The sequence below is a fragment of the Strix uralensis genome, chromosome 4 (genome assembly GCF_047716275.1).
Source record: "Strix uralensis isolate ZFMK-TIS-50842 chromosome 4, bStrUra1, whole genome shotgun sequence".
Taxonomy (NCBI): domain Eukaryota; kingdom Metazoa; phylum Chordata; class Aves; order Strigiformes; family Strigidae; genus Strix; species Strix uralensis.
This window is the reverse complement of record NC_133975.1, coordinates 16,949,481-17,480,139: the sequence shown is the minus strand read 5'-3', so window position 1 is coordinate 17,480,139 and position 530,659 is coordinate 16,949,481. Positions and strand designations below refer to the sequence as shown.

Here is a 530,659-nt window from a genome sequence, read left to right as displayed (position 1 = left end):
CTCATCATTGCTACTTCCCTCATCTCCATGTCCCAGGCTGCTGCACAGGCTTTTCTTACTGTGTTTCAAATGATGTGGTAAACTTGTCAAGACAGAACCTGTGATGCTGTGTCTTCCCATATGCTTGTGCCCTGCCCTTGGGAACACTCCCTACAGGTAGAGAACTAAGGGACGGCAATGACATTAACTACTGGATTTTATACCTTTCAGTTGTGGGTTGCAGTTAAATGACACTGCAGCTTTTGTGTGCTCTGTGACTGCCTGATGCAGAGATGTGGGAAAGGTGAGTAAAGATCACAGGTGAGCTGAAGTAACACGTTCATGAAAGCTGAGGTTGTTGCCTGAAGAATGAAAGCTTGAAACCAACAGTTCATTTTACTGTAATCTAATCTCACCACCTACAAGAACATTGTATCTCTCTTAGAATTTGGAAGGAAATAATGTTGTTGACACTTTCCTCTGGGGAGCCCTGCAATTATTTAAAGGAGGAAGGAAACTTATCTCATGATGCTGAAATACTTTCAAAGAGAAAGCTCTTGTTTGTTTTAGCTAAATGGAGGGAAATACTGGCCCTGAGAAGTGCCCTCACAAATCAGAGGGAGGAAATTCCATGAGTTTACTTGGAAAAGCAAAATCATATAATTAGTAAAGTGACTGAATAAGAACACTGATAACTAAGTTGGTTGCTCTTACAAAGGACTTGGAACATGCAAGAACCATAAGCACTAGTGGGTTTTGGTTGTTATTTGAATTGCTTTGGGGATTTCATTTTTTTTGGTCTTGGGTCAGCAAAGTCCACTTCTCAGAGAGCTTCCAACTCACATGAGTCACCAGCTGGTCTCACCAGGTGCCCCTCATGAGAACATTTCAGTTCTCAAAGCTCCTTCTTTCTCCCCTTTTGCAACAAGCAAAAATAAGCAATATTTGCAGCTTTGTAGCCTTTTCAGAAAGAAGGTGTCCTCAGGTTTCATCATCTATGCATTGGTGTGTATGAATGTAATAACACTGCAGGCTAATTCAATTTGAAAGGGACCTTGGGAGGTACAGCTAGTATTTGTATGCTTGCAGCATCACAGGGCTCTGTGAAAGTCATAAGCAACTAATTTTTAACCTTGGTCCTTGAGTAGGTACTACTCTCACACATTTGGGAAGTGTAACCAACTTGTGTCCTTGGGGAACAGAGCAAAAGTACTCATTACCAGAGAGCTGCCAAGAGAATCAGTCCTGAAGTGTGCAGAAAGAGATGGGGGTAGAGAGGAAAGAGCTACTGAATGGAAAGGCAAAATACTGAGCATTACTGTGTGTTCTCTAACACCGCGATGGAGAGATGTTCCTTACCCAGCCTTTGCGGTGAAACACCATTAAAAGAGCCTAAATGATAGAACAGCCATAAGAACAGACTAAATTTTGCAATTTCATGGCCTCCATGAAAATCCTATTTTAGCAAAGACAGGATGAAAGAGAAAACATGAATGATTGATATTGAAGGAAACCCAGTTTGTGCCTAATATATCCTGGAGAAACTGCTAATGGAAATTGAATAGTCCTGAAAATATTTCCTGAGACTGCAACTCTGATCAAGTAGCCCTATGGTGATATATTGCACGTCCAAATTAAAGCTGCCCTGGGGCACAAGTAACCCCAGCAGCTGGTTTTACTGTGTAGGACTGGATGATTTGTATGTTTTTTCTATCTTTGTGACAGCATATTTTTATACAAGGCTGAGGCCTGAATCTTCTACTATGTAAGAGAAGCTACTGAATATTTAACATCCCATAGAACTGATGTTACTCTAGCATATCATTATGCTTCTATTAGGAAGTCTAGTGGTACCACAGCATTGCAGAATGGCAGATGGTACCTTTAGATAAAGAGTCACTTATGGAAGTCTCTAAATTTATAGACCATGCTGCTGTGTTTCATGAGAAAATATGAATTTCCACTGAATGTTCACAGTATTAAAATCTGTTCTAATTTAGCATGTTAATTTGACAGCAACTAGTACCAGTTCTTTCAAAGGGAGAGGCTTTATTAGGAACAGTGATGGAACAATCTAACTGTAGGAGCATTTCTTCCATGACCCTATGAGTCACTTCTGAAATAAAAGAACTATATCCCTTATATCAAGAAATAATGTTAATGGTTCTATGGGCAGTCTTAATCCAGAAGCACATTTTAAAACACCATAATGCACTAAAGATGACATCAGAGAATAATACATTTGTGCATACAGAATCAAAAACTTTATAAAAAGCATCCAGCCACAACAGAGCACAAACACTCCAATTTCGCAAGAAACTCCTGGTTGTGCTTCCATCTATTTCACAGGGAGCAGGATGAGATTGATAGGCTTCGGTTTGGATAAGTTACTAAATGCATCCCTGATAGTACAGGTGCTGAATGCCATTACTGCACATTAGCAGAGGAACGTGCTTCAGCCCAACCCAGGTAAATGCCCACCCAGCGTGCCTCCGTTCATGTTGGACACCCAAATTTAGGATCCTGTAGGTCTGAGCTCATAGCTTCAGTCCAGAATTCTTCAGGTTGTTTTTCTCTTCTTTCTATGTGTGGTTGTGGGATTTCATCAGGGTATTTTTGTTGTTGTTGTTTGGGTTTTGTTGGTTTTTTAAAAAATGTATACAGTGCTCTATGACATAAATACTTCTTGGGTGTCCAGGATCTTGCCAGTTGGAAGGTGGCATGCAGAACAGTCATTAGAGAGTGTGTGTGTGAGCTGTATTTTATATTATGTTAAAAGGAATTCTGCCTGATCTCTGGAGATCCTCAAGTTGTGTATCGCCGCGGTTTAATTAATAGCTCTGTCTCAACAACTCTGAATTCATCTGAGATAGTATGTACAATTTTGTACTGAACAGCTATAATGCATAAGGCTAGCATCTCCTTTCTAAGTGCATTAGGAGATGTTTTAGCAAATGCTTGATATGAAGCAGGCATTTAACACTCCTTATCACATTCGACTGCAACTCTCATTTCAACACATAAAGTTTCATCCTCCCTGAGTGATCTCTTGGGGGGTCTGAGTACTGGAAAAGCTTTTAAGAATTGTGTTTGGTGCTTTCAGATGCTGGGTTGAGGGGTTTTTTTCCATTCAATTTTCTTTCATCTCTCTTTGATAGCTTATGAAAATTTCTTTGCCATTTTGCCCAAAGTTTTTAACTTTCCATCTTCTTCTGGCTATGTGTAAAACAAAACGCAGGACTCACTTGTACTCCACACAGACAAACGCATCAAAGCCAAGGTGGGTTGCTCCTGGGTTGCCAAGAGAGATCAAATTCAGCAGACAGAAGGTGTGAAATTTAGGAACTGTGATGGATACTGGGGCTTGTGTCTGTCTTTGACTGCAAACTCCATTTTGAAAGGGAATTTTCAGCTGTTTTCTTTGAAATCTCCCCTCCAAGTTAAACTCACATTCCAAAGGGCAACTGAGACAGGTATCTTTTCATACAGGTTTTTTAGCAGCTCTATGACTGTCTCTGTGCTTAAATTGCCAGCTCCTCTGATGTGAATCAGGTGTGAAGTGCTACAGAAGCTCAATTTATAGGAGCTGGGCTCAGAGCTAAGGTGTCCCTGGACAGTGATCAAGAACTTTTATTGTGGTTCCTGAGCTTTCTGGGGGCAATGCAATTTCATTTTTGCATATCGCAGCTATCTCCTCTGCTTGCTATTGTGTCAACAGGGATGGGGAGTTTCAAGTTGCCTTTGTTTAGCAAACTTCCAAGTTTTTCTGTTGTTTCAGCCTAAGGGCTCAGAAATATATAACTTAAATGAGCCTTCTTTCTCCCAGAAAATATAATATTTTTAAATATCCCCCACTTTTTTTTTTTTTTTTTAAGTCAGAACTCCCTTGAGAAGGGTCTAACAAATTTCACACAGTAGGATTTGGCTTTACTGTAGATGCCAGCTGCATTCCTGTGAGGGAGGAAAAAAATAATACTAATGGCCAGTTTATAATGAGTGACTGAACAGTGGCACTCCACAGGGAGGCAACATTTTTAAGCTCAAGACCATGTAATAGTGGGATGTGGGCTTTTAAAATGGAAACAGAGTTGTCAAGTCCTATGATTTTATTGCAAGACCTGCGGCATAACCAGTTCTCAAGTAGGGAGGGGAACTGTTGGGGAAGGAAGGAGTGGTCTGTATAGTAATTGCCTTCTAACAGTCTGACACTTCAGAAAGTGGCAATCTACAAGACAGGAGTTTCCAAGAAAAGCCCATGTACCGGGGAAGAAAATTGCAATCAGTAATGAAGGAAACCTTCCAGAGATGGGCCTCATGCAGGTACTGCCAGGTACCAGGGTGGGCACGTAGCTGCAAGGTCAAGACTCAAAAGAGAACTGGAAAAATGATTTTATTTTATTTTTTATTCATTTCATTAATTTATCTTATTTTTTAAATCATCTAGGATAGCACAGGTCAGTGTCAAAACTGTTCTGTTTTCTTAACTGCAACAATCTCCTTTAACTGATTAACAGATGGATTAATTTGAAATAACATTTGAGGTAAAATAAACAAAACACATGGACAGTCCTACCTTGAAACCAGTAGTCATTTTGTCCCATTAAAGGTCTGGCTGCAGTCACAGCTTTTCCAGGACTGTTATACCTGTCCACCTACACCTCACCCTGCACCTGAGTACATTGCAATCTCCTCCACGCCAGTGCCTCCCTGGTGGGAAGGTTTGTGGCCGTTTGACCTTCACTGCCAAACGCCTGGCTACATGACTGCAGACTACTGTAAAACATCTAGAATAGATGTACAGAAATATTGACCCTCAAAATCATGATTTTAAAAATTTTATTTTATTTTATTAAACCAGAACCTTTTTGTTTGGTTTGAATGCACTTTTTCTTTCGATTCCTTCCAGGTATTCAAATTTTAACTTCTACTTTGATACTTTGATCATTTTTCTTTCCAGATCTGATTTTCATGAAGCTACAAGCACTACAAATTTGGTTTTGATTTAAAACAAACAATTAAAAAATGCTGGAGTTAAAAGTCAAATATCAAATACAAGCACCTCTGATCTAGCCAGGGTGGGCTGATGAGGTTCCCTTCTCAAGGCTCCTGACTAAGCTACGACACTGCAGAGTGAATTACACAGATCACGTCCTGCCCAGCACTATACAGAAATATGCTTGTAAACGTTGCAGAGAGGTAGCTTGAAGGATGTACAAATTATATAGATCACCCAAAGCACCAGTTATTCCATCTTTCTCCTCTCCTCCCTTCCCCAATTCCCTTCAATATTTGAAAATTGACTAATCCAAGAGAGTTGCGATAAAAATTAAAAAAAAAAATCATAAAGAGTTGTCAACTCTGTCTTTCCAGCTACAACTGCACATCTCAGGATGCTTCTCTGGCAGCTGGTGCTTTAAATGTGACCAGAAGTGAACAAACCTGGCTGTAATGAGGCCGCCGTGTACCCAGGTGGCTTTATTGCCTTTTCTCAGTGTGCAGCGCGGCAAGCAGGACTGAGTTGTTCATCCTTTTTGTTGTTCCTAAAAAAACACCGTTTCCTAAAATTCCCACAAAAGGACTATGTGGAAGACCCCACTTCCCATACAAAGATAAAAGGCTTCAGAGCTCAGCTGGCCCTGTGGCTCGTCCGTGGAACCTCATGGGGAGCCCGCAGTCCCTGGTGTGGAGCCTGGTGTGCACAGCTCCTGCAGCATGGGGCTGCCCATCCCATTAGCTGCCCCTGTCCCATCCTTCTTCAGCTGCTGCCACCCCTCCGCCAGAGCATCCACAGTTCTGTGCTGAAGCCACTCAGCCTTTTACACGACCCAAGACACTTGTATGTCTTAACATCAGTGAGTCTTGAGTGGAGCTGTGCCAATTTGGATCCCTTTATTAGCAGTATTAAATTCCATTGTGCAGGTATTTCCACAGCTGTGAGTTATTCAACATAAACTCCTACTGAAGTAGAGAATAGGCTGCAAATAACCCACCAGGGAACAATTTCTTAAGTGCTAGTCATCCAGCAAATTCCTTTATTCTCAGTTTTTATAGCAGGATTATTCGATGTAGAGGATATGTCCAGGTTATAATGTATTTGATTATTTATAGCAGATATCTTGTGGCGTGAGCTCCATTTTAAAATGGACAATGATTATTGGAACTAGACAGATGTGATGTTAATTTCCAAAACTAACCTCATTTTCAGTGGAGCCTGTGCTGTTGCTTGCACTCTTGAGAATATCACTTTTCTGGTAATTTTTCAAACCCCCAGTTGTTTTCCTACTAAGCCTACTTCAGCCTGTGATTTCTGTTTCCCATATCTTTCCTTGATTATTCCTATTTCCTAGTGAAACATTTCCCTCCCTGTACCACCAAATGGATCCTCCTGTACAAAAAAAAAAAAAAAAAAAACCACCTCTTTTTCTGTTCCACTCTTCATCATCCCTTGAGATATGTTTTCACTTCCAGAGAAGCCCCAAGATCAGGTGTCAACTGATTTAAACCCCTCATAAAAACACCTCGTACCTCACTGAACGGAAACTCCCTCTTCTGCCCTGCCACCTACCTGCCTGAGCCACCAGCCTGACCTTTGCACTGGGAAAGGTATTTAGAGGAAATACACCCTTCTTCTGATGCTACTGCATTAGCCTACGGACAGGTAGACCCTTATACAATTCTTCTTGTTGCTGCCTCCAAATCAGGCTGTTAGCACAGCATAGTTCAGTCCCTTTTTGAAGCCATTGTTACTTTCTGCCTCCTCACCCCCTATTTGCTATTTTAAATACTTTGAGCCAACCCAGTAGCTTCGTCAAGGGCGCCTATGTCTTGTACCGAGCGGGTTGTTGAACAGCAGTTCCACATTCAGCTACTCTGCCACCTTCTTTCATAGAAGTGATCCCATTACCCGGCCTTTCTGCCTGCAGATTTCAGAGAAGCACGGCAGCACAAGGCTGGCTTCAGTCCCACCATGTAACAGGCTCAGCATGGACGGCAGGTGTGCTAGAGCAGTAGCCAGGCAGTGAAGTCTTAGCAGATGCTGTGCTTCTGTATCTGCAGCTCTGTCTGACCCTTTCCTCCATGTGATGGAGAGACCAGTTCTGGAATGTATATTCATGAGGTTATCCCACGCTGAGCTGAGCCATTAAAGTGCATTGCCTACAACTAAGGTCCTTTTTTATATTTTTTTTTTTTTTTTAAATTTCATGCATTCATGGAAGCACACTGGTGTGGTTTCAAAGTGCTGTGCATGGTTTTTATTTGTGTGACTTCCATTGATTTTTTATTCTTTTTTAATAGAAACTTTGTAGCAAAATCTTCCAAGTGCCGCCTAACAGTGCTAGAATTTCATTCCTATCATCCCTATCCTTTTTTTGCAGACTAGTCAGCCAGCAATATTCAAGGCTTTTCTTAATGCCTTCCATCTCCTCTGCACTGCTGGGAAGGGGCCAGCCATCAGCCAAACAGCAAGTAAATAGACTGTGCGTATTTAGTGTAGTGACGGGCACATATGTTTTTAGTGAAGAGTTTATTTGCCAGAAGAAAAGTAATTTGAGAATTCAGGTCAACTTTTGGTGAATCACTTTGAACTAATAAATATAAGAGGTGAGGACAGAAACATTTCAGAAGTGCAGAAAAAGTTCATATCAATTTTTCTGAAACAAATCAGCCGTTTAGTTGGGTTAGGCTACTCTTGTTGCCAAAAGTCAAAAAAAAAAAAAAAAAGAAAGGTAGGGAATAGGAAAAGGGGCAGGAGATTCTCTTGCCCCAAACCGAACATCTAAGCAGAGGCATTTAATAAATCCATTTCCTTTGTTGCCCATCACTCTTCCACCCCAGCCCTTGCCCCAGCTCTCTCACTCTCCTGTGCCAAAGCTCCTATTTCCAAACCCATCCATTACAATCTCCCACATCCCTTGGTCATTCTCATGAACATGCCCAGGTCCCAGCTAGAGTACCCCCAACCTCTACCATCCCACACCTCTTTCTAAAGCTCTGCATGAAACTCTCCTTGTCCAAACCCACCCAGAGCTCCTCAACTTCAACCACCTCTACAAAACCTCCCCAAACCCCCTTCTTGCTTCAGACATCCATGTCAGAACAGGTACTTGGCTCTTCCCTGTTGGCTGCTGCAGCTCACTATGCCCATCTTTACTTCCTGAAAGAGTTTCTTATTGCTCCGGCAGCGAGCGAAAGATCCCAGAGGGATGCTGCATTTAGCAATAGTACAGAATCCTGTCCTAACAGGACTCCAAGGGCAGGAATGGAGAATTATGATGGGGGAAAATCTGATGTACAGAACGTCTTTTTTCAGGCTGCATTCACAAGAGACTGAAATGTCATTTATATCTTGGCAAAAATGTTGCCCTTACTCACTTAAGATGTAAAAGAGCTGGATTCAGTCCTCAGCTTCCCATGTTACATGAGGGTTAACTGGAGGGAGGGTGATCTCATCTTCTGTTGAAGAGCAAAGACTATCTCAGTAGTACCTGGGCCAGAGGACAGGGAGTGGCTCCAGAGGATACTGTCACTCTCTCCAGAAACTTAGTCCGTGTCTTTCCTCCAAACCAGTCACAGGAATTTGAGCTTGTTTTTTTTACTGCACAGAAAATACTATCCTGTTGGCTATTCAAGTGCCACTGGGATCACACTTCCTTCCATCTACTTTCCCCTGTCAATCTCAAATTTGGTTTTTGTTAGAGTGAATAAAGAAGCAAGTCCCAGTGAACTGAGTGAGCATGATTCCTTCAAGCACACTAAGAACTTTGGGTTGAACAACTTTGGGTTAAAAGCCAACTCAAACACATATCGCTTAATTTAACTCCTTTTTCATTTAGTAAATTAGGGAGCACCACTACTGAGAGAGCTCCAACCATGTGTCCCTGCCATGGAAGGTCATTTTGGTGCCAGGGGGGCTGTCCTGGCCATGCAGAGAGGAGAGAGCCCAAGTTACCCTGTAATGAGGTGGCAGTTTCCCACTGAGGTAGGTATTTCTGCTGATTTTGGTGAAATGAAAATCTGTGAGGCTCAAAGATCCTAGTGTTAACCTGCTACCACCACACTAAACCCTTGTTCTGGTCCTTTCAAGTTCAGTGAGTTCAGCCCCTGGCAGCAACCACCAGTGCAGATATTTCAGCATAATGGTCCTTCTTCACAGGCACAGCAAATGGAGCTCTGAAGAGGTTTATAGATGAATGTATTGAATATCATTGCATACTTGAAGCTGATAGAGACAAATATTGGTGCAATGGGCCACAGCCTGACTTTACAGCATCAGTCAGAACACCTCTTCCCACAGGGGCATGGTCTATGTCTGCCCTGCCTCCCACCCAACTTTGTGCTTTCCAGGACAGCTACAAAGCTCCAGTCTTTGCCCATGCTGCCACGGGTACCCAACTTGAGCATACCCCGTTGTTCAAATCTCATCTCCAAGTCACAAAATGAACACACCTGTAGTCTAACTGCCGGTCATTTAGCAAACGACCTCATTTAGAAACTAACCCCCTCAGTCCAATTATCCCTCTTCTTCAGCCTCATGTCCTTATGTAGCAGCATTGCTCATTTATATGCTAATTTTACTAAGTCTACTTCAAAGGAGAGAATTGTTTGTTAAAAATCTTACACTCCAGCTTCAGTTCAGACCATCTCATTATTTACCTGCAAATTTAGGGAGATATGGGTAAAAGCTCTGTTCTTTTATGATCTATTGTCTAGGTGATCAAAGGAAACCATTCAATATGAAGATCAAAAAGAGTCTGGCTCCCAGCAGCCCAGCAGCTGGCTCTGCCAACTCCCAAAGTCCGCATCTGTGTTATAAGTAAAGACTGATTTTACTATTAAATAAATTTTGATTACAAATTGGAGGGAAAAAATACTTTTCATATCATAGTCCCTTTACTAAGGTGTTAATGAAACTAGGCTTCATATCGATATTATCTCAATTATTAGTCAAGGAACAATCACTATGTATATAATGTCTCTATTAATAATCCTCAGATAATGAAAAATATCCCACAGATATAACTAATACTGCTTGATAAATTGCTGGTGGCCCACAGCTAACCCAGATTTTCTTTTTTATATAGATATACTGCTCAAAGGATTTTTTAAAACAGGAACTCAGACACAGAAGTGTTTACTATTTAGAGAAGGCAAAAGCAGTGACTGTAGGTTGAAGTATCAAACTGGGACACCTCATGTCCCAGCCTGTTAGGGAATTATGTCAACAGAGTAACGCGATGTGAATAATGAACCCATGCTTTTCAGGGCTGACAATTCCTCAGCCTAAGGAATTTCAAGAACTGTGATTTGTAGAAATCCTACTCTTCTAGAAAAGATAACCCACAGAATTTTTCATCTTCACCACAAATAAATGTTAAATACTATACAGCTTTCTTCAGAAAAATAATGTGAGAAGTGAAAAAGTATAGACTTTCAGGCTTTAATCTTCCCTTTAAAGTCAACACACTGTTATCCACTATAGTGTGTCTCTTTTCCACACTACAAATGGCAATAAACGAGGCTGAGCACTGAAGTGTATTTGGGGGCTCTGCAAGGGGAGAAGAACAAGGATAGTTTGACTTCCAAGATAATGAAATGTGTTGGGGTTTTTTCCAAGTCACTTGATGCATTTCTGAAAATACACCAAATTCTCCTAAAAATATTAAGCTTCGTCTAAAGAAGAAAAGCCTCTGGTGCTGCTAGGAAAGGTATTTTTCTTGTTGTGCTATAGCTGATTTGTGTGATTCAGTATGTTGTACCCTTTCCTGTCAGCCAGTAGTAAATGAATACCTCAGCAGGCTTTAGCTGACTTTTAGTGCTGTTCTCGTTCTGAGCAGATCTGAAACTGATGTTTTGACCAGTTGTTAGCATTAAAGGTCCGATGACACTTTACAAGAGGGTTGGGGTGTAAGTTTTGGTGTCCTGGCCAAATTCCAACATGGGTAATTAAATTCTGTCCATCTGAACTTCCCCCTGTGGCTTTAGTTGGCTCAGGTATTCTTAATTTCCTGTCTTAAAATGTTCCATGGTGTTGCAGCGGTGCTGTTAAATAGTTGCCAGGTTTCACCCCGGCAATGTGTGAGATGATTCATACCTTACAGATTTGCAGAGAGCTGGATGTCAGTACGGCCTATGAGAGCTGGAGGAAAGGCAGAGTAGAAATGACAAGATGTCATAATGATTGTTTCCTCCATTCATTTTCTAATTTTGTGACACTTCAGGAAAAAAAATTAAAATCTTTCCATTTGTTAATGAAATAAATTCCTCTTCCCCTCAACCCCTCCATTTCTTGCATGTCCAGCAGAGAAAAGAGCAGCTGAACAGATGTGTGTGGGTCTAAATGAAAACCCAGCTCCCTGACTATGCCAGGACATGAAGAAAATTGAGGTCTACCTTTGAATCGCTATCCTTCCTCACCTCCACAACAGGGAGAAGCATTTTCACTTCACATACTCTGAAGCTCTGAGAAATTTCACTTCCATATCTAAGCTTTATGCTCTGAAATCATTCTTATGGTAGTTTTTCTTAAAATGTAGCAACAAAACACCAGAACAGTTCTGATGGTGAGATGAGCCCAAGTAAATGTGTACTTCAAGTTGCTCCCTGTTTTGTCCTTTCACTGGCAATTCAAAATCTAAACGAAGTCTAAATTACACACACCCCCCCATAAAAATAAAATAGTCCTTGTTCAGTATGGTGTATGCAAGCCTGTTATCTGACACTCCATCGTTATCTGCCCCATTTCCTCCCTTAGTTTGCTTCAGCATTGCACAACTTCTGAACCCACTCTGGATGTGGGGGAAGAGCTTAAAGTATTCAGTCTCTCAGCAAAAGTAAGTTACAAGGCAAAGCTTTCTTCGTTAGGGAAGAGAAAGAACCTTTTCTATTAGCTTATCCACCTCACCCAAAAATCCAGGGACCCCCCCAGATGTCTATCTGAATCCATTGCTCAAGTAAGAAGAAGGAGAAAATGAAGCTTTTAACTTAAGCATCTCAGTTTGTTGCCTAAGGTGGGAGGAGTATCCCTGCCATTTTAACACAAACAACATGTAATGTGTCTGCCTTGTGGTATGGCTCATGCATTTATCATGATGTAGCAAAACTAGAATAGTAATAAACTGGTGAGATTTCATTCTCATACAAATTTCTGAAAATTCTCAATAGCTATAAAAGTCACTAGGGGCCCAGCAAAGACCCACTACTGTCTTCTGCAGTGTCCAGTATAAGAACAATCTCTTCTGCAAGAGTAGGAGAAGAAGCTGAAATGTGTAACAGTTTGATATTCCTGTTTTTATGCCTTTCTCCTGCAAGCCTTGCTTCAGAAATAGATACCAGTGTAGCTTGCCGTGAGAGCTTTGTCTGACTTGTCTGCTCAGGAACTCGGTGAGTTACTGGCCAGATTACAATTGCTTGGCTGTCTGAGCTGCAATTCTGCGTTAGTGAGATGTAATGGACAGACTTAAAGTTTTTTAAATAAGGAAACAAGCTCTTTCAGAAAGAGAAAGCAAATATATGCCAGATTTTGTTAAGGATAAATGCAGAGCTGTAAAAAGGGGGGAAACATTAATGCTGGTTTGGGATAAAAGTGTCTTGAAGAGGCACATCTTTAACTGATCAGAAAGCTCTGGAGGGTGGGCCTAATCTTTTTGGTCTAAGCAACAAAATCTATGCGTCTCATTTTCTGGAAGAATGACAGTTTTTCTAGTCTCAAGATTTTCTGAAATAAGATCAATTAGGGCCTGATCCTGGAAACCTGGAAGGGGTTGAGTTCCCAGAAACCACTGTATAGTATGCTGAAAAAAAAAATTTCTCTGCCACCCTGAATGAAAACAAAGTCAAGCACTTTCTTAATTAGGATAATCATTGGCTATATAAAGCCAAAAAGTAATGAAAAATGTAGTGTAGGAAGTCCCAGTAAGTGAAACTGTTTGAAAGTCAAGAGTTTTCACTTTGTCCTTCGTGAATGCAGGCAGGGATCATTTTCTTGAACTGCTCTGATCCTGCTGCCCTTAAACATACAAAAATCCCACTTCAATCAATGGGAGCTGTGCATACTTAAGAGCTACTGGGTCGGGCTCATAAATGTCTGTCACTGATTGTACAACACATTGGCACTCTTATGGCTGATTAAAGGAACAGACGTGTCAACAGCAGATGAGACCTTTGCACAAATAGGATAACAACACCATGTCAATATTTTCCTCATATGTGAATAAGTGCTGTGAGGGACAGGGAACACAATATTCAAGAAGCTGAAGTGTGGGAGATGATTGAGAAAGCTTGCTGAATTCTTATCTAAGCACAAAAAGGAAATATTAAATATTAAATCAAATTATTTGTATTAAAATATAATATGTTAACATGACACTTCACCTTCTCTAAAGCAGCCTGTTACCACTTGCCCTTGATATATAATCATGCACTAAACAAATTATTTTCTGTTACCACTTTCCAGTATGGAATGAACGGGGTGGAAAAGCTTTCTTTTTGTCAGAGATGGAGAAGTTTGCAGATGAGATTGCATAATGGGGTTACTGGAGGTAGCAGTATCAGGGGTACGAATGGGGGGTTTGGCGTCTGCAGCGTGTGGGGATAGAGGTATGAAATGGTGTTAAGCCACCCTGAAGCCCTCCAGTCCTTGGGCTTTCCAACTGCAGGACAAGTGCTGTGCAAGAAGCAAAGCAGTGCTATTTTCTTTCTGTCTTATGCCTTATTAAATATGGCTCAGAAACAGCTAATAGTGTAAGCATAATTCTGCATTTTTAAGATTACAAATTGATCTAAGTCTAATAGATTTAGTATATTTATTTACCTACTTCAAGCTTAAACAGAAATGTCATCACTTAGGTGCATGAATGCTTCTGAAGAGGCTTAGCTGGTGTCTGGGAACACCTGGGGATCCTACAAACATTTTATCCTTGCCTTCCAGTACCAAAGTCAATGTTAGAGTTTATAGGAGCAATTCAGAAGAGACAGAAGAAGGGAGATGGTGGTCAGCCATGTACACAGACAAGGGCTTCCCTTCTCAAGAAAAGCTTCTTCTTGACAGTTGTCTTGGTTTATGGTGCTTTGTAGCACCTCAAAGGGCAGGAGATCTTGTCTGCTTTCTCAGTAACAAAAACGTTACATGTTTACTAACTTTTTCCAGTATTGCCATTTTATTGAGGGGTAAGTTTCCATTTTTCTCCTGGCCAACACAGTGAGAGTGGCCCTTGCTTACCTCATTCTTCCCCTTTCCTTGAGGTAGATACACGATATAGGAATATGAATCCATCACCAACTCAGTGTTGCCATTTGTCTTTTCTCCTCACCACACCTGAGTCCTCGCAGTGTTTTTTCTGACGCTTCTTGCGTAAGCCATTCTCAGAGTACATAGGCTCTGTAAAGACCTAAGTGGATAGCAGTGCCAGTTACCTGAGTTACCTGATCTCTTGGTTATGACTGTGGGAGACACTAGTCCATTTCTGTCCACAAGAAGTCTTTAAGAAGTCTTTTCTTAAACAATGTATTAGCAACCAAAAAATGAAAGTAGACAAAGTGAACAAAGCTAGTATTTAAGCCAGACTCATAGGAAAAAATGGAAGGGCAGACTTATGGTTGGACCCACTCTGAGCAGGGCCTGGACCAGAGGACCTTCAGAAGTCCTGTCCAACCTGCTGGAGTCTGAGTGTAGAAGGAGGGATGGAGTGAAAATGAATCAACATGCTTTTACAATGGACAGGCCCAGCTCAGATCTTGTCTAGTCATAAGGAAAAGGAATGAGAGGCTTCATGATTCAGAAAAGGTCTCTAGAGCTCCCAGAAGACCAGGTACTTCTTGGCAGGCTTGGATGAGCTGCATTAGTTTCAGGACATAAGCATATAGGATCACTCAATAAGTGAAAATGCAGGAGGCCTTCAAAGTGCTTGAAGTGAGCGAGCACCTGAAATCTTAAACTCAAGGCCAAGAAGCTCTGGGGAATTTGGAAGTCCCCAACAATCATGGAGAGGGAGGTCAGTCATCCCCATGTCAAATTAGTGCTGATTTCTGATGATTTCTGGGTTCTACAAGAAAAACTGGTCATGTGTCAGCAGTGTCTATAACAATGGGACTTTCACATCTGTGTTTTTATGGTAGAATGTGTAATTCTGTAAAGTACTTCAGCGCTTGTGAAACCCATTGCATGAATTAATAAATAATAATAGCTTGGAAACTGCAAGACATTCTGCTTCAAATCTAAGAGGACTCTAATCCTTTCATGCTATAAGGACATCTTTTCTATATTCCCTTTCTCAGGATGTCAAAGATCTATTTTTCCAAAGCATTTGAACAATTTGACTGGGACCCAAGGGGAAATTCTGGATGCTTTGTGGTGGAGTAATGAGTCAGAAAGTTTTCTTGCCAGGGATTGAGAAATGCCTGACCTCATTTCTGAGAACACTGCATGCAAGGGAAAGATTTTGCCCTTAGTGGAATTCTAAACGTTTGCTGTAGACCTCTGAGCATAAAGCAATGGCATCCATGTTCAAAAACATAAAGAATTTGTGATTATCTTTGTATTTACTTATAGGGAAGTACATGCTTTAGGTCAAATTTAAAACCTGAACAGTGCAATTAAAATCTTTGTTTGGGACTAATTTAAGGTGTTAAAAGAATATAATAGTGAAGAGTTTCTGATTACTGTTTATTGAATATGTAGCTTTGACCTAAGCTGTGACTTTGTATACATAGCTTTGTCTTTTAAATCATAAATCTGGGAAAGCTGCTGGAGGTCCACCCATTTGCACCAAGGCAGGATTAGCCACATCTATTGCATTTCTGACAGATATTTATCTAATTCCTTCTTACAGACCTTCAGCATTGAAGATGCCCCAGGCAATCTATTCTCCATGTCTAATCTGAGTCGTCCTTGTTCCAAATGTGAACCCAGTGTCTCTCAACTGCTGTGCTATAGTTGTAGAGAACAACAGGCACATATTAGCCCTGTGGCTATATGGAACAAGTTTTACTGAACTGCTGGCAATTAAAATTTGGGGCATTTTTTGGTTTTTTTTTATAGTCCCTGGGTCTGTAATCAAAATACATGTTCCATAAGAAGAATTACTAACGGACCTAAGTGAAATTATATATACAATTGCCAATTTTGTATAATTTTCCTCTGCAAATGATGCCTAATTCTTTAGGTGCGCAGCAAAGCCCCTGTGGCTGGCAGCTATTCTTTGGGTGGCAGGCTGGATGAAATCCCCAGTGGATGCATGCAGCTGTCTGCTTTGCTTTTTTGTTTTGTTTTGCTTTTTTGCTTTGCTTTAAGGTTTACCTCAGTAAGTCCATAAACAATATTATTCACTGAATTCCTTTTATTTGCCACAAAACTGTTTGAATTGATTACATCAGGGTTTGACTGTCACCTTATCTTGGTATGTGATCATTAGACAAACACACACAAGTGTGTATAAAACTCTATGAAAAAGTTACCAAAGCTGATAGCTTACAAAAGTTTTTTTTACCGTAATTGTTCCAACCCACGCTATTCTACAAAGGAAGATCCTAAATCCACAAAAAATATATTTTTTTTTTTTTTAGGCAGTTGGTACCACCGTTTTTAATGAAAATCAGTCTTTTTATCCTGGAGACTAATATAACTCCTGGCTCTGGAGTCTGAACCCTATCTCTCTAGACTGCCAGAGCATTCTCATTTTTCATCCCCACTGAGAACACAGCTACAGCACATTTCCTAATTTCTATCATATGTTAGTGTGTTTTGTAAAATGCAATTCCCTTTTTTTTAAATAAAAATAATCAAATAAGCCACATGGCAATGAATAGATGCTTTCCACTTTTTCACCTTACTTGATCAACTCGTTTGAGAAGCCAGTAGTTATTTGCACTAGAGCTAGAATTTGTAAGACTTCAGTCAAAAATGTGACTTTTTTATATCTTATTAAATTTCATGTGGGTTATGCAGAAAATAAATTACATGTAACTGTACTACATAAGTACCATTGCTGTATTTTTTTTTTCACTGAGCAATTTCTGAAAGCAGTATAAATCATAGGCTAAATTCTGCTACCCTTCCTCCAACCTCACTGAGCCAAAATCCCATTAAAGTTAACTTTGAGATTTGGCCCCATGACTGGATGAGTATGGGAAAGCCTGTAATTTATAAGGCCATATCCAGTCTATTATACTTCTGGAAAATGTGCAGAAATATATTTTTAAGTGACTTTTCTCTCCAAGTTCCTAAAAAAAGCCTGAGTAATTTCAAGGAGGCAATCTGATAGACAGATTTGTATGAATATTTATATAACTAATAACAGAGCCAATACTTCTAAATATTTTCTAAGAATATTCAGTCAAGTAAAACAGTGAATGCATCTTGGCTGTTTGTCTTCTTTCTATTTACTTTCTTTGAATATTCCTGCAGATGAGTTCACAGGCAGGAGTGTTAAAGAATAATGACACTATTCACAAAGTGGATTTAAACTTGTAGCTCGAAGCAGTTTCATCAGAAATCTCTCCTAATTTGTGAAGAGGAATAATGATACATGGTAAGTGATGTTCAGAAAGATCTTACATTTTAAATTTTGAATAGTAAGTCTTTCAAACGTAAACAATCTACAGGTGATCTTCAGAGAACATATTGAAAGAGTCATTTCAACTAATCCAAGAAAATGAAGTATCTTCAGAAAATATGCAAACAGAGAAAGGTTAAATCAATTAAGTAGGTTATTTACTACAAAATACTCTTTCAGCCATGGAAACTAACCCCGAACAGATGTACACTGCTCTGATGTACACTTGTGGTCTATTTGAAGATAAATTAAAATGCTTCTCTTAATATCAAATAAATACTCTTCAGAATACTTCTTCAGATCTTCAGTCATTACCATGAACATGTGCAATGCAGAATTAAACACTGCAAATATATGCATCTTAAAGGTCAGGACCTGAATAGAGAAGTCTGTATTTCCACCATAGGAATTAATAAATTCCCACATATCCTATACAACTGAGCTCAAGTTCTTCATTAAATAGCTTGAATTTTGATGACTGGGGTGAAAACAGCCTACTACAAATTTGAGAACTGCCCTGGAACCTATTTCTATTGTAACCAGGATCCTTGTTCTGAAGTCCTGCCAGGCTCTGCTCCAGAAGGACATCTTACATCTGTTTGAGTCCCCACTGCTGGGCAGACTCTAAACAGGTGAAGGTCCCCAGTTTACCTCCTCCTTACAGTTTTGAGTAAGTAAAGAAAGAAAATCTGGGAAATGTATTAGGTCTATTTTTCTCTCACTGCCCACCAGCAAGGGGGAAGAGACTAAAGCTTTTCTCTCTGAACACGCAGTGCGGACACATTTATAGGACATGCAGAAAAGCTGGTATTGATTATAAGAGTCTCTTGGATCCATTAACAATAAAGCATTGTACAGATCTTAGAAACCATAGGCTGTTCAAGCAACGAACATTTACTACAAGGCTAACTACTTTATTAATGGAAGTTTTACATTCTTATGAGTTTAAACTGCTTGCATGTGTATGTGTGAACCATATATTTAAGCATGCACATGGTCTACAATTGTTTCAATACCCATAAATTGTCAGATGTAGATGGTTATTATAGTTTGCAAGCACTAATATGTTTGATTGATGTTGATATGTTCTGATTAAATTTACTGCTGATTAGTTGATCATCACTTTGAACAACAAGAAATTATATTTCACTGGTTTTATTACACTGATTGGCATTCAGTTTATCAACCATGCCACCAATGGGAATTATCAGAGCTAACTGATTTCTAATGAGGATATATTAATTACATAGATGTAAGGAAATTCAACCAATTTTAGTCTGTTTTATTTTAAGACAAGCAAACATGAAATTATGAAAAGGAAACATCCAGATCCTACAGTAATCCTTAAATTCTACACAAGTGCATTGACCTTATACTTTAGACTGATCTGCCTGTATAATGGATCTTTACTTCTGTAGGCTTTTCCTCTGATTCTCACTGAAGAATTGAAGAACTGTATCTTTTTTCTTTTAAGTTTAACATACTGCTTTTTTCATGAAAAAAATAATTCCTAATGGGAGAAATAATTGTTTTGGGTTTATGTTGTAGAGTTTAATATCTTCTGGTGTAAGAAAAAATGATTTTAAGTAACACTGTCATTAGTTTTAAATACATGAGTAAAAAGAATCAAGGATATAAAATATAAAAGTAAAAAAAAAAAAAAAGGCAATTAAAAACCTCTTCAGAGTCCTTACTTAAAATCTCGTATATCTGCCCTGCCTGTTGGTGCCAAGATGAAACATTCAACTAATTTTGCAGTTTAGTTCATGAGTTTATGACACCTCTACTACCTGCTTCTCACATACTGATATCATCAGTGCCATTGGCCCTAATTCAACAAAGCACTTATGTATGTGTGTAAATCCCATTGACATCCATAAAGGGTTGCACTTTGTTGAATTGGGGGCTGCTGCCATCACAAAATTAAACCGGGGAAAAGACCTATAGTGAAGACTTTCATATATAACCTGAAAAATAGCAGTTGTACATGCAGACTTCTGTTTGCATTTTCCACAACACTCTCCCAGCTAGCCTGCAGGTCTCTGCCACACGATGAAGCTGATCTGAAGATGCAGCATCCTCACACCAATGAACTTCCCTGCCTTTGTTTCACATGTTCATTCTCCCTCTCTTTCTTTGTCACATGAATTTGGTGTTTTGCAACCCACAGTCTCAATCCTGCTTTAATGCTTTCTGAAAGCTGCTTGTTGCAGGCTCAGGATCATATCTAACTTGTATGCCAATATGTTCTTTAATGCTCTTGCTCACTTTTAGGCCCACTAATGAAGGCTGAAGTGTTTCTACTTAATATACTCAGAAGGATCTTTTTGAAGGCACTCTAGTTGGAGAATAAGTTGAGGGTGTCTTATGAGCACATACTCCAAGAAGAAAGCACATACACTCCATCTTTAGGGAATTGCTGGCTGTCTTAACACCTCTCCAACATGATTCATGCTAAAGCACATAGGAGTATGTCTGTCTGTGTGGTGTTCACCAACTTCCCCAGCCTGCGTAGGAGCATCAGGAGTGGCCTATTGGTATGAATAATTTATGGCTGGGGGTAAAGCATTTTTACATCTTCATATGTTCACCCATTAAGTGCAATTCGAAACCCACAGGAATGCACAGAATGTGAGGACTTCACTGGGCTCCAAGAGCCTTAAAGGAAAAGACACTTATCCTTATGTGCCAACACTGCAAGTAAAAATAACTTAGGAAAACTGTTTCTAATGCAGCATTTCAAATGGAGGATCTTAAGACACTTAATATTTCTTAATTATTTTAGTGCCATAGTGCTGACCATAAGATAGATGCCAAACTGACAGCACAGTTATTACCTGAATGCTAAAGTTCAGCTTTACAGATGGATGTGCTTGCAGCATGCACTTATTAAAGCATACATTTCCAAACATATTTTATTTCAGATTCTCCTCTTTATAAGATTACAAGACTCATTATGAATAAAATTAGTTTATTATACATCGATAAGATGCTTATAAAGCACATGGTAATGTATATTTTTATGAATCTTAACATCAACTCATAAAGGTTTGTTTATCTTTACAGTGAAATAGGAATCTGACTGTCCTATTTTCAAATGTGTGCAGTTTATTAAAACACTCAAATTCCGTATTTAAATATGCTCCCACTTTTTTATGGTTGAAATTCAATAGTATTTAGCTACCAGTAAATACCACATAAGTGATGAGAAAAGGTAAAAATAATCTCCCAACATGCTGATGTGTTGTTCCATGGTATGGGGAAGGGTAGGTACTTCGGATGACACCAAGCTGGGTGGGAGTGTTGATCTGCTTGAGGGTAGGGAGGCTCTGCAGAGAGACCTGGACAGGCTGGAGCGATGGGCTAAGGCCAACTGTGGGAGTTTCAATAAGGCCAAATGCTGGGTGCTGCACTTGGGCCACAACAACCCCCAGCAGCGCTACAGGCTTGGGGAGGAGTGGCTGGAGAGCTGCCAGTCAGAGAGGGACCTGGGGGTGTTGATTGACAGCCGGCTGAACATGAGCCAGCAGTGTGCCCAGGTGGCCAAGAAGGCCAATGGCATCCTGGCTTGTATCAGAAATAGCGTGGCCAGCAGGGACAGGGAAGGGATCTTACCCCTGTACTCGGCACTGGTGAGGCCGCACCTCGATTACTGTGTTCAGTTTTGGGCCCCTCACTACAAAAAGGACGTTGAATTACTCGAGCGTGTCCAGAGAAGGGCAACGAAGCTGGTGAAGGGTCTGGAGCACATGTTGTATGAGGAGCGGCTGAGGGAACTGGGGTTGTTTAGTCTGGAGAAGAGGAGGCTGAGGGGAGACCTCATCACCCTCTACAGCTGTCTGAAAGGAGGTTGCAGAGAGCTGGGGATGACCCTCTTTAACCAAGTAACAAGCGATAGGACAAGAGGGAATGGCCTCAAGTTGCACCAGGGAAGGTTTAGACTAGATGTCAGGAAGTATTTCTTTACAGAACGGGTTATTAGGCAGTGGAATGGATTGCCCAGGGAGGTGGTAGAGTCCCCATCCCTGGAGGTGTTTAAGAGTAGGGTCGACATAGCGCTGAGAGATATGGTGTAGATGGGAACTGGCAGTGTTAGGTTAATGGTTGGACTAGATGATCTTCAAGGTCCTTTCCAACCTAGTTGATTCTGTGATTCTGTGATTCTGTGATTCTGTGATATGCATAGCTTGGATATTTTAAAAGTGACTGGCTAGAGCTTAAGTATCAGGTAAACAAACCCCAAACTAACCATAAATTCAAGAGGAAGGTTCAGAGTTGACAGTCCTCATCAGACTACTGGAAGATGTACAATTGCTATAGACCAAGAAGTCTTCCAGAAGTGGCATGTTGCTGGTATCAAAAGTGCTGGGCAAACGATTTCAACAGAGCTGCAACGTTGCTGGAAAGTCTGAGCAGCCCATAGCTAATATATTTTGGTTATGCTAGGGGATGTCTCAGGCACAGAAAGGTCTAACTGGCAAAGAGGAGCTGTAAGAAGATGGAGCCTGCTCAATTTAGATGAAATCTTCTGACAATTAGCCACAAAACTCTGCTGTGCCTCAACAGGGCGAGAAGAAAACACAGATGAATTTTCATGAGCTTGAAAAAAAGGAATGTCATTAACACCAAACCAACCCCCTGGCCAGATTTCAAATTCTGCTATGAGCATGACAGAGACTTTTTTAAAAAGTAGTGTTTTAACTCTAGGAAAAAAAATTATTTCTGAGTCTTAATTCTGGAAAAGCCAGAAATCCATATTAACTCTGGAAAAGCCATCTAAAATACTGATTCCAAAGCTGTCCAAAAAGTATCACCCTGAGGCAGAAACAAAATACAGAAAACCTCAGCCTTGCTGCTTTATCTTTAGCAAAGTCATAAGATCTTGTAACAGGAGTGGCCAAACAAATCACTAAAGACGATGGAGACAGGCCTGAAGAACTCATGGCTGCAAAGCCAAGCACTGAGCAGTCATAAAACTCTGGAATTAATGTTAGATGATGTACTACAATTTGCCGTATGTAGTCTTCAAACACATGATGACATATTTCTCATATTCACTCCCATCGAACTACCATCCCATCCAGTGCCTAGAAAGAACAGGGTTTAGTTGATGAGCAGATCTTTTCAGGGAAAATGTGATGGGAGTCCAATGTGAGAAAGACAAGTTTTCCCCTTGCCTTGTCCTTTGAAATGGCTTACTTGTGTTCACTGGCATAAAAAGAAGTTTCTAAAACATTCTCCTGAGCCAGACATCAATGACATCAAACTGGTAATGTACTGCAATCTTAAAGGCATCATGAAGCAGGTATTAAAATACAAAAGTCTGTTGAAGTGAAGTTAGTATTAAAAAAGAAAAAGCTTTTAAAAATAATCTGAAAAACAAGTCTACTTCTTAAGAAGTACACGTGAACTTTCTGACTTGCAGATTTGTTGGTAAAATTTTTCTTACTGTTTTAATAGTCACACGAAGCTAAAAATAACATTTTGTGAACACTTTCTATTTTAAAAAGTGAAAAAAACATAAAACATAACATGTTTGACAATGCCAGCAATTTTTCAAACAATATTTTGGTTTTAAAAAGAAAGAAAATTGATCGAGAATTTTTCAACAGCTTCTTCAAACCCATTGGCCTTGGCTGCCATTCTTAAAGCAAATGTACAAAAAAATTCATGTATTTAAAGAGGTGTAGATAAATCTGGTACTTTGCTGAGCTAATGACCAGGCACAGAATGTCAATAGAAAGGATGTTACCATGTTACTTTCTGACTTTATTGAAAGAAATACACTGGAGAATGCTTTTGAAGGTAGGCAGCCCTTATTACTGGAAGGGGAATACACGTCGTGGAAGATACACTTTGCATCAAAACAGCTTTATGACAAAAGCTGTTTCCCTGCAGAGGTATTTCTGATTCCGGACCCTTTGCTGTGAAGGTCTTTGTTCCTCTATCATGACACTGAAATGGTTAACAGAAAACTTTTGAAACCAGATTTGAAAAGCTTGATGAAAGAGCCTGATGTTTTGCCTGATTTTTCTTTTCTTTTCCTCTGTGGACAAAGGCCTTGAATGCTGAAGGCTGAAAAGCCTATTATCACCAGAAAGAAATGTAAGTAAACAAGGCATTACAATAATGAATTCTACAGTACATGACACGAAGGCAAGAACCAGCTCTGTGCAGCAAGCAGGGAAAGATTTGGCTGTGTCTTGGAAATTTTTCAAAAATGATAACAATAAGAGGTTTTGTCGCTTCAGACATGTAAATCAAAAGGATATTTCAGCACTAAAAATGATAGTGAGAGTTTCTAACCATTGACCCCAAACCAGCATTCAAAAATAGACATTAAAACTAAGAAGCTATAATCCTACAAGCCATGCACAATCAAACCTGAAGAGCTAAAAAGATTGAATTTTTAAAGTCCATTTGAAATTAGGTTGGCAATAACTGCCCTTATCCACAGGAGAAGGATTTCTGATATTCAAAGTTAAGATGTGATAAAAAGGAATAATCCAAAAATTATACCAAGAATATATTTCAAAACCAGCATTTGAAATGGTCTGAAATTCCCTAATCTTGTTCCTAAATAAACAGCAAATACAGAGGCCACACACACATGTAGTTTGGACTATAAGGACACTGAGAATTTTATTTGTAGGAAGTGAAAGTGTGCATAAGTGAAACATGAAGATGGTGAAATTTGATATTTAGGCTTTTTATAGTGCATTAACAAACTGTGCAAATGTGCCTAAAAACAAATAAAATGAACAGCTTTGCTAACTGGTGCAGTAGAGATTTAGCAGAGCAGAAAGGATCTATTCAAAACTTCATCTACTGATAGAACTTAAAGCTGCTTAAAACTCCCAGAGCAGGAGAGAGTGTGTGTATATATGAGCAATTCCTTACAAATTCTAAGTGAACATAGAAATGAAGGCATAGAAAGTATAGTAACCTGTTAATGGTGAATTGAGTCTTTTGCATTGTCCACCTCATCTGTGAGGGAGGACAAGAGCCCTTGCTGCGTTGGCAAGGTGTAGCTCTTAATGCCACTGACAGCAGAGTATTGCTGACTTATCTGGGGCATCCTATGGGAATAAGCAGTGTCGCTTCAAGAGACATGTCCAAATAGCAGGCAGGATTGGACTAGTCACTTGTTTCTTTCCTTACCTAAGCCCTAACTACACACTCATACTAAAAAAAAAAAAAAAAAAAGAGCAAAGAAGGGAGCAGAAGAGGGCTTTAAACAGAACACATACTCAGGTGAAGCGAAATTCCACTGCAGATGAGGTGCAGGTTGAATTCCCATATTGTCATCAACCTAACTGAGGTCAGCACTGTGCCTGGCAATCTCCAGTGCTGCAACTCTATGGCCCCTTTTCTCTCACATTAAACTGAACAAGTGTGATAGATTCTCAGCCACTGAACAACCTTCCCTTTGGGATTTTCCCCTTGAGAAGTTTGTCAGAGCTGGGCTTGCAGATCGGGAACACAGGAAGTTCAGGCAGCAAAACCACCACAAATCTCAGTTTCTGACTTTGTGTTCTTCTGCATCAAACTTCCCGACAAGGACAGGCCCAAAAAGCTCCTCTTGACAAGCCTGATGCCTGAAAGGGCAGTACAGAAAAGATAGAACTGCCTCTGAGATGGTTTTAGGATATGATCTAGACTGGGAAGAGTAGCTGAGATGATTTGACTTGGATGAAGATGACCTTTCAGGTAGAGTGCAATACAGGGTGTGATGGGGGTCAGTAACAGTCTTCTAATGAGGAGTAAAAAGCAGTACCACTCCATGCAGAGGCAAGAAAAACATCTTTCTTTTACAGATTGTCACCAAACGGTCAGCACCCAGGCTGAGACATGAGGTAGGCAATGTTGAACAAAGGATTTAGGGCGTGGGAAAAGCTTTCCCTCGCAGCAGGATCAAATCAGGCTTTGGCCCAGGCTTGGATCGATCCCAGGCTACGAGCACTTCTATGCAGCTCAGCCGAGTCCAGTGCAAATAACCCCTAAAGTACTGACAGTCCAAGCCTGCTCCAGGACCAGAAGTGGTAGTAACACGTCACAAACACAGTAATAAGTCCCACCACAACTTCAGAAATTTCTGTATGATGTTGCATGACATAACATGTCATGGTCTTCTACAGCTACGGGTAGTTTTGGGTAGAGCAGAAGAGTCTGAACATGTTCTAAATTAGTGCTTACTGTTATTCCCTAAAGAGACAAGACCTTTCAGTAACAGGAGCACCTATAGAGCAAAAAAAAAAGAAAAACCCCAAACCTCTTTTAGATCTACAATAATCACGTAAATTTATAGGAATTGTGATGTTAGTAAACTGTGAGACCTTTGTTAAGGCTTCTACAAATGGGCCAGAGTGGAGCTGAAACCTGGACTCTCCAGGGAAATTTTCACTTTCCTAAAGGTCTGCCCTGGCTTCAACGTGTGGAGCTGAACAACTGAAAAAGCAGGTCTCAGTTTCAGCTAGCACCAAAATTGGAATCAAGATCAAAGATTTGGTTCATGATCTGTCCCTGCTAGCCTAGCCCAGCTCCACTGAAGGCAAGAAAAGTTAGTTTCAGTTAAAGCTCTGGCTCAGTTTATATAAATGAACTAAATAAAATGTCCCAAACCATGATCTTTTTCAGTGATAAATAGTTCACTTTGGGTTTTTTTTTTTTACTGATTCCATTTTATAAATCATTTTAATGTGCATGTGAGGCAATATTTTCATGCCAATTTGAGTTGCTTGGTGCTGACTACTCTAATGTATATATACAGGAATGAGGAAGAACTATGAAGACAAATCAAATGGTATAAACGTTTGCACTGTGAAACAAAACTTGATTATTTGCTGAAACATTAGGTATTAATACTTCATAATATGTAAACATTTATCTGAAAATCAGCAAATAATAGTTCTTCTATTATTATAGAGACTTAACCATATACCCCTTTCACAGGCAAAAATTACTGCCATGAATGTGAATATTCTTGTTTAAATAATGTGCAAGGGAAAAACCCCATAATTTTCCACAAGGACATGTTTATTCAGAAGTATTCAGCACCCAGTACACTTACTGGAAGCAGTGGGGTTACAGATGATCATGCAACTTTCAGCAGTATAAGTTACTAAACTTTCTGTTTTATCATCATATCTGATGCATGCAGAAAATTTATTGCTGTTATATTACAAAAGTTGTTGTATTAGCCATTGGGCTGGTACATTTTTTCTCGACATTAAATAGCTACTCTAGAACTTGCTACTTTCCACATACATAATTAATTCCCAATGGATTTAAGTGATTTTAGTAATACATTGACAACATCAAAATACTTTATGTATCTAGGAGTTGAACCCAATATTTTTATTAAATTACTGCATTTGGATTAAAATATAGGTAGTGAACTACACCTCCCAGACACATTCCACAGTGTTCATGCTTAGTAGGTCATGAAACCATTAAAGTGTTATTGTAAAACTCAGGAAGACTACAGGGTGGGGAGAGTGGTGGGGAACGGGACAAACCAGAGTGAGAACAACCAGACCAACCTAGGCAAATTGCACTAAACTCCATAAGCCATACGGACTTACTACATGTTATTTTTCCAGAGAAGACAACATTATGCAAGAAAGAGGAATAACACAGTATGATATGAAGAGGAATTGCATGGCAAAATAATTATTTTTTTGTGAAAGGGAAGAAAGCTGTAAAAAGTTGTCATCAGACAATTTAGTCCTAATTGGAGAGTGTAGGTTTTAGGCTCAGTATTACATGTGCCAGGTTGTTTACCTGTAGAAGCTATTGAGGCGATTGCAGAGAGGAAAGCATGAAATATCTGTAACTTTTGTGTTTTGCTGGCTATAACTGTACCTTTTAATTTCCAGCCTGGCAACAGACACATAAAACATGGGACCTTTGCTGAGCATTATGCTCACATTAACAAATTATAATGATTTTTTTTTCACTATAAACCTGTTCCTAGAAATATTTTCCCATTGTGGGGAGTCCATTTGGCTCACAGTGAACACTCCCTCTCTGACAGAAGCTTCATCTGGTGCCTGTTTAGGTACCACCCAGAGCTCTAAGCTTCCTGGCACTGTCAGGATACATTTCATGCCTAATATGAACACATCTGATGGGTACACTCCCTGTTGACCATGTGTCCAGTGCCTGGTCTACTAGTTAATTCTGACTACCTCAGATGGTAGCGGTGTTTTTTCTACTTTTGCTCAGCTTCCCTTTTCATTTCTCATTGGCCAGGGCCTTAAATCACACCTGTCTACTTCATATATCCTACTGGGTTACTGCTCCATGCAGCTGTACCTGAGAGACCAAAACCCTATTAGACTAGATGCTGTACAAACATCAGTTTAAAAAAAAAGAAAGATTGATCCTGACATAAAGAATAAGGCAGCAATGGAGAAAGGGTATGCCTGAGGAGATGTAGTAATGCTTAATAGGTGTTTGTACGTTTTACAAGACTTCATCATAGAGTGTTTTAGAAAATAAGTCTGTTTGCCAAAGTTAGGTCAGATGAGATGAAAAGAAAAGAAAAATCAAGATGAAAAAAAGGAATGAACTGGTGCAGATAGGACTGTCCACAGCATGAGATCAGGTTGGTTTAGCTGATCCCAAAACATACACTAGTGCACTTAGATCTAGCCTGCCTGGGAATACATCCACTTGTCTTATTTGTAACAATGCAGCCTGTATTAATGTTTGGATAATTATGTAATAATGTTTGGATAAATATTAATATTGGCCTGTAATAATGTTTGGGTAAATATTAATGATTGGATAATAAAGATCTACATGCCCTACAGCAGCAGTCCTCTGCAGCTGAACATATGTGATTGTCGAGGTCCTCACCTGCAGAGCAGAAAGGTCCTCACTTTCTTATACCTTAACAGCAGAAGCTTGGACAAGATTTCGTGCCAATTGACTAGCCATCTATTAATGGTTTTTACATCCTTTAAGAAGAATTTTGGTGTTAGGCTTCTTTCTGTTACATTTATAAAACTATGCTGCTCTTTTCTCTCTTTTATTCAGTATTTTTGTTACACAAATTGATTTACAGCAGCCCATTATTAATATTTTCAGCTAACTTCTTCTAAAATCAGTGCTTTGCAATGCTTCATTTTTTCAGGCACTGGTTCCTGGAAAGCTACCTGTGATTCCCAGCTCAGGTCTGGAAGTCTTCTATTCCTTCTAGGGACGAAGTTTAGGGTCTAACTCTTCCTGTTCATAATCTTGTACCTCGGGTCTCTGAGACAGCAGGGTGGCAAAGTTAGGTGCTGCAACCTTCAGCACTACAGTATTGAATGACTCGACATGTAAACACTGACTAACCACAGCAAAGGTCCTTGAACAAACCCTACTACCCAGGCAAGCTGGGATAGCTGCTGCAGGCTTTCTGGATGTCAGATAACTCAAACATCAGGGGACCTCTTGTTCTATGTTCCAAGAGTGTAACAAATACTGCTTTTCTTCCCTCCTATTCCTTAGGCTTACCCCAAAATTCTCTGCAGACATTTTTATTTATATAATCTATTTATGGGTTAAACTCATCAAAGGAAGAAAGAATAGGTATTGTATTAACAATTCACTACTGCAGTAAATTACATTTGTTAAAATTAGTAACTTGTTGAATAAGGCCTCGATGATAATTGCTAAAGTTGAGTATTTATGGAAAAGTGACACAGACTTAGTCATTAGAAAAGCAAAACTCAGCATTTTCAAAGTGTTGGTGTTCACTGACTATTGAAATTCAATATGCTATCACTGGAATTATTTATTGATCTATTTAACAGTTTTACAGACCATTGCCATACACTTGGTAACATTTGAAAAGCAAAACCAAAACAGCTATCTTTTATGTTCAGTCCATCTTGTACTATGACACATTTCCTGGATGAACTATGAGCAATAAATTCCATGTTTGCTACATGTTTTTGCAAAAATATAAAATCTACAGAGGCATCAAAAATAAAATTTAATAACACAGATGATGCCCAGACATTCCCTTCCCATTGAAACTCCTAAGGGCTGACTTGCAGAGGAATCTAGATGTGCATTTCCCACTGATTTCAGTAAAAGCTATGAATAAATCCTCAAAGTAACTTAGTCACTGATATATCTTACTCATAGATGATTGCCATCTAATACCATCTCCAGTCCTGATTTAGGAGACTGTGGGAGCAGAGAGCACTTTTGGAAGAAGAGCTGCCTTGCCTGTATCTGGTAAAGAAATTGCAGTTCAGAGTAGAGAACAAGCCCCAGGAGCCAAAGCAGCGGACCTGCCTGGGTTTGGGCACCTAACTGATCAGGTATGCTCCTCCAGCAGGATCCTGAGGAGTGAGACACATCCTGCAACCATGCTCTGCTCTCATCCATAGCAAGAACTTTAACCAACATTTTCCATCCAGTTTAGGACGAAACTTTCCATTTGTCCCACTGGTGCTGTTCTACTTCATATAGTTACCACAGGAACAAAAAAGAGACAGAACATGCAGAATACTGGTGAATTAACACGAACAGAACATCCCTGCTCCAAGGGATATCTTATTTATTCATAATGGAATATCTCTAAGAAAAGACATTTGGAAAGGACAAAGTAACTTGGCCATTGGGGATCTGGTAGGGCCAAGTTTAAGCAAATTTCTCGAATCATATAGAAGAATATGAGTCTTGGTCCTTCATCTCCCTAACGGATGATCTTAACTCCTTAACTACTTAACTCCTCTGGACATATGCACACAGTCTCTCCCCAGCTCACTCCCCCTCCCTCCTGTTTCATGCTTCGAGCCCACCCACTGGCTGTCCTCCTGTTTCTTTGCACAGATTGAGAAGTTGGCTTTGGCACTGGGCAGCAGTAATAGCAAATCATATGCAAGTTTCTATACGCTAAATAATGGAAACATTTTCTTCTTAATGCACCTGGTTCAAGAAGGAATGAAACCAGAATGCATTGAATATAGCCTACAATACAATTTGCACCCTAAAACTACTAATAGTTGAGTCTTGTCCTAAAAACTGTAGCAATTCCATCAAAAACAATTCTGTTATTTCTAAAAGAATTGCTAGAGCCTGACAAAATTTTTTGTAAAATAAGTTGAAAGATGTAGATGCAACTGAAAATGTTTAGAGAAGGAAAATTAAGTTTTACAGTCCAGTATCTAAATTCATCTAAGACATTTAATTGCTTACACTTTGACTTCAAAAAATTGTTCTTTAGGACAAAAGCTAGGATAAATGGAAAAGGAAAGCTTTGTATTTAGAACTATAAATTTTGGAACAAAAGAACACAGTTTCATTTGCTTAGTTTTTCATACTTACTCAACCAGATATTTTATCAAAGGTGTGATACCACATAAAAATAACTGTTTACGTACAGTATCTACATATGTATCTCCATTGTAATATTAAATGACCAAATTAGGAAAAAAAAAAAAAGAGTTTGTATGTAAAAAATGTCCTTTTATCCACATTGTCTAGTGATGTATAAAACACCACCAGTATTAGACATGCTTGGAATTGAAGATCTTTGGACTGTGTAAAAGAGAGGTTAAGTATTTCACCCTTAAATTTGGTACTAAAAGCTAAAAAGAAAATCTTGCAGAAGAAAATAAGAGAAGAGTCATTGTTATCCACGTGAGTAGGTCTTCACCATCATCTACTTTCCCTCAGACCTGGTGCTCAGTGAGGACCAAGAAAGCAGGACACCAGTGGCACTTACATTCACTCATGGGGCTTTATGTTGGAACTGTGCTTAGCAGCTAGGGTGGGCAAAACAGTCAGCTAGGATACAGACAAAGTAGCTTCCCCTGAAATCCAAAGCAGGAACAGCCAAGTACACACCAAGCTGTCCTCTAAACCTGGAAACATGTGACCATTTGTCACAGCCTCCAGGGAAGTATGTGTAAGGGCAGCAATATGATCTTTTACTTGCAACACTGGACAATGTTTTGGTAATCTTGTTAAGTGAGCTGACACCTCGCTGTTTTTCTGTCAGTACACCTAGCTACAAACTGACCAGAATTTAGTTCCCAGTATTTTAAGGTATCACAGTTAACGACAAATATTTTCCAATAACAAGAAAAAACATTTTCACCCTTCCGTCAATAAACATTTTCAAGCACTGCAAAAGCTAAACAAGAGAGCTCTAAAGGTTTAGGAATACTAAGCCCTGACTGATTAGAATTAATAATTTATAATGAAGGAAGCAATTGCTTCATTCATGCCTCAGAGTCTTGCAGGATTTCATGAGGTATTTGAGGTTTTAAACAAAAATATGACATTTTAAAATGTAAAACTTAACATAGTACTTGCAGCTAAGAAGTCTGAATTAGCCATGTAGGCATTCTCCCTATCTGTCATTTTATTCGTAAAGCTATATTCCCTTTGGTGGGTCAGGTTTTGTGTTAATGCATTTGAATATTGTGGCACATCACAAATACTGTAAGACTGGGCTTAACTGCTAGAATGGAAGTGTTGATTTTATGCCATGCCTTGCGATAGATGTGCCTTTGTGCAAAGCAGTAAAAATTGGTAGAGATGGGATACAAGTAGCAGTAAAAAGAAAAATGTTGAGACTCTTTCTTTTAAAATACATCCTGCAGTTTAGCTATAAAGCTCTTTATTTTTAGAAAACCAGTAGAATTGTTCAGGCTCTGCCCCTGCAGTTTCAATAGCAGTCTAGTGCTTTAAAACCCTGACCTTGAAAAGAAAGCGTTTACATTGTAAATGTACTGGCAGTATGTAGACTATTCTATGACTGAGTATCCAACTGCGGCAAAAAGTTCAGAAGCACGTTTTCTTTATTCTGAAAGGCCTAATCCATGGGGCTTTTTTAGTGGTAAAAGCACTTGGCACTAATTGTGACTTAGTTCTAGCAGTGAACCTGTATAATTCGCAAATTTCACACAGCCAATTAATTCCCATGAATACCAGGAATCATGGACTCTGATAGGTGTTGATATGCAGCATTTTTTGATGCTCAGATTTTCTGCAGACGTAGGGGACCTCTCAAAGCTGGTTCTTGTGCCCAAAATGCAGTATGGTTTCATAGCTTGGGATCATACATGAGTTTATGATGACCAGAGTACTTAAAAGATAAGCAGAAAACAATCAGTGGAGGTGACATAGGGATGAAGTGTGGCACTAGAGGGATGTGCAGCCCCTCCTGCTTTTGGGGCTGCCTGTCGGAGGAAGTATGATGGAGAAGAGGCAAAACACAACTGCAGGGACACCCTGCATTGGGTCCAATTCACAGCAAATCTTTTGTAAAATGTCTTACCTTCAAGAGTCCCTTTGAAAAAGGCTCACCTCCCCCACCTCACCACAAAGTTATCGGGTTCTCCATTCTGGTATAGAGGCCCCAGTCACAACCCTACAATTTACGGAGACTTTTTTCTTGCTTCTAAAGCAGAGATTCACCATTTTTATCATGTACGAAAAGTGAGCACACCTTCCCCAAACTTACAGTTCTCATCCTTTAAGAACAGGGTGACCGTTCTGAGCATTAATAAACAAATCTGTTAATCTGTGCTAAAATTAAACTGGTCATTTGAAGACATTTAGCATCTGTTCTTTGTCCTGAAAATTCTTAAAACAACAGACTCTCAACTCTGCACACAGTTAAATTCATTGAAAACTTGTGCACAAGCTATACTTTATAAAAATAGGTTGTAATTAAGATAAGTTACTAATTATTGTTTTATCTAATTGTTGTAATTATATAAGATCTAAAGCGGGTTGGGTCAATAGTTCAGTTAACTCTGAAGTGGAGCTACATCAGAGATGTAGCCAGCCATCATCCTCCTCTACAGCTGGTCTTCACCGAACAAGCCTGCTAGATAGGACAGTGATTCAGTGGTAGGAGGTAGAATGGGCATGTCAAGAGTCCTCAGTATCAGTATACCTTTTTGGCACAATATCACTGGCTGAAGCTGGCATAAACGTCTGAAAGGTCTCCTCATATCATTATTGCCTCAACAGCATATTGAAAAAGCCCTATCAGGGAAACCAAGGCACCAGTAGAAGGAGAATCCTCCAGCTGCAGTGGTACCATGACTGTGCTAATGAAGCCCGTTGGTGGGCAAGATCTAGAAATTTCATTAGCTGATCATACTCTGCTATGTTGAATGAAGTAGCTGATTAAAATATTAAGAATAAAACCCCTCCGATCGTGGGCATGTTCCATTAATTTGCACTAAAGTTGATATAAACATGATCTTTTAGAGCAGTCTTGTGAAAATTTGAGATTGAGACACCTTCAGAAAGGCTACTGAGGCTACTGCTATATGGGTTCTCACATCTTTCAAACATCCTCAGCACTGTGTGTTATGCTCCTTAAGTGAGTAATTGCTGCAGTCTCCACATCACAGCTGGACAGTTTAATACAGAGCTTGTTATACTCCGGTGTCAATGGCAGCTTGATAGTTATGTCGAGGGACTCCATTTGACAAGATAAACAATCAGGTCACTGTACACTGCTTGTTAGACATTCGATTGAATCCCACCTGCAAGAATTCATCAAATGGAGACAACAAGACAATGTCTTTCTAGCATTTGATATCCTGAGGTAAAACAGCGTCAACTCAAAGGTCCTGGTTCTTCTTCAGCATATCCATCAAACAGTAAATGAAGACCTCAAACAAATGATCACAGAAGTTCACGGCCTTGCCAAATATAACCACCTTGTTAAAAGGGAAAGAACAAAATAACTACATGTTTTTAGGGTTTTACAAACAAACCAGGGTAGTCAGTTTGGGGGTTAATTTTAATTTAAACGGGTGTCTTGAATAAAAGTAGTACTCTGTTCCTCTGATTGTGTGATCTTAGTAAAATAGATGACTCTTTACACTCTTAAAGTAGATAAAACTATGGAAGTCTGTGCCCTACACTTCAAGGCAGTGTTGTAGGATTAACAACCATTTCTCCCCTTAATAGTGTTATTTTCAGCAGCTCTTCTGCAGAAAATCTCATGGAGGGTGTGGGAAGCTTGTCTTTCAAAATGGTTGCTTTCTCATATGTGGAAGTGGAGTCCCAATATGATGCTGCATCTATAGTCTGCTTGACTATATGAACAGAATGTAGCCCACCATAGTCCTGGACCTAGCTCTCTGAGGGCATATTTATAGAGACAGGATGATTACAGATGACATCCCAGTGTCCACGGTACGCAAAACTCAGGAAGTCCATCAGTCACAGCTACCTTTCTAGCATATGGCATGAGATATGGGATGAGTGCCCTTCTAGAAATGATGCCAAGAAGTCTGGTCTACAGGCTGTTGGCCGGATCATGGCACCAGCATGGCAAAAGAAACGCAGAACAGCAGCCTAGTCATCCTGCAGCTCAACCTGTGGACATCGCCAGTGCATACCCAGCCACCGCCAAGTGATGGAGGTATCCAGAAATCTAGTCTGACCCTGCTCTTCCCTGTCTGCTTTGAGGCTTGTGGCGCTGGTGTGAAGAGAGTTTATGATGAAAAAGCAGAGCAGAAGAAGCCTATATCCGCAGGGGCATTTTGAGAAGAACAGCATGTTTCCATTGTTCTTCCTGCAGCTGAGATCACAGTCTTCTCTTAACGAAAGTAGCTGCTGGCTATATTCTTAATGGGAACACTATGATGACACAAAGAGAAAAAAAAAAAAAAAAGACCATTTCTATTTTTAGGCAAACATTCGAATCTGGAACTAGAAACACAAAAATGCCCCTCACTGGAATAATTTTATTTGGTAATGTTGCTATACAACAGAGCTGAAGTTCCTTGGATGCCATTTCTGAGCATTTCTCATGCTATCTTCTATGTATTTTCTTAAAATTTTACCTTCCTTTGGAATTTTAGATATTATTTATGTTTTATTTTGAATAATTGCATGTTTCATACAAATTTATTGCTTGGTTCCAGATTAGGTTGAAATTATTTCAATGCAGCTGATATTTTTCTTTATTTTGACACGGAATATTTTCCATATTTAAGTATCTACAGCTAGTCTCTCACAAGTCCTAGAAAACAGAGTAAATAGGTCATCTGTTCTATTCCTCTGCCTTAAGGGAGAATCAACTATACCTATGTCATCCCTGACAGATATTTGTCCAACTTGTTCTAATCAGCTCTAATGATTGAATTTCCATGATCTCTTTATCTATTCCAATGTTTAAATATCTTCTCAAAATTTAAACCGTTATGAGATTATTGAGAATGAAACTATTCCACCACATTTTGCAGTGGAGTCCTTTAAATTAATGTGAAATGACATCTTAATGTAAAAATGAACAACTGTGTCTAGTGGTTTGTTCAAGATGTGTGCCCTCCCACTCACACAATAAGAGATAAAGAATGAGCACTAACCTTCCAGCTCTACAAGCAATTGCAAATCCCTTCTCTTTATTTCAGTTTTTCCTAATTCTAGGAGCAGACATTGCATATCTGAACTACCCGCACGTCTTTTGTGGTGCTTCAGAAGGTCTTTACTGGAGATATGTTAGGTGTTTATGCAGGAGACAATCTGGTGCTATGATTATAATTATACTGTAAGCATCTAGATAGTGTATCATGAACACAGATCTTCCAATTTTATGTACTTGCTGTTTCAATCATGTTCTCTAACTGAGCTATATTTGAGATTTGAGACCTTAGCAATAATCTTTTGTATCTGGGACTCACTCCGCTATTGCATGCAGTATATAGCCTATAAGAGAGGGACAGCTTTCCATAGACTGACTTTGTCTGCTTTTGCCATCTCCCAGTTGCTCACCCCATCCTGCTTTTTTGTATAGCCATACTCTGGCTGTGAGCTCCTACAGAAAAACTGTCCTCTTGCCACGCATTGGTACACCTTGTTGAGCAACGCCTTGATCCTTTCACACTGCTGGTAATAAACACTAACAAAGCATAACTAAATTCAAAATAATGACAGTATATCATCAAAAGCTGTTTCAGTAATAATAGTAACAAACAGTTGTGGGTATTTCACATAAATAGGCAATCTTTTAAATTAAACTGCTCTTCAGAAAACATATTGCATTTCTTTAGAGATTCACGAAACAGAGTTTCCATTTAAGAAATCTCTGGTCCATAATATACAGGTTTCTGAGGAAATTTCAATGTAGACATATCAAAGTTTCGTTGTTGGTGTTTTTTTCCATAACAGGCGCAATAGCTGGCATGGTCCCTTCATTCATCCTCCTGCCAGCTGTTTTATTAGCCATTTTAACTGTCGCAGCACAGGACTAACAAGCCACCGGAGAGACTGGTTGAAAGGTAGGTTAAGCAGCTGAATGAAAGGGGGCTGGAGGAACAGGGGAGCATAAGGCAAATACCTAAAAATATTATTTTAAACATTTTGCACTGTTTTTCTTTAAAGTAAAAAACACTGCGGGAATTACCAGGGCACTTGTTCTTTTTTCTGAAGTGCAGAACTAAGATTTTCTGAAAGGCTGGAGACTGATGAAATCACCTGCACTTGTAGCCTGAGCAAAGACTGCCCCTGTCCTAGGGATATTTTTCTCTACAAGTTTTAACAACCAAAACTTGTATAGTTCAACAAGGAAGTTCAACAAGGACAAGTGTAAAATCTTGCACCTGGGAAAACATAATCCAGGAGTGCAGCACAGACTGGGATCTACCTGGCTGGGGAGCAGCTCTGTGGAAAGGGACCTGGGAGTCCTGGTGGACAACAAGCTCAATAGGAGTGACCAGTGCTGCTGCAGCAACAAAAGCCAACAGGATACTGGGTTGCATCAACAAGGGCATCACCATCAGAGATAAAGAAGTCATTATCTCACTCTACTCAGCACTTGTCAGGCCACAGCTGGAATACTGTGTTCAGTTTTGGTCCCTGCTACACAGAAAAGATGTGGACAGGCTTGAGAGGGTCCAGAAAAGGGCCACAAAAGTGATCAAGGGCCTGGGAAGCCTGCCATATGAGGAAAGGCTGAGAGAACAGGCTTTGTCCTGCCTTGAGAAAAGAAGGCTTAGGGGAGATCTTATCACCATGTTCCAGGACTTAAAGGGTGGCTACAAAGAAGATGGAGACTCCCTTTTTACAAGGAGTCACATGGAAAAGATGAGGTGTAATGGGTACAAGTTACTCCTGGGGACATTCCGATTGGACACAAGAGGAAAATTTTTCACAATGAGAACAATCAGCCATTGGAATAATCTCCCCAGGGAAGTGGTGAATTCCCCAACATTGGACACTTCTAAGACTCAGCTGGACAGGGTGCTGGGCCATCTTGTCTAGACTGTGCTTTCGCCAAGAAAGGTTGGACCAGATGATCCTTCAGGTCCCTTCTAACCTGGTATTCTGTGATTCTATGATTCATAGACTTATTATTATTGTGCACGAAGAAACTGAAAGGAGGAGGAAAAAGAAGAGATCTTTTCCTGCTTCCATTACTGCTGGCTGCTGGGTCACCTTCTCCAGCCCCCTGCAACACAGTGGTAGGTCTGCAGCACTCCCTTTGCTCCAGCCAGGGCTGCCTGGAGTCCTGCATCAGGTTTCCCTTGGGCAGCCCTGGAACCGCTGCAACTCCACACAGCTAAAATCCCTATGGTCTTTACCTGTAGAGCACAGTGGGCAGTCCAAAGGGACTTCTGCTGCAGCAGAAAAAGGGCCCAATCCTTTATGGGGTACATCAAGCCAAGTGTCTTAACTACTCATGAAACCCACTTTGTAAAGAAAGGCTTTAGAAAAGCAGACTCAGCTCTCCAAAGAATGAGTTCTGTCAGAGTTCTGAGTCTCCGAGGCAGTAAGGCACCTCCTCGTCCCGGCAGAGCGGCTCAGAGGCAGATTACCCCACTGCCGCACTCGCACAGCCGAGCATGACTCCAACATATGTTCTTTGCTTTTTTGGCTGAAGTTAACGGTTGTCTTTCCTTTCCTCTCTTTCTCTTCCCTCCTCCCCGCCCCCCTCCCCTGACTCTCACAGGAGCAATAAATGCCAGCAGTAAATATTCTCAGCCTTACAAGGATTTCAGTAAATTAAGGTTCACATCCAAGCTTTGGGCAACTTCCTGTATTCTAAATGGGATCCAAATGAAGGTTTTCCAAAGTCTATACAGTACAATAATAATAAAAAACATATCTAAATCATTAAAATGAGTGACAGCATTCCCTATACCAGTTCTGGGCTCCATAAATAATGTATAAAACCAATCTGCATTATATTAGCAAAAGATAAAAATTAGAAAAGGGTGAGTGTAAAAACGTTTCATTTTTCGGTAACACAAAGAAAATCCTCCCCGCTCCTGAGCTGAGAGCTCCATCTTGTGGGTGGCGGTGGATGCGGAGCCGTTTTCTGCTTGTCTCAACATTACTGTTCTTTAAATTTTCACTCATTTAAAAAAACATTATAAGAATACAAGCTCTTTTTTTTTTTTTTTTTGAAAAATAACAGCAAATCAAAATGGTAAAGCAATCCAGCACCACCATCCTCTGCAGCCCCACCACCTGACTTTGCTCTGTTTCATCTCATGTTTTCTCCCAAACTATCTCATTAGAAATGGGCCAGTAATTTGTTCTCATCACTTACAGTGGTTATAGCCTAAATAATTAATGTACACTGGCATCCGCAATCTGCTTTGCGTCTCCACTCAGAAGCCAAGCATTGCCCACCGTGCATGCCAGGGTCAGTGCATGGTGCCCCCCCTGCCCTCCCTGCCGCTGGCGTGATGCCCATGGAAGCAGTGGCAGGCTCCCATGGAGCCACCTGGGCTCTGGGCCAAGTGTTTCATGGAGACATCTGAGCCAAGCCCTGTTCCTGCTCCTACCCTATGGTTTTTTTCACCCGTGTGAGGTGGAGCCTCACAATAGCTCTTTGGTTCAGCTCAGCTTTACCCGGGTCAGGGCTTCCAGCAGGTTCCTCGGGGAGTGACCCCCCATGGCACACAGCCTGACCCACTCCGGGGGGTGCAGAGGGCTGTGCTGCCCAGGGGAAGCATGCTGCTCAGCCTCCCCTTCCTCCTTACATCCCTGCCTAGCCAACCCATACCTGGCAGATCTTGCTGGTAGGAATCCTCCCCCAAAAATGTTTGCAATTGCTATTGCATTTATGAACATTTGGAACATACATCCAGGATGAAAGACTACTTACCTGGTTAGCATTTTTGCCTAATTTCATCCCATTATGCCTTTTTATACACCCTTTGATGCCAGGAGTTCCTCTAGGGCAGAAATATCTCTATAAGCCACCCTTCAAATATTTGTGAATACATCTCTCGTTCTCTTACCAAGAGAGGTGAGATAAAGGATTAAAAATCCTACCTTTTCTAGTGGTTTGTTTCTAGTGGTATTTTTTTCTTAACACACCCTTCAGAATTTGAGATACTTTAAATTTAACCATTGTTTTCTAGACTTCATTAACCAACAAAGAGTGCTTTGTTACAGGCAATGGTGAATAGCATGGTACAGTTTACAAAGCTGCTAAATGCTCCTAAATGCTACAGAATGCAGCAATCTGCTGCATTGTCATAGACTTGTGATTAATAGAAATTTGGGTATAGCCTTGGCTTTTAAAAGTTGCAGACCGGAGCACAGAGGGGGCTTAAGGAGTGACACAACATCGAGAAAGGGAGGACACGGATGTTTCATCAAAAATGGGCAGAATTCCCCTGAAGAGCCGAAACAACAGAAAACCCACACAGGATGACTGAGTTCATGGAGTGTGCGAGTTTCCATAACTGCCATGTCACCACAGGTACGTACCAGCAGGGAGCCACTTCCCTCCACACACTGGTGAGACAAGTCTGATGCTTTTGAACTCAAGACTCATGCCTTGTTTGTAAGGGGGGAGCTGAGGAGAGACATCTGTTTGACCCCCCTGGGTGTTTCTAAATGCTAGCTCAAGCCAAGTATCCCACCTCTTAGGCATCTGCAAAAGAACAAAATGCAAATCTAGTCCCCTTCCTTTTCCTTCCAAAGCAACTATGTGAAGTAGTCTGGCCATACTGGGGACTCATGCCCAAAAGGATCTGCATCAGATCTTGAAATTCCAAATTTCACATGAAACTCATGGGACAAGAGGAAATTACTGAGAGGTGAAGGAAATAGGCTGGAGGACCATGTCATTTCTTGCTAACCTTGATAGTGCTGGAACATAGAAGTGTGCTGATCCTGCTCTTGAGCACAGCAAAGCCCAGACTTCTAAGCAAGGTGGTGAGCTGGGGGTCTGAGACCAACAATGCATTTTCTGATGGAGGAGGAAAGAGCTAGACATGAAAACCAGACCAGAGGCAAAAATGAAAGAGCTTACAAAATTAACCTTGCATATATTAGATGGAATATAATGTTGGTGTTCTGTAACATTTATACTCAAAGCAGAAGGAAGTACAAAATACTGTTTGGTGGATTGCTGCAGTTCAATGCCCATCAGCTGTTCATAAATCAAGTACACAGACAGACTGCAAACTGCCTTGCTGCCATGACAAAGACACAGTGATTAATGCTTCTGTTACGGATTAGGGAGGCACTGAGGTAATATTATATGTAACTCTAAGATGATACCTTTTTTTTACTTTTCAGCTGAAGGCCAAGCAAAGTTTAGTCAATATTACTCAGAATTAAACTGCTAAGAGAGTGCCTTATGTTTTATTTTATAATATACGCATGTGTGTCCTTGCAAGTGGCTTTTTTGTAAATTCAATAACTGTTATGCAGTAACTTTGTCGGTATTTTCTTATACTTATTTCCCTATTTTGTGCTATGTAAGTTTCTGTACAGGCTGTATTTTCGCATATATGTATATGTAATTCTCTTTCCTTTCCTGAGGCAGTTTTTCAGTCTCTGCAGTGTGGCATCAATCCAGTATCTACAAATCATCTGGTCTCCTCAGCCTAGAGAAGAAAGAAATCGCTAGAAATCCCCCAAATTCCTCAGGGAGAACAAGAAGAAAAGAGCCCAAAGACTCTCAGCAGGAAGAACTGTGGTGCTCCAGTCTGCACAGAGCCAGATCTTCCACTGACAGGAGGATCAAGAGGGCTCTGGGACATGGCAGGTATTGCACACATCGCTGTCCTGCATTGTCTGTTCCCTCCGGGTCGTAAATCTATCTCCTCTCATATTCCTCTCATATACAGAATCCTGCTAGTAAACTCAGATTAGCTGAGCTCTTGGACAGGGAATACATGAGTATAGCTGGACTGTTTTCCCACAATAGATACGTTCAGAAAAAGTTCAAGGAACTGTAGGTCTGTAAGAACCCTTCCTCTCCAAGGCCCTTATATGCTCTCTGCTATTTTCTCTATGTGCAAAGACTCGAAGGATTCATTAATGGGATTTCCTAATCTCATTGATTGACCAAGTTGGGGGAAAAAAAGTCACAGACACTGATAAAGCCAATATGTGACTTTGGATTTCCACATTTGAAATCACACCTATGTTTTTGCTTTTCTTATACAGCTGATCTGCAGCACTGGCTATTCTGTTCCTCCCCACAGCATCTGTGTGTGGTTCCAGTGTTTTTAGCTGATTGCACTGTCTGATGGATGGCAGTATTCTGAGCAAAACTGTAATATATTTGTTGGAATCACTGTTAGGAAGAAAAATCTAACTCTAAATTAAAAAATATACTCCTCTGTGATTTAATTTGCTGATGAAAGAAATAAGTGAAATTAAACGAGCCAAAATGCAAAACACATCCCTACATTCATAGAAAACGTAATTTGCTGCTATTCTAGCAAAATGCTTACAGAACTCATACAACACATTTACTCAGCTTCTTGTTATGATATGGCAATTGTTCCATGTTTATTTAAAAGACTTAGAGAAACATAATGTTCTTGTCTCAGAAAAGCATAATGTTAGTGGACAAACTGTTCACTTGATTTTAGTTGGCTTCACAAAAAGGGTAGCTGTTATATTTTGAATAGCCAAAGATACCCACCATGTTTCAAATATATTCCTGTATGCACATCTCACTATTTGCCTGCTTAATTCTGTCAGTAGATATCTCATGAAGGGTCCAGACTGATGCAAAGGACACATTATCAAATACTTTGAAATTTATTCACCCCTTTCTTTTCGTCATTATTCATTAAGAATGCACGGACACTCGTCTTTCAAATCTTTTATCAGACTTTCATAGTTCAGATTTTATGAAGCACACAGGTTCCATGAGAAAGGCTCATCAAAGTCATTCATATTCTATATTTATTTGCATTGATCAATCATCAATTAGCATTTAAATGTATGAAATTCTTCTTCATGAAACTCTATTATCCCTTTCTCCCTTATACAACTGACTAGTCTTTTTGTTTAACCTTCCAAGCCAAAACCAAGACTGTTCATAATTTTACAGAGGCTCAAAATTAAAAATAACATTAATGATTCTGGGTTTTTCCCCAGTAAAATATTAAAAGAGATATTTTATTCACATTGATCTTCCTTTGCATACATTTTCTGGTTCAGTAGGTTTCAGCTATTTTCCTTTTCATTCGAAATAAAGCTTTTCAGTACAAATATTTCTTTCAGACTATTCAAATCTTTTAGCATGATAAACAGGCATTGCAATTTGACTGAATCGCTACATAGGTAAACAGTTCTTTATTCCACAAAAATTACAGAAAGTGTTGTGACAAGGATTTTCATCCTTCATACACAGTTCTAGCTCTTTCAGACACTCAGAAAAAGTATATACATTAAACTCCTTGCAGTTAAGTCATAGTAAAGGCTCTTTACTAGGCATGAGTCTCATTTCAGAATGTCTCTCATTTGAGAATAACTCTATCATCTTACATTAGTTAATCAGATAGGTGTGACTTTAAGTAACGTCAGATCCCTGAGAAGACAAAACATTGAGATTTTACACTGACTGTGGCTATGTGAAAATCTGCCTCAGACCTCTCATATGACCTTGAAATACCTGTTCATGACCTGCAGGGGTGCATGGAGGTGAAGGGTTCAGGACCCTGCCTTAAATTCTGCTTTTCTGTGTCTTGGCATTGCGCTTGGGATCCTTAAGCTCTAATTCTTACCTTGGAAATCCCGGTAATTAATGGTTCTGTCCTGGTTTTGATACACAGAAAGTGTCAGTATACATTTGCAGTGTGGATATGGCCCACTGTCACACGCTGGCTCATCGCTGCAGAGCTCAGAGGTCTGGCTTTGTGGCACTCGGATTTAAATGGGCACTCAGCCTTCCAAGGGTATGGGATTCTCTGCTTACATGGTAACAGTCACTCAGTTCATCAAACTAGGCATAGCAAACACTAAATAGGGGTGGAAAGGATGCTGAATGTATTTTTGTTGTTCTTCTCACCAACTGTTTACTAGTGGTTTATTGCAAGGAGTATATATATTGAATAAAAGTGGTTCCTAAAAAAGTGATGGATATGAAGTACAGTGTGCAATAAAATGAACAATAACATTTCTCAGTTGGCTTTTTGCAGGGGAAGAGGAGCTTCCCCTTGCAAGTTTCTTTTCCTGAATTAAAGATGGTGCTCTGCTGGCTGGGGTCTCATTGGCCTTTGTCTTTTCTAATTTTCCTTTGGCAAAGATGTGCCCTTGTCTCTGTGGGTACCAATGTGAGAGGTTTGGACTATGGATCTTCTTCCTTCTGCAAGAGGAGAAACTTCTGATGTGGTTTAAAACTGCAAGTATAAAAATCTGATGAGCTAATTTTAGCAGCTACGTGTTTTGATTGTTGTGACTCTAAGTCTGATGATATCTTACATCGAAGAATAAAGACATTTACGAGCCCCAGGTCTTTATGGTAATGATCAGTGAATGATCAATAAATACAGAAAACAGTTCCCCACGATGTAAAACAATGGCCCAGAGGAGACCGATAGTTTAGTGACATTAAACTGCAGCTTTCCTCATTAGAGCCCTTGGTAAGGTGTGCCCTGTGATTAATGACAAATCATTTATAGAGCATTACCAGCAGGCAAATAATTCTAATTACCAATAACATTAAATCATAATCACTATGCAAATAATTTACATAACATAATGGAATATCTGGTCATTACAGGGCAAACAATTCACAATGTTAACTGAGGTTAGTCAGTTATTGCAGAGTAAATAACATTAGAAATTAAACAAAGCCAAGTTAATATCAGGTTTTATCCAGTTAATAACCAGTGAGTGTACCCCTAGCAAAACACATCAGACCATGTAAAGATGTCAAGTACTAACTTTGGTGTCTGATACAATACAAATCGAAGATAACATGTAAAAACATCCTATCAGGCAGGAAGTTACTGGCTATCTGGAGGTGTGTCAATGAGCGGTTGGGGGGGATTCACAGTGAAGCTTACTGATTTTTATTGCTTCATAAATTATATTTTCCTGTCTTTGAAGGGTTAAGTCTTCAGATGCTGGCCACAGGATCCTGCTTACAGTGTGGAGGATAAAGCACTGTGACAGTCAAAACCAGCCCAGGTGAGGCCAGTCTGTGTTCACACACTTGAAAGATAGCTTTCAAGAAGTAGCATTATACTAAATCTGGCATTAATCTAAATCTATTAACAGTTATTTACAACCATGGAATCAGATAATGTTCTCATCCAGCATATGGGGCATGCAATGTGCCAGAAATATGGTGGGAAGGAAGAAAGCATAATATACAGGACATAATAATATATCTTGGAAAAAAGCAAAAGGCAGCCCAGAGAATGCTGGATTACCACAACTGTGAAAATATGGATGTGAGGACTGAGTTATATACTTGACTAAGGAGGTAAAAATATTAGATGTTGGGGAGAGGTAAAAGGAACAGTTGTTTTTCAGCTTTTCATTTTCCAGCTGAGAGAAAAGCATAAGAGGCAGACATTGTTGCTGCGAATAATGCCTGAAAGCTAACAGATGTATTTGTGAGCTTTAATACTGACAATTTTTTACTGAAGAGAGATTACATTTTATTTGCTTGTTCTTATTTTCTTTTGTCTTCTGAAATCATAAAGCAGAAGAGTGTACTTGGGTTACAAAGCTGGACACTCAGGCACCGTCGATAATCTTAGGGGCATTAAAGACTTTTTCATGAGGGACTAGTCTCGTTGTGATGTTGAAGGACATTTGGATATCAGCAGTGAATTCTAGTTGAAATCTCCATCCATGGTAAACAAATCAGAGACAAACCCTTGATTTGGACTCTATCCTTATTTGGTGTTGCTCTTGTGACTCATTTTTGTTTTCCCAGTGTCTCAGATAACTCCATGTTAGGCCATGGACAGACATCCTCCTCAAGATCCCAGTGCCTCTTCAACCATTCTACCCACAGCTGTCTGCACAGCCAGCAGCTGGAACCTGTCCCCACGGTTCTGTTCCTGGAAGAGATCTTGGGTGGCTCTGCTAAAACACTTCAGGCAAACTTAGCCTGGCCTGTGCAAACCACTTTCGTCAGCTGTTTAAATTGTGGTTGTCTGAAGCAGATTAGCAAATGCTGACAAGATTTCTCCTGAGGACAGTAATCTCTAGCATAAGCAAGTAGCATACAGCTGGGGGAGAGTATTTCCAATGGGCATAGCTGTGTGAATGTCCAGTCTTGATCTTAGGTGGCTGTGATGAACAGCTGTACAGTAACTGAGCGTATTTAAAGCAGGTTAGAGAAACTGAGGTCAATCAAAGGGATGGAGAGTGTGGGGCACAGTCTTGGGTTTTGGCATGTTCGAGTGCCTATAAAAAGAGCTTAGTTTTCATACATGCTGCCTGGTTTCTACTCTTATGGAAGTTTATGTTAGTGGCAGATCGTCAGCACCTGTGGGCCACCAATTTATTCAGGCATCTCACTCTTTATTAAAGTGCCAACTTTAATCTTAGCTTTGGAAGATTTTCTCCTGTACAGAGAACTTCTGAGGTTTTAATAAATTCTGTTTAAAGGAATCCTAATCTCAGTTTCTTCAGTTCTTCTATTACCAGGAACAATATTTAGAGTATGAAGGAGGTTGGGAGAGAGATTGGCCAGTCCTGTAGCAGGTAACCAAAGAATTTTGCTGTAGTTCCCTGGTAAAGCATCAAAATCTCATCACACGTTATGAGTATGCAGTACAGATGTGTGTTTGTCAGTCAAATGTTTTATCTGAAAAAGAAATTCTTTAAGTGACACAAGGAATTGCTCAAGCCTTTGTAAATCCAGATGTAATACGAAAAATGAATAAGGTGGTACTGAATGAACTATTTTGATATCAAGACTGTAGAACATTACAGTGTGATAGGGCTTGAATTGGGAGAAGGGCAATAAATTAGTCTTATCCTATTTGAAATGCTTAAATTAGATACAATAGTAGATAATACACAGGTTTAAAATGTAGTTGTGCGGCGATGAATTCTGCCCATGTTTAGTATATTGGGAGCTAGATATGATGTATTGCTGGAGAGTGGGTTGTGAGAGTCACCTTTACCTTATTAGCACTAATCAGGAATGCAGATGTGACCCTTTCAGCTTAGAAAGATGAGGAACAGCCTTCTGTAAAGACAGAGGCATGAGAACCAGGCAAGCAATGCTGTAATTATCCCCCAAATTACTCTGTGAACCAGCAATCCTGTGGATCGGGAGCTTGGCCCATCCTTGCCTGCCAGGGGACTACAGGTTCCTGCAGGATGCTGTTTCCTGATGCAGTTCTGGTGAATTCAAAGTCCTTAGCTTGCGCTTTTTTACTTCTAATGCTTACTTCTGCCCGGCTCTTCACCACGTGGCTTGCTCTTTTCTAACTGTGTACCTGCATCAGTTTCTACCTCTGCAGTGAGTTACTTCAGTGTAACAATTGGGGCACCAGTAGGCAGTCCTTGTCACCATGGTTATTAAAACAAACTCATTTATTCATCAAGAACAATGAATCAATGTTATTCAAGGCTCCCAAACTACTTTCCCCTGGTAGTGACATATCTCTTGACCAAACTGATTTAACCTCTATTATGCCTAGCATCAGAGCCTGTGAGCACCAGCAGTTCATGCAAGGGTTCAGATCCCGTGGCCCAGGTCAGCCTGGATGGGGCACAGCTGTGTGCCCCAGCTCAGGCTGCTGTGCAAACAGCTGCCGGTGAGAAAGAGCTGGAAAAAACCTTGCCTGGGATATCCCCTATGTACCCTCTGCCCATGGTCTGTCACCTGCATTTAAGCTCTGGGGTGGCAGGACTGAGCCCATGCTGCCCTGCAACCCTGGTTGGTACCCGCAGCTCTGGAACTCAAAGGCTTGCTGCTCCCTGGTGCTTAACGTAGCAGAGTATCTGACAGTAACCTACTACCTGCTCCAGGGCCAGATCAAGCAACTGGTACTCAATGTATTTTCAGCTTAGATATAACTTAGGTTATATCTGATTTTATTTGAAAGAATCTCTTCCTATTTCACTTGAAAGGGATTTTTAAGCTCTCATGCAGATTTATGTCCCTTCAGAGGAATACAACAGGAGAGATGAGATCTTTGTGTGTCAACTACATGAGAAAACGAGAGTAAATCCTCCTTCTCTACCTAAGGAGAAGTAATGAAACAAGGCTACTCAAGTCTGATACTCATGCTTGGCCACACTGTTACATTAGGATTCATTATTTTTGATCACTGGGCATAGCGAAACCCTGTTCTGAGGCTAGATGGTCCTTCCTTAATTTGGGTTGTTAATAAAGCTAGAGGCATGGCAATTCTGCATTTACCTGAATTTACTGAATATTCTGTTAAGTACACTAGCTAACTGTATTTAATCTCATCACCCTTTATTAGTGCAGGCTATAACAGTGATAGACACAATTCATACCTATTCCCAGGATGTAACATGCTGTTGTATGCAACCATGTATTTCTCCATCTTTAGCCCAGGTTCCAACATCATCTAAAATGACAACATATGTACAGTCCTTGGAGGTCTAGAGAATTTACCAAGCAGTTGACTGGTCCAAAACCCTCCTGGTAACTTTCCCTCCTCTCTGAGTACAGTAGGTACCTTGGTATAGTGATGAATTAGCCTCACTGTTCCTTACTTTGACAAGATATATTTCCCTTTAAACTTGTGCATAGTGCTTGATTCTCCACCTACCTGTATCTTTGATACAGAATAGGTTCATTCCCATCATCCTCTTGTCTCTAACTGAAAAATTAGGTTTTCCATAAATTGCATTTCAGACACTTAGTCAACAGTGATGAATGGCTCACCTTTTCCACCTTCTCAGAGAAGACATGCTCAGGCTCTCCTCCCCACCTGTCACTGCAGCACTGCCACTCCAACTAGACCTTTACTTCTGTTTAGATAGACTTGCCAATAGGTTCCATGCTGGGAACCCACTGGCATTTTCCTTCATTTCCACTTTTTTATCCTGGAAAGTTGCTCTCCTCCTGGGTATTGTGGGTTGAACTCAAAACCTCCCATTGTCTGCTCTGGTTTCTTCATATAATTCCTACTGGCAAAAGAAAGTCTCTCTCACTAGTGGCCCCAAGGAAAGATTACTTACAGTGGGTGATGCAAAACTTCATAACATGCTTGTCTTTTTTCTTACACACATTGCAGGATAGCTAACACTTCTTGGAAATGATTTATGGAAACATTGCTGCATTACATATGATCTACTCATGCTGTTATTAGGCAACATAATCTAAACCAGGGAAGAACACTCTAATTCCGGGTGGATGAAAATATGTTCGTATAATATTACATGCTTACTATATCAGCATACTTAGTTGGTCATTTTCTCATCAGAGAAAAGTCCTTGGATTTCATTCATATTCACATATTCTTTTTCTTAACCCTAATGTTGAGGACATTACCTCTTTTGTTTTAATGAAACTTGAGGAGAAGATGGAATTCTCACAAAAAGTATTTATTTGCTGACCTCCCTGAGTCTGGGCAGAGGGGACAGTGTGTGATGGACTGCATGGAGTAGAAAAAAATAACATTATTTGCTTCTTGTAAACTGATACGGCAAATAGAACATAAATGAAGCACCATTAAGGCAGCAAAGGAGAAAGGAAAGTGATAACTGACTTTAAAAGATGACTTTAGAAAGGGGAAGAAATATATAGACTGGCTGTATTTATAAAAAGTCGATGAAAACTATGAACTATGGAGGAGGGAGTTGGAGTAAGCAGTAACAGAAAACTTTAGAAAACTTCAGGTTATGGAAGTAAGCTTTATGGAAAGGCAAACACAAGCAGAAATGGAAGCTCTTGCCAAGTTTTTAACTTGAGAGAGGTATAAAAAGCAGAGCAATCTCCTCTGTTAAATGAGCCACCGGTCAGTATTGCAAGCATTGCAAACTTTCAGAAAACATGAGAAAAAAAGATAATTTTAACAAATGACATTTATTTTACAAAGTCAAGAGAATGGCAACAGTGAGACAGAGAGGACTGTATGACCCAAACAAATCAGGTCTTTTACCAGAATGTTGTCAACCTTAACTATGAGTATTTAACCAGCTGTTAAGCAATATTATGAATGTCTGTGGGCTTTAAAAACTGTAATAATCTTAACCACTCCATGCTAAACAATAGATTGTAATACATTAGAAAACACTCAATTTATTTGCAACCTCATGGCTAATAAAAGGTATATTACTTTGTCAAGGCTGCCCTGTTTTGGTAAGGGAATTAGTCACAAAGTCTGACGGTCAAAAATCAGCCCTACATGATTTGATTTATTTTTCTAAAGTGAGCAGTTTCACTGAGTAAGTCAAACACAGGCCAGGTTTTCTACTGCAAATTCAAGCTGTTATGGAAGCAGCAGAGGTAGAAGCTTCCCAGTTCTTCCAAGGTGTAGCACATCCAGCAACAGTACAGCCTTGTTTAGCCAAGGGCAGATGTAGAGAAGTTGGAATTCTGGAGACGGCTGCAACTTGCATGTCACCTTTCAGCACGACTGGACTCTTGAGGTATCTATAAGGTGCAGAATGAAGGAGGCGTGCAAAGCTCCCTGGGGAACAGTACAGGGTGAAGGAAAGGGTTTAGGGCCATGAGTCCTTATTAAATGGCACCCAACCCAGTTTTCTTACCACATGGTTTTGTCTTCTAACCACAAAGTAGGTTTAGAAAAAGATGTAGATGTAGATGGTATATGGACCATGTATTTCACCACTAGCTCGCTGCTGTTCAGGGAAAGCACGTTATGCTGGCAGCATTTGTCAAAGCAAACCTTGAGAAAGCAGGAACATCGTGGCACATACAGGTTCAAGAAATTAATTTCCTGTCTCTGACACCCCTCTTCAATCTCCACCCTGCTGTTTTCTTTCTGAGCACCTGTAAATGGCAGTGTATTTGTTTTTACTTTGCTACATCCAGTGGAATATTCAAAAGATCTACTAAATGCCACACCTCTCCTACACTAATCTTATATATTCCTGTGCTACAACTCAATAATCTCAAAATATCTGTTATTGCAACATCTGGCTCCTTTTAAGACTTTCCTCACCAGTCAATCTCCAATGCAATCTCCATCTCTGCCACTCACTTAACTAGTTGCCATTGCCTTCTTCAAGCTGTCTGAAAATGCTTTCTAACATAAAAAGAACTGCTACTCTGCAAATGTACTATGTGCACAGTACACCAGTTCTCAGATCCATTACAAAATGTATCAGTGCATTCACTGAAGTTTAGCAAATGTATGCATCATGAAATACAGGTGACACATTCATCATCTGTGTACATAAACCATGCATTTTATTCGACACACAGAGTGCAACATATCAGACCCACTGCATGTGCTAAACAAATAGCTCCACCTAGTTTCTAAATAATGTTATTTCTTAATTCACAGTGATCATGTACTGTTTGAACAAAACTGAATGTGAACAACAAATTAAAGTAGAAAACACCTAAAGAAATTCAATAATGTGGGGTTTTCTCAAGTGGACTTCTCACCCTTCCCCATGCAAACTTCCAAACTAGGCTACACACCACAAATTCTTTTGACCAGCAGTTCCTCCTCCTCACTACAGGTACACTTCCCTGGGAAAGAGTGAATCTGCCAGGCTTCATCAGTGTTAGAGATAAATTTAGGCACACTTAGGTCCAATGGTCTTGAACTAACCTTTGAATCTGCCAGTTTCAACTCAGTGTGTGTAAAACACAGGTCTCTGATTTCTATTTAGGTCTTCCACTTCTCTTTTGGATTCCTCTCTATGCATGTAGCTCTGTGTCCTTCAAACTCTCCCCTTTTCTAATTCAAGCTACACCTAAATCTCTCGAGTTGTTGGGGTCTTTTTTTACATTATTTTGTTAAGATACAGCATTTTTTATTTGTTCATGTAACTATAATTCTTACCTGAGCTTTCAAAAGTTGGTGTCTCATTATCTGCAGCAACACCGGACTGGACTACAGGCATTCTCCTGAATTCTGGCCAGCAAGTTTTCAACAACTTTAACACGATTCATCCTATCACTAGCCAGGTTTCCTTTGCTCTCCTAGATGGCCATTTCAGAACCTCACTTATTGAATGGTTAGAAACTTTTCTCTAAATTCTAGGCTAAATTCGTTATTGGACAATTTATGCCCTGTAATCTGTTGGATGATATTTGCATAACAAATTAGTTCTTCCACCCTCAGATCATTTTGAGTTATTGTCATTCAATATGTCCTCCAGCTTTGAAAGTTTGTTTTTATGGTATGGTGCCTGGGAAGTGTTAGATGTAACCTACTATACCATCTATCCATTACTGTAAAGCTGGTGTGCCTTCATGTGCAAAACTTCATCCTGAGTAGCATCACCAAAATCAGAGGCTTTCCAGGCTGTCTTTGCTTTGTGCTAGTGATACAGCGCCTATCTTACTGCATGCTTAGCAGCTAAGAGCCACCTTCTTTACTGGCTCTCATTCACTCGTCTTCAATAGGCTGAGCTGCAGAAACTAATAATCTTCTTATTCAACCTTGAATGTCATCCCAAGCTAAATGTCTGTTCCTTTATGTTACTGAGAGAAGAGTGAACTCACAGGCCAGCTGTTATTTCATGCTGCTTTCCCATAGTGACAGAAAAGCTAACTTGGTATTTTCTCCAGGGAGTTTTGAAGAAGGGCTGTCTGATGGATCTGTTTACCCAGATTCCCAGGCAGGAATTGATTTAATGGATGCATACAGAAGTTTCCTTCTCAGAAATGTTCATGGGCAATGACTTCACTGTGTAACCATCCTATCCACGACTGCCAAGCTTGGGACTCCTCACTGATGACTGCATTAGCAGAAATATTGCCCAAGTATTTTCTCTGTTCTTTCCCTCCTATTGATTCAGTATGGACTATGTAAGAACAGAAAGAGTATTTCAATAAAACGTCCTCATATTTAAAGGGCTTGGTTTTCTAGCTATTATATACCAGCAGGTCACATTTACAGTCACAAGATGGCAGCACAGAATAAAAGATTACTGATACATTCTATCTGTCGCTAATGCTGAATTTCGGTTTGATTCTATACTATAAATGTTGAGTTTAGCAGTGCCAAAAACATCTTACCTCTGGTGCTAAATTATTAAATTTTTCACAGAAGCATAATCACCTTTTTATTTTATATTTTCCTACAGAATTCCAAGCCTTTCTTTAAAAATCTGCTTACCTTTGGATTTTCTTCATAGTGAGTATTCCGAAGAAAAACTGTGGTTATAAGCAGATAAGTGCAAACAATTTATATCCACGTCAGAATTATAGCACAGAGTGTGACAATTCAACTGCTGGCAAGAACTCTTCACTGGCAAATATATATATCTGATGGAAGTCCACATTAAAAACAAAAATTACAGTGAAGTGAAAGATGCATTTTTAAAAATCAAAGGATTACTCAGAAATACAAGCCTAGACGCATCAGTAAGACAGAATAGTGAACAGAGTTCTGATCTGAAGGTCCCTGAGGTCAACAGAGAGCTAAGAAATGCAGTAATTAAATAGGATATATGCTACCACAAGTGTGTGCAGCCCCTGCAGCATGTTGGCCTAGTCTAGATGTCTCACATAACTTGTCCTGTCTGCTCACTGTCCCCCCAGAACTTGCAGGTCCCAAGCCATAGGTTGGATGATAGACTACCCAGAGCATGTATTTCTCTTACTCCAAACATGCACCCAAGAATGCTTTGACACATCTCACAGTCACCTCTGCAAGCGGTGGGCAGACTCAGTCTGTCAACATGACTAGCTGCACCCAGGTATTTTGGGGAGCCTTTTGGTTTTGCCTTGTAGTCGTTCTTTGTTAACCTCGCTGGGGTAAGTCTCTAGAATACAAGATATATTTAACTGCTGATTGTTTCCACAGTTCACAATGCTTTCTATTATTATTAAAGGTGTTAATCACTCAATGTCAACATATATTGCTGGCTTGTTATCATTATTACAGGTAGGCAGATTCAATAGGCTACATCACTAATGTTTCCGAAATACCCATATAAAGAACATATACTCAGACTTAATAGAATTTCTTCATCACAGAAGTGATCAGTCTCAGCACTTTTTTCTCTTTCAAAACCGCATCGATTCAGCACTTGCACATTAGGAACAGATCAGAGACCCAGAAGCAATTGTCCCTTTCTGACTGCTGATGCAAAGAAAGCCACGGAGACCACGTGGAAGCAGAAGCCCAGGTGAAGTCAAATACCCTGGCACTGCCTCCAGTTTGGTCTGGGTTACACTGGCAGCGTGAGGTAGAGACAGGTGTCTGCCGATGGGTGAGGCATGAATGATCTCTGTCAGCTTGAAATCCTTTTGTGCCAATTTTGTCAAAGCTGCAAAAGGGGGTGAAAGCAGAACATAGCAGAGGGACAAGGTGTGTCAGAGTTAGCCCTCGATCTAGCTCATTCACAGCAGTGCAAACATGGAAAGGCAGCACACAGCAACTTTGGGGCCCCTTTTGTATTTAAGTGGAGAATTCTTCTCAATTACTGATATTTGCTCATTATGTGGTCCTTATAAAACCTATCATACTGGAATTCATAAAATCTATGCATGTTTTGGATAAACAGATAAGCATGGCCACAGCTGATGAGACCTCCACTTATTATGAGGCAATATCCTGTCTCCAGCATCCTATCTTCAACCCCAATTGATTTCTTAGGAGGAAAGAGCAAGAAATCCTGAAGCATACCAGGCTGGAATAAAAAGCGTTCCTATAGGCAGATTTTTCTCACTGTCATCAGTTAAAATTTGGTTCATGTCCAGAAGAATGAAGATTAATCCTTACCACAGAACAGAATCTTTACCAATACAGTTCAGAAAATTGTATCTTCATTTTCTACTTGAAGCTGTTCCTTAGCATAGCTATATGCTGTTAAAAGAGCTTTTCTTTATCCCTATTTTGACTCAATTTCAGTTCTGGAGACAGTCCCTATGCTTTCCAGCAGATTTTTTTTATATATAGTTATTTCTGGCAGGCATGATTACACAATCTCTAGGGGACAAAGTGAACCCTTACTAGCTTCTTTCTGAGTGTTTATCCAACACTGATATGAATGATCTTTGATATCATAATTCTCTTTAATTAGAATAGGAATTAATGGTTCTTGTCAATTTATTGTAGCTATTTATATGATACTAGGAAAATAACAAAACTAGAATTTTCATGTGGGGCCTATATATTTTAAATCCAAGCTTGTGTTGATAAAAAGATTTAAAACTGCTATACCTTTCAAGAATAACTGAAGGTCATTGTGCTTTGGACAGTTTAAATAATCCTACATTTACCAGTTACATCAGCAACCTTCACATCCATCTTGTATGAGAAAGAAAACCTCCTTGCTTGTAAAAAGCATCTTGTCCTTCCCCTTTGTTGCTTGGATGAACTAACAAAAAATATGTATAATAACTTTTGTTACCTCTCAAAACTATGTTCTTCATTCCCTTGTAGCTCATTAATTTTTCATTGTTATTACTTCATTTGTTAGTATTATAACATCCAGTTTAGACAGGAAAATTCTTGGAACAAACTCTTGTGCTTTATTTGTAGGGGAGATACTATGAATTTATATGACAGTACATAAACAACTGCAACAGTCAAGCAAAGGAAATCCAGATGTAAATCAGTTATGGTATTTCCCTTCCTGTTGTATTTCCTGTTTGAGAATTTCAGAGATATTAACAGATGTTGCTGAATCAAACATCACACTTCTGTGAAAAGGTGGCATATGTAACAGTATCCTCATTTTATATATAGGAAAAAAGTGCTATAGAAATAATGATTCTACTTCTGGAACAACAAAAGAAACATGCTCATTCCCCATGCTTTAATCATAAACTGTTCTATGCTCCTCATGTTTTAAATGGTGATTTGTAAGTCTTCTACTGCAGAGAAATCCCTTACTTAGCCCCTCTGGCTGAAAAGCAGGCATGCTTTTTATTTGTTCCAAATTGATGAGATAGCTTTTTACTGAAATAGTCTACTTTTTGTTCTGTGCATTTCATTTCGAGTTGGATTTAAATGTCAACAAATTGATCCTTGGCAAACCAAGCTTTCCACTATGTAATATAATTCCTTCATTGAACTAATTACTTCACTATATCAGTTGAAATATTGCTTTTAAAGTAATTGGGGACTTACATATCCATATTCTTTATGCAAATTAAAAGGAATAGCTATACTTAGTAAATGGGAAAATTGCCTAAGTGTTAGAGATGTTCCCAACCGGGAAATCCATTTCCCACAAGAGAAATTCAGCTGTTAACCCACTCCTGAATTTAAGTTACAATTTTTAAGCCTGTGTGTCTAAAATGACACTCCTCAACCCAGATCTAAAATTCAAAATACAAGTGGCTCCCTTGCAAAACTGCTTGTCACCTCCAACTGCCTCTCACCTAGTAAGACGCAGTGCTCTCACTTTCTCAGTGCTGAATTACCTGCTCAACTATTTCCTTGAAAGCCCACACAAATCAGGCTTTGTTGCACAGAAAGAGCTGGCTCAGGATCAGTCTATTCCTTAACTTCCTAAAACAGGCAGCTTCTAGCACCACAGCGTTTGAGCAGTCAAGCGGTCACTGCAAGCAAATGGGAGGGTGCTCCTCTCTCCCAGGACACCAGGTATTTTCCAGAGTGAAACACTCAACTCCTGACTGTGCCTTCAGGACACTATGATGCTGATCATGCGGCTGATTCAGCCAGGCATTACACCTGCTCGCTCAAGGTGGGCTGTAGGTCTAAAAGGTAAACAATAATGTTCAGACAGAGTTTTTAAAATCTGGCTACTGAGACATGAGCCAAACACGGCTAAGGAGGCGAGAACAAGATCTGCCATGAAGACACACTGTAGAAAAAAAGGGTGAATTGGCACCATGAGCAATCTTAACTCACAGCCAGGAACATGCTGTGAGTAGGAAAGAGTAAATCAGAAGACAGAGTAGTTCTGTGAATGTTGTTATCGTTTTTCTGTTAATTCTCAGGTATTGCTTTATTAGTCTTCCTTGTCTATGTCATAGACTCCAATTTAAATATATGCTTGTGCTCTGCAGACACATCAGGACATATAATTTAACCATCTTACTGGAAGTGTGAAATATTTCTATTAAACAAGGTGTGCTTTGTATATTATCATAAAGTATGCTATTTGCAGTTAAGATGATAGTTCTGCATTCATCCAAGGGGCAACACTCAGACATCCAACTGTTCTTATTTTAATTGATAATTCTCCTGATTTAATTTCAAACCACCTCACTTAAGGAAAGGGGAGAATGATTGTTATGGATTGTGAAATATAGGAGTACTGGGAGGGAATCGAATGTGCCAGCTGGAAATATACAAAGGAGGGAATGAGTCATGTAACTTCCAGTCATTCGGAAAGGGGTCGTCCTGCCTGGGCAGGGCTGAAATTATTAAAATTTATGTATCAAGCATTTATTCCTGTGTTGAATGAATAAATGATCTGCTAGCAGATCATAATGATCATAAATGATCTGCCAGCAATGCTGTGATAAAGGTTCTGTCAGCAATTATATTACAGGGATTTATAAAGCGGAACTAAAATAGTGCATCCTGGTCACTAAAATAACTCCAGAGTCAGACTTTGGATCAAGTTATCATAACCAAGCAGCTGACTAATGCCCACAAAAATATCCGTATGCATGGGAGTCATCTTTGTGCAAGCTGGCTGGGAACTGCTTGTCTAGGGTTCTTTTTACTTATAAACATCTCCATAGAATAGATGTTTATAGATAGGTACTTGGTTATGTGAACACACATTTCTATGCGCAGGTGCTCTAAACAAACACATAAACATCAATGCATACCTGTGCAAGTTTTTTAGGCCAAAACAAGCCATTAGATTGTAAAGAAGCATATATTCTTAAAGTTGAGTTAGAAGTTAATCTAGTACTCCACAGTAAACCCCAGTAACAGAAATGCTGACAGTACTTTAAACGTAATAGTGTTAAGAGACATCATTTACAGGACTTTTTCTTAGTCAGCTGCCTGTGTTTGAAAATGTGTTTTCATACGATTTTCCAAAAAGAAATATATTTCATATTGCTTCAGTTAAATCGCCAGATTCTTTAACCGGTTGATGGTTTGTTTAGTACCTATGTTCTGATATTCCAAAGATGAACTCAGTGGCTGACAGATGGAATCTCAGCTTTTACTCCTGATGTCCCTCCGTGAATTCTGTCAACTCTTAATGTGGCTTTGGTGCATGTAACTTGTAAATTACAGGATCTCACAACAATAATAATTTGAAAATGGAAAGAAAAAACATGTTTAGCTAACGCTCTGCTAGCTGATGCAAATGTAGGGCAGGTAGGGTTACTTTGCAGGAATATCAAGAATTTTCTGTGTAAGTGCCTTTCTTTATGATCTGGCAGGGCTGAAAGAGCAATCCCAAACACATTCCAGTGCATCTTGTTACTCATCAAGGTAAAGCAATCCTCCCGGTGTTCCAAATGGTAATTGGATTTGTACAGAGCCTGCCAAATTAAAATTGCCTGCTTCAAATATAAACTTGAGCAAAAAAAGGATGGGAAATTTTGAGTTCCAGTTGACAATGTATTCTTATCTCATCATGCTACTATAGAGGGTTTTTGATGTGTGACATAAGAAATCACTCCCTGTAACTATGCTATCGATAGACACAATTTGATATATTGATAGACACAGTTTGTGAATACATCAAAAATCTACGTCTGCACACTAACATATAAAAGATCATGCAGACTATGCTGGCTTTACTGGAATTAAATCAGAGTTGAATTTGATCCAAATGCTGTTGTCACATTTCACAAATGGATTATAAGAGTTAATAACAAAAGCAATAACTAAAGCAAAAATTAATCTCAAGGGATGGCAATTATTAGAAAATGTAGCACTGAACCCTTGCCTGAAAGAGACTGGCTGATTTTAGAACATTTCTAATGTTAAAACAATACTTAGCTCCTGAAGTTGATCTTGATTTCAGTATTCTGTTGTCATGTATATGTAAATAAACATTTGTGTGTGTTTATATATATATAACCAACATCTGCGTTCATGAAGAGCAGTTCTGCATAAGGTTTTTCACTTTCATTACATTGTGCACAGCAGATTAGATGATCTGTATCTATTATAGCACCATTTAAATAGCAAATAACGATTAAACAACAAAACATTTCTTCTTTCAAACTTCAAATAATTCACAATCATGAAATCAAATTCACCTCATGAAAACTGTATGAGTCCACTGAAGGTCATGACTCTATTTTGGCTTAGAATGACTGAAGGTTTGTTCTCAGAGTCATTAGTTATAATTTATAAGGAATACATTTCCTTTTCTGTGTATGCTATGGTTCATGTTTTTCATGTGCAACTATAATTACAAAATGAGCCATGATTTTCAGAAACAGGAATCTAAACTAGCAGTCCCAGAACCTCCTAACTGATTCCTTTGGTCCTACAGGAAGCTCAACATCTTTGAAGAACACATTTTCACTGCCTAAAATCAGGAAAACACTTACCCTTATGTTTAAATCTAACACATTTGAATTCTCTTCTGAGTAGAGATGCTTTCCAGAAGTGAGAGACTTAAGATCCTATCTAGAGATCTCACAATCTAATTTTAGGCACAAAGCTTGTATGTATGTATATATTTGCATACTTTATCATAATAGAAATGCTCTTGCTGAGCTGAGATTTTCAACTTATTAAAATCAATAGGACTGTTTACAGCAACTTGGATTGCTAATGATTCTTGTAACAGAGATTTCCATCTCTACTTGGGTTTGGCACAACCAAAAACACATATTGCAAATTGAGGCACAAAACCCAGGCCACTCTAAGTTTGGGATTTCACCTCTGCTCCCTGGGGTCTGAAAAATACAAAGAAATGGTAGACTGAAATTTATACATTAGGAAACCAATTTTTAGAGGTAATTTACTTTCTGACACCTAAACAAAACACCAACCACTTTCTGTTTGACACTGGGAATTTAATTCTTAGATATGGGAAGCTCATGTTTAGGTGCTGAGACCTCTTCCCCAGGTGCTCATCTTCCCAGTTCATGACTTTTGTAGCCCTCATAACCGTTGTTCCATCTGCATTTTCTCCACTGATTTCCGCCCACCTATTCCCCTCACACCTCGTGTCTGGCTTAGCTCTGATGAGGATGTAGTCAAAGGCAGCTGCACTCTTATTTTATAATGCTTAGAACCATCTTGTCGTGTATAGAGCCATCTTTAAGTGTTATGTAGTACAGCTACAGATATGTAACAAGAAAAAAAGAGGAAAGAAGAGATTACAAGGCCTTTTTTCCAGCACTTCAGGATGAAGACTGTGATAACGTAACTTGGAATCTAAGAGGTTTAGGAATCTCCCTGCTACTTTACTTCCAAATGTGTGAATCTTGGGAGGAAATGACCCATGTATCACTGAGTTCAGTTATGTTGATGTTGAAAAGACCATTTGCTGCTTTTCTTATATAATATATGTCAGAGGTTCAGCTATCTGCACTCCAATAGAGGCAGCAGTTTAAGTATTATTTGTGGCATTTTGCTCAAGACATAAATCCTGAAGAAATCTTGACACAGAAATGGAGATCAGACCCTGGGCAGGAAAAGACTGTCACTGATGGTCACAGAAAAAGTATTGCCTTGATAAAAACATTCAAGATATCTGACAGTGAAAGAGATATAAAAATATTACACTAGGGAACTCCTAGAAGTTTTAACAAAAATCAAAGAATATTATGAAATTTATTTTTAAGATAATGTGAGCTGTAATATTGAACTAACTTTCCGTATCTCTACCCTTCAGTCCTCCTCAAACTATGGTCCCAGGATAAGATGCCACATAAAAGTATGTGAAAAGAATTATTTCTTCCAAAAATTTCAAAGATGGCAGGTATGGAAAATCACGGTCACTGGAAAGTACTGTTGATTTTAACTGTGTAGCAGCTCTTGTGCTATATAATACAGTATCCAAAGCAAACAAATAATGGAAATGTACCAGTGAGAAGTCAAACCCGACTTTCAGGTACTGTAGTATTGCATAACATGATTTGTACTCACATTATTCAAGGGCATGCTGATGTTGAGCAATGCCCTTAGCTTACCTAAGAGACATCCTAATCTTTAGTGAGACTACAACTCGGGGTAAAATATGGTAAATTCTAGCATTGTAAATTTTATATTGAGAGAAAAAAAAAAAGTGAAACACGTAGGGTGCTAGTGTTTATACAGCAATTTCTTATACTGATTATTTTCCATATGTGAAGATTATCCCATGCAAAAATTCATGTGCTGCTTAGATGTTGAACATAAAATGGAGGAAAGAATCTTTACATGATTTTTCTCCTGTGGGCGTAAACAGATATTTTTAACTTCAGCTACCAAACAGAACTGCCTGAGACAGAATTAGATTATACTTCCAACCAATACTTTTGTACCTTGCAAATATATGACAGCTGTGATTCTGAAAGATTTAGAACTAAGTTTGTTAATATCAGTTGTTGCTAAGAGATGCATTGCCTTTAGTAGAAGAATGAGTATGCACCCACATGCTAAGTGGATCGATGAACTAAAAGTCACAAACCCAATACAAAATAACTTGTTTATATTACAAAGGGCCTGAAAATATTTTATTGGGTAAAAAAACCCCAGCATTATTGCACTTTGAGTTCAACATGAGTTTTGTTGATTTGCCTCCTCACGGAAGGTGCACTTAGTGATGACGTTTTCTAAAATGAAGAATGATTGAAAATCACATTGAAGACAACATAATTCTTGCAGGAGACTCAAGAAATTAGACCATTAAACCATATATCTTTAGTATCTAGTCTTTTTTGAATGATATTGCAAAGTCTAAAAGAGTTTGAGCCTGACAAAAAGCTTACAACGGAAGACAGATACCAGATGTTTTCATATAGTTATGAGTATTGCAGTTACTCATAACTGTTTCATACAGCTATGAGCATGGCATTGTTGTTATCATCATTTTAACACCTGCCTCTTCTTTATTGCTAGTTAATATATTCTCCAGTTTCACTTACCTCCGCTTGGTACAGTACACTGAGTTTCATACTTCTCTCGAGACTTCATGTTTCCTAACCTGTGTTCATAATTTACTTCTCATATGAGATATCGTTTTGTTGACACATTTTTTTTCCATGTTTGTATTGCTCTCTAAAAGGAAGATCTTTGACCTCTTTTTAGCACACTTCACTGATAGACCATCTATGTTAAGAGGGGATATCTGAGTTGGTGGGAGTAAATGACATAGATGGCAAGGTCTGAAAAGACAACAAAGTTCTGCTAGCAAAAAGCACTACAAAAAACGATTATCCATTTTCTGAGTCTTCTTCTTAATAACCTTTTGTTGGGTCTTGTGGGGGGAAAAAATGCATTACAAAAAAAGGAGGAGTTTTAGACCATGTAAAAATATTCTTTAAAAAAAGACCATCCTCACTAGGAGACAGAGTAGTTGCAGGAATGAGTGACTCAGGGACTAAAGCACAACTGACCTGGACACACTATAAAGGTTTTAATACTTGACAGTTCCAGAAGAAACTTTCCTGACATCAAATTAGCAAAAATCCCTCTGTGATGATTATGTGTAAGACACATTATTATCTATAGGTAGATAATCATTACTATAGTATACTTATGGAAAATTTAAGGCAAAAAATGAATTAGCTTGTGCAAAGCCCCAAAGATCAACAGTGCTGACATTTCTAATAAAATTCAAGTAACTCTTAATTCCCGGTGTGTATTCACTCCACAGCTATCCTAACGGTTTTTGCTGTTGTATGAATGAAACTGCTTTTTCTCCTTGGAGACAGTCATTATTTTGAAACAATCCTCCTCCCTTTCCCCCTCACCTGCTAATTATCTCTTAGGGAAAAAAGTGAAACTCCAGCTGTGGCAACATAGACAGGGCTGGGTCTTGTTCTAAGAAAATCGCTTCAGGAAAAAGATCGGTGAATGGTTATGAAACTGCAAAGTGGATTCTGACCCGCTGCAGAGTCACTCCGTAGCATGTCTCACAGCAGATAAGCGATGGAAAGCAACAAAATACAGCTTCTCGTGCCCAAACAGCAGATGGTCCCAGATAACTCCCAACAGCAGATATCATAATGAAACACTACTTCCTATATCAACACTGCTAATATTTTTCACTAAATAACTTCTCTCCTCTGACTTGGCTAGTTCAGTGACTCAAATATCTAAAGACTGGATTTTGCTGCCGTCAGGTTGACGTTCTGAAAGTGTCCACCATGTCAAAATAGCACATGTAATAGTTGAAATACACACATCTTTGCATGTGGAAAAGAACACATTAAAATTCTGGCCAATGATGGGTAACAAACTGGATGTAAAGTACAGAAAAAACATAAAGACTCTGTGGGTAGAAACTTAAGGGTAGCTGCTCAATGTGCTTTTGAAGCATCAAAAATATGAGCAAATTCTTAGCTGAACCGTATTGCAGTAATACTATTATTGTGCCTTCAGCTGAACTACTTCAAGTGGAAAACTGGAAGTTCTTCTAAACTAAGCAAGGTTATCTTGGGTCAACCCCTGAATAGAAAATGTATGTGCTGTCACAACTGGTGCTGGGAATTCATTAGATAGCTTCTCAGCGGACCTGAAGGAAGAAGAACATAGCTGGTTCTTAGATGATGCTTGACGCTGCAATAACTTTCTTTTGGGTAAGACTTATAACAAGTTTGTGACAATTTGTTGTCCTTAAATATTGTGCAATGCATCTTATGAATGGATATAGCTTTTATACACTGTTGGAAGCAGAGTATCTCTCAGGGTGTCACATAATTTTGCATGCACTGCAACAGCACTCCAGCTGAGGGAATTTTTCAGCTCTTTTTGGAGCTCTTTGCTCTGCATTCTATTTTTCCAACTGCTTTTTACATCCACAAAGGAAACATGGGAGAAGAAAGCCCAAACTGGTAACGTATAGTAGCTATCACTATTAGCTCCCTATATGATACTCTTATTGCACTATGAGTGCCTGCAAGAAGTGCTCCACTGCCTGAAAATGTCAAGACTTGAATTAATCCTACCAGATTTCAGGCATTTGGAACCACTAATGGCAATGGAGTTTGGCACCTCTAGTCTATTCAAAGCCTGAAATGCTCTTTGAGACAACTGTACAACTAACTTAAGAGTTATAGAGGAAGACTACTACGGCCTTCCAAAGAAAGAATAAAGCATTCTTTGTTTTCCCTGGATGAGTGGCTAAATATTAAACTGGCTGAATCTGGCCTCTGAATGCATGATAAGGACATGAGAACTGAATGTGAAAGAGACCTTGTACTTGAAATTCAGGCCAGGTATTTTGTCCTCGTGCCCATGTGAATTCCCCTGCAAACAAGTGCTTCGCTGTTACCTTGAGCTCCCTGTTTCTTATGTTCATGTTTACTCTTGTATAAATTATAAGCACTTTGTGACAGGAACAATTATTTTTCATTAGTATGGCCTCTGACAAGCCTTATCATCACCGCTATCATGTTGCCAGTAACTAACCGCCTGTCCAGCCTCGGCACTTCATGAACCACAAGATTTCAGACCCTGGTTCTTGGGCTGGTAGGCCTTGTGGACCTTTACAGGCCCCTCAAGCACCAACATGTGCCCCCCTGTGTCCAGAGCAGCATTGAGAGCTCTGTGCTAGCTGGGAAGTTACAACAGCAGCCGTCCTTTGCAGATGGGCTTGGCAGCAATGACTCCTTCCAGAAGCCTCTTGTGGGAAGAGATACACAAACCCTGGGAGCGCGAGTCTGTGACCTCAAGTGCCCGGTCTGGTCCAACACATGCAGTTTGTTGAAATCCTGTTGGCTTTAGAGTTAATAATTCACCTTTTGCTTTCCATTTCCAAACACGGTCTTTATTTGCATGGCACAGTGTAGATTAATCACGTTATTTGCAACTGTTTTGAACTACTGTCACCCAGCCCATGTGGGGGTGAAACCGTGGCCATTACACACATTTCTTACGACAACGGCAGAGGGCCCGCTAAATCTCTCCCCTAACACAAATGTCTTTCTTGTGCCCAGCAGTACCTACAAAACCACAGGAAGCTCGGAGGCCGGGCAGAGGAAGACGCTGGAAGGAGACGAGGCCGGGGCGCGGGGCTCCCGGCACCTCGGCGGTTAACGGCAAGATGGCGCCGCGCCCGCCTCGCCCCCGCCCCCTGCGCCGGGCCCTCTCGCGGCGGCCGGGCCGCGCCGCTGTCGCGCGGTGATGAGTCACCGGCTGGGGCGCGGCGCGGCGCGCGGCTCGGGGGCGGCGGGCGCGGAGCGGGCGGCGCTGAACATGGCCGGCGTTGCCGACGCCGCTGCTTCCGCCGCCGCGCCGGGCAGCGGCGAGGACGGACGGCGCGGTGGCGCCCCGGAGCAGCAGGAGAGCGGCCGGGGGGAGCCCAAAACTCTCTGGGGGAGCCGCGAGCCGCGGCCGCCTGCCGCCGGCCCGGGGCAGCCGTCTCCGCAGCAGCGAACGGAGACGCTGGGCTTCTACGAGAGCGACCGGGGCAGGAAGAAGAAGCGGAGCCTCTCGGGTGAGGGTCGGCAGCGGGGCGGGAGGCCACCTCTCGGCAGGCCGGGGCGGGTGGAGGGCAGCGAGGGTCCCCGGGCTGGGTTGCCCCCCACGGGAGATCGGGGTGGCCGTGGCGGCGTTGCCCGGGGCGGGCGGCGCCTCCGGGGCGCGCCGCCAGCGCTGGCTCCTCATAGCGCCGGCCGGGTCGGCCCGCCTGAGGGGCTGGGGCCGGGGTGGGTGCCTGAGGCGGGGCTGAGGGCGCCGCGGCCGCCCGCCGGTGCAAACTTCAGTGAGCGACTTCAAAAAGTGCGCCGGGACCTCGCGGGCCTGGAGAGCGGCGTCGTGCCGGGCGGGCGGGCGGGCGGGGGGGGAGCTTCCCCGGCGGCTCCGCTGCCTCTTCTCTCCCTGCCCTTAAGTTTAGTCAGCGAACGCGCCCGTGTCAGTGAAATAGAGCCCTCGGCGTGACTGCGTGGGCCCCTACTTTCCACGGGAGCGTGTTGAGGAAGGGGAACGGGGGCAGTGAAGTCCATGTGCCCTGTCACGCAACATGTTCGGTGGTGATAGTCAGGGGGTTTTAAACAACACGGGCATCATCCATCGAAGTGTTACACACTGACGTTGAAACTCAGGTTGTTAGGATACCTGCCAAGGAGTGACTGCAGCGAGTGCCTCGAACGGCGGCTTCTGACAGGAGCAGAGCGGTTCAGACCTGGGCCCTGTGGTTCCTGAGCCCCGCGGGCCGGGAGGGCTGCCCGGCTTGCTTCACTTGCCTGCTGAAGTACGAGAAATGCTTCTCTGCCTTAACCGTTCTTATTATATACACATAGTGTCTTTGCCTATGCTACTGAAAGTATCAGTGCTGTCAGAGCCTTGAAGTTGTATGCAGATTATTAGAAGTCTTTGGAACTAAGTGTAGTTTACTGAGGCTTTTATAGGGAGAAATAAGGAAGAATGTCATGGCCTTTGCGATCAATCTACAGCTATATTTACATTTACACTTGAACTGGTTATTTCAGGTATCTGCAGAGTAATTTTTGAAAATAGCCATGCCTTTTTTGTAAAAATTGTCACTCAGTGTGGCAAAGCCTGATTTAGTGTTGGTAAGGTTATAAATAACTTTATTAGTACCATACTCCTGAGTGGCTTGCTGAAAATCTGGAAAGTGCTCAAAGTGGTGTTCAAATATCCAGGCTTTCTGCCTCAGTGTTGGCTTGAATGTGATACTGCAGGTCTTATCAAATACGAAAAACAAAAAATACGAAGTAGAGTTTAACTTAAATCATGTGCCAACAATTGAATGCTTTCCTTCTAAGTTTGACAGGTACTGTGTCCGTTTCTGACGTGGGTTATGTCATAGGACGTGCAGCATCATTGACTGCAGTTCTGTGGTGTTGATGAGACTGATGTAATTTCCATAGTTATAAGAAATTGGCTTGATTGTAGTATTACGAATTGCTTTGTGGTGAAAAAAAGAATGGTCAAGATACATACTGATATACCTGAAAGACAGCTGAACAAATAACTTATAAAATAAGGAAATTGTTATTGGTGTGTGTGTGTGGAGTTCCTAACTATGTTCCAGCAATTGATTTAAAATTAAAAATTAATTAAAAATCATTGGCGCACTCTGACTCTTCAGGACAAGAAAACAATAGAACAGGCTTCTTGATAGAGCAACTGAAAATTATAACTCATCTAATGGTAGCAATATGTTAAATAGTAGATAGAAGTAGGGTTTTTTCACGATGGTAAAGCAGGACCAGTACTGTACACAGAAATTGTTTAGAGGAGAAGGAAATACTTTTTTTTTTTTTTAAGTGTGCTGGTTTAGTCTTAATTGATTTGAGTGTTTATGGAAGAAGTGTGTATTTAGGATTGAGGGGAGTGGAGTGAGTGCCTGGAATTGTTGCATTTAGGATTAAAGTTATGTTTACATAACAACAGAAACTTGCTGAGGTGCACTGCATTTTGCATTTGCACAGATTTTCCTCTCCATTTCTGGTTAATGGTTATCCTTTGTGCAGCTATGCATTGAAGTATAACTTAGGTAAATCATTATCTTTTTACCTTGAAGGAGTTAGTGGCCTTTTATGCTTTGAAGATGCTTGTGCTTTTCTGTCCTGAGGTGGGGAGATAAATGAGGATACTTTAAGCTTTAAGAGTATGCTATCTGAACAGTTTAAACATAGTCCACAGTCTAAAACTTTCTGACTGCAGAGGAGGGAAATTTGAAGTAGGGAAAGGCATTTGAAGTAGGGATTAGTGTCTACTTAGTTTTGAAATGAAATGATGCTTTGATAGCAGAATTTTTCAAATTATTAATTTTTTTATTAGAATTAATTATTAATTATTTGTTACTCTGTCCTGCCTTGGTGTCTCATCCTGTTCTTTTGCTTACTATGATTTTCCTACAGGGTCAGCCACTGATCTGTTTCACAGCTGGCACAGAACTAGGGCTGATGCTGGGTGGCAGTAAGTGCTCAGAAAGGAGGTGTCTGAGTGACTGTGCTTCAGTGCATCCCCTGTCACTGGAGAGACTGTTTTGCAGTCACAATCTGGAGCTTGTGTATTGATCAACCTCAGTCATGAGGAGTGATTATCTCGTAATATCTAGGCCATGAAAGTCTAGCCAGGTGGAGGAAACTTAAAATCAATCGTTTTCAACAACAGTCCCGTGAACCAGTCTGTGTGAGGTAAGGACAAGTGGGAGCAAATAGCTCATTAGTTAGAATCATAGAATATCTCAAGTTGGAAGGGACCTGTAAATTACTCCTTGGTGGTTACCCGTATGCATATATTTACTTTGCAGGAAACTTCAGTTGTTTGAGATGTATTATCTTTAAGTTAGAAAAGGTTGGTTATCTGAGGTGGAAGAAAATACACCTGGGCAGTTAACAGAGTAGTTAATTTGTGTGTTTATGCCTAAGGTTATCTCTTTTTACTTTTAACTTTTCAAACAAGAAAGAATTAGGAAAAACAAAAAAATTACAAGTGATAGTGTTACAAAGGAAGACTTCAGAAAACAAGTTTTCAAGAGATCTGAAAAATGATTTAGTGGTATGAACTTCTGCGTTATTTCACTGGAATGAACTTTGATTGAAACTTTACATGTAAATATTGGTTTTTTACTACTCATTAAACTACATGTTGGTTTTGTTTGTTTTAAAAATAAATACCTTTAAGGCCTACAGTGGCTTTGGCCTACTTACTAGAAGTGGATCAGTAATATATAAATCATCAAAATAACTATCTAAACAAACTTATACAGGGAAAAACTGTACTGATCATGTAGTTTAAAGCAAGTAATTATTTAAATAATTTATTAACAATACATAATTAACCAGCAGTCAGTGAATTACATAGCTGTGGTCAGTATCAGCAGCGTGATAAATCACAATACTAGACGTACACAGAATGTTAATACACCACCACAAACTTCAGAATGCCTGTTTGTAATCCCCGCAAGTTCTAATCACATTCAATACACGTGCCCCCACGCAAAGCAGTGTAGGTTATAGGCACACCCTGCCTCTTCTGCTTCTTTTATACTTCTGTTTGAGCTGATTCCTTCTTTGCTTTAAAGTCTGTAATTTTCTCTGCTCTTCCAGCTAATGGCCTTATTCATCTTCAGTGTGATGAATATTGAGAAGCCTCTATCTCAGACAAGTTTTGGGTGAACTCTTCACGTGTAGCATCTATACTTGCATTACTCTCTTAACAGCTGTTACCTAGGCTGTTTTACTAAGTGTTATGCAGCCTCTTCCTCCCCCCAAAAATGTGGAGCATTGTACCATGCAAGGTCTACCCCCTGCCCCCCAGTAGTCACTAAGAATTTGTCTAAAATCTGAATTTACTATTTGTGAGCATGATCTTGTGTCATGATAAATGCTCTGTAGCTTTTCACCTGTCTAGATACATGATTTCTATCCATATTCAAGCGTGAACACTGAGAGTTTCTATTTTTAAATGCCAATAATAACCAGAAATGTTGAACTTTATTGTAGTGTTCTGTCACTTCTGAAGTGTTACAGGGAGGTGGTAATGTCAGTGAGTGTGGAAGCTTAAGCTCAACCTCCTTGTGCTGACAGCCTGAATTTTCATAATTATAATTTCATATTTTATTTCCATTTGCAAGACTACTCTGCCCAAAGTCTTTTTTAGAAGCCATATGAGTTGACTAAACATAGGTCAGTCAGCTTTCGGCTTATTTACAGCCATTAAAATGCAGAAGACCTGTACATACTTGATGGCTTTTTGGTCTTGAAAGACTTCTGTCTGATCATCAAATGATCTGCATGCTTATACTGTTAGTGCACTGAATCACTTGGGATCGCATATCCATGAACGTTTTGATCTTACAGAAAGTTGTTCTTAAAAAACAAGTTGCTACTGTTGCTGAGGGAGAAAATAGCTTTTAAGAAGTCTAAAATAGAACTTTGTAAATTTAGGAGGACTGTCAGTACATTAAGGACTAGATCCACTCAGCCTATTGCATTCGGTGTAGCTGCTTTGAGTAGTGTTTTGGAGAAGTGGGATGTCTGATGAAAATGGTTGGCTGGGCAAAGTAGCTTCTTTTGTTTGTTGGGAGGCAACAGGGGAATGGGAGAGCACAGGTCTTGCTTCTTATATAGCTCCTTTCATACCAAGTTATTTGACATTCTGGTTATGATCAGGAGAAACCTTCTGGGTTAGATGTGATGTAAATGAAACATGTAGCAAGTAACAAAAGCATAGCAGTCTTCTCACCCTTTGGAGGTCGTGCCTGAAGTGTCTTCTGCTTATGTGTGTTCCTGAATGTAGATCTTTCATTGCTGAGATTCATCAGTGCTGAGCTAACAAGAGGTTACTTCCTCGAACACAATGAAGCAAAATACACAGAGCGGAGAGAGAGAGTATACACATGCATGCGGATACCAAAAGAACTGGAAAAGGTGAAGTATACTTTAAGATTTGTTTTAATTTAGAAATGCAACAGATTTCATCAAATTATTTCAAGAAATATTTATTTTTCAAAAGTTTTGCTACTAAAAAAGATTTAAACATCTATAATGATTAATTTTCAGTGTTAGTAACTTAAACATTTATGTTTTGGGGGTTTTTTGCCTATTTTTGCTTGTTGCTGCTGGCAACTCATTAGCAGAGACGGACATGACTAACTTTCAAGCCCAGATGATGAAAAATTAATTCCAATATAAGGATGTCACTGATCCTTAAAGGAATAGTGAAGCAAAAGAAAACTTTTTACAGCAAAATGTCATTTTACATTTAAAAAAAAAAAAAATTGTTTTAAAGATTTTTTCCAGTCTGAAATGTTTTGAGGGTGGGAAGATTTCAGTCCTGTAAAAATATGGTGGTGGATGACTTTCTGTCTAAGGTTTTTGACTTAATTTTCACAGCCTTCTATTTTGCTTCTTGCCACTGTTTACCACATCTTCCCTCTCTATCCCAGTCCTATGGCCCTTCCTGAGGCATTCCTGCCACCTCCTTTATGTCAGTTTAGGTATAATTCTGGCACTGCAGTGAGTCAATTCCGGTGCTGTAATGTAGAAGAGTTTCATTCTGGCTTAACCATTTTGATTTGGGAGGCAGCAGGAATATGATCAAGGATGATGAGTAAGGAAACGTTGGTAATAAGGTTTGGCTAGGCTGCAGTATAAGGATAACATTAAAAGTATGCTGCTAAAATTCTCAAAATCTCTAAGGATGAAGTTACATCGTAGGGCTAAATCAATTTAACTCAAACTTTTATTGAAGGAAAAGCCTTGTTTCACTGTTCCTCCGACTTCAGTCTCCTGTCTTACGCATTTTGCCTGTCTTGCATGAGCTGTGGTGCTTGTTGAACCATTCTAAGCATTAAATCAGCTATAATTTGGCAGTGAATGTTTTGCTTTTCTTGCTCTGTTTGTTCTTTGCTAGGATAGTGAGCTGAATTGCTTAACCAGTATTCTTCAGAATCCAGAGCCTACACAAGGGTGGAAGGGGAGCTGTATAGCTTGCAGTAAGGGTAGAAAGATGAAAGAGCAGCGGAGGAGGGAAGGAGGGAGAGTAGGTTTCCCTTTGTCAGCAGCACTCAGGTTCCCCCTTCACTATCATTAAATTCATCCTTGGACCATGATGAGACCTGGTTTTACAAAACTAAATTCCCAGTCAGTTACTGCAGAAAATCACTGAATAAATGAGATTGGGATGGACCTCTGGAGATGATGTAGTCCAAGCCCTTGCTTAAAGCTGTGTCACTTACAACAGGTTGCTCAGGACCAGATCCATTTGGGCTTTGAACATCTCCAGGGATGGCGTCTTCACATACTCACTGTTTACTCATTCAATTTATGGTAGAGTATTCCAGTTATTGTAGAGTCTCAGTTGAACAATGTAGCAGTTCTACATCATCTCCATTGTAATTACATAGAATATTATGTGCTGTTTCCAAGCTACAGAAATTATTCTGAAAGATCATCACTGTAGATTTGCAATAAAACTTTCAGTGTGTAAGAACAAGTGAGGGCCAACAGTTTTTTATGAATAAAATTGATGCTGTAAATGGTGAAATTGGTGGGGTTTGCGTGGTAAATCAAACTTCAGTCTGTACTTTGAATATGAAAGAATGAAACTGAGTAAAAAGAAGGTAGGTTTAAAAAGTGGTAGTTATCTTTTTACAGAGAGATTATGAAATAACTTTGTTGGTTCTTTGCTTGGCCTTAGTCCAAGTTAGTGTCAATATCAAATTAAATCGTTGAAAAAGTATGATGATGAGCACCTAGAAAGCAAACCAAATAGCGTACAAATCATCACCTATTGCAGGAATCACTTGACTGATTCAAAAATCTGCTTAATTGAAATAAAGCATGTGAGACACTGGGAAAGGAAGAGAAGAATTTTCTTAATGGCTTGTATTGTTTACTACCTAATAGTATAATTACAGACTAGGATTGAAAATCATAATCGGGCAGAGTGAGAATAAAATGAAGTAAATTTATCAAACCTAATATTAGGAAATGGTCTTTAACATGCACTTATTACATGTACATAATTTTGGAGTGTGGTGTGATGTTAAAATGGTAGTATTTTTGCTGTTGGTGTTCTGAATACCCCGTTTTTATTTAGAGGTGCTAGACAATTTGTAATATAAATGCTATTTCCACTCAAGCTTTTTGTGCAGTTTCAATGGGGGCTCTCCATTGTAATGGGTTATTTATACTAAATGAAAGGGTGGTCCCTATTCCTGCTGTCTTAAGGGAACACTTGTTACTTGATCTCAAAATTAAACTTTGGGCTTTTTTGCTGAAGTATAGTTATGATGATGGAAAAGCTCTGTGAGCTTTTCTGTTAACTCCTCAGTATCAGGAATGTAGCAGCAAAAATAACGTTTATGGAAATGAATGAAAGGTTCAGTGCTGATTATATTTCAACAGGTCCATGTAAGTGTGCAAATGCAATGTAGTAAAAAATTAGGAAAATGAGGATGTTAAACAATAATTGCAAATATTAACGTAAGCTTATAGAATGTGAAGAACTGTGATTACACTGAGGCAGAGAAAAAGTCTGTCTCATTCAAAAAGAAAATGCAGACTTGTTTTCTAGATTATAAAGATGCCCTCAAAGAGTACAGGGGCAAAATGACAGGCTATCTTTCTATTTTGCTTGGGTTAAGGAGTTGGGTTTCTTTGTTGTTTTTTTTTTAAAAAAAGGAAGATATATGTTCAGATCCATTCATCCTCAGTGCTTGGGTATTCAGCACCTGGTTTAAAAGTTAGCAAAGAAGTAGATAACTTACTGTCATATTAAAATGCAATGCATAAATTCATCCATTATTTGTAACCACTGCTCCTCATAATTTTGAATGACAACTCTGAAATTTTAGAAATTGGTACTAGAGGTGAGTGAGGTGAATCGAGGAAGAGACCTTAATGTTGTGATGGTATTGAAGTACAGACTGCAGAATTGGCAGAAACAGGATTATAAGAAAAAGCAACAGCTCAGAGATGATAGCAGTACTCATATGCCTGAGTCAGTCATCTTATGTGGCTTGCACAGATCTACTGGAGTGTACTCTGTAGGAGTGCTTTCAAAGTTACAGGGATACATAGGAGTGAGAGAAAGGTATCTATAGGTGATATTAGCTCATTGGACAATGAACTGACAGTTGTGCAAGCTGACAAAGTATTTTGAAAGGCAAAGAGATAGTGGGAGATTAAAGTAATTTACTTGTGCTTTGGTTTACTTTTCCCTCCCCCAAACCAGTGTCTTCCTTTCCCATCAGCAGTACATACAACTTTCACATACAAATCTGTCATGGATATCTAGGCCTGCTTAGATGTTGCTAGTCTTAACTGTGTAGCCAGTTAAGCTTGTCTTTTTAAGTGATTTTCCTTGCAGGAAAAAACACTAGCTTCTGGTCTGACAGAAGCATAAAAGCGTAAGGGGAGAGTCCCATTCAAGTAAATCTTAGATACAGTCAAAGAGCAGATGAAGAAGGAATGTCATATGGGGAGAGTCTGGTATATAAAAGCTTTCTAATTGCAGAGTTTAGGTGTCTCTTAGTTATTACAGAGTTGCTTGGCTTGTGGCTGTAATGAAACGCCTTTAACTGTTTCTATAAATTAAGGAAAAAGCATTCAAACTGAAGGCAACTGCAAGTTTACCTCTTCATATTTTATATTCTTTGTATGAAAAAGGTGGATATTCTCTGAAGCAGAACTACCACAGCTGTAATTAGCTGTGCAATAGAAAATAAGGTAAAGAATTTGGGAGGGGAATAAAGGCATATTAAAAAGGAGGTAGGCAGAAAGTATCTGTGTGCATGTGTACACAGCTCTACATTTTTTTTCTAAGGTTAAAAACATTAACTTTTGTAATCTTAGAGGAAAGTCACCACTGGAAAATGACCTACAGTTATATCCAAGTGTAATTCATCTATTCAATAAAGACTGAGTTCGGTGAGCCGTGGAAGTCTGCAAAAGCCTTTGCTGCTTGGAGCTCATGGTGCAGAATTTTTGCTGAATAGTCTTCCAAGTACATACTATGTTATTTTTCTTACAGTTCAGCTGATTGAACAAGAATATTGTGCTTATTTGGTTAATTAGTCTTACGTAAATGTATTTTTCATAAAATAATTATTTATAAACTTTTTGTAACCCTTTATAAACTACTAACATACCTCTGTTTTATTTTTGTAATTTAGTTGATGTTTTTTGGAATCTTTTTGTGCCTGGATGCTTTTCTGTATGTATTCACCCTGCTTCCTTTGAGAGTTTTTCTGGCATTGTTCCGGTTCATCACTTTGCCTTGCTATGGCTTACGGTAAGTTGATTGAAAAGAAAGGTGTTGATACGCTTAAGTAATGTTTCTTTATTTATGTGTGTGTGTAATTTTATGGCCTCTCAGTGCCATTTGAACTACTAATGACTTCTTTCACTGTAAAATAGAAGTTTTGGTCTAAACTAGCCAAAGCAAAGGTGTGCATGGGACTTTAAGCTTTGCCACCAGTCTCTAACTGTCATCATTGTTTCCTTCAGACACAACAGTTTGATAACAGCACCACTTAGGCATATTCAGGTTAGTAAAGGACAGAGATGTGACCTTACCCTATAGTTTTGTTCTTTTAAGTAATGTCTATTTGAACGGTGTTTTAAGATTTTAGACTTGAGTTAATGACTTGCCTCATGTCTTTCGATAGACTCTTTGATACAGAAACAAAAGTTTGATTTTTTTTTTAACAACAACAGTTTTCCTTATTTCCGTGGTAAACTTTGCCCAAAGGATCCCTGTATAAAATGTGTTATTTTCTTCCCTTCAAAGAATCTTAGAGAGTTATTGAATGGTACTAACTAATCAGAATAATATTAAGACATTTTAGCTCTTAACCCCTTGCTTTTATATTCAGATCAATACTAAGAAGAAGTTGCTAATACATAGGAGTTTTGGTTTGCCTTTCTGGTGTAGACATCAAAAACTGGATAGAATTAATTTCCTTCATAAAAGTTGATGCTTCACAGTAAAGCTGATTGTGTAAGCCTTAACTGTAGCCTAAAAGAAAAGGAGTATTTGTATTGATGTTGTAATATTTCATTGAATAAATCTTCAGGGTTTTCATTCTGGATTTCCCCAAACTTGAAGTTGATTTATGGTAGCTGACTTCTTTTGAGTTGCTTGCATTTGCATTATTCATAACCTTTATATGTGAAGTGTTTTTAGATGCATAGTTTGGAATGTATGGTCTGATTAGAGCAAATGCTAGTCTAGTTGCACAAGAAATAATATTTTAAAGTATAGTCTTAAGTTGAAATGTTTGTACTTTGATGCTTAACATAGGCACTAGGTGGCAGTCTTTAATATTTTATTGTGCTATTAATTTTGAGCTGAATCTCAGACTTTCATTATGTTAAGATAATTTTCCTAGCTGTGTAAAAGCTATGACATCTATTTAGTTTTAGCCTGAGGACAAGTCAAATTATGTGCCTATTTGTAAATACCTGTACAGAAGCTGTTGCTAAAATATTAAAATTCAGGTAAATGTAATGGCTTTTAGCCTATCATTTGGATCTTACTACTTTTTTCTGTTTAAAAGTGTTCTTCCTTGTTTATAAACTCAGCTTTGCTTTTGACAAACAAGTCTTCTGCTCTTCTGAAATTACAATGAAAAATTTGAAAGACCAGTTTCTGGTTTTGGGTATTGTTCAATATACTGAGGAAAGTGACATTGTACCATATGCACTCACGTGTGTGTGTGTGTGTGTGTGTATATATATATATATGTACACACACCTGCAATGTTAAAACTTAGTCTGCTTGCTTGACAGTATTTTTAGTGTGTGAGGCAGGGCAGGAATCCAGTATTCAACTTGGCCATGTTAACTTTAAAGTGTTATCAGGTAAGATGCAGTGAAACTGAGATTATCTTGATTGAAGAAAGGCTTTGTTTTTGTAACAACTCCTGAAGCAATTTCTTTTGTCACAGTTTCCTCAAATGTTTATGGAATTTATTTCCCTAGAATCTCTTTATTTGTTCACTACTTGAGGCTTTGTCTAATTCATTAATGGTTTAAAGTCGGTGGCTTTTTACAGAAAGGTTCACAATTTATAGTATGTAATGGAACTTCTTCAGATGTAATGATTCTTATTTCCAAATATTCAGAGCCTGTGCTTTGATTTTTGTTTTTTTGTTGTTGTTTTTCTAGTTACACTGATTTGATTTGTTATGGCAAAAAAGATACGCGATTTTCTTCTAGCTCAGGAAGTATTTTTTATGTATTTGTAACAAAATACAGTTCAATAGGTAAAACACATCTGTAATTACAAAAGGTACTTACAAAGCAGGTGGCTATTTATCTTTGAGCTTGATCTTCCTCACAAATGTCAAGTAAGCGTTGAGAGACATGACTAGTTGTTATTTGAACCTGCCACATCATATTCCATTCTGTGTAGTAAATAAAAGTGCTCCTCCCTTCATCTTTTTTCTCAACATCTCAGTGAAGTGATTGAACAGTGAGTGTTCCCGTCTCCCTTGCAGTTTACTTTTCATTTATTTTCTCATAACTTTCTGCTCTTTTCAGTATAGAAAAAGATTATATTTACCCATTAGTACTTTAAAACAATAAACCCACATTCTATGTAGGATGAGCTAATTCCTGTCTGTGGTATTCTGTGCAGTGCTTAAATGTAGAGGGAGTGCTTTATAGCCTCTTTCACATGTTTTAATATTCTGTTTTACAGAGCTCTGAGAGGGAACAGAGAGTAATGTATCTTAAAGAAATTTGTTTTTTCTGCCTAGACAGTGTAAGTGCTTCAGTTTGACTGCTAAGTCTTCACTCTTCATCAAATGATCTTTCCTTTTGAGTAAATTAAATTCTGTGTATTTGTCAGAGCTATATTGGTGTTAACATAGCTATTTTAGAGAGAGACTCTTAAAACTTCAGAAACTCCAGTCAGAAGAATCCAAGATTCTGACATTAAGTAAACTAAGCTGCTGGTTAAATTGCTGTGGTCAAACTGGCAGAGGCTGAATCATCAGATTGTAGTAGTTTGGGCAGGTGCCACTTCATTACTGCTATGGTCTGTAAATAGCAGGGTGCTCTTAAAAAAATTAAGAAACACTTCACAAAATTAAATTACATCTTGTGAAATTACAAAAAAATCAGCTCTGCTGTATTTTTTTCCAAGTCATGGAAAGAAGTTTCCTAAATGACTCTTGTAAACTACTCTCATTTTATTAAAATAAAAGCACATACTTTGCTGGAACAACAAATCTAAGGTAGAGAGAGAAGTGGACCTGGTGGAGTTGTCTTCAGAATTACAGTCCTTGATGATAGGTTCCTAAAACTAACTACCTGTGGCTGAAAGGGTACGGATTCCTTTTACAGTTCAGACACTTTTTTTTTTATTAATACCTCAGACCCAGGGATTCTGGGCAGATTAATATCTCTGCTTGTTTTGAAACACTTTTATAGAGCTAACTTTGTTTTTCTTGAAAATATGTTGCACACCAATAAAAGCTCTTGTGGGAATGTGGAAAAGCTCTTCTGTATTATTTGAAAAAATCATGATACGAAAGCTAAAATGGTATGTTAGTGAAACTCTGATGGGACTCCCAATTTAATTACATTTAAAGGCATTTTATATCTTGTCCACAGAGCAAGTAAGGACTTGTTATGAAAAATGAGACTTTTTTTTTTCTCCAAATTCTAGTTTTCTCAAGAAAATACAGAAGTAGATGATGAGTTTTCTTACATGTGAAGATAGAGTGACAAGATCTTTACATTTCTTCCGTGTGGAAATAGATACAGATTGTAAATATGTTCTGTGTTTTTCTTTTACTCTGTTCTTTTCTCCCTGAAATAAGTGAATTTAGGTCCTGTCAGCAATAACATCATTAACTTCAGCTGTATTGTATGTACCTCTTAAAATTCGCATTGCCCTTCTGTGAAATCATAGATTCATGCTTTTCAGTAGAAAATAAATAGAACAGCATTACTTCAAGAAAGAAACTGTAGAAAGAAAGCATCTCAGGAAAGAAAACCCAAACAAACCAAACAAATATGCTGGCATTCTTATTATGGACATTATGTTCGTATTATCAGGTTATTAAATAAATTTGAACCTCTGTTGCACACTTATTCCCAAACGTAATTTTTTTTTTTTGCTAAGGGCTGTAGCTGTTAAATACATAAACTTCCTATTGTCTGGTTAAGTTCATTGAGAAAGTAGTGCACCTATCCACCAAAATGTGTGGCTTTCTACCAACCAAAAAAAGGCAGGTGCACTCAGTATTTTCTGGAGTAAGCTTTCAGATCAAGTACTCCTTTCTCCTTTCCATAACAGTGCATAGTGTAGCAACATTACAACCTTCTCTTTCTTTCTTTCTTGTAAATCAGACCGAAGGGAAGAGCACTTTCACTTCCTTTATAGGATGGAATGTGGTGTCACAGGGATTCCTCCTTGGTGAGTAAATCCTGATTTTCTTTTTTTCCTTCTATGCTGTCAGCCAAATTCACACATCTACATGTAATCAGTAAAAAGACTGATTACAAATGAATAGTATAGCTAGATTAGTTAACATACTTCAAAGGAAGTACCAACAGCTTCAATAACCAACACATGAAATTGATTCAGTGCTCTTTATGGTAGGTATATTTTCATATGTAACTTTACATCACTATGGAAATAGGTTGTGATCTTAATAGATTTAAAACATTTTTTGTGTGGAGTGCCTGTACACCAGTTCGGCCCAATTTAAAATAGGATATCTTGGAAAAACTATAGCCCCTGCTGTACTTAGTTTATAGTGCCTTAAGCTTTTTTCATTTATTCTAAGTAATGCTTCAGTCAGGTTCGTAGCTATATTTTTGTGTGTACTTCAAGAAGGATTTTTGTAATGCTTAACATAAATTTTGGGGAGTTCTGAAGGTTCATTGCCTGGTATCTTAGTATTAGACTTGAAGTTGATTCTCTGCATAATGCACTTCAGCATATGTTCATTTACTGACATCAGTTATAGTGGATTCTGTTATTAAAAAAAATAAAAGCTTAATGAAAGCTCATTCTAGTTTGCACTTATTTGAAACCTCATTTTTTTTATTTATTTTGAGACAGCTGTCATCGGGGCCTAACAGCAAGGTTGGTTTCATTTCATTCTTAGCATGGTCTCGTGCTGTGTTGTGTGCATGTAGAGGCTTTTTATTGTTTGAGAAATAAAATGCCATCTAATATTGGCCAACTCAACTCTCTGTCAGAAGTCTCCTTTTGGGACATATTTTTATCAGCACTAAGTGAATATATCTCACAATTTTACAACAGTGAAGTCCTGCATACTGTGAACTATCCCTTTAAAAATTTAGAGTTTCAAACTGGATATTAGATTTGATCAAAATAGCTTTTCTTCCTGAAGCCAAACTTAATTCCAAACTTGAGCATAACTGTAGGAAAATACTTTCTATAGATCACTTTGCGCATTTTGAAAATTCTTAGTGTGTAGCTATATGGGCAGGTATGCTCTTCAGACAAAATTGGTTGGTTTTTGTTTTCCCTGACATCTTTCTTTACTTAGTATGCTAATAGGAAAATATCCCCTTATGTGTTAATCTGATCATTCTTGTTAATGCTTTGTATAAGATTAGAAATTTATGCTACCACAGTTCATTTACGAAGGATACATTGAAGGATTAAGGCTTTCTTTGATCAAGACTAAGTATCTGCATGTAAAACAAAACCCCACAGTTCTGTTTCCATACAAGTATCTGTGATGTAAAAGTGGAGAAAGAAAAGATACATCTAAACAAAACTTTAACTATGCCACCATTTCAATAACTGAAATATATTATTAATTAATATAAACCTCAGTGGTTGTCTAACTATTTCAAAGTGTTAATAATACTGAATAAATAATACAGTTGGAAAAGATTCACTGCAAAATACTTGCTCAAACTTGTAACCTCAGTGCTAAAACACTTCTCCAGTGCATTATTAGCCAAACAATAAAGCTATGTAGATGAAAAGGTTTTTTAATACTGTGAAGTACAGTAACGTTTATAGAAATAATACTGTTATCTTAAGGGTTTATAAAAATAATACTGTTATCTTAAGGGTTTATAAATGTATATGTATGCAGGTGGTTAAGTTCATTATTAAGATTAAAATACTTGTCTAAAGCATTATTGCAATGACAGTGTATTCATATATTTAAATTATTGTATGACATCAGTATTGGAAATTTTGTCTGTGCTTACTATGAAGGAGTAATTGTATAGAGTAATTGAATTACTTGAGTAAGACTATACTAAAGGAACCAACAAAAAATGCAATAAACTGAAATTAAACAGGAAAAATGTATTGAATTACTGTTGATTAAAAAAAAAAAAACCACAACAAAAACAAACAAAAAACCAACAACCAAAAACCCAAATACAAAAAAAAACCAACAATCAAAACCCAAACAATTGTACAAGGTGACTGGAAAACCATATGTAATCAGACTAATGAAGAATTAAGGAGCATGAGAAAACCCAAAAGACAGAAGAAGCTGTATGATAGCATATGGCAGTCAGTGCAGAGTTAAGTTTAAAATAATGTATGCAGAGTGCTTATGCATTAGATGCTAAAGTAATTAAGTACTCAGACAAGTATACTTGACTACAGGTTACTTTGTATATAATATAGTGAAAATGTTCATTTTTCAGTGACAGTTGCTAAAGAGTGTACCATAGACAACTATAGTGAGATTTTTAGACTTCTTTTATAGTAAGAACAAAGTCCTGTTTGTCCTGGAGTGCATTTTATGTTCCAAATGGTTTAACCACTTTAGATTCAATAAGCAAGGCTTATTAAAACACTTAACACCATATGTTGTTTTTTTTGTCAGTCACTTAAGCAAACATGCATTAGCTACTTGTGATTTGTAACATATTAAAGCCAAATATCAGTAAACTGTGATTTATTTTTAATAATACTCTACTTACTGCTAAGTAACTTTAATTGTACGGCTGTTGAAACAAAAAGAGGATTGGTGGGGTAGATGCCAGTACACTTAAAGCCTTGAGCTGTTCTGCTTCTTTAATAACTTAAAGGAAAAATACTGTGAAATCCAACATGATGTTCAGTTGAAACAGTCCCAAACTTCATGTATCAGTAGCATGACCATTTGTATGGTCATAGCCCTTACGAATGATTGAACCTAATGTTTTTCAACCAGTAGATGGAGACAGAACTCTTATTACTACATGAAATGTGGCTCATGACCTTTCAAGTATGGTCTCAGATAGACATACCCTGAAAATGACACTCAGGTAACTAGTTCCTTAAGGTTTCACTTGTCTGAGGAGATTGCTTATGATGAACACTGTTTTTCACAGCAAATTGTTTTTCACTGGGTAGCTGTTTTATGTATATCTTGAAGTAAGTTTGACTCTTAATTTTGTAACACTTAGAGTGGATCTTCTTACAAATGCCACAAGTAATCATGGAAAAAAAAAATATTTTTGTTGCCGTTGTTCCTAAAATGTATAGAACAAATTTGTGTGTAGCCAGAGTATTTGGTAGTATTCTAATTTGATAGTATTTTAATTTAATTTTATAGAATAGCAAAGTAATTCTTCCTAACTCTTTATAATGGAACTTGCGTGGATTTAGCTTTCTAAGGGGGGAGGACATAAACAGATCCAATTGTTTTCTAAACAGAGGAAAGACTTGGATGTACACTTCCGAAATGCATCTCAAGGTAGATAAACAATAAACTAGAAAGCCTGAAGCATGTAAACCTTGAGCTTATGTGTTGTGTTGAGAAAAGTAATTTTTTTCTGTAACAGACTGGTTTTCTCAGTTCCTAGTTCTTGGTTGATGTCAGTCAGTGCACTGTATAAATTTTACCACAGTTTCACTTTCAACTGCCTCAGACACTGTGTGATAAGCATTGAGCTTGGCATGCTGCTTCTTTTGTTAATTGACTGGGCTGAAACAGAAGCATGCTGTGGCGGAGTAGGGAGGTATAGTATTAAGGCTCGCACATCAGTTTCTTATATTAAAATGAATAATAAGCTTGTATATCCCCTTAAGCATGCATTTGTATAATTATATTATTTGGAGGCATAAGGGGTTCTTTCAGTGGAGATTTTCTGTCAGTTAGTAGATGTAATGGTAAGTGTACCCAAAGGCTGAGGAGTTTGAACATCTTAAGTACATGCTGTACAATATTGAAGTCCCCATGTGTGTTTTTTCTGTGTTGTCTTAATTTGCTAGTTAGTGTTACAGTGTGAGAGAGTTGTGAGAGCATTTATCTGTAGAGGAATGCTTGGATTTTTTGCTCTTCAATCATGCAGGTTGAAGGATCATGTCATGTTTAATCTGCTCAGTGTATTTAGTGCTACTAATAGTAAAGCAGTACAAGATTTTATGTAGTGGATAACAGAAAGAATGGATAAGCCTTACTCTTTACTATTAAGGTACTTTGAAGAAGTTTAATTTAAAAATTTGATTCCTTGGTAGTCTAGTCTTTACAGCTAAATGTGGGAACTTGAGGCTTAGCATAATGAAACCACTTGTAAAATTCTGTAAAGAGCATCTTGGAGACCATAACCTCTAGCAAAAATGTTAGAAGTAATAATGGAATAATGGCAGAAAATAATTAGATGAAAAGATAGAAATTGTGTATCTTAAGGTGCATTTCAAGGACAGTCCAAATGCCCTGAATCCACATATTTACTGGTTTATGAGATGTGAAAGTTGTAATTTAAATTATATTCAGCTGTGTAATCAGCCAAATTGTGAAATAATTCATATAACATTATTTCTAGAATCCAGTAGGATATTAGAGGAACTGCATCTTGGACAAAGGCTCTTTTAAGAGCAGAGTTCACTAAGGCTGGGAGAATGTTAATATTTAATTCACTTCTGCATCATCACTGTATGTGTGGGATAGCTTTGAAGGAAAAGACCAACTGATTTCTATAGAAAAATTCTACATTTTGCTGTTTTATAACTGGAATTATTAAATATAAAGTAAGATAGTTATGCTCTTTATTTATTGTTCTCCTTTTCTCACGCATGAAAACACCCGTAACATTTTCATGTGAAATCTTTCCTTCGTATTGTCACACTTCATGCACGACTGTAAAAAATACAATGTCTTTTGAAACGAGCTAAGCTGTTTCAACTTCTCAAATATCTGTTAAAATGGTTTCTAGAATTGTACAGTAGCTCAGTATTGTGTAGTTCTTACTTCTTGACTCCCTACTTTCAAATGAGATATTGAAAGTATTATCAGCACTATGCTATGTATTTCTTGTTTGTTTCTTGACCCTCTGTGTAGTTGTCATATCTTGGCTGATACCAGCTTTTTTCTTTGGGTTTTTTTTTTTTGAGATTCTGTAGTACTCGTGGTGTGGATGAATACATCATTATGAATTTGTATATGATATAAATCACAAGGTCTCATTACTTCGTGCTCAAGATTGTTCTGAAAGTACTTTCCAGTGTTGGCAATGAGTAGTTACTGGAGACAATAACTAGAAACATATATTGAGAAAAATGAATGCAGAAAATGTAATTTGTGTAGTGGGTAGGCTAAGACTTTTTATGACAGGCATAAAATTCCATCAGCCTATGTGTGTTTATATGTATTAAACAGTTTAATGCGAAGGATAGGAATGATTTGTGACAAATACAGATTGAACCAATGTGAGCCTGATCATATACTAAAACTGCATAATTTCATAACTGCAGGCTTTGCAGTTAGTTCTGTGTATTTGCCAAAAGGTGTCAAATCATTAGACTTAATCCATTTCCTTGTCTTTGTGGGAAATAATTATCCCTTATATTATATTCAGAACCACACCTCAAAATCCTTTTGTAAATATTATTAGCCAGAGTGGAAAAGGATTCTGCTGCAATAGAAGTGCTTTTGTGGATTTATGCAGTAGTCATGGTTAATATGTCTCAATTGGAAACATGTTAATTGTAGACCGTAGATTACTTGCCTAGTCAGTGTGAAGGGACAGTCTTAGTGTACAATGAAAGAACACGGGAATGTATTTTAAATGCCGGGATCTTCTTACTCTTTTTGCATTCTAGAAAGCAGTTTTCTGTACTCAACCTTTGCAGTAATCCTTTGTACTGACGAGGGTTTAGAGATGCTAACAGCTCTTCTGTCATCAAACTGAGTAAATTGAAATGGTAACGATATTTTTGCAACTCCTTTTAAAGATGTGTTTAGAAGAAGTTGTCACAGCATTACTGTTGGTTCTGCTTCTCATGTGGATGAGAAGCACAAGAAGTTATTGCACAGCTTTGAATAAAACATTAATAGAGTGTAATTTTAGTTAAAACATCAGGGGAAAAAACGGAGTATTTGCTGCAGTTTTTTCTAGATCTCTATACTACTGAGAAACTAAATCCAAGTCACTTCGAGAGGTAAAATTGTCTAAAAACACTGTTTGAATGTACTCTGTTCTACAAAAACTTAATTCCTGCAAGACATGGCAGTCAAGTATAGTTGATTTGACCCTTTTGGGCAGCATTTGAATTGAACCCTAGTGATGCTCAGTTTGTTCTGTACGCATCACATTCTCAAAATATCTTTGTCTTTCCGGTGTATAGGATGCTGTGTGAAAGTTTGGATGCACCTTCATATGGCATTGTTCTCCTGAGTTAGTTTTCAGAGTTGAGGGCACTTTTAGAAGAGCAGTTTTACTCTTGTTTGTGTGTAGTTTGTTCTTAGAGTTTGTATTTCCCTGTGGTGGTTGCAATCCACTTTTACATCAGCTTCTCCTGAGTTGGTTTTACTCAGTTGAGTATAGTCATATTGATGAAAATCAACATAAGCAGAAGACTGATAGGGTTAACAGTACAGAATAACTGCGACTTGTGACTGTACTGGTGGTTGAGCATCTTTGATGTTATTTGTAAGCTAGAAAATATTTAACATGATAATTTGCAGTGTGTATTGATTTGTGGATATCAGAGCATTTTCCTGTGAGAATCTTTCTGGACTGTTTCAGAAACTTCATAAACGGGTTTTGCTTACTAGTGTGTTTCAACAAGAGATCATCCCAAACTTAAAACATAGTGGGTGACTTTTGCTAGTCAGGTTTTCTCTACCAGGTACTCACTACTTCTCTAGTGATAAGGTAGGTATTGGCTGGAATAATGAAGATGCTAATATTCTGAGCAACAAATTCTGATTCTCTCTTTCAAATGCTAAGACCTGGCATTACTGCTGTGGAGTAATAATACCTTTACTACTTTATCCCAATCTGTATTGCCAAGTATGAGTGTTGGCCTGGGGTGTCATACTGAAATGTTGTGAGTATGCTTCCAAAATTGAAGTAGGTTGGAGAAAAGGGAACATGCTGTGTTACTCAGTGTATGAATGGTAATCATAATCATAAACATGCTTCAATATATGCTAATATATTTAAATAAGTATAATAATTTAAGTCAGATGTAGTTAAATAGGGCAATAAACTTTCAAATTGTGATTTTTCAGGCTGGAGAGAGTGCATTTTTTGTGTGTCATGCAAGAGCATAGTCATAGGTTCTTTAAGCAGCAGGCAAATACTGGATGTGCTGAAAAATGGACATTTTCAGTTTTCTTCAAGTTTTAAATTGGTGTTTTCAGTTAAAACCCAATGGGGGGGGGAGAACGAAGAAAATTCACCAAGGCTTTTGTCAAGGACTTGGTCTTAAATAAAATGCGGTGTGCTTACTGTTACTGGATGACTTCTGAGAGCAAGAAAATGTCTCTTAGGGTGAGAAAGCCACTCTAAGCAATTCTGGTGTGCTGGACCGGGTTGAATTCTATTATTCAGAATACAGATTATGCAGTAAAAAGTATATAACAAAAGGAGCAGTTGCTCTGTGTTCAAGGTGTAATACTGTAAATGTGAGAGTTCTGGAAACTTCCGTGCTATACGCCCAGAATGAGCATGATATATTTGCCCATTGTAGAATGACACTGTGTGGTTCCATGAGTGTTATAATGCATGAATGCTGTCTTCAGGGCTTTTTTCTTTTGAATGGAAGACAACAAAGAAACCTGAAGTATAACACTCTAGCTCTGATGTATTTAAATAGAATGAGTCAGGTGGCTGGGATTTCTGACTTGTCTGCAGGGTCTGTAGAATGTCTTGACTCCTAGAGGTCATAAGTAATTGTTCAGATGTTTTTTTAAAAATAGCATGAATTTTTTACCAACTTAAACTGATAACCTGTTTAGAAAAAAATTAATGGGACTATTGTCTAATCTCTGGATAACTTACTGATTTTAAGAATACAGAAAATGAAAATTCATAACTTGCATTCTGCTAATTGATTCTGACTTCTGTGAAACATTAACTTCTGCACAAGCCTTTCAGTGTATATTAAAAAGAAATACCTGTAATAGAAATTGTTTCCCTATTTTTTTGTATTTAATTCTCAGATAACCTTTTGATTTACTTTGAAGACTTTTAAAATGCTTTCCATCCCATTAACACTAAACTAAGTAAATAGACAAGTAAATACTGCCTTGCCAATTCGTTATGCTTAAGGCTGCTATTGTGGCAATTGAGACAAAGCTACTTTCTTCCTGTAGTTTTAGTTTATAGGATGAAATTGTGTAATGATTCATTTAGTCTTCTGGATTAGTTATGGGACTGTAGGTAGAAAGCTTCTGCATTGGTTCAAGATCAACCTCAGACTCTGATGTCAAATTGTTTGCACTTATTGCTGCAGAGCTTAGAGCTAAAAGAAGATACGGAATTGCATTTAGTACCTATTCCTTAGCATCTGGTTCATTATACTGAAACTGGAGATGAATACTTAATTTCCTTTTCTTTTGGTTATAGCAAATACAATTTCTGTAACTGAGGAAGTCAAAATGATATGTAGAATTGGCTGGAAGAGGGAAGGTAAATTAAAAGCCAAAGGACGTGCATGCAAAAGGTTCTTAACCAGTGGGAGCTCTTACCCAAGAAATACAGTATTTTAACTTAAATGGATGTGGCAGATAAGAGAATGTGGTCCTGTTCAGGAGCGTGATCTGTTAATGTGTATTACTGTCGTGGTGTTTCTTGTGTGTTGGACTGAGGGGCAGGGGAAGGGGCAGTAATAAACTACATCAAATTACATCTTTGATTAACAGCTTCTATAAATTCCTATTGACTTGGTAACATTGGTATTTTGTGGATATATGACACTTAGTGGAACTTTTTGGCCTTTGTATTTCAGTGATAGACGTTTGCTACAACCTGCTCAGGTATGTGACATTCTCAAAGGAGTTATATTGGTCATCTGCTACTTCATGATGCACTATGTTGACTACTCTATGATGTATCATCTGATAAGGGGACAGTCTGTCATAAAGCTCTACATCATCTATAACATGCTTGAGGTAAGAATGTTGGCATCAGAATATCGAGCATGCTTTTTTCAGACTGTCTAAAATATTGTATTACAGTATTTGTACTTAGAATATCTCGTGTTCTCATAAATGTGCACACACCCGTATTAATAAACCTAGATGCAGTGAAACAGACAGGTTTGTGAAAAATAAGTTTTGTAGATACTGTTTCATATTGCCTAATTCCTGGAGCTTATTAATTTAGTTGAATGAAAATTGAGAACTGGAAATGGAAGAAGACATATCTTAAACTGAAATGCAAGAAGTGAAATGAATGAGGTTTTGACCTTACTGACAAAAGTAGATACTATTGATTGGAAGTAGTGGTAAGATCCTGAGAGAGAGCAGAGAATGAAGGTGGTAGAAGACATGGAATTTGTTTTTTAATTCTTCGTTATGGAAGTAGAGCTTTCGTTGTAAGCTAGGACACGTTACTGCTTAACCTGTCTCAGTCCTGGCTAGCATAAAAAAGTCTGAGTACATAAACAGTAAGTTGAATGAATACAGTGAAACAAGAAAAGGAAATTGTGGTTTGGTAGGTAAGATAAAAGAGAAATTCTGGGGAAAAAAAATTGTTTCTGTAGGAGACTTTTAATTGCAATTCTGTGATTGATGATTCACAAAGTAAATGTTTTAATAGATACAGTCTTATCTCCATCCTGCAAATATAGGACATAGTAGGAATACAATCTCTTAGAAGGACTCAGAGCTTTGTACACAAAAGTTACTCTACTAGGATTCTGTGATCTCTGAATAACATGTTAATCCTTGTTTGAACGTCTGTTATACCTTTGAAGACTGCTAAAATGGGGCTACACTTTGTGCAAAATCTGAATATTTTGTCTAAAGACATTTGCTCTTTCCTCATAAAATATGAAAATATTGCATAAGGAACACACTTCATTATCCTAAATGAAATAAATATCAGACAGACCACCTCAGTTGTTTATGCACAGGGTTTTGTTTCCTTCTATTTTAGAGTTGCTGAAAAACATGTAGAAATATTAAATTGGCACTGAGTTACTATGTGGATTTTAGTTGTGTTGGGAAGTATTCATCCATATATAGTTCCATAATCTGTGAGAAATTATCACTTACTAAATAAATCCATGTGCTCAAAATAGTCATTTCTCTTTATTTCAAGACCACTTCAAGTCACTTCTCTTAAAGCTGAGAAAGTACAGCACTATGTGCTTACCACGTAATCTGAAAAGAGGCTGCAGTCTTTGCTGTGAATTGGAAGCCATGTGTCATTCCATTTTGAATGAAGAGTTGAATTTCTTTGCTACATTTGGCAGAACCAAAAGTGTGTGTCTCAACTAAGAAGTGCTGCCCGAGTTCCTTTTCTTTAGGAAAGGGGGAAGTCTGCTACCACTCATAGTTATTCAAAAAAATGCATTAGACTTTGAAGTTGGAAACAGTATTTAATTTCCATGGTGTCTTGTGAAACCCCACATGCCAAGCAGAGGGTGTATTTTTTAAGGGGCTTTTTTACTGTGGTAGGTTGCAGCCACAGTATTGGCAGAAAATGTCCTGGGATCCCACTGAAGGACTTGGTTGATAGGCAGCTTTCAACAGTTTGAATATTGGCTTGCTTAAACTACTTCAGTGAATTTTGTTATAAGTCTTTGCTACTAATGCAAGCAAAGTGTTCTAAGGAACTGTTAAGTACACTTTTTTTTAAAGTAGTAAACTTTACATTTTCACAAGTTTTCGAAATAGGAAGATCTTTTTAATTTGGTTAAATTACCGAACAACAGAGATGTTTACAATGTCCTAATGTTTTCGGCTGTTGGCAAGTCCAGGGAATATTGTCCTGGACAGATATGAGGAATGCAAAATCTTCCAATTATGTGCTGAATGCTCCATATAGATAGCCTAAGGGGAGCATTCAGCACATGTGGCTTAAATGACACTTTTCTTTTTTTAGATTCAGACCCACCGGCTCCTGCTCCTTGTGAAGCCCCAGTGTGCGTTATGCTGGTGACAGCACTCACCACGGAATTCTGCTGGAGCCTGGAGCCGGCATGTAGGGTTTAGGTAAGTCATATTTGGAAAAGCAAGCAACAATATTGTGTGGTGGGTTTTAATGTTTTCTGTCCTGTCAGCTAAGAAACAAGGACTGCTTAAATAAAAAGGAAGGTAAAACCACCATTTTATCTATTAAAACCCTCACAATATTGTGAACAAAAACTTACCAAACTCCGAGCATTCTGTAGTTGGTGTTACTGCACCAGGTGTAATTCTTCAATGGGTCATCACAATGAGCAGGAACCAAGTAATGCAGACCACCTTAATTTATAAAATTTAAAAGCCGAAAACAATACCACTGTAAATATCTCTCAAACTGATGGGTGTTTGAACTTCAGATTTATAATAAATTGTCAGCTCATGTTTTTGTTAATTTTATTTCATAGGTGATGCTTAGAGTAGCATGTAGTACAGTTTACTTGAGGCATCCAGTAAAAAATTATTTTAATTCAGCCTTCATATTTTAGGAAACTTCAATAAATGTTGGCTTGAATAAGTTAAAGGACTTCTCTCTCTTCAATATCTTTACCTTCAGAACTCTTAATTAACAAAGCTGAGAAATGACACCAAGTCTAGGTTTACTTATGTCATCCCAAGAACTTATTTTCTAGTTAATAGGTATGGTTCAATATTTGCAGGTACATCATGCGCTTAGTTCTATATTGCCTCCTGTTGTTTTAACACGTTCAAAATTGCAGTAAGAGGAAATATCAGTGGTCTTTATTAAGTAGAGATAATTTTTCATATTTAACTATTTCCATCTGATTGAGTTAGTAAGCAATGAAAGATACCTCTTTTTTTCAGCCTGACACGTGCCTTGTGATACCAAATTTAATTTTTGAAGTGCTATTTTTGATGTCCTATGCAGCTTAGTTCTAAAATTACTGAACTGCAGTGTATAAGCAGGAAGAAGTCTTTCCTTGTAATGCTCTTCAGTTTTACATGCTTGCTGATGAAGGGTTGAGAACTGGTGGAACGCCATGTCACCTTTCTTGCTGTGGTATTGAATTACAAGCTCAGACTGCTGTTGATGTTCCTCCTCTTTTTAGAATTACTGCTAGGTTTTTTTCTTACTTGTGCATATGTTCTTTGGGTTACACTTCAGATGTTTGTAGGTTTTTCAAACTAATTTTCCCTAATTAATTTCCATACTAATTATCAAAGGCTGAAGTTTGAACTGTGCTTGGATGTCTTTCAAGGAAGCATCTAAGATAACACTACATGTTTATATATTGTAAATACTGGTGAAAAGGGGATGGTAACTTTGAGGGGGAAAGTAACTGCTGAGTATACAAAAGGAACAATATCACTGTGAAATCCAGAGGGAAATGGAATGAGCAAGAGACGGAGAGTGATAAATATGTGAAACATTTTTAGGTTGAGCTGTACTTACGGTGTCATATTCAAGTGTTGGAGAGAAAAACATTGCTTTTAAGGCAGTAAAAAGTTCTTCCTGTTTAGGTGGCTGATCGTCTGTTTTCTTCATTTGGACAAGATATTTTGGATGCTCTTTATTGGACAGCTACAGAACCTAAGGAAAGAAAAAGAGCTCACATAGGTGTGATTCCTCACTTCTTCATGGCAGTGCTCTATGTCTGTATCCTTTTTCTTCAATAAATTGCCAAATTTTCTAAATTAAATTACAGAGTAATTGCTCTGCATTAATTTATTTTAATATATTTGAAAAATTCATAGTATTCCTAAATCAGTGTTCCTTTCAGGTAAGCAGTACTGCAGGTTTTTTAAATGAATGAAAAAGCCTTTTAACCTGTTTAAAAAAAACCAAAAACCTTCATAATGGTATACCACTGCAGTAGTAGACAGATTTTTTTAAAACCTAATGTGTAGTAAAATGAAAAACAGTAATTGGATAGTTCATGGAACCTTTGATTTCAGATTTGTATTTGAGTATTTTGGGTCATAGGGTCTTGGAGACAGTGGGGTTTTGTTATTTAGTGGAATGCTGCAAACATCTAGCTTGAGAACATTTTATTCAAATGAAGGGATAAACTAATGAATATTCAGGATGCAGATGAGTTCAGTGTGAAGTAACCTTACTGTGAACTGATGAAAATTATATGTAAAGAGACAGATGTTGTGATGAATTTAGAATTCTTGTACTTACCCCTGTTTTCTCTGAAATCTTTAGTCTAATTCTGAATCTTTCTTTGTCTCAGATTTTTTTCCTTCAGGTTGTATTGCTCTTTCTCATGACTAATGTCATTGGGCTCTTTTAAAACAAGAAAAAATTAACACGTTACAAAGCACTGTGGGTACATTGCATAGGTAAAGTACTGTCTTGCTGTAAATCCAGTTAACAGGGAGATAGAAACTTTTTTGCTAAACTTGGAAACAAAATAGGAAGTTACAGTTTTGGTGCTGTTCAATACTGTTGTGCGGGGAAATTATTTCCAAATATGCTTCCTTAACCCTGCTATCTAGTCCTGCATGCTATTCTTATAATGGTTCAAGCAACAACCCTTAATGTGGCCTTCAACTCCCACAATAAATCACTGCTTACCATCATGATGTCCAATAACGTAAGTATGTAGCTTTGTTATATAGCTACCCTAATTTTTTTAACATATTTCATCTTTGTGAATCATATGTCTATTTGTATATTATTTGGTTGTCCGATTTGTTTATATCAGGTTTTTTATCAATAAAAAACTAACTAACTGTTTTTAAAAATTGCAGTTTGTTGAAATAAAAGGAAGTGTTTTCAAGAAGTTTGAGAAGAACAATCTTTTTCAAATGTCAAATAGCGGTATGTATAGCTGTGCTAATCAGGTGAAAATGTGAATTGAGAGGCTGATTTTTTTTTTTTAATTTATTCATTTATTTAATATTGTTGTTAAAACAGCTTTACCTTGGTGAATTTGAGCATTCTGACTTGAATTCCTCATCTCCTCTATTACTGTTTGGTTCAGTAGGACAAAACTGGAATTCCACTTCTAGGAATACTGTTTTTGCTTAAATGGCTGGTTTTCATTTGAGGTGCTAAAACAACCTATTGGCTGTGTGCTAAAGTTGTTATTAAATACAAATTTAAGCTTTAAGATATGGTATTCAACATACCCATGCTTCAAAGTGTCTGAAGTGTTCTGATTCCAAAAAGTTGACTTTGTAGTGTGCTATGTTGACATTGATCTTGGAATGCATGTTGTTTGGCAGTTGGGAGAATGGATCTTGAAATACTTTCCCCCTTGCCAAAAAGAATGTAAAGATGAAGTAGCTGGCTTATGAAGGAAATACCAGAGATTACTAACTTTTGACATGCGATCAAGATAGTAGTAGAGGGTACTTAGGAAACGTGTTATGCCTCTGGCACTTCTTAACTGTGTTGCTGCTTAGTATGAAATTTGGGAACTCTTACTCAGTATGTCTACTGAGGAAAAGCTGTTACAGGTGTGCTTTGATGGAGGTTCTTTCTAATACTGGTATCAGCCATCTGAAATATTTGTTGAATTCTTGGTTTCAAAACTAATAGGAAAGATTACACTTTAAGGTTGTACTAGAGCTTCTTTGCTTGTAATATCTTCTGATCTTAGAGCATATTTCTGGTTTTTGTGCATATGACTTTTTTGGTCAAAGCTATTTATATGGGTAAGCAAACAAAATAGAATATATTTTTTCATTCCAACTCCTAGTTTTTTAAATCGGAAAACTCAAATGTTCAATAGGTTAATATAATGTAGCTGCTTATTTAAAAATAATTATTTGGATTTTTTTATCAAGAGTTAAACTTTCAGCAGGCTTGCTTCAGGTTTTGAATTCTGGCTATTGATGTGATTGGTTTTAGTTTTTTTTCAAATTCATCTGCAAACTTCAATGATATTACATGCAAATGTTAAATGGCAATTATTTTGTGATGCTTTGAATGAAAGACTATTTACATAAAATCTTAAAATATATCACATAACAGAAAAATTAGCACTAAATTTTAATCTACCTCATAGAAGTTCTTAAAAACCAAAAAAACTGATCTTCCCAGCTGGGTTGATGTTTATTCTGTGTTAATAGTAAGTATTTTTGTTTCCAAGATTTAAATACTTATATTTTAAAAATTAAATTTATTTAAATTTACAGTGAGAACATCTAAAAGTGATGTTTACTAAAATATTGATGGAAAACATAGATGAGTTTTCTTAAATTTTCTTTCATAAATCACAATACTCCCAGAAAATAGTTGTAAGTATATACCTAACTTTCCTACTTCAGGATGAGGCCTCTTTCTTGATTTTAAGTCTTGAAATAAATGAGGGACTGCTCTTAGAAATGGCTAGTAATTTTCTCCATAAAAAGCACCTGCAATAGTATGGTAGAAGAAATGTATATCAATATTTTATTGCTAGACATTATTATTGAAGACCCGTAATAGCAATATCAGGTCTCTCTTTATCACTTGTTGGAAAAAGTGATGCCATTCATTATACCAGCATTCGTTATACCAGGATGGAAGCAGGTGAGTACACACATAGAAGAGTGCACAAAACAAACTCATTTATTCCCTTCAAACAGATAACTTTTGCTGGAACACTTCTTAGTATGGTTATAAATAGCAGTGTTTTTCTTCTCATAGATAAATAATGTAAACAGGTTTTTAGGAGAGATTTTCACCTCTTTTGAACTTGAACAGATTTACTGCATCACAGCTTCAGTAAGGATGGATCAGTGCTTCAGTTCATGTATTCTGATAACTTTGTTATCCTTTAAATGTTTTATTTCCTGCAGCTGAAATGGCAGTGCATCTTGCATAGGCATGCTGTGCCAACGCTATATCCTACCCCTAGAACTAAGGCTAGTCTGGTACTGTGGACTGAGCTTCCAGTTAGCCTTTGGAGTGCCTTGTTGTTGTGACCACATTGGAGAGCCCAGAGAGTTGTAAAGGTTCTGTGATCCCCTCAGGTTAAATTAAGGTGAAATGAACCAAGCGACCAATTAAAATGTTTTACTTGTGGTAGGAAACAATTTAAACTTGGAAAAGGATAATAAGTAATGTGGTCTCTTATAAATCTGTAAGGAAAGAAAAGGAAGAGAGAGAAAGAGAGTCAAAGAAATCTGGATGACCACCCCAGATTCCAGTTTGTCTCAGGTCCAGTGATCTTGGGTGGTGGGTGCACACACAGCAAAGTGTTCTGTCACCTTTTTAAGTTCATCTTATCGGTTGATTAGCATACTAGACAGAGGCAGGTATTTCATGAAGTCATTTCCATGAGAGAGTGGGGGGAAGGTGGAGCATGGGTTCTGAGCATGCGTCGAGGGAGAATGGAGTGCACCAACCTACTTGTCCAGTTGAGTCTGTGGTCGTGCTCGCCTCTTACCCGTTTAGCAAGGTCTGCATGGTATTAGGCTTACACAATAGAGCCACAAAGTATTGGGCTTACGCAATAGAGCCAGTGATCAGTGGTCCTTGTGCTTGATGAGAAACATTTGTGCGGGCTACAAGGCTACAGTTCCCCCCTTTGAGACTTATCCAAGGAATCTGACAACGCAGCCTCAAGGGAGTGGGGGACGTGAATCCTTTGATACACTCCGCACTTCCTTGGGCAGCATTCCTTACACTAATCACAAAGGTCACAGCTTGTCATTGAGGTTTTCTGCATCAATGAATGTTTGAGGCATTAATTCTTTCAGTTCCTTACACTTGTGCATCCTGGAGCACAATATGCTTAAACTTCATACCTGGAGTGAACTAAATTGCTAAAATAAAGCACTAAATATAGGTTCCTCCATATATTTCCCACCTTTCTCTTGGTTTGTTCCAGCTTTTTCTCAGGTCTGCAGTATCTGCTGTAAGGTAACATGGCAACAGTAGCTGATTAAGCTTAGACAGACTGAATGGATGCTCCCTTGCCCCACCTTTTCTGGGGCTCTGCTCAAAATATTACTGTTGTCTCAAACATGTGGTTTGAATTCTGTCAAAAGGTACTTATTAGTACACAGAAGTTAAATATACTAATTCTTAGGGGGAAGAAAATAAGGTCAATCTCATAGAGGCATCTGAGGAACTTGTCATGAATAGGTAAAACTTCCTTATCTAACATGTTAATCAAAAGAAAAATATGAACTAGGAGAAAAAGAAGATATCAGTGACCTCAAGACTAGACATTGTGTTCCAGAGAGGTTGCTACAAATAGAATTCAAAAGCAAGTAATCTTGTGAATAGAAGTGTGAAAATAGAAATGAACTGTTCCAGTTGTACTTTCTAAGACATGTCTGATACCGTGTATTGAAATACCTTGCAGAACTCTGCATGGTATTGAAGATGCTGCATAGCAAGACACCAGGATATGAAGTGCCACTAAGCTACCAGTTTAGATCTGGAAATCGTGAAATCCTTTTCACGTGGCACTGTGCTCAGCACTGGCTTGTGGATAGCAAACTGATGTGTGGCTGTACTATTTTTCCCAATATTTCTGGTTCTGGACTTGGGGTCAGTGGAGTCAGCGATCCTTCTCACCATTGTATAGCCATTTAAAATTCTGCTGTAACAGTTAATTCATTAAAATGTCAGGTCTAAAAGAACTGTGAATCATCTACATAATAACTAATTGAACAGACCATGAGTTATACACTGATTACACGGTTACCTAATAAAACCAAACCTATTATCTTTTAGGTGCAGGAGGTCAACAGAGATCTTGGGGTTTGTATAACTGCTTGAGACTGTAGCTACAGAATCTGTGATTTCATCCATACAGGCTCCTGCAGCTTTGGTTTGTCAGCTGCAGCAAAACTACTTTTGCATTGTCACCCTGGCTTTTACTGAGAAACTTATGTACACCCAGGCAATCTAAACACTGTGGCCGTTGGAAAAGACTTCTATACAGGAGACATAAAACTTCGTTGAAGCAGGAAGAAATACTTCCCTGAATTTAAATAGTATATTCTCTTTTTTGAATAGATATCTGTAAGCTAATTTTGTAGGAGACCAAAATTGTAAAGAGAAGCTCTTTCGTCATTGTTGAAAGCCCAGCATGCTGCCTTCCTTTATACTTTTAAAGGTCTTATTTTAATTTCAAGCTGTGCTCTAAACTAAATTTTTCACAAAACACAGTTGTACCTCATACGTACATTAGGTGCAGTGCATTATGTTATTTGCTGTTGGCTGTTTGGCCAGATTATTCCTTGATTTTTAAATATCTCATCTCAAAATTTTAACATTTCTTCTGAAGCTCTAGGAATTTCAGGTTTTTGCTTTATAATTTCTTTTTTCCTTAATTCTGTTCTTTCTGCTTTGTTCCTGACTTATTGAACAGCCTTTATTTTTACCTTTGGTATCTGGAATTCAGACTGCTTTCTAAATGTGGCTTTAGGCTTCTTAATACCATAATTCTAATCCAGTTGTTGAATTTAAGGATCAGGGATTTGGGGGCAAGAGTACATTTAAGATTGGTGCCTCCTTGATGATTCCTTGTTCAGTCTTTGATCCTTTCTTGTGCTTTGGTCACTTATTAAGAGGTAGTTGTCACTAGAGTTACTTAGAATCTGCTGAGATGTAAACCAAAAAATGTTGTTCCACTTCTTACACACTATGGTTTATAACCAGCTTTTGATCTAAACATATAAACAGTACCATTAACATGGTCAAAATTATTTTTTACTTCCTGATTAAGGATGCCTGCATGATGTGTCAAGGAATCTGGAAGGAAATAACTAGGTGTTCTAAAGACTATTTTCTTCCCATGAGAGTAGAAGTGCCACTTCTGTTCCTGGGATCTCACTGCCCTTCTTGTTAGTTACCACTGCAAAGTACCCAAGTTCTTCAGAGTTCAGGTCCTTCCTGAAGGAGTTCAGTAATCAATTGTTTGGGATATTGGCTAATTAATTACACTAGTCCATACTAGATGCAGTGTTGTCCTAAGAACATCCTTTATTTCCAATCATATGCATTTCTGTAGTATTTACATGCTTTTTAAAAGTGATGATACCTTCTGACACATTAGCAATTAAACTTCAGATCTCTCTTACTATCGGTCCTTTAAACTGAATGACTCCATTTTCCAGAAGGATTTATAGAAGTTCAGAATGTGTCATTAATGTGGGTATAGAATTCCACTCAAAATGGAATGGCAGGGTTGATGTAAGTGGGGTGAAAGTATTTAAAATCTGATTTGGCTATGTGCAATCCTTTTTTGGGCTTTACTTCAGAGAACCTACAGAGAAAAGTACATCTTGCTTTTTTCCCCTATTGCATTTATGGCAATATGCATATTACTGGCTTTGAAATAAACATTTGCCACCTCTATTCGTATGACAACCCTAATAGGCACACATGACTTACCTTCATGGAAGAAGGTATATTGTGGTTAGATTTTGACACATGACCACCAAATTCTGATGTACTAAGTCCTGGAATGTCCAATTCTTCCTTTCCCTTTCCAATATACTGAAATAAATATTTTAAAGCAAACTGGAAAAACTTAATCATATAGTCTAAATAGTGTATATGTGGGGAGTATATAGTATGATGTGCAGCTAGGCTTCAGGGCCAGCCCTATTAAGAGTAGAGATTAAACATGGTATTAGCATGCAGTCTGTGCATGGTATGTGCTGACAAGAGACCAGTCGGCGTGATAAGTATATTTGAATTAGTGGTAGATGTCAGTTCTTTAACATTTAGGAGCGTAAACAGTGAGAAAGTAAACTTCTTAATCATGTGCTTCTGGAGGTAGCTGAAGACCATTTAAAATGGCCTCAGCCTGTTGTTTTGGCTGTCATTTAACCCTGTCTTAAAATGGAAAGGGTTATTAAAGCTGTACTGTATTCTAACTGAAAAATAGTTTGTGATATGTTTGTCACCAACATTTTGTGGGATATGTTCGAATGGCTTATATCAGTGTTACTAAGGGTTGTCATGATGGAGAATGAAGAACAGAGATCCCTTTTTCTTCCCACTTTACTCTTTGTCATGCTAAAGCAGAATAGAGACACTTCCTTTTGCCAGTACCCGCACTCTCTATAACTGATCACTAACCCTGGTGGCTTGTCACTTCCCCCAGATTCACGAATACAGTAATTCACTTTCCCTTTGTTCTTCAAGAGCATGATGTCTGTATGTGTGAATTTAGGGATGTAGCCTCACTTGTTCTATAGTTCACCACATCATCTGAGAACTGGCAGTACATGGTACAGGAAATTCTCCTCACCTGTTTAAAAAAAGTACACATACAACATCAAATAAATTCATAATAAATGATGAAATATTATTGGTGCATATTTTGTATTCTGAAATTTTAATTGGGATTTAAGACTGATTACCACTGGTTGGTTTGGATTTCTGAAGCTTGTCCTTGCGGGTGGGAAATGAAATTAGTTTCTGAATCATTTGGGTTTGCTGTTGAAGCTGCTGTAAAATGCCCTTTCTCCCTTGCTTGTGCCTCTGACAATCAGTTGATGAGAGGGACGAGGATGAAGCAGAGCAGCTTCACTCATTCCTCTTACTCCAAGCAGCCTTGAACAGCTGTGGCAGCAGAGATAACAGATTAGAAGGGAGGCCAGTGAGAACAGGAAAAATAAGCAGGGGGGAAAAATAGGTGTCAGCCTGTCATCCAGTCTCAGAAATGAGTGGGGGGAAAAATGTTTATTATTACAACATAAGAGGAAATTTAAGCCAAAGATGTCCCTTCTCAATTTAATCTTGTTGACTGGTGAGCTAATATATACTGAGTAAGTAATAAATGTCTGAAGGATTGGCTCGGGACATGCTTTAATCTTTAAGCCTGAATTAAGGTCCTTCCCACTTGAGAATTTCTATCTGTACAGACCTTCCTGGGATCTGTGTGTTGTCTTACACGTTGCTGATCAGTGATGTGTTGTGGCAGTGTGGAAGTATGCAACATGGGAAATAGAAGATGAAATCTCTTTGAGATTTTGGGCAAAAGTCTGAAAACTCAGTGATTATTTTCCAGTCACTAATGGGTGTGGTAGAGAATATAGATCAAGGAATGCTAGACTGCACGTTAATCCACTGGTGGCAGTGCCAAGTGATATCTCATAACTAGATTTATCAGAAAATACTGTATTCTGGTAATTTGGGCAGTATTTGGTGAATTCAGAAGCATAGAAGAACCTACTTGACTTGTTGAAGTGTTACTGGCAGGAAACCAAAAAATTAGGGTTAGAACTTCACCTATGTCCTGTTTTTTCTGGTATTTAAACTTATTTTACTGAAGGATTTGTTTGTTTCTTCCCCCATACATATGCCATTGTTCTGGTTTGGAAACTTGTGCTTCCTCTGACCCTTCCCCAGACCATACTGAGAGATGAGTTTATGTATCCCAAAATGTGCCTTTTTACATGTGTGCATGCAGTCTCATTCTTCTTGAATTTTGTGTGCTTTTCATTCCCCTCTCCTGGAGGAGTTGTTCTTTTCTTTTAGCTCCCTTCCTTCAGGCTTGCCGATATTTTGAAACTTCTTTTTTTAAATGAGGGATATAGAATGATATAATATAGAATAATACTAGAATATAGTAACTGCAGCCATGAACATTGTCGTTGGTCTGTAGTCAGTTAAGATGATGGAAGCTGCTGAGACAAGTCAAAGCCAAATTTTTTTGGCCAGCTTAATCCTTGCGTGTTCATCTGAACATTTCTATCTCTTGTGTCCTAAAACCAGTAGGTAGAATCCCACCGAATATTTGAGGTGCTTCAGGAAATTAATATTTTGGATTTGGAGATTACTTGCCCACAAAGAAATTGGTCATGGTTATTAACAGGTGTCACAGGCAATAACAGTATCTTCACAGATTTTCCTAATAGTTATGTCTTCTAAAAAGACTTCTTCAGGCTTGCTAATCTGTGGTGACATTACATTTTAGGTTTTACTGCACTTCTCAATAATACAATTTCAGGGAGGTTTTTTAATATGTTAAAAACTGTGATGCTTCCTGAAGCAAGCTGTACGGGTCATTTCTGGAGATAGGGCATCAAACTAGGAAATTAGGCTCTGCCTAGTCTGGGAGGACAAGTCATAGGACTCCGTCTCAAGTTGGACTGCTTTTGTGTTACAGTTCTTACAGTTTTGATAACAGAGCTGATGTATCCTGCTGTTTGCTTTTAAGGTGGCAATGTGAAAGACTAGTAGGAACCTTCTAAATAAGGTGTAATAGTTGTCTTGAAACACTTTTATTTTTTTCCCCTACTATTGGACCCAGTATATCTTGGGTATCTGTGATCTGTAGAAAATAAAATTTGCCTTGCTAATAACTTGAAATGACAAACAGGTGTATTGTCTTCATTTTTGCACCAGGAGGTGGTGATTCTTTTTGAATCCCACAAGAAATGCACAAACTTTATCAAGAAAGATGACTTTTATTAACATATTAGAAAAGGTGACAGCAAGTCATAACTTAAGTCTGTTCTGATGCTGGGAACCCCAGGTTGATGTAGCATTGGATGGACCTGCAGTTACGCCACAGTACAGTGCAGAGATCCTGTCCATAGTGAGATACCTAGCATCTCTTCCCCTAAAATCTGTCAAATAATTTGTGGAAAAGATTGTCTAATCCAAGACTTAATAAATCATAGAACCTCAGAATGAGTAGATAACATTTATTTGCATACATAGGTTCTTTGGAGTTGATGGCTTTTTTTTTTAACTAGATATAAAGGAGAGGTTCACCAATTACGTGCTGCTACTAATTGTATGTCTAAGAAATATGGAACAGTTCTCATGGAATCCAGGTGAGTAAACTAGTAAAAAATTAAATACAAAATGACATTCCTGTGCTGACAACTGTATCTCTTGCTTCTTTCTTCGATCTGAAAGATAAGGGTAACCAGGACATTTAATTGAGGAATCTTCATTTGTCACATACCTGAGATTCTTGTTTTTCGATTTCTGGCTTTTTTGTAAGAGTGACTCTATATCCTTTCTGCTAAAAGTGTATGCTGTAATGCTACTAACATGCATTTATGTTTCAAGTAGTGTCTTCTCAGCCCTTTTCTTTCCTTGGAGTACATTGAGGATGAAGGATCCCCTAGAGAATTTTATTTTGTGAGGCTAGTGAGATTGAAGTTTGATAGAAGATTATGTGAAAATTTCCATTCATATTTTAATATTGATTATGCTTAGAATTTTAATACCATATTGAATAAATATTGAGCAAAATTTGGATTTTACTTTATCAAAACTTTGTTTTAATAATTTTGAGCCCTGAGCTGTGTGGTATATTTTGCTTGAATGTTACCAGTCCACCTGAATTTTACCTTAAGCATCTAAAACTGCAGGAGCTCTGTCTATTCCTCGTACACACTGAACACCTATATAATATGTGCAAAGATTGTCTTCCTTGTAGAGATAAAGCTTTACGAAGTAAAGGCTTTGGAACCTGATCCTGTGGCGTGATTGTATAGTATAGCAATGGACTAAGCAAGGACTTGCACAATACATGCTGAGTGGTGATGCAGAGTTACACACTCTTCAGGCTCTTGAAGATTTTTCACTGTTGAGCAAAAGTGTTGTAATTTTTGGTTTGTATACTGGCATCAAATTAATCAGCCTAACTTGTTTCTTCCCAACCTTCAGATCATCTTTGGGTGTTATTCCCAGATGTTTGCATGGTGGTTGCTTCAGAAATTGCGGTGGATATTGTGAAACATGCCTTTATAACAAAATTCAATGACATCACAGCAGATGTAGGTATCCTGTTTGAAATGCTGAGTGCTATTTTAAGTTGTTTATTTTGTTCATATTTTTTAAAATATTAAAATTGATTCCAGTGCAGAAAATCTGAAAATTGTTGTTTTCATACATAGGATATCATTTGGGAAAGCTTGGTAATTTCCTGATACAGTATGCTTCTGAGGGTCTTTATAATGTGGAACAAACACCTCTGCCTCTAAATAGGTAGTTCCAGATCCATAAATTATTGAAAGTGTTGTGTAACAGTTCATGTAATAACTGCAGTTTGCATAACTGGCAGATCATTTTGTGAGGTGACCACTGGTTAAATTGACAGAAGGTTACTTGTTCTACAGTCTAGACAGAGCTTGTACTTTTTCCTAACAGAATGGATTGTAGGTTAAAATTCAGACTTTAGGAAAAATAGATGGAATCTGAAATCAGAGATAGATTTTTCCACTGTCCCTGGAGCAGTAATTTGAAGTAGTTTCCCACTCCTGAAATTTCTTAGGCTGTATATATTATGCAGTCCTTCTTTTAAAGTAGTAGATGAGATTACTTTTTGTATGTCGTGCATGATACGTTGGCCATTTGTCTTGCATGTTGTGTGAATTCAAATACACTTGATATATTTGTGAGAGATGAATTAGCGGTTTTTGCACTATTAAAACCACTTTTCAGGAAACAAGATCAGAACTTGGAAGTGCTATCTTTTTCTGAAGTACCTACGTTTTACGATATAGAAACAAGTCTAATAGGTGTACTTAATAAGCTCCCTCATGCTGGAGGCATTTATGTATGCCCTACTTTCATATAGAGAGTGTGGAAAAGAGCAATAATGAAGTCATGCTAGCCAAAGCTGTAGCATGCTTCAGTGTGCTGAAACAGCTGGAGGATAGGGGTAGTGAGTGACAATTTTGCAAGGTTCATTTAACAAACTTTGTATTTTTTGTATGAAGTTCTGAAGATTTATTGTTGCTAGGTCATACTTTTTTCAGAAGTTTTGAACACCTGCAGTGCAAGTTGCCCTGCCACTTTTCCTTAAAATAGATGCTTTTCTGTCTTAATATGCAGAACTGTTTTAAAGAGGAAGAAAAGCTTCATTCATCTTCTGATACAATTTGCTTTTTTCATGAGATCACTTGCTTGGTATAAAAATAAGCTCTCTCATTTGTTTAATTTGATCCCAGTGCTACCTTTCATGTAGCTTAATGCAAATTATGAACTGTAGGAACAAAGTAAACATGATTTCTTTTACTTCGTGTTTCTGATGATCCTCAAATTCAGTAAATGCTTTATAAAGTCTCATTCAATTCCTAAAACATAGCATAGTCTTGTTTGTTTTATATATATATATATGCAAGTTACTCTATAGAGGCTCATCTGTTGAAGGGTGCAATTAGACCTCAGAAAAACTGGCTTTGACTACATCAGTTTGTGCATAAGTGTGTATAATATTTATACAGAAATATTTTATTAATATCTCTGCTTCTGTAAAATGTGATAACAAATTAATCACACATCTGATGTGCTGGATTTTTTCCAGGTCTACAGTGAATACAGAGCCAGTCTTGCATTTGACCTTGTTAGCAGTCGACAGAAAAATGTAAGCCTGAAAATGAAGGTGTTTTCTTGTATTAACTAGCATAATTGTTACTGGGGGGGGATATTGAAACAAATAGTTAAAGAAATACATACAGAACTGTTACAGTCCTACAGCACTGAAAATCTCTGCTTTTTTAATGAGAGATAACAGGAATGTTTCCTTGTGATTTATATTCCTGTTTTTATCCAGTTGTTCAGGTCAGTTTGGGCTTTATTTAATACATTGTTGAGAAGTCTCTTCCAAAGACACTTATAGTCAGGGGACAGTTGTAACGATTTTGACATTTTTGAGATATCTGGGAAGTAAGCTTAGCAAGATGTTCTTGAGATAATTTATAACTACTGTTCTTTTCGGTTTGTTTTAACTGTGTTGGATCAAAAGTATTCATTAAGAATTTATATTAATTTCTTCACAGCATGTACAGATGTATAGGGATGTTTGTGTCATGCATGTTACTGTTGTGGCATGGGTATTTACAGAACGCACAGACTGTTTGTGTTTTTTCATTAGTACTGTTTTTGGAAGACAATTTACAGCACATCTTTCCTGCATGAGTCTCTTCAGTATTACTGAGTGCTCCGGATGAGTGCTCTAACTATTAAATGAAATTTATAATAATAATTTATGTAGTTTTCTTGGGCATGTTTAACAGCTATTGCTAGGAATGCAGTAGTTATACCTCGTAAAGAAGTTAAGACATCTTCAATTACAAATAATTGTTAATAATTTGTTAATCAAAAAAACATTAGTTTGAAAAATCCATTACTTTTCCTAAGGATCTTTTGTGGAAAATGAGATAGCATCATATAGGTACTAACTTTGGCATGACATTCCATACTGCATGAAAGCTGTCATGCAAAGTAGTTGTGTTTTGAGAGTTCAAATGTAAACATATTTTCAAAATTACTTTAACACCTTGAGGCTAATTATAGATGCTTGTAGAATGATTTAAAATTGCTAGTGTGATGGATAATTGTTCTTTTATCCCTGTTATAGGTTTTTCTGTACAGTATTTGAGGATCAAAGTTAAATTAATACAAAAAGATCTCTAAGCTGGTAACAACGTACAGATGAAATATCATAGCGTGTTTGGATTCAGTGTCCTAATTGCTCTCGATTTAGATATTTGTATTATACTCCAGTTTCTCTTGATTTAGAGCACTGAAGCTAATCTTACTGGTCATGGTAGTATTACATTTTTGTCTGAGAGTACAGCTATCTGCATTTGAATTTCAGAATGTGAATAGGTCAATTATACCAGCATAGTGTTTGTTAGCAGAGATTGATTCTTATCTAGAGAGTGTGCCAAGCTAAAATAAGCTCATTCCTTTGCATAAATAGTTCATTATTCTTCCTCTTTTTTTTTCCTAGGCATATACAGATTATAGCGATTCAGTTTCCAGAAGAATGGGTTTCATTCCTCTTCCACTGGCTGTTTTAGTAAGTTGGATCTTTCCTATCAGTTTTCTATCAATAAGATCTCACTTTGAGAATATATGCCTGTGACATAGGTGGCTCATTTTGATGTTTTGAGGATGAAATGATCACCTAAAGTAACTAAAATGATGCTGCAAGGTTAAGTTAGCATTCAGTATAACCGATATCACATACTAATTATGACTTCGAATGTGTTAGTGTTTATCAGCCTTTCCTAGAAAATTGAATATATATATTATAGATTTTATAAGCACTTGAATTGTAGCAGTGGAATTAAACTACATCTGTGCTTATTAAACATTTATTCCTTTTAGCAATTATCCATTCATTCATTCGGAATAGTCAAAGCAGCTGGTTGCCAGAAGGTTAGCAGTAGTGTACTATTTTTCGGGGGAGTTTTCATAGGAGTCCTTGTGGTTGTCCCTGTAATGGTATATGTTTTATGACTAAGTTTTCTTTTCTATGCAGCACTGAGCTTCTGAGCTGTTGTAGAATACATGATTCTGAAATAGTTGACCCTGTTACATGGATGTGCTGCTATAAAATGAATCACTTCATTATTGGAATTGTGTCCACATGCTGTCTGTTTTGAATTAACTATTGCAGAATGTTTTCTGTAAATAGGTTCTCTGACTTTCCCCATACACACATGTAGACAAGCAGCAGTTATCATCATAGTGGGAATGTGGCCTTGCTTTGCCAGCAAAGATGCTAAGTCGTAATTTTCCTGGAAGAATTTCAATATGAATTAACTTTCAAATATAACATTCTCCCATGAAGATGGGGAAAAATACTATGGACAGACTTTGCCTAGTGTTTATCCAGGATTTAAAAAAAACAACCAAACAAATCCCCAACAAAAAACCAAAACAACTATGATCATAGTCATGATTTCTTTTATAAGTAGGTAAAGTACATCCAATCAGAATTTGATTGAAATGCTTTTTTTTCAAGTTATGATATCCCAGATATTAATAGGTTTAAACCAAACTGAAGTGCTTTGCTAACTTGGAACCCTAACTGTGAAATACTGAAGTAAAACTGAGATTTCAGGATTATTTGTACTGAAACTTGTGATTCACATGCCTAGTCCACAAAGCAATTTTGTATTCAAAATGTTAGCATAGTACAAAACACTGATTCTGTTTTACTGCGTCACCATCTCTTGACATTTTCTTCAAAAAATAACTCAGCTTCCAGCCCTTGACTTCTGGGGAGATTTTTTTCACTTGTTTCCTTCGCCACTGACTTCCAAGTAAAATAACATTATCAGACTGTAGTTTTGGCAAAGTTGCAACTAGGTGCTAGTATAATACTTATTCAAGCCAAAATCTCAAATAGCTAGCGCTGCCAAGGGGAACATTAGAATAAATTTCTATTAATGTAAATGTTTCTACTTTTGTCTTGAATTTATCAAATAAGAAATGTCTGTCAATAATAGTATGCTATATGTTTTAACTGTTTAACTTTTTTCCTTAAAACAGCTTATCAGAGTTGTAACGAGCTCAATAAAAGTACAAGGAGTCTTAGCTTATGTTTGTGTTGTGCTGTTTTACTGTGGGTAAGTAAATGCATGCAACTGAAAAGTATTTACCATTATTTGATCAGATATGTGAAAAAAGCTTCTGTTGTGTAAACACACAGTTTATATTCAGTAGAACATAAATGTAGATCACTTAATGCTCATAAACTGAGAGTGCAGATTGGTCCCTAAGTACTGTAACTGCATTGGGTGATTATAGCCCTTGATAAGTAACTTCGGTAATGAAAATAACTAGTGGAAAAATGAGTGAAAGAATTTGACAGACAAGCACCATACCACTGCATAAAAGGGGAAATTGAATTCGAAGGAATGAAACTTTCTGTGAAAAGAGTGAAAGATTCACCATGCCAACAAAAGTAAGCAGTTTAAGTGCTCTGAGCAGATCATGAATTCTTCTCTCTGGCAGTTAAATGCAAGGTTTCTTCCTGTTAGGAAACTGCTATATAAAAATTAGTAAATGCATGGCTTGCCTTTCTGGGAAGGCTGGGGTCAGTAAGTAATCTTAGTTAAGGAATATAATGTCCTATGGCAATTTGTTTTCCAAAACCAATGATTTGCAAATATACCTTCACTGCTAAGTCAGTTTATACTTGTGTTATCCTTAACTTCTCACCAGTTGATACGTACTTCTGACATGCGTTTAGTTGCACTTTAAATCCTATCTAGTTTGCCTGTCTTGAGACACTTGCTGTAGACTATATGGAGATGACCAGTTTCTAGGAAAGGTGCGTACTGAACTCTGTCATCATTTGTTGTCTCTCAGTACTGATTCATATTGGAGTCCTCCTAAAATTGATCATAAAGAATTAAGTGATTCACATTACTGTAGGCAGGTTCTCTGTGCTGCAACATAGTGGGAATATTTCTTCCAGTGCCCTACCAAGTTATATTTATAACTGAAGGCAGCAAGACTTGGGAAGTAAAAGACTTCTAGGTCTGGGGCAGTGGTTCAGCAGGCACACTGGAAGAGAGGAGGCTGCTGTTTTACAATACCTTATGAAAGAATGGGTTTACTACACATTTTTTTGTGAATAGTTAGACTTTTATCCCTAATCTGACCATGATCTGCGAAAAAAAAGTAGAACTTGTGTCTAGTCCACATGAGTGTAGAGATACATTTCTAGTGTCAGATAACTAGGACTTTAAGATATTGCATATAGGCCAAATATTAAAATATTAGCCATATTCCTCTGCACCAATACTTGGATTTCTTCCCCAGTGTATGACATGCTGTGCCCATGTTCTCCCTGAAGCCAGCTCTATATAATGGAAAGACCTAGCCCCTGATCATCACATTCAAGCTGTGGTATACCAAGCTCAGCACCTTCACTCTGCTCAGTGGTTCTTTTTTTTTCCTTTTTCCCAATATATGTAATATTTCCCTACACCTGCCATTTCACTACTGCAGCCCACTCCTGGATTTTTCCCTGTGTCTGTGGCTTGGAGGATGGAGGGAAGGAAGAAGTAATGCGATTAACATGAAGGTTTAAGTGCTGCTCTTTGAAGGCATAGGTCACAATAGTAAATACGTTTTGGTTTATTTTGTCCTGATTGAAAAGTGGGAACAAATTTTTACTTCTGCCATGATCTCAGATTTGGAGCTAACTCACCTCTTGTATCTTTCAAGTAATTTGTGTTCTGAACATAAATTTCAGCTTTTAATCAGATTAGTGTAGCACAGAAATGTGAGAAACAATGTGATAAAATCTGAAGCAGTTAACTGGGCAAAGGATTGAGACTGTAATGTGGAGGATACTGTTTTGTATTTGATATTTAACAACTGTAATACTGTAAGTTATACTATAAAAGAGTCTTGTCCAGCATATGAAACCTCAGTTTTCTTTTTCTAGGATTTTGAACAACTGCAAACTTACATTGTTAGAAATTTGAGCCTGGGGTGGACTGGCAGAAAAGAATAAAGGAGAATCACTAGAAACTCTTGCATAATTTTCCATGAGAAGCTGGAACTGAAAGTGTTGATTTATGGCCTTTTCAACTTCTGATCTCATTAAATCAGAGTCGAATCATGCTGGAAATGCTCTCTCACAACAAAAGCATGTTACATAAAAAGCAACTCTCAAACAAAATTTGTCCCGATAACCTAATAAAATTGTAGAGAATCATGGCTTTCAACTTGTATAAAATGATAACTTTTGTTGTGGCTTGGATACCAAAATGTCAATTTTTTCTGAGTACTGAAAGTGGTCTGGTCTGCTCATTCTTCCATTTCTCTAAATTTCTTCTACAAGTAAATGTATAGTATAAAATTCCCTTAAAAGTGCAGTGTACTTTGTTTTTCTGTTTGGCAAGTTCTGATTACATTAATGCAAGTGAGAGATAGCAAAGCTGCTGCTGCGGTTGCTTTGGTCACTTTATGATTAAGCAGTTAGACCCACTCCATGGATCTGTGAATGTTCACTTCAACTCTTCTTTTTAGTCTGTTACTGATGTACATAATAAACAGATTTTCAGAGAGTGGAGAATGAATTCAGAGTCTGCATTTGGTTCGCTTTACTTACATAGATTGATTTGTGTAGAGCATATTTATATCCTTCCTGTTCTTCAAATGAGAAGACAGATATTAAAGGGATATAAAGATTTGCTGAAGTTTGTGCTGCAAATTAGAGATAATTGAAAAAGAATCTATGATGGTAATGCAGTGCTGCCTCTTTGGTTTTGTTGAGGGGCTGTGTTTTGCGATGTGAAAAAAGACTTTTTATGATTAGCCTGTAATTTGTGAAAGCCAGATGTTTGCTTTCTTGTGGTTCCAAGTTCACCAGGGATCCTTGGCGGGACACACTTAGGGCTACAGTTTAACAGTAGTGCATTTAATTTCGACTTGCACTGTTGAGGGCCCTTTTTAGGCCCGTGTTTAAATATTGATGTATTAAATGGCTGCTTAACTGTCCTTGTAGTCCTTTCATTAAGCTATGGTAAAATTTGATGGTTTTCTCTAGATGCCTTCTGGGGAAAAAAAAAAAAAAAAAAGAAAATAAGAAATTTAAGGATTGAATCTGAAACAAATCGTTAGGAAAAGGAAATTACCTTTCGATCTGGCTATTGAAGAGATTTCATTTGTTAGCTAATCCTTCCAAGACAGCAATATGCAATTACTTTAATATGAATAATAGGCAATTATTTTAATATGCTAATACAAATATGTAAACAGATCCTTTTATTTTTTCAGGTTAATATCTCTAAAAGTCCTTAACAGTATTGTGTTGCTGGGGAAATCGTGTCAATATGTAAAGGAGGCAAAAATGGAGGAGAAATTATTCAATCCTGTCCTGACTGCCACCCCAGGGAAGCCAGCTGGCAAACAGCAAAGCATGTTTAAATCTACCCAAGGTAAGGTTAACTGCCTTGTTTTGTTTTCGACTGTAATGAAAATTGCTTTTAGACTAAATTTAATATTGTTATTATTCAAATTAATATTGATTTAATAACAGTCACCCTGTTGCTGGACCTTAATTGTACCGTAGTATCACATCTGTGAACATGAAACAAAGAAATTGACTCAACAGTAAAGTTTTTTACTGTTAAGCAGGTATTCTTTATTAGCAGCACTGGGGTCGCCCTGGGGTTTCTCCACCATGAGGGCTCCCAAGAATTAGCAAGGGATATCAGTTTACATACACACAAATTATACATATTCATTAGATTTCCTGGAAAGGGATGTCTTATGATAATGAATTCCCAGAATTAATTTACATAGTCCGAGCTTGCGTAGTAAAAATATTGAGTGTCTTCAGTGGTCAAGGGAAGAAGTAAGTAGTCTTCTTCATGGTGTTTGCTAATTGACCTTCTTTCCAGAGCATGCGCTGTGATGTAAAGTCCAGGTGCCTTCTTCCTAAATCAGCAAAATCATCCTCCCTATAATAGGATCTCTGTGTCCTTTTGTTCAAGTCCCCCTTATCTTAGTTTGCCCATTCTAGGAGTTGCCTAAGTGTCCACTGAAGGCCTTGAGCCTCTGCTATCAGTGATTTATGTAGGGAGGGTTTTAATCTTGTCTAAACAGACAGAGAGACCTAGGGAAGCAGTTAAGGAGTCAGGAGTCCTTTGGAAACAAACAAACCAAAACGCAAGTAAAGCTTTCATGCATCGCAGTTTAGTCTTAATAATTGTCAGAAATTCATTTGTTTGAGCCCTCTCAAGCACAAGTTTGTAAACGGAATAGAATGTATTGCTTTTAGTTCATGTGTCTTCTTTTGGTTATAAATAATCATCTCTCTGATAAGATCCCACCCTGATATGTGAAGGTGATAGAAACATCAGAACAGTAGCATGCTTTTGTTTGAAAATCGTAACCACAGAATGAGTGGTTTGGGTTGGAAGGGACCTTTAAAGACCATCTAGTCCAACCCCATCTGCCGTGTCACTACACAAATAAATATTTACACATCATCTCTGGCAGTGCTGAAGTTTAATGAGGAAGCAATCTATGCATTTCATATGGAAATTAATGTAAAACATGGCACACAATAGGTATAATTACTTGTAGTTGTCATTTATGAACACATAAATGAAAAGCTTTGTGAAATCCAAACAGGAATTTCAGCTGGTCTCTACTCGCTTCATTTCAAGTCTGTGCAGCATGGTTTTCTCGTACAGGTCCTCAGCATTAGCGGCTAATATATAATTAGAATGGGGCATTATTGTATTCCTGTGACACGTTATAGAAGGAAACAGAAACCTTCGTTGTTCCAGTCAACTGAATTGGATTGTATATCTTCCCCTGTGAAGAACTCAATGAGAGCCCTAGAGAACTTAACAGTGAGGCTTTTATTGTGTTCACTGTATTGCTTGCCAAAGACTTGAACAGCTTGAAATGTAAGGTGCTCATTAGCCGTCATAGTGTCTCGCCAGCAATAGTAGACTTAAGAATCTGTCAGTGTTTCGGTCACAACTCTGTATCTCACCTGTGGCAAATCACATCAGGCAGAAACTTGGTGTAGATTGTTATTTTTAAATAGCTTAAATTCACAGAGTTGCTTTAGTTTCATGATGAAAGAATGTAATATGAATTGGTCTGAATGTCTTTTTCATTTCATTAGACAACTGTCCTAATGGTACTGTTTTAATTAAACATTCTAGTACTACACTTGGATATAAGATTTAATAAGTCATACTTACTTAGACTGACCCTTAAACTTACAGTAAATAAGTCCTGAAGACTGTTTTTAACTGAAACAGCAGCAATTTTACCAGGACAGTCAGCAGAGATGCTTATTTCCTCAAATGGAAAGATTTTGACTGAAAAGTAGCAATCAAAAAGCTTTGGCTGATTTTATTTAGAATAGTCTTAACTTCCATCAGTGATGAAAAAGCTTAATTTTTAACAGTTTTTCAGGATTTTTTTTTATACCTTTATAGCTCTTTATCTACTAGAAACCTCAATTATGGGAAAGAATGATTTTACCTTCCCCAGCTTCTGTGTGTTTGCATTATTCTGCTGAGCTCTGCAATATTGGTTAATCCCTGTGCCCCACTTACCAGGTTTTTTTCAATACAGTCTCTCAACCCATCTCTTAACTAGAATGAGGGCGAGGGAGTTAATCTGGTCTGCTTTCTATCAGTTTATAAGTTAAATTTTCCTAAGAGTTTCCACCTCGTCACAGAAACAGTTTAAACAAACAGCTTAAAATTTTGAAGAATAAAATTGTACACTTGGTCTTGAAGGATAGAAGTTCTAATTACTGGTAATCATTCATAGACTGACCAGCTTTCTATGGAAGCTGCTGGGTTAGAAAATACCTTTGTAACAAAGTTCTACAATTAACATTACTTGTCTCCTTTCTTGATGCAAGTTTAGTACTTTTGACTTGCATAGGACTGTGGAGAGTAATCCATGTACCTTCAAGTAGTAGATGGTATACTGTGAAGAGATACTATACAGAAAGTTTTTGTAGTAATTTGGATAGTGCTGCCATTCTGACAAATAATGTTCACTTGGGCTGGTCTGGAGTACTCTCCACATTAGACTTTTTCAGATTCCTTTAGAAACAATAACTCAGCCTTTACAAGGAGATAGTAATAAGAAAAAATTATTTCCCTGTCATTTACTAGTGCATTTTAATTTTTTTAATGTTTTAACAAAATGTGGAAAGGATACATGGATATTATCTGCAGATATCTTGGGTTAACGGAGCCAGTGTTCAATTCCACCGAAGTAAGAGGAAGGAATAAAAATAGACATCTTTAATAAAACTGCTTTAGGAGCCAGTGCTATTAAAGTGTGTAGCAGTGCATGAGTCATTAGCTGTCCCTAGAGAAGCAAGGTTTATTGTACTTATGTAGAGGATTAGGCACATCTAGTTCCCGCTACAGAGATTCCTTTTCTTCATTTCAGTAGAAAATATTTGTGTGATTCACACAATGACTATCAGAAACCTTTTTGCCTAAGCCAACAAAAATGAGTATGTAAACCAGAAGAATGCAGTATATGTCCTAACCTCTGCGGCTTATGCTCTTGCTTGTTATCTGAACTTCTGTAGAATTCGTTTTCTATCCTTCTACCAAATTAGAAAAGGAGATCTCTTGTGGTAAAGCTGAGACAATATAGTGGCTTTTTCAGGATGGCTTTGGATGAATCTTGATGTTATAGATGCATCAGTATTTCTGTGTTAAAATCATTATTATCTTTGTAATTGTCTTCTGTTCCAACAGGAATTTCCACAGATGAAAATGGATCTACATCAGTTACCAATCAACCTGTGCATCAGAAGGAGAATACACCATCTTTACTTGTAACAAGCAATTCTGATCAATTTCTGACAACTCCTGATGGAGAAGAAAAAGATATAAGCCAAGACAGTTCAGAATTAAAACACAGGTCTTCAAAGAAAGACTTGTTGGAGATAGACAGGTTTACTATTTGTGGAAACAGAATTGACTAAGATTTTTTTTTTTTTTTTTTTAATCAATGTGCTAAGGATACTGAGCTGTTGGGACAGCAGATGCTACCAGAATGGACAGTTGCCAAAAAAGGCACATAAATATTTATTTAAAAACTTAAATTATTAATGGCAAAAAATATTAATTTCTTTCTACAAGTAACTTGGCTTGGTATCTGGTCAGGTCAAGTGAGAGATCTTTAACTTGCCTCTTGGAAAATGTGGTGGATCATGAGTCTCTAGCCTGGTGGCAGAGCTGCAATATCACTTTTCTGGAAAATAGACTGGAAAAAAGCGTAATCCTGTTCTGCGTTATGAAATCGTGCTTCCAGAACATACTACTTTTCATGAAGGTTCCTCCAGTATAAGGATATTCCTGGAAATGTATGACAACTTGACCGGAAGCTTGCCTTTCCAGTTACCTTGTTTTAATAAACATCTACAGCAGAATTCAAAACTTGTGCTTATATCAACAAACGCATAAAGCATTGGTACATAAAACAGTAAGTCAAGATAGTTACTCTTGTCAACAAAAATATTTTCAAGATGTATCTTGAAAATCTTGTAATCAGAATAAAATTTTGCCTTTAAATGAAAGATTTACTGCATACTATTTTATCTAAATACTAAACACCAAGGAGAGATCACAATAATGCAGATTCTGCTTAACTGGGCAAATATGAAGCATATTCATTTCTTGTGTTGTGTGTCCTGCAAGGCAAATTATTTTTAAAAGCTGAGGATTTTTTGTTGCTGTAGGGAAAAATAATAAAGGGGCACTTCTATATGTTGAGGAAAGGCAGTGTTCATTGCAGCAAGGAAGTGTTGTGTTGGAACTGTATGTATAGCATTAATGCAGCAGAAAAGAATATTACACTGCATTTTGAGTTTAACTCTGATAAGAATGACATCTGTTAACTTGCCTGAGAACACGTCTGTAAAAGCTCATACTCATGATCAAACCAGAATTGTCCACTTTAGTTGATTGATTTTAGCCAAACTTAAGTAGACGGACTAGGTCTATAAAGAGCACTTAAGCATTACAATGCATCTTAATTTCTGGTGTGAGATACAGTTGTGGGAGAACTGATGAAAGATGGTTTGGAATCCTCAGACCAAGAATGGAATAAATTTGAGCTCAAGACTTAGGCTGGAGACTTGTATCAGAAGAGACCCTTCAGTTAATGATAAATTCTTCATATATTGTTGTTGAAACACAGCATTAACTTCAAATGCCTTTCAGATATTTAAGTAAGCACCAGTTTCACTTTCCAAGGGAAGGTATCCTAAAACTACTTCAGTGCTAAAAAAAGGAAGACAAAATTTGTTTTTTGCTGATTTCATAATTTGTCACAGTGTGAGCCAAAGGTTACTTGCTTTATGAACATGTGAAAGTTCAATGTGTGTGCTAATCCCTGAAACTTGGAGGACTACAGTAATATAGCAGATGGAGACAGTTGGACAGAGTTACGTGTCTGAGCAGACTTGGTAATGAGCTAGCTTTGCTGTACAGGTTAGCGTGGTCTGCTCTGGTGGGAACTTACTGCTGCCTTTCCTCTCCCATCAAGAGTAGCTGGAGTAACAGCCAAAATCTGTGGTTACTGTTGTTCAGGGATGAGAGTAAAAAAAAGAGGACTTGTGCTGGGAAAAAATCTGAAATTCTTTAATATTTAATGTATTTTATATTAATTGGAGATGTTCACACATTGAAATTCAGATTATCTGTCAATTTGGTGTATCTTATTTTTGAATTATTTAGCAGTTGCTAAAGAAGGCTTGGAATTGCTTTCAGTTTTTTTTCTGTTGAATGACATTCTGTATCAATTTTATAAGTGCATCTTGTGTGAAAATAAAATTCAATTTTGTAATATTTGTTTAAAAAAGGAAAAGTACAGCGTCGACATTTCTTTCTTAGTATTCAGAGTTGGTGAACTTGCAGGTATTTACTGTATTAAATTCCAATTTCCATAAAAATTCTTGCAAATGTGGGACATGAATGTGCATAAGAACTGGGTTATCAGTGGCTTTACTTCCGGTTTATTTCTGTACCAGTTGGTTATTGCCACTTGTAGGAAGAAGGTATCGATGCCAACGTACTATTAACTTATTTTTTAAAGACAAAACCCATGTAAATGAAAAAATATTATGTTGTAAGGGAGTTGTAATTTATGTAGTCAGTTACTACAGTTGGACTAGTTGCACCTACACAGCAAAGCCAAATGCAATTGCAGTATAAGCTTAGGCAAGTCCTTTCCTGAGCACATGACAGTGAAAAGGTAATGGCTAATTGCACTTAAGTCCAAGTCCTCGCCCAGACCCTCATTTGAGGCTGTGAGCCTTTGTTGCTTAGTTTTTACATTTGAATTGTAGTAACTAGATGTAAAGCAGTATAGGTGGGCTTTGGGATACAGCTGTTACATCTCTGTTGTGTAGGCATAACTTTGTTAAGTTAAGGTTCACCGTAATTCAAAGGTATACTTGAGGCACTGGTTATAGAGGGCATTGCAAATGCAACACTTCCCCTTAAATTCTCTGAGAGTCTGGTAGGGGCCCAACTGGGTGTGAAATTTCATTGTTTTCTCTTGCTCCAAGCTCCCTAATTGTTCTCATGGTTTTGTTCATGATTATTAGGGATTCATTGAATATCTAGCAGTGCATCTTTAATGAAAGGTCATAGCTTCTCTGACCCTGGGTGGTCCTCTCAGAACTCTAGAGGGAGAACAAACCACAAAACAACAACAACAAAAAAGAAAAACAGCAACCCCAAATTTCTTGTCTATAGATACAGTTCTTTATTTCTTTAGGTTTTCATGAAGAGCTCCTGTCTCAACAGTGAAATAAGAGCATCAGAGGTTAAGCAGTGAATAAATTGAGTTACTCAGTTCATAAATCCATAAATTCAAAGCAGTGATATTTCAACTAAAGTCACAGTTGCCAAATTAATTCCAAAAGCACACACTGAGTACAGTGTACATTCATAGTATGTATGGGAGCATTAAGGAACAACTGTGTTTTCCATAGGATTATTTAATTAATCTTTTGAAGCCTTTCAGATGTTCATCAGCTGAGCAGAATTTCCCCTCAGGCAGAGTAGTTTTACAATCACAAGTGTGCTGTTAATTTACTTGCCTCTTAATTTAGAGTGAATTTGTTAAAACTTTTCAACTTGGTCTTGTTTTTCTGTCGTGCAAAATTGTGTGTGTTCTAAATATTAATTCCAGAAATCTGATTTTGTAAGTCAGCATAGTTGTTGAGATCACTGCTGTTAAAGCTGGTATTTGCCCAGTTGTGGCTGCTATGCCAGCTCAGCTGTTGGGCTACAATTCTGAATCACTTTGGTAGTGGTAAGCAAGGATGAATGCAACTTAATTATAGCACAAATGCAATCAGTCTGTGAAACTTCTGAAACATTGCAACGTATTTTCTTAGAAACTGGGTTATTCCATTGTGCGTAAGCTAGGAGTTGTACCAGCTGTGTCAGTCTTGGGTAATTGTGGTTTCAGAAATGCTCTTCACAATTACTAAACAAAGTTTGCTCTTAAACTTCAAAGTAATTGCTTTTTCTTAGAAATTTGGACTATGTTAATTTTGCTGATTCCAAGGAAGCAAATAGTTTTGTGTAAGCACGAAGCAGCTAGCAAAGGGGGCTCTAACACTGTGAAAGTGGTGCAACAGGACCATCTTCATCTCAGGGAAGTTTTTCTGTATGCAGTGATATGAAATGCTTAGACTATGAAGGCTATCAAAAACACCTAGCGTATCATTTCTGTATGTCTTTAGCAGAGTAGTATCTTCCATCGGCCATGCCAACTAAGCCTGGACCTAGCTACACTTTTTTTAGGACCTCAGTATCTGTTATACTCCGATTTAGAAAAAATGCTGCCAACGGAAGAGTTGTAAAGAGGGATCATGAATATGTAACACCAAAGAACACTCTTTAGTAAGCTCACAGCTCTAATAAGAGAAAAATCAAAAAATATAGTAAGTTTTTAGAATATTTCCTGGTTTTGACCACAACACTATTATCATGTTTGCAATGAAATAAACTCAGATTTTAAAATGTGCCCTCTTGTAAATATGCTGCCCACCTCTACCTCACAGCTACTGTTTCAGGCTGTGAAGACTGTCATTTCTTCCATTCATTACTACTTTGTAGGAGAGTAATGCTGTCAAGCAGAGCCAAGGTTTCATTTGTAATTGGAGGCAGTTTTGTCTTACAGCTAAACTGCAGAAAATGTTGAGAGAGAGGAGTCAGTTCTTTGTGAGTACAAAGGTGTGGGTTGCAGCAGCACTACCTTGGCTTCTAATTTTTTTAGGGTGAGTGGTGCAGTTCTATTGTAAACTTTGTTAAATAAATCCTGTATTGAATAGGCAAACATTGCATGGATTATACATTATATTACATTTACTATATTAACATATTTTTATCACAAATTACTTGTTAATCTGAGATTGGTGGTATAAGAGCAATGTTGCAAGGTAAGAGCAAATTTTGGTGTTCAGGGAAGGTTCAGGTTTTATATCGGTGTTGCTTCTTCCCATCCATGCTCAGTTTGTTGGACCAAAGCAGTAATAAGTTTCTGTCTATGTTGACTGCTCTGAGTATCGGAAAGAGTATGTTCCTGTGGTGCCCTGTCCTCACAGATGCTAATATCTGCTGTTCCTGCTGAAAATAAATTAAGTATCAAGGTAGCTCAGGAATCACTTGTTTTATGCTGACAGTTTAAAACAGGTAATTCAGTGAAGTGGAATTTTGGAATCGTGGGAAGTGATGCCTCTAATTTACTGAGAAGTCTGGCAACGAAACTTAAAATCCAGCACTGGACAGCACGTTCTTAGGCTCGGTACACCAAAACAGGAATGTGTTTGAGTTGATGCTAGCAATTACAATCCTGGTGACAGGACTGTCAGTCCAAAATTTTCCTGCAGATTTGATTTGAACTTGACATTCTTGTTGAAGGCACCAATATAGCCATCAGCCAGCTTCTTTCTATAGCTAAGGCAGCAGGAGCTGTGCTAAACTAGTCTCTTCTGGAAACAATTCTTGAAGTGTCATGTATATATGTATCTAACTCAAAGCTGTGGGATCTTGTTTTCAGGTCAGTTAACACTTTGTGCCCTTTGGACTCCTGCAAGGTGTAGCTGGAGTGAAAATGAATCTTGCATTGAGGCTTGGCACCAGCTACTGGTTTGAGACAATGTCCTTAATACAGTAGCAGAGAACCCACCTATTGGGCTGATGTAAAAATTTGAGTTGTCTTTAGTCACTTAAAATTTCCTTGACAACTGAAGGAGAGCAAATTCTGCTCCATCTGAGGTAATGGTTTATGGTACTTGTTTGGTCATTTAGTGACTACATGCTGTTCTGCCTCCATGTAGGCAGGAGTAAATTCTCTAGCTTTTTGTGGTAGACACTCATTTCTTGAAAAGCAAAGACCAAAGCCCCAGTGTGTATTTAACAAGTGATTCTTTACAGCAGATGTTCTGCTAATGGCATCAGAGTAATTTTGTGGAATTGATTTACCTGCTTTGTACGTCTTATGTTCAAAATGGCAAGTTGCGTGAGTTAAGTTTCAGCTTTTGATCTGAATACACATGTCACTTACTGCTGTTTAATTGATTTGACAAGTTTAGTTTCTAAAACATTAACATTCCAGTAGTCCCAATTTTCTATAATGTAGATTTTTCTCCCAAGGGGCCTGTGGGCAGTAGGTGTGCTAAGCTCTTGATATGCTAACCAAACTGCAAACCCTAAGAAAGAAAAATACAAGCTCCATAGTTTCACATAACCAATGTGAGGAGGAAGATAATCTCTGGTGTGAGCAGTCCATGAGAGCAGCAAGAGAACAATTCACAGTATACTCAGTTTGCAGGTCTTACAGTTTACTTGTAAATTCTCCTTACAGTTTAAACACCAAGGAAATGAGCTAGATCTTAAATCTGTTTTCCTTGCTGTCATTTCGGATATGTCAAATTTTCATTGGTTATTCTAGTGTTCATCCAGGCCATAATCTGCAGGGGGTTTCTTTTAAGACAAAAGACTGAATAAATCTTGTCTGTAGAAGAAAATACTCTCACTGGAATTTAACTTGGGAAGGGGTCTTGGACTATTAAAAAGTGTTGGTGGTCTTATTTTTATAGTGATTACCTTTTCTTCCTCTGAAGACAACTGCTGGCTTTCAGTTTGCTATAATATTCCAAGTAGCTGTCAGCAGCCTGTTGTGAATAGTGAGATGGGGATCAAATTGTCAGTGTTATGATTTCACTACTGGATAATACGAGTACGAGGACATCTGGTAGCCTTCAAACACAATCCTGCAATGGCTATAAACTAGAGCTCCCTAATTATTGAGAAGCTGTGGCCTAAAAGCAACATGAAACCTGTTAATTCTGTTTAGCATCTTGTGAAGCATTTGGAAGTCTTTCCTAGTGTCTTGACGAGGAATTGTTCAGGATAATATTTTCCACAGAAGAAATAATCAGTGACTTTTCTCCTTCTGCCCACTGTGGGGTAATGCTTATCAGACTGGGGCTTTGAAAGCCTGTGTCATTTATATGGTTGCTAATGATTTACAACGAATATATATGTGATTTCATTTATTTAAAAACAGGGAGGGGGGGGCTGATAAATAACTTCAACCCGTGGAAAAAAAAAAAAAAGAAATGTTTGAAAATAGCCTCTGCAAATGAAGAACTTCATACATGAAGTGTAACAGGAGGAATGACTTGCATTTGGGTGCATGTTTCCAGAGATGCATTTGTATATATTCACAGGGTAGGGACAAAGTGTAGTGTAAAGTCTTCTTTCATTGTCATTCCACACTCCAAAGCTGTGCCATTTTGTCACTTCAACTGTCAGCCTAGCCTCTTCAAATCAACCAAATGGTCCCTAAATGAAATTTGGCTGTAACACTAGTTACTGGGTCTTTTTGTTCCCCCAGTTGGACACCTGGTCTTCGAAGCGTGTAGTTGCCCCTGCAAAGGTACATCTCAGGGCTTGGGGAAGGTCTCCCTTTGAACAGCATTTTCTCTGATACCAGACAAGAAGCCCTTGTAGAGCAAGATCTGGTTATGTAAATGAGAACAAGCCCCCTTGTTCACGGATAGGTGTAATCCTTGACTGACTGAGCTGGAGGATAGAGGGGGGGCTGGCTTTGTGCACTTGATAAGAGCAGGTATTTCCTCTCCTTTTTTACATTGCTCAGGAATTTAGCCAGGTATGGTTTCCCTCTGCTGATGGGTGCCAAGGTGAGGCTATGGCCTGATGTGAACTCTGACAGGCTCTCCTGGATGTAGATTGCATGTAGAGAAGAGAGCAGAAAATGGAGGCCTTTGTTAAAACCCCCTTTGTAACCATAAATAATGAACCTTTGTATCGCAGTACAGAAGTTTCCTACTTGACCTGATGTTGTAGTAAATGGTACACTTACATCCAGAGGGAATCATTTAGAAAGACTTCTCTTGCATTTCAAAGCCAACAGCTAAGTGCCCAGGGGAGGGGTGAGGGATGGTGCTGTGGTGATGGTGATGATGATGGTGTGATTTGACTGGCACAGGAAAAAGGCAGACGGGCTTTGTTCCATGTAAAATGGGGTGGGGTTGTGTGTGGGCATGTAGCAGCCTGGCACATACACTATGGGAGATGGGGGTAAGAACATCTGAGCTACAGCCAGTGCCTTGTAGAAGGCAAAGGAGGCATTTCTAAGAGTTGTCCTACAAGTACAGCAGCTCCAGCCCTTCCATTACTGGACATTTTTAAGCTACTTGCCTTATTAGGCCATACATACACACAACAGTCACAGTTTCTAAAGAATCGGGGAAGACAGTCCAGTACACTAGGCTGGAGCAGCCAGAGTATTTTGGGAGGCCAGTGTCATAATTTAGGTCTTTCAGTTTTATTCTGCTGTCTTTTCCTCCTTGTTCCTCTGTGTTGGCGCTCATCACATAGTCCAGCACGGGTGGCTGGGTTCCCTGCCACAAGAGCAGTGGAGAGCAGCTTGATGTCAGGGCTGAGGTTTGTCCTCTGAGATGTTCAGCTGGTTTCTGCCTGTTTTGTTTCAGTACTCACCACTGAACTTGCTTGTTTTACTTGTCTACTTTTTTTAACCATGTTACTAAAGCCTGTTTTGTGGTACCAGAAGCTGGATAGAGCTACTTACTCTAGTTCAGGTCCTGTTCAATTCATGTACTTCCTGATATTCACTTAATATCTTCCTCAGTCTTAAATGCCAGAGATTCCACAACCTTCTGAAACAGTAAATAAGTACACTGCAAATGCTGTTACTACCTGTAGCAAACTTCCTACTGTCTGATTTAAATCTTACTGAAATTTACCCCCCCCCTACTTTTTGTCCATCCTGGGCATGGAGAATAAATTTAACCTCTCCTCCTCTCTCTCTCTCTCTTTTTCTCTTGGATCCTTGGCAGCTGACACTGCTTCATGTTTCCCTTCAGGCTCCTTTGCTAAACAACCCCAATGAGTTCAGCTTCTCTTTGTGCAGGCAGCTTGTCTCAGGCTTGTCCTGGGCACAGAACTCCTGCTGATGCCTTCCAACCCAGCTGAGCTGAGCCTGAGGATTACATCAGATGGCTTTTACTGCCATATCCTGGTATGGGATTTACTACTTTAAAACAGGATGCCACTTTGACCCGGGAGAGTTTGAATGCACTGTGAAATCTGTATGCTTTCTATGGAACTGCCTAACTGTTCCCAAGCCTGCATTTGTGCTGTAGTGTAGTGCTGCCAAAATGTAAAATCCTGTATTAGAGTGGCTTAGGTTTAATTTTTTTACCATCTGTTTCTGCGGTTAGTCAAGTTTGTTTTGAACTCCTGTTCTGTAGTGTATCCACAGCCCTTCCTTTACCTTTCTCTGGCACCAGCACAATACTACTGATTAAAAACACTGAATGGCAATGGAGCATGAAAAAACCTCTGCAGAATCTTACTCCTGTGTGATGATGAACTAGTGAGAAATACTCCTCAAGCAGGATTTCCCAATAAGCTTTGTCAACTGCTCCAAGCAATTTTAATCTGTACTATGTTTTCTTAGTTTGAAAATATCATGTGGAAGAGTATTAAAGGCCTCATGAAAATCAACATATGTGATTATCTGCTGCTTCTCACCTTATGGTGTATTACGCTGTTGAAGGGAAATGCACTGGTTTTAAATTTATGCTGGCTTTCATTCATCATCATGTTACTCTTCAAGCACTAAAAAAGAACAAAACCCAAATCTGATTACTTGCCCAGAAAAATTTTGGAAGACTGCAGTTGGTTTGATCTATCATTTCCTTTTTCCCTGCTCTAAAGATTGATTGCTCTTTTAAATCACAAGAAAACTGCTAATGACTCTGTTAGCTACTTTTTCGTGTTTTTTGTTTTGGTGCCTGGGATAAGACCTAAGCTGAGTGAAAAATCTCACATACCTCAGTACTGATGTGGGAGGATCCGTATGAGTCCCTGTGAAACTGCTGGTGGTATATTTGGTAGGGAGAATGGTGGGTTTGAACTGCTGTGTTTTGTCTTTGTATGATGTTCCCAGAAAGAAGGTCTATATGAATGGAGTAAGAAGCTCTCATGTTGTGCAAAGCCTTACTAATGTGTCCTCAAGTACCTGTAGGGACAAAAGGAGGAAAGTGCTAACCTATCACCAGAATTGATGTTTATTGAAGGACTTTAAGGAGAAATAGGGAAGAAATGAGATAAACCTCTGAAGTGTCTTGTGATGTCCTAATGTCCAGTGATGAGAAACAAGAAAGCAAAGTTCTGTCAAAGTGAGCCAGGCAAAGCAATGTCCCACCATGACCCTCAAAAGTGAGGGCTGTGGCTCTGCCCCTGTCCCTGTCCTTTGCTGGCTCAGGGAGAAGGAGCAATATGCAGCTCAGGCAGTATTCAGGCATCTAAAATGTTCACTGGAGGGATTCCCCCATATTCCTTCCTGTCCTTCCCTTGGATTTACAATAATGACCTAATTTCTTCTGGTCCTTAGACTTTAGTCCAGATCAAGCTGTTATTTCTTACCAACGGGCTCCTGTTACTGTTTTCCTCCCAAATCTTACTTAAAGCCTCCCCATCCTGGAAAGTTGGCAGGCAAAGAGGCTTTCTTTGTCAAGAGGATTCCCATCTTCCTCAACAGCTCATGCAGTCATCCCATGGCTGTGGGTGACAAAGCCATCTTAAAAACATCATCTTTGTACTTGTCTCCAGGAGGTATTTGGTTCCACCTGATCCTTGATCAGAAGGATTGGGATTCACAAGTCCAGAGCAGCATCACCACTACTTTCTCTCCTGTTCAAGCCTTCCTTGCAAATATCTTAATTGAGCAGCCAGGATCACTCAGTGCATGACTCTCAGCTGTCTTCATGCCTCTCCAGTGCCTTTGGGGATTGAGTGCTGACAGAGACCCCATCTCCTGGGCAGAAGCCCTTCTATCATGTCCATCTGAAACTGCACCAGTCCCTGCTGCTTTTTCCTTGCAGTGATGGCTGTGAAATGTTTTTTTGGCATGGCATTTATTTTCCCCAACAAGGAGTGCATCCTTACTTGCTGGCAGAATATTGGAGCAGCAATTTAAACCATCTTTAATCTGGTGACTACCTGTTAAGAGCAGAAGCAGAGGAAGCCTGCGATATGTTCATTTCCTTTCTCTTTACCCTAGCAGATAGAGTGAGCAATGAATCACTTTCTTCATAACAATATTTTTAGTGGAAGACTGTTATCATACCTCTTACTGATCATCTTTTTTTCTAGACTAAAGTAGCTTAAAGGTCTTTCCTCTAGACTCTCCATAATTTGCCTGCATCTTTGAAGTGTTGTCACCAAAAGTGGAGGCAGTTCTCCTGTCAAGGCTTCTTTGGGAACAAAACCAACAGACTAATTATTTCCTTTCTGTTTTATGCTCCTATTAATGTATCTTATAGTTGATAAAGCAAATCTTTAAGTTGTCTCTGTCAGCATAAACTTCGGACATTTTCCACATAGGAGCATGGCCAACTGCACCAAGTCTGGGCTAGCCTTTAAAAGGATTTAGATACTAATTAATATTGATAATTAGTTAATAATAATTAATATAAAAATAATGCTGAATACTTTTAGAAAACTAATCTCTTGCATATTTTGTTGATATTGTCCCTTGTCTTATTAAAGTATGATAGCCACAAATATGGATTAATGGTTTTCTTTGGGACCCCCATGCCTTGATTACAGATAATCACAAGTTACTTTATTTCAAGATTTAAAGCAGGCAATTAAGATGCAATATTGGCTCCACTTACAATGTCACTATCTTGGCATGAAATCCTAGATATAGCACTGTGAAGGAGAGATGAAAGGTGCAAGCTTTGCCTGATATCCTTTGCAGTTCAATAATCTACATTTACACTTCCAGTGAAGTGTCAAAGATTTGGATGTTATATTTTTGGATGAGAATTGAAATAAAGTACTTCAGGCAAGAAGTCAAGTCCCTGAGCCTGTACTCTCAGTGGAATACCAGCAGACCACAAAGAATCACAGAGACATACTTCTCCCTGACAGGTTTGCTGTGCGATGAATGTGTGTTACACGGTGCTAATTTAGTGTAAAGACCCCACTCTCGTCTATAATATCTAATAAAAAAAAAAAAAAAACCAACCCACAAAAAAAAACCCAAACCAAAAAAACCCCACAAAACAAACCCAAAACCTCACAAAACCCACTCCACACTGTATTTTTAAGGCAGATGATAACGATTCCCAGGACATTGCAACTTACAAAAATCTTCAAAATGATGTGGGGCAGCTCGTCAGATCTAGCTGACTTTTCCTAATTAAAACAAGTTCAATTAGTAATTCCTAGATTGTAAATTGAAAGCAACAATATAGCTTGCCCTTCAATGCAGTAACATTTAAAGATACCTTTAATCTGAAGTAATTAATTAGGAAATACACTATAGTTTCCCCTAGGCAACTCCCCTGGCAAACAGCTGGCACTACTTAAAAGCTTGTGCCTCCTTGAAAGTGATATACATATTAAAACATATACCCCAAATTCTATAATAGCTTTCATTTAAGCCACAATCCTTTCTGCTTTTTGAAATGTGCAATAAATCCCCGTGCAAATATAATATCATGCTTTCACATTTCAGCCAACAATCTCAAAAACAATAAATCTCAATTAAGCTTCACAGCAGCACATTCTCCCACAGTGGGACATAAAAGACTATTTCTGCTTAAGAAATTAATTAAATGAAGAACAAGGAATCTATTTCGCTGACCTAAAATCTGTCTCGTAGTAAGGAACAAGGCCAGAAGGACCTATAGTGTTGGTCAGTCCTACAGAACTGTACTTTCCTGAAACAAAGGAAACTATTTCTTTTACTGACATTGTGTTGGGCTTCGTCAAGGGAATGTGCAAGGGCATTTCAGGCCTAAGCTTCAGGATTATCCATTCTCCATGGATAAAATTCTGAGCAGGTTCATGCCTCTCTTTAGCACTGTGATTGATACACACCATGATATTTGAAAAACAAAAAGGTTTGGATACCACTTTCTTTTCTTGGACCTCCAGGACATCTTTTTTATTATTATGCTTTTTTTTTGGAAGTTTTTGTCTGTAACATTAAGAGCTGGAGGCTTTTTCTCTAAAACAAATACGTAAAATGCAGATTGTCATACAATCAGAAGACTGCAGGCGTTACAGCCTTAGGAAATACAGCAAGTGCACGTGTTGTGAGACTGGCAGGACTGCAGTGCAAAAATGAGGCTTACCACCTTAACTAAACATTTTCTCCCAGGGTGAAATACTCCTCTACTGCAGAGAACCCACAGAAGTACTTTTGCATCATATTACTATATAATTGTACAGGCTTATTAAGAGCAATCATAGTAAGAACTGCACAACTCCTAATTCCCGTCTCTGTCATAGGCACACTAGTGAGTGTTGCCTTGGCTTCATTCAAGACAGCAACTAGAGCAGACGCTTTTATAAACAGGGTTAGCTGATATTTGTCTTCCAGAACAATTTACTTTGAAAAGTTGTCACAAGTGTTGAGTTTACAGTCACATATAGCTCTCTAGAGCTAATAATATGATAATGCAGTGAACACTTTTTCTCTTTCCTTCTTTAATGTATATCTGAGAATTCTTAAATCTAAGTCTTTCTCATTAAAGAATGTGTCTTCCTCTTTCCTGACCTCATGATTTCTCAGCATCTTTGAAAGGCACAATTAGAGATGAGAAGGCATGTCTGCTCCAGATCTAATGTACCATTGGTCCAAATTTAGTATGGCAGTCTAAAAATGATAGTACACCTTTGGTGAGGAAAAGTATACAGTAATTATATCTACCAGGTAAGTTATGACTGTGACAGCAGTACTCTACTGGAGCTTCTCAGTTCATCTGTCAGAAGTGTCGTTGGCTGTAGTAGAAAGCTAACAGTAGAATTCGGATCGGGTAAGTACTGAAAAAGTATCTTTTCTCTATTTTCATTCCATTCGAGCCACATCCTCCAAAACACATCAGTCTGTATGTCTGTTTCCCAGTCCTGGCCTAGAAATTGTTCTTAAATATGTAATGAAATTCAGCACTGGTCACATGCATGGAGGATGTGCTCTGAATGTATTTCCCTCACTAGCAGGAGTATTTGTTATTTGATAACTATAACTGTACTGAGTCAAGGCCAACCACTGTGCTACAGTTCAGGTTTACATTGTGTTAAGGGAGCTATAAACATGTGTTGGGAATGACCATCACTGTGTAGACAGTTGGGGATAGTAACTGATGATCTGGAAACTTGACTTGAGTGAGTACCATTTGCTTCTAGCTGTATTCACCTGCAGAAGTTTAACGGGAGCATGAAAATAAAACAAAACAGCAATGTCTATTGTGCTAAACCAGGCAGTTTCATCTGTTCATTACTCTACTGAAAAATAAGTTGAAACTATCTAACTCAGCTTTAGGCTGGAGTTTTGATAGGTCAATTCTCTTCAACAAACTCTTTGAGTAGTTCAAATTTATTTGTTTTCAAGAAAAATCACAAAATGTAAATCAATCACTGCTGTTTCAAAATCCAAACGCCTGTATGGTTGTAGCATATAGAACTGATCAAGGATTTAGTAACTGTTTGAAACAAGTTTGAATTAGACTGCCAAGGCTTGCTGTGGGGCTTCCCACACACTTTCCTTCCTAAACTGTGACCAGTTTTCAACATCCAGCCCCTCATCTCAGTATGTTTGTTTCATGTTACAAGGCCCTTCTAACACCTGAATAAGCTCCTTTAACCTAACAGTGTTTTATTTAACCCAGTGGTTCCCACTGTAGGTTTACAGGAGAACCAACCATGGCAGAGTGCAATAACCATCAGAGAAAAGGACAGTGCACGAGCATACCAAACAGCAGCTGCCTTTCCAAAGAAGACCCTGTTTCACGGGCTATAATGAAGCGATGGAAATAAGTGCAACTGTGTATTAGTGCCCAAACGGGGTTGTCAAGAATTTCTCATTTCCAGTCACTTAGGATCACTTTTTCCAGAACATCTGGTATTGATATTAATAATCTCTCCCTCTTTGATCTTCCCATTTTTTTACTGCTTATTGCTCTCTCACACAATTAGTGCACATTGTTTGTGCCCTTTTATGGCCACCATATGTTGGAAACCTGAACTCTGCAGGGATACTCAGCGCTGCACAAGCTGTTGCAGTGTTTGAACAGACCTGCTGGAGTTCTGCCAGGGAAGGTTGCTCTGGACCCATCCTGCTGGATTTGTCTCTGTCTGTTTCCCAGACCCTCTAATATTCCTGATAGCTCTAATGATCAGGGAAGACACTTGCACACACACAAGCAAGAGGTAGTTCATCTAATCCCCACAGATTTTCAACAGTTGAGAGACTGAGCTGGAATCTGATATCTGTAAAGGACTACAGGGAGAAATTTTCCAGGTTTATGTGCTGCTCTGTCCAGTTGTTGTTTGATGTTCAACTCAGAAATATAAAACACTATTGTCACCAGAAATTCTTTTGATGAATTGCTGAGAGTTATTTCTAGTAGAATAATTATTTCCTCTGAGGTTTCTATTACACACCAAAAAAAATGCAAGTTACTCAGAAAACAAAGTAAACCTCTTGCATGTTATTTTGACATGAGAGTCTTGGATTCCTTCAAGTAACAGTGATTGCAGCCCTGCACAAGCAAAGGCTGCATAAGCTCTGGCTGTCTCTTAGATGCTTGACAAAGGGTCAGATGGGGCACTGGGCTTACAATTTTTGGATGTCAGACATCCCTTCATGTGGATCTTCTTTACGACGAGTGCTAGTGAACAAAGGGTAGCCCAATGTGACAGACTAACAGTGGTGTTGACACTGCTTCATTCGGTGATCTTGCTTAGAGGTGTCCTTACTTCTGCTTTGGCTATTAGCATGAATAGACTTAGAGAGTCTGGTCCCATTGTATGAAAAAATGTTGCGTAGAACACAACTGTGTAAAAAGAAAGGGTTCCATTGATTTTGAGAGCATGAAGGAGCTCTCCCTGACCAACGAATGCCATAAGGAAGGCAATATTCACCCTCTATGGGTAATAGAGGGATGTTGAGTGATGATGGCATGGTATGATATAGACTATCACATTGAGTGTAAGTATCACATGAGTGCAAATAAAACTCAAATTTCTCCAATGAACCGAATTGCAGGTAGAGAGAAAGAAATGGCCATAGAGGATGAGATGACAAATAGTTTAAATCTTCCCTTTTTTTTTTTTTTTCCTCATGGCATAAGCATAACTGGGTGCACTTAGAAAATACTGAGAGAATGCTCCAGATTGAACAAAAATATCTCTATTTCTCTGCAACTGGAATTTAAAAGAACTGATTTTTTTTTTGTATGCCTTCAGGGTGCATGGTGCTCCAAACCACAGTGGGGAGAATGCCATCTTCCCCCTTTAAGCTGGCTACAGACTGGACTGTGAATATTGAAAACAAGACTCTATTGCAGCATGATCCAGCTGCCAGCTTGAGGACGGACATTTTCTTTTTTCATGTTCTTCCAAACAGGTAACGGGAAAGGCTTCAGTGTTGTCATTTTCTTGGGGAAGAAGTTTTTCCAGCTCAAAAATAATTCTTGGGGAATTGCATGAGTGACACTTATTCCTTTTTTTTTTTTTCCCTTTTAAACATTGTTATTTCCGTGCCTTTAAGCAGCTTTGCACTGTGAGTTGCATCTATTTTGAAACCTAGAGACTAAGTTTTGTATGAATACCAGTTATGGAACCTGAATCCTTATCAGCAAGAGTCAAATCCCACTAGTATTGCATTTTGCATAAAATATTCAAAATGAATTATATGTATTTGTAGTGCAAAGGAGGAGTAAATTAGTAAATAGGGGAAAAAAAGAATTTATGTAGGAAAGCATGGCCTGAAGTGTGTATCTGAGACTTGGGAAGTTACGCATAATGAATAGGTAAGTGTGCTGTTGAATTTGGATATTTTCTGTAGGTGGATGATGGAAATTGCATAGCACTGATGTGTAAATAATGCACATACACTTAGTAACTCTGACCCGTTGTTTCTGAAACAGAGGAGAATGTACCAGGAAAAGCCTGACAATAATGCTCAAAATAAGTCTCTAAGCCACATGACCATATACAGCTCCCAGCAGTCATTACAGAGGCAGACTGACAATCTGGGAATTGTATTTTCATGATTCCTTCTCCCCTCCTGCCCTCACTCATCACATGGGGTTTTTTGAGACTATATGGATGGGGGTTTCCAATGCATGACTTGTTCAAGTAGCGAACTTTTCAGTTGCCAGAGGGTAAATTCACATAAAATGTCTGTTCTCTTTGTGTGCAACTGAAAATGAGTATATACACAATCTAACTTGTTTATAAAACCTCAGAGATGAACATGTACTGCTGTAGATGAACCTAAAAGAACAGCTGGCTCAAGCTAGATGCTGTGGATTGGAAATACTAATTAATGTTTTTCTAAAGGCTGTATCTCATACTGCAATTCACCCCAGAACTAGGGAAAAAAGATATTCACAGCAAGACACAAAGCACTGCAAGTGTTTGTATGCTACTGAAACCTTCACTCAAAAGCAGTACAATTTTACCCTGAGCTCTTCCACTGCTTCCACATCCCTAAATGGCTCTTTGCAATAGATCACAGTGTTTGTCTTTGGGGAAAACTATAGTAAACACAGAAGGCAGGAGGGAACTAGTTTTTCTATATTCTGATATCTTATCTACTGCCTTTTTGCTCTGGTAATTGCAGTGGTCTTGGCAGTGGCGTAAGCCCCAGGTAACCCTGCCTGATGGGAGCATGAAGAACTGTGGCTTCTCAAAGCGGAGCCACACGCTGGGGAGTCTTTTTTCAGAACCTCCTTTAATGTTTTGATAAGTAAAAGTAACCAAGTCTTGTGAAATCCTGAGCCAATAACTCCTCTACATATTTTTCCCATTAAAGAGGACAAGAAAACCCCATTTGCCTTGTCTTTGATCTCTACAGATTAACTGGGGGAACTTAGTCGAAGATTTGGGTCTTCCTCCAGTTGACAGCAGTGTTCTGGTCTTTATTTCAGTCTGTAGCCTCTGAGGCACCAGGATTCCTGCTGTCCTAGCAGACCTCTCACAAATAAAATAATGCTGTGGCTTTGGTAGCCTCCCATTACACTTTTTATTGCCTCCCTGACAAAATGTCCCTTCCTTGCTGTTTGTTGAGAGAGCTTCAACAGCCTTTCCCTTACTGTATGTTAATAAGACTGATGGAAGATCTTTCCACAGTACAGAACCCTGAGCTTTGTCCCTGTCTGAAATGCCGTCTAACAAAAATGATAAAGGAATTAAATCTTCCAGCAAGCATCTCAAATAGATGTGATATTCATGTTTGGAGGTGATGTATATTTTGCTCTGAATATGGAAAACTAGCTCCTGTCCAGTGCATTCAGAATGGATAAACAAGTCATGCATAATTTTAATGGTGAAAATAACTTTGTATGGGTGACAGAATGAGGATAAATGCATTTAATATGAAATCCTGTTTTATATATGGACGCATAGGCTGTATTTCTCATACATGATAGCATAATTTCTAAAGCATTTTTAAGGTTTTTATAGCACCAGTTCTACTTAAAAGAGAATTCACCAGACGGTGTGGAAACTGTCCCCCTCCTTTAAGGGCTTAATACATGGGCAAAACAGACTATTGCTGAAGACAGAAGCCTGATAGGGATGGCAAAAACCCTACAACAGGCAGCCACTGCCTCCTTTGCTTACAAGAAGGGGAATTGCTGCTGGTGATGAGGGTTTCGGCTTTGTGGGGCAGGGCTGCTCTGGTGGCAGGGCAGAGGCAGATCTGCCTCCATTTTTCAGTGGGAGCTGTATCGGGGAGATGTTCACAGGTAAGAAGCAGAAGTTCAGCTTTGTCTACTCCGTTAAGACCTGCATTGGCCTTGTCCCATTCTGACCTGTGTGAAGTTGAACCTCTGTGCAGGATGTGAGCACTCTGATCTCAGCTGAGCTTCTATAGTGTTGTGGGGGTAGCAAATAAAAGCATGAAATGGTGGCTAATATATATTTGGAGTCTTCTGCCCTGGTCAACGGCCATGATAGCTGCACAGTGTCATGCTGAAGGCAGGTTTTCTCTCAATCAAAATACGACAAAAGGAAAAAGCTCTCAATGATGCCTATGCTGTAATTTCATTTCTAATGGGTATTCTACTATCTGAAACAAAAGCTCAGTGCTGCCAGGGGGTTCTTGCATGGATATGACTAATATAAACAAGTATTCAAAAGTGATTCTTCCTTTGCAAGCTGATCCCATGGTGTATTTACCTAAGCCGTTCTCTTCTGGGGGTAGCTTGGTGACACTCTTCAAGCATAAGAATCACTAAACTAGATTTAGTCATGCATACTTGAGTCACAGCCTGGTGTTACTTAATTTAGTACAGGCCATTAAATATTTTTACCTCTGTATTAGGGTCAGGACAGGAGAACTAATCAAGCGAGATTCACTGAGGCTTTGTATGTCACACAAAGTACTCAAGCTAATCTTCCACACTCAAACTTACTCCCCACCACATGTGACTGAGACAGAAATACGCAGGGGTCACGTATTTCATGTATACACACATACGTTTACTCATGAGTTTGATGAGACTAGTGTGCATGTGTGCAAGGGCAACATTAAACATTAAAACCATCTTCATGCAAAAGCAAAGCCTTTCAAGGTGGAGATAAAGATGTTCAAGGTGACAGCCAGAGCAGAGATGCAGGATCGCCAGCCTGGTCTGACCTGAAGATATTTTATTGGTACAGATACACCATGGATGCATTGCAGTGGCACAAAATACTGCTTACTTCAGCATGGCTACCCCTGGTGCAGGATATGTTCTCTGGGGTTTCAAAGCATGAGATTCATTAATATATTAAGAGATAGTTACACTGGTAGAAACATCCTTGCTACACAGAGGCCTGAAGTAAAAAGATACATTTGGCACAATCATTTTAGAAATCTTAATCTATTTAGCCTCTTTAGTATTCATCTTGTTAAACATGTACAGCACTAAATAAATTGGTGCTACTTAAATATTTATCAGATGTCTCCCTGCATGTTTAAATAGCAAGTAGGCAGCTAGTCATAAACATCAACTTTTTTTTTTACCATCCCTCCAGGATCATCTACATTTCTTCTTTTCCCCTCAAAGGCTCGGCATCACGGACACCCCGGTGCCACCAAGTGGGGAGAAGTCGGGCAGGGTCCGGCAGGCTGTGTGGGAGCACTCCAGGAGGCTGGGATGGAGCCTGGGACCCCCCTCAGGGCTGAAACCCAAGTCCCTGGCACAGCAGCGGGTCCCCTTTCCCCAGGCTGCAGGCTCGGCTGTCTCAATCGGTTATCCAGTGCTGCTCGGGGCACTGAGCAGCCATTCCGGCGCATTTTTATTTGAAACAAGTTTTGTTTACCCCCACGATTACAAATGTCACTGCGGCTTCAAGCTGTTATATTATTATAACCTTTTCCTGCAAATAAGCTTTAAAAAAACTGGTTTGCATCATTGCCAGGAAGCTAAAAAGCAGAAAGGAGTCAACTATTTTAATATGAATTACAAACCCATAGCAACAACCATTAACACGGACTTGTCCCACACCCCATTTTCACTGGTGACTGGTATATTTTAATGGTGTGAAAGTTTGTGTCAGGTGCACACAGGGAATTGTAACTAGAATTTGTTTCCAGCCATGTTTCACAGAGCGCTGGTGCCAGTCAACCTCAAACACAGGTCCTGACAAGATCACACTATGGTACAGACCTGGGTTCTGATACCAAGAGTTTAAGCCCTACAGAGTCAATGGGTTCAGCAACATGAGTTTCAACTAGCGTGAGTGATGATGGGGCCAGATACACAACCATTTATATTCTGCACTTCAGTAGCATCTTCCCCCTGAGGAGCCATGCACTTCACAAGCATTTTCATTTCCCTTTTATGACAAGGAAATCAATGAAAAGACAGGTTATAATAGCTTTCTATCATATGTATAAAAAGTTGGGGACAAAATGAACAAAAACCACCAGAACTCTCTGACTCCTAGTTTTATGCTACTACCACAAAATCATGCTTAACCCTGCTCCATGTGCACCCAAGAAAACTGGCATGTCAAACTTTTCATTGTACACAACAGGGTGGTTACATATTAATGGTTCAGTAGCAGCCTCTGAAGGCATTTCAGCTGGGGTCTTTTGGGACCCATTTCAGTGTCTGCCAATACTTTCCTCATGATACAGATAAGGTAGTAGAGGCTGTCCTTATAAAATAAAAAACTGATGCCAATTTGAGAGACACAGCAAGCATTTTGGAGACAGGATTATTCAAAATAATCTTTATAAACTGGGCAAGTCCTAAATCAAAAACATGAAATTAAAGAAAGCAAAGTGAAAAGGAGAAAAAAAAAATAAAACACACAAAGAACCCCCAGGAAATACTTGCCTGGGTGGCAGTACTGCATAAGAGATTCTGGATATTGCAAGGACAACACACACTGAGTATGCACCAAGGATGGGAGGCTCTTACCAAGAAGGGAGATTCAGCAGTGCATGAAGGAGAGGCTAAGTATGGTTTGGGACATCAAGTTGCTTTCCTCAGGAAGAGAACCCTCAGCTGGAGTCGCATGTTTACACAGGGGAACTGTATGTTTTAAAGGACATATGCAAATTGGAGAGAGGTCACAAGACAGAAATGAAAACATGACTCTTAGGATAGCTTTGAAGGACTGGGTTTTGATCCAGAAAACAGAAGGCCAGGGGAAGGACATGGTAACATGTTCCAGTGCATGTTCCAGTATTTCAAATACTGTTACAAAAACGATGACAATCAATTACTCTCCATGTCCACTGAGGGAAGGATGAGCAGAAACAAACCTAATTTGTGGCAAAGAATATTTAGGTTAGATATTAGGAAAACTTTCTAATTATGAGCATAATTAAGCATTGGACCAGACTGCCTGAGGGACACAGTGAACTTGCCTTCACAGGAGGTGCAGGTTGGCAAGTGCCTCAGGATTCTCTGGGCAGACTTTGCAGATGGGAGAGGGAACTGGGGACCCTTCCTACTCTGTTTCTATGCCTACATGGTATTTCTGAAGTTCCAAGATCCAGCGACCAAATGAAATGTAATATTCCTGACACTACCATTTGTCTTAATATTCATCTGGTCTTTGTAGCAGCTTCTGGAGAAAAAGAGAGAGACTAAAATTTGCTCCAACTGATTAAGCAACTCAGTTGATAAGACTGAATAAATGTGCTCCAGAGAAATTTTCTTGGTCACAAATAAGTTCAAAATTACTTCATACTATGATCAAAGCACTGCTAAATCTGTGCTAAACCTCTTCCTGCCCACCAAGAAGAACTGACATTCTGCAGATTTGAAATACAGCAACTGAGGCATCCTGGATACAAAGGTTAACCTAGACAGATTAATATGAGCTTGTATAAAGCTCTTAATGCTATTCCAAATGCTAATAGTGACTGACATTATAGGGTTTCCTGGAACTGATTTAGAAAGACGAGAACTGTTTGCAATAAAAAGTCTGTTTATCTAATAAGAAGAGCAAAAATTCCTTAATTACCCAGCAATTTAACCAATTATGATCTCATTTAACAGACAAATCATTTCTAAACATGGCATACATCTGCCTGATTTTCCCAAGACACTGTACTGTACCATACAGGGTTCTTCAAACAGGGATCCAGAGGCACTTCCAAAATATATGCTGACAGAAAGCTGTGAAAAAAGGCAAGTTTTATTATAACCATTTTGCCAACCGGGAAAGCAAACTGCAGCAAGTACAGTGTATTTCTCAAGGTGAGAGAGAGGGGGACAGACAGATTTATAGAGTTTTAGCTTCACAATGTCTGACCCCTAGTTGTTTGTTCCAAACCTTGGGATACACAGCTCCTGGTTAAGCAGTAAATGATCCTCAACACTCTTCAGAACATAGGTGCTCTACAGAGACGTTTTTGAAGCTTTACAGCCATGCACATGCGTTTCCTTTTTATTTCAGCCATGCACATGCTTTTCCTTTTTTTTTTTTCGTTTTAGTGAAATAACAAATACGAGACTATTGTGAATCTGGCAAAGGCATAACGGGAATTTTGAGAACGTCAGGGAGCTGAGCCATTTCACTGAGAGTAATCTTAGCTCACAAATAGAACAGCAGTCCCTGGTAGTATTGCAAATCCTGCTTCAGCAGCAAAAATGTCTTCGAAGATTTTTTTTCCCTTCTTTAAAGTCAGTGAGAAAACATATACTTAAAATCTTTAAGTGCTTTTGCCAAGAAAGGCTGGACCATGAGATCCTTGAGGTCCTGTCCAACCTGGTATTCGATGATTTTACAATTCTATGATTTAAGCATCCAATTATAAAAATACTATCCCCCCGCCTCCATCACAGAAGAACTTCAATATTAAAAAAGAAATTGGGCTTCTCAGTCAAAATCAAAAGACAAGATATTTAATTTACTGTCTTTCAGATGTTGCAAAGTGACTGCAGAAATAAATAATGGTTATAATATACACAAACTTAGGCTGGAAATTCAACTGGAAGGATTTTTCAAGTATATGTGGTATGCTGTGTCACTAAGTACAAACTAATAACATTTGATGTATACCAGAATTCAGATTTGGCTGACAGCTACACACACAAATTTCTCCTCTTGTTGGGCTCGATGTAAACTGTATTCCCATCCCAGGGTAGACATTGTTTCCTAGTCTTTCTGGGAATTTTCACAGATTTCACATAGGCAGGAAATATTTTTCATGTGATCTCTCTGCTCTTGCTTTGGCAACTCCTGGGAGGAATTACTATGCACACTTTTTTATAATGTTTTGCTGGGTTTTGCTCTATCTATTGAGATATTCTGCAAGCTGCTTAAATCCAATTAAAAAACCACTGCAATGTGCATGTTTGGTAATATGAAACAGCTGCTAAAGAAAGCTCAAAATACATCTGATGTGCATTTTTTAATTGCATGTCTTTACTGTACCAACTCTCACATAGCTCATACAGAATATATAAACTAATATGTTTTACTGCAGTGAATTGTGGATTACTTTTTATAGGATGATTGCTTCTACAACTACAGCATGATTTGGGAATTTATTTATTTTCCTTACTACAAATAGCAGAGGGTAAAAACTACAAATCTGCAAAAGCAAATATTCAAGCCTGCACAGAGGCAAATGCTAGGATGAGCAAGGTACAACAGAAACTGAGAACTGGTAGCCTTGAGAAACCTTTACCAAAATATGGTGAAAATTACTATCGTTTGTACTTGTAAAGTTAAATACAACAAAACAACACAAAGTTCCTATGTTTGTGGGAATAACCTGCCTGTCAGGTAGCTGCTCTTGATTGTCCTGTAAGGCCATTCTGTGACTGCCTCTTCAGATAGGCAGGATGAAATGCAGAGGAGTTAAATGAAGTGTCCAATTAGCGAGCGGAGTGAGAACAGGAGTTTGTAATCTAAGCTCAGACTATTAGACCTCCAGCTCTTCAAATGTCTGTAATACAATGTTCAGGGAAATAAAGAGCAGAAAGACTGCCACAATATGAGTCAGGCTCAGATCTATAGATAAAGCATTAGAGTAATAAACAATGGCTTCCAGATTTGTCAAAAGACCTTTTCTACCTTAGCAGCTGTGCAGGATTTGCAGGCTTTATACACTGAAGAAAATATTGCAGATTTCTAGTTGGAATTGGTGCCAAAATCCCAATCTTCTATCTGTCATGTCCACTTCGGACCACTGCCTCTTCCAAGCACAGACCCTCTTTTTCTACACTTATATAGCTTGTACCATACTTGCTGGCAGGGAAAGCCAACAACTTTCAATCACAGGCACTATTTTAATCAAGTGACCAGGCAATACCGGTGCTGATGGGTGTTAAAACATATTATTTAACATGTTTTTTTCTAATATTTAGTTCAGAAAAGGAGAGAAAAGTATCAAAGCTCTGCTTAGCAAGATTCTCTTCAAGAATGGTGCTCCACTGTCGTAATAGCTTTAGTTTGTCAAAGGAAAAGACTAAAAGAATCTCATAAAGGTCAAATGGCACCAAACAGTGTTGAGCCAAGATGTAGAGGTTAGACTTGAAGACTAGTATCACCACTGAGTGGTACCACACCTAATCCTTTGGTATTGCTTGGTACTGTGAAGCCACTGCATTGGGCATCACTGTTATGAGGCTGTTCAAAAGAGTAGAAAACAAATCGGAAACTGAAACTAGACAATTCAGGTGAAGGCTAAAATTTTAATCTTTAATAATGAGAGAAGATGGGCATTCAGACAGTTCACAATGCAACCAAGTTCTACTGTCATCTGAAATCTAGGTACATCTCTCCAGAAGTCTGCCATACCTGATGAGCTTGATGTTGAAACTAGTATGTGAGTCGTTATGGCTTCATGTATGTTGTGCATGTGAATCACATGCAAGGTAATCAGAACAGTCCTCTCTGACTTAAAAGGAAAACCCCATAAATCAAGAGGCTTATGAAACAATACTCGATCATTCATTTCTTCTCCAGATGCAGTGCAGACCAAAGAGTTCATGACTTGCTGCAATCCCTTTTATGAAAGCAAGTAATGAGAAAGTACGATAATGAAATTTAATCTTTGTTTTGCCCAGATTATGTGTGCAATGTCTTTGTTTTCTGTGCCTGTGTGGGCCTCCATTCCCAGGTCAAAGTGTGCAGACTGTGGGATGTGCTCAAGTGAATGACCTGCACCCCAGACTTCACTATTCCTTGAACCGTGCCAGTCTGGAGACTACACGTGAACTAATATGCAGCCAGACACTGGAAATCTGAGCAAAGACCAAACCAGCATGACAACATGGATGCGTCCCTGCTGTACTGATCAGCTCAACTGTGAACTCAAGCACAGAGAGAGGGAAGCTGTAGCCTGCAGCAGGGCAGAACTGAGAGGTACACTGTCGCTCTTGGAGCACGAGGCTGGTTCTTGCTCTGCTGCCTGCACAAATATAGCTATGTGCTACCTCTTACTCAGGCTAGATTTTAAGACTGCAGATTAACTTTAAAGCAACAAACCTCAGGTATCCTCCAACAGTATATGTGTTCCCTGTTCTCAGATGCTTAGTGTTGCCATCAAATACTTATAATATGGAAAATCACTTGACATTCTGACATGCAAAAAGGCAAAGGAGCAGAGTTAAAGGTCAGCTTCTCTTTTTTACATCTTGTGTGCTTCAACAGTCGGAAGACTTTTCCCTTTCTTGTTCTCTCATAGTTTAATCAGCAGGGAGGTAGAATACAGGAAATAATAAATTAATGAGAACATTAGGGAAAGAAAAAGCCAATCTCTTCCGTAAAATTCTGAAAACACCTTGCTTGACCAAAAAAAAAAAAAAATCCTTCTATTATAGAGGAGAAAATGGCATTTTGCTTGGAGCATGTTATCATCAGGGCAATCTTTTCCTCAGCTGTAATGAACATTTGAGTAGACCAAACTTGAGAAGACCAAGGAGGGAGCTGGAGCTGTGAGGTGGCAAAGGGAGAAGCTGCACTTCTGTTTTGCATGATAATGGCTTGCGGATAGTAGATGCTGTCCCAGTCATTCAGTGGAAAATGTGGGCTTGGGATGGGGAGGCACACAAATGGTATTTTTTTTACGTGTGCAGTTTAACATGAGGAGAGGGAGGGAAAAGTTCACCACCTAGACCAGAAGCCTGGACAAGGTAACAATAAAAATTGTTCTCTATCCATGCAATAAGAAATTTAGGGATCAGATACTCAGCATGCCTCTGCAAAGGGCTTATAAAACCCAGGCATCTTACTGTCCTGGTAATAAATTTTCAGCTGAGGTACAATAAGATAAATCGTTATACCTCATAAAGTTCATTTGAGGAGACTTGCAGTAGGTGTGAAGTTAATAATAGAAACTAGAGCGAAGGGGTCCTGTCAGGTTAATCCTGCGATGTGTGTCGTTTATGTGCTTCCTGCAAGATGTTGTAGGTGGTGGTGTCACTCTCCCTGAAAACATAATGAACGGATGCCTTCCTTTCTTGTATTTTGTTGTGCTACAGATTAGTTTATACTGGTATTAAAAATAACCTTCTTCCAATCTTCTTTACTCACGTCAGACAGAATTTACTCCAGAGCAAGCAGACAAAAGAAGGTCACTGCAGCAGCTAAGCTCCTAAGGTAGGATTACATTTTGTGGGAAGCATGGGATAGTTACTTTGCACTGAGGGGACTTCTGCTTATCATAGGGTCACAAACAGAGCTGAAAACTGATCTTTTTTTTTTCCTGACAACTGACTATCAAGATCGATGACTTTGCTTCTGTGCTAGCTTTCATAAGTGTACTTGGTTTGGCTGGTTAGTTATTTCCGTAGTGTTTTGTTCTTACTGACATACAGGTACTCTTATTAGATGCATAGCTTGTTTAAACTGTATAGTACAGCCTCTCCGGCCTCTGTCCAAGCAATCCAGCTCAGATCCTAGCTTTCAGAAGAGATTAATAAATTAATTGTTTAAAACAAAACCAAAACAAATACATAAGCCACAAGAGAGAACAAAGAATCTTATCAGTCCTAATGTCCAGGTGTCCATGACTGTAGCCCGAGGTGAGGCAGCAGGCATTCCTGACATAGTAATTAATCAGGATGTAAAACATCAAAGCTTGTGAGCAGAAATAAAACACAGAGATGATGGAAAAGCAGACTGGGGGGGAGATCATAAAAGAAGCTCCAAGCTCCAAGTACATGCATCATGTAATCCCTGTCACTTTGTATCTTTGTTTAGCTGTGAAATCTGTTATAGCAACTACTAGTGGTTTCCTCAGATGAAAAGCGATGAATATAATTTTTAAGTTCCTTGACAAGTTGTCATGCAGATCTATCACAGTCGCGAGAAGGGGGCACAGCAGTGTATAATGGCAAGACATGTGTAGCTGACAAAACATCAACTCTCTGAAGGCATCCTAAAGTGATATACAGCAGGATAAATCTTCCGTTCAAATGAAGGCAATCCTCACTGAAATCATATCCTAAACTGGCATGAATCAAAGGTCTACAATGAAATGTCATATTGTTTTCTAAGTTTGAGAATGAATGTGAGTAAGATTGTCCATTTCTTTTTTTTATTTTCCCTCAGGAGTAAGAAATTAAGCAAATACACGGCAGGCTATAGCACACAGCAATTGTGCTGTTTCCCACCATTTTTGTGGATCCTAATAACTCTTTCAAATTTTATGTGTTTTGCATCTAATACAGCAACACATTCCTCCTGCCTGCTATAACCCCCATTCACTGCTCTCCCAGAGCCTGCAGAGCCTGGGCTAGCCTGGCTCTGGCCTGGTATAGTTCACAGCTCGGAGTTTGGGCCGTGAACTCATACAGCCCATAATCCTTGCATCCCACAGGAGAATTAAGGATGAGGAGGGATGCAGGTGTGTGTGTCAGAGAGGGGAGGAACAGTGCCAATGGGGAGCTGAGCAGAAGGAGGGCATGGGGTACGTGGGTAGCTGGTGGGTGCTGCTGGGCAGCATTAGCTAATTGGGAAGGCTGGCAGAATCCAAAGGGCTAAGTCAGACCTGAAGGGAAGGGTGGCATCAGGCAGCAGGAGGGAGGGCAGAGCTATGCAGAGTGCACAGTGATAGTAGGCAGCAAAGGACTTGGAGGGTATAATCCATGGAAAGCTGGGCAAAGTGGGCATGCATTGGGCTAAAGGGTAGAGCTGACAAGAGGGATAGGTAGACTGATTGGATTTTGGGGTGTTGTCAGAATTCACTCTTCAGCGTGTTCTTGGCAAAGGGTGTAAACCACTTTTCTCCATCGCCCTGGTGCAGGGAAGGCATGCTCTCCCTTACCTCCATACACCCTTCTCTCCCTGAACACACACTCAGGGAACAGACAGGAGAAGACTAAATGCAATACAAGTGGTTTTCTACCTCGATGTTTTTCTTTTTGGGAGGTTGAAAGGTTGGAGTTATGATTTTAGATCTCTTCAGGCAATGCTATGCCTAGCTTAACTTCAACTAATGAAAAAGGCTATTTATCTAATAGACCTTTAATCATGAGCTCTACTTAAAAATCAATTACATGATACAACCATTATAGTTAAGCTCTAAATCTCATGTGCCTTCCTGTTATCGGAGGATTTTCCTCTGAGATAACAGAGATGATTGATACGCAGCCAGATTTTCAAATGCTCACCACAGAGTACAGGCCAGGTTTTTTCGTCCAGCTGTTCCTGTTTTGGATGCTTACAAAGCAGGTTTTCAAAGGCCTTAGCACCTACTGCGCTGTGGTTTGAAAGACTGCTTCCTCATTTGTGTGAGCAATTAGGGGTCTAGCTGTCTCGGGAACCTGACCACAGCTCTGAGTGCTGAGATCATTTAAAAGTTTTGGCCACAGAGAATAAAGCTAGAAGGCATCTTGATTAATTTTAGCCCAATCGCCCTAAGGCACAAAGCACCACAGATAAAAGACAGTTCAGTCCCTGGAGCACAAGTTTTCCTGATCCCTTCTAAGCCTGATAAGACTCCACACCGTTTTTACACGTTCTGCTTCTCTAATGTGACTGTGTTACACTGTGCATGCAAACCACATACCAGCACATCGTTTGCAGTGCCCACAGCCAAACATCAAGCAAGTAAGCGTGCAGCTAAGCAAGCCCCGACACAGCTGTGATTTGGATGGCAGGGAGACGGAGAGCGAAGGAAAAGGCTGCAAACTGGTGCAGTATTTCCCACTCTACAGCTGTCTGCCTCTACCTGACACGCAGTTAGCGGAGAAGAAACATCAAGGAAAGGTCAACAGCTGCTCAGAGCGCTTTCAGGTCAGACATATACTCGGGGTTGCCAGCAATGTAATAGGAGGCAGCTGAAGAGGTCATGCTTCCATTTACCATCTCACACCGACAAGCTCTGACATTTTGACTAGGTGCTACTCAGAGAACCCATTTTCAGCACCTAATATGGTATAAATTATCTTAAATCAGTCACTTCCAGAGACCTTAGGCAAACTCCTTGTATCAGGCTAGATACCAATAGTACAATGAAACTCAGATGTGACTGGAAAGCTTTCTTATATTGATGGCATCATCCATAAAAAAAGCAGGAAAGCTGTTAGACATGGATCATACAAATCAGTGCTGGCTTAGTCTGCTGAAGAAATGTCTCCATTCATAGTGCTGGTCTCGATTTAGTTTCAATTTTTCTCCAAAAGCTAATATCTTTTCCTGTAACTCTAGTTGCATGTCCTTGTTTATGCACACTACAGACATTTCTCACCTAGAAGCCCTGTGGTAGCCTACCATAAATGGTAGTAAACCTATAACTTGTATAAATTAGTAATCCAAAAGAAAATCTTAGTGTCTTTGGCTCCAGCAATGCAAGATTTCCTGAAACTTCATTCCATGCTGTTCTCTTCCACATTTCCACATTCTCTTCAAGTTCCTACAGAATATTCCACCCTTGCAGTTATTTATCACATAGCCATATGCCTTCACTCTGCGGTTTAAAATCAGTCAATGAGGCCAAGATGTTCTGTGTTTTCCCCAAGACTTCAGCACTGACCCTCTTTGACACACGGCTTAAGGTGCATATGAGAACTCTAATTAGGTCAAGAGCCTTTCTTTGAGCTCTGTGCCACTCCATTTTGGGTTGTACCATTATATATCTTCCTGCTGAATAAGTCCAGGATTAGCTGTGGTCAGAATAATTGTTCTACGTGCAGACAATGTGGCAGCTTGTTCTTCGATGTGCGTTGCTGGCAAATGCCCTGAGCTGAAATACAGGTAGAGTTCAGCAACACCAAGTACCATTTGTGGCAAAGCTGTTCGATGTTTGGCCAAACTTGCATCAGCAATGCAGACTGCTGCTGTAGCCGTAGCCTTGATTTCTTTCTGCCTGACAAAAGGGAGACTAACTGCCTTCTCCATCAGTGTTTTAAGGATTTCCAAGGAACCAGCATGACCTTGGATCTCCAGCACAAATTCTTGCTTTGCCTCAATCTGTGTTGTTGAATGACAGAGGGTCTAGTAAGAGAGGTAAGAATGATGTTTATGTTTTAATATTGCAATGGGAGAACCATATTAAAATACCAGAGCTGCAATTAAGAATCACAAAGGACAGAAGGAGGAAAGTGCAGGAGACTTTTAAAGTGTGTATTACTGTATTGCAACCTGTAGGAAAAGTGCTTCTCATTTTACCAGTAAATCACTGGCCATCAGAAACAAGAACCACTTCGGAACACAGATACCGGCCCTAAAAGAAATGCTAACCCCATCAGGAAATAAGGACACCCCTCGGGAAGGGTAAATCAAGATGTTTTCCCAAAAGCTGATGGGGTAAGTCACCTTGATGGGAAAAGCAAACCCGCCTGAACTCAAACCGAGCCCCAGGAGAACTCGCCGAAGAGGGATGGCACGGCCACACTCGGGGGCGCAAAGGAAGGCCGTGCCTCGGCGGAGGCCGCGCCTCGGCGGAGGCCGCTCGGTGTCGGGGCGCCCTCCCGGCCGGGAGCAGGGCAGGGGCCGGTCCCGCCTCGCAGCCGGTCCGGCGAGCAACAGGTCACCGATCGCTGTGTGCTCCCGCCCGGTGCGGGTTCGGTCTGACCCGCTCGGCCGCCTTTAAATAGCCGCGGCCCGAAGCCTCCGACCCCCTCCCCAGCTCCCGTTCACCCGGCGGGTCCCTCCGGGGTTAAACCCCTCACGCTCCTCCCTCTTCCTCCCCAGCCTGTCGGGGTGGTCCCGCCGCCCGGGCCGGGGGCAGAGCCCGCCCTCCATAATCCATGCGCGGGCGGCACCGCCACCGCCGCGGCGCTCTGAGGCGGCAGCCGGAGCGGAGCGGGCCGGACCGTGCCCCGCCGCCTCCGTCTCGCTTTCCCCGCTTGGCCGGTGAGTGCTGCTGGGCGGCGGGTAGGTGAGGAGGGGTCCGCGCTGCCCGCGGCGGGGCCGGGAAGGCAGCAGCTGGGGGTGGGGCTCCGCCGCCTTCCCCGGCTGCTCCCGCCGCGGGCGGCAGCGAGGTCCTGGCCGGGAGAACGCGGCCGCGGGGCAGGAGGGGGGCCCTTCCCCCGCGGGAGGAGAGGTGTCGGCGGGCGGGTGAGGGGAAGCCGGGTGAGGGGGGGGCGGGTGGCCGTCGAGGGAGGCGGGCGCCCGAGGGAGCGGGGCTGCCTGTGGGGAGGGGGTCGGTGGCGATTCCGGGGGGGTGCGGGGGGCTTCGCCGAGGCTGGGAGAGCGACCTGTGGGAGCGGGGAGCGGTGGGATGGAGGCTCTGGGGCGGGAGCTCCGGCCCTGAGAGCATGGGGTGAGGCGGGGACAGAGGGGCCGGTCTGTGCTAAGGGAGCCGGGGAAGCGGGCTGGCGGGCAGGGGCTCTGCGGGAGGGACGGGTTTGGCCCGGGGAAGGGGCTGCGGCACGGCGGGGCGGCGTGTGCCGGTCCGCGGGGAGCGAGGGCGGCCCCGCCCGCGGAGGAGAGCGGGGCGGCGGGCGCGGCCGCTGCGAGCGAAGCGGGTTCCCTCCCCGGAGGGCCGCGTGTGGCGGGGCGCGCTAAGGAGGGGTCGGGGGCCGGCTGGGAGTCTCTGCCCGCTGGAAAGAGAGGAGTGGCGGGAGCGGGGCGGGGAGAGCCCCGAAACCTCCGGGGAGAGGGAGTCGCTCCGCGGGGAGGAGGGCGCTCGCTGAGGGCACCTGCCCGGGGCGAGGCGGGGGGAAGCGGGCGGTGGGGCCTGAGCGGCGCCGCGGAGGCGGAGGGGGCCACCGTGCTGGCCTGGACACGGGCTCGGCGGCGGCGGGGAAGGCAAAACCGTGCCTTGGCTCTGCGGCGAGACTGTGGATGTGAGCGGGGAGAGGGGCCCGTCCGCTCCCACCCGGGGCCCCTCTCGGCACGGCGGCGCGCTGCGGCCAGTGCCGCCTCGGAGGAGTTAAGGGAGGCGGCGGTGCTGTTGGCTTCCTGCTCAGTCTGCACCTGGGCAGATCGCGGCAGCCCAGCCCGGCTGGTCAAACCTTTTTCTCGTTAGGGGTGAGCGCTGCTGCGAGCCGGGGAGCTCATCCGAGAGCCGGCGGGAGGGGGCAGCTGGGGGTAGCAAACGCGCGCTGTGTCTTCCTCTGCACACGCGTGCAGGGGAGCTGCTGGAGGAACTACCGAATCGGTCGGTATTCCAGCAGAGGCAGAGCTGCGGTACCCGGGCCACTATGCAGTCTGCAGATCAAGTACTTAGCAGCGTGGTAGAGGAGGAGGTCTCTGCAGGTTTAGCAATGGGAAAGACGACGACGACGGAAAGACCTGGTCTGCCCGTGGAAGTACGGGGGGTCGATTGTCGCAGCACCCTGGTATTGGGACATGTACTCAGCCCTCGTCAGTTCACATCTGCCAAAAAACTGCCTGCTCATGCGCTGGCTTTACTGTGTGTTAAAATCTTCTGTGTGATGCTGAAAAGTGCTCTCACAAGGAATGCTCTGTGAATACTAGGGTAAATGCACCACTTAATTTTTTTTTTTTTTTTGTTCAATTACTCAAAATGTACTTTAAACATTTGGGCAGTCAGCTAAAAATCAGACCTGCTGATGCTCTGGGTACGATACCTCACTTGGAATTTTTACAGGTCTGTTTCTGTTGTTTGCAAATGGATGTGACTTGTAAAACAGCACGATTTTTTGGTGTTGATTTATTTATTTTCAAGTTAAGTACCTGTTCAAAGTGAACTGGGTTCCGAATATCCAGTTTTTCCTGACTTGAGCAGTTGCTCATTTTGAGCATATAGCAAGCATGTCAGGTGCATACTGAGGCTACCTTATGTGGAAGATTCTATTTGGTCTTTGTCAGTGCTTCCAGACTCTGTTCTGCACTCCCTAGTGCTTATTAAGTTTATTTGGTTCTTACTCCTCCTATAGCAACAGGTTGTAATTGTTGGTAGGCTTAGGACAGATCTTGTAACAGAAAACTGTACCTTTTTAACTTGCCAGCATCTAACTTGTCTCTTGAATGGGAAGGCGGTGGTGTGGGGTTTTTTTAACGCATACTCAGGAGCCTTAGTCTACCTGTGGCTATCGGGTTTGTGGCTGTTTTAATTGATTTCGCTCTTCTGGTGGTTGCTCTCACTTGAGCAACCTCACTCAAGGGGATTGTGGACTTAGATTTTCAAATGACTCATTAAAAAGTGTAACAAACATAGCCGGATCCCTTGTGTGGGCTTCCTATGGACAACTACATCTTCCACCATCTCATCCCATCCTGGTTTACTGCTAGCAGGCTCCCACATGGAGCTTTAGCAGTCTAGCCTCTGGCTTGATTGAGTTTCAGTTCACAGGGTTAATCATCATTGCATCACTGCACTGCAGTGTTGTATTTGCATGGATTGCGGTGTTAAACACAAGGAGGCCAGTCCTGTTGAAACAAAGAGCTGGACACCATGCTGTTTCTGAACTCTGTTATTTAGAATTAATATATCATGGAAGCAGTTGCTGAACTCTTCTGCATCTCTTGCTCAGTTTACCCTTCCCCCTCTTAAACTTACAGTGGAGTTGCTGAAGCTTTGTTGGTTTTGGAAAATACCACAATGTTTTTAATAACAGGTAGGATATATCAGAGATATGATAATACTGTATCATACTTGGTAGAAGGATGATGATGTTCTGCAGAGGTAGTGTTTAAAACCCCAGGAATTATGTTTAGTGGCTTGTACATGTAGAATGTTAGTGACAACCACAGAATAAAAAGCCAAAGCTGTAGTCTTTTAAAGATGGACACTTGCAAACCACACAGAAATTATTATACACTTACATTATTATATATCTCATTAAGTACTTAACAGGGGTTGTGGGGTTTTTTAATTAAAATGTAGTAATGAAATGGATATCTTTGATAATTAATGTAAGCACTTCAGAGGTTCACACAGCTTCTTTTCATTCACTATTTACTTGAACTTGGGGAGAGTTGTACTGGCAGTTACTGTAGCTCACTGACTGTAGTGATGCCACGCTGTTTCTGAGGAAATGAGATGGCCACATGCTGCAATGAAACACTGCTATGTAATTCTCTTTATATGTGTCACTCGTGTGTGTGTCATTCTTGCAGTTCTCACAGTAACAAATTTCACGGATAGATTTTTCCTCTTTAATGCTCTTTGTCTAGCATATTTGACTACTGATATGCTCCCAGCTAAGTTTCTTTTGGATACCAAGATAACTGCTGGGAGCTTTTTACATCGGAGTTATTTTTAGGTAGGTTGAGTACATGCTGAATGCTCAGAGGTGTCCTGAGTTACAGGCTTCATAGTGTTTCTGCAAGTTCCTGGTCATTATTAACGTAACCTTGAAAATATATGAAGTGTTTTATGTAGTGTGGAGAAGATCTGGTGTCAGCCTGGAGGAATTGCCCAGTAAGGTTATATATACCATGTTTGTCATGATATATTTCCCCACAGAGGGAGAGAAAGACAGTATGGTCAGAATTCTGCAGATTCTTTGATTTGCAAGAAACCCACCTGCTTTGCTGAAAAATTCTGAACTTTATAAAAGCTTAACTGGAAATTAGGAAGAGTTGGAGACTTCAGTAGTCTTTGTAATTGAAAGCCGATAATGAGTCACCACTTAGCAGGATATTGTTTGTACCTGCAGTACAGGTAGTGTCCTTAGCAATTTCATTAGTGTCTTTGTCTTAAAACCAGTATTATGTCTTGTATGCCAGCTTTATGTCTTGATTAATACATGACTTCACATTTGTAGCAGGCGTAGTGTTTATTTCTCTATATTGGGAGGACAGTGTTTTGTTTGCCTATTTGAACAGTTAGATACACTTTAAATTGTCCTTAACATAAAGTCTAATAACAACAACAAAAGTTGTATGTACTTTCTCTTCTTCTGCTAACAGCATGCACTACAGAGAACATATGCCCTGTCTTCTAGCTTTGATTTAAGACACCAGTTAGGGAGGCCATCTTCCCCTGAGTTTCATCTTTCACAAACACATCTAACATTTCCCTGTATTGCATGCATTTATATCTGTTTTCTTAACTTTTGGAATCAAGGCTCAGTCACCATAGGTGAGCTTTTTCTCCCGACTCATTGAAGTATTGCAACTGTACTTGAGAAATCTCCGGAAAACTAAACTTTACTTGAAAAAAGTTTGAACAGTTTTTCTAAGAAAACTAAGTTGAACTGTACTCTATCAAACTTGCACAATCTTCACTGTTCTGTTATTAAAGCAAAATATTTTTTTTTCACTTAGTTCTGGTCTTGTGACATTTTGTCCCATAGAGTTTCTGTAGATTTGAGAATAAACTGCAGCCTAAGCAGTTTTCAGTTTCTGACCATTTCTACGTTCAGCCCTAGTGTGTAATAGGTGCATGAAAGAAAATTCCACTGAAAAATACCTTTTAGGCTGAAGAAAAGTAATCTCAAGAAAAAATTGAAGGAAGAAAAATATTTTTGGGCTGGACTTTTTTTCTTTCATTATTCTTTAACAAAGCATTCTTTTCCAGATAGGAAAATACTCATGGTTTGATGTGTTCTAAGTTCTTGTGCTCCTGTGTTGAGCATCATATTTCAAAGTGGTTGCTAACATTGTCTTTTTGAATAAGCCTTGGATAATTCTGCTATTCATAGCATTATTACTGTTCATTCTTGGTTTTCACAAGCCATGAGGGGGAAGTATAGATTTGAGTTTTTCTTCTTCACTTGATTGGACTTCAGAGAAACAAAACTGTCTCTAGTTCTTTGATTGGGTCTTGTACTCCTCTGTTCCATATTTTTCTTGATCTATCCTTTGATTGCAGTGTGGACTACTAAACAAACATGCAACACGGTTTCTTGCAAGTCAATACTGGTTTTCAGACAGGTAGGCTGTGTTTTACCAGACCATAAAGCATGGGAGAGACCTAAGTTTCACCTTACTACTGGTTTTTAAGTCTTTTGTCTTCAGCATCCCTTTGACCTGGAAGCACCTTGGAAGTCAAGGTATTGGTGTAGGATTGGGCTGGCCGAGGCTGTGAGGTGTTTGTGTTATTTTTGGGCTGGCTGAGGGTGTGAGGTGTTTTCTGTCATTCTTGCAAGTGAATGGTCTGAACACCAAGGTGGAGATTAAAATGTTCCTGTTGGGTTGTGCTGCTGAAAAAAGCAACGGAGACACAACTATGCTAAGCAAAGGCAGTTTGTGTGCTGAGTGCTCCCCAGTTTGAAGTGGGAGGCTTGTCAGGAGCAGTGTGTTCCCAGCTGTCCCCACCAGTGGCACTCTGGTAGATCACCAAAGACATTTCAAAGATAAGCCAGTCTGCGTGAGAAGGTCAGTGTGGTGATCCCTGGCACACTCAAGTATGTGCGGCTTCCAGTCAGAAAGAAGCAGAAGTTTTCTGTTGCCTTTTGTTTGGCCTTTTTTTTTTTCTGTCTGTTTCCTTGAAGGCCCCCATGGCCCACACTGAAGTGAAGGAGTCTTGCCTAGCCACAGATAGATGACAGTGTGGTCATTTGTTTTGTTGGAAACCCAAAGGGGTTTCTGTTTACATTTCTTAAGTGGTGGTTGATTAAACTGCTGTGACTTCATAGATTCAGAACATTCTTAAACAGGTATAAGCATCCAGAGTCATCTTAATGATACTCAGCTTTAGCAAGCTATGAATAAAAAGAGTTGACTTCTTCAGTTCCTAAGGAGAGCCTTGAGACAGTCTGAGTTAATAGAAGGTAATTACTGACACCCATTGTTACCTGTCAGGAGGGTGAAATTCTGTTGGTCTTTTGTTTTTGCTAACTTTTCAGTGATGATTTAGAGTAGCTGACATCCAGAAGGTTTTACTGAAAGGCTGAGATTAAAGAAGCTACAGGATGATATGACTTGTAGTAACTGCTATCAACTACGGTAACATCAGGTGATTGATTAAATGCATTGTTTAACTGTTGTGGCATGACATATTGTGCTTAGAAGTGTAATTCATACATTGTCCCTTTAGTTTTGTTTCCCTTGGAGCTGTCCCAATGCTCAGCTTTGTTTGGTTTTGAAAACTCACTGACCTGGAACTATGCATAATTGTTTTTTCCCCTCTTTCAAGTACACTGTATGTAGTTGACCATATTATTCACAAACCTCAATCCTTTTTTTCTTTTCTTTTCTATCCTATCTGGCTTGCTTTTACAACTATTGATATGTTCAATTTCCAAAGAAGATTGCAGCTTATCTTGCACTTTTCTGTTTTCTTGCACACACTTTAATGAGCTCTTTCTTGTTTTTGCCAGAGATGGTGCGCTGAGTCATTTCCACAAGAGGCTTCTGTACCACTTCGAAGCAAGAATACATTAAAGGTGTGAGGGCACACCAGCCTTTTCCTGGCTAGAAGGCAAACCCTCAAGTGAATGTATTGAAGATTTCTAGACTTGGTGGAACAAATATCTCTACCTCCAGTTTTATGAATACTGCTAGCAATGGCTGTGGAACTCTGTTTGCTGCTGCTGCTGCTTTGTGGAAGTACAATTTCAGAGGTACAGCCTATATACAAGCCACCTCCTGGGACTTTGGATTTTGGATTTGTACCAGCCAAGACGTATGATACAGGTGCATACCATGAACCTGGGCCAATAGGAATTTTGTTTAAAATAGTACATTCATTCCTGTACTTAGTGCAGCCAAATTCTTTTCCTCAAGGTAAGCAGATAAACTACTTCTTTTTAATAAAGCTTTGTTATTGACATGTTTGTCCTATTGTAGATGCCAAGACCATAATCTGGAAGTAAATGATATGAAGGGCTTGGTTAGTACCACATGTTATGAGTCATCCCTTCTTCTAAAGGAAAATTTAGGATGTCGGAGAAGTGTGTGCTTATTGAGGTTGCATTGATTAAAGGTGGTTTTTGGGAACTCTGTGTGTTTGTGGCTGTGGTAGTTGTATTTTCCAAATTTTCCTAATTTTCCAAAATGCTTCTTGCTTCATTTAGCTCTTAAAAGAAAATGCTAATGTGTTTGTATAATACTGACACTTAAAATTATATGGAGGTGAATCTTTAATAGAATCTAAGGTTGCCTTTGGTTTGTAACTGATACCTTTTGGTGGTTTAGCTGTAACTGTGTATGAAAGGCGTTTATATTATTTTATAGTACATCTTTAAATTTACATATTAAAACCTTCAGTAATTTAGTCTTAAATAAATTCTTTGGTCACATCCCGATGTGATACCTGTGAACTATTATTTGCTTGTACTTTTGACATTTCTTGAATAGCTGTAGAAGATTGAGCTCAAATGAACTTGAATGAATGAATTCTATTTAGACAAGTGCCTGGAGTCCCAGGTGTTAACCAGGAGAGCAGAATCCTGGCCTGTTCCCTGCAGGATCTGCCTTCTGAGCAGGTCTTACACAAGGTGTAATGAGGGCAGTTGCATGAAGCTGACAGTAATGTCACCTTTTCGAGGCACTGTTTCCAGATACCTCTGCTTTTGTGGCCTCTTCCTGCCATTAAATACGCAGATGAACTATTTGCCTCTCGGAGATCTGATATGTTAGCATTGTTATCTGCATTCAGCTCTTAGAAACAGGCCTTTGTTCTGCCGAAGACATGCTTGAATGTTCTCTTATGATTGTGGAAACTTGATTTCAGTGAGATGTTTACTATGTCTTTATATTAACAGGAATTTGCTCTGTAACCTTTTAAGTCAAATTTAATATTATGGATCCTAAGCATGTAAATAATTATTGAGTATAGAATTTGTGATCAAGATTATAGTCTTGTGGGACTGCTTGTGACAAGTTCTGCATCGAGTAGGTGTTGTGAAATCCAGCATTAAGGAGAAAAAAGTCATCCAGAAGTAAATCATTTGTTCTTGGCGTGTAAGTTTTGAACATCTCATACCTCTCCTTCCTTCCTTGCAGATACTTTTTTGCCAAATCAGCTATTTTTATAAGTTTGGCTTTCATTATTTGCATCAGGTGAGGTCTTTTTCCCATGCCCCTGTATACCTCACTGCAAAATACAGATTTGACGGATCATGTTGGTTTGAGTCATACCATTTAATTGGTTAATCCCCATAATCTCTTTTGCCATATGCTGTTCTATTTTCATATTCAGTGTATTAATGGTGTGGTTACATATTTGAAATGTGGTGTTTTGTTTTTTTTTTTAAACTGCCAATTTGAAATACAGTTAATTCTGATTCAGGGATGAAAATAAACATAATAGCAAATGGGCACAAAAAGCAAGCCTTCTGATGTTTCAAACTCAGAACTTTGTCATTCCGATTGGGCTGGTGCTTCAGAAGAGTTAGCTCCAGGTTGATGTCCCGGTGTATTGCATAGAACCATAACATAGAGGAGAAGCGTGATTCGTGTGCAGGACTTGGTATCAATCGCTTAGACCTTTGATCTTAGTAGTCTTATACTTTTTCCTAATACTTGGAAATATTTGATGTTTGGTTTTTCAATCTACTGTTAGTACTCATAGCTGTGAGGAAAAAAAAAAGTGACAGGATTGTCTAATTGCATGTAGATATTCCTGCCTTCACAAGTCATCTTTGTGCTTGCAGTAGAGCTCTGATGGAGCTGAACATGTTACAGTGTAACTAACATTCATACTCCTTCAGTCCCAGATACGCCTTTTATGAAGAAAGCTAGTATGAGCTTTATGCTGTTATGGTAAAGCAAAATATGAAGTACATCACGAGTCTTTGGGAAACATTCTTAAAGTATTTGCATGCTTACTAAGCCTTTATTTAAATGTTCTTGTATGTTACTTAAAAGTTGAAAGGGATCGCTTAATTTAAAGGAAAAAAAATCAGTCAAGAAATATTTGTAAGATTTTTTTTTTTTGGTTAAATCTAAGTAATTACTTCTAAATTTGTTCCTGCCATCTAGTTTGTGGACATAAAACTTAGTCTAGATTTAATAGGTAAATTATTAATGGGATTAAATATAGTGCTTGATTAAAGCACAGTAACAGAACCAGGGCAAGGAACTGTAACTCCTTAAGACTTTTTTCAATTGCTGAATCTTTAAGGCAAGCACTGTGCTCTTTGGATATGGCAAGAAACTAGTTTTTAAAAATTGAACTAAGATACCTAATTGTAATGCTTCAGTGAGTGTAAACAGATTCTGCTTTCAACTCCACCAGTCAAATACTTTGGTCCTCGCTAGATGATGTACTGGTGTAAATGGGAGTGAAGTTACCCCTAAGTGGAAACTGTTAGGCAGGGAAGCAGCCTCTTCTTTGAGTTAATGATACACTGGCATGGAAAAGACTGTGTTTAGTCACTGATTAGCTACCTGAGATTTACTAGGTCACTTTAATCTTGCTGTGCCTTGGTTTCTCCATTTGTAAAATGGAGCTGAAGGTGCTACTACTCCTTTTGTTGAGAACTGTGTAGGATAGAGCATCAGTATTTCTTCCTGTTAATAGCACCACTGACAATAAATTGATGATAACAGGAAAAGTACAAGTTGTTTCTATCACTCAGCTAAGAGGACATCTAATGAAACAAATTGTCGGTTTTTCTCTTAGAATTTGTCATAAACTGAAGCATTAATTTATTAAGTCAGTTCATGGTTGTGACATGGTGCATGTCACCTGTTGTGTTGGAGACCTTCAGATGTGGACTTGGTGTAGACAGAGTATGGTCACTATGATCCTGTGGCTGTTACAAATATTTTATGGTTTTGTTTTTGTTCCCATGGAAACCAGTTGTTAGTTGCAGTAAGATGATGTTAATCTGAGATTCCACTTGCTTGCAGGATGTGCACAACAAGTCTTCGGCTTCACAGCTTGTAACAAAATGTGAAGAGTTCACAAAGAAAACAAGCTGGGAATAAAGCTCTCACTCCTCCTATTTTTAGGTGAAATAAGACAAAAAACTTACAGGCCTGTTTACTGTACTCTGTTGTACCTGAATGTATTGCAGTACAACTGTGCCGCTTATGTTAAGTTACAGCTACTTTGTTCCAGCTTCTGCTTTTTATTCTGGATAACCCTGTTTCCGCTGTAAGTGTGAATAAAACTTTAACATAAAAATCAACTGTTTAATGCAGATACTTCCTGGGCAAAACATAGTGTGAAAAGTTAAATGTACTATTTGTCTGTGGGGAACAAGAACAAGCCTGGACTGCACCTCTCAATTATGTTTGTGGAGTCTTCACTTGTTGAACAGTTTGAGCATAAGACTGGGGATCAGAACTTGACTATTTTAATGCAAAGTCCTGTCTCTGATCCCTTTTGGTCTTCCTTTCTCCTCACCTGGTCAGCCTTTAAAGCAGCTGCTAAGTGGGGAGTTCAGCAAGTTAGTCTTGTGTCCCCTGTCTCTGCAATTAATATCTCACACGAGTGTATTCAGCAATTAAAACACTTTAACATTTTTTTAAATAAAATCACATAACTTGATGTGAAAATAAACAGTGTATTGATAGCTAGTATAGCTGTAATAGAAAATGCATATGCAAAACTGTTGTTGTAGGTAGGTTTGAGCTTCTAGGATATTGGGGTTTTTTTGGTACATTAGCTGTGTTGGATGTGAGATTCTAAAGCGAATAAAAGACTTTATCACCGCCTCAGCTAAATACTCTGATATTTAGTCAGATTTTTTTTTTGTATGTGTAAAACTAACTTCTTTGCCTTTTGTAACTATTTAGTTCTTGGTTGCCTGTTTCTACTTTAGTTTTGCTTCCTGTTAGTAATCTTCCACAGCTCTCCTACAGAAAAAAATTGCACGTGTCTGGATGTTGCAGCACTGGAACTAAACTCAGCTACATGTATTTGGTAATCCCCTTTTGTTTTTAAACTTGAGACTTTCCAAGGAACTTGGACATGTCCACACCAGCATGTGGTGAAAGGCCTGTGCTCTGGCTCTGACTTGAGCTCTGACTTATGTGCAGGTGCTGCAGTCTAGCAACATAAGATACTGCTCAGGTACCCAAAGTTATTATGACCTTTTATAAAAACTTAAATTAATATCCTTTTTCCAATTGTGTGAAGTCTCAGAATTAGTTTGGGTGTGAAACTGCACTGGTGTGAAACTTCTTTTTTTTTAAGCTGGTGTTTGACAGCTACCCCCCCCGTGATTGTGGGCTGGTTTTCTTAAAGCTTACATCTGGGAGTTGGATTAGGAGCACAGATGCAATTGCTGGCACAGGAACTGAGAAGAAGGGAAGAAGTTCAAGACCTGCCCTTTAGTTAGCTGTTAGATTGGCTAAACCGTATGGTGAAATGACAATTTCAGTAAGCTGTAGAGTCAGTGCCTCCCACATCCCTGTAACTTTTTTCCAGCACTGTGGCTAGGGCTGTGATGTGAATTTACAGTAGTAGCTGAAGTGTGTGTATCAAAAAAGCAGGTTTTGGTGACAGAAGTTATATATAGCAAGTAGTGGTGGTGTCATTTGGGTAGAACTGGAATAAGAAGGCGGACTCATAGTGCTCCTTTTTTTGCTTATATGTTCTATACATTTAAAGAAGTGTCTTGTGTCTAACATTGGAAATACTGAAATACTGGGGAAGATGGAGCAGCAGGAAGATACAAAATAAATTAGCCTCTTCTTTTCTCTGCCCACTTGTATACATTTAAGGAAATAGTGTTTAAAAAAGCATTGCTCACTTCATTGCTCACTTCATGCTGGGAACTTAAGAGATGCTCTGCTTGATGACATACCCATGTAAACAAAAAACACTCTGAGAATGTTTCTGAAGCAGATTTAAGGCCTGCTTTTTTATTTTCTTAGTCGTCAAAAACGTAATTCCTTTTTCACTGAACTATTCTGCAGACTGATAGATTGCTTGTCAAAAGGATTTTTTTTGTGAACAGGGAGGGAGACAGGTTTTAGGGAGGGGAGGCTTATACAGATTATCTACTAGAGGCTGCTGTAGAAAACTACAGTTGCAGACATTAACACTTCTCTGTCTTCTTGCCCACTTCTTTTGGATTACGTAAACAAGGAATTTCTTGCAGACAGGTGTTATGTGGAAAATACGCAAGTCATTTTTTAATCGGTGTAGCATAGCTAATCATCTGAAAATCTTGCACTATAAACATATCTGGAATCCTTTCTCTACAGTATCCTCAATGCTTGCCCTGATCTGGTTTGGTACAGCCTGCCAGCTGTGCCTAGGAGAAAAAACATGCCTTGACAGCAATTGGAAAATGACAATTCAGCTTCACAATTTCAACAGTATTGGGACAGAAGGGAGAAACTACTGAAAATGAGCCTCAAGAAAAGTTTGAGGCAGTTGGGTTACTTTCTGTGAGGAGAGTGTTCAGAAGTGGCATTACCACAGATGACTGTGGTAATAGGCTGGAGGGCACCTCAAGCAGTACTGTGCCTTTTGGAGACTAGATTATAATAATAAATAAAATGGGCCTACAGTTGTGTGATATTAAGACTCAGCTCTTATTTCCCAAACACAAACTGCCTTCCACCCCTTCCAAATTAGGCAACTATGTCCTTTCTGTCTGTTGGGAATGTTTCCTGGGAAGTGGGTTGGACATTTTCTGGGTGAGGTGCTGACTTGACCCTGCTGATAGTTACAGCATGGGAAGTGCCAGACCAGTGCTTGAAACTATCCTGATCCTGTTCTGTTTGTCTATAGACATTAATGGGAGACAGAAGGTAAAACCAAACAGCTGATCAGCAGTGTTCCCTGCCTCAGTGTGCGGGGGATAAGCTGGGTGCAGCTAAATTCGGGGATGCTGACTACAAATAAGGGAAGGGTGGGAGATACAGGATGGTATTGTGACAGAAGGTGACCTTGTTGTTTGTTCATCATTCTAGGTAAAGAAGCCTTGTTGATAGAGTTTATGTATTTTTAAAGAAAAAAGCAAAGGTACCATGTCCTAAAAATGCATGTATCTAGATAATTAGTACTACTGTGTGGTGTGTGTAGTGGGGGTGGTAACATTAGATATGCTGAATGTAGCGTGATGTGTGTCTACTAGCAATTACAGTAAAACACTGAATTAAGCTTTGCGTGCATTCATCTTTCTTAACTTATCTGAAAGATTGCCCACCCCATTTATTATCTCATAACAAAGAGATAAGCACGTTGGGCATCAACTTGGTCAAAGCCTAAGTTTTGCCTTTCAGATGCCAGTGCACAATCACAGTCAGAGTACCCGATGTGAAGAAGGCCCTCCCTCTGTTAACAGGAAATGTAAACCACTAAAAGCATGAAAGCTTGTTTGAGACTTCCAGAGCATATGTACAGCATCTTGTATGGTGAGAAGGGATGGAAGAGGTTTAGAGTCGGCCACATCCTCTAGTAATATGTATTGTGTGTGAGCTTCTTTGAAAATTATCTGTGATTGCAGATATCTTAGAGGTTTTCATGCTACTCTTCTGGGGCTCCGTGATTTTCCTGGTTTAACAATGGCAACTACAGTGCTGTCCATCCTCCCCCTCTATTTAATTTTTACAAGCTTATCTATCTACATAGTGTTGAACCTCATTCTCTTTTCTAACTTGTAGTTATGGCACTGATGGGAGGAGAGAGAGGGGATATCACTGAATTTACTAGAATAATGTTTTCACAAGCCTCTAAGGGACCTCTCAGTTCCCTCATCTTGGCTGTTATGAAGCGTTTTGAGTTAATCACATGAGATACTGTATGGATGCTGCCTGTTATTGGCAAAACAATCATTTGACTTTTTCTCTTCTTTGTTATAGACCATCATAGTTAGATGACATTAGCCTAGCCCTCTCATTTTTTGTCTGACAGCTTGCTTAGGTGGTTGTTTACAGAGCAACAAAATCTAAGTCTTGTTCAGCGATGGCTTTTACTTGAATGATGTCAGCCAAAGTAATAAGAATTTGATAGATCTTTGCAACAAATCCTTATATTCAATGTTTAATTACATTAAAAACTATGAGAATTAGATTTTTTCCTCTCCCTTTTTCTCACTGTGTTTTTTTGCTTCTCAAGATGTTTTGTGTAACTTCTAGATCTTAACAAAAGTGATTCTTTTTTCTAAGTGAATATGCACTATTCAAAAGTTCCTGGAGCAAAATAAATGTGTAAGTATTAATTTTAGTGGGTTTTGTCATCCTTTTAACAGTATTAAATCTTTCCATATTGGTATTAAAGCTTTTGAGTATAATTCTACCATTTCCAAAAGCAAGTTATCTTCTTGTGAGAAGGGGAACCAGCTGCCACAAATGTCAACTATTGTAGTTTAAACTAACTAATCTATCAGTATATACATCTTAATGTAAGCCTACCAGTTACAAAAAACCCCCACAAACCTGCTTTGATGCTTTTTTACAATACAGTTATATTTCTTTTCATCTAAAACCAGTTCTGTGATTAAATTATGACCTGTATTGCCATAATATAGTCAAGATCTTTCTTTTATTTGAAAGTATACCAAATGATTTTATTTTTGTGAACCTTTAACCATGATTACAGTGGGGAATGAATATTCTTATGACTACTGAGTATTGCTTTAGCTGTTTAACTCAGCTGAAAGATGCCTGGGTGTACCTGTACAGAACAAATACAAACTTGAGGCCTAATTTTCTTCAGAGTAGCAACTTTTACTTTGATTTTTAAGTGAAGTAGTGTGATCTCTGTAGTAGTTTGAACCAATATGTGCACCACAGTTATTGAACATATGTGGAAAATTGTGGGCCTTGCAGAAATGGATAAACAGAGGGAATCCTGAGGAATCTCAGTGAAGCTGCCAGAACGCCAGTCACTGAAGTAATTAAAAGCTGGTACCAAAGGGATTCCAGCATGTTATTCCCAATTATCTTGTACCTAAAGGGGACCTACAAGAAAGCCAGAGAGGGACTTTTTACAAGGGCATGTAGTGATACGACAAGGGGTAAGGGTTTTAAACTGAAGAGGGTAGATTTAGATTAGATATAACAAAGAATTTCTTCACTGTGAGGGTGGTGAGATACTGGAACAGGTTGCCCAGAGAGGTTGTGGCTGCCCCCACCCTGAAAGCATTCGAGGCCATGTTGGACGGGGCTTTGAGCAACCTGGTCTAGTGGGAGGTGTCCCTGCCCATGGCGGGGGGTTGGAACTAGATGGTCTTTAAGGTCCCTTCCAACCCAAACCATTCTATGATTGTGTGATGTGTTCATATTCCCAATAATTCAATATGAGAGGATTTTTTGTGCTTTCCTCAGTTTACAGTAACTTCTGTGGAAAGAAAGGAGTAGGAAAAATGCTGCTGTTCATCCAGTCTAAATATTTACTACTTTGATCAAAGTTACAAGTCCAATATGTCTACACAACCCACACTATCAAGAAGTTGCTCAGTCTCTGAAGTGTGCTAAAACAGGCAAGCATATACAGTGCACCAAGCAAAATCTTTATCCGTAATCTGTCGTAAATCCTTACCAGATGGTGGCCTAGAGAGAACTTTAGGTAGGTACTCCAAACAAAGTAAGTGGCAAAAAATAGCTGCTGTGGCATAAACAATGTGCTACAGAAGTTTTGCTGTCTTCAGAAAATGAGAAAATGCAGTTTCTGTGTGGAATATTTCTTCAAAGCTTTCTACTTGACTTTGTCTATGTGATACATGCAAATTTATTGCAGCCTTCCCAAGCAAAGATTTTTCTAAAGATTTGTCCCTTTTTGTTCTTTTTCCAAAATTTCAGAAGGAACAGAACTAGGTTTGTAGCAAAAAACAACTAGAAAGTCCCTACAAAGGTTATTTTCAAAGGCGAAATCTTTCACTCTAGGTGTCCTGTAACAGTCAATGTTGTGGCAATTTCTTTTTTTCTTTAAACCTTTTCCCGACCAGGTTTTTTAACATTGTCTGTGCGTGTTGATGGAAAGCAGAATGTGCCTGAACAGAAAATGTGACTGCACTAAAGGAGTAAACTCAAGTTTGGGGCAGCTGTAAGGTGTGAGGATTTTCTGTGGAAGACTTAAATTACCTGTTTGGACTTCCTGACTAATAATAACCTTGAGGAAGCTAAATCTGTAAGACTTCCCTTCTTTAATCCACGTTTTTGGGAAATTGGGGAACTTTTTGTGTGCACAAATGAAGTTAGTTAACTATTACTGTTATCTAATCCACTGCTGTGTAATATCTTCAGTGGATCAATGGTATTTTCTGCCAGGAGGGATGCAAAGGGGATCTCCTCTTAATTTCATGTTCTGGTTAATGCAGCCTCCTCTGGTTAAAGCTCGCCCTGTTTAGACCACTTCTACAGTTTCAGTCTGGCTCATAGCTGTTCATTTCTTCATTGCCTACTTCATATTGCAGCTCTACGCCTCTCACATTGCCCCTCACTGCATCCAGTATAAGCCAAGACTCAATTCTAGGTGGTCTAGTAGCTTGTCCTTTCAACTATGAATAAAGCAGTATGTGCTTTACAAGTCTGCCAAGACCTTAAAATGCATTTACTATGTTTTTGCTTGTGTCATGTTGTGTGTTGTTGGATTTTGAGACTGAGCCAGAGTACTGTAGGATCAGCATGTAATTAACAAATGCGGAGTCAGGGAATGGAAATGGATGATGGTCGTGTTGATAAGAGGAAACAGCATACTGAAGGCAGAAGCAGGTGAAAAGACAGGTTGCTGTAGCAGATGAGACGAGAAGTAAAAATACTGAGGCAGTTTAGTATGTATTTGTTGGTTTTTACCTCCATTCAAACACATTCTTCCAGCCATTGTAGAAAAACAGGTTCTAGGGCTTCATTTTGCACGTCAGTGGTAAGGTGCAGCAACAAGGTTCCTCTCTTACTTGCCTCTTTTTCTTGTCCAAAGACATGGCCGATGGTTTAAGATTATAGTTTTTGCACATTATTTCTTTAATGCAGGTGAATAAACAGGTGATTGAACAGAAAATTTCCTTTCACCATCTCTGTAGTGTAAGTAGGTGGTCTTGATTGTGGGCTTCAGAAGCGAGGGAAGATAGGTGTCACTTGGGAGTTCTGCTCAAGGGGAAGAAGGCCAGAGTGGCCTCTTGTGAGGAGCAGGAGAGTGGAAGCTGAACCAGCCTGATGTTTCCAGTAGCTCAAGGAAGAAACCTGTGAATTGTATAAAGAGGTAGCTTGCCTAAAATTTGTGGGGAGAATTTATCTGAGAAGGCTGGGTTTTTTGCTTCGTTTGGGGCCAAGGGTTATGGCCCAAGTCTGTCTGAGGGAGATGTGAAGAGGGGAGTGACCCTTTTTTTTGAATCTGGAGTTGGAAAGGAACGGTCTAGACTGTATGAATGAATGCATGGATTAGACTCCTCATCTGTGGACTAAAGTGGTCTCTTACTGTGTGGGAAATGAGAAGATCTCTTCGCCTCTGAGACTTCCCACTTGGCCTACAGAGTGAGTTTTCTTATTGCTCTGCAGAAAGAGGACAGGCAGCATGGGGTGAGCAATGCAGCAGGACTTTCTCTGCAGTCTCAGCACCGTGTATGGTGGATTCTTTGGCCATCAACATTCCTGAGCTCCCACCTTGCTCTGCAGTGGAACCAGAGCCAAGTGTTGGCTGTGTGATTACAGTAAGAGTGAGCAGAGGTGTTATGTGGCAGTAAAGGGGAGGACCATGGGTTACCTGCTGAAGGAGACCTCTTCAATGGGAGCTAAGTCTGACCATAGTAAAGGCTAATGGCTAGAGGCTTTCTAACTTTGGGGAAGCAACCAAAGGCCCACTCAAGCCAAAGCAAGTATTTAAAATGTCAGTAAAGTGAACTTGCCATAAAACTTGCTATAAGATACCTGAAAGGTTTTTATCTCTGATGGGAAGTCTGAAAGGCTAATATAGCTTTCCTGGTTTTCCTGTACTTGGAAGAATTATTTGTTAGTCTGAGTCATAATTAGAGAGGAAAAAATCCAAGCTTGAAGTCATTTTAATTAACTAATTTCAGGCTAATTATTGCTACTTACTTATGACACTAAATGTGGTCAAACTGACCCATATTCAGAGAGATGCTGAACTGTTCAGTGTGTGTGTGTAGTCCATTGACTCTGTTATAGATGAAGGGGAATGAGAAGAAATGCTATGATATGCATTAGAATGAGATAGCAGTAAAGCAGTTATTAATTTATCATGTATATTATCTATGTAATTCCCCCCTGTTCTGAAAAATCTCTATTAAGTGTGACATGAATGTTTCAGTCACGGTTCTTACTGGTTTGCTTCAAGTCCTTTTCAGAATAGAAGCCTAATATGTTATATTATGCATGAGAAATAAACTAATTTCTGGCATAATTTGATTAATGCTGGAGTTGCACTGTAACTGAATGGACTCAGTGGAATTGTTTGAGTGAAGAGGAAGCATAGCATTCCCAAAGGTTTTACTCCAACTGTTTTCCTGTCACCTAGATTTGAAAAGCTTTCTTGGCAGAAGAATTTGTAATTAATTTGTGTTGGTACTTAATATCCAGACAGCTTATTTTTAAATCTCTATTATTTTTGCTATCCCTTTCTGTAGAGCAGTTCTAAGAAGCAAGCCTAGTGCTAACCTCATTTTCTTGTATGGGTAATGAGATACCATGTGTATGTACACAATATGTGTGCAATGCAGGAGTTGGTGATTGTGTTTTGTTAACCGGGGCTCCTCAGAGGTGCTTAATATTTCATCACAAATTGCATTGGTAAATTAACAGTTCATCTGGCTAGTTAGATTTACTAGGGCAGATGGCATTTCGCATGTGTGATGAGAGCAGGAAGGAGACAGCAAAGCAGTAATGTAATTAGCTGTGTAAATGAGCCTCACAAGGTAAATCTCTTTAACCCCAGTGATAAAATGTGTTCTCTGCTAAAGCCTTGGATTACTGGTCCTGTGAAACAATGTGTGCAGCTGGTCAAGCCGAGATTTCAGAAGTAATCCCGTTAATTTGAAAATAGAGGACATGGCTGCTTTATCACACCTTCCTAGCACTTTTATATTTGAAACAGAAATCAGCCTCAAGGTGGTACTGTACCAATAATGCAGATGAGAGTTGTGTGGAGTTACCTTAGTTCAATTTTAAATAAAAACTTATTTGAATGCTAGAGATGAGATGTTCTAGCTAGGGAGGAAAGGTGTTTCATAAAAGCAAACTAAAATCACAGGCTGAATTAAATGTGAGCTGAGGTGTCTCTTCACTGTGATACAGTGAGCAGCGTGGCCATAACTGAAAACATGATGCTTGTGTTTACACAGTACCTGGCACAGGATGTTCCCCCGCTTAACCCTTAACTGCTGCACTAGTAACTAGTATCAATGTGCATAAAACCAAATAGAATCAGAATAGTTTGGGTTGAAAGGGACCTTTAAAGATCACCTAGTCCACCCCCCCCTTGCAGTGAGCAGGGAGATTCTTGATACTGCAAAACCACTAAGGCATGTTTGTGCTTACAGATGTGTGGGTGAGTAACTGCAGGTAATCTCACGTGCAGTTATAGCCGAAATTATTTTTTTATGGGAAATATATATGACTTCCACATTTAATTTGAAACTAATTAGCTGAGAACATGTCTATAATCTAGTTGATACTGAAACCTATTGAAATAGTAAATTCACAGTAAAGACTGGTCAATCACTGTGTGCTGCCTGGTGAGAAAAACACCCTGAAGCGTCATGTTACTTCTGAAAAACCATTACAAAGCAAGTAGTAAATCTTTATTCAGCAGAGAAATCTCACATTCTGGAAAATTAAGAGGAAAACATGGGCTGTGTAATAGGGACCATTGCGCTATATATAAAACCTGTATTGTTCTCACTAAGTTATCCATGTGGGAACTTTTTCTACCTATTTTCAGTCTTTCTTGTTTATTATAAACCTGAAGCTGTTTTAGTTTATGATGAACAGACTTTAGAGCCTCTAAATTTCAAAAACACATTGAAAATGCTGTTTTCTGCATCAGTTTGTCATAATGTATTCAGGTTGATTTCTGTCTTTTTTTTTACTGACAGGCTATAAATTATGGAAACAGTATAAATAAAAACTGTGAATCAGGAACATTCTGAGCAATTTAAGCATATCACAAGTAATCAGAGCAGTTTTGGGTGGGTTTTGTTTTGTTTTTTTAAGTATTGGATGTTCTCCTTGGAGATGCTGAAAACCTGACTGGGCACGGCTCTGGGTAACCTGCAGTGGGTGACTGCACTGAGCTCTTGGACTGCACTGGAAGATCTCAGGGGGGGTCACTTCCAGCCTCAAATATTTTCTGTTTCTCTTGAGTAGTTTTACATATACATACAGATGTCCATAAATATATATGTGTGTATAGATGTATGTAAAACTTGATGTAAAATGTTTGGGGTTTTTTTAATTTTAATTTTAATTGATGATGGGGACACACACTCAACTAAAGAATGGGTAAAATTTTTCTACTTTCATTTAACAGGAAAGGCTAATGCTTTTAAAATTTTATCTTGTGCTGATTCCCAACAGCAGGAAATGTATTAAAGGAAGCTTTTGTCAGTAATAAGATTTAGCTTTGTTACATGCTTCCTGGCAGTGCTTTCACTCCTCCATTAAATAATTTATAATAAGAAGTCAGCATGATTGTACGATAACTTTGAAATAATTTAGATCAGAAGCGACCTCCGGAGGTCGTTGGGTCCAACCCTTTTCCAAAGCAAGATGAACCTCTGAGTTTGGAGCAGCCTGGAAGTGAGGGCAGGATGCTGGAGGCTCTCCTGCTCGGTTTCAGAGTAGCATCAAGGAGGGTGATGCCACAGGGTCCCGGGCAGTCAGCTCCTGTGTTTGGCCGCCCACATGCAGACGGTCTGTACTGCTCCATGCCACCAAGGATCACAGAAGCTATTCCTTTTTTCTTCCTTCCCATTGCATTCGATAAAAGTTGGTAGAAATTTCTCTTTAGGAGCTGTTCTGTGGTGTGTTGTCACACAATGCTAAGTAGTTGAATAAATATGTAAACAAGGGTTATTTTAGCCCTTCTCTTCTCCTGCTTGCTAAAAGGCATTTAGCTGTAGAGAAAATTCCTTGCATTATGTATTTTATGCACCAATGCTTCTTAAATTTACTTATTTGATAGGTATATAGATATAAACAAGAAGAAAGAAATGTTGCCTCTGCTGAAGAAAAAAATTGTCTAACAGCCAGTGTGAATTAAATTTTTGGGGTTTGCATAGTTCTGCCTCATTTGGCTGTACACTTTCTTGACACTGAAACTCCCAGAGAAACATGGATGGTGCCTGGGATGGTTTTGATACAGGGAGGGGGCTCTGCTGGTCCCAGTGTGCGAGAGGTCTCAGAGCTGCAGCGGTGGATCAGTTGCTTGTGCAGTGGTGTGTGCCCTTTCCTTCAGCAGACTCCTGACTTTCAAGGTGCAGAGCTTGAGAGGATTGGCAGGAATGTAACTGTTGTTCTTCCCAGGTGCTTATTACATATGTTTTGGGTTTACTTCTGTTACTATGGGATTCAGCCTTATCTTCTAGCATATGTATGGTCTTTCCAAAATTAGGTTGCCTCACCTTAGAGAGTCCTTGACCATCTGCTGCTAGCACTTTTTCTGTATTTTAGAATATACTTCTTGTCTGTGGATAATTTGAAGCTTGAGACTCCAGTGATATGTTGACAGATTTTACTTTTTGGTCAGTCTTGCTGGCTGCATCTTCCTTGCAGAGAGTACCTTCCTTGAAACAGCTGTTGTTACCTCGCTGTTGTGTGCTTTCCTTCCTTGAGCATACTTTTCTACAAGGAATTCTTCAGGATCTCTTCAACTTGCAGATCAGTTGAGTCCATGTTCCCCCTGTAGGATGTTGGGGAGGGAGGACTATGGATGCAGCTTGCTTAGGGGTTTCTTTTCCTGAGCCATATACAGGCTTAGAGAGATGTGAGATCACACCCCCTGTGAACTCACTGAAGATATTTCGTCAGTGCTACAATAAATTCTGAGAGGGCTTGGATTTTTTGGGAGGAGAACAGTCAGTTTTGAACCTACAGGCCCTTTATTGATCCCCAGGATAGGTAACTTACAGGAGTTTTTTCTGAAGTACGTTGAGTTGCGTATGGGGAGACTAACAGTGGGGCAATAGTACCATTGGGGCAATAGTCCAGCTCTGTATGAACATGATGGACAGAGTGCTTCTCCTTGAGGTGTAGTGTGCTCCTTCATAATGTGTTTCCTCTTGGCCAGAGGAGACTAGAAGTTCAGACAGTCCTGCCTCCCAAATGTCCAAACACTGCTGCTTGTAGATAACCTAGCATGGAGCACACCCAGAGCCACTGATGCCCCTCTGAGTCAGAGGGTCTGCAGAGCTGGGGGTTCCTCTCTTCAAGTACAGGGTGTCACAGAAATGATCAGGAGCCACAGTTTGCAGCATAGTTCCCGTAGGATTGGCAAAACCTTGGTGGGGGTAGGCTGGTGATCCATTTGTTGCGGTGGCTGGGGTATACTGAAAGAAGCTGGTGTGGTGAAATCGTATCTGTAATGTTAAGTAGCACTATTTGTGTTAACTTTCTACTTCCTTTTTTTTTGATGGTTGTATTTTGTCTATATTGTGAATAAGTTAGGAGTGAGTGTGTTAGATGGAGCTGTATGCACCGTAAATTGCCACGTGTTAGGCTTTCTGATTTATTTTGGCAGTGTTGCATACTCTAATGCAAAGGTGGTTGGTCCAGAGACACAAAAAAAAAAGGAAAGAAAAAAAAATTAAAATTGGGATAATGTTGGCAAGATAAGGGCCTTCTTCCTTGTACTATTCGATCAAGAAGTTATCATTAACATGCTTGTTTTTCATGTTGTATATCTAATTCTCTGTGTGTATATATGTATGTATGCATGTATGTACTTGTCGTAAACATGAAGCAAAACTGATACTCAGAACTTTGTCCAAGTAATTGATAAATTTGTGACTAACTTTTAGTCATGATTCTATAGTACAGAGGATGACCTCAGAAAACCTTCACTGTATTTCAGTGACTTCATAAAATATACGGTGGATTAAACATGTTGTTACTGGACAGGTTTATGGAAAGACTTATGTGCTTCCCAATTCCGTTGATGTCTGTTCTTAATTTCATCTTGCCTACCTAACAGTAGAATTCATACCATCCTCTTTCCCCTGTTTTTATTATTTATGTTGTTTAAAACTCTGGAATATTCTTGCTTATTTTCAGATCTCATCAGAAAACTAGCACAGCAGAAGTTTGGAAATACACAGGGCGATTATCAAAAGGTAAATTGTCTATGTGTATCTGCATAAAATAATGAAAACAATGATTTTGAAATTCAGTTTTGTTTCTAAAACAGGAAATAGTATTTTAAGGCTATAACAACAGGATACAAGAATGACATTTGTGAATGATGTGTGTGATGGTTTCATACAGAATTTGGGACCAGAACCTTTCAAAAGATACTAAGCCACTGTAAAGAAGCTACGCATAGTTAAGGCTCACTTATAAATTCCAGCTGTAATATGGTTGTGGTGTCTGTTGCACAAAGACTGAAGGCTCTTTGTATTGAAAATTACTGCTTTTATTTAAAAACATTTGGAGAGAACCATTAGTGCTCAGCTCTCATGTTAGTGTCAGCTATTGTTCTCAGAAAGCTGAATTTATATGCTGGTTCTGCTGCCTTTGTAAAACAAAATTTCCATAGCCTACTTATAAAGTGTATTTTAGTTTACATAGTGTGCTAATCACACCAAGGATATTTTCCATTCTCTCTTTAGGTTTGTGATTATCCTGTAACAGTGGAAATTCATAGGGTACTTGGTAGCAAGAGAAGATAAAACATAATGTGGATCTGACTTTAGGCTGTTCTCAAGGACAGTACCCCATCTTTGAAGCAATGTCACTGTTTGAGTTCCTGCAGTAGGAACCTTAACCAGGACCATGCAATGGACATGTTACTTCGTACGAGCTACTTCCTTACAGTCCCTGCAGTATGGTGTACCAGTCAGGAAGATGAGTATGGAACTTGGCATACAGGCATTGTGCTATTGCCTTGAATCAGGATGACCTGAATGATCTTGAGATTTGACGGGGGGAAAGCCTTGTGCTTCCATGCCTTCCTGACCATGAGCCTATCACTCCAGTAGCTTGATAACCTCTGAATGACATCCGAGCATGTGGATGCTGTTATGCTGCATCAAGTGACTTGTCAATCCTGTATGCTTGTTTGGTGGGGCTTTGAGAGCAGTGCATCACAGATTGTGCCTGTACACCCAGTGAAGAATGTGGGGTGGACCTGGTTGGCAGAGTCTTTGGACAAAACCAGTAGACCATAGGTGGTATATATGAGTGTGAGTATAGGATTTAGTAACTACTATGAAAATCACGAGAAATTTGAGACTAATGACAGCTGTAATCCAGCGTAGTGGAGACACTTGCTAAAATACTGTGTGGTTATAGAGTGGCAAATACAGTATTAGGTGTGCTTAGGAAGTACAACAGATATAGGCCATTTACAGGTCCTAAATTTGACCTGAATACAATGCAAAAGTTTAAAACAAATTTGGAAGAGGAAAATCTGAGGGACTTTTTACTTGTCTTGATAGAAGACAGAAGCATCAATGAGAGGTAGCTGTGAAGAGGCCAGTATGGCTGTGGGTGTGCCCCTGGACGAATTTCCAGTGGGGATAGGGAAGTGTGAATGTCAGTGAAGGGTGTGGGTAAGTAGTTAGAAATGTTGCCTGTAGTTTTGATCACTCAAATTCAGGGAGAATGAACTTGGAGTAGGATGGGTTCAGAAAATGTGTATTAGGATGATCTCAGAAACACACAGGTCTTCAGAGGAGACTGGAAGAGTTTGCTTAGCTTAGCAAAATAACTGATAAGGGGGGTGGTTACTCTTTATAAATAAATATATAAATAAATATACTCTATATAAATAAATATGAAGAAGAAACACCAGGAAGAAAAAACTGCTATTTGGGCAAAAGATGGTGCTATCACAGAAGCAAAGGGGCAGAAATGGGCTATCCATGTAAGAAGACTTGCTAGTTCACCAAGCATTGGGAACAGCCCTTCAGTAGCAAGAATGGGAAATCTGCTTCTGATATTTATCCTGTTAAATTTCTACTGTTGTTCCTCGGTATCCTTTTTTTTTTTTTTTAAACCTATTTGTAGAACGTGTTAGTGACCCAGGAGGCCCTTCCCACTTCTGTGCTGTATGTCCCTGTGTTCCCAGTTGGACTCCTACCATTAATGTTTCCCCGTCCCCTGTCAGGAAGAACAATCTGCCAGGACAGCCTAGCAGCTGAGCGCAGCTGCTGTGCTGGCCCAGAGGGGGGCCAGCTTGCTGCTGCTGCCGCCATTGCTTTACTTCTGTTGGAAGATGTGCTTACTTAAAACCTTCAAAATCCTACTTAGTACCAGATTTCTAAAGGAGGATAAGCATTTGTTTTCCTCCTGTTTAAAGTATAGCTCCGAGTATGAGTTGGAACACTTTAAGCATATTGTCCAGTAGAAGCTTCATAAAGATGTGTGTGGTGCTGAAAAAACTTTCCTAAGATTTAAGAACATTTTCTGATTCTCATGCATCAGGCTTTGGGTTGAGGGGTCTTGCTGTCTTTAGCTCATCCACTTCCCTTTTCTGCTTATGAGAAAGGGTAAAGCGTTATAGCTGTGAACTTGTTATACAAAGATGAAGGGGAAAAATACAGGAAACTTTATTTCCATTCTGGAAACAAAAGAGACATTGGGTTCTTCTGAAATTCCTGTCATTGAATATTTAGTTTTTGGTGTTTTTCTGAAATTACACCTAAGAAATCAGTTAAGAACCTGATAAATAGACTTCCTCAGTCTTTCTTGAATGCCTTTTCTTTTTTACTTTTGAATAATTTAAAATAAACCTCCGCCCAATTACTTAAAAGTGAGGGTGAATTTTGTGTGTAATGTGATATGGTCTCAAACTGCTACTAAAACTGCTGCTTTTATGCCCCAATAAAATAAGTGTTGAAGAAGTTAAGAATATCATAGGTCAGTTCTGACAGGTGGAATTCATGAAGAAATCACTAAACCACGTAGTAATGCAATCTCTGTCCTTCTGTAGGATGTGTTGGGAATTACATGAAACACGCTCAGCGCAGAAATAACTCATCTGTTGTTGTTTTAAGTTGGAAATATTTGTTGGACAACTAGATTCCTTTCACTTACCAAGGAGGCCAGAAATTACCTGCTATGTATTTTATTGTAAATAATTTTCTGTAATTATTTAATGGTGCTTCTATGCATTATTTTACTTCAGTGGCTTTTTGTTATTGTTTCTGTGTTGTTAATTGTTTTAGTCATGGTTAATTATTCATTATTCACATGATATTTTTTTTTGTGCATGCTGCCTGTGTATTACACACATTCTCCATTTGTTTTGACTTCCACAGCCAGAAAATGTTGTCCTGACTCTTCAGGTAATGTCTTATGGTAGATGTACAGCTCTGAAAAAAAACTAACCATGTCTGTAAGCACTACTTCTATCAAAACATCCATAACTATTTTTAATGTTACTTAAAATGTGTTCTTCTATCTAACCTATTTTAAAATTTATGTTGTCAAATAATTCTTAGAGTGTTCAGCTAACCGGAGAACGGTAATTCTTTTGCAAAATCTGGCCAAGTTCTTCCTAGCATCTAGTTTGTATTTTTCAGAAGGGATTAACAGCTTTTAACCAGCAGTTGTTAATAATAATAATACAAAAAAATGTATTTCATCCTAGAATTGGTAATTAGGTCAGAAATTTGCAACTCTGCTAATGGTGGTGGTTGCTGTATTTGGATCAGTTGGTAATTAGGGATTGTGAGGGAGGGCATCAGCAAAGCTGGAACTGGAGCATGATTGATAGCTTGTGAGAAATTGTAACTAACTTTGCAGGACAATACACAACCTCAGTTTCATCCTTTTACTGCCAAGTTGCCCTTGTGCTGGCAGATTAGTAAAACAGAAGAGGACTGAAAGTACTAGTGTGAAATTCATTCTAAAATTGGGAAAGGAAAGGAGAAAAGAGATTTATCAGGGAAGAAAGACCACTGGGACATGCCCACACTGTGCTGTTTAGCTCTGTGCACAGACACCTGCCCAATCTGGTTCTGGATGTGTTGGCTTGTGTTCGCAGCAGAGGGAAACAGCATGGCCAGCTCACAGCTTGTCCCATGGAAGCCACGTTGCCTTGCAAGGGGGCTGTGCCAGGGCTGCCTGGCTTCTTGGTCCTGGGGCACTTGCACTGCTTCCAGCGTAAAAGCTAGTTAGGATACGTTGTACTGCATTGTTCCCTTTCACTCCTTCCAGCTTTTGAAAGCATCCTTTCAGTTGCTGCTGCTTTGCTGTTTGGCAGCAGAATAAATATCTTTACCTGAGAGAGCTTAAAATCCACTCCTTCATGTTTTCCAGTCCCTAAGCAGTTTTAACTTCAGCAGTTTGGAGAAACTTTGCCGTTGCAATCCATCATGCAGTGAAGTACTTCCCTTGGTAGTTCATATGAGCCTTTCTACTCATAACTGATTAAAAAGGAGAACAAGCTAAGCCTTCTTCCCTCCTCCCAGATGAAGTGTTGATCTAGTCAGCCTTGCTGACATTTGTGGAGCCTTTTTGGAAACAGATGTGAGAAACAATAAATTTGGGGTCCAGGAAATCAAATGTCTTAATTTTTAGCCTGTTTCAATTGCATTGATTCACATTTGTTTCTTATGAGCATATTTCTCTCTTAGCACTCACTCCTGTAGTTTACCTAGCTAATATTCTAGCTAAATAATTATTAACTATCAGTATCTACAATGTTATGTATCTTTTTGTAGAAAAGTTGTCAATTACTGACACAATACACCAAGTCCATAACCTTGGTAACTTAGTAGATGGTTTAGTCTGTAGTTTGATTTTTAATTATTTGCTCTATATTGATTGCAGTTACTGTGTGATATCTGCTATTACCACTATTTTTGTCTGAATTACAGGCCATCTACTATGAAATCGGTTTTATAGTCACCGCAGCCTTGGGATTGCTATTTATTTTGTTACTGCCTCTTGTGGGACTTTGCTTCTGTATGTGTCGTTGCTGTGACAACTGTGGTGGGGAAATGCATCAAAGACAGAAGAAAAATGCTGACTGTCAGAGGAGCTGTTTTGCAACATTTCTTTTTGTTGCTTCTTTAATAATAAGGCAAGTGTAACAAAGACAACGTATGAAGCTTGGTATAGCACTAATTTTGCAGTGTCATATGACGAATAATGTTACTGTATTGGCCTACAGGTACAGAAATTATTTTATTAGTCTAAGTAATATTATTGCTTATTAAAGAAAATGTGACTGCATTAGAAAAATGCTACTACCATTGCTATCCCTAGGTCATTATGTACTCACTTCAGAGGAATGTAGGTGTGAAACAAAAAAAATTAGGCTTGAGTTTGGCAAATGAAGTTTTTGCCAGTCTCAAAATGGCAATTGCAGAATGTTGCGTTAAACTTATGAACATAAGATACTGTGTCCTATGTTCAATTACCATCCCATAGAGAACTTGAGGTACAACATACTGCTTTGTTCTCGATAGTGTAGTAGTGGTGAGAAAAGCAATTGTGTGGCCTCCTTCAGCACATGCTGTCCTCCAGATTTTCTTATTAGTTCAAAATAATGGGTTTTCTTTTGGGCACCGAGTTGTTTAAACCATGCATGCACTCACTGTAAAATCCTGGTGTTTGGAGACATTTTTGCACTATTGGTGTTAGGAGCATACTCCTGTTCTGTGCTGGGTGTGGAAAGGGTGATGAAGGATTACAATCAAGACTTTTCTTTTCCCTGTAGGTGCTTTCAAAATACATTGTTTGCTTTTAGGCTTTTTATTTTCCTTCAACTTCTTAAGATTTTCACCTGCCTACTATCCTTATTTTGTGATTATATTTTTTTTTTAAAAAAATCAAGTCTCTTGATCTGTACTGTGTGAGTGTTCAGTCAGGTGGGACTTACTTTGTCACTTCACTGTAATCTAGAAAATTTTTTTATTTTTACTACTGTTTGTCATGACAAATTGAGACCTTGCCTGTGCTCAAATGTAGGCCACACTGATATTGGATATGGGAACATGCTCTTTGCTCCCTGGCATCACTAACAAACATGACACTTAAGTTGAAGACTGGAATGCTGAATGGTATTGTAGGTGATAGGTGCATCCCTGCCATAATGACAAAACAGAAATTCTTCATAGTACAATGGTGCCTCAAAGAAAGTAAGTTATTAAATTACCTCTCAGCATGCCAAAACTGAAGGCAGCCTACAGAGCTTGCCAGCTATCTTTACACTGTGTTGCAGGATGCTCTTTTGCAAGATGTTATGCTCTGGTTATAATGGCTGAGGAATGTTGCCTGTCAGCAGAGGAATCAAGAGGTTGTCCCCCTTGTTGGTCTCTTTAACTTGCGCATTTGCTGCCAGCTATTTTTGTAGTATGAAGCATACCCGGCATTGATAAGTGCTTCTTCCCAGGTCATGACTGGCAGATCCCTAGTAACATGCTTTCCAGGACTAGGGAAACTGCCTCTCTAACTCATCTTTTTATATTTCCTTTTGTACAAGACATCAGGAGTATCAGATGCTTACCCTAAGGGAGGGGTTGGTCTGAGCTGTCTGCAGGTTTCCACAGGTGGAGATAATCTCATATGACTCCCTGTCTAAATCTCTAATGCTGTGAGTGCTGTGCAAGGCAAGATAGGACTTTAAAGGGCTAATATTACTGACCACTCAGGTCTCCAGTACGCCTCCATACAAAGCAGGATTCTGCTGCCCTTCCTGGATCTTCTTTCACAAGGGAAGAGAAGATGCTGTGCCTGGATCTATTTAAGCCCATGTCAGCTTGCTTACTGCTGTGCTGAAACACAAAAGGACAGTCTTGTTGGTAGCCATTGCCCCAACAAAAAAAAAAATGGAGAAAGCCTGAGATTTACTTAAACTGTTTCTTCATTTCTTATACTCTACTCAGACTAAGTCTCCTTGTGGATTTATTCTCTACTTTTCCCCCAAGTTAACATACAATTTCAGCTTAGGTGGAAGATTCACCTGTAGTTGCTCTTCGCAAAATCACAGTTCTCAAGGACTGTGCCACAGCTGAATACATAAGCTATGACAATCATCGAAAGAGTTTAGTCCTGTGCAAGTTAAATGCTTATGGCTACTCACAGACAGAGCCAAAAGAACAAAAACTTAAATGATCCCCGTTACATCAGAATGTGCCGTGAAATCACTAAAGCGGGTCCTCTCATTGTTAGGGTATAGTTTAAAGTTCATGCAGTATTGAGGACCTCCTTTGGGAGTATGTCTCCCAAACCCCTGACTGGAAAAGTGACTGAATGCCGTAGGCTCCTTCACCAGCTGCTGTCCTGCTTCAGAATCACAGAATCATTCAGGTTGGAAAAGACCCTTGGGATCATCGAGTCCAACCATCAGCCCTACTCTACAAAATTCTCCCCTACACCATATCCCCCAACATCTCATCTAAATGACCCTTAAACACATCCAGGGATGGTGACTCCACCACCTCCCTGGGCAGCCTATTCCACTCTCTGACCACTCTTTCTGTGAAAATTTTTTACCTAATGTCCAGTCTAAACCTCCCCTGTTGCAGTTTAAAGCTGTTTCCTCTTGTTCTGTCACTAATCACCTGTGAGAAGAGACCAGCACCAACCTCTCTACAATGTCCTTTCAGGTAGGTGTAAGGAGTGATGAGGTCTCCCCTCAGCCTTCTCTTCCTCAAACTGAACAGTCCCAGCTCCTTCAGTCGCTCCTCGTAAGATTTATTCTCCAGGCCCTTCACCAGCTTCGTTGCCCTCCTCTGCACTCGCTCCAGCACCTCGATATCTCTCTTGTATTGAGGTGCCCAAAACGGGACACAATACTCCAGGTGTGGCCTCACCAGTGCAGAGTACAGGGGGACTATCATCTCCCTACTTCTGCTGGTCACACTATTTCTAATAAGAGCCAGAACGCTGTTGGCTTTCTTAGCCACCCAGGCACACTGCTGGCTCATGTTCAGCTGCTTATCAGTTAGAGCCCCCAGATCCTTTTCTTCCAGACAGCTCTCCAGCCACACCTCCCCAAGCTTGTAACAATGCATGGGGTTGTTGTGGCCCAAGTGCAGGACCTGTCACTTGGCCTTGTTGAAGCTGATCCCGTTAACGTTGGCCCACCAATCCAGTCTATCCAAGTTTCTCTGTAGAAGGTGCACTTAGCAAGGTAGGCATCCATCAGAGTACCCTGAACCCACACCTCTGCCAGTGGAGCTTTGCTTTAAAGACCTTCCAGTGGAACATACATATAGACAGCTGCTGAAGGGAACGGCAAGGATTTCCAGGGAATGGACTTCTTCAGGATTACTATCTTAAGTGTATGTTCTGCATCTTCCTCTCCCTCTTCTTGCAGTGCCAGCCATTCTGGGGTTTTCTCAGTCAAAGAATCAGAACTTTGAAGAACAGGAAGCATAAGCCTTTTTTTTTTTTTATATTAAACTTTTTATTTTTTCAGTCCTTGGTATGGAAAGGCAGGTCCAAACTGTCTTTCCTTCACTGGGAAGTACAGGTCAAATGCATAGTAGAGAGTATTAGCAGGGGAAAGACTCTGAATGCAGAGCTTGCAATAGGTTGTGTATATAGACAACAACTGTTGAAAACTAGTAACATGGGGATGGCTTTTTTATGTGACAGCGTGCAAGTTCACACTGACATATATATTCTGCTAATGTAGATTTTAGATGATTTCAGCTAGCAGATTTTAGTCATGAGGAACATGATTTCTTCTCACTTTTCCACTGACATAGAGCTTTGCTAATTAGGATGAGGTTTTAATACTAAGTTTACTGGAATGATGTGTAAGGGAAATACAAAGATGACAGATTTTTTTTTTTATTTAAAGAAAAAGATATTCTACTTAAATCTGCCCTCTGAAGGTGGGGCATATGTGGGAAGTATACTTTCCTCAAGGAGAGGTATAAGAAACAAGACAGAAGACTTGTGATTACATACACAGTTGTTTATCTTAAAGTAAATAGGCCTTCAGTGTATTACTTTCCAGTATATGCGCTTTGTGTTTGAAATACTTCTTTTGGTAGATTGAGTCAAAAATACATGCAGTGGTTTTGGTAACTCACAGTTTTTATACATGAGTGTTGTCCTACAAAGTAGGATTCTATTGCTGAAGAGCACAGAATGTAGAAATAATCTGTCACATAGATAGATGAGTAGGTTTGATATTCCACATTTATCATTAAAACAATTATGTGCTTTTCTTCAGAGGTTAACTGAGAGTTTAGGGACAGAGACCTGCTATTACATCTTATTTCCTAGTCGTCTGCAAGCTTAGGCAAACACATGGTTTCTCAGGGAAAGAAATGTATTTTCATTAATTCCTCTACATTGTAAAAGCAAGGAAGGGACATTTGATATAAGTTCTTTCTTGAAGCTGTGGCTATTACTATGTATGAAGCTAGGGAAAGCCAAGTCTGAAGAAAGGGAATGATCCTTGGTATCTTGGCAAGTACCTCATGCAGGCTTCATAGCAGTCCTCTTGGCTTTGTAAGATTGGTAATGTATGTTGTTCAGGACCTTGGAATCGACACACTGTCAGAAAGAACTGGTGAAAGAGTTGGTACAGAAATCTCTAGCCCATTATTTTTTAAATTCATTAGTAGTGAGGAAGGTGACATTCTTCCAATATGTAAATTGGTTCAGGATTTCCATTCTGTGACTTGAAATTTTTTGCAAGCACAGCTAAAGGAAAAGCTTGAGTCACCCCCTGCAACTGGATTGGTAACATCTATATTGGTCTGTGAAACCTGACAAGAAATTAAGTGTGGAATATCTGACTCCTAAAGAGACTGTTTAAACAGTTCTCTAATCTGTTACAGAAAAGGCATGTCCTGCTTTATAACTTTCTTCTCATAGTTGCTTATTGAATGTTGCCTCAAGGCTCAGTTACATAATAAATAGATTTTTCCTCTCTCCTGTTGTGTGTTTGTTTAGTTACATTTAGAATGTAGCTGCAGTTGTTCTGAGTGCCTTGTCTGCTTAAACCATCCCTGCTATCTTGTTTCCTCCTGCTCCTTCCATTTAGGAGACTGAAGAAAAATGATCGTGGTCAGGTCTTACAAAGTACTGCTTTGTTAGCTTCCAACTGACCTTTCTGTTCTGTGAGCCTAACATTGAAAGGACATAAAAACGCTGGCTGTCCAAAGAACAAGGATGTTGTTATAAACTCCGAACCTCAGAGTGACATACAAATGTTTACTTTTCCTGATAGCTTGAGATAGTTTGTCTTCTGATTTAAAAAAGAAAGTTTTAAAAACAATTGCCATCACTATAAAGTGAAAAGAAATAATACATTGCATGTGTTCAAAATGAAACCACTTACTTCTGCTTATGTTGAAAGTTACTCAGTTTCTTGGCATTTTATGCGTTCTGAATTCTCATGCCATGGGTGGTAGCTGATGATAATGGCTGCTCCGAGTGTTGGTCATAGTGGAAATCAAACTATGCCATTTGCTGTTAGTTAAATAAGTAGAAACATAAATGTTGGTGTCCCTTTGTTAGTTAGTGACTTCTGGGAAGGTAGTTAATAGTCAGTTTCAGAGACATAGCTGTGAAATTTCGGGTAGAGAAGCAACTTCTTTATGTTGAACTCTGTCATCCTGTTCTGAGTATTTTTGGATATTTAGAAAAATATTAGTGAAGTGATCCTAATAGACCAGCACCTGTAGCATATAGTCTTGCAATCTCTCCCTGTATCATGCTCCGAAATCAGAATTTTCCTACTGAGAGTACTTGTCAGAGCAGTAAAAATTCTTGTAATTGAGACCAGTGTTACTGGAGGAACAAGCCTTTACACTGTGTAGAAAAGCAAAATAAAGATGAAGATTTGGTTTTGGATTGCTGATAAGAGGAGACAAGCGTCATCAGGGTGTTTGCTCCTGTCTTGCCTGGATATACAAATCATGTTATTTTAGGTATCCATTTGCTCTCCACCATCTCATTTCTCATTTATGTGGCTGTATTATGGCTTCCTTTGAGCACACATTATTTGGAGCAAGAATTATACTTACCATATACATTTTGCCCCATAGGGACCCTGGTATGGGTTTTCTCTAAATCTTATTTGAAAATATTAGTATTTAGGTCTTCTTGACACCCCAGCTCAGGAGGTTTGACAGTCTGGGAGGAGTACAATACCATTGGTGTTAGTGACTCCCTTCTCCTGTCCATCAGGCCTTTCAGGGTACTGCCTCTAGTACTGAGCTGTTGTACTGCAATGCAAAGTAAGAGACTTGAGCAAGTGTGCCATGCAGGAATTGCCTGTAATGCACCTGTCTGCATCCTGTAGACAATCTTTTGTCCTTTGGAGAGGTGTTGTGCATGTGTTGAGAGGATCTGTGCTGTCTACCAGTTAAATCTATGGAAAGTTAGTGCTCAATCCATCAAGTGGGTTTGTAGTCAGCCTGCTTTTGAGGCTATTACTTCTCTGGTGGCTACTCTTGATTATTCTGGTGCTTGTCTGAAAGGTTAGCTGTTGTGAATGTGAGATGTTTAAAAACAAAAAGTCATCCTTCTGTTTAAGTCTGGTTTACACCTAAAGTAAACAAAAAAACTAAGGATCATGTATGCTAAGAGAGCTTTTGAAGCCTCTCATGGGACTTTTAATTGCCTTTTTACTTACTGTTTGTGCAGATCTGCCATGCTGTAATTAGAATTTTACAGTGGGGAATGATCAGATGGAAAATAATCAGCAGCAGTGCTGACTGGAAGTCTAGCTCACTTGCCACCTTTTGTTTTAGTATCAGGAAGTACATATATATTAGTGTTAAGAGGGACTACTTGTATGCTTTTAAAATATCTATGCAGTTATGTAAGTAAATTGGGCCATATGAGTAAATGTTGAAGTTTTCAAATGTAAAACATTATTTTTCACAGCTAATTTATGAGCATTTACTTGTAGCTGTGTCAACATTAATAATACTTGTAAAAGAGCCTAAAATTTCTAAGTCTCTGTACAGTTTACCTAGGGTTACCTGTTACGCATTTTCTGACAGTATCAATGCAAATGGATAAGTAGCTGTACGTTAATAACTTCTGAAGACTTTGGGTTAACATTGCTTTTTCCTTTCTTCTTTTGAATTAGCAGTACAATATCGGTCCTTATGGCTAACTCCTGTACTCTGCCTCATGGTGCATGTGAGAACTTGTAGTAAGAAAAAGAGAATGTAAATTTATGAAGACCTTTATTTTGATAATGTAAACTTTTTTTTTCCCTGTAACTTTTTGGTTCTGTTTTATGTCAAAATGGGCATTTACAGTAATAAATAAATATCTATTATCTGTATTTTTTGTAGTGTTGGAGTGCTCTGTGCATATGCTGCCAACCAGCATTTAACTAACCAAGTCCGAGGAGCAAAGAAACTGGTTAACAGTAATTTTAAAGATCTGAAAATTTTCCTTAACGACACACCAGCGGTAAAGAATTTTTTCTTTATGGGGAATGGGGGTGGGAGGGAAGAGGTGTAAGAAGTATTGCAGAAAATAATTGTTTCTATTTTGTATAAATCACACCTGCAATATTTTTGTTTCTACTTTGTGAGACTGACACACAAAGAATAACTAATGATACAAGGTAAGACATTTTCACACAGCAGTAAATGTTTGGGAGTTATCCTGATGGATCAGCATTCTTTCAGCAACTTTTGAGTTGTGCTCCTGGAGTATGCTGTGATGATTCTTATAGGTCCTTTTTCCTCCTACTGAACTCGTGTAGATCGCTAGCAGAAGGTGAATCATTTGGAAAAATATATTTTTGAAAGGAATACATACAAAAAAAAAATACACGAAAACTTGGATTCCTTGTTGCTCTCTTCTGTTTCCTTGTATTTTGGACTTACTTGTATGTGCTCTGGGACTGAGCTACAATAACTTCTTTTCAAGAAGTATTTTTGACTGTTTTTTCTTAAAACCAGTGTAATACTGTGCCGTACTGAACAGGAAAGATTCTCTCCTTTCTACTTTCAAACTTTCCTTAGAGTCCCAAAAGCAGTCCTCTGCATATTTTTTTTGCATTGAAAGAAAAAAAAAATGCTAGTAAGGAAGACTTGTGAACTTTCCCATGGACAAATTTCAGTTCTTCTCATGGATTAGAGGAAGAAAGTCCAGTAGTCCTATGACCTTGGCTTTCATTAATTTTAATTAAATTAATCTGTTTTACTTCCATGTAACTGATAAATTAGATATAGGTGGAATTCACACAACTATGTGGGATCCACAAGTGTGGTAGCATCCCAGTCGCAGTAACTCTGGGCTGTTTTTCTGCTGACAGGACTGTATGAGAACAGGAGACATCTGGGGATGCCATTAAATGTTTGCATATCTGGAGTTGTTCTGTATACAATTATTAATTTGCTCATAGTGTTGTGACAGTCTAGTGATGGAGGTATATGGCAGGAAGTGGAGGTCATGCCAACAAACCTCTCTCTTGAAACAGAGTGCCTTTCATCAAGTCTGGAGCTGACTCAAGGCACAGAAAGATGTAATGAAACCACTAGACTCCACAGCACGCTGAATGCCAGCAATAGGAAATGTTGGAGTAGAAAATCTGTTACATAAAAGTAACTATCTTAACAGAGAAAAAAAAAATAGACACTGCTAAAAAGTTAATAAAAACACCTGAATTATTGAATTTAAAAGTGTCAGGACTCGAACACTTGTGCCAGGGATTCCTCAAAATCTCACTTAGGTAGTAGGTTTTTAGTTTCTATGCAGGATTATTAATTTTTCTTTTTTAGACGTGATGACAGTGATGCAGTCACAGGTATATCTTCTAAGTCACTTTGTCAGACAAGATACAGGAGTAACATGTATACACACATTTGTAGGAATTTATTGAGGATAGACTTCAGCTTCTTGAAAAAGTTGCAGAATCCAACTAATTGGCTATAAAGCTTTGAAATCCTAACTGATGTCCTTGACTTACCAGGATGAGGTGTACAGCATATAAGAGGATTTGTAAAAAGAAGTCACATGTTAAGAGTTCATGTCATAGAAGATTTGCGGACTATGAGTATAGAGTGATAACACTATTAGTTATACAGAATCGCCTTTTGTCTGTGACATTGCTGGAGACAGTGCAAAACCTGCAGCCCTGCAAAATTTTAGTCCTTAGGTTAGCCTGGGAAGACAAAGCAAACAAATAAACAAAAATATACCTACAGCCTTCTTAGTAAGAAATTATCTTTTTTTTTCTCCTTCTTTAGAAACAGGAGGTCTGTATCATACTTTGCCATTTAATTACATCCACTACTGTGTGATCAATAGGTTGGTTTGAGTGTGGCTTTTTGTCTTTTTTTTTCCTTCACTCCACAAAAAGTTTGAGATTGCAGGCCAGATAAACTTTGGTACACATTTGAGTCACCCATTGAAACCCGTTTGTCAAGTGTGTTAACTTTTACATTAACTCAATTGTGGTAGAATTTGTAATGCATTATTTTAAACATGCAGAAATCGATGAAGGTTATTTAATGTCTTTTCAAAATTAGTACAGTAAGATTTCCACTTGGGATGGTTCTTTGTTAGCGTTTTGTCCAAACCCATAATCTGGTGATAACTAAGTTGCTGTTTTATATTGTTATGGTTTCTTGGTAGAGCTCTGGGCCAAATCCAGCTGTGGGTAAGGAAAACCATTTGCATTAAGACAGAGAAGCCAGCTCCTTTCCGCAAGAGAAGCTCTGAGAGGCTCCCCAGATACAAGCCAGGCTGGTCGGTGATTGCTTCAAAATTACCACCCCATCAACTTGCCACATGCCTCTCTCTGTGAAGTAGGAATTAATGCTGCTAGAAAATCAAATAACAGAGATGAAGACATGCAAAACCTTATTGACCTGACTCACTTGAAGCCTTCATAAGGCCACAGTTCCTGCTACTTAACACTTTTTAGCTGAATCGTTTACCTCAGAGATGTTCCAATTAAGTAGATTTGCCAGTTAAACACATCTTTTGCTATGTGTAGTTCTGCCAAGCAAGGTTTTAAAATACTTAGTTAACTGAAAGCAGTAGAGAGCCAGGATTTTGGGGGTTTGCACATATTTTGATTGTTTCAAAGTGGCAGTTTGACTCATTATTTGAAAACATTACTTTTTTCCAATTATTTTAATAGGTTTTTTTACCATCTTCTTTTCAGCAAATTGACTACTTGGTGAGCCAGTACAACACAACTAAGGATAAAGCACTCTCTGAACTAAATAGTAAGTACTTTGATTTAAGGGGGGGGGCGTGGGAGGGGTAGCAATGTGTATTTAAAGACTTCAATGACATGATGTAAATAGCTCATAATGCAAAGTGAAATTTTATTTATGAGAATGTGGTTTTCAAGCAGAAGTGCTGTTCTCAGTGGTAAATGAGACTAAAACCCAAAATTCATTTCACGTAAAATGTGTTAGAGATGGTATTATGCATATTGTTTCCTGAAAGAAGTCTTTTATTAAATTGCTTATACAATAAGTCAGGCTAATATTTTATTTTCTTTTTTATACTTCAGTAACTAGTAGTACGTAATGATCTCTTTAGAATATTGTTCCTCAGTTTTTACCTATGGAGCCAGATGTCAAGGAACAGAGCTACTAGCTGTTTTGATGGTTCCAACGAGTGAGAGATCTCTGTATTTGTTTATTTTTGTTGTTATACCTTTGTCTTCTACTCATCTAGAGTTGAGGTATAAGCTTATCTTCTTTATAAAGCTGCTTAACCTATTTGCCATTTCAGAATGAGCAGTTGAAGAGCAGGAGATAAAACTTGAAATACAACTGCTGTGCTTTCCCCTTCAGCACAGTTACAATGAGGCATCACCTTTTCAAGCTCTCTAAACAGAAACAACCAAACCACTGATTTTTTTTTTTGTAATTTAAGCATCAGTTTCCAAAACTGATAATAGAAAGGGCCAGCCATATTCAGTGCAGATTAGAATTCAAGATGTGTTGTTAGCAGGTGTTAATAAATGTGTACAGGTCTGCATTTCAGACTGAAGTGAAATACAGAAATACCAAAACTGATTTTAAACAGGATTGTTGCTGAGATCAAACTATGCAGCGTGCCACTTATTATAAATTGACTTACCATGCTCAGAATCTATGCTTCTGTCTAGGTTTAAAACATATTTTAAAGGTAGTTTTCAAGGCAGCCAGCTGGGCATACCCTGAGGTCAATGTGTCTTGTCTATATGAGGCTACTAACACACGTTGAATGTGATTGCAAAAGTAGCAGTAGTAGTTAAGTAGTCTTCTTACTTAATTCTAGGCAGGAACATTCTGGTCTAAAAAAAGTGTGTCATCTTTAAGTCTATAATAATAATAATAAATTTACATCTACATTTCAAGTACTACCTTGTAGCTTCCTAGGCACTCCAACCCAAAATTTCAAATTAAATATTTATTTGTTCTCAATGCCAATTTAATACGTTAGTTAACAGGAACCTAGCTGGATCTGTGATGAGAGTGCTCATTAATAAATAATGATAGCTTTTATTTTTCTTCAAGTACCAGAGTTAAATGTGTGACACCTGGGAACAAAAGGATTTCATTCTAAGGGAATCATCAGTATCATAAACCTCAAGAGAAGTGTAGTTGAGTTCAGTGTGCCCACCCTAAGGAAATGCTGAAAAGTGTTTTCTGCTTGATAAAAATTCTTATCTCAAGCCAGACATGACAGTGCTGACAGTAATGGATGCTTCTGTACCATGCAGCATTCCCATCTCATTAGGAGCAAAGCTGTTTACCATGATCTGAAAATGGAGGGGACCCAGCGACTACCTAAAGGATATGTTACATTAAGATGTTTCACCAAACTCTGCTTGGTGTTTGTCTTCTTGCTGAACTAAGTGTCATTTCTGTTTGTGGGCAGTGAGATGGGAGGGTTTGGAGGTGAGGATAGCTATGGGTAAGCATGAAGCCAGAGCTGTGAGTATCAGTGCTGAATGCACTGTGTGAGTGGGCAGGGACTGGAGACACGTGCTTAACACGCTTAAGGGATTTCAGCGAGATGGCTGGCAGGTCTGGGTTGTGGGTGACCTTGACATTCCTGGATACATGAGGAACAGGAGAAGGGAAAAGAATCCCTTTTCTAGTTTCTCTTGCACTACGAAAACAGTGTGTGTAGTGAAAGAGTATGCCACAAAATTCGTGTCCAGATGTTGGACCTCTTAAGATTGATTGTGGAAAAAAACCCATTTCCAAAAATGGTAGATGCAATGAAATGCATATTTTGGAGTTTGTTGAAATGTTAACCTATATGGTCAAGTGCTAGTGAATATTCTCTGCTGTATTTTGATTTACTGCTTTCACTTATAGGCTTGTAGGAGAACTATGTTCCTGCATTATCTTCTGTCACTAAGTTCTGACTGTCAGACCTTTGAGAAGTTTTAATAATATGTATACTTTGTTAAGTAAAAGTCTGACAGCATCTATGCTAAGAGGTAGATTAAATTGAACTAGTGTGTAATGGCTTTTTTTATCGCTCCATAATACAGATGTTGGACCTTTGCTTGGAAGTAGAGTTCAAGAACAGTTGGGAAAAGAAGTACATCCGGCACTTGATGCAGCTCTGACAATGGCAGGAGGTAAAGATGTACACATTGTTGTGTTAATGTTCTGTTACCATGGTAAGACAGGTATCATCTTTGTAGTGCACAGTATGGGATGGTTTTATGCAGTACCATGATTCAACTTACCATTTTTCTACAGGCCTTGATGTTTCTTTTAAACTGAGGATTTTGTATATTTTAAGGCTTATAAATGTATTTAAAAACTGAATCAAGATTTATGTGCTGTTGATACCTAGTTTCAGCAGTCATTGAAGAGAGATGAAATCTGAATTCCGTGCTCCAGGTTGTTGTCCCTTTTCACTGAATATAAGGGAGACTAGGAAAATTGCGCTTTAAAAGCTGTCCATAGGTCTTTACAGGTTAGTCTTTGACAGGTCAAGGAATGAACATACATTGGCCTCATTCCTGTACACTGCCGAGCTTCTTATCAGAATGCTAGCCATCATTTCTTCATGGTGTCTTTGAGTTTAGCATTGCTTATGCTTAGTTGTCTCCCTTTAAAGAAAATACTCCTTTATTATTTTTTCTATTTAAGGCTTTTTTTCCAGAATCAAGTACAGCTTATAGAGCAAAGGGAAAAGCATCTGTGAACTTGAGTCACTTTGCTTTTTTTTACCCCTGAATTCTTTCTCATTCACTCGTCATTCTCCTTTTTTGCTTTATTTCTCTTATTTGTCTTGAAGTCAAAGTGGAAAGGGCTATCAAAGGTAAAATCATGATAGAGCCTCGTGTTGTGTGAAGTGCACTTTATTTTTGTAACTTGTGTATCTTTAGTTGTATCCGTGTGGTTTTTTTGTCTTACTAAACACCTGTTCAGTGGTTGGGTTTTGTTTGTTTGGTGTGATTGGGATGAAACTGAAAGCCAGATAGTGTTGAACACTCATTAATGCTTGGCTGATACAAGGTGATCTCTTTCCCTTTCATCTTGTAGCTACATAATTTGTGAGTTGGATTATAAACAAAATACTGAAAATACTATTTTGTGGATACGGCCTTCCTTTTAATTTCTAATGACCAAGTGTTAAAGTTCTTTACTGAAACCACTGAATAAGAAGAGGTAGGGAAAGGGTAGAAAAGAGTTTTCTGGGAAGTGGATAGAATCTCAATAAAAGTATCCTGACTACATTTGTTTGTAGGAAAACATAAGTGATGTATTTTTATGCACAATAAATATGTATTCTGTGCTAGAGGTTTTTTCCTGGGAGGGAGGCAGGGTTATTTAAATCAGTATTGTTAGAAATATCATAGCATTTACACAGGTGCACTTTCTCTTCATATCTGTATCTATAGACTGGTTTCTAACTAGTTTGGTTTTTTTTTTTAAAACTTCACATCCTTGCAGCCATCAGAGAAACAAAGGAAGCACTGGAAAATGTGAGTGTCTCTGTAGAGGTTTTGCAGGAGGGAACAGAGAGGCTTCATGCAAACTTGACAGATGTTAAAATGCATCTAAACAACACCCTCGGTGATTCTGCATGCTCTGCAGCTCAGGCTGCTTCAACTTGCAATATCATCAGGAATTCATTAAATCAGCTGAACATCAATGCCAATTTTAGTGGGGTAAGAGAATATTTTTCAGATTCTTACAGTGTGATTGCCTTGAATGAGCCCAGTGGTATCTCTGCAACTTAATGGCTTGGTGTGTGCTGTGACTTGTGAGATAAGGGACCTTCCCTTATTCTGTGTTTCTGGGTAATTCCAGTCACTGTTTTCATCTTCTGTGTGAAAGAGGATAAAATGTGTGTCAAGCAGCTATGTTAAAGTGCTGCTCTGGGCAGTGAAATAATCTGCCCTCCCAAAAATGCTGAGGCTAAGCTTTGGTTTTGTACAGCAAAGGTTTCAGGAGTGTGCTAGAAAGATTCTACTACAAATTGTCTTTCTAGTTTCTTTACCTTTTAAATATTTAGTAAATTAGCAAGACTGTTACTTTGATGTGACTAAAGAATGCTTTTTGCTTCCTAGTTGCCAGGAGTGAGCGCACAGCTTGCGAAGGTCAATGACGTCCTTAAAATAGACCTTTCTAGTCTGGTTCAAAAGGTATGTTTCTTGACAGACTTGTAAACTGTTAATCAATAAACTGGAATACTTGCAGATCCCTTGTTTTCCCTTGGCTTTCTCAAACAGAATTCTCTTGTCCCCACCCCATCCTGCCTCATGGTGGATATCTCTCTATTATTATCCCATTGTTTGGCCAAGATTTAATATTTGATAGTGTGAATATAGTGCTTTATATCCCCAGGGTACTACAGATCAAAAATGTATTGCTAATTGTCTGCTTGAAAGAACAGTCCTTAAAAAACAAAGGTAGAAACATGGATATGCCAGCACGCTCTGTATTTTTTGGTCAAACTAAAGAAACAAAAATCCACACTCTCCTAATTAGTTGTATTGTCTTCCAGCTTTTTTGAAATATGTCTTTCAAAATCTGTATGTGCGTATTTGATATTAAATCTGGTGCAGTGGACCTAATGTCATTACTATTAGTATTTCTGCAAGACTATCTACAAAACACAGTGATTTTCACCTAGGAAAAAAAAGGCTTAGTTTGAGTAGTTTGAAAATCTAGCAGTCTGAAAATGTTTGCTAGGAATAGAAGGCACTTTCTGAAACCAAAGGCTGTGTGTTAGGGGGCTTAGGCCCCTGCCTGCTTCTAAAATGATCAGGCCTGCAGGGAGTAAGACTTCAAGCATCCACTGCAGTGGCTTCTCCTTTCTGTCCAGATGAGCTACTGAGCTTGGTCCCTGTGGTTTAGACCCGTTCTTTCCCTTTCTCACTGAAGAAAGCATTGCAGTGTCTTTAGAGGCAGTTGGATTTCATTGTGTAACATGCATTTCACGTTAAGAAGGCATAGACTTGCAAAGAGGAGGTGTTTGACTGGTACACAGGAACTCCTTTCACTTCGTGAGGCTTCATATGTGCACTCTCAGTTTTATATGAGGTACATCTGACAGGCAACAGTACTATAAAGTTTCTGATGTCTGTGACCGATACATGTAAATTTAAATTCAAATGTTTTTTTTCAAAGAATATCCTGGAGAGCAAACTGAATCTGAGATATACTTGAGTTCCTATTTTGCTTGGACATTTTCTAACATACAGTGATAAAAACATATTTTTCATAGTATGTACATTTTAGCATGTGTATGCCTTTACTACCTGTGTAAAAGAAAGAAAATTGCAAGTAATTTGGCAATGAGAAACTCATAAATTTTCCAACTTTTATTCTTAGGGTTATGCAGCATTTAATGATACTCCAGACTTAGTGGTGAATCAAACCAGGAACATTTTATCAGGTGGGGACAAACTATCTCTTCACTTTGATTGTTTAATGCTGATGTTTTTACATCACTTACTGATTTTTTTTGTTTGTTTTCTTTTATTGATAATGTATTTCCTGGGCTAAAGATCATTAAAAATGGAAATACAAATAATATTTTTTTTTTTAATTTGGTGCCACCAAAAAAACCTAGAAAGTAACTGCGTCTTAATGAGAACCCCAAATTCAATCTAAGAGTAGACCATATGGTATTTTATGAAGTTTTATACTGCTCAAATAATGAGAAATCTTGGGATCCCAACTGCACACTGAAGCTTTATCTTTATTTGGTTGAAAAGCTAATTTTCCTTGACCGATGTGTCTATGATGTATTTAGGAGTTTGTTAAAAAACCCGAACCTGCCTGCTGCTGTATTAAAGTGTAGTGGATGGCGAAGGGGAGGTAAAATATGCCTTAAGGATAATTTAAATGTCTGTCTTAATTGTTTTGTTACTTGGACTTTACACTGTTACTCTTTGGCAGTACCTGGACACTTGACATTTGAATAAAATGTAGTATAGTGTATGTATACTAATCTGTTTTAATTTTTGTTCTTGCATTATGGACCTGTTCTGCATATATAAACAGCTGTTCCTTGTAAGTTTTTCTTCTTTTTTTTTTGTCCTCCTGGGCAAAATGAAACACAGTGTTTATACAAGCGTAGCATACTGTGTGAACTTGCCTAAAATGAGCCAGTTTTCCAAAACTGATGTTACACTTTTCAGTAGGAAGTCTAGTGCAGATTTACTCACTTTCTGTATCTGCTGATACACCTAAACACAGACAAGTCATCTTAATTTATCTATTTATAAGTTGTTGGGGTTTTGTCTTTATAAAAACTGAGTTTGAGTTACAAAGCAAATAAAAAAAAATACCTTTACTAGAAAAAAATTGCATTTATTTGTAAACTTCTTTTAAAAGAAGAGTGTTTTGCTACCTGATTGAATTTAGAAGAGTAAACATCAAAACAAACAGCCAAAAACTGGTTGTTTGAGAAAGAGGAAGGTGTTGCCTACTACCAAACAGCAACCTATAGTTATGCATCCTGCTGTTTCAAGTATGTTCCAAGTTGAAAGAAGGGAAAGAGTAAACAGAAACTGCATTTTAGAAATAGACAATATGTGTAATAAGAGAATGAATCATGTCTTTGTGTACCTAAATAGTGTGTATCTAAACTGTAAGTATAGGGTAGCATGTTCATTCATAATTTGAGGAAATGGCTTAATTGATCATTATCTCAAGAATGTTGCTAACTAATTGGAATGAATTGATTTAAGTAATCTTTTTAAAGAGGGTTTAAAATAACTAGTATAGATCCTGAATATAGGCTCCTTCACAGTGTTGTATTCCCAAGGGATGAAGTTTAAATAGATTTTTGATCTCCTCTTTCGTAAACTTAGTGGCTAATTGTTTTGCTCAGTGTTACCATTTGCAATATTGCATGAAAAGCAAGATTTAAGCTGGCTAGATAAGAAGTGACATAGTCATTATGACGACAGGAAAGAGAACTCTGGCTCGACATCTACATCTTTCATCATTAAACTGAATGCTAAAAATAAAGAGTGTGTTTTAAAATGCCATTGTGTTACTTTGAAGCTAAATGTTTGTGTTGCCTGCTTGTCTCTTCCTCACACTTGTCTTCATGGCTTGCTTGTTACATGTGGCAAATGGCTTAATAGCGTTTTATAATGCATACATGGAACCTAAATTTCTTCTATGAATCTGTAATGGTGCAGTATGTTTATTCTTCTAGATATCAAAAGCGTGCTGGAATCCATTGGTTCAAATATCACTACCTTCACAAAAACACTGCCTGTCCAGAAGATTTTAGCAGATTTGATGGTATCTCTTACACAGAGTGAAGCATATGTTCAAGATTATTTTCCAGTAGTGGAGCAGTATGATTTCTACAGGTATGTACAGGAAATAAGGCAGGAGTCAATTGCTACCTGTGGTTAATACTTTGTAATATTTTAATGTTCTGTAAAGGCGATTAAACTATTAATGATGAACACAGTGAAACAAAGATGCTATAAGGCAATTGTTTGTTACTGGCATTTTGGTAAAAGCCAAAACTGCAGTTAATCAACAATTGGATGCTGTTCCACTACAGAGCAAGAGGTAGTTTCTAATCTGTAGATCTTCAGGTCTTTTTCAGGAAGAATAGGTGTGGGTAGATATCAAAGATGTAATGCATAAAGGAATGGATTGTTTCACAGTACCAGGGTGACTTCTTATTGAGGGCTTGTTTTTGTTGAGTTGCAGGTAAGTTGCGAAAGCATAGGACCAGAGAGGCCTTGAAGCCAGTCCCTCTTTATTGCACCCTTTCTACCACAGAGGAGGAGTATCAGGGATTCTGCTTCACACCTTGTATATCTTTAGGCACCCATGCTATTGGTGTAGTACTTGTCCTTGTGAGTGCATGGGTTGATTGTACGGTGAGAAAAAGATATTCTTCCTATCTGAGACTTGTGTGACTCCTGTAATTGAGTAATAATCTCATATTTTGAAGCATAAAGCTTTTCATTTCATACCATTTAACTTTATCCAGATTTAGTCATTTCAGTCCTCAAGCTCATCAAGTTCTCCCTACATTTTGACACTTCAGTTGATCCTGTAGTTGATAATTCCTTCTATCTTTGTGTCATAATCAGTTTCACTGCTACAGAATAAGTGTGCTAATGGCTTTAATGCAATGTTAAATAAAAGTGAGCAAAAGACTGAACTTGGAAGAACCTTACATAACCTTACCTTTAGCCCATTCCTTATATGTCAGTTTTTGAGGTGAGCCTTAATATGACAAATTATCAATATTTTCTTTGAAGCTCAGATTGCATTTAACCAAATAAATGTATTGCTTCATTCTGCTACAGTATGCCTCTGTTAATCTTGCATTTAAATTCAAAAAAGTGGAGAAATAGATCTCTTCTACATGGCACTTAAATACCCGTTCTTGTCAAACCTAACCTAGTCGTACCTCAAGTACAAATGAAACCAACAAACCTGTAGTTGTCCAAATTATTTTCTATCCATCCCTTTCTTAATTACAGGTGCATTATTTGTAGTTTTTAATAAGTATTCTTTTACAAATGTGCCTGTCAACATTAATGTTTTTCTTTACTGGCTGTGCATATTCATTACGATACTCCTTTTTCTGATTTTTTCGGGTTCCTGTTTTCTCTCTACAAAGGTACAGGGAGGAGAAAGGGAAACATAAGAAATATAAGCTGAGAGAAGTGATGACGAAAGAGTAAAGAAAGGGCAGGGGAAATTGGGAGTGGGTGAAAGGCTAGAATGAGAGATAAAATGTGTGAATAAATGGATGTGCTCCAAATAGTTGGGCCGATAGAACTGTTATGTGATTTAATTAATAAAAATGAAAGTTCAGTTCCTATCCAAGATCTTTGTCCTGATCAAGTTCTATTAACAGCTCCATACATTGAAAGCATTCCATCACAGATACAGAAAGCCTAGGTTTTAATAGCCTTAAATACAGTTATGTACAATTACAAGCATAACGCACTGTGTGAAAAAAGTAGTAAGCCTTACAGTAAGAGCAATTATGTACTTCGTGACCAATGGCCACATTCATAAATTTCTCCATTGCTTCTTGTATAAATTACTGTTCGAGCATCTGCCTCCTCTGAGTCATTGTTTGCTCCACTTGGTGCACTTTGATGCTTCAGAACAGTCCACCTGCAGTAACTGGGGTTGGGAATACTTTGCTCCTGTGGTGTTTGTTCCCCAGGCCTTCAACAGCAGCTGTCTGTAATCCAACAGTGATTATGTTCTGGCCCAAAATACATGCTAGTGTAGGAGAACCATTTTTTCATTCCTAACATTTGTTGCTCAAACAGAACTGCGAGTGGGCCAGTTGGGAATATAGTATTGCATTACGTATTCTGCAGGTCTCCAGTGTGTTCTTTGCATGCTAATAACCAAGCACTTTGGCTTTTATTCCTTAGGTGGCTGGGTTGTCTTATTCTGTGCTGCATGGTGGTCCTGATTCTGGTCTTTTACTGTCTTGGATTGCTATGTGGCACCTGTGGTTATGATAAACATGCTTCTCCAACAACCAGAGGCTGCATCTCCAACACTGGAGGAAACTTTCTTATGGCGTAAGTTTCACTTATTGGTGAAATAAAATAAAGGTACCTGTAGAAGGCTGTTTTTATTGATTTTGAAAAGAATTTTTGTTTATTGATGTATATGTGCTGAAAAAAAATAGAACAAAAATAAATACTGATCTCGCATACTTCCACTGAGGGACTTGGGGATTTTGGGTTGCTCTCTCATTGAGGATCGTAGCTGAAGAATTAAATCTCTGAATCTACTGTTGTAGGTGAGTGCTGTAGCTAATGAAATTCTTTGTAAGTCCATTTGGAAATTGCAAAAACTGGGAGCAGATAATTGAAAATATAAAGGGAATTCATAGCTTTTTAGTATGATTGAGCATTTGCTTGAAAGAAAAAACCAAAACATGCGAGTTGACAAGAAACACTTGACTTTCTCAGAGCACTTTAGGAGGTTTGAGGTTGCTCTTGGAAGTTCTCAGTAGTGGTTTAATGTCATTTTTACCAGGCACAAGAGAAGATTGCATCTGAAATTTGTCTAAAACTCTTTTGAGAGCACAAGGCTAGAGAGTTGAATTTAAAAAAGAAAATTACATGCTTTTGTGGCTCTTAAACTTAACTCTTAAAAGAGTTTGCATACCCGATGCAAATATGAGCATTTTAGATGCGCTTTAGCTGAAGACTTTACAGGGCTGAAACATATAAGATGTTTCAGAGGACAAGAACATATTTGGCAAAGAGAAGTATTTCAACCATCTGCCAGTTTTCATATCTCTATTATAGCTGCTAACTGTTGGCTTTGCTGTTGCCCCAAGTATATATACTTTGTTCTTAAAAAGCAAAAACTTACTCAACTTATTTCTTTTTCAGTGGTGTTGGATTCAGTTTTCTTTTCTCCTGGGTGCTGATGATTGTAGTGGTGCTCACTTTTGTCGCAGGTGGAAATGTAGAAAAACTGGTCTGTGAGCCCTTTGAAGATAAAACTTTATTCAAGGTGAAGTTATTCAAGTTATTAAACAATGAATAAAATCCCCATGAGTCCCAATGGTCTTGTCCTTTATGTATTGCATTATTTTTTATGGAACACTTCAAGTGAGTTTGGATCTGGTTTTACTTTCCCCTTGCACACCAGAGACATTGATCCTTTCTTAGTTTCATTTGCTTTGCAGTGTAAATACTGCATGCCTATCTTCCTTTGGAAATAAATTTTTCTGTGATTCTGCATTTCATGGTGACATGGAGCTTTAATATTCACTTTCTTCACCAGAGAGGTTGAATTCACTGTTTTGCTTATATTTCCATTAGTGGGTGGTAAGCTTAGGTGCCGGTATGTGTCAAAAGATCATGAATTGAAAACTCAGAACTATAGTAACATTACTGAATTTTGTCTTCTAGGTTTTGGATACTCCCTACTTACTAAACCAACACTGGAAAAACTACCTTCCTGGCATCCTGTTTAAAAATCCAGATATTAACTTGACTTTTGAAAAAGTGTACAGGTATTAAAGTTACAGTTAAGATTTAATTCTATTTATATGTACCGGTTTTGTGGTATGCTTCATATTTCCAGCACATGTAAAAATCACACATATTCCAGAAGACATTCTGATTTTCTAGTGAATCACTAGCAAAAGCAATTTTCTCCTATATATGAGTTATTAGAGGTAGTCTTAGCATAATATTGTATAACGATACCAGTTGAGCTCTTTGATAAAATATTTTGCATCTTTGAGACCTGCAGAAATTAATTACTTGCTTTATTATAGACTCAGCTTCAGAAAATATAGCCAGAATTTTTTTAAAGGGCTGATTTTCTTAGAATATGAAAACGTTGTTAATCATTCTCTTAACACTTGTTCCTCAAGGTGGTTTTTAGGTTGATGTATGTATGTTTATTTTATAGTGATTGCAAGGAAAACAAAGGAATTTATACTTCCCTTCACCTAGAACACATGTTCAATATTGATGAATTTCTAAATATTAGTATGGTAAGTAAAGAAAGCATGAGTGAGTGCATCATTATTAATGAAGACTGGAGAGGTATTTGCTCTTAAACACAGTGTAGCATGTCTGGGTTTTATGGGATTTTGTTTTTTATATACAATACATCCCGCAAGGAGGCAAGAACTGTCCAAGCTAATTTGAAAGAAAGAAATCTATTTACAAATAAGATATTCTTTACCAGTCTTAGTGGACCATGGAAGTTTTTCTGATGTGCTCATGGGTGGTGATAATAATGTTGGTTTTAATTTTGAAACTTGCATAGAAGGTTCAAATTTAGCATCTTGCACAGGCTGCTTACTGTGTTTAATGGGTCTTGCTCTTTATATAAATGTCTTCCTTGGTGTGTTCTCTTCTGTTTCCAGTCAGATTTATGTTGATCGAGGACATGATATTCTGTGCTCGTAAGAATACTTCTGATTTTGGTGGGAATGGGTAGGGATAAAACAAAATCTTTTCAGTTAAGCTGTAATAATACATGACTGCACTGTCATTACATGACTTTGCTAATTTTGGGGTTGCCTAGAATATTCATTAGAGCAACCCCTAGGGGATCTATGTTCCATTCTGCCAGGCACTGTACCCACACTTCATATATACAGTCCCTGCCCCAAATAATATACAGTTAAAATGAACAGGGAACATTCACTAAGAGAGAAAATTTATTTTGAGTTTCCGCAGCAGGCTGGGAAGGAAGTCAGGTTTCCCAATTCCTCATCTATTTTTCTGTGCCCTGTGCAGGACAGGTAACATTTTAGGTTTGGGTGCAGTGCAGGAAGACTTCAGGTAACAATAAGCAAGTCATCTTTAGTCACCACTAAACATATTTAGAGGAGGCACATTCAGTCCTGTGGCCAATACAGCAAACAGCGTCTGTCCTGGCCACAGCTGAGATACTGATTATCTAGGTTTCCTTGATTAGGGCCAGGGGTAGAACCTAAAATTTTTAAGGATAACATTTCCTGGAGGGGAAAGAGAATTCTGTTTTATCTCAGTCTCCTCTTAGGAGGGACCAACTATTCAGAGAAGCCTGCTTAAAACTTTATGGAAGGCAAGTAATTCATTGGTATAAAAGATGCATAGGTAGGTTAGCACATGGCATGGCTAGACTGTGGATACTGCAGGGAAGGGAAGAACATTATGTGGTGGATTCTATCAAAGTTAATTAAACTGATGCAAGCGAAAATCAATGTGTGCTGCTTCGTGAAAGTGATGAGTCAGCAAAAGCAAGATGCTTGAGGGGGGTACTACAGAGAAATATGCACTGGGTGCAAACTACTTCTGTGCTGTATTTTGTTTCCCTCTCAGTATACAGAAGATGTAGCACTTAAAATTGAACATATTCAGATAAACCTCAGCAAAATCATTCTCCTGGATGAAATTGGGAAGGAGAATCTTCTGGATTTCAGCTCTTCAGGAATAGAAGGGATAAACTTTGCAGCATATTTGACAGAGGTGAGACTGTAGTAAACTAAAGACATGAGTGGGACACTGCATAAAATGAAATATTTAACGATGGGCAGACCAGAAGAATCTGCTTTTGTGTGAAAGGGTGTGTTTTGAAGAATAACAAAACTTGGAGCAAAAGCACTTCAGAAGTTAAGGTCAATAAACATTAAGAAATAAAGGGTAGACAAAGTAGGTGGTGTGGTTGAGTGCAAGCAGTCTGTATATGCAAGAACAAGATACTCTTTTTCTTTCCCTACTGTTCACATCTTGTTTCAGATCAATAAAAGTGTTACCAAGGTTGATCTTCTGTCATTTGCTAATGACTTAGAAGCAAGAGCAGACCAGCTGGTAAGTTTAATTCTCTAATACAATAATACATAAAATGTATTGTTTATATGGTATGTAAGTATAAATACATAGCCAAGTATTTAGACTTCCTGTGGGAAAATTCTTGTACTTCAGACATTTGTATACATGATGCATTGTCATGTAAGGAAAAACTTTCAAAAACTATATTGCGCATGAGCTGTATTTAAATACTGCTAATTATTGATTTTTGTATTCTAAGTGTTGTACACTTTCTGCTTTGGAAGTATAATTTCTCAAATTCCACTGTTTGCTTAAGAAACGAGGGGAATATTCCGTTTGAGTATTTCCTGTTATGCTGTCTGCATTTTAGGGTCCCAGTTGGAAGAAAAATTTAGATCATGATGGAAAAGATGATTTGAATTAATTTTTCAGTTAGTGAGGAGAAGATTTTGCAATCAGCAATAAAATTAATGCTGTGGCAGCTCATAAGGGTTCTAATGAGAACTAGAGCTCCATTATGGAGGGAGAATGCACAAAAGAGATCATGTCTGCTCTGAAAAGCTTTTTGAATGCAGACACATGGACAATGGTTAGAGGGTATAGCTACAATGTTGCCCACAAATGAATCTGTAGAATGACACAGCTGTGTTAACAGATAGTGAATATTCAGTTGGTATGTTTGTATGCGTGTCAAGGTCACTTTATTTTTTGAAATGAAAGCCATAGTTTGGATGCTAGATTGGACACTGGCACAAGACAGATTCCTCCCTTGCCATATAGAAGAGAGAATTATGCTGCACATGTACTAAAATTGCTTGAATCACTAAGGGAAACAGACAGCAGAGTGAGACCGTGATGTTTGGAATTTATCAGATACCCATCCCTCCTCCAGGGAGAGGAGGGCACCAGTAGAGGGTCCTGGTGTGTTTGTTCCAGGTTTTTGCATAATTTGATCACACCTGTTGCATTTTTTTTCTTTCTGCCACACGTACACTCATGTCAAGGTTAGGCTGCATGATTGTTTTGTGTTGTAGTTAGCATCCTCTCCAAGCACCATGGGTGAGCCACACGTTTCATCATGTAGGTTGTCTACTAACTTGGACAGATAGCAGTAGCTTTGGCCACGCTTCATTTCCATTTTTACTTGTTACTGTGCCATATTGAAGGTTATACAGGTGGGGAGTTTTCGCTGTTGTTTAGGGGCTGTTTTCTAAAAGAAAGCTGAGGTTCTTCAAACATGTTACGTCTTACATAAAATTACCTCGGAGATGTCTCTTTAAAGGTATATTCTACATAGTTCTGTAAAGAAAAATATATTGTGCTCATAGGTTGGTTTTTCATTAGTTTTTGTAACAGAATTTAAAAGAAGCATTGGAATCGAGAATAGATCAGGCAGAGTAATTTCTTCATATAAATGACAAAGAAAAATACAATATGAAATGTGTTCACTGTCCCAATGTACATTTTTATTTCTTCCCTGTGATGCTCTTAGGTGTAATCTATGAAATGTAAAAAAAAAAAAAAAAAAGGCAAAAACCAAACACAAAATAATCCCACAACAATATGATGTATTACAAAAGTTAAGTTGTTTCAAAACTGATACTGGTTTCCAAGGATATTTTAAAATCCCACTTTGTTATTAGTGATAGCTGTTAAATTTTACAAGAAAAATCAATTAAAAGATAAAGTAAAAGCTTTTGGAATTAATTAACTTTAGTCGTATAGTTTGCATTTTCTGGCACAAAATCTTACACAAAATCGAACATATGATTGTACACTGGAGTGAGCAAATGGAAGAAAACTTGCATCAAACCAAGGGGTCAGGTTGTGGAGTAGGGAGCAATACCACCCACAGGTGTTGTTAGGGAAGTGAATTCAGCTTGTCAGTACAGGAGATGAAGCATCCTGAAGCTGCTCAGTGTCTACAGCTGACTGCTTACATGAACACTTCACAGGAAGCAAACACATCTCTGAGCATTGAGGTCTACCATTATTACACTTCCAAAATGGAGTTAGCAGTGTGTATGCAGGAAGCCAAGTGATCTTCCACCAAAAGAAAATGGAAAAGAAATGCATTTCTGAGAGGAAGAACAAATTTTACAGTATTTTGTAAGAAGTGTGAGCTTCAGACAGGCATTTGGAATCAGAGCATAAACTTGTATCTCCTAACTGAAAGGTGGGAGATGCAGAAATGAAAAATACCCTTCACAGATGCATTTTCAAGTCACTGACTGAAAATATTTAAACTTCTGTGCCCTTCAAAGTAGAGAGTGCCTCGGGGTGATGTCCACAGTGCCCAAAACAAAATCAAGTACCTGTGACTGGGAGATGCTTGTCCCAGCTGGGGTGCTGTGCTGCAGGGTTCTTGCAGTGAAGTCTGGCTTGTGGCGAGTGAGAGGGGCATGTGCTTGCTCTTCTGTATTTAAAATGACTTAGTGCACCATGTGAAAATTATCATCAGTTAAATCTGTGTTGATAATGTTATAGCCAGGAAAGCAGTATAATATATCTGTTTTGGTTGCTGAGGTTTGAATTATTAACACAGTGATTTTTTTCCCCTCCTTGTGTTGAGGAATTCAATTTGCCATATCCCGTTGTTAGCATCAGCTGTTCTGCAGCGGATGAGTATAATGTGCAACTTTCATTGTTTTTTGCTTAGTTGGAAAGCTTTGAGACTACTGAACAATACTGCATAATTGAATTTTTTGCAGCCAAAAGGAGCACTGGAAAATGCCTTAAAAGGACACGCAAACAGCATTCGAATGATTCATAACCAGCAAGTCGTTCCGCTAGAGCAAGCTATGGTAAAATATTAAAGCAATATTAAAACACATTTATAGACAATATGAATCACTAAATCTATTAAATACAGTTTAGAAAGCTGGACTTCGGCTATTATATAAGCATGGATTGCATTTGCATTGTGTCACTGAAGAGTAATCTGGTTAAAGTATGTGTTTAATAGTTTTCCTACTTATAATACTACTACTTTATAATACTGTCTAAAATCATGACCTTGTTCTTCCCCATTTCTTTGTATCTATTTGTGATTATATATGAATAAAAGAGGAAGCAGGAGAGAACTTTATAAAATTCTAACACTAGATCACTCTTTTTTTTTTTTCTTACCATTTGTCTTCAGTAATAAAAGTAGTTACCACTCTTACAGTTTATTTCTTGGAGTTAGCAGTCACCTAACAGTATTGAAATTGGAAACTTCAAACAGCAGTATTTAGAGCAAAAGAAAAATCTCTTTCATTGATGCTGTAAAAGATGTGAAAGGGCTTCTGACTGATTTTTCTGGGCACTGATTTGTATAGTATCAAGCTGTGAATCTCATATGCTGTGTATTGTTATTTCCTCTACATAACATGAAGACTTTTAGTTTATCCTAGCATCTGATACAGTATTTCTGCCCCTATCAAAGCCCTCTTGTAAAAAAGCATTAGGTCTTTTGTTCCACTCTGATTCTGTGCTGTTCTTTCCTAATTAACTCCTAATTATTCTCATCTCTTTTTCCTTTTACAAAACTGACTGTCAAGAAATATATTAAAGCTAGGGTAAGTGCTTTTTCCCTTCTGAAATTGCACAATATAGAATTCTCTGAACACTTGGTTCTGATTTAACTGTTCTCTTTCATCCAAATAAATCTCACTCAGTTTATTGGTACTAACTTTAGTTAAATCTGAAGTCTTCCAGTACACGATTCATAACTATGTAGTGCTGTTGGTCAAATACTGATTCAGTGATTAAAACCACAATATATGAGTTTTAATACAACTGTTGTTACTATATATAATGTGATATGCTGTGTTAGAAACAATCTATAGAAGATCAAAGCATGCTTATAATGTTAAAACAGTTGGGCTCTTACCTGTAGTAATGACTTCAGTCTTCTTCTTTTCCCCCCCTCCTCCTTTCTAATAGAGCACTTTAAATCAGAGCATTAGGTTGCTGAAGAGGACATCATCTGAACTTATGGTAGGCTTTTCTTTCTGGCAACAGGACCATCTTTGTGTGTTTTAAATATTATCTGCTGCATATGCAGGGCATATATTTTCAGTACAGCTTTTTTTATTTGTAGCTGTTCTGTTATTGGAAGAGATTGTAATGCATTGAGGTAGTAACAGGGATTTAGATATCTATCCTGCATAGCTTTTTCTACCCTGTCTTTCCCTTCCTTATAGAGGAGGGGCGGGGGGGGAAATGGAATTTTTGGGATATTTTTTGAAGTATGAATTGTAAACTTAATTGTCACGTGATAATGCAGTACATGGAACTGTACTGAATCTGTGTTATTCATGTTCCTAAAAATGTAGTTGTGTTTTCTAGAATCCTTGAATACAAAACTTGGGGGGGGGACAACCAAGAAACAAAACACACATATACAACTGAGAAAAGAGAGCTTTGCGATTCACATCCTTAACCACCTCTTGTCCAATGTCCAGCTCCCACTGGGGCCTGTTTCTTTAGCATTGTACTGTTACCTTCCTGTTCCTGCTTCTGCAGCATCAGCCTTGCTGTGGGAACCTGGATCTGTATAGAGGCTTCCCCAGGGCAGCCCATGTTTCCTCTCTACGCAGCAGTTAGTGCCTGCACCCCCAGTGAGACCAGCTGCTCTGCCAAACTCAGGAGAATAAGCAACAGGATGGTCACTTTTCTGGCAGCAAAGCATTCTATCGCCACGGGCCTGCCTTGGCTCTGGTAGCAAGAATCCAGCCACACTAGCTAGCACTTAAAGAGTCTGTTGTGTTTTAACCCCAGCTGGCAATTAAGCACCACATAGCCACTTGCTCACTCCCCTGCCCTGTAGTGGGATGGGGGAGGAATTGGAAAAAAAAGTAAAACTTGTTGGTTGAGATAAAGACAGTTTAATAGGACAGAAGAAGAAGGGAAAATAATAACAGTAGTAATAATGGTAATATTAGAATATGCAAAACAAGTGATACACAGAACAATACACCTGCTGACTGATGCCCAGCCAATCCCCAAGCTGTGGTGTCCCCTGGCCAACTCCCCCCAGTTTATATACTGGGAATGACATCATATGGTGTGGGATATCCCTCTGGCTCATTTGGGTCAGCTGTCCTTGCTGTGTCCCCTTCCAGCCTCTGATGGCAGGGCAGCATGAGAAGCTGAAAAGTCTTTGACTTAGGATAAATACTGTTTAAACACAACTAAAACGTCAGTGTGTTATCAACATTATTCTCATCCTAAGTCCAAAACAGCACTATACCAGCTGCTAGGAAGAAAATTAACTTTATTCCAACCAAAACCAGGACAGAGTCATAGTCAGAACAGCTTGTTCCCATTGAGGTTGTCACCCATCCACAGCAGCAGACCAGCTAGATTTCTTTTAGAATCTGTGATTTGAACCAGTATGGGGAGGTAAGAACCCATGAAAGAAGGTGTTGATAAGAAAAAGGATGATGTTTGACCCTTAAGTATATTTAAGAAACATCTCTACAGTTTCAGGCTGCATGTACATTATCCTTTGTGTGTGTTCTTTGAGAGACTTTTATGGGGTTGTACATATATTGAAGGAGTGTCTCAATCCTTTTGAATATTGATTCCAGCATATTCTAGCTGTATAGACTAATACTCTACTAATCATGAGTTGTAATAGCACATGTTTTCCTACTGTTTTGCCATGCACTCTGTGTGTCTGTAGTGTATATACATACATTGATGAAAGTATTTCTACACTTAATGAAAGGAAAGAGAATGGAAAACTGATCTAGTATATAAATTAGTTACAGGAAAAGATACTGTTTGTAACCACAGATACATTCCTTTTTTAGTAGTGAGAGAGTTTTGTCAGATGATCAAGAATCCTTAGGCAGGCTCATGTTCTGTGTGGAACTGCACGTTTTGTCAGGTTTTGACAGGACAGTGATGCTTTTTTATCAAGAGAATAGGTTCCCGACAATGGCTGCAGAGCCACTGTAACATCCTGAAAGGGATTTATTTATATTAAACACCATCTCTTCCTTTCTAGGTTAAGGTGAAAAATGTCATTAGTGCTGTTAATGCTGCCCAGCTTCTCATAAATAACAATGCTTCTCTAGTTATTGTCCAGGTAAGCTTTATTTGATGAAAGTACATTAATCTATGATGTCATGGAGATAGACATTCACTTACTTCTGTCTGTTCCTAGGAGACAAAAAAGTACATGGATACCATAGTTGGCTACTTTGAGCAATACGTCGAGTGGGTCAAGGAGTCGGTAAGGTGCATTTGCTTCATTGAGAGAAGCTGTGTTTAAAAAAAACCTAAAAAGCTAAATAATAATAATAGAAATGTTACTTTGGTAGCATATTTTATAGTTTCAGTTTGTAAGATAGTTGTACTTATTATGAAGGGGAAGACTTTTCTTCTATAAATAGTTTTGTTGTTTGAAGTAGAATAGAAATTATGAGTTCTGTTGATTGGAATAAAGTGCAAATTTAACATAGTATCATTTCTCCAGGGCTAGCCTGAAGTCTAACATTTGTGCTAATATTGCACTGAGCCTGATCCTGCTTAGTTCAAATTGATGTCATTAGCATCTTGTTTTATTTTTCTTTCTTTAGCTGCAACCTTTGAGAAAGTAAGCTGATGTTTTAAAAGATGTTTGGTTGATAGCATATCCCACTGGAATTTATTTTGAATTTGGATAGGGTGAGAGATAACAATTTAGTAAACAGTATCTGTAACTGCAAGCAAGTTATGAGATTCTTATTTTATTCTGTTAGATGCTTCAAACTGTTTTTTTAAAACTGTCTTTCAGATTGCCATGGAGGTAGCAGCATGCAAGCCTATTGCCAATGTGATAGATACAGCAGTAGATATTTTTTTATGCAGCTATATAACTGATTCTGTGGTAAGAACTATTTTCTGTTACTCAAAATTGGGGCATCAAGTGGGAAATTCTTTGAACATAAATCTGCATTTAATTATTCTGCCTAGACTATTCTGAAGTATGATAATAAAGTATCACATTCAAAGTTATGCAAGGAAAAAAATGTTCTGATCTGAATCAAGTCCAAAGGCAAGCCAGTGCTGGACTTGTTTTAGGTTCCCATTAAACTTAGGCAAGCTTATAAATTGCTATAAATTAGCAAGAATTCTGTGAAATTAACTGTTCTTACTAAATTTCTTCCAACTTGAATTGCAAAGTAAATACAGTACTATTGGTTTGGAATAAAAATTCTGGAAAGGGTGGGTTTCAGTTTGATTGCTTGATTCTGAACCACCTTGAAAAGCATAAAGATCTTGAAATGTTTACAGCTGAAACATCTACTTAAGGGGATGGGGTGGGGGCAAGAAGTGAGTGAGAAATACCAAGGAAAAACTTTCTCAGGTATCTTTCCTGGTATCTAGAAAACCTGAATGAGGTTTTATCACTTGACTTAGAGCAGACAGATATTGATTCATACTGGTGCAGTGGACCCTTTGAGCATAACTGATAGCAGTATATAAGGGCAATATTGGCTTTTTCATCTTGCCAAAAGAGCTCGGAAAGAGGACAGCATGTATTAGAAATAGAAGAAGAAACCACATGCCTGGAAACCACCTAAAACATTTCCTAGCTGTTATTTAGCTTTATGACACTTTTAGCCAGGTCTTAATCATATGAACAGTAAATGCATGTCATCAGTCAAAGCCAAAGCACTCTAAGCTTGATAATGTTTAGCCATGAAGTGCTTAACCTTGAAAATGCTTAACCATAAAAACCTCCTAACCTGCCAGAATCATAGTGTATTCATTGATTATCTCTTGTGTTACAGAGTTTCTGTTCTCCTTTGTGTAGCCACTAACTGGTGGGAGATGGACCATGATTGGTTCTATCCTGATGATAGAACTTAACTGAGTCACTTATAAGTCAAAGTGCCTCCAGCCAACACAAATCAAATTTGAAAAATCATCATTTTAACATCTGGTGATAACTCAGTTCAACTGTATGTTAATGAAATTAGTTACACAAACAGACTGCAGTTAGCAAGTTAAAAAATACCTTGAGAAAGTGCTGGAAACTCAGATTTTGACAAGAACCGCAAGAAAGACAAATACTTTAAAATATCAGGAAAGGAAAAAGAAGTAATGTGGCTAGTAAATTAATGCTGAGACACAAAATTACTTTCTAGCCTGAGGCTATGTTGAAATAACTTCTTAGGGCACTCTGGCTGTATAGCTTTGAGCAACTTCGGACATAATCCTGTTTGGTTACATTGGTGGTGTTTTTACTTTAGTTCACAGTGACAGTGAAAAATGCCCAACATGCCCTGTTCCACACTAGTATAAGGACCCTCAGGTAGTCCACAAGATCAGTGCAACTAATTTCTACTGTGTTCTTCTAGTAACAATGCTTAGAATATCCAGCAAAGATTTAGTACTTTTCTGACAGATTTCCTCTGTGATCTTTTTTTCCTGGATTTTGCTTTGTTTCAGAATACCTTCTGGTTTGGTTTGGGAAGTTCTTCAATATTCTTAATTCCTGCCATAATTTTTGCTGTGAAACTCTCCAAATACTATCGTAGAATGGATACAGAGGATGTATATGATGAGTAAGTATATACTCTTAAGTAAGCTAAATGGCAAATGGATTGAAATGTTTTTCCTAGTGTCTCACATGAAGGCGCTATAATCCTTAAACAGTCTGTGCTGTCACATTAGAATTGCATGTTCTTGTGAAATACTGCGGGTTTGGGTTGGTGCCTGCAAAGTGCTTCATGCAGGTGGGCTTTGGTTGCCTTGACTTGCCGTGATTCTGTGCAGATATTGCCAGCTCTGACTTTGAGAAACTTGTTTCAGAATGAAGTCTTCAGAGCTTTGTGTGCAGTGTTTACATAAATATTTTCCAAATGTGCAAGTGATTAGCTTTGCTAAGTAACCTGTTAAGGTGAACTATGCCTGCTTTGTAGTCTCTTTGAATGAATTATTTGCTTTCTTACTGTCTTAGTTATTCCTAACCAGTCTTTCCTTTTTCAATTGCAGTTCCTCTGTCTCAGGGACTTGGCATTTTACTTTATGATAACTGTTCTTACATATTTTCACATCAGTTTTGTTTTTACTGTGTTTTTTTCCCCTACTCTTTGTTTTGCTCATTGTTCAGTTCACCTGTACACTGCATTTCTCAAATTTCACACTGGTCATTTTTCATTACACATTCACAAGTCAGTAGAGCAGAAACAGGCATGTACAGCTAAAATTACTCACTACTTAGTGTCTTGTTAATTACTCCTCCTTTTTTGTGTTTTCTAGTGTCGAAACTATACCCATGCAAATGTACGACATTTCTGCTGGTATTTGTTAAAATTATTTTACTTAGGTGGGAGAGTGTATATTTTTAATGTAACTTGTTACTTCAAAAGAGGTAACATGTTCTGTTTCACCAGACTTTATATTAGAGTATCCAACTCCACAAGTATAGCAAAATAATTAAATACTTTTTGGAGACTATAAAAATATTAACAAATGTAAAATATAATTATGCCATAACTCCTGAATGTTACAAACAAAGTTATATTCTATTGTACAGACACAGTTTATCTTTGCATATAATACCATCATCCACGTACATGTCTTAGAAGCCATACTGTACATAGTGCATCTTATAGTTAACATGGTCTTTCTTGGTGTATTTATTTTATTACAGTACGGAAAATGGTAATAATGGTTATCATAAAGAGCATTTATATGGTATACACAATCCTGTTTTTACAAGGTAAACCAAGTCTGAAACTGCATGCCTTCATGTGTCCTTACTTAATCTACTACTGTATTAATTACCTATCAATTTTCTTCACATTTTAAAGTGAATCACTTAATTCTCTAATTTTTTTGCATGATTACTCACTATAGAAAATGCTGTATGATTTATATTTCTCAAATTTTCTTTACATAACAGCAGATGTTGTAGTAGTTTCCAACAATTTAACAAAGCAATTGTCTAAATTTGATCTTAAAATCCAGGTAGTTAGGTATTTCTCTAGCACAGGGGGTGGTCCTAAATTGATACACGTATTAAAATAGTCTGATAGCAGTTGAAAGTGATAGAATGGGGTGCATTGTTACTCCTGAGTTGTTCTAGTTTTCAGATGGTGAGGAGAAGAGCTTTTCCTGTGCAAAAGGCTGGTGAGCCACAGTATGCAGAAAACATGAACAGAGAAAATGGGTGTTTCTGCATGGGTAGAACTAGTGTGTGTAACATCACAAAACAAGACATTCAAGTTATGTTTAAAAGGAGGAGATTTGGGTTCTTTTCTGTCTCTACAACTTCTGTGCTGTAAAAACTTAGCTAGCTGTGAGACACTTAGTTTCCATAGGGGTAACATAGGATGTCCCACAACTTCGGTATTTGGGTTTGCAAAATACCTGAGTTGCTTAAGGAAGGATCTGATTTCTGATTGAAATCTGTAGCTCACTGTGCCTTAACTTGCAACTTCATGACTGAAAGTATAGGTTGAGTATTGGCAGAGAAGTAAGATACCACCATTCTTTCAGTAAAGGGTAAATTCCAAGAGAGCTCAAAGTTTGGAAGTCTTGCCAGATTTTATGGCTGCATCAGTTGTATATTATTATTTATTAGAAGTGTATTTTACAATAATTATTTACTGACTAAATCTTGATTTCACATTCCTTCTGAAGGAAGGAATATAACAATGTTTTTAGTGGTATTTATGATTACAATTGTCATGGTCTGTTCTGCAACTTAAGGGTACTCCCTAAATTAATATACAAGGTGTTTAATTCAAAAGTACTCTCCACTGACATATCTAAGGACTCTCAGTTTTAAGGAGTTTAGATATTTTACATGAGAGGGAAATAATAATTGCTCAGCCTTAGAAGTCCCTTTCAGATCTTTGAATCTTTAATACAAATGTAAATACTCTTGAGGTTCATAGCATGTTTTCTGTGATATTTCAGTGATTGATGAATAGTTTAATACAGTGTTCCTGAATAAGCTAAAAATTACTAACATAAAATAATTTTTTAAACAAAGACCCACTAGTTCAGTCCTGACTTCCTTTTCCTAAATTTTAAATTACTCAAAATGGGCTTCCATAATACAATGTAAGGATTCAGTCTGAAGCAATGTGATGTTGCTTCAGTCTGAAGCAATTCCGATGTGCTGAGATTATTTGAAAAACTGCTAATTATGAGATACACGCTTTGAATTTCTCAGTTTGGGATTCCCATAGCAATAGAGTCTTGTTTTTAACTTTCAGTTCAGCAAACTCTTTGTTTGTATGCTATCCTCTCTTCTTCTCATTTCCTACGAATTATTTTGGGAGATACATTGAGAGCTATGACTTTGAACAGTTCTCTGTACACCTGTACTTTTGCAGGTGTAAAGAATCCCATAGAGTTTTTTGGCCTTTGAATCAGCTGTATGATTTTGCTGGAAAGAGATGCAAATATCTTTCTTTATAAATAGAAGATGTAGGTACAAGTATGACATCTGTAAGAAGTATAGTTATATTTGTATAGTTATCTCACGTAAGTGTTTTTATGTACATGTTGAAGATACAAAAGACCTCAAATGCAGTCACCATTTTTGTGAGAGCAAAATTGAAAGCTGGATTAAATTCTCGAAGGAGTGATATTGAATAGGTAATTCAAGCATTTCTTTCTATCATGAAGCAAAGATAACCGTAAGGGTTGGTGAAGAAAACCACAAATCTCTATTTCCTCTTGTTTGAAAAAATCTTGATTAAATGGGTAAAAGTCTGAGAACAGTTTGTGCCAGCTCAGCTTGTCTCACCTTAGTTAGACACAGTATTTCTGTTCCATTTGTGGGCAAAAGAAAATGATTGTTTTGGTTTGTGTTTTTTTTCTTGTCTAGCTCTGTGGAACAGTGGTAACACATACTGGAAACATTAATGGGTAAGCAATAAGCTTTTTAAGTCAGTTCAAGTCTTACTACTTTATTAATTTTAAGAAGGCTGCTTTGCTTTCTGTAACATGAGTGCTGCAAGGTTTAAAAATAAAAAATAACAAAAATTATTGAACCATATTAATGTTCATATGAAAATCTGTGCCTTCATTGTGCTTAAATTACATTATAATTCTGTCTTCATCAAATTTTCCTGAATTGTTTTTGTGATTATTTCCAGGCTGTATAAATGAGGCTCAAGATTCTTCTGCAGGAATATATCATTATTCTTCCAAGTGTATTGGCATTTGCATTCATCTTCCAAATCCTGAGCCACTTGTTTTATGTCACCCGTACTGTAAATCCCAAATGTACTATTGAATGTTATGCCATAAACTACTGTACAGAATATTTTGCGATCAGGGCACTGCCTCTCAAATACCACTGTTCAAGGCTTGAATTAAAACGTTTTCTGTTTTTTACTTTTTTACACTGGGCTTTCTTACATCACAGTATAAAAATTAATTAAATTAACAGCCTTTGCCTAGCAATCCTCTGACAGTTGGTCAAGTTCTTATCTTAAACTGTTGTTTTGTGTTAAATACAGTACATACACGTTTACATAAAAATACATTTTGTATACAGAGACTTTTGTATATACATTTTTCTTAAAACTTATAAGTGTTTAGTTAAGATTTTAAATTGTATAATAGTCTTCACCAATGAATTTACCAGCATGATCAGTGTTGCTATTTGGTGCTCTTGAATGACCACTTTGGACTAAATTTGAAGTGTAATGGGATCCATGGTGTCTCTGTGTGTGTCTGAAAAGTTCAGTTGCAGTTTTGTTTTCTCCCTCTTTTTTTAATTATTTAATATTTAGTGGTTTTTGAAGTATAGACCTAAAAGGGACTTTGGAGAAGTTTATTTTGAAACTCTTTGGGTGGGAGGGTTGGGAGTTGCGTGATGCGTAATATAGTGAAAAGGCTAAGCTTTCTAGAGTTCAGTAGTACTCAAAAAGAGCATGAGACATGTCATATATTGGTGATTTTTAGAATGTTTTACATTTTCTGTCTCCCTTTTCCTCATTCACACTCATTTTTATAATGTCCTTAATAGTATCACTGTTAAGCTGTGGCTCTTTCAGGGGGCAGTGATACTATTTTTGCTGAATAATTTCAAAATATGATTTCCAATATTGAAATTCAGATGTGTTCAGCAATTAGAGTTAACATTTGTACTGGTAGAGTAATTGCCTTGAATTTAGGCATACAGTTGCATTGCTGAATTAGCTAACAGCAGAATTCATCAACAAGGCCAAAAGTATCTATGTTACTAGTGTAAAAAATTTCAGCGGGTGAAGTAATTGGGTATATTGATCTAAAATAGTGTCTCTTTATTTATCAGTATTGTTAACTTTGTTTCCAACAAGGTTCATTGGCTTGAAGTAGGGATAATCCTGTAAATCATTCATATAATTTAAAAAAAATGCTGAAAAGTGATACCAGTTTTTAATCTGGAATAACCTTAATTTTTTCATTTTTAGGTCATAAATGGAAACATTTCTAATTGACAGTATGTAGCATATGTGTATATGTAATGTTCAGAACTGCAGATTTTTAAAAGTTTCTATTTTTAATTTGAGAAAATGTTCCCAGTTCATTTAAATAAAAAAGAACTTGCTTAACTACCTGATGTTTGATTCTCAATCATTTTGTTGTATAGACCTGTCTCAGAAGAGTTGCACTGAGTTAAGATCTTATGAAAATGAATTTTTTTTACCCTGATTAAAAATTTCTGCTATATTTGACTTATTGATGACTTTAAGCAAGATAAGAGACCAAGAACTGGAGCAGAAAGGACTGAAAGAACATCGACTCTGGGTGAGGGAGCTTTCAACTTCCACAAAGGATATGATTTATGCAGAGATGGTAGGATTTGAGCTAATGAGTTGTGGAGGATATCTACATACCCTGCAACTGCTCAAGGTGTTATCACTGACTTCTATTGTTATTTCTGTAGCACTGACAGCAGAATTAAATGTTTGCCGGTTCTTCAGCTCCCATAGTTCACTGCTGGCATCCTAGCTTAACTTGTAAAAGGACAATTGTTTTCCACTGATATAACAGACTGTGAACTGTTTCATTTGAAGCACAGACAGACAGGGGACACAAATGTCAGATGGGAGTGAGACAAACAGTTGGCAGTAACATATTAACTGTAATACATAAGTACACCAGAGCTCTTGAGTCCAAGCTTTGGTACTTGTCCTTATCCTTGTAGTCTGATATGTTTTCATGATTACACTTTTAAAACTCTGAGAACAAGAGATCTGAAACTGGTATAAAGTAACTTTTAAGTAGTTTTGAATTCTTTAACAATTATTAGAACAAGAGAGATGAATGCCTTTAGCTTCTGATCTAGGAACTGTCAGTGCTGTTGTGCATAACCAAGTGTAAATAATACATTTGTTTGTCAAATATTAGGAGTCTTTGAGTGCTTGCAGTAGGGATTTTAAATCCTTGAAATAGAGTGTGAAGTAGGCAGTAAGATTCTTCTGTCTGGATGATGGGTGATAAGGCTCCCCAAAAAGCAACAGAAGAGTGAATTGTAAATCTTGAGTAGACTTGTACCATTGCTGTTTCTCTTAAGACTTGACTGGAGAGCCACACCACTGTGCTTTGAAAGAGACAGTCGGGCAAGAAGCTAGAAATGAGCCTGAAAATGTTATTGAAATAGCCTTAGAGAGGGGATCAAAAGAAAACAATGTTGTTCTCTCTATCAAATGGTATTTAGTCATGGGGAAATTCATGACATGTTCACTGAAAGAACAAGGTTCAGGCTACCCAGACCAGCTGTTCTAGGTGGCTCCATCTTCAAGCAGGCAGCTCTCAGGCTAGCTGGGGTGTCACAGCAGCTAGGGACTCTATTGTCGAGTATTAGAGGAGCATTTGTCAAGTATTAACGAAGCTGGTGAAGAGCCTGGAGAACAGATCCTGTGAGGAGCTATTGAAGGAGCTGGGACTGTTCAGTTTGAGGAAGAGAAGGCTGAGGGGAGACCTCATCACTCTCTACAGCTACCTGAAAGGACATTGTAGAGATGCTGGTACTGGTCTCTTCTCACAGGTAATTAGCGATAGAACAAGAGGGAATGTCTTTAAACTCCAACAGGGGAGGTTCAGACTGGACATTACGAAAAAATTTTTCACAGAAAGAGTGGTCAGACAGTGGAATAGGCTGCCCAGGGAGGTGGTGGAGCCACCATCCCTGGATGTGTTTAATGGTCGTTTAGGTGAGATGTTGGGGGATGTGGTGTAGGGGAGAACTTTGTAGAGTAGGGCTGATGGTTGGACTCTGATTCCAAGGGTCTTTTCCAACCTGAATGATTCTGTGATTTTTTGCAATTTTCTGCTTCACTGTCTGTGTTAAATGAAGGTTTTTGCCTTGGTATTTTTTTAGCAATACATATTGAGTGGCTAGATACATAAAATAGTATTCTATTCCATTATGCATGGCCACTCTTAAACCCAGCATTTCTAGCACCCCACAGTTATTCAAGCATACCTAAATAATGTGATACCCCTTCCAGAAGCTGTTCAGGTCAGGCTGGATGTAGGATACATGTCTTTGAAAGAAGTGCCTAGTGGGGTCTTATTAGCCAGAAAAGTACTCTGGCTTGCAACAGCATGGGAAGGATTTTTCCTCATGACCTCCTGAATCCCAAGGGAGTTACCATGATTTTCTTTAGCTCTGCTTTTAGTTACTGCAGCAGAAACTGCTAGTACAAGATTGTGCATTAAAATACTTCTGTTCTCTTGCCTTTGTTTTATGGTGTTTTTATAGATCATTTATTATGAAGAGGAAAGTATTTTTTTAAAAAAAGTGAAAGGTGATAAAGCATGTGCTGACATGCTCTGGGGTCTATTCCTTGCTGCTGAGACCCATGATAAGCTATTTCTGCTATCTTGTTCTGACTGATAATAACCCATGGTGTGACAATTATGGTAAAACTTCCAAATGTTTCATTTATATTTAGACCTGTAGTACCTTATTTTGCTAGAGCTTTATTCCTTATCTTGGTTATATATTGCAAGTCTAAAAATCTTTCACGCCTCAAAGAACATGCAGTTGATTCTTCCATGTGTCCCCACTGCATGTCATGTGCTGACAAAATGAAGTACTAAAGTTGCATCCTTACTGTGCAAATCCACAGAAAACCCGTTCCACAAATCAGCCTTTATTAGTGGGACACATTTATAATCATCCAGAGGTAGCTGCATAGATTGCTTTGGCACTTTTATCTTTTTTTACTTCAGTATAGTCTTATAAGCTCTGACATGAAGATAGCTATAAAGCAGCTGGAGAATGGAAAATATCTGTTAAAAATCAAATATGACATGTTCATCCTGGATAGGAATGTGCTTCTCAGTTACACAACTATCGTTCTGTATTTAACTGCATTTACAAGATTTGTCTTGTTACCTTCTTGGGAGTTCACAGGTTATCCGTCACTCCCTCAGGCTATAAATTATGGGCACATGCCTGCTGAAGTGTGATTTATTATTTTTATAAAAAACCCCCTTACATCCCCCATTTCACTGGGAAGAGGCTTCTTTGTGCACCAAGCCTTTAAATTGTGAGCAGCCTGTTACTTACTGGTTTCACTTTTTTGGATCGTGTTGCTCAAGGATCTCAGTCAACTCCTCTCACCATGAAGAGTGTTGCTCTTCTTTTCCTAGTAGTGATCTGTGGAATGGGAGGACTGGGACAGAAGCTGAAGCCAAAAAAAAGAAGCAGTGGAGAAGAAATCAACTTTCGGACTAAAACCAAAGATATTTGCACAATGAGAATGAGTGGGGATGAGGAGAGGAAACTTAGAATTGAATGCAAAAGCCAAGGCATGTCCTACTGGTGTGAGTTCACTGGCAAGCCATCGATCTGTCGTGCTTTCAGAAACAATCCAAAGATTTACTGGAATCAGATTGCCATGGAACTCAGAAAGCTCCCGCATGCTTGCGAATCCACACAAGTGTTGAAGACTACCATGTGCCAAAAGGCTCCCACAGAGGCTCTCATGAAGCAAATAGATGCTGGTATGGAGCCAGAAGATCTAGCAAACCAGGACAAATCAGTCCAGAAAACTTCCACTTCTATGAGGGGAGAAGGGAAAAGCTCTGTTAAGAAAATAGACAAGCCCCCAATACTGCCTCTTATAAAACCAACCCAAGATGGTCAAGGATCTGAAAATGAAACAGAAGCAATGAAACTGGCACGGGAACACTGCTGGGAATCCCTGCATGGCGTCTGCTCCTACATTATTGGTATCTTTAGAGGTTAAGGATTTGCTTCAGGTAAAACTCCCATCTTGAAGCACAGTGGGATATACCTAAGAGTAATCCTGTTGTCGTTTTGTTTTATTTTGATCTTGGGGGTCTCTCAAGGGTGTGGACAGGGAGGTTCTAGTCTTGCTCACTAAAATCTAATGTGGTAAAGCCTCTACTGTGGCTTCTGAGGGGCCGGACGGTCTAAACTTGCAGTGATAGCTCCTGACATCCTTCTGTGAGGTCTTTGTCATATCTGTTATTAATCTTATGATATTTCACTTCTGTTTGAATTGGGCTTATTTTATGCCTTCTGTCATTCCTTCCCTCTTGTGCTGACTTTTGGATTTAAGCCAGTGAGGTGGGATAAATAACAAATGCATCAACTAGAACAATTTAGAACTAAATTCAGAAATTGGAAGGATAAAGCTTGTTCATCAAAACTGCTAGTTAATAACCAACCGTTTTAATTTTTAAAATTAGTTCGTAAACAACTTGCAGAAATGATTAAAACAAAACGGACCGTCTTGGTTTGTGGGTCTGTTTCTGTAGAGGCGATAGGGGATCTTGTCTAGTAAGTCTTGGGTTTTCAGTCAAGATTTAAAAAGGCAAAGCCCTTGCAGAAATGATTGGTCCTATACCCACTTCCATTTCTGCTCAAAGAGGGAAGACCGGGAACTGATGTCTAAACCTGGCAAACTTGACAGAAATGGGAATATATGCAGCATGAACCAGCAAGTTGGTTAAAGTGTTTAGGCTGCTAATGATCTTACTTGTGCCTTAATACAGCGAAGTGACTAATTTTTTTTTTCTTTCTTGTTTTGCAGAGCAAAATTTTTACAGCTGAAGAAGGGTCCTTGCTGTAGTTTAATAGACGTGAAAATTTTGGTTTCAAAATGAGTCATCTCTATAAGTCTTGTAGCTCTTTCCTCTTTGCACCCTTAAAATGAAACTTTTCAACAGCCCTGAAAAATGCATGAAACTGGAAACTGGAGTGACTGTACTTAAAGTGTTAGGATAAACTAACTGTTCCTAGGTCTGTTACACACCGGGGTGTACCACATTTCTGTAACCAGGGTTCCACTTTAAGAGTGCTGACCTTGAATAGGTTTTTCTGTGTGCTGATTCACTTCAGTTTGTTAGAGATGAAAGCTGTAAATGATGCTACAGTTAGTGCAAATAATAAAAATAAGATCTTTGAAAACCTACTCAGTGTGCTTTCTTTAAATGGTGCTAGTTGTATGAAGTCATGGTATTTGATACTTCTTTCTTAAGAGATTGTTGGTAGAACATGTAAGAGAAGTTACAGATCTGAGTCCCTACTTTCCCACTGAACATGTTTTCATTAATAGTAATATTTTAATGTTATTGCATTTATATTACAATTATAAGTTTCAGCCAGCAGGGAAAAAAAGGTTGGAGAAATGAAAGAGTAATCTAAGAATACATTTCTAAACATAGCAGTTTAGAGTTGTTCATCTGTGATGCATCTGCAGAGTTCAGTATTATTAGGATCTGCTAGTGGTAATATTAATGCTTGAGTTCAGTAAACAATCTGAGAGGTAACTCTCATCTGCACTTGGGCACTTGCATAAATCTCATCAAAATACAAAGCACAACCTAACAGCCTGTTGTCAGATTTATATTCAGATTGTCATTTATATTCAGATTATTTTTTAACAATGATCCTTTTTGTTCCCAAGTGAGCTTTGCAGCAGGGATATAACTGGAAAAGCTTTGTGCCACAGAAATTAGTAGTGCTCTATATTTGCCAATTAAACAGTTTCTGCAAGGCATTGTTACACTTAACTACTTCTCCAGCTTTACTCACAGATTTTTAATTCTCGCTTCACCATTCCAGATCGTGACTGTCCAATCACTAAACTCTGTGCCTTGTACCAAAAAAACCTGAAATAATTTTCAATATTTGGATATTGATCAATATTGAATATTGAAAATATCAATATTGAAATATATGGAAAGGAACAGCAAGTCATGAACATGGGATCAGTGCAGAAGGTTGTATGTATAAGGCAGAAATACAGCTTGAACACTGATAAAATGCAAGCACAAGCAAATCTGTATTTTTTCAGCCATAAATCTAGTGTGGTTAATCTTAATTTGAAGCTTCAGTTACCCTTGTGAGACTTTTGTGCTGTGACTAAAAAATGTAGTAGTACATGTATTCCCTCATTTCTGTCATAAAAATGAATATAATTGTTTGATTTGCAAACATGCAAGATGCATTAAAGTGATATTTGGAAACTATTTGGAAATGTTAAGGTCAGGTTGAGGGTTTTCTTGAGGTGTATCCTTTAAATATTTTAAAACTCCTCTTGTATGATGCGAAATCCACACTGCAGAGTGAATGTTTTGCAGAAGTATCCACTACAACAGTAATGACCTCAAAAATGAGAGTGTCTTGCATTGAGAGAAGTCTGGGAGAATCAGTCACCCACCATACTGCTAGCAAGAGAAAAGAGGTTTCATCAGTTCACCAGAAGAAAATTTTCCCCTTTGTGCCCTCTTCTATGTATATGCACTGAGCACAGAAGGCAGCAAAGTTATCTGACACTTTGTAGAACTCTTAATACAATCTAAAATATGTGGCCACCGTTGATTCTGCTTAGCAGAGAACAAATGTCACATACACTTGCTAGTGCACTACTTCCTAGGGAACTCTTATCTTGTTTCAGTAGAGCAGAGCTCTGCTGCACAGGGCTCCACGCTTGGCACTGTGCTGACTGGAATGACTGTCTGAAGCTTCGCTGTTGAAGTGGAAACTAGAAATCAACTAGTCTTGCACCAAAGGACCCTCTTTCATGAAATGCTTTTTGTAAAATATCCAGGATCAAAAATACATAGTTAAGCACTAGATCTTAAAAAAAGGTGAGGATTTTGGTACCAAGGTGATGCATGGCTTGGATTACAACCTCAGCAAGTCAGTTAACTAAATGATCTTACTTTCAAAATGTTTAAAAATTATATGTTAACTGAAATACCCCACCTTAGTGTAACAGTGCTGTGATTGTATCAACTACGTTACCATTTAATTGTGTTTAGCAGTGGAAATGTATAGTCATGACATTTCAGTTACCTTCTTGGCATGAAAGTGCTATTAATTAATGAAAGGATGAATTGAAAAGTGTTTGTGGTGAGTTTAAAGCAATCTTCGAGTACCTTGTGAATGAATGAAACCTGCTGTTTCATTCATTTCAGGTTAACCTGTTAGTCTGCATATACCTAAGTATCTCAGGAAATCTGCTCAAGTGGAGATGGAATTTGTTTTTATTTTCCTGACAGGGGAACGGCAGGCAAAAATGTTTGTCTGGATTCCTGCAACCAGGGAGACCCCTGATATCCAGGCCTGCTGCTGCTAATTCAGTGCAATGTGAGGTGGTCCACCTGCCTCAAGATCCTCACATTTAGGTTCCCACAGAAGCATCATGAGTATTTGCTACTTTTACAGGGTAAGCCTCCAAGAAATGCAAAATGATGTGTTTGGAGTACCTGTGTATAAAAGGGTGTGTACTTAACACACACAGTTAAGATCCAAGAAAGACTGGAGCAAGACCAATGGAGAGCCACCGAAATGGTTGGGACTGGAGCACACTCCTGTGAGGAAGGGCCAAGGGAGCAGGTCTTGTTCAGCCTGGAGGAGGCTTTAGGAGGGACCTAATAGCGGCCCCCCCAGATAGGCATGAGGAGGCTATAGAGAATATGGAGCTAGGCTCTTCACTGACTTGTATGAGAGGAGAAAGAGAGATCATGGTCACAAATTGATACAAGTGAGGTTCTGACTTGGTGTAAGGAAAAACATTCACTGTAAGGAGCATAAACACAGGAGCAGGTTCCCCAAAGCAGCTCTGGAATCTCCATCTCTGGAGCTTTTCAAGACCAACTGGGCAAAGTTTAAGCAACATAGTCTGAATTCAGTGTCACCCTGCTCTGAGTACGAGGTTGGACTACAAACCTCCCAGGATGCCTTCTGGCCTGATGAATGATTCTATGATTTACAATGGAAATGCAGAAGAAAGCTTACAAGTTCTGGTTATTTAATACTGAGCACCTCTGTTAACATTCGTGTCTCCTTTAAAGTGCAAAAAATGCTCTTGAAGCAGTCATTCTAACTATATCAAATCAAAGGAGAGAAATTATTTTCTTAAGTATGTTCTGACGGTAGATCCCATCATTAAGTCGAATGCATCGTCTTGGATAACGTCATGTTCAGTGCCTCTGTCTGTTGGTACATATTTTTGTTTAGCCTGATTTTCACAGCATAGAAAATCAACAAGAAATTCAGGTGTTAAGGAACACCAAATATCAGGTCTGTTTTCCTTAAAATCAAGTATCCAAAAATAAGAAAATTACCATTTGCAGTGTGCAGGTTATTTGTGTTAGACCAAACATGCCTCAATAATAATGTTGCTTAGTGTGCCTGTAAATCATGTCAACTATGCAGGAGTGCTCTCTGCTGTTTTCTGAGAGAATTGTTTAGGTATGTTGTATGGTCATTCTTGCAAGGTTTGCAGTCTTACATTTTGCATTCTTGATTTTTCAATAGGTGTGGTAGTTGCTATGACATGGTTTTTAGGGACAGAGATCTTCCACAAAAATAAGATGAAAAAGGAAAAACTAAAATTTCCCAAAGTTGCCCATTGCCATTCCTGCTTCTTTAGGAGCTTTGTGGTTGTCTGTTTCTTTTTTCTGTTTCTCTTGCTGTTGCTTTTCCCAATCTGCTTCTCTGAAGAGGAGTCAGATGCAGCAGGAGATTGCTTTTGGTTCTTTCTGCTTTTCCGCTTAGAAACAAGAGAATTGCTCTCATCAGACTTCACAGATCATTTTACAATGACAAAAGGTATGTGATATATATACAAAAACAGGAGTAAGAAAAAAAAGTGGAAGAGATGCAGCCAGTATGATAACAAGACATTGGTGTTATCTCATGGACGTGTCATATCAGACATCCTGAGAATCTGTTTATTTCACTTTCATGTCATGTATACAAAGTTAACTGCATAATCATTAGGCAGGAGGCCAGGTGCTGAATTTCCAGAGTAGCTATATTACAGTATGTACAGAGCAAGAAAAACATGAAGCCGAGGTCTGATGTGGAGCGGGAGTTCATGTTCCCCTCCCCGCCTCCCACTCCTCAGCAGGTTATAAAACTGTTTGCATAACCAGCTGCTTGCCATAGGCATCCGTCCTGTGGTATGCTCCTGCTGCCTCCAGGCTTACAATGATTGTAGTCAGGCGGGGAAACAGAAGTGTCCTTCTAGGTCTGCTGGCTGCAGATATAAAAACTGCTGTACCTCTGTTGCTACCACTGCCACCCATAAAAATTAATATGCAAATAGTGAAATTGCTTGCCCCTTTATTTGTTTTACCAGCATAACATGGTGTGTGAGGAGGCCCTCCCCACAAACGCAGCTGTAATAAAATTAAGACTTTGCCTAGAAACTAAAGAGGGCTAGAAAATTCCTGCTGAAGGAAACGGTGAGCAAAATTCAGGCTCTGAACTCTGACAGAGGGGCCTTGCCATTTCCTCTGCCAAAATGGCCTGGCAGGCAGGCAGGAGTGCTGCCCACTGTCCTGTCCTCCCCTCTTGCCCCCCCTTCAAGGCAGGCACAGGCCACATGGGTGGGTTCAGCAAGGTAATGAGGTGATCCCCCATCTTCTACACTCCAGAACTTTAACGTGGGAATCCACACATTTGTGTTTGTAACTGGGAAAGATTACTTGATGCCTTCGCAATAATGTGGGAGACCTGGTCAGTGTGGGAAGGTGACAGGAGGGAAGCGTGGAATAGGGTTTCCACATCTGTATGCACAACACATTACCTGCGACCATCATGGCTCTTTGGTGCAATGAAGCTGAAGCCCAAGTGTTTGAGCAGCACCTGGTTTTGCATGGGGAAAAAGTCGCATGGCCTCCATGAGGGTTGTCATCCGAGTGAGCTGCCTGTGGCCCAGGTGTGAGCAGGCTGTGCAGGCCCTGGGGGACTGCATGCTGTTGTGTTGTGGGGCCATGTTGCAGTGTTGGGGTTGGGTTATGGTTCTGGGGCCCTGAGCAGTGCTGAGGAAGGTGATTTGCTGGCAGATGTAGGCATTTTGGCTGTTCTGCAGGGTCTGGCTGGGAGCAGCAGTGCTCAGGGGAAGTGTGACTGGCAGGACCCTGCTGCAGGTCAGAGGCCAGAGCAGCAGAGACTCCAATGCCTTTGAAGTCATGTTGGTGAAGATGTTCCAAGACCTGTCATTAAAACCTGTCCATAGAAATCCACATTGCGTCTGCCATAAAGGCAGGCTACACCAGGATGACAGGAGATATTTTTCACAATATGCCAGAGAAGAAGAGGCAAGAGCCATTGAGTAGCACCAACAAGAAACACCATCTGTATCCATCAGCTTCCCCTCCCTTCTTGGGTCTGTAATCTTTTACATAGTTGGAATCAATTCAATAGCCTTTGGTTTTGCTTCATACTGATCGCATGGCATCTGGACATCTTGGCTCAGGGTGAGTCAACAACTGAAAGAAATCAGAAACACTGTTTTCCTTCAGCTTAGGGAACTATAAAACTTTTTATAGAACACTACATATTTCACCTCAGCAGCAGCAGTGTCCTTTGGCAGGAACATACTTCATTTGAAGTACAGTAGATGAACCACAGTGATATGATGGAACTTTTTTTTTTCTTCCTCACTATTAATCATTTTTTTTTGTGGAGGACTGCGTCATAAGTGTTTCTGACTTGGAAAGAACCCAGGATCCAAAATTAAATATTACTTTAAATTCTTACCACCAGACAAATTATTCTTCTGCGTATATCATGGTCCTTTTTAAACATCTACATATTAGTTGAACTCAAATAGCAAAGAGCAGTATATGACTACTTTTCAGCTCCAGCATAATTTACATGAGCAAAGAAAATATAGTGTCAAGGACTAGAAAGTAGTGTAGAAAACTGACTGCCTTCAGCATCTGTGAGAAGACAGGCATGTTGTAAATATCTGAGAAAAAGGAAGAAATCCATCTGAAAAGGAAATCCTCAGGTAATTAATTTTCTGTGTCTTCATCATGTCTGTTTTCTCCTGCCTTATCTAAAAGTATTCAAAACAAAAATAATTGTTGCTATTTAAAGAGACATATAACAACGTAAGTGCTAGTGTGCTTTCTACAGTAGCTTTAAGTGCATCACTTGTCTGCCCGTAGACCTGGAAAGGAAAACTGAATACAACAGAATGCTGAACTCAGCTAGAAGTTACTCAGTTGTAGAAATTGTTTAAAGTTGTAATACACTTTATTTCCACATTGCCTTCTATTTGTACGTTTCAGGATGTTTACAAAAAAAGAAATATAAAGGTAACTTTCTTGCATTTCTGACACAGACAAGTATCAGCCACTTTTAAAAGGTTAGGAAACAGAGACATGTAGGGGAGCCTCTGACATCAAATGTTTCAACAGAAGCTAGTATGTATTTAGATACAGAAGCTAGGCATGTATTTAAGCAGAAACAAAAATTTAACACGTTTATAATTCTACTGGATGAGCACACACATGGGAATGAAGTCTATCCCTCACATGGCCCAGCTTTGGACCTTGAACACGCAGTGAGTGCTCTCACACAGAGCCAGCCTGGTACACAGTTTTACTGTGGCTGTAATCAGGTTGTGTGTATAGATACAATAATGAAATTCTACACTGTAAACTCCATCTCTTTCTCAGGTCTTGCTGCTTACAATTTTATCTGCAGGCATATCTGTTTGTCCACATCTCATCAGTTCTTGCAACCATAAATCTGCCATGCTGCAAAGTGCAGATTAAATATATAGTGTCCCCAGTGAATAGAGACCTGCCTATGTGTGCCAGTAGGTAGTCAAATATAAATCTCCCATCTGAATGCAACAGTGTTTCTCTGGTCTAGTCTGGTCTGGTCTACTCTTTGGCTCTTTCTGTTCTTTACCTCAAATACAATGAATCAGAGAAGGGAGAAAGAGCTGATAAGGAGAGGAACAAAAATAGTGTTTAAAACCTAGCCTGTGTTTTTATATTAAAAAAAGCTCCGTTCAGATAGTAAGCAACTGGTGTGGGGTAGCTGCAGTAAGAGAGTACATACTGATGTGTTAATGGGAAAGGGCCCTTGAGGATGCCAAGATTTCACTGATTATTGCAAAACTACAAGGTGAGAAGACAGCAATGAAAAACGTTGCTTTTGCCCTTTGTAGTCATTCTATTTTATGCCATCCTTAAAATAAATTATAGTTTTGAAATTATTTTGTGAGATCATTTCATAAATTTTGCTCATTTTGCAAAATCTCTGTTCTTTCAGAGCAGAAGCTGTCCAAATGTTATTATTTTTCTTCTTGATTTCAGCCTAATGCTGAAGTGAAAGAAGTCTGTCTGGTATGCCCCATCTCACTCCCTACCATAGTGGTGGGGCAGCTGTGGAGTCCTTTTGTGCTGTAGACAACACTTCAGTCAGCAGCTTATCCTAGTTCAGAGCAGCTTTGGGCTTTTAGTGGTGTTGAAACGAGGAAGGACTAAGGTTTATTTGCTGAGCTCAACTATACTTCAAAAAGCTATAAAATGCTGTTCTCAGAAGGAATTGGCTAGCTCCATTTATTTTAAGATCTGAGGTCAAAACCTGACCAAAGCTAACAGAAAGAATCCCACAACTGTCCCTACCTATTCTGAGGCCTGGCTTAAGGAAACACTTTACAAAAGCATCAGGACAGAATGCTTTACCATGTGTGAGATGTACTCTTGTGCTAATCAATACTGGGTGTGAGTTCAGACGATTGGACATTTATTAAAAGGATGGTTTGCACACCAAATCTAGCAGCACCTAAGTCTCTTCTTTCCGTATTTTCTTCCATTTCTTATTCAACCTCAAACCTTCAATCAAAACTGTTAAAATAAATTTTTTTGGAAGTTACAGGCATACATCAGGTATCTTTGTGATGACTGAAAGCTATCTGAACAACCTTTGAGAACATGGGCCATTTCCAGTTCAGCTGTGAGAACAGGCAGGGGAGACACTGTCTCTCTTCATACCACCTTTGTTCCTCCTGGAGGGGTGCAAGGGGATGGTGAGTGCCACCACCTACTCTCCAAAATTCCTGCAGAGTATAAGGTGGTTCTCTTTTCTTATCTTTTCCATTTTCCCCAAGCCTAATGCTTATTAGTGTTTAATGAAGCAATTTGCACAGTGTCATTGTCAACACACAGGTAATATATATGAAAGAATTGTTTTAAATATTGCATTAAATAATCTAGGATTCCATTCCTGAAGGCTGTGGACAGGAGGTGTGGGAAGTGGTTATGGGAAGGCTGTTCTTTGCTAAATACAGCCTTCAGCCCTGTTCCCAACCAGCAGGTTAGTTAGCCAGGATTTAGGTCCTCTTTACCAACATAAAGGAGAAAATCCCCAAATTCTCTGATAGCATGAAGTAGGACATAGATCTGAGATTCCTATACAGGTACACAGGGACAAGTAGAATTAAACATGAGTAAAAAGTTAGTTTGTGTAATTCATGTGATAACAGAGGAAAAAGGGTAATTTAGACTAGAATTGGAATTGTAAGGCTGCAGCATTAGCAGTGGCATTCTGATGTATGGAATTACTGCACTGCTTTTCAACTGTTTTCAGAAAATGTGTTTCTGTCTGGGCTGAATAATTCTTAAAAATGTCCTGAATATTTAGAATACTGCTAGTCCTCTGCAAACCCATTAAACAAAGGTATTAGTACCTAGTGTTTAGGATTATAAATTTGTGTGTTAATGATCTCCACATGGAGGAGCTGTAGAGTTAGAAATGATCCAAGAAAAAACACCAAGTTTTGAAAGAATATAGTCAGAGACATCATATCTTCTCTAGGTTAACTGAGCAAAACCCAAATCTATCATAAATGCTGAGGGATGCATGTCCTTTCAGCTTTTGCTAACCAAGTTGCACTAGAACTTGGAAAGATGGGTCAAGAAACCTTTTTCTTTGTTAATGGCTTCTATTCACTATATACCCAAATATGCTGATCTCAGTAAAATGAAAATGGCAGATAAGATTTGTTCATTCCCTTTGTCCTTTCTCTGTGCCTTCAGAGACTTATGCCAGATGAAAATGCTGAGAGCTACCAGCTCACATAGTAGGTGTGAAACACAGACCTTTATAGTCATTCTTCTGACTTGCTGAGCTTTCAGCAGGACTTCAAAGAGGCCCTTTGGATGTGAGCTCTTGAGCCTTACAGCCCAAGTGCATTTAAAGGATGCTTATACTATGTTTCAAGGATAACCCAAAGATTATGGAGGATAAACGTTATGGCTAATCCTGTCAGTGCATAGGTCAGGCTATGGTGGCTGACCTGGCTTGTGGAGGCATAGCTTGTGAGATCACGTTTTCCATGTAGCTGAAATAGTTTCTTCAAATGTAGTAATCTAAATCAGCAAAGGAGTTGTCACAACTGTGAGTGTACCTTGTTGTGTTTGCTGTGATAACTGTTGTGGTTTAGAGGCATGGAGCTGAGGTGGTATCAGTATAGCTTTAGCCATCAGTATTTTTAGCAAAGGGGAAGTTGTGCACATGGACTGAACTCTCTGTTGGTTTCTTTCCAACTGGAATCTGCTGAAATAAAAATTTCTGTTAGCTATTTGTAGAATTGAAGTCTCTGTGGTGGGTTGACCCCAGACAGCAATGCAGTACCCACCAGACACTCGATCCCACTCCCCAGTGGGATGGAGGAGAGAATCAGAAGAGCAAAAGAGAAAAAAATGTGGGTTGAGATAAAGACAGCTTAATAAGTGAAGGGAAGAGGGAAAAAAAAAATACCAAGTGATGCAAAGACATTCACTCTACACCTCTCACAAGCAGGCTGATGCCCAGCCAGTCTCCAAGCAACAGCTACTCCAGAAAGACTATCCCCAGTTTTATTGCTGCGTGCAATGTCATATGGTGTGGAATATCCCTTAGGTCCCTCTGGTCAGCTGGGGTCAGCTGTCCTGGCTGCGTCCCTTCCCAGTCTCTTGCCCAGCCCCAGCCTACTTGCTGGAGAGGGAGCAGAGTGAGAAACAGAGAAGGCCTTGATGCTGTTTAGCAATAGCTAAAACATCGGTGTGTTATTACCACTGTTCTAGTCACAAATTTAAAACACAGCACCATATGGGCTGCTATAAAAAAATTAATTCCATCCCAGCCAGACTCAGCACAGTCTCCTACGCCATAAAGTCCCTGGTTTTCCATTCCTGGTTTCCTTTTTCTGGAACGATATCTTGGTTCCTGTTTCAATTTTCCTGCTATATTTAAAAAGTGTACTTGAAATGAATTTTTATTCCATAGCAAGTGCTAGAAACATCTTACTGCGCTTGGAACCAGTGCTAAAAACCACAAAATTACCAGGTACTGATAAACTCTTAAGAGGTTACGCAATATACTTTCTTAGTCAAGGTAGATCCATCTATTCTCTCTCCACACACATATATGCACCCCATATTTCAACAAATATACAAATAAACCCGCTAATATTAATGAACTATAATGGGAGAAAAACTTTCAATGCTTATTATATTATATATACATTTGTGTATATGTACACATCTATACTTTGTTGGTACAGCTTCATCTATTTACAGAACAGCTTTAAGCTTTATGGAAACGATCCTGAGAACGGACAAAGACCAGAATTATCACTGATATCAAAAATGGACTTTTGAAAGTTCGTCTATTCTTACCAGGATTGCATTAGAGAAAAACGAGAAAGGAAATCTAAGTTGCTTTGATTGCTTAAAGTAAAAAGTAGAAAAGATAATTGCTGCATCTTCCTTGAAAAAAAATACTGTTGATTATATCAGTTCAGATCAGATGTGGTTTACAGAAGCCTCAAAAATGTGGTCAGCAGCTAGGAAAGAATGTCTTTCTAATATACCACTTCCTGGACCATACACACTCTGTCTTCAACTCCATTCATGTTCATCCTGTATCACTCTGCAACCACAACAAGGTGTGGAAGAATTTCACCACTGATCTAGTCAGTATTTGAAATGTTCATAACCCTCAGCTGATCTTGGCTCCCTTCACCTATGTAGGATCAATTAAAATTTTTGCTACCTGTAAAGGAAGTAATTAAATGGAGACCACTGTGTATACCTCAGAAAAAAAACTAGAACAAATGCCGAAGTCATTTAAAATTCCCACTAAGAAAAAAATCTTACCTTTATGAAAAGGTGGATTACACCTAGAAGAGGGCTGAATCTCATCTTACTCTTGTCTGCCTGTAGTAACTCTACCAGTATTGCCTTAATGCAAAGAATTTTCAGCTATTCATCTGAACAAGCATATGGGGAATATTTTACTGCAATGCTTTAATGAGAGATCAGGCATTCATGACAGCTGAATGAATTTTTTGGTTGAAGCTTTAGGCTCAGTGCTTATGGTAAACAGCACTACCCATAAGACAGTCCCTTGTGTTCTAGTGATACGTGTCTGATGATTTCATGTAATGTGTCAAATTCTTCCTTCTCACAGATATGCATGACTTGCCATTACCCTGGGTAGACTCCAGTCTAATGGCAGGCAGTAATTTACAATGGCACCTTTTTATTATTTTACTCATATTATTCTTCTGTAAGAGAGCAATCCTTTGTCTGATTGTATTTCTGAAGCTTTTCTGGTCAGACAGACAGGCTCTTGCATTGCTCTAAGCTATGAAAGTCTTAGCAGACTAAGATGGCAATTAGTCAATAGTTGTTTCCCCTGACTGCCAAAAGAACTTGAGCATACCCTGAATATAGTGAATCTATGTTAATAAATCAAGCAGCCAGCCTGCTCAAATAAAACCACAGGACAATGAAATGATTGTGCTTGGAGAATCTTTAGCTGTGATTGAGATAGAGAAGTGATAACTTCCATTAGAGCCAAAATTAAATGATAATATGTAAAATTCAGATTTTGAGGTTAATTTCTTCCTGATATAGGAAAAATCAGTATGAAATACACATTACAGTATGGTATTCTTCTATTTTACCTGATTTTTCTTCCAAGATTGTGTTGGGTTTTTTTAATAAAATATAGCCTTTGTATTCTGTGGAAGCTAAATCCTAAAGAAGAAAAAAAACCCGACTTTTTTATATCTATCAAATCCCATCTCTTCTTTGGTGACCCTGTAGCATTATCAGATGCAAACATGCAGGGACCAAAATCTTAGGATCTGCTTAGACTGGGATATGTTTTCCACCAACTGTTGTATAGTAACAATCATCTTTATTATGGTATCAGCATTTAACATCCTGTATAGAAGAGGATAATCATGTTTAGTTAGCAATGGCAATTATTTATACTTGTCTTTGAATTGTTTCAAAATCAAGGCAAACTTTCTTTAAGGTTGGTTCAACATACTTTCACAATAAAATTAAGGGAGAGGAGGCATCTCAAATTTTCCTATCCTCATTTGAATTCAGACGGTCTCCTCTTGCCAAGGCAAAACACTCTGTAAACTCCATTTGGCACGGAAGTTTTCTGTCTGCTGTTATACATGTGGTCCACAGTATTATCTAATGAAAGAAGAGGGATTTCCTCGTCATTTCAGAAACATTCCTAATGGTCATGCTCCATCACTGGCTTGGATCTCCTTGGGTTAATTAAAACCACTTATATTTTTCCGAAAACACTGCTGTCCTTGCCTGCCAAGATAAAGCACTGCTCTGCAGGTCTGAAAACACATCCTCCTTTTCTGACTGCATGTGAGAGTGTGTTCAATAAGCAGCTAGCTAATAGGTGAACATCTGCTGACTGCCAGGTATGAGCTGGGAGCCAACAGGGTTAGACCTCTGCTAAAGAGAAACTACACCTTGGCAGTAATGAATTTCAGGATATTTTAACCAAAATATTGCCAACATAATGAAACAAGTAAATGAAGAATAACACTGCAAGTAAAAACTATGGAATTCATAGATGAGGAAGGTAATCAGTAGTATTAGGGCTATAAATGATGGATAAAATGAAGCTGTTAGATTCACTCATAGATAACCACTGTATGAAGGAGAAATGTTCACTTAATTTACTAGTGTTTTAGGAATTTAGTTCTTAAAGGAAATGTCTGAGCATCTGCAAATGGGAACCTCAGCATGAACTGAAGTTTGCTATAAAACAACCTTACCGTTTAGTCTTGTAAGGTGCTCTTCTTTTTTTAGCTTATTACAGTAGTCGTACAGTTTCTGTTATTCTGTGATTAACTTAAAGTTATCACTTGTTCGTTTCTTGCTTATTTGGGTTTCATGATACCGATTTTCACTTGGGTACTGTTCTGCCAAATCCAGTTGTCAGTTTTGGCCAGTTTGTGAAACAACTGAACACTGGTAAAGACTCAATGAAGAGATAATCTGGTGCCTTTTATTCATATTTATTTAACTAACATCAATTTAACTCCAGGTCAGAAATAACTGAAAATTTTTGTTAACTGATGACTTTTCTTCAACCTCCTTTCAAATAATTATGCCTCCACCTCTCGGTGCACCAAAACCATCACCACATTTTAAATTAAGTAGCCTCTTCCAGAGAAATTCCAGAAGGCTATGGAATATTCTTCTGAAGTGTTGGGCACGGGCAGAGATACAGAAAAGCTGGTATTGGTGCCACTGCCCATGTGACAACTTTTTTGTTGCTATGTAAAAGGGCTTCAGCATTAGGGCTGTTGGCTTACTGTCTTTTGTAAATACTAGATTCACAGAATTAAAAAGGAAATAAAGTTACGAGTTACTTGCCTGAAGCTTATTTATCCAGGGGTGGAAGTGAGGTGCCAGAGAACAACCCACTGGCACAGTAAAAATGGTATTGCACTTGGAGGTAGGGGTATGACTGCCATATTTGTTAATGCACTTAGTCTTTTTTTAATGCACTTAGTCTTTCAGCAGGTATTTTCAGCAACATGGTGTACATCTACAGCCTGTACATGATTATATTTCATTAGAAAACAGTACATGAGCAGGCTAGTCTGTTTTAATTATAGTAAGAATTGCATATAAATAATGTGTGTACCTATACACTGAAAATGTCTGATTTACATACATTCATGGTATTTATTTACTTGTAGGGAACACCTGGAATGCTAGTCACATTAAAAACAAACAAAAGAAACTCCACAACCTCCTGCCTCTGAAAGTAAATGCATCTTAACATCATCCATTTATTTGGGCTGGTAATTTTTAAAGGAACTCTAGATGTAGAGTGCTTAATGTCATTCTTTCTTCAGGTCTTGCAGAAATATATATTCACCTCTCATATATATGTAAAAGTAAAAAGTGACTTTATAATACACATGCCTGATCCTGTTCTTTTAACAAAGTGCAAGCTCACTCTAGAGAGCTGCTGTGAGGTACAGTGTGCCAGTGACACAGTTTCCAAGGAAGCCTGTGTACAGACTGTTTAAGCTAAAAGGAGTATTGTGACAGAAGGATTGATTCTACACATGTCCCTAGAGTTCTGTTAAAATCAAGTCCACCTTTTATATCTTTGGAATCTTACCTGATGCAGTGAGTCACTCTTCATCGGCAGGCTTGCTTGACTGCTGCAGACCAGTACTCACAGACATTAATTTGAAATGTAAGCAGCTGTTCACTGCTGCAGGATCTGTTTCAATTCACTCTGCCTAAGCATTTGCACGGAGAACAACATCCTGATGTCTACACGTATGACTGACAGATGGCTGGTATTCTTATATGGAGCCATACTTGTAGGTGGTCAAGGGAATTCATTGATCATTTACTATTTGAAATTTAAATTAACTTTTCACTGTTTATATATAAAATTAACTTCTTATTCTGTGGGGAAAAAAACTATAAATGAAAGGGAGCCTCACAATGTCACATAGATGACACCACAAGCAAACTCCAGTTTGCAAATAATGCACCAATGCAACTAATAGCTCAATTGATAATAATTTCCTATATAAATATATATATATTTGAGGATAATGTATAAGCAGCAATAAGGACTAACTTAGAAAATACTTCACTTCTTCCACATCAATGAATCATAGTTAGGAATAGGGATGAAACCTCTTCCTCTCTTTGCTTGAACAGCAGAAAGACACCAGCTAGATTTAATTATAACTAATGAAAATTTTAAATGCTGATTAACTGTCTCAAGTTTCAGTCAAAAGGCACCAGGAATATGTCTGTATTAAGACTTTCAATACAAAACTCACATTGGGATTTGGGCATCCATGTTTGTAATTCTCAGTGATTGCTTTTATTTGCTAGTGTTGCCAATGTTTTCTGTGCCTTTCTATTTTAATAACTAAACAGCTCCCCACAAACTTGGGTCTTGCCATAGGTTGCATGGATTGAATTGTATTTCAATTACTAGTCTGCATTTTTTGCTCTGCAGCAAAATGGTCTGCAGTTTACAAGCAAACAGAGTTTAAGCTCAGCAGAGGGCAAGACCAAGGTCTATTTTCAAATGTACGTGACAGAAAAAAAATCCAACTTTCTTCAAAATCATATTACAAACAAGTTTTTGCAGCAATTTTTTGTTGGCAATGAAGTGCTAATCAAGCACTTAAGAAATGAAGGTTCTACTTTAATTTTGTGTACTTTCTTTTCAAGATGAAAGTTGAAGAAAACAAATGTTCTGATCATCTGATAAAGCAGCTCCCAGCAGGATTATTGGGGTACAGTATGAATATGCACTATATGCCCCGGTAGGTAAAAGGCATCCATAAAACATCAGTTCATGTCTAATTAAAACAAACCAAAAATATATTCTGGGGGCATATCAATAAAACTGCAAGGTATTCAGGCCAGCCTCCATAGACTAAGGATATATTTTATGCACCTAAGTAGGTAAATCTTGGTTTACTGGAATTTTGAAATCATCTAAGCAGGTTAGGCAAGAGGTTCAGCTGAGTCAAGACAGATCATCTCAAAGATGTAATTGCCTGTATCAGCAAGCACTCAACTGCAGAATTCTCTACAGAAGTTTCTGCATACTAAAGATGGGAAGAGCTAATATGTGTCCAGTCTGCCACGACCTCAGGGAGGGAATATTGAAGCAGCAGAAGGGCAAATCTTCCCTTGTGCAGCCTTTTCTCTCCCTGTCTCCCCTGTTTTTATGAAGCAGGAAGACTACACTGAAATGGTCCATCGACAATGGGACAGCTGAACCGAGACTGATATTGAAACCTATTTTGCAAAGCAAAGCTGTCAAAATAGGCAATTTTGGAAGTGATGAATGGCTGAGGGCTTAATTATTTTCAATCCGTTGTGATTAGTTTCACCAGTAAATGGTATCTTTTAGACACCAACAAGAAAATCATTGCAACATCATTACAAGAATAGTCCCTTTCCAGGTGAAGAACATCTGGCATCTCCTAGTGAATATCTCTGCAAAAGTCTGTGGGACAGGAACATGTAGTTCCTTACTGCAAACCTTGTTCTTGGTGCTGTTACCTGTGGTTCCTTACATATTTTGTAACCTTCCTCTCTTCCCTATTTGTCGACTTTTGTCAGCCACAGTAGGGATGTGTGTGTTAGTGGCTTGGTGGGGGGGGGGTTTGGTGATATGCCTGAACCAACCCCCTGATCTGTCACAAAAAAAATCCATCTATATGGAATCATAGAATCACTGAATGATTTGAGTTGGAAGAGACCTTAAATATCATCTAGTTCCAACCCCCTGCCATGGGCAGGGACACCTTCCACTAGACCAGGTTGCTCAAAGCCCCATCCAGCCTGGCCTTGAACACTGCCAGGGAGGGGGCAGACACAGCTTCTCTGGGCAACCTGTTCCAGTGCCTCACCACCCTCACAGTGAAGAATTTCTTCCTTATATCTAAATCTACCCTCTTTCAGTTTAAAACCATTACCCCTCATCCTATCCCTACACTCCCTGATCAAGAGTCCCTCCCCATCTTTCCTGTAGCCCCCTTTAAGTACTGGAAGGCTGCTATAAGGTCTCCCCAGAGCCTTCTCTTCTCCAGGCTGAACAACCCCAACTGTCTCAGACTGTCCTCGTAAGGGAGGTGCTTCAGCCCCATGATCATCTTCATGGCCCTCCTCTGGACTCACTTGAGCAGGTCCATGTTCTTCTTATGTTGGGGGCCCCCAGAGGTGAACACAGCACTCCAGGTGGGGTCTCATGAGAACAGAGTAGAGGGGAGAATCACCTCCCTCGACCTGCTGGCCACATTATAGTATGCTTACACAATGTAATGGGGCATGATAAAAACCATATCTGAATTCATGCCAGAACCTGAGGTAATATAGCCACTTTGGCTCGAAGCTGTCCTCAAAGTAATTAGCCCTGATGAGAGGCTCATTAGCTAGGGCACATAGCCACACGAATGCAGCTGCACAGTTTTGAGGATCCCTGCTACATAGTAATACTCCAGATGATACTGTGCCTGCTATGTGGTGTTAGTTTAGGATTCCTGAGCAAGAGAGTCCCTTCCTTACTTAACTCTTACATTATCCTTGTCCTATGATTCCCATACACCCTGACACACTGTTAAACATTTTCTGATCCCTGAGCCAGTGCTAACCACAAATCTTTCACACTTAGTGGACTGTTGCAAATGGTTTCATACTAATTCATGCCAATCAAAGGCGCACAAGGCAGATCTAATGGCTCAACTTGATCAGAAAGCATTAAAGGTAGCTGGAACATACATAGATAGATTAGGAGACAGTCCTGACACGCAGATCAGACCCTTAGTATTTCAAGTAAATGAATCCCATTCCCTGCATGTCTGTCATGTACTCATTGCAGAATTACAGTTTTTCTTCCTTTTTTGGCTTCTGATTTTACAGAAAGTTAACAGTCTCCTCATTGGCAAACCAGTTCAGACAATGCCTTGCCAATAGCTTTGTCCCTTTGTCTCATTCCATTTATATCTGATGGGAAAGAGACAAAGAGGAAGACCTGCCTATATCTTACACCAGTTTTTACTTTCATCTCTTCTTGCATCCCACCTTTTATTCTTGTATTTCCCAAGCATATAACAAATGTCCCACTTATATTTCTCCAGTAAAAACACCTGAAGCAACTGAGCTACAAAGGTACTAACTGCTCTATCCATTCTTTAAGGGGTACCTATTCCCAGCTCTGAATGCATTTTTATATGTCTAATGCTTGTTCTTTCACTGTCATTATCTTTTTCAGGTTAATATGCATTAGACATGGTCCCATAATGAAAACTCATGATGTAACCCACTTCTTTACGTACACAGAAGCTGGCAGAGAGGGTGGAGCATAGATCAGTGCTGTGCAATTGATCTCAGCTCTTACAGAGTCCATAGAGTCACTAATTCTGAGGGTGTTTGAATTTGTTTCTGAACTTTGTGCTTATGACCATCTCACCATAATGAACACTGTCCTTAATGCAGAATAATGATTTATTTTGATTTTCAAATGTTCTCCAATACATTTTTGTGACAGGAGGTAACGAAATGCTCAAAAGGTAACTTTGAAATGCTTTGTGGAATGCTTTTCATTTCACAAGGAATCACTGAACACTACTACCCAAATTCTGCTGAACACAATGGTAGTGCAACTTGTTGAGGGTATTTCAGGATACATCCCTCAATGGATGGGAAAAGCTCTTTTAGAGAAGCTCATGATCTAATCAAGTTCTTATCGTTGTTCGTGAAGAGGGAAGGACTTGGCTAAAGTAACATCTAATTTACACAAACACACCTTGTCACCCCACCATAGCTGTGGGGTTTTTTGTGCCAAGAATGAGAACTGGCACTTTTCCAAGGAGGTGTGTCAGAGGTAAACGAACAGGGCACTGAAGTATCCTATTGTCTTTTAAGTCTTGCTGGAGACCTGAAGGTGTGTCTCTGCCTTTATAAATACCACGCTGCTTTTACAACTAGCTCTAATTCTTTTGAAAGAGAGGAGTTGCATCAGGTGGTGCCTTTGGATATCTCCAAGCCCTGTGCAAGGTATGTCTTTTAGTTGTCTTACTTTTGCACTGTTACATTTGCAACAGGTTACTGTCACACCATTATTCATTCTAATGTTATTAGTTGATGTATTTGCAACAGAACTGTAAATACTATATGATGTTCTGTAAAGAGGGTTTTATGGAATGAAAATCTCTGTGTATAGTATAAGGCATGAAGCAAGTCAAGTAAGAACTATGTAGAAGTAGGACCTGCTCACATCTGCTGCTACCTATGTATTCTAGATTCTAAATTTAGGTAACTAGAGATATTTGCAGATAGTTGAGTGTTGAAATAGGTTCCTTATTAACGTGCCTACACATGAATTTCTGCTTTCTAACACAGAAATTTGGCTACAGAAATGGCTATAATGGAAACATCGGAAAAATACATTTAAGGATTTAACCAATTAAATGGCAGATTTAAACCCTCTACTATTACAGTATGCTCTGATCCTGAAGGTTACTTCATAAAGAGAAGCTCTGTGCTGATGCAGGGATAAGCTTAATAATTTGTCCCTTGAATTTGGCAGCTTTAGACACAGCCCAGTACACTGCAGGTGTCTTCAAAAGCAAAAAGATAGTTCTGTTTGTTTAGCAGTCAAGGCAGCAAAGAATGCATCAATAGTTACTTTTTGGTATCTGGAAAGACTATTATCATTATTTTTTTCAATAGAAAACTGAAATACTGGCATAACCAGTGAATTAAGACAATTTCAGGACGCCTAAGAAATAATTTTGCTCAGCTTGAACCAAATGGTTTCCTTTCTGTCTGGCATATTTTTGAAGAATAGCCAGAGGTTGGAGTCAAAATCACTTATGTGCCATTTACAAAATGGGAGATCGTGGGAGCAACAGCTGCTTTATATATTATAACTTAAGATATCCAGCTGAGATTGATAAATCCCAGGTTCAAATTCCTTCTCTGACTGCAGAAGAGATTTTTAATTAAAGTAACTCACTCACTGGGCAGCACCACGACTTGGGAGTGACTCTTGTGTTCCACATTGCATAGATAATTAAGTCATTGGATCAGAAGGACTTACTCCATAGCCATCTACAGTTCTCAAGGATAATACATAATGGTTCTAGATTAGTAGATTCTATTATTCACACAAAGGACAGAAGATTTTGCTGTTAACATCATTTTAATAGGTACCAAAGAGCAGTGCAATACCATGTCTAAAATACTGCAATTGTCAAATGGAGTCCAGCATTGAGTGAAAATGTTTTTATGTTTTTGGTTTTTCTCTTTGTTTTGAAAGCAGATAACAAGCAAAACAGAGACCATGAGAATCAAAAGCTTTGGACTTCTCTGTATGTTGATTCTGGTCTCCCAGATGCTACTAGCCAACTGTGAAAGACAAGGAAAGGAAAGAAAAAAGGGAAGACAAGGCATAGAAGACAAGGGGAAAAAAAATGACAAAACTGAATCTAACCAAGAAAATCAAAACCGGCAGAAGTCAAAAGGAGGCAAAGCATCTCCAAAAGGCAAGTTTAAAACCAAAGAAAATGCTGAGTGTACCTGGGCAGTGACTGAAATGAATGCTGCTACTGTGCACGTAGAGTGCAAGCATGGTGACAGAGAGTTCTGGTGTGAGTTCTCTGGAGACCCTTCCACCTGTCCACAGTATGCAGAAAACCAGAAATCCTACTGGAAACAAGTCTCCCGATCCCTAAAGAAGCAGAAGCAGATCTGTCAAGACCCCAAAAGTGTCCTAAAATCTAAAGTATGTAGGAAAGGCCCACGAAGTGCTCATCTCAAGTTGACTGGCTCAAGCCTACTAACATCAGTGGGTCCTGCAAAAGGTAACACAACTCATCATGCAAAAGAAGTTGTTCAGACTCCAGCAGCTGCCTCTGTGACCAAAAAAAAGCTAGAACACAGTCCTCAAGACTGTGTTGAAGACATAGATTATATTGATCAGAAAAAGGTGGCTGAGGAATACTGTCCAGAAAGCTTGCTTTCTTTCTGCAATTTTTTTATCACAATGGTGCAAGACAAAAAATGCTGAGGAAGTGTTTCTAAAGCTCTGTATCATGAAAGTCCAGTCTCATCTAAGTTACTGCAAACTATTCCAGGTTTTATTCTCATGTTATATAGTGTATATAAGAAAAAAAGGCATTTATTTTTCTGATTTTGTATATACACAGAGAGTACACTTGACATAGTTGAAGATGGTACAGATTTTATTTGCACTTAGATTGCTACACAGGTGTTACCAAAGGATGTTATGTACTCTACGCAGAAGTATGTAAGTAGTCTCCTTGCCCCTCTTTGAGCTGTGCTAGCCAAAGTGATGAATTCAGTGCTGTGCACTTCTTGGTTATGTACAATACTTTTGACCTAAAAATTATTAAGAAAAATAAACTTCAAAATACACACAAAATATTCTCTCTCTCTCTGTGTTTAACTAGATTTCTCTGTAAGTGCTAAGTCTTTGTCAAAGATTGCTATTTCACAGGATCTAAGTAGAGTGTTGCTTATTAGCAGTTCTAAAAATCTGCAGCTTTGCAGACTTCACCTTTCTCAGCCAGTGCAAGCAACATTTTGATAGGGAACTACATTATCATTAGTTTTTCATCATCATGATAATAAAGGGCAACAAGATTTTCAGATTTTTCGATAATTTTGCAAAGCTTCAGCTTTCCAATCTCATCAAATGATGTCAGAAAACTTTGCAGACTTCAATTTTTTCTTTTCTCCTGTAGTATGAAGCATGTTATACTCATCTTCTGGCAGGTAAACAGAGACACAGAGATAAAATGACTTATGCAAGTTCATACATAGGCCCAGGTCTGGGGCCCTTACTCAAGCAGCTAAAGCACTTGTGCTCAACACTGCCTGTATGTTCTTTTGAGGTTCCATTTTCTGTTATCGTTATGTATGGATAACACTAATAAATACTTTCCTGTGCATTAGACTTCATCTGTATTTTTAAAAAAAGGAAATCCAAACCCTACAAGAATAGAGATTTTAGAAAATGTAAAGCTAAATAATGACAACTGAGCTTTGTTACTATTTGAAACTCCCGCTGGAAGAAATGTAATATACAAGTTACACTTTCTGGTGGCACATGGTTGGGAAGGATGGTCTCCTACTACAGTAGTCCACTTGGGGAAACTTGAACTTTCATGAAATACAATTTTCCTGAACATTTCTAGAAAATTAAGATAATATTTCTGGGTTTTGGGAGAATATAGGCAGTTCCCTTCTAAAATTATCTCACTACTAGAGTATTTGAGAAAATATTTGTAATATGTTATGAGTAACTCGCCTCCTGCAACTTTCCTCTTTTCCTTCATTGTCATATATACTCACGTTTTCATTAAATGAGCATGTCTGGGGAGGGCATGTTAATGCTGCTGTGTCTTGTTGCTACAGCAATAAAGGCCATTGCCATTATTTAGTATCTACTACTTTCTTTGCAATGAAGAATTAACTTAGCAAAAATACTTAAATTTAGGTGGAAGTCCTCAATAAGGGAGGAAAGTGCTACTAACCATACAAATTTTTTTTTGCATGTTAGTAGGAATCAAGACTTCTTACACGGGGTTGAAAAATTATTTTGGCAGAGTTGGGAAGAAGGCACAGTATCAGCTCCAGCATTAGCCACAGTATTTCAAAGAGGACAGTATTCTGGAGACTCTCATAAGCACTTCATATGATAGTCAGTTACATTTTTTTGCTACTTACAACATTGCAATCTCTATGTGACTAATACATTGAATGTAGGATGCTGCTATTAGTCAGGTAAACTGTTTTTGAGAAGGATTTATCTGTATTTTACCAAGTCTAAATAGCAAAAAAAGAAGCATGTTCTTCTTACTGAAGTTCCAGCCTCTGCATGCTCTGTGGAAACACTAGGTATTACCAGACTGTGCAGGATAAATTCTGTTAGACTGATGCCCACGGCAAAGCAAGCTTCCAGTAAAAAGGGGCATCAGTACTAACTCTTATGGAGGCTGGAAGATCCCATCATTCTGGTGCCCAGCAGGGTGGAAAACTAACTACCAGATCCTTATTATTAAGGTAGATATGTAAGTATTGAAAGTGCAGGTGAGTTCCAGCTGCTAGACACTTTGTGTGTTGGCCTACACCACTTCACATTAGCAGATAGTTGAGATAAGAAAGTCAAAAGATGCAGAGGAAGGATTAGGAGCACACATTTGGCTCAAGCAATCATACACTCTAGCAATTAATTATGAATATCTAATCCAGTATACCTGTATAATAGTCCCAAATCACAACCAGAGCACTGGGCAGGCTTGGCTTAAGAGGCTCAATTGCTCCAGATGTTTTGGAAAATGTCCAATCCTAACTACCCTTAGCTGCTGTTACCTGCACAAGTACTACAGTACGTACTTTGTTGCCTGAAGCGTGACCCACCTGGCTCTGAGTTGCCAGGAGGCACTGCTCTCCGGGTGGCAGCAGGCCAGCCAGGCACACCAAGTTTGCAGTGACATATCCCAGAGCAAATTCCAGCTCGGGATTCCAGAGCTGTGAGTTACATCTCCATGTGCAGGACTGTCAGCACCTGGACCCACGTGTGGGAGCAGCACGCTCCTCTCCAGGGATGCATTACATTTCTGATGCTTCATCTTCTTGTTTTCTTTCAGGACTGACTTTTATTTTCACATGTGGCTCTTTGCAGGAGGAAAGCAATGCTCAATCTCAGTTCCTGGGTGCATTTCACCTATGATGCATGCAGTTGTGCCAGTATTCTACAAGGACAGTTTGGAGCATCGGGAGAAAAAGGATATCTCCATGCAGCCTTTTTCCTTGGAAGGTGGGCTAATGTGGGAGTGCAGATCTCAAAATTGTCCCAAAGGATGAGATTTTTAACCTCCATAGATACATAGCTCTGGCTGCTCTTCAGAAGGGCACATTTCAGAATAGCAGGGTCTGAGGCAAATATATCTGGAGTTTAACTTCATGAACAGCCTTTTCCATAATTGCACAGACCACAGGTCTACGGCTAAGTGCATCTAAGTTCTCATTGCACTTACCAAGCCTTGTGTTTCAGTCCTACATCTACAAAGCAATCACCTGACAGCAATTACATAAAAGTTGCTTTCTGCTGGGCATTTACAGAGCCAGTTAGGTCAGTATAACTTTGATGCTTCTGTAGTCAAGCTGGTTAGGATAACTAACACATTTCCTGGCATTCTTCATCTTAGGATCTGTGGTCATTATGAAAAAGTGCACAGCTGAGCTCTATTCTGTGCCTCTCTTCCCCAGGTGTGCCGGTTGTCATTGTGTCAGAATTTCATGTTTGAATAACTTGGAATAATGGTGGTAGTGACTTTTCTAACACCTTCTATAGTAGGTCATGTAGGAACACAGTGAAGGAAAACAATGAACGGATTTGTCTGTGCAGTCCAAGTCCTCTGTCCTACCATTCTGAAAACATAAGGATCTCTGCTTTAACATCAACCTGAGTTATGGAAAATCAGCTCCATTTTACACTTGGGGAAATGAGATATAGGAAAACTGGATGATGTTGACAGTCATGGGGAGAAAATCAGTGGCTGAATCAGGAACAAAACACAGGTCTTCAGAGTTCCAGTGCTCCCCTTCACATGCCTCATGATTAGATCATTCTGCACAAGGACTACATGTATTTGTTCTTGAAAACATCCAGCTAACTTTTAGGTATTTTAAAATTATTAGGACTATCTTTGGGAAAAAGTAGCTTACTTTCTAGGCAATATAGTTTGTTTCTCCAGACAACCCTGGATATTATAATTTGAGTATTTACTTGGAAAGAAGGATAGGGCTTTTGAAGATAGGAAACTCGTTCTAGCTTCAGAGATAAAGAAGTTTCAGGGAGTTTCCCTGCTCTCACAATATGGAATACTTATACATTTGGTAACTGCTTCAGACTATGGATGATCTTTTTAGATGGATCCAAACCCCACATACTCCCACAAATTCTCAAACTCTCACCAAGCTTTGGAGAGTCAAAAAATTAATTTTTTTTTAAAAAGGGGAGAGAAAAATTTGAAAGTAAAAGTTTTTCCAAAGTTATCTCCTAATATATGACAGTCTTATCTAGAAAATTTTAGATGTATCCTTATAATCACTAGGAAACGGGGAGTCATTGTTAATGCCCAGCAAATAGCTCTGGCAATGCAGTACTACTTAAGAATCTGTAAAATTTCAGCTCCTTTAACTTTAAAGTTTTTATTCTTTTATTATTTTCTGCAGTGTATTTCCTACTCACTTTCACACACAATTTCATTTGAATGACTTTCCGTTCCTTTACAACCTTCTTTATTCATTTACCACTTCGGCGACAGTACACATTACATATCTAATCTCCTATGTTGCATGACTACTTGTAGGAGAATAGAACGGAGTGACTCAACCTTCCTGCTTCCAGGAGAGCCCTACCCTCCTCTTCCCCTGAGGGGGCCAATGAGTACCTAGCGCCTGATATCACCTCACCTCAATTTGACCAACCATAGTAGAGACTGAGTGTTCAGACAAGACACATTTTACACAGCCGTGCTCAATCCATGTAGACATAGCTGAACCTAGATAATAAATTCCACTCCCTTTTCCACCTTTACCTTATTTTTCCTTTCTGATACCGCCCTGAGCAAGGCAGCTCAATACTTGTTGGTAGCTGCTGCACCTCACCCATGCCTCTGCCTGGTTTTCATTCCATTTCAATACATTATATTGTTTGTTCCTCTAGGCTATTTCCAAGAGTGATACCACTTTGATTAGCATGCTTGGGAATTGATCAAATGGAAAAATCCAGCTTCAAGGATGGGAAGTTCAGCAGGTTCCAGCCTGCAGAGGTTACTCGCAATCTTGTCACTAGGGTGGTACCATCACATCCCTGGCTGGAGCTTGCATGGCTCCTGTCTTTTAGCACCATAAATAGTATAACAAATCTCAAGACCACTGTAGGTATTCCTGTGTTCTAACATCTTTGAGCTTCTTTCTGCTCCCTCCCTTGAAAGAGCAGGGGAACTTTAAAACCCGGCTGCAGTCATCACCTCTCTTCAAAGAGCGAGAGAGGAGAAAGAAGGAGAGTGCAAGAATCCTAGTAGGATCCTAGAGTTATCAGACACTGAACACCTAGAGTTTTCGAAAGGATATCCAGGTGCCTCACTTGCTGCTTCCATTGGCATTACTACCGTGAGATAACATAGGGTCACACATAAAGAGAGGGGACTGGACGTGTCACAAAGCTTTTTACCTGTTTGTAAAGCTACTACTAGCAGAAAAGGATGTGCTAGGGCCCAGCTTATCTCTTTAACAAGGATTCATGTAACAGGTTTCTCCAGAAACCTACTCCTATCCATGTAAAGTGCGTGTTTTATTCAACTACTAGAACTTCTTCCAAAGTTGCTTATTGATCCCACTAGAAATAGGTGTTTTAATACAAAGAAGTGATAATGAGTAGGTGGAAGAACTGTGAAGACTTCCCATGAAGTTGTTGCTCTATGGCTGCCTCAGTCACTGATTGTTCCAGGCCCCATGTAGAAATGATAGACTCTAATTAACCTGAAGCTCCCAGTGGACCATGGAAGTCTCACACTGATTTCCAGGCAACAAACAGACACATCAAAGAGACTTTATTATATAATGAGAGCCTGCAACATGTTGAAAACTGTCTGTGAGTGTGCGCATATAAGCACTCTGTGGTGCTTTGTGCATGCCAAGGAAAAGGAGAATTGTTCCAGTCAGCCAGGACGCTTGATGTTAAGATGAATCTGAAAATTCAGAAATTACAATATTATCTGTAACAGGAATGTATTCTATGCTTCTGTAATATGTGCACTAATTATATGTAATGAGTATGCTTAGATAATAGAATGGTACTTAAATAATATGAGTCACCTTTACATCTGTTGCCTGAAGGTGATGTGGTTTCTAGAATCACTTTAGGGGTGGTGTGATTCCCTGGAAAATCTTGGACTGCTTTTGGGCTATTCCACAGCAGCTGAATCTCTACAGATGTACGTGCCATGGCAGCTCTGTTCCTACTCCTTGTTCCACAGGGCTCTCCAAAGGATGGCTGCAGTTCTTCCCTGCAGTGCAAGCTTCCAGGGAATTTTGTGTCTTGTCTCTTATGAATGCAGGTATGAACATGGTCTTTGGTCTGTATGTGTGGCAGCCTATAGACCTTGGTCTCCTATAGGAAGGACTCCAGTTAAATGTTGATTTCAGAGACTCTATATTCCTCACTTACATGTGCAAATGACACAGAAGTGAGCTAAAGAGGTCAGTTTGTGGAGAGAGAAAAGTTGGGACAAAAGGGATGCTGGTTTGTGTGAGATTTCAGATGACTTTGAAAAAATCCTCACGCAAAGCATTAGGGGCTGCATGCGCTGCTGCGGATGGAATGTTTAGGTTAACAACACTCCACTTGGGTTAACAATCAGGTTGCTGGTAGTACAGGGTCGTTAAAGCTGAAAGAGTGAAGATGTTAGCTGATGGTGTCCTGGCCAAAGTCCAGCCAGATAATGACACTCTGCTGCCTGAACTCTTCTTAAAATTTCAATCAAACACAGCTTTCTTCACCACCTTAAACTGCTTTGTGCTCTGAACACTAACACTTAGATGTGTCTGATTTTACTTAGGCAGGGGACTGGGAGGATATTTACTGAAGTCCCCCCAAGCCTGAAGGAGGACCAGTTGTTAAGGTAATTTCCAACTGTTACTTACACATAAAGCAAAAGGAAAATCAAAAGTGAGGGTGTAAAAACAAAAGCAGGAAAACTGCTGTTTTCAGAGAGGTAATGTTCACAGTTGGAATCAAAGTCTTCTTATCCAGTGTTTTCATCTTGAATGTCCTTGTGCTTGATATTTCTTTTATACTACAACCCACAGAATCCTATGAAAATGTGAGTATCTTAGCTTTCATTCAAATAAAGGAATAGTCCATCCCTGCCAATATGAGTAAGGCTTAAAAATACAGAGAAGTCCACATCAGCAGTTCAAAAGCCAAATGCCAAATATGAAGACCCCCTTATTTATTACTCCCTTAAAAATTGCATTCTAACTTAATGTCATAAGGGTGACCCATGACTTTTAAGTGCTTTGAATTGGTAAAATGGAGGAAGAGGTTCCTGGCAATGGAATGGGAGCAGTACTAATAGAAATTACATTTGTAAAGTTGACTTATTTTTTCAAACAATAGAAAATGTATGTGTAAAAAGAAATGCTAAGAAATGATCACACAAGATTCTGTAGGTGTGATGCTTAGTGATGAATAAAAATATAATTTACAGAAAACAGAGACTGGTGATTTATGTCTACTTCAGTGTATTTTATTCAGAGTATAGGGGAGGCTCGTAAAAAAATAATTCTATCCCCATAAGTAAAAGACTTTGAAGAAGAGTGTGTGTTGCTATATTATGCAGAGGAAAAAAAAAAAAAAGAGGAAAGACCTTGTTTTAACGTACAATGATTTTATTACCAAAAGTAAAACAAAGCTGTCATGGTATTAAAAAGAATTCTCAGAATCTGAGTATGTAGTTTTTCCTCATCCAGCTGGAGTATGTTTCCAAACGAAGTTCCAGTGGAGTTTCCCTTTTCAAAAGCTAGCAATGTTTAGCTAGATGCCACTGCTATCATATGCAATATTTCTTGCTTGACATTATGAACCTATCCCTTATCTTCAGGTGGATATTCAAGTACTAAGTTGTTTTATAGTCCTTTGTGGCAATTAAAGAACAGAAGAAGACACATAAACCAGGATCACTCCAGAAGAACATCACACAAATCTATGTCGCCTTAGTCTCTAAGAAGAACAGAAGAAGTATCAGTCAGGGGCATATGGGAAAAAAAACCCAAACCAGAATTATATTAGAGCAGGTTTAGTGAGGCTTGGTGAGTCATTACAAGCTCCTGGACTGACAGGTGTTTGTTGGCTTTTTGAGCCCTTTCCCTTAAAAGCTGTAGGCATTGCTCTTTTTCCTTTTTTTTTTTTGTACCTAGTACTGCAGATCTGAGGTCACCTTAATGCCTGAATTTAGGATTTTATTAGGACCTGATGATACTGGATCATGCCTGCACAGCTCATTTGAATTTTCCCCATGCTTGCTCCTGTAGACAGTTCTGGCAAGAGTATAGCTAACATTTCTATTAGTATATTGGCTTCAGTTTTTAGAAGCAGTGCAAGATTTACTTAGAGATGAAAATTAGCTCATCTTCCTACAGACCACCAATCTTCATACCACCTTTCCTATCTCTTAAAACTAAAACTTGAATTTGCCTTCTCGTTTGCATCTGAAAACTTTGTATTTTCCTTGAGAGGCCCAGTGTTCTCCTCTGGGAGGGCCACCCATTTACAAAGAACACCATGGTTTTCAGGGACATATGTTTATTCAATACTAATGAAGTTCCTCTGGACTTACATAAGTACTACTCAGAAGTAAATCTGTCTAATAGCCTATCATTAGGATTAATTTTATTCTTTGAAATAGCTACTGTAAATTACTATTGACCAGTAAGCCAGAGGTGGTCAAATAATTAACTGCTTTCAAATAGGATTAATTGAATAACTGAAAACAAGACTAAAGAAGAAAGTAGCAAAGGCACAAAAAATCACTGTCAACAGCTCTGCTTTTCCACACTCTTTTTTAATGCAAAGAAGTGTTATATCTTTTAGGCTTCTTCATGAATAAAAGACACAACCGATGCATGAGTTCAGCAAACACTCCGGTCAATATGACCCCTAAGTCAATATGACCACAATATGACTACACTAAGTCTGGTAGATGAGAACTCATCCTCTGTGTAGACACAAAAATTCTTAGAATCCTAGAATGGTTTGGGTTCAAGGGACCTTAAAGATCATCTAGTTCCAACCCCCCCTGCCATGGGCAGGGACACCTTCCACTACACCAGGTTGCTCAAAGCCCCGTCCAGCCTGGCCTTGAACACTGCCAGGGAGGGGGCAGACACAACTTCTCTGGGGAACCTGTTCCAGTATCTCACCACCCTCACAGTAAAGAACTTCTACCTTATGTCTAATCTAAATCTATCCTCTTTCAGTTTAAAACCATTACCCCTCATCCTAACACTACACTCCCTGATCAAGAGTCCCTCCCCATCTTTCCTGTAGCCCTCTTTAAGTACTGGAAGGCCACTATAAGGTCTCCCCAGAGCCTTCTCTTCTTCAGGCTGAACAACCCCAACTATCTCAGACTGTCCTCATAAGGGAGGTTCTTCAGCCCCATGATCATCTTCACGGCCTCTTCTGGATCTCCTTGAGCAGGTCCATGTACTTCTTATGCTGAGGGCCCCAGAGATGGACACAGTACTGCAGGGGGTGTCACATGAGAGCAGAGATTAGCAACATCCAGTAATCAGTGTAGAAGTTAATGTACTGAGGTATACAGGGAGAGAAAATAACAGGTTAATTTATTTCTTGCTAGCAACCTTTGACTCTTACAAGTGCAACAGTTTAGATGCATTTATGTGTGTATGCAAGGCTGCATGTACTTGAAGATAGATTCAGAGAGAAAAAAAATCACACAATTTAAAGATTTACAGTCACACTTCTCATTAAAGTTATATGCCAGAAGTCTTTTATTGAGTAGATAGCTCTTTCTTGTTTTCATAGTTGCAGAGTTCAGAAAGTAGAATTCATGTTCTTGGGCAGAGCTGGTCAATGAATGGTTACATGCATGTTACTGAAATTATTTCAGTTTTACAAACAGGGGAACGGAGGTAGAAGACTAAAACAGCCAAGACTATATCACAGAATCACAGAATCATCTAGGTTGGAAAAGACCTTGTAGATCATCCAGTCCAACCATTAACCTAACACTGACAGTACCCAACTACACCATATCCCTCAGCGCTATGTCAACATAGTGGTAGAATCTGTAGGCTAAATCTGTTCCTAGTTTAAGCGCATGCAAGTTCTGGACTTACATTAAATATTAATTTTGTTTCAGAATTTGCAGATTGACTGTTCATTTCTTTGAGTCACCATAGTATCGCACTTGGGAACATCATGATGCCAAGTGATCTGGATCTAGCAATTTCACTGCAACTTCTGATTAGTCTGTCTGAATGTAACAGCACCCTCCTTGTAAATCCTTAATGACTCCCACCAGCACCTACACTGTCCAAGAGCTCAAAATGTTAACACTTGTATCAGCTCAGTTCCTCCAGAAACTGGAACTGTTTATCTGGGTGTATGGCTGAACATAAGCAATACAGACAATTATGAAGTGGGAATCCAACCAGTTCCTAGTTTCTGGAAGAACTGATATGTAGTGCGGAGCCAGACTATAAACTTAATCAAACTTCCCTGTAAAAATTATCAGTCTAGTGGAAAATCTATTCTATTCACTAAATCAACCAAATAGCTTTAATGTACAAGCAAAAGAAATCAATTTAGAATTTTGGGCATCTTAAAAACATTTTTATTAGATTATATAACCAGTCATGTGAACAGAAATGTATGGAAAAAAACAACTTAAAATTATATGCTCACATAAACTATATAAATTATGTAAAATAGTTGCATGCCTAAAAAGATCCAGGCATATTTATTCTGGCTGGTATTATGGCTATGACATCCAGTTATCATGGAGTGTTATTCCCACTCCTGGGCTGGTTGCTCCTGATTTTGGTTGATGATGGGAAGTTCTTAAGTGTGCCACTCCCTTGTAGCCCAGAGCTCACACTGATTGTTGATAGTGAGCAATAGTCTCATCCAGTGGCTGCTATCATGTCACAATATCCTTCCTAATTTAAGTACAGAAACAGACTTCACTGTTTGTAGTAACACTTGAAATGTTTGTTTTCTTTAGGCATGTTCCCACTAGTTTAAATGTTCTCATTACTGCAACCAACTATGATGAGTTACTGCTCATCACAGTCACCTCAGATTTCATCTACCAATTGCAGGCATGCAAGAGACTACAACATATCTGCTGTTTGCTAGGAACGCCTTGTCACGGATGCAGTGATGCACTTCACTCATAAAAGTAGCAATATGTTTATTGATATGCAACAGCAATTTAACAAAGTTTGATAGTAAATGTGAGAGCGGTTTAACGAGATTCGATGGCAAGGTTCACTTGATATTTACTACATAGAGGACAGGGTCAGCTAAAACTGTCAAGGAGACCCTCCTGTTGAGTCACGAGGTTCAGAAAGGTCCTCCTTACATCCTAAACTCCTTCTCAGAGAGGAGTCTAGGTGTGGCTGGATCCACTCCTAGTCCCAGACTTGAACACCAGTTTATGTCTAAACAATTATATATGTGCACAATCAATCCTTTGTATCAGGATTTCAAAGTTCAGCACGCTATTAATCATTTACCAAGAATTTGTAGCAGCAAGGAATCTCTCAACCTTGAGGAGTAACCTCAACAAGCGTCCCTATTTAAGGGGAGATCGTGGCATGCAGCCTGCTGCCATGCAGGAGAGCTCAGTGGGCCCCAGGGTGTCCACTGCTTATGCAGTAAGAGAATTGACTTAGAGTCATATTTGCATACCAGAAAGACATCTGGCTCACTGCTCCAGACAGCCCTTGGCTACCATGTTGCCATCTGTTCCCCAAAGTCCAGAGTGAGCTGGATGCAGCCGTCACAACCCCCAGTAGTGGTTATGGCTTAAGTGGGGGTGGGGGGCAGGGGGAGCACACCACCACACCCCTTTGAGAGTAGACAATCTTACGGTCCTATTTTCTCTCCTGTATTTGGGGTGATAAGTGTTTCCAAATGCCTCTGGTCCTCAGAAGTCAATCAATAGGGTCTAAAACTTCACCTCTGAACTCTGAATAAGAAAATATTTTTTCATGGAATCAGCAATCTTTGGATTTGATCCATCAGCTGATGAGTTAGAAGTAGCTGAATTATGCTTCAGAGCTCTGATGGAAAATACGGAGTGCTCCTTCTACTGTGTGCCATTTCTTCATATGGTACTAAATCACCAAACCCACATATTGCTGGTGCATAAGAAACAACATATAATGGGCTCAATCTGAGCGGTGCACTGGAGTGCAGACCATTCAGGGGCTGCAGGGGCTCTAGGCTGGCGGTGTAAAAGAAACCTCCTTTGAAAATCATCGTAGAAAACCAATTATCAGTGCTCTTCTTTTACCAAGTTGATTTATTGCACGTTGGATATACATCCGTCTGGCAATGAGCAGCACATATGAACAAAGCTTTCTTTGCTCTTTCCAGAAACCAGCTTGCTTCACTGAGATTTGTAGAGACCTCCCACTGAGGTGCTAGTATGCAGTGAAGTCTGTCTGATGAAGGCATTATTACTGGTGAGCCGCCAGGTAAGCTCCAGCTTGGAAAAAGTGTTTGAAAAATACCGTTTTTCACCCACAAGGAAATTCATGTGCCTCTTTTGTGGTCAGCATCTCAAAATCTATGAGTAATGGATGCAGCAAATGAAGCAAGCTGGAAATCCTGGCCATCACTGTGTGCAGACTTTTAAAATGCACATGCAGTGACTTCAATTTTCTGCACATTTCAAAAAGTTTCATGTCTTCTACATCCACATTTAAATCACTCAAACCTCTATGTTGCGCTAAAGAAATATCTTCCCTGGCCCTACCATTGAGTTAAACTTCAGACTATGCTGACAGCTGAGCAGGTCTGCAATATCCATCCTACCTTAGAGACAAAACACCATGCTCCAAGGAAGCTCCCAGAGATGGAGGTGAATCCCTTTTATATGGCTTGTAGTTGAACTTGGCTTATGCTTGCCACTGTAAGGAATAGAATCATAGAACCATAGAATCACAGAATCATAGAATGATTTGGGCTGGAAGGGACCTTAAACATCATCTGGTTCCAATCCCCCTGCCATGGGCAGGGCCTTCCACTAGACCAGGTTGCTCAAAGCCCCGTCCAACCTGGCCTTGAACACTGCCAGGGAGGGGGCAGCCACAGCTTCTCTGGGCAACCTGTTTCAGTGCCTCACCACCCTCACAGTAAAGAATTTCTTCCTTATATCTAATCTAAAGATGCCAAATCCAAAGGATTAATGTCTGTAAATTGAATTTTTTGTGAGATGCAGGCATTTCAGAGCCATAGAAGTGTGCTATTGTCCAAGTTGCTATAGGTCGTAGATTGAGTTTCTGTTATTCCTGTGCTATTTCCACAAAAGACTTACCCAAAACACATGAAATAACCCCATGGCTTAAAAGCAGCATTTTGTCCACAGAACCTGCTGATGTTGATCCTGTCTGCAGAAAATTAAAAAGTTACACCTGAAGCTGACAAGTCAAAATCCAACATTACTCACCCTTTACTTGCTTAGTACTACTGCCAGAAAATTGCCAGTAGTATTTTCAGGAAAAGAACCTTTACCTGGGGCTATCTTGTGAATTTTACAGGCAGGAACATCCCAAGAAACACCATTTTCTACAGGGAAGAGTTTGTACTGTTTCAGTTGGTAACAAAAGCTGTAGTTTTGTTGAGACCTGTGTTGAGATACTATATCCATGTCAGGGAAAACTGTAATTACACTCATACAAGTTCTTTACATCTTGATTATGCTTTTCTGTTATCATAATTACTAATACATGCATATTACCCATAAATCTGTAATATTTCATTCAAGCACTGAATTTGGATTTAAATTCCCCGCATCTGCCAGTATGCTGAGCATCACAAAAATGTGGGTGTTTGCTGGGTGCTAAATAGGAAAGCAGTCAGAGAAGCTAGCTAATCCACTCTCTTCTGACTGCAGTTAACGGCTGCAGCATGCTCAGTGACACCTTCCAGAGATTGCATACTTTTTTCCAAGCATTAACCTTTTTTAAGGCTTATGTATTCTTAGGGGTAACCAAAAATCCCAACAATCACACCAGGAATTAAAATTCACCACTACCAGTGATACATCATATTTCTTCATGCCTCTTCCAGCTTTTTATTTCTGGGAAATGTTGAGTCTCTGGTGACAGAGTTCCTATCCAGCCCCTGGGGGATTTTTTCTGCAGTGGTTCCTGTTTGCCCTTCCTCAGGTCTGAGATGCTCGAACAGGCTCAGGTAATCGCTGATACTCTCCTTCTCTGGGTAGTCTTCCACTGCCAGCACTGCTCTTCGAAATGGTGTCCATCTCCAGTTGTGGTGCACCATGGGCCAGGCTGTAGCATAGTCACTACATCAAGGGTGCAGTGGCCGGACTGTTTCTAGTTGGACTCAGAACTGGGGATGAAGAAGCACAAAAGGCTGGTTTCATCTTCAGTAACGATTAACTGGAATATCCCTGTCAATACTAAACAGACTTTTTAACTGAATTCAGGTAATAATAATAATGATGACATTCTTATCTCTGACTAGGGATGTTTTGCAACAGACTTTACTGTGGGTTTATGGACTAGTACGTTCCTATCAGCTCACAGGACAGCCCAGACACTTTCTACTTTTGCTGCCATTAATATTTAGTGCAACTCACCTGCTGCTGAAAACAGTACAGAAGGAGATATATAAATAATTTCCTACCCATTTTTAATTTACTACATCAAGCTTTATCATGCCAAGACTTGGCCAAAGTAACCTTTCCTGAACATATTGAACATAATGTCAATGAAAAGAGTGGCAGTTTTAGAAATACAGAATGGTGTATTTCTGCTGTGGGAGTGTATAATTTTTGACATCATAATTAAAAAGCAATTACTTTTGCACTGACACAAATTGTCATGCTGTAAATCCCCAGCTCAAAATCAGTCATCTCCCAATAAATTATCTATGTGCCACTTACTTTAAGGTAATATTGTGAGACTGAACACAAGCAATCCACACCAAAAGGACACAGAATATTAAGTGATTTTGCTCCTCTTTCAAATGTCAATCATCTCTTTTTGACTTCAATGTTCAGTTTTATCCCACAGCCCACATACTTGTGCTTTCCATCTAGTTTACTTATGGGCATCTCTGTTTTCCTGGAGGACTGAGTAGCAACTAGGCATAAACAGGAAAAATGAATAGAATTATGGTCAGATGAAACATATGTGGCATTTGAGCAGGGTTAGGGAGTTAAAGAGGACTATACAGCATAAGCAGGTCTACAGCTATGTTTCCATGACTTTCTGTGCATTAATTTAGTGTTTAGATTAGGAAAGAACTCAGACATTGGTAAAGAGGTGTTTAACATGCAGGATTGTTGTTTTTCTCTCGGTAAATTGAGATAGTGATATGTTGATGCTGGTGAGATCTTTTTGGTTTTCAGGAAAGCTGGTAAGTAAAGCTTGAAACACATCATTTGTATTTACTGCTATGTAGAAATTCCTTTTCTCAAGAAAGTTGGAGTGGCAAAATGTTTGAATTAGAAAAGAAAAATCAACTTGTTATAGTTCTGTTAAGCTAGAATGTTTGGGCTAATAATTAATGTGAAAGGTCATTTTGTAATCAATTAGCCATGGTAGAATAATAAGAAAGTATTCTGGTGTAAGTTTGAAAAAAAAATCTTGCCTACTCTAATGTGTTAATTGATGTCATGATGTTATGTTATGAAAAAAAAAATGTGTGAAATAGATTAAATGAAAGCTATACTTGAAAGAGAGGTTCCCTGAAATTTCCCTGCAGCTGAGTATTTTGACCACAACCACTTCTGCTGGTTAGACTAACAAACGAGTTGGTTTTCAGCAGTAGAGAATCTGCCTCTCGACTTTACTCCAACAAACCATTACCCTTCTGTAATCATTTTACTATGACTTATCAGTGATAAACACAATACAAGCAGGGACTGAAATTCAGTGTAGCTATGTCAGTCTCATCCAATAGTCAACATGCCATGGCGGATATAAGATGTCTCTTTGCACTACAGGAATAATAAAGAATGGGAGAGGGTGAAGTAAAAAGTCACAGATTCTAGCAAATGTATCACCCTGAAATGTTTACAAAACTTGATCTCTTTAATTCACCCAAAAAAGAGAGTGAGAAGTGCCTGGATTAAGAATTCCTTTCAGGAAAAGCTGCCCTTCCCCACATCAGAAAAGATCTGTAGCACAGGATACAAGAAGAAGTTGCTAGAACCTGAATATAGGCAAAGTACAATGGTGCTGAGTAATTACTGGAACAACCTACAACGGGAAGAGTGGATGCTTCATCACCTCATTTTACCAGAGAGTGTGAGGCTAGTGCCTCTCTGCAAAGGGTGCATTAGCTTAAAGCACAATTTGAAGACTAGAGGCATGATATAGGATGAAACTGAACAGCTGTAGTATCCATACCATCAGCTTAGATGTTATGATAACCGTCGTGATCTTACAATTTTAAAATATCAGTTTATCATTCCTCCCATTCAGGCAGGAAATCTCAAATCTGAAGAGTAAATTGTTTGCCCTAGAAATGAATCCCTATCTACATAATGCATTCAATACAGTTACAGCTCAAAGAAAAATGTAGTTGATTAATGAAAAAAAAATTCAAGCATCCCAGGACTCGCTTAAACTTATCAAGCCGTATGTTATTATTTCACTTCTTCATGTGAAACAGCCCCACATATCATATATCAGAAGTGTCTGATATTACTCATGAAATTTATGAGCCTCTGATAAAAATTTGTGGGAACTGCCACCGTCTTCCTGCTTCCTATTTTTAGTAATATTTTTAGTGTAAGGAATGAGCTATTATCTGTATTAATATTTTGTTTATTTATATAATTTATTTCTGTCTAGACCCCTTCTTAGTCTTTTCTTAATGTTTTCCTGCTGTAAACCAAACACATAGCCACATACTGATGTTGAAAATCTGACTTCAGGGGAAGTTAAGCTGGCTCCTTCTGGTCACCTAATGTATGTAGCATATTATAGCACAAAAATATGGCTCTGCATAGGGCTCATCCTCAAGAAGTTTGTTGTCTATCCCAATGCAGCTCTAACAGACTGTTCAATGAATTATACATCCCCTCTGTGTCCGACCCAGACAGAATGTAATTTTGCTAATGTTCTCAGACAGGACACCTTTTGCTCAAGCTCCTAAGGTTCAGACCTCGGCTGCAGAAGTCCCAGGTCTAATTGCAATGCAGTGCTATTGATTTGATTAGTATTTCGAGTAGCAATGGAAAAAAGGTTTTCCCTGGAGTTTGTCCCAGTCCTGTGCAAGCCATTTAGCATAACTCCTATATTAACTAATTTCTGGATTTTCAATTTCAGTAAGAGAAAAAAAGATTTAAGCTACACTTTAAGCTATTTAAAGTGTAACTATAATTTACACCTCTTGCATTTTTACTCCATTAGACAATAGGAAAGAAATGGTAAGATTTTTGCCATGGTGGCATCAGGCAATTTTGACTGTGCTTCTGGAACTAAATTGGCAAAAAAAATTGTAAGTACAGCATGTGCACAAAAAGAAAACCTTAAAGCAAGCAAACGTGGTTTCAGTCTGGAAAATGGAAGCAGTCAACAGAAAACAACATATGAAAAAGAGGCAGCAGATTAATAACAGCTTTTTTTTTTTTCTTTAGTACAATGCCAGATTTTCTAACTGACTGCATTGGATGTGTTTGAAAGACGGCATTATTACCCAGTCAGTTCCTGAAACAGCTAGCAAGTTTTAGAACTGTGGCTTTACATACTCAGAAAATGGATTGTGAAATTACGATTCTTAAATGTTTTGCAAAAACCTTTCATCTCCTACGTAAGAGGATGTTTAGATGTCATTTTCTGTTTAGGAATATTTCTCACAAGGAAACATTTTATGTTTGGCATTTATTTTATGCAACTTTGGCCACCTGGAAGCTGATTTTATAAATTTGAGCTAATAATCTAGGCAACTTTCATAGTCAGTGGAGAGAGATAAGAAGCTTCTGCTGGAGTGCACATCATCCCTACTGTCTTACCCCCACCAGTGCAGAGTGGGATAACCACTTCCAGGAGGTGCCTGATTTGTCCCTTTGACTATAGAGAAAGTCTGTAAAATCAGGTGACTACTCTTAAATGATCTAAAATCTAAAGTATTTAGTATGGATTTTAACCCTCTCCACTCTACTCTCCCTCAATGCACACCCAAATGCCAGCAGTGAAATGAATCAGGGTTAAAGTAGCTGTATTGCTGTGAAATGTGCTGGTGTGAAGCAGATGCTGCTGTATGTCCTTCTTGGGCATTTCTGATTTGGGCAAGCAGTGACCCAGGAGAAAGGAAGATCTGCGAGCAGGCAGCTGCCCCCTCCCACTGCACAAAGCAGTGATGAAAATAAACATGTGGTTTGAAGCAAAATACTCCCATTGATTGGCTTTTTTTTTTTTCTTTTTTCCAGCTAGATATAATCTCTTTTTACTCCAAGCAGGGGAAAAAATATTATCCCAGACCATTTGCCTGTCCTGGTTCATCAGGAGTTTCATGAAACATTTCTTGTTGGCAGAACAGAGGGATGATGCTGCTACAAGATAAAGGAGCAAGCTGAAAAGGCTGCATGGGGACTGCTTAAGCCTGCACAGCTCTCTGTGGCTTAGTCAAATGCTGAATCCAGCCCTTTGATTTTAAGGACGGGCAGATGGAGTGTACTCCATGGTCATAGGTATGTAGGCAGCATGGTTGTCATAGCTAAATCTTTTATATATCTTTTTCTTCTGCTACTGCAGCTCCTGTTGTATTTACTGCAGTTTTGCTTCTGTCATTCAGCTACACTATTTTTTATCTTTTCACCAGCCTTCATGTTTTACATGCAAAGTGTTTTCTTTCAAACTATTTAATAGGAAGGATCAGCCTCTTGATGAGGACATGAATTGTTGTCTTAAGCCTGTAAATGATGTTGTTATTAAGAGAGAGGTTCTGAGATGCAGCCTATTCACGGGGTTTCCTACCTCAAGGTTTGATCTCATTTTTCTACTCTTTCTACTGAGCTCTTTTATGTAAGATGGTGTCTGAGGGTCACTGTTTTGAGTATCAGAGAGTCTTCCCAGGTACACGGAGGAAGAGTAGCCCAAATCAAACCCAAATCAAGCAAGGGGAAACTTCTGCCTCTGACTGACTGCAGTGCTGCAGCTACGTCGGGTCCCATCCAAAACCACTCCCCTATTGCCAGTGTCCAGGGGAATGCAGATCCATTGCGCTATATGCTGCCAATACGCATATAAAAAAAATCAACACCCCACCCCCCCCCACCCCCCGACTTTCTCCATAAATTTTTACAGGCACTGCACTAAGAATTTTGGACTCAAAAAAAATCAGCATAATAACTTAAAAAAGAAGCTTTAAAAGAAAAAAAAAATGCTGAGGGTAAGGTTTATTGCCATTGACACGTTTAAACCTTTATTTCCAGTTTTCAGTTTCTTCTCTAGACTCACGAGACTTGTTATTTTAAATGGAGGCCTGTAGTCACAGTTATTAATTTCACCTATGTCCATACACATAAGCAATGGAGAGAGCTAGTGGTCCCTGATGGGTGACTGCAGGGAGATTCCAGAGGCGTATGGCCCTAAGTGGAGTTCAGGCCATTTGCACCCCATCCTAGTGAGCCTTCTGACCTTAGGAGAGGCTGACACAAGGCCAAACAATGGCTAGCAAGGAGAACAAATCAATCTGTATTTCGTTTCCTAATCTCAAAAGGAAGTTTAATAAGTATAGGTTCTTGTCAGGTTAAGTACATCAAAGACAGCAGGAGAAGCAATGCTGTGGTAATAGGGTCATAGAAGTAGCCTTCAAAGTGCTGTGTGGTTCTGGGAGTGCATAACATTGATATCACCTTATCACACAATAATTCAGATTCCTCTCAGGTTTCTGGGCAGTGCTCCTTGGCAATGCTTGCCTGGGGCACAAACTAGCCATTTATCTTGGAACAAGTTGTGACAGAGGTTAGCTTTATCAGATTTAAAGCGTATTTTCAAAACCCAATATGTTTCAAACTATATAAAGAAACATTTCTTTCATGTAGTGGAAAAAACACAGATTATTTTTCCTTTTATTTAGTTTCTAAATTCAGGGCACTTTGTATTGGTTTGGGAGGTTTTCTGGTTTATAAATTTTCAGCAGAGCAATAGGATTTGGAATTATACTTGTGTGGTAGAGCATGTCTGCATGGCGTTTCAAATGTGGATATCATGGATAAAATGCTTGCTGGAAATGAGCTCACTCATGTTCTGCTATGTATGTCATCTGAGCAGCACAGACTTGAGTGTGTGTTAGTGGGCCAGATGTACACCTATAGTGCATCTGTACTAATAAATAAAGTGGGCCAACATTAATGCTCCCTCCTTAAGGGCAAGCAGCAGGACACAGTAGATGACACCAAGCTCTGTGGGCCTTGGGAGTGGTACTGGGGAAAGGGGCTGAGTTTTATCCAGAGAGTGGGATAGCTACACTGCTTAGGCTGACTCTTCTCCCTTTGCAAATGCTAATAAGAGGAAAAGCAAATGAGCCATTAGTGTCCTGCACCCTCTTCCCAATACATCCACCTGCAAATCCACAAAATTTGTAGCCCCCCTTGGCAGTGGAATAAACAGTCAGAAAGAAACCAGGCAATCACAAGTTCAAATTATTTCCCTAACATTAATTGTGTTTATTGCCAAGTTTCCCTGTAAAGATGTGTCATTTTACATACCTTTAAAAGACTTTTTGCTAGGACAACATTCATGCCAACCACCTGTGTTACAAAGCTGTCATTTACACCAGCACAGTTGCCTGTATTAAGTGTGCACCTCAGCTTTCAAAAACACAGATTTGCTTCTTAACATTTTACTATATAACCACTGATAAGAACAGTCATCTTTCTTAACTCATATGGCTGAGAACAACATATATATATGGATGTCTGTGTTCAAGGTGAAGACACAGGACATTTCACTTCTAGCGACCTACAAACACAATGACTTCTCTGTATAAGATGAAGAGCAAGGTAGCGAGAATACAGTCTGGGGAGGATGTGCACTGTGGCCTTTGTCTGTTTTCCTGGGTGGGTATATGGAGAGTTTCATATGTTGAATGAATTTCTGAGTTATTTTTAGCAAGTGTCTTATTTTCATGTTCAGTGTGAAGTTAAGTAGAATGTCAAACTGAATTAACAATATTTGCTATCGGCAATTTTATTATGGATCTCGATTTTACAGACAACTTTTATATTAAAACAGAAGAGGTACAAAAGTGAGCATGAAGACAAACTCTTGACCTATAGTCAGAAATAACCTATTTGAAAGTATTCGTATGTGCCTGCATTGATGCATCTAAGTAGTTACATAACAGAGTGCAAATAAAAATACATTTCACTTAATGTAAATATTATGGGCAAGGTCTTGGATGTGATCCAGCTATGCTCAGTGCAGACCTGTGTATTACAGAGAAAAGGTTTATCTAGAGGTGCTTGAAATTACACCAGCTTGTGTAGTTCCTTAAAGATCATTTGCACTCTGGGTAGTCACTAAAACATACACCATTTTAACCTTCTGCCTGTGGGATCATGGAAACCTTGGTCTGCCTAATAAATTGGCAATTGCTGGTTACTCTGGCACTGCAACGCCTAGGAGTATATCTGTAGCAAAGCCTGCTCTGTTCTCTTAGTGTCAGTGGCACTGCACAAAGGCATTACAGCCGCAGCCACAGGTTGGCCTCAGATCTTTGTTTTGTTGTAAACACTGCACTTGACTACACATATGAGACCGGCAAAATAGAAATCAAAGGAAATCATGAAATGTGCTGTTATGGTGTACTATGGCATGTCCATGCTTGTGAATTATACACCCACTGCAAGACATCACCTTTCACCTCAGAAACTGAGGTTAAGAGAGACTCCTTATTGTGGCAACCTTTTGATGTTTGTCCCTGTTCCAGTGAATGGCCAAGCTGTGGCCTGAGGGACCTTTTATGGAAGTTGGAAGGCTTATGCTTACTGCTATATTAAGAATAAAATGTAATTTGAACTGCAGCGGTGTTTCCAGTAGGATTTTAACGGGGTTGTCTGAGTCAGTCTTGCTATGTTCTCTCCCCAGCTACACACTCAACACATTCTGACAGATGCTGGCAACCCTCTGATCTGTTTCTGGTCTTTTCTTGGCTCAGCTCAGCCATTTCCCCACCAGTCACTCACTGTGATGCCCATTAAAAGGTGCCTCTTCCATCGCTTGCTTTACCTGCTCAGAGGTGCCACAGTCCCTGGGGGAAACATCATTTATATCACGTGTCACTGGGCAATGTTCCCCTCTGGGGGACATTGCACTGGGATGCAGGGAGAGCGTAGGATGCTCCAGTCACTTCCCATCTGGCCTTCCAGTGGGGAGCAAGCCAAGCACTGATCCCGGCAAGTTCCACCTCTGCTGGAAAGTCTCTTTCTTCTCTGCGCATGCCCCAGGGAATCCCTGCTCTGGGGCTCAGGGCACAAAGGGAGCTCTACAGGAGGGAGAAAACCAGGGCAAAGCATTTGCCCTCAATCACTGAACACGCCCCCGGCCCCTCTGAAATAGCATGTCTGTGTGCGTGTGTACAGTAATCACACCTAAAAGTATCATCTCCTGCTATTTGGCTGTTAGTATTACAGCAAGGATTTCTGGTTATGGACTCTGTACACACCACGCTACTATTTATCACTCTAAGCTATGTAGCCACATCTTTTCCAGCTTTACACACAAATAATGAAAGTCTTCTGCAGTGTGGAGGACTCCGTTTCATGGAGCTGCTGTGGTGTTGGTGCAAAGTCTGCAGTCTGTGTGGTCAGGGTTATGCACACACTGAAGGAGCTGAACTGGCCTGTGATAAGACACAAAACCAAGCAAATATTTAGTAACCATTTTTCAAGTACAACAGAATAACTCCACATTATTAAATGCAACATGAAAGTCAAAGTACACGTTACGTCTGTGCTTATCAAATGGATGTCTTTTCTTGGGATAATTTTTTTTAGATGTTGCCACAGAAAGATAACTTTGGTGTTTGTTTATAGGGGTTAGGGACAAGAGCAACTGAGTAAAAAATAAAGTAGGGTGTGAACTCACAGCATGTCAGTTGCACAATTATTAACAGAAATAATTATGAAAAAGAAGTAAGATCTCTTTCACAGACTATGGAGTTGCTGCTGTGCTGTGAGTTCACCATCTTGCTTACTCAGTGGTAACGCCTACTGCTACAATGTAAAGCTGTTGCTAACAATGTCAGATATGATTAGATTTTTTGCTAGAAGTATATCCAGTTAATCTTTTTTTTTAGTTACTTCTGGAAGACACTGCTGACATGGACAAAAGCAAGAGAGAATTATCAGCATCAATTGCTACGCAGCATGAAAAGCTCAGCTGGCATGGACCCACACGGTTCTGTGTGCAATGACTTCAGGGGAATAAAGCTAACTTATATGGTCTGTTCTGAAGAGTTTTACTGCATGTGTAAATTGCTTGGTTTATTATTGCTCTTTATATAAAATAGTAAAATTAATTGTCTGTGTTGCTCTACACAGTTGTTTATGTATGTGTTAGTTGAGCTCTGACAAAAAGCCCTGGTTATTCTATCTTAAGAAGTGAGTTGTGAGCCACAGCAAGTACTGTGTCTACAACTCTTTATCTGTTACAGGTTTCTCCTTGTGCTGAGCCACAAGGGATCTAAGCTACTACATATTTCCCCTTCCTCCCTGGCCCCTTAGCTTATTTCATCATATCTGAAATAAACTCTACCTACTTACAAGTCCTGGAAGTATTGATTAGAGGCCATGTTTACCCAAAGAGAGAGGATCACAATTTGGTAGATTTATGCACCACACCAGCATTAATTTTTTCACAATGTGCAGAGCACCCACTAATTAGGTTCAGCAATACCTAAACAGGAATACTTTGCTCTGCCTTCTTCAAAATTAAAGTCCTATCACCAGATAAAGCACTTGTCTCCTTTGCAGACCAACTTTTCCTTATTTAAAACTAATGTCACAAACTCAGTAGTTTATAGAAATGTTTACTTTGGAAATGTTCTTATCCAAGTATGAGTTTTTCACTCTGAAAAGCTGTTCCAGACAGAGAAGATGTGAGTAATATTGAACCTTTGCTGCTTTTCTAATGTCACTAAAAGAACACTTTTGCTCTCTGTGAAGGTCTCCCACACAGAGGGATAAAGGGTCTCAGGCTTCTGTATCTCCACAGCAGGCAGATAAGAGATTTCAGGCAAGTCAGAACTTGGGGTGCTGTTTCCCAGACTCCTGTTTTCTCTCTTGACACTGATGAATTATAGTAATTAATAATGCTTATCATGTCTCATGTCTCACTCTCTGACAAAGTAGCTGGACAGAAAGTAAGCTTAAACTACAGCGAAGGAAGTAAAGATCATCCTTGATATACTGCGTTATCTGCATGCAGCAGGGAGGAAAGCTGCCTATTTGATTCTGATGAGTAGGTGAAAGCCCAGTCAGATTAAAATCTATTGAAGGAGGCTGGATTGCTCCTTCCCTGAAGACAACCGAACATGCCCAAAGGCAAGTGCAGGGCAGAGAGCAAGCCCAACACTCAGCCAACATGAGGTCTGCAGTGCGAGTGGAAGCCCCTGAGAATCACACAGCCATGTTGGAGGGATGTGACGGCAATGAGTGGGGAGTCTGCTCTAGCTTGCTGTAAATGTACATTAAGTCACGAGGGAGATGCAGTATTAGTTTTATGTTAGCAAGTTGTCACCAATAAGAGCAGGTAATTACCTGTAATTGTCTTCACAGGCAATCTTAAAGTTTCTCTGTTCTAGGATGCTTGTTAACCTCCTTATGGAATGGCCTGAGCAGGATTCACTGGAGAGAAAAGTCTTTTGTTACTTGTGTTCCTTGTGTGTACACGAAGCTCAGCTAAATTCCACACTATGTCACTTTGCTTCACTTCAGGTAAGATTCTTTAAAAACTTGTTTGATAATGTGCTGTAAAGTTCATTGAGTTTGGGGAGTTTTGGCTACCCTTGGGCCTTTACTGGTAGAAACTATGTGATATTTGGCTGTGCATCTTACACAAGAACTTTGTGCAGAAAGCTATCTCCATTTCATTCACAGTTCAATGTGCTCTAGAACTGCTCCAAAGCTGCTGGTGGCCTCCATCCACAGGAGCATGATACAAGGCTCATTCAAATCTGTGGAAGGATGAAGGGATCAAATCCTCTGTGTGATGAGAAAGGGCCAGTCAGGAAAATCAGCAGCTAAGTCCCAGGTAGGACATAAGACAGGAGGAAGCACATAGAAAACATGGGAGGAATCAGGCTATGAGCACCTCCTATCTATTTGACTCAGTCCATGGCTGCTGCTAGTGTGTTTTGACAAGGGGCTGATTCAACCACTTTTCCACTTGTAGGAGTCCTAACCTGTATATTTCTTTTCCATCCAGCTAATGGTTTCATGAAGCATGTATCAATGTCATACCTTTGAGATCTTTATCTCTATGTTTAATTTGCTTTAAATAGCCCAAGGGGCCCCAAAGCTGTAGTGGAAGATTGACAAATGTCAGACACAGACAGAGTCACTGCAAAAGACTTGTTACCTCAGGATAAAAATCATCCCCTAGTCCTGAGCATAGGACACACATCAGGGCAATAATACAATACTAGGGCAAATCCAGTTCCTAACATGTGGCATTAGTTGAAAGCAGAGCCAGGTCTTCTTTGTTCACTAGACTTGCCAGATGTCATCAGTGATTCGACATGGAATACAAATCAGAAGATAAAGAGGAATACATATTATTGGAGCTACCCTCCCTCTTTCTCCTTGGAAGTAATTAGAAAATAAAAAGGAAAGTGCTGTGAACTTGGCACAGGAGGAGGAGGTGTCAGGAAGGCTGGCAGGGCACTGGGTTGTTGAAGCTGTTGAGAAGGAACATGATGGCTTTTCTAATGTTGGGAAATCATGGGAGAAAGGCTCAAGTGCCATGTCTGGGGCGTCATCTTCTTCAGCAAACCTCTACGCAACGGGCCACAAGAGTATGTCTGGCATGCTGACCACAGGATAGATGCATGTCTGTGAGCTGCTGTGATAGATACACCAGCTTGTGTGGCAAAGAGAAACTTCTGGGTGCCGGGGCTAGGGGAGGGGTTGCAACACTGGAGCTGGTACTGTGTCAGACAGTGAGGCTGTCTGAGCAAGGGTCTCTGCTGGGTCCACACTCATTCCTGAGTTGCACTGCATCATCACTGCCTGCTTCCTGACCCACAGCATCAAAGATGCTGCCTCTCTCAGGAATGGGAGAAACCGTGGCAGTGCATTATAACCATGTGAACCACAGAACTGGCTCTGAATATAGGGGTCAAAGGCACTGAGCCTCATGCTCAGTGCTTGAAATGTGATAGACCTGCAAATTAATCTGATCAGGACAAAAAAGGTCACTCAGAAAGGCTCAGATGTGATTTGAGGTCACTGTTCTGGTATCAGTAATTCCATGGTAAGTGTTTAAACTACAGATTTGTTATTAAACATCACAGAATCATTTAGGGTGGAAGGGACTGCTTGAGATCATCTAGTCCAACCAATATCAGCTAGAGCCAGCTGCCCAGGTCCCAGCTGGGTTTTGAGTATGTTCACAGATGGCAACTTCACAACCTTCCTGGGTAACCTGTTTCAGCATTTAAATTATTTTATCAAAAATGGTTCTGCTCAGCATAATTATACTGTTCCTGTGGACAAACATATTTTCCAGCTGTTCACGCTTGCAAACATAGCCGGCTTGGTGACTTCAGTGCTGCACCTGTAATAAAGGTCTGTAGAGCTCAGTGAGGTTGGAAGGACTTTAAAGGTCATGGGACCTCTTGAAAGCAAGGAAAATGTCATTGTGACTTAGCTATAACTGTTCAGCAGTTCCTACGAAAAATACTAAAGAAAGCAACAGTAAAAATGTTATTCTTTCCAGTAAAGTAAGCAGCTAGGAAGAGTGAATGTAGAGCAGGTTTAAGACAGTGTCACTGTTAGACAGTCACTCGTCAGAACTGAGCTGCACCGTCTGCCTTCTACACACTGCTCATCATTTTGTACCAACATGACTTACGTTTGAGGTCCACCGATGTCATGCATAAGCCAAATGTGTACTGCAGAGACTTTATTTGGATTTAGGTTAAAGATCTCGATACTTCCAAAGATGCTGTAAGAATGGGACATGAAAAAGCAAAACATTCTTAGTTATCTGAGAAAGACATACAGAGTATGTTCCCCAAATACTAGTGTGTATTACTGCTGCTGTTATTCTCAGTGAAAGAACATTATTTTGCCAATGGATTTTCATAGAATATTTAATTGCCTTATGGTAAAATATTTTCTCCCAATTCTTATTTCACTTTCAGGAGAATTTCTGAAACTGTCTGCAGACTGAAACAAACAGAAACTTTTCCATCTTTAGTGCCTTTTCTCCTGTTTGGTTTATTGGCTATTGATTTGGTTTGGTGCAAGGGAAATTAACATGGCTGTTCCCCTGACCAGCACCTTCATCTTTCAATATTGTTCAAGACTGCACTTCCAATCAGGTAACCCAAGAAAGCCAAAGTCTGGAGGGGTAAAATCCAGTCAGCTCCATGAACAGTTAGAAATGTGTCATTCATATGTAATGAATAAATAAACTGTAATAATAAAGTTACTTTGTGCAGTAAGAGCATACTGGACACCCCAGTCACATGCCCTTTGAAGGATTTCAATTACAGTCACTGTATAGAAGGAGTTAAGTGAATCAGTTCTACAACAGCCAATGGTTTAGATCCCTGTATGAGTTTACCAAAATCCATTCTGGATTGAGTCCCCCATTCAGGGACTCACTGGCAAAGACACCAGCATGCAGGCCCCACAGAAACATGGCTAGTAGCATGCTGAGTAAATACCTGCTGCTTCTGAAAGCTCCAGCTTCTATTGATCCATTGAGCATCACTTGAACCACACCACATGCTGCTTCCGCAAACTGAACAAAACAAATGGACATTATACTCTGACACTACCTGCAGTGCCGTGTCAGACTCTAGGCTAGTAGAAATCACTGCAACTTCTTTGATGTCATCAGAATTGCTTTATACAAGTAGAGGATCTGGCCAGTATTTTTGCAGAACAAAAAAAAGCCTCTAAAAGCTATGGCAAAACTGTGATAAAGCTGTATGAATAGGCAGTCTGAGGTTGCATGGGACTGGTATAAACTTTGCTGTCACCGCTGTTTTCAGTTTTTATAGGGCTTTCCAGAGCCCCAGCAGCTGCACCTGTCTGATGGGGCTGTAGTAACTTGGAATAATCCTCAGCCTGCCTTAACTCAGGCAGTGAGGACGAGCCAGAACAGAGGTACCACTAGTTTAAGGACATGCAAACCATCATATATTCATTACCTTGTGACTCATGCTCCATGTTATTTTGTGGCTTGGGATTTTTTTCCCCAGTGCTTTTGGTAAAACTCATCACCGAGTTCTGTTTGATTTGATTTTTAAATTACTGGATCATGTAATCACTGCTCTTTTATTCTTTAAAACTCATGTCCAAATATTTAAAGACTACTAGGGTTACAACATAAAGTACCCACTCTAAATATATAATCCACTAGTAAGACAAAGAATTCTTAAAAAGCTTAACACAGGTGACTACTTATCAAATCTTCCAAGTCCTCTTACATCTAAACAATGTGGCTCAAACTCAGATCTCAAAGAGCTGTGAAGTTGCAGGAAAGTTTCATTATGTGTAATGTAATAAGCATGAGTTTTAGTAGATCTTAAATTTATTTGGACTAAAAACCCTGCAGTCAAGCAGGCCTGACTCTGTATGGTGGTTTATCCCTCCCAGACTCTGGATCTGAGGGGATTAATGAGAACATAGAAACTGTTTTGAGCTTGGAAAATTTATGTAGTCTAATTTACCTACAAAACAATTTCTTCTACAGTGAGTAGACTTTTTCTTACATACATGAGAGCTGAATCATAAGGAATGCTTGTTTTCCACCTGGGCAGCCATCTACTAATAGTCCTACCAAGGGTGAAGTCTTGAGAAACATGTAAAATTAAACTGATACAGGAGAGCAGATTTTTTGCTGGCAGTTTTTTTCTTCAGGTTTATGCTGGGAAGGTGCAAGGGGATTCTCAGCTGCTTGGAAAATTTCTGTGCCAATTTGGGCACTACTTTCAACGTTAACATGCTAAAATGCATTTTATTTCAGCAATTTCGGTCCTGTGATTTAATTTAGGTGGCAATTCTTGTTATTGTAAACATTAATTGCAAACCTCCAGCTGTTTGCCAAGTGTTGTTCTAGACACTGGCACACAGGGTCTACAAAGAAGAACGCCCAAACTAGAGTGACATTAAATTTTGTACATAAAATATGGGACCTTGGAAACAAATTTCCAATGCTGTGATTTTTAGCACCCAAAGCTAAAAAAGTTCATGTGAACTTTTACTATTCCATGTTTTAAATCCAATCTGAAAACTCACATTTTTGGAAGTGTCAGGAACCTAGTGCCTTTCAACATGCTTGGATTTGGGGAGATTTATTCTAGATCTTACCATCTTGGATGCCATTTTCCAGAATACAGAGCTAGGGTTGCTCTCACATTCACTTCGTTTTGGACAAGATTCATAGTTGATTCCTGAGAAGAAATACATTTATAGAATAGCTAAGATTAGAGTGAATGTTGTTGCAATGTTTATACAGCTTTGAGAGCTGATTAACAATGGCAAAAAGATTTGCCCCCTACCAAAGCAAAGAGGGCTACATGAGAAAAGGGCTCTAAGAGGAAAAGGAATTTGCATGTGTTCAAAGGTCTTCCTGTTTGCTCACACATGCTTCAGGGAGGTCGCTGCAGGCCCTGTATGCAAATAATTCTCAGCAAACTGAGAAGGGAAAACATGTAGTCCTAAATGTGAGAAACAGGTTGGCTCTTGACAAATACTGTCTGATTGCATTGAAAGATTAAACTTTGCCTAACATTTTCAGTGATTCCTGTCCAGTTTAGAGCCTTAAGCACCCAGGAGCCATGCGGGCAGGGTAACCCCAGGGTACCTACATGCTGCCCCTGCAACTTTGACTGGCCTATGGCCAGGATCTTTTTGAATGGCATTCTTGTTTTGCAGTTTGTCCCACAGGACGGGAAGAAAGCGAGTAATCTAGATAAAGAGGGCTAGGTGTGACCATTAGTCCAAGCAGCATTTTCGTGTTTTAGTAACAGCCAAAGTTGTGTTTTTTAAATTAACCTGAGAACTATTATTTTCAGTCTTCCATAACATGGGAGAGAAATACAGTTAAGGTTTTAAACAAAATTACAAGAAAAGAATATCTGAAAAGGATTGTGTTTAGATCTAGATATACAAGAGAAAAGCATAATCTGGAATTCCAGTATTCATACTTGTTTTGCAAAAAATAGGATTTATTACCTGGGGCAGAGGGGTCTCCACACCATGAAACCCTATCAGCCATATAACCCAACAAGGTGTCCTCCAAGGTAAGGAAATTTTGATTGGATTTTGTATATCGATGAGCGAGGTCACTTGTCTTGCTCCAAAACAGTGACTGTGAAATAAGGTACAATGTCTAATAAGTGATACTTATACTAGAGCTGGTCAGGAAATTTTCCTGGAGAAAAACCAAAAGCTTTCATGATAATGAAGGAGTTTTAGTTTTTATTGAAATGTTGCAAGTTCACATTAATGGGTCTGCCCACCTTATTTCTGCAGCCCACACTCCCATTTCCAAAATCTTTTAGGGTGATTATTTTTTGTGGAAATGGACATGTTTAGCCTGAAAATAATTTTGGAAGAAAGGTTTTGACTAGTTCTCATAGAATATATACCTAATTTGTTGTATGCTTTTGAACTGCATGTGGAAGAGCAGCTTTTTGGAAGCAGTGTCCCTCTAACAGCATGACAGCATACTCCTTACAAAGACCCGTATGCTCAGGGAACAGGGACATCTCTGTCACTTCACCAGGATGGCCCTGCTTCTGAGTTTTGAGGCAAACCTTACGCAGGGATGATTTCCAGTGATAGAGAATGAACAGGGTTACTGGGGTCCAAAGGTGATAACTGCAGGACTATACTCCTCATCAACCTACACATCCTCATAATCATTACGGGCAAGATCCCATCACTCAGAGCACTGCACAGACATGCCATCCCACAACAGTCCTACTTAAGCAGCCCACCATACATTGTGCTGTTACCTTGTTACAGGGTATAGGATGACTCGCTAACTCCATTAAAGGCTGATAATCTTCTGATGTAATATTGCAGGGATTCTTGTAAATGAACGCATGTTTTAATGATTCCCATATTTTTAGGCAATCCTTATCTCTGCCAAAAGATTAAAACATAGTTAATTAGTGTTTATGAGTATTTATGACTGTGAAAGGATCTCCTTCTGTTATGGTCAAACACTATGGATCAGATTTTAAAGGAGTTCTAACTATGCACAGGCACCAAAATATATTATCCATTACAAAAGCAGAGTATCTTCAGCAAATTAAGTATAAACTGAGGAACGAGCGGTTCTAAAACGTCTTTCTCTCTCTCCTGCATTTTAAATTATGGATTATTGCAATATTTAAATGTCCTTTGGTTTTGTCCCTTAAAAAGAGCAGTACTAATATCACATAACCAGAAGATCAGATTTCTTGATTATTCATATCAAATCATGAGAAGCAAATGTGCCAGGCTATAGCTTGTACATTTTAAAAGTATGGCTGAAGGATACTGCCTCCTCGGGTACAGTGAGACAAAAATATTCCCATGTGTCTCCCTGCGGAGTGTTTGACCCTACAGAAATAATATCTATAATTTTATCTAAAACAGAAGCAGGGGTCTGGCTGGTTTGGACCTGATATTATTTTCATTTATACACTAATTTGCAACCATTGACTTTCCTGGAGCCACAGCTGATTTGCACATGTACAACCAAGATCCAGATCAGGTGCTTCGTCTCCAGTTTTTCAGTCTCCTTCTGATCCTCCATCCGTTACAAGTTCTGGCCCTTTTGTTCTCACTGACTTGAGTCAGAGGAATTCCACTAAATTTACATGGGGAGAACTGCTACATGCCGTGACACAACCCTATCTATCACCTCAGCCTACACTTGTTTCTTAAGATGCTGCTTTGACAGCCTATGAAGTAAAGCACCTCTCTGCTGACAGAAGCAGGGCTCCTTCCCTACTACCAAGAGGAAATCTGTTGCACAGTGCGGGCAAGCAATTGTATCTCTGTACTGGGTAGTGCCACACTCCCTTCCTGAGACTGCAGCATACAGTAACATTTGGGATGGCTCAGGACATTTGCTTTCTTGTACTTGAGGTAATGAATGAAAACTTTGCAGTAAGATAATTTGTTAATTATTGTCTGTCTATCATGTGTTGTCAAGGCTGTCTCCCATGAGTGCACTTCCCTTCCTCTTCATGCTCCCATAGTTTCAGGCCCACATGGAAAGCCTGCCTCTCTCATTACAGCAGTGACAGTAACTCAGCGATTCTGCATCCTTCTCTTCCCTGTTTTTATGTAAATTTAAAACCCTGACTGCATTATCCTGCTGTCTGCATGTCTGAATGGAGCTATTCTGACTGTCTTTGACTCATCCACTCTTTCTTCACTGTTTGCAATCATCTCCCAGTGTATTCCCACTAAAAGCTGTTTGAACAATGGACTTTATCTTGTGTGAAGAAACTAATACCTTCAGAGCACTATAAAAATAGCACTGATCAATTAGTATGTGACACAGCTGCAGCCTTTGTTACCAGTTGGTAGTCAGGTAACATGTAGGATGTGGAATTTGATTAGTCTTAAAAATAGTCCTAGAGGGATTAAGAAAACCAGTAGTAATTCATTGAAGATATCCAAACATTTTCAAGTTAATCTTCCCTACAGTTGTGTGATCTCATTCCTACTACTGAACTTGATCATGATTTCTACTGAGTGCCCATTTGAGCATCAGGGGGGCAAATTGGAACACAGAGAGTTGAGCTGTTTGTATTATGTGGGCCACGTCTAAACTGCAGGACCCAGAACCACTCGTCAGCTCCTGGCTGTTTCCTCACTGTCTGGACATGGACTCTCTTCCTTCCCTTCCTAAGCCTTACGGAAAACAAACATCACACAAAGAGGAGGCCAGACTCTGTCTGTGTTCAGAAGGAAGCGACAGCTCTGACAGCACTACGTACCAGAAGGAATGCCTTTATCAGACACACTGCAGGGGCTTGGGCCAGTATCATACTGGGAAGGACCAGGCAATCCACAGCAAGATGTCCCTGGCCTTCCTTTCCTTCTGCCTTTATTTATGCAGTGACAAATCTAACTTAGCATTACATATGATATTGATTACTGGGAGGTCACACCACCAAGGTGGTTACTACAGCAGGTTTCCATGCCTCAGCTTCTTCCAGTCCTCCTCTGTGAAGGGTCTATGGTGGGTATGTCCTCATCTCCCACTCTTGGGGCAGCCAAGTGCATTACACTGCAGAGCTCTATCTGGGCTGCCGATATCCCACAGCCTGACCTTGATGATTTAAAATGAGCTGGGTATTGCCACTGTACAGTGTTGTCTGAAATGCAGACGGAGCCTGGGGGCAGGGACAAGGCCGGTCAGCCTGGCGGGTCTCTGGCCATATGGCCAACTGGGGCAGTCTGGTCGCATGCTGAATCTCATTTCTTACCATGCCAGTCTGTTACAGGGGCAGCCCCAGCTGTGTTAGAGACTGCACCTCTTGTTTACGTAAAACAAATTTACCTCCAGGTAAGTAAAGACTAATAACAATGGCAATTTTTTACTGGGCTATTGTCTTTTACCCAGGAGCCTAAATGTACTTTCAGTTACAGTCACTGTGGAAATAAGAAGCCAAACTGCAGATGCTCTAGGGAGCAGTCATCGTTTTGCTGTTGCACCGTCACATCAGGGAGTATTCATGTTTTACTTAGCAGAATTTAACTTGGGTGTATTAAATTTTCTCCTGGAGGAGCCTGACTCTGGCTGCAAACCGTGTAAGTAACACACAGAGACCATCCTCCCAACTTTGGTACTTCATTTAGGGGTTGCGAAGTTGTAAATACCTCTCCCTGCCACATAGGATTACATGGCCACACTGAATGAGCCAAGAGAGAGGGCTCCTGCTGATTAAGGGGTAACATTACAGAACAGGCAGCTGTCCCTTTTGCTTTGCACAGTCAACAGTATCATAAAGAGAATTTGTAGGGCTTGGCTCCAAGCACTGGTACATCTCACAGACATTTATATGGCTCACACTTTCTAATCTGTCAAATGATTTGTCCTCCTGGCAGGACTTTTTTTTTTTTTAAGTTACTTTTGAAATCTGTTATATGTACAGTGTTAACAGCCACAGGTGACAGCTGGTTACCTGGTCATTTATCCTTTCATATTGCAAAGTTTTTAAGCTTGGTCTCAGAAGGCAAAATATTTTTCAAGGAATCGTAAGAAAAACCTGGGTTTTTATTTCCAAAGCAGAGGGGGAAGTGGTAGACACAGTACAAAGCATTTCTGCTGCTGCACTCAAGTCATAGCCATGAGAAGCACAAACCAACAACTACCCATGTGATTCATGATCCTGCCGAGACAGCTTGCTGAGTCACAAATTCAAAGCATCAGTTTTCTAGTATTTCAACACATCAAGCACAGTACTTGATGATGTGCGTGGATGTGTCATATCTGAGGGAAGAGTCTTCATCCATAGTTCCGACAGAGCTCAGCAAAACTATATGTTTAATGTCATAGAAGTGGTAGGGCTTAGCCTTCAAATGGGGGAAGCTCTTCTACAGCTGGTAACTGGTGTGATACTTTTAGCTGTACCACACAGAAGAATGATAAGGCACAAAGATGGGCTTTTATAGAAACTAAGTAATTTCAGCATTGTTTTCAAAATCAAAATACAGATCTTCAGTGTAAAAAAAGAACATACAAAAGATAAACAATATTTCATTTTTGCCATCCTCACCTATCAACATGTATATTTTTACAACTGAATAAAAATAATTCACTGATTTGACATTGGAAAGCTGTTTCTCTGATATGAAATACAGGTTTTGCCTCATATCTCAAAGAAAATACCAGTCACATAGAACTGTGATTTTGGTTGATATATGAAAAAATAAGCAGTGAGAAGACTTCAGGATTTGTTAATCCCAGCTCCAGGAAGATATGCCACTCTTTCCAGCCTCACTGCGAGGTAGACGCTATCAGTAAAGTTTCATCTGTCCCTTTTTCTAGCACAGTAAGAAAATATTTGTCTAGTATGCATCATTTAACTCCCACTGAGCGGATGTAAGGACAGAGACCTGCTGTAGTTATGGACCTCCTGAAAACAATATGAGAAGTTTGTTGGCATTTGGTATACTAAAAATTCCAGCAAGAACAGTTACAGGTTGAAACAAGCACATCTGCCTTGCCAAAAAATGCCTGAGAAACAAACTGTCCTCTTAAGGCTACTCCCAAGTTCTCATTGGGAAGTTCTCAGTCACAAAATGGGCTCATTTCATTTTCTTTCTTGGTTTACAAAAGAAAGGAAGAGTGTGAAAGAGATCACCAGTCTACCAGTTAATTAAATTTGTCTAATTCAGATACAGAAGTCCATGGTGAATATGCTTATGTACCACACTGCTGCAGGGCTCGTGTGCTCTCTTTCTCTTGTTTTTGTTTATATGTTTTGGGTTGCATATTAATTCTGCATTGTATCTGCAAATATAATATATTTATGCATAATGGATTTCTTCCTTTGAGGCTAACTTTGCTTATGCTGAAATATTTTATTCTACTACAGAATCTGAAATATTTAATCCAAATCCAGTGACATGTAAAAGAAATATACCCTAATTTTACGTTTAATTTTTTTTTTTTTTTTTAATGACTAGAGTTTGGGCAATGCTGGTAAATGTGAAATAATACCTAACAGACTTGGAAGGAAACCTGCTGTAAACTCAAGAACTGAACCTGCAACTCTTTCTCTGGAAAACAAGGATTGCAGAACTTGCCTTATGCACTTTTGGAGACAGAGACTGTATCCTGCACTCAGTATAGCATCGAATAAGGACTGGGATACATTAAAATTACATTTCTTTATTAAATCCGAATGTTATATATATTGCAAAGCATATCCTGCATTTGTCCTTACATTTGGGTAGAAGTTGCATTTTCCAATGAATTTGAGTATTTCTATCCATTTACCTTTTATATGAATATCACATTAATCTATCAAACAGAAGCTGGGGCCAAGAATATTTCCATTAGCAGCTATCCTAGCAGCCAAACTTTAATGTGCATATTAGAAAAATGGACAGCTTCTGCATCATTATCTCTTGCATGTCAGTACACTGGTCTGGTTAACCTTGAAAGAGTATCCTTTCACTTAAAGGAATGGGATGGCATTGAGTTACATGGGAAATCACTATTAATATAGATTTTTTTTTCTTTACTTAGTAATTTTTTTTTTTCTTTAACTAGACATGACAGAGCAAATTTATCCCCAATTGAAATCAATTTAATTGGTATAATATCAAGGATATTATTATCGTCCCTGCTAATTTCAGTTACATCATGAACAATATCTTGCTTTCAGTTCAGCACTGGACTGACATTGGATACTAAAAACACCTTAAGAAGGGCAGTGTTTCCTTGGGCTGTGTTGCCTCTGTTTTTTTATTAAAAACTTTGAGAGACATGCTTCAAGTATGGGACCCATTTAAAATTTACAAGTGAAAAATTACTTCTAGGTTTTAATCTGGTAAACTCAATCAACTCTGTCCATATTGTTCAAATCACTCTACCAGGCAGAGACACTTGTCTGGTGAGACATGGTCTCCCCTGCAATCAACAGCAGCTTTTCCAAGGTCCTGAGATTTCTTTTTAAAACATGACAGTGTGTTCAGGCCACACTGAGATTTTAATTGTGGCTCTGTGGTAAGGGTCTGAAGTTAGAGCTGGAAACAGTCCCCCGAGCCCCCTATGTAACTGGCCTTTGCAGGGATCAAATCTCACCAGCAGTTGCAACTTAAATGAAAATCCTTCTCATTTGCTACCAAATTGCTAGCCAAAACACTAATGCAGATATGCACATAAGCACTCAGAAATCTGGCTCTTTAAAAAGTCAGTGAGAAGTTTGTGGTTATAACAAAGTTCCTTAAAGGCATAAGACCAGTTCACACTGCTGGGAGTCTAAGGCATCATCTTCACGTTTCAGAAGGAGGATGCATATCAAAGGATCTAAATGGTGTAGCAATATTTCTGCATCCAACAGACCCATCTTTGCCTGTGTGTCAGTTCATCTGCCTCTTTTAGGTAAATTGTGATGGCTGTAGACAGTGGTGCAATTTATACATCCGGATTCAATTTGTTTTTTCATGTGAGCTATGTCTTTATGTTGTCAAAAATTGTGCAATGAACCATAACCTTTATGCCTATGTAATCCAGAAACATTTTGCTACCTTTTTTGCCCTAAATATTTTTGGTTTTTCTTCTGCTGTCCCTTCCCTTCTTCCAGCCTTGCTGTATCTCACTGCTGCTTTGGAGCAACTTTTCTGGAGCCGCTGCCAAGCCCAGCCCAGGCAGCTGTGGTTGCACTTCTCTGCAGTCAACTTGAGCAGCAGGTGCGAGGAGCTAAATGCAAGGAGCACACTGCCATCACGCGGGAGAAGGGATTTCTCAGGAGCAGCAGCCGAGGTCACCCCCAAAGGCGCACGGTTCTTCACGCTGGGTGATGGCCCGACCCATCTCCAGGCCACTGAGTCAGAAAATGGGTATGTTCATACAACGGATCAGCTTCATTCCTATTATTCTCGGACCTAAAATCTCCCATCAGTTATCTTTGTGCTAAAATCAGTCAAATGTGAATTAAGAGAGGTCAGCCAATATGCTGTCATCACTGAGGATTTGAGGACACTATTGTCTGCTGCTTTTAGCATTAGGATAATAGAGGGGAAAAATTACCAAGGGAAAGGATGAAGGAAAAAAATAATGGAAGAGCTGTCAATCTCAGTGTCTTCAGTGCACTAATCTCTCACTACCCACTTAGTTTAATGATTACAAAGTATCTGACAGTGTAACATTTATGGTAACTTTTTTCCAACGTGAGAATGACATACTTTTTTTCTTTTTTTTTTTTTTTTTTTTTTTCCAGCTTGATTTTGTAAGTATTGCTCTCTGTTAATTAAATAGTTCAAAAGCCAGTAAAGAAAGCATCAGTGGAACTGACTGAGGATAGAGACAGAGATTCAAAACTCTGCCTCAGAAAAAAATTGCTTCTGGAAAGGTTGCCTGTAGGCAGAGCAATTAAATTCCTCACAGCACAGGTGGGGACTCTGGAGGTCTGGAAAAAGAAGTACAAGCTAAGATTTCTGCTGGGTGCACCTCAGGGCTGTATGTTCGTGTACAAGGAGTGACCTGGAACAAATGATAGCTTCACATCACGCCGATCCTTCACCTCGGTAGGAATGAGAAGGTTTTAAGGGCAGGCATACTTGTGGCTTTGGTTTATAGCTTCTAGAGTATTTTATGTGAGTTGGGAATTGGGCTCCAGGACAACATTATGCGTTATCACCCCTCTGGGAAGGGTTGAGCCAAGAGGTGGCAGCTGCAAACCAGTGAAGAGTTCATCTACATAAGCAGACTTTCTTTGCTGGCTGGATTTCAGATTTCTTGGGTGAAAAAACAAGCTGCTTAAGCAGATGGTGTTTTCAGCGATGCTCTATAAGTGGGACACAGCCTCTAGAAGGTCAGAAGTCTCACCTGGCTTGCATTTTGACAGAGGGTCATAGTTGCTCTACAGTTTAAGCTTCCAAGTAAGGATCATGTCTTGAACAGATATAGAGGGAACAAATTTAAGCTGGCATCTTACCCCTTGATTAGAAAGTATATTTTCAGTATTGTTTTATTTTTAATATTAAACTTGGAAAAACTCTTCTGTAACAATGATCTAAATAGAAGTATGTTATAGCAGGGAGACACTCAATGGCTTAATACAGCTGCAGATGTTTTTTTTCTCATAACGTGAATTTGCAGTACATTGGGTTTTTTAATAGAGTTAAAACTGTTGGGATGTGGCATAAATGCAGTAAGTCAGGAGAAGTCCCCGCTTCAAGGGTAGCATGTGTCAGGAGGACAAGGACAAGGGAACAGATCGGAGATTTAGTATGACTGTGAGTGAGCCTCTTGCTAACACCTTATTTTGGTGTCATCTCCTGGGAAGATAGACTACATCTTTAGCATCTGTTTTTACCCTTGGACACTTGAGGGAGATTTTCATTTGACCCTAGAGGGAAAAGGGATCTATTCCTCCTATCATTATGGATAAGCAAAGTTACATTTCCCCGTGGTGCTCTGAAGCGTTAAACAGTTCTCAAGTTTTAACTGTACCTTAGCAATGATAGTTGAACAATATCACCTCTGAGCACGGCTGTTTTCACTGGCATCTCTACAGATGTTACAGGAAAACTGAAGCAAGAAGAGGTGGGAAGAAACAGGATTCCCCCTTTCAGCAACAACAAGCTCTTAGATTGGCTCATACAAACATTTAATAACTTCAGTCCTAGGATGGTGCTATAATTTAGACAGCCACCAGCCATTGCTCTGTATAGCCAATTCTATAAAACCAATAAACAAGAGAAAAGGCAAAGAACAGACAGCTAACTGACTGCATGACTAAATAGCAGCACAAAGTTGCAGTAGAAAATTGAGTTGAACAGTGTTTCATCAACAAATACTTTCAATTAATGTGTAGAAGGCCAGTACAGACAGAATGATATTCTCTCTGGTATCTGGGATTAAAACCAAAGGAGACTTTAACTGCAACATTAATGTTAGCCATGGATAAAAGACAATACATCTTTTGACATCTCCCCCTTAAATTCACAGGACAGTCTCAGACTTTGGGTTGCTGTTGACAGCCTGGGAGGGTAAATTTTCTGCGAAGAACTAAGTATAAGCTTTGCACAGAATTGGATAGCCTTTCACAGTCTAGCATTGACTTTTATACTCCAGAAGAGCAGAAATGAATATGTTAGCAATTAATTATCTCAAGAACAAATAAATTATAACTACCCACTGCCATATGAACTTGTCTCTTGCTAAAGAGCAAATTATTTCTTTCTAATGAGCTGTCTCTAGAAAGCGATGACTATAAAACCCCAATGGAGCCCATAATAGTTATGGAAACTAGCCTTAAACAGCACAAGGACCTATTTGAAGGACCAACTATTAGAACCAGTAGTCCTACCTCTACATCCTAAAGTTCTAATAACTATCTGTTGGTGCCTACTAAATGTTATATTCCAGTCCCCTGTTAAAGATCAGTAGAGCATATGTCATTGGACGTGTACCTTTGAGAAAGACTCCAACAATAGTTAATGTTTATAATGATTATAGCATAGTTACCAAGAAATTACAGGAACAGACAGTAACTTATATACAATTGTAAGAAAAGATCTTGATTAAAGGTCAGAAGAAATGAAAACCAGAACTATGCATGTTTCCTATATCAAAGGCTAACACAGAAAAGGTATTAAAGTCAGCACACTGACACATGAAATAGGGAGGGAAGTACTAAGAGTGTACATTGAAGCATTGTAACAAATGTTCTGACTTCAGCATTTTAATAAGCAGTGTATTATTATGATGATACAATGCCCTTGTTAATACCAAGAGACAACCCAAAAGTAGGAACAGATATCAACACCATTGCCACTACATAGAAGCCAAAAAGTTTCTGCATCACCATTTGTCCCAGTTACCCAGTTATCTAGCTACCCAATGGACCTCTTAGAATTTTAAAAGCATTTTCTAAGATATGGAAGAATAGAAAGACACCTCTGGATATTGTTTAGTCCAACCTCCAGCTCAGAGGATGTTGCTGAGGGCCACATCCAGACAGATTCTGAGTATCTCCAAAGATAGGGCCACCACAATCTCTATGGGCAACCTGTTCCACTCTTTGATCACCCTCACAGTAACAAAAGGTGTTTTTTTCTTATGTTTAAATAGAATTTCCTGTATTTTAATCAGTGCCCATTGCCTTTTGTCCTGCAACGGAATAGCACTGAGAAAAGCTGGCTCCCCCTTCTTTTCTCCCCCCTAAGATCCCCCTGAGCCTTCTTTTCTCCAGGCTGAACAGTACCAGCTCTCTCAGCTTCTCCCTGCATGTCAGAAACTTCAGTCACCTTTGTGACCCCTCACCAGATGTGCTCCAAGTATGTCCATGACCCCCTTGTACCGGGAGCCCAGAACTGGACCCAGGATTTCAGACATGTCTCACCAGTGCTGAGTAGAGGGGAAGGATCACCTCTAGGTGAAGGAGGTAGAAGGAGCCAACACTCCTCCTTGTGCAGCCCAAGTTACTGTTGGCCTTTGCTGCAAGGGCACATTGGTGGCTCATGTTCAGTTTGTTCACCAGCACCCGATGACTTTTTCCACAGATAGATTGCGAAGATAAAGCAGTTTGTTTGCTCTGGAATCACAAGAGATGGTGTAACAATTCCATTTTTAGAATCCAATTTTAGAAAGTGTATTTAAAAAAAAAAAAAAAGCTAAATCCTTTGCAGTTTGATGTATATTCGATCAAGAAGCTTTAGCATTGTGCAGTGCACTCTAATAGGGGTGCTAATGCATTATGATTTGGTAGTAACACCACACACTTCAGAAGACTGTGATTCAGTAAAAGTTTCTCTTATGTAAGGATTTTTTCCTCATGAAAACACAAATCTCAGATAGGTTTGCATATAACATCATGGTTATATAAAATAAAGCTAAGGTTTTTGTGACACCAGTTCAAATCATGACTGTTGTTTAGTGCTATGCTTGATGTGAAAGTGTTAACAATCAGTGAACAAACACAGGGAAATTAAATTAAAAATGCCTAGCAAAGCATGAAGGCAAAATGCAAAAGTAAGCATACAACAACAAACCCCAGATTTCTTTCTGGAAGAAATTATGCTGCAAGTGCAATAGCATCTCACACAAAATCATGGTTCCATATGTTCTTTTTGACAATACATATCTCCATCTCCACAGGCTGTAAAGGAATTGAAAGACAAAATGCATTCATGATCATGAAGTCAGGAGACAAAGCCCTCCTGAACATGCACCAACTTTTCCTAAATTTAATGGAACTACAGACTGTTAAAATTTGTTATAAGAGGAATTTGCCACTAACTACAGAAACATTAGTTGCTCCAATTGTATTTAAGGGGGAAATCTATGTTTCATGTCCACACAACACTGCATGAAAAATATATTGAAGTTCTATGCTTTGCATCTTCATTACTGGGTTTTTGCACTACTTAGACACATTAGGATTGCTGGGCCTGGGAGTCACATATGTTACTGAAGTGGCTCCCTGTCTGCATCCTTGGTGCTCTCTGCCTGGCAGAGGTTAGACAAAAAATAGTCTGGTTTGGCTTCAGCCATTTTTAAATAGTAGGTCCTGCAAGCTTGGCTTAGCTTGGGTGGATCAGAGACCAAGAAGTGACTGCATATCTGAGGAGGGAGTAGCCATTATCTGGGAATGAAAAATCTCTTGAGCTGCAAGTGTAAGACAAGTTTATCTCTAGATTGAAAAAAAAGCATTGTTTGTGTTTTGGGGATCAGTGACTACAACCTTTTAGACAATGTGTCTTCCCCCCTCCTTCCCTAGGTCACAAAGTGCTGCTCATATCTGACCTCAGCCTGCTAATTCAAACGCAGTGAAGAGGAAAACTAAACCAGCTAACTTTGTATCAACAAGTTTCATGCTACATCTGCTACTACCTGTTCTCTCCCAGTGGGCATCAAGGTGCAAAACCATCATAAACACCATCCTCTGAGCAATGGGTAAGTTATTGGGTCACCACAACTGGTCTTGACCAGCATTGCTCTTCTGAATGATCTGGCACTGACCTGGCCCTGCACAAGCCTGGTTGGTGCTGCTGAGCGTGCAGGTCTGTGCACCCCATCGCGCTGCCCTCCTCGGATTATACCAGCGAGAAATTCTTGTAAACGTAAATTTTCATTGTGTGAGACCTGGAGAATGAGAATTGCAAGTGTTTTGTTAGCCACAAGAGGGAGTCCGTATTACTGGGAAAGGAGGCGAAGTAATTTGAGGTCGAATCCTTCCTTCAGACCAAACTGCCTTTGGCCTTTATTCAGACAAAACTACAATACATACCAATGGCCATGGTTGATGAGGAAGGGATTTTCTGCAAGACTAGTGAAAGCAGAACTTTCAGCTTTTGTTAATCTTGGAAAAAAAAAAAAAAAAAGAAGACTGTTGAGCTGTGACAAACTATTGCTTTAGCTCTGTCTTCTGGCAGCAGCCAGTATTTCCCAGGGAAGCCAAAAAGAAACACTGCTCTTTAATGTGTGTATCTAGATGTGCAGCTGTGTGTGCAGGAAACGAAACCACTAAAGTCTGCTGCTATGCCATCTGCATCTTTCCCTAAAAATGAGGCTAATATTGCAAATGTATTATTTGAAGCATTTGGTATTCCCTGTTTGTTTCTCCTGAACTTTTTCACAACAGTTCTACGCAGGAAGACTAACTGAAGAAACTGTATGGGTACAAATGATAAGAGTCATCCAGCCAGCAGCAAAAATAAAACCAAAGATTGTATTGTATGCATGCAGTTAAACGAAATTTTACAAAATTAAACAAAAGTTAATTGTAAGAGTGTAAACCAAAAAGTTTTGTTTACGAAGTTAAACAAAAAGCAGGTGCTTTATACAGTACCTGAGAATTGTTCTTTAGTGAGCAAGTTCAATACAGCACCTGAATGTTTTGATCATTTTGGATAATAAGCGAATCAACAAGAGAAAATCTGATTGCATGAAGTGCTTACAAAACTCTAATGCAGACAGCAGCAGTCTTTCCAGTGGCCTCATTGGGTTTGGTTTCAGCCCACAGTTCGTATCAGAAAAGACTGTGACCAGAGCGTGCTGGCTGTGCTCGGTGTCCAAGGCACTGGTAAGATGAGGGAGAGTACAAGGAGGTATCCTCTAGAACTAAAGCAGTCGTGATGGTCAAGGTGTACATTAGCATGTCTGTGGCCTTCTCACATGATTTATAAATGCAGTTGCAAAAACAGACCTACATGGGGGCTGTAGATTTCTGGCTCCTGTTAAATCCATCTGTGATATCTAGAAACATTGTAAAGTCCATATTCATATGTCAACAATCCTCCTTTTTTCCCGAAACTGCCAGCTATTCCTTTTGAAATATGGCAATCCAAAATGTAGTAAATAGCCACACTCACTAACTACTGCAGTGGATAGATTGCCATTTTCAAAAAAAAAAAAAAAAAAAAAGAAAATATTGTCAAAGATGGAACTCAGTGGCTCTGATAGAAAAAAGTAAAAATATAAGGAAATGTCCATGAGTTTACTACAAGCAGAGTTTTTTAAACAAATGCACATGTCAGTGTAAAATTAAAAGGGCAAGAACAGACTATGCACAAGTCTATGAGGCAATTAGAAGATTTCTAACACAGGCAGCAAGGTTCTCATGGTGGGAGTCCTGGCAACAAAAGTCCTAACTGAATACAGGACACAGCTTGCTCAACTCATAAACCTGCCCGAGTTTCTGCAGTTCCCTGTTCCTACTCCTTTTCTTTGATTAAGTGCACCAAAGATCTCACTCAACGGAAGATCCAAGGCCTACATTAATGATGAGAGAGCGTGGGATGAAAGATACGGGTCTCTCTGATGTGTCCTAAAGGTACCCGCTTCATTACCAGAAAGTGCCAGGGACAGAAGCGGTTGGTTACACAAACTGCACTGAGCTCAGCAGGATCAGAAAAGAGGAATCTCAGATTGAGATTCCCAGAAAAACACCTACATTTAATTCTCTGTTCAGGAATCTCCTTAACATTTCAAGTGTACATAAATGAGCATATTTTTCCTTTTTCAGTGATCTCTCTGTCTCAGATAAATTTGTCTCTTAAATAAAATAAAACAAAAAAGGGTCCTACTATACAGAAGTCATTTCACCTGAAAGAGAGCTCACAGCCATGAAACTATTAAACACTGTTGGATTAAGAATAGCACAAAATGTTATGCCTTGTAAAAACAACATTTTTAGAAAGCTTATGATCATGGGTTCGTGATTTTTTAAAAAGTGTCTTTGAAAGAATTGCTTAAACAAACTATTCCAGGGTCTGATTCAGACTGTGTTGTGAATGCAAACATACGTGACATGGGCTGGAAACTTATTCACACAAGTATTTTTCACGTTTTCAGCACCTCAATTTGAATGAAACAAGCAAAACTAATAAAGGCTATTTGGCTTCAGAATTGTTTCAGATTCAAATATGCAATGTATACTTCTTTAATAAACTAATGTATGCTTTTAGAAACGTTCATGATTTTGCAAAAGCTTCAGGAGCTTTTTCATTTTATTTGCAAGAGAAACTCCCTTCCCTTCACTAAACCCACTTAGGTATTTAATGCAAAGCATGCACTTAAATCTCTGCACGCTCAGGCCATGATTTTCCACGTGCCCATTTCCCTTCAAATGCTGCAAATCAGTGTTTTCATACAGCACCGAACATCCGAGGCCACGAAAAGTCCAAATGCAAGCAAACCATGTACAGCTTTGTTCTCATCAGCTCCAGGTCATGAAAACAAGGTGGCAATTCCCTTTTTTAAGACGAAGACCGGGATGGTTCTGTCACCTGGCCGAGGTGCGGGGCAGCCCCACGGCGCTCAGCCCAGGGTGGCGGCGATCTCTGCCGGAGGGTGACTGAGGACACAAGGCAGGGTGGCTGGGTCACCCTGGCTGCTCTGGGTCCCGTCCTGAGGGGCTGGGTGGCCCAAATATTTGTAGGGGGGCCCGGGGCACTCCTTATTTCATACTCCATCTTTCCCTGCGGCAAAGGGGATCAGAGAATCCGTTCTCAGCCCTAAGAAGCTAATGCAGGCCCAGGCCCAGGGAAGCCTGGTCTGAGTGGGCTGAGCTGGGCCGGCCGCTGGGGGAAGGTCTGGCCTGGGACTGCACTGCGGGCCACCTGTGCCCTCCGTGCCACTCACCACAAAGTCTTCCCACACGCTAAAAACATCTGGTTTGGATAACCCCAAGATACTTCTCAATGCTTTTCTAACATTTTTGTCCGCCCTATAAATATGTGCTGAACCTTTTTCCTCCCTCCTGTGTAGTTCTGGTTACGTGAATGCAGCGTCACACGTTACAGGATTTTTGGCAGATTGGCTTTATAGCGAATTACCTTCACCTCCACGTACTCAAACCTGTTAGAACCCAGCTTTTATTTGAGCTAGGATCAGTATTACACCGGCTCTGCAGGTAGTTTCCTTACAAAGCCACCACCCGGGCACTGACAGTTGTTGTCTGAGTTTGTACCTTTTGCTACACGACAGGGGTTTTACTCCCCTGATATCTCTCTGCCACTGCAAACCCAGTGGACACGGCCGGTGGAGGTGGGAGGCAGCTCCTCCGCCCCCTTTACACCCCTGGTGCACGACCGGGACGGCTACTCACCCCAGCTCAGGGTACCGCGCCATGACGTAGTTGTAGCATCTCCCCAGGATAACTTCTTGCAGATTCTTAGTGGTCCCTCTGTCCTTCCACTGCAGCATTTTCGGACTGACCTCCTGTTTGCCGTGCGTCAGGACAGAGGCCAGCACGACAGCGAGGAGGAGGGCGGCCAGCAGGACCACGACCCCCACCAGAAGGACGGTGCGCTGCCGCGTCCGGGCAGAGCCCTGCCGGAAAGGCATCCCGCGGGGGCCTGCGGGGGGCGGCGGCTGCTCTCCCCGCGCAGAGACAACCAGCTGCTAGCGTGTCACTGCGCGCCGCCCCCCCGCCCCCTGGGGCTCGTCCCGGCGGCGGGCCGGGAGGCCGGGCTGACACCCCCCCCCCTCCCCAGTTCATCCCGGCGGCGGGCCGGGAGGCCGGGCTGACACACCCCCCACACCCCCCGGTTGATGCCGGCGGCGGGCCGGGCTGATTTCCCCCGCCCCGGGGTCGCCGGCCGCCCGCCGCGGTGCCCCCGCGGGGCGGGGCAGGGCCGGGGGCCGGTGCCGCCAGTCCACGGCGGGCGGCCGCTTCCCCCCGGCCCCTGCCCAGCCGGCGAGGGCCAAGTCAGTCGTTTTTAAAGCCAAAGAGCGGCTTTCCGGGGCTCGACGCGGGAAGACGACAGCATGGCTACTGTTTGCCTTCTGTTCCTCGCTTTGCCATGACCTCCTCGAGTTGAACTTTGCGAAGTTATCAGCAGTAACTCACAATACTGGTAGAACTCCCGAAGCCTTTGTTCAAATAAAGGTCCCGTTGCGGTGACATGCTCCGCCTAATGTGTGAGTAAAAGCTGAATTAAAATGACCCTGGTCTGTTTTCTCTAAATTAATTTGTTTTTAAATGATTGGTGTTGAATCCGACTTTACCGAAGGCAACGATGAACTTTGCAGTAGTAATAAAAATACAGTTCATCAACACACAATGGGGTATTTTATTTTTCTCCCTTGCAAATAGGCTTGGATTAGTTGCCACATGAATTTCTAAGACTAGTGTGTAAACTGTGGGTGTTTGAGGCTGTGTGAAATCATCTAATGAGACATTAAGTGTTCTCTGCAAGAGGGAAGTTAGTTCCTTATTGTCCTCTCCAGATAGGGCAATTCGACTTCCTTAGTCAAAAGCCAACATAAAATAAGACTCAAATCTCAAAATCTAACAAAAGAAGCTATGCAATGTCAGAATAACGTTAACTATAAATTATTAATAATTTGTTAATAATTGCTTACCAAGCATCTGTCTTTAACAGATTGACTGCGAGAAGGTGCATTTGCAACACGTCTCAGTTAGGACTTGGCAGTTCTGAAAGACCTGAGAAATGCTGTGCTCTGACCAAAGCCTTCACTGGTAAGCAACACGTTATGCCCATAATCTGATTTTTTTGCAAGAAATGATGCAAACTTTGCGAGGGTTTTACTCAGAATTGAAGCCTCAGTTTTAGAGTGGCATAATCAGGCTGTCAGCCCTGAAGTGGTCGGGCAGTTGGACTAGATGATTGTTTCAGGTCATTTCCAATGGAAATATTCTGTATCTCTTCCTAACAGTGTCATCTCTACAGTGATAAGACATGAAGAGAGATAACAGTGTTCTCTGTTATCATCAGAAATAGCATGGCCAGCAGGGACAGGGAAGTGATCTTGCCCCTGTACTCAGCACTGGTGAGGCCGCACCTCGATTACTGTGTTCAGTTTTGGGCCCCTCACTACAAAAAGGACATTGAATTACTCGAGTGTGTCCAAAGAAGGGCAACGAAGCTGGTGAAGGGTCTGGAGCACATGTCGTACGAGGAGCGGCTGAGGGAACTGGGGTTGTTTAGTCTGGAGAAGAGGAGGCTGAGGGGAGACCTCATCACCCTCTACAACTCCCTGAAAGGAGGCTGCAGAGAGCTGGGGATGAGTCTCTTTAACCAAGTAGCAAGTGATAGGACAAGAGGGAATGGCCTCAAGCTGCGCCAGGGGAGGTTTAGACTAGATATTAGGAAGCATTTCTTTACAGAACGGATTGTTAGGTGTTGGAATGGGCTGCCCAGGGAGGTGGTGGAGTCCCCATCCCTGGAGGTGTTTAACAGTCGGGTTGACATAGCGTTGAGGGATATGGTGTCGTTGGGAACTGTTAATGTTAGGCTAATGGTTGGACTAGATGATCTTCAAGGTCTTTTCCAACCTACATGATTCTGTGATTCTGTTCATGACACTGCTTGTGTTCCCCAGCAGTCCCCACTGCAGGTCCTGTAAAAAGCGCAGGAAGCTCTGTAGAAGACAATTCAGTAAGAATTAGCTGATAAAGGAAGTTTTCCCCCATAAAGCTTTCATAAGCATGCAGGTTTTGGCTTGCCAGGCTGAGATGATTGTTCTTTATTTGTTCCTTGTTTTCATCATCCTGTAAATATGAAGGCAGGGTATTTACTGCTGAACTTTGTGATCTTTTATTATACACAAGAGATATTATTGAATTTGGTTTATTTTTCTCTTAATGTTTGTTTGCATATGTTTTCAACTTGCTGTTCTTCAGTTTCATTAACTAAGCACATACCATGTTGGAAAAAAACCCAACAAGTTATCCTAAGCAGTTTATGCAGCAAAAAAGTTTATACTTGCTCTGGGTATTGAAGATACCTTGAAGACAGGTCTAGGAGCCACTTTTAGAGTTGAACAATTGAATAGTTAATTGAAAAGTTTAATTAACTTTTTAAAACTTTTTTTTTTTTTTTTTTTTTTAAAATAACTTCTTAAAGACACTCTTCAGTAACCTGATGTGAGAAGAATTTTTTCTTCGGTTCACATGTGACATTGTCTCATTAAGAATAAATAAACAATGTGAGTGCAGACTCAGTGGCTCTGGAAAGGTGTCCTTGCTGCTGATTTTGTAACACCTCAGACTACATAACGAATGTCCAAGAACAAGTAATTGTCAAGCCTCCTTTCAGCAAGCCTTGGCAGCCTAAATCAATGAATAAATGGGACAAGCAGAGTTGAGGGGGCAGCAGCAAAGCCAGTAAAAGCACATACTCCCAGTGGTTCAGAAGACGGTAGGGAGTTTCTTTCCCAGTATGAATGTGAGCATGAACTCACTCCTTGCAAATGTTCTGGCCCAAGAGTGTTTCCACAAGGGTGTAAGTAAGATGATAATGGTGCCTTAGCCAAGGAGGGATGAAACAGTATTCCCTGAACGGGACAGTGGGAGGGGAGCACAGAAGAGATGAAATGAGGAAGGACAGAGGGAGGTGAAAAGCAGTGTGTTTTACAAGGGTCTTGTAGGGTCTTGTATCCCCTTCGGTCTGTGGAGTGAGCTGGATTTAAAATCTTTCCTAAGCAGTTTTCCCAAGCAGACTACCTTAAACTGACTGACTTTATTCCACAGGAACCCTCAACAGGACCCTAAGGAAATCCAAATTTAGGATTTCCCCTGAGATTGCAGGGAAGCCTCATGGATCTGTATGCTTCTTGAACTGGTTTGCTAGTGGTTATTTTTGCCCTCTATCAGGAAAATTATGGTTTTTAAAAGCACAGTGTCTCATAAACTGATAGCCAACCTTTGGAGCCCTCTGAGCTACATGAATTTCCAAGATGGCAATTCTAAACTAATCCTCCTCTTATCAGGTGTGTCAGCTCTTCTGCCAGCATTTACACTAAAACTTTGGGCAGGGTGATTAGAAAGTGGGTGTAAAAGTTGAGAAGATAGAAATAACTTCAGGCATATAATTGCCAGCCTCTGCTATGATACCGTGTATTGCAGCAGGGGACTTCTATAAGAACGGACCTGTATTATGCATAATTTATCAGCTTGTGTGCATAATACTAGGAGTATCATAAGAGAAAAGCAGACAGCTCCCACTGCTACCTGCAAGTTCTGCAGATGGTATTTTTGAGGCAGCAAGGTATAAAAGACCACCTCCCCAGCCATTCCCAAGATCTGATTGCCTAAAAGTTCGATTTATCCTTTTCTTTTTTACTATCTATCAAATGTAGATAGTTCTGGGAACCAAAACATGACTGAGGACACAAAAAATCCTTCACAGCAGAAATTTCTGGTAAAAGGTGGTGTGCAGCAGGTGGGACTGCACCTGTCCAAAACAAAAGTGACTGGCAAACATAGGTAAGAAAATATATTTAGTGCATCTTTTCAGTGCTTCTAGGAAACTCTGGAAATGTTTCTTGCTCAGTGAGTAAAAAGTTTGTTATTTTATGACTATGTGGTTTGCCTGTGTCCTGGTCATTCTTCACTAGCCTCTGTTTCTCACCCAGGTGTGCTGTGTGGCCAGCAGTCTGGCAGAAACGGAAACAACACCTCTGTCTTTAATGGAAGTGAGCTCAGTTATACTAGCAATTAATTTGTCCATATGATAGGAAAAAAGGCAGCTTCAAACGCTACACAGTTTGGGAGCCATAAAGACTCATTTTAAAGTAATGTCCAGATTACAACGATACCACAGTATTCACAGTGCCACTGATTACTCCCAGTCTTGTGGACACCTGTAATTACCGGCAGTCACTTCTCAGCAGAACTTATGAATGAGAGAATTTGGACTGAAAAAAGCAGAAGCTGTTATAATAATTAAAGAAATTATGTATTTCCTGGCTTTTGTTGGAATAGCAGTGACTCCCGTCTTCTCATTGCTTCCCAACTTCATAGGGTAAATGCTGTCATAACATTTAGAGAAGGTTTGAGATGAACACTGAAAACAAAATGATAAATGGGCTGGGATAAGACAACCAGCTAGTACAAAGTGACAGCTGTGAAGAGCTGTATGCCATCCAACCACACACAACAGCTACTGCGAAAAATGCATTTGTAACTCGGTGTCTGGGCATCCCATTCGGCTCTCCTTTCTTTCAACTCCTCTGCCTGCAACAACATGAGCTTTCCTGGAGAGCTGGGCTCTGGGCCAAGGGCATGAGCTCTTGCAGGATATGGGACAGTTATTTAACCTGTAAGTTGCTCTGTCTTCCTGGTGACAGCCCCCACTGCACCTACCCTAGAGCCATAGGCAGACAAAGAGTCCGACTGACAGACAACAGTGCTTTAACTGAGCCTGCACTGGTGGCCATCTAAAGGACATGAAAACATCCCATTTGTGTCTTCTGCAAAGCCATATCCAGTGCTGGGAACATGGACTGCCTTATGTTCCTCTTTATCAGATGAGCTGTCTGGAGACAGTCTGAGCACCAGCATTTCCATTTCCTTCCTGACCCCAAATCTTTTTTTCTCAGCTGGTCGCCGTTACCCAGTTGTCATCTAGTCTGCTTCATTGTTATTTGACACAAATTTCTACTCTGATTGCATTTTCTTCTCTTGTACATCTTTTAAGATTACTTCTAATGACAAAACACTTCATTATATGTTAAAATCTGAGTATTAGATAAGTAAGGAGGGTCAATCTCCTCAGAACAGGACAGTGTGGCTTCCATTCACAGAGATACATATCCTATCTAGGCAGGACCCTCGTACCAATGAGGTGTAAATGTATGAGTAAAATAACAAGAACAGCAGTTCTGCAGCCCAGTCCACTAGAGTTTGGTTGAAATCGGCCAATAAATTCACAATTTTTTGGGAGGGCAAGGGCTGACAGATGTATGAATGGACAAGCAAACCAAGCAATTGATTGCATAGCTTTCCTTGCATCTGTAAACCAGGCTCAAGATAAATTATCATCCCACTTACAAGGGTGCAAATGAATCTGCAACATCAATGATGCAGAGTGCTGTGTTGTAAATAACAGTATACTGACATTGCTAACTGCAGGTGCAGTATAAAGTCTAGCTGGTTAACTCGGTAATTGACTTTCAGACCTTTGTCAGCTAATCTGATACTGCAATGCTTCATCATCTTTATTTTTTTAATATCTTCAGCATTTTCTCCATTCTTTGAAAGGATATCACATGCTTTCCTCTCTCTGCCTCGTTGCACACAGAAGTTGTTTGAAAGTTGATAAGCCTTTTTAGTTCTTCCTGTGCGGTTCGTATACAGAGAGCAGGGCTCTGCTGACATACAGCAACAATGCTGCCCTGCATCAAATCGCATGGCAAGTGTAGAGATGGACTTTGCTCAGGGTTTGGTTCATCTGTCTACAACTTTGGTCTGTTCCATTAAGTCACTGTCTTCTTCGAACCATGATTTAGTTTGTACCTGACCTATGTCTAGGTAGTTCACTGAAGCAATCACTAATGTAGATGTAAAACTGACTGCTGAGTTTAAAGATACATGGATCTGCATTTTCACCATTTTGTTTTAGACACTTGCAGCATTTCAAATGTATAAGATTTCAGTCCTGAACTCTTCTTCTAATTATCCTGAAAAATTGCAGAGAAATTAGTTGTGCACCAGTCCTCAAAAGCAGAAATGTGTATGTGTGTGTATGTGTGTGCGTGTGCATTTATTCACTGCTACCAAATTTTGTGTGCCCTGAACTAATTTGTTGGAAAAATCGGTAATGTCTCAATTGCTATCTGCCTCTGAGTCCCTAATGGACACTTCTGAACTTGTTGATACACCCATGTTTAAGCACCCAGGACTTTTCAGTCCAAATGGAAACATCATTAGATCTTAGGCATCCTTACATTTAAGAATTATAGGATAGAAAGTGGCATGAAATTGCTTTCTCAAGCCCAGATACCTATATTCCTCATAAAGTGACTTTGAGCTCTGTGGATGTTCTGAATATGGCCACCTTAATCTTATTTTTGCTGTAGGTAAGGATATCCTGATCAGTATTACCCTTCCCTAGGAAGGAGGAGAGGTGTGCAGAGAGACTGCCATTACCTGCTGCTGTACTGCAGAGGGACCATTGCCATTACCTGCTGCTGTACATGCTATCACTTAGGTAGGAGACATACCATGTCCCATCACTGTTATCGCTGTGTCTAGCTGTGGATGCATGCACATCACTCCATGCTGATGGCATGTTTTGGGGTTAACCTCCCCTTGCAGCACGTAGGTTTGAAACTGCAAAGTCATCTGGGCTTCTTCAAACACAGGTCCTCCTCTGAGTGTTGCAGGCGAGAGCAGGCCCACCTGACTGCAGGGCAACAGGCGCAAACTGCTGGACCTGGAGTGAAGGAAATTATCCTGTAAAATGGCACCCACGAGTCATTATTTGCAGTTTTCCCACTACAGGCTGCTGGGGCTTTCCGTCTCTTTCATCTGTATCACGTGTAAGCAGCCTGTTTTTCCATGTGGAAGTTATTCATTTTGTTCCATGCGTTGCTGAGGGGTTTAGGTGGGGAAACGAGAGTGCTAGATCAGCCCGTGCTGACAAGCGCGATGCCTGTCGCCTCTCAATAACGCATTCTGCTCTCTCGACCGGAATGTACTATTTTTTTTCTATGCATTCTCACACATGAGGAGAGTGTGGGAGGACCAAATGTCACCACTATGCCTTGTGGTTGTTGGTGACCTTTTTATTACCCTACATGCACTCCTGGCTACATGTGGTGTGGCTGCTTCTCATCTCAAGACTTGTGTGGGAAGTGTATATGGAAAGAAAGAAAAAACAATACAGATAAAATCTAACAAATATGATAGCATTTCTGTTTTTTGTGTAAATAATGTGAAGAAGCACACGTACGAAGGGCTTAAAGCTGGACAGCATCCCGAGGCCAATGCACCAGTTTTGAACTGTAGAGCCAGAAAGACCCAGCACAGCAGCACATGAAAAGCCACATCTAAAACGAGAAGTTTTCATTTAAGACAAAGCTTTCCTGTACTTGCACAGGCTCATGCCAGTAATTTCTTCCCCCTCCCCCTGCCCTTTTGCCTCCTGTTTCTCAAATACAATACTTGTGTACTGTTGAAGGGCAGGGTGGAGTATGTCTTAAGGCGACCAGCACAAAGCTATTTCATTCCTGTGTGAGTCACTGGATGGTCTGGTCCATCTGTCTATCACCTGTCAGATCTGTAATTGTCAATAAGCTTAGACAGGTATGGGGCAGTGCCCAGTAGACCTGATTGGGTTGCTCAAGGGGATCCCCCCTCCACACTCCCAGCTGCTCTTGCCATCTTCCGCAGCTCTTTGCCTCAGCCCCACTTCTGTGGTTTGTCTTTGTCCAGGCAAAATCGACCTCCCAGGACAAATCAGTTCAATGCTCTGGTGCTGGGCACCAGCACTGACTGGGTAGTCTTTCAGTGACCTGGTGTAGTAGAGGAGTGGTGCTTCGCTGTGTCTTATTGGGCATGAATTGACCTAGTTGTCTCAAAGTCAGTGACCCATTTCTAGATGTTAATCAGCAGGATGGGGAATTTTAGGAATTTTATGATCAGAACAGGCAATTAGTCAGAAACTACTGCTTAGGAAATGTTGAAAAATGGCCTTATGAAGGAAAACAGATACAGAACTGTAGATGCACTCAGTTCTGTGCAATGGAAACATTTGTGACTGAATGACTGTGGCTTTTCTGGAGACCTGGTAGGTGTTACACCAGGGGACACTGAACATCAAAGGAGCCCAAGAGAGCAAGTTGATTCAAGGACAATCTCCTTAAAGCACAAGAGTGGTCTATCCTGATGGGCAGGCAGTTGAAGCTGTGGCAGGAGGCCCACTTGGCCCCATCAGGAATTCCTGACCCAGCTTAAATGTTGGAAGAAAGTGTAGGGGGGAGGCAGAAGCAGGGATGGACTATCTGGGAGGAATGTAGAAGCATTGCTGAGACTGTTAAGATATGTGATAAAGCTCATCTGCACAGCTATAAAGGAGCTCAGGGAGACAATGGCAGGATGGGGAAACCAAATAATACCCTGCTTGGCTCCTCCCAGGCCCATCACAGGGGCCATCTTCCCATCAAAGGCCCATCTGCACATGCCCAGAGGAGCACTGGGGCACAAAGGCAGGCAAGAACCCAGATTAAGGACTCCTGAGGAGCAACCACCTTGTCTGGGTTACTCCAGGGCTGTCCCAGCAGAGCCTTAGCCCCACCATCCAGATGTGACACCCATCAACATGAGCACTGGGAGAAGCTCTCTGGATCACCTTTTGGACTAACTGGCTTGCTGTGTAGGGGTGGGATATACTGTGGGATGCAGGGGAAAAGAAGTCCATCATCACACAGGACTTATTATAGGATGTTTAGGAGCAGAAGCATGGGTGTGACAAGAGAGGGATTTAGGTAATTTGGGAAGAACAAGAGTGGTAAAATAGGGTAAGGGCATAAAAAGGTCAACTGTATGTAAATAGCTGGCTGGTCAGTTCGCTTGACTGGCCATGCCCTGTGCCTGACCAGGGGAGTCTGTCCTGTCTTCTTCTTTGACTTCTTCCCAGCTCTTCCCTGGGTGATGGCTCTCCATTCTGTGTGTGTACAGCAATGGGTGTGAGTGCAGCAGTGGGTCAGACCACGGGTTGGAGGGCCCATGTGTCCCTGGTGCCAGTGGCTGGAGTGAGTGTGCATGTGTGAGTGACTGTGTGAGTGCTAGTGAAGATCAAGCCGGATGAGCTGGTGAGCAGATGACATGACTTGGGAGCAAGGGTGTGAGTGGGTCTCTAAGGGCCAGCTCTGGCTGTGAGAGCACCTGGGTGTCTCTAAAGTCAAGAGCACAGGGTTGGGGTTAGCTATGGGATCAGGGAAGTCCTGGCTGGCTCTCTGCCTGTGACAGACATGCAGGGAAGAAATCAAGAAAGCCAAACCAGAACTGAAGTTAAAACTGGTGATGTGTGGAAGGGCACCAAGAGCAGCTTCCACAGGCACATCCACAGCAGGATGAACACCAAGGAAAAGATGGAGCTGCTACTCAATAGGGTATGTGACCTAGTCTCAAAGGACACTGGAAAAGCAGAAGTGACTCAAAGCCTTGACTTAGTCTTCACTGGCTGTTACCGTAAATTTGGTCTCAAAAGAACCCTCTAAGACTTAGTTTGAAGTTTTTAGAAGGCAGGCATTCTTTATTGCAGCGGTGAATGCACGGGGCATCACTCCACCTATGTGCATGCCAAAAGACAAAAGCACACTTACTATATACAATAAAAGAAATTAATATTAATGTAATTTCTGAGAAGTACACACCTATTTCCAGAGGATCTAATGCATATGTTAATACATTGCACAAGTGTACTAAAATTTGGGGAAGGGTCTCTGACGGGTTCCATGGGGCTTTTCGGTGGTCTGTGGTGGTCCCTAGTGGTTGTTGAAGAGGTGTCTCTTAGTGTCCTTTACATGAACTCTGAGGTTTTTTTCATATATGGCCTTGTCTTGGCTCATTGCTCTGTCTGTAAAGTTTCTCAGCTTTCTTATCTTTGACTACCACAGGTGTCCGCTGCTTTCTCTGCCCTCCCCGGGATGTATCCATCACAGCTGCAAAAATGATGTCCTTGGGTGCATTCTTGTCTGAGGCCCCTTACAGCAGTCAGCACCAACTGCTTGCAGACATCAACTAGCAGGCATCATGGCAAGGTCTGTTCTCAGGCCTCCTAGGGTCTTTGCCCAGGTAGTAGTTTTGGGGAGAAAATTACTATCCATAGTAGAGACAAATTGTGTTATGGACCATTTAAGCACAACTTGTTGAATACAAGTCCATGTGTCCAGATGAGATGCATCTGAGGGTAGTAAGGACAAGCTGTCTTACACCACTGCAAAGCTACTCTTGTCTTTGAGAGGTCCCTTCCAATGTATATGATTTTCTGAAGCTACTATTTTGTGATAACAATTTGCAGAATGCAGACAGCTCTCCATGCTTTCTAATGAATAACTAGTGGAACTAAAGAACTTTATCAGACAGGTCTCCAAAGATACTGGGATTTAGGGAATTGAAGACAGATGGAAATCTAGCTAATCTTTCCTTGAAGACAGTAGCTGAAATCGATTATGTATAAGAACAAATCTCCAGGTAGCTTAAGGTTGACTGTGAATGCAACATGCTGTGGAATATTATTTGTGCTGCCTAAATTAGAATTTTAAATATGCTTGGTAAAACATGTTAGCCATCAGGTTTTAAAATAAATGCACCCAGTATGATTGACTGCTAAAATTCCATGGTCAGCTAAAGATGTTATAAAAATAAAGCTGTCTTTCCAGTTATGCATTAGCATTATGAAATAAAAAAGGGGACAGTACTATACATGGCAGGCCCTTCCAGAAGGAAAACATTTAGTAATTGTCATTCTTGGAAAACTCACAGTATCATTGAACAGTGTAGATTGGAAGGGAGCTCTGCAGGTTATCTGGTTACCGCTTGCTCCAATCATGGCTAACTTCAAGGTTATATTAGGTTACTCCAGTGGAGTTTTGAAAACCTCCATGGATGGAGAATCCAGAACCTCTTTGGGCAGCCACTCTCACAGTGATTTTTTTTTTTAAAGTTTAATCAGAATTTCACTTGCTGACATTTTGACCATTGCCCCTAGTCTTTTCATTGTGCATCCCTGAAAAAGAATATGGCTCCATTTTTTCTACAATGCCCTCTAGTTAGGAGAAGAAACTACCCTTTCTGGATCTTCTTTTGGAATATTTGTTGCTATAGCATACAGAAGTGTCTCATGGAGAGTCATGATGTTCAGGCTTTTACAACATCGTTTCTGACACTCATTCACCAGTAATTTCAAAAAGATTTTAAGAAATGCTTCCTCTTAGATTAATAATTTTGGAAGAAATACATGAGATTAAGGGAATCTGTGGTGAAGAGTTACAACATGGCTGTGTTCAGGATCCATTCCTGTTCTTTTCTTCAAATGACTTCCATTAGGGATTTGGTAAAGCAGAAACAGTTGTGGACTCTTCAGCTCCTATGAGTCCTTGAGTCCTAGAATACAATCTCTGTCTCACCCTATTCTGTCCTTCCAAATGTCCTTACATTCAAATAAGAGATCACAACTGGAGAAATAAAGGAAGCAAAGTGTCTTTTCCTCTCATCAAACATTGTGCTTTAGTGTGGAGAAGAAATCTTTTATCAGTAAGTGCTGAACTTTCCTCATCAGGAAATTAGTTTTCCAAACCTTTCTGATTGTCTGGATAGGTAAGGTTTGTTTGTCTTTGTATGGTAATTATTCCTGTTTGCCTATTTTCCTGTGAAGTTCTTTCAGTAATGATTATTGGATGTTCTGAAAAGCTTTTTTAGTTGTTTATACGTTAATTTTTCTAAAAACCTTTCTGATCAGGAAACTCCTACCAAACACCGCATAGAAAACTAGCTCCAATCTTTTACATGTTATGGTTTCACAGCAGACTATGGAGACAGCGTAAGGGATGAGAGCTTTTCAGGACCCACCACAGAGTTTAAGATCCCTAAATTAGTGGCCTGCTTTTTCCATTAGCGTTGTGCTCTGCTGAAATGGCACTGGAATGACTAGATTTTAAGCTGCTTGTTTCTAGGACATGATTTATGGACAGTCAGAGTATTTCAGTAGGATCAAGTGTCTGGTGAGATACACTGACAAGAATATAGACATATCCTGAGCTTTCTCAGAAGTCATGGCATCTGTCCTTTAGCTCAGATGTTTCAAACTGTTCTGCAGTTTTGTCTGCCTTACAAATTAATATCATTATGGTGTTTGGGAACAGCTATTCCTTAATCATTCTCCGCACAGACACGCACAGTCTAGTTCCTTCCCTCTTGTCTGTCTGAATAGCACTTGCTTCTCTGCTTGTTGCTGTGCGAGCTCGCTTGTAGCCAGCTGGAGCCATGACAGCGCTGACTATGCTGTTCAGTGTGAGACAGGATAACAGACACTAATGACTGATTTTTTCTTTGTTTATCACAAACAAAGATCCCAAAGAGTCCAAAATGTTCTCCCTCTTTGGACCAAGCTTCTTCCTCCCATTTCTGTGCTTGTTTTCCTTGCTGGCTCTCTTGAGTGTCAGGCCATCTGCTCTTTCCCCTTCGCTTGGAGCTTGTACAGGTGCTTTCTAAGCTTTGCTGGTGCCTGAAGAATGTCCTGCTGCCACCAGTGCTGCTTTTTGCATTTTGCAGTTCCCAATTTCTTTCTCAGCCAAAGTGGCTGGTTTGTAATAAAATGAACTCATAGCTGGGGTTTGTACATTAGTTTTCTCACTGAGCATGGCAATGTGCCAAGAGATCCCTGACATACAAACACACTGCTGGTGTGGAAGGAGGTGGAGTGGAGACACAAGCTGTGGAGTGACTGCAGAACAGTTTCAGGAAGGAGGTTGCTTCATTCTTCTGTATCACAGAATCACAGAATCATTCAGGTTGGAAAAGACCCTTGGGATCATCGAGTCCAACCATCAGCCCTACTCTACTAAGTTCTCCCGTACACCATATCCCCCAACATCTCCTCTAAATGACCCTTAAACACATCCAGGGATGGTGACTCCACCACCTCCCTGGGCAGCCTATTCCACTGTCTAACCACACTTTCTGTGAAAAATTTTTACCTAATGTCCAGTCTAAACCTCCCCTGTTGCAGTTTAAAAATCACTTTCACCTTTTTTTGATATGCCTGCGTAGATGTTTCAGAAAATGATGTCCTAGACAAATTAAAACCCACACACATTCAAGGGTATAATGTTTAAAGCACTGATCTGCAGAGTGGAGGACCCACATTTCATGAATCATACATTAACATGAATCAGACTATGAAGAAAATACTTTTTTTTTTACTCAACATGTTTAATTTATACGAAATGGAACAGCTGCAATAGAAGAGTTTGCAAGAAAGTGAGAGCTATACCAAAGCTATAACCTAGCAGTGAGGGATTTTACCACGATTTCTGATGAGGTTGCTGTACTTTTTTTGTGCAAAACATTTTTCAAGGTTTAGTTTCAGTGCAGAGGTAAAGCACATGCAGTAACCTCATGGACTTTCATGAAACTGAGTGCTTGTTTTCTGGCTGGTACCAATTATTATGCTTCTCACACAGTCTGAAGGGAAATACCAAGCAGGCTCCCATCCCACTGAAGCAGCCAAGAAAACACAGTATGCTATGCAACCACAGGAGTGTGTGAATTGCAAAATTCTCCCAAAAGAACTATAGAGGGTAGATCTGTCACTTGGAAAGGATCCATGTGATGGTTCAAAGGTCAAATAACAAGAGACTCGAAAAACAAGATCTTTCCTGCTTGTCAGCTATGTAAAATATGCTTTTGTATAAAAGCATATAAATATTTGTCCAGGATTTGGTGCTGTGGCCTCCACGTTTATTGGTTATTCTTGCTGTCCTTAACTTCTTTTTGCATGATATATGACGCACACTTTTCCTGTCATCACTCCTTTTTCATATTATTCCAGCAGCTCTTTTTTTATTTAACCCCATGTTAATTGGCAGAAAATTCAGAATGAAAGCCCAGAGCGTTCATTCTGCTTAGTGGAAATACCAACTCTAGATTTTCTGGCATCTTACATTAAAACAAAAGGAAAAGTAAGAATGAAACATATCACAGGCCAGCATGTCCTACAGTTGGGATCTGGGATTGCAAGATTTTGGTTGAATATTTATTTATGCTCATTTGCTTCTTCACTTGCTGCTCTTCAGAATGGCACAGTGTGACCTAGGAGCTTTTCCACGCCTGTACCCTGACTTAGCATATCAAATAGAATACCTGTCATTTTCTTAGCACTGTTCTCTTGACTTTACCCATTGCAAATGGGAAAAAAAAGAGTCCTGCAGTTTGGTAATCCAGTGTTTGCCAAATTCTTGATGTATCATTCTAGTTTATGCCTGCAATACTTGCCATTCCTTGTTAATTATTTATCCAAGCACTCCTTAGCACCTGATATCAGACTGTATCAGGTGTAATCCCTAAGAGATGCCCAGGCAAACACAGTTATTGGATTAAAAAATGTTATTTATTTCTTAATTTTTGTAACTAATGGTATAACTCGAGTTACCCCAGATACACAGTTCTGGAGCATCCCCTCTGCCCGCACTTTGGGAACTTATCACACTGACTGCTTATATAGTGCAGAGGTATTCCTAGTCAAATGCTCACAAGTCAAGGACTAGTCACTTTACTTCAGTGCCTATTACTTAAAGGCAATGTGTATTATTAAATATAATTTCCTCCTTCATTTTCCTTCTATAAAACTTCCAACCTCATAATTTTCCACTCACACACTCTGCTAAAAATATGAGAGCTCAGGTTCACCTTTGCTGTGAGTGGCAGGAAAGAGAGGAGAAGGTAAGCAAAGAGAGTGTGGATACCCTGGCACAGTGTGAGGGTATGTATGTGCTGTGCTCCCAGGCTCAGTTTCCTGCACCCCTCTCCCTGCCAGCCTCCACTTGAACTGTGCTGCTGTAGTAAGGGAACATGGGTCTCCTCTGAGTTTGCCTTTGTAATTCACAGGGAACTTTAGGAAATGAAATGCCTACAAATTATAAATAAAATCTGGCAAATTATGTTCTTCACTTCTTAAGTAAAATGGCGAGTAAATTTAGACTGGGCAGAAGCTGGAATTAGGAACAACCTGAAAATCAGAAAAACACGTGTGAAGTGCTTGTCACACCCTAACATTTGCCTAAATTAAGATGCCATGCCTCCCCATACTAAGCCATTTTAAACCAAACATCTTGGCTCTGCTGAAAGCACTTTAACACTCTCTATTGTTGAAGTAGAATACATCAATCATTTCTAGCTAATCCAATTGAAAACTATTGAAAATTTAGCTTTCTTTGAACAAGAAGTATTACACAACTTCTTGAGGTTTCAGTTCAAGTTACACTACATTTGAGATTGCTGATTCAAAACACAGTCATGTCAGCTGAATATCACATCAAGGCCAATATGACAAAAATAAACACCAGCAGTATAAAAAGGACAGGGAGGTAAACAAGTCGTGCTTGCTTTATTCTCATAACTCCTTACTCCAGAGCACTTGAGAATTTGCATTTAAAACCAGACAGAACAGGTATGAGCAGATGTATATGTGTGCATGCACATACATGCTGAAAAAATGAATTATTCTGAATTAGAGTTTGGCTTTTTTCAGATGCAATGACTGGAACACAGGTAGCAGGAAAAAAAAAAAAAGCTAGGTTAGCAGAAGGGGAGATTACTTCTATATATGAACGAAGAGGGTGACATAACTGGTGGCATAACTTAAGTGGTCCACAAAATGGGCAAAGACAGGAAATACTACCTTAGTATCAGTGGCTTCCACAGGTCTGTCTGCAGAAATGCAGAGCATCTTGTACATGGTGCTTTCATTTGCCACGAGTAGTTGGATAGTAACAGATCTACACAGGACTGTGGCATCCAACTGGATTCAAAATGAAGTGATATACATAATGTTTACATATGAAACATTTTGCCCCTTGAATTCAGGTCCAGAGACAGCTGTTTTTGCAGTACTGCTAGTATGAGTGATTGAAACATTCTGAATCCACATTTGAAGCACCCTGCTGAACATTGCCAGGCTTGCATGAGTAGAAGGGCAGATGCCTTTTAGACATGATGATTTCTCCAAATTTGACACAGCTGCTATACAGTCCATTGCTAATCAAAATTTACTGTGAGTTCAAGACAGGGCACAGGCATACCTAGCTGATTCTCACTGCATAAATTTAAAACATACGTGTAAATAGCACTAGTATATGTAGAAATAAAAGAGAGATATAAAGGATTCTCTTGCTCACAACTTTTTGTTCACTTCTCTCATTCCTTCCAGGAGTAACAAATTACCTTATTGTTTTTCACTTTGCTGACACTTTTTCTGCCCCTCTGCTTCCGAGATGCCAGTCACACTGTCCTTTCACACAGATTAAAACCATTATATTAAACTCAGAACAACTGATCCACACTCATCTTGAAATTTGCTGCCGTTAAGATCTCAGGAAGCCTATGTATCTAAAACTTTGCCTTGTTTTTTTTTTTTTTTTTTTCTCCGCAGCTATATTAGCTTGTTAGCTGAAAATCTTTACAGATCTTCCCAAGCTTTTCCAGCAAGTTTGAGACACTTTATTCAAAAGATATTGGAAAAACAATTGCTGTCTTTGCTACCAAGTTGAAGTAATGGGAAAAGAGGCAAGAACATTAGAAATAAGAAAACACTGCAAGAGGTTTCTGAATGTGTTGTTCTTGATATAAGGTTATGCAGTAAATAACCTCAAATTATTTGAATCGGATCTATCCTACTTTGCATTTTAATTTTTTTAAAACAGAATTATTTAGCACTTCCTACAGTGTGTTTGGTATTATATGTAACTGACTGCGCTGCTGGAGTGGATTGCATCCAGAGGCTGGAGAGCTTTCATAGGCTGCAAAGCAGAACTTGGCCAGCTGGGATGCTTGGCTTGTGGATAGAAGTTGCTCAAGAGGCACATGGCTTGTTAATAGTATGAGGCTATTCTCTGAATCCCACACACACTCTAATCTACAAGTCAGTGGGTAGGACAACACTAGACCAAATGATGGCTTGGACACCTCTTTGTGAGCCTCCTATGCACTATTGCTACAGCTTGCAGTCCAAAATGTGTCATGGTGTGATCTGCTGCAGACAAATAGAAGACTGATCAAAATTGCTTGGGTTTAGTTATCTGAGATGTGCCTGTGTCGCAAACAGATACCTCTTATTATTCTGGCAGCTGCTGTTAAGGACAGCATCAAACAAGCAACAGTAATGAGGAGGATGTTGCAGGAACTAATCAAAGGACAAATGTTTCAGCATAGGTAGGGAACAATTTTGAGGTGTAATATAACAAAGGTCTGTAACTTCTGATTTCAGTACTTTTGCAAGTGTCTAAGACACAAAACCCCTTCAAGCTGGAGCCTAAATCCAGCTGTGACAGCAGCAAATGCAACTATGTGTGTAATATACAGGGATTTTCATTAACACCAAATTAAAGATTACAGGAAAGGAAGCTAGACAAATAAGCAACAACAACATATTTTAGATATTTTATCTTTCAAACATACAACATGGTATAGTTGTACCAGGGACTGAATGGATGTAAATCTACTATAGAGTCCTAAATCAGTTACACTGAGGTAATAGGAACATCCTATCCCAGTTTCCTGACAACCAGCTAATACAAACACGAATAATACAGAAGCTAACCGAGAATGTGCAACAGAATTCTACTTAAAGTTGTTTTCTAGAACAACTATTTTTTTCCAAAGATTTATATGTCATCTTGGTAGCTGGATGTCATGGTGGTTTAGAGGAGCATCTAGCTGGAACACTTAGATAATTCACAGAAGTAACTCAAGAGACCTTCAAGATGGCATCTGCTCTCTTCTCAATATATTCTGAAGAATGCTAGCTGAGTTCACTGCAAGCAGACAGATGTCTGACTTGGCACGTTCTCATCTGAATTTGATATGCCATAAATCATATCATGGTGGTCAACCATCACATCATGGTGGAAAACCTGTGGAACTTTCCAGACCTGGTATTCCTGACCAGTGGCCAGGAAACAGCCAGCTGAGAAACAGCTGTGTGGATGATGAAGCAATAAAAAACAGTATGCAAGTATGCAAGCCAGAATCTTGCTGTACAATAGTTTCAATTAAGTTTGGCCTAAGTACTGGACCACTTATGAAAATGAGTTTAATTTTTCCATTTTATACTGTCTCACCTATTGTATCTTGTACCAGGTGAGCAATCTAAGCTCTCTCCCATTCAAATTCATATTTCCCTTCCCAAAAACGTGATAATCAGACACTTAGTTTCCAAGGCCAAGTGCTAGGACTGTTTTTACGAACAAGTAAGCTGTGTGGGAGATGTATGACAGGCAGAGTTTCACTTTTCTTTCTGAAATATGTGAACAGGAAGTATTATTCTCAGTTTAATTCTGGAGAATAAGGATAAGTGGAAACAGCAATGGATTTCTTCTATTGAAGAAGAGGAAATGAAAGGTGAGGCTTTCTAGCAGCAGTAGAATAATTTTTGATACTAAGAGCAGCTGGTATCTTGACAGAAGTATGCAGGGTTTTAATATGCCAGTTTGCCAGTCCCAGAAGAAGGGTGAAATTGCAGTTAGAAATTCGTTGAAGCCAAAGTTATAGCCAGTTAAGGCAAACAGAGGATATAAATTCAGCTGATTAACTTAGTACACTAAAGCAAATCTGAACAAAAAGCCTACAAAAGAAACAAACATGAGCTTGTTCCAGCTGCCTCCTCTCTCTGAAGATACAGGTCCTCTTTGTGCTGCTGGTGCAGATCTGAAGAAAAGAAAACAAACAGGATGTTCACAGCAGAGAGCTGAGTTAGGATTCTTTTAAATATCAGGGGTTTGTTGCCAAGGGTGAAGTTTGCAGCTCAAGTGCTAAGCTAGAAGTTTCTTTATAAGGGCTTGCCACCACATTCCCTTTGGCTGTCATGATTTTATAAACAGGATATCTGTGCAAAGCCTGGGAATGCTCCTTTCTATCTTAATACCTGAACCTCCTTGTCTCTCCATATCCATTTACTGTCTCTGGCCTTATGCTTGAGATTGTATAGAGCTCTTCTAGTCAGCAGTGGTCCTAGAGATCTGTATTTTACACAGCACTTCATACAACAGTATCCAGATCCATTTCCAAATCTCCCCGACACTGCAATAATGCAAGTAATAAATACCGTTACTGATATGTTGCACCTGGCTTCCTTTCTGCTGATGTTTGTAAGCCATCTATGCCATCTAGTGGGTATTTTTTTACTTACAAGTTTTCTTTAAACGGGGTGTCAATTTAACAAGCCAAAGTTCAAATTTTGACTCAGCAGGAACATAGTTCAAGTCTGGAGAGGAGTTAAGGGGCACTATCACTATGCAAGAAGTCCCAAGGACATTACAGCACCTTCTAGGTCACAGCCTGACACAGCCCTCTCCTTTGGTATGTCAGTGTAACAGGAGTTTCAGTGACAAAACATGTGACTTCCAGAACTCTGATGTTTTTGGGCTCAGGACGTCATTCTCTGGAGGCTGAGAAGGCATCTATCAGTCTTATAACAGCAAATAGCCATTGCGAAAGGGGATGTAACAGAGCCTGCATGTGTAGTCTCACTATTTATTATGGAAGTATGAATACTGAATGTACACTGAGCACACGTGCTCTGCAAAGGAAACCTTTTCCTAACAGATACACGGTCTTAAGAGTGATACCACTACTGACCAAACTGTTCCCATGTCAGTTAATGGACCATCAGAGAGTGGGGATCCATCCACAGAGAAAACAGATCTAGAAGATAATCATCAAATAATTTATGTACATCTGCTTATGGCTCTTTCTGAAAGGGCAGCTAATTTCAATGGAGATGTTCTTTATTGCAGACAAGTAAGTGATTTGGGGAAGAGTGTAAGTATTCATTGGCTTGAAGTATTTTAGCTACTTAAATTTCAGGGAGAGGCAATGATAGTTAGCATTCGGATTGGGAAGCTCTGTCTTGATTAGGGATAGTGTAGATATGAAGTGAATCAAGGCTATTATATTGCCATGCATACAGGAGGGAATAGAAGGCTCAGGAAGGAAAGAAGCAAGGAAACTTTTCTTAAGGAGGATGATAACAGCTGAGTTGCTTAGTAGTTACCCCAGGAGAGTATGGGACTGGTGCTTAGAATATACTAGTGATTATGTTAAGCACCAACATGGATGGAAAGGAAGGGGTGGCTTCTCCCCTGCTTACATACTGCAAGCACTATGTGGTAATACTGGAGAACTGGTATGGTCATCCCTTAGGTGATCAAAAAAGACATTAATGGTTTCCAAAAGCCTTTTAATCCACATTCCCTCAGCTGAGGAATGCACCCACATCACAAAACTTTGAGGGAAATGGTTTAAAACCTGGGAGAAGAAAAAAAATCTGTTAAGAGTTCACAATTTTATATTTTTTGAAGTCCTGTAAAGTGCTTTTTTCTCCAGTTTGTTAATATTGTCACCGCATTCACAGTTGTGATTTTGCATGGGACAACTGTATTTTTCTTTGACACATGAACAAAAGCCTTACCATTCACTGGCAGAACAAGGAAACCCTGTTTTAATCCACCAGGCAAGTGGTACCGAGTAACAAACAAATGCCTTAACAGGCCGGGAAGCCTGTTCTATGATCTATGACCTAGAAGGAGTCTGGAGGTATCAGTGATATCTAAAATGCCAGTTTTCATCACGCATTTATAGGTTGGTGCTGGGATATAATTTGGCTATAAGAACAAATGGTGTTGCATGACAAGATGAGTAAAAGTTTTCAGTGACTAGCAGGAACAGAGAATACTCACTTTCTAAGGGTGTATTAAAAACTGAACATACGCTACAGAAAGTCATATACACCTCCTTTTCTGCACTGCATGAAGCACTACTGCCACACAACCAGAGATAGGCAAGCAGGAGTTGCATCTCTCTGCTGCCATAATCAGGGACAGCAAGTTAGGTTATTCATAGCAGAGGTTATTACTGCAGTATTAAACGGGTATTAACATACAAAAGATTTGCAGGTGCTTGAATAGGGCAGAAATGACAGTAGGAGGTAGGATGTGGCCAAATGTATGGATTATGCATAAAAATAATATAACTAGAGAACAACTTTTATGCATCTATGTATCCTGCAGCTTTCCAAACTGTGAGGAAGTTTTGATATTCATATGTTCAAGTACGTTATGTGTACCTATACTTGCAACAGCATATAGATTAAGAAACAGCCACAAGTGAAAACAGTTATCTTTACTGTAAATTCATTGAAATACATAATAAATTAAATTAAACCTCTTTATATAAGGAAGAAAAATACGGATAGGAAGGGAAACTATTAAAACCTAGTTTGGGACTGTTGCTTGCTAATTAAGAAAGTTGCATCTTGGCTGTAATCTGCGTTCTCCACAGACAACCTACTGGCCCAAGGTAAATACATTAAAATATAGAAATTGGGTTTGCACACAAAATGGAAGATTAAAAAAAACTTCCTCAAAATTTGGAATTGAAAGTTCCAGTAGCTGCAGAAATGTCCTTTAGATCTGTTGCCATTTGGCCTACAATTACATTATTCAAGGAAGAATATTAATTAAAGCAGTTTCAAACTTGTAACAGATTTTGCATCAGAACACTGATATTTACAAACTTCATTCATACCATCAGTGGTACACAGTGTGATTATGTGATTGATGAGAACTAACAGGTGCTCACAGACAATTGTGCACAATTTGTAGATAGAAACTGTTTACTCAATACACAGTAAGTAATAAATTCAAGAATACTGCATATTGCGTATGGGTGGTATATAACAGATGACAGAGGCGGAATCTCTTGAACTGTTGACTTCTGCATATTTATTTGGTTGTAATGACACCGAGGATGGATTGAACTTCTTTTACTTACGATGAAAGGGTACACTTAGAGTCATCAGGATAATCCAGGCAGAGTAAGAACATTACAGATCTGTAAAGATATAATTTTATTTAGCATTTTTCATCAGAAAACTAAGAAAAAGAAATGAAAAAAACCCCAACTCAACAGTATTACCATGTCTAAAGCTTCTCTTCAATTATATTTATCTTACAATCTACTGTGAATAACTAGAACTGTGAATACTACTGTGAATAACTAGTAATTTTGCAGACATACAATAGCATTTTTAATTGTTGTTTAGATTTTCAATCCAAAGAAAGATTTTAAAGTGAAGTGGAATACCTGAGGCCATTTTCTGTTTCTGACATTGGGTAAATATGATGTTCCACTTAATTATACAATTCTACAATACAGTGTAGACTTCTGCTCAATTCACAGCTGAAAAATGCTAAGTCTGAAAAATGTGACATCACCTTTCCAACATATCAGTCTCTTACTGAAGGCACAACATTAATGGCACTTAAGTATTGGAAGTTAAGAAACCATTTAAAATAGATGAGGTGCTTCTGCAAATACACCATATTAATGAAGGATTTTCACTTACTTGTAATTATCAGTGCAGGTGACATCATAACCAAGGGTGTTCAGCCTGTTTTCTAATACCTTTACAGTATGAGTTCCACAGGAATCTCTGTGAGAAGGGATTTTAATATTACTGCAAGTCTTTTATTATCTCATTTCCTTTCACTGAACTTGATGGAATTAGTATAGTAAATCCTCATTACTTTGCTTCTTCTATATTCCTTAACACCTACAGAAAACTGGTGTACGTTGCTATTTATAATGCTTCAGTTGCTTACAGTTGTTTAACATTTTGTACTCAGTTTGCAGAGACTGGAAGATTGGCTTCAGCCAGTGTAGCACTTGCAGATTCTATTAACCAATAATCCCACCTTTAATATTTCACTAGATAAACAGAAAAAGAGCTAAATAATTTTGTAAAATAGTGTTTCCTTTGTAATATTCTTTGGAAGCTATTTAGGTGCTGCTAAAGTTGATGCTAGCTGTCTTTACAGAATAAGTTGGTTATAATAAATTAGAATTATTCCTGTTGTTAGAAGCTTGTCCTCTCTCTTGAATATAGAACAACAGAAAAACACAAGGAGAGAGAAAAAACCAGAAACAATCTTAAATACAGCTTCTGTGTCTAGCACCGATTTTTTTAATTTGTGGTCCAATTAGCAAAAGAAAGTTTAGCATAGTACAGAACCTACTGAGACCTCTAAAACTTGCACCAACATCAAGTATGAAGGCCAGTGTTACTTACCCACTGGTCAGTAAATACTTGTGACTCTAAAGAAATCATATGGGGACCAAAAAAATCATTGTAAAAGGCAATTAATAAAAATACACAAATATTCCCATGCATCCATTAACTGAAAGATAAATTAACATTCAGTGTTTGTCTTAATTTTTCTTTGTAATAAGGGCAACTTGTGCAAAGGTGAGCTGTATGTTTTTTTCCAAAAGGGTAAGATGCTTTGATTTAAAGAGAAAGGCTGAGAAACACTAATCTGAACTATGCTTTGTAGACTCCACAGCACTATGGTAAAATCATAGAATCACAGAATGGTTTGGGTTGGAAGGGACCTTTGAAGATTAGGACTCCAGACCTAATATTAGAAGTTATTTATATTTTGTCTAATTCTGGTGTTTCTATACTCTTTGGGAATGGCAGGGTGTGTTAGTGAGAGCATTTAAAATATTTTTAGTTTAATTGCTATGCAAATATAATCAAACAGAAAGCTAAGGTGAAATTCTAAAGACAGGTCCAAAAAGGAAAAATTTTTTTTTTTGGAAGATGTAACTTACATATCTGGTCCTTCAATATCATCCACAACCCAGATGACAATTTGTGAGATTTTGTCTTTCTGGAGATTAGGTATTTCATAATCTGCAAAAAAACTGATTCAAGAAACAAATTTTTAGAACTATAAAGGACATGAACAATAAACAATCTTTTTTCCCTTTGCATTAATGAAGGTTGTGATCCTTCTGGATGATATGGGCTTGCTCGATTTTACATTTGTATCTTCTGATTACAATCAGACTCAACACAGAGTAGCAAAAATCAAGATTCACATTCTGAATGTCCTCAAAGGTCAAAGGCATTTAATCAGGAGTTTTGTTTTCATATGCTTCATCTTAGAGGGGCTCAGCTGAAAAAAAGTTACAACTTAGAGGTGAACCAGAATGAACTGAACTTTAAAAAATGCAAAACCAAAACAAAAACCATTTTATACTTAGTAAAAAAAGAAAAAGTTCATTCTTGTAGTTATTGCTTTTAGACACAATACAATTTTGCTTTAAATAAAAAAATAACAACAGCCACAAGACAAACATATTTTAGGTACAAAATCACAGCAACAGTAACATGAAGTATTTGTCTAGGATATATAAGACCATAAAAGAGAAACTTCTAGACATGTCCATCCCTAGCCTAGGGAATCTTCCACTTTATTGCTTTGTGTAAATTGACTTTGATCGGGATTTAAATAACAATTAAAACAAGATAATAAAATGCAACTCAATCATAGAATCATAGAATGATTTGGGTTGGAAGGGACCTTAAAGATCATCTAGTTCCAACCCCCCTGCCATGGGCAGGGACACCTTCCACTAGACCAGGTTGCCCAAAGCCCCGTCCAACCTGGCCTTGAACACTGCCAGGGAGGGGGCAGCCACAGCTTCTCTGGGCAACCTGTTCCAGTGTCTCACCACCCTCACAGTAAAGAATTTCTTCCTAATATCTAATCTAAAGATGCCAAATACAAAGGACTATTTTAATGTCTGTAAATTGAAATTTTTTGTGCGATGCAAGCATTTCAAAGCCACGGATTTCTAACCCTTCCAGCAAGAATTACTGTAATGATTTCCAACCATTGCTGTTTGGTTTGTTTTTTTTTTCCCCTCAGAAAGCTTATAAGGGCTGTGTCCGCACCGAAAGCTTGGTCCAAGCCTAAGCCTATCATGGCTCTTCTTAAATGTCTACATCTGGGCTGCCATGTCTCTTAGCCACTTTAAATGGTCTGAGACCTCCCAGGCTAGAAGGGACAGTTGTCACCTCGTGGATGAGACCAGCAGTGGCAAAGTGACCTTTGCTCTGTCCTCCTGGTGCCTGCAGGCAAACTACTGGTGCTCTGGCATGGAAGCACAAGATGTGTGGTGGTTGTCAGTGTCTGTTGGCAGCCAGTCAAGACCTGTTCACGAAGTTAGAAAGTTAACTTAAACTTCTGGAGAAGTGGAACCTGAGGGGGTGGATACCAACAGTTGCCCTCTCTGGTCAAGTCTGGTATGGCAGTGGCTAACCAGAGACCAGTAGCAGCAACAGCAGGTTTGCCTGCCTGTCCAAGGTATCCAAGCCTGTCTTAAACACATAGTGAAAATATAACCAAAAATAAAGATTCCAACTATTTTTAACTCATTTGCTCATTCATGCATATGTTATTGCCAGCAAAAATGCAGCTTCCTCCAAAATACAAAGGATCTTTAACTAGGGGAGTCATAAACTGTGAAGAAACAATGTACAAATGACTTCAGTAAACCAAGTTTTGAACCAACTAATATTATTAAAGAAGTCTGCCAACTACATTCATACTGTGTGAATGAGCAAAGTTATTTTGCAGTGAAGTGAGAAATACATCTTAACTGAAATGGTAACAGGTGACTTAATGATGATTTAAGTGTACGAACTGTAATGCATGATAAACTTTGGAAATGGTTTTGAAATGCTTGAAAACAGACCAGAGAGATGTTTAGGAAGACAGGTAGACCTCTCAGATTACCTTCTGCTACCAATTATCCAACTCTAAGTCTCTTTCAAACAACATCTCTTAAACAAATTCAGTCATAAATGGACCAGAAGATACACAGCAAAGAAAACAAAAGGAGTAACTGGCTTTGTTTTTTTCTTGGCAGGCTGTGTTTCAGTGGTGGGGATTTCACCGGTCATGATACCTCCAGACAGGCAACCCAGGGAACTGATGGAATTAATTTATGTGTAAGAGGTTTCTGAAATAAGGAATCTCTAAATTAGCAGAAATAAGGAATCTGTTTGTAAAATAAGGAATCTATACTGGATTCTGGGCATTGACCTGCTGCCAGGTATTATCATCTGCAGAAGACTTGATCCCAGGTGACCACCTGGCCAACCCAAGGAGTCTTCCTGATTAGCTGAAAGCTGTGTACAGAGATGGACATTTTGGGGGATGGAGGTAAGTAGGTAGTAGGTGTTTTGGAACAGATTCTTGTTTCTCTCCTATCTGGAGATAAAATTAACTTTTCAATTATCATTTTTAGTCCTCAGTGAGCACACAGGAGGAGGATCTGTTGTATGGGTTTTTAAAAGGTGTTTTTTTGATCTGCCTTGGACAGGACAGTTGCTGAGGTAAGGAAAGATGTATTTTTCATCAAAGGTAGGCAGTCACTACAGCCACATATTTAGTAAAAGATCTTAAGGGTGTACTTTTACAATAAATTTAAAATATATTCTTAGATGAACTTCTGCATAGTTGTACACTTGTAAATCAAGGAAGATACATCTGTCCTTAACATACAAGGGAATAAGGAGAAGAGGAAGCTAGTCCTTGCTATTATCATTCTCAACGAGCTTTTTAGTTTCTTAAAGCATAATGGATCTCAAACTAGCAGGACGAAGCACCTTCCCTATAGAACTTACCAAGTTTGCTCCTAGGCCTAACAGAGGCTACACTTGTAACCATGTCCTCTCCTTGAAGATGGCCCTGAATGAAAATTTTGTAATGCTCCTGTTTTTGAAGACATACACATTTTGCCACAGTATGTTGGCTGACTTGAAGGCTGCTTTCAAAGAGCATTTATCCTGCTTGCCACAGTGGTTTGTAAAATGCAGGATTGTTTCCATCCATTTCATGTTAATTCCTACAGCTGGGGACAATTACCAGTCATCCCCACAACTCAGCAGACTTTGATGCAACAGGCTCTTTCAGATATACTTCTCATGCTTTGTGTAGCAGAAGACCCAAACAACTGGTTGGCCCTTTTTTTGCAAACATCAGACCTGGTACACATAAGTAAGTCAGTTTTCTTACCCTGGCTGTGGATATGCTCCTCCGACTGCAGAACCATTCAACAAGACATGTATTACTCCAGAACTGTGTTGCGCATACTGCAATACATAACAATTTTTACTCAGAAATCTTACAGATTTGTCACATAACCTGGTATTGTATTGCAAGCAACAATGACCAAGGAAAGACTTTTACCAAGAAGAATATCAGAATTGTGAAAATAATACCAAACTAGCACCCTAGCAGGTCACTGCAGTAGAGAGGACAACTAAACAGCCAGTGTATTAATTCAATGGATTTTCTCACACTATTTTCTCACACCTATAAATAGTTTCTTCAGCATAGGAAGAAAGCATTTTGGCACTCTGTGTTGGGTTTGATATGTTTTATGCCTTGTTTCCACCAGGCTGTCAAACATCACTTGGGACCTGTATTCAGGAGACAACTAGTGTGCTTATTGTGCTTAGTATATGCTTAATATACATTAACAAAGCTAACACAGAATTTGAACACATTATCTAGCTAAGGTGAAAGTTAGGTTCCTCTTGCTAAAACACTGTACCCAGTCTAAAACAGTGTATTTGTATCAGAGGAAATAATCTAGCACAGTTACAGACTTAAATCTGTTTTGATCTGGCGATGTTTTCCTGAACCACCCAGGACACGCTCACTAATGTACGAAATCAGCACTAATGCACTATTTACAGTGATTGAAGCCATCCTCCAGAAAGATTCCACTGCGTTGTTTTCACACTCCTCTGTGGTAGGGCAGGATTCATAGTCCAGTCCTGTAGGAAAGCATGTGATTTTTGCTATTATGCTATTACATAATGACAGTAGGAAGTGACCTTAGAAAGCAATTAAATATATTTGCGCATTACTCACCGAACATACAAGATGGTCTGATATAACACTGAAAGCTGACAATTGTTATTTTCTTCTATCATTATCTATCCTTGCAGTTTACACAGTGACATTCTGTGGATTCAATAATTTGGCTGAAATGGCTCTAACTCTATACCTGGGATGCAGAAAGCTCCATGTTCAGAGGACTGAGAAGGAGGTTTATCTCTTGTGCAGTGCTGTTTAGATTTCACTGTGTGCTCCCCTGACTGGAACATTAAATATTCACACAAAACAGGAGAGAATGAGACAGTGAAGCTATCCCTGCTTTTTCATGTGGCAAGATCAAAATAAGCTCCTCCAAAACACAGCAGTGAGTCTCCATTATGGTTTTACAGACAGATGTTTAATATAGCACTCATCATCTTACCAGTGCTGTTTGCCTGCCCACACCAGTTTAGAAAATCTCCAAGGAAGCCAAACAGAGTATCAGCCAGAGACATGTAGCGACGGCCTCTATCAGCAAAGCTGTTGACTAGCAGCTGATTATTTTCCCAGAAGAGAGACTATATAAAAAAAGGAAAAAAAAAAATAGAGAAGAAATGAACCATCACTTAGGTGTGGACACAATGAGATTATGGGGTGTTGAAAACAGTTTAAAACATGTTTTGGTATTTCTTTCAAAATCAAGCTAATAACCAGAAATGTTAGCTATCTCTTTAGAGGAACAAAGTTTTAGTTTTTTACAGTGGTGTAAATTCTGATCACTAGAGGCCTGAAGGGCATTCATACCATGATGGGAATGGACATAGATCTGTATTAAATATAGTTAGGCCTAGCTTTGCCTTCCTCAGCAGACAGGTTTAGGAAAAGGGAGAAAAAAAGGAAGATGGATATTTATAAGCCAGATATATCTTACCAGAATTCTCTCACACTGCTATTTGGTTTATGGTGTGAAAAAATCATACGTCTAGCTGTTATTTCTGTGTTTGCAAAACTCTTTCATGAATTAAGATATGTTGACAGGAGTATTTGTTGGTTTAGCTTGTATCATTTAGGGATAAGGAATAATTATGCTAGAGGAAAAACTGCTTTAAATCACAATCTTTTAGAGAAGGTCAAAGCACACATTCTAATGGAATACGATGGTGCAAAGAGACATGTTTTTTGCACTTTCACAGTTCTCTGCAATTACCAGCACATCAAACCCTTACTGTTTTCTAGCATATAATGGTGTCCTATCTTACTTCTGCTTATGCTTAACATGTCATTGCCCTGAGACTTGGCTGCGAAGAGTGGAAGCAAAAGACGATAGCAGGTACAATTTTTGCAGGCAGAGCACCTAACTTGAGGAAAAGTAGAAGTGGAAATTCAGGGACTATGACAGAGCTCCTGGCACAGCAGGAAAAATGCGAGATCTTTGTACTATGAGAGTAGAGAAGTTGCTGAGAAGTTACCCCATAAAATAAATGCAGCCAAACACATTGCAAAATGCCAGCAAGCCTAAGCTTAGTTTGTAAACTACAGACAGGCCAAAAATAATGAATCATGAGTCAGCCACAGAATGACTCTTGGTCATTTTTGAACTGTATGATGGAAAATCTGCCGGATGTCACAGGACTGTTAATATAACATTAATAATCATTACCTTGTTAGGTGGAATTGGGTGCAATGACAGGCTGATGAATAATTCATAGTCCTTAGGTAGAATGCTGCAAGGATCCTTGTTAATAAATGCATTTTTAAAAGCTTCCCATATCTCGGAACAATTCTTTTCACTGTAATCATTGAAACAAACAAATAGCAGAATTGTTTTTTCAAAGCAGATCAAGAAAGTAATTTGCTCCCAACTTCTTCAGATTCCCAAATTAAAACCCCTACAAGGGTAAGATAGAACACTGAAGTCAGGGTGGTACAAAACTTTCAACCCAGGAAAAGCATATAGATCTTGTCTTTTCCTGACTCCTAACAGCAGCCGAGTAGGAAGAAGTAGCAATGAAAATATTAGGATTTACAGTGTGGAATTAAAAATACATAGTAATTCAACAAAAATCTGGAAGGTACAGTATACACAGTGAGTTTGCTATCCAGCACTGTAGAAATACTAAAGAAAACAGTTATTTTTGAAATTTTCCAGATTCAAAAAGCCTTTTCAGTTAAAGCATAGCTAAATGTGCAAGGCTACTGGAATGTAAAATTACTCCTAAAATGTTAAAATTCAAATGCAGGAGGAGTTACTAAAAAGTTTCGATGGTAGAATAACAGTTTTGACAGAGATGCCTTCTGTCTATATAGGCCCTAGGATTACGCAGCTTTACCTTGCTGGAATGAGTACAGTGACTGTGTGGGACATGTACTGTCATTGTGCAGTAGCTACAAGAACACTGTTAGGATTCAACATTTAAACTGCTTGTGAAGGGAGGCCTGAAATAAGATGCTAGGCTGTGCACTTCAACAGTTCCCTTCTGCCTGCTCTGCCTTGGGGACAATAATCTCCCATGGAAGGCCAGGCCAGGCCATCTAGGGACAGAAGTGTTTTATCTCTATATATTTGCAGGATCTCATCTGTCACAGCTCTGAGCCTGCTTGGAGTAATTAAAAAGGGAATTGCTACTTTCACCACTTTCCCATAGTACCTTCCCCACATACACTATGACAATGTCTATGGTGGAAACACTCTGCAGAACAGAATAATGTATTTTACGTGCATATAGCATTCCTAACGCAAACACCCGTAATTGCAAAGCTGTAGCTTGAACAACAGTAGTCCCAAGAAATAACCCAAAAATTACTATCAGAGTGTTTCACTCATTTAATGTCATCCACAGACAGTACGGTTTCTGCTGGTGCTTCTTGTGAGACTCGTTAAGGAGCTGCTTTTCGATGCTGAATGTCGCAGATACTTTAAAGTTAAAGGACCTTAGCTTAGTGATGAGCTAAGCAGCTCCCATGCAGGAAACAGACCACAGATTCTCTTACAGTAATCTCTGGTCATGCTTCCAACAACTATATAAAAAACCCCAATATATTTTAAACAAATATGGGATCTTGATATGAAAATCTTCAGTGATGCAGTATGACCCTTGATCAGCAGTTCTAATGTTTAAATAGCCTTACTTGATAAAAGGATTTGCACCCTATTCCTGATTCCAAGCTGTTAAACTTCAGCTTCTGACAACTGTATATACCTATGTCTCATTCTGCTAAAGAGCTGTCTACTGTAAGCACTCACTTATTCATGCTAGTGCTTGTAAATTACGATCAACTGAACTCTTAACATCTTCCTTGACAGTTGAATCCAGCAGTAATTTTCTGGTTAATTCACTTACTGCATTTTTTTTCTTCATGTCTTCTCATCCAGGTTTGAACAGCTTGTAAATCAAAAGGATTATTCCGCTCTTCCTCAAAATTTCTTAGCTGGCAAAAATACTTTTTGAAACTTCAGGGTGGGGAAGGACTGTTCCTTCTAATCTTAATAGACACTAATAAGTCATATTAGATTTAGTTCATACTAGTCAGTTAAAAAAAAATGTTTTCAAAACTTCCATTATATACTACCAATAAAGAAATATGGGGGAAATGCCCTACAGTAACACTTGTGTTACATAGCATACTCCTCCTAGAAAATTTCAAATATGATTTTCATTCAAATCTCTCACTTCTACATGATCATAACATTTTGTAACATGTTTCTTTTAACTGACATTTTGAATGTTCTGTTTTAATGTAAAGGAAAGTTTTTCTTGTGTTTCTATAAACACCTTTATGTTTTAACTATGTTGCACTGTAAAGACATGGTTTGCTAGCTTCTTTTCTGTTAGCAAAGTATTTTTAAAAAATTATTCTATTTGCATATAAATCCATAAGCAAAACCTATCCAGGTGGCTATGCCTCTGTAAAAGCTAGCCTGGGGGCAATTAAGAAACAGACAATGAACAGAAAGGGTTATAAATAATTAGAGTATCTGTTTTGCACCTGTGCAGTATGAAATTTCCATTTTGTTTAGATTACACGATTTGCTTATAGACCTAAGGGAAAGAGAAAAAACCACATAATACGAAATTAATGGTGCAGCTCTTCTTTCTATAATGCCATTTTGGCCCTTAATTCAGGAAAGCAGTCCTAATGTCCAGCCTGGCTTTATGCTTCTCTGAGTAAGAACAGTTCGATAAATGGGTTCAGACTTCCCAGTTTTAAAATTATATTGTGAAAATGTCACAGGAATTAATTAGACTACAAAACTGTCATAAACATGAGACATATAAAAATACTTTCAAGAACACTGCATTTACATTTCTAAAAGCCCAAATCCGTTAACATTTCCACACTAACAATCCTTTATGTTGCTCCTTTTAGTGTATTCTTTATTGTTAGTCACGTCCTGCTTCAGATACGAATGAGGTGACATCTGTTAACTCCAACAGGAACTCAGCCTATACAGAGCCTACTGCAAGACCAGACTTCACATACCTACACAACGGTTAACTGACTTAAGTTTTTGTAGTCTGTATTACGTATAATATTGTAGGTGCATAGAAATCTACAGTTAAAGCTTATTGGCACCTTCCAGTGTGATGTGTTTATAAATCTGCCAAACTTGAAATGTTCAGCTGAAGTTTTAGTACTGTGTTAATGGCATTAAGATGATTTTTACTTTCATGGGGAACTTGAACCAAAACACTTCTGATAAAATAAGAATGTTATTAGGAAGAAACATGTTGGTTTGCCTTTGTTAAAAGCCATGAACCTGTTTTCAGTCCTGTATCTCCTGTTTTGCAGAAGGAACTGAACATGGGAGGTTGCGAGAAGGAGGTGATATTTACTGATATTATGCAACATAATCTAACCCTGTCTAAGACTATGATTCAGTGCTACAGGAACCCAGCCAGACCCCCTCTGCAGACACCTCTTCAAACTATCAGTAAAAATTTTAGTGGCAGAATAAAGGACTGAACTCCAGGAGACTATCCTTTAAGTTTTTTCCTTTTTACCAAAGACCAAACAATGTAAGGAAGACAGAAAAAGTGGTCGTTTTAGTGTGTCATACCTCCAGTTCTGTGTAATTAACACAGACAATGAAAGCTCATGGGTAATCATACTTCAGCAGTTGATTATCACTTGATTTTTCAGGTGGATGAGCTAAAGAGCGTCTTTCAGTACCACAGGACAGCTATAAAGTGTGGTGCTCTCCTTCTTACATGACCTGACATACAAGGCACACAAAGTAATGCTGGTCTTCCCAGGAGCACTGTCAGATTTGGTACTTTAGAAACACCATCCCCACCATTTCTGTCTGGGGTTCTCCTTACAGAACACTGTGGCACAAGGAGGGGAGAAATGTGAAATAAAAAGTTGAAGGATTAAAAATCTTGCCTTAATTACACTACTTTTATTAGTATGACATCCATCAAAGTTCAATTTCTGTTGCCACATGGCTACAAGCGTGTTGCCTTCAACAAGATCACTTTCACGGCTAGGAGCAAAACATCAGGCTTCTGATTAATAACCATTTTGTACAGAACATAAAAAAACAATCCAGAAACAAGCAAAACTTACCCAACAGCAGGATTCACAAGTCTAATATAGTCATAGCATCTTCCAATGACAATGCTTTCCAGGTTTAGTGTTGTACCTTCACCTTTCCATTTCCTCCCCTGTGCTTCTAATAAGCTGTTCATAAACAGAACAGAGACAAGTAACAGAGACAAACAAAGGCTCTTCATCATGAATTCCTGACAACCCAAGTTCTTAAAAAAAAAGAAAAAAAAAAAAAAGAGAGAGTTAAATGATACAATTTGGATGGAAACCTGGAGGCTTAACTAATATTTTCAATACTGGCTATAGCTCTGTACACAAAAGACGAAGTTAGACGGAAATCTGAACCTTTCTGGGGACTGTAAACTAACTGTTTCCTGGAACGATTGCAGCACAGGGATACATCACTTCCTCATGTCTTCACCACTTCAGAAAAAGGAGACTTTTAAGGTCATGATATTGCCACCTGGTGATATCTGGGAAGAATTACAGTATATTTCAGTAAAGGGATTTAAAAAACCCTTACCACTTCAGTATTTACAATGCCTTAGGTTCACTTAATACTCATTGCCTTGCTATACCATCTTAAAACATCACAAGTGCTTACAAGCAACATGTTTTAAACCATTTTCTTTTCGTTTTAAAAGGGCTATACTTTTTGCACATATTTCTCGGCTGAAAAAAATGCTGAAATACACATCAAAGCCAAAAACATTTGAAATATGCAGGTAAAACAATGATTGCATAAATACCCAAATTCTCAGGTGATCTTGTAGCACATGCAGGGGTAACATTAGTCAGCTTTTTTCCATCTCTCCCCCGGATACTGACAGCAACATTTTGGTGCAATGATATGTGTTTTAAACTCTTCTTCATGAACAAAACCGCCTTGCAGGCAGGAATCAATCATAACGAGAACCAAAAGGATTAAGATGTACTTCCTGTGCACTAAAGAAATCTCTTCAACTTCTGTTTACTCTTATTCTCCCTCCAGCTTCTTTTCCCAAAGTACTTTGTTAGACTATTAAATGGCATCAATTAATCTAATCTTCAGTGTAAATATTCTGTGGTATATGCTGCTGCAAATACAATCACATTATTTTTTTCCCTTTTTAAAAAAAAATATTTTTTCAACCTTAGAGTAATTTGTTTATGGACTCACATTTCTGAGGAACATGATGGTTCTTTTTCTGTTAAAGTCTCCATGCCTCAGTGAATACATACATCTTCATTATTTATGTACTTATTTGTATAGTGTCATGCTTACATTGATGCACTGGTACGCAGATGATGGATTTTGCTGAAGGCAAAATCTTGCTAATCATCAAGTAAATTGCTGATGATGGATTTCTCCTGTAAATGTGATAGAAAGATAACCAGTTGGTTTGTTACCTGCAGCAGAGTCTTCAGGAAAGCCAGATTTACCCAGAAAGGGATGTGCAATGTTGTGCTTGATATGGTGGAGATGCAGCAAATGCTGTACTTCAGTTACTTCTCTGATGCTTTTTCTTCCTATTTGTCTAATTAACCTGTCTGAAACATGGACATCCTGATAGGGCACCAGCACGTTAATCAAATGGTTTCAAGTCACTGCTTTGGGTTCAGGATTAGAGAGTGCAATAATCCATGGAAGTCAATGATTTTTTTTTTTTTTATTATCAACTTTTCTGCAACCAGATTTTGCTCAGTAATTTCAGGGCTAGCAGAAACCAGAGGTATCACTGATGTGATCTTCTATATAGAACAGGGCAGAAATTATCACCAATTTTTGCATCAAGACTAAAACTTCTGCTTAAAATACACAGTACAAGTTGAGGACTCATCAACTTTGAGAAGAAAATGTGGGTGCTGCTCAGTTGTGTTCTCCAAACAAGAGACGACTTCTCCTAACATCCCAGAGGGAGTGGAAATGAGTCAAACAACTGGTGGGATCCCCATCTCACCCCCTACTGAGCTCCCTTTACTCACTAGCCACTTCTAGAAACAAAACATCAGGCCAGAAGGGCCTCTGATCTGACTCAGCACAGCCATTTTTAATTTATGTTCTTAGTTTTGATTTAAACACTTCACATGATGGCTAAACTAACACACCTCCAGTGAAATCGTGCCAATGGTTTGATAGCCTTGAGAGCCAAACCTTAGCTCTGGCCTGAACTTGTCTACTTTTAGCTTCCAGTCATTGGATCTCATGAAGTTTTTTCCTGTTACATGAATGAAGAGTCTACCCTTAAACTTGTCCATAAAAAATTCAATATTTTAGTCCCATTATCAGGCACTTTCTTTTGTAGTATTGTACTTCACTGTCAAGAAGTGGCTGCCCCTCTTGCCTCCCAAGCTCCGGGAATTCATGCTGGATGCACATCACTGTCCCTCGCTCTCTGCCCCTCTCTCCTAGAAGAAGTTATAGCCCATGAAGCAGACTCAGCAAAACTGGCAGGATATCTGCTCTGGAGATACTCTAGGTCACAAACTGAATATTAACTCTAACAACCATGAAATTTAGCATATGTTTATATTACGAAGCCCTGGAAGATGAGGAACAGACATGTTCTCTCTTGTTATTTCCACCACATGGGAGTGGCAACTTCCAGCAGAAGAAAGGTGTAACAGGTGGGAACATTAATCTTCTATTATTATTCAGGCATGAATTGCTGGCAGAATAACCCCAATTCTGTACGACTTCATGCTTTAGGCGGGGAAATGTGACCTTGCAACTGCTCACATTAACAAGCTTCTCTGTAAGCAACGAACTTCACCAAACATTGTTTCTTGACGGTTTGTGTCTTCGGTGCACAATTTTACCTACAGCAGTAACCCAATGTCTCACCTGTTCCCCTGTATGCTATGATAGACCCTCTGTGCAAGAAATGCACAAGCCAAAAGCCAGAGTTGTGCTTATTATCCAAGTAGTAAAGGCAACCAGGTGCTCGGTGGCCAGCTGCGTAACACCTGTGCTTTGCCTTCCTCTTCTTCTCGCATGTGTAACTGCTTTTTTTCCCCAAAGTTGTATGAATTTAACCTTCCAAGATGCATACATATTTGCAAATATGATTAAGTAGGCCAGCATTTTCAAAAGTCCTTGAAGGTGGAAAGGATGAATGGAAGGGGAAACACCCAATACTGCAATTGCTTAAGCCTCATTTCCTTAAAGAGATAAAAAGATTATTGTGCACAGTGTGATCTAGATAACCCTCATAACGTGATCTCTCCTTCTCAATTCACTACTACTTTTACCAGCAATAATTTCACATTTTATTTGCAAGCATTAGTACGTTGAGGAATACTGGACTAAAAACATGTGCTGGAAATACTTCTATTTAGAATTAATTGCTTACATCTATAAACTCGCTAGCTTTTAATCTATTTAATATCTGCAAGACAGATTTTGTACAGGAATAGTTTTCAGTCAGAAAGGCCTGCTGCATTTATTTCAAGTTTGACAATGCATTTCTGGGACATTTACTATTACTACACATTGCCATGCTGGTTGGGAATTTTACTACACACTGCTATGTTGACTGACAGTTACACCTTTTGTCAAACTCATGTGTACTCTCAATTCTGTGAAGTGTTCCTACTTTTTTCAAAATGTTGCATGGACAGTTGAGTATCAAGCGCTGGCATTCCTGCTCTTTTTGTCTTGGATGTTGAACAAACGCAGCATTTAACTCTGCTTCTTTGGCACAAGTGCTGCAAAAAGTTGGGGGCAGATTCCCTGCAGCAGGCCAGTTTGGGACACATCACACATCTTCTATCACCAGCACCAGTTCATCAGCAGACACCCTCTTTATTCCTCACACGTTGTCATCTCCTCAGTTTATTTGGGTGAAGCGAGCTTTCCTGACTTTATGTAAATGCACGACGCGATTTTTAACTTCTTGCAATTTAATTAAAGGCATAAAACCTGCCGTGCCGCCGGCGTGCCAGGTTACCTGGTGGGCCTGCAGACCCGCTACCACGGGACAGCGGCCGTGCCCCGCGCACAGCCCAGGAGCCCGCCTGCGTCAGGAGCCGCTCCCGCAGCCCCGGTCAGCCCCGCGCTTTGCAGGCCTGGCCTCTGCGGGCTGCCCGCCGCGCACACCGGCGGAGCAGCCGCGCTGCGCCGGGGCCAGGCCGGGGCCAGGCGGGCGTCAGCCGGACCCTGCCGCCACCGCCCGCTCCCCGCGAGAAGGGACGGGGGGGGGGGGGGGGGGGGGGGCTGCGCATGCGCGCGACGGGCCGGGCCGGGCAGCGGCGTTCGCGGGGCGGCCGTGGTCACGTGGCGGCGGGGCGCTCTCCGCGGCGCATGCGCGCGGCGGATGTTGCCGCCGCCGTTAGCGCCGGGGCTCTATGGGGAGAACATGGCTCCTTTCCCCGAGGAGGTGGACGTCTTCTCGGCTCCGCACTGGCGGATGAAGCAGCTCGTGGGGCTCTACTGCGACAAGGTAGTGGAGGGGGGCGGCTTCTGCCCCGCTCCCCTGAGGCGGGAGGGAGGATTTCGGGAGTGCGCAGCTGTCAGCGCCTCGCCGCCCCGGCCCCGGCGGCAACTTCTCACCGCTGCTGCGGGGCTGCTGGGCGCTCCGGCCCTACCCGCCGCGGGCAGTGGGGCTGGTGGTGCCGCCTTCCCTGCCGCGCCCTACGCCCCGCTCGGCCCCTTCAGAGCCGGGCTGGGGCTCCCCTCGCTCCTGTTGCCCCGGCGGCTCTGCCGCCGGGGCGTCCCGCTCTCTTCAGCTCGGGGGAGCGGCGCTTCCCCGCGGGGACCACGCCTTCCTGCCGCCTTCCCTATTGCCGGGCCGCCGGGCAGGGGGGCGCCGGCGCTCACCCCCCCGGGCTTGCTGCCCCGGAGCTAGGGAGTGGGCGCCGGGGCGGGCTGCGGCGGAGCGGCCCCTCCCGTTACGGCGCGGGGCGGCGAGTGAGGCCCCGGGGGGCCCGTAGTACCGAGGGGGGAGGCAGGCGGCGAGGCCTGTCCATTTTTGTTAATTAAACGGTGCCGGGCGAGGCACCGGTGCTGTGCATAGTGCTCGCTAACAGTCTGCAAGCGGCTGTGTTTGCGTTTTTATGCGCAGCGTTTAATTGGCGAGTCGCTTAAAGATACCCTAGGTAGATTTTTTATTTTAAATGTATATAATTTTACTCGTGGACAAAAGTAATTTTTATTCTTGCACCAGGGTAGTTAATAATCAAGGCTGATGTGTCACCTGAAAGGCAAACTTTGCTGCAGCAGCTCTGAGCGTGAGGGAAGGGTTTCAGGCAAATACTTCAAAGCCAGCACTCCTACTGAAAGAAGTAGTGCCTCCCATCTGTGGGCATAAATGGCTGTTTGGAGAACCAGACTGGCTCAAAGACATTTAAAGGGAGGGTGAAGTTACATGAGAGACAGTATAATAGCTTACTACTGCCAGCAGGATGGGGGAGTTCTAGCTTCCTTTGCCTGTTTTCCACATGCCACCTTGTAGCGTTCTGGGGCTCACCAGATCCCTTCGCATGAGCCTGTTCAATTTGCAAATTGGGTGAGGAAATGTGAGTTGTTTTTTGCTAGGTTAGCTAAGTGAACAGAGGGTCTGAGGGGAGGAGAAGGTGAGACCTGCCATAATTTCACTTTGCCTTTTATCTGTGAGTATGTTTGCAGTTAACTTTAATCTGTGACAGCATGAAAACTTGTGGTATCTTAACAGAGTGGATTTTACACGAAGAGAAGCAAACACCTGGGACTCTTCTCCCCCCTGGCCCCCAGCAACAATGTTAGCGTATTGTTGACAGGTTTTGTTTGAACCTCCAGATACTGTAGTCATTTGGGTTTTGTTCCTAGAGAGGCATTTCTGTCACTTTTATTGAGCCTCCCACAAAGTTTTGACCAAATTTACCATGACTTGATAAAAGTAAAACTGGCTGTGCCGGAGTGATTGGTTTTCCTAAATACTGGCAAATTTGATCAAAACTACCCAGTTTGCAATGAACGTAATTTCTCATTTTCTAAAAATTTTTATGCGGGATGCTTGCATCCTTTAACCCTGTTTCAGAACTTGGAGACTGTGCCTGGCCTATGACCTTTGTATTAGAGTAACGCTAGCTTTGCATCAGAAAAACCTCTGAACTGTGTTTGACTTTCCTTCTTGTGTGATTGAGATGCTGTAATTAGATAAGACTGTAGTTCTGCTTACATGGCAATTATAATCTGTAAAGCCATGCTCTTTATAAATTTATTTAGTCCTTAAGGGGTCTTTAATTTTGTGAATTACATATTACCTGCTGTTCCTCATGTTCCCTGTACACTGTAGTATAGTTGCTGTCTGTTAGTGGCTGAATTTAGTAAATTCCAGCAAATGGTGCAATGGGTGCATCTGTGATTTGCTTTTCAGGGGAACAACGGTAATGTTACTGGTAGGTAAAGTGTGTAGGTACTTAAATAATCCTTTAGGCCAGAGAGACGCAGTTTATTTTGTTCTTTTGTGACTTGATATGAGACAGAACAGTGAATCAGACGTTTAAGAAGTTTGGTGCATTAGGAAAGTTCTACTTTTTAAACTGCTGCTAGCAGAGATCTCACTATATATTTGCTCCATTCTTAAGTGGCATTTTTACGTGCGTTGTACGCAGTGGCCTGGACTTGGATAATAAGAATAAAATTTTGTTTTGTAACGAAACCCACGAAGTTATCAAATATGTTGCCTACTTTGATAAGTAGGTTCTTTAAGTCCTCAGAGGATGTATCCCCCTGTAGGTAGTGGAGTGCTACCACAGGCAGTCTGTATAGTTAAAATGCTTTTTCTAATGCCTGACGTCATCTTTGCTGCAAATAGAGCAGATTCTGTTTTCCTATCTCTAGTGAACTGTTGTTTTCAGAAAGATCTTGTGCTGATTTGCAAATTGTAGCTGTGTCCTCCATCTTAGTTATCTGTTTTCTGGCCTAAGCAAACAGATTCCTCCTACTTCACCACATGGGTCACACTTTCTGTACCTCAGCGTACTTGTTGATTTTGTCAGGACTAAGCTGCCGTTCTGTAACAGTTTAAGCTGACTGCCGCTGTTAAGACTGCATGCCTTTCTTGCTCCCATCAGTGCTTGAAGTGACTCACAAAGGCTCTAAGCTGGCAGAAAACATTTTTTTTCTGAAGTGGGGTAGTTTTTCTGATGATGTAGTGCTGCCAGCGCTGATCAGATGAGTACTGGAGCCAATGCGAGGCAGAGGGTGGGACCGTGACAGCCAGCAACTAAATTGGCTTAAGCTACTGTGAAACCTCAACCTAATTACATCTATATGTTTTCCTGAAATCTGTTGTGCAAGACAGGACACTGCTTGTGTTGAGTAGAGTAGATGTGTTTTGGATGTGTTATTCTTCAATCTTTTTTTTTTTTTTAAACAGCAGCATACTTGCTTTGTGCTTCTCTGTAATCCCATGCTTCTCTGAGGACTGATACTCAAATTTCCTTTCATATTTGTCATTAGACTTCTGTCCAGTATGTAGAAGTATGCATTTGTCCAAGTCAGCATGTCGATGTCTGGTAGAGACTATTTCTGTTGTTGCATTACAGTCTCGTGTTTCCCACACTCGAGAACGTGCCAGTCGTGTATTACCAGCTTTCCTGCTTTCCCAGCTGTGCCTGAAAGTACCATATCTGTCATGAGGCAGCAGAGATTTCAACTGGTCATGTATTGAAAATCCACAAAATTATGGTTTGGCTGGAAACGTTGGTAGCAATGGCTTGAGAGCACTATAGCAAGTGCTTGAGCTATGCTGTGATTTCCTGTAGACTCTATTAGTTTGCTGTAAGGCAAAACAGTATCAAAAACCTTAGAGAAATCATGATCTGTAGCTTCTATCGTCTTCCTCTTAAGTAATTTGGTTATCTTATCAAAAGGAAATCAGATTCTTTTTTCTAAACAAATCTGTGCTGGCCGGTTGTTACCTCATTAGCTTCAAGATCAGGGCTACTCAAGTAGCAGACTGGTCTAGATACACACTGGGATTAAATTTTGGCTGGGCCTTGCCCAGAGACAAGATACCTGGTGTTACTCTATGGGATTTCAAACTTCCTGCTGTCTTATGGAGCTACTGCAGCCAAAGAATGTTTTCAGAGCTACGAGTTATAGAATTACCCAGCAAATTTAGGCTGCTTTAGGAAAAGAAATAGGAAAAATAGTCATGCTCTAAATGCTGTAATGCAGTTATTGGTGATTGATGACTTGTTCTCATGTTTTTCTGCCTGCCTCTCAAAACTAGCATAAGACTTCATACTGTGACCAGATCTGACAACTAGCTGCTGCTGGAAGGGTTAATTGTTGATATCCTCTGTGCTTGTCTGGCCCCTTGATGAACAGCTAGTTCATCTAGTGCACTGAAGCGAAAGGTTATTCAGTAAAACCGGCTCACTAAGAGGTCAAACAAGCTCCAGAACCAGGTTGACAGTATGGGAGGAAGGAACAGGACTAACTATTGCAGAAGTAAACACCTGCTTTAATAGCTCAGCTTTATTGTGAAACCTTTGGGTGTTTGATCAAAAACATCTAAGGTCTTTCTTCTGTTTGCCTGACTTCAGTCTTCTGTGATCTCACCTTTCTACAAAAGATCTCTGCAGTTATTTCTCATGATTCAGTAATTACTTTGGCTAGTTCTTCCAGGAAATTCAAATCAATGTTGTCATGTTCTGCTGACTTGAATGCATTGAACTTGTATAAATATTTAACTAGTATTTTTCTTTTCTAGCCTACACTTCGGACTCCTTGTTAAAAATTAATTGCCATAAATATTTCTCCTAATTAATTTCCTTATGAAGATTTGAGCAAAGACATTTAATTGTGCTGTTGTCATCTCTGCCTTTCCTGTTAAATAGCTGACTTAAAGTATCTCTTTTCTTCTTTTATCTAAGTGTATATATAGATTTTTTTTGCTGGTTTTCTGTGTCCTCTGTCCTCCTTATTTGAAGTCTAAATGCTGTTCTGTTCTTCTTACCTGCAGTGATAAGTTCTTGGTTATTTTCATAGGTTTCTTTTCAAAACTTCCGTATAGCTAAAAAGTTCCTCTCTTTATTTCCTAATAATGGTTTCTTTTGATAACTTGCATTTCTCTCTAACCTTTCTATTTCAGTAGCCTTCTATTGCGCTTCAGTTGTTTCTCTTCCTTGCAAGCTTTAGCCTCTGCTGAAGGGAATTGTTTTCATGTGTTAAATTTGTGATGTGCTTACAATAAAGGATATTGCAGATAAACCATTTTAGGAGTGAAAAATACTCTTGAATTAAGTTGAATTGATGTTGTAAACCATTGGGCAGGGAGTTATATGACCACATTATTACACTCCAGGGTCCAGTCCAGTCCAGGGGGACTGAAATCTGAAAAACTAGACAAATTACCAACGTTCTGACTTTCTATTTCAAAGTTGAGTATTTTTTGCTTGACGTCCTTGAGAACAGAAAATGACTATTCCATGAAGATAAGTCTCCATTTTTAATCAACAAATGCGGATAAAGCTTTTGTTCTACTTTTGAAATGCCTTTTAAGAATTCTAGTATGCTGCCATTCATTTTCCACTGCTGCTTCAAATATGTGTGTGTTGATTTAGAAATTCATAGTATTTGGTTATTACCAATTAACATTCTGTAGCATTGAGCACTTGCCTTCACCTATGTTTAGAATTAATAAACAGCTACTTAGGATGCTTAGTGTTAATAAGTCTGCAAATGATGGGCTACACTATCATTGCAGGCAGAAGATGGAAGGAAATTTAACCTCCTCATTAGCATCCAGAGATAGGTGAGCAATTTGCTGTCCATGCCTCTGACTCATCAGAGACTCTACCAGTCATCTTTCCATCTTAGCTTCTGGATGCTGAATAGTTGAGTAACTTCTTGCTATACCTATTGGGAAATGACAGCATTGAATTAATTTTTCCTGCAGAAGAATATTTTGAAGATGAATCTTGAAGTGACAGTGTGTTTTAAATATCTTCATTTTAAAGCAAGTGCATTTTAAATAAAGTGTCAAACAAGGTCTGAAATGGGGGACAATAGTGATAAAACATGTTTGGAATTTAAGTGAGGCTCTTCAGACCTGCATAGCAGTTTCGCTCCTTTTTTCAGGACACTTTTAGCTCTTGTTGCCTCTTCAAACCTTCTTGCCATTTCTTTATTTTTTTGTCTAGCAAAACACCTGTTTTTTCTTACCTATAAGATGCTTTGCCCTTTTATCTCTTTTGCCTTCATAAGAAAAACCTGAGGGTATTTTCGTACATCAGACACAGTAGCAGGGTTTTTTCCCAAGTGATTGCTTAGCATCTGTTTTTGCCCTCAAATTGTAGGAAAAAAGTTTTTGTTCACCCTTCGCATGTTGCTCTGATATTTTGTCCTCTCTTCCAACCTGCTCTGTTTAACCCACCTCTGTCCTTCTCTGCTTTAAGCAACAACAGTTTATTCTCCTACTCTCTGGCACAAAAAAGCTAGACTGTAATTAGTATGTTCATCCAGGTTTTATGCAGCTATCCTAGGATATGCTTTAACTGATTAAATAGAGTATAAGTTGTAATTCTTGAGAGACTTGGCTTTTTGTTTGTTTTTGCAGTTAGTGCCCAAGACCGATTAAGCTGGAGGGGTGAATTTTTCTAGTGCCCACCTTACATTGTGTTAGGAAATTCCAGTGTGACTGGTGAAGAGGGGCAAAGGCATTTTTGCTGTTTGCAGTTCGAGTGTTACTGCTGTGGGAGAGTGGAGAGGAGCCTTGAGGCTGCTGTTGTTTTACTCTTGGGACTTTAGATATGTCCTGACAGAAGGCCAGATGGACAGGTCTTAGCAGGAGCCTATCTCTATGAGGATATAAGACAGGAAAGAAGTAGTCTGTGGCACCTAGAACGCATATGAGAAATGCTGTGACACAGGTACCTTAACAGCAGCATTGCAAGTGTTCATCATGCTGTCATTTGATGCCCCTGCACTTCATATCCTTATTAGATTTTTCTTTAATTTTTTTTTTTTTTTTGGTTCATCTCTGCGGACCTGGTGACAGCCTGTGTCCCTTCATCACTGGTAGACTTCTGGAAACCCCATGGTGGAGGAGGCTTAGCTGATTTTATCACTGCTTCCCAATCTGTGCTTTCTGCTACAGTCTCCAAGGGGTTCTGACACTTGTAGCAATTGCATCACTGAAAATCTTGGTGCAGTCAGTCCTGTATTGTTATTTGTCTCTTTGTGAAAAGGCGTTTGTGATTCAAAAAGTGATCTATAGGTGTTCATTAGACAAAATTGACTGTGTATATAGTGCAAGAGAGTGATATGAAAGACCCCAATAAAAATACAGCCATTTGCTTCTACCTCCACTGTGCTCTTGGCATTTATCAGCTTGACTTTAGCCTTTCAAAATATAGAGAGTACAAGGTTTTACCTGCCCTGTTCCCTGTGCTCTTTGAAACAGACTTATTTTGTCTGCCCTAATATTTGAGTTAATATAGTGTTTGTTGTTTGGGTTTTGTTTTTTTATTTTTGAAAGGCTAATTTCAAGGTTTTAGTTAAGCTGCAAAACAATTGATGAGATTACATAGAGGACAGGATTATATAGAGAAGACCACAGACAGATGGGTGTTTGAAACTTTTGGCTTCCTTGAGTTCTGTCAGATCCTGTCCTGCTTGCTTGCGTTACTAATTATTATTATTTTGGGTTGACCCATAGCCAAGAAAAGCACGCAGGTTAGAAAAACTGTATTACAGCTCGATCTTGAAGTAGTTTAATTCTCTTACTGATCACCTTATATGCCTCTACATAAAGATAAACCAAGGAGCAGGTGACACTGAGAGGACAGTCATCCTTTTTGCTGGGCTGTCTTGGCACTGTAGTTCTTCCTTGGGGACTATGTAAACTGAACTTGTGGATTCCTGCGTAAGACATTGAATGTAATTGGGTGTCACTGCAGGCTGTCTGTCAGACTAGCATGCTGACTAGGTGAAAGATGAACCCACTAAAAAGGCACAACTTCTTATTGGATCAGTACACTGAATGGGTTCATCTTGCAGCTGCGTAATTGCTAGAGCATCTTCCAGGGAAGCAGGAGGAATGTACAGCTGGAAGCAGGGGCAAGGCTGCCGCTTCTGCGTGCTTCCTCCTCCATCCCCACCCCCTAATTTATGGCAGATTCAGTATAACATGAAACCACATGCTCTTGGTGTTGACACAGGCACACCTTGTTATGGTCTTTGCCCCTCCATTTTCTTGCTCATAAAATTGAGATAGTATCTCTGCAGAGTCAAAGTTCCTGTCCTCTGAATTTCAGTGCTGTTGCATATGCGAAGTGATAATACCTAAAAATGTAAGAGTGAAAAGTTGTAACTAGTAATGCCATACTGTTTTTTCTTTTTTCCTGGTGCTATTCTATTCTAAAAATGTAGGTCTTTTTAATCAAAGTGATCTGACAGCACCATAGTGAAAAAGATTTTACTTTTTTTTTTTTCTAAAATGAGTTTTAAATCTGAGTTAACTAGTGGTAGAAATCTAGTCTGCATTGATCATCAGGAATACTATATCTTTATTTCGCCTCCAGTGACAATCAGCTGCTTGTATAGTCTTAACCAGCATAGTGGTTACACATGGAAAGCAGAATATATAGGAATGACCTATCAAATGTTACTTGTGATGATACATGAAAAGGAAGAAACATTGCCTTCAATTTTTTTTTAGATTCCAGACTGAATTTTTAGGGTTGTTCAGAAGTTACAAGTGCTGATGGGGAAACCCTCATTTGAAATAAAGCAGTTTGTGAAGTTGTAGCCACTTTTAACTTCTTTAACCTTGAACAATTACTCCATTTTGAATTTGTGAAATATTTGGGCAGGGTGGAAAGAACATTTTTCTTCCCTTTCCTGTGCCCTTCCCTCGTATTTTTGTTGTTTTCCAGCTTGTAGTTGGGAGTAGAGAGATATTTGTAGCTGGGAAAGTTAGCACACAGCATAGACTTTTCTTACTGCGGTGCTTGTCTGGTAAGAGCAGCGTACTTCTTTATTCCTACTTGCTACTTTCTACTTGCCAGTTAATAGTATGCTTGGATATTTTTAAGGAAGAAGAAACCTTTGCACTCATTAAATGTATTTTTGGCATAAATATTATTTCATTACTGTTTCAATTTACTCACTGTAACATTTCTGGAAAATTAATTTTCTTCTTATTCTAGGCAGACATTTTTCCATATTGGCACATATGTGAAACCCTTCCAGAAACCAAGTAGTACTGTATTTTATTTGGTGATTTAATTAGCAGGTTTGAGCTTTCTTATTTATTCGTAACATTTTGGGTAGAAATAATCTTTTTGTCTGACAAAGTTTAGTTTTTTTTCTTGAAAGAACTAAGAGGAGATACAAGAGTTGAATGTAGATTTACCTTCAGTTGAGCAGTGTAAATGTGAAGCACTGTATAAATAGCAATTACTGTTTATCTTGCTGGTATTATCATCTTGTTCTTGAAGCACAGAAATGAAATAATAGCTTACGGTAAGGAAGGATGTTTGTTTGCTACATCTCTGTACCATCTTGACCATATTAATGTCTCTGTTGTAGTCCAGAGGAGTTGGGCACTCACCTGATTGAGTATATGATTGAGCTACAAAGATTTTGCAAGCATAACTATTCTTTAATTGTGTAATTTGAGGTTTAAAAAATATGTCGATCAAGTGATTTCTTAACTCAGAGTTACTGGCTTTTTCCTGCAAAGGAAGGATGGAATCTTACTGATCCTGAATCAACTGCAGAAAACTTCTAAGATGCTTCTTAATAATCCTAATCCTAGTTTACACATTGCTTCAACTGTGATGAAAAATCAATATTTCTGATTTTTATTTCAGTCTTGATTTTAAGTATTGTATACTGCAGCCCCCCTAAATCGACCAGTTAAGTACAAAGAACTTTAGAGGAAAACAGCAGTCTTAGGTTAGCATGACTATCTCCTTGTCATGCTGTTACTTGGAATAGATTTGGTACATTTTGTGACCTCATGCTTTGCTTCACTGCTGGCACCACAGTGGCCCTTGGATATCTGATGTGCCTTCGCTCGTTTACATGAAATTAAGTTGATGTGTTGTGGGGTTTTTTGGTGTCTTTTTAATAAGGGTTTAATAAATAAAGTTAATACTGAATTAACAGCTCCTGGCTACTTTTAGAGTATGCCTGCATCAGCCCAAGGTCTATGACTTGTTTCAGGCAGAATTTGCAATGTGATTGACTGTCCATTTGGCTTGTTGCTTAGGCTGCTTGGATTATGCATAATTCTTAAATTTCATGAGACTTCAGGAAGGCACCAGGACCATTTCTCTAGTGGTACCACTCCTCAATTAGAGTTTGCATTCCAAACACAAAACCGGTAGTGTTACTTAAAATTGTGTAAGTGTAACGTCTTCAAAAGTCCGGAAGGCTCCCAGGTATCTATAACACATGTGGCTGTGATAATTGGTTTAGTATGGTGTGTTGTAAGGCTGCTCAGGGATCACACATGCACTGTGCTTTATATTTTTGACAAGTCAGCAAATATCCTTAATACGATCCATTTCCTCCCCCTTGCCATTCTCCTGAGATTCTCTGAGTTTAGGGTCTGGTGTTTTTCTTTTTGTACTACTAAACTCCTGCACTGGTTTTCCTTGTGCAGAGCTGGTGAAAAGTGGACCTTGGAGTGGAGCAGCTGCTGTCTGTTAATAGTCTTGGTCCCCTGTCATAAGACTTCATCAGTCCTGGTAATGAAATTACAGATCTGACCGAGTGACTTTGTTGCTAGGCTACCTGTCCTCTGAAAAGCCAGTTTTCCTCAGCTTCGTCTGACCTTTTTAATGTACCGATTGCTGATTCAAGTACAATCATTAAACTTCAATATCCTCTCCATAGTTCCTAATCTCTTGGATATCTGCTGGAAGCCTCAGTAACAGAGGTGAATATGCAAGTGTTTCATGTTGCAGTGGCTTCTATAACAATACATTTATAACAGGAATTCTTAAATTGCATGCACAAAGAGATTCTTTATTTTCCAGATTTGTGGATGATAATAGACAGATTCAACAGAAGTTTTGAGTTGGGAGGATGAGAAGATGCTATTTTATATCAGAAGCAATTTTTTTTTTTTTTTTTAACCCGACAGCAAAATACAATAGTTTTGTCTAACCTTCCTGTTACACACTTCAGCAGCCTTGTTTATGTTTTTACGTCAATCAAAATGCCAAGCATTTGGGAGCAAATGGGATTCTTGGGGGAAAAGGGTCTTTGGGGACTGACTTCGGGTATTGTGGATCTTTATTGGTAGAATGGGCAATTTTGAGACAGTCCTTGATGAAGAAAAATGAAGCTAAACTTCACTGTTGTAGAGGTCTGGATCTTAAATGGTCAGAGGCGAGGAGGCTGTCCTGAAGAGGTATTTCTGCATCCATCTCCTGTGCGTGTTCAGACTTCGGTTTTGCAATGTGGAAAGTCTGGCCTTTAGTCTCATCTAGTACTACTGCTCTGTATATTGCATTCTCTGAGCTTAGCATAGGATAGAAATGGTTTTTGGAGCCAAGATCTTTCCCCATTTGTGATAAGTACGTACCAATGCATGCCTCATCCTAACACAGTGCATCACAAACAGGAATTTTTTCTGACCTGTCAGTAGTTGGTCTAATACTGGAAAAAACCCCAAAACCTTTAACTTTTCCCTATTTTCTGTCTCTGTTGAGGCTAAGTAAATTTGTTTTTTCCATAAAACGGTCGTTTTGCTTATATGTACAGCATGTAAGGTACTGTATGCACAGCTGAGTTGGAGTTGCATAAGTACTTGGCAGATGTCCAGTGTGTTTCGGTTGCATTGCTAGTGCATTGCCAGGAAGTGGCAATGCAATGTCAGAATGAATAAGTACATTTGGGTTTTTTTAAATGATAGAAGTTTTAGATATCTCTATTTATGGTTGGTTTTGATGTATGTAAGTATTACATATGAACATATGTCTCAGATTCCCATTTCTAGTAAAACCTTTAGATTCCAGAATCTTTGTAAACTAAACCACTTCTGAATATTACAGTGGCTTGTTTTCTGAATTAGATTAAAATGTTTTTATTTTTAGAATGCTTGCTGTTGTATACTGCTGTAGGCTATAACTGTTGAAGCTGCGTGTGGAATAAAACATAAGAATGGAAAAAAATACTGGGTTTTGACATTTACCGAAGAAAAATCCAGTTTTAAAACGTGTTGTTGCTAACTGTGACTGGATTCATGTAAAAATGACACTACCGTGTTACCTCAAACTTTGTGCTGTCTTGATTTGTTGGTTCTTGGTCCACTGTAAACCTTTTGAAACAGCTAGTATAGTTTGTATCCACTTGGTAGGACTCAGGGTACCTTATGGATAATATGTCCCTAAAGGTAGGCTCAAGGGCCTATGGAAGTGGCTTCCCAGTACGGATTAAAATGTAGATCTGGGAAAGTGGCTTAAGCCTTTCACTTACCTGCGAGCTGGGGAGATTGCATTGATTTCTACCAGGAAATCTTTCTACATTTGTTTATTTCAGTGTTTCACAAGATTGGTTAATGTTGCTTAAACACAACTTTGATTTTACTGGCTTCTTAAAGCTAATGGTGTAACTCCATTGTTCTCTCAAGGATGATCTTCCTTTAAAAAGTGATCATACTACTTTCCTGTTTTCTTAAACTCTGTTCATTCCTGTGGAATGAGACAGTTGCCTTTAGAATTCGTCTGATTAAACATAATGCACTTTTCTTTACAATATGCATTATTGCATATATTATGATTTGTTAAACTTCGTAGTTATCATTAGTTCTTTGCAATATTTCTAAAACTTACAGCTGCTTTTTGCCTTCAGAGCCTGGGATGGGAAATGCAGTTACATAGTTGTAACTAGAAATAAGGGAATTGTGCAGTTAAATCTCTTAGTTTACTTAAACCTTGTTCACAAGGCACAACACTGTAGTAAAACTGCTTGGTTAACTTATTTTGGGGAGTTAACAGAATTTGAGTGTGAATGGCTTAATGTTTTGATGATCCGTAAGAGGAAACATATATGTGAAGTGACCATGAGTAATGAGTTTTTGGAAGTTTTAAAACAAGCTTGAGGTTTTTATGTAGAATTTGTGTCAGTTGTTGTTAACAAAAATCAAATGGCAAGTTCAGTCATGAAGGTGAAAATAGTTACAAATTCTGTGAAAAATTTCAAAAGTCATATTAATAGGGCTGTTATGTGTTTGTTAATCTGTAGTATTCAAATGCCAATATTAATCGTGCCCACTTCCGGAAGAAATTGTATTAAATTATATTTTAATGCACTAATTAGATAAATTACTGGAAAGCTGCTGTTCAAATAGAAGACTAGTTTGTGTATTCCTAGGTATGCACTTGAATTCTGATATTTTTTTAATCTATTGCGCTTGAAGATTGAAATTAAAAGCATTCATTACTCTAGTTTTTGATGTCTTTGAAGTGAGTCACTCAAATTGCAAATTCAAATTTTATTTTTGCCAGTTTTCTGTATAAAACTGAAGGTTTTCAGCTTTTACATTATAAGTAATGTGAGCAATAAATAACCGGAGCTAATACCTGTTCTAAGGATTTAACTTGACCTTGACATGATTTTCATTGATTTTTTTATGAGCTTTTCTTTCTTCTAGCTTTCCAAGACCAACTTCTCCAATAACAATGATTTTCGGGCTCTTCTGCAATCTCTTTATGCCACATTCAAGGAATTTAAAATGCATGAGCAGATTGAAAATGAGTGTATCATTGGTTTACTTCAGCAACGTAGCCGGACAGTGTACAATGTGCACTCGGACAACAAACTCTCAGAGATGCTTAGCCTCTTTGAGAAAGGGTTAAAGAATGTAAAGGTAAGTAGACTATAAGAAGGACTTGTGTCGAAGGAAAACATGCTGTGATTATTTTACCTCAACTTTTCTTAATATTCTTTACAAATAAACCAAAGAGGAAGAAGAAACATTTGTGGTTTCTTCTTACAGTAGTGAAAACTTTCCAGTCCAAACCAAATTCTTTTGCCATTCATCACAGTTACTAAATTTCTAGTAAAAATTCTGTAGAGGAGTGTATGTTGTGACAGAAGTCCATCACTGCATAATCGGAGGTGTTTTGGAGAGGCAACATGGAAGTTTCACATACAAAGACTGCTTTCTGCTAACTGGTCGAAACTGTTCCTGAATATAGAAAGAATGATTTTTATTAATTTGTTAGGAAACCAAGTATCTTTTTTTGTGGCACATAGCACTGTATTATTGTCACAAATGGAGATGATTACAGGACTTAAAGGCATTGTTTTATTCTGTTAGTGAGTCATGTACTCCTTCCAGTAATAGGTTGCTCAGTAATGCTGTTAATGTTTCAGTCCTCAAGAAACTCTAAACGGTATTTCTCCAGCTGGCTTTTTTCACAACTTAAAGTTGTTAAATTCTTCTCCACTAGAATCCTACTTGAATTCTGTGCCTTTCCTCTGGGGCACCCAACTCAACTCCCCCTTCTGCAATCTTAAGAACTACAGTCTCCAGTAATAATTTGACATCCTATATTACATATTTAGTTCATATTTTCAGTGAGAAAAATACTAAATAAGCAGTTGATTGATTCCATTTTATTGTCCAAGGTTGGTTTTGACCTGGGAATCCTGAAAATAATTATTTTCCCAGTGCATATCAAACCTTAAAATTTGTGTTGTTTCCATTAATGAATTGGAAAATGAAGGAAGGTGAAGGAGAGGGGATATTTAACGCTTGGCTTTGTGTTATACCTTCTCTGATAGGATGCTAGTGTTATTCTGTTACTTGACTAATTAAGTGTGGAAAAACATATTTCTCTCGCTCTCCTAAGATACGTTAACTGTTTAACTTTTTTTGAGAGTCTAGCTAGTTTAATTTAGACTGATGACTTAAGCTTTTTTCTGTAATAGGGTTTCTTGATGTTGTAGAATTTTGAAAAGAAAAACTTACAACATTTACTGTAAGAGCTATGAGGAACTTCAATATGTTGCAATTACTAGGCAGACCAGCTTATTAGTGTCACAGAGAACAAGCTGACATTGATAGATGAGGTTGGTCTAACTTTAATATTTAAAAGTCAGTTACATCTTTATTTAAGAGTTCTTTCTATTTCCAAAGTAAATATCTATAGAGCATGGCTGACTGTAAATTCTGATTATAATTTGGAAGGTGGAATTCTAGAATAACTAATGAAAAATGTACGCTGTTAAAAAATGAAGTGGAACTGCTGTATCCTAGAATAATTCTTAGGCAAAACATGCAAACACATTAGTGTGTTGCTACTTTGACCTTTGGGTGAGACTGTGGATCGGCAGACTTCAGTCTTTGCTCCAAAGTAAAAATATGATTAGACAAGTGAACTCATATCTGTTAATGTCAGGCAGGAAAGGAATACTTTGTTCTGCCTAGTAACAGGCCAGTACAGACTATCAACTTGTCCTGAAACTTTGTAAGTGAACACATTCTTACCATGAAATAGAGCAAACATGCTGCATGCATGGGGAAACATAATGGGCTTTACTGTGAAACACTGGTTTATTTAAGTTCAATCCTTGAATGAATGGACAAGATTAGGTAATAGTTAAATCTTTGATTTCTTCCCAGAATGAATACGAACAGCTAAACTATGCAAAACAGCTGAAGGAGAGATTGGAAGCCTTTACCAGGGATTTCCTTCCTCATATGAAAGAGGAAGAGGAGGTAGGTAAAAATTTTCCTTAAATATTAAGCTGATCTTCCTTGGGGTTTGGAATGACTGAATAGAGACAAAGGGCTTAGAGGTTCAGTTTTTTTCACAATTCTCTGTTTTTATTACTGTGCCAATTTGCATTCGGGACTGTGCTGTCATTGTTCTATTCTCTGACTGCAAAGTCACACATTCTGAAACAGTGAATATATTGAAAATTTGATTAAATTCTGGCCCTTTAAAAAAATTGATAGCAAAAGTCCACTGGGGCTGGAGTTTGTTTGCAGCAGGTAGTTATTTAAGGGGATGTCTAGCAAAACTTAAAGGAAAAAGAGAAGTCCTGTAAACCAGTGCTTCATGACTCAAACTGACACTCCCAAACAGCCTCTGACCTATATATGAAATGTAGACTAGTACTGCCAGTCTGGTGATTTATGGGTATCTGAAAACTGGGAAGCATCTTCTGGAGAGAGGAAATCTTCCGAAGTCTGTCCGAGAGGAATACTTTCTCATGTTTTCTTCCTTGCCACTTTGCCTTCTGTGTGAGTACCTCGATAAGTTACAAGTTTAAGCAACTTTAATCACTTCCCTTTTCTTTTGGGGAAAACAGTTAAACAGCTTGCCTGAGATCATGCAGTGATCCATTGGCAAGCAGAGTGTTGGAACTGAAAACTTCCATGGTCCTGTCCTTAGATTCACTTAATGTATGACATGCTTTACTTGGAGATAATTTGAAACAGGCAATTCTGTGTTGGTAGGTCCATGTAGCATTGGCTATCTGTCTGCACTGGACTTTTTTTTCCCTTTTTCCTTTGCTTTAGGTTTTTCAGCCAATGTTGATGGAATACTTTACTTACGAAGAATTGAAAGATATTAAGAAGAAAGTAATTGCACAGCACTGCTCACAGAAGGAGGCTGCAGAGTTCAGGGGTCTTAGTAAGTGGAATCAAGCAGAAGAGCTTCAGAAAGTCTTCAAGTATTCTGTGGATGAGAAGGCAGATCAAGGTGAAACATCTAATTAAAGTTAAAGTAATTTTCAAACTGCAATTTTAATCTAAAAAGCCTTAGCAGTGACATACCTAAAGTTACATATGAGCAGATACAATAGTTCTTATAAAATGGGAATTTTTTCAAATGAATTTTGACACTTCAGGAACCTCTACTGTTTGATACAGGCGGCTTGGCAGGTTGTAAAGTAGATAGTACTTAACTGTTTACTTGTTTTCAGCCTTCTTCCTCTCCCTTCCCTCTCATGGTAATATTTGATATAATAGACAGAAATGATAATTTCTAATTTCATACTTCCATTGAAATTATATTTTCTATTTGCAGACGCTGCATTTAATTCTTGGTTTTCAGGACCGCTTTGTAAGCTTTTCTGTCAATGGTTTAATAACACAGAATAGTTAGCCAACTGACAGTATTTCCGATTGAAAAGCAACTCACCTTCACCAGCTCCACTGTCTAACTTCCTGGGCCTCTCAGGAATCAGAAAGGAAGAAAACTCTGTGTGTAGAGTAATTGCAGGGGAATGAATCTGTGAAGCATGCGAGTATGTCAGATGAAACATGCATTCTGAAAGTGGATATTTAATTTGTGTTTGTCTGTGACTACCTTTCCTGATGAAACTTAGAATAAATGAATAACTACTAGGTTAGCACTTTAGGCTTATTTTATGATTGCTGAAGCAGCCCAAGTTGTCTGTGTTTACAGTTTCCACTCTTAACTAACAAAGAAGAGTTGATGCTTCAAAGAAAGGGAATTCATGTGCCAAAAGTGTAATACTGGGGTGTGAAACTGCTAAGTAGAACAAGCCCTCATGAACTGACTTTGTGTGTTGATAAGATGTGGTGCTCTCATTAGAAAAACTTGAAAAACTACTCTGTAATCAGTTTTTTTTTTTTTTGGAACTTCTCTGAACTACTGAACCGGTCATTTTCTGCCCTCCAGGTGAAGCCTTCAGAAAAGATCATGGTCCATGGTGTGATATATTATTGAGTCTGAACAGATGAATGTGACAGAAGTAGCATAATGGCATTACTTGCTGTTAAGTCTAGCTGGAATAGCAGTTTTGGGACAGTGGTAATTCTGCAATGGTTGTGTTCTGGACTTTAGGGAGAGGCAAAAATGGAAGAAAATAACACAGCTTGCAGTCCTCTACAGTTTTATCTGCATTTTAGTGTGAAATTCTCTGTAGTTTACCTGCAGCGACTTGCCAGGTATATGAATAAATATATTGATTCATCAAGTGAAATTGTATTTAATTATATTTTTTTTTAAAGTAGCAATACATTATCACAGGGTAAAGTTATGCTCACTTTTGAAACTTCTTTGCAAAAAGAAACCTGATGCTCGTCTTGCTGTAAAGTCTTATGTACTTTTTGTGCTAAATTTAAAAATAAAATAATTTTGGAAATAATACTAATTTGGGAAACCTGCTATTTCTAAGGACTCCTGAAAACTATTTTAGAAAATTTTTTTTCTCAAGTAAATTGTCCTTAAAGCATCAAAAATTCTCTTAAAACAACAAAAAACCCCACTACCCAAAGCACTAAATTTGTTATTTTATGCAGTTCGCAGCTCTCTTTGTACTATGGCGATACAGGAGAGCTATTAGAGATGGTTCCTACTGCTGTCTGTTGAAGTATTAATTACAATGGCCAAATTTTAGTCTCTAACCTAATATTTACTGTTACTTTACAACCTGAATGGTTTGTCACCCCTCAGAAGTTAAAATTAATTCTGTGCTACAGTTAAAGCTCCAAATAAAGTATGAGACAGCTGCAAAGAGTTAAGCATGGACTTCTTGCTGTGTCCCAGTCAAGAGGCTGAGCGCTGTCAGTGAGAGTGGTCCCAGCTGGTAGATTCTGTGTGCTAGTACTGTTTCCTGGGAATGTGGCAAAGCAGGTATATATATCATCTATGACAGAAGACGTTTTAAAAAAGCATTTGATTTATAGCAGATACTGCTTTCATCTTGCTGTGGTTGAGTAGCAGCAGTTTACTTTTGTCCAGGGCCTTAATGGACCCTAGGGGGGTCAGGATTGAAAAAAACTAGCCAGTTGAGAAAATGGCCAATAAAAAACTGAGCTGATTTTTTTGTTTTGTTTTGTTTTTTGTTTAAGGTGTTATTACAGTGAAAGCTTTTTAAAGCCAGTGATACCTATTTTTTCAACTCTTGCCAAACAATTGTTTAAAACTTCTTCAGACACTTTTTTCGTTGCCCTAGTCAAAATGTGAGTTCCACTACTATTATTTAAAGTTATGAGTCTCTGCTTCACTTAACACACACTTTCTGTATTTCAGAAGCTGAAGTAACAGGGCACACCACAAATATTACTAATCTTCCTCCTGAAGTAATGCTGACCATTTTCAGTTACCTTAACCCCCAAGAGTTATGTCAGTGTAGTCAAGTAAGCACTGAATGGTCACAATTGGCTAAAACTGGATCTCTCTGGAAACACCTTTACCCTGTTCGCTGGGCCAGAGGTAAGTTAAATTTAATTTTTCCTTTGAAAGTCTGTCAATTATCAGAATTCGAGTCTATAAAAGAGAACTTTTTAGTATAGGCTGCCATGTATGATGAACCTGACAGCTGAGCATGCTGGAAGCTTCTAGCAAAGATAGTGCCCTGGAACTTGGTTAAATGTTAAAAATCCCCAAAACATACTTCCATCTTGTAGAATTAAGAAACTAAAAGTTGTTTTGGTTGTAACTCATGAGTAGCTCTTGTATACAAAACTGTTGATGAGTTTTACTGAGGTTTGTTTGCTTGTATGAACGCTAACATGTATATTCACTAATACATGTTAATTACGATTTAAGAATCTAAGGGGTTTTGAAGTATAAATGCTGCTGTTACATCTGTATCAGTAAAATTTTTATTTCACTAGGTTACTAGGTAGAAAGAAAATACATAACTGCAGAATGGAAGTTTGAAACAAATGGAATTCTAAGATTTCCTCACAATCTGTTCTTTTATATAAAAACTTCAAAGAAAACTGTATGAATGTTAGTTTTAGTATTGATTCTTTAGATATATTACTTCAATAACTTGTACTGCAGTAAGGACTAAGTGGTTTTTTATAACTTCTGTTCCTCAAACTCTCCTGTTAATTAGAATTTCCTATTGAGAAGTGTAACCTTTGCAAAGTACCAGTTCAAATAGACAAAATACTCTGTATTCCAGTGGGGCCAGTTACAAGTCATCAGAGTATATTTGTAGGTTTAAATACTTCAACTTGTATTTGTTCATATTTATGTGAGTATTAAACAATCACTGGAGTATGACATTGCAGGCTTCACAATTGCTGCCATGTCAGTGTAGTTGAATAAAAAGACAATCCATGCTGTTTAATAAGCTGTATTGTATGTGTCTTTAAGACTTAAGAGAGAAAGCTAACAATATATAACTTATATTCTGAGATACAGACAAGCTGAAAACTTCTTTCTGGCCAGACCTTTATGGCTTCTAAAATATGTACAAGGCAGAGAGAAGTTATATGGCTTTTGGGTCTGAATTAATTTTTTTGGTTGGATAAATATTACTGAAAATAATAGTTTGGTCCCTGAGCTGCAAAAGACTGAATGGAGAGGAGAGGTTTCAGAGTTCAAATTGTTAAATTTTCATCTAAAACCTAGTTGTCTCCATAAATCAGTGCTACGCAAAAAAGGTAATTGGCAGCTGCTTAAAATGTCTTATTCCTAAACCTGGTTTTGGCACAACAGGAAGCTAGTGTCATGATGTACTGTCTATACTGCTATAGTTGTCTGTGCAGAAGTACTCTAACCTGGGTAGAAGCTTCTCAAATGGGATTTACTGCCAGAGGGGAAAAAAAAGAATATAAAACTACAGGCTTAGTTAAAAATTTAACCTTTTGGGTTTTTTTCTTCTAATACAGAGAGGGCTTCTGACACTCTTTATGCATTATAAAGATGGGTTAGAGAATGAGAAATGTTACCGAAACATTTTGCTTTGCAGTTGGTTGACAGTCAGTTAGGATTTCATTGTTGCTGTGTTGCTCCTAAAAGAAACCTTGTTCCTTTAGATACCATTCAACAGGGGTTGCTGTTGCTTTGGGGGTGGTAGGATCCCTCCGCAGTGAGAGGGTAGAATAAGGTGTTTGTTTTAAGCACTGAAGGAGGCAGCAGACCTGCTTATAGAGAGCCCAGCACTACCAATATACCCAAACTAAAAGTAAATGAATGCCTGTGCAGTAACCCTCAGGGAGAGCGGGTGCCCTACCAACTCAAACAGTGGAGCTGTTGCTGATACTCATGTTCATCCAGATGTTCTGAAAAATTATTTATCTATTGATTTGAGTCATACGTATGTTATAATTGAATATTGTATAGCTGTTTTAAGTAGGCTACTTCTGGAACTTGGATTTCTTGATCCAGGAGTTGTCACGTGCAGTGACTGAAAACAGGCCAACAAAATACATCCCAGTTGACTGTATATTTGTGAGATTCCAGAGTAAAATGGAAATGTCTTAAACCAAGTGTTATACTAAAAGTTGATGGTTAATTTATCTACTTAAAGAACTACTGAGATTACTGAAAGAACTTCAGCACCTATATGGTCCAAATATTCCATAATAGTTTCTGGGTTTTTTGCACTCATATTGGTCCCTACTAAGAAAATAAGGACAACAGGCATGTCTCAGAATAACATAATAGGCTATGAGTTCTGTAACAGTGCTGAAACTGTTACAGGAGTCTTGTGAAGCTTTAAAATACAGATCAAACAAGAATTATGTCAAGGTTCAGTCAGACCTTAGTTGAGATGAATGCAGAACTCCATATATAACTTCAGGTCAGGTCACAGTATACTGAGAAGTTAACATTGCTATTTTCTGCAGTGATGAGAAGCTTGTCTTAACTTTTTTTGCCTTTCCTTCTTTTTTGGGGGTGTGTGTGGGGTGGATAGGTGATTGGTATAGTGGTCCTGCGGCAGATCTTGAGATGGAACCTGATGAGGAATGGGTGAAAAACAGAAAAGATGAAAGTCGTGCTTTCCAGGAATGGGATGAAGATGCTGACATAGATGAATCTGGTAGGTAAATTCTGATTGTGGTGATTCCCCCCCGCCCCCCAAGATGACACAGTTATAAGAAATAAATGTATCAAATGGAATATTTTCTGTAAAATTGGTTTAAAATCCAGTTTTTATCATAGTTGATATGAGTACATTAAAATAATGACAAATGCAATAATACTTATTTTCTGTCTAGATTAAATGGTTACTAAGCCAAGTAGACTTACACAGTAAAAAAGAACTTGGGATGTTTTGTCTAGCAACCACTTAAGGTTCCTGAAAGGATTGCTCTTTTTCCTCATCTTCATGTCATCCTGACTCCCAGCTGGGTGAAAAAAAAAAAAAAAAGGAAATGGAGGGTGAGGAGGGGGAGAAGCAGGCAGCTGGTTTTAATGAGGTGAATTAATTCTTCTAGGAGAGATGAACAAACATGAGTGCAGGTAGAATAAGAGTTACAGGGATGTGTTGAGTTAGGAAGGAGGTAAAAGCTAGATTTCATCTCTTCAGGAAGTTTGGATGAATCATCTTTCATCCTAATGCTTTCTACATTAATTTAAAATTTGTCTTAAGCTGTTATATCACAAGATACGAAACATCCTTTGAGATAGTATTTCAATATATAAAGCAAATTTGTGGAAACAGCTGCCCCAGACAGCCCTGAGCAGCACATAATATGTAGTAAATATTTTGCCAAGTCCTTTAGTGATAATTTTCTGTTAAGACTCTTACCGTTTTTACTTGCTATTGGAGTTAAACTCTTCAGCACTGTCAGAAAGACAAGCAGGTATTTTTTAAAGATGAGGCTTAAGTAGGTACTTCCCGAAACTTGGGCCTTCTTAAGCTTTCTTTAGCTTCCTGATTACTTGTTTGGAGTTCATATTGTCATCTTACATCAAATGACTCAATATTTTAAATCTTTCTCTTCGGTTTTATTTTGCAGAAGAAGCAGCTGAAGATTCACTTGCCATTAATATAGCACAAATGGAAAAACGTTTACTTCATGGCTTAATTCATAATGTCCTCCCGCATGTAGGCTCCTCAGTGAAGACATTAGTATTGGCCTACAGTTCTGCAGTGTCTAGCAAAATGGTATGTAATTTGAAACTGGCATTTAATAATTGTAGCTATGCAGCCTCTAATTAATAACTGATGTGCTTGAGATTAAAACACTTGGGTAGTGAAAATGAGTTGCAATTCAAGGAAATGTCAATTCATATGTTGTCTGGCTTGTTTCTTTACTGATTTTCCTTCCCTTTCCTTTTCCAGGTTAGACAGATCTTGGAGCTTTGCCCCAACTTGGAATATTTGGATCTCACTCAAACTGATATTTCAGACTCTGCATTTGAAAGGTTAGTTAACTGTTGTTTCCTTTAAAAAAAAAAATCCAGCTTTTTGAGGGGGAAAGTATTTAAACATGTCTTAGTCCATTGCCAATGAAGAGAGAAATCACATTCAGGATTTGCACATAACTGAGAACTAAACCAGAGTTAACAAATCGCTGAGGCATGTAACTTTGTTAATGTCCATTTAAAATGCTCTGTCTTCACTATTGGATATGTATTACCTATCAATCTGTAGCTATTCTTAACAATAATTGTGTTTTGTTCTAGTATTAACAACTTGAAATTGTCCATAGATTATTGTGGAGTCACTCAGTTATGGTAGTTCTCTTGGTCCAGTGTAGTTGATAGGGTCTGGAATACTGCTGTTTAAGACACTGATCAAATGGTAGGCAAAGCTCTAAGGTTTAGGTGTAGTAACTGTGGATTCCTGAGTTTTACTTAAGCCTGCAGAAATTTCATTGATGTCAGTAGGATGGTGCATGAATGCAGAGCCTGCACCAATAGGTTTTATTGTGATACTGAAACTCAATGACTATTTCAGGGTTCAGTACTTCTATCATATAGTGCTCTCAAGTTTTGTGTGTTAACAACACAGAAAATTTTACCAGCATGGATGCTGGTAAAAACACTCTGCAACTTGTGCAAGAAGTTTTAGTTGAAATAAAGCCTTTATGAAATTTATGTGGCTCAGAAATGAATCTTTGTGAGCTTTTGTCAATCTCTAGTGAAACTAATACTATTTGCTGCTCCTCATCTGTCTATATTTCCAACACCCCAATTTGTAACTCAGAAAATTAGTTTGGCTTGCTGTAAATATGAGTAATCTCTTACAGCAAATAAATGATAGTTGCCTTTACCTATCCGTAGTTAGCATTTCCTTAAATCAGCTATACACTTTCATAGCTAATAATACAACAATATTACTGTAGATCAGATTTCTATTGCAGTTGAAAAAGATAAGGCTGAATGTTATGTTAGTATGAAAGAGTCTGATTTCATTACCGTCTCTAATTCTAATCACTTTTATGGAATAATTAATACCGTATGCAGAAATGTATTTCAGGAATCCAGCTATTCTCTGACAGAAATGGGAAATGACAGGAGGATATATGATCTAGGTACACTGATATTTCAATATGTGTAAACAGACAAGCTTGAGAAACTCAAATACTAGAAATTGCAACTATTAAAATACTTTGAACTGAATATTACATCTCGGGTGTATTTGGGGGGGTGGATGGGCAAAATTTGCTAGTTCAGTAAGTTTTTTCAGCCTTCTGAGAAGTTAACTGATGTCTGGTAACTTAGATGGCTCTTGTCAACTGCATTATACACAGCAGAAGCTGCTTATTGAAACTGTCACGTATATGGTGTTTGCAGCCTGATCTACTGTTTAAAAAATTTTTCAATGTATGGCAAGTTTGGACTCTGTTTAAGTTTTGGTGTATGAAAGAAATACAGGTTGTTAACTGATTCATGATTTATTTCACGTTTCTTTAGACATAACTTTTCTAGGCATATTTGCAGCACTTGGAGTATCAAGTCTAACCTGTCTGGGGTCTTTAAATATTCTGTGAATTAATATAAGTATCTTGTGAAATGTTCTTTTGTATATTTAGCCTTAATTTTTTGTTTCTGAACAAAAAACCAACAAAAAAAACCCCAAACCCAACCAACCAAGTAATTTTTTTTTTCCCCACTGATTTCAGTTGGTCTTCGATTGGTTATTGTCAAAATCTACGCCACCTTGATCTGTCTGGATGTGAAAAAATCACAGATGTGGCTATAGAGAGGATTTCCAGAGCACTAGGTATCATATCAACTCACCATACCAGAGGTGTTCTGAAAAGCTGCAGAAACAGGAATGCTAAGACTTTGTGGAAAAACAGAGAGATTACTCTGCAGTCCAGCAGGAAGTATAATTGTTTGCGTGAAATCAACAATGAAAACCTCTTTGAGGGAGGAGCTAGTGAACAGCATTGGACTAAACCTGATGGCTCGGAAGACTTCAATTCTGCTTATGTGTGGATGCTAGATGCAGATGATTTAGCTGACATTGAAGATGCTGCGGAGTGGAGACACAGAAACGTTGAAGGATTTTGTCTCATGGAACCAACATCCCATATTAATTGTTCTGCTTCATGCTACAATAGAGACATTTATGGATTAAGGACTAGAGGGTGGCAGCAGCACTGTGCTTCAACTGACTTGATTTACTGCGGTCACTCATTTTGTTGTGCTGGGACAGCACTAAGAACTATTCGAGCACTTCCAGAGTCCTCTGCACTGTGTAAAAAACCAAGAAGGACTAAGCAGTCAGAGAAAAAAGACTCTGCAGACTCTGGGAGTGAAAAAACAGATGAAGAGACTGCACGAGTTCTTCAGTTTCTCAGTCTGTCTGGATGTTACCAGATCACAGATCGTGCTCTCAGGTGAGGAGACATTTTTGAGGTATTTTGGTGCAGTACATTTTTTCTGATTTTTATTTGTTGGGACATTCTGGGGTGAATTTCCCTCGTTTCAGTAGAAACATTTTTATTGAAGAAACTCTGGTAAGTCTTTTCATCTTAAAATATTTATAGTACCAGACTTGAAAACTTTCTCTAGCTTTTCCTTTGGGGATTTAAAAAAAACCCCAAACCTTTTAGATGTATCCTCTGAAGTCAAGTATTTTTGTGAGTGTGTTGTTCTAGGCAGTATTTATGCTTTTAGATTTGATCTTTAGTGATTTCTTGTTAGGAAACTGTATTGATTCACCAATTCTTTCATTATGCCTGTCAGTAGGCTTGTTACTCCCAGTTTTATAAAGTTTCATCTTATTTAGCCTGTCTGGATAATGACATAATTTATGGACAGGCTGAATCAATGGGCCAAGGCCAACTGTATGAGGTTCAACAGCGCTAAGCGCCAGGTCCTGCACTTGGGTCACAACAACCCCATGCAACACTACAGGCTTGGGGAAGAGTGGCTGGAAGGCTGCCTGGTGGAACAGGACCTGGTGTCTTGGTCAACAGCCAGCTGGACTTGAGCCAGCAGTGTGCCCAGGTGGCCAAGAAGGCCAATGGCATCCTGGCTTGTATCAGAAATAGCGTGGCCAGCAGGACTAGGGAAGGGATCATCCTCCTGTACTCGGCACTGGTGAGGCTGCACCTCAAATACTGTGTTCAGTTTGGGCCCTTCATGACACGAAAGACATGAAAGGTCTAGAGCACAAGTCTTAATGAGGAATGGCTGAGGGAACTGAGGTTGTTTTAGTCTGGAGGAGGCTGAGGGGAGATCTTATTGCTCTCTACAGCTACCTGAAAGGAGGTTGTAGCGAGGTGGGTGTTGGTCTCATCTCCCAATTAACAAGTGATAGGGTGAGACGAAATGGCCATAAATTGTGCCAGGGGAGGTTTAGATTAGATATTAGGAAAAATTTCTTTCCCGGAAGGGTTATCAAGCATCGGAACAGGCTGCCCGGGGAAGTGGTTGAGTCACCATCCTTGGAGGTGTTCAGAAGACATGTAGATGTGGCACTTAATGACAAGGTTTAGTGGTGGACTTAACAGTGTTAGGTTCATGGTTGAGGATCTTAAGGGTCTTTTCCAACCTAAATGATTCTGTGTCAATTTTGTATGTGTAGAACATCATGTTAAATAAGACTTCATGTAACAGTTAAAGGAGGAGAAAAAATAGTTGACTTGAACATTGAGATGGCTTCAAGAGTTACAAACTTTCCCATGTGTCGTAATATTTGCCACTGATTTTGCATTGTGTCAGAAAAATGTAGTTATTGCTTCATAATGAAAATGGGATAAGGCTGAAGTACTTGCAGCCACGTGCTCGGGTGTGCTGTGGCACTTAGGGCTGTTGGAGTGGGGAGACCTCATGCCTACCTGTGATGTATGCTGTAGTCAACTGAAAAAGTGTGAGGCACTGCTGGCATTCATTTGTCTCTTCATCCCCATTTGATCTTCAGAAGTACCAGCTATTCAGATGTCTCCCATAGTGGTGGTTCTGACACACACTCTTTTCACTCACCAGTGTTAGCCTTGATCAGACTAAGCTTCAGATAGCTGTGTTTTGTGATTGAGCTTGTTGCTGTTCAAGTGTTAGAGTGGACTGGTACTGCTGAGTTTCATTACGTGCTGATTAGGTGTGTAGTTTGCATGTTACTGGTCTGGGTTTTTTTCATGACTTGGTAATCTAGGACCAAAGAGAGATTTGGTCATTGAGTCATGGGAAGGGTTTAGTTGTGGTGTTAGTTTCCCATTGGAGTTTTTTGGATAAAAGACAGTATTTAAAAGCTGAGAGTGTGCTGCAACAAGTGCTTCTTGCACTCACCAAAAATAGTTTGAGTCCCTGAGGAAAGAGAATAAAACCTCCTAATAAGAAACACTTGCCAGTTCATTTCATAGCAGAGTTGTTAACTGATAGCTGGTTTTGTGGTCAATAGTTCTGCCTGCTGACAGGAGAAAGTTGTAGTGATGCTCTGAAGGCATTTTCAGTTACATGTTCTGGTTTGAATCTGTAGCTTGATGATTCAAGTCCGGTGTTTTTTTCAGGTGGGTGAGCTTGTCTGTGATTGAACTTGGGCTAGCTGCCCTGTGAGCTCTCAGAGAAGCAAGCACACTAACACGGAGTGATTGCTCAGGTGTGATACATCCATGAGGCTGTTGCATCAGCAGCCAAACTCTCTTGCACTCAGAGGAAAAATAGAGAATTCTACTTGAATAAAAACATGGTGTGTTGGCAGAGAGAGGCTCTGCTGTCAGTCCTAGGAAGATACAAATCTGGATTCCAAAATAATTTTAACCAAAAAAAAAAAAAAAAGGCAGTCAAACTTGGGAGTGTCATGTTTTTGGGGTGGGTTGAGGAATATACATCACCTTGAAAGAGTTGCCAAAATCAGTGGTGTTTTGGAGAAGAATGTCTTGGCAGCTCTTTGAAATACTTGGTCATCTCTGGAGTCATTCATAACAAAGTGATTTACCATTTAAGTCTGTCAGAAGGAATTGTTAGTTTCTGTAGAAATGGGTTCATTTTTCAGGTCTGTTATGCAGCTTCAGGGGTGATCCCCTTTATAGGGTATGAAACTGCCAGATTTAAAACTACATGGTTTATTAGAGGTATGTTTTTTGTTACAAGAGACAATTAAGCCTGTGACAAGACAACACAGTCTAGTGTTCAGGCTCTTAACACCTCTCTTCTGTCTGTTAACAGGGCATTGACTCTGGGAGGAGGACTGCCACATTTGGAACACCTTAACCTCTCGGGTTGTCTCACTGTAACTGGTGCAGGCCTGCAGGATTTAGTTTCTGCATGCCCTTCTCTAAACGATGAACACTTTTACTACTGTGACAACATTAACGGTAATGTCTTTTTATGAAGATTGATGCTTTTCTGGGGAGCGATGTTTGGTGTAAGGACACTTTAAAACAAAACATAAAGAGCTATCAAAACTCCACTTTTTTTTTTTCTTGACTGTGTAGCACCGAGTTTCACAGATTAATTATGAAATGACAATTGTTAAGTCAGTTCTTCCTCATTTGTTCTTCTGGGTTTTTTTTTTACACTAGTACAGTTCTGTGTTACCTGTAGTCCATGTATCTCATCGTTGAGTTTAGCATAAGTAATAGGGGCAAGAAAGTAAGTCTCCATATAGCTAATACATACTTACCTTCTACATATCTTCCTTGTAAACCATGCAATTGTATGTTTTCTTTATGGTCATAACTTCAGACAGAGGATTCATTAGATTGGTACCAAAGCGGTGATTTTTATGAAAGGAATGACTTGTATTTTGCCCTGCAAACCTACCATATTGCATATTGGATTAGGATATTTTTGATCCTACCATCATGTGTCTTTATGGAAAATGTAATTTAGTTTTTTTGGTTTTGCTTGAGTCAGTAAGTTAGGGATGGATCTAAGCTGGAGAAGTATCTGGATAAATGCATAAAATACGTCTGTGGTGGTGCAAGTCTTTTCAGTGTTTACCACACTGGAATTCAGTCTATTATGTTTAGCACAGTAAGCATTCATAGCATTAGAGATGGGAACCATGGTGTGACTTGTATTCTATGTGTGAATTTAAAACAGGTAAGTGCAATAGAAGGGAAGGGAAAAGGAGGCTAATAACTGAGTTCACAGGATTATAAGAGCTAATTGTGTGTAAAACAAAATTATATTCCTTGGTAGTTCATGGTGTTCAGCTCAATAATTTGCATCTATATTGAGATGCAGCCACAGCGGGGGTAGAGGATGCCAGAGCTTTGGTACTGCAAATAAATCTCTACTGACATTTGGGTATTCAATCCATTGAAATTGGTATAAGATGATGCACTTGGATTGGATCCTAATATTAGAAGTGAAAGTATTAAATCATATTTTTCTTCCATAACTTTTGCACTTCCTCATGCACTTTTTTGACACTACTGTTTTTTTCAAGATGCTTGCTTTTTGTTACTTGCTTCCATTCCATCCAGACTACAGCTTTTAAAAATCTTCTAGCATTTCAACCTAAAAATTTTAAGGTTCCTTTTTTAAAAATCCTTCACTGACTTTCTTTCCTGCATTATGTTGAGTTTAAAGATGTCGTCAGAGACCAGTTAAAAGCCTTTTTCTTTTACATCTGATTCCTTGCTATTTTTCCTCTGTTTTTGCTTCTGTCAGTAATACCAGATTTGATGTTCTGGTTTGTCTTCAGACATTTGTTTCTCCCCTTGTCCCTAAAATACACTGTGTCGTCTTAGCATTAGTTTACAAAGCCAGAATCTCTTGTGTGAATCCACCACTTTAAAGCTTGGCTGTTCTGTAATATCCTCAAGAAATTATTTATATTTACTCTGTAAAGTTGTCCTGATCCTCTTCCTGTTTATTTCTTTCCTTTTACTGCCTGCTGGAGCTGTGAGCCTATAAGCTCTGCTTGGTTCTGTAAAGCATCTTGCATGCCTTTGGATGGACAGCTACTCCTGTAGAGAGAAATCAACAGGAGAGTGAGGCTGTAATGGTCTGACTTCTCACATCTGTTGAGAAATAATAGCATCTCAGAAGGTTGTGGCTGTCTTCTTCCTATCAAAGGAAGTTGATAAAAACTTAAAGGGATGTCCTAAGCAAAATTATGAAATGGAAAATAACCTTTTATAACTGAATCCCCTGCAGTTTTATCTGGGTACTGTTCTTTGTATTTTCACTCAGACTTCATTGTGATAGGGGTGTTCAGTGTGAAACTAATGCTTTATTCCACTCTGTGGGCAGCAGGATTTCTGAAAGAGCTTGAACTATTTCTATATCATTTGGTATTTCTAAAGTAACTGTAGGGAAAGTTGATAGCTTTTTCATTTAAATCAATAAGTATCTGAAGCTGTTTGTTTCTTTGCACATATATAGATTGTATTATTAACTGCTGCACTAAGATTACTGATCTGTAAGCATGTAGAGAATAATTTCATCATTTTCTTTGCCCACCAGCTTATCAGGGATTGTTTTCGGGGAAGGAGATATGTTCTGGGATCATGTTGGAAAAACCCGTCAGTCTTGCAGAACAAAAAATGGAGCCAACAGCATGGAATTTAGCCATCTTTGAATAATAAAGATACCACTTTGTCGTCTATTGATAATTAAGGGCTTTACTTTTCACCTACAGCCTGTTTTAATTTTTTTTTTTTTTTCTATAAACACTGAGCCTAATAGGGGCCCTTACACACAGCTTCATTGGGTTTTCTTTGTGGAGGGCTTGCTGGACTTGTTTAGTAGGCATGTTTGTTTCCAATTTTTGGATTTTCATTGCAATGCTGGTCTAACCGTAGTTGCTTTACCTTTTTAGTAGACTAAAACTAAAGAGGTAGAGCAGCTGTGGTTAGACAGACTCAGTTCACAGACTGCTGTTGCACAGCAGTAATATGATGCAGTTTTTATGAGCAGAGACCATGAATTTGTGCACACTCCCAAATTTATTTTCAGTTTGTTTACTGTTAGTATGACTTCAATTCTTGGTTTGCATACTAATGTTTAGGATCTCTACCTATGTTTTGCTTAACACTGGAGACTTGGAGTTAGTGCTCAGCTGCAGCTGAAATCAAATCTGTCAGTATACACCCCTTCTAATTGATGATTTTGTTCAACATCTAAAACTTTTGGTTGTAGAGCACACTGAACTCTGAGAAGAATTCAATGTTTGAGTTGCTTCTTGCCACTTAGATGTTTAGCTGTTTTGTCCAGTTGTGTTCAATCTCCTTACTGTATTCTCAGTTTTAAAGCCTGGAGTGCTGTCAGCTTCAGGCTTAGGAAAATGGGGCTCCCTAATCTCTGCAGCAGTACCTCTTTGCAGCCTTTAGGTGTGATTCTGTTTCTAGAGGTTTTTTAATATAGTCCTCAGGTGCTGTAATTAAAGAAGTAGGACATTAATGAAATAAAGTTCTGGTGATTCTGATGATTCACTATTTTCTTCTGGCATTTAGAAATTAATTGGTCATAGTTTGATCTGTCTTCCAGATCAAACTATTTTTTTTCCTTTTTTTTGTCTCCCTCCTTTTTTTTTTTTTTTATTTTCCTAGATGGGTCAGGGATTCATCTTGCTGTAGACCACACGAATGTTTCTGCTGCCACAGGCGAGAGCTAGAACAAGTGGCCAGAGGGGTGGTGGCAGACAGTTGTCCTGTCTAGAGTGGTTCTTTCACCATGGTCTTGGTCTGCGTTGTCATGTATTCTTGGTGAAATGTCTAACTTCTGTCTAGGAAATTTTGACTAATTTTTGTTTCACTGGTACGTGTAACAAAATGAGTAATCAAATAGCTATGCTCCTTTCTTACATTGCAAGACGTGTTTATATGTATTTTATTTTAAAACACTGAGGGCTGTTCACGATGACTAAACAGACATCTCTTCTGGGTCATCTGAAGCATCTGAGTAATCAGACGTGCATGTAAAGAACATTACAATAATCCGGTTTAGAGGTAACTAAACAAGTAACATAGACTGGCAGGTTAGATGAGAATCTGATTAACTTTGCGTTCCCAGGTGAAACAGCCTAAAACACATTTAAGTTAGGCACTTCATTACTAGCACTTGTTAAGTCTGAAAGTGATTCCAGCCCCACTATAAGGTCTGAAATGGCCATCTCACTGGACAATATAAAAGGGTTTGTATACAGTTACCATATTGCTTAACGTGATGCATTGGTGAGGTGAGATGAATTTGGAGACCTTGTGTATAGAGTCCAAAGGAAACAGGAGAGAGTGTTTTTTGGCAAGATTAAAGAGGCCATTTGAACTTCGAGATAATTTGAAAACAAAGTCCAGTCCAAATGAGGCGAGTAGCAAAGACTGGGAAGATCAGAGATTAGGAAGCCAAAGGTCAGCTGTAGTAAATAAAGCTAGGGAAACAAAACCAGTCTCTGTGGCTATCAAAAGCAAAGGTATTTGAATTTAGCTATCTGTATCAAATGTAAAAAGCGCAAGCTAAGGCGGGCTAGGGCATTTATAGAGGAGATAAATGACCTGTGGTGGAAGAGATCAGTTGACATGTCAAAACATAAATGAAGTCAGTCATAACGAAATAGTCTTACTATTAAAACAACCAGTAGTGATGCTACCTTGTTGTAATAAGAGCATAAAATACCCTCCAAATTATGGGAATTGCCTGTATATGCTAAGAAAGAATACAGGGTGGCAGATTTCAGGAGATGTGATTTCAACCCTGAATATTTCATTTCATCAGAGTTCTTTATCAGAGGCTATAAAAGCAAAGCTGGTGGTGGTATGAGGATTGGACACAGGCCAAGAAATGCAGCATAGGAAGAAGGGTGAATTTTCAATATGATATGGTTAATGTAATTTGTAATTCATTGCCTAATAAATTAGGAAATGAACCTAAAAACTTTTCAGATGATGCAGTTTACTTAGAAGTTTCTAAATTTTTGAGATTTTTAAGTTGCTATAAGACTGGTTTAAATTTAAAAACTGAAAGCTAATTAAAGGATAGGAAGAAAGGGCAGGGCTTAATGGTCACTGTTCAGGATGGACTGGAATCTGGGAGGTGACATCTCTCTCCCTATTCCACCCCCCTGCAAGAGCTCTGTGCTGTGATCAGTCTTACTCAGCATTTCCATTGCTGTTGGGGTCTAAGAAATGCACATGGTAATTTCCAAGTTTTGAGTGGTACTGAGCTGCCTCAAGTAACAATACTGGTGCTGAAGACTTCCAGAAGAACTTCTTATGAGCTTGAATACAGCTGTATGTATGGTTATGTGTTTGGGTGGTTGGGAATAATCAAACTGTGCATGAAACTGAATTCAGAGCTGGCAGTTGCAGTGTGGAGACAAATGATTTCAGAGCGCTGTTGGTGCTAATTCTGAGATGTTTCCTGTTTGCAGCAGCAGCCAAAAAAGCCACCAATGTTATGCATCATCAGGGTGTTGAGAACAAGATAGAGGGTGTTGCTGCATGGTCCTGGAAGCCTTGGGGCACTTCCATGTTGAGTACTGCATGCGGTTTTGGTCTCCCCATCTTGAGGAGTGCATGTAATGAAGTTACAGAAGGTACAGAAGAGGTCTGCTAAAAAGAGTTAGGGAACTGAGCAGCTGTCTTGCAAGGAGACACTCAAAAGGCTGGAGTCTGGGAATGAGAAGGCTGAAAGGGAGATGACTCTTTACAGAACTGGGAAAGTGGTAGGTGAGGTGAATGTACAACAGTGACTCTCCAAATTCTGCAGCATTAGACTTCAGTGACAGTAGATCAAGTGGGTAGGTGATTGATTTAAAGCAGATGCACAATGTAGTGAACTTCTGGAACTTGGTCCTGTGGGAAATTGTGTAAGCAGTTAGTATCAGCAGGTTTAAAAAGCGGTTAAACAAATGCATGCACAACTGAGCCATAAACAAATACTAAAGGGAATGGGTTTTAATGTTGATGTTGCTAATACAGCAGTTAGGGATGCTGGGAAGACATAGAAGGTATGCACAATAGGCTTGTATAGTCTCCCTAGATAACACTTGCTGTTGCCAGTGATGAAGGCAGGGTTAGATGGGACCATCGGTCAGACCTAGAAGGGCAGTTTTTATGTTCCAGTTATGAGCATGAGGAAGAACACTCTTAAAATGAGCAAGAAGAGGATGGAAAACAATATTGAAGTATAGTGAGTATTCCCTTGGGATGCGGTTCTGTATGTTTTGTTAACAAGCATTTTATGAGAAATGTGGAAGTTGCTTCAAAATTACTGATGTGCTGCTTAGCTGTGGCAGTGATGAGGAGGGTCAGCTACGACTTGGAAAAAAGCTGCTGCACAGAACATGTTCTGCTAAACCAGCTATTCAGAAGCACCGAGTCTTCTTTTTAAAGGATTTATGAAGAAGCTTTCAAACTCTAGCTCGTAAGTGACTTGGAGGATTAAAATTTAGTTCAGGTGAATAGAAAGATTTGAAAAGGAAAATGAGTTTACTGAGAAATGAAAAGTTTACTATTTTGCATACTGTAACCATTGTCCTTCATTCTAGCTTCAGGTTTGTTTTATTCAGTCTCATGCATATTAACTTAATTACCTTGTAGAATATTGCCCATCGGTGTGTGGCACGAAGCAGAAAGCTGACTTCCAGACACCAGGTTCTTGGAAATTAATTGAATTATGACTTTAAATTACTGTTCAAGGGGAAAAAACAAGCCAGACGTAGCATGGTGCCCTAGTTCATTACATGATTTTGCTAGTCTTTTCTAAATGTATTAAAACCACCTTAAATATTATTTGATTTGTCTCAAATACAATGGGGGGGAAATTTGGGTTGTCCTGGTTAGGTCTTTACCAGCTTGTTTTAGTTAACTCATCAACCCACTTCCAATTTATGTTGGGTGCCAGAGTTCAGCCAACCTGAATGTAAATGTTTGTGTGTCTGAAGCAGGCATATGGCTGCAGGAAATAAAATCCTGTATTAATAAATGTAATAGTTTCTTATCTCATGATCACTTTTAACATTTCAAATTAAAGGGGTAACAGTAAGCGAAGGTAAGTGGAGGTGGGTAGAATTACAGTGTTGGTTTGTACTGTCTGTACTCACTTTTTCTTTTTGAATGGCTAGTTTTTACCCTTCTGGCTTCTGATAACTGCAGTGATACTAAAGGTGATTTTAGTTTTTGAATTTCCAGTCAGAGTACGTGAGGTCTAGCCAACCATGAAGTGTTCATGGAGGGGGGAAAAAAAAAACCTTCCATGCTAAAAAACTGTCTATTATAGTACAAATAGCTTTGGAGATTATGGTTTCTTTTGGTAATGGCATGAAGTCATCATCTGAATTTGAAAAATGGGAATATGCATTGTGAAAATATACCTCAATTCTGAAAGCTAGCTGGGAGAGCTTGCTTAAACTTGCTCATTTAGTGTTGCTCATCGTACATCTGTGTCATTTTAAATGTGTTATCTTCATGGGACTAAGCTATCGGAGCAAAAATCTCTTGAAAAATAACTGATCCAATTGAAGTTTTTATATTGGGATAGTACTGGCAATGTTTCAGACTTCACAATGCTGAATGAAGTTTAGTGTATCAAAAAAAAAGGAGACACTTTCTGAATTACCGGGCTATGAGAATTCTGAATCTGAATAAATGGCCTTTTCTTCTTTTCACATTTGTTCTGTTTTTGTGCAGGTCCTCATGCTGAAACCGCCAGTGGATGCCAGAATTTGCAGTGTGGTTTTCGGGCCTGCTGCCGCTCTGGCGAATGACCGCTGACTTCTGATCTTTCAGTCTACTTCATTTAGCTGAGCAGGCTTCCTTTCATGCACTTTACTTACAGTTTGCATCTTGTGTTAACAATCCTTGGAGTGAGATTTGTTATACTAGGCTGACCCTGCCCACAACTTCAAAATCTTAATTATGAGTGTACTGTACAGTGTTGTAACAATCTCACAATCTCATTTGGTTTGAAGGGTGTTGGGTTTTGTTTTACTTAATTTGGGGAAGATGGGAAAACACTCAGATTTTCTTTTTTTTTGGCCACTTTCTTCCAAGTTTGGCACTTAAATATACTTTACTGGATTATTTTGTGTTAAGTGAATGTTTTTTTTATTTTGAATCCGTAAGTACAGTATAAAGCTCTGCAGAGAATTTGAAATGTATTGTTTGCATTTGGGTAACAGTTATACATCTTTAGGAGCCTTGTTTCTTCCCCTTTCCTCTCATCCTCAAGTCGTTCTTTATATTGCAAAACTAGGGAAATTCCCACCTTCCTTTTGCATTTGGTTTTGTATTTGGGCTTGAAAGACATACTCAAATAAAACATTCCCACCAATAAAAAATTGATGTAGCAGTTGACTATGTATGCTTTTCAGGTGTAATATCCAGGTGCACTGCGCCAGTAGGCTGCAGAGATTGGGTGGGTGGGTGTTGTGGTGGTTGCAGAGCTGTGAACCTTGCAGTGTGTGTGGGGTTTGTCATGTTTTTTTCTTCTCATGACTGTGTTAAGATGCATTTTTGAAACAGCCTCCAAGGAAGTCAGTTTTCATTAATATGAAATCCATGGAAGACAACAATACATTTTCTGCATTGCTTTGATTTTTAAGAAGACTGCTCGCTGAACAGTAGACTAACAGGGAGGGAGAGAATCCATTGTTGGGCTGAGTGAGACCTGTGCTAGGAAGAGAGATGAGTAATGTATGAGTAGTGCCCAAGTGTGTGGGTCAGGCAGTATGGGGAAGAGCCCATTGCAAGAGGAAGTGAGTACTGTAGCCCATGTTAAGTTGCCAACTTTAATGGCCACTGCTCATGAGTGGCATAGTTGCAGGGTGTTTCTCTCTCAGGCAGAGCTAGGGGTAGGTGGCAGCCTTTGTAGAAAGCAGACAGGTTTTTTTCCCCCCATTCTGCCTAATTCTGAAGGTTGACAATATGTCAGGCTAGTAATTTTTGCCTGTTTTACTAATTGGATAAATTCTTCTGAGTAGTATTTATTTAGGACAGCAGTCACGGTGACAGATGTAGCTTTCAAGATTCTTGGTGTCTGGAAAGTCAGCTTGCAGGCATGGCTGGAGATTACAATAAACAGCAGGTTTTGATACTGTCTTACTCCCACTAATACTGGAGTAGTAAGGTGAGAAAAATACTAATGCATGTAGTGTTGGTGCAGAGTTGGCTGTTCATGGTTAACAGCTGAATGTGGGCTGGAGGCAGAATGTGCAGTGCTCAGTTAGAAGCCTACAGAAGAGGGATAAAAGGATATTCCATTATTCCAGCAACTGTTGCTTCAATTAAGCTGCATTAAATTTACTTTGGTGCCCAAAGGTTAGAGTAGATCCATGGCCATTTGTGCAATACTCACTGAGACAAGGTGAGAGTAGTAACAGGGTACATGGTGGCTTTCTTGCATCTGTCCTTGTTCTAGAACTCTTGTTTCTGAGGCTGGGAAGGGGAAGCTAGAGGTCCTTCTCCTTGCTGCTAGGTGCTGTTTTCTGTGCAGATTGGTAGAAACAGTTGAGGACTAAATCACAGCTGCACAAAATTCTGTCCACTTACTTACATGTGTTTCTTCCTCACCCTTCTCTGAAGGGGAATTGGACTAAACTCAGGAGAAGGCATCAGTGTTGTTCAGCAAAGCATCATGTGATGACATGCAAACAAACTCCTTTCTGGGGGAAGCTTATAGAGGGGAGCCTGTGGCAGCAACCCCAGGCTCTAAACCAAAGACTTTAGTGTCCAGTATTTATTAGATAGACTGAATCTAGTTTGGAGTTAAGCTCAAGAACAATCTTAAATTTGATATATTCTGATGAACATTCTTCCTAAGCTCAACCCACCATCATTTTCACTGGGAAGAGTTTGATTAGCAAGATTACTGCAGGAAAAGGGTATCTATCAGTATTAACAGTTAACACCACTATTTATATACTAATAAGTGAATCTGATTTTTAGTAAACTATTCTTTTGATAATCTTTACTAGGGTAACTTGCAGATAAGGATTTCAGACTCCAAAGTAATTTAATCACATTCTTGTATAAAATGAATGAACTTCCACTTCGGTTTTGGTATAAATATTTATTAAATACTTGTCTCAACTTCTAAAGAAAATGTCATCCTACACACTTCTAAAGGGTGCTGGCATATACAGACACTAAGTATGAAGCAGCCTCTTAAAAACTGAAGTATGGCCTTCACTGATGGCTCTTTGGTGCATAAAATTTATTCATGGCTAAACAGTCCTCATCTTCATTCAGGAACTTGGGTACTGGAAAAGTGTAACTATTTGTATTTGCCAGTGTCTTCCAAGAGGAAGAAGGTCTGTAGATTGAATAAGACTGATGACCTAAAAACTTAGTCTTCAAGGCATGATTCCAGGAACCAAGTTTCATCTGAAAACAAGGTGGCTAAACTTGACCATGCCACCACATGTGGGCATATGTAATGCTTTTAAGAGTTGATCTCCCCCTGGGAGCGATAAAATACTGCATAAAAATCACCTATTGGTACTGGAATTTTAAGCTGTCAGTCTCTCAGCACTAATAAGTAGTATCTTCAGTGGTGGTAGGGTGAATAAAGCTCATGTGTTTGCAGCTACTAAAAACCAGGTTCTCATTCAATTTTTAAAATACTTGGGATAGCTCAAATCAATAGTGTGAGAAATCTGTATGTTTGCCCCTATGTAAGAAAATGTCTTGAGGTATTCTGACTGGTCTGTACTACCTATTTCGAACAAGTGAAGCAACATAAATCCATACAGAGAGAACATTTTGGGGATAAGCATGAATATACACAGCTAGAGCAAATTCAACATTGAAAACATCAATGGTATGAACTCCTGTGCTGTGTACAGCTTCTATTAAAGGTCTCACTTCAGAAAATGGCATATGAATAGGAAATCCAGAGACCTGGGAAAAGGAAAGAAGAAAAAACATGTAAGATGAAAAGGTAAAGGCACCTGAATAAATACATCATTTTAAAAATCTGTTTTACTGTGCATGTAAATTTATCTTTTCTAGTGCTGGCCTGAGGAGATGCAATAAAAAAGCCTATTTTGTATTTCAGTACCACCTCCCTATTTCATATACTCCAGGCAAGCTTTTGACATTTTTCCTCTTTAGTCTGGCTTAAGTTTCAAGTGAAGATGTTTAGAAACCCACTAGAATAAAGTTATATTAATGAACACATAATGGCATAACTTCACTGCTTTTCTGCCTCTTAATTGTTTTTAATTCATTGTGTTCTGGGGATTTGCAGTGGCAAATGTCTCCTGCCCATACGACATCTCAGGTCCAACAGGAACTGAAACCTCAACTCATTTTGAAAAGTGCCATAGTTGTGTGCAATACTGTCACCACATGTCTTTTACATGAAAAGCAGAAGGACCTAACCTTCAGAACAGCCTGGAGGAAGAATGCATGGGTGCAGCTGCAGTGGATACTTAGGTAAATTTTACCCTGTCTTTAAAGAGTGGAGCAAAGAGTAAAAAACTGAAGTAAAGCATGTTGTGTGGGCTTCTGCACCTGTAAGTAAACTCTGTGCAGTGCTACTTCACTCCAGTGCCAGGTTCTTACTGAGCAGACTTGAGAGCTAATGCACTGATCAACCCATAAGCATCCAGTGCCAGTGGAGTGAGGGCACTTGTATTTACATATTGGACGTAGCGACTGTTGTGGTGCAGCATAATACAAGAACAGTGCAGCCAATTTATCTTTACGTTCTTATCTTTACTTTCAATGGAAAGTTTATGTTCAACATCTACAAGTGAAATAAAATAGATCATCGCTCCTTCACTCTCTAAATATTACACTGGTTTTAGTATAAAAGCTCTTGTGAGTTTTGGTGGTAGAGGAAATAAAGAGCCTAGGAGGCTCTCCTGTACCTCAGAGTAGTGATACTGAATCCTAGGGATTTAGATTTCTAGTTTTATGCGCAAGCCATACATGTCCACAACTGTACCCTGTAATCTCCTAGCTGTTTTTGCAGCTCTGCCTGATGGTCATCTTCTACATCTTTGCCTTGGTTTTGTTCCAGAAGCGGCAAAAAGTTACGTAGGGTAGAGGTACAGTATCTGTTCCAACGAGTTAGGTGCCTTGGTCTCCATTCCATAATCTTATCTTTTAATATTTTTTCAATCCTGCAATAAAACAGACATCATTATTACAATTCTAGTATTTAGTGGACATCTAAATTGATGTCCCTTGACACACTTAGTACAGATTATGGGGAACACAAGTGACCTCTGTTAAATTTACTGCCACATAAAAGCACAGAAAAGCAATGCCAACATAGCTATACACTGCGTGTTCAGTAACAGAATGGGAGACCAGGGGCTTAGAACCCTTTCTAGTTTACACTGTGTCCTCTCATCTCTCTACAGCATTTTGCTTATTAGGAAACTGCATAGCAATGATGAATCAGTTCTTTCTATGTGGCAATCTCTATTATCAAGAGAGAAAAAAGCCCCTGTGAACTACAGCTTCTGTTTTTTTATGGTTTGGGTTTTTTTTTTTTTTTAGGCCACTCTCGACTCAGCATTCAAAGCACGTTTTTAGGACCTATGTATAAATATGCTCCAGTGATCAGCACTGATAGCATTTGTTTTGGAGGTAGAATTACCTGCCCTGTAGTTCCACTGCAGCAGCCTTGTCTGAATGCTGGTAAACTAATTCTTCAGGCTACCAATAAATAAAACAAATATTAATATGTGCGATCTCTTCTTCATAAAACAGTGTAACTTCAGTAGTTAACTACCTTGGTGGTACTCACATGAGTTCACAATTATGCTAAATAATCTATTGTTTATTTATTGATTGAAACATGGTAAAAACTTTAATGTTTGCATTTTTTCCAGTGAACTTCAATTGCTTATACCTTTGACAAACTGTAGAGAAATTCCTGTTTGTTTAGTAAGGATGTGTGTACAGCTTGAAGTAATGCCTTCCTAGCTATAAGAAAAAAGTTGACATTTTCTTTATAATACCAAGCTACTACTTTAGATATGTTTGTGTTAAAGATTTGTCCCATTTTCTTCACTGTTGTCCTGAGATCTTACATGGACAGTTAGAGGACAACAGCTGTGCATTCATTCTGTATAAAACCAAATACTTTGCAGTATTCCTGCTTTCATTTTTTTTAAGGAGTGCCTGGGAAAATCCTTTTAAAACCCAATGCTATTGCATAAATACACTTAACCACAGAATTCCAAAGAACTTGGGCAGTGCTTCTTTATACTAAGTCTGTGATCTCTCAAACCCTCAAATAGAGTTGGTGATAGATCCATTAATACCTGAACGCTGCAGAGACCAGGGTAGGGCAAGCTTCTTGAAAAGAAAGACTTCCAAAGTTTTGGTTTGCTGATATCAAAATTTATCCTTACTGGGGAATCATATTCTTGCATATTAAACCAAATCTACAAGAAAACAAGTTTAACTTTGAGAATCTAATAGTAGCTATGGATCGTGGCAATAAAATACTATATAATCTTGACCCTCTACAGCAATTACCAGTCTTAGTTCATATGAAACAAGACAATCTTGTACAGTCACAGCTGATGAGCAAGTTCTGCATTCTCACATCAAAAGGGATGGTGCTGGTCTGTCATGTCTCATGCTTCTGAGTACGAGCAGAATTACTGTCTGCAGTTGGCAACTCTTCCTGCTGAATCTTTCTCTCCAGGATTTCCTTTTTCAACACCTCATCTATTGTGCACCATGGCAGTTTCTATGCTTTCAGAAACTTTCTGCCTTTACTATCACTTCAGCATCACGTGGTGTTGGGGTACAGTATACTCTCCCCCTGCTGCTACCGCTTAGAGGGTTTCCAGCCACACAGTGAATAATATATTGTGAACAGGCACTAATATTACTTGTATTTTATAGCAAATAAACAGGAGCACTTGATGCCAGTCAGAAAATCAATACAGTTTTTGTGCCCTGTAGTGCTACCTCTGTGTTTTGCACACTGAACCATTCAGAGCCGTGCTCACCATTATGTATGCAGCTCAAGTGACTCCTTTCAATATGATTTAATTTTTCAGTTACATTTCACCTGCAAACTATTAGCTTTGCTGAATTACTACTCCTCAGCTAAGCAGTGGTAAACTTAGGCCATCCAAGTTGGGAAATAGGTAAGTAAAACCTGTTAATGAAAATTATATGAATGGATGTCATGATCCACCTAAATGCTAATTAAAAAAATCTTATTTTAAGTATTTAAAGTAGCTGAAAAACATCCTTAAGACTGAGTAAAATCACTAATAACATGACAGCATAAATATAGTTACACTGATGAACAAAGGATGCTTAAGGTCAAGAAAACAAGTTATCAACTCTTACAGGTATAGAAATGTGACAAGACTGGGTACACTTACATTATCACAGCTGATCAGACAGTACACATTTTGTAAGGGGCAGAAAGTATCGTACTGCCCATAAAAACATCCAGTACTGGGATTCCAAATTACATACTGACTTTGTTCCAAAGTTAATACATATGCAGTTGATCCCTAGGAAGAAAAAAAAGCATGAGAAAGATATTTTAAAATTGGCTTAAAAGATAATATGCTTTATATTGTTTGGAATATTAAATTTTGCTTTTGAGATTAATAGTACTTTTTGGGGCAATCTGGTTGGAAGAATTTACAGGTTCATTACAATTCAACCAACTAACACTTACATAATAATGTGTTCTCTGTATCTTACGTGGCAGAGAAATGTTAGACATACGCAGCCCTGAGCCATTCTTAAAATACAGATTCTGAAAGTTGTCTCGGTTCAGCTACAAACTGATGTGAAATTCTATATACAGGTAGTGCCCCAAGTGTCATCCACAGGCAATCTCTGTGTTGAACAACTGCCACGTAGGCAGCATGCTTTGTGTCCCATCCATCAGCCTTCCCTCATACAGCCACATGAAGAATTTCCCAGCTCTCTTTTTGTATTCTCTATCAGGAATCCCTAAACTGCTCTTCTATTTTCTTGTTATTATCTCCCACATTTTCCAAGTACCTCGAAACACCTGGAATAATCCCCCTCCTTACAGCATGCATAAGCTAAATGCTTTATTAAGGACTACCATCTCCATCAGATTTGGACTGGAAGGAGTACCTGGTCCTGCTGCTGCAGTATCAGGGAATGCGCTAAAGAAACTAGTCTCGACAGGAATTTTTACCAAAATTCTGCTCAGCAAAACTTTCACATGTGCTCGCTAATTTGAGATACTAATGGTGGAAATCTGCATTATAAACAGCCTTACCACAGAATCACAGAATGGTTTGGGTTGGAAGGGACCTTAAAGATCATCTAGTTCCAACCCCCCTGCCACGGGCAGAGACACCTTCCACTAGACCAGGTTGCTCAAAGCCCCGTCCAGCCTGGCCTTGAACACTGCCAGGGAGGGGGCAGCCACAGCTTCTCTGGGCAACCTGATCCAGTGCCTCACCACCCTCACAGTGAAGAATTTCTTCCTTATATCTAAATCTACCCTCTTTCAGTTTAAAACCATTACCCCTCATCCTATCCCTACACTCCCTGATCAAGAGTCCCTCCCCATCTTTCCTGTAGCCCCCTTTAAGTACTGGAAGGCTGCTATAAGGTCTCTCCCTCTTCTTCTGGTTGAACAACCCCAACTCTCTCAGCCTGGTTACTTGGACATCTGAGTGGTTCTCTGCAAACAAATGCAACTCCTAAGGGACAAAAGAATCTAAATGTTTTAGTTCTTAGCCACTCTAAGCCAGACTGCTGCCAGACTGGGCTCACAGCACTGACAGGGTGCACAGCAGTCCAAGGCAAAGCAGAGGGCCTAACCTGCCTGCATTACAGAAGGCAGATGAAGATTGACTTGTCAAGCCTGAACAAATCTTATCATTACTCTTGCTGCAGCTTTGGCATCAGCTGGAGAGAGAATCAAGGGACATGTATGTACCAGTAAGAATCCCTGGCAAGCCCCTAACCCTCTCCTGCCACCTCTCAACCTTTACCCAATCCCACCCAAACTCTGTCCCAGTCTGTGTGTTCATGGCAGACGCTGTGAATGGACTGTCTGCATTACCTTGGTCCTGGACACACCATTTATACAAGCTTTATACAAGTCTAATCAAGGTTTACAGATGCTTGGTAGTGTACTATGAGGACAACAGCTACTACCAGATTAAGTGTGGAAACATGCATGCAGGAAGAAAAAAAAACCCAGACAATATTTATACTAAGATATATTTTCAACTTTTTTTTTCATCTCTAAAAATAATTAGTTCCAGCAGCACCAAAGTGTAGATAACTTCCTGGAAAAAACAGCAAGAAACAATTCTATCCATTGGTGGGAACTAAATAGTTAAGTTAAAAGTTAATATTCCAACCAAATGAAAAAATCCTCTTACCTCAGGAATAGCATTTCCAATGATAAGCCAGGCTTTTTTCCCCATACCAAGAAAATAATTACACAAGAGCACGGCATGCTCCTCCTCATCTCCCGCCAGAAGATAAAGAAATTGCTAAAAAAAAAATCTTTCTTTGCAGTTATCAATTGTGTTTTCAATTTCCATCATTTAATAATATTTCTTAACACTTCTGAAGCAAAATAGTCCCCCTCAGATCTTTGCAACTGATCTTTATTGTTTATTGGGCATTGCTTCAGCATGCAGGATGAAGAGTGAATGCTGAGAAAATCCACGATGCAGATCTGAGACACTACCACAAGAACCAGGGTCTTTGTCTTTTGAGTTATTCTGAATTTTGTAGAAAATTTCTGAGATGGTAAAAAATCATCTATGAGTAACTTAGTGTCTGCTGTTACTCTACAGATGACAGTATTTGTTTGTATGTGACAGAGAAGGCTAAATATCCCCTTATTACTGACATTACATTCAATGTGTTTTCTGTAGTTCCTTGGAACTACAATGATCAATTTCCAGTCTAGTTGTAAAGTCTCCATCAGTCAGCATCCTTTCACTTGTGCATAACTAGCCATTTTGGATTGTTTTATAACTGAACAAAACCAGCAAAAGCTTAAAGCCCTAAGCAGTCTTAGGGTCAATCAATTGCAACCTATCAAAGATAAAATTTTGGCTCGTATCAGGATGAGCAACTTTTGTCAAGCTTTGGTCCTCATTCTTTGAAATAAATGGCTCATAAATAAAAATAGTTTTTACAACAATAGAATCACAGAATAATTTAGGTCTGAAAGAACCTCAGGAACTCATCTGGTACAATCTCCCCTCAAAAGCAGGGGCTGCTAGGATGTTACATCACATTCAAGAGGATAAAGGACTCCTATTTAATGCATTGCTTACATCTGATGTACTCCATAAATCACAAATTCCAGCAAATGACACACTATCTGGCAAAAAAGGGATCAAAGCAACATATCGAGCCACCAATTCCTGCAAGAAAACAAAACAGAGCAAGTCACCTCTTCAATTCACGATGTGGAGATCTAACAATTGTATTATTATTTATAATTGTATTGTTTGCATCTCTAGTGTTTTCTTTACAAAAAGGCAGACAGATAAAAATGTTATATGCCTATGTGCATGCGCACATGTGAACACACACATTCCGAAAACTATATCCCAGAAACTTCACTATCTTTTCTAAGTACTTACTGCTGCTGTTTGAGAACTATTTGGGACGGCATCAAGAAGCTCCTGTGGTGGATTCAGAGGTTTGATATATCTGGTAATAAAAACTGTTTTCCCATTGAGGTCAATTACAGTTGTTAGGCACTGGCGGCTTGGAAACTTTGATGTACACTCAGCCTCATACTTTTCTGCTGCCTGGAGCAGCTTCTCATCTTCTTGGGTATCAAACTTCAAAAGACAGTAGAATTTATACAAAAATAGTTTTATTTATAGTTTGGGTTCACGTCTTTACTATATTCAGCCTTATTTCACCATTTACAGGAGCATAAAAAAGAGTGTAAATAATAGCATTTTGAACTTTCCTTGTAGTATATACTTTGCCTCCCAGACCTAAGAAAGGTCAAGGTAATGGCAAATCGGGCAGTTTGTATTTACTTATGAATGTGCATAAAGACCTGTACCTATAAGCTGGCTTTATTAAAGCACTGAAAAACGTAGTGAAAGTTACAGCCAAATAAAACTGCAAGGGATGAGTATGTAACACCACATATTAATTCAAAAGTAAACAATTATGGTTAGGTCCTAATCCTACATGCTACTCACATAACACTCTATTAAAACCACAACTGCGGTAATGCACAAAATCCCAGTAATTTTTGTATAAATAATACTGCGACAACCCTGCGCAATGCCCAAATATTTGCAGAGAAGATACAAGTAATTTTCAGATGAATCCTTATAATTCAGACTCGTCCTAAAATTTTCATGCTTTTAGATGAGATTTTCCAGAAGCAAATCTAGGAGTCAAAAGCACATATTAATTATATAACTATAACAATTATTTGCTCATATGTCACCTATGATGTCATTTTTTAAAGGTAAGGATCAGTCAAAAGAGGTTTTTTTTCATCTGCTTAGAGTCCCTTGTACATTTCTAGTGGTGCTGAGAATTAAAGCTCATCCTTCATAATGTTTTTGTTCAAAATAAACTGCTTTTTGTCATTTGTTGCCCTTCTCAGACTAACCAGAGATGGAACAGCTGCACAGTGCCCTGTAGCTAGACCTCCAAGTCAGCAGAGAAGACACACAGTGGTGATTCTTCTCAAGCATAATTAACAGCTGAAACGTATAGCCTCTGGCACTTAGTAAGTTTAAATGTAGTAATTCACTGCAAATATTACGGACAAATAAACAACTACTACCTCAGAGTCAAGTAACATAAAGTGCAAAAAGACTGATGAATGGCACAAAACCAAGCTTAATCTTGAACAGGGAACAACAGGAATCTCTCAACTGATCTAATTTATTAATACTGTACCTTTTTAAGCATTTCATTCATCTATATGGAGATTCAGGAAGGACAGCAGGAAAGAGAAAAAATGGGTAAAGAAAAAAATGGTATCGTAAAATTAAACTAAAATTAAGCTTGGTATCCTAAATCAGTACACAAGGATTTCAAATGACTTTATTACAACAGGAATGGCTAGGAATAGGAAAAAAGGACAGCAAAAAATTAGTTTTTGTCATTTTATGCCAAACACTTTCTTTAATAAGTGTATGTGTTACATCTGGGGAGTTGCAGCACAAAATTGTAACTTCCAGTCACAGAATACAAGCGCATGTCACTTTAGTAGTGTTTTTATGTACAGATTTCATTAGATACATACCACCTAAAATAGAACAGTCTCTTAATGAATTTGGTCCTGCTTTACTTAGTTTCCTCTAACATGACATTATATTTTCTTGTTTTCTATTTATATTGCTTTGAAAAAAATGGATTATTTGAAAATCCTGTACCATGTTTGCTAAAGACATAATTTGGTTTGGTTTAGTATCCATCCATCTGCTGCTAAGTAAAATTTTTATAAGATTTAGAAAAATCTCTAATGCAAAGAGTGAACAAAAAATCTGGCAAAACTCCCACTGATTTATTAATCACAACTGTTTTTTCCACTGATCTTCACATTTTAGAAAACAGATCTTCTGTACCAATAGTTTTCCTGCCTCAGCAACATTTTCCTTATTCCTGGTTTTACTTTCAATGTGCTTTAGTGACAATGCATACTTTCTGGTACAATTTAGCTGTCATGGAATCATAGAACAGCCCAGGTTGGAAGGGACCTTGAAAGACCACCTGGTCCAACCTTTTGTGGGAAAGGGAGCCTAGATCAGATTACCTAGCACCCTGTCCAACTGCATCTTGAAAACCTCCAGTGATGGGGACTCTACAGTGTCCCTGGGGAGGTTGTTCCAGTGAATGATTGTTCTCACTGTAAAAAATTTTTCTTATATCAAGATAAATCCTCTCCTGGTGCAACTTGTATCCATTACCCCTTGTCTTCAGTGTGGCTCTTTGTGAGGAGAAGCTTTGACATGTAGTATTTCTTGCTACTTAGAACAGGCTTCATTTCCTGTGTTGTGATTTACTGTGCTATGATTCTTTGCTGCATCTTCAGAATGGAAGGTACTTCAGCCTCTTTCTAGTTCTTTATATCTGAGTTGTGGTAAGGGGCAGTTTGCTCCTACTGTCATATTTGAAATGACTGTGAATTTATGTCAGAAAGATCTATGACTAATAAAATATGCTGGTTTTTCCCTCTGAAGTGTTCAAATCAGTTCTAAATATAGCTACCAAACCACACTATTTTACTAAACATTAATACAATACATAACGTTTTGGTAACTACACATCAGATTGCATCTATGCAAGAAATTCTGAACATCTGCTCATTATTTAAAGAGGTCAAGGTTTGCAACATGTAGTCCATAGTATTTTGCAATAATCTTGCATCTTATTTGAATTTCTATTATTTTGCTTTTGAAACAGTACTGGAGACAGGTCTTTCTATAAACAGAGATCTGTTTCCTTACAAATTCAGTACATTTTTTTCCCAGAAACTAATTACTGTATGTGTAGATTAAGACTATGAAACTCTTGAATAAGGTCTCATCTATTAAAGGTGATTCAAGGCTGTTAAGTTCATATTTATGGCTTTGAGTTCTAGTAATAGTCTTACCAGTCAAACTAAATAACCTTAAAAGGCATCCATGAATACACTTTATTAATTTTCTTTATTTTCAACAGTACTAAATTGCAAACAAAGTATGGCACGAGAGCAAGAAAACAGGACTGAATAGTTTCCAAGACTACAATTTAACAGAAAAAGGGTTTTTAGAATGCACCATACAATTTTATATTTATTCTGAAAAAGAAATTACGTAACAATAGACCTTTCCCTCCAGTTCCTGTTTACCTCTTATAAACGACCAGTGTAGCACTGAATTGGAAAAAAAATGAACTGCTGCTGTTTGTGCATGAAAAACATACATGCTTGCTGAATGGATCTCAAAGTCATTGTATCTTACATAAAATAGCAAGCGGTGTATGCATTTTAGCTACATATTGTTGTTGTTAGGGTAAAGCATTTCTGGTTTCGTAAAATAACTGAAAAAAATAACAGCTGCCGTTTAGAAATAATTATCTTCAAGATCTGGAGGCATGCATGAGTCCATTAATAATAAGTCCTGTATTTGAATAGTATAAACACAGAAGCAAGAAAATACTATGTTTGCACCTGCCACCTCCTTTTTGTCCACTGTTCACAAATACTCACATGAATACTTTATTGTTTACAGAAGCAAATGGGAAAATTATGTGCTCACAGATAATGAATGTAAATTTGCTTTCTATTAACACTGGACCTAGATACCTGGTGGAAGTTATTTCTTATGCATTAAGTGTCCATCTAACTTAATAGTGCATCCAACTAAATTGAACTGAGCTAAAAAATCTGAAGCAGAACATTCAGAATTTGTATTAATGTCCTTCTGTTCTTGAATACAAGTAGTGTATCCTTGACACTAAGTGTACCTACTTATATGCATCTCAAGAACTGCACCACTGGAAACAAAAACCAAGAATATGATGAATTACTGATTTAGTTACCTTCTCTCTGACTGACTCTCCAGGAATGAGCTGTGGTTCAATGGTAATAAACAGCGTTATATATGAGCCCTCACTCAGATTTCGCACAGAATCATAACCTCTCTCAATTCCCAGGTTCTTTTCTTTGCTGTAGCCAAGGAGGACAGGAGGAATATCCACCTTAAATGTACCATCAATCTACAACATATACAGAGGAAAAACATCTCATTAAAAGGAAAAAAGCAAAACTTCCATCTCAAATACATTTGCTATTTGTATTAAAATATTTTATTCCTTTGATTTCTTCATTACTCTGAATTACAAAACAATAAATTGAGAGAATATAACATATATACTGGTTAATGGTGGGGAAAACATGAAACATCTCATTGTTAAATGTATTAATTATAACTGGATGTCAGCCTCTCTTGCACGTTATGGACACTAATAACGTAATGAAAATCATACACACTAGTTCTTAGAGAAAGAGTGCGAGCCTTTCACTGTTTTCCTTTCAACCAGCAATCTCCACATAGCACTGTTTACCTGGAAAAATGACAAAATGGCAAAAATACAGGTTGCAGGACTATGCTTCTGAAGGCAGCATCACACCAACAGGCCTTTGCCTATGTTTGAGTGATGTGGGAATGATGCTCCAGCATCTCACTGATGGACACCTTCCATGCAGAAGCTTCTGACGCTCCTTGGGTACAGTTGGAACTAGGCCCATTCAGCCAGCTTCCCCATGGAAGAGTGCTCTGAGAGACTCACCAGCTGTTTGCACCTCCGTCTGCCACCACAAGCAGAAGACAAGGCCTTTCTGAAAGGTCGTGTCAGACAAGAGGTGGCATGACCCACGCTTGCTCAGGCAAATCTCGACAGTGGAAGTACATAGCTTTAAGAGAAAAGCAAGAAGATTCACATCCTGATTTGGGCAAAATTCACATGACTGCCATCAGGAAGGATATCTTCAGTGGATGTGGAAGATGGACAGATGACTTCCTGGGATGGCTCATCAAACATTTAAGAACAAAATTAAGTTTTGATGAGGAGAGAACTAACTAAATCACTCAGAATTTCTGCTGCAGTATAGTAGAAGAGGATGAAGAGATGCTTCATTTGCTACTGAAATTTAATTGCTAGATGCACCTTGACATAACCACTGTCAGGCTTTTTCAAATTCAGTAAGAAATCCTGTTCAAATGAGATGCTGGGAAGATCTATGCAGGCACTCACACTATACTTAGGGAATCACCTCCTCAAAGAGAATCAGGAGTGCATCTAACAGGAATTCAGGACCTACTCTGGTTCTACAACAGAAAGACTGATACACAAACAAGAAGTATGAAGAGCAGAGGTTGACATCAGTATTGGTAATCCTCAAAGATAGATTACAGGCTCTGTCCTTCACGACAGGTAAACAGTCTGTTAAAACGTCTAAGTCTGCCCATTAAGTCTCTCAGGACTGTACAGACACACTTCTTGGGTGAATTTCATGCATTTAGCATGGAACATTTCCCTAAAAAGAGTAAAAGTAAAGGATCTTGTTCTTTCTTGTTTGTTGACCTATAACAATAGTGGTCACATTACATGACGTTGTCTGCATAGGTTGGCCAAAAACTCATGAAAAGAAGGCTAGATCTTCTTACTACTTGCATCTTCTTTTAAGTCAGTGAAAGCTTCATTCTATAGGGCACCACAACCCTCAAACACCTGAATTCATTGACTAATGTCCCAAGCCGAAGATAGCATATTATTAACGATCTAGCAGAAGCAAATGGACTGACACTGGTTAGACATACACTGTCCAAAATTTCTCAGCAATGAAAAGAATCCCATGCTTTCTTGAATCCCATAACAATTATGTTCTGACTTGCAAATGGAGAGCCCAAGAAAATCACTTTGAACTCCAAGCACCGCACTTCAATTAAATGACAATCGTATAGATTTATCCTCCACCCAAAGAATCCAAGAGGCTTACAGTATGTCTTAAAGTCCATAAGGTTCTGAGAAGTGCCTTATAGTCAGAGAAGAACAAATTAATGTGTCATTAGGTATACGACTGATGTCAGAATTTAAGAAACTTTTGTGATATGATGACTTGATCTACACGTGAAAGCAACTGCCCTGCAGAAAAAGAGTCCTACAGCAAGATTACAATATGATAGGACTATTGATGTGAAAAATTAGTTTCCTTAACCTACGTCCAAGATGGGTGGCTGGACAGAAAAATGCCTTTCCCCTATGAAGAACTGCACGTTTTACTACTAATCCCGTGACTAACTGCTGATATCTCTTGAAAAGTTCTAAAAATGGAGGAAAGAAGGGATTAGGAGAGGTAAAAGTGAAAACTTGATTCATGAAAAGTGTGAAAAAAGCAGTTTGCAGATCAAATTTCCTATCACCTAGACAGGTGATATTCCTTTTACTAGTTCACCTATCTAGGATGTGCAATACCAGAAATCTCAAAAGCCACTGACAAAACTACCTAAAGAATTTGCACTTTTTAACCTCATTACTGAAGGAAGCCAGGGTGCATTGTCAGTGTAGAAGTAAGTTTGTTTATCTCTTCTCCCTTCAGAATGTTGAACTTACTGACAAATACTCACCAACTTTTACAAAAAACAGTGGTTTCAAACACATTTTCAAACAATTCCATAAAAATGAACTAACAAGTACAGATAATATCATTAAATCTGACATTCCATTACCAGCCACTTTCTAGTCTGCAAAATGTATTTTAAGAGATTTCCTCCAAGTTATTGACACTTACCCTCGCTTGAAAATATATGGTAGTAAATGGCATCTTAACACATCCCAGCCAGTGTCTCTCAACACGAGTGCGGATTCCACTTCCTCTTTCAAGATCATCCTATTAAAAAGTTGCCCAACTTAACACTTTGTAAGACAGCTTTATTTCCTTTAATTCAATCACCAATTTAATCAAGGCATTAATAAAAATTCTGTATTGTTTTAATAACTTACTATAAATATCAGTTCAATTGCTAGTATGGCAATGATTATTCTGCATGCCTTTCAAGCATGCCAAATGCTGAACAAATACAAGAACATCATGGTCCATGATATAATGTGCTTGCACTTCAGAGTTCAAGTCCTGTATAACCTGTGATGGAGAACTCAAAAGTCTGACAAGGAGTCCACAAGAGTCTTCTCAGACAATGTAAATTAAGCTCTGGTCTTCTAATGAAATATTTTACTAGTATTTAAAAGAAGCTTTTTCAAGGTAAAACTATATGAAAATCTAACTAAACCCTGTGGAATCGAAGCATTGTTTTCATGTGTATTGCCTATCAGGGGTTTTCAAATCTAATATGATCAGCCTACAAGTTACTTGAAAAAAAAAAAAATTCTCTAAAGGCTAGAGTGACATCTGAGTTTCAAGACTGTTATCTTTCTTCCTTCTGTTTCATCAAATACCATTTCATTTTTGAGGACAGAATTCTGTTCTCAGTGAAATATGTTCATTATTTATTTTTGGGTTATATTTTCAAGAATGTTGAGTGCTGTTATTTTTGTGCATGCTGAATTGACTGGGAAAGCTTTCACTGGTTTTAACAGGGGAAGGAGTTATGCCAACACTGAGAGCTTACAAAAATTTCTTGTAACTAGTACTTGCAATTTTTATCTCATTCCAAAAAATTAATATATACAACCAAAACTTTTTCACCAAACAGCTTGCAAAACAGGATGAGACAGAGCATAAAAAGATAGTTCATAAAAAAATACCATAACTGGGATCATTCATCTGGAATTTAGTAAAAAATTCTGAGTAAGATTAAGAAGAACAGAATTCAGATTATAATTCATATGTTGCCTCTCAATTTTAGTATCTCCAATTTCAGTATCTCCAATTTCATTAAATATCAGTAAAACAGATTACATACACATGTTCAACTCTAGCAGCAGATTACGTAGTACAAGCTTAATTTGTGCAAGGGTTAACACTGAAAAGATTGATCCGTCTATCAATATTGAAGTATTGTCTACATATAAAATCATAAGGAATGACAAACTAGTGAAAAAAGAGACACAGGAGTGTGAAAGCTATTACACCGAAAAGTCTTACTCTGTCAACTTCAAAAAGCTCACAATATTCTGTAATGTACACTGTTCTTCCATTATGAACTCACCTCTACAGCATCATGAAGTACTTCATCAAAAACATTAATGAAGACTTCATCCTTCACTGACTGCAAACTGTGGGTGCTGTAGTCACCATTAGGAGCTCTGAGAAGGTTAAACCAAAAAAGTGATTTGAACAGAAAAGAACAAAACATGATCATTTGAATAAATTTACATTCTGAAATTAAATTATTATTACTCAGAAATAATTTGGTTTAATTTTGCCATACCTAAATGGAAGCTCAAGTTCCTCATTCCAGTTGGGGTTTGGACCCTCTGCTGTTGTTGTTCGGCAGACTGTTCGCTGAAAAGAAACTTCTACAAAGGGACGGACTAAAACCTATAAATAGAGATCAAAAAAACGAAACAGACCTCTATAAAAATTCATCAGAACATATTAAATTACACATTTTCATGTATTTAGGAAAATAAACGTATACTTTGTGGAGATCAGGCTGGTCTGGCCCAGATAAAACTTTTAATACACCTTAAATATTGCACTTCCCAGGCTTCTAAGCATTTATGAAACTTTAAAAAATGTTTTATATGTTAGCATTTCCAAAAGATTCAGCATACTTGACATATTTATATACACCAGCAAAACCACATTTTCTCCTGAGACTAGGAAAGCTACTGGCTATCTAATCAAAGACAGTAACTGAAACAGAATGTGTGATTCAGACACCAGTAGAAAAAAGTGCACTTGTATCTTCTTATCTGTAATCCAAGAAGCCTACTGCTCCAATCCTGGTTGTCTCTGAAACTGGCTCCTATTACAGATAAGCAACTTCCACTAGACACAACAAACCCCTAATGTGATTAAAAATTACTTAATGGAGCATTTCCTTAACATTCAAATGCATATGGCAGAACCTTTTCTACATTTCAAAGAGCTATAATTTTGAAGGAAAATAGTAAGATATTCATAAGAATGGCTGTGCTGGTTTAGGCTAAGAGTGCACTGGGCCCAAAATTCAGGCTGTGAAAATGGCCATCAGCAGACACATACAGAACAGAGCAGACATATATGATATTTTCTCTTATTACTCTTCCAGGCTTTAAGTGTTTTCAGATGAAGGACTTTCCCAAGACTATAACAATTTTTCTATTTAGTAATTCCCAGTGGATCACTCTTCCAAGTACATGTCCAATACGCACTTCAATGCAAGCAAACCTCTTTAGTCAACAATACATGTAAACAACTTCTCTAGGCACCTGCTAACTGCTGCATGAAGAATCACAACCTTCTGTTTGTGTTGAAGATAAATCCTAACAGCTTCATTTGATGATCCCTCACCCTTGTAGTGAAACAGCCAGTAAACAGTCAATCCCTATCCACAGTCTCCGTATTACATATGATTTTGTGCCTCTCTACCATATTCCTCCTCCCCTACTCGCAGTTACTGCTCTTCTGGCTGAAAAGCCCTACCATTTTTCACCGTACAGTAGCCATTCTGTATTTCTGACATCCTTACTGCCCTTCTCTGAACCTTCTGCAGCTTTACTATCTTTTTGGCAATCAAGGAGTGGGCAAGCCAACCTCACTAATAAGGTATCACAGAATCATCTTGGTTGGAAAAGACCTTGAAGATCATCCAGTCCAACCATTAACCTAACACTGACCGTTCCCAACTACACCATATCCCTAAGCACTATGTCAACCCTACTCTTCAACATGTCCAGGGATGGGGACTCACCACTGCCCTAGGCAGCCCATTCCAACGCCTAACAACCCGTTCTGTAAAGAAATGCTTCCTAATATCCAGTCTAAACCTTCCCTGGTGCAACTTGAGGCCATTACCTCTTGTTCTATTGCTTGTTGCTCTGTTAAAGAGACGCATCCCCATCTCTCTGCAACCTCCTTTCAGATAGTTGTAGAGGATGATGAGGTCTCCCCTCAGCCTCCTCTTCTCCAGACTAAACAACCCCAGTTCCCTCAGCCGCTCCTCGTACGACATGTGCTCCAGACCCTTCACCAGCTTCATTGCCCTTCTCTGGACACGCTCGAGTAATTCAATGTCCTTTTTGTAGTGAGGGGCCCAAAACTGAACACAGGAATCAAGGTGCAGCCTCACCAGTGCCGACTACAGGGGTAAGATCACTTCCCTGTTCCTGCTGGCCACGCTATTTCTGATATAAAGCCAGGATTCCATTGGCCTTCTTGGCCACCTGGGCACACTGCTGGCTCATGTTCAGCTGGCTGTCAATCAACACCCCCAGGTCCCTCTCTGACTGGCAGCTCTCCAGCCACTCCTCCCCAAGCCTGTAGCGCTGCTGGGGGTTGTTGTGGCCCAAGTGCAGCACCCGGCATTTGGCCTTACTGAAACTCCTACAGTTGGCCTTAGCCCATCGCTCCAGCCTGTCCAGATCTCTCTGCAGAGCCTCCCTACCCTCGAGCAGATCAACACTCCCACCCAACTTGGTGTCATCTGCAAACTTACTGAGGGTGCACTCGATCCCCTCGTCTAGGTCATCAATAAAGATGTTAAACAGGAGTGGCTCCAAAACCGAGCCCTGGGGGACACCACTCATGACCGGCCACCAACTGGATTTAACTCCATTCACCACAACTCTTTGGGCCCGGCCATCCAATCAATTTTTTACCCAGCAAAGCGTGTGCCCATCCAAGCCATGAGCAGCCAGTTTCACCAGGAGTACCTTTCTGATGGTGAATGTTACTGTCTGTGGAAAAGAGGAATGCTCACAATTTCACATAAGAAAATGTTAGTTTTGTAGTATACCTGGTTGAATGCCCAATCTGGGCTATCAGTTGCGCTCTGAGCTGATGGAGAGGCTGCAAACATCTCATTAAAGGACCTTGAAGATTTCGATGGTTGATGAAGTTTGCTACAAGAGGAAATGGACAACAACAACAAGAAAAGACGAAGAACACATTACAAAATATGAATCCCTCACATTCTGTATTAGCCATACAGAATTATGGAAATAGTTCTGGTATTTTTATGGTATGACTTGAACCTTATAAAGATAGTTATTTGATCAAATAACACAAAAAGAATGCCAGTAGGGGTAATGACTGTATAGCTTTTGTAAGCCTCATTGCAAAAGAGTGCTTTGTGTCTGGAGGCTCTCTTTTCTGAAGAGCTTATCAACCCCAGACTTTTTTTTTTTTTTTTGCCTCCTCCTGTACCATCTCCATGAGCTACAGGTTTTTCAGTTTAAGGAGATGAATCCCCACAGAATTCATAAACAGTGTAGACTTCATGGTATCCAGGCAAGGCCTCTATGACAAAATTAAATCCATATGAATGTTACACAATCAGCAAACCATGAGTGAAATAAATGTTAATATGTTTATTTTTATAGTGCTTCTGCATAACTTTTTTCGTAATAACACCACAGTAGAGATTATAAAAGAATAACTATTCATGGAGAAAGCAGCTCAAAATAAGATATCATATAATGCAAAAAGACTGGGAGGGGTTTTATTTATTTTTGTAATACTGATAATGAATTGAAATTTTCATCTTTTCCTTCCTGTCAACATGTTTCTAATATGAATTACTTTTCTCAATATGAACTTATTTACAGAAATCCAGCAGAACCTTTATTATAGTAAAGAGATAAAACAGCAGAAGATGCTAAATTCTGTATGCACAGTAATTGGTCAGCTTTAAAACACCTCTGAGTTAAATGCAAGGTGTAATCATTTTGGGAGGGAGTGAGAACACTGCACTAATACATTGCTTCTGGAACTGAACCAGTGTTCAGAACTCAGTATCTCTACATGACACAGCATCATGCAGTACAGGCACTGCCTTAATGCGCCTCTGAAGGTAAGGGTCACCTTTAAAATTAGTCAGAGCCAAATTAGGCCCAGTCCATTAACTTAAATGAATAGTTCACGAAGATGACCAACATGCTACACTCAGGAGGCAGATATAGTATCCCACAATGAAGAACTGAATTTTTTTAATACTTATTTTTGGTATTTAATGAAAATATTATGAACTAAAATTGCCCTGAGTATAATTAGCAAGCTTGCTTAAGGTATAATTCATCTGATATTACCAGAGTTATAAAGTTGTCAAAGCTGTAAGTTATCTTCCAGTTTTTTCCTCAAGCAAATGAATAAAGTTTTTGGTAAAACATTTATTGAATTTAGCAATTATTGATAAATGTTCATATTATTCTACAAACTTACAAACCAGCAGTTCTTTATCATTATTAATAAAAAGATAAATGTATGTATGTTTTTATCATGAGGATGAAAACAACATGAATGGCTGAATTTCAACATTAGTTGCTTCAGCCGTCCTCAAAACAGCTGCAACCAGAAAATGAATCTGTACTGGAAACAGGCATTTAAACATACCTCAGCACTGGTTTTCTCACTGGAATATCGTAAGCTCTAACAACGTTCACTAACAGTTTTATGTCTCCATCTGATAAATTCTGTGCTGTGACCTTCTTCCTTTCTTTTCTTCTTGGCTTTAATGGTCGTTTTGGCTCTGCCAGTTTAAAAAGGCCAAGTCCCAAAATACTAATAATCATAAAACACGTATTTAGTCATTTTTGCATAGAATCCAGCATGCTAGTGTTTCCATGAAACACATGCAAATTATGCACTAACAGAAAAAGAAAATATACGCTCCTGTTAGTGCCATACAAAACTCTATGAAATGTCAAAATGTTTTAATTGTTTAGTATGACACAGTCCAGTTCTGTCTTATATTTCAAAAATCATAACTTAAATGTGCAAAAAAGTGTTTTTTTTTTTTCCAAAACTAGGTAAGATACAAGTAAGACAATTACACAGCTTCAAGACAGATCTAAACTACAGTGTTATAAACAAGGTATCTAGCAGATGACAACCACCACTATGGAATAGGCGAAAAAATCTAATTACACAGCTATGTACAACAAACAATAGGCTATAGAAGGGAAGCAGAATGAATATGCCACAACATACCCTGGACCCTCAGAACTTATAACCCAAGGCAAAGCAGAACCAAAGGAAAAAAAAACAAACAGGAAAAAGAATAAAAAGCAGATGTATGTTTTTACACATCATTGATATTAACTGCAGACATTCCAAAATCTGCTTTAAAAACTGATAGCCAATGGCATTATTTCCTTATATTTCCATAATAAAAAAATCACAGTAATTACTGTTAAAATAATACAAACCCATGAGTTACTGAAATATCTCACTAAGTAGATGCTTTAAACAAATCATGGTGTATTTTAAATTCACTAACCATATAAGTTAGCAAATAGAATCCAATATGAATTAGTCATCATTATAAGAAACGAAGCATTTGATTTTAAACAACCCCAAAAGCTGATTATCATCTCATTCAGATTTTTCCATTCTGTGATGTGAAAACACAAACTAAAGAATAGGATGAACTCTTTTGTAAGAGAGCAAGTCTCTGTATTTCCAGCAGATGGGACTGTTTAGATTTATACTGCTGACTGAAAAAGCTTTGTCTGTACTTTAAGGGTGTCATGTTCATAGCAAACACAAGCAACTTCTACATAAAAGAAAAAATAACTATCTTTCACAACTTGTTTACTTACACACATTTTAAGGGAGCAACGTTAATTAAGAGTCATCTATGCTGTGATGACTGATAAGTGTCAAAATCAACAAGCATGGGATTTGGAACAAAAATTCAAAGAAAGTGCTTAAGTAATAAAACAAAAAATAATCTTAAAAGAAAAAAGAAGTACTTTCCAAACCCAGTAACATTTCTGAAAGTAAATGACATCCAGCATATGACATTTAGCAACAGCAAACAGAAATACACAAGTAAAATAAAGAAAAATTACTGTTAAAAAAATTTATTGCACATTATTTGCAGGGCATTTGCACTGACTCTGAGTAAGCATCACCTATAGAACCAGCAGTAGTGTTACTACCTCTGATGCTTGTCTGATATTTGGAAATCGTTCAATCTGGCACCAGCTAGGGCTATGGTCAGCTTATCAGATCACAGCCAGATGCATTATATCCTCCTAAATCTTATTTACATGCTGTCACATTACTTCTGCCAAAACCAGACTTTTTCTCAAAAAAGTTTTTATGCATTTTGAGTATCAATACACTGTCTGTACTGGCGGAGGTGTACATAGTGACTGGAAGTTTATATATTATACTAAACACAAAATTGCATCAGTCTGCCACATCAATACACTTTGCAAAAAAAGATCAGAGACAGAGATGGTTTTACATTAATTATTTTGGTTTAAAACAAATTAGATAGCTCCCTCACCCCAGGCTGGGAATCTCCTCTTCATTGACAAGGTCAGAGAGAAGGAAATGGTGTTTTGCTATGAGGAAACGGTTTATTACTGATTCTCGAACCTGTGAATGGGGAGGGAGAAGAGACAAAAGTATACTTTTAATCCAAATCCACTGCAAATATTTGCATTCTGCCTATTAAAAACAAAATATCCAAATATATCTTATTTATTTTTTCGCACTTCTAAAAGAGTCACTGTCCAAGGAAAATTTTCTTTCCACCAGGTATTTCTTTAGAACATACCATAAGCTCATTTTACAAATACAGTAATTCTCTAGAAACATACCGGCTAGCCAGATATAGGAACATATGAAAGCATATAATCAGAAAATGAAGTCTTATCTGCTTACAGCTCATCCTCAGAATCAATCACAACAATAAACAACACTAACGGATATCTCTTTTCCACGTCTAAATGCAGTTGCAGAAAAGGCTGTAGAGAAATCTATATGGTATTGGTTATGGGGAATAAAAGCAATACTTTGTACTGCAGGCAATCAGTGAAACTCATATTACAAACACTATGATTTCAAATAAATGTTTAAAATCCTTAGTTCCTTTCATTTCTATGCTGAGATCATAGACTGAAGCACTGAGATGAGTCTTCCCTCTTCTCCCAACAACTATGTGGAAGCAGACTGACAGAGTATTTATTGCCTTTCTCCTTTTTTCCTACCACTAATGCTAGTAATGCCCTTATATACTGTGCTATTACAAGATCAGTTGCAGAACAGCAATAGCAAACAATTTTCTGCAATACATCTCCCTTTGTTACTTTAAAGTTTTTATTTAAGATATTATTATACCTTTGTGTTGAAGTGACAGGTGTATAAAGATCACATTTCAGAGTGAACTGAATTTCAGTTCTGATGTGAGCAATCTAATTTTCAAGCACATCTGACAATTTATAAATGTAAAATATGCAAATATTATTTTAAAAAAGGCTACTTGTATTTAATCTAAGAGTGACAAATAAAGGTACCATAATGTATGTTACTCTGTACTCCTATACTATTATTCAGTGTGCTGCATAAACCATATGTTTGAGTACACATTTAAATACCATGCAAAACATACAGGGCTGACACAGACATGACAGCTTTGTTAAAAATAATTTTTTTATATTATCATACTGAATCTGGGCTTTGGCACTTGCCTGGGAGATTTAAATACTCTTCATTGTCTATAATTCTTTAACAAACCATTCTTTCTAACAGACCATTTGTTTTGTCCTGCATCAAATCAATCTTATCAGCATATTACATGTTTTGCTGGCCAGCTAGGATGTGATACACTTTTTGATATTTCCACTACTGGTAAGAAACTGGTAGCCATGTTTTGTATTTGCTATTTTGCCAAAATAATCTGAAATTTCAAACTTCTCTTGGTTATATAACCAATGTTTTCCTGTAATTCCCTAAGGATTAGACAGAGTATCATCCTAACAGAATGAACAAACTAGAAAAATAAATTAAATCAAGATAAGGGGGAGAAAATGGTACTCTAATACCACACAAAGGTAATGTGATGGAAGATACACCCTCTGCCTTAGGCTACAGGACAAGACACTGTGTACTGCATTAAATAATTCCTAACAGTGGTTAGGGCCACTGTCACGGAGATAATTAAATCCTTTGCATCACAGCTTGCTATAAGGAAAATAGGGAAGAAAGGGAAATCAGTGAATACCTGGGACACAACAGTACAAATCTCTGGGACACTGAAGCAAAATAGAATTTACAGAACACTAGAAAAATCCGTAACGGCTGGTCATTTTGTATATTGCATCTTTCTCAATAACATCAAATGAGTCATTCACAAACCTCCACTTGTTCAATTTGACCAGTTTCAGGCCTAACTTGGAATTTTACAGGTGTCTGTAGGTCACGTTTAAACATAAATCAGCTTTTAGTATGCCTGGAAATGAAGCATCCAAGTATAGAAGCAACATATGGCCTAGGGAAATACAGTGGATCCATATTTTTTGCAGCTTACCTTCTGTAGGTAGTTGGCAACAACTGCTCTGTGTGCATCTAGGTAATTTTTGCTGTCAATCACATCCCTCTCCTTCAGTCTCTTCTCATAGTCCTAAAGATATTTACTAGAGTTTGTGATTCAATATATATTCAGTGCTTTATTACATACAAGAAAAATGGTAAATATTTCATTAATATTCATGTATGGATCACAGTAAACCAAAACAGATGTCAGAGGTTTACAAAGCTATTTTTAATGCTAATGTATACAGCAATAGTATTGCTAAACTTCCATGAAGAGACAAGAATTCCATTGTTACAAGATTCATGTGGTTTAAATTACTATGAATAACTTGAAGACTTCCCTCTCTTCTCCTAAAGCTGAGCTTTGACCTGCTGCTGTAAACTGAAATTCCATTTGAACTGGAAATGGCTTCTCTTACTGCAGCTGCAATAGGGATAATCCTTCATAAACAGAAGTGATGCAGTATTCATGGAAGATGACCTGAAATCTGAACTGTGTTTTAATACACATAACCAGTTTTCATAGTGTCTGATACTGGAAGAAACTCTGCTTGTAGGGGAGTTAGTTGAGAAACAATTATTAAGCTATTTTTAAGTTATATTCAAGAAATAGATTTAATAGCATAATAAAAACATTCATTTGCACATGGTGAAAAAGTGAAAGCTCTTTAAGCAGTCAGAGTGTGAAGATTTTGCTTTGCCTGAGGCTTCATAAAAGAGTCTGTAGCCTAATCGAGGTGCTGAGATGAATACTGGTTTCCACCACAAGAAAAGATTTATGAGAAGCGCTTGGTTCTTGGAGAGAAGTCTGTTGATGGAGTATTTCTCAGGGTTGTGGTTACTATTCTGGTGGACTACAATGAAAGCTGTACTGACAGATGCAACTTTTACTCACAAGTTTAGGAAAGCGTCTCATAAATTAGGAAGAGGCTAGAGCTGACACTCAGCTTCTAAGCAAAACACAGAGCCTACTAGTCCAGGGGTCTCCCAGGACCTGCAGCTTAATGGCAGTCTGCAAATCAGGTTGGCTTTAGAACCACAGCTAGTTATGTAAAAGCTACTCAGTAAAATTAATCTTCAGGTCATTTTGCTACTGTTGTTACTTTGTGACTAAAATGGTATTGATAACACACCAGTGTTTTGACTATTGTTGGGAAGTGCTGGCACACTGTCAACACTCTCTCTTTTTCCACCCTTCCCCGAGCAAGTAGGTTGGGGGTGCACAAGAAGTTGGGAGGGGACACAACAAGAACAGTGAACTCAAAATGATCACAGGGATATTCCATGCCATATAATGTCATGATCAGCAGTAAAATGGAAAGGGATGGGATTTTGGGGAAAGTAGTCATTGCTCAGGGACTGGCTAGAGATCAGTCTACAAGTGGGAGGTGGCAAGTGCCTTTACATCACTTGGTTTTTGTTTTTGCTTTCTTCTTCCTCTTTCTTTCACTTATAAAACTGTATCAACCCATGAGTTTTCTTGCTTTTGCTCCACCTATTCTCTCCCCTGTCCAGGGTGGGAGGGAGAGGGGAAATGAACAAGCGTCTGTGTGATACTTATCTGCCTACCACAGTTAACCAACAGCAGGAAACTTCCACTATCAGATTTAGGTAGGACTACAGAGTTTATCATTTAGGAATAGAGATAGGATATAGAATCATAGCATGGTTTAAGTTGGAAGGGACCTTAAAGATCATCTAGTTCCAACCCCCCTGCCATGGGCAGGGACACCTTCCACTAGACCAGGTTCCTCAAAGCCCCGTCCAACCTGGCCTTGAACACTGCCAGGGAGGGGGCAGCCACAGCTTCTCTGGGCAACCTGTTCCCTCCTGATGTCCTCCTAATACCTAACGTAAATATACTCTCTTCCAGTTTAAAACCATTACCCCTCATCCTATCACTACATTCCCTGACCAAGAGTCCCTCCCCATCTTTCCTATAGACCCCCTTCAAGTACTGGAAGGCTACTAAAACATCTCCCTGGAGCCTTCTCTTCTCCAGGCTGAACAACCCCAAGTTTCTCAGACTGCCCTCATAAGGGAGGTGCTCCAGCCCCATGATCATCTTCATGGCCCTCCTCTGGACTCACTCCAACAGGTCCATGTTCTTATGTTGGAGGACCCAGAGCTGAACACAGTACTCCAGGTGGGGTCTCAGGAGAGTGGAATAGAGGGGGAGAATCCCCTCCCTCGACCTGCTGACCACACTGCTCTTAACGCAACCTAGGACACGGTTGGCTTTCTGGGCTGCAAGTGCATTTTGCTGGGTCATAGTCAGTTTTCCATCCACTACTACTCTGAAGTCCTTCTCCTCAGGGCTGCTCTCAATCCACTCATCGCCCAGACTGTATTTGTGCTTGGGATTTCCTCAACCCATGTGCAGGACCTTGCACTTGGCCTTGTTGAACTTCATGAGGTTTGCACAGGCCCACCTCTCAAGCCTGTCCAGGTCCCTCCGGATGGCACATCCCTTCCCTCCAGCGTGTCCACCACACCACACAGCTTGGGGTCATTGGTGAACTCACTGAGGGTGCACTCAATCCCACTGTCCATGTCATCAACAAAGATGTTAAACAGCGCTGGTCCCAGTACTGACCCCTGAGGAATGTCACTCATCACTGCTCTTCACTTGGACATTGAGCCGTTGACTGCAACTCTTTCAGTGCGACCATCCAGCCAGTTCTTATCCACCAAGTGGACCATCTGTCAAATCCACGTCTCTCCAATTTAGAGACAACAATGTCATGCGAGACAGTGTCAAATGCTTTGCACAAGTCCAGGTAGATGACATCAGTTGCTTTTCCTTTATCCACCAATGTTGTAACCCCATCACAGAAGGCCACCAAATTTGTCAGGCATGATTTGCCCTTAGTGAAGCCATGCTGGCTGTCAATCACCTCTTTATTTTCCATGTGCCCTAGCATAGTTTCCAGGAGGATCTGCTCCATGATCTTGCCAGGCAGAGATGAGACTCACTGGCCTGTAGTTCCCCAGGTCTTCTTTATTTCCCTTTTTAAAAATGGGCACTATGTTTCCCCTTTTCCAGTCAGCGGGAACTTCACCAGACTGCCATGACTTCTCAAATATGATGGATAGTGGCTTAGCCACTTTATCTGTCAGTTCCCTCAAGACCCACGGATGCATCCCATAGACTTGTGCACCTTCAGGTTCCTTAGATGGTCTCAAACATGATCTTCTCTTACAGTGTGCAGTTCTTCATTCTCCCAGTCCCTGCCTTTGCCTTCTGCATCTTGCTGGTGAAGACTTGCGCTTGCCAGTGAAGACTGAGGCAAAAGAGTCATTGAGTACTTCAGCCTCCTCCACATCCTAGGTAACCAGGTCTCCTGTTTCCTTCTGGAGACAGCCCACGTTTTCCCTAGTCTTCCTTTTATCACTGACAAGCCTACAGAAGCTCTTCTTGTTGCCTTTGATATCCCTGGCCAGATTTAATTCTAACAGGGCTTTGGCCTTCCTAACCTGATTCCTGGCTCCTCAGGCAGTTTCTCTGTATTCCTCCCAGGCTCTATGTCCTTGCCTCCACTCTCTGTAGGTTGAAATAGATTGAAAATATCACCACTGTCAACAAGTAGAATGCAGTTATTCCTGGCTGGGACAACTTGAGGAAATACGGTTTTGAATGGACTGCTTGTTGGGTTGAAAACAGGATGCACAACTGAGCTCTAACAGTAAGATCAATAGCTCAGTGTCCAGCTGGCATCCTCTAACTAGCAAAAAGTACCCCTGGCATTGATTATAGGGCCAATATTACTCAGTATCTTCACCAGTGACCTGGATGAGGAGACACAATACACTGTCAGCAATTTAGCGAACAATACTTGATTAGGAAGAGCAGTTAATATAAGTCACTGTATTCATCACGATGAACCACAATTTAAAGGACTCTTTATAATTGAAGACTATGACAACTGAAGTCTCAATGAAGAAAAGGCAAAATTCTTTATTGAGAGTGGAGTAACTCCTGTGGTGGCACAGACTGGAAAGCAACCAGCAGAATGACAACCATATTGAAAAAAAATCTGGGGGTTTAATGGCAACCAACAATGTGTTCTCTTGGCAAAAGGCAAGCCACAGGCTACATTAGGAGTATCATGGCCTACAGACAAAGGGAAACTACTAGCTCCTCCAACCTGGCACTTATGAGGGCATACCTGAAATATCATGTCCAGCTGCAGGCTGCCAGTTCAAGAAGCATGTGGAGAAACTGGACTACTAAGACAGTCAGAGGCCTAGAGTATATGACCTACAAGAAGAGGTCAGAATCTTAGAATAATGTAGGTTGGAAGAAACTTTTGGTGGTCATCTGGTCCAAACACTCACTCAAAGCAGGAACAACTCCAATCAGGATGCTTAAGGCCTTTGCCAGTTGAATTTTCAGTATCTCTAGAGATGGCAGTTCTACAAACTTGCTGGACAACGTGTTCTGGAATTTGATTACATTCTTTGTGAAAAATGTTTTCATTACATCTAACTCGAATTTCTCTGGAAGTGTCTATCATCGTCTTGCCTCTAAGGTAAGTCTTGCTCTGTTTTCTCTACACTATCTGCTGCCACCATCTCACTAGGTACCTGAAGGACACAATAAGATAGCCCCTTAGGCTTGCCTGCTCAGGCCAAACCAAACTCAGGCCTTTCAGCCTCTGCTCATACATCATGTGCTTCAGACCTGTAGATATTCTGGTAGCTCTCTGCTGGACTTGCTCCAGTATTTCAGTGTCTTTCTTGCACTGGACAAAGTGTTCAACTTAATTAATCTGGCGAGGAAGAGATTAATGAGCAATTCAGGATCTGCCCACAACTATCTGAGGGGCAGTTACAAAGGAGAGAGTGCCAAACTCATCTCTATAGTTCCAGACAATATAACAAGGGAAAACAGCCATTAAATACAACTTGGAAGACTCAGGTTGGACATGATTTTTTTTTTTTTTTTATATAATCACTGGAAGCATAGTGCAGCGCTGGAACAGGTTATCCAGAAAGGCGGTGGAATCTCCCTTTCAGGACATGGCTAGACAAATACACAGCTGACCTCATCTAGTGCTGGCAACAGTCCCGCCACTTCAGTGGAAAGTAGGACTAGATTACCTCCAGACAGTATTTTCCAAACAGTATTTCCACGATTCCATGAATTTTCAGACTTCTTTGACAAAGAGCTAGTAAACCAACTAGGAACGATATCACTTTAAACTTAGTTTTGAAGATCATGTCATATAAAATGAACTTGGAATGGATGATCATGGGTTTATCCAATTTACCCTTAATGGAAAAACCAAATAAAACAATTCTTAAACTATGGTTTTCAATTTTGAATGGTAACTTGAAGTGAACACAGTTAGTCTGTAAAATCACCTGGATCAGAAATGTATATCAAAGATGTGGCACATCTTTAAATAAAAGATACAAAACTAATCTAAAATTTAAAAAGGAAAAATATTTATTGGAAAGAGCTAGACATGACTGAATTAATAAATATCTTTTAAAAAAAGATATAATCCAAAAGAAATGGAAAAAGGGCATTTTTCAAAGAAATTTATGTAAGAAGTAGGGATAAAGCAGGAGTTGCCAGAATCTGAGATGATTCTGATCCTGCTAAGGCAATGAACACACTAAAATGATCCTTAGCTACATGAATTGCTAAAGAACAAAAGAATGTGTGACTTAACAGTAATAATGGAGTTGAGATTAAAAATAATTGAAGTATGACCCAAATAAAAAATGCACACATTGCATTTCAGTAAGGTAATTAACAGACAGGCAAGGACAGGGTAAACTAATTGGAACAATGTACTAAACCAGAAATAACTGCAACATAGGCTGTAAGTAAAACATAAAAAGGTTTTAGTTCTCATTAGAGTCATTGCTTCCAGCAGTCTCCACAGAAAAGGCTCAAAAGTTAATAAGCCTAAACCTGAATTATATCTGCATTTTCTTTCTATATTTAAAATCACTTTTTTTTAAAAAAAAAGTCTCTTGCCTTTAAAAAAACCCACTCTTAGAACATTTGTGTCTACAGCAGTTGCTGTGTTTTATTTTTCTCCTTCTACAGTATAGCTGTGGAAAAATGGCCTTGGAATGAAGCTATGTTAGTTAGATTAAAGTAACACTAGAAAATACTAAAGGAATAAAATTCTGATTTTTTGCATGTCAGCATAGCTGTACATACTTTAAAGGGACCAGTTGACTCAATTGCAAGTTAAATATTATTAGCATTAAAACTAGAAGAGAAGTATCTTGAATAACATTCTACCTGGAAGATTTTCTCACTGATTTCTCGTTCATGCAGAGGGACTTGCTTATAGTTTCGGAACTCTGCCACCTCCCCACTTCTGAGCTGCAAGAGTCGGAATCTCTTTGATCTATTAAATTCCTCATCGGAAACAAAATTAAATTCTTGCTGCAACTGTTCCAATCTGAAGAAATCAGGAATGTGTGCCTCTCCACTTGTAGCCACCTAAATTAGTCAAAAAATTATTAACATTTTCATACAAAGTGACACATCTATAAAATAACTTTTGTAAGTCTTACATGTATATTGCAAAGATGTTCATTTTAAGCAAAAGCAATTGACATGGATCAAACTGAGACTGAAACACTAAGTGTTTTAAAGTAGGTTTTTGTTGAGCAAAGTATATGAGATTATACATTTAAGAACACAATAAAATTCTATTTCCTTGTAACATAAACAAAACATTAAATAGTAGGAAAACTATAACATAGCAGAGTAACCTATGAAACTGTACTGTAAAGACAATTCATTTACACAACTTCAGCTATATAAATAGCTCCTCAATTTGAGGTTTAGAAAAGTCCCAACTTCTACAACACACTAGATCTCTTTGTGCAATTGTCATTAATGAGCAACGTCCTATTTAATACCATACAAGTACACTGGGAATACCCCTTCACTTTAAGGAAACAACAGACTCAAAATCTGCATTTTTTATAAATTAATCAGTTTGTGTATTTCCATATACCTATTTTTCACCACTAGAGTACTACTGAACGGATTAATAAGTCATACTCATTAATAAATCATTAACCTACTTCTAAATGGATTAATAAATCATATTTTTAATAGACATTTTGCTTCTTAACACTCACACAAGTACATCAATCACAAATTCAAGTGCTACTGCCTCCCTGGCATGCATGCACATTGCCTGAGAAGGTACTGGTGACTAGGTGTTTCATAGGTCCGTTAGCCCTACAGCTCTGAAAAAGCCACTTACCATGACCAGCTGCATCAGAGCTGCATTGTTTGGGTCATTTGGATCAAGTTTTGCTTCTGCTGCCCACTTAGCTAGTTTCTTCATGTCAGTTAAGCCCGATGTGCCAATGGATGCAATAGCGTCTATATTTTTTAAAGCACTAAAAAGACAGAATTGACAGAACTTATACCTAAACCACATATGATTTAGCAATATAAAAAAAGTTTTTAAAACAATTGTAGAAAAACCCTAAAAAGCTCCCCACAAGCTGAATAGTAAATTCCACTATGCAATTCTTAGTTGTAGCTATGCAACTGAGGGAATTGCAAAGGAAAGTAAAGGGGAAATATGAAGGAACTGGCGGAAGAGAACTTTTATACAAGGTAGTAAGGCGCTTATTGACACATTTATAATACACCTACACTATTCCATGTTGCTGATTACTAGGAAGTAAGATAATAAATTGCTTTACAGCATGAAAGTTAACATAAACATTTGACAATCCATACTGAAAAGAACTTCTCAGGTGTACAGTCCTTGCCTGCGCTATGTCTTCAATCCTGTCTTTGACCTGTCTTCTGGATGGCTCTTTCAACCTGCATTGTAAGCCTGGGTCTCTGCCCCCTTCCCTGCTTTTTCTAGATAGACCCTGGGGCCCAATTCATCCCCTCGCCATGTCTGGGCCTGCTGCCAGCACCTTGCTCTGCCTGTCACGTCCAGCTCCTGTTAGACTGTATGCTGGCTGGCGAGGACACTGCCTGTGCTGGCAGCCTTCTCCCTTGTGGTGCAGTCCTGCTTTTGGTCCTTCCTGACACTATGAGTCCCAGCTCCACTCCTTATCCTTTGGATGCTCCTGCTCACTTTCTTGTATTTGCAGTAGACAAGGAAGTATGACAGGGAGTCTGGAGGCCATTTGTACACTGACTTGCTGGCCAGGCTTCTGGCATCTTCTCACAAATGCCACCCCAGAAGCCCCACCACTAACAAAACTTTGCCACACAAACCCAATACAGCAGGACATGGGTGTTATTAGCCAAAATACCACAGAAGGTGGATGTTGCCCCTTCTCTTGTTAGGGGTGCTAATTTGAGTCTTTGTTCTCCACTTAGCTGGATATTTTCAAGAAACCTTTAAGAACTCATGGATCTTTCTCGCACTTGGTTAGAATCAGCCAAATATCCAGCAGTTACTGGAGCAGCAGATAAAGTGGTAACATCAAGGTTGTATCTTTAAGCACCAGTCTTGAACAAATGCACACTGAATCACAATTGTGCTGAAAAGCTAATGGACAGCAAAAACTAACTTTAGGCATGAAAATCCTGTCTCCGACGTTCACAACAGACAATGGAAAGTCACAGAGGGCTGTTCATCTCTAGAGGGTGATTCAGAGAGTGTTTTACAGCTAACTTCCTTCTGAAATTCCCCATTTTTCCATTTACTATAGCGATTAGTCTCCCGAGTTTAAAGTTAGCCTTTGGGAATGCACCCTTATGTTTTAATCTCATGATATTCTAGTCTCATTGAAATCAGCAGGTTACTCATAAGATGATCAGCAAATTAACAGCTGCAGCTTGGGTCAAAAATAGTAACAGTGATTTGGATGCCAATGTCTAGCCTCTAAGTTAATAAAAATCTGACAGAATCTAATCAGCTGGAAGAGGTACTTGCTCAGTGTTAGTAAGTATGGGGAAACTCTTAAGGCTTTACAGTGAAGTTACCTGAGAACATTACAAAAGCAGACTTTATGTATCACCTCCTTGACTTTATTGAAATTATATAAAAGCAACAAAATGGACAAATAATCTACAATATCCAACTTGCAGCCACAGGGCAAATTAGATTGTTCTGAATGGAATAATATACTAATTTCTGCAGGTCAACAGGCTTCTGATGGAAAAAAATAATGAAAGAGTATTATCTTGGAACGATCCAACAGATGAGAATTTTTCACTGATTAATTCACTAACAGTGACAAGCCCCCATACTAACTTCTACTGCTTCCACAGTGTAATTTTTATCATTAATTACAGAAAAAGCATTTAAAGCACATGTCCCAGTAGCCTCCCCAAATTCACTTCGGCTAAGAAAGAGCTGGAGCTTCTGTTCTTAGTGGAATTACAGGAAAGTTCCTTGCCAATATATATTTAGCTCTTCTATTAGAAAATTATAAAAGTGAATTAATCACCTTGAGTGTAACTTTAATATTGTCTAGAAACAATATACTAAAAGATACAATTTCTAACTAAAATCGTTTTTCCAAAAATGCGTACCGTAAGATATCTGCAGAGGGTTACAGTGCAAAGTAAAATACTTCAACTTAAGGAAAAAGGTTATGAAAGTCTATTTTTAAAAAATACTAGTATAATCAGTTTCCCATGAATCACTGAAAATTCATATCATATTACCTTGGAATTCCTGTGTTTTGCTGAGATACTGGAGGAATTAAGGGGATTCCTTTTTCTCCAACTGCCCAAGAGACACTATTGGATACTTTCCCAGAGGTCATTAAAGTCATTTTGTTGCTACCATCAGCTTCAAATGAAAAGGATGCACCTATCAAGGGGGGCAAAACCCAAAGTAGTATATTTATGCATTAAAACACAATGTCTAAACATTTTTAATAATACTTGCTGAAAACAAGTAGTCAAATAACCCGTGCCTTTATATAAATGGTGTAATGTGAAACAACTTGATGATGCTGCATGTTGTGGGGAAGGACTCTGCTCTACAAAACGAGTGAAAGATTCTATTCTGCCTACAGAAAGGCTTTCCATGTGGGTTGGAAGGAAAGGCTATGCCTTGAAAACTATGCAAAAGGGTTTTTTTTCCTTCACAGATGCACACTATTTAATATTTCTGGTAGTTTTCAGATTCAGTATACTGTTATTAATGAAACAGACATTCAGAGCCAAAAGAATTATGCATGACTGAAAAAGCTTTGTGATACACAATTGTATATAGTTATCACTGTCAATGTCATTTACACACACGTTTGTTGTAATGATTTTTTACATTTCTTTCCTGCACAGTTTTTTACCTATTCTTCTGCTCTAGCTTGACTTCTATTTCATATATGCCAAATTTATGCAAGTCAAAGTCATCTTGTAATGCTGTTCAAACTTACTACACAAACTTGAAAGTTCCATATGCTACCATGTACTATTCTTGTTTCCCCTTTTCCTATCTCTCCCTTGTTTTACCTTTCTGAAGTTGCAGGGATAAAATGTGTTACAGCACATCAACAAAGCAAATAGGATGACAAAAAATTACATTGCATAAACACTTACACAGCCAGTTCTTCAGTGGTTTAAAACATTAAAATCACTGGAGCTATACTGATTAATACCATCTGCTTGCTCTGCAGTGTCATAGGCCTGATTACTTAAATACTAAAAAACCCCAAACACCTTCTATAGCTGGTAGAGCTCCACTAACACTACAAGCCAAATAATAAACACACACATTTTTATTATATACATCTTAAAATTAGTAAGAGACAAAAATTCCACAGCAAACTTCAATAATAAGAATCATGACTATTTCATAAGATTCAGATACAGAAGCTGTAAATGCTCTTAACAGAACTTACTCTGAAACTTAAACCAGCCTATTACTGCTACATGGTTTCAGCAAAATGAGAAACACTGAATTGAGATAGTCCCTACCACTCCCAACTCCTTCATGGTCCAATGTCACACGCTGATTGCTGCTGAACTCTATTTCTTCCATAGGAGCACTGCCTGTCAGAATTGTAGTCTCAGGAACAGGTATGAACACTTCAGCCAACAAGGTGGTACTACTCATACCCATTGTTTCATATATCTGGAAGAAAACATAGTGACAGACATAGTAAAAAATGTACACATGTATTCATGAGAAGTTGAAAACATATTGTGGGGTATTTGGACAAAAGGTTTTACTGTGACTTAAGCATGAAATAATTAAGTTAATTGTATTAATTTACTTTCTAAAATACCCAATTAGCAGACATTTCAGCTACCAGCAGCTAACTTGGTCTGAATTCTTCTTACAAGTATATCCTCTTCACTTTTCTAATGCACCTGAGAATAGTATGACAAACTCTAGGCTTTAAAGGGCATCACTGTACAATATATAAGTGCTTGTGACAGTCACTGGCATCAGGTGAACATGCCAGAGGGATTCTGCCTCACTAATTCACCCTGCCTTTTGTGGTAAGGGAAAGGCACAGTCCCTGTTCTGGCAGTACTGCAGGCATAGAACGATGTAAGTGATTTCTCCATTCAGATATTTTTAATCCAAGATGATATTCCTTCTCCCTTTCAATTTGTGTGTTACATAAATGGAGCAGGCAAGAGGTATACACCTTCCTCTGAACTACCAGTGGTAAGTTATGTAACAGAAAAAGGTCACTGAACAGAAGTAGGATCTTGACTAAAAATACATTGTATTGGCTCTGAAAATTATTCATGTGACTCATTAATTCATATGTGGAATGGTGCTGGTAGTTTGACTTAACTGCACTGCTGATCAAGTCAAGTGCCGTGATGGACATTACTAGCAATTAATTTTTTTCTTATCCCCCTCCAGCAAACATTACGACGACTCTACTGTGTGGACAATAATGTTTTAAGATGACCATTTTGGCAAGTTTATCTGCAACATAAATCACTTTTTCTAAAATTAAGAGGCTGCTCTACTAACATATTTAATCACATGTCCTAATTATTTAATTTCCCCCATGCAGCCCATAGTGATTTTTAAAAATATATATATATAAAAGCACAAGCATCAAAAACGTAGCAGCAAAGTTAAAAGTTTGTGACTGGAGAAGCAAGGAAAGGTTGTAAGATTGATGATTTAAAATGGGTCTTTCACAGGTTTTTCAGTCTTTGCAATGCTACCATAGAGCAAAATACAAGCATTACAGGAGTAATTACATTTCAATAATCTTTTCAAAAGTTACTATGAGAAATCATTATCTACCTGTAGTTTCAAACTTTCTGGCCAATTAAATATTTGTAAATTGAAAATCTGCCCAAAGTGAACTCTGAAATCTGAACTTATTGGTCGGGTAACAGTCCTTGATACTTCTTTCGAGTTGAAAAGGACTTTTATAAATGCAGAGCGTTTCTTCACATCTTCTCGTCGCAAAACTTCTGCTCTGTAAATATGTCAAACAAGCTGTCATATAATTTTTCATAACATTTTTATTCTTTGGTTATTTTTGATGAGAATCTGATTCCTCAAGGGGAAACAGGAGTCACTAGATAAAGATGGTATTCTAAAAATGTCACTACACAGGAATGACTTTAAAACTATCATTTACAATTGTTTTATCTTCTCATGAATATAAAATGATTTAAAAATGAACAGGTCAAATTTCAGATCCACTAAAGCCACCTCCATATAAAAGGAGTTATTTAGGGAAACATTCCCTTCTACTCCCTTCCTCCAAAGCACAATAAATGATAACAAATTGAGTTAATGTTTTGAAGTTTTTAGTGATTGGAAGTAGAACAGCCACGCAATATTCCTCAATGAGGCTATTTGCTGAGTAAGTACGAAACAAAGCAGTTTTTAAATAACTAAAATCTGTTAGATGTATGTTAAATTGCATGCGTAGATATGGAAAGTAACACAAACAAGTAAATTTACTTATTTTATCCAGTGAAATCTCTGGTTTACTATGCGATTTCTTTATTTTTCCTTTGTTGACTATAGCACAGACCTGACGTAAAGGACAGTGAGAGTGGTACTGCCAGAAGTGACCTAGACTCTAGACTGAAAACAACTTCTTTATATATACACCACTGTCCTATGCAGATGTTCAAGGAACATAAAAAGGTTCAAAGGTAGTGTGTAGACACGCATTCTCCAAGCCCACTATATACAAGGTTACATGTGACTTGAAAACGAATATTTATTTCAGCTTCAGAAGCAGAAGTTTTATCACTAAGCTAAACAGAATGATGAGCACATGCTTCTGAAGTTGTACAGTCAATTAATTAATAAATAACAGCACAAAACCATGAACAAAGTAATTTGCACACCAACATTTATCTTACCGAGGGCACAGCTCAGTCGGAGTTATGCTTCCTGACAGGACTAGTTCAGGAATTAGAGCAGGCGCTCCGGGTTTCCTTCTGCAGTTTTCAGCTTTTTCTCTTACCTGCTGCTCTATTTCCAGGCTACTGACCATTTTAGGTGGGATGGGTTTTACACGTTCCTCACCAAGATCATAATCCTCTACTGATTCTTCTTCTTCATGAATGCCTTTTTTCTTCTTTTTCTTCTTGGACTTCTGCATATAAAAATAATAATGTTCTTCTTGAACTTGTTTCAATCAGTAGAGTTTTCTTCTCTTGATTCACAAGTGATAAACATGTATGAGAAATGACTGTATAATTTTAAAATCACCACACACAAAAATAAGACTTCTCTCATTCCATAGTACTACTTCAGATTCAGAATTCAGCAGTGCATTCCATTCATACGCTTCAAAAACATAATCCGTTTCAAACAAAACATTTATTTAACCTTCCCAACCATCTTACAAAACAAACATGTTTCTTGAACATTCTGGCTAGCAGCTTCTCATTTAGCCTGAGCTACCACATGCATTCTGTTAGGATTGAAAGAAGGTTACTCAACCAGTAGACACAGTTCTTTGAGATGTATTATCTGCATACACATTGACAAAGTGAACGCACATGTGCCACAAACTTTGGAGCACTAGCTTTTTAGCTTAGCAGTATCTTTAGCATGAGCAGAATGATCCCCTCCCTTCCTCTATGACAAACAGAAGAATAAACAGACAACCGCATCCCTTTCAGCATCTTCTAAACTGCACAACTCCAGTGTTATGTGCATATTCAGCTGTAAACAACTGCAAGCAAGTTCCTCCTTCCACAGACTTACAGATTACTTGGAAGTACAGCTTGCTTGGAAGCACCAGCCACTTTATTATTTAAGAGACGATAAGCAAAAGAGAGGGAGGTGAGGAAAGCAAACAGTTTCTCCTCACTAACTGAAGTATTTAGCCAAACAATTTGTTCACATATTTTATGAATAAATATTGTTTCTTTCTTGGCCTAATTTTATGTTACCCTTTTTATTCTTGTATTTGCTTTTAAATTTATCTAGTCTCTTCTACCTCTAGTGTCTTTCTCAGATTTATGTGATCTGTGCTAGTAAGACACCACCAGCAGTGATCAACAGAAAAAGCACTTTGAGTAAAATAAAGTAAGGCACTTCTGGGCATGAAAGAAAGGTCTGTGTACTACATTTCACTCTAAAAGGAAAGAACCACAGTCATCTCAGTCTCAAGACAGTTTGCAACTAACACAATAAAAAGATGCTGAGACAGCTTTGGCTGGAACCACTCCCATGGTATTTGTGAATGCATAACTGTCTAGAGGTAGAGGAACAGCTCCTGTTAGGATCAATGCTCAAGACTATCTGCCTTCACTTTAAAGGTTTACATTTATTCATCTTACCCTACAAGTGAATTGACACAGTACTAATGAGTCATGTGCCCACTTGTGTTCTGCTAACAGGAATTTCCAATACCTGCAGATCCGCTTCCCCTGCACTAGATTCTTGAAAACAGTGTTTGAAGCATTTCCTTAATTTTGCTTTGGTATCCCAAAAAAGTGTTCAAACTGGGCAGTAATTATATTCAAGTATAATCACCACTACCCTGAGGCATCCAGTACACTGCCACATAACTATGAAAGCAAGTCTGATTTTGCTGGCACTGCCACAGGCTATTTCAAAGAACATCCTGTTGTAGTGTATCGTTTTAGCTCCTGTATTGTCAACATTCCCTTGAAGCACAACTGACAACTTAACTACAGTACAGATTATTAGCAATAAAGCTTTTCAGAGGTAAAAGGCTAGTATATTAACTGAATTTTTCAGTTTTGGGACATTCCTGACCATAAATTTACACGAGATGACATCAACTGCTGTTCATTAGAAACACACGCACACAAAATTAATTCATGTTCTTTGTTTGCAAGAAGGACGTGAACTTAATGGGAATGCTGCAAAACTATTAAATTTAAAGAAAGAACTGCTGAAGTACTGAAAAATCAACAGGAAGATGACAATGCTCCATAAAAACCTAGCAAATTTTGATTTTTTTAATTAACAATTTACTAACAAATTCTAAGACAGAATGCATGCAAACACATTACAAAATTTATGCATAACTATCCTGAAATTGGTATTTTTTTTTTGGTATTAGAAGGACAAATTTTCAAACACATTTAGTAATAATTTTAATTTTTGTGAAACTGAATGATTTAAACAAACCTGTATCTTCTTCCAGGATTTCCACTCTTGTAGCTCAGTTTTATACTCCTCCATTTTCTTTTCATATTCTTCCATACATTCTTCTAGCAATTCATTTATCTCAGCCTGAATTTCTGCTTCATATGCTTTTTCATCTAATTTCTGATCAACCTCTTCCCTTCAAAACAACAGTTACCAACACATTATATAAATTAACATAAGGGCTCCAATTAAGTCTATAATATATAACATATATACTTCTCCATGAATTAATTTCATGATACCAAAAGTGTGTTCTATTTAAAAGTAATAGCATAGATAGTTTAGGAGCTGATAGCAGATAGTTACTATCCAGAACGAATACAATTACTTTTTGTTTATTCATTAGCTTATAGAAATTTCTTTCTTACAGTAATTACTTGTAATTTTAACCTTCCTTCCTCCCCAAACTCAAAAAGAATAGAGTCAGGCTCAACCAGTGCCAGACACTACTCAAATTCTTACTTCTGCACCCTTTGTATCAGAATTGTAATTTCCCAAATTGATTAATTTTATTAAAACTCCACTGCTGGCAAATGAAATACAAAAAGTGTTATCAAAACATACTTCCTCAAATAAAGTTTCATGGGTGTGTTAGTAAACTTCTGAAAGTCACGGAGGGATTTAATTTGTTTCCAAACTTTTATAATGGTCTTAAGCAACATTCTGTCTTTGTCTTGTTCAGCATCACGAAGTCTTCTGGTTTGCCTGGAAATATATATATACATGTGCACAAAATCAATCAGAATTGTATAACTCAGAGGAACAATAGAATGAAAACTTGCGATACCAAAAGCCAAGTGATGTGGGTTTCAATTTGATTGATGATGGCTGCAGTGGTTTAAATCCAAGAAGCATAAACCCCAGACTCAAAGATGGCAGGATTTGATTTCCTTCTGTACTCTAGTCTCTCGCATTTTGGACAATCTGACTTCAATTACAGTTCATTCTCTAGAGATTTCAAAGTTTTCTGAAAGGCTTATTACAGCTGTACATCATTAAAAACATTTTAAAGTCAATTCATGTAAACAACAGCCCAGGAAACCTAATCTGCTGCTATGAAGTAATGCTTATTACAATCATACATTACAAAATATGTTTTAAACCTAACATGCTTCTAACTCCAGTAAAAGGGACTTGCAGAGATGAAGTAATGTGGTAATGTATGAAGTAATGCAAGTCTTCTGACAGCCCTACAAGATTCTTAACACAAACAAAATTAACAGGGCTTTTTTTTCCCCCCAGAATTGGTGTTTCACATTTCCATTCTCTAATCTGTTCGTAAAAGAGCTATTCATTAGCACTTTAATGACCAACACACACTTCTGATGTAAATGTCTATGCAGCACAAGCACAGACTGTTTCTAGTACTATCCTGGTTAGCTAAACATGTCTAGTAAAAATAATGTGATTTTAAAAGAAAAAAAAAAAGATGTAAACTAACACATTACTACTTGTATTCAAAGAATGTGGAAGACAGGAAGGCTGAGTTAAAGCTGAGAGAAGAAATACATCATACATTATTTAAAAGCATAAGCAAATTTAGTAAAAAACAATAAACAAAGAAGAAATATAGACTTTCCAGAGAGCAATATGAGTAACTTCTCCACTTCATTAGCTAGCAGTTTAAATATTACTTATCCATACAGCTTAACAACCTTTTCTTCTTTGTCTACCAGATGAAGCTAGAAGATGAAGCTTAAAGACATGAGGAACATATAGGTCAGTAATTACAGTTATCTAATGTATTCAATTTGGAAGCAGAACCTTTCAGTAGAGAATCATGTCTGCTAAAATACATCAGTCAGATGAGCCTGAAACCTGCGATCCGCAGCATACTTTGGCTTCATCCTCAGCAAACAAGGACAGTAGGGCTGAAATTGCTAATTTGCAAAAGTTTTCTGTATTCAGATGACATTTCTTCCTCAAACCGATGGAAAACTACAGCTCTGATCTTCAGACAGCAAAGAGTACACATCAGTTATGTTACTGGAGGGTGGAGGAAACAATTAGATTATTTTCCATGCTACACTCTCTTTATATTCGTAATTTCTCATGAGTGTACTACAGTGACCATCAGGGAAATGCAGTATTAAAAAGAGAGACAAGGCAGGTCAGATGTTTTTACCAACATATGTGGTCCAAGTCAGTATTAAACACCATGACAGTAAAAATTCCTGAGCCCATCTGAGCCTCATATGTGTAACAGCTTCCAACAACAGAGCTGTAGCCAGAAAGAATTACAGATATGAAAAGCCCTAGAATAATCCCAGCCAAACTCATCTCCCATTACTTATGGAACACTGATCTCACTGATTTCAGCTAGTTTCTCCTGATTCATAATAGTGTGACACTAAACTAAAGCACTCAAGACCTAGAAAAACACTTAAGATACCCAGAAGGAATATTCTATCTAATCAGAATTAACCATCAAGCAAGACTCAGGGTTGGTGCCAAAATCCAAGAATCTTACTCCCACAGAAAACTTTCTCATTACTATTCTCATGCTTTCCTTGGTGAGAGCTCCTGTCTCCAAGGTACTGTATGGTAACTGCACACCTCCTGCTACTAGTCCTCTAGCAGATGTGTTAAGAAAATATTAATAAAAGCTGCTCCCTTCAATGGAAGGAAGACTTTGTCCTTCAGTATAAAATAATACATTATAGATTTCTATACGTCCTGCACAGATACCAATGTATTACAAGACAGCGTACTTGAAGGATGAAAATCTGAAGCAGCAATTCGCAAACTAAGAATAACGAGTGGATGTGTAAGTGTAAGCAGATGTAGACTTCAAGGCTGAAAGTAGAATTGTTATACAAAAAATTTGATTTTTAAAAAAATATTGTATTATCATGTGACCCATTACATCAGTCTAAACTTCTGTTTATTTAAATGAATACATTATTGCCTACTTTCAGATTGTGAAAAACTTTCAGATTTTTATTAAGTATCTACTAGTTAAAAGGCTGTTCAGCATGGATCTCCAAAATAACTTAATTTTTATCATACTGCTTACACTTACAGCTCACTACTGTCCACCTGCCAAAAATAATACTAATTTTCACTAGCAAGCCAAAAACTGTAATATATTTTTACTACCCACTTACTGTCCAAGAACAATAACTGTAATCTTGTAAACCAAAATTCTACCATTTTATGTATATTAACCCACTGGCAAAAACATGGACAGAAATACCTAAGAATGGGAAGTGAATCAAGAACACTTGTATAATGAGGAAGAAGATGGAAAAAACTAGGGGTTTTGTCATTTCAAAAAATTACATCACTTGCACTGTTGTGAGAGCTTCATGCATACAGCTGATGTCTACTGACACCTTATTTTAATTAAATTTTAATTGTGCAAAACACAACAATAAATAGTTACTAATGAATAAAAGGTAATCAAATCAGACCAGTTCTGAATCAAGATTTCAGCCTAAGCTATATTTTCTTTGTCATTTTTTTTTACTCAACTTACCAGTAAGAACCCTTAAGCCCTCAAAATTCTTACAGAGCTATTTACAGCAGAATTTAGAAGCCTGACATGAATCATATTTTGTACCAGCATGGAAAGGAAAAAAGGAACACAGTTTTAAAAACATAATGATTTAATGAATCCATACCTACCTGATCTCAATTTTGTATTCAGGTATGCTCTGTTGTGCCACAGGTCTAGGAACACCATCACCACCACTGTCTATACTATATTGCACAGCATTCCTCAAAGCGTGCAGCTTAAACGAACAAACAAGCAATTAACAGATGGTTTGACATTTATGAGGCAGTGTAATGCACCTTGACATGAAAGTTAGTTACTACATAAGAGAAAACTGAGTTGTCTTCATTCTGTATTTACAGGGTTCTGGCATGTCTGCGAGGTGCTGATTCTTGAAGATGAAATTCTAGTTAGAATCCCTGAATGCATGAGGGAGATTTACTCACTTTGATCACTGTGACAGATCTAAACAAGGGCAATAGATTGATCTAAGGATTATTCTGAAGGCTCAGGCATCAAAGGGGTGGAGTGGGGAAAGCGAGTCTGCCAAAAAACCCACTTTCTATTAAAGGGATTTTTAGGTGTAGGAAGGGCCACAAAAGGTAACCCCAATAAACAACAAAAATGAGTGGATTGTGGTTTTGATGAGTGCCTCACAGAAGCTGGGCACCTTGCAACATAGCATTTAAGCATAACATATTGCATGTAACAACTGGAAGAAGAGAAGGTCTAAGGATAAGACAAAAGTGGGAACAATGGTACAATTCAAATGCACTTTTGAAGCCATACTGTCAAGACAAGAGAGCACCCCTTCAACTAGGATTTGAAGATAGGCATCAAATGATTACATGGAAGATGGACACCTACTTTAGGATAATGTGAAAATATACATGGCTGTGAAGATAAGAGAATGAAAAGGACTGGCTAGGAGAAGAGAGAAAAATAACAAACAGCAGTAGGATAGGAACTAAAATTTTAGTTATTATGTTGCTGTAGATCTCCTTAAGAATAGTACTGAATGTGAAACCAGAATGGCTAATAGCGCTGCAGGAGCCGAAAGCAACTATATCCAAAGTAGAAGCAACGAAATTACAAATATAGGAACAAAGATTTTTTTTTTTTTTTAAACACATCAAACTGGAGAAACAATATAATTGGAGAGCAGGAAGCATACAGCTGAGAACATACATGGGCAACCACAAAATGAAACTCACTGATATAAAAAAGATGTTGAAAAACATTTTGAAATAAAGAATAACTGAACACATGGGAAGCTGCTAGTACCATCTGGGGCACAGAGGATGTTTTATAAAAGACGACAGAAAGTGCAGTTTCTTTAGCCTGTCAAAATGAGGACTGAAAGGTGATATATTTTAAGATATAAAGAGCAAGCATCAGAACTGGCTAAGGAGAGTCCACTGGGACATGGTGGGGAGGGAGAGGAAAAGACAGGAAGAGTTTAGGCTTAAAACCAATTTGGCTGCAACCATCTGGCCATTAAATAATGACTGTTACAGAAGCAGAATGGTGGCTAAAATACCTAATTGTTAAATTTCATTTATGAAAAATATATTATGCAGTTGCCTAAAATACTGGCAAAGTATTGTGGAAACACTCAGGAAATCCCTTCCACACACAGGTTCCTGCAATGCAGGCACAGAGAACCCAAATGTCCTATTTCACTGTTTCATGGACAACTAAAGCCAATCCTTCAAAAGTGAGGACAGAACAAAGTATACCAAAGAATTATTCTGAGGCACTATATGAAATATTTGTCCAGCATTAGAACTATAATGTAATGCTTTATACCAAACTTCAGAAGTATCTGTACAGCACCTACTGACCCTCATTACACTACCATAAAAATGACCTTGCATACAATTATTATTTTTCCCTTATAATAGCCCTTTAAGGTAGAAAACTGCCATCACCTTTAATTTATGGAAATCTGAATTTATATGTACTCAATAATCAAACTAATTTTTAACAGACCAGCCCTACTACATAGAGCTATGTCATATCACAATATTTACCTCACATTTCTAAAGAACTGTTATCCTTTCAGACTTCAAAAGCATTTTAGAATGTTTCAAAAATATCCTTGTGTGCCCTGATGATATTAGAATTGTACTAACAATGCCTAATGTTCACGTACAAATTTACACCACAGAAGACCCCTACCATTACTTCCAATGTACAGATGGAGGAAGAAGGATGGTACGCAGAGGGTAAGCAGCCCAGCCAAGGTCATCCACCAAGTCAGCAATGGAGCCAGGAACAGAAGAGTCTACATTTGGCCTAGGGTTTTGTCATGTCACAAGAGTGACACAATAGATGTGACAACAGTATGCATTTAAAACACAGCATCTGTGACAGATATACCTGGAAATGGGTCATCAACTTTTGCAGAATTTGGCGAAATTAAACTGCTTCCTTTTACTTTTAATCAACAACTGAAACTAAACTTCAGTAACTTCCCTCCATCCTTGAATAATGTCTTTTGCTGTCTGCCTGTCAGAGGTGCTGTATGCAATCCTGTAAAGTCTTATCTGTCATTCACTGGAAAACATTTTGGATACTCTAAGGAATACTATGTAAATGTTATTGTATTCTAACAATTATATTCCCTCTACCTCAGAACCTGCATAGAGTTCATTTTAAATAGAAGATCAAAGAAATTACTAATCTTAAAAATGCAGATCTGCACTGAACACACAGCAACCTAGGTGAAACAGCTTTTCACCTTCTGACAAAATGCCACTCATTCCATACAATTAGAACTTCATCACTCTACTCTGAAGAAACAAATTCAGTTTTTACCTTAAACTGTCACATCATTATCTCAATAACCTATGACAATGGAATAGAAATACCTTGTCTGTGAGAAGTTTGGTAAGATTCTTCTGTTTTCTTGCTAAATACTGATCATATAACTGAGCCAGTTTAGCTGCTAACACATGCTCACGGCTAAAACAGGGATGATGGGTGAATATCAGTCCGGAAATATCAATATCCAATTGAAACGGCCCCTGAAAATCTCCAGGTCCAACAAGATACTGATTGGCAGCTGTCATTTTTATTGCCTGAAAGAAAAAAAAAAAAAGATGGATTGACAAGCCCTGCAAAACTATCTTGAGAAGAGATTTTGTGATAGAAAGTGACCCATTTAGCACTGCCTACAACTAACTACAGAGTCTTAAACTGTAAAAGAATTCTGCAGTAACCTCTTTGCTTTATTGACAAGTAGGTGGCATAAAACCACCACAGGTATTCTACACAACAGAATTTTAATAGCCCATATGGGCTGAAATAAGAAATCATCTGCCTGTGCTGCAGGTTTTGCTGAGCAATGAAGACAATGACACTGAAAAGCCTGCTAGTTCTCTTTTTACCTGTTTATTTGGTATCGCCTTATTTCATCTTAGAACTGAGCTCTAAGATAAACAGTCCAGCTGCCAGAGAGCAGCTGTCCTTGTAGACCATTTGGATTGTGTAGAAAAGGAAATATGTTATTTGTTTCTCCATTCTAACACCAGGGAAATTCACACCAACAAAGCCTTCAGCAACAAAGCTTAGAGAGTCTCATTCAACTTGCTGCAACTGAAGGCCAATCATGGCTTATATCCTCAGGTTACTGAAATCAGAAGAGAATTAGCAGTGCTTCTTGCTTAAGTACTGCTTCTGCCCTCTTAGAATTCTTCAGAAGAGATTCAGAGATATTCTGGTACTATAAAATATGAAGTTGTTAGTTACGTAGTGTTCGTTGCAGTCCCTTTGTAAGAACTGGAAAAAGGAGGATTGAGAGGGGAATTCAGCTGTTGCACAGCTCTTTTACAGGACTGGTACAAATGGTCATGAAACACACTTAAGTCCACCTGATCCTTCCACATTCAGTTTCTCATCAAAATGTTTAATATGCCACAATCTGTCATAAAAATGACAACTTTGAATTCCTCATGTTTTAACTGTACTTCTGGCCATAAAGGACCCTTAAGCTTAATATCTTACTTGCAACAGTGATTTGGGTATTTACATGTTACTATTCATGTAAACATGGTGTTCTTGAACATAAGCTCTCTTGGCCTATCTTTACTAAGATCTAAGCAGCAACCTCTTTTCCTTTATGCAGAAACACTCTACATAGACCTGTAGATCTCATCCTGAGAATTGCATATTTGTAACTAGCATCAATTAAAGGGCAACATTCAAATCTGTATCAACAGCAGCAGACAGAAACATTTGTGTATCCCAAAAGAGCAATCTACTTTAAAGTCTACAAAGTGACAGTTTTTCCAAGGGGGTAATAGAGTGCTAACAGGCAGAACAATTAAAGCTTGCTTAAAGCTTGCTGAATGGTTTTAATTGAAACTTATTTTGATTTGTACTGACTGCACACCGCAACTGCTGTTTGCCAGGGTAGGTATGCTGTGGTTCAAGGAAAAACAAAAAAACCGAAAAAAATCTGAACTAATGAAACATAAGTCAAAATTAGTAGCTTTCTACATGAGTGAACTGCATGTAAAGACTTATTTTGGAGGAATTTCATCACCGTAAATAACTACCACGCATATGCCCTTAAATTATTTCTCTCAAGCTGCAAAGAGCACCTCTGTCTGATTACCAAGTCTGTCTACCAGCTCCTACCACAAGGAGTTTTATAGATACACTAATATAGAAACTACCCTACTTCAGCATGAGAATATCCAAGGGTGCCTCACAGAGACCTTAGTGACTCACAGACTTGAAGCAGTTTGTCATGGACTGTCACTTCACTATTTTAACCAGTACTACTACTCTTCATCCTTTTGTATGCATTATTTTTTACAGAAAAATACAGGTGGAATATACTAGAAGAAGTAGAGCACAGTGTGGAACCCCAAAATGCTGTCAGTACTCATAGTTCTTAGCGCAAAACCCTTTGGCTCACCAGGGTTTCTGATACAGAAGAACTGGAATATTCAGTCTCAGTCTGCCTTACCTTTCTATACACTGTTTCAAGTTCTGGTGCAATGCCTTCTTCCAATGAGAATACTGGAGGCCTAGTAGAAGACTGTTTAATTGGATTAGGCAATGCTAAGATTTTGCCATCGTCACCAAACCACTCTTTCCCCTGCAAATAAAAACATAATTTTATATTGTTTCTTACTTTATACAGAAATAACTTGCAAATTTATAATTCTTATGAAAAACAATTATGGAATAAGAGGTGACTGTGAATTGTTTGTGACTGAATTAACCAAAACTTTTCTAAGACACCAAAATTAAATCTTCAAATACACTACGGGTAAGTTTTGAAATCGAAAGACCAAGAGCTTGCTCAAACTTTAAAACCAGATTTTTTTCCTTCAACATTCAGTGTTACAGATTTGAAAGAATAAAAAAAATCAACCCATCACTTATTTAAATGTTGTTTTCTTAAACCACTAAAATTGAAAGAATTATGTTTTACACAAGAGCTAAATGGCAGCTCAGAGAGATCATTCATCAAAGCATCTCTCAACTCTTCTAGTCTACAACCTGAACTAATTAAACAGCACCTATGAAAGCAGATGAGGCAAGTATCTTACACACCAACTGCTACCCATGGCTTCACATGTTAAACATTGTCCTAATTCATCCCTGCTCTCATGACCTGGATTCAAGAATAGCTTAAACTAGTGCAGCTGCTGAAAGACGCTGGCCTGCCCTCTTACTCCCACACCTGGTTAAAGCTGACCCTAGAACCCACCATTGATATAGTAACACAGTGAAGTAAACCAGAAAACCAACCGGGTTAAAGGTGGCCAGTTAAAAATTTTAGATCCAAATATTCCCAATGTGATTCACAAAAGTACCTTTGCTAGCTCATGAAGAATTCATAGAATCATAACAAAATATAAAGCGCAACTGCTGTACAGTAGCTTAAATCTATACTAAATCATACACGCTGTACTGTGTACAGGAGGATAATACAGCAGGATAAAATATATCCAAGTCAACTTCATGGGTGTTTCCATAAGCCATTCTTAAAAATCTAAAACGATTCTAAAACCTCTCCAGATAATCTATACCAATATTTAATTACCCTTACAGTCTGATCAGCAAATTTCTTTGTATTATCTTCAGTGGACACAGGAAACAGCCATTCCATATCGTTTTCTTTTGCTATGTTCTTCTTGTAAATAGTAACAACAGTGCCTAGTTATTGCACAAGTCTTTATACATACCACTAGCTCACAGCATTTTATAAAAAGAGTAAATTATAATTAGCCCTGTTGTAGTGGCAACTAAACCTTGGCACAGACAAGCGAAGTGATTTGTTCCCCAGCAGGCTATGAGCAGAGCCAGGAAAAGACATCAGTTTTCTAAGACTCAGTCTGGTGCTCTGATTATTGTGATACACTAAAAACATACTCCTACAAAAATCCACATTTCCTGTCATCTGATACTGCTAAAAATTTTGAAAATGAAAGCCCCATATTACCATGACCATCTACCTACTTAACTATAACAAAGTAAAATACTATAAAGAAAGAGTTTTAAAAAGACAACTAAGAAGGTAGTGGTGACTTACTTGCTTCTGTCTAAGTATTCTGTTTTCTAAAATATTTTGATTAGACTGTGATACAAAGGGCCTTTCTCCTGTGTAAAGACCCTCATCCTCAAGGTACCTAGGCTGCATGTTTCCAGGCATCTTCTCAGAAGTGGGCACTAATGAGAAATTAAATAGAAAAGCATGTAAAATATAACCGTAGTTCTAGTTTATTAATTCTTTAAGAGCTTATTGGCATAAAAAGCGAATGGCACTGCATATTAAGCTTGCTGTCAGAAATATTTTCCTAACTAGGAAAAAAGAAATAAATATATAACCAAAACAGGTTCTTTTCTTAATCAGGCCAGATCCACAGTTTAAACCTATCATAAAAGTGTCACGAATCTTCTAAACAGATAACATTTCCTCACCACAAAATACTTCAAATAACTTAGTGAAGTTTAGTTTTAATAGTTGCTTGTATAACAGTGTAAAGCCCTTTAGCAGCAACAACTGACTAGACAAACATATCTAAGCCTTTCCCATATAAAGTGAAACTTTAACTAAGACTAATCTGAACTACTATTAACAGTTTGCTTAAACTACTCTCATACAAAATACAGAACATGCATAAAAAGTCATGTTAGCGCAGTAACAGCGGATGGAATTCTTTAAAGCCTGCCTGCAGGATTATTTCACCGGTGTGTATGGGCTCAGTATTTTTCAAAGAGCAATCTCAAAACACGGAGACACTATACTGAGGGTTACAATAAAAGTTATCCCCTAAATCAGAACACAATGGACCACTAAGTTACAAGACATGAAAAACCAGAGGCACCCAATGTCAAACATTTTGACATCATATTGCAAGCTGTGCCGATACCATTTTGGTACAGAACAAAGAGAGACTCATTTCTGTTTCTTCCAGTTCAAATACTAAATAGCAAATGATATTATAAAGCAATTTTTTAGGACTTAGCAGTTCTATGGGAGTAAGGTAAAAAGGTCAGAGACATGACTGATGTTGACAAACCGTTTTCAATTCACAAAATCAGACTTTGGGAAGAGGGCCCCTTGAATCACTTACTTACATGACTCTTGAAAAACATGCCACATGGAAAAAATCGCAGATGTTGGCAAGTGAATAAATGGTGTAAGTTATAATGTACAATGCATGAGCCACCCTTAGTACCTAAATGTGTGTACCCGGTAACCTCTTGCATATGTTAAATAATGTAATAGCTAAACTCCAGTGAAAGAGGGGCCAGCCATCTTACATTTACTATAGACAGCACTAAGGTAATCGCTCCAGAACAACTGACGTGCCCTGAGTTCACTTGCTAGTATACCAGCTGGTGACCTGCTGAGGTGGGTGTGTTCCTAGTTAATCCATTTTGTCAGACCTTGTCAAACTTGACTGGATGATCAGTGTCAGAACCACAATTAAATCTCTCTCTACTGCCAGAGACAGTCTGATACAAGATTTTTCAGCAGATCAAAGTGTGCCATGCTATGCAAAATCCAGGACAAAATAGATAAGCACAATCTTCATACCTGCTAGCATGCTGGGAGTGAAGAGAAATTCTTTTTCCTTTTTCAGTTGCTCAGAGTAGCTTTCACAATCAGCAGGTTTCATTACTAGAAAATCTTCAGCTGTCTGTCCTATAATGAATAAATCATCACCTTTAACTAGGCATACATCTTCATCCTATAGTTTAAGAGTAAACACCTGTTAGTCTATTTCTTAAAATGGAGATATTTAGAAAGTACAGTTTCAGAATTTTTAAGGAAACAAAAGTTGCCATTTTGTATTAGATGATTATAATTAATTCAAGAAGTCTGAATAAATATATGAACATTTATTCTATAGCTCACACCGTTTCATCCTCCTCTTGTTCATCCTCATGGGTTTCTACACAGTCTTCTTCTGTCTCCTCTTCTTCATTTAATTCGTTCCTTTTCCTGGATCCAGCCTTTATACTCTCTGGTTCAGGATCAAAATTGAAGGTAAAGAAATTATATGCTTCTTCAGCGGAAGGAAAATCATTCTGGAACTAAGAAAAGAAGACAAAGATACTTTAATATGACATTTATAAGAAATTTAGGGCAAGTGAAGATATTTTTCCATTAGTAATAGTAGTAACACGTATAAACACTTGTCACAGGATGATTATTTTATCTCAAACAGAACTCACCCAAATGCTGAAGCTGACTGAAATTTTTAAATGATACATGAAAGTTTCTCTATTGCTATACTATTATTTCATTAAATATTTCTTGTAATGTGTTATTAAAAAGTTACCTGTTTAATTTTTAACCAGCTTATTGTTTTAAATATAAACAATTTACAAACGAGAAATTCCAAAATTTAAATTCTGACTATGCAGATATCCAGGTGAATGATAGAAGAGAAATTTCAATGGTATTTTGCCTCTGAAGCACCCAGGCCTCTTTAGTGTTACAATGAACCCTCTAATAAAAGAATTAACAGTAGCATTTTATGGCTAATAAACATCAATATCCTAATCTGTAAACTGCTTTAACTGTCAATTGGTGGCATTCAAGAAAAAGAATTTAAACAGAAGAAACATTTTTCCTCCAAGATCCAGTAACTGTATCCAGATGGATTTACCTGATTTTTTTCTTTTTTTAAATCAAATGACCCAAAGGCATTCTTATATTTGATGAAGGTTCCCTTTTTATACTTCAAATGCTGGTATATATTGTTTGTGAATTTTTAAATTAAATAAAACCCTCTCCACTGCTTAAGACTGAATTCTGTCTGCTTCTTCAAACAGAATCATGAAGCCATATAAAGTTTAAATGAAATTAATATCAGTTATTGAAGTGAAGGAATTTTAGTACTTACTGTTGACTTTTGCTTAAGCTTTTTTACAGAATCACGAAACTTTATTTTTGATGGTAAGTGGGATTTATCCTCTCGCATCTTCCCAAATTTATCATTATCAGACTGCATAAAAATATATGCATAAGTTGTAGCATATTTACTGAGCAATTAAAAAAAAGACAAATAGGTGAATACAAAGATTAGATATTGCATTTTCACAGAAAAAAATAACAAAAAAGAAACACAGTCATTGTAACAATTATACTGATTTTATTTATTTTAAAAGGGTACATCTAATTATTACTTAACTCCTTTCTCCTTTGGGTTAAGAAATAGACTGCAGAGTATCAAGAAATGGTTCATTCCATAAATGTTGTCTTACTTTCTTCCCTGCTGATGAGATCATTGTTTCCGCACTCCCAAACATAAGCAACCACATGCTAATCTCCGCAAGGGGGAGAAATGGGGTAGCAATGTGAAATCTTCCTATCTGCACAGACAGCACAAGCCAGCCAGCAGCAGCAAGGGTGCTGCTGACAGACACTGCTGACCAGGGAAGGGAATCAAGGAGCTAAGGCCAGCTTCTCATATAGCTCTTGCTGCAATCAGAAAAAAACCTATTTGGTATTATCCAAAAAAGATGGTGTCATTGCTTGGGTGATTAAATACAGACTTGATTATTTGCTTTGTTCTCTCTCAAACAATTATGCATAGCCTACTCTAAAACTCCAGGGGTGATACTCTTCCATCTTTTCAAGAAAGGAGGTAGCATGGTTATCCATTTCCAGTTTTCTGAAGCCTTATCTGTCTCTACACACAGATCACTGTAAACATCACTGGTTCTGAGGTTGCTTCACCAAGTTCACTTAAGTGCTTCAAAGTGATTTTCATCAGGTTCAGCCAACATAAACACATCTAACATTCTATCTGTTTTTCCTCCTTGTGGCCTGAATTCCTGAATTCAAGGAAGACATTTCTCAAGTTTACAGCTGTTCAACCTAAACTTCAAACTAATAATAGCAAAAAGAAAATCTCAAACCCTGGCAATCTGATGGCCACTTAACAACAGAACAGTACTTCATATGTGTGTGAGTAAATACAGGAAACAAAACCAACACATGGAAGGTTTCAGATATACTTTATATAGAACTAGTAACCAACTTTAATAAGGGTATCACTTCCACATTTTCCTAATACAAACGTATTAAAAAAATACTACTTAACTGAAAGCTATGACAATTACTTTTTTATAAGAAAAACACTGCCAAAAACCTCCCCACAACCTACATGAATAGTTAATTCTCCCCTAGACAAGCAATTCAGTCAGGCTAATTCATATTGTTTGGAATTCCAGATAAAAACGTAACTGCTACATGCTGTTATTTCCTGGGCACACACACTCTCTGGAACACATTTTCTACAGGCAAGCAATCTCTTTGTGAGTTCTGAAGAATATCTGGGCACAAGTTCTGCACAGGCATAGCCTTTGTTATTTTTTTTAGTACAAAATTCATTTTTTAACAAAGAACATGCTTATACTAAAAAAGACTGAATATAAAATAGTAAGAAGGAAAAGAAATAAAGTACAATGACATAAAGCTAATATCCAGCCTTTAGCAATTACTCTGTGCAAATTTATATAAAGCTATTAATACAGTGGTCCTTTCTGTTACAGTAACTTTTAAATAGTTCAAGGCATCTTAAGCAACAGAAGTCATGAACCTGTAAATGACAGCAGTTTCACATGATGTCTATACTACAATGAAAGCAAATTATTATTGTTAAATATGTACATTAAAAGCAATAATCAGAAACATTCCTTCCTGGTTACTAATTCAAACAATAGCATAATTTTTATCCCATTAAAATAAATTAAATTGATCTTCAAGACTATGTGTAGTCTTTGATTTATTTCATGTTTCACATTCACTTTCTTATTATCAGAATAGCAAGACAGATTGCACCTTCTTACCTCTTTATCCAATCTGACTTCTGTTTTCCCTTCTCTGATGCTTTTTAAATGCCTTGGTCGTGGACTGGGGTCTTCTTGCAATAAAGTAATTTCTGCTTTTGACTAAGCAAACAAAAAAATGCTTAGCTGTAATAAAAATATAATAAGACCAAAGCTACAATAATTCCCAGGAACTCAACAATTTATGTATGTTTGTGTTAGGGACAGAATCTTTCATCTATATAATCAGCTTAAGTGATTTTACGGACCTAGATGTTAATACCCCTTATTAAACTGCACAGTAAACTTACAAGGAAATCTATTGATTTCAAAATAGGGTAAGAAATTTTTTGACAAAAACACAGAAGGATCTTGTAATGATTGTATAATTTTGAATTACAGAACAATGATAACTTATATATTATTACAAACAAATTAAATAAAAACTTTAGAAAAAAATACAGCAATAGAAATGCACTGGAAAATAAGTGTACTGATGAATTGAGTATTATTTTGGCATTAAAAATAAAAAAGCAGATATCCCAATTCAGATTCACATGGCACTAAGCAAGCAAAATGAAGTGGGTAGTACTTATAAGACTAAAGTCAACCAAACAGGACTTCTGAAGGATTCTCACCCTTGCTGCTTTGAGTTTCTCTCTCATTCGCTCCCTAACAGAAGATTCTGCAAAGCCTGTCCTCGATGTAGAAGGAACAGGTGGCAACTCTGAAACAGAGAAAACAGGGTAACATGTTTAAATTAAGTATTTTCTGAAAGAAACTTAAAATTATGTAAAATAAAACCATACATACCATATGGAGTCCCATGTTCCAACAGAAAGAATTTGCATGAGAAAATGTGAAGGAATGAAACATTTTCTGGAATTCAGACCTTATAGACTATCACTTAAATGCCTTTAACTGCGATGGATCTACCTTTCGTTATATACTATGAACTACCTGAAGTAAAGTATATACACACTTTTTCCTATTAAAAACACATAAAGAATTACCTGGCATTTTATAAACTGTTAGTCAGAGCTGCCTAGATCTAATTTTGCATGGTGATGGGCTCTAAAGCCTGATACAGGTGTGATTGCAACAGTAAAGAATTTACAGACTTGTCCCCTTTTTCAGCCTCAAGCTACCTGTTTTTTGTAGTGACAAAATATTAATTTCACCAGCAGTGGTTTAGTGCTATAGCTCTAGTACAACCAAGAGAGTAAGATGTATTTTACCCTGTCCCATGTATGACTGACTGCATCACCAAGTAACTTCACACACAAGCTACTCTCAGCTCTACTTGTGCCACCCCTCTGGAATCAGCAGACCACCTCCTCCAAGCTCAAGAGCAGTCCGTCCCCACGCTCAGGAAGTCAAGCAAGACCCACAGGAGGCTGCATGGATGAACTAACTCAACTCACGCATGAAAAGAAAACTTACAAGAGATGTAAACAGGAAATAGTATGACACTGTCTGACCATGCAGGGAGGGGCTTAGGAAAGCCAGAGTCCACCCAGACTTGAATCTGGCAATGGATGTGACGGCCAACAAGGTGGGATATTACAGGTGTATTAGCAGCAAAAGTAAGACCAGGGAAAATGGTTACTGGCTGCTGAATGGGGCAGGGGACCAGGTGACAGGAGACACAGAAAAGACCCAGGTAATCAGTGCTTTCTTCATCTCAGTTTCTACCACCATCAGGAACACCAGGCTCTGGAGAGCAGAGGCAAAGCCTGGAGCAGCAAGAAGTCACCCTCAGTAGAGAAAGACCAAGGAAGGCCATATTTAAACAAACTGAGCATACGCAAATCCATGGGTCCTAATGGGATGCTTCCGTGAGTGCCAAGGAAGCTGGTCAATGTCACCTCAAGGTCACTCTCAATTATCTTTAAAAGATCATGGCGATGATCAAGGGAGGTTCCTGAGGACTGGAAGTGAGCAAGGAAGATTCCCCCTTCGTGGAGGGGAATCTGGGGAACTACAGGCTGGTTAGCCTCATCTTGATCCCCAAGAAGGTGCTGGAGCAAATAAATAATCCTGGAAATCATTGCCAAATATGTTAAATACAAGATGAAAACTGGAAGTCATCAGCATGGATTTATGATAGGGAAAAACTTCTACCTGACCACAGAGACAACTTTCTATGATGAGATAACTGGGTTAGCGGATGAAGAGAAAGCAGTGGATGTTGTTTATCAGTTTCCTGTAACACCCTTATAGAGAAACTGATGAAATATGGACTACATAAGTAGGTGGACTGAAAATTGGCTGAATTGTTGGGCTCAAAGGGTTCTGATCGGTAGTGTTAAGTCCAGCTGGAGACCATTACTAGAGCTGTACCCCTAGGGTTGATTTCAAAAAACCAAAACAAATCCCACAACCCACCCTCCAACTCCAAGAACTCATCAAAACTCAAGTATTCTCTGTTGATCCTGTGAAACATATAAATCTGAGTTTTAAATCTGTGGCATATATTTAGATTTTTTGATAGATAGTAAATACCAGGTGTGGACACTGACTTGGGTAATCATGTGATTATGAAAAAGAAGAATTACTGTTTGTTGCAGCCTTTGAATTGCTGCTCCCAAAAAGCCCAGGCTTTTCTTCCATAATTAAAGCTGAATGCGAACATGTCTTTGACAACCAAACTTATCAGGGCCTCCTTTTCCTTGAAGGACTGACAGCATTCCTCCTCCTTATCTTCCACATACCAAATCCTCTTAGATTATGATTTCTTTAGGTAGATTCAGTAAATATTAGTAGGGTGACTCTATACCCTACTGTATTCCCCGATACCTAAATAAAAAGTATTAATAATTATCCAGTTGTTTACAGAGAAGCTATGCTCTTGGGGTCAGAAATACTAAGGAGTGGATACCTACAACCTATCCACTCATATAAATACAAATGAAAAACATTTTAAATGTACAATATAAATGAGATTATATGTGTAAGCAAATGGCAACACTTCCAGCAGCTTTATGTTTAAACACAATTATGGTCATCTTCTGCACAGTGTTTTGAGAAGGTACCCATCTCTCTCTCTTGGACTGTACCACCACTGAAGAAGAGACACAGTTATCCTCTTTACAGAAGTCTCCAGAATATTTTTAGCTGAAAACACAGTTTTATATACCTAACAGCTTGGAAAGTCATCACTTAAGTTTTTTTCTTTTTGAGAGACCTAACTCATTTCTTCATTAGCAGAACTGATTCTAGCTACATAATTGTCTTCCCAGCTGCACAGACCTCTTCAGTCTCACTGGAGCCCTGGAGTTCACCTGGAAATTCTCAGGACCTTACTGAAACTTTACCTTTGACTGATATATGCAGTGTTAACTTTTTAAAGAGAAATGCTTTATATTCCTTCTTATATGCGGAATCCTCAGATCTTATTTTTTTCTCCTGAACTTTTGTAACTAGTTTTTATTTTCAGAAGGAGCTCCATCGTTCCACACAACACAGTGGCCCTTTTACTAGATCAACTCTAAGATGATTATCAGAAGAAAACTGTAGTTCTTTTTGCACATGTGCTTTGTGGTGAATGGCTTTTTTTTTTTTTTCTCCTTAATTTTTAATCTGTGAACACATGGCATTCTAGGTAAAGAAGTTTTTCTAGTTATCTCCACTTATAGAATTGTATTACTTGTCAGTTCTTCGAGCCAAACACCGATTTGTTCTTTGCCCTTACGAGAGAATGTTGTTTGCCAACGTCCAAGTAAAGGGTGATTTCAGGTTTATATAAGGCGTTAAATTAATGAAAATGAGATAAAACAGTAAAGGGTAAGGGCTTAAGAGTGATAATGTCACACAACATATATCACATTATGGCTTATTCAATATTATTCCAAGAGCTTTACTGGCAGTGGAAAAATACTGTCTGTTGAATATACAACTTAAACATTTAAAGACTACCTACTATACCAAAGTCAAAGTGCAATCTAATTTCTAGGATGACCTTAGTTCACTGTCACTTAGAAAGAAAAATACATTAAGATAAACCCCGCTAATACTGATTCTACTCAGAAACACCAAAAGATTTGGGACAATCCTAATCTTTTCAAATTGCACAATTTACTGCCTGTATTTTTAAGAAGAAGCATTCATTGTGTTTGGAAACTTTCAAAAGAAAGAACAAGGCACAAAGTGAATATCACTAGCATGAGACACATAAGAGAAAAGCAAGCATCCCACAACCAATTCCTTACTGAGAAGAATACTAGAGACAGAAATAAGCAAGTACTCAGTAGAGACACTAAGAGATGACACACAGAGAAGCCTATCTGCATTTTGTCTTTTCTAACAAGGAATGCATTATGAGTAAGAACAGGGTAAGAATTAATGACAAAACAGAGAACAAGATCTAGATAAATATTAATCAGACCGAGCTAATTAAAAGCCGTCATTGCAGGGTATCCAATAATGAACTGGCTGCAGCAAAATCAGAACCATCAGTGATTCTGAGAAGCGATGAAGAACAGGCAAAAATCTCAGGCAAGTGTCTTTAAGAAATGGGAGTGAGCTGCAGAAGCACACACAAGTCAGTCTAACTTCAACTCTACAAAAAAGACTCAGCCTATTTGTAAATATTTAAAAGACAGTAAAGTAATAAGCAACAGATAGTAAAACAATGAGCAACAGAAGGCCTAGATTAGACAAGATCAAGACCTATCAAGCCAATTTAATGTTCAACATATTTCCTACCCATTCTTGCAAGTAACAGAAGCAGCATACATCTCAACTTTTGAGCCTGCCTTATAGAAGGCATCTCTCAGTAGGAAATATTTTGATGAAATGACAGGGGGAAGGGGACACGTTCAAGTCACTGGAAAAATCACATTTTAAAAGATAAGCAAGTAACAGTTAATAAATTCAAACCCCATATTGAATAGGTATTTTCAGGGTCTGCCTCAATCTAATGTCTTTTAAAACATTTATTAATGGTTTGAATGATGGAATAATGTCTATCTGTGTATAAAACACGTAGACAAGAACTGTCAGAAGTCACATTTGTTCAAGACAGACTTTGAAGAGTTGTTGCAATAGAGAAAAAACTTCAGTATCTTTTACAACTTCAAGCCCACAAGAGACTGCAGCACACAAAAAAGCTCTATGCGTCTGCTGGAGATGGAAATGATGGACTTGAATTGCAATAAGGAAAGTGGTTACACACTGGAAAAGCTTTTTAACTTTTGGGGTATTCTAGCATTGTAATTATGACCCCTAAACAGTTATGGAACCCTCACTGGTGCAAGCTTCTAAGTCTAAAAAAAAAAAAACCCAAACCAACAAAAAATCAACTAAAAAATCTCCACGAAAACCAAGTATCAAGACCTAAATAGAGTTGAAATTACTTAAAGGAAGAAGTTAGTCTAAAGCTACCTTTTGATTTGCCTTCTGTGACTTTTTTTTTACCATTGTATTCTGCTCAGTGTCTAAAAACATACTCTTATTTCATTGGAGGAAATGCTTCAGTTCAATTCCATTCTGATAAATGAAAACTAGAAAGCAACAGATTAGAATCTGCTTTCGATCTTCTGAAATACTTGACAATTGCTTGTAAACACTCCCAGACAAGCCAGGTTGAACAGCATAAACACACAAAATTAGGGCAGAAACAATCTGCCACTACTTTAACCGCTTCTTAAAGCATCAGAACTCATGCTCTGTATGCAGAATTCTTTATGAATTAATCAGTTCCTTTCGCAACAGGGGAATTATTCTTTCCATACATAATGAAAAACATTTTAAGGCTTTAGTAGTTGCAGTAAAATTAATTCAATGTATCAATTATTGTGGGAACCTGTGGTTCCTTGAAAAAAGGACCACATAAAAAATTGTTACTTTATTTCTCTGTACACGTACTCTTTTTCTGCTTATGTGAAGTGGCTCTACAGCCAACTAATTTGTGCTTAACTTCAAAAGACATTTTTGAAGTGAAAGAATAAGACTGATATCCATGAGAGCATTACTTCGCAGGATCACCACTACAAGCCTGTATCAAAAAATTTCACACCACGTTTTACATTGGAAGTGTCATCATTCTACAATGGTTCCATATTTTACTTTAGACAGATCTAAAAAACTTGCTGGATAGTCAAACTGAAATTAAGTCAAACTTAGAACCTAAAAATGTCATCTAATAAGTTTCTCCCTTGATTTCACCTGCACTCAGAGGAGCCCAAACACGCTCAATCTCTGTGTGACTTCAAAGCTCTCTACACTGACGCACACCCAGAATCTCTGCAAGTGTCTCAACACCAATCCTGAATCTGAACAGGATGCAGAAACTAGGCACGAGGGAAAAAAGACAGAGGGACATGCTGTGACCAAGCATCAGTTACCTGAAATAAAATACGGAATGTTAACTTCCAGCATAAGTCCTGGAAACACTTTTATATTTTTCATGGATACAATCACTGCATAAATGGTAAGACACTCTAGAAACAACCAAGTAAGTAACAAATTCAAAAAACCCAACAATGAAGAAAAAGATTTTGTAACACTGTAGTTGTCCTGGCTTTACAAGGGAATAACTATCAGACATGGGCTTTTCCTTTAAAGCAATTCTTCTTTTGCAAATCTTATTTATTAGTCTGACTAGTGGACTGACATATAGCCAAGTCTTTCTATTTAAGGAAGGTATATAGGCATCTAGGCACACACATAATTAAATTATAGTAAAATAAATTTCTGCAAACAGACTGCATTAAAAAAATAGTAAAGACTGACTGAACACTTTAAAGACTAATAGTGATAAACAGAGACTATGATGAATACTAAGTGAAGAAATAGTTGATGGGTATGTTTCCAAATAAGTTTGCCATAGCAGTATGAGAATGAGAAAGTGATTATACCATGCTAGCATAAAATAAACCAAGTATTTGAAGGACATCACAAACTGATAATTCCAGAAACATTACCTAACTGGTGTTAAAATATAGTTCCCTTTTCATAAAAAGGGGGGGGTGTGTGTGTGTATACTTTTAGCACCAGAAATTTAACATAAACAATGAACAAATGTGGGTAATGTATTATCACAGGTACCAAAGCAAAACCAAAACAAGATAGTAAAAAGCCTATGTAATATTTTTCAGTGGCACCTGGAAAATGGGGGTGTGTTGTTACATTTTAGTTTTTAAATGGTTAGTTATCACTTGGCAAGACAGTGATAAGCAGAAATTCATATACAGATAATCAGCCTAGTAAAGGCAGTGAAGAAATTAAAAGAAATCTACTTTTACCTTATGAGTGAGCAACACAATAGGAAACGTCAGGGTCAGCCTATTCAAAAGCTTAATATACCAAGGATGAAAATTTACATTATTTATAAATCTGTCAGACTGAATTCCAGGGGAAAAAAAAATTGAAATAAGTGTTGGGTAGATGCATGAAGACTTTAGCTCAAGGTACAGTCTCTCTCAGAATTTAAGAGGTAATTTTGAAAAATGAATCAGAAGCATAAATTATACTGCCATTAAGTAAACCAATCATACAGACTATTCAGCATACCACATGGAGTACTTCTCACTCAATCATACAAAATTAGCAGAATTACAGAACTTCAGAAGCAGGAACAAGTAACAAAGTAAAATACTTAAGAAAACAAAACAATTATCACATAAGGAAACTAATGGCTAGCTTTCTTCTCAGAGTACTGCTGTGCTGTTTTTTATTCTTGGAAAATGAGTTTCTGTAAAAGAAAACAACCATCACTAGAGGGTGTCTCTTGATTTCCCCACGCAATCAATTCTGAAAACTGTTTGGACTCCATCTGTCAACAGTGCATCACTTCCTAGCACAAGCTGGCACAGTGAGACTCAAAAATCATTCAAAAGAAAAGTACACAGACTGTGAAAGAGCTAGAAACGTCGCTAAATTGTAGATATCTGTAACAAATATCATATTTTGCTACAATGAGTTTAAGGACAATACATACATTTTATTTGATAAACCTCGGTATTGATGAAAAACTAAGCATGTTTATACTTTGCCGGATTTTGGTTTTATTGACTTTTTAATACTGTTCTTAATTAGCTCTTTTATGCATCCTATTTATGTAAGCCCATAAAAACTACGCCGTAAGATTCACAACATTAATGTTGTCCTAAGTATTTAACAGGAATATTGGAGAGATTCTGCCAAAGAAATTGAAGGTTGCTTTTCAAGTACCAACAACTTCTATTCTCTCCAAGCCTGCAATCATTCACTTCTAACAGCTTCGCACTGCATCACTCTCTTGCACTCTCCTACTTTGTGAGTAAATAGAGCATTTCACATGTGACACAAACCAGCCCATCAATCAATCCATGTGCCATCATAAGCATGAATGACACTTCAAGCACAAAATATGAGGTTCACATTCAAATATGTAAATACCGCATGTCTACACTAACACCTCTGAAAAACGTTGTGTATTTTATGTAAGGCCATTCCACAGTCTACTCATACTTAAATACGGTAGCAGCATGTCTTTCCAGTCCGGCGCTCTGACTTTGCGCATGACGCTCCAAGCTGACTTGGCACACGACAGACACCCCTCCATCCCTGCCCTAATCCTGCGACTAAATCCGAGTTTAAGGAAGCTCCTCAAGGGCAAGCGTAACCCGCGCGCATCACGCGCCTCCCCTCCCACGCGGACCCGGCAGCAACTTTCCTGCCTATGAGCCGGCGGCAAACCCAAGGCGTTAAGGCTTAACCCAGCACCACCCCCGAGCCAGGGCAAGCGGCCTCGCAGTCTCCGGGACACCCTCGATGAGGGCGGCCGGTGGGGGGTGCCGGAGCCGCCGCCGCCGCCGCCGCCACCGCCCATGCCACGTGCAGCGCGCCCCGCCCCGGCCCGCCCCGCCGCTGGGCGGGCAGTCAGTCAGTCCGTCAATCCGTCAGTCACTCGTCACTCACCGCGCGGTGCCGGAGCGGCAGCGCCAGCCGGGCCGGTCGCCATGCTGGCGCGGCTCCTTCCCTCCGCCCGCCGCTCGGGGGAACCGACAACCTCCGGCAGCTGCAGGGGAGCAGAAAGGGCGAGGGACGGCGCATGAGCGAGAGGAGCCGGGACAGGCCGAGAAGCGAGCGCGGCGCCTGCCCCCGCCGCCGCTGGGACCCCAACCCGGAGGGGGCGTGGGCCTGCGCGTGCGCGCCGCCGGTTGCCGGCGCCATGTGCGCATGCGCGGTGGCAGCCCGCGGAGGGCTGCCCAGAGGCGGCCGCCGGGCCTGGGAGTGGGGTGGGGAGCGGGTCGCGGAATTGAGGATGCTCACCGTTTTCTTTCTCCTGTGCCTGCGAGTTGTCAGGGTCCTCCTCAGCCTTTCCACCTGGGCAGCGTCCTCGTCCGGGATCTCCTTTCACAGAGAGAGAGCTGTGCTGTGGGGTAGAGGCTGGCCTTGTCCCCAGACCCGCGGAAATAACCTCTCGTCTATCAAAATACCCGATTTAAGCAGTTTTTTCCGGATCTGTATGTTCCACTGATGCCATTGGCAGGCTACAGTCCTGAAACTGGCTGAAGTTAGCACATACTGCTCTTTGTTAGCAAGATTAGAGCCTACTGACAGCTCTAAAGCATCTTGCCTTTATCTTTACGGTTTATTTCCTCATACCACAAAGGGGTTTGGGTTTTTTTTTTTCCCCTTCTGACGTTTTATTGACATAGCACCAGGCGCAGTTTAAACATGATCACTTCAAAAGTATTTCTAGTGATGAGAAAACAGGGTAGCTGTTTTTGCAACCTACTCAAGACTAAATATATTTACCCAATAATTTGAAGATAATTTCATGTGCTATATGTTGGATCAATATGAAATAGAGTAAAAGACAAACATTAAAGGTGCCTATTTAACAGCATATGTTTTCTATGGTTGAAATGTATTTGCACAGAAATGAATAATTATGCAAACCTGCATTAACTAGAATGGTACTAACTGATCTAGGGTTAGCCAGAGTTTACAAGACACTCTTATTTCACTTTTTGCAGTCACATATATAAAAGATTCCTATTACTCTCAGTGGAAGATGATCCCACACCATTTTTGTCTCAACTAACTGGACACTAACCTCCATGATTATCGTCTGTGATTCTTCACTGTGGTTCATCTGGTTGGTGGCTGACACCTGCCTGTCACAAGCAACACAGGAATTAATCATAAGAGATAGGCTTTAATATGTGCATAATGAGCATGAGATACATTCCGTGTAACCTTTGCACCCTGAACACTCAAATGACATACCATTTAACATACAGCCTTAATACTTTAAAAACGCCATGGTTTTTTTTAGAACAGAATGATTAAAAAATATATGTATGCATTTATTTAAGCAGTCCATATAATAGTGAATAATGTGGGCCTGTACATGCTGTATGAACACTCTTGTTACATTTTTTTTTAATGAACAATCCACCTACAGTCCACAAAGCGAGCTGCAAGATCCAGATCACCGAGACATCTTCAGTTCCTTTTTTCCTCCACTTCCAGCATTGGGCTTGGTAAGGGTTTCAGTTTTACCAAACCTGGAACCCACCAAATCACTTCAGCTTTGTTTACACTAGAAAGTTGCTGTATTTGGTTACAAACATTTAGGAGATTTTAAAATTTATATCTGTACAACTCAGTTCATTGCTCCTGTTATTACAGATTCCTGTCCTGCTTTACCTTTCACTGGCAGGAAAACAACCTCAGCTGTATTTGTTCCCCATGCAAAGCTTGTGCCAACGTGTCTGCACCAAGTGCAAAACCTGAGTGCCAATGTACTGAGCTAACAGATGATAACTCGCAACATCATAATTTATTCTGCATTTCAAAATCCCCATGAAACAACTCATGGAAGTAAAATGTGTGGCCTTTTTCCGTACCTGGCTAAATCTCTTCTAGCAAGAGGGCTGAGGCCTGCACAGGTCATCCGTTGTTTCCCCATCACTTCATTGTACTGGGTATATACAGGCTCATGCATACTCACCTCAGAAAGTGCTTCAAGCCCAGACTAGAATATGAACAGTGATCTTTATATTCCTCTTTATCTTAGGAGACGCCTAATAAAAAAGCACAAGCAGCCAAGGAGGAGCAGTGTGGTTATCTCGTGCCTGAGGCTTAGCCCTTACCAGCTACTAGCCCCAAGGATTTTCAGGTTTCTAAATAAGCCTCAACTAGCACAGGGAGCTGAACTTGTCCTAAACAAGTAGTTTTCTTAGACAAATATGACTACCTCCCATACCTGTGTTTGCCTCAGCACCAGGTGATGTACCCAAAAATGGCAACATTTCCTTGCTGCAGGCAATGTTCACCAAATACCCTCTTCATGGCTCAAAATATATAGCACTGCAAGAAGTAGCCACATTTTTATTGCTTGGCACATAAACGTCTTTTTCATATCAAGCTTTACATATCAAATTTAGTCTTTCCTAAAGGCACATGTAAATGGAGAACACTGGCAACAAAGCAGAAGGGCCTTATGGCCTCTTTCTTTAACAATTTGCTAGCATTTCTTGAAGTTAAGTACTATAGCAGGCACATTAAAATGTAATAAATTGGATGCAAGAACTATAAAGCTCTCCATTAGCTCAGAGGCAGTTTCCAAAGCACTTAAAACAACAAGAATGCAGTGAAGTTTCTCTCATTCCTCTTTAAAATAAAATAACTACATCAAAAGTACCTAGAAAATAATTTTGAGGATTTTGGATTCTTAAATCTGTCTCCTTCATGAAAACACACAGGATGCAGTGATATTGAAACAAATCTAAAGGAAAATGTTTGTTTCCTACCTGGGTTTTCTCATACAGCAGCTTTCCGAGTACAGACAAGAACCAAGCACAACACTCCCCCTAGCAACAAAGTCTCAGCTTTGCTTTTTAAAGAGAAAGAGTCAGATTCTCCTCCTTAAGACACTAAAACAGTTCCGGAAGACTTCTTTTTTGTAAACAATTTCTTCTACAGTAAAAGGGAAAGTCATGAATAAAGTATGGGGAAGATGAAGTGACTGCAGCTCCTTCAGGCAGTAACGCATTTCAGTTACTGCAGTGACTTGAAAAAAAAAAATCCATAGTATATTTTTACAGGACCAAGGATAGTTATTTCAGACCGAAATACAATAAAGATAGTCACTCCTCCTAACTTTAAGTACCTAACTTGGCTAAATTATCTGATTTAATTTCTGTGTACTTCTCCTGTAAGTAGAGGAGAGGCACAGACTCTTCTTGAAACATGTAAAATTGAGAGCAGTGATTCCTGAATATCAATCATTTGCAGAAGAGTGTGTCTCATTCTATTGATTAAAGGGAGATATTAAACCTCTAATTCAGGCTATATGCCAACATTCCAGCAAGTAAATTTTTTTTTTAGATTAATTTCACTCTGAAAAAAATCCCTGACATTAGTCACGTAGGAATAAATCCTTGAAGAGAACGGTTAGTAGCCAGTTGTTTTTCAAGTGCTGTCTCTGTTTTCCAGTGCCTTAAAGTGCTCCAAGTATTAACCAAAGCTGTATCAGGAGGACAACGATGCATTATTCTTTACAAATCAGCATAGGCCTCAGCAAACTTCAGCATGTCATTTTGGGGAAAAAGAATGGGAAATATAGCAGAGTTTCGAAAGGTATAATCTCTCAGCAGCTGTAATTTGCAAACAGGCTTTTTGCCACACCAGGATTAAAAAATGTATTAGTACGTACTCTGAGTCTGGAGAAGGCAGATCCTGAAACCAAAGTAAGAAGTAAAACAAATCATAGCTTTATAAAGTAATGAATGTACTTTAATACTTCTGTAGCAGAAAAAATAAGGATATGAAGGCTTCATTAGGGTTGCTTTAGAGCCCGCTTAAAGGTAAATACAATCCTTAAGCCCTGGTTAGAGAAGCAGTGGAGGGATGGGTTATCTGCTAGTTAAATGCTCACAACCGGCTTATGTAGATACTAGGAATGGCAGAAGTATCGGCGCTATCAGAAACATGGATTGTCTTATATACAGTTCCTAATTTTTATAGGTACAAAGGGATTTATAGTTTTCCTATCAGGTACGGAGGGGGGTCTTTTCTGCTGCATTGAATTCTTAACAAAGTAATTTCTTATGTTAACATTTGTATTAGTATCTTTAGTACAACCAGAACAAACAATATTGCTGATACTAAATGGAGTTGTTATTAGACCTATTTATAGTCGTCTTTATATAAACAGTCCCTATAACATCTGAAGGTCTGTTACTGCAAAGTTTTAGTAGCTGGAATCACATGAAAGGAGATGGCTAAATTGTTTCCCGTTTCTGAATACTGCTGCAAGAAGGAGATCATGGGAAGAAGTAAACAGTCACAGTAGATAAAAAGATTGGGAGTATGCATTTTTAATTGCTAAAAGAGGAACTATCACAGCTAGAAGACAACTGACATGACAATAGCTTTCAAGAATGGGAAAGAGATGTAATCAGAAGGCAGGTTTCTTAGGGTAACATATATGATACACAATCTGTTATCTGCTAAGTCTCACCGTACATGGGGCTGTGGCAAGATGCAGTGGGTGAACCTTCGTACAGAGTTTTGGCACGGACTCAGGTTCAACATCTTGTTTTGCTAATATGTATGTGTCCCAACAATTTATTCCAGTCTCAGAAACAGTTGTACAAACAGTTTAAATGATGGACAAATATGAACAGCATTATGTAAGGAACATTACTATAATACCCTAAAGAAGCAGTGGGGGACCTTTGCTTAACAGGATGGAAAGCTGCTTAAAAACACATGTCAGTACAATGACTCTACTCACAGGAGACATACAGAATTCAAACCACGTATATTTCCTGGGGTGGAGAACAACTCATTTATCTTGGTCAGCATTACAAAAACAAAGGCAAGCCCAATGTCATTGATTACACTGGGCAGCAGATTTAGTGCTCCAAATAAGATGATGTGAGCTGTTAGATCTGCCACTGTCACACTTAGGCATAAATTGTTGATGGCTTTTAGCAGAGGCAAGGTAGATGGCAGCTTGTAGTGACCACACTGCAGGCTGCCCCAGGAACGAGCAGGCTAAGGGATAACAGACCCCAAGTTCAGCGTTAAAACCATTTTAAAATGAATAGTGGACAATTAATGATAGAGTTTATTCTCAGGGTTTGAGGATAATGTAAGTTTTGGAACGCCATATACTCCTCTTTTTACCTGCCTAGAAACAAAGCCAGAACATGTAAAAACAAATTAAAACAGAAGCGAAACTGCAAATCTTACAAGCCATGTACAACACTTACAGAATACGAGTACATGTTGCTGTGTTTATAGAATAGGAATTTCAAGTACTATGTGCAACTCTACAGCGATCCCAGTTTCAGGGAGGTTACAAATGAGGAAGAAAAAATTCTGATCATCTTGATTATTTTAAACTGATCACACCTTGCTCCAACATGACAGAAATCGCAAATAAAATTTCCTGAAATTTTATGTCACATGTGGTTTAGAAATCTGTGTTCACGTCCCAGAACATCTGACAGAGTGTGGGTGAATGCAGGTGGTGTGTGAAAGGGACATCAGCATCCGTGGTAGGCAAGTTTTCAGATGATTGAAGAGATTGTTCTTCAACTCAAAAATTTTAAATCCTTTCCACTGTCTTCCGAGCCTAGGAATAACACTTTGTTGAAAGCACAGAAAGAAAAGGGACTGCTGGTATATTTTCTTCATACAATTCACCCATTTCCAGAAATCCCATCTGCTTCTTGCTAAAAATTCATTTTAGAGCCTGCTGAGAATCATAGTTAATTTGTTTTTCAAGAATTCAGTATTTTTTGTCCCTTTATTAGCATGAAATAAAAAAGGCTATTCTTTCACAGAGATGATTTTACAAATATTGTGTTATGCTTTGTATTTTGTTTAGGATTTTGATGGGTGCTTTAAAGTTGAAAAGAAATAAATTTATATTTTTTTTGTATAGGTAGAAACACTCCAGGATACATTTAAGTTTTCCACACCTAAAATTAAATATCCTTAAAAATGTCAATTTTTTATATATACTTAAGCGTGTTGAATTTGGAGGTATGAGAGGATTATCTGGCCCACCTTAATATACTGTAAAATTTTCTGGAGGACAGCCAAGTTACTGCAGTTGAAGTCCTAGGAGGAACTTGAGCAATACTTTACAAAAGGTTTGACAAGAGGTCACTTCCATCATTATAAGGGTACTTCTATGTTCTCATCAATCCACATCTTCTGTCTAATTGTGAGACATATAAATTGCCAAATTAAATTATGCTGATTTTTCCACTTAGTGGATTGTTCTCTAAGAGCAGACATCTTACTTAACTTTTGCCATCTCAGAGTTAAAGGCTAACCTAAGTTAGTCATGTAGATATAGGTTAGATACTCCCGATTCCTCCATTCTTAAAGTAGGTGTCTAATACAGTGTCATCCAAACAGAGATTTACCTCACCTGTTTCTTTACACTGATGACAGGAGAGCTAACAACTAATGTAGCCTAGGCAATGATCTTTGAACTTTTAGAGATTAAAGTCAGATAAGATAAATTTTGTACTAATACTTGCTGCTGCAGGAACAATCCGCATAGAGGAAAAATCTCCTTACACTTCTTCCAGCAGATAGCTGCTGGATTGTACTAAAATAATTATACTCAGAATTGAGGGATATAAGCCAAATGCCAAATAATCCAAGGCACTTTTTCTTTGTATATATTTACTATTAAAAGATATATGTATAATGTGTCTATTTAATTTTTCTTTTGCTTTAGGTAGTAACTTTGATGAATTGATCTGATGTATGCAGCTAGGACAAAACCAAGTATCAGAATCTGAGAATTTCGTGAGAGTACTTGGCAATGTCTTCCTGCTGATGTGAGGAAGAATCATGCCTCTGAAATTCAGAAATACTGACATAACCTCAGTTTGGAGTGTTGACGTAAGGAGTTAACAGGGAAGTGAATGTAACCTATAAATGCTCTCTGAGCTGAAGTCTAAATGGTTTATACCGGAAGAAATAAATTGCTTCTTGAAAGCAATGTATTACTCATTGAGAAAGGTTGTGGTATATTGCTTTCTCAACTCTATTTTTCTCCTGTTTACTCTCATGTATTATTTCTTGGATGGGATTCATCACCTACTGAAATACATTTATAAAGTAAGCTACATTTCCACATAAAACTGAAGTTCCTACTGGCCAAATTGCCTAGTACAGCATCAGTATAGTTATCCTATGAATTTCCTGCCAATGGATAAATTAAACCAATTAGTGAAAAGTAAATTATTCAGTGAATCTCTTAGTGAATGAATATGAACTGAACATAGTGGGTGACCTGTGGAAGGTAAATAAAAATAAAGTATTATATGAACTGCATCAACTAATGAAACATACTTGTTAGGGAACAAAATAAGCTGCTTGTCAGTTTATATATTTTTACCTATCCCAAAAGTACATATATGGTGTTAGGTAGATTTAAAAAGATTTGAAGAATGTATATAATGTTCTCAGTACTGATATCCCTTAGTAACTATTTTCTCTGCATCATCTGATCATTGTAAAAAAATTTTTAGGACCAATTGCTGCTGAAAAAAATATATAACAGCCTAAATTATATGGACATGAATACCATAGGGAAGAAAGTGAAGGTATTTATTCAAAGTAACATACTCATATCAATTTGAAGATGGACTTTAATGGTTAATTAGTCATCTAGGTTAAAAATGTTCAGCAGTGAAACACATGACTGACTTCTTCCTTGACGTCACTCTACCAAGTATAAAGTCTGAAAGAGTAAAAAATTGTGGGGAGCTATTTTGTTTCAAATAGCTTTATTTTACATATGTATATTTACATATATATATCCCTAGTAAATATATATATATATTTTACCTATGAATCTCAGGAACACTAATCTTCTAGATATTGTTTGAAGGTTTCCTGGTGGTCTCAGGTTTGTATGAGTTCTTGCAGCCTCAATCAGGAAGCCCGAAAGCTGGTGCTGCAGCAAAGACATGCTTCCTCCTGGGGGTTTCTCCTGGTGATACTAATTTCTCTCTGCTGACTGTAGTCAAAGGCTAGTTGACTAACTTGATCTGGATGCCTAGTTTTATACGGCACTATGGTATGTTTAGAATGACATATATATTGTGTGGAAATCTGATTAATTTCAAATTTAATCCCAAAGAGATTTTGCTCTTTGTTATCTTACATCTTGAAACCAAACCAGACCAGACAAGATATTTTCTATATAAATTCAAATTTAGACAGAGGAATACCCCTAATGAAATATCATATCATTAAAGTTGATCTATTTTCAAGTAAAATAATAACAATAGGAATGATTTACTTTAGGATAACGTCTTGAGATCCTGAATGAGGGCAAGGACACATGCTACTTGTATACATATGTTGTCCATACATGTAGTAAAAAGATTCTTCCTGCCAAGACCTATAGGAATAATTCAACAGAATTACTTATTTTTAACAGTTCATGCCAAAATATTAAACTGTTCAGATAAGTACAGAATCCAAATGGGAAAACTTAGGGAAGCTAAAATTACTTTTCTATGATTGTACAAACATAAATCTAAAATTATTAAGTAAAGGGAAGCAATAACTCTTGGTTTACTTATTCCCATAATGTGATTTTCAACATAGGTGTGGTTAAAATATCTCTTATATTTCATTCATTTTTACAAGATTATTACATGGAACCAGGTTGCTTTTAGTTAGGATTGCAACCAGGAAAATTTCACTATAAAGCCCTATTTTTCCTCTCTTCAATTGTGAAAAAATAGTTCTGTCTGAAAATTTCCAGATTTATTATAACTACCAAATATGTTTCTGTAGAGTCTGAAGAAAATTGGTCATACTCTTTTCTTAAGTTTGGCTTTACAGATTTTCTAATTCTAATAAAAATTGACTTGTTACCTCAACAAACTTTCTATTGATTCAAATGTTGTAAACCTATTTCCATATTTTTTTAAATAAAAAAAATTAAATTTAAATTAAATACTTCTATTAGTTGCTTTTGCCACATAATGCATATTATAGGTGCAATCCTGCATCTATTGAATTACGCTTCCTGGAAGTCATGGGCCTGATATGATTGTCTGTTCTGTCCTGTGGAATTTCAGTGCAGACAGCGCTGAGCAATGCTGACAGTCTTTGTGCCTTGTGTAGGCTGTGAAGCATTGGCATCAATCATTATTGTAGATGATGATTGGGCTGTATTTTGCACTCATATTGTGCTTAATTTGCAGATGTATAAACGATTGTACAGCACATGATAAACTGAATCTGTAAGTGTTCTCTTCCATATTTTTCACAGGAAGCAGCCCTCGTATAACAGTAATAAATTAGATGTCTAGTTAGAAATATAATCCACTTCTGTCTTCTACCACACATCTCTCACTGTCAGATAAAATAAGGGTTGTGCAGGCATTGCCAGTTTGATTTGTGGACAGGACTTTGCACCTGTTCACTGCATAAAGCACCTATCATGTACTCAAAGACATGTATGTTAATGTATGGGGAAATGAGGGCACAGATACAGGGTGCATAGATTAATGTTCCATACATAACTTTAGTGCTCATTTTGCAGTCTCAGCAGTATTTTTGTGTAATTTTCTTTGGTTGTAATTTTCTTAATTAAGTCAAGTACACAGAAAAAACCCAGAAATTTCCCTCTTCCTTGGTCATAAATAAAGTGGGATCAGGAGCTGTGCAACACAGACCACTACCATTTGAAAGAATCTGAATAAGTCTTAGAAATAGCAGGTTTCTGTAAATCTGGGATGAATAAAATAACATTGTAAATTCTTGGAAAGTAAGAGCACCCGATTAAAGATTGCCAGTCTTGACTTAAAGGTGTTGACTGCTGGAGAACCCATGATGTTCCTAGGTACTTTTACAATGATTGATTACAACCACTGGTAAAATGGGTTTCTCATTTCCAGTGGGAATTGATAGTTTCTCATCGGTGGACCTTGCTGTATTCCTATCTGATAGAAGAAAGTGCCAGCTACTACCAGAAATTTTATCTCCAGATGGGTACTTGCAGACTGTTATCAAATCACCTCTTAACCTCATTGACAAGAAAAATAAATTGACCTTGTTACATCTCGTGTGTAATCCGCATGGGTAGAACGACAACCATTTTTTTTTTCTATTTTCAAGTAAGTTTTTGAAACATTGACGGAAGTAGCAGGTTCAAAAGTACTCTTTACTCCTACTTGTAATTCGATTTATCATACATCCAAAGGGCTGTAGCAACAGCCTACTCTGATGACTCATATTTAGCTGATTATCCATGAGGTCCTGTGTACCTGTTACAAGTTCACTGATTTCCTGAATGCAGTTTTTAAACTTGTGTGTGACCTACATTTATATCATTGCATTTGGCCATATAAGTAAGTCTGTTTTAACGATGTGACTCGGTTTGTTCCATATAATTTATTCTTATTACTGGTTATTGTTCTATCAGTTTTTTGGCATCCATAATTTTCTTCAGCAAAAAGTTTATATTTTCTTCCACATTTCTCATAAAGATATGAATAACATTGAAATAATAGCAAACCCACTTGGAATTACACTGAAAATACCCACATTGAATACTGATTGTCTATCTCCAAGTTTTCAGTACTCTCAGTTTCTAATTATTTTATGTTTAATACCTTCGTTCTGTTTGATGGTAAGTGTCATTGGGCAGTCCTCAGCTAGTACAAAACTTCATGTATTTATTAGGAGGTTATTTAATTATGAATATAATTTGTTGGTGTAAATATCAGATGGCACTGTCCCTGTGACCTGTTCAGCTGCATCCTGAAGCAGACATTCCTGTTTTATTCCTCTCCTTTTTCAAAATCAGTTTTCTCTGTTTTTAAATGTATTCCCTGTCTTAAAATGACCAAAGATCATATTGCTGTCAATTGTTCAATTTTACTTTAATGTCATATACAAAATATCCATTCTACATTGCAATTTAATATATTTTATATAAAATCCAATGTACAGCATCTTAAATTTGTTTAAATAGTATTATAAACATAACTTTCAGGAGGAGTCAGTCCTGGAGTGACGCAGTCTTTTGTTAGTTACAGTTCCTTTTGACATCCCTGCTGTTTGGTAATAAATCCAGCTTAGATTCTAGAAGGATCCTTAGGAGCTCAGATTTAGTTCCTATCAAAGCAAAAATAAACTCCCAGATTTTTTTTTTTTTTCAAATTTGCTCCCCCCTGCACAGCTAGATAAGATTCTGTGCTGGGGATGTCCACTTTGAATGTCGTTTGACATCATTTGCTTCAGAGCTCATCTTCATCTGATAAAGCATCAAGGTAATCTGTATCAACGTATAAGAGAAATCCAGAAAACAAACTGTCTGCCCACGTTGGATCAGAAAAGAGACCATTTTGGTCAGTGTAGAAGATCTCAAGCCATACTTCATCTTCTGGCTGAAGGTAGATCACTGTGGATCCAGAAGCTACATCATGGTTGCCTGTGTTCGCATCAAATGTCTTTATCCGGTACTTCCCATTGTGAACCAGCCCAATCGCAAGATGCTTGTTTGCTAAGGTAATATCATAAGAAAAATAATAAATCCCTGGGATGGCACAAATAAACTTCCCTGTGGAAGGGTTGTAATGCTCCCCCTCATTGAAGAGGACTTTATTGAATACAATTGGTAATCTTTCCTCTGGGTAGCTGGTGGTGATGCCAACAGAAAAGGCCGATTTCAGCACTATCTTTCCACACTTACAGACCCCTGGTGCACCTGGCTCTCCTCGGTCTCCTTTATCTCCCTTAGGTCCAGGTGGTCCAGCTGGACCTACTTCACCTTTGGCACCAGTCAATCCTCCAGGTCCTTTTTTACCAGACTGACCTTGGTCTCCTTTCTCTCCAGCTGGTCCTAATGGCCCAGTCTTTCCTCTTAAACCTTCAAAAACATTTTAAGTTAGTTAATCGTTGCACATATCATCTCAGTAAATGATTGTGTGGGCTACTGTGTGTGCCTGAACAAACAAGAAAAACATGATCAGAATTTCAAAATACTTCAAAAATACTTTCAAAATCTTCTAGTAAGTTTACGAAAGCAATGGCAGGTTGGAACAGAGAAGAGGGCTCCACCGCCCAGGGGTCCTTTGTTTCTATATTCCTACTTTTGTTCGTATGTCTTGATTACACATTGAAGAATTTTATTTGTAATCAGTCCATTGCTGACTGAACTATGGGCACTGCTGATGGTAAGGACAGCAGCGTGGCTGCCTATAGAATGATACTTGTGCACTAAATATCTCCTACTATTTGAGCATTTTTAGTGTGTACCTCAATACCTGCTAATCTTTTATTCCTGGCTAATGGCACAGATAAGACTGTTTACTTGACACCACACATACTTCATTTTTCCCAAACTTTTTCTTAGCATCTATGCACAGGAAGGGTATGCATTTACATTTATTTACACAGATTTCAGTATATGCATATTAGACATATCTAAAACAGATCTGCATATTTTCTTACTCTCACTATGTATACATGCATCACACTTAAACCACACAGGCTCATACACACATTCATCATATATATATATATATATAAAAAACAGTGACGATGAAAGGTCTTACTTTGTTGTACTACTGTGTTAGGTTACACAAATATTCAATACCTGCACTCCCTTTTTCACCTTTTTCTCCCTTCCTGCCATCTCTACCATCTCTTCCTGGAAGACCAATGCGTCCGTGTGGCCCCGGGGATCCGCCGGCTCCAGGGGGACCCACAGGGCCTGGCAAGCCAGGGATGCTACAGATGTATCTGGTGTAGTAATTTTCTCCTTTGAACTGGCTTTGAAGAGGTTGTTCACTTGTGTAGATGGCAAAACTTGTAACGTAAAGCAACACAAACATCCTTGGATCTGGAAAAAACACATCCAAATAAGACTATGCATATTATGGCATTCTAGTCACATGCAGATGGCTCTGAATATGCTAATAAGTGTGACACTGCAGTGCATTATGCACAGGTACACGTGCACAGATCAACCTGGGATTTCTGCATTACCAGAATCCATGTAGCAGACAAGGAGGAAAGTCTGTCAGGTGGGACATTTTTCTGGCCACTGTATATGTTACTGTATGTCTTTCAAGTAGCCTGTAGACTGACACAGAAGAACTGGTGAATACCAGCTTTTTTGGACCAAATTTTGACACGTTAAAAAAAGAATCTAGATTTTTCAATGCTAAGTCCTTTGCTTGCATAGTTTATTTTGTCTTTGGGACCTCCATAAGCTTTACACAGAAAACCCCTCTTGCTGGAGGGAGTTATATTTGTGCTAGGAGGATGTGCCCGCAGGAGCAGTCTCTTCTAGTGAGGACAAAGCTTACAGTTTCATTTCATTTTGAAATTTGCCCTTATGGTTCCAAATGAATCTCCAACCTGAATAACCGCAGCAGAAACTTGCTGAGCCTGCAGAAAGGATACCAGTAAACGAGCTACAGCTTCAGTGCCTGGTTGGAAACCCTGATGACTGCAGCACAAATAACCGCTTCACCCTAATCGGTCAGGTCGAATGAGGCAGCTGCCCTGTGGGAACGGCTGGAGTGTGAGTGAGCTGCTAACAGGTTGGGTTTTTTTTAAGCCTGACTTGGACTGTGGTATGAAATGAACTGTGTTGCAGTATCTTGCAAGAAAATTGTTTAAAGCTTTGTATATAGTATTTGGGTGTTTTCACAAACAACTGAATGTAAATTGGATTTCTCTGTTCCACTATATACTGGGACACTAAAGAAAAAACACTGTACAAACAGTAACATGCAGTACCTGATGTACAAAGGTGTCTTAAATTAGTGTTGCATTAACAGAGTCAGTCGTGAGTCAGGGGAGATTTTGCAAGTCAAACTGTTTTTTCTAGTTCCCTTGCTGACTTCTCAGAAGTCTTGTGTGGGGTTTTTTGTTGAAGTTGTCCATTCCTTCAGAGCTAATTTATGGCATTCAAGGAAATCAGAATCCACTGGTTTCTGTGGGGAGAAAAAGAAGAAATGCAGTGGAGGATTCAGAAAAATATCTATGTGAAATACCATCTACCATTTTTTACAGTGAAACTCAGATTCATTCTCAAACTCAGAGTTAAAGAAGTTGCAAAGTGAATTAATCTAAAAATTGTTGTTCCCATTCCCTTTTCTGTAATACTGATTGGCATTGTCTGATTGATTAAAAAACCCAAACCGTTACATTTATTTGCAGTTCATGATATTTCTACGGCTATATGACATGGTCAAATCTATTCGGCTGGGAAAAAGACCAGCATATACACATACACAGTCTTTATGAAGAATCTTTTCTGTTTCACAGAATAGAAAATTAGAAACTGTCTTGTATCAATGGCAGTGCAGAAACAAGCATGAAAATATTGTAGTTGGAGAGAAATATGCAATGCTCTAAAATTTTCTTCAGTGATGTACATTCTGCTTTTCATATTAAGCATCTTGTATCAAATTGGCAGAAACCAAACTATTAATTTTGCTGTCATTTGATAAAGCCTTACAGTACAGTCAGGCACAACAGCCTCCAAGAGTGGATTAACATATGAATGCTTAATATTACCGCAGAGCAGCAAATGATAAATCCAAGGCAGTAGTTAGCTACAAGTACAAACTTCACAGCGACGTCTGTTCTGATGTACTACTGAGTGTACCCAAATAAAGCTCGTGGGCTTTCATGGGACTTAAATCAGGGACAACAAAGCTCTCTGAAGAGAAGAACAACTTTAAGCACTTGGCCAGGAGGGAGCAGCTTGGAAGGTGCTCATGCCTGGGACTGCATATGCATTTTACACAAAGCTGATGGATAAGAAGCAGACACGACCTAAGGATCAAGGACTGGAACAAAAACTGCCCTTTGCCAGATGGAAGTCTGAATCAGTAGGCTGGATTGTTCCCACACTGTGTTGCATGTAAGCCAAGAAAAAACAACCTCAACAACTGCTGGTTTTGCCTATGTCCAGGATCTTTTACAAATCAGAGTAAGAGCCTTCACACAGTTGTTCCGGTCACTGGCTGGCCAGTAATTTACTGATGCATGAAGCTGTCTCCAGCTCCCAGACCTCCCCTGCTGTTCTTCCCATGTGCCTACAGGAAATTAATTAGTCTGGGACATGTGTTTCTGCTAAGGCCATGGGAAAAAGGTCATTTGGGGAAGGTGAGAGGAATGTGGTTGTTGAGATAGGGATGTGCCTTAGATGATTGGGGCATTGCGCTTGGAGAACCAGTTTGGGAAGGAGAAGGCATAGAGGGGAATATGTGGAGCTTTCAGCTATGGGTCGGGGGTCTTAAGGTGTGATGGGGTTGTGAAGCAGAATGGTGGGACCGCAGGAAGGGGAACAGAGCTGGGATTGGGAGGAAGTGGTGATAATGGTGATGACATTTACAGTCTTGAATTTAGGCTTGGGGGGAATACAGAAGGCTGCTTGCAACAGTGGTACCCAACAAATGACATTTGGGACACCATGCATTAGGCCACAAAATCAGGACTTTCCTTGCCCTTTCTCTTTAGACTCTTGCATTTCTTCCTGCATAATGCTCCAGTTTTAAAAGGAGGGGTTGAAGGTGCTTCTCTTTGTTATTGCAGCAGTCCTTTGAAAAGTGTGAATCTCCTCAGACCCAGGAAGGATGTACAGCACTGAACCCATGCCCCCTGCTTCCTGGTGAGTGCTCTAGAAGGGAAATTGTAATGTTAAAGGTGAATGATAACATATGGCCATGCTTTTGAAATTTTAGGCTGAATTAGGAGGCCAAAATCAGAGATTTCAGTTCACATGGGCTTATAAAGTTAGAGGGTGGAATAGACCCCCCAGATCACTTTCTCAGAAATCATCTATGTTGCAGTGAAATATTTGATCACAGAGAGTTAACTGGTAGGCAGAATGTAAGTCATAAATTACACTTTGTTCCTGGCTTCTGGTTGTCCTTTTCAAAGACATAAACTTTTGTCCATAAACTGTGGCAGGAAACAATGTCATTTATATATGCCAAATAATTTTTCTTCAGGGAAAAACAACATTTGAGGAGTTCATTCTTTTTTCCAAATACTGAAAGCCAGAAGAAGCACATGGTATTCTTGTTCACAACAATAACAGTCATCTTCATTAAAACCATCACCAAAAATAATAGCAAGAATTATATGAATACAGCATTAGAATAATGTTATTCCAAGTTTAGAAAATGTCATTTCAAGAGGTTCCAAATCCACTAGGTAGAGCAAGAGTGCACACCAAGGCATTCACTGGAAGACGATGGACATGCTGATCTGTTCTAATGTGCAGTGATTTCTGGAACAGCTTTTCTAAGTGAGGGTGGCAGATTGATTTGTTCTGTCACTGTTCAAATTGCATAAGCAGCATAATCACTGCCCTTGTGCATAAACTCAAAAGATCATCTGATTCATTTGATATTAGAAAAATATTAAAAGTGTATTCTGGACCTAATAACTTGTGGCAGTCTGTTAAGATGACAGATCTAAAGAAACAATAGAAGCATCAAAAGAAGCATGGCCAGTAGGTTGAGGGAGGTAATTCTGCCCTTCTGCTGTGGTGAGACCCCACCTGGAGTACTGTGTCCAGCTGAGTCCTCAGTACAGGAAAGACATGGACCTCCTTGAGTGGCTCTAGAGGAGGGCCACAACGATGATCAGAGGGATGGAGCACCTATTCTATGAGTACAGGCTGAGAGAGTTGGGACTGTTCAGCCTGAAAAGAGAAGGCTCTGGGGAGACATTATTGCAGCCTTTCAGTACTTAAAGGGGTCTTATAAGAATATGGGGACAGACTTTTTAGTGGGGTCTGTTGCGACAGGACAAGGGGTGGTGGTTTTAAACTAAAAGAAGGTAGATTCAAACTAGATATAAGGAAGACATTGTTTATATTTTTATATTTAGATATAAGGAAGACAATGAGGGTGGTGAAACATCAAAACAGGTTGCCCAGAGATGTTGTAAATGCTCCATCCCTGGAAACATTCAAGGTCAGGTTGGATGGAGCTCTGAGCAACCTGATCTAGTTGAGGATGTCCCTGCTCATTGAACAGGGGGTTGGATGACCTTTAAAGGTCCTTTCCAACCTGAACTATTCTATAATTCTATGATTTACCTTGAGAAGATATTCTGTACGTTACATTCCCATTGAAGCTAGGTGCTAGACAGAAAGTATTTAACATCAAGCCACCACCACTGACCTTTCTACAGAGCCTCAGAAACAGTGGCTTGCAGTTTAGCACGCCACACTCTGCAGTTTCTTTGCACTGCTTGATTTTTATGTTATTTAAAATATGTATTAATTATGGATTTTTTTTCCAGGTATTTTACATTGATCATTCACCTTCAGCTGGGCACAGATTTATGCATCTTCCAGCTTGTTTTGTGTTATGGGGCACTATACTGGACTTCCAGAGCTCCACCCATAAGACCATGCCTTACGCTAAGGAATCAAGACCACAGTTGGCCACCACCACACTCCTTGGGTTAGCTACACAATCAAGCAATCTTCACATGGCTTTACATTGTCTTCCCTTGTGTAAGAAGGGGAGAGTGACCTGACACTTTTTGAGCAGTCTGAACTTTTGATTCCCAGTACCAGAATGGCTGATGGTGCCCAAAGGGATCAATCAGCCAGTGGGAAGGAACATTAGCTAAGTATTTCTGAGAAAACAATCCTTAAAGGCCTTATTAGCAATGCTGACATTTAACAGTCTCACTCACTTAAGTTTGCACTCAGTCACGTTTGAACAGTCTCCTTCATAACTACATCGAATGCAGTCAGATTCTTCAACCACAACGCAAGCATTCATGAAAAATAGAGCACTTACTTATAATCAGGACCAGAAGTTCAATGTGTTTGATTTTCAAAACATCAAAGGAGTGGGAGTCATTTTATTTCTCAGCGTCTGACTTGAAACATAGTCTCTCTGGTTGCAGCCATTCCCATTATTTGGAAGGTTGTTTTTACTAAAAATGCCGTAAAAGATGGTCAAGGCATGTATCAGTGAGATAGTCTGACTCAGCTTGGGGGAATTTTAACATGAGGGCTGGCAGGCAAAGCAGTTTCACTGCCAGCTGTACCAGAACACACAAATAAATGAAACCTGACAGAATTTGTCTTGACAGAGAGCCGAGAAGCTAGGCCAGTTGCTTACACTTGGCAATTAACATGGAGACAATAATATGTTTGCTTTCAATGTAGTGAAAAACGGCCAGGACTTAACACTGTAAGACTCAGGATGCAAGTGTCCCTACAGCTTGGGTAGGGGCTTCTTTAAAAGGTTTTCTTTATTTTCTTAAAATAAAAAAGAGTCAGGAGCCATAAATCACAAGCGGTCTTCAGGGATGACCTGCAGTTTGCAGGCTTAGTTATGAATCTGAACTGGAGTTAAGCATGTGGAAGCATGTAGGCATCTAAAAATGTGGATAGATGCCTAGAGTAGTGTGCTGATCTCCCATGGAGTGCCTTTCAGTTCAGGCAGGCTTCCTCTTCTTGGTTCCTACCCAGCCCTTGCCAGGAGAATTTCCATCTCCTATCTTAGATCATTCTGCTTTACCAACCTTGCAATGATAGAAGAGAAATGGAGAACAGACTGGGAAAACCATTTTGGATGGCATGGCAAGAAGAAAAATAGAGGGTGCAAAAAGATGATGTCAGACTGCAAGGCACATGAGGACAAACAAGAACAAAAGTCATAGATTATTGACACGAGCGATAAGGGACAGACTTCCACTGCTTTGTGCTCACTTGTGTTCACACCTGGGCTCTGTGAGCAAATGTCCATAAAGAGCTCCCACCATGAGAGCAATCCCTTTGCACAGGGGTAAATGATGGGAACCAGTCAGCAAAGTGAGCTTGCGACACACACAGCAAGAACAACTTTAGGAACTTCACTGGATTTCTGCCTGAATACGTTCTAGTCCCTGGGCATGGCTTAATTCTCATCCCCTCAAGGCAAATGTCATTTATTAGATCACAGGCACCTCTGAAGATGGATTCTCCTTCACCCAGTTGCTCCCTTGGTGACACCATATTGTACCAAAGAACAGTATTCACCATTTAAAAAGAGAATCATGCAGAGAAGAAAGCTTCCAGACCCTGAAAGGGACACTACTTCCCCAGCACAGTTTTATTCTGGAAGTTCATCAAATGATATCACCCAGGCATGGTGCCTTTCTGGGAACCCTGCAGAAAAGTAGACATCCAGCCAGGGACTACATTCTACATCAAATTAGACAAAGACCAAAGGAGCAATTTAAATGCTTGGGCAGGACTAAGATGGTTGATTTCCCCTGAAGCACGTTGGGGAAGGGTCCCATAAACTTCTCTGCCAGAGAAGCAGTGGGGGCTGTGACCTGAGTCAGGGAGCAGCCGTGGTCAGCTGAGTGGCAACCTCTCGTCCCTGTTATGTACATGGAAGAGGACATCTGTTTGGGGCTTGAGACAAGTAAATTTTTTCACACTGCAAACAGTCATGGTTAGCAATACTTTTAAGAGTACAAAGGGTCTCTCTGCACTGCTGTAGCAACACAGCAAGCCATTAGATTTTCCAAGAGGGGAACTGGAAATTTTGTCTACATGGGCAAATCCCCAACTAGATATGACTTACTAAACACCATGGTCCCTTCAATCCAGGTGATAATGTAAACAGTTCTTAACATACTGGGGAGTGCAAAGGTTAAAGTATAAAGGATATAAAGGATGAAATACAAATTTTCTAACTTCAAAACTTGGATAAGTATGCATGTCTGACAAGACTGTGGAGGACTAATTAGTTTTTATTTATATGACACTTAGAAGATGTAAGGCATTGTAAAAGCCCTATAATATGAATTTAATTATCTTAAACCACTCTGAATTTTATTGCTGAGAGTTTATATGTTGCAGCATAAAATCAGGAACTTCTGAAGTGCTCCATGACAGCCGAGCTGTGCTCCCAGGAATGGCAGAATTGCACAACAGAGCTCAGATATTACCAATCCTGAAAAAAACTCACTGCAGCTCCCAGGTTCCTGCTTGAGAACCTTCAAAAGATAACTGCATTATTGTGTCTTAGAAGATCAGCATTCTGGAATTAAATATTCCTGGGTAAAAAATAAGTGTGGTGTGTGTTGGGTTTGTGTGTGTGGTGGAGGTTTTTGGTAGCAGGTGAGGGGGCTACAGTGGTGGCCCCTGTGAGAAGCTTCTTGAAGCTCCCCTGGCTCCAAGTTGGATCTGCCTCTGGCCAAGGCTGAGACGATTAGTGATGGTGGCTGTGCCTCTGTGACAACATATTAAGAAGGGGAACCTGAGAGGAAAGGGAGTTGTGAGGGAGGTACCTATACAAACATGGAGGTCAGTGGAAGAAAGAAGGAGGGGGTGGGGGGAGATGTGGTGGAGCAGATGCCCCCCTGCAGCCTGTGGAGGACCCCACACCTGAGCAGGTGGCTGTGCCTGAAGAAGGGGGACTCTGAGGGAAGCCCATGCTGGGGCAATTCACTGCTGGAAGGATTGTAGCCCACGGGAGGAACCCACACTGGAGCAGTTTGTGAAGAGCTGCAGCCTGTGGGAAGGACCCACATTGGAGTTCTTGGTGGACTGACTCCCATGAGAGGGAACCCCACTCTGGAGCAGGGGAAGAGTATGAGGAGTACTTCCTCTGAGGAGGAAGGAGCTGCAGAAACAACAGGTGATGAACTGACTGCAACCCCCATCCCCTGCCCTCCTGCGCCGCTGGAGGGAAGGCGGGAGAAAAATTGGGAGCGAAGCTGAGGCCAGGGAAGAAGGGGAGAGGTGGGAGGAAGGTGTTTTTAAGATGTGGTTTTATTTCTTATTGTCCTGTTCTGTTTGATTGGTAAATTAAGTGTTGGTGGTGGTGTTGTTCAAATGAAATTGATGTTCTTTTTCTTCCCCAATCGAATCTGTCTTTTGTCCATGACCATAATGGGCGACTCATCCCTCCCTGTCATTATCTTAATTCCCAAGCCTTTTGTTTTGTTTTCTCCTTCCCATCCCTGAGGGCGAAGGAGTGAGAAAGTGGCTCAGTTTCCCTCTGGGCTCAAACCATGACATGGTGCTAAGAACTTCAGGCTGAATTTACAAAAGTTCCTGTAAGTTCCAACTTCTACATATGACTTTCACACATAGAAAAGGCATCACGGGGCTAATTGGGTACCTAAGTCCAAATTAATGAGCCATAAAACCTGTGACATACCACCTAGAGCGTGAAAGCATGAGAGAGTGCCTTAGCCTAGAGTTTCTGAAAAGGGTCTCTTCAGGCACATCCACAGGAACAGTGTTGTGCAACAGAGGTACTCAGGACAGCAACATGAGACCCAGGCTGTGCACACCTCACATGGCTCAATGCCCAAAAAGCCTGTAGCCACGCAAATACTGTTACCTTTCTTGCAGGACTATATGCACAGTGCACTGCACTATCCACTGCCCAGAGTTAGCTGCAAGGTCTCCATCTTTTGACCCTTGGTGCACTGTTGGCATGTTCAGGAGCACCAAAGAAAGGCTCAACATGAAACCAAAGAGACAAAATTAAGGGGGAGGTTGTGGCTGTTGTTCTGGTTTTGGCTGGGATAGAGTTAATTTTCTTCATAGTAGCTAGTATGAGGCTATGTTTTGGATTTGTGCTTAAAAGAGTGTTGATAATACAGAGATATTTTAGGTACTGCTGAGCAGTGCTTGCACAGAGCCAAGGCCTTTTCTGCTTCTCACCCCACCAGCGAGTAGGCTGGGGGTGCACAAGAAGCTGGGAGAGGACAGCTGGGACAGGTGACCCCAACTGACCAAAGGGATATTCCATACCATAGGATGTCATGCTCTGCATATAAACCTGGGGGAAGAAAAAGGAAGTTGGGGACATTTGGAGTGATGGCATTTATGTTCCCAAGTAACTGTTATGTGTGAGGGAGCCCTGTTTTCCTGGAGATGGCTGAGCACCTGCCTGCTGATGTGAAGTAGTGAATGAATTCCTTGTTTTGCTTTGCTTGCATACGTGGCTTTTGCTTTACCTGTTAAACTGTCTTTATCTCAATCCACGAGTTTTCTCACTTTTAATCTTCCGATTCTCTCCCCTATCCTGATGTGAGGGGAGTGAGTGAACGGCTGTGTGGGGCTTAGTTGCTGACTGCGGTTAAACCATGACAGCTGTGAAGCTGAATCTCACAGAGGTGTGAGTCTTAGGAGGCAGTGTATGATTGGCACAAATGATAAATGCATTTAAAAGCTTAAGCCTTACTGTAAATCAGTGGGGCTTGAATTTCTGAAAGCCTAAAGCATTTTGAAAATGGCACGAGCTTTGAAGCCTCACATGCTTTCAAAATGCCACCCACGTTAACGTATGTCCTGGGATGGCCAGGCTCTCACATCAACCCCGGTGGTCTCCTCCATGCTGATGCTTTAACTTGTCAGTACAGGAGATAAAAATCTGGTCTCAAAATCAGCATAATTTCCTGACTGTGGCTGTTCTAAGAAAAATCCTGTTCTTGTGGCGTGTGTCTACCTCAAAGCTATTACTTCAACAGTATTACTTCTATATTTATACTGGAATAGAAAAGGGAGAATTTGGCCTTGTTTAGTCACATGTGTGATTGTTATGCGTAATGTCAGATTCAGGAGATTGGAGCCAGGAAGATATAAAAATAGAATGAAATTTATGTAATGTCTGCTTTTGGGTAATAGCACATTTTAAAAGTATGTTTCTTCCTGATTAAATCAAACCTTTAAGTAACAACTTGATTTTCACTGAGGTTGACCTCTTTGCAATACTGAAGGACATGCACATTAGAAAGACACTTCTAAAGAGTTTGGAGCTGTAAAATAAAATTCCATTTAAATTCTATGTGCTATGGTATCTTCTTACTGAAACAAAGACTTGTGTTTCCACAGAAGTGCGGAAGGGGCAATGCATCCTGCCTCCCATCAGGCTTCACAGGAACACCAGCTCCACCCAAGCCCACTTCCTGGCAACCCTGTTGGTACCCAGCAAGCACTCACACAGGACCTGCATTTCTCATTGATAGGCCTGATGTTCTACAACTTCACATCTCGTCAGGGTTTTTGTGTCAGGCAAGGGCTGGCTGCTTCCTGGGGCTGGGCGTGGTGGATCTCCCTATGGGGTAGCAGAGCGGGGTCTCACCAGCCAAAGCCTGTCCCATCACCCCAGCAGGTACCAGGGCAGCCTGGAGGCAGCCATGGCCACCCCCAGCATCCAAGGCCAGACCAGAATATCAGCCTCTGGGTGGGGGTTGGCTGGGCTGAAATGGGGTCCTGGACCATGGACAGGGTGGTGGAACGCCCCAGGAGAGCCTGGCAGGGACAGTCAGGGATGTCAGTGACCTCATGGCTCTGACAGTTTGTAGTTATTCAAAGAGGAAAAAAGCATTGTGACCTGATCTGGCAGCATAAGTCTACTCTATGCATATGGAAATAACAATTTTCAGCACAAGACATTCAAAAGTGTTTAATTCCATATGGATCCTTATCCCTCTCCCCACTGCAACATTTACTGCACCACATAGCCAATTTGTGTCCTTCAGGGTTTGCTCTTGCTTTCATCAGTCTCCTGGTGAGAACCATTTCTATGGCGGACTGTTTGTATTTGCAGGGTCTCAGTCTCAGTTGTTGGTTTTTTTTTAATACATAAACTGTTAGGTATTGTGAAGATGTAAGTGTCAAGCTTGCTTATTTGAAGAAATGTTTTTAGAACACATTGAGAAATCTAAAATCTATTATAAGAGCTTTTTCTTATTGAAGTAACACTGACACTAATCTTTTTTCCTCTGTATTTCTGACTTGGACTTTTCAGGCAGGCAGCTTTAAATCTGCAAGAAAAAAGCTTTATGAAGGAAAAAAAAAATATCTCATTTATTTGTTTTCTAATTTGTACAAACCTCGAAAATGAAAAACTCATGTTGTTGTATAGAGCTCTGGAGAGTCTATCAATCTGTTTTGCTAACTACTACAGCCTACTATATATGCTAACAAATCTTTAAAAATAATTTAACAAGCATAAGATGGAGAGGAGAGGAGAGGAGAGGAGGGGAGAGGAGGGGAGAGGAGAGGAGAGGAGAGGAGAGGAGAGGAGAGGAGAGGAGAGGAGAGGAGAGGAGAGGAGAGGAGAGGAGAGGAGAGGAGAGGAGAGGAGAGGAGAGGAGAGGAGAGGAGAGGAGAGGAGAGGAGAGGAGAGGAGAGGAGAGGAGAGGAGAGCTTTGTCTTTTTTTGTTTGACACAAATTCGTCTGACAAATTTGTCTGACACAAATTCGCTTAGAAGAATGACGGTTTTTCCTGTGATATGATAACTTCAATTTGATACACATAATCATTTGCTAGCCTGATTCTTTACGTACTGAAATCAAATGCAAATCTCTTTCTTATTAGTGGTGTTTGATCAGATTCACAGAGAGGAAGAAAGAAAACAGAGCACAGAATTTTCTTTCAGGGGATCTGATTTTTGTTCCTGGATCAGAAACTTCTATTCCATGGCAATTATTTATTCTTACGTGTTTCTGTTTCTTCATCAGTAAAACAAAAACGTCAATAATATCAGATAATATTACTCTGCTGATGTAAAAGCAGGTTATTTCAAAAGCACTTTTCAGATTCTGCTTTTTTTAAGTAATTGTGAACTGCCATTTCATATTTCAAATCAGTTCTCTCATGGGACATTAAAATGGATGAATTCAGCATAATTCCTGCAGTTTTTTCTGTACGGTGCAGATGAGGTTTAGCATCTGATAACTGGTCATTTCTGACTTTGTAACAGAACATCAGCCATATTCCTGCTTATCATTAAGAACAAAATTGAGCCTCATGTAGTTGGGCATAGCTCTATTGAAACCACTTGCCTTGTATTTATATCTGGCCTTGAAGGTGTTTTCTCACTTAAATTCTTGCAACAATAATTTGACTGTTTTTTTAAATCTGTCCTGTCTGGGAAGTGTTTGTTTCCTTGGGTTCCTCCAGGGAATAGAAGAAGCTGCAGCTGCCAGTCAACTTGATACTCTTCAGTAGGAAAATCTGACTTTCCTTACCCACTGGTAAGGAGTGGGCTTTATCTTGACTTTGTTCTGTATGTGTGTGATGCTTCAGGGTGATCTCAGCAGGGTCTTCATGGGACATAAGTGGGCATTCCTGGGTGGTCTGAAGGTCACAGAGTGTTTAGCAACCAATTTAATTTCATTTTCACTTTAATTTGCCCTGATCTCAGCCTGCTAACAAGTTCCACCTAACCTTGAATCACGAGCTGTTAGAGTCACACTAGGAGTTCCCCAATATAGCTGGTCTTCCCCACATTGATTAGGATGCCACTGTGCAGCAAATAGCACAGATGGAGACATCTTACCCAAATGCAGCATGCTGAGGGTAGTCCACGTAGCCAGTAAATGTACATTTGGATAGACCCTGGATTGCCCAGGCACAGCACCAGAGGGGTTCCTCTGGGGAAGGAGTAAACAGCACACACAGGTAGCACAGAGTCATATCCACAGATGACAAAGTCTTGGGGTGCACCTGCAGTGCAAACATGGCCCAAGGTAGTGGTATGTATTAGGCTATGCCAAAGTATGCATATTTCTTAAAAAGAAAAAGGGTTTATAGATAACCCTCTTTGTAATTCCATAATCAGTGAATATGAGTTTGCCTTATTATAGTATCTGGAGTTTTTCTCAGGCTTTTCGTTCAAGTATCTGCTGATATAATTTACAATGATGACAATAAACACAGTGTTATTTTACAGTTGCAACTCCATGGCAGCTGTCTGCCATGAGCCTTTTTGCATTTTAAGCAGAAACCTTGATTTAAATTTATTTCTTAAGAAATTCTGGCTAGTCTAAGACAAACAGTATGCTAGAAACACTTCTAATGATCTGTCCCCCAGAGATTTCCTTACATAATTGTTAATACAAATAACACATATAAAAAAAGAGGAGTCATGCAAGGCTTAGAGCATATTAACTTCAAGTTTCCATCAGGGTAAATGGTTTTTCTATTTCCACTTTAATGGAAACCTACAGAGATTCAGAATGTATTGACTTGCAAATAAAGTTGAAAATACATAAAACATGGAGAAGCTTTCTCTTGCCTTGGTTAAAATGACCTTTCCTTTCAGTGATAAAACTATTTAAGTTTTATGGCATGGAATCAAGATATAAAAGTGAAAAAATTCTTATAATTTAAAGTCTCTCAGATCAGTTCAGGCAGTTGTTTTTCCCTCAGCCAGGGCATAATTTTATCACAGACAAGTGTGTGTGTGTGCGTGCGCGCGCATGCATACACATATACATCTGTACTTTTACCAGCCAAATGGGTCTTGTTCTCACTTAGCTTTTCTTCAAGGCCCTGGAGTGTGGTGGATGCATTTTATGTCTAAGATATTATTAAAGATTTTTTTTTCTATTTGACTTTGACTGATGGAGTTAATTTTCTTGAATACAGATCTATTCTCTGATGGCCTGAATTAACGATGTACTTAGATTTGTTTCTAGCTGATAAACAGTAAGCTGGCATGTAATAAACTGTTTTGTTGTTCTTATCTTTGTGATAGGTATCTTCATTGGGCACTGCAGAAAGTTCTGTTTTGCTATTTGTGATTTTGTTTATTGCTTAAAATGCACATTATGTCTTGAACAGGATAATTGCAATTGAAAACTCTCCTATGCTCAAACGTCATGTCTTTCCTGCTTAGAATTCTCTTCTTTCTGTGAGATGCTATGATTTCTTACAAGGCTTCTGGTTTTCCTCTGCCTTTGGGAAAGTTTAAATGTATGTATGTGCATATATATATGTACATACACTGTAACGTTAAAAACCAAGATTTATAAATTTATCAGCTCATGGGAGAGAATAACAAAACACTTCATTTGGAGACAATTTTACTGGCAAAACTTCTGTCTTTAGTTTCTGTCTATTCTGCTTATTTTGTTAATGCATGAAACTAGATCTCTGCAGAAGTTCATAAGCCACTGCTGTTCCTTCTCCATAAAATTAATTGGTGTCCCAGTTTGTTCTCTTGGGACAATTATGAAGTCATCCATAACAGTCATTTCATTATGTCTCTGTTTTGGGATTAGTGTTACATACGAATGACTCTGGTAACTATGATCAAAAGCCTTCTAGCCCTGTACCCTCACTCCCTGGCAGTGCCCTGTAGCAGGCTCTTCCGCTCTTCCCAAGGATGTGGGAAGCTTGCAGCGATGCTTGACGGGAGGTTATCTTCCTGCTTCCAGTGCTCTGCAGCTGAGGTCTTCTGAACTGGAGATATTTTCTGAGTCTTTGCTTTGTGTCAGCCTTGCTAGACTCTTATCTGTAAACTTGGAAAGAGTTTAAACTCGCTTTTCATGACATTCCTCATTGGTAAATTTATTGGATTAATTATGCACAGAACACATTTGTCTCCCTTAAACCTTTTTGTCTCCCTTAATATTTTTAACTGATATTTTAGTTTGGTTTCATTTGCATTATAAGAGACAGTGATTGATCTGCTCCTCAGTATGTTATCTTTCTCAGAAAAGCAGTAATTTTAGACCTCTTATGATTGCCACAAATATTTTTTGTTGAATATTTTTAATTTACAATTAAAATTCTAGTGTTCATGTAGTCCACTAAATTGTAAGAGCCATCTTTTCTTTTCCTCTGGTGTATCAACATTAGTAAGCAAGATTCTGAACAACACACAAGAGCAGCTTTCATGTTATGTTCCCAGATCAGTGTAAACCCATCATCTCTAGCAAAAATGTAGTACAACTGCAGAAGTACCACTGCAAAAAAAATGCAGCTGCCTCAGAATGTGTTATCTGGTCTCTGTCAAAGATGTATAACATGGGACAGAATCTCCCCACTGTAGTGATCATCGTTCTGCTACACTTAAAAGGCAAGAAAAGTAGTAAAAAGTAAATATAATGTTTTCCAGGAGACATTTGTGGCTCCTATAGAAAGAAAAAAACCCCTTTGAATTCATCAAAGCTGCATAAACTCTCACGTGTTTCCTACAGACAGCTGAAAGGACAGTATTCCAGATACTCTATAAAATACTGCTTTCATTGGCACACTTTTAACAAAACAATCATGGTTTCTTAATACAGATGTGTCTCATTATTATTCAAAATCAAGTCTGTTTATTTATCTGTTTTAACCACAGAATGTCAGATTATACAGACTCTTGCTTTGCTTTCCATGAGCAGCCAGCTGAATGCAGTGGTGTCACTGGTGACTGCATGTCCTCACAGCCACAATGCTGACTAGGTGACAGGGTGATGACATTTGCCATTCCCTGTTGGAGCAACTCTCCTCCTCCGTCTCTTCCTCCTTCTCCTCCTCCTCCTGCACCTGCCAGCACAGAGCTCCCTTCTCCTTGCTGGGCTCCTGACACTGCTCTTCTCCCAGCATCAGGAGCCCAAAGGTTGAAATCTGTCCTGCTCCCAACAGGCATATGGGGAAAAGACCTTTTTTTCCTTTGTTCCCTGCCTATTGGGATGCAGATTCCTCTGGGTTTTCTCTTTAATTGCCAGACACTGAGGCTGGAGATGAGGAGGAAGAGGAGATGCAGCAGCATGCGAAGCCCAGGGGCACCCAGGATCATCCTGCTGTATGTCCCCCCAGATTGCCAGCATGTCCACACAGGACTGAGAGGAAGATCTGCCTGTCTGGAGAGCAGTGTGGTGGCAGGGAGGTGGCAGTGTGAAGGCTTGTCCCCCTAGCATGATGCTACAGCTGGCTGAGTTGAAAGATGACTGGGAAAAGTCCTTAAATGGAAATCTCAGATGTGGAACTTGTTTTTCCTGCCAGAAGTCTGGCCAAAGTAGACTGTTGTAGTGAATGTTCAAGCTGTGGTGAGCCCAGATATCATAATCACTTCTTTCTGTTTGAGGTCTGTCTTCAAACCACGACAGGGATGCAGTATGCCAACAGTTACAGAAGAAGGACCTGCTGGAAGGCCACAGGGTGTAGGGTATACCCTGACCGCCCATGCACTGCTGCTGCCCTCCTCTCATTTGTGGACTTTTGAAGACTAGTCCTCTCTTTCAAACCCCAGAAGCAGAGATGTTGTGCAGGTGGTACCATGTGTGCAGAAGTAATTGCAGCCCAAACAGCCTCCATTCCAGAGAACTTCAACTATAGAGAAAAGGCAATAATGACTCACCACCTATTAGCAAATGTTGTGGGTTTGGCAAAAACAAGGATCCCATTAAGCAAAGAGGTTGTTCTGTTGCAAAGTTTCATCTGTAAGCTTCTTTTTTCTATCATTTTTGAAACCTCTCCTGTTCCCGCCCTGTTGGCAGGTGTCACAGTAAGGCCTGGGGAGAGCCAGGCTGTCTGCAACTCTTTCTGTGCCCAAAAGCTCAAAGACTTGGAGGTAGATGGGCAGCTGAGATCTGCTGCGTGTAGTGAGCACATGGAAACGATGCTGCTGCTGTTTCCAAATGACAAATAGTTGGTAGCTCCTGGGTTTTGCACAACTTTGTTTTGATATGTCTGAAGAAAAAACGTAGCCAGAGAATAAAGCAAGAGGTCATGCAAGTCTCTCTGTGATAGCGAAAGGGGAGTTTGTGCTCTTGCCTGGAAAAACATCTGCTTTCCAAGAGCAGGCAGGGGACAGGCTCATCTGAAGAGCAGCAGGACATGGTTGAGGCTCCTCAGCCTTCTCACCTGCAACAGCAGCTAAAACCCACAGCGGGGAGAGGCCAGCAGGAAGAGGCCAGATGGAGGCTTTGTTCAATGTCCCTCTTGCCCATGAACTTGTACCACTTCCCAGAAAAAGCAGACAGCTCAGGAACCCTGATGTCTCCCTGTCTGCCTATGTACATTCCTGTTTACCATCCTGGTCTAGTCCGAATACCAGGAAAAGGCCAAGGGAACATGAAGTCTAATCTGACCATTTGATGAGTTACCAATACTATTCTCTCCATAAAAACAACAGAAATTTTGTGAAGGGCATCTGTTCCCTTCTGCTCATTGCTTGCCCCTTGCTGTGGCCTGTCTGTGTAGGATAAAGCAGCTCCAGCGTATCAGGGGGTTTTAATGCTCATGGACTTTTCTCATCCTTCTGATTTACAGCAGACTAAAGCTTGTAAACCTTTGACTCCTGTTTACGAATAGATAGCCTGAAAAACATTAGCAAACATGAACAGTACTCTCCCTGAAAATCCCATTTTAAACACAGATTTCTAAAGACCAATTTTATCTCTACCATCTGTAACTAGTTAAAATTCCAATTGTTTTTCTTAAAAAGGATTTTAACAATGGATAATAAGCATGAGGTAGATTAAAAGTAATTTAAATTGTAGGTTTTTACTAAGAGTTTAGAAGAAAATCTATTAGAGACCTGGGTTATCTGCAGCCTCCAAATGGTGCTGAAAAAATGATGGTGCTCTCAGTTGTCATAGATGATTTTTTTCTTTCAAGCTGAATGATATATTTTTCTAACATTTATGCAAAAACTTACACTGGTTTATCTTCAGAAAATTTAGTGAAATAAATGCCAGATCCTCAGTGGATGCCTTAATTGATCTAGAATCAACCAATTTATTTTTATTTGGCCTAAGATGAAAAAAGGAGTTATATAAACTAAGGATATAGTCAGGCTATATAAACTAAGGATATAGTGAGGCTCTTGCTGCAGAAATGTGTGTACCAATTTAAAATGTAACTATCCCTCTGCAGTTTGTAACTGCTGTTCTGCTGGGGCTCACTTCGTTTGTAGATTAGCCACTTCCATAGGCTGTTTAACCCATTTGACACTGCATTAAATCATATGGGGAGCATTTGCATGCTTTGCTATCCAGTACCCTTGTGCAGGGGAACATAAGAGCCAGATGGGTAAGGGAAGGGTTCCGAGGTAGTAAATGGCTGACCAAGGCACAGTGCAGTGTAAACCATTCCTACACTTATTGGACCCACTGAAATCAGCTGTTTCAGCTGAGACACTGGGCTTTGCACAGCTGCAGGCACACGTTCCTCCCACTGCCCTTCCGGTGGCTGTGGCCACCTTGGGCAGGAGATCTCAGCAGGTAGAAACTTTGTAAAGCACCAGGATTCACCTGAAGTATTTGTCAAAAGTTTAAGATGCTAGCGTGGCTGATACATCCTCCTTTCCTTCTGGTCACTTTGCAACTGGGGCAGGTGAAAACAATTTTTATCCATCGTCGTTGTTTGCTAGGTGAATGGGAGCCAAAGCGCTGAAAGTGTCCAGATGGGTGCTTGCGCTGGTCTAATTAAATCAGTTTTGAAACATATCTTTAGGCTGTGGACAGATGTTCATTTTGTAGAAAGCTGTGCCAGACGAAGATTACAAGCCACACCGCTGGAGGTTATTGCCCTTGCAGGTCTGCTGGCACAGCCGTCCCAGATCCTCTTCAGCTTAAACAGGGTGCAGACATGCATTTCCGGTGGTGATGGCTGGAGACGTCACCACCTGCTTGCCCATGCTGGCCTCCTTGGCACAGCACCAGCTCTTCTGAGTGCTCCGTGCATCTCCTGGGCTCTTTCAGTCAAAATGAACCAGTTGGGCCTGTACAGTGGTAATAAGAGAGTTCTTGTTTGCTCTGGTTCATTGTGTCTGACAAGGAGTGGGGAGACCTAACAGGCTAGGGGACAGTGGGAGCACAGGGGACAAGCTTGGACACAGCTGGATCTGGAGGAGGCAATCTGTTTGCAGCTCTCCTGTGCTGGGGTGGGAGCAGAAACCTGTCCTGCTGCTGAAGTCATGAGGGGTGACCTGTGGGTGAGGAGTTTTGGAGAGTGTCAGGGGACTCAACTGCTTTGGGCTGCTCAATTACCATTGGCATTGGCTTGAGCTAGGGCTGTTGGGGTTGATGAAGGATTGTCAGAGACTGTCCAATCTAAACAAGGAAGCTTTTCTCATCAAGCTGTGGTATTTTTACCAAATGTGTTAATGTGTGTACAGACAAAGTATGACACAATGTTGACCAAGTCGGGTAAATTGCTAGCCTTACTTGGCCAAAACTATCTTAGCAGATGGCATTAAACTTTCTGTGTAACACTAGGATCAACTGTGACAAACTAATGTGGTTTTTGTGTCTTAAACACTATCTGCATTAGGAACTAGCATATTCATTCTCATGACAATTCTCAGTTAAAAGGTTTTAGCTTAAAAGCACCCTAAATGCCTTACAAAAACATCTGTGTAGTTACTGAGCTGACCTGGTTTCAAGCATGCCAAATTTATGGGTTCTTCTCATTGTTCAACAGTTGCTTGTTATTAAAGAAGGCAGGCAGTGCTGTTTCCACTGAAAAGTTGGAAAAATGTCACTATTGCTGATGGTGCTGTCTGGCTTCCCCTAACTCTCCAAGCCAGTTTTTAATTAAGCATACGTAATGCAGTCCTTCCTTACTGCCCTTGCAGAGTATTTCTTTTGATTGCACTTTTAAAGCTCAGTTACATGCAGAAATCAGTCCCTATCTGTGTTTTTTGAGAAGTGAATAAAAAAGGTGGCTGAATATAACACCAGATCCCAGTCCTATCCCCAAGGTCCTGCCTGTGCATTGCTTGTCCTCCGTGCAGGGACAAGGTGGTCAGCCTGGCAGGAGCAGCCAGCTCTGGTCTCCAAGGCACCCGGTTGTGTCCATCTCCTCAGGAAACAAATGACTAATCTTCTGTGTCTAAAAGCTACTATTATTTATCGGTTGTTTCATCAGTCCCCACAGTTTCCTTCACATGCTCCAAGCAGTGAAGAAAGCGTGTTCTCTATTCCATAGGAACATGGCATTTATGTAAGTTGGGAGTGCTCCTGAGAATATCCATTTACTTAACTCTGTTTTCAAGCCACTTCCTACTGCAGCTTTCCAGAGTTTTAGCAGCACAGCTCGCAGCCATCCAAGTGAAAGACTGGCAACAGGAGGAGCAAAAGAAAAAGAGGCACAAGCAGCCCTAATCAGGGCAGGGATCATCAGAGCAGGAACTAGATTTTCTGTGGCAGCTTTGCTGGGTGGCACACTGGGTTTGAGCTTGGAATTTGATTTTCTGTGACCACTAGATGGCATAAAAAATGCTGTTGTAGGCATCAGCTTGGTCCTGAAAAATTCCTAAGTATCGGGGTCATGCTGCAGTTAAAGGGGATTCTTACATTGCTTTTAATCAAAGGCATATTTTAATGTTTCTCTTAGATGGAAATTGAGTGGAAACTAACCTTAGCAGCAAAATGCAGCTTCAAATAGCAAGCACTCCTGAAGTCAGTGCCATTCTCAAGTGGAGGATGACACAGCAGAAGATGAGGGGAAGGGAGGTTGCTCTGCTAATTGCATTACAGGACCAGATGCTAAGAAAAATCATCAGTTCTCATCTTGGTCCTGATAATGGTTCTCTTTGTAACTTTTGGCAAATCACATAATCTGCTTCATTTCTCTATTTCTTTATGAAGGGCAACGATTTCCTGCCTTGCAGTGGTGTTGGAGGAGTTAATTAATACTCATAAAGCACAAATGGAGAGAAGAAAAATACTAATGACTCCTGAAACCTACTTGTAAGGAAGGTCTCTCCTAGTCTGTCTATCCTGCACCATCCAGCTATGGCTGTGCCACTGTGATGGTTATAATAAGATGATAGAGTATGGATAAATTTAAAACATACTGAAAAAAAGGTTGCTGAAAACTTCTAAAAGAAAGTAAAACCACTGAAAGAAATGGACTAACATTTTTTTGTTCCATTGGTAGTATAATTAATTATGGAAACTTCATGGGGAGTGAAAACAGCCCGCCTGCTGCTCTCTGAAACCCCTCTGAGTTAAAGAAACAGCCTGATGGATGGTGGTTTGCGTGGCCTGACCCCCACCCGCAGTCCAGCTTCCCTCCAGCTGAGGGCAACTTTCAGTTCAAATCTGAAGCTTTGGTGCAGTCTCTGGTTCGGTTGCTTATTTGTAATTAAAACTGCTAGTTACTCAGAGTGCTTTGCAGCTGCTGTGAAAGGTAATGTCTCTTGTACATCTGCAGGATCAAGATCTTTGGTGATTTTATCACTAAAATATGCAATCTGATTACAATGGCTTCTGATATTGCCAGACCAGAAACAAAGACATTTCTGAACACTATTAGGAGCTAAGTGAAAAGGATAGAGAATTCATTGCAAATCATTAGTGACTGGGAAAATCTCGCCACAGCAATTGGTATGACTGCTGTGGTCACGAGATGACGTATTTCTTTTTACTCTTCCCTTTATTGAGTGCAGTGGATATGAATACCCTAAGGAGAGCCAGAGGATTTTACAGGGTATACCAGGAACTACTTTTCATCATTTAGAAAGAAAGGGTTTAAAGGTTCAGATAAGGACAGTACTGAAAAAAGAGAATTTGGCATGATGTCCCTGAGAAAACAATATTGCAACAATGAACAATGATATTCAAGCACACTTTATACGCTGATTTCACTGCCAATGAAAAGAGACTGACTGTATGTCTTCCCATAATCACAGAGGGTATTTATGGCATAAACGTAAATTTTGGTTTATCTGAAACTGAGTTTTATCAGCTGTCCTTTAGCAAGCTGAAGAATCAGTCTGTGAATGAGAAAGACATGAGAACTGTCAGACCAAAACACACCCAACAAAACAAATGATTACTGATTGGCCTTGAGGAAAACTGAGAAAAACAATTTTCATAACAAAAATAAGACACTGAAGTGCTGTAAATGCAGTGCCAAACTGATTTCCAAGAGTATCGGCTTTGTTTTTCCAGTGATAAATTTAGTTTTTCTGCTTGTCCCCACTGCACATTTTAGTGATGATATTGGAGACTTTTCAATTTCCATTTAAGATTTTAAACAACAAATAAAGTAATCTTGGCAGCCTGTGTGAGAGCTAATGCGGTAGATAGAAGATGCGTAGAAAATGGTTTATACAAGGGCTGAGTTCAGGTTCAACTACTCTCTCTAAAACCATACAGCGGCCAGGTGACAGCAAGCACTGTGTAACCTCAGGAGCATCCAGGAGTTCTTCACATGAACCAGAAATTCAGTGAGATATTTTTATTGGCTTGTTCTCTTGTTCGCTATGTCTGTGGTGCCCCTGTGCCTGGGCCTCGCTGGCTGCAATGCATTACCCTCTGTAGAGGAGAGGCCATATGGCAGCACCTGTTCCCTATAGCGACGTGCCTGCTGTGTGCGTGCAGGATGAGCAGACCTAGCATGTGCTGTAAAACCTGCAAACCCAAGCAAGGCCAGCCCTGCTGTGTTCATACACCAGGTGAGTGGGGAGAAGGCCTTTGAGTCTTCTGTAGGAGCCTGCTGTGATAGAGAACATGGGGCAGGAGGAAGGCAATGAGCAAGAACAGACTGGTGTTGCCCCAAGGGCTATTGCCGGGCCCCTCCAGGAGCAGGCTGTAAGCCAGGCTGATGCGGGTGTGCTGCTGTTTATTTATCCCTAGTGCTGAATATGCTGTTATGGAAAAAAGTCTCTTGGGTTCCAGCTTTGGACGCTAACATTATAAACATAATCCTTTGGGACCCATGACTTGTCCACCCTCATAGCCAAGGCTTGCCCATGTTCACTGAGCAACTACAATGCTGTCCTCCTGGCCAGAGACTGTGTGAGACAGAGTTACCCATCATGGCAACTTGCAGAAAGTGTTTTATGACCCTGAAAATGAACAATTTATATAAGAAATACAGTGATATGCCTAGCAACAGTACTAACTTTTAGCCCTTAGCTTCATTTTGTTCCAAATAAGTAGCCTTCTGATACTGGTTTTTTCTGGGTACTGAAATCTTGGTATGTTGTTACTCCTTCAAATGGATCAGTACGAATCTCGAACCATAATAAAGCAATAGCAAATTAGAGATGATTTTAGTTTCAAAACAAAAAAAAAAAAACCAAACCCCAAGCTGAGATTGAAAGTTGGAAAATTAAATGAAAGAGAAAAACACCATAAAGAAATACAAGAATTTGACAAATAGCTAATAGACTTAAGAGATTCCCTTATTCTTACTGTTCAGGGAATTTACTTATTTCCCCCATGTAGAACATGCACAATACCTTATTTAGTAATATTTCAAGAAGCTTTTTTAGCATCTGGCATTGAGTGTAATTGTTGCAATGCTCTGGCAGCATGCTACACTGTAAAGCTAAAACATTAGCATGCCATGGAGATGAAAATAAATGGAGAAGGCTCTGGAAATTTTCACTGCAAGGTGCAGCCTCTGTTACCTCCAGCTCCATGGAGGACTCCTGCTCTAATGTCATTCTTCTGCTTTCTACTCCTCTGACTGAAAGCACAGGCATTTTTCCCCTCCTTCTCATTTATTTTTGGTGAAAGGGTTGTCAACTTCAAGTACGTTGCACATATTACAACACATCACTACGTGGGAGTAGAGATGTGAATCAAGTCAGACATGTGCACTGGGTTTATAGGATTATGCAAGCTATAAGCAGAGAAGCTGACCTCGATCAGGCGTGCAGTATTTTCTGAAGCATCTTTAATGGCATGAGTAGATTTAGACAGAGCCTAATAATAGACCTAGAACATTTTTCTATTTGAGTTTGCTACAAATGTTGCTATGCAACTGATCTTTAAGTAAAACAGTTTTCATTAACAGTTGTTAAATACTGCTCTGAATGGTATTAACAAGGTCAATTCAGAGATCAAATAATTATTATCAACATTTCTTATAACAGGCTAAAATTTTGTGGACATCCTTTTCATAAAGGAGATAAAATAAATTTTGATTCATGACATAATTGTTGGATGTTATGTATTCTTATTATTTCAAAACTCTACATGGAATATTTCCAAACATAGTAGTGGATTCTGGAGTTAAAAAGACAAGACTAAGAAATCTAAGCTGACAACAAAATACTATGACAAATAAAATGAGAAGTGCCAAATACTTCACAAAGTTCACTAAAGACTTTGCAATTGCTGTTCATTTTTATGGCCAAGGTGCTCAGCAACTATGGCAACAATAGCAGAAGACCAAGAGAGGGTAGAAGTAGCGAAGATCCTCAAGAAATAACATTATTATTGGACTCTTAAGCATCCAGATAGGTTTTAACACACTGCATGTATTGTCCATGTCCACTGGGATGTGATGTAAAATCAGTGGACTAAATTACGTTCTCACTGGCACTGGTGTAAATCCAGAGTAAGTCACTGGACTACATCATGGTTATTTCTAGTTTTCCAATTAGTAACCAAATAGAAATTGGTCCAATGTTCCTCAACTCTCTCTTCCACTCCCTCATGTAGGAACTACTCATAAATAAATCAATTAGAATATCATGCTGACTGCATGTTCTCCACTTGTTAATAGGAGGAAAAATAACACCACAATGTTTTTTTCCATATGCCTTCTTAATAGACCACTTCTCAGTATAAGAATTTCAAAGTACTGCCAACCTCGAGGATCCTGTATTCTAAGAAAAATCAACCTGGTGGGTCTGGGGAGCAGAGGAAGCATAAATGTGAAATCAGGAGCCACCTGCCACCCAAAGGAACACCTGGGGATGGGGGAAGTGACATGAGAGTATCTGATCATAGTCAGATGGAAAGTAAGGAAGGTGACAGAGAAAGAGGTGAAATGAGCGGAAACTCCCACTGGAGGCTTCACCACCGGGAACTGAGGTAAACAAAGATTTCAGTGGCAGAAATGGAAACTGCTGTTGTTCACAAATACAAAGGCCAAGTCTTATCCTGGCCAATACAGGATAAAAACCCAGAGTGGCTGCCTGCCTGGGAGTGCTGTTGTCCAACTCACACCTTACTGCACTTTAGTCTGACACTGCATACAGAGTGAACGGGCTGGGGAGTGCTAAACTCTCCTTCTACTCCAGCAACTAAACACTCAGGAACTTGATGTACAGGCTGTACAGGCTGTACAGCCTCCATGGCACAGACTCACCATTGACCTGATATGTAAGTGGACATGCAGTGGTGTCTAGGAAGAGTATGGTGGGTAAGACACACAGGAGAAAAAGCATTTTGTCCTCAGTCTTCAAAAAACGATGCTACAGCACTGTCCAGAGGTGAATCAGGCCCTACAGAAATGGCATAACCAAACAGCTGCAGGCAGACATGGACCTTTGTGACTTCATTAGCACAGATCTGCTCCACCTTCAGCAACAGTTCGGCCATGGCAAAGTGAGGGCACTGTTAAAGCCCAGACCTGGTAGAAGGGCTTTGCATTCCTAAATGATTGAATCAAAAAGCAGATCATAAACCCCATAGGCAACACGCCTTGCATGAGGTTTATTTTTACTCTGTGAATACAAGTGCAGGAATGTCCTGTACCGATTCCAGAAGGGTTAACGCTTTCATGTCTCACAGCCTGGCCAGGCGGGACACCCAGTGCCGCAGGTACAAGCTGTATCCTCATTTTCCTTACACCTCAGTGGCCGAAACAGCTGTGTCCTCCCTGCCTTTCTCAGCTCACCATTCCTTTGGGGGCTTCTTGAATTATAGCTCCCACACATCTTGCTTCTCCTCCCCCTTCCTTGTCCTGTTCCAAGAAACCCTCACAAATGCCAGCCAACAGAAGTGTTTAGTCTTATTTCTCCAGCTGCAGCTTAGCTGGCATACCTCCGAAAGGGGCAAGTAAAAGATGCATGGTATAGTTGGTAATATATGGTAATGTTGCTAATGCCAGCCGTTGTGCTGTCTTTGTAAACCTGGCTCCCTGGTTTAAAAGTAATGCCAGACTGAGAAGGAAGTTCCTTCAATACCAGTTCTGAGACGTGGCTGGAACAACACGTAGAAGAAGATGCTCTGCCATATCATAAGGGGAAATGCTGCTCCCGTCTCCCTTCCAAACTGGTGACACCACTGCAAGAAGCAAGGGCAGGAGGGGATTGCAGCCAGGCTGGCAGGGACCAAGGTGCTCAAATCCACTGTGGTTGAGACCTGTTGCCGCTGAGCTCACAGCACCGACCGGGTTCCCCAGCCTGCTGCTAGCAGGCCCGTGTGAGACCAGATGGACAATTTCTTCTTCCGAACCTTGACAAATCAACACTGTTCTGTTCACTGTTTGGTTTTTCACTTGTGGAAGTGTTGCCTTGCGTTACTTTAATAAGAGAGAGGCACTTGGTCAGAACAGAGCTAAGCAGTTAACAGAAACACGAGAAGCCACTCATACTGACAAAAGGCATTGAAGGCAGCTGCCTGCTTATGTGCTTCCTGGAAGAATTCAGAGAAAGTGGAAAACATTAGTAGAAAAAAAATTGTTTTCTATAATCTGTTTTTAGCTGATCTTCTAAAAAATGTCCTTTTTAACCAAGACTCTAAGGTCCTACTACTGAGCAACCACAGTCACTTCTAATGCAGCTTTAAAAATTTTTGGAAGATGGTAAGATAGGCCATGTTATGTTTCATCCTGGGTTTTGGTATATTCCTTTCTGACGGAAAAACTGAGAGGCCAGTACTGGAAAACTTCTTAAGTGATATGACTTCTCCAAAGTCTGCTGTCACAGCTTTCATTTTTTTTCCAGTCAACACCACTTTGGCAAATGAGCAGATTAAGACAAGTCCTTGTGCTGTGTAGACTTCCACATTGTGTCTCCATCCCATATGGGGTTCTTTTCTCCAAAATATTCCAATTTTCTTTCTAAAATCATTTTTGCAGCTCCAGCCTAGGCAGGGACTTTGAACAACTTCCATTTGAAGAGACAAGACAGTTAAAATGCAGAAGAAAAGAAGTGTTTGCTCAAGAACCAGGACAAAGACCAAAACGGCTTACTCAAGGGCACGGAGGATCTTTCCAGCAATGAAAGGGTTAAACCTAGGTACCCACTCTGTAGCTTTACCGTAAAAATATTCCTTTGTCCAGAGAAGCAATAAAGCACCACAACTGTGAACTCATCATAACCTCAGTTTAATTTTTAAATGGATTACTTTTAAAGGAAAAATACCCACATAAGTATCTTCTTCAACACCTCACTACCCATGGGCTCTGTTTCCCTCTCATATGTAAGTGAGAATTAACATTTCTGTAGTTCTAATGAGAGCCCATTACTTAGTGGCATAACCCTATCTCAGTCACCACCACAGATCTATACCAAGCACAGCAAATTTATTCATTAGATTTATCCTATGTTTATTAACAGCCCAGCTCAGAAGAAGAGTCAGTGACAAAAACCATCTGGAATAAACATAATGGAAAACAAACAACGTAATATATTCCGTCACTCCAGCCTAATTACACTGTTTGGTGCAAACACTATCAATCCAAGTGACAATTTACAAGCTGAATTCTTATTAAAGGGAAAAATGAGCTGTGCGGGGGAGCACAAATCAAAGTAACTAATCAACACAGACAACACATTCAGGGATTTAAGAGCCAAGGTACGGTAGTCTTTTATTCCTCCTTGTTTTCAATTTGGGAGGCCTGCTGTGATGTTGCAGTACATTATACATTATATCTACTTATGCAACATTGGGGATAAGCATGTCTCTGGCTGTTGTCTTATTTTTCACCAGCTACAGCCTGTGACTTTTAGGTTTAAACACTTTTCTTGTCCTATCATTTAAGCTGAGAGCAAGGTACACTGTCCCAGGCACCAGTTTTCTTTTAGGGCAACTCTTCTCTTTTAGGATATAGTGAAAGCTTGGAATTAAGGAGAAAAATAGAAAAGGTTAGAGTTAGCTAAAAGCAATGCCAATTTGATCTAAAACAAGTTCTTATTGAGTGAATTGGTTCAGCAAGAGAAAAAGGAAAAAGATCTCTCCCTCCCATGCAAGCATCTGAACAACACATGGCTGCTGTCCATGAACTGTTTCAGCTTGGAAGCTGGAACTGACTCATTAGATGCATCTGGTGTCCCCAGGGAAGCAAGAGAAAACACTGGCAGCAATGAAGAAAAGATGGTAGAAGCCATCTGAAGCAGAAATTAGCCAACCATCCTGTCTGCATTAGAGCATGAACTTCAAGAACAGCATTAGGCACCTGCATGAAAGCTGAGCCCTAAAAGACATAGCAAAGTGATACAGTGCTACAGTGTGTAATACACTGTCAGTTTAGGGAAAATATAGCCATAATCTGGAAAACACCACCTCAGGCCAACAGTGAAAAACTTAAGACCTCATTACAACAAGGGGTAACAAGCTAGCATTACAGTGAAATCAATATGAACAAATACACACACAGTCCTGACCACAGAGTTGTGGTCATAACTTCCATAAATGTTAGCAAAATACAATTTAGATAACTACACTGAAAAATTCCCTGTTAGTGAGCAGATGCGGGAGGAGTTTTTTTAACTCTTTCCATGGGAATAAAACCAGAGTGAAAAAGGGCTACACTGAGGGGGACAAAGATGTCAAAAGACCCACATGTCACTTTATCTGCCATAAGGAGGGAGATCACCAGTCACCACCACCCCATGTGCAGAAGTGCTTCTCTGGACCTTCATGTTCCTTCCTTGCCTGCAAGGAGCCAGGGTCCTTTCACACTCTGGAAATGGCCATGTAGCTCAGAACCACAGAATCACAGAATCATCAAGGCTGGAAAAGACCTTGTAGATCATCCAGTCCAACCATTAACCTAACACAGACCGTTCCCAACTACACCATATCCCTAAGCGCTATGTCTCTTAAACACCTCCAGGGATGAGGACTCCACCACCTCCCTGGGCAGCCCATTCCAATGCCTAACAACCCGTTCTGTAAAGAAATGCTTCCTAATATCCAGTCTAAACCTTCCCTGGTGCAACTTGAGGCCATTACTTCTTGTCCTATCACTTGTTACTTCATTAAAGAGACTCATCCCCAGTTCTCTGCAACCTCCTTTCAGGTAGTTGTAGAGGGCGATGAGGTCTCCCCTCAGCCTCCTCTTCTCCAGACTAAACAACCCCAGTTCCTTCAGCCGCTCCTCATACGACATGTGCTCCAGACCCTTCACCAGCTTCGTTGCCCTTCTCTGGACACACTCGAGTAATTCAATGTCCTTTTTGTAGTGAGGGGCCCAAAACTGAACACAGTAATCAAGGTGCAGCCTCACCAGTGCCGACTACAGGGGTAAGATCCCTTCCCTGTGCCTGCTGGCCATGCTATTTCTGATACAAGCCAGGATGCCATTGGCCTTCATGGCCACCTGGGCACACTGCTGGCTCATGTTCAGCCGGCTGTCAATCAACACCCCCAGGTCCCTCTCTGACTGGCAGCTCTCCAGCCACTCCTCCCCAAGCCTGTAGCGCTGCTGAGGGTTGTTGTGGCCCAAGTGCAGCACCTGGCATTTGGCCTTATTGAAACTCCTACAGTTGGCCTTAGCCCATCGCTCCAGCCTGTCCAGGTCTCTCTGCAGAGCCTCCCTACCCTCGAGCCGATCAACACTCCCACCCAACTTGGTGTCATCTGCAAACTTACTGAGGGTGCACTCGATCCCCTCGTCTAGATCATCAATAAAGATGTTAAACAGGAGTGGCCCCAAAACCGAGCCCTGGGGGACACCACTCGTGACCGGCCGCCAACTGGATTTAACTCCATTCACCACAACTCTTTGGGCCCGGCCATCCAGCCAGTTTTTTACCCAGCAAAGCGTGTGCACATCCAAGCCTCGAGCAGCCAGTTTCACCAGGAGAATGCTGTGGGAAATGATGTCAAAGGCCTTACTAAAGTCAAGGTAAACAACATCCACAGCCTTTCCGTCATGCAATAAGCAGGCCACCCTGTCGTAGAAGGAGATCGGGTTTGTCAAGCAGGACCTGCCTTTCATAAACCCATGCTGACTGGGCCTGATCATCTGGTTGTCCCGCATGTGTTGTGTGATGGTACTCAGGATGAGCTGCTCCATCAGCTTCCCAGGCACTGACGTCAAGCTGACAGGCCTGTAATTTCCAGGATCATCCTTCTGACCCTTCTTATATATGGGTGTCACATTGGCCAATTTCCAATCTGTTGGGACCTCCCCAGTCAGTCAGGACTGCTGGTAAATGATGGAAAGCGGCTTGGCGAGCACCCCAGCCAGCTCCTTCAGCACCCTCGGGTGTATCCCACCCGGTCCCATAGACTTGTGTGTGTCTATGTGATGCAGTAGGTCACTGACTATCTCCTCCTGGAATGCGAGGGGGTCGTTCTCCCAGTCTCTGTCTTCTGGCTGAGGAGGCTGGCTTCCCTCAATACAACTAGTCTTGCTATTAAAGACTGAGGTAAAGAAGGCATTAAAAGGCATCAAAGACCTTCTATCATGAGATTGTCTTGGGAACAGCATTCATCTTATGAGAAGGCATTTCATATTTCTCCCTGAACTGTTTTTTTCTGGAACAGGGTCTAGCGCTCTGTTTCAGTAGGCCCTGAAACATAGCTTTTTCTCAACCATAACATAGGCTGATTCTCAACAAGAAGGCTGATGATGAACAAGCTTTTGTCATAGCTCATGTGTATGAAAAATGTCTAAAACTCTGTTTCTGCACCTGCTGTTTTGAGAAAGAAATAATAAGTGTGACATCCTTTTCTCCTTGAAGAGGTGATGTAATAGATGTGGCCACAGCGGGATGTTTCTTCATTTAAGAGGCAGGGTACAAAGTTAGAGAAATACACCCCTGAGAATTTTGAAATTTCAGTGATTTATAAAAGCCAAAAATTTTATTGCCAGCTAACTGTGGATCCATCTCTCCGGAGCCTTATTGCATCATCTGTATTAGCATGCAAATCAAGATGACATAGCTGTTGCTGACTAATTTCAAGTGTGATATTCACAGCATAGATGCATTATTGGCATGGTCTTTGGCAACACCTTCATCCAAGCATCTCTGCATGCTGTCTGTATGAAGCTATCATTCTCTTCAACCAGGAAGATGAACATGAGGATGACTCTTTCCCTCATGTGCTGAGTCCATGCCTATTCTTAGAACCAGTGTATTTAAGTCACCTGTCAAACCCCACAGGCCTTGTGTTCATTTTTGTCTCTCTTTTTGGCCTTAAATACTTTGATTCAAGCAGGAACCTCAAAAAGTTGTTTTTTCTCTGATTCCCACCTGAGCTATGGGAATTTAAATAATGTTCAAAAGCAGGTATAAATAAAAGAAGGATGACTCCCCATTTATAGATTACAAAAATCTAGGAGTATGTGGTGTCTGTAAATAATTATAATGATAAAATACCTTAATTTTCAGTTTATATGGATTCTTAACCTCTTGTTCTATGACTGTTTCTGCTCAGCCTGACTAGGGAATCTGAATACTTTCCTTCCTGAACAATGAATGGCCATGACTACAGAGCATTTTCCTTAAGGAGCAGGACATAGCTGCCATGGTATGATCAACCCAACATGGTCACATAGTGTCTAAATCTTCAGCTTTGTAACTGGGAATTATTCTGCCTGTTTGGGATGCTCAGATACTTGTGTTTTTGCTTTCTTGAACCTTGAAGATTTTTTGTAATCCTCCAGGATTGCCTAGTCTGGATTTTTTCCTCTGAGGGAGGAGATTCAGGGGACATGCTAATGACACTGTGCAGGTAGATGGGAGGTTGTTCATGCACTGAGGCAGTGATCAGGGTGTGCTGACAGTGCCCTTGCTGTTGCAACCATGTGATGCTGAATGTGTTTCCCCGTTGCCGCAAAAAACCCTAAACAGTCTCAACGCTTTCTTTTGACTCCCTACACTGTCACCTTTTCCCACATGTTCCACCAAAGGCTTTCAGTGCTGTGAAGGATCTGAACTATGGAAAACTGCCAAAGTCAATCTGTGGTGAACACTGAATTTCTTCTCAGTGTTATGAAGGACCTCACAGAGACAAGGCAGCTGAGATAATGAGCTATCTCAGTGAACTATCTATCAACAGCCCTTCAAGACAGAAACTACTTGATAGATCATCAGCTGATAAACCAAAAAGGAGATGAAGTTTAGAGAAAGAATTGTTTTAAGTACCACATAGTCTGCTTCACAGTTATTTTAGAAAAATCTGGATGCAGATGTTACATGAACATAATTGCAGATTTCAGGAAGCATCTTAAAAGCCACAGAGGAAACCTAAAAAATGTAACAGAAATAATTCCCTCTGGAATATGAACACAAGCAGATTCTGCTTCTCCCCCCCCCCCCCCCCCCCCTCCCCCCCTTTAAGATATCAAGTGTGTTAATTATTTCAGTGAACTTCAGAAATGGGCAGTCACTGAAAGATAGGTTGCATTACCTAACAGCTATTGGTAGCTAAGGATGACAATACCTGTTCCAGCAGGTTCATTTTCCTACAGGCCAAAAGGCCATGTTCCCATTGCATCCCTTCATTGCAGCAGCTTGCTTAGAGCTGCTTCCAGACTAGCTTTCCATCTGCAAACCAATATGCTGCTGCACTGCTTCCTTGCCTGCCAAGAGCTTTTCCGTTACAGGAACCCCAGTTATGGTAACCGGTCTCAGCTCTCCATACTGGCCACCTATGAACGTTTTGCTACTTATGGTCCTTTGCAGTGAGTTTTGCTGATTGCTTTGTACAACATTTAGGTTGAGAGCTTTCTGGCAGGTTTGAAGGGTTTGTTTCTGCTCCTGACCCTATGGGAAGACTACAGGCACACAGCAGCACATTAAGGATTAAAAAATATTTTCTTTCCCTCTTTACAAAGAACCTGTTTATTTATGAGTCGCCATGGATGGACACATATTTCCAGAATTCAGGAAAACTACCTTCACTTCTCTGTATCTTCACAGACTTCTAGTATGATCTCAATTCAACAGTCTTGCCTCGGTCCTCACATCTGTAAGCCCAAGAGGTGGTATTCAGAGAAATAAATACATACGTGCTGAAGTGATGCACCAGACCAGTAATGGATAGTAGGGCTCCACAGAGAGAGAGAGATCTTGAGAGAGAAAAACAAGAGAAGTCTGGCACATATCAGAGTGTAATCTCTTTATATCACTGCAAGAATTTATTTAGGAGAGCCTCTCTCTGAGTTACATTGCTGTCAGGTAGCAGAGTACCACCTGCAGTTTTTGAAGTATTTGAACATTTGCAGCCTTTAAACAATTAGAATTGTCAGAAAGTAAGACAGCCCATCAATGAGAAGTTTTCACAACTTCTCATTTGTATGTAGATTTCTAAACCTTACGATGTCAAATAATAGACTATAAAATAGAACCCTTCAACAATTTCCTTTTTTTTTGCTTTTCTTTTAAATGCTACAGTGTTGGAAACAGAAGAGATCTTAAAACTTTCAAAGTGGAACTGAAGGAACTGCTGCCTTTGGTGAAACTAATGGTTCTGCAGTCCACTGGTAATGACCAGTCCCAGAAGTCATCAGGGTGAGGAAACCACCAGGAAAGGTGGTAGTCAAGGCAGTAATTAAAGCAGCTTTTAGCCTTGGGCAACAGACTACAACAGTCAGCAGCCGGCATGCTTTGTTATACGGGAATTAGCCACTGAAGTCCAAACAGTGGAGAGTTTGGCCCACCAGCTATGCTGGGGCGTGCCGTCCCCATCAGGCCCTTTCTCCATCCCAAGGCTTCTCTTCTCCAGCAAGGCTGAACACCAGCCACAGTGCTGTGGAGTAAAGAGGGACTGATTTAAGGTGCAAAAATAGGAAAACCAGTTTTCTGGGACAGCCTGGCATTAGGTGTTACTGTATCTTGAAGAAGTGAGAAAGGAAAAGGTTCCCAGGGGGGATGGAGAGAGAGGAAGGAAGGGAGGGAAAGAGCATATCCTACATCACCACTGAGCTAGGACCACCACTAGGACCCCTCCAGCACCACGAACCCTTCAACAGCCCTGTTCCTTCTCAAGGTGGAGGTAAAAACTCTGAAGCTTGGTTGAAATGAGGCATTTCTCTTCTTTCAAGTCAGGCTGGTGCTTGTGTAAGCACTGAGTCAATGCAATAACATATCTTATATCATTATAATTAACAAAGCCTTTGACAATCTGTGCCATAATCCATTCTTAAGATCAACTAACTCAAATTTAAACAGTTCACATGTCACAGGCTGTCTTAAGAGATTTCTTTAAAAAACAAACTCTTCAAGTCTGAAAGTCAGGTGGAGAGGGAGAAAAGAACTATAATTTTTAGAGCAGTAAATGAATATCCAATAGCAAAACATTTGGATGAAATCTGTTTATCTGGCTGCTTCTCCTTGAAAGAAAACGAGAGTTATCTTCTTATTTTCAATTTATTCTTTCCATTTGTGTTCCCAAATCTATTCCTGGTCTAAGATCTTATGTTCTTAGATTCTCCGCTCATCAAATTTCATAGCTGTACCTCCTTAAAAATGAAATTTTAGAATAAGAAAGATCAAAAGATTTTTTTTCTCAGTTACATCCACAGGCACTGCATTGTTTCCTCTGGGAAGTTCTGCAAGAGGAAGATTTCAGCCTGCTCACAGTATACATTAGTGTGAGAATGCAATTCACAACCACAGCAGCTCCTTTGACTATTTTAGTTGCTTGTTTACTTTGACTGAGCTCACATCAGACTAGTGCATTTTGTTGGTTTGTAACTTGAAAACACAAGTTGAGTAATGGGGTGAAAATATCTCACAACAAATAATCCTGAAAAACATGTGGTTTATTGGTTTGAAAGCTAGGAGGTGACATCAAGCATTCAGACATGGATACTCTTCATTTAATGCATCAGTTCTGCATAGTAAGACAGAGTACATTCCTCCCCATAAAATATACACAACAAAGTATTTAAAGATGTTCAGATTCAAAGACATAACCATCTGCTTATCACAGACATCTGTTGCTTCAAAGCAAAGGACTATATGAAAGGTTCAGAAAGCTTTAAGAGCTCAAAAGATGCATATGCCAAGAGACTAATGGAACACATGAATATACATAAATTCCAAAAATATAACAACTGCTGTTTTCTCCCTGGAGTGCAGTTACACCCTCTAGGTGTGTGAGAGTTCAGTTGCAAAGAAGAAAAAGTTACCTCAGCTCTTACCCATCTCTGTACTGAAAATTAAACTTTTTGTCATTCTTCAAACACTCTTGAAAAGCAACATCTTCCTCCATCAGCAGAGGAATCTGACTTTCACACCAATCCCCTACATCTCTGAATCGCTCCTGCCAATGCACCTTCAAAATGTGGTTGTTTTCTCTCTGCAAACTTCTTTCTACAAAGCCTTTCTCCATTCTTGCTCAGGGAGGTGACACCCCAGCTTCACTGGGAGCAGCATGCTGCAGCTCCACAGCTCTGCATGTCTATTAATTTCCTTGATATTTTGGCACCCAGGTCTGACTGCCTGGCTGAAGTCAACAAGGGCCTTCCCATCGACTTCAATGAACCGTGAGCATCTTAATGGGTGGTGCCCCTTTCCCCATGTGGCTCTTGCATTGCCATGGAAATGAAGGTCTACAGGAGGGCTGGGAGAGGTAGTAAACTCTTTGGGGCAGTGTCTGTGTTCCTCTGAGCCCCTGATGAAAGAGGTGATTGCGGTGGTGTATCTACAAAAAATAAAGTTGGTGTTTCCTTGTGGGTATGTGTCAGATCTCCACTGTGAGAGTTGGAGGGCAGGGTTTGCACCTTTCAGACATGTGGGTCTGGAGGGAAGGACCTGCTAAAAGTCACTGGGAAATGGGAAAAAGTGTGAGCCAAATAGAAGGTGCAAAGTCAGAGGGATTAGGTGCTTTTGGAAAGGCTGCACGGAATGCAAGGGGGCTAGAGACTCTCCACACAGGAAGATACTGGGAACCATGAGTGCATGAAATTCGTGTCTCAGATTAATACCACATGTACCTGGCCAATGGAGCTAATTGAGCTTCCTGGCACAACACCCAGTTTCCATTCATTTATCACCCTATCTGCATATGGGCAGCCGTCAAAAGGGCAGGGAGGACCTCACAGACAAGAAGAGAAATTTGGGATTTCAATGCCTGTCTGTCAGGCCTGTTGATGCCAATACATACATGAACTGCATAGAGAACAGGGAAATATTTCATGACCTTAAATTACATTGTGAAGCCCAGAGAAAATTGATCCATCCCCTGCAATAAACTCCAAATAACCATGCAGAAAGTGGTTAACTTAAATATGACCATGAACATCAAGATACATTTATGAAGTAATAAAAATATTTCTTTTGTCATTTAATGTTCCTCTTAGTCACATAATCTGTGACCTCTTAAACCTCACTATAAAGCATATAGAAATCCCACAAGACTGCAAGTTTAACATGGGGGTTACACACCACTTTTGGGTTCACTGATGTTGCTTTATAAACTACCCATCTGCTCTTTGGTTTCCTTTGCACAGGTTTTGCATTTTCCTGCCAGTTTCCCATTGTCCTTGAAATCAGAGTAACAAGAAATTGAAGAAATCGAGAGGTCTCTGTGCTGATCACAGAGAACAGAAATGGTCAGCGATCAGAAAAGCAAACAGTCTGCCTGAACTGTGTACAGATTCTGCTCTTTATGCTACTCGCAAGCAAAACATTTCTAGAAAGGTAAGTTATTTATTTATTGTGCCAACATACACACACTATTCAAAGCAACAGCAAGATAACGACATTACTAGTATTAGGAAATTAATCTCAAATTTAGATTATCTCAGAGTTTTTATGATGCAAGAGAATATACGAAGTTTGCTTCAGCGAAGTAAAGCCCTTTACTTACATGGCTTGCAAGAGCTTCCAGCAGCTGAAGTCTCTGAATTGCAGTGCATGCAGATATTGTGCTTTGCTGAAAGCCCCCTAACTTGGGCACTGGAGACAGCACATAACTCACTGGTGCTTTAGATTTATAAATAATTTCCTTTAAAAATACTCACATGTTTTTTTATCAGTGGTGCACACTGACAGTAGACTGCAAAGCAGAAAGCCTGTCTGGTGATATGAGGAAAGAGTTCCCTCTCAGCTGAATCCAAAAAAAAAAAAAAAGGAGTCCTTGACCTCAACAACTAGAATAAATCTGCTCTATCTGTTGGCTCTTTTCTGAATGCATACTTGAGCAGTAACATAAGAGTGAGCGATCGGAGCGCAGAAACTGTGGCATGTCATGCTCTGTACCGGTAGGGTATGTGAGCAATGCTTCTAGCACAGGCACAGCAAAATGAAACACAATGTCTGTTTTCAGCTTTTATTTTGTTCACATATTTTAAAAATAAAGATGACAGGCTTCTCTATTTCAATTCACAGCTCCCAAGTGGTAGCGCTCTCAGCTCTGTCCCCTCTGCTGAGATTCCTTGTGTTCCAGATGAGGTTACTGCTGACTTTCTATTTCAATTCTTGATTTTTCTGAGAATCTCTGTATCTCAGCCAGGAAATGTAACCCAGACTTAAGTTTAGCATTTTGGACATCATAAATGCAATGAATCGCCTGCAAGCAAAATGAGGTTTTTTCAGATTTTTTTTTTCTCCTTCAAAGGATCTGTTTACTTCTTTTTTTTCTCTCTTTCCTTTGGTCTATTTAAACTTATTAAACTTCAGAAAAATGATCATAGCTTTTGGAGCAAGCCCTCAGTAGAACAAACAGTGAGACAAATATGAAAAGCAAGATAATGATGTAGCTTAAAATAGTCAAATGTAGGGTTTCAACAAAAAAGATGTTCCCTGCTCCATTGTAAAATTATATTTACAAGAATAAAGACATCATTTTAAGCATAGTCATTCAATTCCCAGACAATGAGGACACAGGTTTTATGGAGAGGATTGAAAAAAACCCCATATTTTAGGCATAATAAAAGGAGTAGCAAAGAGATAAGAAAGAGAGAAAATGGAAGTCCTCATTCATTCCATTGTATTGAGTTGCAAAAGAGGGAAAAAGGGAAACAAACTTACAGTGTAAAATCAAACTTTAATATATTGTAAATGCAATATTTCTGGCTTTATGAAACATAAAGAAAAAAAAAAGCCATCAAAACTTTTAATAATAATTTTCAGATTAAGGAAATAATAGTTTTTAATGAAGAATGATCAAATGATCTCTTTTGTCCAGTGTGTTATTCCCCTTGTATGACACTGGACTTGAAAAATCCCCTACACATTTTATATGTGTGTTATCAAGGTTTTTCTTGAACCTCAGACTTGGGTTCAGTTTTTGTTGCTGCTTCTTTTTTTTTTTTTTCAACTTTATTAAGACACTAAAACACATGTACAACTTCAGAGTTGTTTTTTGGTAATTCAATTGTCTCTCCCAGTTGTAGCTGACTAGTAGCAGTGATATATTGCATTGAATGAGAGAAGTCTCAGTTTCAATTTAGTTTCCATTTATATCCACTTCCTTTGTCAAATACTGAAACTCCAAGTCTACAATAAAAAAACTCTTTTCAGCTCTTCCTGCTGTTTCCCCTTCTCTTTCTCCACTAATGTTTTCAAAATATGAGGCACTATCAAACCATATATGTGTATCTTGAATTTCAAAGTACTGACATTGATTTTTTTTTTCTAAATTAAAATTCGTGTTTGAAAGCTGTTGCTTTAAAACTAGTGTGGGTGCAAGTATTGTTCTTCAGACACCAAAACTCTTTTTCTCCGCAGTGGCCTGAAGTCTCATACCTAGGGCTTATTTCCATAGGTTGCCATGCAGAGGTGACCCTGTTGTCACCTGCTGTGATAGACCTCTTCCCTCTCTGCTAAGCCATCAGCAAGCACATGTTTTCTCCCTGTCTCCCAGTTCAACTTTTCTATTTTTAGAAAATAGCTGGGATTTTTGACTTTTAGTCTTGTTTTATGATGCAGAGGCCTTGTGACCTGGTTTGTAGGAACAAGGCTTGGCACACAGGACTACTCACACACGCCCAGATTTCAGACAGCAGCCCCATGAGTGGGGCATACCAGGATCCCATCCAGCTTTATGTCTGTAATTACAAGAGGCTAAACTTCAAAAACTCCTTGGGACCTATTACCTGCTTCTTTGTGAAGTGTTTTGAGGAAAGCAGAATATATACCTAACTTCTGAGAAGCAAATCTTGTTGTTTTCAGTACGGACATCTGAAACACACCACTAATTTGAGCGCCAGCTAATTACCCCCAGGTGTGACTCTGTTTCTGCTCCTGGCTTTCCCCTGAGGAAGTAACAAGCCACGGGGCAGGGCACTTGCAGCTCCCTGTGCATGGACGGTGTCATCTGTCCCCCAGACCATTTCAGCCACAACACAGGTGTGTAAGCGCTGCAAGCCTTGGGGCACTGCGTTTTACTGTGGCCACATACAGTTGTGCCTCACAACTGGAGACAGCGTTAGTCTCTGAAAATATCATCTGCTTTACTGAGTATTGTGTATGTATTCACAGACTTTTATATAGGAGTTAACAGTTCATAAACTAAGGGTCATGGTTACAGTTGCAGTTGTGTATGTGAAGGTGGAATCTTGGCCAGGACCCCAGAAGCTATAACACAAACAGAAATGTATGAGACTTGTTGGGTGGATTGTATGTCATAATGTACTACATCAAAAACTTAAAATTTTTTTTCTTTCTTCCCCCCCCCCCCCCAGTAGTAGTGTAGACCCTTATATGTAAATTAAAGTCTTATGTTTCTCATTTATCTTTCAAACACCCCTCAGAAGATTGGTTGGGATGTGCTGTCTGCAGGCTGGGAGTGCTGCCCTGCTGACATGATGCTGTATGGTTACACCTGAGACCCTGAGAACGTAGGTCCCCATGTCTGATCTGACACAGTCCATTAAACTACCTTTATCAGACTTTGTTTTGAAATTGCCTGATTTTACACACAGCTTTAAAAAATTTGGGCGTCACAGGGATATACAACCCAGAAATACATCCCAGAAGTTGTTATTTCCAATGGCAGCTCACAAGGCTTTTAGAAAGCCCACACTTAGTTACTTAGTGAGAGATCCAACATACACAGGGTCAATAGGAACCACAAGGCTCATTTTCACTATTGCATGCAAAGGCTGGAGCAGAAGAACTGAAACACTGATTCAGTAGCAATGTAAAATGACATGGCATGAACTAGAGGGCTCTTTCCCCTAGATGGTAAACTTTGTTTACGTTTAGACTGTCATCTGGAAATAAAACATTGTCTCTGTAGAGGTACAGTGCTACCTAGGGGAACTTACACTGTTTCTAGGATCAGGGGCCACTTTTGGTGTAGGCATTGAGCTGCCCTGTCCATCATGACCCGGTCTGTCCCTGATGGAGGCAAGCTGTCTCCTGCAGGGCTGCCTTGGGGATGTGCACCACAGTCTCCAGTGCTCCAAGAGAATGTATTTGCAGAGGTGCAGCATTAGAACAGAATAACAGGAGTAATTTCAGTTGGAAGGGACCTTTGGAGTTCATCTCATTCAACATCTGCTCAAAGCAGGTCTAATCAGCTGGCAGCTGTCTCTGCAGTATGTGCCATGATGACTTTATTATTCAGGGTTTTCCACTCCATACAGCACACCTGACCTCCATTACCCCCAAGAGCAAGGAGACAACTCAATGATTATGATTTTGCATCCCTTATCCCAGCTAATTACAAACTCTTGGTTATTTCAATATTTGATAATTCAATCATTTGATTATACTTATCTGGCATGGAAGCCAAAAAATAATATCTCCTTTTACAGATGTGGATCCAGGCCACAAAGATGACATTATTTGCCAGAAATCACATAGTCTGTGTGGAGTAAGAAATTGAAATGTCATCTCTCAGGGCTGACATCCTACCTGTTGTCAGGTCTCTGTGTATTCCTGCTATTAGTAGGTATTCGTTATTAATAACCACCCTGCTATTACAGATCATTTTTTGAGGCAAGGGGCAAAATAACACAGCACTTGTGAGATGCCAGCTATGTAATGAGTTCCAGTGCTGAAGCTGAAAGTGGGGGAAAAAATTAAAAAGTGCTAATGCTGCTCCTATACATGTGGTGGGCAGCTGTACTAGGGATCATCAAATGAATGATTCTCCTTAAAACAGCCCTTCTGACAATCTGGAATGGGATTCAAATTAGTAAAAGCTGGTTTTGGAAACCAGGAAAGGCTCCCGTGATCTCCACTGCTGTCAGTAAGAATTCATATTGTAATGATCAAAAACTATATGAAGGTGAGTATTGCTGTAACTTGTTTAAATTGCAGGCCTGGAAAAACATACTTAAGACATCTGGAATCAATTTTTGTTTTGAAATTCAATTCATACATAAGGAGGGCTTGGGAAGAACTGAAAGACAAGACACTCTTGTCTTGAAAGACAAGAACAAAATGAAAATGTTAAACAAATGGCTCATATACATGGCCCTCACACTTCGATCTCACATTCAGCGTTTGGTGAGCAATACTGTTTTATACATGGTCCCACCAATATATATATATGTATAAATAAATGACATGTAGCTAGAAAACGATATATTACTTTTCAGAAAAACAAAAAGAATATAGCATGGGTCACAGATCTGTGTTAGACTTGTTCTGCTTCCTGGAGTGATACAGTTAAGCTTCTTTGCAACCCATGTGTGGATATCCCATACTGCCAACTTCTGGCCTGGACACTGTGCTGCATACCTGCTCAGATTTGCCAAACCAGCTGGATTAGGACTGTGGCAATATCACTTCGGGTGAGATGCTAATGGCAGTTATTCATGTGGTCTCAGCTAGTATAGGGACTAGTGAACAATGGGCAAGAACTCAGGAGCTGCAAATTGCTGTTGATGCTTCAAATGGCACATTAAAAAAGGAAGAACTCTGACTTTTAAATTGTAATTTATTTTAATTCTAATGTGTCATTAATATGTAAAAACCAAATCTCCTTTTTAAACCTGTAGTGTGTGATATCTTGTTCATATAACTTTCAGTCTTGAAATCTGAATGGTCAGATCTTGAGCTGATATAAAACAGTACTGATACACTGATTGCAAAGGCAGCATAATTAGTTTACACCAGCTGAAGTTCTGGCTCAAAAATGTGCAGAAGCATATATATTCCTTTTCTGGTCATGTGGGTGCCGCTGGAAGGTGACTCAAGACCTGACAGCTACCATGGCTCTATATTCACATCAAATCTTATCCTTAGGCCTTTTACCATACCCCATGGGGACTGAACATTTGTTTTTGAATGCTTCACTGAGCTATATAATTTAGGAACATCAACACCACATACCATTAAAACCCATCAGAAGCAAATCCCACACTCAGATACAAATGTCCTGAGCTTGCACTTGAGGAGCTGCGTGATCTTCCATTTGAGGGTCAGAAAGGATTTTTTAATAAACTGCTTGCCTCTTAGAGATCAGGCAAAATGGATGAAGCCTGGAGATGCTTTAAGGCTAGGACATTCTCTCTCTTCCATTGCTGGGTGTATCTTAGCCAAAAGCAAAACCCATTGCAACTACTGCTACTTCATCAGAGGTAGAAAGGCAAAATAAACTCCCTTGGAATTAGAAAGCATGCTTTCTATCAGTAGCTTGTGTCACTTTCCCATCAAAAACTGCTGCTCATGAACCTTTAACATGATGGTAAAACAGGATGTTTAATCTTTTGATAGCTTAAGAAAATGGTCCTTTTTGCAACAGATCAAATTTCCCATAAGTTAAACGTGTAGCCCTTTCTCCTCTACAACCTTGGAAAAAACAGTCAGAAACACAAGTCAGTGCCCCCAAATATCATGTACGAGATATACCTGGAAATTTGAGACAGCTTTCCTCCTTCAAATTCATCAGTCTTTTCATCAGGTCTGGAGTGAGGTTGAGGCTATTTCAGACCAAGCTACTGAAAACATCAAGGAAAAGATGTTCTTTTCTCACAATCAGCTGCAACCAGTCTCCTTCCTGCAAGTACAAGGCTTTCTGACACAAGGGTATCTCTGACCATCCCTCACGGGCACAGAATGAGGGAAGGCACCTCTTTAACTAGGTAGAGAAGAATCCACTTACACTGTATATCACCATTTGAAGTGCAGCCCTGTTTGCAAGAAGTAAAGAACTACATCACTGGTGCAAACTAATTTAATGGCATATGGTTTCTTCATTTGGGAAAAGGCTTCAAAACTGAGAAGCAGCTTGCAGCTTTGCAGAATAAACTGGTGCTGGTGCTCTCATTGTAACTTGGTACTGCTTAAGTCATACAGGCTTGTCTGGATTGAGTTAAAAAAAGTGGAGTTTTTTTGTTTAGTCCAAAAATAGAATTTCTTCAGCTCTGTTCAAGCTCAATGTTGTTCCAGTCATCTTCAGTTTTCTTCTCAAACCCACTGTTTTCCCAGATCTCTTTATGGATATCATGTATGGGAGGGGCAGGAGTGTAGTAGCTGGAGCAGAGCACTGACAGCTCCAATTCCTGCTCTTAGTGCTGCTGTTGACTCTAATTCTGCTTTCCTTCTGTTATTCTTCTGTTCTTCTATTCTCATTCTCACTCTTTCCTTTAGCCTACCTGACATTTGGGCTTGATGAGAAGTTCCTTGCAATCCCAGTACATTGTCTAATCCTACCATTTATTAGAAATAATGAAGGAGAAGGATTTCCTGACTGCTCCGGCCCCGGGAAATGCTGCTCACAGTGGAAGAGACTTCTGAGGAGAGGAGCACTGGTCATCGCAACAGCATCTCACAGCCTTATCACTATTCTAGCGTAAGGCTTAATTTCCAGTGACCCCAGCAGAAAGTTGCATATGAGGCTATTCTGCATTTTCTTACAGCCTACTTGGTGCAATTAAACCTGAAACCCCAAATTTCTAAAATCAGCATGCTATGACAAGGCTGCAGTACGTGCACCCACATGCCTGGGGCTGCAGGGGCTTATTCTTGTGTGTGAGAGATCCAGGGGGGACAGCCTGTGTCATTGGGTCCCTTTCTGCAGCAGGGGCACCAGCATATGAGGAATGAGGAGCACTGCAGAGTCTACCAGGAGATGACACCTAATTAAATCCTATTTTTAAAGGTGTAGTTGAAGGAATTGGCACACCTGTCCATTTCCTATGTAACAGGGCTAGGTTTAGCACAGCAATTTGCAGATCGAGTTCAGTATTCTTTCTGTTTTACCTCTTAGGTAATAAACCCATAAACCCCCAGGGTTCAAGTAACACTGTGCTAACGAACCCTGCCTCCCTCTCTCTGCCTCCCTAAGCACCATATTCCCGGCTGCACAGTGACCCACAGCATCTGGGAACGGCCCCACTGAGCCCTGGTGTCCCCAGCTTGGTGCCCCAGGGTGGGGGTCCACAGGCTGCTGAGGCCCTGCACAAGGACCCTCCTGTTCCCACAGCAGATACTTTCTGTTTTGTGGATGCCCAGGCACTCTGACCAGCCTCCCGCTGGTAGGGGTTGTCTTTTCCCATCACCTTTCACAGACACTCAAGACCCAGAGACCTCTGGTGGCAGCTCCCAATTTCTGCCCTTCTGCAGAACTGGGCTGGCGTTGCTGCCGTGTCTCCAGGAGATATTAAGATTTTTTTAAGGCTACTGCATTGCTGTTACTTCAGTGCTGCCTGTGCATGGCAGACATGCTGTGGCTAGGTGCCAAGCTGCCTGGGGAAGAGACTTTTTAAATGAATAATAGCACAAGCTGTAAGCAGTAGGAACTGGTGGTCTGAAGTAAGTGTCAGCAGCAGTATGGTACGTATATTGTTTGTGTGCTGGATGGCTCAATGTATGTGCATATCCTGAAATACAGATGCTCTAAGGTTAGGTGTGGCCTCCAGCACTGACACAACATAGGTAAACACAGTAATTTTCTCAGTCTTATCTGAAATGGGTTTGGACTTGGGCTCATTCTTATCAACACCTTCAGCCACTTTGTTGAGCGAGGTGAATACAGTCTCTGTGAAAACTTTTGGCACAGTCCTACCTGGGGTTTTGAGCATGGCCTTGTCTGAGCACCGCACGGAGCTCCAGACCTCGCTCTCAGGCAGCCAGGGGTGGAATAACGTCTTCAAAAGCAAGAAGGCGTGTGTTGGATCTGCTGCTGAGGCCTGCCTTTGGCACCTCTACAACAGCGGGCTGCAACATCTATTACATATAAATAATGCTCTGAAGGCCTAAATAGATAAATATTTGAGTTGTTGATGAAAGGAAGCAGTGCCAGCCACTTTTGGCCAATAGAACAGGAATGTGTCCCACTGCCTCAGGTTGAAAAGGTTTTGGATGTTTAGGGCTTGCAAAAATTAGAGGGAGGAAGAGCTGGTAACTATCTGACACATGTTTGCTTCATTCATGGACAAATTAACCTTAATTATCCAATTTACAAATCAGCTTTAAGTGGAAGGGCCCCTCCTCACCCCCCACTGCTGCATATTTGGGGGATTAAGTTGTTTGTTTTTAGTGATAAATTAGAAACATCTGCTTCCGCTGACACACTGGAAAGGAGGCACATACAGCAAAGCGGCTGGCCGGGCTGCTCTGACACTGGGGGGATTTGGTACCAGGGCATGGTCCTGCCCACCTATGGTAATGGGATCCGAAAGGATCAGGCCCTCTCCCCTCTGCACAGGGGCTCGGTGGGGCAGGGGAGATGCACGGGTACTCCTGGGCTTGCTCGGGATGGTTTCTGGGGAGCTTGGAGCAGTGGTGAGCATCTCCAGCAGCGTGCACTTGGCAGAGCCTTCCTTTTAAGGGTGTTTTGGCAGTTCTGTGCAAGTGAAACTGTTTCTGCTATGGGATCATCAAGTCTTAATGTCAAGGAATCCAAACCTTGTGCCAGAGTCACTGCAGAGGTTGCTCAAGCACGAGCAATGATGGCAGTAAGCAGCCCAGCCACCCCTTCTGATGAAGAAAATGGTGCTGAGGGAAGGGAGATATTTTACAACCCTGGTGTATCCCTGCAGAGGTGATACAACTTCACAATTGCTGAGGCAGGTTGGAAATAGCCAAGAGACACACCACATCAGAGCACTTCATGTGGGCTTTCACCTCATGCAGGAGGTACGAAAACAACCCTCCTGGCTACAAGCCATTATCTGCAGGAGTGGAAAGCTGGGTCTAAATCCTGCCAGATGCAGCAATCCAAATATGCCCTGGCCATCCATGGAGCTACGCACACGATGGACGTGATCTGCGCATCCTCTTACAGCATCCCCCGAAGGGAACTGCGAGGATTGTTTTGACTTCAGTGTGGCCTGGATCTCACTGTAGGGTTTTAGTACATGCCCGATTGGGCTGCACAAACAGATGTTTTACACACATCAGTCAGATATTTTTTTTCAGCTTTTGGCAATCAAAACTCTCAGACAGCAGCCCTGATCTGCAAGAACAGAGCATGTTTTCAGAAAGGGAGAAACCTAGATGCTGGGTGATTTCTAACAGCTCCTGTTCCAAAGATGCCCTCTTTTTCTGCCTGGATATTTTCTCCAGGTGAGTTTGAGGATTATGTACTTTTAACCAAGATTTTCCAATAATCTATCAGATCTGTAGCAAGAAACCCCAGGCAGGTTCAGTGCATGCTGTCAGACTAGCTGTACAGTACAGGTCTTACAAGTTGGACACCTCCTGGTAGTGCAGGAGATACTGTTTAGGTGTAACGCAGTGTAAAGTACATGTATTTCTGTCTGAGAAATTCCACGTGCAGAAATTTTAAATCGCAGTTCTGCCTGAAGCAGGCTACAAAATCAGGACTGAGGGGCATGGCCTGCCACTGTGCAGGGAGTCATCCTAGGCAGTCCTGAAGAGGAAACTCTCAATTCTCCTTGAAAAGCTGAAGGCAATCTCCAACGCAGCCTCCAAAACCCCATTCCAATGTAAAGCAGCATAGTCTAGCTGTAAAGCTTAAAATACAGTGAAATGCATCTTCTTCTCTAGAGAAACCAAAAAATACACGCTGCACACCCGTGGAACTGGGTGTGCAGCAGAGCCTGCCTGAGACCTGGGGACCAGGCCTGGGCGGAGATGACCTGCTCTGTCTGAGGGTGCAGGAGGGAGGGGAGAGGTAGCAGAACAACCTATTTCACAGTTAGCCAGGACCGCTGACCCTGCTTGTCCTGCCTAAGCTGTTTCCTTCTGCCTGACTGCTGGTGTTACTTGATCTTTGCATTCCCATGGGGGACATTTGGATACATGATGAAGTTGATGATGATGAAGTTGAATCAGGAAAAGGAACTTTTTTTTTCCCAAGCTGGGGAGAGAAGTGAAAATTCTCTTCTTCCAGGAGAGGCGCAGGAGATGTGACCTAGATCCCAGGCCTTTATGCTAACTGCTTTTCTGAAGCGTAGACCGTCCTGTTCCCACCCCCAAAATCACTACCTCTCTCTCGAGTAATTTCTCGCTGCCCCACCTCAAAGCTAGTGCTCAGAGATCATCTGCAGACATGTATCGCCACTTTCTAACAGGAATGTCTGCACTGAATAACAGAAACAGTAACTCAAGAGAGGCCAAAGCAGCCTTGGTCTTCATCCAACCACTGGGAAATCAGGTCTCAGGAAAATGGAGAGTGCCTTCCCACATTATTGGAGCAGGGGTTACAGTATGGCCCATCAACTGCCATCACTTCTGGGAGGAACAGCTGCCAGTAGGGCCCCCCTAGAAGCCCCCTGTGAGGGGTAGTAAAGGGGGACCCCATGGGTAAACACACAGACATGCCAGGAAAATGGAAGGGCTATGAGAAGGAGGATACCAGATTGGTAATTTACAGGAGAAAAAGGGTAATGGAACTGAAGAGAAGTTGAAGAGAAGTAAAGATGTGTGGGACTGGGAGGGTTGCTAATACAGGGGCTGTTCTTGGGTTTTGGGACCAAAAAAGGACAGGCTCTGGAAGATAATTTTCAGAGCACATCCATGCAGAGCTGGAGCTCATAAAGACTCAAAGGAGCCAATTGCTCTGTAAAAAAAATACCAACATGATGTCTAGAATAAGCAATGGATGCAAAGAGTAACCTAGGTGTTTCTCTGCTAAGTCCCAAAAGATCCACTTCCACTGTTTAATGACAGTGAAAAAGGACTGGAAACAGCAGTCTGGCGTGTGTTGGGGAGGTGGGCTCAATCCCCAGGTGCACTGAAATGCAGCAGACCGGCGCTATGCAGGGCTATCGAGGCTGGCGTAACATCAAGTTTTTATAGACTGCTGAAAAGGGAAAAGACTTTTGGTCCTGAGTCGTAACTGCTAGTGAGAATAGCAGATGCGTGTTCCAGCACAAGGAATGTTTCCCTCCAAGAAAAGGGAGAGTTTTCCTGGACAAATCCAGAAAAAGTTCAGACCTTTTTTTTTTTTTTCCAAAGGGTAAGAAAAAAGGGAGGTTCCTCTTTCAGCAGCCCACAGATCAGGTCCCCCTGTGCTGCAGTGATGGGACTCCCACACTGGCCTGGACCCAGCCACGAGGCCCATTGGGCCAACAGAAAGAGGTGGAGCGAGCAGCCTCGACACACACCTCTTCAGCTCTGCCCTTCAAGCCCTCCTTGTTTTTATAGCATCGTCACTCCCTGTTTTTATTGCACATTTTTTAAACTACATTTCGGGTCCCGCCTCCATTATTAATACCCTCTCCACTCTCATTTTTTCCTGAAAGAAAGTTTGTTGAAAGAATGTAGCAAAAAGTGAGAGAAATAAAACAGAGCACATGAATTACAATACATCCGAAAAAACTCCATTCCCTTACTGAACATTTCCCTTCCTTCCCCAGCTTTAACCTCAGACTCTTGCCAGATGTTCCTGTTTGTTGCAGGGTGTCTGATTTTGGGTTTGGGGTCTCTCCAAAGGGGGAGGAGACAGCATAAACTTAAAATAGGGTGGGTGGCCTGATGGCATCCAAACACAGTCAACTGTATCCATTAAATCTTGTTTGAGATTTGGCCTCCACTTCTGTAGACTGCACCCCGTTCGGGTCTGAGAGACGCGATACACAGATGAGGAAGACAAATCCAGTAGATAGACTGAAGATGAGCCAATACGTTTAAGCCAGCACAACATATGGACTCTCACATCTCTCAGCCTAGGGAAGATTGCTCCCCACAGATTTCTTCTAGGTTTGCCCAGACTATGTGAAACATCCCAGCCAGTGAGACTTTTCCCCTCTTTCCCTCTGGATTATTTTATAACCATATACCTCTCGCTGCCAGGATCTTTTTCTCATAATGCACTTTTAAAATGGTCCCCATTATAGTCTGTGATAAGAATTGGTTTTATACTAAACAGTTCTGCCCTTCCCAGTGCTACACTTTACAGAAATGTGTAGACTGTGTGATCATATGCCCCTATTCCAAGGTTTAGTGAAACCGTAAAATATCTTTGAAGATGTGAGTCAGGTCCTCTGCAGTTCTGCCTTCGTTGCTTTAAGCTTTCCCATCTGCATCCAACATCAGGTGAGGCTTGAGGCTAGACACTCAGGAACAAATTCACACTGCTTTTCCGAAAAGAAAATTAAATCCTAATTTTTGAAGAACCTGAACAATTTATTTCAGCATTGAGAAATTGGAGTAATCTGGATTTCTTCTTCAGCCCAACAGAGAAACTACCCTACTGATCTGCACCTCTTACTTTAGAGAGTCTGTGAGCAGAAATTGATACATTTTGCTGACAGCTGCAGCCTGATGCCTGTAACTAGAATGTAAATCTGGCCAGTAATTATCTCACTTGCAGCGTTTATTTTCTGAGTATGATCACAAAGACAAGTCTGCAAAGCCTCTAGATTTCTCTGCCAAGGCAATCACATAATTGCTTTGCTGCCCTCTCGACTAACAAAGAATCCACTTCAGCAGATAAAATGGAGTTTGACCTGTCTTGTGTCTGTGACAAGCAACCTCTAGGAATCAGAAACATTGGGTTTTTTTCATTTACATGTATAAAAGTTTGCAGCCTTAGGATTTTCACTCCCCTGTGAGGTTAAGTTCTTCTGGTCAATCTAAATTGTCATTTTATCATCTGCAGTGTGTCTCTTTGGTAACATGGATGTTATTTGATCATGCAATGACAGTATGCGTAATGTTGCAGTAGCATCTGTTCAAGGACTATGGAAATTAGGTTTACCAGTGCATGGGACAGACCCGTGAATGGACGGAGAATTAAGGATATGTCAGCTCTATCGCAGTGGGACAGAAGATCTTCTCCTTCAGGCACTCAAGCCCAGCCCTCAGGACACTGCTCATATGTGGATTTCCATCTACCTTCTCACCTTGCCACTGTGACTGAACCATAGATAAGTGCAACAGTGAAGTGTGGAGGTGACAGAGGGGTTGAAATAATATCAACACTATGGTCTTTATTTTCATCACTCCCTGCTATTGCTGCTGAGCCAGAAGCAATTCCTGTGACTGAGATACTCAGTTTCAGAAACCATCCTGTCTCCTGTGTCATTAAGCAATATGGAGCAGAACCAGACTTCACCACCATTACTCTCAATTGCCCATCAGATCAGTGGGGTATTGTGGAGGAAGGACAAGGAATAGGCAACCACTAAGAGAGAGGAATATGCTTCCCAGTCCCCACACCATGTAGTCCTCACCCAGGTAACACCTGTCCCTAGCTCTATCTCTCCAGAGCTCAGCAAGGATGGTGATGGTGGCCTTCCCACTCATCACAAAACTTAACCCAGGGGCAGCTTCAGAGGGAACCAGGTTTTCAGGATTTCCTCCGTGGCACTGGGCAGGCATATCAGCTCCTCCACTTTCAGTTTTGCTTTTCTGCATCCTTTCCGCTGCCCTCTCTGCTCCATATTTCTCTACTCTTAAATGCATTTCTTAGGCAAAGCATGGCCCATGGGGACACAAAATCAGGGGGACTGACAGCCTTGCCTTCCCACCAGGGAAAATCTGCTCCAGTATCACAGGTGAAGTTGCCCAAGTCAGGGAAAACAGGAGGCAGGCACTATAGGAAGAAGGGATTTTCTGCCTCTTTAATGCAGCATGCTATACAACATGATAATTGTGTGATTTCTGAAGCAGGTTGCTGTTAGCAGATTTCCATAGCTTGCACAGCTCCAAGGGCTGTGGGTAATGCTGCACTCACACCCATATTTTCCTAAAACTTCAGCCTGAAATCTTCATAATTTCCTTGAAAATGACTGGGATAGAGTAATTAGCCACCATTGTGAGTATCAGGTTTTGGGCAGCTGGCATGCAGGCAAGCCTTGCCTCACCCTTGCCTGGATAATGGTAACCAGAGACTCAGGGGAAAAAAGGGAGCAAGAAACCACTAATCCACTTACACTCTCACCTACCCAGACCAAGGTTTTGTTTAATCACTTATGCTCAGCATTTAATTTATATTTAACAACACAGATTCTCCCCTCTGTCTGCACATAGGTACAAAGTATACTGCTGGTAGCAGTGGAAGCACAAAAAGTTAAATGACCTTGAAAAAACCCAACCAAACAGAAGAAACACCCCAACAAAATAACAAATGGATATATTTGTTAGAGTTTAATAAGTTAAATGCAGGAGCTTAACTTTGCAAGATCACAACCCTAAAGCAAAAATGATTTATTTGGTATTTACAGATTTTTTTTTTTTCAAAACAAGTTTCTATGAAACCATAGCAACAAAGGTTAAAGTGAAGGTTTGGAATGATGTTGGAATCATTCACGAGGGAAAAAACCAATAATCTCTGTTTCGGGTTGATGGAATGTAAGATTAAAGCTAAACAGAGAAAAATATTTCAGAAGGTTTTAGGCAATTGAATCACCCTAAACCCTGTGAAAGGTAGACATTTAAAACCATTTTTTTTCCAGAAAATTGTGTCCTTGATTTTTAAAAAAACCTGTCGGGTAACTTTCTGACAGGAATGTTATGTGCATAAATGTCCAAGTTTATTACTCTTCTCTTATAAGACAAGACACATAAACAGATTTCACTGGAAGCCCTACCACAGTCATTTTCTAATGGAATCACACGTATCCCAGCAAAAATCTGCATTTCTCTGAAAGGTCTCTCTATTGTGATTCCTTCTTCTAATGCATTTCAGGGAAGTCAGAATAGGAAAGTAGAATCAGTTACAACTTACCTTCACGCTCGAGTAGATGACCTCGGATTTTTCAGGGAAAGCAATGTGCTCCTTTTGGGTAGTGTAAGAGTTGTAAATTCAAGCCAACAGGTAATTGTTGGTGATTCAAAATCCTTTGAAACAAATTTAAATGCAGAGATGACAAATAATGCGCTTCGTGAAAACTTATTTGAAGCTTGATGCTCTTGTATTGAGTTTTGTAACTGTCTGTCTCAGCTAAATAAGCTCCCACTCCTTTCCTTGGCCACTTGCCAACTTTTCTAATTTAAAGCAACTGTGAGCTTGCTGTAAAAGTCCTGCTGGAAGGAGCTCAATGTATACCATGGAGCAAGCGTGTGCTCTGGACTGAAGTGGTATGAGAGAGTCCTAACAGGACCTGGGACACAGCCTCCCCAAGGTAATGTTATATCATCTTTGGAAAACATGATACGCTAAGTTGTCTCTTTCTTGGTAAAGACATGGAGAAGAGGAAAAAAATCATGCTTCTTCTGGCATGTAGTCCCCTCAGTGTGGGATTTGGGAGGAGCAGCATCTGTCTCAGAGGAAGAAGCAAGAGCGTCAAATACATAACGTGTTCAGAGCTCCCAAAGGAGCCTGGTCCCCAAATTGGCCTGAAGGTTCCCAATATTTTTAGAGGCACTAGTCCCTGGTCTGAGGCTCTAGGGACAGGACCAGAGGCTTTCTCCTGGGCTTCCTCTGCTAGTGCAATGCCAGGTCGCCCTCTCACAGGATGGTTGGGACACCCAAGCTGAGGATCGTGGCCGAGCACAACCCCAAACTTCTTGATTTTGGAGAGTTTCAAACTTGTGACTTTGGACAGTTTCAAAAGGCACTCATGGCAATGATCCTATCTTCTGAGACACTGACAAGCTTTGAATAACAGAGGCATGATTTGCAAAGGCAAAGCCCCACTTACTGGGGATGGCTCTGTTCTGCTTTGCTCAAGTTAAGATAGCGGAGCATGTGGAATGTTGTTCTGTTCATACAGGAGAGTTGCCTGTGCCCATGTCAAAGTCCTCCTTTTTGCAAGGAATTTATTTCAATCAGTTATGGTTTATACATGCGGTGTGCATTTATGAATTGACAGATATGGTCCCCTTTTGCAAATATGAGTTTTCTCTGCAGAGTAGGTAAAAGCAAGCAAATAAAAAGCCAAATTATAGAACATTATTGTGATTTTGGAAATTTCAGTCTCTGAGTTTCCACATTAGAACCATAACAAACTTTTTTTAAAAAATGAGGGTCCTGAAAAGCCTACCTCAGACTATGCCCCAAATCACTCAGCACTTTTGGAAATGCATCCAACTGACCTGCTGATGCTAAAGTGACATAAGATTTATTATAGTGTTATTAAGTGACTTTGGTTTTGTCAGCCATATTTTCTTGCAAAACTAATGTAACTGAAGATGGAATCATTAGTCTGAAATTTTCAAAGGTGTTTGATGCCCCTAAAAGAGGAAATAAATCTTCTGTGACAAAACAAGTCAATGTCAAGATGCCACTTGTGAAGTAGCTATAAAAGATCTTGTTCATTTGAATGTTCTAATTTACATGACACTGGAATATTAAGTATTTCATATTTTAAATTGAAAGTTAAAGAACAGAGTCCTGTGCATTCAATCAATATAGATAAAGTGCTGCTGTCAATGATGGGAGAAAGGGTTTAAGGAAAATCAAATTTTTTTTTTCTTTTTCTAATGGAGTTTCATTCCAGTACTAAATGGTAATTACTGGGATATAGAACACTGTTACAGAATCATATGGTACTGTGAAAACTTCAGTATATGATTTTACAAGTCTCCATTTTCCCCCAAAGTATAGCTATCAGAGTATTTTTATTTTGCTCTGTGGATCTGCTGGTGAACTTGTTTGCAGGTGGGCAACAGTGAAAGTACAAATACCATCCTATCATGTCACTTAAATGTACCTAAATGGTTTCTCTTATTTTAATTTTCACTTACTGATCAGGTATTAGGCATATCCTTTTAGGTACTGACGCTTCTGAAAACTTGTATCTGCATGCTTGTGGGAACTTTTTAAGATCATCCAGAGAGTGTTGCCCCCATTCTTTCAGTTGATCTCTTTCTGCTCCTGTTTTGGAAAGCATGAGATGGTGTTTTCTCCTCCTGATGAGTCTGTCTTGGGGAAGCAAGGGATGTTGCCCCATCTCATGGGAAAAAACTATGTTTTCTGATAGTTTGTGGAGAAGACTTGCAGGAATTATGAACCTGGACTCTGCCAGTGAGTCATACCTAGCTCTGGATTGAGTCTTCCTCGCTTCCATTTATTTACCTGCCTCATAGGAATGTGACTAGGGACTAAATAGCCATTGGTGAAGTAGTAAATAATATTAATCACAGTAATTTTGTAGCAGCAATAACTAAAATGAAATATTTCTTCTGAGCTGCTAATGTTTTATGCCCTCTGAGACTACCAGAGTAGTTTCCTGGTCCACAACAACCAAACTGGCTGGCAGTTTGGCTCTTATAGGGAAGGAGGCTTAAGGAGGAAGATGCAGTTAAAGCTTTGTCAGTGAGAAAGGTACGTGAGGTCCAACATACCAAGAGTCTTAAAAGGAAGGAGTTGAACCCATTTCATTTGCTTACTGGGCTTTCCAGATTGGAGGTGGGAGTCAAGAGTAAAAGTGGAGGAGAAACTGCAAAGTGGTCTGCAAGCCTTGGCAGTTTAAGTGTTCAACAGAAGACAGGTTCTTTTTGGAAGAAAGGTTATATTTCTATAGGGTTGTTCACTGGTGTCTGTGATAGACTCATTTTTAATCCCTCTGAAGTTACAATTCTAGGCAACTATTTCACATTTTAGCAATTCTCCAGAACATTGATTTTCTTGCTTTTGGCTTTGTCTAGACACAGCTGTGGCAGGATTGAGCTGCTAGCCGCAGCAGCTGAACCAGGAAGTGCTATTTGGCATTCATGTCCTCACGGGTACAACATAGGGGTTAGGAAAAAAGGAATCATTCATCTTGGAGAAATTTGAAAGGGGAAGAAAATCCTCTTGCCGCACCTGTGAGTGCAAGTCTTCATATGGTCCTGTACATGTGGATATTTGTTGCATAACAGATTGTTGCATTTTGAAGACAAAAAGAATTAATCCATGTAATAGATGTGTAAGTGTGCTCTAGGGAATACAGTTGTCACATCCTTGACAAATTGTGATCTTTAATCCTCTCATGTGACAAGCAGCTGAGACTTTCTCCTGGTGATATCTTTAAGTCCTTTCTCTGACCAAAGTGTTTTAAGATTTAAGATTCATCAGGTTCTAATAAGTATCAAGGATGTTTCCAACACAGGTATCTGAACCAGGAATCAAACAAAATCCTTCATCTGCAGTAAACCACTAAGAAGTTTATTTGCTGGCAGGAAGGAATTATGACTTTATGCCATTAAAAATAGAAGTATCCTTTGATGATGGAATTTGGGATTTTCCTGTGTTATGGCTGAATGCATTTACATCCACATAATACTCAGTTCAATTGCCAAGATGTGAATGTAACTGCTCAGGATTCATCTTGCTTCAATACTGAGAGAATGAGCAGGTTTATATGGCACAGTGCACTCTAGGAGGTCACAAAGCTGCTAAAAGCCAGAAGTCTAATTCTCCCCTCATACAGAGTGATGTGAATGAAGACTGGCTTCATTCAGGTATGCAGAAATATGTCATTGTCCAGTGGCCCTAAATGAGAAGATAAATCAATTGTCACGTGGATATATGATGTCAAAACACATGGAAGTTTTTGCTTATTTTGGTTGTTGTCATTTGTGTGTGTGTGTTTTTAATAGCCAGCTCTTGGCATTTACAGCTCAGTCAGTAGAAGATCTCATAAAATATTCCCAGAGTGATAACACAGAAACAGCTAAGAAAGAGACCAATGTGAAAACTTCAGTAAATTCATGTATCACTATTAAGGAAACAGAAGAGGGAGCGATGGGCAGTCTGTTTTTAAGGGGTGCTGCTTTCATGACTCCCAGTTGGTGCACCCATCTAGAGATGCCTAACAAGTGAATGGCTGGAGGAGGGGGACACATCAGTATTGAACAGCTCATATCCAGATGACTGTGCAAGTCAGGGGGCCACACACCTCAGGGAGGCATCTGGGTACCAATGAATTAACTCCACATGCATTTTTTATCTATATGAGATGCAAAGTGAAGTTCCAGCAGGGCCTGTGACTTTTCAAATAAGTATAATTTATTCTAAGCCTAAATTTGCTAGAAAACACAGTCCAGATCTCATTTACCCAATGAGATTACCTAACTAAAGACACCTCTGCTCTGCACCTCCATTCGTTCATTAGTCACCAGTGTAAAACCAGCATGCAGTTTCTAAATCTTATCTGCTTGGAACAGCTTGGAACAACTCTGCTATACTTACTGTTTTGAAATTGAATGCTATTTGTGGCAAGCAGTACAGCACATTACATTTCTCACCCTCCAGTGAGTCAGATCACCTCAGTGTTAGGGCTTGGAGTCTTAATGGGGCAGAGCATTGCAGCTCCATTGCCTCCACTATACATCTGCAATTAAAATTTTGGTTGGAGTTTCACTTCACCTGCCTACATCTCCACATGATAAGGGAGGCTTATTTCCTGCTGGTTTTCCCCCTCCTTTCTCCTTCTAACAGCACACTTTTCCAGCAGGAGTTTTAAATGCCAGAGCCCAGACTTGCAAAGATGTTTTGATGCCTCTGGCCATCACTGGGAACCTAGTGAGATTTACAGAGCTCCTGAAATGAGTGGGGGCTGTTGTAAACTGACAGTATCTGCAAAAAGCAATGCTTTGTCTAAATCTTCTATCTCATTTTCTTTTGGTTAGTCTGTTTTCACAAAGCAGAGACAGTGACTGTTGTATCAGATGCAGACCAAAGTATCTCTTCTCCAAAAGCTGGACATTTGTGTTTCTCAGAAAGTTAATATCACTGGGCACAGGTCCTTCCTAAAAGTTAACAAAACAAAGTCAACCTCTACATTACCTTGAGTGAGAATTAGGTGGGCTGAGGTGAAGCCCCTTCACAGCTTATAGAGAAGTTTCACTGCAATACCCAGGTTTTTCTTTCTTTTCAATTCACACAAACGGTCTGTGATGAAAATGGAAATAAAATCCACATCTGTCAGCTCACATTCCTTTCAGAGCAGGATTATTGTCTTCACCTCATAGGTGGCTGTACAGCTGTACTCTCCAGAGGCACCATAGCTTCCTCTCCATGAGGGCTCAGCCTATCACTCTCCTTTATTTTGGAAAAAAACAAAGAGGAAATAAGCCACCAGCTTATATTCTACTCATATTAGCTAGATGGAATGAAAACATGCTTGGTATTCAAGATAGTATAATAATAACGGCTTATATTTATTTGTCTTCTGCCAAGTGCAGTCAAGCAGCAACTAAAGATAAGTCTGAAAGTAATGGAGACCCATTTAAAATTAGCACACATACTGATTTGGGAGGATTGTGAAACCAAATACTTCCTCTGAGCATTCTGAGCAGTTTTGCCTTCCTAGGTGCATTGAGTTTGTACAGGTGAGAAGGCAAGCTCTGCACCCTAGGATGCCAGCAGCCGGGCACCTCTGCTGTTTCACCTCTCAGCACACAGTGTCCTCGCTGGTGCTCTGCCAACACCAGTGAAGTTCCCACAGCCCTGCTGCTACTGCCACAGTGTGAACAGGAATCCCCCAGCACTACCCACCAAAACATTAAATCCTAGGTTTTAATTCAGTTATTACAATGTAGACCTGTTGGCATTGGAGACCACGAAGAGAGACCACGAGGGCTCCTGCGCTCATTCAGCTTTTCTATATCCATTGCCCAGGACTAAAGGGTACATTAGAGGGGTCATGTTTTTACAAGCCCCTCATTCAAAACCCTTATGAAGAAGAAAGCTGTAGCCATACACAAAGGATAACAATATTTCTCTGCATGCACACATCAGTTTTAATCTACTTTAGATGTTGACACAAATCTATTCAGCATCACAGATGCAAACTACTTGGTTTTGCTCTCTTCTATTTCAACAGGATAGGGCAGGAAAGGACTTTTATCCTGTTTCATACACCACAGGGCTACGCATGCAGCACTTCAAGTCATAAAGAAAACATTTATCAGATTGAACCACTTTCTAGTTTCCTTATTTTGTTTGTTCAAAGAGAAAGTTATTCGATTCATTATGCTTGGTTTATCTGGAAGCAGTCTGCAATGTGCTAGCTGAGTGTTTTGACCTTTTGCATATTCTGTAGTTGATTGGTTTGGCCATCCATCTTCTCCACTTGTTGAAACCCTCACTTAGCAAAGAAAGGCCAACAGCCAAGCCTGTGTGAAAAATGTGGTGCAAAAGGAATCAATTAAGAACAGGGTATATTTCATTGTATTTCCCATAGACATTGAAGATTATGCAGAATTTGAAAAGTTGCCTGAGGAGCCTGGACTTCACAACTGCTGGCAAATTATGAGTATATTACAGTATTTTGATACATCTTTTTAGGAAAAATAATAATCTTATGTGATCCCCCATACAAAGCAGTTAATATACTTATTTCTCACGGTAATCTAACTTCTACTGTTTGTCCCTCCAGTTTCTTTCTGACTATCTTGCCAACTACATAGCTAATATAAACTCCATACTTTCCTTGTCTAATTCCCTGTAACCTATTACTTCTGACTATTCCATCCACACTTTTGCCCAGGAATGTGAAGAGGGGGAAAAAAAGATAAAGATGAACAAGCTGATACAGAGTTAGGAGTTTAATCACAGCTTTCAGGCAAGGTTCTCCAGAGTGTACCTGCTCTGCTGTGCCCATATACACGTTCAGATTTGCCTTCCTAGTAGTTATGACAAGCAATCATGCCTCTGCCTGCCTCTCATGAAAGGGTCATCCCCATATGTGTTCAGGCCATGCCACATTCCCAGCACTAAACTGCTGAACAAAACAGGGGTGACTGTATTTTAACACTAACGTTGCTGGTGCTAGGAATGGGTACCAAAGCAGCCCTAGGAGAACAGATGGGAAATAAGATCTACCCTTTCCAAATGAGGGCCCTAATCACAGGGCTAAAGAGCAAATAAAGCTCTCATTTGCTCAGTGACCCTTGGATTCACAACTTCTCCTCTACAGCATGGCCCATCTTCAGTAGAGGGGTAAAGGATGTCCTTTGGGCAGAGAAGGCCATAGCCTGCAGTTAGGGCACCCTCCGGAGCAGCAAGAGGTCTAGACTTGAACTCCCTCAGGCTCAGGGTAGCTCTCAACCTGCATATAAAATTCCCCTGGACAAGCGCTATTTATAAAAGGCTATTGAGCCCTTGGATGTGGAGGGCTGCATCTATTCTAATTATATTCTACAAGGAGAGAGTTCTTCAAAATAAAGAAGGTGCAGAGAACATCACAAACCTCTCAAAAGTGGGGTTTATGAAAGTGTTTCCAGCACTATTGGCCTTGAACATAGGTGAAAAAAACTCACTGTGAAAGGAATTCAAACACTCAAAAAGTGAATTTTTAAGTGTACATGCATGACACTTTGTGCTGAAATGTTGGCAGTCCTGTCTGGACAGAAATATGGCATTTGGATGAGTCTCAGCCCAATTACCCAGTCTCAAAACTCACGATTAAGTTCTAGCAATTCGTCACTATAGTAAAAGAGAATTGGATAAGAAAAGGCTGTATACCTCCAATAAGGATAGGAGTTGTACTGAATTCATGCAATGCATAACCAGAAGACAAAAACATTTAAAAAACCCCCATATTTGCTTTATCTGATGGAAGTGGTTTGTATGAATGGAGAAAATGAAAAAATCCCTTACCTGAAGAGGGGCAGTTTTTCTGAATAATTCAGAAAATGTCCTGCCTTCCAACCTACCCAATGCAGCTCTTGATCCACGCATCTCTCAGGCAGAAAGGGCAGCTGCCGAGTGCACTTTGGGGTTCATGCCACAAGTCAGCTAGACAGTCTGTAGAGCTATTTTCATAACCCAGCAAATATCAGCCTCGCACATGAGGCACCATATGGTTCTCCCTGACTGCACATACAGCTGGCTTGGGTTTGAAGAAAGCATTATCTGACACCTTCCCGCAAATGATTCAAGGGTTACTCCAGGATAAAATGGCAATTGCTCAAGAAAACCAAACACTACATATGGATAGACATGTATATTCATTTCTGCTGTTCCCTCTCTGGCTGGCTGATAGACTGTCCTTCCCGCTGCTAAACTGCTATCAAAGGGTGGCATTTCTTTTTTAAAATGCTCTTTAATTTAACGGAAAGAGGATTCTTTTAACTGTTAATTGGCACCATCCCCCAAAGCTAAGACAAAACAAAGGCAGGGAGGCTGAAGCTCAATTAATTACAAATGGCACCGTTGTACGGCAGAGGAGCACAATGCAGCCAGCATTACCAGCAGACACCTAACTACAGGGACTCAGCATCAAAAATAATCTCTTAAGCTCAGCCTCTTTGGAAAGACTGGAAAGATCCATGCCATTAAATTTCTGTTATCTATGGATGCCTTTCCAAGTGAGTAGGCTGTTGGCTATATGCATTTCCTGACCTATACAAGCTCCCTGACACTAATGATAACAAAATATAGCTGGTAACTTTCTGATATGAAAAGTCTGATTCAGAACTGCTGTCACAATTAGCTTGACTACTTAAACTTGTTGAGGTAGCATAACAGCACTGACCAGAATGAGCAATTTATCTTAAAAAGCTGGAACATTTATTTTCATTAGCAGAAAAGCCTTTCTTTCATGCAGTCAGAGAAGCATCAGAAAGGCCAGAAATTTAAGTTAGGGACTTCAGCAGGCACAGCTGAAGGTTTTAACACTCATCCTAAATCTCCAATCTGTGCTTCCACCGTGGAGACCTACTTCTACCTTTGTGCAACTGAGTATTGTTACTAACAGAAGGCTGGGGATGAGGTCATCGAGGCCCACAAATATCTGCTTTTCAAATGTACAGGAATTGGGGAACCAGCTGTTGCAGGGTGCAATCCAAAAGATAGGCTGAGCTTATTGCAGTTCCCTGCTGCCGAAATGGGGTGTCTGCCTCTCAGCACTGTGCTCTGATAAGCTGTGTGCTCCCGCAGCTGGTCCTCCCACTCACTGGACACCTCTGTGGGCAGATTCAGCTCATTAACCCGGCACAAACTCACCCAGCAAGAAGTTACATCTTTCTTCTGCCAAATTAACAAGCCGGAGGACCCAGGGTGCATCAAAGGCGGTGCAAAGGGCCACAGCAGGGAGCAGGGATGGAGGGACGCCCTGCAGTTGGACGGATGTGGCACACATGGGGCTATGGCCATTGGCCCTGGAGGTGCCCACCTGTGCCAGGCAGCAGGTCAGACCCATGTGGCTGAATGCGTTGCCACCCCCTGGCATCAGCACCCTCTTCTCTGCAGGCTGCCAAGCCCACAGCAAGTGGCAGTGGTGTATGCTGGGCTGTACAAGATGCTGCAGTTCATGGCATGGTCCAGTTTCCAAGAACGTGGCTGGAGGCAGTGATATGGCAATCGCTTACTGAGACAGGGAGTGCACAAGCTTTCCTGGATAGTGGGATCTCCAGGTTTGCAAGACATTTTAAATTGAATTAAAGAAACAAAGACCAGAGTCCATGAGTCTTCATTCTAGGTTTTTATTGGAGTGCCTCAAGCAGAAAATTCTACAACCTTACATTTCTTCCCATGGTGTTGTGGCTCTTAGCATCTGTGGGAGAGAAGGAGGCTGCCCAGCCTGGCTGCTGGGGCACTGTACTGGGAGAAAGGACTTGGAAACTCTACTCCTTCCTACTGGACCACTCTCACAGGAAAGCTTGGTGCCTGGGTAAATGTGTGGTGCAGATGGAGACAAGGTGCTGAAGCAGCAGCAGGGAGCAGACCAGAACTGGCCGGTGGGATGGTGTGGTTTCAGCCAGGCCACGGGGACAACAGCCCACATGCTTGGACAGATGGCGTTAGTGGAAAAAGGAGTGGGAAGAGGAGGAGAGGAGTGCTAACATTTTCCTTGCCGCTGCCGGGATCAAGTGCCTCTGCAGTTCCACTGCCCAGGGATGGGAGACAGCCCCCTGCCAGTGTCTGGGTCCCCCTCTCTGTCCTCACCCAGCTCTCTGGCTCAGCCTTCAGTGCTTGGAAATGAAGGTACAAATGTAATATGAAGAGCAGCAAGGAATTTGGAAAGTTGTGCGATGCAGCAGAAATTGGAGTGGTAACAAGCCCAGAAAGCTGCAAAGACCATCACGGCTGTGCCCTGCTCCCGACCTAAGGCAGGGGGCTGTTTAACTAGCTCACCGCAGCAAAGAAAAGACCATGCAGTCTTAGATGAAAAAACATTTCTGTATTTGGATATGGAAGACTAAAAGGAAAAACACAGTCTTATATATCCTTATTTTTTTATCTTTTGTGTGTGCATTTCTTAACCAGTTGTTAATTCAGTCCATGTATAGCGATAAACAGATGAGTATTCTGGAACCTGTTTTTAATTACACTGTTGTTTCTTTTTAATGATGAAAAATGAGGATATCCTTTCTCTGTCCCATGGGACCTGTTTTCTATAGGGTTTCTATTTTAAAAATTTCCAAATATCTTTCTTTTCTGGTTCCAAAATGTCCCTGTTCTCCACCCCTTATATTTCCTGGACAGCATTTTAACTCCACAGTAACTAATTGCGCTGTGAATATATTTATCCTTGCAGATATGAGAGAGACCTCTAATTCCCGTAGTGCTGTTTTCCAAAGTTTCTTGAAGCTTCCCAAGTGACTCCAGCCAAACAACACAGGAGTAATAATGCTGCAAGGCAAAAGAATTACATCATTAGAAACTGCTAGGAGATCATGGACTTCATCTCTTTTTACCCTAATGTTTCTTTGTGCCTCTTTCCAGTATTTAAGAGGGCTCATTAAGGGTAGCTCTTCCAGGGCAGAAGTACCGGAGTGGACTCACACCTACGAGGCTCATCTCTGAGAGACAGAAATACTTTTGTTCCCAAATGGCCCCAAATGCAGAGAGCACAACCACAGCTTTAATTATCATTCTTTGATACCCTCTCTGCCACTAAAAGCCTGTCCTTAGGGTGAGAATGGAGCATCTGAAAACTGGAATGATTTTTATAGGGTGTTTTTGCTATTTTTAAGCAGATATTTCTCTCCACTTTCTAAATCTCTCTTAAAGAGTCTTCACAATCACTTCTCCCAAGCAGTGAAAGTAAAATGCTTTTCTCACCCACAGGTTAAAACCTCTGGAGATGTGAAACTCCAAGGTGTCCTTTGGGATTTTAGGGAAACTCCCCTCCTGCCTACCAAAACCTATCCCTGCAGAGGCCCTTGGATGCTGTGAAGGACACACATTTGAGGAGACATGGTATCACAGAACTCACATGACTGTAGAAAGAGAGCTGGCCAAAACAGCTGAGGGAGTCAGGGAGGGATCCACGTGTGTCAGAGCTGCTTTTGTGCTGCAGAGTCCCTGGAGAGAAAGCAGGAACAAGAGAAAGAGCAGAAGCAGCAAACCCCGCCTGGACAGGAGGTTCCCCTGCCCACGTCCAGCTGCCAGTGAAGCCAGTGGGAGACTCTCACCAGCATCAGAGGGATGTGAGCTTGGGAGGGGGAGAAGAGCATCCCACTGTGCGCAGGTGTATGCTTCCCCATGGACTTGCTCTGTCATCCAGAGCCAGCACTGCAGCACCTGGCACCACTTTCCCAAAGCCAAAGGCCATCACACTGAGGGACAGGCTACCCCCTACCCCAGGTGCCCTCCTGATGTCAGCGTCAAGTGCAAGGAGAAATGGCAATTTTTAGAGGGAATGAGGTATCAAAGGGGTTTGAACATCACTTGCTAAGAAAGAGGTACTTTTTTTCTCATAACTTCTTGGTTACAATTAGCATTTTTTTTCCTCCAACATCCCTCCCTCCAGAAAAATATCCTCATGTCCAGCTGTGAGAATATTCTTGGGTGGATCCTCTGAGTCTTGCTGACATAAGTTGGACTCGATGATCCCAAGAGTCTTTTCCAACCTGAATGTTTCTGTGATTCTGTGAAGTTACAGGCTAGGTAAATGTTTTCTGCACTGATTATTTTATCATTGAGAGGGTGAGGGCACACCCCAGTGACAGGGGAGGCTCCAGTTCCCAGTCACTCTTCCCATGATTCAAAGCAAAATCTCAGCATGAGTTCATAAATTCTCATCTGCTGCTTCAAAATCTTTATTTCAAGAATAAGTGATTAGTTCCCCTGCCCCCTTCCCAAAGGAAAGGCAAAGGAAATAGAATACTCTGTTTAGCTGGATTCCAGATAATCTCTGTTTAGTAGTTACTTTTAATCCTTTAGGAAAAAAAGTGATGTAAAAGCAACATTTGCTATTGTCACGGTAGAATTCCATGGGCAGAAATGATTGAGTTGATGCTCCCAAGCTACTCGCTGAGGGGTGTGTCTGCTGCTGAGCAATGAAGGAAAATCCCTCCTTGCGCAGACATGTTGCGTCAGAGAGGGAAGATCTGGGCTGCTGTGCTCGGGGCAGGGTGGCTGTGGGGATACAGGGATGCAGGGATGTTGGGATGTGGGGAAGAAGGGATACAAAGATGCAGGGATATGAGGAGGTGACAGCCTCCTTCCTGACATGGAAAATCCTCACAGGTCGACAGGCACGTCTTCCCTGTGTGCCTGAGAATGAGTCCAGTTCCCTCTGCAGGATCAGTCCCCACAACAGCCATCCAACCAAATTTTCCTTCGAATGAATTAAAGTCGACACCATTAGGGGAAAAAAAAAAAAAAAAAAAAAAAAAAAAAAGAGCAGAACACCGGCTGTGTTTGTAGCATCTTGTTTGCTGCCCCAAGACAAGAAGGGTTTAGGAACATGCCTGGGCTCTGTCCTTAAGGAAACTGGCAGGGAGTTGCCCGACACGAACTGCAGCCCCAGCTCTGCCTGCCCAGCGCCTGCCTGTCCCGGCATGGTGGGACCACGGGTGCCGGGCTGCAGCCCCCCTGCCTGCCCCAGCCAGGCTCGGCCGCGGGGCTAGAGGGGGCTCTGAGAGCCCGGGGAAAGGATGTGCTCCCTTTACTGCCCAGAGGCAAAGACGGCTTTACAAAGGCTTGAAATGTAAAGTCCTCTCACTGTCCCATGCAGGGTGAGCAAGGCAAATCAGAAGGAAAGTTTTTTTTCCCTAAGACAAGTCAAAGGCCTTTCCATCACCTGGAGGTGAGATGCGAGAAGCACCCAGTCCCGGAAAGCCCGAGGTTAGCTCGTTTTCTGCCTACTATTGCCCTCTGGTGGCACTTTTGAAAATACCATCGTAATTCTATTGGAACTGCCATTTAGTCCCTAATTGCTCTTACCCTTTATACCCTTCTTTTACAGTTTGTCTCTAACGTATTTGACTGCATCGCCAGCTTGATCAGCCTCAGACTGGTGATGCTAAAGCATAACTGCGTGGTTACCAAGCTCTTCTAAAAGCTCCTCCTTCATCGGTAGGGATTTTGGTACTGATGTTTCACCCACCTAACCCACTGCAGGGTTGAAAGTCCTGCAAGTACACCAAACTGTATGGTCAGGATATGCCCTTCTTGGTTTTGCACACCCTTTAAGGCGTATCCCAATGGACAGGCTTCAATGTCCCCCTTGATCAGTGTACAAGCTGAGAGCATCGCTTGGTTTATATTCCAAAGCCAAGTTTTTCTCAAGCCAGGATAATAATGAACTGGTTGCTCCAGTACATCGGTGAAAATGGGTGGAGCTGATATGCCCTACAACAAGCTTAGCATTACAGTTTCTGGGCATAACTTCTGTGCATTTGAAAGGACCAAGACTAGGAGTCAAAAAAAGAGGCAAACATCTTTTTTTAGGGGTGTAACTTAAAGATTAGAGATTTTTCATATAAAATAAATGAATGAAACCCCCCTCACCTACACTTCATCTGAATTTGGAAAACATAGTAAACTTGACTAGACTTGGGAAATATCTCCCCAAAGACCAGACTTCCCACAGCATTCCCTGGTGTGAGGGTTTACTGTAGGAAGGCTGGATGCAGGGTGTCAGGGTGAGGCTGCAGACCCACTGTGTGGGACAGTGATGGCTGGCTGCAAAAGAGGAAGAGAGCTACAGCCTCCCAGTCTCATAGCCCACTTCCATGTCATGCAGAGTATGAGGTCTTTTGCCTCCTGTTAAGAACGGTATCTTGGCTGTCAAAGATTCATCTCACCAGTTCTCTCCAAGGCAGAGGCTTGGCTGGTTGAAATCTGAGAATGGTGTTGCCTTCATTCCCTCTGCACATAGCATTGCTCCTGCTGGAGAGGGTGCAAAGCATCCAGCAAGTAATTTTGATGAGACCTTGTCTCTACAGCATAGGAAAGCTTAGTGCTAACTGCACTAAGGGTTCAGAAAAGCAGTAACCCAGGTAAAGCAGCTGGCATGGAGTCCCCTCTGCAACCAGACAGCAGCTAGCAGCCAAGTTACCTTGATGCACCAACATGAACTTCTATCATGGCTGCACAGCCAATCTGCTCTGTAAATAACACAAGATGGAAGAACATAAAAAGGGTGCTTTACACCTGGGGTTCCAGTCTGAACCTTTCAACCCAGCCATTCCCAAACTCAGTGAAGCTCTTTCATAGAGGTTTTAAAAGAAGTGTTGCGCTCCCTGAATGAGAGTCCAGCCCTAACAAAAAAACCCAAACAAACCCAACAGAAGTGCCAACACAGAAGTGAGACAAGAGCAAAGCCAAACTGCCATTTCAGAGTCTCCTGCTGTTGGCAATATCTTCTACAATTACAGATCTTTGGGAGTCCCTCGGGTCAGAGTGAGAAAAGCAAATTATGGTGCCTTTCTGGTAGGAAGCCTTCAATCCCTGGGCTGTGCAGAGGAGAGAGAAAAGACCAGGGAGCTCACAAATGCCTGCAAGGATCAAGAGGTATCTCATGGACTGGGAGAAAGAAGCAAGGCAATGTTGCAGAGGAAGGAAAAGTGAGACCTTAAAAGGGATTTAATATGCAGGGAAAACAACATAGCTGAACCCAGGTGCTGAATCCTCTGCTGCGGTAAGAAACCAGAAAATACATCCATCTGTAGTCCTTAACATTGCAAACCAGTCTGGGAAATTAATTCCTCATTATGGAGATGAATATGCTAACAGAATGAGCTTTGACTAATAGGGATAAAGAAGTGGTCTTAGTGAGAATGCCACAGCTGAAGGATGGTGCTGAGCGTGCCCTGGGATGCTGAGGCACCAGCTGGCCATGTCGCAGTATCTTGAATGTGGGTAAAAGAACATCTTTTGGGCATCTGCCTGGGGCTTTGATGGTAGGGGGAGCTTTGAGAAGCTTCTGACAGAAGCCACCTCTGTAGCCCCCTCCCCCGCTACCAAAACCCTCGCACACACAAACCCAACACACAGTTTTATCTGATGAACTGCAGGGCTGGGTTCAAAGTTTGGAACTGGGAAATTCTATACAGCATCATCTAGAAGATGTCTTTTTTTTAGAAAAACAAGGTAGGAAGAAAGCCAGGGTCTTCCGTCTGTTTTCAAAGCCCTCGCACTGAAAGGAGTACATTCTTCTCTCATTTTGTTGACATCTCCAATTTACTTTTTGGAGATCTGAGATGTAAATCCCCCCTGGTATTTTCAATAACAGCTGTGTGGCACACCTCTCTCCTGCTGATGAAGGCTGAGATGTAACTTGGTTTGTCGTTTCACCCCAAGAATGGTCTTAGTGTATCACAGAGTTTTCTTTTTATTTTTGGATATATGGTTATGTGAATTCAGTACCTGTTCAAGGTCCCTGCCAGCACCTGAAAGTCTCCTGAGTGGGATCAAATACACATTTTACTTCAGCAATATCAAGCTCCCAGCACTCTCTTGCAGTTTCTTCTTACAAAAATTTGAATTAGTAACATAATACAGAAAATTCAATAATAAACTTATTTGTGGAAGTGGAATTTCAGGTTGCTATTATAGCTAATCACTGAAAAAAACCCAACAATTTGATCTCAAGATGCATAATTTAAAAAAACTATCTCTAAATGCAGGACAAGAATGTTTTCTTCTTTTTGGGATGAAAGTGGTAAGATGGAAGAAGCAACATGGATATCAGTTTACTGCCCATTTGTAATAGCTGAAAAGCCATTTTTAAGTTACAAAATGCCACTGATGTGAAGCTGGGCAGCACTTTCCTCACACTATAAATGGGGCGAATTAGGTGCTGCTAAGGTTATTTTCACGTAGAAATAGCTCAAGGGTGGTTGTGAGGAGAGGGGACACAAAGGCTTGGGGAGGGAAGCCAGGGCCAGGCTGCAGAGGAAGGGGACAGGCAGCAAATGCAAAAAAGAATTGTGTTCACTGGTGTGCACGATTAAAGCAGCCATATGCAGGCTGGGGAATTGAGTGTGATGTGCCCATCACAGCACGCAAACAATGGCCATTAATCTACTTTTCCTCAGGACATCTCCTGTGGGAGTGCAGTGCTGTTATCCTTATTTTACGAATGAGCAGTGGTGGCAAGAAGTTTCACCTGTGTGATCTGGCGGCTCCCCATCCCTCCCCCCATAGCCACTTCAGTGCAGGTCTGCTGGGGGATGGCTGGTGCGGTGTCCTACCACCCCCAGAAAGAGGCCAGCAAGGTGAGGGGGCTGAGCATGTGACCTGATGGGCATGGCAGCCCTCTAACAGCCTGGACCATCCAGTCAACATTTTGGGATTTAGTAGGACTACAGTTCTTCTTAGGTGTTGAGCCACTCTGTGCTGCTGGGAGATCTCTAGGACCATCAAGTGGATGACATGAATCTCATAGAACTTGGCCTGAGCTGTGATTATGTCCAGATTTACACCAGTTTCTTCCCTTCTTTACTCTGACCTGGTGGTAGGGTTTTCTGAAGCACTCCCTGTTGACTGAGGACTCCCGTTCATTAGAGTCTCAGTCATGGCTCATCACTTCCAAGCCAGCTGAGGAGCTGGAGGTCACAAGTCCTTGAGGATGCACTGGGGACAGTTTTCTGGTGGATTTGGTAGGTTTGTGCTAACACAATGGGTAAAAAATGCAATAGTTGTGGAACTATTGTATGCTCTTTATCTGAGACAATGGTGAAAAATGTAGAATTTGTGAAAATACAGCTATTTTAGCATTTAGCTTAAAACAGTGGTGGAATTAATTAGCATGTATAAAAGTCATTCAGTTAAAAGGTGTAAAAAATGCACCCCGAACACTTCCTCCGTACATCCCTGAAGGATCTTTTAATTATGGTGAAAGCAGTGTTCCAATACCTTTAATTTCTGAGGCTGACAGGCTATTTTATGTTCAAAATAAGTAAATCAAAACTAGAACAGTGTTGCGCAGAGGCAAGAGCTCAGATTTTACAGCGGCAGCCGGAGCTGAGTGGCATGATTGCAGACACCTTGCATCTGCAGAGCTAAATACAGCTTAGAGCCTCAGAAAATTTAAGGATGTTGTTTTTATTGTGAATCATTCTTTTGTTTAGCCTTTGAAGTGAATGTTACTCCGGCAAAAAGGCAGGCATTTGTCAAAAAAGGTGTCCGATTTTCAGCAGCAGATGTACAGACCTGTGCTGTGCATTTCATCTTTGAATTGAGGGTTTATAGTAACTGCTTTGGTCAGACATGCCTGGAATATATGATCAAACTGTTTACAGTCCCAATTTAAATGTATTTTGCATCATTCTTTTGTCTCTCTCACTCATCTGGTCATTTGGAAAGCTTTCATTTGCACATTTACAAGTAATTTAAGTTTTTTTTTTCCTTGTCTATGAGCTCCCCAAAACAGATCTTTGTTACTTGCATTTGATTTAAGCTATGATTATAACAAGAGCACTTCCAAACATTCAAAATTCATGAATTCATCTATTCCCAACCCCAAATGATAAAATGTTAAATACAATAAATGTGGGAGTCTTCATTTTCCTTCTAGCTTTTGAATCTTTCAGATGAAATCAGCCCATATTTTCAAGCTTTTCTGTATAGCTGGGAGAGTTAAAGGCTTTCTATCCACCAGCCCAATTTGTCCTCAGCTTTTCAAGCACAAATGCACGTGGTAAAGAATAGGCCAGTCAAAAAGTTGCTAAAAATCTTTGTGAACCATCTGCAATCTCCAAGTAGTGCAGGAAAATAACCCTATAAAAACTGTTACTAAATAACAGCAGATTAGAAGCTGTTTAAAAATATTCACATCCCAAAGCCAAACACACTAAACTCACTATTTGGGCAGAGAAATTTTTTGGCATCTTTACTGAAAAGCAGCTTTGCTTCACCAAAAAAAGAAAAACAGAAACTAATTTCCCTACTGGATTCTTTCCTGCTTGTTGGAAAATTATATGTGCCTTGCAGGTGTTACAGCTAAAGCTTTGGTAAATTAAACAAACTACTGGGTTAAAGCAAATTCATTCTGCAAAAACAGGAACTGCAGTGGTTTCTGTTTCTGTCTCAGAAACCCAAAATGGGAGCACAAAAAATATTGTCTCAGAAACCCAAAATGGGAGCACAACGTATTCTCACATGAAAGCTTGGAAATGCTGCATGCCACTGAAAGATGTGAGTGCAGGGTCAGGCTGGAGGATGGCACAAGGGTGGGGGGGACACGAAATACCCCAATACATTCTTGCTGCTCCAAGCTGGCTTTTAATATGAACATAATTTATGTGGACTGAGGATGAGCTTTAAAACAGACAGGCTGTTGAATCCTGAGACATTTCCACCCACTCTGTTTTCACTGCATAAATCAAAGCCTGCCTTTGTTCGGCAGCGGTATTGTAGCAACGTCTAGGAGTTCAGATCAGTGATTGAGTTGTCTTTGAGCTAGCCGCCCTGAAAAAAATAAAGAGTGAAATCTTCCAGCATGGAAAATTCATGTGCTGTGTGCCTGGTTCAATGGACACTGTCCAGAGCTGCAGGCATGGCTGGAGCCCCCGTTATACCAAAACAAAACCAGTCCATCTGCAGCTCACGCGAGGGAGAGACCAGGCAACAAACAGCATGCTTACCATCAAGTTATAGTGGCTAAACATAATCTGTAGATAAAAAAATCTATGGGAAAAAGTGTGTGTCTATGTACAGCTCAGAATAAGACTAAAATGAGGGCTCTTTGTAAAATATGAGCAAGACTCTTGGCTTGTAATTGGCTGGTTGGACAGCCGGCACTTCTCAGGGAGCATTGCAGCAGCATCAAGGTTTTGTGGAGGAAGCAAAGCATCAGTAGTTATGATGGGGGACTGTTCCCCCCTTCCTTCCTGAACAGGAGAAGCTGCCTGGGGAAAATATGAAGGTGTTTGAGAGAGAAAAGTGAACAAACAGTAAGGAAGGTAAGCATTGCTGCAGGACCAATGGCTGGGCTCAGTGCTGCGGGGACGGCATTGCAGGGAGAGTGTCTGAGACTCTGCACTGCAAGGGATGCAGTAGCTCTTCCTCTGCTCTGGATGGACAAGTTGATCTGGTTTATCTCTGGGGAAAGGAACCCTACCTATGCTGGCCTGCAAAGCATCGTGGAGGCCATGTTCTGGCCATGCACTTGAGCACATGAATGATTGACAAAGCAGTGTCGTGCTTGGTTGCACCTTGACAATGTGCTCTGCAGGTCTGTGGGCTGGTATGGAGCCTCCACCCTCATCCAAAGTCCTCACAGGAGAGGTGCCATCCTCTGTAGCTGCTGGGAGAGGGGCTCCTACTCTCCCACCCCCTTGTACCCACTCTTCTCCCACCCTCCTAGGCCTTTCCTCACTGTTTTCCATACACCTGCACTCCCACCTTTTCCTCATGTCTTCCCCTAACTCTCCATCCCCCTGGGTTTATTGAGCATCTCCTGAAGTGTAAACCAAGGAGTTGTCTTTCCTGCACAGGTTGACAGCCTCATTTCTACCCCTGTTGAAAACCACGAAACAGCAGCCATCAAGGAAAAAATGACAATGGAAGAGCATGAGGATGGCATACAAAATAACGAACCATATAAAGTAGCTGCCTCTTTTTACTCAGTCATCATAAACAGAGAAGGGGAGCTCTAATAACACTTTCTTACAGAGTTTATGACCACAAGATATCACTGAAGATAAAAGCTTGGGAGATCAGAATTTACTGATCCCGCATTAACATGGGCAGAAATGATATGCACAGTTACATCCCTATAGGAATAAGGATTGAGACTACCGACCTTCTTAGTTAAGCACATGTATCCTGTTAGCTGACAAGAGAGCAAAAATATTCTCTCTGTGTGCAACAAATACCATTCTTCCCACTATGAAATAACCAGCACTGCCTTCTGGAGCACCTCATCTTGGCTGTTTCTCAAAGCAAGATGCCCGAGCACCTCTCACACTGCACTGGCATGATACCTTCTGTTCTGACCCCATCCCGGTCTTCAGAGGAAAAGTTTGTCGATAAGTCCATATTTCTTCAAATAGATTAATTGCTCTAATGTATCTGTAACATAACCCACAGACATCTTTCTCTCAATAGCCTACAAGATGTATATCTCTGGCTGAACCCAAGATGAAAGCCTTCTGTAAAGCAGAAGGAGCAACAAACTATAGCACAGCCAACAGAAATGACATTAGACTTCTGAAATATTTATAAATAGCTGAACAAATGAGTGCCAAAAAGTATTTTCTTTGCAAGTAAACCAGGAACTGTATGATGAATTACATGAAGAACTATGAGAGTTAATATATTTGTAGTATCCATACTTGTAGCTAAATTAATTGAGGTAGTTGTATGATATGAGCGGGGGTCTCAGGAATTAACCTAATCGTTCAGATGTGACCTCTCTCTCTAATGCTCAGAAATTAGCAATAAATTTGTTCTTTTAAGATCTGTGGTATCTTCATCTCTTCCCAGTACTTACAAAAGCAGTTGTAATTGTGCAAAATAAGCAAAAGGGATGGATAACACTAATCAGATCAGAACTGTGGTGGCATCACTTGACTCTAAAGAGACTTTGGTGTAGCTGCAGAGCTGAAAGGCTCTTCTCTTCTCTTCTCTTCTCTTCTCTTCTCTTCTCTTCTCTTCTCTTCTCTTCTCTTCTCTTCTCTTCTCTTCTCTTCTCTTCTCTTCTCTTCTCTTCTCTTCTCTTCTCTTCTCTTCTCTTCTCTTCTCTTCTCTTCTCTTCTCTTCTCTTCTCTTCTCTTCTCTTCTCTTCTCTTCTCTTCTCTTCTCTTCTCTTCTCTTCTCTTCTCTTCTCTTCTCTTCTCTTCTCTTCTCTTCTCTTCTCTTCTCTTCTCTTCTCTTCTCTTCTCTTCTCTTTCCTGCTTCCTAAAATTCATCAGCTTCTCAGACCTGCCAGCACAACTGCATGTGCTAGCTAGCTCTCAAAATGACATGCATTAGAAAAGCTCTAGTGTAAAAGTCACCCACCCACATCCTCTTGCTGGGAGCGGATCAGTGTGCTGGAAGATCTGAGGATGAACAGCCACCCCGCAGCCGGCCTCGACTCCAATCTGGGCACCGTGCCTCAGCTTTTGGAGGCACAGACGCTTCTCTGCTGCTCTGCATGGTGTGGGGCCCGGCACAAGTCCCTCAGTGGAGCAGCGCTGGGACCAGCCCGTGTCTCTCTGGGAGTGCATACGCCTGGTGCAGGCACAGCCACATGCTTGGGATGTGGCTGGACGCAGTTAGGTAGCAAATCTGTGCTGGTCTGGGATCATCAGCTCCTGACAGCAGGCAGGGAGGACAGGGAAGACAAGTGCCAAGTTTTAGTGCCATGATGCCACACCAAATTGCATTTCCTCTCTAGGGAAGATGATGCAGTTGAAAAAAGAGATTTCCCAAAGAGTGGGCTCACTAGCAGGGCTCATGGAGCAGTGCTCTGAGAAACCCAGAGTGATGCATGGGAGGTGTTCACCTGCCTCAAGACAGTGTGTGGAGGGAAAGGTCACTACAGGGTGAGCATCAGGCGTAAGGTGAGAGAGAGAGAGAGAGAGAGAGAGAGAGTGTGTGTGTGTGTGTGCGTGTGCATGCGTGCATGGCTGGAGGTGAGCACTGCTCATGTTCCTTGGGCACCACGTGCCCAAGCCCAGCTCCGTGCAAGGGCTCGGAGTGGGACGCTGGGGGATCCGCCAGCCCTTGCCTGTACAAGCCTCTTTGTGGTGGTGTTGGGCTGACACTGTCCCAGCGCTGAGGCAGGCTCTCCTGCTGCAAAACGGAGAGGCTGAAATACTGAGATTCCTGATGAACAATATTGTCCTGTCCAGGTATGGAGATGCAACCCAACTGACGCAGCAAACCAAAAGAAATCTGCTTTTCACTTCACTGGAATTTTCCTGAGCTAGAGATCTCAGTTTGGTTTTATAACCAGACAGGTATCAGTAACCTACATCTCACTAAAGAAAGGATTTATCTTCTCTTTTAAAAGGTTTTATCCAGGGGCTAAAGTAGGCAGAAGGGAAACATTGAGAACAGCAAGAGAGAGAAAAGGCAATTTTGGAAAAGTGCTACAAGAGCTTTCTCTCAGCTCAAATATGCTTTTTTTCCCTGCCCTTTTGCTTCTGCACCTGGTTGCCTGACTCCATCTCTCTTTGGTGTATTTCACCAGAAATAAAAGCTGTCACAATATTTCCTCTCCAAGTGCTACTGTGTGTTAGGTTTCAGCTCCTGACAGGTGTATGAAATACCAGCTCCATCCCATGCACACAAACATGGAAGCTTTAAAATGGCTTTGTGTGCCACGGGCCCACTTTGCCATTCTGCGTCACTGAAGAGGTGTCTTTTCAAAGGTTCACTTTTAAAATGAGAGACTGAGCCTGGCAGTGACATACTTAAAAGTGCTGAGTGATGCTTTCAGGAGCCAGGCAGGGAATTCTGGGCAGGGGAAGGGGCCAAAGATCCTCCTTCAAAAACTGTGTCACATCACCAGTATCTTGGCTGAACTCTATTTTCAAATACTTTTCCTTTACTTACTTTAATCCCTTTCTTGGGGGAAAAGTCAAATCTTCCCTCCCCGGCTTTGATCTCAGCTCCTGACACTGTCTCCAGAGCATTAGCTGGGAAACAGGAGCAAAGGTAGGGTGAGGTGCTGACCCCACGGCATGAAGCTGGGGCAATCCGGGTTTTCTCCTCGCCTTGTGCCCTCCAGCCCTGCACTGCTTTCCTGCGTACTCTGCTTTCTGCATCTATAAAATCTTTTTACTCTTGCATGAAATGTAATGTGAAAAACAGTGATGCATTTTGATTAGTATGAACTCACAGAACCGGCAGTTCTGCTGAGAACTGTGGTATGTCAATCTGCAGGTATCATAATTTACCCATCTTGGCCCATTTAATTTTCTGTTTTAACATTTCCTTGGTCTTTGATGGCAGTTGAGGATTTTTCTAAACAACAAGTTATATGTAAAGGCTGAAAAACTTACTGACAGGTCTGTAAGTCTGGCCAATACATTGTTCCTGCCACAGAGGAGCTGTGACAGAAGTGTCATAAATGTTGATGGCCAACACTGGAATGGACCCTGCTCTCACCACAGCATGGGGGATTTTGTCCTTGGTTTCAGCAAACCTCAGCTGGCCTGATGCTCTTCTACTTGTAGCATGCAGTGCACTTCCAAAATACATATAGTGCCTTTTCCTAACATTGCCATTTGAGTCTGTGGTTCTACAGCGACTGAAGAAATAAAAATGCTGTAATGTATGGGCAACTGGCGGGGTAGGGAAGGATAGGGCTATTTCTCTGTCCACCAGGAGATGGCAGTGAATATGCTGAGTATGGTTTTTTTCCCCCCTTTATTTCACTTCTACATACTCCCTGAAAGACAACGGGTCCTTTGAGGACAACTGAGCTGTAACGCTTTAATCTCTGTTTAACTTTCTTTTCCCCTTGCTCTCATTTACATCCTTCCCATACCCCCTTCTGCTGCACAATGCCCCATGTACCCAACATCTACTACTTACCTTTTCAACACCAGTGACTTACTCCTACAGATAGGTGCAAAGCAGCATCACAGACACCGAACAACAGTATTTGGGGATGAAAAAGAAGAGGGGGTGACACATGTCAGAGCTGGCAGGCAGCACGTGTGCAGGCTGCTGCACTGGGTGCACAGCCTTGATCTGGGTGGTTTTCTGCCCATGCTTGGTTCAAAGAAAAATATGCCCTTGTGGCAAAATTGAATTGACATTTAGCTTCTAGATTTCATCCCTGATGTTCTCAGCTGGCCAGAGGATGGCAGGAGACACATCTCCTTGCCTCTGTCAAGCTTGTGTGCCTTTGGGCCGTATAACTCATAGCACTGTGAGTCTTCTGATAAGGACTCTGACATTTTCTGCTGCAATGTCTTCCATCAGAGGGCTTCCCAAAAGGGTACATTAACATATGAAGTCCCATAGATTTTGTGAGGATGGGGGGAGACAAAAGTTCAGAAAGGGACAGTTTTCCTTACCTGCCCCACTGGCATCTCTCGTGGGGCAGAGTCCCTGTGTTCTCCCTTCCCTCACCATTTTGGAGTGGACCCTAAAGAGTTTCATGCCTTCAGCACTTGGAGATGACAGGCAGATGGGGCTGTTCAATAAATTGCAAATAGATTCAAATGACACAGCTGAAAAGGTGAACTCTTTTTTTTTTTTTTTGGGCAGTGCCATAAATAAAGAGACTCTATGTCCCGTTTTACGTAGTGCTCCAAGAACTTTCTCAGGGACACCTGAAATGCCCCAGTTTTTCATTGCTCCTATCAAAACATTTTTCTAAATAATTACAGAGTGTTAAAAATGGATTGCTGTACCCAGGGGAATTTGTTCTTTGTTTGCCAGGAACAAATAGGCCAAGAGAATGAGTGCTCAGCATCACGAGTGGTGTTTGAAGGAAAGAGCAAAGTCAAAAAGCCAAGTAGACATCACCAGAGATGCTCTTTTTTCAAAGGGAATTTTTATTATACATTGTCAGGGTTGCACAAGAAACTCCTGCATGTTGTGCTCCTAGGGGCTGGGTGATAAGGAGGAATCTCCTCATCTGACAGTAATGCACATACTGCTGTTGACCCGAAGGACTTTTTATTATTCTTTTTGGAAGTAACCTCTTCAAAACTATTCCTTTGCTTCTTAAGATGTTGCTTCCAAGTAAGCACTGGGTTTTGATTACAACAGTCACCTTCATAGCAGTTTGCACTTCAGTAGCATTACTGTGCCTCCTCGGAGAATCCCCAAGCCCTGAGCAAATACAAACCTGGAAATGTCCAAAGCATCCTGCTGCCATCAGTACCTCTGCAAATTGTTTTTTACTTTTAGAGTATTCTTCTTGAGTTATGTGTGCCTGAAAAATGTTTCCTACTGTAACTGTGATGCCAGGTGTCATGGAGACAAGAGATGGGCTCAGTATACCTAGTTTCCCCTAGGAAAAGGGAAAAACTGACCTAAAACCACATCCCCCACCCCAACCCCTTACACTTCCAGGAGAGGTCCAGGATGTGCTGATTCCCTGTGTGTTTGCCAGGCTTAACTTCTTCACCCACAGGCATGGTAAGGCTGGCTGGAGCCAGGAACTGGTTGAGGGGTCTACAAGAAATAAGGCAATGCAGTAGTTGTTCAGCAAGGCTTAAAAGAATCATTAAATTTTTAAACAATATACAAACAAACAGATCCCCGTCGTGCTATTTGCTTCCCAGCTCAGTTCTAGTCATGTCCCAGGCAGCAAAGAGGACACGGCTGCGAGACAACCCCCTCACGCTTTGATCCATCTGGAAGTCCACATATCTCCTTAATGGTTTCCCTCTCCTCCCAAGGGTACTCCTTACCAGGTCTTGCCGAGGAGGGTTTGCTGAGGGCCTGAGAACCCCCTGTGTGGTTAGCAGGGCGATGCACATTCCTCTCAGTGGCATCACAGTTGTGTCCATGCCTGGTTTTTGTGTGCTGCTCACCTGAAACCCCCATTGGGGCCACTTTGCAGAGTCCTCTTCTTTCTCCTGCTCCCCAGACCAAGGCCATGAGATCAAATGTGTATGCTACGTATACTGAGAAACAAGAGAGTTTTTGATCAGGTATGTTACTTGGTAAGAGAAGTGCCTATGGACCCCAAAATTGCTCATGCGATGAAAAAAAGCTGAGTCAAACCCACCTGTGTACACTGCTTCCTTGGCAGAGAGCAAGGCAGGTCTCTCCCATACTCAAGTCCACCCCATGTGTGCATTTCTTTTATCAAGTATTTCTGGATGTCTTATATTCAGGTTAAGAGGCTTCTGAAATCTCTGTGCACACATTAATCTGTATGTAGTATGTATGTGTACACATACAGGGACTCCAGGGACAAGTGCTTTCCATCAACCCTCTCCCTTCTAGTTTCTCTGGTTGGTTGTTACTTCCACTTGCTATGCCTTGTCTTAAATTAAACCATAAGCCTGTCCTCGCAGGAGATGTCTTTTATTGTGGGTTGTTGGGAGGGGTTTTGCAGAGAAACTGGAGCAGCAGATAGAGCTCTCTAGGCACTACTGAAATAATAATGAAGTAGTTTCACCAAGGTGGGACTGGAGAATGTTGTCGGCTGGGTCTGAATTCTGCTTGTCCCTGAAAATTGCTTAGGTAATAAGATAGCTGCTTTAAAATTGCTGGGGGTATCCCACAGGATTCTGCTTTGACTCTGATTTCCATTTGCAGCACATGTTCTGCCATTTGGCCAGCACCATCCACCCGTGTGAGCTAATTTAAGGTTGCTAAACAGATGACACAGAACATACATCTTTTATATTTGATCTCTGCACTGGTGAGATATCTGACTGATGGTTAATCTCAACTTGTAATAGGATTTGCCTACACTCCTCCAAGAGTGAGATATTGGTCTTCTATAAAATGGCAGCTCGGGGGGAAGTGTGCCTAGCGGGAAGGTGGGAGAGTTATTTTGTATTTTTTTGGCTTCTCGTTTTTGTAGATTGGATCCGGTGCTGCGTGACTCTATTGGGGAACAATGGGGTCGTCAACCCAAGGAGCGTGGCTGTCAGAGGGGAGGGCAGCTGCCAGCTCCGTGCCCATCCCTGCATGCCAGCAAGGTGAGGAGCTGGCTGCCCGCAGCCAGTGTGGGGCTGGCTGGGCTCAGCACCCGGCTGGCTCAATGGGTGCTCTGCACCTGTCCTGAGCTCAGTGGCTGGCCAGCCCTGTGCTTCACTTTTCTGTCTTCATTTGTATGCATCAGAGTATTGACTTGGAAACTGTGTCTAGTTTGGGTTTTTCTTCTGAGTCTGTACCCACTTCATCAAGGACAGTGCTCAGAAAGCCAACTATCAGGCATTGCCGATGTTCTGTCCTCAGGGCAAGCTCCTGACTTCCAAAACAAGGTGCCTGCTCTGTGCCCTCATCTGTGCCCAGTCTGTGCATTGGTCTGCTCGTCATTGGTCCTCCAGCCATCCTGCTGCATTTTTTCTGCTTAGTCCCCTCGTGGCAGCTTGGTCTCTCTCACAGGTCCAGCAGGAACAGCCCAGGGCCCATGCTCTGCAAGGAGCACACTCAGAGCATCTGACCTTTACCTGCCCTAAGGCGGGAAAATGTGTCCACAGGCCCCCCTGAGGAAGACAAAGCTGCTGGAGCTGGCAGGCAGCACAGCTTGGTCCTGGCAGAGTGGGCAGAAGAGGGAGCTGATAAGCACTGGCTGCACCCCCTGAACTCCTCCCAGCACGCCCAGGGGGAGGCAAGAGCACTGCAAAACCTGGAGACCATAAAAATCCAATGCTTTTGATTGTATGACAATTTGTATTGACACTTTAATTGCAATGGTTACATAGTGCTCAACCCACATTTGCAAGTGAAGGACTACAAAAAGAAGCCATGAACATGGGTGTCCCCAATAAAAATCTCACTCATGGGGGCAAAAGCTTCTCCTTGTCCTGCAACAACAGCAAACAAGGACAGCAAAGCTCACAGGCAGCACCAGAGAGTGCCCTGGAACAGTGCTGTGTTTTCTAGTTGATGTGAGTTTCAGGTAGGTGTTAATTGAATGGTTTAGAAGATTTGTCCAAGTTTTTAACAGCGTAATACCATGCCAGCATGAAATTTGAGATTTGTTGCTCTTTTCTTGTGCAGGTCAGCAAGTAACTTCTCATGTGTTAGGCAAGAGCCGGACGGTGCCAGTAACAGGGCAGTGAGGTCTGTGCCCCATCCCATCTCTCCTGAAGTGCTCCCTGCTTTGGTCAAAGGGTAAAGTGTCAGGTGTGGTTGGGCTTAGGTCCTGACTCGTTTTTCGTGGCAGTTCCCCGGGGCTGGATGCCTGTTGTACATTAACTAACCTGTACTATGGAAGAAAGGTCATGTATGCAACCTGGAGAAAAAAAAAAAAAAAAACAACAAAATCACAAAGTCATCCATGCTACGTGTTTCAGAGCTGAGCTGACCCAGTTTTCTGTGGAAGTATGTTTCTGTACCGGGCACAGTCACCCCATGGGGTGGAATGCTGGTATAAACAATGCTGTTGTGCTACACGTGGGAGATTTATTAGCAAGATCCATGTTACAAGGCCTGGATCTGGCCATCATCTGATCCTTTCTGAATACACTGTCCTGGCAGATGATCTCAAATTTAGTGCTGTGCCTTTTGGGTTTACTTTGGTGTAGTATGACATTCAGGATTCCTTTACAGGCAACTGTGCAGGAAAATCTATGTGAAATGCTTCCTACTGGAGTCACCATCTGGCCAATATTCATCTTGTTTAGTGAAATACCAAGATATCCATAGAACGCAGGTGTTAATGCAGATCATAAGGCACAAGTGACCGCAGTAATAAACCAACATGCAATGAAATGTAATTAACGCACCTGGTGCTTGGGTTCGAAAAGAATTTCAGTGCCTTTTTATTTTCCCTGCACACTGATGTGCATTTTAATAGGTGGAACTTCAATCATTACTTCACAACCAACCCTTTAATCATATTAATTTCCTTAAAAAGTGAACTATAATGTTTGCTAGTAAATAGTATTTCATAATTTAATCAGGAGAGGGGGGAAAAAAGTGGAAGCACACATGAAACTATATGTTGCTTAGTAGCATTTTTGTGGCATGAAAAAGACTATTGTCCTGTTTCTGTTGGTCTGGTTCTGCTGCTGGCAAAGGTTTGTTTTCAGTCGTGTAATCCTTGTTGATACGTTCCAAGTGCTTTTGAACCAGCTGGAACAAGTGAAAAGATTCCAGGCAAGCAAATAAATGATTAAGCTTTCTATCACTGGGTTTCACAGTGTGTTTTTCATCTCACCTCTGACCTGCATCAGTAACAAATGCATTTTTGTGAGGTTAAAAACCCCCAGGACCACATTTGTTCCAAGCAGACCAAAAAAAACCCACCAGCCCAACATGGGAAATGTAGATTTTCTGTGTGTGTTTGTGGGTTCCAGAAAGTCACATTATTTTCAAATGTCCTTTCAGAGCAGAGATTTCACCCGATCTTGTTAGTCAGCTGGCAAATCCCGAGCAGACAAGGCATGTGTGAGGGAAAGGGAGAGGTCAAAAAGTCAAAGACAGGGGTCACGGGTAATTTTTATTTTTGCATGGGTATTTCTCAAGGGTGGTCTGAAGGGTGTGAGGAACATAAATCTACACGGAGATACTTGTATGCTGACAGAGAGGGACAGTCCCATCAAGTGACTTCCCAATCTGGTGCTGTTTAATAGGGATTCAGAGCATGTTTAGCTCCCCAGAGAGATGTCTGCTGCTGACATTTGCATTGCTCAATCCCTTTCCCCAGACTCGACATGGGTGCAGATCACTGTGTTTTGCCACCAGTGGTCAGTGATAAGCCACCGTGAATGAGCTGCTGACAAGCCAGGGCCGGGGGCAAGGGGCAAACACCACTGGCCAGGAACTGAGGGGCTACTCTACCACGTTTGTGAATGCTGGCTACAGTTTCACCTTCAGCAACGAAGCATCCCTGTAAAGAAGACCTTGTGTCCCAGCCAGTGAAGACAGGCTACCGAGGGTCCCTGCCAAGTGACAAAATAGCCTGTGTCACGCATCTGAGGGTGCATCAAGGACCTCTGCAGTGTCTCCATCTTCCATGAGCCAAAAGAAACCAGAAGAGGGGTGGTCCACGTTGCTGCATGCTGCTGCATTTTATTGTGTTCAGAGACAGACAAAGAAATTAAGGAAGGCTTGCTGACTCCAACTTCTCTTACTGGCCTCCTTGCAATATTGCTTTCTTGGCAAGCCCTTGGAGGAGGTCACAGTCAGTGGTGGGGTGGGAGCATGGGGAGCAACAATCAGTGAGGCTGTCCACCAGGACATCCACCTTCTGCAGGGCTGCAGAAGGGCTGATGGGGATGTCCCCTCCCATCTTCATCTGTCCCAGTGTTCCTGCAATCCCTTCAATGACCTGGCTCGATTTTAGGAGAGAAACTACTTAGAGCCGTCCTTGATGTTTCCTGAGCTCTCTTACAGCCACCATATCCTACTAACAGGTATCCTCAGGCATCTGAATGTGTTCTTAAATTAGTAACTTCATAATAGAGTACCAGCAGCAGACAACCTCAAAGTTGCAAAGCAGCAGTGCAGCCCTCAAAGCAAACCCTTACTGAAACAACTGAGTGCTGTGAGCAGTACTAACCAAGCTCTCCTGAACCCCAGCACTTGTAATGACTAAGACAAAATCACCAGTCTTAATTTTTTACTTCTTGACCTAAGTCAGCTTTTGAACCTAGGCCCACAGAGGTGAAAGGTTAATGTATTAAGCTGTCTGCTCTTCAGTTAATCCCTAAATACTGGGCAGATTTACAAACTATTGGAAGATTTTAAATCACACCTGATTTATGAGACACCCTTTTTAAGTTCAGATTGCCTTTACAGATGGTCACCATACAGGGCAATAAGGATAATTACTATACAGATTTATAGTCAGGATGGAAATTTTAATTTCCAAAATAACGTACACCTGCCTATCCTGACACTGTGGCCAGGCTGAGCATCTGAAATGTTAAACCCTGAGATCCCTTTATCTCTTACATGCCCCAGAGAAGAAATCAGTTGTATTGAGAACAGGCTATGAGCCTGACAAACTGAGGCAACCCTTCCGCTGATGCAGCAATGCAAACAACTTGTTGGAAACAATGCTATACACCGTTGCAGCATCAAGCATTTTTTCTAGATAATACTGTATAAATATACCCTTGGGAGGAAGCTCATGGTCTTTAAAGGGAGACCTTGACATTGGAGGGGTGCCAGAAGCTGTGGGAGTAGGCAGGCTAGTCTATTTGCAAGTGGACTTTCTGTGCCGATTAGAAAGGAAACTTGAAGCCTCAGGTACACAGATCTTTTAAACTGCATTTTAGTGTATTAGAGTCCTCTGGTGCCCTGAGAAGCCATTTGAAGCCTCCACTTCTGTCAGGCAGAGCATAACTAACAGGCAGGCCCAATAGTCTAGGAAAAGCCACAGCGCCATCAACCACAAACACTGAAGAAAAGGCCAGGAAAGCTTTTCTTTTCCAGAGTAAGTAATCAATCTGCTCAGCTAACAGTAAGGGCTGGGTTGCAGGCTGAAGGATGACACCCCAGTCAATAAAGGGAACCCATGCACTCCATGTTATGCCATGAAGAAGTGAGCCACTTGCCAATAAAAGTCTCAATATCCAAGAGTTTTTGCTGGTACAAAGCCGTTTACCTGGCTGTCAGACAATGGACATGACTCACGTCCAGTGTTCATGGTTCATGATTGTTCACTAGGCTGAGCCTCCCCAGGCTTTTCAAGCTTGATATCAGAGGTAGCAATTTTCAGTGGCTTCCCACCCAAGTGGGTTTAAACCAGTAATGAAGAAGGGAAGAGTCTGTGTGCAACCCCAGCCCCCGGCTCCTCAGAGTAGCTGTGCACCGTTATGGAGGAGACTGGTCTCAAAACATGCAGGACAAACTTCGCTCACATTGCACTTGCAGACATTTATCCATCGCTATTGTTGAATATGCTCTTTGTTTAAAAAGCGCAATGCCTAGAAAGGACTTTCATCCATCACAATTTGAAGAACAAGGAATACCTTGTTCCTTTTTTTTTTCTTAGCAGATCCAGTCCTTTATGCAGAAATATTGTATTATAGGTATTTGGAAGAGAGAGGGTGAGGAGTGGGAAGGAGAAATTGTCAGTATTCCGGCACCATCAATTGCTGTCAGCCCTGCTCTGGGAATAGCATGTAGCTGTTAATTGCTGCTGCAGATCCAGCAGATGGTGCGTAAGACATTGTATTTAATGGAGCCCCTCAAAAAGAGTGGCATCTGTTTGTTTAATTTCTTGGCAATGGAACGGCAGATTTAAAAAACAAACAAACCAAATTGGACATTTAGCTATGGACATCCCCCTAACAGATTATAAATGTTTTAAGATAAATAGGTCAAATGAAGGAAAATATCAATTGACAAATTTGAGAAGTAAGCCAAACTTTTAGACATTGGCTCTTCTAAAGATTAGATTTTCAACAGACGGCAATGAAACTATTTAAAGAGGCTTTTAAGTGAAGCATTGACACTATCCTTTTGACTATGAATTTGTCTAAGTGTTTGTAGAACTGTTACAAACACTAATTCAGAAACTAATGCATTCTGCCTGTCTCTCTCACACACACCCTGAGGTTAAAATATGATCTCTAGATCTAGACACTTTAATGATGTGCATCTCCTACATTTAAAAACAGCATCAGAAAACAAGGCAGAAAGCATCTGCAGTCCCTCTCTTTAACAGCTGGGACAAGCAACTTGGAGGAGCTATTGCTATGGCTATTGCTGCCACAGCTCCAATATTAACACAACTCCTCATATTCCTGGAAATTCAGCAAAGCAGAAATTGCCATAGCAGAGTGTGCCATGGATCCATCAGTAGTAGGGTATTATACTGTCTCTAACAATAGTCAAACCTGGATGCTTTGCATGAGAACATAAATGCCCTCTTGATCTTTACTGTATATGCAATGCTGTACCATGAGAAATCCTTCCTAGCCCCACCCAAAGAGCACACAGTCTCCCAAACCATGAGAGTGGATGACTCAATGAATATCTCCTCCCTGTGTACTTCTGCACCATTTTTCAGATTCAGGCATGCTTTGTATTTTCCCTGTTTTAAAACAGAGTTTGGATAGGATGTTCAAGCTGAGAAATAGCCCACGTGGCCTCTCTGTTTCCAGCTGCTCATCCAAAATAGTGCTGCTGCTCACTTTTTCCTACCAGCTAACTCCCATGTTCATTGCTGCAGGCTAGACAGAATCTGCCCATCTGTGCCAGAAAGTTTTTCCCTTGGACTTTTTGCCGGATCACAGCTGCCGTGAGGCCGTGCCACCTGGGCACGTGTCTACTTGGCTGTGCTGGGACCACACATTGGCAGGAGCCGCGGGGGCAGCAGCCCACAGCTGCCGACATTGCTGTGTTGCTCAAGTGTGTCCACTCTGGCATGTTTTGCTGATGGCTGTATGTTGGCTGAAGTTATATTGTGTTTTTTTCAGGGGGTGATTTCTTTTCAGGCAGTAGAGATGCATGTGTCATTCACCTGACATGAGCTCTGGGCATAGATATGCACGATTCTGTGCATCCCTCAGAAGCTTTCTCAGACAAGTTCCAGTTGACTTCCACTGCAATTTCTCCAGGTGAAAAAGCCCAGTGAAAAGATTTAGTTTAATGTGTGTGGCTCTGGTGCAGGTTGACCTTGAGCCACAGGGTGTGAGTGACTTCTCCCAAAGTTCCCTCGAGCAGGAAGAGTGTGTTACACCCCCTCACTGAGCCCCTACCCTGGTGTCTACCTGAACACATAGTCCCCTCCTCAGCCTGTCCCCAACCCTCCTTGCCCAGATGCTTGTTTGCTCTATTCCACATGCACATGTATGAGGAAGTAAAAGGGAAATAGCAGCGCCATAAACCAACTGTTAATATTTTACCCTGGTGACTGCATTCTTCAGGGAGACATATATCTAAATATAGCCAAAGTCTGTAGTCTAGCCAATATTTTTACAGCTTTTTATTGAGGATACATCAGATATATCTTTCACTTTTTTTTTTAACCATTCAAAACGTAGCTTTGCAATCATTATAGCTGTTAAAATAAAGAAGGGCTGAGTTGTTCACATACAGTATACACCTTGATAATGTCTAGTTAGTTATGATGGAGCAAAACTTCTATCTCTGTTTCCCTATCTGTGAATAGGGAATAGTAACATGCACATAATAGTAACATCCATTTTTTCTCACTCACAGAGATAAAAACAAGAGCTATTCAGTCTTACTATTACAGTTTCAGCACCTTATATTCTTACATTGACAGAAGCCTAAGACTTAAAAAATGATAGTGCTCTTATTTCAGATGAGGTTTTTTCTAATTAAAATTTTAATCAGGTGAATGGAAGATTAAATGTCTATGTGATAGGACATTACATAAGGTCTGGGTTTTCTTCCTGGCTTACTCTTAATAGGACTTGTATGAAACTGTTCTTTTTAAAAGTCTTTTTGTTAGAAGCTCTGCTAGGCAGACACTTCCTCATACACTGAGTTGTTACTTGATTTCACAAATGAGGTCAGTAATATCCTGATCGAACAGAGCCACTCCTCCAACAAGAAAAGCATCCTGTAGTGAATCAGGACATATGGAACAGACCCAATTCTATTGAAACTAAAATAAGCATAAAAAGGCCTCAAAAGAGATAATTTAAATACCTCTCATGGCTCTCAACACATATCACATGCCTGGCCTATAAAAGGTTAGACTGGAAAAATCTACTACTCTACCTACCTTGCAAAAAGAAAATAAAAAATCACCTCAGTAACATTCTTAATTAAAAGATAAGGAAATGTTCCTCCTAAATACTCACACTTTGCACTTATTTATGACATTTCTGCTAAGGACCTGAAAAAAGAAGATGAGGACTGTTATCTACACTGGTCCAGCAAGCCTGTGCCAGGGTGAGGAACATAACCCAGTCGTCTGCTGTAAAGCTTTTAAGCACCCCTGGGCATCCAGTGCGGCACACCGGGATGGGCTGCATCTGCACCCCTGGCTCCCGCGGCAGCTTCCCCTCCGCCTGTGAGTGCCACCTTCTCCCCTGGTTATTTTCATGACTGCAGGAAAATGTTAAATACTGAAAATCTTCCCACCACCCTTTATTTTCCATAGCTCTTCTGCATAAAGAATACAGCCATTGGAATCTGGATTTTAAGGTTAGCTGAGGAAATACCAACAATTTAAAGAAAGACCTGAACATGTCAGTCACTTCATCTCCATTCTGTAGCACTGCTTTCCAGCATGACTGATTAACCTTGCGATTTAAATACAAGTTCTCACAGGGAAATACTTAGTGGAGTGCGAATGACAAAGTTTCAGGTACCAAATATAACCCGTGTATCACCACAGAGATGGGAACAGGTAGGCAGTTTAACCTGACAAACTGTCTAGGATCTGCACTTTCCCAGTCAACTTTCCTTCTATTTTCTACCTCAGCTTCAGTAGACTCATCTTCTACTATTTCCCTGAAGATGTCCTCTGCAACATTTGTGCCTTTCCTGTGATGACAGCCATCTCTCTATAGAGCTCTCTGCGCTCATTCACAAAAGTCAGCCAGAGAGGCCTTGTTTCCTATTTTAGGGCACATTCCTCTTGTAATGTTTTTGGTGAGGTTTGTGCTTTCATCCAGAATGAGACACCATTGCTTCAACCTTTCTTATTTTAGTCATCCTTCATTGTCTTACTGAAAGGGAAAATCAAGCCCCAAGCCCTTCTATCATTCTTGCTGATGTTTTTAATATCTGGTCATTCATTGCTACCTCTCAGGTGATTCTTTCCTTTTATAGCCTGGGTATTTTTGATATTTCATTTTTCTTAATGGAAGAAGATTAAATAAATAATATTACTGCATTTGCTATACTTTTTTTTTTTTTTTTTTTTTTTAAAGACAGTTGGTTTTCTCCAAACTGACTTGAATTTTTTTCAGTGCAGGTTGAAATGTGAATGCTACCTTCTTTTTTTTTTTTTTTATTGCTCTGAGATTATTTTCTCCCATGACTTCTCACTTACTTTTCTGCTTTTGAAGTGCTCCATAGAGGAGAACCACAACACGCTGCAGCATCAGCACAAGAGTAAAGAAGAGCATCGCACTTTTTCCCAAGGAGGGTAAGGCTGTGCCATGATGGAGCAGGCTGCTGGTTTCCAGGGTTGGCCTCCTGTACCAGCAGCAGCATCACTTGGAGAGGTTTTCAGGCAAAAGCAATATATTTCCTAAAACATTCATCCTGATCTGCACCTCAGCAGCTCTAACTCTGGGATCTGTGGCTGCAATGGAAAGGACGTAGCAAAAGGAACTGCAGCCAGAGGTAAGGCTGTAAGTGTCACATGTGATGGCAGAGATCAATGGCATATGATTAGCAATGGTGTCTGCAACAGCAGAGAAAAAAAATTTGTTAAAATGTTGTATAAATGTGTCTGTGTTATGGGGAAGAACAATAGGAATTTAGACAGGGAAAGAAAGCAAGTGTCGTATGCACGAAAATAAATGTAACTTCCAAGGGGATTAGTGTTTCTGTACACACAAAGTCTCAGACCCGCTGATATCAATATCCTAAAAGCTCTTTGTCATCTCCAAAGTCTAAGTCTTCAAATTGGTTTGACACATTTTGCCAGAGAGTAAAAAACCCAAAACAACCAAAGAAACACCAAGCCCCTGAGCCCACTATTCAGAGTAGTTTGTCAGCACTTCGCACAATCACTACTGATATGAGGTTCAGCAGTCTCGAGCTTTGCAATCTTTTAAAAAACATGGTTTTATTGCACTTGAAATAAAGAGGAGTTGGTATATGAAAATCAAAGTACTGCACGCCTCAAAAGATAACAGAAGTTTATTACACTATAAAGGCTTTCAGCATATGTGAATGCTTATTTTATCTGAACACATTAGCATAGTTATTAGTCATTCTAAATGATTAAATTTCTCTCTCATCCACCTAATCTGCATTATAAATGAATATACTAAAGAGCAATGCACTTTGCTGATAAAGCACTGACTTGACAGTCAGGAGACAGGATTTGTTTCTGGGCCTGACTTTGACCACTTGAATTGGCCCAGGCTGGTCACTTTGCCTTGAAATGCCTCAGCATCTCAGACTGACCAATAATATTGACTCATCTTAACAAATGCATCAATATTCAATCAATATCAATATCAATATCCTATCAGTATCAATATCCAATCAATATCCATCAATATCCTACCAATATGTTAATCTGCTTCACAGTCTTTCAGTAGCATAGTCCAAGTTTTAAAGTGTGAACGATGTTTTAAAAAAAGCGGGAAATTGTCAGGCTGTGGCTATTGATATGCTTTTGTATCCATGGAGTGACAGTAAATTATAGCAGCTTAAAAACTGCCACTCTCAAACTTGTATTAACATCCCTTTTTGTTTTTTTCTTCCGAGTGAAGAAGGGCAGAGATCTCACTTGCAGAAGTGGCTAGCTGGCTGTCCATTTCTCTTCAGAAGCAATGACTAGGAAGGAAATATGTCTTAGTATATTTGAAAGGAAACTGAATTAAATTTAGTTTTGAACTGTTCAGAGTTTTTTCGTTACAGTGTTGAACAAAGACCATGTTCTGCTCCTCAGCCCTCTCCTTCCCATCTTTTAAGCATTGTGTCCTGCTGCTGTGGCTATCTGTGGGACCCTGGAGGTGAGTGTAGCTGCAAAAATGTAACATGATTATCCTTTTCCCGGAAGTGATGGGATGGTCCCTAGACCTGCCCATACTCCTCAAGAAGTCTGTAAGCCTTTGTCGTAAATCACCCGTGAAGGACAAAGAGCAGTCAAATGCTCCCATGACTCCTTGGGCCAAGGGGCTAGTGCTGAGAGCTCTGCATGCCTGTTCCAATAGAGCAGGTAAAACTACCCACTAATAAAATTTCCCCACTGCGGGTAAGCCTTCATTTTGCTTTTGGTTTTTCTGAGCCTCAGAAAGTTGATTCTTGGTCTCTTTTGCATGTTACTTATTGCTTGGGATCATACACATGGTTCATTTTTGATAGAGTCAAACCAAACCTGTACTACTATATACAATAGAAAATGAAGCCCTTCTTGACCTTGATACGAAGGGCTAAAAAGGACTGTGGCGGTTTTTCTTAAGCAGGGTGGGACTGGCACCAATAAATAGTTGAATTTCCCTGGGGGTCAATAGCATAAAGAATGAAAAAAATTTCACTGGATGATTGTGTAAGGATCACCTCTGATTTAGTTATATTTACATGAAGCCTTGCTCCAGTGAAGTAATGCTCCGGGACTTCTTCAGGCATTGAACAGAGATTTGTGTTTTACTGAGATAAAGCAGGATGTCATCTGTGAAAAGAGCAATTTATGTCCTTTGTCATGGATTGTGATGCCTCGAATCTCTGGAGACTTTCTGATAGCTATTGCTAGCGGTTCAGTGGACAGAGCAATCAGAGGAGGTGACAAAGGACACACTTGCCTTCTGTCTCTCTAAGGAAAAAGTCGTTCAAATAAAGGAGTCTCTGAGAGTCATTCAAATAAATGAATGCACACCCTCTAGCTTTCTGCGGGCTTAATGAACCTTATTCACCAGAAGCAGAGCCTTGTTGTCGAGCCTCTGTCTTCGGAGGGAGAAGGAGAATGCTGAAGGAGGTTGGTCTGTCAGATTTGTTTTCTCTGAAGAAGTGGAAAGACAATTTTCTGCCCTTGCCTGGGACCGTGGGAGCTGCACACTCCTGGGGGTGCAGCGACCTACTTGCTCTGCTGGCTCAGGCTTTCCTTTTCTTCCTGGGATTCTGCTCTGATTTCAAACAAACATGTGCTTCTCTGCTGAAAAATGGGTTTCATGCAGTCCTGAGGCAATCATGATTTTAGGAGAGCCTCTTTGATTCTTCCTAGAACCTCTGCCTTGTATTTTATATGAGGGCGGCAACTTTGTGCATGAAATAATCTCAAGAGCTGGCAAATTCCAGAAGTGTCTAAATTGTTATGTGCATATGAAGCCATATCACACACTTGTGGTGTTTTTTTTTTTTTTTTAAGTTTACATTCCGCTCCCTAGGATAAGAGTCAGGGAAGCAAAGTGGCTACTCAGCTTCAGGCACTGAGTCGCCCACAGCGCCTTTGATATACAGCCCCCTTGCCCGTATGTGCAGTCATGTGCTCACATAACTCTCCCTAACTGTGGGAAATGAAAAGGAAAATGTTAAATTTGGTAATATTTATCACAATCATTTTTCAATAGCAAGAGAGAAACTATCAGTCTATTGAGAAATGTGTCCTTTTAATAGTCAACTAGGATTATCCATTTGTGTGAATAATAAAAATCTCTTAGGTAGAAAGTAGGGTAAAACTTTATAATGGGGTACATATTTTCTAGCAGAGATGATGACTGAAGGCCTTGGAGTTTGAAGAAATGCCAATTCATCAAAGTTTTGTCTTTTTTTTTTTTTAGTTCTCCATTTTGGGGATTTCGTGGAAATAATTGAGTTTTCTACTATTGGACTGAGAGTCTGATATATGCATAACTTAAAAGAAAGAGATTATTAAATATCTCACCATTTAATATATAGATAATTTTGTCCTATAAAATCCTGTGCAGCAAGTAATTTAAATTGGTACCCTATTTACGGCAGACAAAACTGCTCACTACCATCTGCTTCGCAGTTTTAATAGATGAAGTGTTAACTGCGTGTTGCATGAAATTCATTGCGACTAGGTTAATTAAATGGCTGTGCTTCACTTCCTGCACTCTGGTAATAAGATGACAACCTCATCTGAATTTATTAACCCTTGCCACTTTCAGTACTGTTATCACCCATTCAACCAACCTTTGGTCAACAAAAATGAAATCAATCACAATAACAGGAGACATAACCATATTGGCTAACAAAATAGATATTGATTAGCATCTTCTAAAGCAAATATGTCAATCTAGGCCGATTTTATTTTTGCAAAGGTCATTGAAATCTGTTGGAGTATTAGTAATGGGAGTAAATGATGATGCAGTAAGTTATTGGAGAACACCCCAAATCTAATCTTTGTCACTAAACAGCCTAAACGACAGCTTCACCATGGGAATCTGGAGAGGCCTTCGAAGTCTTCAGCTTTCTATTCTAGGAAGCAGACATTAAATACCCTCCTGAAGCAAAGGCCCTTGCAGAGGGCTCAAAGCCAAACCTCTAATTGTCTCTCCAGCCAGAGGCATTTCTGTTCTCTCCAAAGAAGGAGCAGAGGGCAAATTGCTCCATCTGCGTCCACGCCCCAGCCAACCCGGCATTGGGTCAAGCCTTAGTGACAGCAGACACAAACACACTTCTTAGCTACGGCCATGACAATGCAAACTATTTGCAGGTGGGACTGGGCTGGTGCATGGAGAGGAAGGACCTGACAGAGGAATTTCCAGGCACCAGTTCCTGGAGTCAGCCTCTTCTCCACCACTTACTCTCTTCAGATATTTTAAAAATTTGATTTTAGGCAAGTACACACAAAGCACTCTTGTTGGCTCTACTGAGATTTGCCAGGAGGGATCAACACTGTGCATTGAAGCCATAGTCATTCATCTCCCTCTTGCCCATCAGATACAGGCGTTGAAGACTTTCTTGCTACCAGGCCTAAAGAGCCTTCAAACTTCCCCACCTTCATGTCATCCCTACTGATCCCATCATTGTACCACAGCTGTATGTTTTCTTCTCTGACTTGTCACCTGGCTACTGCTTTTGGAAATGGCTCCTTTGTTATGTTCATTCCCCCAGGTCTAAGCAGGCTCCAGACACTGTCTTTGAGGGTGTTTTTATGTGGTCTAGTGTAGAAAGTCATGTGGCCACCTCCTTCTACACTTCAAAGTGGTGGGATGTGATCCAGCTCTGGTTCAGAAGTTCAGCTGTACAAAACTGGTTCAACCTGTCTGTGTGTTAGCGTGCCAGCATTGGGCTTTGCCTTCCAGGGATGTACATATTATTTGTTTTTTAAACACAACAGGAAAGTTTTCAGCTATACTGAGGGTTGTAGTTAGAAATAAGTCATAGAATAAATCGGAATTTATAATTTTATACACAAGAAAAATATACCTTTCTCAACTTGTCTCAGCAGTCAAGAGGCTGCCAAATTTCTTCCCTTCTGCCCTCCACACCCAGTTCCCAAACCTTGGCCCTTCCCCAGTCATGAAGCAAACCAGCAGAATCAAAGCAACTTGCCCTGTATGGTCTCACCTGTACTGGGGACCAACTGGTCAACTGATTCATTTCCCATGTACTGTAAGTCCGAGTCTGTCGGCAGGCAGTGCAACCAGATTTACCGAAAAGCCTCTGCTCCTGCGCAGGCTGGGGTGCATTCAGTCCCCAGAGCAGAGTGCAGAGGAGCTATGGCAAAGCTCTGGCGGGCAGAGGGCAGGATGGGTGGTGTAGCTGAAATTTAATGAAACTATTACTGTGGACGTGATCTACCTGTGACTGGGCATGGTGATGACATAGTTAACTACTGGATAATATCTCTTAATTTTCATACTTCCAACCATTTATTTTTCCTGATTATTCTTATCATTGGATGTTAAATTATTTAAAAATAGTGAATGACAGCCTATTTATCAATCTTTGCCTTTCAGTATTCATTTAGACTCCAGTTTTTACCAAGATAACTTCATAGACATGAAGTTGCCTGAAAGTATTATTGCAATATTGTTCAATTTTGAATTCTGCTTAAAGAAACTCTTATCTCATACAAGGAAGTAATATTTCAGGCAAGTACTGTTCATGTGCTTTAAAGAACTTGGTATAAAACTGATGTAGTTCCCAGAGTCACTTTTCTCTCATGGGTTTCCCTACACAGTCACTCTACATAGTGCTCAAAATGTTGACAAACGTGCACTGTGTTCTCATGCAAAATGGGTCTGTTAGACAGTGTCATGCTAACCCAAATTTAACCTTAAAGGGTGAAATTCAGTTCTCTTTGGAGAGCCCACACACTAGCTGAAGCTGCTGTAAGCCCTATTTCGAGAGCTTATGTAGGAAATGGCCTCAACACGTTTTGTGTGACTCTCCTGCATGAGAGGTGGACGGTGTTCACTGTGATCATTTCCTGACACAATTGTGAAGCACAGATGAAGTGTCATGTTTGACTCATCTACAAGTGCACTTTGTTGATTACAGCAGATCATGCACACCTTCCCTGGTTAAATGTTAACATCTCTGCATGTTTTCAGAGCAAAGTATTGTAATATTTTCCATCACAGAGGCAACCAGTCAGTTTGCTGGTGTACAAACTCACTTCTTCACTGGGGTATGGATGAGGAGGGCTTCTTTTGACAGTTGGCACTCTGCTCTTGCTAAAACATTGCCACCACAACAGTTAAATTATCATACCTCTTCTTTTTTTTTTTTTTCCTTCTCAGACCAGACCCAATATTCTAGATGACCTGTGTTTTGCATCTCCCAACATTGCCGGCAAGTTCAAGTAGAAAATAAAATGCTCAATCTAAAGCCAGGAGATAGACCTTGAGGGTCCCATGCTCTACAGACATGGGATGTGAACTGATCCAGGAGCACATGGAATCTGTGTGTGTCCTAGTAATGTCTTGACCCTATAATTCCATATCCTGGACATAACCGGGCATTTACCAAACTCCCCTTTATGGCTTCATATCCACTGGAGGGCACCCAGGACAGGGAGGTTACATGTTGGCCAGACCCTCAGGTTAGGCGAGTAGAGGGCAGCTCCCCCCTTCACTATGATGCAGACTTGCCACAGAGGCAACAAATTCAGATAGAAATAATTCAGATAGTCATAATTCAGATAGAAAGGAATAACTAGGGAATTACTGTCTTTGAAGAGCAAATGGTGGGTGATTAGTGCGTTCATCAAAACCTCAATAGACTGGTTCAAGTCCCTGCTCTGAATCAGGCTAGTAGCTAAAATTCCTTAGATAAAATTCCTATTAGCTCTTTATCCATCCACAAGCTCTTGGTAAATTGCAACACCAGGTTGCCATGAAACCTGAAGCTAGAGCAGATGAAAAGGAGATGAAACTCAGAGACATCTGAACCTGTTAAAATGAGAGATGTGGAGAGACCATCCAGCCAGTCCTACCTCTTCCCTGCGTTACCCACCAAGCCAGTGGGTTGCCTTCTGCAGTGATGCAGTGGTACGTGTCTATATGAAGCCCTTTAGGTATGGAGGGTAAAATCTCAGGCAATGTACACACAGAGCTTTCTGTGAAAGGCCCGCGAGAGATCCAGTGAGACAGAGCAGAAGCAAGTTGTGGCCAGAACATTGACCTAGACCTCTTCTCTATCATGATTTCTATTTAAAGAAAATAGAACAGCTTTACACACCACCCTCCCCTTACCCACTGTGCTTGTAGGTGGATCCTTGCGGCTTGTTTTTCAGTTCAGCTGGTAGCTTTCATCATGACAGCAAACTCTGCCTGGTTCTCCTGTGCCACTTCAGAATCTGTTCTCTCAAGCTCTGGGCCCAGCAGGCTCCCTGCTGTTGGCAGCCTTCTCTCTCACCAGCATGCTCCATTGTTTGAAGGACAACCTGATCTTTTATTTATATTTAACACAAGATGGAGAAGTTTAGTACCTGTGTTAAGCAAAAAATAACACAGCCTTAACTCTGGGACGGGCACAGCTTCTTCAGAAGGCAAATGATGTAACAGCTCTTCACATCGCAATGAGACAGGTAATTCAGCAGCTGAGGCTCTGTGCCAGCAATTAAATGCTGATGAAAGTGATGGCATATAAAAACCCCACCACTGTCAACAAAAATAAAACAAGCCAGAGCAATTACTGTCACTGCTGTTTTAGTCTGTTCTTCCTGTGGAAAATAAATCTTTAACTCTTCTAAAACCATCAAAAATAGAAAGCTAGGTAATTGTCATTCATGCCTACCATGTATGGTACTGCTCTCCCCATCCTCTTACAGCTGAGATGCTGTGACGGATTTAGAGCTTCCCAGTGATAACTTAGGAACACTGCATGTAGGCGTGGTTAATACGATATTTAATGTATCACAGAATCACAGAATCGTCTAGGTTGGAAAAGATCATCCAGTCCAACCATCAACCCAACATTAACAGTTCCCAACTACACCATATCCCTAAGTGCTATGTTGACCCAACTCTTAAACACCTCCAGGGATGGGGACTCCACCACCTCCCTGGGCAGCCCATTCCAACACCTAACAACCTGTTCTGTAAAGAAATGCTTCCTCATATCTAGTCTAAACCTTCCCTGGCACAACTTGAGGCCGTTACGTCTTGTTCTATCGCTTACTACTTGGTTAAAGAGACTCATCCCCAGCTCTCTGCAGCCTCCTTTCAGGTAGTTGTAGAGGGCGATGAGGTCTCCCCTCAGCCTCCTCTTCTCCAGACTAAACAACCCCAGTTCCCTCAGCCGCTCCTCGTACAACATGTGCTCCAGACCCTTCATCAGCTTCGTTGCCCTTCTCTGGACACGCTCAAGTGATTCAACGTCCTTTTTGTAGTGAGGGGCCCAAAACTGAACACAGTTATCGAGGTGCGGCCTCACCAGTGCTGAGTACAGGGGTAAGATCACTTCCCTGTGCCTGCTGGCCACGCTATTTCTGATACAAGCCAGGATGCCATTGGCCTTCTTGGCCACCTGGGCACACTGCTGGCTCATGTTCAGCCGGCTGTCAATCAACACCCCCAGGTCCCTCTCTGACTGGCAGCTCTCCAGCCACTCCTCCCCAAGCCTGTAGCGCTGCTGGGGGTTGTTGTGGCCCAAGTGCAGCACCCGGCATTTGGCCTTATTGAAACTCCTACAGTTGGCCTTAGCCCATCGCTCCAGCCTGTCCAGGTCTCTCTGCAGAGCCTCCCTACCCTCAAGCAGATCAACACTCCCACCCAACTTGGTGTCATCTGCAAACTTACTGAGGGTGCACTCGATCCCCTCGTCTAGATCATCAATAAAGATGTTAATCAGGAGTGGCCCCAAAACTGAGCCCTGGGGGACACCACTCGTGACCGGCCGCCAACTGGATTTAACTCCGTTCACCACAACTCTTTGGGCCCGGCCATCCAGCCAGTTTTTTACCCAGAAAAGCGTGTGCCCATCCAAGCCACGAGCAGCCAGTTTCACCAGGAGAATGCTGTGGGAAACGGTGTCAAAGGCCTTACTGAAGTCAA

The 530,659-nt window shown here is 39.7% G+C and overlaps 9 protein-coding genes and 3 long non-coding RNA genes across 58 annotated transcripts; 7 read left to right on the top strand and 5 right to left on the bottom strand.

Moving 5' to 3' along the window:
• Positions 1–50,051: 50,051 nt before the first annotated feature.
• LOC141942497 (uncharacterized) lies at positions 50,052–62,976 on the bottom strand. 3 transcript variants are annotated; one of them, XR_012628649.1, is made up of 2 exons: positions 61,852–62,976; positions 50,052–61,539 (listed from the first exon to the last, which is right to left on the bottom strand). It is a non-coding gene; the product is annotated as an uncharacterized LOC141942497 (long non-coding RNA). The 3 variants fall into 3 exon arrangements; XR_012628651.1 differs by having other exon boundaries at positions 50,052–54,143; XR_012628650.1 differs by having other exon boundaries at positions 50,052–53,636.
• A 2,123-nt stretch (positions 62,977–65,099) lies between these two features.
• TAPT1 (transmembrane anterior posterior transformation 1) lies at positions 65,100–115,734 on the top strand. 16 transcript variants are annotated; one of them, XM_074865835.1, is made up of 19 exons: positions 65,282–65,366; positions 65,982–66,122; positions 67,759–68,037; positions 70,145–70,275; positions 74,526–74,644; positions 77,057–77,119; positions 78,715–78,781; positions 79,429–79,456; positions 87,536–87,698; positions 91,200–91,335; positions 92,181–92,278; positions 92,436–92,505; positions 101,346–101,426; positions 102,271–102,380; positions 103,913–103,972; positions 105,344–105,412; positions 106,894–106,970; positions 110,140–110,300; positions 113,619–115,734. In XM_074865835.1, exons 4-19 carry the CDS (start codon positions 70,245–70,247, stop codon positions 113,846–113,848), a joined length of 1,563 nt encoding a protein of 520 aa, XP_074721936.1. In that variant the 5' UTR covers positions 65,282–65,366; positions 65,982–66,122; positions 67,759–68,037; positions 70,145–70,244; the 3' UTR covers positions 113,849–115,734. The 16 variants fall into 16 exon arrangements, 15 of the variants coding, with proteins under 15 accessions (XP_074721930.1, XP_074721931.1, XP_074721933.1 ...); XM_074865834.1 differs by having other exon boundaries at positions 65,974–66,122; XR_012628648.1 differs by lacking the exons at positions 65,982–66,122; positions 67,759–68,037; positions 113,619–115,734 and adding exons at positions 74,860–74,899; positions 108,172–108,258 and having other exon boundaries at positions 65,100–65,366; positions 110,140–110,222.
• A 29,342-nt stretch (positions 115,735–145,076) lies between these two features.
• Positions 145,077–210,413, top strand: PROM1 (prominin 1). Of its 9 annotated transcripts, XM_074865822.1 has the most exons (28): positions 145,077–145,223; positions 151,547–151,952; positions 168,300–168,358; positions 171,506–171,532; positions 173,069–173,274; positions 180,473–180,593; positions 183,304–183,367; positions 185,644–185,733; positions 186,402–186,425; positions 187,061–187,278; positions 187,681–187,755; positions 188,948–189,011; positions 190,788–190,947; positions 193,000–193,152; positions 193,978–194,101; positions 194,503–194,606; positions 195,011–195,095; positions 196,417–196,563; positions 196,834–196,905; positions 199,578–199,670; positions 200,400–200,426; positions 200,794–200,847; positions 202,865–202,945; positions 203,024–203,092; positions 203,636–203,728; positions 205,297–205,412; positions 208,694–208,734; positions 208,965–210,413. In XM_074865822.1, the coding sequence occupies exons 2-27, from the start codon at positions 151,733–151,735 to the stop codon at positions 208,710–208,712; spliced, it is 2,565 nt and encodes an 854-aa protein (XP_074721923.1). In that variant the 5' UTR covers positions 145,077–145,223; positions 151,547–151,732; the 3' UTR covers positions 208,713–208,734; positions 208,965–210,413. The 9 variants fall into 9 exon arrangements, with proteins under 9 accessions (XP_074721923.1, XP_074721920.1, XP_074721922.1 ...); XM_074865819.1 differs by lacking the exons at positions 208,694–208,734; positions 208,965–210,413 and adding an exon at positions 205,843–206,851; XM_074865821.1 differs by lacking the exons at positions 208,694–208,734; positions 208,965–210,413 and adding an exon at positions 205,843–206,849 and having other exon boundaries at positions 200,409–200,426.
• A 2,998-nt stretch (positions 210,414–213,411) lies between these two features.
• On the top strand, positions 213,412–215,248 carry FGFBP2 (fibroblast growth factor binding protein 2). The gene has a single exon (XM_074865048.1). It carries the CDS (start codon positions 213,435–213,437, stop codon positions 214,059–214,061), a length of 627 nt encoding a protein of 208 aa, XP_074721149.1. The 5' UTR covers positions 213,412–213,434; the 3' UTR covers positions 214,062–215,248.
• A 20,010-nt stretch (positions 215,249–235,258) lies between these two features.
• On the top strand, positions 235,259–235,984 carry FGFBP1 (fibroblast growth factor binding protein 1). The gene has a single exon (XM_074865047.1). The coding sequence runs from the start codon at positions 235,259–235,261 to the stop codon at positions 235,982–235,984; it is 726 nt and encodes a 241-aa protein (XP_074721148.1).
• Positions 235,985–249,879: 13,895 nt separating this feature from the next.
• Positions 249,880–282,511, bottom strand: CD38 (CD38 molecule). Of its 4 annotated transcripts, none has more exons than XM_074865815.1 (9): positions 282,227–282,511; positions 266,948–267,077; positions 266,163–266,298; positions 265,296–265,378; positions 263,645–263,721; positions 262,825–262,917; positions 260,511–260,597; positions 258,473–258,592; positions 249,880–250,120 (listed from the first exon to the last, which is right to left on the bottom strand). In XM_074865815.1, the coding sequence occupies exons 1-8, from the start codon at positions 282,463–282,465 to the stop codon at positions 258,511–258,513; spliced, it is 927 nt and encodes a 308-aa protein (XP_074721916.1). In that variant the 5' UTR covers positions 282,466–282,511; the 3' UTR covers positions 249,880–250,120; positions 258,473–258,510. The 4 variants fall into 4 exon arrangements, with proteins under 4 accessions (XP_074721916.1, XP_074721917.1, XP_074721919.1 ...); XM_074865816.1 differs by lacking the exon at positions 249,880–250,120 and adding an exon at positions 250,762–250,876; XM_074865818.1 differs by lacking the exon at positions 249,880–250,120 and adding an exon at positions 278,638–278,760 and having other exon boundaries at positions 256,392–258,592; positions 282,227–282,344.
• LOC141942493 (uncharacterized) lies at positions 260,562–269,450 on the top strand. Its single transcript, XR_012628647.1, has 4 exons — positions 260,562–260,687; positions 263,117–263,296; positions 266,153–266,230; positions 269,431–269,450. It is a non-coding gene; the product is annotated as an uncharacterized LOC141942493 (long non-coding RNA).
• Positions 282,512–282,663: 152 nt separating the features above from the next.
• On the top strand, positions 282,664–315,297 carry LOC141942491 (uncharacterized). 2 transcript variants are annotated; one of them, XR_012628645.1, is made up of 5 exons: positions 282,664–283,041; positions 283,506–283,603; positions 308,366–308,661; positions 308,747–308,834; positions 315,118–315,297. It is a non-coding gene; the product is annotated as an uncharacterized LOC141942491 (long non-coding RNA). The 2 variants fall into 2 exon arrangements; XR_012628646.1 differs by lacking the exon at positions 308,747–308,834.
• BST1 (bone marrow stromal cell antigen 1) lies at positions 300,017–317,226 on the bottom strand. Of its 6 annotated transcripts, none has more exons than XM_074865810.1 (10): positions 317,036–317,226; positions 315,895–316,008; positions 311,987–312,116; positions 310,769–310,904; positions 310,201–310,283; positions 309,517–309,593; positions 306,260–306,352; positions 304,992–305,078; positions 304,418–304,477; positions 300,017–301,294 (listed from the first exon to the last, which is right to left on the bottom strand). In XM_074865810.1, exons 1-10 carry the CDS (start codon positions 317,077–317,079, stop codon positions 301,180–301,182), a joined length of 939 nt encoding a protein of 312 aa, XP_074721911.1. In that variant the 5' UTR covers positions 317,080–317,226; the 3' UTR covers positions 300,017–301,179. The 6 variants fall into 6 exon arrangements, with proteins under 6 accessions (XP_074721911.1, XP_074721913.1, XP_074721907.1 ...); XM_074865812.1 differs by lacking the exon at positions 317,036–317,226 and adding an exon at positions 302,225–302,290 and having other exon boundaries at positions 315,895–316,991; XM_074865806.1 differs by lacking the exon at positions 317,036–317,226 and having other exon boundaries at positions 315,895–316,992.
• Positions 317,227–320,144: 2,918 nt separating this feature from the next.
• On the top strand, positions 320,145–356,164 carry FBXL5 (F-box and leucine rich repeat protein 5). Of its 3 annotated transcripts, XM_074865804.1 has the most exons (12): positions 320,145–320,297; positions 333,459–333,674; positions 335,436–335,531; positions 336,339–336,522; positions 338,824–339,006; positions 341,447–341,572; positions 342,495–342,643; positions 342,821–342,903; positions 344,607–345,329; positions 348,103–348,251; positions 354,113–354,249; positions 355,515–356,164. In XM_074865804.1, exons 1-11 carry the CDS (start codon positions 320,172–320,174, stop codon positions 354,214–354,216), a joined length of 2,139 nt encoding a protein of 712 aa, XP_074721905.1. In that variant the 5' UTR covers positions 320,145–320,171; the 3' UTR covers positions 354,217–354,249; positions 355,515–356,164. The 3 variants fall into 3 exon arrangements, with proteins under 3 accessions (XP_074721905.1, XP_074721906.1, XP_074721904.1); XM_074865805.1 differs by lacking the exon at positions 354,113–354,249; XM_074865803.1 differs by lacking the exons at positions 354,113–354,249; positions 355,515–356,164 and adding an exon at positions 350,353–350,501.
• Positions 356,165–357,879: 1,715 nt separating this feature from the next.
• CC2D2A (coiled-coil and C2 domain containing 2A) lies at positions 357,880–423,868 on the bottom strand. 9 transcript variants are annotated; one of them, XM_074865793.1, is made up of 38 exons: positions 423,831–423,868; positions 422,129–422,189; positions 421,339–421,419; positions 420,985–421,084; positions 412,719–412,807; positions 412,102–412,203; positions 410,151–410,252; positions 409,159–409,335; positions 408,836–408,989; positions 407,324–407,460; positions 405,749–405,880; positions 403,644–403,853; positions 400,902–401,008; positions 397,839–397,979; positions 397,254–397,410; positions 395,003–395,238; positions 393,921–394,098; positions 392,621–392,777; positions 391,361–391,508; positions 388,977–389,115; positions 387,995–388,198; positions 381,725–381,817; positions 379,700–379,791; positions 377,797–377,964; positions 376,202–376,307; positions 373,691–373,800; positions 373,469–373,565; positions 372,091–372,189; positions 369,339–369,515; positions 366,711–366,731; positions 365,417–365,620; positions 365,105–365,194; positions 364,193–364,306; positions 362,189–362,323; positions 361,106–361,228; positions 360,436–360,494; positions 359,776–359,953; positions 357,880–358,724 (listed from the first exon to the last, which is right to left on the bottom strand). In XM_074865793.1, the coding sequence occupies exons 1-38, from the start codon at positions 423,842–423,844 to the stop codon at positions 358,536–358,538; spliced, it is 4,881 nt and encodes a 1,626-aa protein (XP_074721894.1). In that variant the 5' UTR covers positions 423,845–423,868; the 3' UTR covers positions 357,880–358,535. The 9 variants fall into 9 exon arrangements, with proteins under 9 accessions (XP_074721894.1, XP_074721895.1, XP_074721899.1 ...); XM_074865796.1 differs by having other exon boundaries at positions 358,590–358,724; positions 359,699–359,953; XM_074865794.1 differs by lacking the exon at positions 366,711–366,731.
• Positions 423,869–431,941: 8,073 nt separating this feature from the next.
• Positions 431,942–470,681, bottom strand: C1QTNF7 (C1q and TNF related 7). Of its 3 annotated transcripts, XM_074865045.1 has the most exons (5): positions 470,502–470,681; positions 466,696–466,755; positions 434,830–435,026; positions 433,679–433,924; positions 431,942–432,949 (listed from the first exon to the last, which is right to left on the bottom strand). In XM_074865045.1, exons 4-5 carry the CDS (start codon positions 433,914–433,916, stop codon positions 432,318–432,320), a joined length of 870 nt encoding a protein of 289 aa, XP_074721146.1. In that variant the 5' UTR covers positions 433,917–433,924; positions 434,830–435,026; positions 466,696–466,755; positions 470,502–470,681; the 3' UTR covers positions 431,942–432,317. The 3 variants fall into 3 exon arrangements, with proteins under 3 accessions (XP_074721146.1, XP_074721145.1, XP_074721147.1); XM_074865044.1 differs by lacking the exon at positions 466,696–466,755; XM_074865046.1 differs by lacking the exons at positions 466,696–466,755; positions 470,502–470,681 and adding an exon at positions 438,867–438,924.
• Between the last annotated feature and the right edge of the window lie 59,978 nt (positions 470,682–530,659).

Bases quoted from the DNA above. Each gene is read 5' to 3' on its own strand.
- FBXL5 (XM_074865803.1), top strand. From the start codon at position 320,172: ATGTTGCCGCCGCCGTTAGCGCCGGGGCTCTATGGGGAGAACATGGCT. The intron at 339,007-341,446 runs GTAAGTTAAATT...TGGGGTGGATAG, and splicing joins CCCTGTTCGCTGGGCCAGAG to GTGATTGGTATAGTGGTCCT. The intron at 348,252-350,352 runs GTAATGTCTTTT...TTTGCCCACCAG, and splicing joins CTACTGTGACAACATTAACG to CTTATCAGGGATTGTTTTCG.
- CC2D2A (XM_074865793.1), bottom strand. The intron at 410,253-412,101 runs GTAAGAAGGTGC...ATTTTTATGCAG, and splicing joins AAGTCAGATTGGATAAAGAG to TCTGATAATGATAAATTTGG. The intron at 388,199-388,976 runs GTAAGTGGCTTT...TGACTAATTTAG, and splicing joins CTCTGATGCAGCTGGTCATG to GTGGCTACAAGTGGAGAGGC.
- C1QTNF7 (XM_074865045.1), bottom strand. From the start codon at position 433,916: ATGTTTGTGTTGCTTTACGTTACAAGTTTTGCCATCTACACAAGTGAA. The intron at 432,950-433,678 runs GTATTGAATATT...ATGTTTTTGAAG, and splicing joins AGGTGAAAAAGGGAGTGCAG to GTTTAAGAGGAAAGACTGGG.
- CD38 (XM_074865815.1), bottom strand. From the start codon at position 282,465: ATGCCTTTCCGGCAGGGCTCTGCCCGGACGCGGCAGCGCACCGTCCTT. The intron at 263,722-265,295 runs GTAAGATCTAGA...TGTTTTGTTCAG, and splicing joins GGAAAATGGCATCCAAGATG to TTTGCGGAAGCAGCATGTGG. The intron at 262,918-263,644 runs GTATTTACTCAG...CCATTCTTACAG, and splicing joins GGAGCTTTCAGAAGCAGCAG to CATCTTTGGAAGTATCGAGA.
- PROM1 (XM_074865819.1), top strand. From the start codon at position 151,733: ATGGCTGTGGAACTCTGTTTGCTGCTGCTGCTGCTTTGTGGAAGTACA. The intron at 185,734-186,401 runs GTAAAGATGTAC...TTTGTCTTGAAG, and splicing joins AGCTCTGACAATGGCAGGAG to TCAAAGTGGAAAGGGCTATC. The intron at 187,279-187,680 runs GTAAGAGAATAT...TTTGCTTCCTAG, and splicing joins TCAATGCCAATTTTAGTGGG to TTGCCAGGAGTGAGCGCACA.
- FGFBP1 (XM_074865047.1), top strand. From the start codon at position 235,259: ATGAGAATCAAAAGCTTTGGACTTCTCTGTATGTTGATTCTGGTCTCC.
- BST1 (XM_074865806.1), bottom strand. From the start codon at position 316,064: ATGATGAAGAGCCTTTGTTTGTCTCTGTTACTTGTCTCTGTTCTGTTT. The intron at 312,117-315,894 runs GTAAGTTTTGCT...CAATGATTACAG, and splicing joins CTTGTGAATCCTGCTGTTGG to TGAAAAGAATTGTTCCGAGA. The intron at 309,594-310,200 runs GTAAATAGTGCA...TATGTATTGCAG, and splicing joins GGAGGATGGCTTCAATCACT to TATGCGCAACACAGTTCTGG.
- FGFBP2 (XM_074865048.1), top strand. From the start codon at position 213,435: ATGAAGAGTGTTGCTCTTCTTTTCCTAGTAGTGATCTGTGGAATGGGA.
- TAPT1 (XM_074865829.1), top strand. From the start codon at position 65,126: ATGGCCGGCGTTGCCGACGCCGCTGCTTCCGCCGCCGCGCCGGGCAGC. The intron at 79,457-87,535 runs GTTGGTTTCATT...TTTGTATTTCAG, and splicing joins CATCGGGGCCTAACAGCAAG to TGATAGACGTTTGCTACAAC. The intron at 92,279-92,435 runs GTAAGTATGTAG...TAAAAATTGCAG, and splicing joins CCATCATGATGTCCAATAAC to TTTGTTGAAATAAAAGGAAG.